Source organism: Haliotis rufescens, unplaced genomic scaffold (genome assembly GCF_023055435.1).
Source record: "Haliotis rufescens isolate VD_foot unplaced genomic scaffold, xgHalRufe1.0.p SCAF_6, whole genome shotgun sequence".
NCBI lineage: Eukaryota > Metazoa > Mollusca > Gastropoda > Lepetellida > Haliotidae > Haliotis > Haliotis rufescens.
The window spans coordinates 43,710,259-44,286,974 of record NW_025964334.1 but is presented as its reverse complement, the minus strand read 5'-3'; the positions used below and the strand labels follow the sequence as shown (position 1 = coordinate 44,286,974).

Genomic DNA, 576,716 nt, shown 5'->3' with positions numbered 1-576,716 from the left:
AATTAGTAAATGGGGTATAAAACTTGTTTGTAAAATAATTAACCACATGGTCCATTTTGGCCCATGTGCTTTTCAAGTGTCCTACAGTGAACTTATAACAGTAATTTAACATTAAAGTTAGTTTAATAATGGCTTTTGTACTTATATATTTAAGATGAATAATATCTGTAAATTTGCAAATATATGACTTCATGTGCTGCTGTATAGGAAGGACATTTTCTTTTCTTCAGATAGTTCTTCAACAGCAGCCACCCCCATTATAATAAACACATTATCATCATCTGCCTGTGTCTGTTTTCTCCAACGGCCCGAGCTGGATCATAACCGCTACCCCAGCTACACATGCATTTAACACAGTAACAGTATTTGCGTTTGTTTTAAAGGTGTAAAATCCGGCTTTTGGTTCCGTGAAGTTTGCTAAGGATCAAGGATCCAGTACTTTTCACTGATGAATCGAGATACTGTCTAGACTTCTCAGATCCTTGTGCCTGAGTGAGGTGGACAAAGATTTCAGGGTTCCAACGTAGTCAAACACGATCACTATGGAAGGGGATCAATCATGATTTGAGGTGGCATCAGAAGAGCTGGAAGAACCGATATCCATGTCCCACAGCGGGGCATGATGACAGGTGTACGTTACAGGGATAACATTCAAAGATGTGAATATGAGACCGTATGGAGGTGCAATCGGGAAGGAACTTCACCCTCATGGTCGATGATGCATAATTAGAACAGGAAATCACTGTCCGCATGGAGTGGTCAGCCCGGTCGGACACATGCGGAACGACCTGCAGAGCGCCCTCTCATGATGCCATGTCCTTCCGGCAACTCTACAGGAACCCTGCAATACTTTTGGTGAAGAGTGGCACTATCTTACCTTGGCAACCATCATGACACTTTTGGGGGGGCATGAGGCGACGCTGCCCGGGTATGATCGCATCATGTGGATCACGTACGCTCTACTGAGATATGTTTTTGGACAATTAATTTGTTTTCTTGATTGTTTTGCGTTTCGGATTTGGTCAGATCTTTTCGTGATCTGACTGATTTGTTGGTCACATGCTTTTTGTTGGCATTGTGTGGCACATGCCAACATAATTTTGTCCATACACGTCTACACGCACAATTGTCAAAATTTCAAAAGTGCACACAAATTTACGTATTACCTTTTAAAGTGATGATCCTTATCAAACAATGAGCAATATAATAAAACGTCAACACCAGAGAAACATATTCCAGTGGTCCTAAAAGGCAAAATAGCGGTGAAAATTATAAATTAGTTATGACACCAGGTGTTCGTGAAAAGTGAAACATGCAGTATTCTTTATTTGTAGTCCTTCACGCTACCACCTGTGTTATGTTTCTAATCACTTTTATAATGGCGTGGTATATTTGTACATTATCATGTTAATAGTGTACCAAATTCGTTGTAAATCCCGATGGTATATGTGCCATGCAAGCGCCTTTGAAAATAATTTTACATTTATTTCAATATATATTTTACTTCATATCCATTTTGATTATGATAGTACACACTCATATAAACATGTTTAGATTATGGTGAAATTGTGTTCAGGTGGTGTTTGGGCTGTGAGAAGATAGCTCAGTTCGCGTGTTGAGACGCTAAACGAGGTTAGATAGAACACGCAGATAGAACATCGGCCTATCAAATTAAATCATACATTCGTTTGGTTGGTGACAACGTGACATTTCATCAAATTCGCGCTGTAACAATTACAGAAGTGACAGATATTTGACCATCAAGGAAAGATTCTGGAAGATGGTCTGATCATTTTTGGCACGCTAAGCAATTCGTTGGAAACTTAAATGGGTATTTTTTATCTTGGGCAAGGAAATTTTGAGTGAATGTATATGGAATTTGAATTTGGAAGGCTTTCTGGAAATGGGTGTCACCTGCAATGGTAGCGAGGTTTGAAGAGTCAAAGGAGTGCTGAAGTTGAGCAAGGTTTACAGGATTCAAACGTGTTAACTGTTCTGTGTTGTTGTGACAGGTGACAAAAAATGCAGGATAATAGAGCTTTTCAATTGAAAGGGTGCAATAGTACTATCTAATTAATACTAAAAGAAATATGTATAACTAAACTTATTATAAAACCTGGTACTAGCTGGTATGAATGAATTCTGGGCCCTCAGCAATCGTAGTCGGCGGCCATAAGGAAAAAGCCTCTCCGATGTAGACATTGACTAGTTGCCGGTGCCAATAACGTTTGAACATACCCTTTTGATTCTGGAATGAGATGTCAGTTGGATTCGGGAATCACCTGTTTGTTTAACGCCGCACTCAGCAATATTCCAGCTATAAGAAGGCAATCTGTAAATAATCGAGTGATTGACATCATGAGCATCGATCTACGCATTTCGGATACGGTGACATGCATCATCAACCAAGCCGCCTTCTACAGCAAGCATGGGTTGCTGAAGACCTTTTCTACCCCGGATCTTCACGGGTCGAATCATTCAGTATGGAGGCAAAGAAGGTCTGTTTGAATTTGTTAGGTGTGAAGAAACTTAGCATTGGATGTGGGACACGTTCACAAGGAAGGGGTGGTTGTATTTAATGGTAGCCTGCACCGTGTTTTCACTCAGGGCAGGACGTATAGGTGCCAGCAGTAATGCAAATATGGTGACTCTCCATATCAAAAAGCAAGTCAGATGGGATGACCATCTGCAGGAAAATCTTTGCCACTCACAAAACCCAAGGCAATTGTATTACCTGTATGGGGTGATCAGAGCTCATCAACCTTGACAATGACTTGTTGCCAATGTCTGAGACAACAGCAACTACTGTTTTGGAATATGAAGTGACATGGCTGACACTTTCATGAAACCATCTCATGCAAGCTGAGTTTGGATTGTTTGTAATGAGACACTTAGGGACCGACCATTTGATATTGTAGGAAGGGGCCTGGGATTTTAGTGAAAATATTTTGTCCCCGAAAATTCTTACACAAAATAAGGGCGGTGCGGTAGCCTAGTGGTTAAAGCTTTCGCTCGTCACGCCGAAGATCCGGGTTCGATTCCCGACATCGGTTCAATGTCTGAAGCCCATTTCAGGTGTCACCCGCCGTGATATTCATGGAATATTGCTGAAAGCGGCGTAAAACAATACTCACTCACTACACAAAATAAGATACTTGAGACTGTCCAAAAAAATAGATAAAATTGCCTGCCCATTCCGAAAGCACTTTCGAGGCAGATGCCACGGATGTGGTGATTATTTAAAGTTCCCCAAAAAATGTACTGAACGCAGAAGAAACGTCACCATGGATAGATGTATGAGAAACCTTATTTGTCCAAACACTGTAAACATACTTTGAGACATATTGCGAAAGCAACCGAATGACCAGCTGTATCCCTGAATAAATGGCAAATTATTGAAGCAGTACTGAGACAAAACCATGCCAATGTATGCATACCTGACAGAGCGAATATTCGCGAAACGCTCCGGCGGCTAAAGTTGTAAATGCGCCATGAACGAAGTGCATGAGCTAAATGCTGCATCTCGTGAGCCAACAGCCAACACTCCTCAGTCACCTGTGCATGGATCCTCAGTTCCAACATATGCTGACCCGAAATTGCAAATGAACGCTTGTATTATTCTTCCTAAAATAACCTAAATATATGTATGGGCTCACAATCCCTGAAATCCCTGATGTTTGCCTCGATTTTTTTCAGTTTTCTTCCGATACCGACCCCTGTTCTATCAGTTATCTTTCTAATGATCCATTATATATTTTGTTCATGTCATTGTATTATCAAATCTGTGATTTACCGATTCAGAAATAGAGGCCAGTTTAACAACTTCGTCATTTCCACAGAATCAACTTGATAAATTAAATTAAATTATTTCTGACATTCTCAACGCGGACTGTTCTTTGCATGACGTTTTCTGCTACGTATATGCTGCTGTTCGGAAGAAAAAAATCCATTTTTTTCAAAGACAATCAACCAAAAATGGGTAATAGACGAAGCCATCTAAATGAAACTAACTGAAACAAGGCAAGACATATCCTGTATAGAACTTTGCTCTGGGCAATCAATGTCACCGACGTAAAAAAAATCACTTACATTTAAAACAAAATATAAGACAATAAAAGTGCGCGTCGACATGAAATTTTGGATTCCTTGAAGGCAAAGTAAAATATTTGGACAGAACGGAAAAGAGAGTTGGACAAGAAAAATAATTTCATGTCACAAAATATAATTTACAAAGCTAATGAAAACAATTATACAGGCAGTTAAATTCAACATATGGCATTGATGAGAAAAGACCCACCTTGGATTCAAGTAAAAGGTTTCGAAGTTGTCTATACCCGGCCACTGCATCCTCGAGGAACCATGGAGAGAGGATTACAATGCAAATGGGCATGACAAAATAAGGTGTCCAATGTTGTGTTTCATCGCACCTGAAAGTAACTGAAAAAAATCCAAATCTTATACAACGCCGAGGCCAGGTTTGTGAAACTGTTCCCTTGTGACCAATCTCCATTAGTTTACAGTTTACATTCTCTTTTGGTAACGGGTTGCTCTTTCTTGGTTGTGTAGAGTCGAAAGTGATTTTCCTTATCTTAAAAACTTCCGACCTATTACGTGTCTGAATATATAGTGCAAAATATATACTGGGCGTCTTACAGATCTTGTGTCATCATATTGCGTTTCCAAAGAAATTATTTTATTGTATAGTACAATGGTAAAATATTAGGCATACAATATCTGATATATGGAAATAGAAAGTAGGAAGACTTCGTATAAAGATAAAGCATTAGGCGTACAATCGGATATATAGAAGAAGGAAGACTTCGTATAAAGATAAAGCATTAGGCGTACAATCGGATATATGGAAGAAGGAAGACTTCGTATAAAGATAAAGCATTAGGCGTACAATCGGATATATGGAAGAAGGAAGACTTCGTATAAAGATAAAGCATTAGGCGTACAATCGGATATATGGAAGTAGGAATTGAATTGTTTAATAATGAGTGGTGACATTACACATCACTTGCAGCCTTATGAAGCGGATTGTTTGAAGATAAAACCTAATGCGCTAACCGTGGCGTTATCGCCTTCAAAGTACTGGCATTGAATGACGTCCATTATCTATGAATGGGTTTGTTTCAAGGTCACTGTTAAGATTACTCTGGTTCTAATGCTATAAATGCACCTGACATAGAACTCCCGTGTTAACACGTACCTCGTTACCCTGAGCCGATGAATCACCCATCTCTACAATCTGTCAGTCAGATCTCACACCAACCTGCCATCAGATTATGGACAAATGGTGGTCGAACATGGTGTTCCCCGAGTGCAGAGGTAGCATTAGTCGTACATCAAAGCGTTAAGCCAATACTAATCTACTCCTCTCAGTGTAGCAGCCTGACTGTAGTTCAATAGTCGCATAAGTAACTAAATTATATTGGAACTACAGATAAAATTATCATATTCACCAGATATAGTAATATCCTGACATAATAGAACTGTTCTTATTTGTATTTGCTCACGATATTGTCCTCATCGCTGATATAGTGTTTGGGTTGCAAAAAACGTATGAATGTTTTGGAAACGTTTTGAAATAAATATCATGTCTGTTAGAACTAAGATTGTAGTTTTCAAAAAGTGTGGTATTATATTTAAGACAGGGAAATGGTACTATAAAGGCTTGCGAATGGAATGAGTTCATTCATGTACATATTTAGAACCATTACTTTCTAGGTCTTTATCATAGCCTGTTCGTGTTTTAAATGCAGTTTACAAACTACGAAAGTATTTTATATAACCTGTATCCCTTGAATTGTTCTTTAAAATATTTGATTCCGGAATAAGTACATAAATTTTATTATGAATAAATGAATTGTGGGGTGTTGATATTTAGGAAGACACAGACACTACAAAAATATTTGCTTGTAAGAGATTCTTGTTTGTAAATCACGTGATCAAAACTCACTGATGATGTATAACGGGATCAGGTTGTCAGGCTCACAAACTTGGTCGATGCATGTCATCGTATCCCACTTGCGTAGATAGATGCTCATGGTGTCAATCACCAGATTGTCTGGTCCAGATTTGATTATTTACAGACCGCCGTCATATAGCTGGAATGTTGCTGAGTGCAGCGTTAACTAACAACAAAATATAACTTTATTATTAACATATATCAATTTTTGGTTGTTATAGTGTTAAAGTGATATTTTAGTTTGATGGCTATTCATAAACATGGAACTGTCAAGATTCAGTAAATCACAATTAATTGCTGCTCTCAAAGATCAGTCACCATCATTTAAACGTAAAATATATAGCTGCATAGAACCATGGTTTGGTTTAAAAAATTCTGTAAATATATTTCCCAAATAGGTTATGTAAACCTTACTGTTTGTAGAGGTGCGGTTGAAATAAAGAACCCTATTCTCGATAGAATGTCTGCATTGGTCCTTACTCCCTGACCTCGTTAATCCGGCAATCCTTCCGTTCGGACAAGTAATGCTTGTAACACTTACATGGCATTGCGTGGTGTTGCTCATTAATTCAGATATTTGGAAACGCCACTACTCGGATTCAGCAAGGTTTCACCTATAGTACATCAACTATAAGCTCTTTAAATGTTTGTTTGCACGTATGCATGGTTGCTCGCGAAACGGTGAGCGTATTATTCCAAACCGGTAGCAAGTTAATGGGGGAATGGGACATGTTATCATATTATCATGACTGTCCCTTTCCCTCACTTAATACAAAAGTACAGAAGAGAGATTTAGGGAGATTTATCGAACTTCAAGAGAACATCTAACCACGAGCAAGCCATAACCCTAGATGTATGTCGTAGCATGCGTCTGTACGTCTGTATGCATCAGTTTAGATGGCCCGTATGTGACATGTGTGTTTACAGGTATATTTCACGTACAACCCGATGTGACATGTGTATTTACAGGTATATTTCACGTACAACCCGATGTGACATGTGTATTTACAGGTATATTTCATGTAAAGCCGCATAACATGACGTGTGTGTTTACATGTATATTTAACGTACAACCCGATGTGACATGTGTTTACAGTTATATTTCACGTACAATCCGATGTGACGTGTGCTTACAGGTATATTTCACGTACAACCCGATGTGACGTGTGTTTACAGGTATATTTCATGTACAGCCGCATCACATGACGTATGTGTGTTATAAAGTTGTAGCCGAATAATGCGTGATTTAGAGGTATATTTCACGTGCAGTTGTTTTAGGGGCAATTTTAATGAGCGTTTTTCGCATGCAAGTAAAGTGCGATGTGGTGTGTTTATTTTCCGATCTTGCGTCATGTTATAACAAGGCATTCACGAAGAGGTAAGAATACCGTAGATAAAGATGAAGTAAAGCCTCTCCGCTTATTACAGGTTGTTACAATTAAGATCAGAAGATTTTGTACATACACTACAAATATTAATATTCATGAGTATTCTGAAAACCAAAACTGATATTGACGGCCTTACAGCATGCTGCGCCCTAAGTACAGCATGATGTAATTGTGTAGGAGTGACGATACACATGCAAAACATGTTCAAACAAGAAGGGTGGGAGTTTGCTTTTTGAATCAAAGGATCAAATATTTATTTGATATTGATCAAGACAATTATGTATAGTTGTATACCATCTGAACGGTCCAGAAATATATGTCTGATACATATGTGCGTGAAGACCCCTATAGTGTGTGGGAGGACCCCTCTAGTCTTCATGTATCTGTATGTGGTACACCTGTTTGGGGGGACCCCTATAGTCTTCACGTATCTGTATATGGTACGCCTGTGTGGGAGGACCTCTATAGTCTTCATGTATCTGTATGTGGTACACCTGTTTGGGGGGACCCCTCTAGTCTTCACGTATCTGTATGTGGTACGCCTGTGTGGGAGGACCCCTATAGTCTTCATGTATCTGTATGTGGTACACCTGTGTGGGAGGACCCCTCTAGTCTTCACGTATCTGTATGTGGTACGCCTGTGTGGGAGGACCCCTATAGTCTTCACGTATCTGTATGTGGTACACCTGTGTGGGAGGACCCCTATAGTCTTCACGTATCTGTATGTGGTACGCCTGTGTGGGAGGACCCCTATAGTCTTCACGTATCTGTATGTGGTACACCTGTGTGGGAGGACCCCTATATTCTTCACGTATCTGTATGTGGTACGCCTGTGTGGGAGGACCCCTATAGTCTTCACGTATCTGTATGTGGTACGCCTCTGTGGGAGGACCCCTATAGTCTTCACGTATCTGTATGTGATACACCTGTGTGGGAGGACCCCTATAGTCTTCACGTATCTGTATGTGGTACGCCTGTGTGGGAGGACCCCTATAGTCTTCACGTATCTGTATGTGGTACGCCTGTGTGGGAGGACCCCTATAGTCTTCATGTATCTGTATGTGGTACACCTGTGTGGGAGGACCCCTATAGTCTTCATGTATCTGTATGTGGCACGCCTGTGTGGGAGGACCCCTATAGTCTTCACGTATCTGTATGTGGTACACCTGTGTGGGAGGACCCCTATAGTCTTCACGTATCTGTATGTGGTACGCCTGTGTGGGAGGACCCCTATAGTCTTCACGTATCTGTATGTGGTACGCCTGTGTGGGAGGACCCCTATAGTCTTCACGTATCTGTATGTGGTACACCTGTGTGGGAGGACCCCTATAGTCTTCACGTATCTGTATGTGGTACGCCTGTGTGGGAGGACCCCTATAGTCTTCACGTATCTTTATGTGGTACACCTGTGTGGGAGGACCCCTATAGTCTTCATGTATCTGTATGTGGTACACCTATATCATGTATATCACTGATGCTAGGTGTGTGTCTTAAAGAACAATACCTAGACAGTTGTAGTTACGAGGAGAACAAACTCATTTTTTGATAGCGATTAAGCTCCTGTGTTTTAAATGATTGTTTCCCTGTTCCAGTGCAAGCTTTGGTATACACGCCAATCTCTTCCTTAACAGAAATAAGCCAGTTATCATACTTCAATGTCAGAAGGATGAGTCCTGATTGGTTCACGTGATCTTGATAAAATACGATGTATCCCGCCTGGGAGGGAAATAAGTTCTCAGCGGAAGAATAAATCCCTTATACCCCGCCACGGAGAAAACAGGCTGTATGTGGATTATTCAGCGGGAGAATAAATCCCCTATACCCCGCTTCGAAGCAAAAAGCCTCTTGCTTTTTCCGCGTCATAGACATAGCACAAATTAACCTCAGTAAAATCAAACAGCTGTTTTCTATCCATTTTGAAGAATTGGTTTTGCTTCGTTCACATATTAAAACATGTCGGAATGATTAATTTGGTGTAGCAGGATCACTCGCGGTACATAGGGTTTTATGCGTCCTTCTTTAAGTTTTATACCTCTCGCCTTCCGCATCGAGGTATAAAACCGAGCGCGGGACGCAGAAAACCAGATGTACCCCTTCGTGAAACTGCTACATCTTTAATATATTGTCCGCAATATAAAACATTTTATGTACTTTGTTATGATTAAACGGCAGTGACTTCGATGAGAATATTTCAATGTTTTCTAAAGGTTTATCTGACGATTAGCAGAAAGTTTGTACTTTTCATTAGACGTAATGGCTACATTTCAAGCAAATTAATTAGTAGTAGCAGGGGTTGGTCTAATGGATCTCCGAGTGCTGTAATTAGTGCAGAGCATTACCGGCGGTGGTGTGTCATCTAGTCCACGTACATAATAGCAAACAATTACCTTGATGGCATCTTCTGTTTCCTAATTTAGCAACTTTGTTGTGCAAATATGTTTTCAACACTGATACAGTATCGAGTGTTTGGGCGTTTTCGGTATCAGTGTGTGCGGTATTTATACATAGCATTTGGGTACAAACAGTAGTCTATTGTAGCAGTAGTAGTATTGTCAAAAAGCTCACTTGAGCACATGTTTACATCACATGCATTATGTTATTACTGAATGTTCAACGATTCAGAATGATCTTTGGCACTGCAGTCAAACGGTGCCTCTCATAAGCCAGATGTCCCGTCAGTAAGGCAGCCTAAAACAACAATCCGTTGGGCTGATTTCACATATGCTCCTCCAACTGGTACCTATATTGAAATATATAGTTTGGTTTGGTCCAACAATTGTTGACAGATCCACTGATTCCTTAACATATTAATCCACATTCTATAATGTGATTTGGCATATTTAATATAATAAATATTAAGAAAATGTACTTATAATATTTCATTAATACAATCCAGAACATGAACACATTATATGTCATAGATACATTCAAGAAAATGTACACGTAATATGTCATAAATATATTCAAGAAAATGTACACATAATATGTCATAAATACATTCAAGAAAATGTACACATAATATGTCATAAATACATTCACGAAAATGTACACGTAATGCGTCATAAATACATTCAAGAAAATGTACACATAATATGTCATAACTATATTCAAGAAAATATACATAGTGGCATAAGCCCAAACTCTCCCTGTCATCTGAATCTGATACTCTTAGCCATGATCTTATCAGTTGTTCCCCTGCTCCAGTGAAGCAGGCATGGGCAAGCTTGTCCGTTTTTGACCATATAATGTCCTTAATACATAATATGTTCAAACAAATTATTATATGATGTGTCATAAATACATTCCAGAAAGTGTGTGAGCGAGTGAGTGAATATTGTTTAACGCCGCATCAGCAATTTGGCAGCTATTCGCTGCGAGAAATGTCTTTTGTGTAATCATATATCAACAAAAACAATAAAAGTGATGTTGAAAATCACTAAAATCTCAGTCATGTATCACATTCATAGGTAAAAGACTGACTGTTAAGATAAAAATCTATATTTTATCATAGAGTTTGATTTCCTTTAAATACGCTAACAGTGATTAGAAACTGTAGTAAAAAGTTCAGATAAGGTATGAACATTATCACAAAAACGTTGTCTAACAAGTGCAAAATCAACACATTCCAGCAAAATATGCTTAAAAGTGGATCTTCACCCTTCAATAAAAATGAATGTGTATAATAACTGTGACCAATGCGGCACTGCTGTAAAACAACTTCATCATGACGATATAAACCAGAATGTGCGTGACCCCCAATCAGTGGTTTGATAGCATGAAGTTTGTTCAGAGTCTTGGTATTCCAACTTTTTTGCCAATGATCATACACCTATTGTCTGATGGAAGGTTTAAGATCAGAATATATGGGAAGTGTGTGTTTGAAGTTGGTTTATTAAGAGCGGCTTTTGGCGAAGAATCTGCTTTACAGTTGCCACTGATGCCAACATGACTGGGCAGAAAACAAAAAAATATATCTTTTCCCGCTACGGATAAATTGAGATGACACTTAAAATTTCAGCTAAAACGGATGATCCACCTTTTGGTCTTTGATTTCCTGTAGACATGACAAACTATCAGAAAATATAATACAACTGCTTTTTGTAGACTTTTCAATATGTTGCAAGGCTAATAGTATAGCCTGAGCTTCTGCTGTAAAAATCGAGCTTCCATCAGTTCGTCGTACTGACATAGTAAACTGCTAGTAACAGCTGCAGCTGATACCCTCTCATCCTCTTTTGACCCATCTGTGTAAATACTGGTATGAGAAGGGTAATTTTTTTTCAGTTCATGAAATTCCTGTTGATAAAATAATTGATTAGTTTCAGTTCTAAATTAACTTCAGATTGTATAGATTGCCACTGAGGCATTGCTTGTACTTTATATTCGGCAATAGAAGAAAGATTTCAATGAGCATCCTTGACATGGGATTGCATGCGAATGCCAAGTGATGGAATTGAGTTTGGTTTTCTGTCATACAAATGCTTATACGGAGGAGAGAATACATGGTTAAAGGTAGGATTAGATGGATTAGAGCGAAGTTTAGTGACATATTGTAATGCCAGTTTTATGCGTCTCAAATTAAGACAGGGCTCATTTGCCTCTACATGCAAACTGTCAATGGGCAATGTCCTAAATGCTCCAAGTCCCAACAGAAGTCCTTGATGGTGAATGGTGTCGAGTTATCGGATATATACTGAACCGCAGAAGAAACGTAACCATGGATAGATGTATGAGAAACCTTATTTGTCCAAACCCCTGTAAACATACTTTGAGAAATATTACAAAGATGAAACTTTGCAAGACTGATCATCAAGGTTGAAATTAAATCAATCAAATGTTCTTAACGTGAAACACAACACTAGTCTCTGAGAAAATGGCAACACAAGTCAGTATCTCGTGTGTCCGGCATGTGCATTGATGACTGCCATGCAAGGGCGATACATGGATGAGGCGGCTGATGAAGGCCATAGGTACTTGAGCCTACACTCCTAGGAACGCCTGACGCAGTTCAGCTGCAGTTGTCGGTCTTGGTCGGACGTCATTCAGCCGTCTTTGAATCTCGTCCCACAGGTGCTCAATGGGATTTAAACCGGGACTGAGGGCAGGCCACTGCATGGTTCTGATGCCATTCTGCTGGAGGAAGTCATTTGTTGCTCTCGCAGTGTGTGCACGGGCGTTATCATGCTGAAACTCATGGTTGAGGCGACGTGCCAAATGAGGTATGGCGTGTGGTCTCAAGACTTGATAAATGTACAGAGCTGCTGTGACACCATTGCCTCTCCCTGGACCGATGTTCTGGAAGACCACAGGGCCGACCCTCTGTGCAAGACTAATTCAACCACACACCATGATGCTCGAACCACCCCATGAGTCTCTCTCAACAACACAAGCATCCGAATTACGTTCCCCACGGCGTCGCCAGACTCTCTCTCTCTCTCTCTCTCTCTCTCTCTCTCTCTCTCTCTCTCTCTCTCTCTCTCTCTCTCTCTCTCTCTCCCTCTCTCTGCTGGTGGCGCCAATGCTGGTGCTGTGTTGCCCACTGAAGACGGTACCGGCGATGACGTGGTGTCAGAATGGGTCCTCGGTGTGGCCTGTGACAGTGGAGGTGTCTGCTCGTCAATCGTCGACGCACGGTGTCCGCACTAATGTGTCGCTGGTGTGTCCCCAGGGTCTTTCGAGCAGTTTCCGCAGCAGTACCAAAGCGATCTTGAAGATGGTGTCACACACTCTGACGATCCTGACGTCGGGTGGCGACCCTTGGTCTCCTACTACATGGTCGGTCATCTGTGGTCTGGCACCGTTGCCTGTATATGGTCCTTACGTGGACTTGAAATGCATTGGCTGCTTGCCGGGCTATTTGTCCAGCTTGCAATCGTCCAAGGGCTTGATGTCGCTGATTTCTTGTCAATCTTGGCATGTGGTAGCAATTCAACAACGAATGAATGTTATCCGATCTGGGTGGATTTTTATATATTTTTATATAGGGCAAGAAATGCCGGAACGCATGTGCATTTCAATTTGCACGGAATTCACATGCATCGGGTTACCATGGCCGTTGCCGTGATGCGTTTTGGCGATCGGTTTTATTGTCATCTGCTTTGTTTTTTATCATCAAATTTCATTTTTTCCGGACAACGTAATATTAAATTTTAGAAACCTTGACAAAAATTACCCAGATATTTAAATGACAACTTTTCATGCAATCTTACTTGGGGTGACGTTTCTTTTGCGGTTCAGTATATCATTTATGGGCTGAACCGTAAACAACCATAGTCATGTTTGGACCTTATCAAGGTTCTATAGATGTGTAAAAGTGTTTCACTATCTTCACCCCATTTAGCATTTGATACCACTTTAAGAATATCAAGAGCTTTCAAACATCTAGCCTTCAGATTTTTAATATGCGGTATGAAAGATAACTTATGATCAAAGGTTATACCCAAAAACTTTGTTCCTTTGACAACATTTATGGGAATAATATTTAATGTCAATTCTGGATCTTTATGTACCTTTCGTTTGTTGCCATACATAGACACAACAGGTTTTAGTTTTCGAAAATTTATAACCTTTTTCTTGAGACCATTTATGCATTATATTTAGACAGAGTTGTAAACTGTCTTTCATATTGACACCACGGCATGATATATTAAAATCATCAACAAATAACAAACCATCAATATTTTCATTCAAAACTTTAGCAAGACTGTTGATTTCATGCTAAAAAGTGTCACTGATACAATACTGCCCTGGGGAACCCCCATTTCCTGATCATATATCTCAGATAATTGAAGCCCACTCGAACTTTAAATTTTTCTATCTTCTAAACAACGTGTGATAAAATCAGGCATACGGCCACGAAGACCCATATTGTGGAGATCTTTAAAATGCCATATTTCCATGCCTTCTCTAAATTAAAAAAGATTGATACTATATGCTGTTTATTTATAAAACCATTGCGTACAAATGATTCTAATCAAACGAGATGATCAATGCTGCTCCTCTGATGCCTGAAATCGGACTGAATATAAGTTATCAGGTTATTAGATTCCAAAAACCAGACAAGACGCCTGTTGATCATTCGTTCCATGGTTTTACAGATGCAACTTGTTAAAGCTATTGGTTGGTAATTAGAAGGATTCGTTCCCTGGTTTTGGCACAGGAATGATGGTAGCCTCATGCCAAGAAGAAGGAAAATTACCAGATTCATAAATATACTCAACAACAACAGTTCCTGTGACACAAATATTTTAGTGTATTTTTCAAACAAGTAAAGTTTGGCTTTCAATATTGTAGTACATGTATGGAATCAAGTCACAAAAACGCAACTGCTACAGAAAAGCATGAATTCCATGCAAAAGTTGACTTTTATGCAAGCCCAATGCATTTCACTATCCAAGAATGGGTATAAAAACATGTGCGTTAATGGGATTCCATATGCATTCTTTAGCATCGTGCTGACAACAACCACTCAGAAAAACAACAAAATTACGCAATTATACAACATTACGAAATGCCACGCCTGTCCGAAAATGAGCGTCTGCGAGCCATTGGTATGCTTGAAGCAGGATCGAGTCAACGTGATGTTGCAAGACAATTTAACGTCCACAGAAACACCATATGGTGTTTATGGCAACGTTGGCAACAGACTAATGCAGTCATAGCCCATCCTTGGAGTGGCAGGCCACGCGTAACCAATAATCGACAAGACAACTGGATTCGAACAACACACCTACGAAATCGATTCCAGCCAGCAACAGTGACTGCAAGAAACATCCCTGGCCTTCGACGAATATCTTCACAAACCGTACGTCGCCGCCTCAGATGTGCAGGGATTGTCGCCAGAAGACCCGCCAGACGTCCCATTTTGACAGGAAACCACCGTGAAGCACGTCTACAGTGGTGCAGACAGCGTCCATGCTGGACGGCCATGCATTGGGGACAAGTTCTATTTACTGACGAGTCTCGTTTTCACCTAAGTCACAGCGATGGACGGATTCGAGTGTACCGACGTCGAGGTGAACGTTACGTCAATCATTGTGTCATGGAAGAAGATCGGTTCGGGGGCGACAGTGTTATGGTATGGGTTGGGATTACAGCAAGGGAAATCGCAATGGACAGCGCTACCGCCACGAGATCACTGGCCATGTTGTTCTACCGTTTTTGCGTCGTCATGGCCCAGGCATTACCTTTCAACATGACAACGCCCGGCCTCATATCGCTCGACTTGTTCAGGATTCTCTTCAACAAAACACCGTGAATGTCATCCCCTGGCCGGCTCGCTCCCCTGATATCTCACCAATCCAGCACATGTGGGATGAGATGGATCGCCGCCTTCGACGTCAACCACGTGTTCCACAGACACTCCAGAAACTTCGAAACATGCTCCAGCAGATATGGACAGATATCACACATGAGTTTGTGCGACGCCTGGTCCATTCCATGAGACGAAGATGTGTTGCTTGCATCGCAACCAGAGGTGGACACACACGCTATTGATTAGTAAATTGATATTTTGGCATGTGCATGGGTTTCTTTATGAAATCACGCATTTTCTGAAGTCAGTATGGCAAATTAAACCATTTGAACACTTACAGGAGTCTTTATCTGTTGCAAACCGAAATTGTTTCAGATTTGGTAAAAAAAATAACTTTGCATTAAATCTTATTCAATGTCACAGGAACTTTTGTTGTTTAGTATATCTTAAATGATTAAATCAATAGTTTCTTTTTCTATGCATTGGAATTAATCTATAAAATATAATCAAGCTCAATATTCAGTTTTTCGTGTCGAATTACACGAGTTAACTCCCTGAAACTCTTCAGCTGAACCTTAATAAAACAAATCGATATAAATGAGTTCGTTTTGTTGAATATCATTTCTCCATACCACGTTTCTCCTTACTGCAGTCAGGATATCTGACTCCGAGAAAATGCAAACGCCACATGAAAATTCCTTTAGAAGTTATTTGGCTTGAAATGGAATGAACTTTCCTCACAGTCAACAAGTGTTATTTACAGTTATAGAATAGGATTACAATAAAAACTATTTTCCTTAGCTTTACAATCCGCTTGTGTTCGCGAAATGCAGTCAAGTTAATTTCCGTTTTGCATTATAGCGACTGTCGGTGGTGCTAGTCTCTACCCTTTTGAACAACAGCACTCCTAGCTTGCTCTCGGACTGTAATCTTATACACAGATATGATTCTGGAGAGACCCTCTCGGATAATATCGAGGTGACATATCCGATATTCGCCTTCACTGTTATCTAGCATGACATTAAAAATTGCTTGCTTCTGATTCGTTAAAATGATATTATAAAATTAAGCATTTTCGCACAAATCCATACAATAATGTCTGACGAAACGTTGAGTGATAGCCCATCAGAATCGGAATATTTACGAAGAGCTATTGCTATATGGCAGTGTAATGTATTGTTAAACTATGCTGCAACTCTTTTACATTGTTTCTGTTAAGATTCAGTAGAAGTTCATGGTATTGTGTTTTGACAATAATTAGTTGACAGGAATGTAGTACTATCTATATACTTAGATCGATGTTTTGGGGGGTCAAGTGTAATCTGGAATCTTCTTTACCAGCTAGACTAATCCAGCGCTGTATATAACCTTCTAGACGGGATTAGACTATATAAGGTGGCAAGTGCGTGTCTCTCTCACTTCACATTACATCAAGACCATGGGATGTGTGAAGATCACTATTTTCACCCTAGATATGCAGCCAAGGCCTCTTTTAGAAGCTTGACCACTGTCATTATAATTATTACAGCCATTGCATATGATACTCAATTGTGCATTAATTTGTATGGATTTGTAAACCTAGTTAATTGTATAATACCATTGTTAATTATATACCATTTCTCCGTTGTTTGTTGGTTTCACACTGAATTCTTTTAAGGATACATTTCTGGGTTAACTTATTGTTTCAATTTGGACGTCGAAATGTGACAGATGACAAGACTTAGTGTTTATCGTTTATCTAAGTATTCCAAAGCGATATCCACACCCTTTATACTCCATCAGTTCTGCAGTGGTTTTAAACTGTGTGTGAGTGAGTATGGTTTTACGCAGCTTTTAGCAATATTCCAGCAATATCACGGCGGGGAATCGAACCTGGGTCTTCGGCGTGACGGGCGAACGCTTTAACCACTAGGCTTCCCGACCGCCCCTCAAACTGTATGTAAGAACCGATATTGGGATATGATTTACTATTAATTTAATTACATTTCAAATAATAAAGTCCATATTGTTTACTGAGCACAGATGAAATCGATGGCAAGATTATATATTGCTCCATTGTACCAAGAGCATTGTTCATGCCATGCGACCAGTTTCATTCAAACACCGAGATTCCCCGTTATTACACCACGCCTCGTAACACACCTCAATCGCCTGCCGCTAGCGATCTATTTCAGCGTGACGTAACCCCGACGGCACTTTCCTAAACCAATCATATTAACGCACTTCCATCTTTTTTCTTCATTGTGCCGGTATATTTCGTTAACACAGTAGTAAATAACACAGATCCTCAAATAGCAACACACATGGTGTCCAATAAATCCCTATATAATCTGGAAACGATTTAGTCCGATATGTTCCAGGAACCAGCTCACAATGGCCTCCACAGTCGTCTGTCTACAAACCGCATTTATGTCTCAAATCGAACGTGCACTTTGTGATCACAACATGGATGTTGTTTGTGTTACGGTTGGCAGGCAAACACCACTGCATTAAGCATGATCCAAAGAAGACCTGCAGCAGACTAACTCCATTTAAACTGGCCTAATTCTGTCTGTTTTCATCGACAGGTCTTCCGTGTTCAGACAAACTCTATAGTATTGTAAAAAATGTATATGTAGACACATCATGCGTCTCCAGGGCAATGTTGTTAACTGATCGTGACTAGTTAATCATGACTCTTGTCCTACACGTGGCCCGCAACTGGTAACCATGCGTCTCTAGCAAGAAGATTATAATTGAATTATCTTGTCCTCTAAAAATGTGCATCTTGTTTTATCTGTTTCCGGAAAAGCTACAAATCCTGTGTCGGGTATCTCGGATACAGCTAGGGCATACCGCAAGTGGATCAATAAATCAGACTTGACAATATGTTTCAACTGTTTCAGAACCGTTGCTACCTCCCGGTATCATGCTTTCATAATGGAATTTGAAACCGGTTTCAGTTACTAGTGTGTGGTTTAATAACACATATAAATCAACTGAGTAGACACCACAGTGCTTCTGTCTGAACACCCGAACACCAAGACACTGTATGATTCCGGCTATCATATATAAGCATTTCTTCATGAATCACTATCGAGTACAGAGATGCTACCAAGTGTTCGCGAAAAGGTGGGTGTATTCAGACCAACCACTTGTCGCCGTCACAAACACATGCATAGGCAGTCAATTGTTCAACGACAAAAACACGTCAACATGTGGTTCACATATTTACTATAACCTACATTTTATGAAACAACAAGTCATCCTTACACTGGATCTCCACCCTCAAACAGTCAGAAACATCGAACACTGTCCTTGTACAGACCGAAAATAAAAATTCCCTGCTTAAAGATTAGACTATAACCAGGGAGACCCTCCCTAGTGTGACAAGAGGATGTGGGGACTAGAGTGCCCACTAAGGTTAAAGTGATTCACCGGTTAGCGAAGTTGTTCAACTCGGCGATACACTGGCCCCAAATACATTGTTACGTAACCGTACATATCGTTTCACACGTGTTATCTGAACACCAGATGAACCTCAAACTGGTTTCCCTTGACAGCTGTTATTTTGCATATGAAGTCCAATATTCATGTCATGGTTTATTTCATTGGAAGCACGGGCATATTGATATAAAAATTAATACATATATTTGTGCGAAAATAAAATCTCTTTTACATTAGGTAAGATTATATATCATTAACATTGCCCAGAATGAACCGTTCCCGCTCTAAGTGTCAAACCCTCCGGAATTGTAGCTGACTCTTTCATAAAACAGTTGTTAATGCTTCACAAGGTAAATATATAATGTTGCAATCAAGACGCAAACCACCTCATAAATGACAACTGTGCACATTTTATTCATTCTTTCAATCATTTCAATCCATTTATCCCGTAAAGCAGGAAGCATTATCTTTGACTTAACAAGCTGTCTTATTTTTGCCGCATTACAGTTTTGTTACCCTGCCAGATAATATTTTCGGAACGAGAAGGAACACCCGATTAAGTTTGAATGACACCAAGAATATGTTGTGTATACGTCTCCGTGTCAATGTTATATGAATACTGCGTGCCATAGCTAGTGAGTGAATAGAACACGATATACGCAATGTGTTTCTAATATATACTTTCAAGGTAGTAAGATTGGCATCATGTATCGACATTTAAGTTTTACTTTTTTGTGTGAAAACGTGTAGTGTGTATCGTATTATATAATGTCAACACTGACAATATGTAGTCTTCATGATGGCATGCACACCTACTCTAGTCATACCATTCACAACTACCGCGGACATTAAGGATAATGGCACCGAAGTGAAGCCAGGTCATGGTAATGATTCATCGATATTCAATCATTAACTGGTTAACTCGATAATGTAAGACCACAAGGGATAAGATTCACTTTACAAGGGATTAAGAGTCACTTTACACACTAGACGTGTAAGTGCCTCATCCGTCCAGCTACAGGAACAAATAGTGTTGCACCATGCGAACTCCTCCCGACATTTGTGGGGGTCAGTTTGAATCTGACATCACAACAAAACCTGGCGTCTACTGAAGCTGTTCACACACGGGTTAGTGTTAAATTTCTCCAAACAACCAAAATGAATGAATCAGCAACAAATAAACCTAAAGGTAAGCTGATTTATAAAGGAGTTAAGATTGGTTGGCCTACACGTTCCTGGAATAACAAAAATAGAAGCATAAACCATAGCGTAAAGTACACAATGAACATTTTGCTAATATATCTCTCTTGAAACATACTCACATACTACATTAAAACAATACATGAAAGATATCGTCGAATCACAGATAGGTCTAGACTTTCGACTCTCCAGAACACAACGTACCGGGGCATCCTGCCCAGAACAGATTTAGACAGACACAGATCCGGGCTCAGACCAGACACAGGTCCAGACCAGACACGGCTAAATTACTATACTATGTGACATTGAAAGAAACTCTTGGTCAGGCTCGGTCATCAAACTATAAGAGCCCACATTATCGACGAGATAGTATAGTTGTTGATATTCTTTGAAACGTTGGGTCAAAGCAGAAACTCCACTAGATCAGACAAAGACCGCATGTTCTTAAATTTGAAATTTGTAAACTTGTGAATTGGTGGCTTTGATTTAAGTAACATTCTAAGACAAAATTTAGTTCCCCAACATGTCCCCAAATATTTCGGATTTCAGGAACGACCAACAGTTTCATTTCCCGAACATACGAACACCATTTCATCAATTTGTTCAATTATAGGAATGTGTTACAGAACGTGGACTTGGCAGCTCAGGATTTAAATTCTACTACCTGTGGATGCCAGGACTCAAACTGCTACCAATCAGCTAGCCATATAATCACCGGTGGCTTCTCTATTGCTAAAACATTACAACCTTCGACAGTGATTCAAATATAGACCAAAATATCGTGAGTTGGGATCACAACTTTAAAATCCTTATTGACGCTTTTGAAGCATATGCCAAAATATGGACCACAAGAGAAGAGGAAGCTGTTGAATGTCTTTCAGATTGCATTAAGTCAGCGTGTGATGGTGTCATTGGTAGAATACTAAACAGAAAAAAAGAGGAAACAGAATTGGAATAAACCCATTCTGTCCAGCCAGCTGTTATCCAAGTCTGGCTGCCCTACGTGGAAAGTTTGTAGTTGTTACCACTAACAAAGCCTCAAAGCCTCAAAACATAGCCATCCGTTGTAAGCATTCCTACATTACTTGTTCGATCAATAGAGAACGAGTGGACTTTCTATTGTATCTGACAGAGCGAAAGCCTTGATAAGTCTCAAACATGTCATTGGACTGACAAATTTGTCCTCTGCATGACATGGAATACACATGAGACCTTAGCTTATTGCTTGCCTCCAGGGTCCTGTCCATAGAGTCATCAGTCAGTAAAACACCAACATGCTTAACTGACTTGACTCTAGGAATAGGGTGCCGCTAGAGCATTGTTTCAGCAGGTACTTGCAGAAACCTTTTCCTGCTTTGAAGAAAATTTTCTGACTTCTAGCGGGAGAGATTGTGATCCGCCACTGTTTATTATAATCTTCTGCGATTTTGAGAAGTGCCTACAGATTTGTTTAACTTGAACAGAACAAGGCGACATCATCAACTTCTGTTAGACATCAACTATAGTAGTCAATGATCATAGACCCTCGTTTGGAGTCTTGTCTAAGTACTGGTTTATGTAAAGTAGATATGGACGCGCTGATAGCACACACCCTTGGCATACTCCCTGTTGCCCTGTAAACCAGCGAGACCACCTACCCCCTATTTGAATGGAGCTCTCTATGTCCTGATAAAGTTTGTCAATAACAGTCCACAGTTTTCCCCTCACACAACCATCTTACAGCTTCTTTCTTAGACCATCATGCTAGACACCACCATCAAAGGCTTTTGGTCTGTCTAGAAAAAGTACATAGACTATGCTATCTCGTTCACGTGGAGTATAGTTTCTTGTACATTAAAGGAAGCATGCGTGGGAAATGAGCCGTTTTGGTTCGCCATCTGTTTGACATTAGGAAAGTCATTGATAGCCTCAGTGCTGGCAGATTTGGAAGTAGTACCATTTCAAATACCTTATCTATTACAGGGCTCAAAGATATTTCTCTGCTTTCGTTCGGACCATTTCTAGATTGTCGGCCCCTTTTGTGAAATAGGTAGGATAACTCTTCGTGTTCCATTCATGCGGAATTAATCCAGTCTCTATTACTTGAACAGACAGCAGAGATGATACATCAGTCTCCGCCAAATTTCAGGTGTTTGCATACCACCCCATCTACACCAGCAGATTTTCCATTCCTCCTACCCTTGCAGACTGCTCGACCTCCTCCCTGGTTATACAAGGCGCTAAAACACGTGTCTCATCAGAACACAGCCTCCTAATCCCCTTGATCTGTTTCTCAACTTCAAATCTGTTTCCTTCATCAAAGTGAGCCACACTGGTTGTGCGGAACACTTTCAAAATAAGTGGCCCACCTTTCCATGACATATCAGGGTTATTGTACGTAGTTCTATCTACTTCAAATGGCGTCATAGAGTTTTTAGAATGAGTCAATTAAAATTTGAAGTCATATCGGCAATATTTCAACCATATCGTACAAATTATACAATACATAAATTTAGAATAATAACACTGTTGACAAAGGACAGTAAAAAGAATAAGATTATCACAGACATAAGTTTAAAACTAGCATGTAACCACAAAATGTGAGTATTCATAATAACACAATGTATAAAATTGGGCTATATATCACCAGCAACTAAAGTTAGGCCAACATACATGGGACCATGGGGACTTACAGTACCTGCATGGTACCTGCATGATCCCCAGCAGGATTTACACTATCCCTTCACTCACTGGTGATTACGGAGAAGGTTGAGCCAAAGATTAAAACAAACAAATATTCTTAAAACATTGGTAGACATAAAATACTTTGAATGACTTGGGCTTACATACCCTCTCAGGGGCGCAATAATTTTATGCTACCTCAACCCCCATCAAGGGTACATCCACTAACAATCTCAATTAATATTAATATACTACCAATTAATAAAATATATAAAGTTTAGTGACATATTGCAAGGCTAATTTTATGCAACGTTGCTTCTGGGATGGCTCATCAGCTTCCACATATAGGTTATTGACGGGAGTTCTGAAGGCACCACGGCAAAGCAACAGGCCTTGATGATGAAATAGTATCCAATAATTTTAAATTACTTTTGCAGGATCCAACGTAGACGATGGAGCCATAAACTAGTTTAGATCGAATAAGTTATTGGTACAGAATTGGTTTGAATTCGAAACGACTTTTAGCAAATCAAGGGCCTTCAGGCATCTATTTTTTAAATGTTTGATGTGAGGTGGTATAAATGTCAAATGGCTTTCAAAAATTATACCTAAGAACTTTTGCCTCATTGACAACCTTAATATACTAGCCACATAAAGAAACTGTGCACGGAGAAAATATATTCTGGATTGAAATACAACACAGCAAGAACAAAATGATGCAGACACTGTAGCAGCTGAATGATCGGACCATAAGAAAATGTCAACGGGACCTGAACAACATCTGTTACGATGACGTCAGAAGATCAAAATGGAGTAGGGGGTCAAACGACAAAGTCACAAAGTCAATAACGGGTATGACCACCCTGTGCGTGAATCACAGCAGTGCATCGGCGACGCATGGAGTCTACCAAATGGGCATGGAAGGCCTGGGGAATGGCCTGCCATATCCTCCTCAAATCCTGTGCCAAGTCACGGACGTTATCTGGAGGATGTGGAAGATGACGCAGACGGCGCTCCATTTTATCCCACACATGCTCTATTGGGGAGAGATCTGGAGAAATTGCAGGCCATGGCAGTAACATGGCATTGTTATGGTGAAGGAAATCCATTGCTACCCTAGCCGTGTGAGGACGAGCGTTGTCCTGTTGAAATGTCAATCCCGGGCCATGACGTTGCAGGAAAGGAATGACCACAGGCCTCAGAATCTGATCTCTGTAGCCAACACCCGGTGAGATTGCCCTGAACAACCACCAAAGGGGTTCGGTGCCGTGCTGTTATCCCACCCCAAATCATCACAGAGCCAACTCCAAAACGATTCCTCTCCACAATACAGTTGCGTGCATAACGTTCTCCCAAACGCCGGTAGACACGTTGGCGCCCGTCACTGTGGGAAATGTTGAACCTCGATTCATCTGTAAAGACAACATTTCTCCACCATATTCGAGGTTGGCGAACATGATTTCGACACCATCTTAGACGGTTGACTCGATGACGGTGTGTCAGGATGGGACGTATGGCAGGGCGTCGTGGTCGAATCCTGTACTGACGTAAACGATTCCTGACAGTGTTGAGATGGATACGGCGCAGTCCAGGAGTTGTCTGGGACGTCGTTACAGCCGTTTGGAACCAGTGTCGGAGATGTGTAACTCGAATCCATCTGTCTTGTCTTAGCGTCGTTACTCGGGGACGTCCTGAACGTGGGTGGTCGGCAACGTCATTTGTGTTCTGATTACGCCTCACCAATGCCGATATCGTGTTACGATGGCATTGGAAATGTGTTGCCACCTGTTGTTGCCGCATTCCCGCTCGGATCATTCCCATGGCTTCAAGACGCTGTGCAGCTGTCAATCTTGGCATGATTTGCTTGTGATATGCTTGTGTCTGCGCCTGAGATGTTTTGAATTTTTGAATGACCACAGATCATGCTTTCCAAAGTGACAGCGAATTTTGAGTTGCACATGCTGTGTACAGCTGCACAGGATGCACGTGCAGTAACAGATTGCACGTCCATAGGCCCCCATCAATGACGTCATATCGCATCGCACGTGCATGAGCGTTTGAATGTCTCCAATAATTGCTGTGTTCAAACCTATCTTTCATATATGGACGGTGTGCCCTTATATCTATATTTTCTCCGTGCACAGTTTCTTTATGTGGCTAGTATAGTATTGCTCTACAAAAGTCAATACAATTTGTTTTAGATTTTGAAAATTTAAAACAGTTTTCTAAAGACCATTTATGTATTTTATTTAGACACAACTGTAATTGTCTATCAAAAGTTTGCATATTTTTACCACGACAATATATGTTAAAACCATCCACTAAAAGTGATCCATCAATTGAATCATTTAAAACTTTAGAGAGACTATTTATTTTAATACTAAACAAAGTGACTGACCAAAGACTGCCTTGTCGAACACTCTGATCCTAATTATAAGGATCAGACAGGGTAGAAACCACATGGACTTGAAATTGTCTTTCCGTTGAAAAGTTGGATATAAATGAGGCAAACGGTCTAGCAATCAGAAATCATTCAAAAAATATCATGCCATGCATAGTCATATGCCTTTTCTAGGTCGAAAAAGATAGGTACTGCATGTTGTTTGTTTACAATGGCATTCTTAACAAATGACACCAATCTAACTTATTAAATGGTCATTGGTACTTCGATTTTTTAAAAAAAACACATTCAATATTTGTTATTACATTATTGGATTCTGCATACCATGTCAGTCTATTATTGACCATGCGTTCCATGGTTTTGCAAACGCAGGTAGTCAATGAAATGGGTCTATAATTTGAAGGAACGGTATGTTCATCATGTTTTTCTTTTCCTGCTGCTTGTGGTATGTTTAAAATTTAGATACACTTGGATCTGTATTAATTCCTCTGCTTGAGTTCAGTGTCCTGTGCACCGAGACAACATCCTGAGTATTCACAAGCAGCTCGAGACCTAGCAGATTGACAGATTGTTGCACATTCCACTAACAGTGAATCATTACTGAACGAGGTGACTTTTTTTACTTCTCCATAGAGACCTTGAATTCCCTTCGGGATAGCAAAAGGGTTCAGCTTCAATGGAAAACTGTCAGCAGAAGCAATGAGGATAAACCTGGGCCAAGAAACAGAACTTTTGGACACTTCTAAATCAGAATTTATATATCTGCGTTTGTTGTCTTTAGAAGAACCAGATTGATTGTGAAGAGAGAAGATTTGATAATAATATTCAACATCCCTGTTCCCCGCCCATTTAGTCTCAACAAGGACGATGTTACAATGGAAGCCAGCCTACAACACAAGGGCTATAGGGGTGTTATAATCCAGTACATAAAGACATGAATAGCTATGATAACTTAAAGAACAAGTGCCAGGCTGGTTCAGCCCATGACACACGTCTCAAGAACACAGAATTCAGGGGTCCACATCACCAGACTGGCCAATGAGCCACCGCCTTCTGGCATAGGATATTTTCCATTCTCAGGTCATGGCGTGACCAACCAATTGATAGAATCGGGTCAATTCTACCACCCTTCTGGCTAAAGTAAGGGTCAAAAGAAACACCTGTTCCTGGCTCCAGAATCCCGTCCTACACCGACACAGGGGTGCAACGCATGGCCAGTAAGAGGGTGCTGGGTACACATTCTACCCTGGGTCCCCATGCGGTTGTGTTTCAGAGCACAGTTCAGTGGTTTTGTCAAAGTCTGCAAACAACTCAGCCATTAAGTTCTTTTTCAGCCTGCCTCATTTCCCTTCTGAACATTTATAGTCTCCGAATGATTGGGGATCCATGCCTCTCGGTTTTCCTGTACGTTTTCATCTATTTCTTGACTCAAGCATGGTCTGATGAGAGGCCTTGACACACAGGGAGCAGTATGGTTTCAGACGTTGCTGAAATCGTTTCAGTGGAAGAGCAGCATGCCTTAAACAGAATAAGAGAAGAGTGTAGTATTTGCTAAAAGAACACCCATCAACAAGACTATCTAGGGAGCTATTGGCCACAACATATGGGGCACCGTATATGTATAATCAATGATAACACCATTGTCTTTAGCTTTTCCCAAGATATATTAGGAATGGCCTTGTAAAGACATTGGTCGGGTAAGGACATGTCAGTTTTAAACTCACACACAATGGAGTGATGGTCAGATACATTATATTTATGATCATCCAGGATAGTTGTTCCATGATGAGAGCACAAGGTCCAAGACGGGTCCTGGCATTCTCTCTGAGTCACTAAGGATAACATGTTGAAGACTGACACTGAGACTGAGTGTTGTAGTCTGCGACTTCTTACATCATGATGGAAAGTGCATCAAGTCCCTCAAGTCACTGGCAGGGAAGCTGCAGGCAAATGCACTGAAATAACCACTTATTGTCTATTGTTTGGCATATGCATTTCTATACCAAGGATGAAGTCTCCAGGTCTTTTTCTTGAACCTGTTGAGATACGAATAAGGCCGCACCCTTCTCAAAGGAAAGTAGTTTTCAGGAAGAATATTGCCATCTCCGAAGCATTTAGCAAATGCTGTAAATGCACATGATATGCTGGATATCAGGAAAAGGTTACGGTGATGCAAGAACACATATATCAACTAGTAGTTATACAAACAGTCGGACAGGTATGCACTTGAAGTTAGTCCTCTGCAATTCCAAGACATTAGTTTCAAACCACTCATTCTTGTTTCTGGTAATGACTACATGGGATCCATTTCTTTATAATGAGGTTTTCAGACCAAAGCTTGGATCCTCCACTGCAGCCCTGTCCAATGAGTGAACATTGAGCTGGTACCATGCTGAACGTCTGAAGGGATTTTTGTTATTAAATCGAATATGTGTCACGCGAATCCCCTTATCCTCCAAGAAGTCTTTCATTGCAATCTCAGTACACTTTTTGTTGATTCCACGTACAAAAAAACAAGCCACACGAATACAAATATATCCTGGTTCTTGCGCCTCTTTGATGTCTGATGTTATCTGCCTCTGCGTCACAGGTTATTGAATTTCACAGGATGTGTTCAGCTGATTGTGGGACTTGGTTGAACAAGCACTGTTCTTTGTGGTGGCTGCCCGAGATCTCTCCTCTTGATCTCTGTTATTGAGTGTCTCAGTTGATTGTTCTTGGTTTTGGAAAAACGAAAACTGAGAGTATCTTCACAATACATGTATGAGCTGTGTGTCGCGATACTGTTATTGTCCATAGGATATGACCTTGAGCCATCGAAAAGAGTGGTACAAGAACTAAAAGTATCATCTCTGTTTTCAATATTGCAGTCATCTATATAGTTGGAGCTCGGATTAATTGCGCAATTATCCATCTCAACCTGAACACAGAATGGACGCTGAGAGATCGTACTTCAGAAGTGCCCATGTGTTTTTTTGGCTGCTTCATTTATTACGTTATCTTGACCTGCCTTCCAGCTTAGATAGATATTTGCTTCTAGTCTCATGATTTCCATAGTGTTAGGTCCGTTTGAGCATACTCTCACATTGTGGTCACTGGAAGCAGTTGTGTCATGTGAACCAGATTGCTTGCGAGTCCCGTCGGTTCAATCACTATTGCCAGTTTCGTTAATGTTAATATGTGTATCAGCCATCTCTGGCATATCACAATAACAGTAAGCATAGACAAAGTTTTCCAAGGGTAACTATTTCCTGGCATGGTCCATCGACTGTATCCATTCTAGTTCATGCTGAATCCAAGCTGTCTAAAAACTTTGAATGGTTGTGAAAAAGCTTTTCCACACACATCTGCCATATCCGAAAAAAAGTATCAGAAGCCATTCGATATGAGCTGTGAAAGTATAGCCATAGTTCATGATGCTACACATAGCCACAGTAAAAGGACTCTTACTACCCCAAAAAGGAAACTTTCTATCGGATATGTGATGTTTTTATGACCATCAAAATACCATCACAATCCTGTCAAGTCATGATGAGTAGGATGATCAGATACCGACCTCTAATAGGCACTCTTAAGGTCAGCCTTAAAACTCCCTGGCTTAATATGAGGTATAGCATGACCAATGTAAGTGCAATCGCATTCAACCATATACCTCCCGACAAGGGAATAAGACGCATTTCTGAACTGGTTTTGGGAATGACACAAATAGCTCCTATAACTTTGGTTTTATATATGTGACACAATAATTTCCTAAATTAAGTTTTTCTTTGATCCGCTTCCCCGTTAAACTTTTATGTACATAAGCTGATTTTTATTTTAATTTCTGTATATTCAACATCGCAAAGTTTGAAACCTTTTGACACCACATTAAATGAAGTCTACAACATCAGAAGGCAGCAGTTCATTCGAGGACTAAAAGTTTAGGGTGGCTTGATGAGGCACAAAGTGTTTATATTCTGATTAGTTTGGCTCTTACCATGTACCCCTTTTCCACAGATGCTACAGACATGGGAATGTCGGCACATGTCCTCCCTGTTGCAAGTACCATAGTTTAGTCTCCTAAATATCAACACCATCCCCAGTGAAAGAACCTTTCGATAGTTTGTATGAATTGGAATTTCTAATTTGCTCGGATTGGCAAAATCAAAACAAGGCAATTTGGCCATGAAATTTAGCTAAAGCTTCATCTATATCGATGTTCTCATACCGTTCAATAACGCTGAAATAGCCAATTCCCTGGCACTGATTTTACCCATAATAAATACAAGAGACCAGTGAAACCCTCTCTTCTGTTTCATATTTAGATCTATACATCTATGCAAGATTCAGAGTGACAAAAAACACAATAGTTTATAACAAAAGAGATAACTTCAACTTCCAAATGTCAAATTTCCCTTTGTCCAGCAATTCTAGCACCTCCAGCCTTTGAAGACGATTTGATCAAAGCTTTCTTTTTCGCTCAAGAGATTAATCCAGCACTTGATGTAATCATGCTCACTGTTAGTTATACCAAGGAGTCTGTAGCCATCTGTAAGAGTCAGATGGACCCCCTACATGTAAGTTATAAAAATTGATTTGGAGAATACCGAGCTTGACCAAAAGGAAGTTCCATAAATAATTGGAAGTTTCTGAAAGTCATAAATCTTTTAATATGTCGCTCACATGGAGTGAAGCTATTAAGATTTCATCATGACTAAACAGTATTTTTAAAGGCCAATCTGATCAAATTTGATCCTACACAATCGAAATCAATAACTACGTATAATTCAGTTACTTTTTGAAGTGAATACTCCTTTCCGCAAGTTTCTGAAATATATAAGTGTAAATGTTTGGTACCTGAGCTTTTTGCTTGTACCCGGCGTTTACATCCCGGGAACTGGAATAATGCCTTTTATTATCAGTATGCTATTTTTGATGCAGTCATATATTTGCTGTTTTCGTGAATTCGAGCACAAAATGTTGGTAATGTAGCTCATTTTCACCTTTGAATATTCTGTAATAGGCATAGCAAAGAAGCTATTGAAGGCTCATATACGTGATATCGATCTGCCACAATGAATTGTCGCGAAACACTTTAGATTGAACGGGATCGGGTGGTCAGGCTCGCTGACTTGGTTGATGCATGTCATCGTATCCCAATTGCTTAGATCGATGCTCGTAATGTCGATCACTAGATTGTCTGGTCCAGACTCGATTATTTACAGACCGCCGTCATATAGCTGGAATATTGCTGAGTGCGGCGTTAAACAACAAACAAACAAGCGAAACGCGGGCAGAAGAAAAGACCAGAGTGACAGGCATTGGGTTGTGCACCATGGCCCATCTAGAGATGTTGTGGTTGCAAACACAAACCACAGGTTGGGTATTTTAAACTATCAAGTGCTTGTAATGTTCGTAAACACGAAACAGTGGAAACTGGAACGACAAGAAATGATGTCACTAGAAGACAAGATAACAGACCAGGGACATGAATTGCAACGTGCTAAATACCAAATTGACGCGAAACTGATAACACAAACTTACCAACATCCCTTCTATGCACGACAAAAACAAAAGGCGTATCAACCGGTCACGTGATACCAGCTCCGACGCCAAATTGACAGATGACTGTGAGATCATCATTGATGGCAGAGCACCTACCACAAATGTCCTTATAACTGTTCCCTCTACTAACAGTGATGAACAATCGGTCTCAATATGGAGACCACGCACACTGCTTCCATTAACCAAGCGTCTGTGTCTGACACATTAACTGGGCCTACGACAGCTGACAGGAACACTAGTCGCCCAGGTTCAAGTAAGCGAGTGCACCTCTCTGATTAAAAAAGTATATGGAAACTCTACACAGAGGATTCTCATGACATTGAATTCAGTAGAAATACTTATGTGAACACTGATGAGTTGTGTGTTCAGGGTGATACAATTTTCCTAGGTGATCTCATCTCGGATATATGTCAGTGTCTAATGTTACCACGTGACAAGATTCTTTCTCACTTTGTTAGTACCCGTTATTTAGTGAGTACCATTCAAGACATTAGCTCATATACTTCAGAAGCAGGGATAACATAAACAAGTCTCTGAGTGATTATACCCTGAGTCCCTCCCATTTGCAAAGTAAAGTCAGTGCAAGTAAAAGATTCCAATATTGTGGTCTCTTCGTACAAGAACTTCTGCAGAGACTTGTTCACAAGGTGATTACTGAATAATTTTATACAGTGATCAGTGAATGCAAGACTGATGACAGTAGTCAGTCTATACCAGTAGGTAGTCACAAGGCTCATCTAAAGCCTTACTGGAAACAGGATGGGCTACACCAAGACCATTTTAACATGCGAGTTGAAAGGAGGAGATGATTATGCGAGGATAAGCCAAGGTGGATAATTTCGATTCGTATACATCATATAAGCAAGCTAAGCGAAAATTCCAACGTCGTCACAGACAGTCAGAGCGGGTTTATTCCAAAAGTTGTGAGACTGATGTGAATACGTGTTAGAGATATGTGAGAAAACTACGCGAGCAGAAGATCTCAGTTGATAAACTTGTGTATGATTACCGTAATGCAACAAATCCCCACTGACGTATGTCAGCTTTGGGGTAGGTACATATATTAGGAGGATATAGCAAAACAATATGAATCTGACCATTTCGATAAAGACTATCAACATTGTATTGACAATGAAATTGGTAAATTAGCCTCAAGTAATGAACATATCTGTTCACGAAGTCACTAGATATGTACGGAACAAATCACCTGGCCCTGACAACATCAATAATGAACATGTGATGTTTGGTGGTGAGTTTCTGGTAAGGAGTGAGTGAGTGAGTGAGTGAGTGAGTTTAGTTTAACGCAGCTTTTAACAGTATTCCAGTTATATCGCGGCGTGTCAGCTTAATGTGGGAGGAAAGCCCAAAGTGATGCAGGTCTCAGACGTTTACCACTTCCGTGAAACCCACGAGTACGGGTATGGTGCTGACAAACCTAGAAACATAATCGGGGCGAACCGGGATTCGAACCCACAACCATAGATTTCTGGCGTGCCCAAGGGACGCAACTCTGCACAGCGAATCGCGGCGTCTTAGACGACTGGGCCACCCGAGCCCCCTTCTGGTAAGGAAGTTAGCACTGTTATTTAATGCTATGCTTAGACTTCAGTACATGCCTGCAGCCTGTAGCCATGGGTTAATAGTTCCTATGTATAAAGGTTAAAAAGATAAATCCAACCCTGTCAGTCATGGAGGTACTACGCTAACATCTTGACTTACTTATTTTTTTGAGAACATTTGGAAACGGGGACATCACTGAAATGCCTGTAATTTTCCCGACGTGTTGCAGTTTGGCTTTAGAGAGGAGCACGGTGGTGTCATGTCGCTATTTACCCTCATTGAATGTGTACAACGTTATGACAACTGGGGATCATGTATCTACTCAGCATTTCTGGATAACGAAAAGGCATTTGATTCAATATGGCATTAGGGCCTCTTCGTAAAACTCTATCATCTTGGTATTAGAGATAAAATGTGGTCTCTGTTACATCACTGTTATACGTCCATGTAAAGTCCAGCAGATGTGTGAAACAATTCTGCATTTCATCATAAAAGCATGAAACATGAGTTATGGATCATGGTCCAACAAATAATTGTAGAATTGGCGCCATCCAAAATAATGTATGTGACAGCCCTGGCAGCCATTTTAAAAATGGCCGCCCGGAAAATATTATCACAAGAAGATATTATGGTTTTACTTGTAAGAAAGATATATTTCACAGGCCATTTTAACAGAATATGATACACAGGATGTCAGAGGATGGTAACATTGAAAACTGGAGATGTAAGGGGGTCAGAATTATTGCTGAATCAGCAAAAATGTCAAAATAATCGGTTCTCAGCTACAAACTCCACTAATGCTCCGAACTGATTCAGAAAATAAGTTAAGCCATGTTTATGCTTTACCCTAGAGAGCTTTAAAAACACATCATTGACTGTTAATATAGTTACTATATACTGTATCAGTTTATGTATAGGCTTGACTATTACATATAGGTCTGATTTCCGGTTTTCACCTTGCAGTCCTTGTCACCGCAGTCACACAAAGCGGTGCATTTCAGTCCTGCTTGCTTGCATTTGCAGCGTCCTTTACATCTCTGCTTGCACACACAGCGCACCAGCTCTATTGATGCTGAGCTGGCCTCCAGAATGGCTTCCAGTCAGTGTGGTCGACCTATCCCCAGTCGCTTGGAGATAGGAATTCTAGGACCACTTCAAGAGCTTTTCCCCAGCAATGTCCACCCTGGTACACAACCCTCTTGATATGCTGCAACAGAGCTGCCTGAGTGGGAGGGATGGCATCCATAGCACGTCCTTTCTTAGCAAATAACTCTTGTCATTGATGTTCCTACCTACTGCTGGTGCGGTCATAGAGCAGGATAACGAAACGTTCCAGCACAGACACTTTAGCTTCAGATACATCATCTGGTCCTTCTGACAAAGCTAGGAATGTTTGGGTCACCTCCTCAAAAGCCTGCCATGTATCCCAACAAGTCTTCTTGCCCCTCGTTCTGAAAGATGAAACAGTATCACAGCCAGTGTAGGCGTGAAAGAGTGGGAGAGCCTTGGATTTCTCAGGTCGAATCGAAGCAGAGATCTCGTGTGCAGGTATATAGCGAAAGTGCTGACCAGTTCCAAAGGCAACCCATACCTCCTGCACTTCTACCCTGACTACTGCAGCCACTGCTAAGACAACAATGTCTGTATCGACTGTCCTGAGGAGGATCTTTTGGTAGCCAAGGTGCACTGCATCTGCTTGATGCAAGATCATCCGTGTATCCGCCTCCTCGTGACTGCAAGGGGCCAGTAGGCTGGTGTCTTGTGAAGGATGACACAGAACCTGTAAGCTGTATGTGGTAACAATCTGCTTGTCAGTTTCCAGTTGTGAAATGTACTCTGCCAAGAATGCAAACAGCTCTTCTTTGTTTGCATCAACAGGTAGAAACTGCTGCCAGTTTCCTGGGAGACTGGTGGATCCTTCAACTCTCCTTCTGATGCCTTTTCCCCGCTTACTTCTGGTCTGAGCCTTGAGACTGTTCTCCTGATACTGATCCCAAACTACATCAACCCGATCAGCTTGTTTAAGTTGGCTCTGTATGTATGGACAGACTACATTCAGAGCGTAATCTCTGAATATTTTGTCAGCCAATGGTTTGAGAATGTTCACCAGCACAGCTCCGTCAAGGATAGTGACATTGGTTTCTGGCACATCGGGTTTGGGTTGTGCACAGCAGCGTTCCAGGCACACAAGCAGATCTGAGCTTGCCATCCTGAGATAATGATGGGGGACATACTTGATTCTCGTGACGGAAGAAGTCCTCCAGGTTGCCATCTCGGGACTGGCAGGCAATGTAGAGTCGTGTGAACAGAGAGCAGTCGCTCTTGAAGGAAGCGGCTTGCAAAGTGCTCTTGGATATCTCCCTTGTAGGGGGTCGACTGAATAGAGCCAGCTTGTTCGTCTTGATTCGCTCCATAATAGATACTGATCGTTGCAGCAATTGGTCATCTACATGGGACTGATACTGCTGCTGGCCTATCTCCTCAGCCTGGCCAACTGCAGACGCCACAGCAGGATCAACAATGTCTCTTGTGTTCAGTCTCAGAAGGTAACTCTTTTCTTCAATGAATGGGTTGCCCATTTCCACCAAGACTTCAACAAGACATTGCACATGTTGGGCAAAGATCACTTGGGAGCTCTTTTTCTGTTCATAGTGGTGTGTCTCTTGTCCTTTGAGTTCTGTCTCCAAGGATGCTTCAAATTCAGCTGTCATTCGCATCACTTCTGGTCCAGCAAGCATCCAACGTCTGAGTGCCGCAGGAGTTTGGGTAAGCCCAAAAGCCCCACCATCACTCTTCACAGCAGCATTATTTTCTTCATGGGCCTGGCCCATAGCCATTGATGCGAAGACCCGTTTTGAATTGTGAACAGTGAAGTTTCCATTGTTGAACTTTGCTTCGATTAGTAGGTGAGCTTTCTTCAGACTTGCCATATCTCGAATGTGGACTGGCACCCACCGTGCATAGTTAATGTGGTCCATGCTGTAGAACCATTGCGCAATCTTTGTCAGACTGTCCACATACAGAGAGGAGTCTGCTGTCCGCAGTGATTTGATGTGTCAGGACCAGCAATTCCAGCTGGAGAGCAATGTACCAGAACTTGAATTGGGGGGTTGCATCACACTGCCGAGTGCACCAGTCATCAAATTGATCAGCTTGGCTTCCTGGTTCCAGGGAATCTGTGTACTGGGTGTAAGCCTTCCTCAGTAGGATGTACAAGCTGCTGGCAGTCACTTGATGTACGTGTCTGGTTCTTGTGACATGGGATGCCTTCAGTAAGGAATCTGCAGTTCCAGCAGATGCCACCTTTGCATGGATAAGGGCCTCTACCCATCCATGTCTTCTAGCCAGTCTCCGATCACCTTGAGTGCTGCCATCTCAATGTAGAGGCCTCCCGGGATAATGATGAAATGGTCCTCTCCATAGTCCGCTGGTCAGTGCCACTGTATCTGCTTCGCAATTGCTTAGAGTGGTTGATCCACAGTGATCACTGGTACTTGACCTGGGTTGATTTTCTGCACGGCTTGCTTGATCACATCCATTGAGTGCCGTATCATTGCAACAGACTTTGAGTCATCAGTAAACAGAGGTAGCAGTGCAGTGATAGCAGGGATGCACTCCTGTGCTGGCTGGTGACTGGCATGATAGGCGGCCTTGGATATATTACTGTCACTGCGGACATCCAACAGATAAGTCTTCTCCGTCTTCTTCAGCCATCTGAAACATATACGAAAATGATAAGTCTTGCTGCTGCAGTGCCTTGGCAGTGCCTTGAGGAATTACACAATGAATGATACTGACCTCGTCTCATCTGCAATGCTTGATGGACCACCTGGCCATCCCCCTTGACTGGAACATCAACCTTGGGGATCGTCAAATCCTTCTTTGTCAATCGCAGTGGTCGCACACTGGTATATGATTCAGGCAGCTCAAGTAGTGTCTTTGTAGCTGATGTCTGATCCAGAATGCGATGTTCCCTGCGGTCAGTTCCAAGATGCTGAGGATGAGGGTGTTGGAAAAGTGACATGCCTGTACCATGGAAGGAGTCAGAGACTGCGACTTTTTCTAGTGGCGCCAATTCTGGAATTGTTTTTGAGGGCTTGGTCTGTGACTATACCAAATTTCATGCTTTTATGACAAAATGCACAATCATTGATATTGTTCACATATCTGCTGGACTAGTATGCGTGTGTTCAGTATTAAGGCGAGCAGTCTGATGCATGCATCGTAAAGTAAAAGTGATGTTTCATAAACAGAAACAATTACTGTGCACGCATGCTTATCGCTTTGGAGATTATGACATACCTTTGTTTGGTTATGTCAAATATGCAGGTGTTTTTTTCTACAAGGTAATCTCTCTTTTAAATCATATATTGAAGATCCTTGTACAAAAGCAAGCCACACAATTTATTCTCTACTCTCTGTTAACAAACGCTCTCCAACTGATGCCACTATTGCTTATCTATACTATAGAGCATGGCTGGCTACGTTGATAACTGTAGGCCACAGCTGCTTGGGCGCCTCTGTAACAACTCATGTGTTTCAAATTGTAAAACTATTTTCTGCGCATCTACGTCATTCTATTATTTTTATATGGAGTGTTTATGTGTGTCAGTTTATGTGGAGTGTTGCTTTCATCAGCTATAAATAAAACCTACTTCATCAAATATTTCACTACGTTTGCACAAGGGAATTGCCTGCGAAGAATAAGTGGGGAAAGATTGTGTTAAATGAAATAACTACCCACGAGGAAGAAGTATGGAAATATAAATTTTCATGTAGAGCTGACATGTATCGATATTCTAAATTCGCTTACTCCTCATGTGTGATACAGCATTTTAATATTATATCCATTAATACAGTATTTAATAAGAATAGGATCCAGAAGCAAAACATCTAAGGAATGTACAAAATGTAATACTTTTTCTAATAGTTATTATCACCATGTCGTCTTATACTGTGAATGTGCGCTTTCACAGGACGAGAGGGTGCATTATTTTCCACGCTAATTGAAAATCTTCATGCTGAAATGTATGTTGAAATGTATGTTGAAATGTATGTTGAAATGTATGTTGAAATGGAGATGATGGAACACCATGAAATGTTAGAATTCTTTCTTGGTGCAGATAACAATGACATTGTTGAAAGAACGTGGCATGTTAATATTATAGAATTATCTTAGTATTTATATAAAATAAAAAAGATATCCTGAACAAGTTCTGGTAATATCAATATGTCTCACTGTTCATAGCCTGTATATATGCGGGACACTGTTCCCACCTTAAGATATATATGGGTTTTTGTATTTCGTTATTTAATTATTTAATTACATAATGTTGATGTTTTGAGAAACTTCGGATTTATCTTGATTAAATAAAGACATTCTTTCAGTTGCAATATCAGCAGAAACTCAGAAATACAGTTTCATGTCGTGACGCCACCTGTGACCATAAATCCCCTGTAGAGCGGGGTAATGGGCCTTGACGAGGACTAGGACGGTATATTTCACATTATCAGATTCCAAAAGGTTTCAACCTAACTGTCGTTCCTTACCACAGGCCATAAATTAGCTTGATCTAGTAGCGACCTTCAAGGTCCTCCGTCATACTAATAGAATGTATTGCCTGTGTCCATGCTCACTCACACGCGATTTCCTGAAGTGGTCGCTCCTTATGGTAATCTGTCCACCATTTGATCTCTTCGTATCTTAGCCGGCTCCTCTAGTCCTGGCTCGAACAATCAACCCCTTTGGGCACCTGTCAACACATGATCGGGCCACTAAATACTGGTGTTTTCATGGACTGTTTAGGCATGGTATCTACATACATGTAATTATGCATTTCCAATAATTCAATCTTCTGTTCATATGTATGTCCTTCAGCCAAGGTTATAACACCACCTGAGTCTAGACTAGGCTTGTTTATATGACAGTCTTTCACGTCCACAAGTTCTGTGTTGAGACGTGTCGCTCTCTGCACCGTGTACAGAAAAGCATCATGTGCTGTGGAAGCAGCATACAGGAGACAGAAACACTCCGTAGATTGCATGGAAACGAATTAGTGACACTATATTTGTTTTTATTATGCCTCAAAGTGGGATTGACCAATCAGAGAGCAGAACTGGTGACCCTATATGAATCCTTATACCGTCAGTAAAGATGTCAGAGATGGGTGTTACTGACCTAATATGAGACCTATGCTGTCGTAACAGACATATTGGATTTTTCCCCAACCCAACTCACATATTTCACATGAAAATTCTGTTACAGAAATTCATTATTCGACTCTGTTAGTGTTTTTATATCATTAACTACCATGTGCAAGGTCAATCATATTAAGAAATTACGTTCGTGACTATCATTAAGAAGTATAGAGCAGTCGACGGAGGAGGGCAGTACTAATTGAACAGACTGCTGGCTTCTGCAAATAATAACGCCCTGAAAAATAACGCTACCGAATAGCTAAAATGAATAGAATCATTGATGAGGTTATTATGTACAGTATACAAGATTAATATTTAAAAGGACTGGGAACAAGTTGTCAAACCTAGAACGCCTTCTCCATAATATATATGTCCAAGACATGGTGGTGCTCGGCTGGTTGTTTCTGGTACACGACGGAATACAAAACTGAGAGTTGAAGTGTCAGACAACTGAAGCCAGCGAGACAGACAGACAGGTTTATTCAGTTTAATGCCCATATGACCTAGAGTACAATTGATACTAACTCATAATATGATGTCACGTGCATAAACAGAAATTACATCTTCTTGAATCTGCTGGTAAAAAGCATGCTTTATATAAGTAGCCACTGAAAAGATAACATGTTTATTTTGTGAGATGCTAACATTTATCATTAACATTTCAAATGTATAGTCATTATTCAAGAAAGGGAAATATGTATATCTTAACTTGGAATACTTGTTACACTTAAATAAGACATGGAATTCATCTTAACTCACACCTCTGTCACAGTTGGTACAAACACAGTTAACAGCATCAATATCTTTCGATTTACGACACATATTTACATTGAAATTATCTAATGAGATTCTAAATTTACAAAAAGATCTTAATAATAACTAGTCTGGTAAGACAGATAAATACATTTCTTGTTGAAGATGTGACTTTAGTTTACTATAATTGCTAAGATAATACAAAGATGAAACAGTTTCGCACCAGTTTTGTGCAAATATATCTTTCACTCGCGACTTAAATATTCCCATAAACACTTGAATGTTACCAATATCCTGTGCAATCCACACAAAAGAAAAACTCACATGTAAACAATATATTTCTTATTCAGATACATAATAAAAAATATTGCATGCTGTTAAAAATGACTTATTTGGTTTAAACAATTTATACACAGACAATCATGCTTTTGAAGCATTTTGTTTACATGCTACTGACCACATTAATTTAGAAGAAAACATGATACGCAAATATTAAAAGTAAGTTTCAACCCTGACCGAGGCATTTCCATAAGTACTTTTCCCCTTTTGGCAACTATACCAACATTTCTAAAGACAATTATGTTTGTTCTATTTATATTTACCTCCAGTCCCCATTTCAAACAAAACGATTGTAATATATTTAATTGTTTTTGAAAATCACTTACTGCAAATGGAAACATTACAATATCATCAGCAAACAATAGCATCATAATATCAACAATATCACAATATTACATTGTTTATGAATTTCAATAGCAAGTTCATTGATGACGAATATGAACAAAACAGGACTCAAAATACACCCCTGTCTTACACCTCTGGACGTTGAAAAACAATTTGTTTTTCCCTTGTAAACCAGATATGGTTAATAGGTGAACATCGGTTGAAAAGGTATCTGATGAAAAGTGACCCACGTACACGAACATACGTACATGTAAGATCCGGCGACGCAAGGAGGTGTTAATTGGCATTTTAAAGAGAGCAATGAGGATTGAGGGTCCTATCCGGAGGGGACTTATCATTAGAAGGGTTGCGCCGAACGTTTGCTGAATATATTAAACAGGCAAATTTATGGAAATAGAATGTCGGTGCACTTTTACACATATTGACCCATATTGAAACAATTAGGTATACTGGATAAATGAAGTTTCAAAGAAACCTATTGAAGTGGTTCCCACTATAACACTATTTGAATATACATTAAATTCAGTCATTGAGAGATCTGTATTGCGGTACAAAACCATTTTGATATACAAACCTGTTAAGAACTAATTGTGTTGATGAGTATTCACTTTACATTATACAGAAGTAACGAAATGAGTTTTCACATCCATCACCCAGTAACACGTTGAATCTCTATAAATGCTTCTCCTGTATAAATCATATTTAAAATGGCAGGTTATATATCTTAGCTTGGTATGAATTATATGTAATTTTCCTTAGCGATTGCAGAATCGAATTATGTTTTTGAAGATTTGCCCTGAACATTGATAAAGGTGTAGTTTAATGCAGTGAGGTGAGGTGAAGTGAGGTGAAAATGGGGCTTAACTTCGCTTTCAAGATTACTGTACTTATATAGCGACGCGCATGTGTGTGTATGTGTGTGGCTGCTTGTACTAGTCCGGTCTAATGCCGATTTGATAGTGCTAGCCCATTGAGGTACCATGCCTCAGTTCAACATGAATACCCCACTCAATCACATTATACTTCGGGCGGACCAGTCCTTGTTTTAGCCCCTTAAGGCCGAGTGCCAGGCAGGGTAACAAAAAGTACCATCTCTTGACTTTTTTCGGTATGACGCGGTCGGGATCGAACCCCGGACCTTCCGCTCTACTACTAGCTCACGGAGGCGGTCCTGACATGTAGTGGAATATTATTCACTAATCCTGTTGTCGAAGGAAAAACATTAGTCATGATAATATTTCAATCTTGTGCAGTTGCATAAGTGTAAAAGGCAAAAATAGTAGTGAAAATATTATATGAATAATACTATGATACTAAGTTTGCTTGTGCCGCGTTTGGTATAACCCTAAATAGACCAAAAGAGCAACAAATAAGAAAATGCAAAGGTTTCAAAAGTTTTTCAAGAGACGCTTAAACCGAAATAGTGACGCAGCATACTTCAGACCCATTGCCAGGGAATGGGCAATTGTACGAGATCCGAATGTCTCGGGTTTTGAGAAAGGAACAGATTGTTTGAATTGAGAGCTTGCTCTGAGAGGACGTGCAGGGCCTCTTCTGTTAGTACACTGTAAAGTCGCTGATACTATTTTGAAGTGAGTTCTCTGTCTGATGGGTTGCCAGTGACGATGTTTAAGAGGGGAAACATGACAATCTTTTGATGACCTGCCTATCATCCGCGCTGCATTAGTCTAGAACGTTTGTAATGGAACTATTTCTTCTGATGAAGCTCAAGCTAGAAGGTCATTGCTGTAATCAAGCCTGAATAGAATGAAGGATCTCATTAGTGTTGCTGTAAATCATTCACTGAGAGGGTTCCGAACTGTGCCAGTGTTTCTCTGATGTAAATATCACTTCCTGACAACATCACTGACCTGTTTTTCTACAATGAGAGACGCGTCAAGATGCATTTCAAGATGTTTAACAAGCAGTGAAAACGGGACATCTGCATTACAATTTTCAAACGATGTACCTGGATCTTTTAACGACGTGAAGTGGGTCCAATAATCAAAACCGCTGTTTTGTCAGTAAGTAGCATGAGCTTATATCTCTGTCATACATAATCTGAAAGTATGTGTGCATTCCTTCATATTTCTGACTGTTTGGGTAAAGGTGTCGAAGCCAAAGCTGTCCACCAAATCTGGTGTTATCGGTATGAAGCTGATATGCTGTGTTTGAGGGTGCAATAAATCCCCCCCCCCCCCCCCCCCCCCCCCCATCCCTACACACACACCCTGGTTTGTTAAAAGGTAAACAAAATTGGTCTGAAAACCGACCCTTGTGGTATTCCACTTTGATACAGCTTTAGTTCCGATTTCGAGTTGACGATGCAGATATAGTGACAACAAGATTGCAAACGGGATACAATTAGTGAATGATCAATTGTGTCAAGTCAGGGAGTACTACTGAGGAATAATTCCTTAAGAAACATAGGTACCTAAATCGTTCACAACACTATTGATAGCAGTCTCGGTAATTTTGCCACACTGTAAACGGACAGAAAGTTATCTTAAAAGTTACATAATGTGTAGATGATGCAAGCGTCTACATTTAAATTTCTTCTCCAAACTTTTGGATAAAAAAAGGCAAATTAGATACAGGTCTATTATATTTCGATCAAGTAGGGACTTCGTGATGACAGATTTCACAATCGCCGTTTTAAGTAACTTTTGGACAATCCCACATTCTAGGCTAAGATTCACGATTCTTACGAAGACTGGGAGTAAAAAACAGCCCATGAATTCTGAAAGGAGTTGTGTTGGAATGGGAGTCAAGTGGACATCACGTTGGTTTAGAGCTAGGTATTACATTCAGAATGTCATGCTCTTAAGAACGATTAATATCATTAATCTTGCACCCAGCGGGGTCTGCTAACATAAAGTCCCGTTTAGTTTTTCTAACCACCCAGTATTTACCAAACGGGTTCATTCGCGTTACGCCGACTTTCAGAAAAAAAATATTCGCGTTACGCCGACCAGCGGTTTTTCTTTGATGATATGTGCGTGTTATGTTAACACACGAGGTTGTTACAAGCACGCAATGAATGGTGTTTTTGGATAGTGTTCAGGACTCATTCTAACAGTAGAAACATATAACAGATTTATGATACATTTGTGTCATTTATTCCACACATTATATTCCACACATTATATTGTATCAAAAAGAGCGACATACTTCCGGTTTGGCAATGGCGGCGTGAGGACGCAATCGGCGGGGGCTCTAGTCAAAATCCGACATTATCGAAAACATCATGGCCTCTAAGGGCAAATCAAAGAAGGGATCACCAAAAACTAAGAGTGAAGAATCTGTTGGGGGCACTATTGGCCAGTATTTACAGTCAGCAATTCCGGAGGGCCAAGAAACTGTTTCGATGCCAGATTCCGCTCCATCATTGCACATACCACGTGTAGATAACGAATGGAAGGATTTCATTCGAAGTGAACTGAAACTCGCTACGGATAAAATATGCTGTAGAATTGATACAGTCACGGCGGAATTATCTGAATTATCGAAAAGAGTTGATGGTGTGGAGTCGGCGACAGATTTTCAGTCAAAACGCATTGATGACTTCGCAAAACAAATCGACTCGACGGAAGTTAGTATGAAAGACCAAATCAACATGCTGAAAAAGAAACTTTTAGAAGCAGAAATGTACTCCAGAAAATCTAATCTTCTAGTCTACGGAGTGCCAAATACAATCACTACACTAGATTCGCATTGTCGGGGGATATTCAAAGACAAACTAGACTTGGATGAACAGACTGTAGAAAACATGATGTTTGTGAACATACATCGTCTACCGAGATTCCACGAAAGTGACAAACCAAATCCAATCATTATCAAGTTTGTTCTTATGCAGGATAGGGAAGCTATTATGAAGGCTACTTTCGCCAGAGGAAAACGCCTATCAGAGGCTGGCCTTTCCATCAGAACGGATCTGCCGTTAGAATTGAAGAAACTGCGAGGAAGATTACTTCAAAAATCAGCGATCATTCGTAAAAACTACAATCTACAGACTCGTGTTCGCGAGAAGGGGACGGATGTTATTCTTTACTACAGAAAAGATATCGGTTCAGATTGGAAAACTCTAGGAGAGGATCAGGATCCTGTTCTCATATGAACGTTAACACAACATGCCTGCCTAATGAATATTAATCTATTGGACTTTTTGGATTCTAAGAATATTCAGTGATTGCGAAAATGGTGAAATGTGTTATTTTATTTGACCTACATTCCACTCGATCAAAAGATTCTTTTACATCTATTTTCACATAGTATGGATGGTTCGTTTGGATTATGCCTTGTGTTTTATTCAAGGACAATTCGGGGAATTCTTATATTATTGGGTAAGTGCGCCAATAATGCCTTTATTGTAACTACTTCATAATCTACCCATGTTTATCGACAGACCGCGAGAAACTTTAGCAATATCATATCACGTGACACGTCACGTGCTTCAAAATGGCGGACATCTGTATATTTCCTCGTGTTTACATGTTAGGACTCAGATTCCGGGATCTGACGACTAAGTGCATCTCTGAAAGATGTTAAAATTCTGCCAAAGGATATGTGGATATATTGAATCTACCCATGTTTATCGACAGACCGAGAGAAACTTTAGCAATATCATATCACGTGACGCATCATGTGCTTCAAAATGGCGGACATCTGTTTATTTCCTCGTGTTTACATGTTAGGACTCGGATTCCATGACCTGACGACTAATTGCATCTCTGTAAGATGTTAAAAGGATATGTGGATATATTGAATACATTTCACCACCGAGACTAAATGTTAAAGAATCCACTGATCAGCTGCTGATTCTTTTTTATTTTTCATTGATTGGAAACTGTTGACACCAGGCGAGTTTGTCGAATATGGGTGTCTTTTTTGTTTGTTTCCTGTGATGAAGATTTTATCACCCTCTTCATGCACAATGAGCACATGTTTAAAGACTGAAACAGAGCCCCCAGAAAGTGAGGGGAATTTGCCTACCTGAAGTACACAACTGTGTGCAAGGCTATTTGCAAAGAACTTTTTTTTCAACCCTTTTTTTTATTTTTTATTTTTATGTTGTTTGTGTGTGTCAGAAATTTTAGTGAAATACTCTCACTGGTCCTGATGATATGGAAATTACTGTTTCCCTTCAATAATGGCTAGAATTGGTTTTAGTTGCTGTTCTGTTAATTGTAGAGGACTACAGGATACTGAGAAAAGAAAAGATGTCTTCAATTTTTTACGATCAAAATTATACTCACTGTATCTTTTACAAGATACACATTTTTCCAAAGAGCAAGAACCCATTATAAGAGCACAATGGGGTTATGACTGTATCTTTAACTCTAAAAATAGTCAATCTAGAGGAGTGGCAATTTTATTCAATAGAAAAGTGGATTATAAAATACATAATTCTCATACTGATGACAATGGGAATTTGCTTATTTTGGATATTACAATTTGTGATAGACGTTTAACATTAGTGAATATGTATGGCCCAAATACAGATTCTCCTGATTTCTTTGAGCATGTTAAAGTCATGGCTAAGAATATTGGTAATGGGGACTATATTTTCTCAGCTGACTGGAACCTAATCTTAAATAGCACTATTGATGTAGATAATTATGTTAACATCAATAATCCTAAATCTAGAGAAAAGGTTTTAGAACTTATTGGAGACTTAAATTTAGTAGATGTCTGGCGAGATTTCAACCCTGACTGTAAGAAATTTACTTGGCGCAAAAAGTCTCCACTAAAGCAAGCAAGATTGGATTTTTTTTTGATCTCTGAAACTTTATACCCTTTTATAACAAATGCTAGGATTAAACCAGGATATAGAACTGATCACTCTATTATTGATATTGATATTTCATTCAAAGATACAAAAAAACGTTCTACTTATTGGAAATTTAATACATCGTTACTGACGGACAAAAACTATGTAAAGGAAGTCAAAGAAACTATTTTGAAAATAAAAACTCAATATGCTTTGGACTATCAAGGTGATATTGTTGATATAGAAAACCACTTACTTCAATTTAACATTAATGATCAATTATTTTTTGAAACATTATTAATGGAATTGAGAGGTAAAACGATTTCCTATTCAACTTTCAAGAAAAAGGAAAGAATTAAAAAAGAAAAGAATTTATTAGATGAAATTGAATCTATTGAGAACTCTCCCACTATTACCTATGAATTGTTAGAGGAAAAAAGAAATGAGTTAGAAGATATAAGGAAACATAAAATGGCAGGTATAGCTATTAGATCTAGAACTAAATGGATAATGGAAGGTGAAAAAATAAGTAGTTATTTTTGTAATTTGGAAAAAAGGAATTTTGTTAGCAAATCAATGACTAATCTGGAATTAAAAAATGGCTCTACTATTACGGATAGTACTGAAATAATTACGGAAGCTGCAAACTTTTATGAAAATTTATATAGTAGCAGAGAAGATTGCATACATGATGTTGATCTAGACTCCATTCTTGACAAAAATACTTTACCAATTTTAGACAAATCGGCTAATAAAGATTTGGAGAATATGATTACTTTAGAAGAATTAGCTATAGCATTAAAAAACATGCCAAATCAAAAAAGCCCAGGTTCAGATGGATTTCCTTCAGAATTCTACAAGTTCTTTTGGAAAGATATAGGACAATTTTTATTGAGATCTCTAAATTATGGCTTAAAGACAGGAGAATTGTCAGTTACTCAAAAACAGGGGGTCGTTGTTTGTATCCCAAAGGGTGACAAGCCAAAACGTTTTTTGACAAATTGGAGACCTATTTCATTACTTAATGTTTCTTATAAATTAGCCTCATCATGTATTGCAAATAGAATTAAAGCAAAACTTCCATTTATTATTAATGAAGACCAAACTGGCTTTATGTCTGGCCGTTATATTGGTGATAACATTCGTTTGATATATGATATGTTATCGTATACTGAAAAGAAAAAAATACCTGGCTTACTTCTTTTGATTGACTTTGAAAAAGCCTTTGATTCTATTGCTTGGTCTTTCATTGACAAATGTTTAAAATTTTGGGGTTTTGGAGATAATTTAAGAAAATATATTTCTACTTTTTATGTTAATATTAAGAGTGCTATGTCTATAAATGGTAACATGTCCTCTTGGTTTAATATTCAGAGAGGTTGCAGACAGGGTGACCCATTGTCTCCTTATATATTTATTTTATGTGCAGAAATATTGTCGAATTTGATTCGCTCTAATGTTAATATCAAAGGTATTTTTATTGAAGACAAAGAATTTTTGATGTGTCAATATGCTGATGATACTGAATTACTTTTAGATGGTAGTCAGTCCTCTTTTGAAGCTACTATTGAAACACTTAATTATTTTGCAAATATTTCTGGTCTGAAAATTAATTATGATAAATCTCTGGCAATTTGGATTGGTTCCAAAAGAGGTTGTAAAGATAAGTACATGTACATGGAGAATTGTCCAATAAGCTGGAACCCAGAGGTATTTAGAATTTTAGGTATTAAATTCTCAGTTGATTTGAAAAAAATGTCAGACTTAAATTTTAAAGATAAGTTGTATGAATTGAAAGTAATAATTCAGAAATGGATGAAAAGAGTTATTACACCAATTGGCAGAATTGTGGTTATAAAATCTCTACTTGTATCCAAGCTTACCTATTTGTTGTTATCATTGCCGGATCCCTCCCAAGAATTTCTTAAAACATTAAATAACATGCTCTTTAAGTTTTTGTGGAACGGAAAGACTGATAAAGTTAAAAGACTAAAAGTCTGTCAACCTGTAGAACAGGGAGGGTTAGGTATGATTAATATATTTTTGTACACAAAATCTATTAAGATTACTTGGATAAGGCGATTATTATGTGGAGATACCAAAAAGTGGAAAGACATCCACAAGGCTGCATTTCCTTTTGTTAATGAAGTCGAAGAGTTTGGATCTCATTTTATAGAAAAGAAACTGTGTTTGTTTTATAATTTATTTTGGAAAAACTGTTATGAAGCTTTTGTAGATTTTGATAAGAAGATTGTACCAGATACTTTCAGCAGTTTTTTAGCTGAACCTATTTTTTTCAATCGCAACATCAAAGTTAATAAATTACCAATATTCTTGAAAGATTGGGTTGATAAAGGTATCACCCAAATAGCAGACATTGTAAATCATAATCATGAATTCATATCTTTTGAAGAATTCAAAGACATGTACAGGATAAAATCTACTTTCTTGGCTTTTTATGGTATTGTTTGTGGTATTAAGAGATATTTCACCAGTTTGAATTTGACTAAACTCCCTACTGACTCTGTAGAAGAACATCGCTGTGCTATTAAAAAGATCTTCTCTCAAAGGACAGGCTCTAAATATATTTATAATCTTCTTGTATTTGTTGATATGAAAACAAGAGGCCAGGAAAAGTGGGAGTTACAGTTTGGAAAATTGAATTGGAATATTATTTGTATTAAGCCTTCTAAAGCAACACAAGAGGTGAAATTGCGTTGGTTTCAGTATCGAATCATACATAGAATACTTGCAACTAATTCTTTGTTGTTTAAAATGAATATTTCTGATACCACGCTTTGTTCTTTTTGCAAATGTTATGATGAAACTATTGTACACATTTTTTGGGAATGTGAACTTGTACAAGTATTTTGGAAAACCTTCTTAGATTGGATAAATAAATGTAGCCATATACATCATATGAAATTAAGTGCTGAACTTGTTTTATTTGGTGTTAAAGAAAATATTGTTACTGACAAAGTTTTTGATCTTCTTATTTTAATAGCTAAATCTTTTATATATTTTTGCAGATTCAAAAAAACAAATCTTTGCTTCGCAATATTTCAAAAAGATGTTAGTCTGAGATACAAAATTGAGAAGAATATAGCCTTTACAAATGGTAATGTAGGTACATTTTATAAATCATGGATCTTTTATCGCATATTGTTTGAAGAAGCAGAACAGCAATAACATATGTATCTCTTTCTCACATTTGTTTCTTGCCAGGATCAGTGTTTGAATAATATTTTGAATGCTTGACTGTGTGTATGTTTTGTTATATTTTTTAAAAATCACCTTGGCACCATTTCCAATACTTGTATTTAATTTTCCCCAAATGTATACATACATTGTCTTCAGAATGTGAGGGTGACCATTGCCCTGGATGGCCATCCTCCTCATGTAACAGGGAAAAGGTGAAATAAAATGTGTAAAACAAAAAAAAAAAGAGCGACATGATCAGGCAAGAGTTGATCGTTTTCCACGATCTTCTTTAGTCGACTGTGCCATCCCTCTAAGTGTTTGTTTGTACGTGACCCATCATTGTTGAAGTGGTTCCACTGGTGGATGTGGAGATCGCCCTCGATTCACTGGCTGGTCATGTTGTCTGCAAGTCTTTGACATCTTTGATCGTCTGGAATGCGCTCCATTAGCTCAAGGAAGTAGTCTTCAACCTACAGATAAAAATGCATATAAGTAATCCTGTCAGTTTTACACATTAACATGCATATTGAATAAATTACACATTAACATGCATATTAAATTTATTAAACATTAACATGTATATTAAGTATACCAAGTTAATAGAATCTAATCTAAAGGTCTAAAGGTAAATAAGATTATTCATTTTTTATTCAAGTTAACTTTCACAAGGAAAGAAAATGTTTCCGTAAAAAATCCAGGGGGGGGGGGGGGGGATTCCATCGTGAAGTTTGTATACCTCTTCCTCAAATAATGATAGCATAGGCTACAAAGGAGGAGACTGCTCTCTGTTTCAGCTGGACGAGGGTTTCGGTAACCTAAGATATCAAAAGTTTTGGGTTTTGTTTTGGTGATGTTCAGTGACATACATACATGCACATAAAGATTTTGGTCAGATTGTATAGTTACTAATAAAATGCCATCATATTAAATTAGTTTAATGAAATTTACCAACTAATGAATAATACTATTTCATATTCTCCTTCACTTACCTTCACTCGTTCTCTGACTGGTGGATAAGTGTGGTTGTCCCTCATCAAGGTGACGACGTCATCAATCGTAGATGCTGTAGCCTTGCAGTCTTTGGTAGAACACACCCAAGATATCCAGTTATTTACTTTTCTCTTATTTAAACGGTACATGAACCCGCCTACACATAAATATCTTCCACCACGAGCAGTTGGAATGAACTTCTCTGTCTGTGCATTGGCCATTACGAAAAGAAGTGAAGATATCTTACTTACTTACTTACTTACTTACTTACTTACTTTGGAGATTTAACGTGCGCTTTCCGACTGATGCGTATTTCGCACACGGGCCCGGCCAGGCCATTTAATGTGTTTCCGAAAGGGGCGAAAGTGGTCTGTGCAACCCAAGAGGGGGGTTTTAGGGGTTGCTTATATAGAATTTGGGAATTTTGAGAATAGATGCCGATGGGGTTGGGGAGGAGAACTAAGGGAGCTGGGTATGGTGGATGTTTGTTTGTTTATGTGATTTTGATTTGGTAGGTTATTGTGTTTTTAGATGCGTTTTATTAGTTCCGTTTTTATTAAGAATACGCCTAAGGCCTTGACGTTTTCTAGTTTATTTTGTGGGTTTAGTATTGCTTCTAGAGTGAGAGCCTTGTTTAGATTGAGGGTGGTTTGTAATGCGGTTCGATGTGTTAGGTAGTGTGTGCAGTGGATGAGCGCGTGTTCTGGGGTTTCTGGTTGTTTGCAGTGTGGGCAGTTACCTGTAGTGTGTGTGTTTTTTTTTTTAGGTGGTTATTTAGGTTGGTGTGTCCTGTTTGGAGTTTAGTGATTACTCTGTCGATTTTTTTTGGATGGATGGAGAATTTTTGGTTTGGTTAGTGGTTTGCTGAGCACTTTTTTGATTTGGCTATTTGAGTTTAGATATAGGTTATGCCATTTTTATGTGATTTTTTGCTTGTTTACACTTTTAATTTCTGATTTTGAGATGGGTAAGTTTAAGCTTATTTCTGGGATTTTGAGGGATAGTTTAGCTGCTTTATCGGCGTTTTCATGACCGTATATTCCTACGTGGGCGGGTATCCACAAGAAGGTTATTTGTTTGCCTGCCTTAGTTAGGTCGTTGGAGCTTTTAAGTATTTGATTTATTAATTTAGGTCGGTTTTTGGTATTTTGTTTTGGAGGGCTTGCAGTCCACTTAGGGAGTCGGTAAGTATAAGGATTTTTTTGTGTTTTTTGAATTCTTGATTATGGAGGGCTGAGGCCATGCCCATTAGTTCTGCCGTGAATATTGATTGGTTGTTTGGAGTCGGAAGGATTGTGTGGTTTTAGTTGGTTGTGCGGTATGGACTCCGAAACCTGTGTGTTTGGAGGTCGGACACCAATGTGACACCAATTTGGCCACTTTTCGTGTGTGTATGCTAGTGTGGTAGTTTTAGCTATGTTTGGGTCGGTTTGTTTATTTATTTGGCTAGCTAGTGTTGTGTCTATTTTGGGTATTTTAAGTTTAGGGGTGAAGATATTTGATTGTTTGCAGTTTTGTTTAAGATTTTTAATTTTGTGTTCATTTAGGTAGTTTGTTATTCTTTGGGATATTGGGGTAAGTAAGGGGTGTTTACGAGCTAGAGCTTGGGTTTAAGGGGCTGATGTTTTGGTTTATTAAGTTTTGGATGAGAGGGTTTGATTGGGACGCGGCCCAGAAATTTAAGCTTAGCTGTTCCCTGCGTAGACTTAGTGGCATTTCTCCTGTTAAGGCCTGAAGTGAGGTGTAGGAGGTGCCATGTTGGGTGCGTGTAATTAGTTTGAGGGCCTGATATTGTATTGAGTCAAGTTTTTTAGGTAGAGAGTTGTTTAGGGTGTTGTATATGGCGCAGCCGTAGTCTAGTTTTGATCTAATTAGTGATATGTAGAGAGAGAGGAGGGTATCTTTGGATGCTCCCCAGTTAGAGCCAGTTAGGCATCTTAGGGCGTTTAGGTCTTTACTGCATTTAGTTGTTAGGTTTTGGATGTGAGCATCCCAGGTGAGATGTTCATCGAAAATAAGTCCTAAGAATTTGGTTTGTTTTTGAAATTTGATTGTTTGATTGTTTAGCTTGAGGATTGGGGAGGCGGGTTTCATGTTTTTATGTTTGAATACTATTCCTGTTGTTTTTTCTGAGTTAAGGGAGAGAAGATATCTTGAATTCGATCCATTATATATACATATGTATATGACACGTGAACACAGTTTATATCTTAATCAGCTGAGATGTTCAATCATTTTCTTCTCAAATGTGAGATGTTCAATCATTTTCTTCTCACAAGTGTGCACCTGAACCCGAATTCAGTCCTACCATAAAGATAATCCGGATTAAAAGGTTAAAATCACACTCGCTAATCCCATTGTTCTCTTAATCCCCAGATAACAACCCAACTGCAACTATTCGCCTTTTGCCGACCTTAATTTTGACCCCAAATGTCTAAAGGTCGGCGTAACGTGAAGACACCGACCAAACGTGTTTGCTAGTTTATGATCATCATCATCTACAGTTGGAAGAATGACCTCTCTAGATTTTCGCATTAGTGAAGACGTCGTTGAAAACAAGGCCTTCGGATTAGATTTAGCTTCATTGAAATATTTCGACCTTAAACGTCGGATGATACTGTCGAGGTCATCCCTTGATTTCATATACTATTGCCTGTATGAGTTCTGCGACACTTCGGGCTTTCCTCCTACATTTATCTGACGCGCCATGAAATAACTGGAAAACAGTTCACAGCGACGTTAATTCCAAATTACTAAATCACATACTCGCTAGATTTGGAAGGCCAGTCACTATTCTTGCAGTTTCTGAATGAAGTTTCTCTAATTGCTACGTCTGTTCTTGTGTACCAAACTTCACCTGTCAATTCAAAATACGGCCTAATAAAACTGTATAAACCTTATTCAGTGCATTTCTATTTAACAAATAATGAAACTTTATTATCATCGAACAAAAACATTTTTAAGTGAACTTTACAAAATTGATTATGTGACAAGACCATTTGCCATTTGATGAGAACGTCAATCCCAAATGTATATGGTGATCCACTTGTATTCTTTATCCAAAACAATTTTATATCACCAATTTTGTCTTTCAATGAGAAAACAGTGAGTGAGTATGGTTTTACGCCGCTTTTAAAAATATTCCAGCAATATCACGGCGGGGGACACCAGAAATGGACTTCACACATTGTACCAATGTCGGGAACGAATGCTTTAACCACTGGGCTACCCGACCGCCCTTCAATGAGAAAATAACCACCTCTGTTTAGCCCGGATATTTAATTTACTGAAAGTCATGATTATGTCCCGCTCGAGAAATTCCTTATAAACTAAACCAAGAGATGTAACATTGACAAACTTAAATTGTTCACAATCAAGTTCATCTGCTATATCATTCTATATACGATGAAGTGACACGGCCTAAAAACCGACCTCTGAGGGACTCCGGGCTCTAAATATCTCGGCTTGGATAAAACTACATTTACAAAGACCTGTTGGCTTCGAATACAATGTAACTTGATAGCCACTTTTACAATTGACCCTTAATTTCATACATTTCCATATTTAACATATTCCATAAGACAGACACGGCCAAACGCTTTTGACACAAAACGCTAAACAGTGGTTGTTTTTTTGTCATCCAAAGTTGTACAAATCTAAAGGTATATCAAGTGTGAAGTCGTCATGCAAGTTCCCCTGTAACAACAGTTATTACTGACGCCCTGAAATGTGTATTTAGTTCAAAGCTACCTTATTAATATTTCAGGCTGTGTTTGAAGCATAGCGGATGAAATTAACTGTCCGCGTAATGGTGACTGTTAAGTAGGTCATTAGTGCTTCATGATGGACGCACATGGTGCGGTCCGTTGACCCCTGCCCCACTGGGATCAACTGTCACGCTACACTGGTAGCCTGATTATTGGTCGGAGTAGGTCACAAGTACACATGCATTGAGCAGCATTAAAATGCCGACTACGAAGCAATCTGGGCGTCCACCATTGCATGTCCGGAGAGAACCCACGTTTAACCTTTATAGAGACACTAGACATGTATAACTCTCCTGATACAAGCCCTTATTAAATATATGATATGAACATACATTGCATAGCGATAACGTATCAACTCAAGTCAAGTTTATTTCTCTAAATCCGCAAGTGCTGCATACATGTAGTGTAGCCAGCAACCTACGATCGTGGGTTCGAATTACGGTTCGCCCCGATGATGTTTCTTGGTTTGTTAGCACACACCTGTGCTCATCGGTTTCACCAAAGTGGTAAATGTCTGAGACCTGCATCACTTCGGGCTTTCCTCCCACATTAAGCAGACGCCCCGTGATATAACTGGAATACTGTTCAAAGCTGCATTACACCCAACTCACTCACTCACTCAGAACCATATACCATTGTATTAAATGCATATAAAATACAATCTAAGGATACGTTAGTATTCCATGCTTTCGTTGTACTTTCTAACATTTTAATTGCTGATACAAAGCTACCGTTTCTATGGCGAGAAGGCGTAAATATCAATATCTCTTAATTATATTTGCGGAATATGACTGTGTACTTTGGCGGGGTTACTTCCGAAGATAATCTCAGCCTTTCATTAACTATTAGTGTCCATTTTGAACGCTATTCTTGAAATACATTTAGTGACTCTTGTAATTAAAATGGACCATCGCTAAATCAAACAGCATCATCGGCATATTATAAAGCAACATCTTGTAGCCATAGCATGGCATTCTTATCATTCATATAGTGCAGGTTTGCGCCTTGACAAGCTCGTTTTAGCAGAAAATGTCAATGTCATTGATAAGGATAGAGAACAATTAAGGGGAGATACCCACCCCCAAACCCAACCCACCACACCCACCCCAAAAAAATATGGGAATTGGATCATGGGACGTATACAGGTTTTGTGATTATCCAGCATTACTGCAGATTTAATATTTTGTTACATATCATTTATCCCATTATTAATTGATTCATGCCACAACCCAACTCGCTAGACAGTGTCGAGCACTTTTTGTAAATCTATAAAAAAAAATCAAAATAATATACTACATCTATAAGCATCAAGTTTTGACATAAAAAATCATCTAACAAATATAGATTGAAATATCCCGGTACACAATGATTGGGTAACCCCTAAATGACATCTATGTCACGATGAACGGACAGGGGCATGCAGTCAAGGGCACCCGTTAGCAAGCGAATGACATAAAATATTCGTTTTGGATCACACTAAATTGTTAAGAGTCGTGTACTATGCATTCTAAATATCAGCTCGAAAAGGAGTTGGACGCATGTAACGCACGTTCAAGGCATTGCCTAAAAGTCGGGCCGGGCTGGGCCAAGACGGGCCAAAGTGTTATTGGCTAATTACTTCATTATCGGCCATCATATCTACATATAATTGATGCAACATACACATATGACATTAATGAACAATCACCATACAAAAAAGTGCACCATAATTAAGTAATTCGGAGTAAATCGCTTGAAAACCAGAAAGTGGAGCTGTGTGTAAGCGTCGCTGATCTAGGTAACATGTAAAAGAGAAATCGTTAAACGAAATAAGATTTGAAACGTATCAAATACTTCTAGCTATCGTGATACTAATTTCCATCTGTCGGCATAGCGTTTCTATTTATAGGAACGTACTTTATCTGAATAAATACCACTTTATAATGTCACTGTTCATCGTATTTAAAGCAGACACGTTGGTTAAAGCAGACCTCTTCTCTCTATACTCTCAACAGTCACACAAGTGTTCGGTCCGACTTGGCCCGGGCTGTCAAAATCAACTTTAAACTCACATATGTATCTTCAAACGGATGCACGACTTACTTACTTACTTACTTACTTACTTACTTACTTACTTACTTACTTACTTACTTACTTACTTACTTACTTACTTACTTACTTACTTACTTACTTACTTACTTACTTACTTACTTACTTACTTACTTACTTACTTACTTACTTACTTACTTACTTACTTACTTACTTACTTACTTACTTACTTACTTACTTACTTACTTACTTACTTACTTACTTACTTACTTACTTACTTACTTACTTACTTACTTACTTACTTACTTACTTACTTACTTACTTACTTACTTACTTACTTACTTACTTACTTACTTACTTACTTACTTACTTACTTACTTACTTACTTACTTACTTACTTACTTACTTACTTACTTACTTACTTACTTACTTACTTACTTACTTACTTACTTACTTACTTACTTACTTACTTACTTACTTACTTACTTACTTACTTACTTACTTACTTACTTACTTACTTACTTACTTACTTACTTACTTACTTACTTACTTACTTACTTACTTACTTTCCGACTGATGCGTATTTCGCACACGGGCCCGGCCAGGCCATTTAATGTGTTTCCGAAAGGGGCGAAAGTGGTCTGTGCAACCCAAGAGGGGGGTTTAGGGGTTGCTTATATAGAATTTGGGAATTTTGAGATTTGGAATAGATGCCGATGGGGTTGGGGATGAGAACTAAGGGAGCTGGGTATGGTGGATGTTTGTTTGTTTATGTGATTTTGATTTGGTAGGTTATTGTGTTTTTAGATGCGTTTTATTAGTTCCGTTTTTATTAAGAATACGCCTAAGGCCTTGACGTTTTCTAGTTTATTTTGTGGGTTTAGTATTGCTTCTAGAGTTAGAGCCTTGTTTAGATTGAGGGTGGTTTGTAATGCGGTTCGATGTGTTAGGTAGTGTGTGCAGTGGATGAGTGCGTGTTCTGGGGTTTCTGGTTGTTTGCAGTGTGGGCAGTAACCTGTAGTGTGTTTTTTTATTTTTTAGGTGGTTATTTAGGTTGGTGTGTCCTGTTTGGAGTTTAGTGATTACTCTGTCGATTTTTTTTGGATGGATGGAGAATTTTTGGTTTGGTTAGTGGTTTGCTGAGCACTTTTTTGATTTGGCTATTTGAGTTTAGATATAGGTTATGCCATTTTTGTGATTTTTTGCTTGTTTACACTTTTAATTTCTGATTTTGAGATGGGTAAGTTAAAGCTTATTTCTGGGATTTTGAGGGATAGTTTAGCTGCTTTATCGGCGTTTTCATGACCGTATATTCCTACGTGGGCGGGTATCCACAAGAAGGTTATTTGTTTGCCTGCCTTAGTTAGGTCGTTGGAGCTTTTAAGTATTTGATTTATTAATTTAGGTCGGTTTTTGGTATTTTTGTTTTGGAGGGCTTGCAGTCCACTTAGGGAGTCGGTAAGTATTAGGATTTTTTTTGTGGTTTTTGGATTCTTGATTATGGAGGGCTGAGGCCATGCCCATTAGTTCTGCCGTGAATATTGATTGGTTGTTTGGGAGTCGGAAGGATTGTGTGGTTTTAGTTGGTTGTGTGGTATGGACTCCGAAACCTGTGTGTTTGGAGGTCGGATCTGAGGATCCGTCCGTGTAAATGTGACACCAATTTGGCCAATTTTCGTGTATGTATGCTAGTGTGGTAGTTTTAGCTATGTTTGGGTCGGTTTGTTTATTTATTTGGCTAGCTAGTGTTGTGTCTATTTTGGGTATTTTAAGTTTAGGGGTGAAGATATTTGATTGTTTGCAGTTTTGTTTAAGATTTTTAATTTTGTGTTCATTTAGGTAGTTTGTTATTCTTTGGGATATTGGGGTAAGTAAGGGGTGTTTACGAGCTAGAGCTTGGTTTTGGGGGCTGATGTTTTGGTTTATTAAGTTTTGGATGAGAGGGTTTGATTGGGACGCGGCCCAGAAATTTAAGCTTAGCTGTTCCCTGCGTAGACTTAGTGGCATATCTCCTGTTTCTCTGCATCTTTGGATGCTCCCCAGTTAGAGCCAGTTAGGCATCTTAGGGTGTTTAGGTCTTTACTGCATTTAGTTGTTAGGTTTTGGATGTGAGCATCCCAGGTGAGATGTTCATCGAAAATAAGTCCTAAGAATTTTAGTTTGTTTCTGAAATTTGATTGTTTGATTGATTAGCTGGAGGATTGGGGAGGTGGGTTTCATGTTTTTATGTTTGAATACTATTCCTGTTGTTTTTTCTGAGTTAAGGGAGAAGCCCCATTAGTCAGCCCATTGTTGTATTTTATTAAGATAATATCTACCAAAACACCACTTTATAGTGTCTCAGATCGCGGTATTTAAAGAAAACAAGGGGCTCAAAGTGAAGCCCTTTTCCCTCTACATTCTCAACATAGTCTCTATCAGAAGTGTTTGGCTTGTGTTGGGTCCGACTTGGCCCGGGCGGTCAAAATCTACTTTAAACACACAGATGTTTTTTCAAATGTGTTTACATCTATAGACTAGTGTTATATCTATCTATATACCACTTTATAATGGCACGGTACATCGTATTTAAAGAAAACAAGGTGCTCAAAGTGAAGCATTTTAACTGTATTTTCTTAAGAAAATCTCTGTCAGAAGTGTTCGGTCCGACTTGGTCCGGGCTGTCAAAATCAACTTAAACCTCACAGATGTATCATCAAATGGATGCACATCTATAGATTAGTATTATATCCACCTAAATACCACTTTATAGTGTCTCAGATTGCTGTACTTAAAGAAAACAAGGGGCTCAAAGTGAAGCCCTTTTCCCTCTACATTCTCAACATAGCCTCTATCAGAAGTGTTTGGCTTGTGTTGGGTCCGACTTGGCCCGGGCGGTCAAAATCTACTTTAAACACACATATGTATCTTCAAATGTGTTTACATCTATAGACTATTGTTATATCAACCTAAATACCACTTTATAGTGTCTCAGATCGCAGTATTTATAGAAAACAAGGGGCTCAAAGTGAAGCCCTTTTCCCTCTACATTCTAAACATAGTCTCTATCAGAAGTGTTTGGCTTGTGTTGTGTCCGACTTGGCCCGGGCGGTCAAAATCTACTTTTAACACACAGATGTATCTTCAAATGTATTTACATCTATAGATTTCTGTTATATCTACCTATATACCACTTTATAATGTCACAGTATATCGCATTTAAAGAAAACTGGGCCGTTAAAGTCAAGCATTTTAACTGTATTTTCTTAAGAAAATCTCTGTCAGAAGTGTTCGGTCCGACTTGGTCCGGGCTGTCAAAATCAACTTAAACCTCACAGATGTATCATCAAATGTGTTTACATCTATAGATACTTAACTTACTTACTTACTTACTTTGGAGATTTAACGTGCGCTTTCCGACTGATGCGTATTTCGCACACGGGCCCGGCCAGGCCATTTAATGTGTTTCCGAAAGGGGCGAAGGTGGTCTGTGCAACCCAAGAGGGGGGTTTTAGGGGTTGCTTATATAGAATTTGGGAATTTTGAGATTTGGAATAGATGCCGATGGGATTGGGGAGGAGAACTAAGGGAGCTGGGTATGGTGGATGTTTGTTTATGTGATTTTGATTTGGTAGGTTATTGTGTTTTTAGATGCGTTTTATTAGTTCCGTTTTTATTAAGAATACGCCTAAGGCCTTGAAGTTTTCTAGTTTATTTTGTGGGTTTAGTATTGCTTCTAGAGTTAGAGCCTTGTTTAGATTGAGGGTGGTTTGTAATGCGGTTCGATGTGTTAGGTAGTGTGTGCAGTGGATGAGTGCGTGTTCTGGGGTTTCTGGTTGTTTGCAGTGTGGGCAGTTACCTGTAGTGTGTTTTTTAAAAAATTTTAGGTGGTTATTTAGGTTGGTGTGTCCTGTTTGGAGTTTAGTGATTACTCTGTCGATTTTTTTGGATGGATGGAGAATTTTTGGTTTGGTTAGTGGTTTGCTGAGCACTTTTTTGATTTGGCTATTTGAGTTTAGATATAGGTTATGCCATTTTTTTGTGATTTTTTGCTTGTTTACACTTTTAATTTCTGATTTTGAGATGGGTAAGTTTAAGCTTATTTCTGGGATTTTGAGGGATAGTTTAGCTGCTTTATCGGCGTTTTCATTACCGTATATTCCTACGTGGGCGGGTATCCACAAGAAGGTTATTTGTTTGCCTGCCTTAGTTAGGTCGTTGGAGCTTTTAAGTATTTGATTTATTAATTTAGGTCGGTTTTTGGTATTTTTGTTTTGGAGGGCTTGCAGTCCACTTAGGGAGTCGGTAAGTATTAGGATTTTTTTGTGGTTTTTGGATTCTTGATTATGGAGGGCTGAGGCCATGCCCATTAGTTCTGCCGTGAATATTGATTGGTTGTTTGGGAGTCGGAAGGATTGTGTGGTTTTAGTTGGTTGTGTGGTATGGACTCCGAAACCTGTGTGTTTGGAGGTCGGATCTGAGGATCCGTCCGTGTAAATGTGACACCAATTTGGCCAATTTTCGTGTATGTATGCTAGTGTGGTAGTTTTAGCTATGTTTGGGTCGGTTTGTTTATTTATTTGGCTAGCTAGTGTTGTGTCTATTTTGGGTATTTTAAGTTTAGGGGTGAAGATATTTGATTGTTTGCAGTTTTGTTTAAGATTTTTAATTTTGTGTTCATTTAGGTAGTTTGTTATTCTTTGGGATATTGGGGTAAGTAAGGGGAGAGATACTTAAATACCTAAATACCACTTTATAGTGTCTCAGATTGCTGTACTTAAAGAAAACAAGGGGCTCAAAATGAAGCCCTTTTCCCTCTACATTCTCAACATAGTCTCTATGAGGAGTGTTTGGCTTGTGTTGGGTCCGACTTAGCCCGGGCGGAAAAAGGCTTCACTTTGAGCTCTGTGTTTTCTTTAACTACTGAAATATGAGACAATAAAGTGGTATATAATTAGATATAATACTAGTCTTTATATATAAAGAATGTTAGGAACTTTAGAAGTGCTTGGGCAGTTATTAACACGTGTTGTGTCAGTCCTTTGACATTCGCGAATATCCACTTCCAGAAAACATCCTGTGTTGGTTTAACACGAATTAGTAAAGGTTAATTAGGGATGCCCAACACGTTAATTAATGAAAGAAGAGTAGTCAAAACACTGTTGTTTCCTGCCCAGGACATCACACCCCTACACGCCAAGGTCGGTGAGAAGCATTCTAATCAAAGAATACACACAGTCAAGACACTGACTTTTCTACGAGACTCACGGTATGTAGTCATAATCATCAGTTTATTACATTGTTGAAGGTGCATTTTTATTCAAACTCAATTAAATGAGCATCACTCTACGTTTGTGGACATTTGAGATCTGTCTAGATATGCGCGTTTCGTTTTATTATTCTGCAATCCATTTTTAGTATTACCCGCTGGCCCGGCCCGGCCCGACTTTTCTTGGCCCGACTTTTAGGCAATCCCACTTCCCCACAAGCAAGCACAACAACAAAACTCAAACACTGAGGAAACCACAGCTACACCCAACACGCAAGCACAAACTCAATCCCCACACCACAAACACCTCCACAAGCCTCCCCAAAGGAAACTCAAACAATAAAAAACAACCTAAACGACGAAGACGAGTATTCCTCCACCGAGGAAATAAATGAAATCACTTTCTCAGCCCCTAAAATAAACCAAAACTTCTGGCGCAAAAATCCTCAATTAACTAGCACTAAAACTCTAAATAATCTCACACTACTCCTAGCCTACATGCATAAGCAAATCTCACCAAATGCTAGTACTAAAGCTTTTCACTCAGTAGCGCAAAAACTAACACTCAAAACTCTCTCCTTTGAGTTATTTCTCTCCCAACTTAGGGAAGCTGCCAATTAAACACAACCTAAAACTCAAAACAAACTTATAACCTCTCATCCCCCCAAAATGGAAGGACTAAATATATTTCAGTGGGACGCCAACGGATTAGCCTCCCACGGCCAGGAATTAAAAGCTAAATTCAAACGAGACAAAGGTCCACACATAGTCTGTATACAGGAAACTAAATTCTCTACTAGATCTAAATTCACCCTACCAAACTATAACTCAATAAGAACTGACCGAGCCAAAACAAACCCAGGTAGAGCCGGAGGCGGCCTAATCATATACGTCAGGGAAGACTTAAGCTACAAAGAACTAAAAATAAACACACCAAACCTAGAAGCAAACGGTATCCAAATAACAAATAATAACCAAAAATACCACTGGGTAGAAAAACAGGTCAAACCTGAGGATTTAAACACCCTCCTCCAAATAGGCAATAAACCTACAATCTTCCTAGGAGACTTTAATGCCCACCACCCTACCTGGGGTATAGAAGATAAAATAGATAAACACGGAAAACTAATCTCAGAATGGATAGAACAAAATGACCTAATACTACTAAATAACAACCAACCTACTAGATACGACAAAATACACCACAAAATGTCGGCTATCGACTTAACCATATGCACCCCAGATTTAGCCCAAAGTATTCAATGGGAAGTACACGGGGTACCACTAGGTAGTGACCACTTCCCCTTAAATATAACTATAGGAGACGTAAACATCCCAACACCAACCCAAAACCAGGAACCTAAATTCCACTACAACAAAGCCGACTGGGACAAATTTCAGGAAATTTGCAACCAGGCTAACCTAGCTGACTTAGAAAGTAACGACCCCGAAATCTACTGTAAAAACCTCACTGACTATATAATATACGCAGCTAAAAACTCCATTCCTTTCAAAACAACCAACATAGACAAACCCTCGGTTCCTTGGTGGAACGAGGAGATAGAACAAACTAGATGTAAACGCAAATCCGCATTCAATAAAGCCAAACGTGACTTCAAACACCTAAAGATAGCACATGAACTAAATCACAAAGTACAAAGCTTAGTTAAAACAGTTAAAACTAGAGACTGGAAAAAATTCTGCGAAGAAATTAACCATCATACAGACGCCAGAACAGTTAGGCGCAAAATCCACGCCATTAGGGGCATTAAACGTCATAAAAAAACTCCCAACATAAACAATTCAACAAACCCCACTGAAAAAGCTAATAACCTAGCAAATCACTTCTCGGACGTCAGTAGCAATAGCAACTTCAACCAAAAATTCCAGGAACAACTAAAATCAGAAACCAAATTTACCAAAGAGCCAAAAAATAATAACCCAGAAATTAATCTCCATTTCACAATGGAAGAACTACTCCACGTCCTACAAAATAGGAAAAAGGGCACAGCCCCAGGCTTAGACCTTACTTCATACCAGATAATTAAACAACTATCACCCAAACTACTCCAAACTCTTCTAAAACTCTATAAACTCATATATCTAAACGGACAGGTCCCATCACCTTGGAAACAAGCCCTGGTCATACCAATCCCCAAACCCAATAAACCAGCTAACCAGGCTAATTCATACAGACCAATCTCCATAACTTCTAACTTATGCACAGTAATGAAAATCAATGGCACCAAAAAAAGGTTACAACACTACTTAGAACAAAACAACATAATAAATCCAGACCAAAGCGGTTTCACTCCTGGACGCTCAACCTTAGATAACCTCGCCCGACTAGAGCAGGACATTAAAACAGGCCAACTTAACAAACAATATACTACAGGCATCTTTCTAGACTTCTCCAAAGCATTCGACATGGTTTGGCATAACGGGCTAATACAAAAACTACAAAAATAGGTCTTAAAGGTCAAATAATTAACTACATCCAAAGTTTCCTAACAAACCGCAAAATAACCGTGGGCATAGACCAAACGCTATCGGACCAATGCCCCTAGAAAATGGTACTCCCCAGGGCAGCATCCTAAGCCCAACACTCTTCAATATTATGATTAACGATCTATTCGAGAGACTATCCCCCAAAGTAAACACATCAAAATTCGCGGATGATGGAGCCCTCCGGATCCGCACTAAAAGCATTACTATGGCCCACTTACTACAAAAATCTCTAAATACAATACAAAAATGGGCTGACAAATGGGGCTTTTCCCTCAACTCAGAAAAAACCACAGGAATAGTATTTAAACACAAAAATATGCAACCCGCCTCCCTAAACCTCCAACTAAACAACAAACCAATCAAATTCCAAAAACAAACCAAATTCTTAGGATTAATCTTCGATGAACATCTCACCTGGGATGCTCACATTAAAAACCTAGTAACCAGATGCAGCAAAGACCTAAACACGTTGAGATGCCTAACCGGCTCCAACTGGGGGGCCTCTAAAAACACCCTCTCACTCTATATATCACTAATTAGATCCAAACTAGACTATGGCAGTGCCATTTACGACACCTTAAACAACTCTCTCATTAAAAAACTAGACTCAATCCAGTATCAGGCCCTAAAACTAATCACATGAACTCAACATGGCACCTCCTCCACCTCACCCCAGGCCTTAACAGGAGAAATGCCACTTAAACTACGTAGGGAACAACTTACCCTAAACTTCTGGGCCGCGTCCTAATCAAACCCTCTGATCGAAAACTTAATAAAAAACAATATTAGCCCTAGAAACCAAGCCCTAGCCCGGAAACATCCACTACTTACTCCAATTTCCCAAAGAATAACCAATTACCTAAATGAACACAAAATAAATAATCTTAAACAAAACAATAAATCATCCAATATCTTCACTCCAAAACTTAAAATACCAAAAATAGACACAACACTAGCCGATACACTAAATAAACAGACCGATCCTAACATCGCTAAAACCACCACACTAGCATACAAACACGAAAATTGGCCAAATTGGTGTCACATATACACGGACGGATCCTCAGATCCGATCTCAAAACACACAGGTTTCGGAGTCCACAACGCACAACCAACCCAAAACACACAATCTTACCGACTCCCAAACAACCAATCCATATTCACGGCCGAACTAATGGGCATGGCCTCAGCACTACACAATCAGCAATCTAAAAATCACCAAAGAATCCTCACCCTAACCGACTCCCTCAGTGGACTATAAGCCTTCAAAAATAAAAACACTAAAGACCACCCCAAACTTATAAATCAAATACTCAATAGCTCAAACAACTTAACTAAGGCAGGTAAACAAATAGAGTTCATTTGGATCCCCGCCCACGTAGGAATCTTTGGAAATGAAAAGGCAGATAAAGCAGCAAAATTATCCCTTAAACTCCCAGAAATAAGCTTAAACTTACCCAGCTCAAAATCAGAAATCAAAAGTGTCACTAAACAAAACATCAACAAAAAATGGCAAAATATATACCAAAACTCAAATAGCCAAATCAGGAAAGTACTCAAAAAAACCTAAATAAACCAAAAATACTACACCCATCCAAAAAAATCGACAGAATAATTACTAAACTACAAACAGGCCCCACCAAACTAAATAATCACCGTAAAATAGCTAATCTACACACAACAGGAAACTGCCCACATTGCAAACAACAAGAAACACCAGAACACGTAGTACACTCATTCACTGCACACACTACCAAACACACCGAACAACGTTAACACTACAGACCACCCTAAATCTTAAAACCGGACTTAAACTAGAATCAATCCTAAACCCACAAAATAAATTAGAAAAATTCAAAGCCTTAGGCATATACCTAATTAAAACAGGATTAATTAGTCGCATTTAAACCCCAAATAAAATATTAAAACCAAAACTACCTTATCTAACAACCACCCAACACACACAGCTCCTTTAGTTCGTCCCCCACCCACTCTTGGCATTCTTTCCAAATCTCAAAATTTCAAAATTACTATATAAGCAACCCCTAAAGCCCCCCTCCTGGGTTGCACAAACTCACTTTTCCCCTTTTTGGAAACACATTAAATGGCCTGGCCGGGCCCGTGTGCGACATACGCTTGCAGTCGGAAAGCGCACGTTAAATCTCCAATATAAGTAAGTAAGTAAGTTATATATATACATTTCGAGAGTGGGGTTTTGGATCAGTAGTACATAATGCCACCACGATTTGTCAAACATTCATTCACTGGACGAGGCATACAACGTATGAGTATCCCAATTGCGATTTGAGGGAGCCTGTCTCTTACAGCGCCAGGCAAAGTTCAGCCAACGAGGTCAGCGGCCTATGACGTTGATGCGAACGTCTCCCTATCATGTCCCAAACATGTTCATTGGGTGTAAGGTCTGGGCTCGTTGCTGGCCATGGTATTCATGGATGTTGTGCTGCTTGCAGTGAGCATTGACGATTGGTGCACGGTGAGCCCATGAGCTGTCGTCCTGAAAGATAAAACGTTGGGCCTCACAGACAAAGGGTGTCAGTATGTTAACCCGATGGTAATGTCCAATGTCACTTCCTTGCACAATATGGAGTTGAGTTCGGTCAGTTATAGCGATACCACCCTACACCATAACCGATCCAGCTCAAAATATGTCATGAGGTCTCAGGTTGACATTGGTTTGATGTTAATTGTACCTCACAATTGTACGATAAGCAGAATCAATAAGATTGACAGAAATAATTGTCTACAGAGATCAGTCGACCTTTCTAGGAAAGTGTCAAAATCAGGAATGACACCCATCAAAATCAGGAATGACACAAATTTAGAAAAGACAGTTTATTAAGAAATCGCTATACGTTTTTATTATCGGTAAGACAAACTCTTACAGATATGTACTTCCAAAATATGGAGTGTAATTGTAGTTTCTCCAAACAAATGTGAATATTATAAGCTTTTAAGATTCCACATATATAATGGCAAATATCAAACAAAGCAAATATATAATATGGTGATGCAATTCAGAAGTAGCGCGCGTACATAACTATTTAAGTTACCACACAAATAAATGTACCTAGAAATTAAGGATTATGTACTCATTGTACTCTTTGAACAACCTTTTTGTTCGTTTGCTAAAAACATAATGAATTAAGGAACAAATACATATACGTAACGAAAATAGTATGTGCATCCGAATAAACAAAATTCATACATTAGCCATGTACCAACAACAAAATAACTGTAACCTTTCATTGTTTATGTATCATCCTATGTCATTAAGAAATTCATCACTGTAAACAACCGCGACGTTTTGGGTATGCATCATTTCGTGGCGCTTTTATCACTGGCGTGGCCAGACACGATGAAGCGCTTATAAAATACACAATGTTGGGCAATTCACCCTTGGTTCTGCCTTAGATATATATAGGTTAGTATGTGCTGCTATGAGCAATGATGAAACTAGTTGCTGCAGAACAGTCATGAAATATATACGTTATTCAGCATGGGGCATAATATTAACACAGTGTTTAGTTTTGGCACTAAATATAGACTTGCCGTGACACCATAAACTGTGGCGTTACGTGCCCGGTTGGGAGACGAGAAGGTAGGTTAAAGTGGATGCGGAAACATTATCTTTATATACTAGAGGTAAGTACATACCTGTACTGCACGTATTTACCCCCCTAAAGAAATTCATGTCTTACGATGTTAAAGTGTTGCTTTCGCATTCCATTTGTGAGAATTGTTTCGTTCACAAATGGGATATTCATTGTTCCTGTCATATTTTCGTTTGTAAGCCCTGGGCTAAAATTTGGATAAAATGTCAAGAAGGCTGAATCCGTAATTAAGCCCCGGGCTAAAAACGTGCAGACCCGGTAGTTACCACGTATGTAGTTACACTCACTAATATAATAATCTCTTTTTTAACCCACACTGTATCATACAGCGGCGTCAAATGATTGAAAAAACACGTGGCGACAGGTTCACAGGGATAGTATGCATCAGCAATGATGTTTCTTGTTTAACGCCGCACTCAGCATTATTCCAGCTATATGACGGCGGTCTGTAAATGATCGAGTCTGGACCAGACAATCCAGTGATTGACATCATGAACATCGATCCACGCAATTGAGATACGATGACATGCACTAAGCAAGTCAGCGAGCCTGACCACCCGATCCCGTTAGTCGCCTATTACGACAAGCAAAGTCGCCTTTTACGGCAAGCATGAGTTGCTGCAGACCTATTCAACACCGGATCTTCACGGGTATGATGCGCTGTGACACCATTTAATACTACTATGACGTCTTACGCCAACAATGATGTATTAGATTAACCTGTTTCTATTATGTAAACTATGTTAAACCGTTCAAGACAAAATAGCTATTTGGAGGTATCTCAAATTCAAATCGAGACATACACTTCCTACAAAAAATTGAAAACTGATGAAATTATTGTGAAGGTTGAATGACGATAAATGCCTGGCGTGTAGATCAACATCTGGTGTGTCCACCATGTTGAGCGTTACATGCACGACACCTGGCTGGCACACTGTTGATTAACTTGCGAAGGTTGCCATTGGAATTGCCGGCCATTCCTCTGAAGAGCTGGGCCACGTTGGCGGGTGCGAGGTATCTGGCGAACACTCTCCGCCAGAGAACATCCCACTCTACTGGGTGCATGTCTTTAAATATGGGTGTTAGGCCACTGGCGAATGCCAGCCGCTGGTGTTGCCTAGCCCACTCCTACTGTTCCCGTAATTGTTGAATTGATGTGCGACGTCACGCTGCAAGGTACCGGATTCAATCATTCCTATAGCTCGCCATCTGTCATGTTCACTCGGGCGTTGCATGGAAAAGGCCAAATGATACCATTGATTTCTAATATGGGTTGCCTCTCCTTCAAGAACTATTGGGACTGCACAAAGTAAGGGCAAGACTATACTCTGTGTCGTTGAAAGAAATGAAACGACTCTTGCAACTTTTGCTGATGGATAGGTCTCCAAACAGTATGAAGGCCCCACTGTGTCGACCAGAGAGTATACATGTAGGTCTTGATAGTGCTTTGCAAGTATTGGTCAAACCAGGAACAAATTCCACTAAATCAGACAAAGACTGCGTGTTCCTTAATTTAAAATTTGTAAACAAGCAAATTGATGTTTTAACATTCTCAGATAAAAATCAGTATCCCTGAATGTCCCACAATATTTCAAAATTAAGGAACCACCAACGGTTTCATTTTCCTATCCTTTCCGATTTCATGATGTAACACCATTTAAGTTGTGTAATTATAGGAACCTGTTTCAGAACCTTGCGAAACCTGCATCCTTGGAAACATGTTATCGCATTCCAATCGCGTAGATCGATACTCATGATGTCAATCATTATTTACAGACCGTCGTCACCCATCTTGAATAGTGGTGATGGCGGCGTTAAACAACAAACATACAAAAAGGCACAACAAAAGTTTTTAGTGAATGGATGTACCAAGTTTCGTACATGTAGCATTATAGTTTTTGACTTATGCCTCGAAATGCTTTCGAGGCACACTGGCGGACACAAACACCCTTGTACGGACGGACGGACGAAACCCGTTTAACGTCCTTTGCTTCTATTGAACCATATGGCTAATGAATGGTGTTGGCCGTCTGGAGGAGTGGCTGAACAGAGTGGTAATAATTGAATTTATTACACACGTGGGGAAGATACAGGTAGTAAGATACGTCACACGTGTGTCGTACAAGGTTGACCTTGTTTCATTCGTTTGATTGGATAACCGTGACCTCTGTCACACCGGGACTACTTTTTTCATTCATAAAAAATCGCGAGACGTCATTCATTTTGCAACAACAAGGCAGGCGCAGAACTGAAGCAATCTCACGAGAGCGAGAGATATTTACAAACACTTTATTAAACCAAACAAGATAGTCACACGCATCAAATTCGGTTTGCATTCTATATAAGTTATGCATAGAGCTTCTACAGACATTATATAATCGAGCTATATCCATTTTCAAAGTACGCCTACCGATCAATATATCGGGGGTCCCCATGAGCGTGACGCACCCGACCACTTTCGCAACTTTCAATTTGATTTAACGTTAAAGGATAAGCGTGGTGAAATGAAGTCACTTTAAACTATCTGGACAGATATCTAGACTTACCTAGGATGATCCGGTTGTGCCATCAGTGTCCCCTTCGAAGCGTATTTTGTGGCACTGTTTCGGGAGTTATTTGTTCACGACTGCACGACCAGATCACTGCGTGAACATAGAACATTTCTGATACAAATCTTTCGAAAACTCCGTAGAAGTGTGCCCGACTTCTGATTTTGTGGTCCTAAACATCCCAAATGTGAACAATAATAATGTTATTAGTCCGATATTCAAAGCGCGGCTTTAATGTGACTCTTGAAATTTTCTTATACGTGTTCTTCATACAAACAACATGTAAGTTTCTTCCAAAAGGATCTTAAGCGTCGGTGCTGTTTTGTTTTCAAACACAACTGCAGGCCCATGTTGTTAATGCGTATGCATAGAAATACCAACAATGCCCACTCGTGAACCTTCTGTGGCATCTGACCTCGCTTTCGCTCGGTCAGATACTATAGAAAGTCCACTCGTTTCGTAAAACTGATATCTGACGAGAATGAGTGTAGTATTCTCTATGAGGGACCTTTATTACAAGGTCATTTCTGATAGTGTGTGTGGGTCAAAGGGAATCGGGTTGGGGGCGGGATGTCACCAAAATATGACAGCCTCAAGGGAATGAAAAATAATACACATATTTGGGCAAGGCCATAAACAATGGACATCTCATAATATACTATATATTGCTTTTGCATTTTGTCTTTTCGGGTAGGTTCATGAATAAATGTACAAGGACATGGGAAGGGTCACCCAAAACTATAATAAGCATTGGGGGAACGTCAGTATTTTCTGTACATTAACACATCCAAAACCTTCGAACCCCCTTACATTGTAGACGACGCATTCCCAATCTGATCACAAATACTGTTTTAAGACAAGAATAGAGTACTTACCTGTTACTATGAATAATGAAATAAACAATACTAACGGCTCAGAGCGATTTGACGACCTTTCACTGAAGTGTCAATATCCAGATGCATGTGCTATGTTTCGGGTGTGTTGGTGCGTTAGGGTTTAGTTCCCCAACCGTTCTATTCCTGGCTATCCTTTTTCATGACTTACCTACTTCTTTTGGAGAGCATACATAAAGGAAAAGTTTCATCAAGTAAGCCTTATTTTAAAGCGTATTTACCAACACCTAAATAACCCGTGAAATACAAAGTATGGTCTTTTTCGAGGATCCATGATGTCGCGAAATGTCGGACCCATATACGAGAATAAGCGCAATTTACAGTCAAACATTTTCGAGGCCGTGGCAAATTATATATAAATGTTCGCCTGAATAATTTGTCAATTAGCATAGAGCTTGTAGAACTTGTTGTGTGTTAGCCAGGGACCAGATTAATCAGGAGCAGACCAACAACCATAAATTCTCATAACAACATGTAACAACCTTTAAGGCAGTATTACTGTAAGTCCATTTCTCATGCTTTGTACTAATGCCCCCATTTCTAAATACCATAATATTTATGTTATCAATATTTATTTCTAAACCCCATTTATATACAAAACAGTTGAAAATCATTGTTTATAATGCATGTCTCCAACAAAGTAGGAGAGCATAGCAACGTCATGGCAAATTGTAACAACGTGATGTCTATGATTTCCTGAGAAACAAACACTCCGCTCGTGCCTAAAATATATCGGTCACAAGTTCATTTATGTGAAATAGGAAGTGTATGAGACCTTGAATCCCCTGGAAATACTCACTCACTCCTTCCCAGATCTGTTTTGGTACAGGCTTTAACTGTTTTGTTCATGTTCAAACTTCTGACAATTTACCATAGCAACCTTTTTTGTAATCAACGAACGTTCTTGTTTTCTGTCCACATCGCCAAAGGCTTTTTTAAATCAATGAATATACAAAAGAAGCGCCCTGTGACAACCCCAACTCCTACTGTAAACACGTGAACGCAAACGTTGCATCCGCAACTGTTAATGTCACCGAACTCTAGCGGTTGATATTGCTACAACTAGTGTTAACTAGTGAAAGCTAAGGGTTGATTCTGTGCACACATCGCGCAGTTGCTGTTGCAGCTGTTAGTTTTGTGTAATGGGCGGATAATATTCTTAAAACATACCTTATCAATCTTAAGCATGTTTTTTGTCAGGTTTTATCTACCACCGACGCATATTGTTTGTGACGCATGTTATGTTGAGGTCAAGGTCATTGAAATGTCACTCATGTGCTCAAAACATTGTAACAAACTTTCCGAGTAAAGCGTTCTTTCAAATATTCACGAAACATGGTATCTATCATGCCCATACAAAGGTTGCGTGTCTAGTGACTTTTGACGGAAATCGGTCCAACGATCAAGGTCAAGCAGAAATTGAAACTTTTGGAAAACGTCGTTACCAACTTTCGGAGTAAACCGTTATTTCAAATTTCAGGAAACTTGGCATATGTCATCTCTTACACCAAGGTTGCGAGCTTAGTGACTATGGGCGGAAATCGGTCCGACGGTAAGGTCACGTAGAGGTTGAAACTTTTGAGGAAAATGTCTTTGTTCGAACTTTCTCTCTTTTGGCTTTTCGCAACATGCAAACTGAGTTGCGGAAAGAGGAACTGCTTCAGTGTCGTACAAACACCGCTTTTTGTTGAAGCTAATGGCAAAATGTTTTCGATAAAATATACTTAAATCATTTATCTCGACCATTCTAAAGTGACGGCTTGATATTCATGGTATTACGAGTTTGGCAAAGCTTGAAAGAGGCCTCGATAAAAATATTACATAATCGAATCCTTAAATCCTTTGACAACATTTTTTTTTGCGGGGTATGTTATTCCACTCATCATGCTTTCTGCAAAGTCTATGGATATTCTATCAAAAATGAACACAATACACGAATGAAATACAATGACCATTTTCAGTTTGTGTACAGAGAATACGGATTAGGAAAAGGTTTATCGGGAGCAAGTTTATCTTCAATTGATGAAACATCAAATGACATGAATTTAAAGGGTTTTCATAAGAACTTGGGTGTCTGAGAATATATTGGCACTAGTTATGGTCAGTGTTAATTTTGAATTCACTGTTAGTGTGAGAGTCACCATATGAACACTATGGGTTGCTGTACCTTTTGAAATGCATGTATAATTACTCTATTTTCCCAAAACAAATACTATCTTAAAAATGCTCAAACACTTCCACTATTTTAACAAGATGGAGTAACGTCCCCTTGCGAAGGATTAAAGCAAGCATTCTTAAAATGCACACTCTTAACATTGCTTAGTCCTTAAATATGTATCTTCAATAAGTTAGGTTTAAAAGATCTTTCATAAGCATTATGTAACTCGTGACCTTGGCCTTAGATCGTTGATGTAATATTTTCGGTGTATTCATCATTTGGTAGTTAGAGTATGTGCATTGAGTAACATTTAAGGGACCAATATCACGGCCAATCTGGGTTTCGATCAGCGCATACTGGCTCATCTATGGGACGTAACTCAGCATAGCGAATGTCTGCGCGTTTGGCCACTGTGCCCGCCCTGCACCCACACACTGATCGGAGGTTGTTGCGTAATATGCTCTGTGAGACGGCTGCAATGCTTTGGAGATATTGTCGGTAAATTAATATTTTGTATGCAGTCTCAGGTTGGGTATGTTTATATTAGACGACGCCCGTTTGATTCAGGTTGAGCTACTGTATGAAATAGGCGTCAAAAGTTTAAAACAAACAAATATTTTAACCTGATACCTCTGTTACACGAAGAAGGTGGTAATATAGTCTCTCAGCAAGTAAGGTAATGTTGCGGTATTGTTGAACACTTGTGTTCTATGGACGGCTCATTCGGGGTATCCATGCAGTCAGTTTAGCTTCCCACAGACACTAGTGCTGTGAGTAACGTTCAAATAGCGATTTCTTTAGCGTTGAGTTGACCCTGTTTCCAAAGAGCCAACTGCCGTGGAACAAACGACCAACAGCAATGTTGGAAATTACGGTTTTGTATTGCCTCCTTATACGCCATATGTAGGAGCATTATGTAACCTTAGGTCTATAGACAGAATACATTAATGGAATAGAAATTCAGCCAAACTAAAGACAATGGCACCTATTTATATTAGCTTGCAAGAGCTGACACAGATGTTTGGAAAAAAGAACAGGGGACAAGGTGGGGGGACTTAAAATACAAACATTTTATCACATAATTCGAGAATATTGGGGCTTGTTAACCAGAAATTAGTTAGTTATTCTTTTTTATGTGGGACATGGGCAAAAGAAGCAGGAGTTTATAGCGGGCGCGATATTGATGGAATGCTGGTGAAGGAGACTTCGACTCATTCAGTAATGTCAGGAACAGATTTTACAGCTGCTTCTGGGACTCCCTCAGATATTCTTACGTAATGGGAGTGTTATGGCATTAGTGGTGTTTTGTGTGTATAAAACCTAAGGTTCAATTATATATTTTTATGTTTATGGAGCTATGAACGTGAAAGCCGATGTGCCCAATGTTTATCCTCGTACCTATTCGTCGCATTTAAGTGCCAATGTCCAGTCTAGTCTCACTGAACACTGTGTGTTCGTGTGTGTGTGTGTGTGTGTGTGTGTGTGTGTGTGTGTGTGTGTGCTTTGTCAGACTTGTTCATTAGTCGAATGCAAGTTACAATTCAAGACTGTGTAACAGAAGTGGTAAGAAAAACAGCAGGCTGTCTTGTTTCAATGATCGATGAAGAGAAGAAACTAAAATGGCGACGACTGAGGCCTCGAAGGGTGGTTTGGGCCATGAATAAAACATGCTTGATTTCTTGGAACAGTACATCAGGCGTTACTTGCTTAGATTCATGAGTATTCCTGTTACGAATTTGACTACAGATGACACAATATACTAAACAAATATGTGAGAAACAATTAGGGACAAAGATAGAAAGTGTTCGCAATGAAACTGTAATTGGTATTGCCCAAATGCTGTTAAAATAATTGGTTGGACTGGCTTAATGCAACACAAAAGTCTATATAAACCTTGGGCTATATGAATAAGACTACTGCTAATGTTCACAATCATGATGATTGTCACTCTGATACTGCCCAGAGTGACAAGAAGAAAACACGACGGCAAACCCTTTGTCCGTCAAATAATATTCACAATAAAATAATTTCTCAGAATATTGAATCAAGATACTCAAAAGAATTATTTTAAATTTTGAAAATACACACAGTACACTAAAAGGACGCTGTCGTATAAATATCAGCATTCCATCGAACCCGGACAGATTGTCTTATTACAGCAACATATCCGAAGTAGAACCTGTCTTGCTTATATTAGTGCTGTATTTATGTGTATATTGCATCGGAATCGATCAACACCAAACAAAAGCAACCTCTATCCCCTATACGGTGATGTGTCGTTATTACAGTCTTGGGGATTCATTTGTCACGAGGGGGGTGGATGCACCAAAATGTCAATACCTTGTAAACCGACGTCTTACAATTCAAACGTAAAACATTTGAGCAGGTCACAATTGAAAGCAATACCTCTCACAAGGTTAATATGACATGGGGAGTCACCTGCATTACAATAGGCAAAGGTGGCAGTAGGTTTATAATACATCTTTCGTGACCTTTTCTAATGTCGGGATCATCAAATTTTAACTTAAAAATGATACATTTTAAATTGAGACGTAAAATTGGTATTCACGCAAAAAAAGTTACGATATATTATTGTTAAAGTCTAAATGTAAAACCAAGAAGTCTTCATTGTCACAGTTTATATCCATCACAGATTCAGTTGTGCAAGTACAATTCGGTATATGCGAAGTATATAGTGGGACTAATGATCTATATTTAGTTCTTCTGTGTCTTGAAGTTTGACCGGTTTTATGCTTACACTTTGACCAAGCCCGATAAGTTTAAGGTAGACTTTTTCTTTAATATTTCTGCAGCTGCGAACATGAAACCTTGCAAGGATGGTGAAGACAACGACCTGAAACAGCATCGCTCACTTTGTCCCTACCGAAGAATTGAAAAAAGTCTGCCCTGGCAAAAATGTAGGCAGTCGCCTGTGACCGTTGAGAACCATTTTAGAAGATAATGTCAAATTTTATGTCAGTATCATAGAGTGGGGCAAAATATATGTTTCTCTCTCACTGTACATTTGTTTGTTACATTAACCTTTGCACTTTTTTGTAACTTGTAACTTGTAAGGCAAGTAGAATCAATTTGTGAGGCAATGGTTGCTTTTGCCAATATGTTATTACGCCACTATACATAAGAAACGTGTTACAGTTGGAACTATATTGACTGTTGTCACTGGTCGACTGCGACAGCACTTACCTTCTGACGTAATATATACTGAACCGAAAAAGAAACGTCACCATTGATAGAAACTATGAGAAACCTTATTTGTCCAAACACTGTAAACATACATCGAGACATATCAAAAAGATGAAACTTGGCAAAACTGATCATCAAGGTTGAAATTAAAGTGTCAAATGTTCTTAAAGTGAAACACAACACTCTCTGAGTCTCAGTCTCTGAGAAAATGGCATCACAAGTCAGTATCTCGTGTGTCCGCCATATGCATTGATGACTGCCGTGCAACGTCGATACATGGAATGGATGAGGCGGTTGGTGAATGCCATAGGCACTTGAGCCCACACCCTGAGGAACGCCTAACGCAGCTGCAGTTGTCGGCCTTGGTCGGACGTCAGCTGCAGTTGTTGGCCATGGTCGGTCGTCCCACAGGTGCTCAATGGGATTTAAACCGGGACTGAGGGCAGGCCACTGCATGGTTCTGATGCAATTCTGCTGGAGGAAGTCATTTGTTGCTCTAGCCGTGTGTGCACGGGCGTTATCATGCTGAAACTCGTGGTTGCGACGAAGTGCCAAATGAGGTATGGCGTGTGGTCTCAAGACTTGATCAATGTACCGAGCTGCTGTGACACCATTGCCTCTCCCTGGACCGATGTTCTGGAAGACACAGGGCCGACCCTCTATGCAAGAGCAATTCCACCCCACACCATGATGCTCGGACCATCCCACGAGTCTCAACAACACAAGCATTCAAATAACGTTGCCCACGGCGTCGCCAGACTCTCTCTCTGTCTTTCTCTCTCTCTCTATCTCTCTGCCATCTGCTGTTGAGATATAGCTCTCGCCTCACTCTTCTCCACTGCTGGTGGCGCCAATGCTGGTGATGTGTTGCCCACTGAAGACGGTCCTGGCGATGACGTGGTGTCAGAATGGGTCCTCGGTGCGGCCTGTGACAGTGGAGGTGTATGTTCGTCAATCGTCGACGCACGGTGTTCGCACTATTGTGTAGCTGGTGTGTCCCCAATGTCTGTCGAGCAGTTTCCGCAACAGTAACAAAGCGATCTTGAAGATGATGTCGCACAATCTGACGATCCTGACGTTGGATGGTGACCCTTGGTCTTCCACTACGTGGTCGGTCATCTGTAGTTTTGGTGGTCTTGTACCGTTGCTGGAGCCTGTATATGGTCCTTACATGGACTTGAAATGCATTGGCTACTTGACGGTCGGTGTGTTTAGCTTCAATCGTCCAAGGGCTTGGTGTCGCTGATTTCTTGTTAATCTTGGCATGTGGTAGCAATTCAATAATGAATGAATGTTATCCGATCTGGGTGGATTTTTATAGGGCAAGAAATGGGGGAACGCATGTGCATTTCAATTTGCATGGAACTCGCGTGCATCGGGTTACCATGGCCATTGCCGTGATGCGTTTGGGCGATCGGTTTTATTGTTATTTGCTTTGTGTTTTTATCATCAAATTTCATTTTACCGGACAAGGTAATGTTAGATTTTAGAATCTTTGACAAAAATTACCCAGATATTTGAATGACAGCTTTTCAAGCAATGTTACTTGGGTTGACGTTTCTTTTGCGGTTCAGTATATATTAATGCGGACATTCCAGGGAAACTTGCAATGACATTATATGATAGAGAGGTTATCACACTTGTGTGCCAAGGCCCGCTAAATGCAGTGTTTATTCCTAATACAGGACATTTACCATCCCAAAACACACTCGGCCTATAGCCATGCATGTTAAAAACCTAAGTGTGGCAATCAGACAGACCAATCGCTTTCATGACGTTGAATTTGAGCTAGCCCCCGATAATGTTACATATTCCAATCTAGGACAATTATCGGATTTCATTCTAAATAGAACATTCAATATAATTGCAAGATTAATTGGTTAAAATGGGTTTAACTTCGTTTTTACAGTATTTCATTTATATCACCGCTTGAGGTGGGAAAAAACCCGAAGTGGTTCAGGGATGTCAGACGGTTACCGCCTTTTCGAAACCCATTGGCACGGGTATGGTGCTGACAAACCTAGAAACAAATCAGGGCTCTAATGAGATTCAAACCCACGATTCACTGGTCAATCAGCCCGGGTGGTAAGAAATTAGTGTTATGTCCCTTAGTGCGTCGTCTGCTCGTCTGCCCAGCTGGCTTTCCCGTTACAAAGACTTACAAACAAGATGAAAATGTTTTACATTCACTTGCAAATAGATACAATTTACTATTTTATGTTGTGGTATGTGATAAAAAGAAAATTATATCGCAGTTTTCATATCATACCCCATATCAACCCTCGACCCCGATATTAGCTCTCTGGCCTTCGGCCCTCGGGTTTATATGGGGTATGATATGAAAAACTGTCATGTATACGTAATAACCTCTAATTATTATGCCTCAAAGAGAGAATGACCAATCAGAGATCAGGACTACTAACCTACATATGAGATGTATTCCGTCAGTAGCCAACACCTTGGATTTTCCAACACCCACCTCACACATTTCACATGAAAATTCTGGAACAGAAATTCGTTATTCGACACTGGTTTGTGCTTTTATGTCTTAAGATTTGTGTTGTGCAAGGACATTAATTTGTTTCAAACCACGTTCGTGACTTTATTGGTAAAGATTACAGTTAAAATGTTCAACAAGGTTTGGTCTCAGTTTGAAGAGTAGTCACCCTTTGAACCTTAAAGTCAACGGTTAAGAGTCAAGTTTACCTCTTCACATGACATGTGCAATAAAGATTCTAAATATATCGTTATAGTGTCTTTAGTTGCCGTATACGGTGTCATGTTTACAATATGTTTCTGTTTACCTTTTATGACACCGTACACGGCACCTAAAGACACCATAACGAATAATATGACAACTGCCATATAATAACCTCTAAAAATTCATACGGTTGTCAATTAAGAACAATAAAAAAACACTTCTAGGGTTCAGCGAAAACCTTCTTGTTTGATCTTTGACAAAACAACACACAACGTACTTCAGCCATCACTGTGTTGAGCGAGCTTACCCCAGACATGTGTAACCGAATACACTGCCGTGTATGCTCTTTTATCTATTAATGTTTTGGGCATTAAAATGTGAGATATGTAATTTCACTCGTGATTTTAGTTCCATTTTTATAAACCAATATAAGGCCTTTCTAGCATAATAAAGTTCTTCTGAACGTCCAACGATACACATAAGCATGGTGGTCATATTGCTTGTGTTAATTAACATTCAAATTGGTGGTATCGGATTAAAGTTTGTTGAGAAACACACTCAATAGCCTTGGCTAGCTACTTGGGGTGTCGCGCCTCGAGTTTAAAAGCGTAATACAATACCTGAGGAAAAAAGTAACTATGCTTAGTATAAAGTTTTTAAAAAAATTATTCGGAAAGTAAATAATTTTTAATCTTTTAATATGTATACATGAAGACATCTCCTCGAGTTGAAGGTCGTGATTCACAATTTGCACGTCAATATTTATGAACGGCGCACAATTTGGATGTTTGGGCTGTTTTTGTTGAGAACATTATACTTACACAGGTGCTTTGGGAATGTGAACAGCACACAGCGATTGTTAAGCTATCAGGTTCTCATAAAAAACACTTTTGTTTAACCTTAATTCTACCATGAATTTGGAATTTACTCGATTCTGATTGGTCAATCAGAGGTTATTAAATCACAATAAATCCCCTCTGATTGAAACAGCTGGTTTGACGGCCGCATCACCGTGAAAGCTAATTAGGAGATAAACATCCTGTGTTTTCACAGTATGTTTATCTCCTAAATAACACTGACGTAATCCACGGCTTGCTGAAAATGAAAGTCCACTCGCCGTGGGTATGTTTTAATGTTTATCGAAGCACATTATCATCTCTTGTTATCTACAGCAGGGCAACACTCGTGACTTGCCACAGGCCACGTCAACAAGACAACCACATTCGGTTGGTGCATCTACAGAATCGATACCAAACTGTTACACTAACAGCTCGGACAAATCCCCGGGTTGAGACCAATTAGTGGCCGAACCGAACGCAACCGGTTTGGGGAAAGCAGCATCCGTCCCCGACGTTCGGCGATGCGCCTAATTTTGCTTCCACGTCACTGTCAGGCATGTTTGGTGTAGACAGCATCTTAGGTTCAGCAGACAAGACTGGGGCAGTATACATTACTGTTCACAGATGCGGCCAGGGTTGATCTGGACAGCTGTAGTGGTCATGCAAGGGCCTCCAGAACGTTAAAAGAGACGCTTGGGTTACTCAACGTCAGTTTTGGGGGTGGAAGTGTAATGGTATGGGGTGGCATCACAACTCATCATGGTAATGGTAATTTGATAGGCGTACGCTACCAGGACGACATAGTTTGAGGTCATGTTCTATCTTCTGTGCAAATGCAAGTGACGTCATCTTGCAGCAGGATAATGCCCGCCCACATATCTTGCACGTGTTGTAATAGACATTTTGAGACAGCATAACATGCTGCACTGCCATCGCTGAGAATACACACTCTCTTACAGAAACTCCCCAACTTAGCTCCAACGGTACTTCAAAGACTAGAGTCTCTACAGTCAGCTGGTTTGGCAACAGGTGGTGTGATATATACATGTGGGATTCTAAGTTTAACCCCAGTTGGTGTATCACTGTCTGCTCGCAGTGTGGCAGCTAAGCCTGCCTCCCAATCGCCAGTTGCAGCTAGCGCGTGTCGTTCTGATTTTACGAAACGACCGTCAGAAATCCTCTATTTCTCAAGTGAGAGTGAGGCAAATATGACAACACTGGTCATTTGAACATTGCGTCCGGCCTCAGAGAGAGAGATAGGGATGGGCGTTGGGGCGGGGGAGGGAGAGAGACGTCAACAACCCTGCACATCAACATGATCCCATGAAATATTATGTCGAGAATGTTGTTTGTATTGCGTCAACAATGGAATTTACAGTACGCCCGCAATTCCGTAAAGCGCGTGAAGTCGTCATTCTTGTGTAAACTCGCTCATCTTAACTATTTAGATAATAGGAACAGATTGGAAATATCTGAAAAATATATGATGTGTGAAGATATTGAAAGTCTGTAGCAGTTGTCGTGTTCAGTTCAAATTTATATAGATTGACATGCATGTGTATTCGAATGAGTGAGAAACACGCTTTCCGATCAGGCAATATATCCGGAATGTGATATATCCATGCACGCGCACGCATACACGCACACACACAAACACTATCGTGAAAATATGTATGCAGTGTAGGTAAAAATTCAAAAATCATTATGACGACTTGCCGTTTTGTTTCGATACGTCGTCCCGATTCAAACTGATTGTCCGTAGCCCCGTCGCTAGCGAGCAATGAGGTATGTGGGTATGTACTCAGTTTGACCAGCTATTGTATAAGTAAGTCAGTTTACTGCAACTCAAACAAAGATTCAGTACTCTGCCGGAATGATCTCTAGCTCTGCGCCAACTCAATTTGAGGAGGATGTTTTTCGTTTGTTCACTGATCCGCATAACAACGTTTCGTCGGGTAGACGAAAGAGGTAGCAAATAAACCTGCACAAAAGAGACTGACGAGTGGAGCTTTTGTTTGCCGTTGAAGGTATGTTGATATACCAGTCGTAATAAGTGTGTAATGCTGTGGTAATGTTTTGATGTCCATTCAGACTGACAACGTGAAAAAACGTTGGGTTTGCTGACCGGAATGAGGCTGCCAACCCCTTCAGGGGTGTATTTAGAGGGTTTTCGGGACTCGGCTCGTGTGGTACGCGGCACGCAAATAAAATCCTGTTTGGGTCTCAGATTCAACATTTTAAAAACATTTATGGTGTACGTAAAAGTTTTCTGTAAAATGTTTGTAAATTTTACTTCGAATCAAAGCTTTTGAGATTTATGTTAAGTAGTATTCAGGATTTAGGGGTGAGCAATGAGTGAACAATTAGATTGAGTTCGAGACTCAGTGGACGAGGGGGTTGGCACCCTCCGAGATACGTAGCTCTATGTAAAATATAGAGAATTTTTTATGGGTCTGTAGAATTTTGGTGTGTTTATACAGCAACGTGTTCCGGTAGTTTGCTGTAACTGATAATACGTCAGAATCTGGTGTGACGTGAATAATTTGCTTGATTCAATGGAAGAGGTCATATTCATTTCAATGGATTGGTGGATAGTTACTGAATATTAATTATTATGTATTTGTACACTTCATGTGGTCTGAAGTCACTGCAGGTCACTCTTTGGCACTTTACAGGCACATGTTTGTGGATGCATGTGGTCAGTAGCATTGGCTACTTATGGTCATTCCTGGTCAGTGCACAGCAACCTATTTGATGGAGGACAATCAGCAGTGCCAAGTGTACACCCCAACTAATTGGGTGGGAATCAGTGAGTGTTTTCATTAGTTTGTGTTGTTGGGAATATCCTGATTGATGGGGAACAGCTATTATTGTTCCCTGCTTTCAGCCTGCACTTTCGTCAGAATGATTCTGGCTTATTAGTGCTAGTCCTTAATGAAGGAAGCCTATACATTACAAGGACATCATGCTATACCACATTTAAAGAAAACAGGAGACAATCAGGTATAAAATCCACAAGGAGTGGTTCAGGTATTATTGTAACTTTGCCAGTTTTAATCTTCACCACATACTGAAATTCCCTTGCTACAAATTCATGAACTTAGATTATTTACCTCCAGGCTTTTAAGGAGAGGAAATAATATACATGCCAAGCTGGAGGGTACAGGAGGAAGTATGTGACCGGTTGGACCTGGCAAAAAGAAGTACATTTCATGCTGGAAGGGATGCCAGGATGTACATGTCATGTTGAAAGAGATGCCAGGATGTACGTGTCATGTTGGAAGGGATGCCAGGGTCTACATGTCATGTTGGAAGGGATGTGAGGATGTACATGTCATTTTGGAAGGGATGCCAGGATGTACATGTCATGTTGGAAGGGATGCCAGGGTCTACATGTCATGTTGGAAGGAATCTAAGGATGTACATGTCATGTTGGAAGGGATGTGAGGATGTACATGTCATTTTGGAAGGGATGCCAGGGTCTACATGTCATGTTGGAAGGGATGTGAGGATGTACATGTCATGTTGGAAGGGATGTAAGGATGTACATGTCATGTTGGAAGGGATGCCAGGGTCTACATGTCATGTTGGAAGGGATGTGAGGATGTACATTTCATGTTGGAAGGGATGCCAGGGTCTACTTGTCATGTTGGAAGGGATGCCAGGGTCTACATGTCATGTTGGAAGGGATGTGAGGATGTACATGTCATGTTGGAAGGGATGTAAGAATGTACATGTCATGTTGGAAGGGATGCCAGGGTCTACATGTCATATTGGAAGGGATGTAAGAATGTACATGTCATATTGGAAGGGATGTAAGAATGTACATGTCATATTGGAAGGGATGTAAGAATGTACATGTCATGTTGGAAGGGATGCCAGGATGTACATGTCATGTTGGAAGGGATGTAAGAATGTACATGTCATGTTGGAAGGGATGCCAGGGTCTATATGTCATGTTGGAAGGGATGTGAGGATGTACATGTCATGTTGGAAGGGATGTAAGAATGTACATGTCATGTTGGAAGGGATGTGAGGATGTACATGTCATGTTGGAAGGGATGTAAGAATGTACATGTCATATTGGAAGGGATGTAAGAATGTACATGTCATGTTGGAAGGGATGCCAGGATGTACATGTCATGTTGGAAGGGATGTGAGGATGTACATGTCATGTTGGAAGGGATGCAAGGATGTACATGTCATGTTGGAAGGGATGTAAGAATGTACATGTCATATTGGAAGGGATGCCAGGATGTACATGTCATGTTGGAAGGGATGCCAGGGTCTACATGTCATATTGGAAGGGATGCAAGGATGTACTTGTCATGTTGGAAGGGATGCCAGGATGTACATGTCATGTTGGAAGGGATGCCAGGGTCTCCATGTCATGTTGAAAGAGATGCCAGGATGTACATGTCATGTTGGAAGGGATGCCAGGGTCTACATGTCATGTTGGAAGGGATGTGAGGATGTACATGTCATGTTGGAAGGGATGTAAGGATGTACATGTCATGTTGGAAGGGATGCCAGGGTCTACATGTCATATTGGAAGGGATGTGAGGATGTACATGTCATATTGGAAGGGATGCCAGGGTCTACATGTCATGTTGGAAGGGATGCCAGGGTCTACATGTCATATTGGAAGGGATGCCAGGGTCTACATGTCATGTTGGAAGGGATGTGAGGATGTACATGTCATATTGGAAGGGATGCAAGGATGTACATGTCATGTTGGAAGGGATGCCAGGGTCTATATGTCATGTTGGAAGGGATGCCAGGGTCTACATGTCATGTTGGAAGGGATGCCAGGGTCTACATGTCATGTTGGAAGGGATGCCAGGATGTCAGTGTCATGTTGGAAGGGATGCCAGGGTCTACATGTCATGTTGGAAGGGATGCCAGGATGTACGTGTCATATTGGAAGGGATGCCAGGGTCTACATGTCATGTTGGAAGGGATGCCAGGATGTACGTGTCATATTGGAAGGGATGCCAGGGTCTACATGTCATGTTGGAAGGGATGCCAGGATGTTCTTGTCATGTTGGAAGGGATGCCAGGGTCTACATGTCATGTTTGAAGGGTGCCAGGATGTTTTTGTCATGTTGGAAGGGATGCCAGGGTCTACATGTCATGTTGGAAGGGATGCCAGGATGTACATGTCATATTGGAAGGGATGCCAGGGTCTACATGTCATGTTGGAAGGGATGCCAGGATGTTCTTGTCATGTTGGAAGGAATGCCAGGATGTTCTTTTCATGTTGGAAGGGATGCCAGGATGTTATTGTCATGTTGGAAGGGATGCCAGGGTCTACATGTCATGTTGGAGGGGATGCCAGGATGTTCTTGTCATGTTTGAAGGGATGCCAGGATGTACATGTCATGTTGGAAGGGGTGCCAGGATGTTTTTGTCATGTTGGAAGGCATGCCAGGGTCTACATGTCATGTTTGAAGGGATGCCAGGATGTACATGTCATGTTGGAAGGGAATGAAGGATGTTCTTGTCTTGTTGGAAACAAAAAGAACGCCAATAAAATGTTAGATATTGGATGGGTCAAGAGCCAATTTGAGAGAGTGTAAGAGTGTAAGAGGAGGAAGTGCAGTGAGACACAAGGGTGGCAATTCAATCAGTGGGCTTGGAGCTAGCTGATTATCCACTGACAGAGTGAGCAGCCATCATTCTGTCAGCTCCCAGCTGTGTTGATCACTTCAGTTCATTAACAGCTGATCACAGATCACAGGGTTTGGCTCACAATACAATCTACTGATTTGATTATTACAGAGAGAATTATTGGTTTTGTAGAAAAGTATCTCAGAGGAATTCCTCATTCACTGTCATTTTCCCTATTGAAGAATGCTGAATAATGTACGGTATTTGCATTTATCTGTATGTAAGTTTTCATAATTCTCATGATGAAATAAAAAGATGAAAGTTACAATATTCTTTCTAACAATTAAGTTTATTAAGTAGAGAAATATCTATGGTTAACTAAGGTAGTCCTAGATGTAGGTGAGTTCTCCCTACATGTATGGCCATCTTGGTTGTCCTGACACAAGGGATGGGTTTCAATGATTGATTCAGCTGGTATACTATCTCAGCCTCATACGTAGGACCATTAGGACCAGAATAGTTGGCATATTAACATTACATACAATACTGTTTGGCATTGACATATGACATAGAATAAAGTTTTGCACAATAATATTATTAAATTAGGTGTACTGTGACATTACCATTTCTGTCAAAAAAGGTTTGGCAAAAAGGCATGTACACATATCAATGGTGAGGTTATACCATGCCTGACTCCCCAAACTCAACATGTACACATATCAATGGTGAGGTTATACCATGCCTGACTCCCCAAACTCAACATGTACTCATATCAATGGTGAGGTTATACCATGCCTGACTCCCCAAACTCAACATGTACTCATATCAATGGTGAGGTTATACCATGCCTGACTCCCCCAACTCAACATGTACACATATCAATGGTGAGGTTATACCATGCCTGATTCCCCAAACTCAACATGTACACATATCAATGGTGAGGTTATACCATGCCTGACTCCCCCAACTCAACATGTACACATATCAATGGTGAGGTTATACCATGCCTGACTCCCCAAACTCAACATGTACTCATATCAATGGTGAGGTTATACCATGCCTGACTCCCCCAACTCAACATGTACACATATCAATGGTGAGGTTATACCATGCCTGATTCCCCAAACTCAACATGTACACATATCAATGGTGAGGTTATACCATGCCTGACTCCCCAAACTCAACATGTACTCATATCAATGGTGAGGTTATACCATGCCTGACTCCCCAAACTCAACATGTACACATATCAATGGTGAGGTTATACCATGCCTGATTCCCCAAACTCAACATGTACACATATCAATGGTGAGGTTATACCATGCCTGACTCCCCAAACTCAACATGTACTCATATCAATGGTGAGGTTATACCATGCCTGACTCCCCAAACTCAACATGTACTCATATCAATGGTGAGGTTATACCATGCCTGACTCCCCCAACTCAACATGTACACATATCAATGGTGAGGTTATACCATGCCTGATTCCCCAAACTCAACATGTACACATATCAATGGTGAGGTTATACCATGCCTGACTCCCCCAACTCAACATGTACACATATCAATGGTGAGGTTATACCATGCCTGATTCCCCAAACTCAACATGTACACATATCAATGGTGAGGTTATACCATGCCTGACTCCCCAAACTCAACATGTACTCATATCAATGGTGAGGTTATACCATGCCTGACTCCCCAAACTCAACATGTACTCATATCAATGGTGAGGTTATACCATGCCTGACTCCCCCAACTCAACATGTACACATATCAATGGTGAGGTTATACCATGCCTGATTCCCCAAACTCAACATGTACTCATATCAATGGTGAGGTTATACCATGCCTGACTCCCCCAACTCAACATGTACACATATCAATGGTGAGGTTATACCATGCCTGACTCCCCCAACTCAACATGTACACATATCAATGGTGAGGTTATACCATGCCTGACTCACCCAAGTCGACATACTATAAAAAACAACACTTTTTCAATTTGAGGTTTTAATAACCAACAAATTCAGCAATAATTGAATCACACTAGATGTCACAGGACATCAACATTGAAATGTGTTTGTTTCAAGAATTAACATGGGAAAAACAAGCATTAAAGCAAAGTTACAGTACTCTACGTTTATTAGGAACATGCTTACAATAAACTGACTGATATAACGAACTGATTTCTGGTCCCTTGCATTTGCTGTATATATGCTGTATATATGCTGTATATATGCTTTTAATGAACTATGGTTATAACGAACTAAAATAGTGGTCCCTTTGAGTTTGTATAACTGTAGTTTACTGTATATCCATTTAAAATGTCATTACCCCAGTTGTCAGACACTTGTTAGACATTGGAGCAGTGGTGGCTTGTCAAAATATACGAGATTTACCTGTTGTGGTGATGGACCAATCCCTATAAACTTAATCCCCTGTATATTTAAGATCAAATAGATAAAGACATTTGAAGACAATGTATAAGATAATTGATTACTCAGGTACAATAGGATTATATACTCTGCCAAAAAAGAAAAGTAGATAAATAGCTGACAGAGTGTTGCCGACATCCAGACAATATTAATATCACAATTGAACTGGTCATTTCTGCATGGCTTGGGATCGATTTATGTATACGTAATAACCTCTAATTATTATGCCTCAAAGAGAGAATGACCAATCAGAGATCAGGACTACTAACCTACATATGAGATGTATTCCGTCAGTAGCCAACACCTTGGATTTTCCAACACCCACCTCACACATTTCACATGAAAATTCTGGAACAGAAATTCGTTATTCGACACTGGTTTGTGCTTTTATGTCTTAAGATTTGTGTTGTGCAAGGACATTAATTTGTTTCAAACCACGTTCGTGACTTTATTGGTAAAGATTACAGTTAAAATGTTCAACAAGGTTTGGTCTCAGTTTGAAGAGTAGTCACCCTTTGAACCTTAAAGTCAACGGTTAAGAGTCAAGTTTACCTCTTCACATGACATGTGCAATAAAGATTCTAAATATATCGTTATAGTGTCTTTAGTTGCCGTATACGGTGTCATGTTTACAATATGTTTCTGTTTACCTTTTATGACACCGTACACGGCACCTAAAGACACCATAACGAATAATATGACAACTGCCATATAATAACCTCTAAAAATTCATACGGTTGTCAATTAAGAACAATAAAAAAACACTTCTAGGGTTCAGCGAAAACCTTCTTGTTTGATCTTTGACAAAACAACACACAACGTACTTCAGCCATCACTGTGTTGAGCGAGCTTACCCCAGACATGTGTAACCGAATACACTGCCGTGTATGCTCTTTTATCTATTAATGTTTTGGGCATTAAAATGTGAGATATGTAATTTCACTCGTGATTTTAGTTCCATTTTTATAAACCAATATAAGGCCTTTCTAGCATAATAAAGTTCTTCTGAACGTCCAACGATACACATAAGCATGGTGGTCATATTGCTTGTGTTAATTAACATTCAAATTGGTGGTATCGGATTAAAGTTTGTTGAGAAACACACTCAATAGCCTTGGCTAGCTACTTGGGGTGTCGCGCCTCGAGTTTAAAAGCGTAATACAATACCTGAGGAAAAAAGTAACTATGCTTAGTATAAAGTTTTTAAAAAAATTATTCGGAAAGTAAATAATTTTTAATCTTTTAATATGTATACATGAAGACATCTCCTCGAGTTGAAGGTCGTGATTCACAATTTGCACGTCAATATTTATGAACGGCGCACAATTTGGATGTTTGGGCTGTTTTTGTTGAGAACATTATACTTACACAGGTGCTTTGGGAATGTGAACAGCACACAGCGATTGTTAAGCTATCAGGTTCTCATAAAAAACACTTTTGTTTAACCTTAATTCTACCATGAATTTGGAATTTACTCGATTCTGATTGGTCAATCAGAGGTTATTAAATCACAATAAATCCCCTCTGATTGAAACAGCTGGTTTGACGGCCGCATCACCGTGAAAGCTAATTAGGAGATAAACATCCTGTGTTTTCACAGTATGTTTATCTCCTAAATAACACTGACGTAATCCACGGCTTGCTGAAAATGAAAGTCCACTCGCCGTGGGTATGTTTTAATGTTTATCGAAGCACATTATCATCTCTTGTTATCTACAGCAGGGCAACACTCGTGACTTGCCACAGGCCACGTCAACAAGACAACCACATTCGGTTGGTGCATCTACAGAATCGATACCAAACTGTTACACTAACAGCTCGGACAAATCCCCGGGTTGAGACCAATTAGTGGCCGAACCGAACGCAACCGGTTTGGGGAAAGCAGCATCCGTCCCCGACGTTCGGCGATGCGCCTAATTTTGCTTCCACGTCACTGTCAGGCATGTTTGGTGTAGACAGCATCTTAGGTTCAGCAGACAAGACTGGGGCAGTATACATTACTGTTCACAGATGCGGCCAGGGTTGATCTGGACAGCTGTAGTGGTCATGCAAGGGCCTCCAGAACGTTAAAAGAGACGCTTGGGTTACTCAACGTCAGTTTTGGGGGTGGAAGTGTAATGGTATGGGGTGGCATCACAACTCATCATGGTAATGGTAATTTGATAGGCGTACGCTACCAGGACGACATAGTTTGAGGTCATGTTCTATCTTCTGTGCAAATGCAAGTGACGTCATCTTGCAGCAGGATAATGCCCGCCCACATATCTTGCACGTGTTGTAATAGACATTTTGAGACAGCATAACATGCTGCACTGCCATCGCTGAGAATACACACTCTCTTACAGAAACTCCCCAACTTAGCTCCAACGGTACTTCAAAGACTAGAGTCTCTACAGTCAGCTGGTTTGGCAACAGGTGGTGTGATATATACATGTGGGATTCTAAGTTTAACCCCAGTTGGTGTATCACTGTCTGCTCGCAGTGTGGCAGCTAAGCCTGCCTCCCAATCGCCAGTTGCAGCTAGCGCGTGTCGTTCTGATTTTACGAAACGACCGTCAGAAATCCTCTATTTCTCAAGTGAGAGTGAGGCAAATATGACAACACTGGTCATTTGAACATTGCGTCCGGCCTCAGAGAGAGAGATAGGGATGGGCGTTGGGGCGGGGGAGGGAGAGAGACGTCAACAACCCTGCACATCAACATGATCCCATGAAATATTATGTCGAGAATGTTGTTTGTATTGCGTCAACAATGGAATTTACAGTACGCCCGCAATTCCGTAAAGCGCGTGAAGTCGTCATTCTTGTGTAAACTCGCTCATCTTAACTATTTAGATAATAGGAACAGATTGGAAATATCTGAAAAATATATGATGTGTGAAGATATTGAAAGTCTGTAGCAGTTGTCGTGTTCAGTTCAAATTTATATAGATTGACATGCATGTGTATTCGAATGAGTGAGAAACACGCTTTCCGATCAGGCAATATATCCGGAATGTGATATATCCATGCACGCGCACGCATACACGCACACACACAAACACTATCGTGAAAATATGTATGCAGTGTAGGTAAAAATTCAAAAATCATTATGACGACTTGCCGTTTTGTTTCGATACGTCGTCCCGATTCAAACTGATTGTCCGTAGCCCCGTCGCTAGCGAGCAATGAGGTATGTGGGTATGTACTCAGTTTGACCAGCTATTGTATAAGTAAGTCAGTTTACTGCAACTCAAACAAAGATTCAGTACTCTGCCGGAATGATCTCTAGCTCTGCGCCAACTCAATTTGAGGAGGATGTTTTTCGTTTGTTCACTGATCCGCATAACAACGTTTCGTCGGGTAGACGAAAGAGGTAGCAAATAAACCTGCACAAAAGAGACTGACGAGTGGAGCTTTTGTTTGCCGTTGAAGGTATGTTGATATACCAGTCGTAATAAGTGTGTAATGCTGTGGTAATGTTTTGATGTCCATTCAGACTGACAACGTGAAAAAACGTTGGGTTTGCTGACCGGAATGAGGCTGCCAACCCCTTCAGGGGTGTATTTAGAGGGTTTTCGGGACTCGGCTCGTGTGGTACGCGGCACGCAAATAAAATCCTGTTTGGGTCTCAGATTCAACATTTTAAAAACATTTATGGTGTACGTAAAAGTTTTCTGTAAAATGTTTGTAAATTTTACTTCGAATCAAAGCTTTTGAGATTTATGTTAAGTAGTATTCAGGATTTAGGGGTGAGCAATGAGTGAACAATTAGATTGAGTTCGAGACTCAGTGGACGAGGGGGTTGGCACCCTCCGAGATACGTAGCTCTATGTAAAATATAGAGAATTTTTTATGGGTCTGTAGAATTTTGGTGTGTTTATACAGCAACGTGTTCCGGTAGTTTGCTGTAACTGATAATACGTCAGAATCTGGTGTGACGTGAATAATTTGCTTGATTCAATGGAAGAGGTCATATTCATTTCAATGGATTGGTGGATAGTTACTGAATATTAATTATTATGTATTTGTACACTTCATGTGGTCTGAAGTCACTGCAGGTCACTCTTTGGCACTTTACAGGCACATGTTTGTGGATGCATGTGGTCAGTAGCATTGGCTACTTATGGTCATTCCTGGTCAGTGCACAGCAACCTATTTGATGGAGGACAATCAGCAGTGCCAAGTGTACACCCCAACTAATTGGGTGGGAATCAGTGAGTGTTTTCATTAGTTTGTGTTGTTGGGAATATCCTGATTGATGGGGAACAGCTATTATTGTTCCCTGCTTTCAGCCTGCACTTTCGTCAGAATGATTCTGGCTTATTAGTGCTAGTCCTTAATGAAGGAAGCCTATACATTACAAGGACATCATGCTATACCACATTTAAAGAAAACAGGAGACAATCAGGTATAAAATCCACAAGGAGTGGTTCAGGTATTATTGTAACTTTGCCAGTTTTAATCTTCACCACATACTGAAATTCCCTTGCTACAAATTCATGAACTTAGATTATTTACCTCCAGGCTTTTAAGGAGAGGAAATAATATACATGCCAAGCTGGAGGGTACAGGAGGAAGTATGTGACCGGTTGGACCTGGCAAAAAGAAGTACATTTCATGCTGGAAGGGATGCCAGGATGTACATGTCATGTTGAAAGAGATGCCAGGATGTACGTGTCATGTTGGAAGGGATGCCAGGGTCTACATGTCATGTTGGAAGGGATGTGAGGATGTACATGTCATTTTGGAAGGGATGCCAGGATGTACATGTCATGTTGGAAGGGATGCCAGGGTCTACATGTCATGTTGGAAGGAATCTAAGGATGTACATGTCATGTTGGAAGGGATGTGAGGATGTACATGTCATTTTGGAAGGGATGCCAGGGTCTACATGTCATGTTGGAAGGGATGTGAGGATGTACATGTCATGTTGGAAGGGATGTAAGGATGTACATGTCATGTTGGAAGGGATGCCAGGGTCTACATGTCATGTTGGAAGGGATGTGAGGATGTACATTTCATGTTGGAAGGGATGCCAGGGTCTACTTGTCATGTTGGAAGGGATGCCAGGGTCTACATGTCATGTTGGAAGGGATGTGAGGATGTACATGTCATGTTGGAAGGGATGTAAGAATGTACATGTCATGTTGGAAGGGATGCCAGGGTCTACATGTCATATTGGAAGGGATGTAAGAATGTACATGTCATATTGGAAGGGATGTAAGAATGTACATGTCATATTGGAAGGGATGTAAGAATGTACATGTCATGTTGGAAGGGATGCCAGGATGTACATGTCATGTTGGAAGGGATGTAAGAATGTACATGTCATGTTGGAAGGGATGCCAGGGTCTATATGTCATGTTGGAAGGGATGTGAGGATGTACATGTCATGTTGGAAGGGATGTAAGAATGTACATGTCATGTTGGAAGGGATGTGAGGATGTACATGTCATGTTGGAAGGGATGTAAGAATGTACATGTCATATTGGAAGGGATGTAAGAATGTACATGTCATGTTGGAAGGGATGCCAGGATGTACATGTCATGTTGGAAGGGATGTGAGGATGTACATGTCATGTTGGAAGGGATGCAAGGATGTACATGTCATGTTGGAAGGGATGTAAGAATGTACATGTCATATTGGAAGGGATGCCAGGATGTACATGTCATGTTGGAAGGGATGCCAGGGTCTACATGTCATATTGGAAGGGATGCAAGGATGTACTTGTCATGTTGGAAGGGATGCCAGGATGTACATGTCATGTTGGAAGGGATGCCAGGGTCTCCATGTCATGTTGAAAGAGATGCCAGGATGTACATGTCATGTTGGAAGGGATGCCAGGGTCTACATGTCATGTTGGAAGGGATGTGAGGATGTACATGTCATGTTGGAAGGGATGTAAGGATGTACATGTCATGTTGGAAGGGATGCCAGGGTCTACATGTCATATTGGAAGGGATGTGAGGATGTACATGTCATATTGGAAGGGATGCCAGGGTCTACATGTCATGTTGGAAGGGATGCCAGGGTCTACATGTCATATTGGAAGGGATGCCAGGGTCTACATGTCATGTTGGAAGGGATGTGAGGATGTACATGTCATATTGGAAGGGATGCAAGGATGTACATGTCATGTTGGAAGGGATGCCAGGGTCTATATGTCATGTTGGAAGGGATGCCAGGGTCTACATGTCATGTTGGAAGGGATGCCAGGGTCTACATGTCATGTTGGAAGGGATGCCAGGATGTCAGTGTCATGTTGGAAGGGATGCCAGGGTCTACATGTCATGTTGGAAGGGATGCCAGGATGTACGTGTCATATTGGAAGGGATGCCAGGGTCTACATGTCATGTTGGAAGGGATGCCAGGATGTACGTGTCATATTGGAAGGGATGCCAGGGTCTACATGTCATGTTGGAAGGGATGCCAGGATGTTCTTGTCATGTTGGAAGGGATGCCAGGGTCTACATGTCATGTTTGAAGGGTGCCAGGATGTTTTTGTCATGTTGGAAGGGATGCCAGGGTCTACATGTCATGTTGGAAGGGATGCCAGGATGTACATGTCATATTGGAAGGGATGCCAGGGTCTACATGTCATGTTGGAAGGGATGCCAGGATGTTCTTGTCATGTTGGAAGGAATGCCAGGATGTTCTTTTCATGTTGGAAGGGATGCCAGGATGTTATTGTCATGTTGGAAGGGATGCCAGGGTCTACATGTCATGTTGGAGGGGATGCCAGGATGTTCTTGTCATGTTTGAAGGGATGCCAGGATGTACATGTCATGTTGGAAGGGGTGCCAGGATGTTTTTGTCATGTTGGAAGGCATGCCAGGGTCTACATGTCATGTTTGAAGGGATGCCAGGATGTACATGTCATGTTGGAAGGGAATGAAGGATGTTCTTGTCTTGTTGGAAACAAAAAGAACGCCAATAAAATGTTAGATATTGGATGGGTCAAGAGCCAATTTGAGAGAGTGTAAGAGTGTAAGAGGAGGAAGTGCAGTGAGACACAAGGGTGGCAATTCAATCAGTGGGCTTGGAGCTAGCTGATTATCCACTGACAGAGTGAGCAGCCATCATTCTGTCAGCTCCCAGCTGTGTTGATCACTTCAGTTCATTAACAGCTGATCACAGATCACAGGGTTTGGCTCACAATACAATCTACTGATTTGATTATTACAGAGAGAATTATTGGTTTTGTAGAAAAGTATCTCAGAGGAATTCCTCATTCACTGTCATTTTCCCTATTGAAGAATGCTGAATAATGTACGGTATTTGCATTTATCTGTATGTAAGTTTTCATAATTCTCATGATGAAATAAAAAGATGAAAGTTACAATATTCTTTCTAACAATTAAGTTTATTAAGTAGAGAAATATCTATGGTTAACTAAGGTAGTCCTAGATGTAGGTGAGTTCTCCCTACATGTATGGCCATCTTGGTTGTCCTGACACAAGGGATGGGTTTCAATGATTGATTCAGCTGGTATACTATCTCAGCCTCATACGTAGGACCATTAGGACCAGAATAGTTGGCATATTAACATTACATACAATACTGTTTGGCATTGACATATGACATAGAATAAAGTTTTGCACAATAATATTATTAAATTAGGTGTACTGTGACATTACCATTTCTGTCAAAAAAGGTTTGGCAAAAAGGCATGTACACATATCAATGGTGAGGTTATACCATGCCTGACTCCCCCAACTCAACATGTACACATATCAATGGTGAGGTTATACCATGCCTGACTCCCCAAACTCAACATGTACTCATATCAATGGTGAGGTTATACCATGCCTGACTCCCCCAACTCAACATGTACACATATCAATGGTGAGGTTATACCATGCCTGATTCCCCAAACTCAACATGTACTCATATCAATGGTGAGGTTATACCATGCCTGACTCCCCAAACTCAACATGTACTCATATCAATGGTGAGGTTATACCATGCCTGACTCCCCCAACTCAACATGTACACATATCAATGGTGAGGTTATACCATGCCTGATTCCCCAAACTCAACATGTACACATATCAATGGTGAGGTTATACCATGCCTGACTCCCCAAACTCAACATGTACTCATATCAATGGTGAGGTTATACCATGCCTGACTCCCCCAACTCAACATGTACACATATCAATGGTGAGGTTATACCATGCCTGATTCCCCAAACTCAACATGTACACATATCAATGGTGAGGTTATACCATGCCTGACTCCCCAAACTCAACATGTACTCATATCAATGGTGAGGTTATACCATGCCTGACTCCCCAAACTCAACATGTACTCATATCAATGGTGAGGTTATACCATGCCTGACTCCCCCAACTCAACATGTACACATATCAATGGTGAGGTTATACCATGCCTGATTCCCCAAACTCAACATGTACACATATCAATGGTGAGGTTATACCATGCCTGACTCCCCAAACTCAACATGTACTCATATCAATGGTGAGGTTATACCATGCCTGACTCCCCCAACTCAACATGTACACATATCAATGGTGAGGTTATACCATGCCTGATTCCCCAAACTCAACATGTACACATATCAATGGTGAGGTTATACCATGCCTGACTCCCCAAACTCAACATGTACTCATATCAATGGTGAGGTTATACCATGCCTGACTCCCCAAACTCAACATGTACTCATATCAATGGTGAGGTTATACCATGCCTGACTCCCCCAACTCAACATGTACACATATCAATGGTGAGGTTATACCATGCCTGATTCCCCAAACTCAACATGTACTCATATCAATGGTGAGGTTATACCATGCCTGACTCCCCCAACTCAACATGTACACATATCAATGGTGAGGTTATACCATGCCTGACTCCCCCAACTCAACATGTACACATATCAATGGTGAGGTTATACCATGCCTGACTCACCCAAGTCGACATACTATAAAAAACAACACTTTTTCAATTTGAGGTTTTAATAACCAACAAATTCAGCAATAATTGAATCACACTAGATGTCACAGGACATCAACATTGAAATGTGTTTGTTTCAAGAATTAACATGGGAAAAACAAGCATTAAAGCAAAGTTACAGTACTCTACGTTTATTAGGAACATGCTTACAATAAACTGACTGATATAACGAACTGATTTCTGGTCCCTTGCATTTGCTGTATATATGCTGTATATATGCTGTATATATGCTTTTAATGAACTATGGTTATAACGAACTAAAATAGTGGTCCCTTTGAGTTTGTATAACTGTAGTTTACTGTATATCCATTTAAAATGTCATTACCCCAGTTGTCAGACACTTGTTAGACATTGGAGCAGTGGTGGCTTGTCAAAATATACGAGATTTACCTGTTGTGGTGATGGACCAATCCCTATAAACTTAATCCCCTGTATATTTAAGATCAAATAGATAAAGACATTTGAAGACAATGTATAAGATAATTGATTACTCAGGTACAATAGGATTATATACTCTGCCAAAAAAGAAAAGTAGATAAATAGCTGACAGAGTGTTGCCGACATCCAGACAATATTAATATCACAATTGAACTGGTCATTTCTGCATGGCTTGGGATCGATTTGTGTTGAAAAATCACAAAAACACAATCCTGTGAGAGCCTGGTGCCGAAACACACCAACATGACATGCACATGCAACATCACATGTTTGGCTATAAAAATGTTGGATTTTCATTTGCATACCATCACAATCTTACAGCAAGTGAACCGTGAAAAGAGGCCCAGCTGATGTAAGCCCAACGCAGTCGCCATCAGCCGACTGCAAACAGGAGAATCATCTTCAGCTCTAGCCAGGAACTTCCACGTGGCACCAAGCACCATTACAAGACTGTGGAACTGTGACCAAACACACAGGACCACACGGGACATACCCAGATCTGGTCGACCTTGTATCACCACTAGAGCACAGGACACATTCATACTGTCACTTACATGAAAGAACCACCATGGCAACCTCTACAACTGCAGAGTTGGTGAATATTCCTCAGGTCACAATTCGGGATCTGACTGCTTCCATGGGACAATGATGCTAGTCAGTTTTTTACTCTTATAATGGTGGTTATACAAGATATTGAGAACAGATTACCGTCACCTTGAAAATCTACTGTTCCATGACTGGCATATGGAACCTGGGTCAATGACATTGATGTGTGCCAATTATGAACAATTGATTATCTGTTGATGATTTAAAATATATAAAATATACATCTAAAATCATTTTTTCATTTCTTTTTTTGCAGAGTATATCTTGTTGTACTTTATACCCATATATATTTCATAATCAGTGAACCCTGATTATGAAAGCAATGTAAATTTGTAAGTTATCACCTAAGCTTCTTATAGGAAAAGTAAGTTTTCTCTTTTTACATGTTCTCCTAAATTCTGCATATATTGTCAGAGAAATCTGAATTTGTCACAAACATGGCAGGTTTGCAGAAAGTTGACTTTGTTACATTGCAGAGAGGTACGCGCCAGGTACACTTTCAACATGGCCTCTACAGCAAGAACTAGATTGGGTGATTCTACCAAAAGAGGCAATATTGACACATGTTTTAATCACAAATAGAGTTCATTGTAAGCAAGGAACAGTTGAGTTATGACCTGACAATTTCCCCTGTATGACTATGTATTAGGTCTGCCCACTGGCGCGTACCATTGTGAAGAAAGGGGTAGCAGGTGGTCTGTGACAAGTAGTATGATGGATATGTTGGAGTTCTATTTGCGAGTTCAATAGCACATAATAATATGCTGATGTGAGGTACCCAATGACTGTGAAAAGGGTGATAGCAAATAGAGTTGAGACTTGGGGTTTCAGCATACTGTAAACGTAGTATTGCCAGCTTGCTATATTTTGAGATAACTGGATAATCATAGCACTAGTCTTCTCTTTCTGATGTAGTTGAGCATAAATACAGACAGACCAGTGGCAATGCTAGCTATTGACTATGCTTGTGATTTATTTGTACATGCTTTCTCCATGTAAGTGATGACATTGTAGGTCAATTCTCAAGTTGGAGAATGTTTGATTTGGCCATGCTTTCCTAGCTTTAACATGTTTATTTGTTTATGAGTAAGTTATATAAAACAACTTTTAGAGATTCTGGTATCGACAATACACAAGGATCTCTTAATAGCCTTATGACCACCTCTGTGGTTTAGTTGGAGAGCAGAAGGTCTGGGGCTCGATCCCCGGCTGCGTCATACCAAAAGGCGTTAAAAAAAGATGGTACTTGTTGTTACCCTGTATAGTGCTTGACACCTCACCTCACCTTAATAGTCTTATGAGCAACATGTGTGTCAACGGAGTATCAACCTGCTTCATCTAATTTTTTAAAAGAGTAGCATTTAAATAACCCATGCATAGTCATAGATGAGTGACTTTGCTGGTTGGGCAAAGTAGGTATGTTGATCAACCCATTTTACCGTTAACAGGGGTGTACAATATTAAAACAAAAAGACATTTATATTTATCTATCTAACACAGACACTTTCATTGTTCATGACAAGCATAAGATTAATTCAAGCATAGTCTCCTAGAAGATGTGCAACTCTGTCAGTATGGTCCATCAGAGATATTTCATTGTTCAAAAGTTTGTCCTTCTCGCGTCTAAGACCCTGATCCTATGTCACAATCTGTCTGTGTCTAGAAGGTTCATGACGGTTTCCTTTATGCCGAGCCAGTTTCACCTCCATGGTCGACTGTTCCCTCATGATAAGTTGGACGTGGTCAAAGATGTTGGTATGGCAGGTGGTCTCGGAATTAATTTTCATTTGCCAACCTTCAATGTTGTATTCGGTTCTGTGTCCTTCATTAGCAAAGTCAGTTTGTCCCAGGCTCCCTCAATCCATGTTGACATAGGCCTCTCACTTGGGACTCTCACTTATGGTGTCTACCCAAACATTGTCCACTTGATCCAGTGGCACAAGAGGAAGGGCTTTAGCTAGGCTGGCCAGTTGGTAATTAAAAATCTCCATGCTCTTTGTATGTCACTGCAAGTCCCAGATGTTGTATCCTCCTCCATAATGCCTGGATGTAGTGAAAGTAGCATCCTCGGAGCTGAACACCATCACACACAGAAACACAGAAGTAGCTGCATTAGCAGCTGCCGTTGCAAAGTCAATCTGGAAAATGTTGGTAGTCTGGCAAGATACAGTAAACAAGAGGATACATGTGTCCCTGGGTCTCTACGTGAAGGGTGTATATCTGTCCAAACAAATGTGGTGACAAATAAAATGTTCTATAGGCGTATTTGATGTCTGCATCACAGAGGTGTTCCAGGTTAGATCTTCTGACAAAAATCAGATTCGCTTGTCATATAGCATCTGTAGTAGTCAAGTCTCCCTCAAGGTGAATGCCGGCCAATGTCTTCAGCAGCTTGGGTTGGTTCTTACGGCACTCCCTGTACATTGATTTCCTAATTTTAACAAAGTAGGGGATGTTTCGTAGAAGTTCTTTACTGGCTCCATCCTTTCTGAGGGTGGCTAGTTCATCTCCATAGATGCGGGGTACTGGCATGGCCTCTGAACAGGCTTGTTGAAGCAGCAGTATCTTGAAGCAATCCACATCATGGAGATAAGGGGTCTCTTGTACAGTTGGACCAAGATTCACAAGCAAATCATTCATAGTCTGCAGTTTCCCCTTGCATGTTCTGTCTATGAACCTCCAGCCGTTCTTCTCTCTGTTCATAGAGTAATGGTACTCTGCATCATACACATATCAACCACCATGAAGGTTAGGGAGGAAAGATAGCTGTGCTGTGGCAATTGTCATAATTGATCATATGTACACACAATGCCATTTAGAAAGTTCTCAAATGTAACAAATGTTATATTTGGGATAACGCTTTCTTATTAAAGTACAGATTATAGTGCTTTTTTCGGTTGAGTCCAACCCAGGATTCGAACTGGGACTAATCCATTTAACACTTGGGTAACAAGCACTGGACAGTGGGAGAACTCAGCCATGGCATTTGTGATTTTAAGATATCCGACAAATGGGGTATCTGACAAATGGGTAGAGACCCTTTGAACAGTGCACACGGCCACAACGGTCACTTGTAGTGATAGTTGATAGTGAATTTGCAATTCTGAATAATCGGACAGGTAATTCTCATAATTTTTTGCATTATCATATAATGGGTAGGTTTCTCGGCAGGATAAAGCCAACGGATAAAACGATATCCGTTGGGGTCATATGCGGATAGAGATGCAAATATCAAAGGTCAAGTAGGGACTACTTTCACTGTTTATAAACAAACATGGCGTCGCCCTTGTCATTTGGCGATCGAGTCAGAATTAACCATCGTGAATCTGGATAAACTACAGAGATAATTGCTATCATTATCAAAAGAACAGTCTAATATACTGAAAATCAGTGTCTTACTGTGACGTAGCGAAGGCATTTTATAAGTTTTGGCAACTTTGGAGAAACAATTTTGCGAGGGCACGAGGCCTAGCCAAGCGGGATCAGTAGCCATATCTGTGCTTGTAGACCTCTGCAGCTTGAAACCTTCTCCATAAATTAAAATAGTTGGATTTGGCCGAAATATGTTTGAATTGTTACCTTGTTTCGTTTTGTCTCTGTGTGTACATCTGACTACACTGCTTAAAGTTATGACAGGACAGACCGACTGTCAAAAACGTCTGACTGTGGCCATAACGTCTCGTAGACTAGGTTTAGAGTAGCTTCCCTTTGACAAAGGGCAGTTACGTTAGCGGACAGACGGATGGATTGCCGCGAAAGTCAATTAAAAACAATTGTTGTTTTGCGTATATGTTGCTTCGCCACTGTATAAGAAACAGATTTCAGTTGGAACTATATTGGCTACTGTCACTGTCCGACTGACACATAATTTACCCTGTGACGTTATAAATAATAATGCGCGCATTCCAGGAAAACTCGCAATGTTTCGGTAATGTTTATGAGAGAGGGAAAGCGATTTTGAAGCACAGAATTAAAGAATGACATTATATGATAAAGAGGTTATCATGCTTGTGTGTTTGGGGATGGTAAATATCCTGTATAAACACTATAAACACTATGTATTTAGCTCGCCAAGGCTCGCTAAATACAATGTTTATTCCTAATGCAGGATATTTACCATCCCCAAACACACTCTCGTGATAACCTCTATGTATTAGATTGAATCTTAATTTGAGCCATTTCCAAACTTTTAAATAGTGTCCACATTAGGTGTTTGATGGGTTTTGAGGAAAGGCCTGAATAGGATTTCTTGTTGGTTATTCTCTCTCAACATGTGGAACATGATCTTCTTTGTGCCATCATCTGTCATTCCTATAAAAATCTTCAGGTCTTTTTCTTTTGTGACCAGTCACTGTCATTATATGTCTGCTGAGTCCAGGTCATGACCTGTAGATGCCCTGACACAGTGTTTAGTGTAGATCTTCCAGCTAGTTTACTTCACAGCAGTGTGTCTGGCTTGTTTGTTCTTAGCGGAACCACATTTTGCTGCTTCTCAAGACTGCTGAAATTATCTTTTGCATTTTGGATTCAGCATTCGGCTGTACTTAACCAAAGATCTAATGGGACTCCTGCTTTTTTCTAAACATATGAATATATACGAATTATTTAAAAGATTTTAAGATGAATAAAACAGGTTATTATCAAATGAGTTATAATGCAGTATTTAATCATAACATGATCATGTTCCACAATTAGTGATAAAAGCATAGTTTAAACCTTGTTTCATACATCCTTCCATCTGCACCACCATCGTTGTCCTGGTGACAGTGGTCTGCTCATCTTTGGCTGCACAAACATACATCACTCCCTCTCGGTCAGTTGAAACACCAAGGTCTATGATGTTCATATTGCACAGATTTTTCCGATCTCTTCTAATGCAGCATGATATCAAGAAAGATTTGATTCAAATTTTAGAAAATATATCACAATAAAATGTGGTTTATGAAGTATTGAAATTAAGAAAAACATATATAATAACACTTCACTTAAGATATCTTCAAATAATTACAAAATGAGTTTGTAACTTGAAATTTTGTGATTCTGATTTGTTGACGCCGAGTAAAAACTGACCAAAGTGGCAGTAAAATGTCTGTTTCTTGTCCCATGCACCAAGTAAAGATATTGTCTTAATGAATGGTCAACAATTGATCAATTAAAAAAATGGTTACATTCTCACTTTCAAGTCACTGCAAACTTAGTTGTAAAGAAATTGCAAGTCGCTGTCAGGAATGTATGGGTGATGATCGGCGCCTCCCTAACCTGAGCTTTTCAGTTCCATCCTGATGTTTTTGGATGCTTTTGTTGATTTCTTGAAATACAGTTCATGAATGATATCCACATTGGTTGGAGGCCTTCCTTGTCTTTTCTTAGTGTTGTATTCCTTGTTTGTTTGTTTGTTGTTTAATGCCACACTCAGCAATATTCCAGCTCTATGATGGCAGTCTGTAAATAATCGTGGTAGGTTGATCACAACGTTTTTGTTTTCATAAGTCTCAAGGGGGCCAAATCATGATCTGTACAACTGTAAACCTCAAAATCCTACCCTTCCCTTTGAAAAACAAGTATTCTCTCAATAGTTGAGGATGGTGCAGAATTAAAAGCTTTAATCCCATATTGTCCATACACATGGAAAAATGTCATAGTAGCTGACATACCTTGGAATTTACAAGTATATATGTCAGACACTCACACTGATAAAAAAAACCACCACAGAATGCCATGAATGACACCCAAACAATGCAAGTGGGCCATGCGTATTGGACAGATGGGAGCCACCCATGCCCACATTGCAAGAACTTTTGGCTGATCCTGTGCTGTAACCAAACTGATGCAATGTCACAGGCAGACCGGGCAAACATCAGACTGGCCAAGAACATGCAGACCCTCGGTAACTACACCCAATGAAGACCAGTACTTGCACACTTTGCATCTCCGGAATCGATTCCTGACAGTGATGTCATCAGCGACAAATGCCTTAGGACATATGGTTAGTCGACAGAGGCCAGGTGACTCAGGGCTGAAGGAATTATGGCTTACAGACCTCACAGATTGACAGCACAATATCATCGTCAGTGATTGAAAATGGGCCCGGAGTGTATGCTGCTGGCAGTGATGTAACTGGCAGTGATTCATCTTCACTGATGAAAGCTGGTTCTCTCTACTCAGGGCTGATGAAAGACAGCGTGTTTACCGCCTAGGTGAGAACTAACAGTTGTCGTATGGTGGAGGTGGTGCTGTGGTGTGGGGAGGAATGCGTGGGCAAGAGATAACACCACTGGTCATTGTTAATGGATGGTCGATTTAGATGTGTGTGCCCTTTGTCCGTTATGTTGAAAGCTTGTTTTTGCTGCCCCACCTCAATTCAGACAACAGTCATACCAATATTGGATACTGTGTGACTGTCATGTTGATTTCGTTGAGATTTTGATCTATTCAATACATTTTGCTTCATGCATCTATCTTTTTGTGTTTTTTAAACTAGAGTGATTTAAACTATGGTCAAGTTTCTTTTGGCCATTTATTTCTCTCTGAGCCCATTGGCTTATTCATGCAGTGCAATAACCATTTTATCAATTTGTTGCATGGAAGGGTGGGTCTCTGGGCAATATCATGGTTTTATGGAAGGTCATGTGACCCTTTCTCAACCAATGAAAATACAGATATATTTTGTAATGTAATAATAAGGCTTGTCATATTCATGTTTAAGAAAAGGGTTTGTCATATCCATGTCTTACTTGTAATAGGGCTTGTCTTATTCATGTTATACACTAGTGATGATCATATTCATGTCATACAATAGTGATCATCATATTCATTTTATACACCAGTGGACCCGTGAAGATCTGGGTAGGGAATAGGTCTTCAGCAATCCATGCTTGCCGTAATAAGCAACTATACTTGTCGTAAGAGGTGACTAATGAGATCGGGTGGTCAGGCTCGCTGGCTTGGTTGCATGCCATCATATCCCATTTGCTTAGATCGATGCTCATGATGTCAATCACTGGATTGTCTGTTGCAGGCTCGATTATTTACAGACTGCCATCATAAAGCTGGAATATTATTGCTGAGTGCAGTGTTAAACAACAAACAAACAAAAACAACATTAAACACCAGTGATGATATTATTCTTGTAAAATACTAGTGATGTTCATAATCATGTTATACACCTGTGATGATCATATTCATGTTATACACAAATGATTACCATATTCATGTGGTACACTCGTAATGATCATATTCGTGTTATACACTTGTGATGATCATATCCATGCTGTACACTAGCGATGGTCATGTTCATATTATACAACGGTGATGATCATATTGAATATAATTCATGTTACACACTAGTGATGATCATATTCATGTTACACACTAGTGATGATCATATTCATGTTACACACTAGTGATGATCATATTCATGTTACACACTAGTGATGATCATATTCATGTTATACACAAGTGATGATCACACTCTACCTTGACATTGAAGAATGCTTTATCCTGTTTGGTTAAAAAGAGGGTTCCTTTTTGTTACGGAAATCGGGCCTTTTAAATATATTAAGACTTTTCACACAAAAATTGTGCATATGAATACATCAATAGCCTTCGGTGCCAATTGATCACCAAAAGGAATTGTAAAAGGTATCAATATTTCCTCTATTACATGCTGGGTCTCTAATACAAGCCAGGTCTCAAATACATGCCGGGTCAACAGCTCTCGCGAAATTAATAAACAGTCTAGCGTCTAATAGAGGAACTATGGTAGTTTGATATCGTATGTTTTTGGCCACAATATGATGCTCTAGGCCATAACCCTAACTGCTTCGATGATGAGATTTAACAAAGGCATATCTTTTGCATACAATTGAAATGTTTATGAAACTGTTGGGGATATGTTCGATGGCGAACAGACTCGGAACAGGCAATTTCCTCATTGAAACAACCGACAATGAAAGTAAAATATAACATTATAAAAAAGTGTTTGTAAAGACTTTGTTCATCACGTCTGTTCAGTCATACTCCAGTTCCATTGGTAATTATATTGTACCAGCAGGCTCATTCCCAGTAAAGGTTAATGTTGAACCACATTATAGATCGGGGCTGTCATCTTGCTTCATGTAACTTAAACTGTCAAGGGCATGGAGATTGTCAACAACAACATTGGCAGCCATATCGACAGTAGGGACAAGTGACCGTGATGTAGGTCAAGTTGTGCCACATCCCAGTTTGGGATGGAGAGGAATGTATTTGAATTTGTATTATTTACTGGGGATAATTGCTATCTAGCTAATAAGACTTACACATTTAAAATACTTAGAAAGAATGTTTATTAATAAAGTTTGTTAGAGAAATAAATTTGTTTAGCTTGTATTTAATAGGAGATGGCATATTTGATTTCCAAGAAATGACTTGGTGAGACCAAACAGTGCACAGCAGGTTGCGATGAAATCAAAACATCTATCTTTGGACTCAGCCTGGAGGGTTATTTGTCACCTTCTTTTTGAAAAACTAAGTGTTTTGAACCTTTATTCTGAGCTACCAGGTAGTTAAGACTATATGTATTTAATGTTGAACTTTAGTAATATTTGTTACATTTATGACCCCCTTCTCAGAATGTTCTAAGATAGCAGACCTTCAAGAGAGCGCCGTTTTCAAAGTGCTCTTGTCGTCATGGTAGACAGGATATAAACCTATTGTGTTTTCAGATTTGATGTAGTCCCACTGTAGAGTAGATACCACTTATTTTAATTTGGAACCAAGCGCTTTTGTGATGATCATATTCATATTAAACACTAAGGCTTGTCAATAGGTTTTGTGATGTGATACATATGATATTGTATGAGTGAATGAATGTTGCAAGATTTGAATACCAATTTCTTTCTTTTGCTGATTCTTTCTGAATTTGATAAACATAACCGAAGATGTGCAATTTTCTTAACTCTATTCTGTGCAAAGAGAAAATGATATTTTTTTAACAGTGTGAAAGTGAGAAAAATGGATTCATTCAAGTAGAATTTGCTGACTGACAATGTCTGTAAACATCTTAGAGAGATCTTTTGGAGAAGGGGGAATCAGTGTGGGGCACATAGCCAACAACTTGTTACTGTGTGAAACAGGGGCAGTACTGTGTACACTGTCAAGTCATGATGGCGATGCTTATAGTCAAAGAATGAGGATGGTGTATTTAGCAATTAACATTACAAGACTTGTGTGTGTAGACAAAATATTTCCCTATTACTATATGTGAAAAAAGCTTAGAATTAAAAGACAATCTACTCCTATAATCCCATTTTGTCCATGTTGCTGCTATACACTTGTATATATGTCATAGTAGCTGGCATATATTGGAATTTACAATATAAGTACATACATATTATGTGATAATGTTTAACATGCAATCATGCACGTAAATGTTCAGCATGCACACAATCTGTTGAAAGTTGTCACATGGACATACTGTTACATGGTGTTGGAGAGTTGTGACTGCTACAAGCTGCACTCGGGGCTGGTGTCAGTGCACCCACCTCTTATTACAAAGACCCATTACATAATATTACCTCACACACTGCAGCAGCAACATAATTCACAAATTAGGTTGCAAGTATTTTTCTCAGCAGTTAACTTATCCAAATGTCAGCTGGATTTAAATACAGCATGATGGCTAAAATAGCTGGAAACCATGGATCCCCTGTGTTGACATTAAGTTAATGAATTATGGACCTGAGTTACATGGAGGAAGTTTGCCTTTGACATTCACTGGTATAAGCTGCCATGTAATGCAAAGGATCAGCCACGAATGTGTAATGTCGACATTTCACCCACTGACTGCACATACGTGATCACCACACAGCACACACAAACCCTAATACTGTGTCATGCATGGTAACTTGGCTTCAGCGTACTTCAACATGTTGTTTTCATTGAATACTAGTAGTAGAGTATCATCTTGAGAACTGTAAGTGGAGCCCTCACTAACAAAGTTAATATTACTGACATTATCAACCTAGCTACTTTGCTGGGCTGGAAAAAAATGTCAAGAATTTGTCTAGTGATTGCAATTGCTAGCTGTGGGGGGTGTTGATTGTGTAGTCATCTTGTGTAGTATGAGAGGAGGACAGGGAAGGAGAACTGCAATCTTCCAGAGGCTAGCTGGCTGTGTATAGGACTGTCATTTCGCAGCAGGCCTTACAACACAGGCCTTACAACACAGGCCTGTGGTGTCATCTGACTGACAGGAAAGAAGGTGAGATGTTTGTTTTGTCATGTGAGTGAGAGATCAGAGGATGCTGTGATACTTCTTATTGATCATAGGTTTGTAGGTTGAGCCAGTGACAGACACAGACTGCCTGTCTTGGCCTGTCTTGGCCTGTCTTTGTTGACTGAGGAATCAGGTGCTGGAAATTACTTTCTACATAATTGATAAGGTTTGGTGGCATTTCTCTGGTGGAGATGTGCCTCGCCATATGAACATTACTAAATCATGTGACTAGCCATGCACATTGTCCCCACTGTGTGCCAAGCATCGCACAAGTAGATGAGGGTGAACAGGATAATTTAGACTTGGCAATATGAAGCACTGATGATACAAGGATTTACCAATGTCTGACCTGTGACTGGAGTATCTTCACATCCCTACTGTATCACTTTCTTTCAAATCTCCCTAACTGGTCAGCTCCTATCAAGAATTCATTGTACAAATTATCTTCAGATTGACACAAAACATTGCCTGACTGGTGAATCTTATCATCTGGCATATATTTGTAAAGAATGTTGTAAAGATTTTGTGCAAACAGATCAATATCAAGTCACTGAGCCCTTATTTGTGAATTCTGCATTGACATGCGTGTGCTGTAAGTGTGATATTGTGTCTGCCCTGACCTCTGTGTGTATCATTGTGTCTGTCCTGACCTCTGTGTGTATCATTGTGTCTGTCCTGACTTGTGTGTATATCATTGTGTCTGTCCTGACTTCTGTGTTAATATTGTGTCTGTCCTGACTTGTGTGTGTATCATTGTGTCTGTCCTGACCTCTGTGTGTATCATTGTGTCTGTCCTGACTTCTGTGTGTATCATTGTGTCTGTCCTGACTTGTGTGTGTGATATTGTGTCTGTCCTGACTTGTGTGTGTATCATTGTGTCTGTCCTGACTTGTGTGTGTATTATTGTGTCTGTCCTGACTTGTGTGTGTATCATTGTGTCTGTCCTGACTTGTGTGTGTATCATTGTGTCTGTCCTGACCTCTGTGTGTATCATTGTGTCTGTCCTGACCTCTGTGTGTATCATTGTGTCTGTCCTGACTTGTGTGTGTATCATTGTGTCTGTCCTGACCTCTGTGTGTATCATTGTGTCTGTCCTGACTTGTGTGTGTATCATTGTGTCTGTCCTGACTTGTGTGTTAATATTGTGCCTGTCCTGACTTGTGTGTGTATCATTGTGTCTGTCCTGACCACTGTGTGTATCATTGTGTCTGTCCTGACCACTATGTGTATCATTGTGTCTGTCTTGACTTGTGTGTGTATCATTGTGTCTGTCCTGACTTGTGTGTGTATCATTGTGTCTGTCCTGACCTCTGTGTGTATCATTGTGTCTGTCCTGACCTCTGTGTTAATATTGTGACTGTCCTGACTTCTGTGTGTATCATTGTGTCTGTCCTGACTTCTGTGTTAATATTGTGTCTGTCCTGACTTCTGTGTTAATATTGTGTCTGTCCTGACTTGTGTGTGTATCATTGTGTCTGTCCTGACTTGTGTGTGTATCATTGTGTCTGTCCTGACCTATGTGTGTATCATTGTGTCTGTCCTGACTTGTTTGTGTGATATTGTGTCTGTCCTGACTTGTGTGTGTATCATTGTGTCTGTCCTGACTTGTGTGTGTATCATTGTGTCTGTCCTGACCACTGTGTGTATCATTGTGTCTGTCCTGACCTCTCTGTGTATCATTGTGTCTGTCCTGACTTCTGTGTGTATCATTGTGTCTGTCCTGACTTCTGTGTGTATCATTGTGTCTGTCCTGACTTGTGTGTGTATCATTGTGTTTGTCCTGACTACTGTGTTGATATTGTGTCTGTCCTGACTTGTGTGTTAATATTGTGTCTGTCCTGACCTCTGTGTGTATCATTGTGTCTGTCCTGACTTGTGTGTATCATTGTGTCTGTCCTGACCTCTGTGTTAATATTGTGACTGTCCTGACTTCTGTGTGTATCATTGTGTCTGTCCTGACTTCTGTGTGTATCATTGTGTCTGTCCTGACCTCTGTGTGTATCATTGTGTCTGTCCTGACTTGTGCGTGTATCATTGTGTCTGTCCTGACCTCTGTGTGTATCATTGTGTCTGTCCTGACCTCTGTGTGTATCATTGTGTCTGTCCTGGCCTCTGTGTGTATCATTGTGTCTGTCTTGACCTCTGTGTGTATCATTGTGTCTGTCCTGACTTCTGTGTGTATCATTGTGTCTGTCCTGACTTCTGTGTGTATCATTGTGTCTGTCCTGGCCTCTGTGTGTATCATTGTGTCTGTCCTGACCTCTGTGTGTATCATTGTGTCTATCCTGACTTGTGTGTGTGTATCATTGTGTCTGTCCTGACTTGTGTGTGTATCATTGTGTCTGTCCTGACCTCTCTGTGTATCATTGTGTCTGTCCTGACTTGTGTGTGTATCATTGTGTCTGTCCTGACTTCTGTGTGTATCATTGTGTCTGTCCTGACCTCTGTGTGTATCATTGTGTCTGTCCTGACTTCTGTGTGTATCATTGTGTCTGTCCTGACCTCTGTGTGTATCATTGTGTCTGTCCTGACTTGTGTGTGTATCATTGTGTCTGTCCTGACTTGTGTGTGTATCATTGTGTCTGTCCTGACTTGTGTGTGTATCATTGTGTCTGTCCTGACCTCTGTGTGTATCATTGTGTCTGTCCTGACTTGTGTGTGTATCATTGTGTCTGTCCTGACTTCTGTGTTAATATTGTGTCTGTCCTGACTTGTGTGTGTATCATTGTGTCTGTCCTGACCTCTGTGTGTATCATTGTGTCTGTCCTGACTTCTGTGTTAATATTATGTCTGTCCTGACTTGTGTGTGTATCATTGTGTCTGTCCTGACCTCTGTGTGTATCATTGTGTCTGTCCTGACTTGTGTGTGTATCATTGTGTCTGTCCTGACCTCTGTGTGTATCATTGTGTCTGTCCTGACCTCTGTGTGTATCATTGTGTCTGTCCTGACTTGTGTGTGTATCATTGTGTCTGTCCTGACCTCTGTGTGTATCATTGTGTCTGTCCTGACCTCTGTGTGTATCATTGTGTCTGTCCTTTTTGTGTCTGTCCTGACTTGTGTGTGTATCATTGTGTCTGTCCTGACTTGTGTGTGTATCATTGTGTCTGTCCTGACCACTGTGTGTATCATTGTGTCTGTCCTGACTTCTGTGTTAATATTGTGTCTGTCCTGACTTGTGTGTGTATAATTGTGTCTGTCTTGACTTGTGTGTGTATCATTGTGTCTGTCCTGACTTGTGTGTGTATCATTGTGTCTGTCCTGACCTTGGTGTGTATCATTGTGTCAGTCCTGACCTCTGTGTTAATATTGTGACTGTCCTGACTTCTGTGTGTATCATTGTGTCTGTCCTGACTTCTGTGTTAATATTGTGTCTGTCCTGACTTCTGTGTTAATATTGTGTCTGTCCTGACTTGTGTGTGTATCATTGTGTCTGTCCTGACTTATGTGTGTATCATTGTGTCTGTCCTGACTTGTGTGTGTATCATTGTGTCTGTCCTGACCTCTGTGTGTATCATTGTGTCTGTCCTGACTTGTGTGTGTGATATTGTGTCTGTTCTGACCTCAGTGTGTATCATTGTGTCTGTCCTGACTTCTGTGTTAATATTGTGTCTGTCCTGACTTGTGTGTGTATAATTGTGTCTGTCTTGACTTGTGTGTGTATCATTGTGTCTGTCCTGACTTGTGTGTGTATCATTGTGTCTGTCCTGACCTTGGTGTGTATCATTGTGTCAGTCCTGACCTCTGTGTTAATATTGTGACTGTCCTGACTTCTGTGTGTATCATTGTGTCTGTCCTGACTTCTGTGTTAATATTGTGTCTGTCCTGACTTCTGTGTTAATATTGTGTCTGTCCTGACTTGTGTGTGTATCATTGTGTCTGTCCTGACTTATGTGTGTATCATTGTGTCTGTCCTGACTTGTGTGTGTATCATTGTGTCTGTCCTGACCTCTGTGTGTATCATTGTGTCTGTCCTGACTTGTGTGTGTGATATTGTGTCTGTTCTGACTCAGTGTGTATCATTGTGTCTGTCCTGACTTCTGTGTTAATATTGTGCCTGTCCTGACTTCTGTGTGTATCATTGTGTCTGTCCTGACTTGTGTGTGTATCATTGTGTCTGTCCTGACTTGTGTGTGTATCATTGTGTCTGTCCTGACTTGTGTGCGTATTATTGTGTCTGTCCTGACTTCTGTGTTAATATTGTGTCTGTCCTGACTTGTGTGTGTATCATTGTGTCTGTCCTGACTTGTGTGTGTATCATTGTGTCTGTCCTGACCTATGTGTGTATCATTGTGTCTGTCTTGACCTCTGTGTGTATCATTGTGTCTGTCCTGACTTGTGTGTGTATCATTGTGTCTGTCCTGACCTCTCTGTGTATCATTGTGTCTGTCCTGACTTGTGTGTGTATCATTGTGTCTGTCCTGACTTGTGTGTGTATCATTGTGTCTGTCCTGACTTGTGTGTGTATCATTGTGTCTGTCCTGACTTGTGTGTGTATCATTGTGTCTGTCCTGACTTGTGTGTGTATCATTGTGTCTGTCCTGACTTGTGTGTGTATCATTGTGTCTGTCCTGACTTGTGTGTGTATCATTGTGTCTGTCCTGACTTCTGTGTGTATCATTGTGACTGTCCTGACCTCTGGGTGTATCATTGTGTCTGTCCTGACTTGTGTGTGTATCATTGTGACTGTCCTGACCTCTGTGTGTATCATTGTGTCTGTCCTGACTTGTATGTGTATCATTGTGTCTGTCCTGACCTCTCTGTGTATCATTGTGTCTGTCCTGACTTGTGTGTGTATCATTGTGTCTGTCCTGACTTGTGTGTGTATCATTGTGTTTGTCCTGACTTGTGTGTGTATCATTGTGTCTGTCCTGACTTCTGTGTTAATATTGTGTCTGTCCTGACTTGTGTGTGTATCATTGTGTCTGTCCTGACCTCTGTGTGTATCATTGTGTCTGTCCTGACCTCTGTGTGTATCATTGTGTCTGTCCTGACTTCTGTGTTAATATTGTGCCTGTCCTGACTTGTGTGTATGTATCATTGTGTCTGTCCTGACTTGTGTGTGTATCATTGTGTCTGTCCTGACTTCTGTGTTAATATTGTGTCTGTCCTGACCTCTGTGTTAATATTGTGCCTGTCCTGACTTGTGTGTGTATCATTGTGTCTGTCCATGCTGTGTGGCATCCCGTCATCACCGTTTCATCATCATCAGGTGATTCAAAATGCACCATCCAGAATCTTAACCCAATATCAAAGACAACAGCACATCACAACAGTCTGAGAGCTGCACTGCCTTCCTGATGCAAACCAAATCATGTTCAAACTGCTCACTGTTACCCATCATCATCATCATCATCATCATCATTATTATTATTATTATTACCGGTATATATTATGTACAGATTAAAATAAAAAATGCAGCAAAGAGGGTTTTGGTGAAAGCAAGGTCCGCATATTTGCCATGTTTTTCCTGTATCTTGTCAATGACATTGGTGTCAAAAGGGACAGAAAATTCAGTAATATAAATGATTTCATTGGCTTTATCAAAAAGGATAAGATCAGGTCTGTTGGCCTAGATACGTCTGAGGCTGTATACGGGTCTATTCCAAAGAATTTTGTATTTATCATTCTCCATGATGCCCTCTACATATTCTGGGTCGTACCATGGATGGACCTCTGTGTCAAAACCACAAGCATGGCGAAGACAGTAATAAAATAATCGAGCCACTCCATCATGTCGCTTAAGATACTGTGTTTGTGCCAAAGCTGGGCATCCACTGACAATGTGTTGGACAGTGTCATTAAATTCATTACATAATCTACATTTCATATTTACATTTTGATGCAAAATCACACATTGACGGTTTTGAGTGGGATTTGACTGGTCCTGAGCAGCAAACACAAAGCCTTCTGTTTCTTTTCAGGCCAGCAGACCTCATCCAAGCAAAGTACTCTGCAAGGTTGCTGACCTTCTCAACACACTGCACATAAACTTGATGCAGTGGTCGTTCATATAGCCTCTCCTTGAAAAACTGAGTCTGGGCTGATTTGATATGGCACTTCGTTTGGTTGACACTCATTTCTGTACCATTCATCAGAACAGAACCATCAACATAATCAACACTGACATTGAGATTATGTCCCACATCCTTGGCTTCTTCTAGAAAACTGTGGAATGCCTTGTTTTCATCATGAGTCTTGACATGCTTCACAAGAGGATCATCCGACAAATAATTGTGTGCAAAAGTGCACAAAACAATTCTATCATGAAGAGCCTCCACATTAATCAATCCACGCCCTCCCATAATTATTGGTAAATATAAGCGATTGAGGAAAGAGTGAGGGTGGTGGGATCTATTGTCTGCCATGATTATTATTAATATTATTAAGGACATTCCTTGAAATAATGTAACAATTTCTACACAAGATTTGAATGCACAATGTTTTTTGGATGTTTTTCATTATGATATCTTGACAATCAACAATGACCAGATTTGCAAAATAACTGACACTCCAATCCTGAGAGAAAAGACTATTGTATCTGGATTGGTTGTGTCAAGATTGGTATTAAAACAAGACTATTGCATCTGTATTGATTGTGTCAAGATTGGCATTTACACAAGACTATTTTATCTGGATTGGTTGTGTCATGACTGTCATAAACACAAGACTATTGTATCTGGATTGGTTGTTTCAAAAGTGGCATTAACAGGAGGCTATTGTATCTGGATTGATTGTGTCATAGTTGTCATTAAAACAAGACTATTGTATCACATTTGGTTGTGTCAAGATTGGCATTAAAACAAGACTATTGTATCTGGATTGATTGTGTCATAATTGTCATTAACACAAGACTATTGTATTTGGATTGGTTGTTTCAAAATTGGCATTAACACAAGACTATTGCATCTGGATTGGTTGTGTCATAATTGGCATTATCACAAGACTATTGCATCTGGATTGGTTGTTTCAGGATTGGCATTAACACAAGACTATTGCATCTGGATTGGTTGTGTCATAATTGGCATTAACACAAGACTATTGCACCTGGATTGGTTGTGTCATAATTGGCATTAACACAAAACTATTGTATCTGGATTAGTTGTGTCATAATTGGCATTAACACAAGACTATTGTATCTGGATTGGTTGTGTCATAATTGGCATTAACACAAGACTATTGTATCTGGATTAGTTGTGTCATAATTGTCATTAACACAAGACTATTGTATCTGGATTGATTGTGTCATAATTGTCATTAACACAAGACTATTGTATCTGAATTGGTTGTTTCAAAATTGTCATTAACACAAGACTATTGCATCTGGATTGGTTGTTTCAAAATTGGCATTAACACAAGACTATTGTATCTGGATTGGTTGTGTCAAGATTGGCATTAACACAAGACTATTGTGTCTCGATTAGTTGTGTTATAATTGGCATTATCACAAGACTATTGTATCTGGATTGGTTGTGTCGAGATTGGCGTTAAAAGAAGACTATTGTATCTGGATTGGTTGTGTCAAGATTGGCATTAACACAAGACTATTGTATCTGGATTGGTTGTGTCATAATTGTCATTAACATAAGACTATTGTATCTGGATTGGTTGTGTCAAGATTGGCATTAACACAAGACTATTGTGTCTCGATTAGTTGTGTTATAATTGGCATTATCACAAGACTATTGTATCTGGATTGGTTGTGTCGAGATTGGCGTTAAAAGAAGACTATTGTATCTGGATTGGTTGTGTCAAGATTGGCATTAACACAAGACTATTGTATCTGGATCGGTTGTGTCATAATTGGCATTAACACACAACTATTGTATCTGGATTGGTTGTGTCAAGATTGGCATTATCACAAGACTATTGTATCTGGATTGGTTGTGTCAAGATTGGCATTATCACTAGACTATTGTATCTTGATTGGTTGTGCCAAGATTGGCATTAACACAAGACTATTGTACCTCGATTAGTTGTGTTATAATTGGCATTAAACAAGATTATTGCATCTGGATTAGTTGTGTCATAATTGGAATTAACACAAGACTATTGTATCTGGAGTAGTTGTGTCAAAATTGGCATTAACACAAGACTATTGCATCTGGATTGCTTGTTTCAAATTTGGTATTATCACAAGACTATTGTATCTGGATTGGTTGTGTCAAGATTGGCATTATCACTAGACTATTGTATCTGGATTGGTTGTGTCAAGATTGGCATTAACACAAGACTATTGTATCTCGATCAGTTGTGTTATAATTGACATTAAAACAGAGTAATGCATCTGGATGAGTTGTGTCAAGATTGGCATTAACACAAAACTTCTGTATCTGGATTGGTTGTGTCATAATTGGCATTGATACAAGACTATTGTATCTGGATTCGTTCTGTCATATTTGGCATTAACACAAGACTATTGTATCTGGATTGGTTGTGTCATAATTGGCATTAACACAAGACTGTTGTATCTGGATTAGTTGTGTCATAACTAGCATTAACACAAGACTATTGTATCTGGATTAGTTGTGTCATAATTGGCATTATCACAAGACTATTGTTTCTGGATTGGTTGTGTCATAATTGGCATTAACACAAGACTATTGTATCTGAATTGGTTGTGTCATAATTGTCATTAACACAAGACTATTGTATCTGGATTAGTTGTGTCATAATTGGCATTAACACAAGACTATTGTATCTGGATTAGTTGTGTCATAATTGGCATTAACATGAGACTATTGTATCTGGATTGGTTGTGTCATAATGAGCATTAAAATATTGACCTTAACTGTTAAAAATACACATTGTTACATGTGGATTTCCAAATTTAAATGATGTTACCATAGAAATCTGTACTTAAAAGAATTTAGTGTGAAACCTATAAACAACCAACAAATGATATACAGTCAACTATTGTGTTACACGATTAATTAAGTTTAGAAATCAATAAAAATTTCTGCACAGCAATTATAATGGCAGTATACAATAGTGCGGTACTACTATATTCAATGGCAGTATCAAATACAAAATATGATGGCAGAGGTGATATCAAAAGTTTACTGATGATAATATTCACCTATCTGCAGTCTAACAGTGGTCAAGCTCCAAGATAGGCCTAGGCTGGGAATCCAGGGTGATAGTGATCTTCACGCAATAGCTGGTCTTGATGTAATGTCAGATGAAATGTGAGAAGAGACAGGGTTGCCCCCACTCCACTTATATAGTCTAACCAGCTTCCAGCATTTTCCACAATGATTGACCAGTCCAGAGTCACAAGAACATCCCAGAATATACCACATGTTTCTATCATGCTTGACATCCATCCATGCTATTCTGGAAGTTTACAGATAATTCGAGCATCTAAACATAATAACTTCCTCACCACTGCTTACATTAAATAGTACAACATTCCTGACAAATAATCATTGTCCAAATACAATGCAATGAACTTCTACTGAATCTCATCAGAAACAATGTAATACATTTACAATCCTTAAGTAAGAATAAGATTTTATGGATGGACAACTTCTTTATTACAATTAGGAACAATGTTTCAGTGTAGGTTCTAACACTGTTATCAAGCAAGTTGTGTACAGAGTATGGTTGACAAGTTTATATACAGGTAGGAGGCAGTGTTTATACAGTAGAGTAGATATCAAATGTAGTTACTCTGGAGTGGAGAAGCCTAGCTGTTCTGTACACAAAAGGGTAGTAAACATATTGACCAGCGAAGTCAGTAATATAAACAAAAGGGTGAGGCCAGTAGGGCTGGGATGAGTCCAGATTTACTACCTGGGTACCCAGCCCACTATTACCCTACCCGACCCAGGTACCCACTGTAGGTCTCAAGAGATAGGTACAAATGTCCGATTGGGAAAAGTTTGACCGTACCCCTGGCAAAATGTCTATAGATACTCGTATATATCGATCTGGTCATGCATACACTGAAGTTGACTGAAGTTTTAGCTCTATTCAAATTTATAAAGTTAGAAAGAATGCCATCCCATTGGATGCTGTGGCTTTGGTTGTCACAGATATGGTCTGATAGAGCCGGTTTAGAGTCATCTTTGAAGACTGAGCTTTGATGTTTTTTAATTCTTTAATTTCAGTGTTTCTTGCCTGCAATAATGGGGTGAAAATATCTGTTTGCATCTTTCTTTTCTTGCAAAGCATGCGCTTGAGACAAACTTTGTACAGTTGTCCCTTTTCTTGTAATATGGTGACATTTTTAAAATGATATATGGTACAGATGATAGACCTATGAGTAACATGCTGTTCACTTTGTGAATTGAATTGTAGATTATAGCTATAGGAGTTCATAATTCACTGGTAATGTTTATTGCTAAGTTTGTATCCAGTGTCAAAGGACAGACATTGGCAGTTGAACCTAATGCCTCCTTATGTGCTTGACATATAGCATGTGTGGAAAGTCTGCTTCCATGACATTTGATACACTGTCATGTATGGGAACTGCTTTTTACACCTGATGCAAAAAAATGGTATTTCACTCGGTCTGGACTGTTGCCATGATACAGTATGTCAAGGAGAAACCCAGAAAATGTGAAAAAACTTTATGACACTTAACACAACATACAACTCATCGTTACAGGCGTAACAATGTAAGATAACAATATGAATATTTCATTTATATTTTTTTATCATTATCTATCGTGTAGTTGTCTGATTTTTGATCACGAACATTGATGCTACTTAATTTCGTTTATCCGACATACTCATTGATCCAACATAATCATATGCAACCGACCATGTCAGATTAACGGGACTTGACTGTATTTAACCTTGTGCAGGCGCAACAGTTATGCACCAACTATATTTGTTATGGTTATCATTATAACGTAAACATGTCTAAAGGACACAGGCACATATTATTTTTCTTCAAAATTTACTAGATATTAACAATAGTATGCGTCACTGTTTAAGTAAATCACTTGTGTAGGTATATTTTCATGAGCATGTAATTACCGTCATATTATACATTGTGTCTGTGAAGTGTGCTGAAATAATTCCATGCATAAAGAGAGATTTAAGTTTCTGCTTGAAGAGAGCTTTAATTTATAGATTATCAGGATGAAATAATGAAGTTATGTAAAACAGTAACCCTGTCCATATATGACTACATTTATCCTTTGATGCATCAATAAGAAGTAGACCTGCTAGCTGGTGTGTGAGCTGTGTGGATGTGGACCTGCTAGCTGGTGTGTGAGCTGTGTGGATGTGGACCTGCTAGCTGGTGTGTGAGCTGTGTGGATGTGGACCTGCTAGCTGGTGTGTGAGCTGTGTGGATGTAGACCTGCTAGCTGGTGTGTGAGCTGTGTTGATGTGGACCTGCTAGCTGGTGTGTGAGCTGTGTTGATGTGGACCTGCTAGCTGGTGTGTGAGCTGTGTGGATGTGGACCTGCTAGCTGGTGTGTGAGCTGTGTTGATGTAGACCTGCTAGCTGGTGTGTGAGCTGTGTTGATGTGGACCTGCTAGCTGGTGTGTGAGCTGTGTTGATGTGGACCTGCTAGCTGGTGTGTGAGCTGTGTGGATGTGGACCTGCTAGCTGGTGTGTGAGCTGTGTTGATGTAGACCTGCTAGCTGGTGTGTGAGCTGTGTTGATGTGGACCTGCTAGCTGGTGTGTGAGCTGTGTTGATGTGGACCTGCTAGCTGGTGTGTGAGCTGTGTTGATGTGGACCTGCTAGCTGGTGTGTGAGCTGTGTTGATGTGGACCTGCTAGCTGGTGTGTGAGCTGTGTGGATGTGGACCTGCTAGCTGGTGTGTGAGCTGTGTGGATGTGGACCTGCTAGCTTGTGTGTTAGCTGTGTTGAGGTGGACCTACTAGCTGGTGTGTGAGTTGTGTGGCTGTTGACCTGCGAGCTGTTGTGTTAGCTGTGTGGATGTTGATCTGCTAGCTGGTGTGTGAGCTGTGTGGATGTGGACCTGCTAGCTGGTGTGAGAGCTGTGTGGATGTAGACCTGCTAGCTGGTGTGTGAGCTGTGTTGATGTGGACCTGCTAGCTGGTGTGTGAGCTGTGTTGATGTAGACCTGCTAGCTGGTGTGTGAGCTGTGTGGATGTGGACCTGCTAGCTGGTGTGTGAGCTGTGTGGATGTGGACCTGCTAGCTGGTGTGAGAGCTGTGTGGATGAAGACCTGCTAGCTGGTGTGTGAGCTGTGTTGATGTGGACCTGCTAGCTGGTGTGTGAGCTGTGTTGATGTGGACGTGCTAGCTGGTATGGAGCTGTGTTGATGTAGACCTGCTAGCTGGTGTGTGAGCTGTGTTGATGTGGACCTGCTAGCTGGTGTGTGAGCTGTGTTGATGTAGACCTGCTAGCTGGTATGGAGCTGTGTTGATGTAGATCTGCTAGCTGGTGTGTGAGCTGTGTTGATGTGGACCTGCTAGCTGGTGTGTGAGCTGTGTGGATGAAGACCTGCTAGCTGGTGTGTGAGCTGTGTTGATGTGGACCTGCTAGCTGGTGTGTGAGCTGTGTGGATGTAGACCTGCTAGCTGGTGTGTGAGCTGTGTTGATGTGGACCTGCTAGCTGGTGTGTGAGCTGTGTTGATGTGGACCTGCTAGCTGGTGTGTGAGCTGTGTTGATGTGGACCTACTAGCTGGTGCTGGCACAACTGTGTCATGTCCTGAGACATATCTGTGATGGAGATATTCCACTTACACGGCAAGGAATGGCAAAAAATGCTATGCTCTATTGGCATCTGGGATCACATCAGTCTATATTGCAGAGACTCTTGAAGCCAACATATCTTCATATGAAGGGTATGTGAGCAATGTGTTCCACTTGACAAAATGTAACTGAAACCAACCTTTACACTTCATGTTAGTATGAGACCCATCTCCACAGCAACACCCATTTGCAAAACCCTTACAGTTTTACAAACTATTTCTCCACACATATGGTGTCATGTTTGTTTCTTGTGAGTAACTTTAACATAGATATGTAGTAATGAATTGTCATTTGTGTCACCAAGACATAGTGGATATGTGTCCAAAGTCATCTCCCATGACATCAAGCTAGACAGACCTATAATCCTCTCATATCAGAATTTCAGCTACCTGGCTGGCAAATCTGTAGCTACATAAGGTTCTATCGTTCCATTTGCATATGTATAATTTATTATTGTACAACTTGAAGAACACTGGATCACAATTACAGCAACTCCCTTGTGGGCAGTTCTCCTCTTACACCAACAGTTACCTTATCTTCAAGTGCATGCTGCCATTGTGAGGGGTTGTGATTGAACAATGACACATTAATTATTGACACCAGAAAGTGTAGGGTGAGAAGCTGGATGGGCATGGACCTGTGTGTGGGGATGGTACTGCCTGGACAGTGTGTACAGTGTATCTCCGACTGATTGCTTGACCTTTGTGTTGGTGATGATCTACATGAGTGATTGGCCAGAAATAGCAGACTGATTAGCACAAAAACATTGTGGAGTCTGCCATTAACTGTTTGACTCAGCAGATACCAAAGTAATTCCATGAGGTGCACTATAGAATAGATTATTCTGTGATAAATTTCTTTCTTACCCAAAACATTATGTTTAGTTTACTAGAAATCAATGTCCTATTTAAGATGTTAATATACTCCTCCTATTGTTGGTTACCATGCCAATACACTGGTGCTCTGCACTAAGGAGAGACAGCGCACATTTTGCATGAGAGGGCAGTGCCACTAGAGGGAGGGTCCTTAGGGGTTAGACTGATTTGTGTAAAACAACTGAAAACACTATCGTAAACTTAAATAAGTTAATTTTTTTATCTGAAAAGATTAACATAAAATGTAAATATTTTTGGATGACCCTCCCTACAAATGGATGGATTTGCATTCACATGGAGATGATTTGCATGTTAGTTTCAACTTGACAGCTTTCACAGTGTTTTTCACTGACGAAGCTAAACATACTTCTGAGTACTGACTTGTAACACATCCGATCAAGACATCCACACTAAATTCCAACAACATATTTTGGGCATGCATAGGATCTCCCACATATTGTAAAGCCATGACTTCAGATCCTACATAAAAAAGCCATGACTGGAGATCCTGCCATTGAGAGCCATGACTGGAGATCCTGCCATACAGAGCCATGACTGGAGATCCAGCAATACATAGCCATGACTGGAGATCCTGCCATACATAGCCATCACTGGAGATCCAGCCCTATAGAGCCATGACTGGAGATCCTGCCATACAGAGCCATGACTGGAGATCCTGCCATACATAGCCATCACTGGAGATCCAGCCCTAAAGAGCCATGACTGGAGATCCTGCCATATAGAGCCATGACTGGAGATCCTACCATACAGAGCTATGACTGGAGATCCTACCTTATAGAGCCATGACTGGAGATCCTGCCCTATAGAGCCATGACTGCAGATCCTGTAATACAGAGCCATGACCGGAGATCCTGCCATATAGAGCCATGACTGGAGATCCTACCTTATAGAGCCATGACTGGAGATCCTGCCCTATAGAGCCATGACTGCAGATCCTGCTATAAAGAGCCATGACCGGAGATCCTGCCATAAAGAGCCATGACTGGAGATCCTGCCATACAGAGCCATGACTGGAGATCCTGCCATATAGAGCCATGACTGGAGATCCTGCCTTATAGAGCCATGACTGGAGATCCTGCCATAAAGAGCCATGACTGGAGATCCTGCCATACAGAGCCATGACTGGAGATCCTGCCATATAGAGCCATGACTGGAGATCCTGCCTTATAGAGCCATGACTGGAGATCCTGCCATACAGAGCTATGACTGCAGATCCTGCCTTATAGAGCTATTACTGGAGATCCAGCCCTATAGATCCATGACTGCAGATCCTGACACAGAGCCATGACTGGAGATCCTGCCGTACAGAGCCATGACTGGAGATCCTGCCATATAGAGCCATGACTGGAGATCCTGGTGCTACAGAGCCATGACTGGAGATCCTGGTGCTACAGAGCCATGACTGGAGATCCTGGTGCTACAGAGCCATGACTGGAGATCCTGCTATACAGAGCCATGACTGGAGATCCTGGTGCTACAGAGCCATGACTGGAGGTCCTGGTGCCACAGAGCCATGACTGGAGATCCTGGTGCTACAGAGCCATGACTGGAGATCCTGGTGCTACAGAGCCATGACTGGAGGTCCTGCCATATAGAGCCATGACTGGAGATCCTGGTGCTACAGAGCCATGACTGGAGATCCTGGTGCTACAGAGCCATGACTGGAGATCCTGGTGCTACAGAGCCATGACTGGAGATCCTGGTGCTACAGAGCCATGACTGGAGATCCTGGTGCTACAGAGCCTTGACTGGAGATCCTGGTGCTACAGAGCCATGACTGGAGATCCTGGTGCTACAGAGCCATGACTGGAGATCCTGGTGCTACAGAGCCATGACTGGAGATCCTGGTGCTACAGAGCCATGACTGGAGATCCTGGTGCTACAGAGCCATGACTGGAGATCCTGGTGCTACAGAGCCATGACTGGAGATCCTGGTGCTACAGAGCCATGACTGGAGATCCTGCTATACAGAGCCATGACTGGAGATCCTGGTGCTACAGAGCCATGACTGGAGATCCTGGTGCTGCAGAACGACCACTTGTTGACAAGGTTGACAGTCTCTGTGCTGGGTGATTAAATGAGGATTTGATATCTCGGAGTAAAACAAACAGGTACAAGATGTGCACCATATTAAACTTTTGCATGATCATGAGGTAATTCAAACAGTGATCTGCAGAATTTATGTGTCATTGGTAACATTTAATGCAGCACACCTAATTATATGTCAGCAAAGCAGATTTATTGATCAACGGATGACACAACTTGGTGCTTGGAGAGGTATGCAGTCCTGGCTCCTGTCCCTTCACACACCTCAAACATCTGCAGTCCCAATTACCACCTCAGATTTATTCATGACATTTCTCAGGAAATGTGTCAGTGAGGAAATTCATTAATTAAGGTTTATTCGTGTCCATCACTTTAATCCCTACATTGAATGATTCTGTACCTCTGGATTTCCAGATCAGAATCTGTCCCCAGTACCTCATACTTGTCATAAAAGAGCCATTTAAAATTGGGTTTAGAGTGTCTGGCTCTGTGACCGATAAACAAATCTTTTGGTATACATTGGCATTCCTAACGAGATCGTCCTGAATGAAGGGTTTCTGGATGAATGGAGTCCTGACTAATGAGTCTTCAAGGTATTCAACATATAGCATATTGACAGAAGACACTTTTGTCTCATCTGACCAAAGGTTAGGTGAGATTCTGTCTTGGCCTGTTTGTCTGTAGTCCTTCGTCTGTCACTCTGTCCTGCTTAGTTCATCATTTATCATGTGACAAAAACATCTCCAAAACCACTGGACAAACTTCACCAGCATGTCCCCATCTATATTTGACACCTGAATTTGATCAAGAGTTTTAAATCCAATTTTGGATATTGTTGACATTGCAGCCACATTGAAAACCTAGAGTTTATTGCCATTACTCAGTAACTTTTGATCCAAATGCAATAAAATTTGGTATATATGTAGTTTCTCACTACACATGTTCCAGTTTTCACAGTATTTGGATTTTGACCTCCAGCTTGACCTTGAAATAGCCATGCTGTTCTATTCTCAAAAAAGTTTTTTTGTCTCTATGAACAGCATTAATGTTTATCTCCATAATTCTATGAACTGCTGTGAAAATGTTGCTTGTTTTAATACAATGATAAAAATATAGTTGCTTGTTTCACATCTACCAGTTAGTCCTCAGTAGTCATACAGAAGGGATTGGAATATTTCAGTGTGGACAGCAACTGTTTTTAATGGCACTCTTGTTGACATTTAGACTGTTGACTGCATATCCAGATGAGGTACAGTGCAGTGGCTTTATTTGTCATGTTTTCTTTTAGCTGACATTCTTGTGTTTACCTGTACTGATATACCTTCCTGAAAAAATGTAAAAAGTCTTTAACATGTTGAAGTAACCTACCGGTAGGTTAGAAAACCCAATTTTGAAATTTTTCAGTTGAAGTTTAGGGCCGTAGTTCAACAAATAAATGCATTATATGGTCACAAATCTTTTACTTTAACACACATCTATATGAAACTTGAGGTTTATGTTCATGTTTTTCAATTTCCATGCTGACAAGTAGTTAAGAAATGTAGTTGCAGTAGACATGTGACCTATTTTCCTGCACCACAAGTAAAATAGACAAAGTTGGATGTTTTGTTTAATTCATAAACAGACAACATGATGCCTTGAAATTAGATTATGTAAACTAAATAACCTGTATTTCCTGGTGAGGAACACAATGTCAGTTAAAATCCAGACCCAACTTGTAAGCTTTGAAATAAAACAAAGTGTGTCATACAATGACATCATCCAAACAAAGTTTTTTAAGGCATACATTCTGTGTAAATCTTTCAACACTTAAACACAATCTTGTTAGGTAATATTACTTTTGACATACTGACTATAGGATTTTGGCAAATCCAACAGATTCATCTGTCAAAAAATTAAAGTAAAATCATACCTGGCCAGAACTTAGAACTAAAACCTCCATTAAGACATGAACACAAATGTTTAAAATCAGCAGAGTTATTTCCCTTCCCCGACATGTTTATCTTGAAATTAATATAATTGCAGCTTAAACCAAAATGAAACTGTTATACTAATAAGATTGAAATGATCATTGGCTGTATCTTAGTATTCATAAACATCACTTTGCCACATGCAGAATAACAGTGTAAAGCTTTTTAAGTGTTATGCAACATCTGTTATGTGTAACATACTCTAAAACTGACTTGTGGTCCTTTTCACATTTAGTATAGAGAGACTTTATAACCAGCCTCTGTCACCTTTTTGTTTTTAAATTATTAAAAAAAATTTGGTATAACTTTAATTCAATACCAAACATTTTCGCTTAAAATTGAATATGTGTGTGCAAGATGTTATCAAAAACACATACACCTATGTGAAAAATTAAAATACTGTGCCAGCAATAAAGAGCTCACCATCAGACATGTCAGCATCTTCGATGTGACCAAAACCTCTTTGTACAGTCTCTGTACTCATACACTAACAACTAAATCCATATCTAAGTGACAAAAAATGCAAACCCATATAAATGACAAATGTTTTTTCTTTACATCTTGCACTTTTATTACGAATAAATATTGAGAGTGTTTCCAAATTTTAACCCCTGACTAATGGACCCTTTCTCTTTGCTCATGTTTTCACAAAATAACAATAAAAATTCATCTTTGTTACATCCCTTAACATTTTGGTTCGCAAGAGTGATGTCTGAAGGATCCTATTGGCCAAAAACCTCAAAAGTTCAAATTTAGCACTCAAAAAGCGATTTGTTCAGCATCAGTATTATCAACATGTGGTCCTTCTGCATGGAAGAGGTCATATTTTGGCTGCAATCACACTATTACTAAATCTTCAGATTTTCAACAGAACTCCTCTTCACTGTCAACTAAACACAACTAGTTGCACTGCATTAACACCAATTAGCTTACAGCTCTTCTGACACCTTGCAAGTGTAGGAAAATCCTCACTTCTTTCCTGTGTGTGCTAGAGTAAACATGAACTTTTGGTTTCATTTATCTAGCACTTGGGGTGTTTATTCATTTATTGGTTGTATAATGTTGTTTCAATTAATTAAGCAGTCTTCTCAGTAAGTGCTTTAACTGGCTGGTACTCACATAAGTGTAAAAAGTGTCAAATTACCCAGTCAACATGGCATCCTCAGCATCTCCCTCAACTTGCAAATCATGTGGGCATTTAATGATTATGGTAGAACCTCATCCTTTCTGCTGGAAGTGTGGGGATGTCCTGTGTCTTGAAGACCACAGTTGTGAGCAGTGCAGCTCTCTCTCAAAGTCAGCTTTCAACAAATTAACATACCTACTTTCGGTGATATCTACATCAACCCAGGTATAACATATTCCACAACAATCTCTCCATCCTTCATCCAACGCCTGGAAGCCATCTCACAGATGTAGGACGCCGGATTCTTTGAATCTGTCTCTACAGCCATGGCTAAGTCCTGGAGAACATCTTCATCCCTCCTTTACCATCTTCATCTCTCTCTGTCTACAGGGGATAGAGCCATAACTATCGCCTTGGTGGCGGATCTTTTATTGCATATTTCTGCACCTTGGAACAATAGAAGGATACAGATTGGCTCTACAATGTATTGTATCTTGATGGATTACATATCAGAGATCATCATGTTATAAATAGACTCATGTGATCGTTTCTTATGGCAGGTCTATGAAAACACCCAAAGTCTTCATGAAATGGAATCTATCAGTAGTTCAATCAGCCCTCCTAACAAAACCCTTTTGCACCTATGATCAAAACCACATTAATCCAGAAAACAAGGAAAACTTACAATTCTTTTTGCCATGGCCACAGCGACTAGAGTCTCACGCCATTTCAACTCTATTCAACTCTTACTCATGCCACTGACTGGAGCACTATTACTGTTCGCTCCCAGACTTTGTTGCCAAGAATTAGCCTAATTCCCTCGGACCACTGGGCCACAGACATTTTACTAGCCCTGCATCAGCCCCAACGGTTGATTATTCAGACCGTCTTATTTGTCCTATTTGGGCACTCAAGTGGACACACACTATCTTAAGGCTACAGAACCACACAGGAGACACAGAAAAAGAATTTTCATCTCTTGCAAGACTTTCTCTGACAAAGACATTACCAAAGCCACACTGGCAGGATGGCTTAAGTCTACTGTAGCTGAAAGTTATCGTCAAGCCCAAGATTCAACACCAATACACACATCTTGTTCAGGCCATAAAATAAGTGCCTTGACTATGAATATTGTGCCCTGGAATACAGTATAAATAGAACAAGAAGTTTCCAGTTGTCAGTGGGGAACACACAACACAACAAATTCACTAAGTTTTACTTGTGTGATGTCCAATCAGACTTTGAAGGGCTATACTCCCTAGATCCTATTGTGGCTGTTCAATCAATCTTCAGCCAATAGTTTTCCTGCCTTCCATGGAAACTAAACAAGGTGGGAGAGGGAGGGCAAGGAACAGACATCAACAGTTTCAGAGATAACCTTCTTGATGATCTTACTTACTAATGCCGGATACGCCAGCGGCAATAGACAGGATAGGACATCATAGTCTGAAAGTGAGCAGAAATGACGTCATAACCCAAATTTATGTCATAGATGGAAGTTGCATCATGATCGGAAGTGAAAATGTGAGCAGAAGTGACATCACAAACCGGATATGACAACATGTAATGACGTCATATTGGAATGAGTACCAGAAGTATAATTAGACCCGAAGTGAAATCACAAACCTTGAAATGGCTTGTTTAAGAACATCTAATTACATCATTTACATGCATAACAGCAAATATAATGGTGATTCTAGTGAAGGTACCATATAAACTGACGTCCAATAGAAACTTTACCAGAGTTTGAAATCACTCTTGCTCAAAAACAACAAAACATACATGTATGAAGTAAAGTGTATTGAGAAGATCAATATATCAACATAATCAACACTGAAAATGACAATCATACCGCGACCGAGAATGACGTCAGAGCCCCCCAAAGTTGGGTGTGGTACAAAACTCGAGCTTTCAGAATCATGGACAATAGGCAGAGTACATAAACAATCGCTCACGTTCAATAACAAGTCATTAGTAGCGTGTGTGACCACCAAATGCCTCAATACACGCAAAAACTCTTTGACGCACAGAAAAAGTCCGTCGTCTGATGAGGTCCCGTGGGATTTGACGCCATTCTTCTTGGAGGGCCAAGATCAGTTCTTGCCGGTTAGCTGGAGAGTGTGGTCGTTGTCGAACACGACGATCCATCAAGTCCCAGAGGTGTTCTATGGGGGACATGTCGGGTGAGCGTGCAGGCCACGGCAGGACGTTGACGTTGTTGGCTGCGAGGAAGTTAGTGACAATTCTGGCTCTATGGGCTCTAGCGTTGTCATGCTGCTATATGACACCACGTGGCTGCTATTGGAGAAATGGTAGGACAACTGGATGAAGAATGTTATCCATGCAACGCTGAGCTGTCAAGTTTCTGTCAACGATGACCTGCGGTGTCCTCTCCTGCCCACAGATCCCTCCCCACACCATGACACTCCCTCCACCATATGGTACGACCTCCTGCACGCAACACGCCGCCGTTCGTTCACCCCTTCGGCGGTAAACACGTTGTCTTCTATCAGCCCTAAACATATAGAATCGAATTTCGTCAGTGAAGACAACCCTCTGCCAGTCACGTCGTTGCCAACGTCGTACAATCCGGGCCCATCTCAATCGCAGACGACGATGTTGCGCTGTCAATAGCTGTCCTCTGTATGGTCTAAAAGCCCTGATTCCATGGGCCCTGAGTCTCCTGGCCACTGTCTGTCGACTAACCCTGTGACCTAAGGCATTTGTCGCCTATGACGTCACTGTCAGGAAGCGATTTCGGAGATGCAAAGTACCGGCCATCATGGGGCGTGGTCAACCTGGGTCTGCCTGTTCTTGGCCTGTCAGCGGTCCGCACTGTCTGTCTGTAACGTTGCATCAAGTTGGTAACGGCAACATGGGAGCAACCGAAGGTTCATGCAATATGGGCGTGGGTGGCGCCCATCTGTACCATACCCATGGCTCGTTCACGTTGTTCGACTGTGAGTCGTGGCATTTCTTTTGTGTGTTTTTAAATCACTGTGGATGTCTGACTTGACTGTGCAATCGTTTTATACCCTTACCCGCACATGTATTTTCAGTTGTCCGTGGTGCACGTGTTTTTCACTTTTTTGCGTGTTATCTCACAAACATGTAACAGACGATTAACATTTTCTGCATACACTATTGTTGTATTTAGGTTATGTGTTTTAGATAGACTTCATTGGAAAAATTTTTATACTTTGTCTGAAATTTATATTTTCAGTTGGTAAAGTTTCTTTTGGACGACAGTTTATTTGTCTGATTCATGTAGTTTTCAAATCGTCTGGAGGTGATTTGATAGTTTGTTAAACCTGATTTGGAAACAACTATTGATGGATGGAATCACAGGAGATTAAAAATCTTGTGTCAACTACACTGGGAGTCCACTTGAGGCACAGACCACCTATCCCTCTCTTACATTCTGCCAATGATATAATAGAGGTAGAATTGGTAAGAATTATAGGAACAATAGTTATCCTTGTTCATAATTCTAAAAATACTGCCACTGTTACATCAGAAGTACTCGCAACCTGCTCCCTATTCATCTGCCTCTATTAGGGTTAGAGTAGGTCTTCAACAACCCATGGTAGTCTAAAAAGTGGACTATGTTGTCGTAAGAGGCGACTAACAGGATCGAGTGGTCAGGCTCGCTGACTCTGTTTGATTCATGACATCATATCCCAATGCTCATGATATCACTCACTGGATTGTCTGGTCCAGCCTCAATTATTTACAGACCGCCGTCATATAGCTGGAATATTGCTTAGCGTTAAACAACAAACAAACAAATCATCTGCCTCTAGTTGGTAGATGTTTGAAAAGAAGTGAGGATTGATTTCCCTGCCTTTGCAAGCTGAAGAGCTGTAAACTGAGTGGTGCTGATGCGGTGACAACTAGTTGTGTGTTGTTGACAGTGAAAAGGACTTCTGTTGAAAATGTGATAATTTAGTTATGGTGTGATTGCAGCCAAAATACAGGAATTTGGCAATGATGTAATAGAGGTAGTATTCTTAGAATTATTAACAATGATAACTATTGTTCCTATGATCGTGAGTTCGAATCCCGGTCCACCCCGATAATGTTTCCAGGTTTGTCAGCACCATACCAAAGTGGTAAACATCTAAGACCTGCATCACATGACATGCCCTGATATAACTGGAATAATGGGCGTTAAACCCAACTCACTCACTCACAAACTCGACTGTTCAGCATCATTCTTTAAAAAAAATCAGTCCACATTTATATATGAAGCATGCTTCTCCAAACTGAGATTGCACTAATGCTTGTTGTGCATGTTCACTTAACCCAGTCATAAATGGCATGTTGATCTTTATCTAAATACATGGTAAATGCAAGAGTACAAGGGAATATTTAAGTGAAATAAGGTGGGTCAGATCTAACTGTGTAGCTTAATTCAGAATGTCAATTTGGTTTTGATTTACCGGTACTGTTAAGTTTGGCCATACCTAGTTGGGTTTGTCAGGGTGGTTTGAAATCTCAAAAGTGGATTCATTTGTGGCCAGGGAAGTTTAATGTTAAATATTGACAGTAGCGGGCGACCTCACGTAGATGAACACTACCAAGCTAACTGTTGTCCAGGTACCGGTATACAATAGTGATATAAAAAGTTATAAGAACTGACTTTTACTTTGTGTGAATTCATTGAAGTATGAACCTTCATAGAGTGCGGGCCAAACTGTATTAACGTTGGATCTTGCAACGATGTTCATACAATGTTTGGCCCTCACTCTATGAAAGTTCATACTCCAATGAACTCACACAAAGTTAATGTCAGTTCTTATAATGTTTTATATCACCCTTTTATACCCCAAAGGATCTAGATCTGTACACAGTTCTATTTAGTATGTGTGACTTCATGTTTATACTAACAGCCATACAACAACCAGTTGTTTCATGAAATGAATTAGCTCCTCAAAAGGAAAAGTGACGTGAGGGTATGTATGCTTACAGTGACATCTTTTGTAGTTTATTTACAGAAAATATATTCAAATAAGATCATTATTAGATGAGAAAGTTCTTTTTAGAACTACATCAGTATATCAGTCAGAGTAACAACATGTCCTTATACATTTACATAAAGTACAAGATGTCAAAATAGCAGACACAATATAAGTGACAGTAGAGATTTCTGGTGTTATCAATGAACTTATAGCAATTACAAGTGTTAGTCATCATTGATCAATTGGCTGATCAATGAAAGGTGATTGTAAAGATGTGTCAAATACACTCTTCAAAAAATGAAACGCACAAGTTTTTAGTAAATTTATTGTACCTTATTAAGTCGATATATTTAATTTAATATCATCAATACAAATATAAAATTTTGGAGCTTGATGGTTATATGTTGTCGTTGTACAAAGGCATTAAAAACAGTTCATTATCATGTCAGATAAGGCCACAAGGTTGTGCTGAACTCGGTATCTCATTTGACCGCCCCGGGCAGCAATCACGGCTCTGCATCTCCTCTGCACTGACTGGATAAGTGTACGAATTCTGTCCTGCAGGATTCTGCACCATTCTGCTTGTAATGCGTTGGCCAGTTGTGGGAGTGTCTGCGGCATGTTCTGACGTTGAATTACACGTCAATCGAGTTCATCCCAGAGGTGTTCCATTGGGTTGAGATCTGGAGATCTCGACGGCCAGGGCAAATGTTGATGTTGGCTTTATGAAGGTAGTCTACCATGACACGAGCTGTGTGCGGTGGAGCATTGTCCTGTTGAAACAGCTCCCTCTGGCAGTCATGATTGGAAGAAGGTGAGGTTGAAGAATTTGACTCATGTAGCGTTTTACTGTCAGATTTCCCTGAACCACATCAAAGTCAGATATTGTGGTGTAGGATATGGCCCCCAACACCATGACACTACCGAAATTGTCTAATTCATGTACGCAAAGTAAGGCAAAACACTCATTTTGACGACAATAAACTCGTTGTCTTCCATCTCGCCGGTGAAGAAGAAATCTTGATTCATCGCTAAACCACACTCGTCTCCAGTTTCTCAAATTCCAAGGCTGTAAGGTATGGCACCAACGCAAGTGTGGCTGTCGATGGATCTGTTGCAAAACAGGGACGATAATTCTGGGTCGGATTTCAGCTTCGTGAAGATGGTTCCTAACAGCCTGGTCTGGACATCCTCCTCAATCCAGGGATGCGTCCTGCAGTCTCAGTAGCTGTGGCATTGTGATGTCGTAGGTGCAACAGTCGAATGTAGCGATCCTGTGCAGGGGTGGTAACTCTTGGTCGGATGATTCTCGGACGGTCTGCAGTGGAAGTGAACTGTGTGTATTGGTCCCAAAGGCGGCAAATGTGGCTGAAGTGGCGTTCAAGAGTTCAAGACTGCGATTCCCCTCTTTTGAAACGTCCTATTGCGATGTTCCGATCTGTTGTGATGTTCCAGCTCTGAGTCTTGGCATTTTTTAACTTGAAAAATGTTGACAATTGAATGACAAATTTTTGGCTTAAACCTGCCTTTTTATAGTCACTACCATGAGTTACGAATGCCATAACTTGCACGTGCATTTTGCTCCACTGTTTTCCTCCATGACATTTTTGAACACGTGTGAAAACAATGTTGTTTGAGACATTGCAAATCGACAATAGCTGCATTTTGATGCACCGTTTGTTGAATGTCAGGCAACCAACATTTTCAAATAACATATATCCAATTTTTTTACCGGATTTTTTGTGAAGTCAGGTACCGAACTACATACTACATTGTACCTGTGCGTTTCTTTTTTGAAGAGTGTAGATGATAAGGTAAATTCATAGATTGCTGTTGACTATCACTGTGAGTCTAGACACGGATCAAGTCAATACTACGTATAATAGGCTTGGTTTCGGATGTGCATTTCTTCATTTTATTCTCTAGGATTGGTCGAAGCAAGGATATCCTTCAACGGGCATGCAATCAAACTCTCTTACTTATCCCAGTGTATGCTAAAATGCTAAGTTCAAGATCAAAGGGTCTTATTGTTCTTATACAACGCTTCTATATTTATTCATTCTAGGGAATTCCCCAGGGTTTCCCAGTAGTCCGTCTGTGTTTACATCATTTCAAGAATGCTGTCTTGTGAAACATATGAATGTCAAAAGGTGTCGTTCATACACTTATGAACTACAGTTTTGCAGTCATGTGATGGACCTCTTGTCAAATGGAAAAGCTGTATATTGTGTAAACTTTTCATTAAAAAACTATTTCCTGATGAGCATCAGAATTGTGTCGTGATTAAATTGTCAGTTGAGCGGAGACATACACTGTGAGTGAGTGAGCTGGATTTAACGCCGCTTAAAACATTATTCCCGTTATATCACGGCGTGTCAGCTTAATGTGGGAGGAAAGCCCGAAGTGATAAAGGTCTCAGGCATTTACCACTTCATTGAAACCCACGAGCACGGGTAATGTGTTGACCAACCTAGAAACATAATCGGGGCGAACCGGGATTCGAACCCACAATCATAGGTTTCTGGCGTGCCCAAGGGACGCAACTCTGCACAGTGAATTGCAGCGCCTCCTGCGACTGGGCCACCCATGACCCCCAGAGACATACAGAACTACTTCAGGGGAATTCCTCAATGTCTAAAAATATGTATAATAAACTGATGGAAATAAATAAGGGATCGCATAGTGTGTTTGGTCAATGAGTAGAATGTTGTTATGTTTTTGTGGCCGTTTTTTGGAAGTACAACATCTCCAAAACGCAGGCTATCACCTATAGAAAGACACCTATGAAACTATGGTCTACCCTTGTAATATCTTCAGTTGTCCCAATGACAAGTCTACTCTTGTAATATCATCATTTGTCCCAATGATTAGTCTACCCTTGTAATGTCTTCAGTTGTCCCAATGACAAGTCTACTCTTGTAATATCATCATTTGTCCCAATGATAAGTCTACCCTTGTAATATCTTCAGTTGTCCCACTGACAAGTCTACTCTTGTAATATCATCATTTGTCCCAATGATTAGTCTACCCTTGTAATGTCTTCAGTTGTCCCAATGACAAGTCTACTCTTGTAATATCATTATTTGTCCCAATGACAAGTCTACTCTTGTAATATCATCCTTTGTCCCAATGATTAGTCTACCCTTGTAATGTCTTCAGTTGTCCCAATGACAAGTCTACTCTTGTAATATCATTATTTGTCCCAATGATTAGTCTACCCTTGTAATGTCTTCAGTTGTCCCAATGACAAGTCTACCCTTGTAATATCTTCAGTTGTCCCAATGACAAGTCTACCCTTGTAATATCTTCAGTTGTCCCAATGACAAGTCTACCCTTGTAATATCTTCAGTTGTCCCAATGACAAGTCTACTCTTGATATATCATCAGTTGTCCCAATGACAAGTCTACTCTTGTAATATCATCAGTTGTCCCAATGACAAGTCTACCCTTGTAATATCTTCAGTTGTCCCAATGACAAGTCTACCCTTGTAATATGTTCAGTTGTCCCAATGACAAGTCTACTCTTGATATATCATCAGTTGTCCCAATGACAAGTCTACTCTTGTAATATCTTCAGTTGTCCCAATGACAAGTCTACTCTTGTAATATCTTCAGTGGTCCCAATGACAAGTCTACCCTTGTGATGTCTTCAGTTGTCCCAATGACAAGTCTACTTTTGTAATATCATTATTTGTCCCAATGATAAGTCTACCTTTGTAATATCATCAGTTGTCCCAATGATAAGTCTACCCTTGTAATATCTTCAGTTGTCCCAATGACAAGTCTACTCTTGTAATAACTTCAGTTGTCCCAATGACAAGTCTACTCTTGTAATATCATCATTTGTCCCAATGACAAGTCTACCCTTGTAATATCTTCAGTTGTCCCAATGACAAGTCTACTCTTGTAATATCTTCAGTTGTCCCAATGACAAGTCTACTTTTGTGATGTCTTCAGTTGTCCCAATGACAAGTCTACTTTTGTAATATCATTATTTGTCCCAATGATAAGTCTACCTTTGTAATATCATCATTTGTCCCAATGATAAGTCTACCCTTGTAATATCTTCAGTTGTCCCAATGACAAGTCTACTCTTGTAATAACTTCAGTTGTCCCAATGACAAGTCTACTCTTGTAATATCATCATTTGTCCCAATGACAAGTCTACCCTTGTAATATCTTCAGTTGTCCCAATGACAAGTCTACTCTTGTGATATCTTCAGTTGTCCCAATGACAAATCTACTCTTGTAATATCTTCAGTTGTCCCAATGACAAGTCTACCCTTGTAATATGTTCAGTTGTCCCAGTCACAATTCTATCTTGAATTAGGCCCTCTAGAGCACCAAATTCACACATATCTGCTAAATGACGTAGCCCTGACAATGTACTGATATGGGCTTTCATTCTCTGTCTGGTTGGCATGGCCCAACTTTACTCTCAAAAGGAGGTGTTTTTGCAGAAGAAAATGTGCCCTTAAATCTTATCTTCCCTAGTTCAGTAACTGCGACGAAGTATTCATATTCTGCCCAAAAGTTCCTCCAATTGCTGGCTGTATCACCCTTTACGATTACCGACAATGGTACGGGTATCTGATATGAAGCCATCTTGAATCAACTGTTCAAATGCGTGTGATCTCACCATTACAAATATTGTGGCTGTGAGTTGGTTTACCCTGTGCTTTGTTGCTGTTGAAGCATGCAAACAGGATCTACCACTTCTTACTTCTTATGTTAGCTGTGCTGTTGTCAGCATTCAGTAAGATCAGCTGATAACCATGACAACAAGACTTAAAAACAAGGCTTCAGAAGTTTCTCGTGGTTATATGCCAAGCTGGTTCCAGTGGGGTACAGAAGTATGCCAGGTAGCCACTAGGCCTCATGGGCATGAGGGGTATTCCTTGCTAAATATAGATTAGCGTAATCATGGTTATGTACATGTACCAACACACGTGACTGAAAGTGAAAAAATAGGCTCAAGATAAGTCAGCGTTGAAAGTTTGTATAAAAGACATTTAGCTGTTGCAGCAATGTTGTACAGTGACATTCATTGTTGAAGATTAAGAAACACTGCTAACTTGTTCCATATTTGTCAGTCATCAGTACATCCAGGAGAGGTGCAATGACACATTATTAGTAATTACTTTGCTAAAAACTTGAATCTTACTTGGAATTCAAACACTGAACTCATCAACAAGAAAGGCCAACCAAGTATAGACCTTCTCCATTGATTAAGATGTTTTAACATTGACATAACTATGTTGCTCATTTCTTAGAAAACATTTATCCAAATCCTTTTAACTTTTAACTTCCACCATGTCCACTACTGGTATGTGAACCTGTCTATTCAAAATCAAAATAAACTATTCAAAATTTTGAAAACTGCAAATTCTGCAAATATAATTATTGAAATTCCAAAAGCAAGCATCAGCAGTTACTACAAACAGAACATTTTGGAGAAGGGAAAGAATATTTCATATGACAGTTCTCATAAGGAACCTTTATGCAAGATAATATCAAAATGTCCCTTTAGGCATGTAATAATTATTGTTACTACCAAGGAGTAGACGCATCTCCTGCCTCCAAGGCCCATCAGTGGTCTGATGTAACTTACATAAACTGGAATTATGTAGTTTCAACAAAAATGTCCTTTTTGTCATGATGTTTTGGTCTAGCATAAACATTCACAAATACTTGATATAGAAAAGCTCATATTCCATTGTCTGTTTGGTATGGTGGACAGTGCTTGTAACTTTATTGACAACTCAGGCCGCACATTTTTTGTTTTTCGTCTCATGGGCCCACTACCCCTACTGAAATCAGCTGGAAAAGAAATAAATTAAATGTAAAAAGATTTGTTTGTATTATGTCTCCCAATAGTAATATAGACACACCCCCCCCCCCCCCTTATACAATATAAAATGTTGTATATAAATTCCATGTCTAAATCACTATCAGTGATTCAAGAAGCCAGCTGCAGTTTTTACTCCAAAGCAGAATGCCTTTCATATAAATAAATACATGTTTGACATAGCAATTTAATTTTTCCTTTCTTCCGACTGACCTTGTTTGGAAAGCTGGAATAAATCTGTGAAGCACAAAATGAAAAAAGTGTTGCCTTAGATTAGTGTGTAACCTCAGTCATTACACAAGGGAGATCATTAATCCAGGCGGTACCCTCTGGTGGTGCAAAACACACACACAAACACACACACATTGTATACTGAACATACAAGCTGTAAAAGGGACACATGCACACACACACATACACACACGCATATATGCACATGCATATACACACACACACACACACACACACACACACACACACACACACACACACACACACACACGCATATATGCATATACACACACACACGCATATATGCATACACACACACACACATGCACGCATATATGCATATACACACACACGCATATATGCATATACACACACACACACGCATATATGCATATGCATGTACACACATACAAGCTGTAAAGGGGACACACTCATGCACACACACACATACACGCACACATATATACATATGCATACACACACATACACACACATAACCAGCTGTGCAATCCCATGATTCTTATCGGCTTATTCAGTAATACCCCTGATGACAGACATCTGTGCTAATTGGTCTGTCTTGTCGTAACTAAAGCTTGTTTATTGTCATTATTGAGTGACTGGTCAAGGCATTTGAGTGGGTTGTGGCACACAATCCCCCTGGATAGATCAAAGCCCAAACTTACCGTAGTGTACAAGCATGCCTTGTGGAAGCCTACACTGCTTGTGAATCATTGGTAAAGGTCTGTCTGGACTACTCGGGTCAATTGTTCTAGACTTTTCACATGTTTCAGCAGGGCCAATATGTAATACCTTTAATGTCCATATTAACAATGTTATCATAATCATAATGCTCCCTTTAGAAGAAGTAATTGAGCCCTCTTTCGTGCAAGGCATGTTGGGATTGATAAAAATTGACACAAACAAGGTCCTGTAAAATCAGTAAAAAATAGCTGCCTGTTATTCCAGCCTGACATGATTTTGTAGATCAGTATATAACAAATTAGTATTACATGAATATATTTGCTACAATGTCTGGCATGAACTAGTTTGCTGAGTTCGACCCAGCAGTCAACACATGAACTTGTTACACCGACTGCCAAGACATACTCTTCATTGCTGACCTGTTTGACAAAGCTTACATCAGAAGTCGATGCTGATTAGCGTAGTCGGTCCAAACAATACCTTCCAAGAGATCATGAGACTCCTGAAATCAGTGAACATCTTCGTACATTTTGACAGTGACAAGGACCTTGACCTTCATATGATGCATCACAATATGTATTAGGAGCAGGGTTATCAATGAGACACATATACCGTTCCCTTCTCGAACTCTTAACCCAGCTGAAAAGGGTTACTCTGTGGTAGAGAAAGAAAGACCCTGTGTGATAACTTATAATAGAGAAATCTCACCAGTTCCTTAATGGTTGCCACTTCCTGATCTCAAACAATCACAAGACACAGGCCATATCCATTATAGCTTCTCCCAGGATACTGAGATTGACGATCACCCCCATCTGCATACAACTACTCTTTCATTTACACACCGGGAATAGACTTAGGTCTTGCAGATGCTAGGCCATCTACCTTCACAGACATCCTTGACAGCAGTACCCACACTACCACTAGACAGTGTTCATCATGGATATCCTTGAGTCAACTCCAGCGTGAAGTCAGAAAATTCACCACTATGAATGGATTTGACCTGGGTGGTGTTGTACAAACCAATCTTAGCGCTAAGGTGATCGTACCTTACCTTAACTTAGACTTACAACAGTCGTAGTGCTAAGGTTGTTTTGTACAACGGCACCCCGGTGTCCACAGCTCCCTATCACCCAGGATCAAACCATCTGGTGGAATGCTGAGTCCAAACCCGGAAAGGTCTGAAAAAGATTCAGGGTGGAACTGTAAATTCCAAAGTACTTGTTTCACACTTTCTACTCAGGTTCTGAACAGTACCACACAATGCTACTGGGAACTTCCTGGAGTGGCCATGCATATATCAATGCTAGGGAACTTCCTGGAGTGGCCATGCATATATCAATGCTAGGGAACTTCCTGGAGTGGCCATGCATATATCAATGCTAGGGAACTATCTGGAGTGGCCATATATCAATGATAGGGAACTTCCTGGAGTGGCCATTTATTAATGACAGGGAACTTCCTGGAGTGGTCATATATCAATGATAGGGAACTTCCTGGAGCGGCCATATATCAATGCTAGGGAACTTTCTGGAGTGGCCATATATCAACGATAGGGAACTTCCTGGAGTGGCCATATATGAATGATAGGGAACTTCCTGGAGTGGCCATTTATTAATGATAGGGAACTTCCTGGAGTGGTCATATATCAATGATAGGGAACTTCCTGAAGTGGCTGTATATCTGTGATAGGGAACTTCCTGGAGTGGCCATTTATTAATGATAGGGAACTTCCTGGAGTGGTCATATATCAATGATAGGGAACTTCCTGGAGTGGCCATATATCAATGATAGGGAACTTCCTGGAGTGGCCATATATCAATGATAGGGAACTTCCTGGAGTGGCCATATATCAACGATAGGGAACTTCCTGAAGTGGCCATATATGAATGATAGGGAACTTCCTGGAGTGGCCATATATGAATGATAGGGAACTTCCTGGAGTGGCCATATATCAATGATAGGGAACTTCCTGAAGTGGCCATTTATTAATGATAGGGAACTTCCTGGAGTGGACATATATCAATGATAGGGAACTTCCTGGCGTGGCCATATATCAATGATAGGGAACTTCCTGGAGTGGCCATATATCAATGATAGGGAACTTCCTGGAGTGGCCATATATCAACGATAGGGAACTTCCTGAAGTGGCCATATATGAATGATAGGGAACTTCCTGGAGTGGCCATATATGAATGATAGGGAACTTCCTGGAGTGGCCATATATCAATGATAGGGAACTTCCTGAAGTGGCCATATATCAATGATAGGGAACTTCCTGGAGTGGCCATATATATTAATGATAGGGAGCGTCCTGGAGTGGCCATGCATATATTAATGCTAGGGAACTTCCTGGAGTGGCCATGCATATATCAACGCTAGGGAACTTCCTGGAGTGGCCATATATGAATGATAGGGAACTTCCTGGAGAGGCCATATATGAATGATAGGGAACTTCCTGTAGTGGCCATATATGAGTGATAGGGAACGTCCTGGAGTGGCCATTGATATATAAATGCTAGGGAACTTCCTGAAGTGGCCGTATATCAAAGATAGGGAACTTCCCGGTGTGGCCATATATTAATGATAGGGAATTCCCTTGAGTGGCCATATATCAGTTATAGGGAACTTCCTGGAGTGGCCATATATGAATGATAGGGAACTCCCTGGACTGGCCATATATCAATGATAGGGAACTTCCTGAAGTGGCCATATATCAATGATAGGGAACTTCCTGGAGTGGCCATATATCAATGATAGGGAACTTCCTGAAGTGGCCGTATATCAATGATAGGGAACTTCCTGGAGTGGCCATATATCAATGATAGGGAACCTCCTGAAGTGGCTGTATATCAATGATAGGGAACTTCCTGAAGTGGCCATATATGAAAAATAGGGAATTTCCTTGAGTGGCCATATATCAATCATAGGGAGCTTCTTGAAGTGGGCGTATATGAATGCTAGGGAACTGCCTGAAGTGGTCATAAATCAATGATAGGGAACTTCCTGAAGTGGCCGTATATGAATGATAGGGAACTTCCTGGAGAGGCCGTATATCAATGATAGGGAACTTCCTGAAGTGGCTGTATATCAGTGATAGGGAACTTCCTGAAGTGGCCGTATCTCAAGGATAGGGAATTTCCTTGAGTGGCCATATATTAATGATAGGGAACTTCCTAAAGTGGACGTATATCAATGATAGGGAACTTCTTGGAGTGGCTGTATATCAATGATAGGGAACTTCCTGAAGTGGCCGTATATCAATGATAGGGAACTTCCTGGACTGGTCATATATCAATGATAGGGAACTTCCTGAAGTGGCTGGAACTTGCCGGTGTGGCCCATATATCAATGATAGGGAACTTCCTGGAGTGGCCATATATTAATGATAAGGAACTTCCTGGAGTGGCCATCTATCAGTGATAGGGAACTTCCTGGACGGCCATATATCAACGCGAGGGAACTTCCTGGAGTGGCCATATATCAGTGATAGGGAACTTCCTGGAGCAGCCATTTATTATTTGTTGGGAGCTTTCTGATGTGCCCAAATATCACTGCTTGGGAGCCATCTGCGGTGCCTATTTATCTTTGCTCTGAAGCTATCTGGAGTGACCATGTGTCACTGGAAGAGTGCTACCTGGACAGCACATATATAATTGGTAGGGAGCAATCTGGAGCGGCCATTTATCATTGCAGGGTCCCATCAGAGTGCCAATGTCTAATTGGTGGGGTGCTTCAGGGAGTGCCAATGTATCAGATGTAGAGTTGCGTCTGGAGGCCCTATGTATCAGATGTAGAGGTGTGTCAGGAGTGTCCATGTATCAGATGTAGAGGTGTGTCAGGAGTGTTCATGTATCAGATGTAGAGGTGTGTCTGGAGTGTCCATGTATCAGATGTCGAGGTGCGTCAGGAGTGTCCATGTATCAGATGTAGAGGTGTGTCAGGAGTGTCCATGTATCAGATGTTGAGGTGCGTCGGGAGTGTCCATGTATTAGATGTAGAGGTGTGTCAGGAGTGTCCATGTATCAGATGTAGAGGTGCGTCAGGAGTGTCCATGTATCAGATGTAGAGGTGTGTCTGGAGTTTCCATGTATCAGATGTAGAGGTGTGTCTGGAGTGTCCATGTATCAGATGTAGAGGTGTGTCTGGAGCGTCCATGTATCAGATGTAGAGGTGTGTCTGGAGCGTCCATGTATCAGATGTAGAGGTGTGTCTGGAGCGTCCATGTATCAGATGTAGTGGTGTGTCTGGAGCGTCCATGTATCAGATGTAGAAGTGCGTCAGGAGTGTCCATGTATCAGATGTAGAGGTGTGTCAGGAGTGTCCATGTATCAGATGTAGAGGTGTGTCAGGAGGGTCCATGTATCAGATGTAGAGGTGTGTCAGGAGTGTCCATGTATCAGATGTAGAGGTGTGTCTGGAGTGTCCATGTATCAGATGTAGAGGTGTGTCTGGAGTGTCCATGTATCAGATGTAGAGGTGTGTCTGGAGTGTCCATGTATCAGATGTAGAGGTGTGTCAGGAGTGTCCATGTATCAGATGTAGAGGTGTGTCTGGAGTGTCCATGTATCAGATGTAGAGGTGTGTCAGGAGTGTCCATGTATCAGATGTAGAGGTGCGTCAGGAGTGTCCATGTATCAGATGTAGAGGTGTGTCTGGAGTGTCCATGTATCAGATGTAGAGGTGTGTCAGGAGTGTCCATGTATCAGATGTAGAGGTGCGTCAGGAGTGTCCATGTATCAGATGTAGAGGTGTGTTTGGAGTTTCCATGTATCAGATGTCGAGGTGTGTCTGGAGTGTCCATGTATCAGATGTAGAGGTGTGTCTGGAGTGTCCATGTATCAGATGTAGAGGTGTGTCTGGAGTGTCCATGTATCAGATGTAGAGGTGTGTCAGGAGTGTCCATGTATAAGATGTAGAGGTGTGTCAGGAGGGTCCATGTATCAGATGTAGAGGTGTGTCAGGAGTGTTCATGTATCAGATGTAGAGGTGCGTCAGGAGTTTCCATGTATCAGATGTAGAGGTGTGTCAGGAGTGTCCATGTATCAGATGTAGAGGTGTGTCAGGAGTGTTCATGTATCAGATGTAGAGGGGCGTCAGGAGTGTCCATGTATCAGATGTAGAGGTGTGTCTGGAGTGTCTATGTATCAGATGTAGAGGTGTGTCCGGAGTGTGTTTGTTTATTTGTTTGTTCATTTGTTATTTAACAAGTGTGCTTGTATCAGATGTAGATATTGGTCAGTTGGCAGTGGTTGCTATTCCAAGACAGTGAAATAAGACAAGAAATAAATAGTGCTTCAGCCAGGCAGCACACCTGCACCATTCATGCAAATGCATGGATACTGGTGCTAAAAATGTACACAAATGCATGGATACTGGTGCTAAAAATGTACACAAATGCATGGATACTGGTGCTAAAAATGTACACAAATGCATGGATACTGGTGCTAAAAATGTACACAAATGCATGGATACTGGTGCTAAAAATGTACACAAATGCATGGATACTGGTGCTAAAAATGTACACAAATGCATGGATACTGGTGCTAAAAATGTACACAAATGCATGGATACTGGTGCTAAAAATGTACACAAATGCATGGATACTGGTGCTAAAAATGTACACAAATGCATGGATACTGATGCTAAAAATGTACACAAATGCATGGATACTGGTGCTATAAATGTACACAAATGCATGGATACTGGTGCTAAAAATGTACACAAATGCATGGATACTGATGCTAAAAATGTACACAAATGCATGGATACTGGGGCTAAAAATGTACACAAATGCATGGATACTGGTGCTATAAATGTACACAAATGCATGGATACTGGTGCTAAAAATGTACACAAATGCATGGATACTGGTGCTAAAAATGTTCACAAATGCATGGATACTGGTGCTAAAAATGTACACAAATGCATGTACAATGGCATACACCTGTTTATAGTGTAACACTGTGAAATAATTAATGTTCATAGGACAATAAATCTTTGTTTCTCTCTGTTCTATTTGACCTTTTTACAAGTTTCTGATGATTAAATATTTTGTTGATTCTCATAACCTTTAGAAAATATTTACAATCAAGACATAGTTTAAACCAAGGTTTTTTTCCTTGTATATGGAAATGAAATACATATTTTGATGCTTGTTTCTACCGTAGAACTTGATGTTTATTATATCCAGTCCCCAAGGAGGAGGGACCAAGTTGAATGTTTATTGTTCACGTGTTGTCTTCTTCATAATATGTACACATGTGCTGGACGTCAGCAGAAAGTTAACTTAGCAGGACTTATATTAAGAAAACGTTACGAGAGCTTTTATAAATAGACATCTATTGATTGATGCTATAGTTTTTCAATTGATGACTTTATCTATGATGTCATCAACTTCCCTTACTTTGTTTTAAGGACCAAATATATACCGGTAAGTTTGGCTTAATGCCAAACAATACAGGTATTTTATGAGTATTTTGATGTCCTTGTGTGTAGCTTAATTCAGAGTTTATGTTGTAAAGTCAATAGTGAGCATCTGTGAGGAGTGCCTGTTAAGACTGGTGCTAATGGTTGGCTTCACAGCACACCTGACACAGTCATTGCTGTTAACGACCCGGCTGGGGACAGGTGCAACTGCCTTCAAACTTCCCACAGACCTTCACTTGGTACATCCTCACAACACTCCTGGCTAGGTCTGTGTGGTCAGCATGGTCAGATATATACATAGTTCATAATTATGTTAATTTCATTATTTAACAGACATATTTGTTGTCGACATATCAGTGCTTATAAGTTAACCGTTATATCTAGGTACTGAATTATTCATGGGTTGTTTCTCAGCCACCAACCCACCCACCCTTCCCCTCTTATTTATAATTAAGTTCTTAAACATTGGTTATATGATCTAATAATCATCATAGTGTCCAAGGCCATTGCTGATTTAAGATTTGTTGTCTTTACTGAGTATTTGATGCCCAAAAATGTCAAGTGTTAAATTCTGGGCTTGGAAATACTGAATAAAAAACAAATCTGAAAGAGAACATTGTGAAAAACAAAAGCTATTAGTCATTTGCTGAAGCACTCTCCCTCCATCTCTCTTTGCTGCTGTGAGTTGACTCCCAAGTTGAAATGCAAAGACTACCCCAGAAATCAGTACAAAATGAACATCATGTCCAGAAGACTTTCAGATTTCAAACCATGTAACAACACTGTTCAACTAATCAGATTACAGTACACAGTCCCATTCTTTGTACAGTTAAGCATCATAATGTTGTTACATGTATACAGCAAAGTGATTACCATTTTAGTAATTTGTTGAAAAGTACAAGCAGCTTTGTTTGGAAGGTCATCACAGCATACTCTTCAATCTGGACATTTCCATCTGTCCAGTACTCCATCAGCAGTCTTTTGTAAACTTTTATATATTATATAATATAAGAATATTATTAAGCATGTAATCAAATGAAGCATCAAATGTATCGCATTTGGAATATATTGGTAATTCTGGTAGTTCATAATAATCTTAAAAGTAACACACAGACACTATAAATGTTCAACTTTGATATGTTACCTCTGTCAGTGATTTACAGGGATTTTCAGGCAAGTATGTTGGGTGCAGGTAAAACAGATGCAAATGAGAAATTTCACATCCCTATATGGCTTATGGGAGACAGAAGGATTTGTAGTGCCAAGATGATTTATTTTAGTTAATGCATTTGCAGGTGGTATTTGAAGTGAAGAGAAAATGGAAACACTGGACTAAAAATGGCAGGTTAGCCGTATGATCCGACGTCATCATCTGTGGATCAATATTGGCTGTGCTTGGAGAACTAATCGGAGCAAGTCGCCACTGCTACTACGACTGTGACTGTCCTTGTGTAGCAGCCAGTGTGCAGTCAGTCAGTGCTTGCTGCTGTTGGTGAGGGAGGAGGTTGTGGCAGTGCCTGAACAGTCGCTGGGAGTACCTGGATAGCAGGCAACATCTACACTCAACATGTCCTCCTCTCATAAACACTGTTATGCCTCACTCACCAGCCCATCCATGACAGATGCCATAAACCTACACAACTACTCAGCACTGAAACTGTCAGTCCTTGGTAAGTGACTCTTGATCATGTAGAGGTATGTAAATTATTTGAAGTATTCTCATCATGGGAGGCACCAAGGTTGTCCTACTCACATGTAAGAGCCCAGGGTCTTGGTATAATGTGTCTGGGTACAGGAAACAGTCAAGTTATCATTGGTAAACAGGTTAGTCAAAGTGTCTCAGTGAAGAGGAAACATAGGATTTTCCTCATAATAACACAATCTGTGGAACTCTGTAGTTTGTTAAAGTTTGTGAAACTAAGGGCTCGGGGATTGTGAATAGTGTTACTTTTATAGTTCATAATTACTGGTAACTATTGATATGATATAAAATCCAAGACTGAGTGGCACTCTGAAGTGTGTCTAGGATATTCGACCTCCATCTCCGTGCTGTGTGGATGCCACTGACAGGCTTATTAATCAATTATTCACTGTGTAGCTTCTTCACTGTTGTGTGCCATTCCTTGTCATGGACACAGAGACATGTGGTGACAGCCATCGACACAGACACTACACAGTCCACAAGTGTATATGTAAGACATATGGAACAAGTACTGAAGCAATAGATTAGAATTGATCCTTGTCCAAATATTGGTGTGGATTCCTAGATACATAAAATTCAGTCATTATATCTCATGTCAGTATTTACCCCCCAAATCAATCACAAATATGTAGTTGTTGATATTTGTCTGAGTATGTTTTTGGTAGGAATTATTAGAAAGAATCATACAGAGATCACAAAGCCGAGATTTCTTCTAACACGGAATTTACTTTTCCAGGGTTCTGAAAATTACAGAATAATACAATGTAATTGAATGTATCCATTATTCACTGTCATGACAATACATTTAATTAAACATGCTGAAGTACTCTTTTATAATAAAATTGCAACACAGCAATAGCATGATACCTTACACTGTAATGCAATGACTGCTCCCTTGCTACGTGCAACTTTGAAAATGTTATGTTTACACAAACATATGAAAATAAAGCATTAAAACTGACCATGTGGGCAGTACGTTGTTTCTAAAACAATTAATAATCTCAATAACACTGGTTTTATGACATAAAACTTGCTATATATGAAGATTTTCCTGCGATAGCGCACACCTCTACAACGGAAATAGGATACACTATGGCACATGACTAAATATTTCAACTTTCCAATAAATGTAAGACTGACAACAGCTTATGAAATGCCCATAAATATTATCTCATATTCATTTTTTCTGTACCTGAAGAGTGGATCTCGGCCATGTAACACTTCCCAACAGTTGAATTTCCGCAATTCTCAAACTCTCTGACCATCGGGGTCACTCGCTCGCAGTAAAAACAAATACTCAAGGGAGCATCTATTGTATCAGAATGGTGCAAAACAGTCAGTGTAAAGCCTCTATTGCTATGCACCTACAGTCACAGAAATTAAACAAGTTAAAGTCAAATAATATTCCAGACAATTAGTACACATGGTGTTAAATGCCTCTGTATGTATTTTAGATGAAAAATCATTTTGCAAATATTATGATTACATTACAGAGAATGCTAACGCATCATCATCACGATCATAATGTTATTACTTATTCTCTAAAGCCTATAAATGCCAACTAATTCAAATCTACATCTACATCAATGATATATGCATAATGAGATTTACAGTATTTGTATAACTATACAAGGAGTTATCACATTGCAGTCTGGTATCATAACATTATGCAACGCGATGAATGAAATACAGCTCTCTCTATAGATGGATCTATTAGCTCGATCATACAGCAGATAATAAATCAGGTGCAACCTAGCTCTTAGTTAACATCATTTATTATTCCAAACAGTTTTGCTTGTTTGTCTATCCAGTTTATTTTGTAATATATCATGTGATATGTATATATCAATGTTCTACTTATTATGCTTTTAATGAATGTGTAACTTGTTCTTGTTGTTTTATGGCTGAAATATTGCAATGTGTGGTTAAATTTTGAGTCACTCACTGACAAATCTATCACTGAAAGTCAGAGAAGAATGAAATTATAATAAATTTTTTTAAATCATTTGTAACCAGCATTGCGCATAATGTTTCAGTGTATGTAAAACTGCAGGCAGGCCTCCCACAGTGGAGCCTGAGCAGCTCTATATTACGGATAAAGTCCTATCCTTGTTGCAGTATAAGCCTCAATTGCTACAAGCCTCAGGCCTCCCACAGTGGAGCCTGAGCAGCTCTATATTACGGATAAAGTCCTATCCTTGTTGCAGTATAAGCCTCAGTTGCTACAAGCCTCAGGCCTCCCACAGTGGAGCCTGAGCAGCTCTATATTACGGATAAAGTCCTATCCTTGTTGCAGTATAAGCCTCAGTTGCTACAAGCCTCAGGCCTCCCACAGTGGAGCCTGAGCAGCTCTATATTACGGATAAAGTCCTATCCTTGTTGCAGTATAAGCCTCAGTTGCTACAAGCCTCATGACAACATGGCAGTGTTGGTTAGTTCTTAAGCGTGTGAGTTTATGAAAGTGGGGAAGGGTTTTGTTAGAATCTGCAAGGAAGAACTAACAGCAAAACTGACAAGTTGAAAAATAAATCATGAAAAACTGACAAGAATTTGGCTATGGTGAAGATTGCCCTCAAAATGACATACATGGCAGGGGTAAGAGTAGAGTATCTCACAGTCCTAGAACCATTATATCTGGACCTCACTGAGATTAGATAGATCCCACTGAGGACTGACTGTTTGTTTGAGAACAGCATTGAGGTGTGACCTCACTGAGATTAGATAGATCCCACTGAGGACTGACTGTTTGTTTGAGATCAGCGTTGAGGTGTGACCTCACTGAGATTAGATAGATCCCACTGAGGACTGACTGTTTGTTTGAGATCAGCGTTGAGGTGTGACCTCACTGAGATTAGATAGATCCCACTGAGGACTGACTGTTTGTTTGAGATCAGCGTTGAGGTGTGACCTCACTGAGATTAGATAGATCCCACTGAGGACTGACTGTGTGTTTGAGATCAGCGTTGAGGTGTGACCTCACTGAGATTAGATAGATCCCACTGAGGACTGACTGTGTGTTTGAGATCAGCGTTGAGGTGTGACCTCACTGAGATTAGATAGATCCCACTGAGGACTGACTGTTTGTTTGAGATCAGCGTTGAGGTGTGACCTCACTGAGATTAGATAGATCCCACTGAGGACTGACTGTTTGTTTGAGATCAGCGTTGAGGTGTGACCTCACTGAGATTAGATAGATCCCACTGAGGGCTGACTGGGTGTTTGAGATCAGCGTTGAGGTGTGACCTCACTGAGATTAGATAGATCCCACTGAGGACTGACTGTTTGTTTGAGATCAGCGTTGAGGTGTGACCTCACTGAGATTAGATAGATCCCACTGAGGACTGACTGTTTGTTTGAGATCAGCGTTGAGGTGTGACCTCACTGAGATTAGATAGATCCCACTGAGGACTGACTGTTTGTTTGAGATCAGCATTGAGGTGTGACCTCACTGAGATTAGATAGATCCCACTGAGGACGGACTGTGTGTGTTTGCTCAGCATCTTACACACCTGTCTTACACACCTGTCACCTGGTTTGATGGTCAAAATTGGCCCAGGGTTCACCCGATTGCTGCGACCTCCTACAGCTCTGTACACAGAGAGATATTGTATCGGAGAAACAGATTACTTCAATTAGATTGTCAGTCTCCAATTCTTCACAAAGCTTTTTACTTAAGAAAATATGTTATCTTTGGTTTTGTCGTCCTCTAATTACAAAATATTTAAATGTGTTAAAGACTATGCTTCAATATTTCTTGCATTGATGGAAGTATAGCATAGAAAATGGTGTGCACACTGTAAATCTGTGTATCTTCACAGACTGCTTCTTAATCATCAGTGATATCAATGATATCATTCAATAATGCAACACAGCCTGAGAAATAAGTCTGCTGGTGGACGTGGCCATGTTTCTTTAGGTTTCTTGAAACATCAATGCAAAAATAGCAAAATTTGAATCATATGATTATTTTTTATTTTTAGATTTTGATGAAATTGTCAGTGGTATTGAAAACAAATTGCTTCATGACATTGCACGTCAAATATTGTGACATTATAGGGCTACTGAGGTCATCACTTTCAGATGTAGCATTCATTCATGTTGAAGTAAGTTATAATGTTCTGTTATCACATACTTTCAAGTCTTACAAGATCTCCTTTAATCATCCATATTTCCTTTAGGGTAGACAAACCTTCATTACTTGCTTGCTTTGTGCAGCTTTTATCAACTTATAAATTTTGAACTATGTATGGATAAATATAACAGTAAACTGATAACGGTTTGAGGACCTTTCAGTTCCTTCATTATATTCCTGGTACAGACGACTCCCATGTCATTGTAATGTATAACATCCCTTGTTGGAGATACATCAAGTTTTATTAGTTGTCCCCTAGGTGTCTCTGTATTCAATGTAGGGAGCCCCTCAGAAGCAGTTTGAGAGCAACTTACGTTGAATAATAATGGGTAAAATATCAACCGAAAGTATTTAGAAGTTTCGAGCAACTCCATTCCCTGCAAAACTCTTTATGTACATTGAATTTACACTTCTGTTGACATGTCTTGATTGGAAGGAAATAAAGTTGGATAAATACAATATTTGTCCTAAACACTTTAGGCATGTTAATATTGTAATGAAATACCAGGGTAAATCTGTGGCAAACTAACTTGGTACCCTCCAACTGCCCTGCCTTATCTATTGTAAGTTGTGCATTACATGCAAAGTATGCAAAGCTCATACAGATAGGAAGATCATTGCTTTGTCAAGTTGACCGAATTGTTAAATCTTGTAATCTTGTAAACTATTTTTACTTTACTTGCATGCATACCACATCTTCCCTGAAGCCATCTTTGATGTCATACTTAGTCCGTACTGGTTTTACGTGAAAGATTGAGTACACTGATCTCTTCATAGAATTTGTTCGTGGTCATGCTATCATGTCAGGTAGTTCACAAATGACCGGACAAACATGCTCGTTAATGTAATAGTAGAACATTTTGAAGGGTATAGTTCTTTGCATGCTTAATGGAGGATCAGTAACAGACTCCAAGAGCCATGTGGGGATGACATCAGTGCTACAGGGACCCTGGTTTGAGGAGTATACCTCAATGTCAGTGTTTCCTCTGTGTGCAGGTGGTCAGAGAACTGATCAGTCACAAGCTACTCCACGACCACATGTACCCAGGAACATTGCCCTATACTAAAACACTTAAGCTGGGTAAATAATTGATAGCACGAAACACTATAATTACATTGTCTCTGACTTTGCAGGCCATATTACTCCATCTGCCTAACAAGAGCAGGTATGAAGTTCACATGTGATGCTGTGCAAACTGCTGTTTGAACAACATATCTAGATGGCTATGTGTTGAGTCAAGCAGTGTAGCCAATGATAAGCAAAGTTGTCTGATGTCAAACCTGTTTCCTGTTGTTTGTCTAAGCATATCTTTACTTTAGAGATATACACCCCTTGGTGTCTCAACTTTTAGACTCAACTGCAGGTTCAGATCAATGGATGCCACTTATCAGCTTCTGCAATCTTTTCTGCAGTCATCGACCAGACCTTATTGGAATACCATGTGACATCTGATCTCCTACTGTGGTTGGCTGTCTCCATTACCCAGAGCTCAACAACCGGTGCAGTGTAATGGTGGATGTTCCATGAAGGCATCTACTGTACAGTGTAATGGTGGATGTTCCATTAAGGCATCTACTGTACAGTGTAATGGTGGATGTTCCATGAAGGCATCTACTGTACAGTGTAATGGTGGATGTTCCATGAAGGCATCTACTGTACAGTGTAATGGTGGATGTTCCATGAAGGCATCTACTGTACAGTGTAATGGTGGATGTTCCATGGTCACCACCTATTGTACAGTGTAATGGTGGATGTTCCATGGTCACCACCTACTGTACAGTGTAATGGTGGATGTTCCATGAACACACCTACTGTACAGTGTAATGGTGGATGCTCCATGGTCACCACCTACTGTACAGTGTAATGGTGGATGTTCCACGAAGGCATCTACTGTACAGTGTAATGGTGGATGTTCCATGAAGACACCTACTGTTCAGTGTAACGGTGGATGTTCCATGAAGACACCTACTGTACAGTGTAATGGTGGATGCTCCATGAACACACCTACTGTAAAGTGTAATGGTGGATGTTCCATGGTCACCACCTACTGTACAGTGTAATGGTGGATGTTCCACGAAGGCATCTACTGTACAGTGTAATGGTGGATGTTCCATGAAGACACCTACTGTACAGTGTAATGGTGGATGTTCCATGGTCACCACCTACTGTACAGTGTAATGGTGGATGTTCCATAAAGACACCTACTGTACAGTGTAATGGTGGATGTTCAATGGTCACCACCTACTGTACAGTGTAATGGTGGATGCTCCATGGTCACCACCTACTGTACAGTGTAATGGTGGATGTTCCATGAAGACACCTACTGTACAGTGTAATGGTGGATGCTCCATGGTCACCACCTACTGTACAGTGTAATGGTGGATGTGCCATGGTCACCACCTACTGTACAGTGTAATGGTGGATGTTCCATGAAGACACCTACTGTACAGTGTAATGGTGGATGTTCCATGGTCACCACCTACTGTACAGTGTAATGGTGGATGCTCCATGGTCACCACCTACTGTACAGTGTAATGGTGGATGTTCCATGAAGACACCTACTGTACAGTGTAATGGTGGATGTTCCATGATGACACCTACTGTACAGTGTAATGGCGGATGCTCCATGAAGACACCTACTGTACAGCGTAATGGTGGATGTTCCATGGTCACCACCTACTGTACAGTGTAATGGTGGATGTTCCATGGTCACCACCTACTGTATAGTGTAATGGTGGATGTTCCATGGTCACCACCTACTGTACAGTGTAATGGTGGATGTTCCATGGTCACCACCTACTGTATAGTGTAATGGTGGATGCTCCATGGTCACCACCTACTGTACAGTGTAATGGTGGATGCTACATGGTCACCACCTACTATACAGTGTAATGGTGGATGTTCCATGGTCACCACCTACTGTACAGTGTAATGGTGGATGTTCCATGGTCACTACCTACTGTACAGTGTAATGGTGGATGTGCCATGGTCACCACCTACTGTACAGTGTAATGGTGGAAGCTCCATGGTCACCACCTACTGTACAGTGTAATGGTGGATGCTCCATGGTCACCACCTACTGTACAGTGTAATGGTGGATGTTCCATGGTCACCACCTACTGTACAGTGTAATGGTGGATGTTCCATGGTCACCACCTACTGTATAGTGTAATGGTGGATGTTCCATGGTCAACACCTACTGTACAGTGTAATGGTGGATGCTCCATGGTCACCACCTACTGTACAGTGTAATGGTGGATGTTCCATGGTCACCACCTACTGTACAGTGTAATGGTGGATGTTCCATGGTCACCACCTACTGTACAGTGTAATGGTGGATGTTCCATGGTCACCACCTACTGTACAGTGTAATGGTGGATGTTCCATGGTCACCACCTACTGTACAGTGTAATGGTGGATGTTCCATGGTCACCACCTACTGTACAGTGTAATGGTGGAAGCTCCATGGTCACCACCTACTGTACAGTGTAATGGTGGATGTTACATGAAGACACCTACTGTACAGTGTAATGGTGGATGTTCCATGGTCACCATCTACTGTACAGTGTAATGGTGGATGCTCCATGGTCACCACCTACTGTACAGTGTAATGGTGGATGTTCCATGGTCACCACCTACTGTACAGTGTAATGGTGGATGTTCCATGAAGACACCTACTGTACAGTGTAATGGTGGATGTGCCATGGTCACCACCTACTGTACAGTGTAATGGTGGATGTTCCATGAAGACACCTACTGTACAGTGTAATGGTGGATGTTCCATGGTCACCACCTACTGTACAGTGTAATGGTGGATGCTCCATGGCCACCACCTACTGTACAGTGTAATGGTGGATCTTCCATGGTCACCACCTACTGTACAGTGTAATGGTGGATGTGCCATGGTCACCACCTACTGTACAGTGTAATGGTGGATCTTCCATGGTCACCACCTACTGTACAGTGTAATGGTGGATGTTCCATGAAGACACCTACTGTACAGTGTAATGGTGGATGTTCCATGGTCACCACCTACTGTACAGTGTAATGGTGGATGTTCCATGGTCACCACCTACTGTACAGTGTAATGGTGGATGTTCCATGGTCACCACCTACTGTACAGTGTAATGGTGGATGTTCCATGGTCACCACCTACTGTACAGTGTAATGGTGGAAGCTCCATGGTCACCACCTACTGTACAGTGTAATGGTGGATGTTACATGAAGACACCTACTGTATAGTGTAATGGATGATACAGGAGAAGCCAGGATGTATGGAGTAACTATAGCTGGTTGTCACCACCTTCTGTATAGTGTACCAGGTAATGGATGATACAGCAGACACCAGGATATATGGAGTAACTATAGCTACTGATCACCACCTACTGTATAGTGTAATGGATGATACAGCAGACACCAGGATGTATGGAGTAACTATAGCTACTGGTCACCACCTACTGTATAGTATAATGGATGATATAGCAGAGGCCAGCATGTATGGAGTAACTCTAGCTACTGGTCATCACCTACTGTATAGTGTAATGGATGATACAGCAAAGGCCAGGATGTATGGAGTAACTATAGATACTGGTCACCACCTTCTGTATAGTGTAATGGATGATACAGAAGATAGCAGATGTATAGAGTAACTATAGCTACTGATCACCACCTACTGTATCGTGTAATGGATGATACAGCAGACACCAGGATGTATGGAGTAACTATAGCTACTGGTAACCACCTACTGTATAGTGTAATGGATGATACAGCAGACACCAGGATGCATGGAGTAACTATAGCTACTGATCACCACCTACTGTATAGTGTAATGGATGATACAGCAGACACCAGGATGTATGGAGTAACTATAGCTGGTGGTCACCACCTTCTGTATAGTGTAATGGATGATACAGCAGACACCAGGATCTATGGAGTAACTATAGATACTGGTCACCACCTACTCTATAGTGTAATGGATGATACAGGAGACACCAGGATGTATGGAGTCACTATAGCTTCTGATCATAACCTACTGTATAGTGTAATGGATGATACAGCAGACACAAGGATGTATAGAGTAACTATAGCTGGTGGTCACCACCTTGTGTATAGTGTAATGGATGATACAGCAGCCACCAGGATGTATGGAGTAACTATAGCTACTGGTCACCACCAACTCTATAGTGTAATGGATGATACAGCAGACACCAGGATGTATGGAGTAACTATAGCTGGTGGTCATCACCTACAGTATAGTGTAATGGATGATACAGCAGACACCAGGATGCATGGAGTGACTATAGCTACTGATCACTACCTACTGTATAGTGTAATGGATGATACAGTAGACACCAGGATGTTTGGAGTAACTATAGATACCGGTCACCACCTACTGTATAGTGTAATGGATGATACAGCAGATACCAGGATGTATAGAGTAACTATAGCTACTGGTCACCACCTACTGTATAGTGTAATGGATGATACAGCAGACACCAGGATGTATGGAGTAACTATAGCTACTGGTAACCACCTACTTTGATGTGTAATGTATGATACAGCAGACACCAGGATCTATGGAGTAACTATTGCTATGGGTAACCACCTACTGTATAGTGTAATGAATGATACAGGAGACACCAGGATGTATGGAATAACTATAGCTTCTGATCATAAGCTACTGTATAGTGTAATGGATGATACAGCAGACACCAGGATGTATGGAGTAACTATAGATACTGGTCACCACCTTCTGTATAGTGTAATGGATGAAACAGCAGATACCAGGATGTATAGAGTAACTATAGCTACTGGTCACCACCTACTGTATAGTGTAATGGATGATACAGCAGACACCAGGATGTATGGAGTAACTATAGCTACTGATCACCACCTACTGTATAGTGTAATGGATGATACAGCAGACACCAGGATGTATGGAGTAACTATAGCTGGTGGTCACCACCTTCTGTATAGTGTAATGGATGATACAGCAGACACCAGGATCTATGGAGTAACTATAGATACTGGTCACCACCTACTCTATAGTGTAATGGATGATACAGGAGACACCAGGATGTATGGAGTAACTATAGCTTCTGATCATAACCTACTGTATAGTGTAATGGATGATACAGCAGACACAAGGATGTATAGAGTAACTATAGCTGGTGGTCACCACCTTGTGTATAGTGTAATGGATGATACAGCAGCCACCAGGATGTATGGAGTAACTATAGCTACTGGTCACCACCAACTCTATAGTGTAATGGATGATACAGCAGACACCAGGATGTATGGAGTAACTATAGCTGGTGGTCATCACCTACAGTATAGTGTAATGGATGATACAGCAGACACCAGGATGCATGGAGTGACTATAGCTACTGATCACTACCTACTGTATAGTGTAATGGATGATACAGTAGACACCAGGATGTTTGGAGTAACTATAGATACCGGTCACCACCTACTGTATAGTGTAATGGATGATACAGCAGATACCAGGATGTATAGAGTAACTATAGCTACTGGTCACCACCTACTGTATAGTGTAATGGATGATACAGCAGACACCAGGATGTATGGAGTAACTATAGCTACTGGTAACCACCTACTTTGATGTGTAATGTATGATACAGCAGACACCAGGATCTATGGAGTAACTATTGCTATGGGTAACCACCTACTGTATAGTGTAATGAATGATACAGGAGACACCAGGATGTATGGAATAACTATAGCTTCTGATCATAAGCTACTGTATAGTGTAATGGATGATACAGCAGACACCAGGATGTATGGAGTAACTATAGATACTGGTCACCACCTTCTGTATAGTGTAATGGATGAAACAGCAGATACCAGGATGTATAGAGTAACTATAGCTACTGGTCACCACCTACTGTATAGTGTAATGGATGATACAGCAGACACCAGGATGTATGGAGTAACTATAGCTACTGATCACCACCTACTGTATAGTGTAATGGATGATACAGCAGACACCAGGATGCATGGAGTAACTATAGCTACTGATCATGACCTACTGTATAGTGTAATGGATGATACAGCAGACACCAGGATGCATGGAGTAACTATAGCTACTGGTCACCACCTACTGTATAGTGTAATGGATGATACAGCAGACACCAGGATGTATGGAGTAACTATAGCTACTGATCACCACCTACTGTATAGTGTAATGGATGATACAGCAGACACCAGGATGCATGGAGTAACTATAGCTACTGATCACTACCTACTGTATAGTGTAATGGATGATACAGTAGACACCAGGATGTTTGGAGTAACTATAGATACCGGTCACCACCTACTGTATAGTGTAATGGATGATACAGCAGATACCAGGATGTATAGAGTAACTATAGCTACTGGTCACCACCTACTGTATAGTGTAATGGATGATACAGCAGACACCAGGATGTATGGAGTAACTATAGCTACTGGTAACCACCTACTTTGATGTGTAATGTATGATACAGCAGACACCAGGATCTATGGAGTAACTATTGCTATGGGTAACCACCTACTGTATAGTGTAATGAATGATACAGGAGACACCAGGATGTATGGAATAACTATAGCTTCTGATCATAAGCTACTGTATAGTGTAATGGATGATACAGCAGACACCAGGATGTATGGAGTAACTATAGATACTGGTCACCACCTTCTGTATAGTGTAATGGATGAAACAGCAGATACCAGGATGTATAGAGTAACTATAGCTACTGGTCACCACCTACTGTATAGTGTAATGGATGATACAGCAGACACCAGGATGTATGGAGTAACTATAGCTACTGATCACCACCTACTGTATAGTGTAATGGATGATACAGCAGACACCAGGATGCATGGAGTAACTATAGCTACTGATCATGACCTACTGTATAGTGTAATGGATGATACAGCAGACACCAGGATGTATGGAGTAACTATAGCTTCTGATCATAACCTACAGTAAAGTGTAATGGATGATACAGCAGAGGCCAGGATGTATGGAGTAACTATAGCTTCTGGTCACCATCTACTGCATAGTGTAATGGATGAAAAAGCAGATAGCAGATGTATGGAGTAACTATAGATACTGGTCAGCACCTTCTGTGTAGTGTAATGGATGATACAGCAGACACCAGGATGTATGGAGTAACTATAGCTACTGGTAACCAGATACTTTTATGTGTAATGGATGATACAGCAGACACCAGGATCTATGGAGTAACTATTGCTATGGGTAACCACCTACTGTATAGTGTAATGAATGATACAGGAGACACCAGGATGTATGGAGTAACTATAGCTTCTGATCATAACCTACTGTATAGTGTAATGGATGATACAGCAGACACCAGGATGTATGGAGTAACTATAGATACTGGTCACCACCTACTGTTTAGTGTAATGGATGATACAGCAGCCACCAGGATGCATGGAGTAACTATAGCTAGTGGTCACCACCTTCTGTATAGTGTAATGGATGATACAGCAGACACCAGGATGTATGGAGCAACTATAGCTGGTGGTCACCGACTTCTGTAAAGAGTAATGGATGATACAGCAGACACCAGGATGTTTGATGTAACTATAGCTACTGGTCACCACCTACTGTATAGTGTAATAGATGATACAGCAGACATCGGGATGTATGGAGTAACTATAGATACTGGTCACCACCTTCTGTATAGTGTAATGGATGATACAGCAGACACCAGGATGTATGGAGCAACTATAGCTGGTGGTCACCGACTTCTGTAAAGAGTAATGGATGATACAGCAGACACCAGGATGTTTGATGTAACTATAGCTACTGGTCCCCACCTACTGTATAGTGTAATGGATGATACAGCAGAGGCCAGGATGTATGGAGTAACTATAGCTTCTGATCATCACCTACTGTATAGTGTAATGGATGATACAGCAGACACCAGGATGTTTGATGTAACTATAGCTACTGGTCCCCACCTACTGTATAGTGTAATGGATGATACAGCAGAGGCCAGGATGTATGGAGTAACTATAGCTTCTGATCACCACCTACTGTATAGTGTAATGGATGATACAGCAGACACCAGGATGTAGTGAGTAACTATAGCTAGTGGTCACCACCTTCTGTATAGTGAAATGGATGATACAGCAGAGGCCGGGATGTATGGAGTAACTATAGCTACTTGTCACCACCTACTGTATAGTGAAATGGATGATACAGCAAACACCAGGATGTATGTAGTAACTATAGCTACTGGTAACCACCTACTGTATAGTGTAATGGATGATACAGCAGACACCAGGATGTATGTAGTAACTATAGCTACTGGTAACCACCTACTGTATTGTGTAATGGATGATACAGCAGACACCAGGATGTATGGAGTAACTATAGCTACTGGTAACCACCTACTGTATAGTGTAATGGATGATACAGCAGACACCAGGATGTATGGAGTAACTATAGCTAGTGGTCAATACCTTCTGTATAGTGTAATGGATGATACAGCAGAGGCCAGGATGTATGGAGTAACTATAGCTACTGATCATCACCTACTGTATAGTGAAATGGATGACACAGCAGACACCAGGATGTAGTGAGTAACTACCGCTAGTGTTCACCGACTTCTGTATAGTGTAATGGATGAAACAGCAGATACCAGGATGTATAGAGTAACTATAGCTACTGGTCACCACCTACTGTATTGTGTAATGGATGACACAGCAGACACCAGGATGTAGTGAGTAACTATAGCTACTGGTCACCACCTTCTGTATAGTGTAATGGATGATACAGCAGATACCAGGATGTATGGAGTAACTATAGCTACTGGTCACCACCTACTGTATAGTGAAATGGATGATACAGCAGACACCAGGATGTATGGAGTAACTACAGCTAGTGGTCACCACCTTCTGTATAGTGTAATGGATGATACAGCAGAGGCCAGGATGTATGGAGTAACTATAGCTACTGGTCACCACCTACTGTATAGTGTAATGGATGATACAGCAGATACCAGGATGTATGGAGTAACTATAGCTACTGGTCACCACCTTCTGTATAGTGTAATGGATGATACAGCAGAGGCCAGGATGTATGGAGTAACTATAGCTACTGGTCACCACCTACTGTATAGTGAAATGGATGATACAGCAGACACCAGGATGTATGGAGTAACTATAGCTACTGGTAACCACCTACTGTATAGTGTAATGGATGATACAGCAGACACCAGGATGTATGGAGTAACTATAGCTAGTGGTCACCGACTTCTGTATAGTGTAATGGATGATACAGCAGACACCAGGATGTATGGAGTAACTACAGCTAGTGTTCACCGACTTCTGTATAGTGTAATGGATGAAACAGCAGATACCAGGATGTATGGAGTAACTATAGCTAGTGGTCACCACCTTCTGTATAGTGTAATGGATGATACAGCAGAGGCCAGGATGTATAGAGTAACTATAGCTAGTGGTCACCGACTTCTGTATAGTGTAATGGATGATACAGCAGACACCAGGATGTATGGAGTAACTACAGCTAGTGTTCACCGACTTCTGTATAGTGTAATGGATGAAACAGCAGATACCAGGATGTATGGAGTAACTATAGCTACTGGTCACCACCTTCTGTATAGTGTAATGGATGAAACAGCAGACACCAGGATGTATGGAGTAACTATAGCTACTGGTAACCACCTACTGTATAGTGTAATGGATGATACAGCAGACACCAGGATGTATGGAGTAACTATAGCTAGTGGTCACCACCTTCTGTATAGTGTAATGGATGATACAGCAGAGGCCAGGATGTATGGAGTAACTATAGCTTCTGATCATCACCTACTGTATAGTGTAATGGATGACACAGCAGACACCAGGATGTAGTGAGTAACTATAGCTACTGGTCACCACCTACTGTATAGTGTAATGGATGATACAGCAGACACCAGGATGTATGGAGTAACTATAGCTAGTGGTCACCACCTACTGTATAGTGAAATGGATGATACAGCAGACACCAGGATGTATGGAGTAACTACAGCTAGTGTTCACCGACTTCTGTATAGTGTAATGGATGAAACAGCAGATACCAGGATGTATGGAGTATCTATAGCTACTGGTCACCACCTACTGTATTGTGTAATGGATGACACAGCAGACACCAGGATGTAGTGAGTAACTATAGCTACTGGTCACCACCTACTGTATAGTGTAATGGATGATACAGCAGACACCAGGATGTATGGAGTAACTATAGCTAGTGGTCACCACCTACTGTATAGTGAAATGGATGATACAGCAGACACCAGGATGTATGGAGTAACTACAGCTAGTGTTCACCGACTTCTGTATAGTGTAATGGATGAAACAGCAGATACCAGGATGTATGGAGTATCTATAGCTACTGGTAACCACCTACTGTATAGTGAAATGGATGATACAGCAGACACCAGGATGTAGTGAGTAACTACAGCTAGTGTTCACCGACTTCTGTATAGTGTAATGGATGAAACAGCAGATACCAGGATGTATGGAGTATCTATAGCTACTGGTCACCACCTACTGTATAGTGTAATGGATGATACAGCAGACACCAGGATGTATGGAGTAACTATAGCTAGTGGTCACCACCTTCTGTATAGTGTAATGGATGATACAGCAGAGGCCAGGATGTATGGAGTAACCATAGCTTCTGATCATCACCTACTGTATAGTGTAATGGATGACACAGCAGACACCAGGATGTAGTGAGTAACTATAGCTAGTGGTCACCACCTTCTGTATAGTGTAATGGATGATACAGCAGAGGCCAGGATGTATGGAGTAACTATAGCTACTGGTCACCACCTACTGTATAGTGAAATGGATGATACAGCAGACACCAGGATGTATGGAGTAACTATAGCTACTGGTAACCACCTACTGTATAGTGTAATGGATGATACAGCAGACACCAGGTTGTATGGAGTAACTATAGCTAGTGGTCACCACCTTCTGTATAGTGTAATGGATGATACAGCAGAGGCCAGGATGTATAGAGTAACTATAGCTAGTGGTCACCGACTTCTGTATAGTGTAATGGATGATACAGCAGACACCAGGATGTATGGAGTAACTACAGCTAGTGTTCACCGACTTCTGTATAGTGTAATGGATGAAACAGCAGATACCAGGATGTATGGAGTAACTATAGCTAGTGGTCACCACCTTCTGTATAGTGTAATGGATGATACAGCAGAGGCCAGGATGTATAGAGTAACTATAGCTAGTGGTCACCGACTTCTGTATAGTGTAATGGATGATACAGCAGACACCAGGATGTATGGAGTAACTACAGCTAGTGTTCACCGACTTCTGTATAGTGTAATGGATGAAACAGCAGATACCAGGATGTATGGAGTAACTATAGCTACTGGTCACCACCTTCTGTATAGTGTAATGGATGAAACAGCAGATACCAGGATGTTTTGAGTAACTATAGCTACTGGTCACCACCTTACTGTATAGTGTACGCCAGTTAGGTTAGGAGGAACTGTACACTTGTCACACATCGACAGGACACAGGGAAACACTTGATGACATTTATTGGCAACACTCGAAACGAACCGCGAAACCCAATAGAGCCTCCAAAGACAGGCGAGCTACCAAGGGGAGCTAACTCTGCTTACATTAATACATGCCAAGCAAACCTGCGTTGGCGTGGCTGTCTTTTTTTCTTCACGATAAAAGTTATCTAAACAAACCATAATGAAGGAAATAGGCGTGAAAAACAACTTGGTTCCTTGGCATAAGTTCTCTTGACCTAAACAGTCAAGATGAGAGTATACAATGATGTAATAAAGATCCAATTTCTGGTTAACCATGAAATCAATTGGTAAGTAAACCATCATAGAGTAGACTGCCCTTTGGACGATTGGGATTATTCTGCCCCTCACAAACATAACATTTAATAAACAAACACAATACTTCAAAAGTCCAAAACGTATTCATCAAATCGCTTTGGTCGTTGACGTTGACGCGATGGCCTTGAAGTTGAAGATGACTATATACCTGGGTCAAATAGGGGGTCAGATTGATCCGACGCAGAACCTATGTCGGTTGGGTGGTTGTCATCAAACACGGCATCCTTAAGCGGTGGCAGAGGAGGAGTAGATATTTCCAGAGGAATGTGCGGAGTCTCCGGTGTCTGGTGAAGTGTCTCAGGTGGGTCATCATCGATGTCAGATGTGTCCTCACTGTTCGCTTCATGCACACGTGTCTTGTTCCAAAGGGGGACTTTAAAACATTCTGAGAGCTTAACTCTGTATGAAGTGTTCCGCAGTTGGGTCCCAACGAACTTGCGGACATTGCACCAGAGGCCATCTTTGGCGACTACTAGGTAACGATTCCGTGCACATGTTTTATTGCGATCGTTATGAAGGTACACCAGGTCACCAATCTCAATTTGATCAATAACAGGTCGATGACTCCGAGGAGCCTTGGATTTTTCACTGTGACCGTGGTTTGTTTGGCGAATAAATGTTGCTCTGTGATCAACTGCTTGTCGGACAGAGGCAACTGACAGTTTGTGAATTGGTCTCTCTGGGTCCACATCTCTCGAGGTGACAGGCCTCGTGAACGAATGCATGTGTTTAGGCGGGCGACAGCGATGGCAAGAGCTGTTGGTGTAGTGGGGCCCCGTACAGGGTCTTGGCGCACATGCTCGTCCTCTAATTCTTGTATGGCCTTTTCAGCAACTGGGTTCTTGCTCTCATTCTTCACTCTGCCTATTTCTAGGGTAATTCTATGTTGCTGGAGACGTTCATCCGTGACTAGACTGATAAAGCCTGGAGCTGGGTCAGTGCGGATAACAGCATGAGGACCATCAAGTGGACGGAATTCAATGCAAAGACGAATCAATGCCTCACACAGGGAGGAGCCACGCTCATCGGTAATGATGCACGCCGCAGCGTAGGATGTGACACATTCACGTAGAACGAGGATGAGTTGTTGTTCCCTGCGCATAACATCTGACGCAAATGCAAACCCACCAGTTTCAGGTGGATCACTGGTGCTTTGGTCTACAACAACATGAGGTGTCTTACGCAAGGAGGCGCACCGGTGACAAAATTTTGAGACACTGTTTATGGATCTGTCAAGGTCTAAAGCAAAGAAGTATCTATGGCATACTTGCTTGAGTTGGTGTGCAGATGGATGATCGAGTTGTATGTGTAGGGCAGTCAGGACTCCGTCTAATACTTGTCTTGGGACAACAATGCACTCTCTTGGTGAACCGAGTGGCTCAGATTTTCAGACAACAAGCAATCCATCCTTGGAGATGGTTGCTGCATTTAGGTATCGTTTGACATCCCTGATGTTTGTTACCTTCTTAGATGGTCGGGTACCTTGGAGAAGATGAGCATGTGTTCGTCGAAGATCTTGGCACTCCTCTTGCAAGGAATGCCAAGCAGACCTGCTTGTGAAAGGAAGGCGGGTAGTTCCATTCATGATGTCCTCTATAGACAGTTGTCGAACAACAGAGCTTTCTTTGCGCTCAATGAAGGAGCAGATTTGGCAAGAGAGATTGTCACATTCTGGTGCATTTCTGCTTGCAAAATCGGATGGCACATTTGCAGAACCAGCGAGGTGTTGTATCGTTGCTTGGTAGCGGCTAACTGTCGATAAGAAGGTAAACACCCGAGGACTATCAGAGAAATCCCAACAACATAACTTCTCAAATGCCAAAACACATGGTCTACTGTCGGTAAGGATACATGCTTTGTGTTTTGACTGGATAATGAAAGGACTGAAATGCTTGGTTGCGATAGCAATTGAAATGGCTTCCACTTCACATGGTAACCATGCGACCTGTTGTCGCCGAAGCTTGGCACTGAAGAATCCTGCTAGTCGTGGCGAGGTCACTACGTGTTACATAAAGTGTTGCTCCAATTCCTGGCTTCCTAACAGCATTATCAGTTACAATCCAGAGTTGGTCATCGGGGTGAGGCAGTACTATGGATTTGTTGGATGCAAGACCAGTCTGTGCTGTTTTGAAGGCATCGAGCAAAGAGTCAGACCACAGAAGCTTTTCACTGGACTGGGGACCGCCCATTTCAGCATCAAGTGGGGCAGGGAGTGTGGAACAACCAGGTATTACATGGGACAAGACCTTGTAAGCTCCTATAAATGACCGTAAGCCATTCACTGTTTCCGGAGGTGAACAAGAAGCCAGAGTTGATATGCGGTGTTGACTTGCCTGAATGGATCCTTGGTGCCATTGCCATCCTAGGATGGTCGTTGTCCTGGGAGCAATGACTGTCTTGTTAGGAGATAATCTGAGATTGTTGTGTTTGAGCGCTTCAAGTACGCGTCTCCAATGACGAAGTAACTCATCCGGGCTATCAGCACCACAATAAAGGTCGTCAGCAAGCTTATCAATCACCCCTTCCTCTAGAAGATCCCCCAGTACGCGGCACATGAGCTCCTCCAATGCAGTTTCAGAGCCCGGCATTCCCATTGCAGACCTGGCATATACTCTCACACCACGGAACGGGGTCACTACGCCGCAGTATTTCATCGATTCCTTGGACAGAGGAATCTGATAAAAGGCATTGGTTAAATCTGTGGTTATAGTGTACTTCCACTTGGCAATCTGTCTTAGAGTAGAATCGACATCAGGCATGAGGGAAGGTTGTGGCTTACTGTATCGTCCTACATCAGAGAAGGCGGTCACCAATCTGTAACCACCACTGGACTTCTTGATTAGGAAAGAAGGGTTGAGGTATTCTACTTGGATACCTGCATCTTCAGGTCATACAAATACACCCATCTGCTCAAGTTCATCGAACTTCTGTTGGAGCTCAGAAAGTTTATCTCATGAGTATTGCGGGACACAACCCTTCCGTTGTGGAGGTTGTACAGGTCCCATGTTAACAAATGCTTGAAAGGGGCCTGAAGCACCGTTATAGCCATCGATATGTTGGTTAAACACATCGTCGTAAGTAGTAACTCAAACTGAGATTTGGTAGATTTGGAGAAACCAATGTCCTTAATTTGAGGGGACAAAGTTGGTGGTAGCAGATGTGCCGGCTCAACATCATAATCAGGGTCGCAGTCAGGTATAAAAACTGGGCGAATCTGGCAAAAGTGCTCGTGTTTCTTGAGCATTTGTGGAGTGTCGGACAGATTCAGGATCCTGATTTTGCCTGAGACGCTTGAGATAATTCCTAATTCTGGCCAAGTGGATGACATGGTAGAGCGTCCAGGTCTGGTATCTATGCGGGGTTCTATGGCAAATGTGAAATCCGCAGGAGCAAAGCTTTCAGGAACCAGCACCTCAATAAAGTCTCCAGGCCACACGGTAGTAGAAGTGTCTGGGGCTCTGAGTACACAAGCTTGTCTCACAGTATGTTTGTCACCAGTTGTGTGTATGTCGTACCATCACCAAGTTTGATCTGATGTTGTGCAGGGCGTACTGCCACATCATTGGCCTCCATAAATGGTATGCCTGCAAGGACTTCTACATCCAGGTTTTCCACCACAAGACCATTAAAATCAAACTCCTTGTTGTCACGTGTGAAAAGGACTCTTGTCTCTCCAACGACCTTCGGTGGGGAAGAGCCATCTGCCTGATGGGCTGACTGAGAGCTAGTCTTGATGTCAGCGCCGAAGCCTGTCGCTGTTGAGAGGCGGATCATATTACCAGTAGCTCTACTATCTACAGTGACTCGTGCCGTCTGGTGGCCACAGAAACAGTACATATAGGGCGACTGACGGACTTGCATACGAAGAGAGGAGACAGGTTCAGTAGATGGCACTGCACACACATTTTCAACTGTGTCACTAGCATCCTCAGCAGGGTCATCAAGTATACTGGCAATTTGTCTTGCTTTGACCATGTATCTCCGGTCATGATCTGGAAGGAACTTGCACTTGCTGAGATAATGAACATGATCGCTGCGTCCTGCAGCTTTACACAGTGGACATGATTTTGGAAACTTTCTACCCGTTTGTTTTGCTTTAGAAAAACGTGAGAATGACAAGCGCTGTTGTGAAGTGTTTGTCCTCATAACCTTAGCATCCTCTGCTGTGCGGATTTCATCTAAAAGTGAATCGAGAGCCTGTGAGATTTCAGGTTTCAAAGAGGAAATTGTTCGTGAGCGAAGATCTGTCCCATAACGTTGTTTGACGAGCTTTGGAAGTTCAACGTGTATTAGCCTCAGCCATGTGAGCACAACAAAATTTTCTCGTCCTCGTCCTCTTCAGGTGCATTGCCATGGTGGGTTATTCCCCCTTCACGGCGAAGTAAATTGTCGTCCACAAAAGCCATTAGTCTCTGATACAAATCTTCCGGTCTCTCGTCATTTTCAGGTTTGATTTCGGCAAAGTCAATAAAATGAGCGCCAGTTGCTTGGAACCCGAAATGTAGGCGTATGGCATGCCATATGGCATCTACAGACGTTGAGGATTTTATTATGGTGTTCCGTGAAATTATCGGGCAATAATTGGCAATCTGGCCGAGCATGAGCTCCAAACTGCTAACCTTTTGTCTTGCAGTTCTCCTAACAGCTTCACGGACGTCTTCCCCGTCGTCAGTCATGCCCCTGAGTGGCGTGGCCCTAGTTTTCTTATGCCAGACTGCCCCCTCGACAAGAAATGGAGTAAAATTTGTGTCCAAAGATAATGAATAAAGGAGATTTTGCCTCCAGTTCTTGAAAGAATTTACAGTCTCAATCTTACCGAGGCACCATTGCTTTGGGGCACGTTGAGCGTTGGCCATAATGACAGTCTTGTTAACTCTGCGTTATCCAGGCACTCTACCACCTGACCTGTTGAGCACGTTCAGTGAAAGTATGCAAGTACTACAGTTCGTTGTGCCGCCTGCTTAGTTAGACGTGGGTTCAAACCCGCTGCCACCACGCCAGTGAGGTTAGGAGGAACTGTACACTTGTCACACATCGACAGGACACAGGTAAACACTTGATGACATTTATTGGCAACACTCGAAACGAACCGCGAAACCCAATAGAGCCTCCAAAGACAGGCGAGCTACCAAGGGGAGCTAACTCTGCTTACATTAATACATGCCAGGCAAACCTGCATTGGCGGTAATGGATGATAAAGCAGACACCAGGATGTATGGAGTAACTATAGCTACTGATCACCACCTACTGTATAGTGTAATGGATGATACAGCAGACACCAGGATGTATGGAGTAACAATAGCTGGTGGTCACCACCTACTGTATAGTGTACCGGGTAATGGATGATACAGCAGATACCAGGATATATGGAGTAACTATAGCTACTGATCACCACCTACTGTATAGTGTAATGGATGATACAGCAGACACCAGGATGTATGGAGTAACTATAGCTACTGGTCACCACCTACTGTATAGTGTAATGTATGATACAGCAGATACCCGGATGTATGGAGTTACTATAGCTACTGGTCACCACCTACTGTATAGTGTAATGGATGATACAGCAGACACCAGGATGTTCGGAGTAACTATAGATACTGGTCACCACCTTCTGTATAGTGTAATGGATGATACAGCAGACACCAGGATGTATGGAGTAACTATAGCTAGTGGTCACCACCTACTGTATAGTGTAATGGATGATACAGCAGACACCAGGATGTATGGAGTAACTATAGCTACTGGTCACCACCTACTGTATAGTGTAATGGATGATACAGCAGACAACAGGATGTATGGAGTAACTATAGCTACTGGTCACCACCTACTGTATAGTGTAATGGATGATACAGCAGACACCAGGATGTTCGGAGTAACTATAGATACTGGTCACCACCTTCTGTATAGTGTAATGGATGATACAGCAGAGGCCAGGATGTATGTAGAAACTATAGCTACTTGTCACCAACTACTGTATAGTGTAATGGATGATACAGCAGACACCAGGATGTTCGGAGTAACTATAGATACTGGTCACCACCTTCTGTATAGTGTAATGGATGATACAGCAGAGGCCAGGATGTATGTAGAAACTATAGCTACTTGTCACCACCTACTGTATAGTGTAATGGATGATACAGCAGACAACAGGATGTATGGAGTAACTATAGCTACTGGTCACCACCTACTGTATAGTGTAATGGATGATACAGCAGACACCAGGATGTTCGGAGTAACTATAGATACTGGTCACCACCTTCTGTATAGTGTAATGGATGATACAGCAGACACCAGGATGTATGTAGAAACTATAGCTACTTGTCACCAACTACTGTATAGTGTAATGGATGATACAGCAGACACCAGGATGTATGTAGTAACTATAGCTAGTGGTCACCGACTTCTGTATAGTGTAATGGTTGATGTTCCATGAAGACACCTACTGTACAGTGTAATGGTTGATGTTCCATGAAGGCACCTACTGTACTGTGTAATGGTGGATGTTCAATGAAGACACCTACTGGACAGTGTAATGGTGGATGATACAGCATAGGCCAGGATGTATGGAGTAACTATAGCTACTGGTCACCACCTACGGTGTAGTGTAATGGATGATACAGCAGATACCAGGATGTATGTAGTAACTATAGCTACTGGTCACCACCTACTGTATAGTGTAATGGATGATACAGCAGATACCAGGATGTATGTAGTAACTATAGCTACTGGTCACCACCTACTGTATAGTGTAATGGATGATACAGCAGACACCTGGGTGTATGTGGTAACTATAGCTACTGGTCACCACCTACTGTATAGTGTAATGGATGATACAGCAGACACCTGGGTGTATGTAGTAACTATAGCTACTGGTCACCACCTACTGTATAGTGTAATGGATGATACAGCAGACACCTGGGTGTATGTAGTAACTATAGCTACTTGTCACCACCTACTGTATAGTGTAATGGATGATACAGCAGGCACCAGGATGTATTGGCAGCTCCTGCAGTTGGTGAAGTATGATATAATCATGTTAGTTTTAGGATCGACTTCAACTTCTTCTGGTCATTGATTGCTATCTGTAGTAACATCAGCATGATGCAGACCAGGCGCAAGGTGTTGGAGGTGTGATGTCACTAGCACCTATCTAGGCGACCACATATGTAATTATCATCACTCTCAAATGTCAGTTTGTGACTGGCGTCTTCTGACCTGCTAATTTGTCTGATGCTGCCTTAATGAACCCTCTCAGTAAGAATTATGTCTTACATAATTTGATTACAGAAAATCTTCACGTTTTAATAGTTTTTTAGGAATGGTTATCTGTCAATAGATAAAGTGCACAGTTAGGTTATGCTATACCACAATGGTTAAATTGTTTGAATGTGTGTCTGGTAGCCACGTTGTGAGGGATGTTCTGTCCTTTCCTCTGCAGCAACTAAGTCATGTACTTTTAAATGTAACATTTGGTTTCCATAGGACTGAAAACAAAATCATCTCTTTTCAACTTTTTCTGATGAAATATTTCAAAAGCATTTGTGACAGTTATTTTTTTATTTTTTTATTAAAGTTTTGATCAGAATAAGAGTTTCGCTGCCCTGGGATGAAAGAGTACAAAATCATTTTAGGAATGATCATGTGTGTTAACAGCTTTAATTTCCTTTCCATCATATGACCACTTCTCATATTTTGAAAAATATCCCCTGTTCCAATATGAGTCTTTCACTCATCAAGTGACAGAGGGAAAGGAGAAATGAAAGTGGCTTAGCCACGAGTGAAAATATCTCCTTTCTGAGATGAGAGAAACATATTTCACAGATGGAATATACTATTTATTATATACTTTTTGTGTAGTTGTCTACCAGAAAATTTAATCCCTAACACACAGGGATGGTTCACCACCCCTTGTATTTGGAACTTAAAAAGTAGTTTTGTGTCTGCAAAACGTTATTATATATATAAACAAAAGTATCAAGAAATATTTAGGATCACGAAAATTCTTTATCATACATTTACATATGATTATATACAAAATCAACTTTAACAAAATATATTCTTGAAAACTACGAGACAGCTGATGGAAGCAAAAGAATATGAGCTGGTCAAGTAACAAAACTGGCGCTTTGTGAAACCAACATTCACAATTGATGAGTTAAATGAGAAATTTACAGTTTATAACGAAACATTTTCGAGACAATAGCAAACGGCAAGAAGTGATATTAACTGTTCACTGCAGTGAAATATCAAATGTTATGTTCACTGCAAAGAAATATCAAGAGTTATGTTCAATGCAATGAAAATATCACTTTTCTCAGCTTCAGAAAACTCAGTCTTTCACACTGAAGTATATAATAAACCATTTTATGTGTTTTATCGTCATTGATTTCAATTCCCCATTGAATAAGTATTGCTGCAAACAGCCTAGTCTTCTTTGTAATCTTATCTTAGAATCAGCAGTAAGTACCAGATCATCTGCATGTAATTGAGCAATAATGTTATACATTTCCCCTGACAGATATATACCATCACTAGATCTTTGATGAACAATGAAAAGAGAATTTGGCTTAAAGTACAACTTTGGCACATCCTACCTTTGCTGAAGAAATTTTAAACAAGTTTAATCCATTTTGAAGTGCAATCATTGATAGACCTTTCTCAAATATATACTTTGTATTATTGTGAAGAATTTTCGATGTATATCATTTATGAGAAGAAAATAAAACAATTATCTTCTGTTAATCATATCAAACAGTTTTTAATAATAAAAAGAGGTACAGTAAAATCTTCCCAGTCTGCTTCTTTTATGTTTTTGTACCCGAGCTTGTAAAATACAAATACTGTCAATGGTCGAATGTTCCTTTCTAAAACCCCTTTGATATTTCCCAAAAAATTGTTCCATTTCCAATCTTACTCATTGTCATCAATAATGTATTATTGGGATCCTCTGTATTTCCTTTCTTGAATATAGGAACAGTCCATGCTTTGGGATTGTAGTCTTTGTGTACATCTTTAAGTATGGTGTTATGAAATCATTTTTATTTTTGAAAAATTCAGAAGGTAACCCACCATCCTGAGGAGATTGATTACTTTTAGAATACTTAGTAACTTCTTTAATTTCATCATCACTAATTTCGCATGTTAACTTGTCGGAGGTGCAGGCTAAAATGGCAACTCAGAAAAACGTCACTGATTTCTCGGGCGAAAACAGCACCTCATTTAGTGAAAACAGCTACTGATTGTCGGGTGAAAATGGCACCTCTATTTTTAATAATGATAAGAACCATTTATGTAGTATATATGCTTTATTTACATGCTTTATTATCTTATATTGTAGCATATATGTTTTCCTTGGGCAGGGACACGGTCTGTTATCCACTGCAACATTCTTGTGATGTCGGCTGCCAGCAGAGAGGGAGATATATATGAAATATCTATAAAATTACTATTCATTTCCTACTTACAAATATAAATATTAAATATATTATACCTGTAGTCAAAGGAAATCAATGCAATCAATGAGAATAGAGGATAAACTCTAATGTAAACTTGTTTAAAGGCGATTAACATTTCACAATTATTTGTGTTTGCATGTGACTATCTGAGTTTAATTTTATTTATTTTACTTCAAAGCATTTAATGTTTTCACAATACGTTTAGTTGCGCCTCCCAGATTCAGAGTCAGAGTCAGCGAGTATTTCAGTACCAAGGTTAAAAAACCCAGATGGCACCGTTTCTGCTTTAGGTGAGGTGAGGTGATGTCTTTGCCAATTGGTGCTGTTTTTGCTTGGTGCAGTTTTGCTGTGGTGCCATTTTAGGGTTCAAACACGAATCACAGGAATCTGGGTTATGATCATTTAAACACTCGTTAATATGCTCTACCCGCCGTGATATTGCTGGAATATTGCTGAAAGCGGCGTAAAACCAAACTCACTCACTCACTAATATGCTCTAAATATGTACTATCTTCTTCATCATCTATTGTAGGATTTATGATATCTTTAAAGTACTCTTGCCACACAATAGCAGTAATATTATCTGTAGTTGGTGTTTTACAAAAGAAAACATCAACTACCAGAAACGGCCATTGTTGACTTTCGGTACTTCACGTTGAGCGGCATGCAGTCCGATATATTCTTTATCATTTTATCATTTTTCACATTCCTTCAGAATTTTTTGGTACCTGATGAAAAAAAACACTCAATTTCCATAATTTCTCAAAATTAGCAACTTTCAGTGTAATTAATTATAAAAAGCAATCTGAATTGTAAAATCATCGATTGGATGAAAGTTGTACGATCATGGCAACGGTGGTAAACGAACAACTCCTATTTGCCACCAAACATTAAATTTGTAAGTCTAAAACCGAAACAGTGAAGGATTCCACCATGCCTATGTGATTTTGTACCTAAAACAAATTTTTGTACCGAAGAAAACTAAACTAAATCTATATGATTATATATATTTGTTCGCGTTTATTGCAAACAATGAGCAGAACATCATGATAAAACATTTCATCAAGTTCATAATATGACTAACTGTACATGGTCCTTGAGTGAAGTCAGTCGATCCACATTAGCACAACTCAAATTGATCGTTTGATTTTGACAGGAAAGTGAGATCTTGTCACTGAAGAAGAGGCCAATAAAATTGGTACTCTCTAAGTTAATTGTATTGTTTTGATAGGAAAGTGATATTAAAGTACCTTTTGATACTTAAAGTAATGTGTATCTTTGAAACTAGCGCAAAATTATTCTGGGTACAAAAGCACATACGGGTGTGGATACAAACTCACAAGAAATTTTAAGTACAAATCACATTTCAACTGGATTTCGTGGACTAATGGGATAAAAAATGATTTCTTATCAGTAGAATTCCTTTTCACATTTTAAAATGAATTTTTGTTTATGTAACCAAACAGTTAGACGGCTCATGTTTTGTCCTGGGGCGGTCAGGTAGCCTATAGGTTGAAGCGTTCGCGGAAGACCCGGGTTCAATTCTCGACATGGGTACAATGGGTGAATCGCATTTCTGGTGTCCCCCCCAGCCCCCCCCCCCCCCCCCCCCCCCCCCCGCTGTGATATTGCTACTCATGAGTTTTTAAAAAATTCTGCAAAATATGGACACCACAGAAATGAGGGCTTTCAAAGTTATATACGATCTAACTCGTCAGATGGTTTGACGTTGGTCTATCAAAGGAAAAACCTTATGAATTTTTTTTTAATATAATGGGGTGTGCCTTTCAGTATAAAATATACTCAACAACAAAAGTTCCTGTGACACCAATATTTTAGTGTATTTTTCAAACAAGTAAAGTTTGGTTTTCAATATTGTAGTACATGTATGGAATCAAGTCACCTCAGCCACAGCGATGGATGGATTCGAGTGTACCGACGTCCAGGTGAACGTTATGTCAATCATTGTGTCATTGAAGAAGATTGGTTCGGGGGCGGCAGAGTTATGGTATGGGGTGGGATTACAGCAAGACAGAGGACCCGTTTGATAGTGGTAGAGGGAAATCTTAATGGACAGCGCTACCGCAACGAGATCATTAGCCCTGTTGTTCTACTGTTTTTGCATCGTCATGGCCCAGGCATTACCTTTCAACATGACAACGCCCGGCCTCATATTGCTTGACTTGTTCAGGATTCTCTTCAACAAAACAACGTGCATGTCATCCCCTAGTCTGCTCGCTCCCCTGACCTCTCACCAGTCGAGCACATGTGGGATGAGATTGATTGCCGCCTTCGATGTCAACCACGTGTTCCACAGACACTCCAGGAACTTCAAAACATGCTCCAGCAGATATGGACAGATATCCCACAGGACTTTGTGCGACGCCTGGTCCATTCCATGAGATGAAGATGTGTTGCTTGCATTGCAACCAGAAGTGAACACACACGCTATTGATTTGTAAATTGACATTTGGCATGTTCATGTTTTTTATGAAATCACACATTTTCTGAGGTCAGTATGACAAATTAAATCATTTGAAAACTTACAGGAGTCTTTTATCTGTTGCAAACCGAGATTGTTTCAGATTTGGTAAAAAACATAACTTTGCATTAAATCTTATTCAATGTCACAGGAACTTTTGTTGTTCAGTATTCATCTGGCAAGGGTCATCATGTATTCAGGGACACCTCTTTTCACTCCACCCAGAAGGCTGAGACATATGGAACATGATAAGGACCTATACAGACTGGATATTTAGAAACCCATCAAATGATCACAGATGTCAGATGCAAGGCTGATGATGATCTACATTTATTTTGACCTTTTGTACATCACATTGACTGATAAACGTAAACCTGTTGATCACATTTCACAATGGTTCATTTTCCTTTAGGGGACATGCATGAGCATCACTGTCACACACCTGAGCATACTGCAACAAACCCTGGAAAGTCCTGCCAGACTAATTACACATTATTTTATTGGTGAGAACCCAGAAAAAAATACTTAATGTAGGATATTTTCCATGTACATTTCTCCAACACAACAGAACTGCATGAATTGTCATAGGCAATGTAAACTTTGTTGATATTAAAATAGCAGTAAGTTATGCTGAGGTTAGGTGAAGCGGGTTTCTTGGATTTTCGTACGTCTGCTTGCATCACGGAATTTGTATTTTCGTATATCCTAAATATTCAACCAAAACACTTGAAATAAGGATTAGTGAATAATTATAAGTCGTTAATTGTGGGGCAGTCAGGTAGCCTAGTGGTTAAAGCATTCGCTTGTTACGCCGAAGACCAGGGTTTGATTCACGACATGGGTACAATGTGTGAAGCCCTTTTCTGGTGTCCCCCGCCATGATATTGCTGGAATATTGCTAAAACCTCCCTCCCTCACTCCCTCACCCACTCACCCACTCACCCACCCACTCACTCACCCACCCACCCACTCATCCACTCACCCACCCACCCACTCACTCACTCACTCACTCATTAATTGTTTCCTGCTAATTTTATAACATGACACATTTGATTAACCTGAATGTTTTTAATTCCACAACTGAAATGCTGACCTCGAAAATTAAGTTTTTTTTCTGTTTAATGTTTGGATAATAAATTTACTGAAATGGTTCATAAGTTACCATCGCGCTGTTATTTGCCAATATAAAAAATCAAATTTGTACTCAGTTAAAATTAAGATATCGGAGATATGATTATTGAAATCAATTTGCACAAATCTAACGATTTGAAGGTTCCTGACATGAAACGCAAACCACCTTCAATAATGTAATTCAGGTAACTTCAAAAAAAATTACAAATTCACTTTGGTCTTAACCTTGGTATGATTGAAAACATCAGGATATTTTTATATAGTAATATGTAGTTTTCTATCAGGAGTGAATGTGCAAAATATTTCTTCAAATGGCCCTTGTTTAATGAATCACTGACTGTTTGAAATCGTCCATCCTCTTTACGGCACCTAATGCTAAAACAATTCAGCTGGCTAAAGTTGATTCCAAAAACCTGTTATATCATTATTCCTGATACCTTTGCTTTGTTCTGTCAAGTATGTTCATAAAAGTTTTTCTTATTTTTGGTACACAGATTTTAACATTTGTTTCTACAATTTTTATACTTTTCGAAATGTTCTTTTGTTGTTTCTGTAAACTGTCAAAGAGTTTAATGAGGGAGGCTACACGTCTAATTGACTTGGAAGATTAGATCTGCTGGAGATTGGGGCTTGCCACATACCAGGGATATTGCATTTCAAGTCTTTCCAACCAGAGGTATTCCATTGGATCACATCATTTGGGACACCCCACAAATTTGTGAATTGTGTCTAAACAACAAGCTCCCAGGTTATGTGAGCCCAATACCAGATCCACTAGCTCTTCAGATAGATGCTCTGTCTTTGCCAGTGCCTGGCATGGACCTACAGAGCATGTTACCCAAGGTACCCTCACCCGTCTTGGACAAACCTCCAAAGTTCCCCGTGTGTCATGATCTTCTGTGGCAGCCAAGGTCAGACCTACTCCACAGCAACCTCCAGTACTTCCACCTACATGTTTGGAAGATATCACGTCTAAGATTCAGGTGGCAGGATTCTCAGCATCTGCCTCTGATGCAGTAGCTCACTCATGGAGACATCATCTTTCCATGTATACAACACCAGATTGAAGACATTTGCCAGTGGAGGAAATCAGAAGGTTTAGATCACTTGAAGATTACTATTCCTGTAGTTACCAATTTTATTTATATCTCAAACAGGAGAAGAAATATCAGCATGGCACCATAGAAGGCTACAAATCAGCTTGGTGTCAGTCCCCCAGCATGATGGGATGTCAGTTGGTGCTCATCCAGTCCAAACTCGCTTCATGAAGACTTTCCAAATAGAGGACATTAAAACTCCACGTATCTTCCCAAAATTGAATCTATCCATTGTGCTTTCTGCGTTAACTGATGCATAAAACTACCCTTTCACAAGTGTCTTAGAAGACAGATTTTCTCCTAGCTAGGGTCACTGTGGCAAGAGTATCGGAATTGCATGCTGTCGATTTTTCCTCCCTAATTCATGCTGATGATTGGAGCACAAGTGTCCTTGCGAACGCTCCCTGAGTTCAAAGCCAAGAACCAAACCTTAGCTGCAGGTTCACTGGGACATAGGCAGTACTCTATTCTAGCATTGCACAAAGTCGTGGATGCTCCAGGCAAATTCCTATATCCAGTCAGAGCTCTGAGGTATTACTTGATGACCATTCAGAGCCACAGATAGCACAGTAATTGATTGTTCTTATCATGTAAGCCTATGTGTGCCAAAGATATCACCAGGGCACAACTACAGATAGTTATCAGCACACACAATTATCCATGCTCACACTTGGTAATTGTAGACCTCACTAGATGCGAGCCTTGACCATAAGCCTAGCCACTTGGAATACTGTTTCTAAGGTACAAGTCATATATCGCTGTCAATGGAGTTCTCAGAACACTTTCACAAAATTCTACTAGCGCGATGTGCAATCAGAACACATTCGGAACACTTGTTGCAGCCCTGTCTATTGCGTATCAGTTCACTCTCGCCTCCTGATTCTCTGGGGAAAAATGGGGGGATGTGGGCGCAGATTGCGGCTAACGAACAGATCTTCAAGGATTAGTTAATTCTTGGAACTTGGTCAAGTAGGGTGACTCTTCTGAATCACAATGTAAGATATGAAGGTGATGTCCAGACAGAAGTACTGTTAGAACGTATTACCATGGAAGTGATGTCAATTCAGGGACGTCCAAGTCTGGATGCCTCTTTGGGAGTAAGTCAGAGTGCTATATCAACTGGAAGTGATGTTATAAACCAGAAGTGATGTCAAAAATACAAGAAATGACATCAGGATAATGCAGGTATCACCACCAGAAAATGTAAGGTATTGTGTATTTTACTTCCCGTTTCTTCATGTTACCTATTCACTGCTGGGATCTGGGATTACAAAATGCAATATCCCACCTTTCATTCTGGTGTATTCTGTTATATAATGTTTTAGAGGTAAGGCATTTGAAGAAATTATCAACCAATAGTTATCATTGTGTAAGAACACTACCTCTATGACATCCCTCCCACATCCCCATTTTAAGGCAGCTTGTTGCTGATTATTTGGTAAGAAGTGATGTATTCCCGCCTTGTGCAGTAGATCAGTTTTTATACCACTTCCCGCGCAACTGCTCATTAGATAACTGACAGTGAAGAGTATGTCCGTTGAAAAATCTAAACATTTATATGGTATGAATTTCGCCGAAATGGAAGTTATGGCTGTGATGCAATACAGGTAGTGTTCTTAGAATTATACACAAAGCTAACTGTTTGATTTTTGCTCGGATTGGCTAAATCATAACACAGGAATTTTTAACTTAAGCTTCAGGAATATCAATGATCATATATCATTCAATAAGAGTCAAATAGCCAATTCCCTTCCACTGATTTACCATTCCGAACAAGAAATATAAGAGTATACTAGTGAAACCACCTCATCAAGATTTAGAGTGACAATAAAGCATCCATAAGACTGTATGACAAGAGGGATGATGTACCCTTTATGTTCAGCAATATTCCATCAGCTCCCGATGGTGTCTACATTTCACAACTTTTGAGGTATAATTGAGCATAATTTCAATCAGAAAATTTCAAAGAGCATCTCACGACTCTTGCTCAACAGTTGTTTGATCAAGCCGACAGCATTCAAAGCCTTAATTAGGCTTTCAAATGGTTTTATGGAAGGCATGTAGAGGACATTTCCAAAGGCTCCTAACTTGGCCAGGCACTGCCTGAGGATTGGTCAAGACTTCCTCAAATTGTCATTGGGAAATTGATTTGGACCATGTCATGCGGTACAAAGGAATGTTTAACCAATAGTGAAGGCATGACCCTGTTGTTACTCTATGAAATCATGTTGCATGAACAATGTACATCAATGCCCCCAAAATGATATTTAAATTTAACCTTGGGTAACAGATATGACAGACTTGCTCTTACTCCAGATGTTTGGAAAACTCACATACAATAGCCGTACCTGTTGTGGAGTCACCTGCTGTGGAGCCACCTGCTGTGGAGCCACCTGCTGTTTATCAGCCTGTCATGGTCAACGCAATATTGGGATATATTCTATAGGATTTAAACCTGGTGTCACATCTTGAATGAGTAAAACTTTATCAATAGTCACATTTGATTCAATACAAAAGTGTTTGGCTAAGTGTGAATAAGCTAAAACAGCTGATTGTTAATTCTGCAATGCTGCAAGAAAATTTTATCCATATCACTGTCACTCCTCTACTCATACCATTTTGGTCCACTTTGGCCACCGGCTTTGGAGTTAACATGGCTTCACATACATACTCTTCTATGTTCTCTGCAGACATTGACAAAAATGCAGTAATATTTCATGCAGCAGCTCATGTATTCCCATTAAAGAAAGAAAACACTTGACAGTGTAAGGTTTTATTATTAGTGTCCCTCAAGTGAAGCATTGAATGGAACTGACAAGAATAAACACAGACCTTAAACACTGCAATATAAGTTGTAGCAGGATCACGAGGGGTACATGGGGTTTTATGCGTCCCGTGTTAGGTTTTATACCATGAGCAGGTATTGGGTTCAGATCGTAGTGGTGAGATGTCATGACCTTGAACTTTGATGTAATTGTCAACCATATACTGTAAACGTGAAATTAACGCGAGCGTGAATTAAATGCAAAAAATGTGAGTGGTCTTTGTTCGCATCATTTAACATCGCATTTATATCAACAATAAGACATTTTGGATAGCAGAAATACCTACTTAGACATACGCTGAAAACAAACAACTATGTATTCCACATCAATGTTTATTGAGTAGCACTTGTAACAAGTATATAAACAATGACATTCAAACACTAATTACATCCTGTGAATTGTCACTGCTGGGGTCAAGACAAGCGTTCTACTCACTCATGTCATCACAGACGCCACCCAACACGGTGTCTTTGCTCTTTGCGACTGTATCAAAGGCCGACACGAGCCGGCGCGCACGTATTGTTTTAGCTGAAGTACTCTACTCAGTGCTAATAAGCAGTGCTATTTGGTGTGTGATTGGATTAATGTAAGGTTGGATTAAGGTGAGGATTCTCCTGTAAACCTGACATAGGACATTTTGTTTAGATATAAATCCACTGATGCTTGAGAGGTGGGGGTGTCGCATTCATATTGAGTCGCATTTTTGGCTAGGGGCCAGCGGTCGCATTCTTTTGGAGATGCATTAATTTCACGTTTTACAGTTTATACCAGCTCAGGTTTGTTAGATTTGATGATTTCATAGAGTTATGGTTTTGTAGCCCTGGAAGGAAAGGTCATATTCATCCTTTGCAGCCACGTCACCATATCTCCTTTAAGGCTATTAGACGTCAGGGTCTTGCTGTATGGATCCTGCAAACTTTTATATGGTGCATTGTCCTTGATAATAAGGGACTTGGCAGGCAAAGCTGGGACTATTTTTCACCCACTCCAGAAATAGCTTGTCCATCATTTCGTGTGGTAGTCCCTGTTGTCCTTGGTCTTGGCTTGAAAGACGAGGTCACAGCATGGGAGTAAACCCTGAATAGCACTGCCGGCATTGGGAATGAGAAGTCTTTCACCTTTTCCCATTGGTAACTTTCTCCAGGATACCTTACAGTCCCCACTGGGTGCCCACTGACTGCTGATTGTGTGAGAGGCATTTACCCACATCTCATCTTGGAAAACAGGCTCATATCCTTCTTCACGTTTCTGCTTGATGGTTTGAAGAAAATTATTTCAGATTTAAGGATGTCAGATCGTTCACATAACACAGCCCTATTTTCACCACTTATCTTTTTGTATCTGTATCCAAATGTATGCCAAAGTTGCCATAGCTTGTATTTTATAACAATTAAATCATGTTCAGTTTCAAGGTATTTCTTAGCAACATGTACTTATTTTCTGAATGCAGTTTAACAGTTGTATGTCTGATTTGATTTTTCTGAAAACTGTCCAGTTTAAAAAACCCTACATGGTTTTGATATTTTCCCCACCTGCTTCGCTTGATTGCTAAAGTCCCGTTGACGGACAACATATTTCAGCTTGTTAGGAGACACACCAAGAGCTTTAGAAGCTTCTTTCAAGTATTTATTAATGGCATAAAATGGTTTTCCTCTTTCTGCTTCACATTGAAAGAAATCATACCCCTTTACAAATCAACTGTTTCACATGAGCTGAGTAGCAGGTCTTGTCACTCAACAACAACGTTTATTACCCACGTTGTGAAGATACAGTTGGAAGATACTAAATACGTACGCAAACCTGGGTCGTACAAGGTTTTATTCGTTTTGATTGGATAACCATGACCTCTGTCACACCGGGACTACTTTTTTCATTCATAAAAAATCACAAGACGTCAAGGCAAGGCAGAACTGAAGCAAACTCATGACACTTTATTAAACCAAACAAGATAGTCACACGCATCAAATTCATTTTGCATTCTATATTAGTTTTGCATGGAGCAAGTGAGTGAGTGAGTACGGTTCTACACCGCTTTTAGCAATATTCCAGCAATATCACGGTGGGGGACACCAGAAATGGGCTTCCAACACTGTACCTATCTCGGGAATCGAACCTGGGTCTTCGACGTGACGAGCGAACGCTTTAACCACTAGGCTACCTGACCGCCCTGTTTTGCATGGAGCTTCTACAGACATTATATAATCGAGCTATATCCATTTACATTGTAGGACTACCGATCAATAGATCAAGGGTTCCCATGAGTGTGACGCACCCGACCACTTTCGCAACTTTCAATTTGATTTAATGTGAAAGGATAAGCGTGGTGAAGTGAAGTCAGTTTAAACTATCTGGACAGATATCTAGACTTACTTTGGATGCTCCAGTTGTGCCATCAGTGTCCCCTTCGAAGCATATTTTGTGGCACTGTTTCGGGAGGTGTTTGTTCACGACTGCACTGTCAGATCACTCAAAGTGAACATTTCCGATACAAATCATTCAAAAACTCTGTAGCAGTGTGCCTGACTTCTGATTATGTGGCCCAAAATATCCCAAATGTGAACAATAACATTCACTATCTCTAGTGTAAAACGCTGTGAGAAGTTCACAGTTGTCTTTTCTTATTCCGATGGTGACCTTGTCCTTCGTTTGAAGCTGTCTCAGACAGTCATGCAAGTAGGCTTGAGTTTGTTGATTTTCACGACTTCAGTATAGGGTGGTACAGTTAACATGAATGTCTTTGGCGAACACTCTGATTTCCCTCTTCAAAAATGGTACGGACGTATAAATTAACCTGATGGATCAAGTAAACCAAACCGAACCAAGGGACCCCGGCAGACTGTTGGTCCGATATTATCAAAGCGTGGCGCTAATGTGACTTTTCAAAAAATGATTTATAGGTGTGCTTTGTACTAACAACATAGCGCTTGAATTACCATAAGTTAAGGAAATTCTTCCAAAAGGATCTTGAGCCTCAGTGCTGTTATGTTTGCAAACACAACAGCAGGCGCATGTTGTTAATGCATAGGAATGTCAACAATGCCCATATTTGGGCATACATCAATATTCATGTGCAACCGGTTTCAGTTTGGTCTGTCAACCAACGAAAGCTAGTTTGCGCTGTTGCTCCTACCGTTGTGCCCATTCAAGATGTCACATAACAACATGATAGTTTCTAAAACAACTTTTTCCAGTGATGGGAATGAAAATAACAAACAGCAGAAAATGGTTGGTACAGGGTATTCATTGATGTGTACCGTATTGAATTTGATACACTATTCCCAATTTTTTAGTTATTTTGCACTTTCATCTTTCTCATTTGGAGCTAAATGGACTGTAGTGGCCGTTATTCAAATCACAATATGCACTTGTGCCGATTTTACATGTGCGTTATTTGGCTCACTCAGACAAAGACAAAGCGTGATGAATATTCATTGAATACAATGACGACGATATGCTTTTTAGTGCACTAACACATCTTACTTGTAATGTTGACAACGTTAAGAAATACATGAATGTAAATGTGTATTTTGAAATATATATAAGGTGACAACAATGACTGCAGTGAAAGTGTTTCCACTGCACAGTACAAGCCGTAGCGCTGATGGTTTCACACATAGGCTAGAGGGGCGTCCCTCTATTTAATGGTCACAGATGTCATGGAAATTATTGACATCCATCTAATTTATCAACAACAAATCTGAATTTTGCTTGTTTCAGTTGACTACAAAGTTTCAGACTTTAAGAGTACACGAAATCTTCCCATAAAAGATGATGTGGACTATCAGTGCGCAGTACCACACTGATGACAACATCAATCCAAAGTCTATTGATTATTTGCAAAAACAAAGGGAAGTAACTCTGGCAATATAGTTCATACACAAGAAGTAATAGGCACAGATGAAATATTAATTTTTTTTTTTTTTGTCTGCGTTTCAGTGGAGAGAAATTATACCTCAGTTGATAAGTGGAGACATCATTTTCCTATTTCTAAGGTTTTATCTTTAAATCCAACATACAACTTCAAACTTGGTCGTCAGTTTAGCTAGTAAACCATACAAGTCCCAAAATAAGTTTCTTTTCTAAACGCGATTTTACTTGGTTAATTTATCAAATATTAAAGCTCTCCTAATAATTTGTTTTCTTATACTTAAGAGTTTGAAGTATGACTTAAAACTTGATGTGCAAAAACACTATCAATGGCCCATTTATGACTTTATCGTGCGTAACCAAGTCCGTTTTCAACACACATGCATTTTGAATTATAAGCAAATACCTCAGAAATCCTATGACTATGATAGCACATTTCATTGAATGTGCCAGTAATTTGCTGTCTTGCTATTCAGTAATTATTGTGACAGCACTGAATTAAATTATTTGTTTCAAACAATTTCAATGGTTAAGCCTGGCAGAGATTCGCACGTCTTTCTTTGAAATCTGATCAGCAATGCTGGCAAACATGGTGACATTGCTAACAGTTATTGTGACCTTGATGTTTCAAGTGGCAAAGGTTTGATATTGAATCAACGAAGGCATGCGATGCACCAAGTCAGAAGGGAATGGTTTGGAACACTAAGATTGGCAAGTGCAACGAACTGTCAACTTTAAAAGGGCTGTAATTTCCTGTAGATCGTCTGCATTGAACAGATACATGAAACAAGCTGATCATCAGAATGCTCTGCAAAATCGGTTTCTAATGAACAAACTGCTTCTGCTGTGAACTTGACAATTTGTCACAAAAAGCAAGCATTATAATTCCTGTGAATACCATATCTCGATTACATCACAGCCTTAATCCTGTAATTTGGCTATCGGGAAGGGTCCTCGAACAGATTGGACACTGTTGGATAATGAGTACATGCCTGGGTGACTGGACGGCTGGCCATGGGTCCTCTAGAAGATTGGACACTGTTGGATAATGAGAACTACACGACAGGGTGACCAGTCCACTGGCTATGGGTCCCTGAGAAGATTGGACACCACTGGATAATGAGAACTACATGACATGGTGACCTTACCGGTGGACATGTGTCCCGAAGAAGATTGGACACCTTTGGATAATGAGAACTACATGACACGGTGACCGGACCACTGGCCTTGAGTCCCTAAGAAGATTTTACAGATAAACCATCTCAGGTTGACCATGGCTAGAAAGCCACAAGGATATCTCGGCCACAATTATCCATGCTCATTAGGAAGGCAACCAACCATGACCAGTGGTTACTGCTGGGAGTGAGTGAGTATGGTTTAACGCCGCTTTTAGCAATATTCCAGCAATATCACGGCGGGGGACACCACAAATGGGCTTCACACATTGTACCCATGTCAGGAATCGAACCCGGGTCTTCGGTGTGATGAGCGAACGCTTTAACCACTAGGCTACCCGACCGCCCCTACATACTACTGCTGGGATACTGGCTCAGTTACTCACAAGCCATGGATACCACTGGCAACCACACCAGGGGGACTATGACCAGGCGTCCGGTTTCATCTGTCGTCACCAGACAACTGTCAGTCCCTCAGTTTATGTTTATTCATCAAAAGAACCGTATGGTGTACTGAAACAGGCCGTGGGTCTCTGTGTAGATTTTACCATCACTGATTTAGGCATTTTCCATGCGGCAAGCTAATCACAAGGAGACCTGAACCATGGCCATCAAAATTCACCATGAAGCAAATGCAGCATCCAACCATGGCCACTGGTCACTGCCTGTCTGAAACTGTATGACTGTGGTTATTAAGAAGTGGCCTGTCTCAGCTACCATCACCAGAGAACCAACAGTTACACCAGACCCTGAGCCTGCTTTAATGCAGTGAACACCACTCCCCAGGAGAATCTCCACTGGGCCAGTAGGGAGTCAAGACTTGTTGGGGTCAGACAAGGGAGAACAAAGAAATTTGTTACAACCTTTTGTCTCTACAGACTTGGAAAGGGCAATGCAGGGAGGTCAAGATACATTGATGATTTCTGTCAGCAGACCAAGACAGAAAGAAACTTCAACATTTCTCATTTGAATTCCTTCAGCTAAATATAAATGTCCAGTCAATTAACTTGGTTACAGAGACAAATATCCCATTAAGTTTAGAACTAAAGCAGTTTTGGAACTTACTTAGAGGGTTGTTTTTAAATTATAGTCCAACGGGTCACCACGCCTTATTTATCTCAGGGTGGTGGGATAGCCTAATGGTTAAAGCGTTCACTCGTCACGCTGAAGACCCGGGTTTGATTCCCGACATGGATACAATGTGTGAAGCCCATTTCTGGTGTCCCCCGCTGGGATATTGCTGGAATATTACTAAAAGCGGCATAAACCCATACTCACTCACTCACTCACTCCCTTATTTATCTCCACCAACAGTTTGATATGAGCAACTGAATGGAGACTACAGAGGGATATCCGTCATTGATTGTCCTTCATTTTGGAGGACTCCATAGACGTATCCAGGGACTTAGATGGATGATCAGGATGATTCACTTCTATGCCCAGTGTGAGCACTCAGGTTTTATGTGGTGCAACAGAACCACAAAGGAGATACAGAAAACGTCTCTTAATATTTTGTAAGATGGTTTCGAACAAAGACATCCCAAAAGCCACAGTTGCAGAATGGCTAAAGACCATGATAACAGAAAGTTACCATCAAGCACAACTTTACATTCCAATATTAGGAGCCATTACAGCCCTTGAAATTAGAACTTTGACAACCAAGGTTAGTGTCATGGAACAAGATCTCACTAAAACAAGTGGTCTCTCTTACTGCAAGGGGAAGTCCAACAATACATTCACCAGTTTCTACTTACATGACTTTCAACCAGATTTAAATGGATGATGCCCCCTGGTGGCACTAGTGGCAGCTGAGGCGGTAGTCTCCAAGTAGTCTCCCTCTTTCTTTGATAAATATTTGTTTAATTGTTGTTTAACACTGCACTCAGCAATGTTCCAGCTATATGATGGTGGTCTGTAAATAATCAAGTCTGGCTCAGACAGTCTGGTGATTGATATAATAAGCATCGATCCATGCAATTGGAATATGATGACATGCAACAACCAAGTCAGTGAGTCTGACCACCCAATCCTTTTAGTCACCTCTTACGACAAGCATAGTCACGTCTTACGACAAGCATGGGTTGCTGAAGACCTATCCTAACCAGATCTTCACGGCTCTCTTTGAGAAAATCGGAAGGTGAGTTAACCCTATGATCATTATTATCTGCTGGAAGTAGGTCAGGTCTTCGGTTAACGGCTGGAATCACATTATAAGGTCTTGAATTGATTATAAAGTCCACCAGACCAGGAAATGATGTCATAAACACCGAAAATGACATAATAATAACCAGAAATGGTGTCATCAGAACCAGATGTGACGTCATTTTAAAGTAAATATACCAGTAATTCAATGGAATTTATCAGGTATATACTCTTATTTATGTCATGTTCTGATTAGACTATCAAGGGGATTCAGATTTTACAGTATGGATCCATTAATGGATGGAGAAGTACTGTCAGATGCCCAAGGATTACTAGATGTCAGAACACACTGGTCCCTCTATCTATTCTGGCACTGATGTAAAAGAGGTATGGTATTTGCAGGAATTATCAAACAATAGTTATTGTTAATAATTCATACAATACCTCTTCTATTACATCAGGAGTAATTCCAACCACCTTCCCCAGTTATCCACATCTAGATAAATGTCTGATTGTTGGAAAGAAGGGAGGATTTCCCGTCCTGTGCATGCACAGAAGCACTGGTGGATTATAGTTTTCCTCATGACTAATTAGGGTCATCTGACGGCGAAGAGGACTTGTGTTGAAAATCTAAAGCATTTTTAATTGTGTGATGACAGCCAAAATACAAGATTTGGGCAATGATGTAATTGAGGTGGGATTCTTAGAATTATTAACAATGATGGCCATTGTTTGATTTCTGCCCTGTGATGATTGACTGGTTATGTAAGGAAGGCGGGCCATCACTGAACATTGAAACAAAGTGTGTCCTAACTGATGAAAGCATGGATATTAATGCTTTGTGTGGTAGTGGCCCACTCTTCATGAGCTGATGGGCCATTTTACCAATTCAAAGCAAATCCTAGATGCAACACTGCATTAAACAAATTACAGTTACTATTATCTAACCTCATTAGTAACTTCCACATGACAGTTATCTTTAAGAGAAGTACTGTTATATTTACTGTAATTTCAGAAACTGAGATGCAAAATTAGTAAATGTTCCAGCCTTCTCCAATCAAGATTGTAACATGAAAATATATGGTTTTTTGATTCATCTAATGAAACAACATATTCATTTTTCATGAAATAAATGTGAATGTTTTTATACCCCCGACAAAATGTCGGGGGTATATAGTTATACCAAGGTTCCGTCCGTCCGTCCGTCTGTCCGTCTGTACGTCCATCCATCAGTCCGTCCGAAAACTTTGTCCATTCAGGGGATTCATCACAAACTTAGTTCATATAATCTGTGTCATATGGAGGGGTGCAGTCAAAAGAAAAATTTTTTTTTTATTTATTTTCCATTTTTTTTACAAATTTTTCAAACCCTAACGTCCGTCCGAAAACTTTGTCCGCACGATTTCTCTTAAACTATTCAGGGGATTCATCTCAAACTTAGTACATATAATCTGTGTCATATGAAGGGGTGCAGTCAAAAGAAAAAAAATGTTTTTATTAGTTTTCCATTTTTTTATGAATTTTTCAAACCCTAACCCTATCCTAGCTATTTAATTTGTAACTACTGACACACTAGGCGGGTCAGGGGTATTAGTGAGCCACGCTCACTTTTGCACTTGTTTAGAAATGGTATCACGAAATCTGGCTTGAGTGCAAAACAAAAGTCAAGGACATCCTAGCTACCCTGCCACTATACTCAGAGGCTGTAGATCTTTCTCTCTCAAAAACACTCATTGGTCATTGCCTTGTAAGTTTTACCTGTATATCAGCAGTTTCCTTTCACCTGTATCAAGGTAAATGTTGCAGTACCGAAACTTTTCTCTTCATTTCATCATCATACCCAAGGGCCAGGTGTACTGCTAATGAGAGTTTTCTGTACTTGTCCATAAATTTCATTTAGAGTTAACTCCCTTCTTTGAGGCATCACATCCTTCAAAACAGACTTACCGGTAAGTACCTGTCATAGCACTAATTTACTAACATGCAAAGAACATGTAAAACCATGAAAGTAATTAACACAGATCTCTATATACATGATGATTTTCGAAACTATATTCAGCTCAATGACTGTAAATAGTTTCACACATCAGTTGTCCAACCCTTGACACATTTATATATGTTGAGTTATGTTAGTTTTCTTGATATGTTAAAGGACATTGATAACATATAAGAAACTATATGTATACATTGACATTCTTCCGAATTAACAAACGGAAACATCGTACCACATCCCATTGTTCTAGTGTAGAAAAAGAAAATGGCGGCCTGCGAGAAATTCACAGTTTATCCATTTTCCAGTACAAATTACTTCATTAAATATGAAACAAAGTCCTTAGTTACTGGAGTCAATCGGAAGATTTATTATATTTCTTTGTAAAGGCACAACTTTTGTTTTTATTATCTTGGAGTTTTGTAAAGGCCGTCCATCAGAATGTATCACTATGGTTATTACCACAGTACCACACTTCATTACCCTACATCTTACAGTACACCTATCTCAGTTAAACATTGTTATACTTAACTAAAAGTAGATTATAACATTTAAACATTATATTGTGCATGCAGCCATGTTAAAATATGATATTGTTAAAGTTATTTTTGATTTTTGGGCACATTTTAGAAAAAAACATATAATGCAATAAACGTCTTGTTGAGATGGTGTTTGCTGAAATTTACATTTGAAAGATGTTTGGACATTTGGATTACTTTCTCTGCTAAATGACAGCTATACTTGACAAAATAATTTACTCATTTTCAAAATAATAAAAACATATATTTTAATCAGAACTAATTAGGATATCAGTGAACAAAATTGTGTTGTGCTGTTGTAGTATAAGAGGCCATGATAACGTAATACAATCCAACTTTTATAAAAGTGAGGCAGGAGGTATTTGACAAAGTACACATGTTCAGCCTGTTATAACACTATCTGGTCATAAAGAGTGTTCATTGTATATCTGGACTTATGTTTGTTTTCTATTTTATGAGTTTTATTCAAAACTTCATTCATTACTGTTTAGATTAGTTTGGGCAGATAGCTCTAACTCACTGTTATTTACAGCAATGACGATCATATTACAGTTACTGGCACTTTGAAACTAACCTTAGTTGATAGAGACAGAGAATGTATACATATATCATTAATGCCATATTTTGACTCAATAAAAGTCATAACAGTTGTAGTTTGACTATTGCATATCAACATATTCGTTTCACGATCGAATTAGCAAAAATGGGGAAGGATCTACCGGGTAACAGTGACTTGCCAAACTGTTCCATACGTAAAATATTTCTGCTGTATATCAAAGTGCTTCACTTATGTATTTTATAAATGATTTATATTATTAATTTATGAAGCTGCAACTAAAGTAACCCGCTACTGGAATATGCCATTGCTGGAATAGTTTCAGATACAATTTCTTCCGATCATTGCATCAAAATACCTTCAAGTTGTGTTATTGGTATTTTGTAACCAGGTCACTGGTATATGAGGGAGAAATGGTGTGTACAGATGATTGCTATATCTCAAATGTCATGCATCTTGACCACTGCCAGGAGAAAAACAGCAGGGCATCTCAATGTATTAATTACACTCATGGGCATGGAAGTGGTTGTTGATCATATAATCTGCTGAGGCCTGTCCCTCAGTATATGGTCCATGGCTGAAGATACTTACTTTACATAAACCTTATTTATTGGTTTTTATTTGACAAAGCGTCATATCTGTGGCACTGTTGTAACAAAATAACATTATGATACGCAACTGTCCAACAAGAAGCAGTATCCTGCTGTTCCAACCTTTAAGAATAGAAGAAATAGTTTAGTGACATTTTATGTAAGACAGTTACCCTACAAGTCTTCTTGACTGTTATTTTTGGCATAATTTGTCCTGATATTTGTTCTGAAAATAACCTCACTATAGGATTTCCACGTATTAGTCATGACAGCAATTCATTTTGAATGCCAAGAGCCACACAGGAGACTGATTAGAAGCAGGAACTGACATCAAAGTTAAGATGCAGAATTCATCAGTTCCCTCTGTGAGCGTCTGTCAAGCCAGACTGCCCACACACTGTATACACCTGTACCGGTGGCCTGCAACTAGGCTGTCTCCATTAAATGATGCCCACACAGGGCAGCTCTTGAACAGTTGCATTAATATATATAGCAGGGAGGGACTGAGATCCACCAGGTGATGAGAGGTGAGAGCGGTGTGCCATCACCATGTCTGACAGTGACTGAGATCCACCAGGTGATGAGAGGTGAGAGCGGTGTGCCATCACCATGTCTGACAGTAACTGAGATACACCAGGTGATGAGAGGTGAGAGCAGTGCACCATCACAATGTCTGACAGTGACTGAGATCCACCAGGTGATGAGAGGTGAGAGCGGTGTGCCATCACCATGTCTGACAGTGACTGAGATCCACCAGGTGATGAGAGGTGAGAGCGGTGTGCCATCACCATGTCTGACAGTGACTGAGATCCACCAGGTGATGAGAGGTGAGAGCGGTGTGCCATCACCATGTCTGACAGTGACTGAGATCCACCAGGTGATGAGAGGTGAGAGCAGTGCACCATCACCATGTCTGACAGTAACTGAGATCCATCATGCTAATCACTGAGAGCAGTGTGCCATCACCATGTCTGACAGTAACTGAGATCCACCACGCTGATCACTGAGAGCAGTGTGCCCTCCTTATGTCTGGCAGTAACTGAGATCCACCACGCTGATCACTGAGAGCAGTGTGCCCTCCCCATGTCTGACAGTAACTGAGATACACCAGGTGACGAGAGGTGAGAGCGGTGTGCCATCACCATGTCTGACAGTGACTGAGATCCACCAGGTGATGAGAGGTGAGAGCAGTGTGCCATCACCACGTCTGGCAGTGACTGAGATCCACCAGGTGATGAGAGGTGAGAGCAGTGTGCCATCACCACGTCTGGCAGTGACTGAGATCCACCAGGTGATGAGAGGTGAGAGCAGTGTGCCATCACAATGTCTGACAGTGACTGAGATCCACCAGGTGATGAGGGGTGAGAGCAGTGTGCCATCACCATGTCTGACAGTGACTGAGATCCACCAGGTGATGAGAGATGAGAGCGGTGTGCCATCACAATGTGTGACAGTGACTGAGATCCACCAGGTGATGAGAGGTGAGAGCAGTGTGCCCTCCCCATGTCTGGCAGTGTCTGAGATCCACCAGGTGATGAGAGGTGAGAGCAGTGCACCATCCTCATGACTGGCAGTAACAGAGATCCACCACGCTGATCACTGAGAGCAGTGTTCCATTATCATGTCCAACAGTGTCTGAGATCCACCAGGTGATGAGAGATGAGAGCAGTGTGCCATCACCATGTCAGGCAGGGACTGAGATCCACCAGGTGATGAGAGGTGAGAGCAGTGTGCCATCACCATGTCTGACAGTGACTGAGATCCACCAGGTGATGAGGGATGAGAGCGGTGTGCCATCACCATATCTGACAGTGACTGAGATCCACCAGGTGATGAGAGGTGAGAGCGGTGTGCCATCACCATGTCTGACAGTGACTGAGATCCACCAGGTGATGAGAGGTGAGAGCGGTGTGCCATCACCATGTCTGACAGTGACTGAGATCCACCAGGTGATGAGAGGTGAGAGCGGTGTGCCATCACCATGTCTGACAGTGACTGAGATCCACCAGGTGATGAGGGGTGAGAGCGGTGTGCCATCACCATGTCTGACAGTGACTGAGATCCACCAGGTGATGAGAGGTGAGAGCGGTGTGCCATCACAATGTGTGACAGTGACTGAGATCCACCAGGTGATGAGAGGTGAGAGCAGTGTGCCCTCCCCATGTCTGGCAGTGTCTGAGATCCACCAGGTGATGAGAGGTGAGAGCAGTGCACCATCCTCATGACTGGCAGTAACAGAGATCCACCACGCTGATCACTGAGAGCAGTGTTCCATTATCATGTCCAACAGTGACTGAGATCCACCAGGTGATGAGAGGTGAGAGCGGTGTGCCATCACCATGTCTGACAGTGACTGAGATCCACCAGGTGATGAGAGGTGAGAGCGGTGTGCCATCACCATGTCTGACAGTGACTGAGATCCACCAGGTGATGAGAGATGAGAGCAGTGCACCATCACAATGTCTGACAGTGACTGAGATCCACCAGGTGATGAGAGATGAGAGCAGTGTGCCATCACCATGTCTGACAGTGACTGAGATCCACCAGGTGATGAGAGGTGAGAGCGGTGTGCCATCACAATGTGTGACAGTGACTGAGATCCACCAGGTGATGAGAGGTGAGAGCAGTGCACCATCACCATGTCTGACAGTAACTGAGATCCACCAGGTGATGAGAGGTGAGAGCAGTGCACCATCACCATGTCTGGCCTTAACTTATATCCACCAGGTGATGAGAGATGAGAGCAGTGCACCATCACAATGTCTGACAGTGACTGAGATCCACCAGGTGATGAGAGGTGAGAGCGGTGTGCCATCACCATGTCTGACAGTGACTGAGATCCACCAGGTGATGAGAGGTGAGAGCGGTGTGCCATCACCATGTCTGACAGTGACTGAGATCCACCAGGTGATGAGAGATGAGAGCAGTGCACCATCACAATGTCTGACAGTGACTGAGATCCACCAGGTGATGAGAGATGAGAGCAGTGTGCCATCACCATGTCTGACAGTGACTGAGATCCACCAGGTGATGAGAGGTGAGAGCGGTGTGCCATCACAATGTGTGACAGTGACTGAGATCCACCAGGTGATGAGAGGTGAGAGCAGTGCACCATCACCATGTCTGACAGTAACTGAGATCCACCAGGTGATGAGAGGTGAGAGCAGTGCACCATCACCATGTCTGACAGTGACTGAGATCCACCAGGTGATGAGGGGTGAGAGCAGTGTGCCATCACCATGTCTGACAGTGACTGAGATCCACCAGGTGATGAGGGATGAGAGCAGTGTGCCATCACCATGTCTGACAGTGACTGAGATCCACCAGGTGATGACTGAGAGCAGTGTGCCCTCCCCATGTCTGGCAGTGTCTGAGATCCACCAGGTGATGACAGGTACATTGAGAATCTCTGCTGTCCTCGTATCAGTCTTTTGTTCAATAGTTCAACAATGTTCTTACCCAGGATTATGTTTCAGCCACTGACATTTTCTCAATAGTTAATTACATGGTTTTTATGTTCTCTAGGTCATGCGGATCGATTTGTCTGCATCTTTAGCCTTTACTTGCCTTACTTCCTTAGTGGTTGATGTATGTTATATGGAAGATGTCTCTTCTTTGTAAATGGGTAGCTTCTGATGTCCAATTAGCTTCCTGTCACAAGTTGGCCACAAGTTTTTAAGTTATTCAATGATTTATTGATTATATTTTCATAACAAGCATAAAGAGAGATGGCGCAAGGGCTATAAAGTATCTCAAGTTTCAATATTCAGTGCAGTTATATATTGTCAAGTATCACTGACTTATTTTATGCACAGATGATATTTTGACACAAGATTATTATCCTCTATTTATATGCATATTCTGAATGTAGATCCCATCTGAATGGTTATAGAACAACTCTATATTAATTTACACCTAAAGAAAAATAGTTTATGAGCTATCCAGCAATGTGATTGGCTACTGGGGAAGAATCCTTTGTGTCATAAATCAATGAATCACACAAAGGTTATGCATGTTATATTCCACACACAACATTTAAGTGGAATCAAGAATCCTGAACAGACCTTTTCAGTACTCAGTAAGATACCAGTATCAAGTCATTTAGAAGCACTTGTTGAAGTATTCCCAAACGGGAATTGATATCATCAGACTCGGAGTGCTGTCACTGAAGCCATTTCATCCTGTCCACTGTCCACTCTAACACTGTTGTAAAACGTTAAATTACCCTTGGCACCATGTCCTCTTATCTATGATACTCTTCAATTGCTCATGCCATGCCATGACAATATACAGCCACATTGTTTCCAGTTGAAACCCAAGTTTGATATGGGATGGTTAACCCAGAAATCGGTACGTACAGAACTAAGTTGTGAAATCAGTAGGTTACCACACAAGATCAGTGAATAATTAACAAATTATGTTGAAACACATAGGATTCATCATCATACACAGGCAATACAATGGGTTAAATGTGGCAGCAGCAGTCAGTACTATAGGCTCTATAATATGTCCAGATGTCCAGAATTTGTCAGAGTCGAATCTCTTGAATGAGACTTGTGCTACATTCTTGAATCCAGGAAACAGTGTTGGAAACTGGCAGAAATGTCATTGTTCTCAGATAAGTTCTCTGTCCACACAGAAAATCTTAGGACATCCGATTACGGGTCACATCAGAATGACCTTTCATCTGACCAATCAGAGCATGGCTTAACAGATCATTAAAAGTGTTTTCTAATCATACAACCTCAAAAAGTTTTACCTTGGGTATTTGGAAGGACAGTTACAGGCTTTTTGATCATCCTCTATCACACACTTCAGTGGGTTAAACGTGTGGAAGGAAGAGACTTTGGATTGCCCTCGGGAAGTACTGCCATACAATCTAGGCCATCTATTAGGCATTGCAGAATGTTCTTTTGTGCAGTTTTCAAATTTTGAATGGAGACCTTTGTCAAAATATTTTTCAAAGCATACTTGCCTTAGAGCTCAAAACCTGCTTTCTGATTGGTTAATATCAACTTCTTGTTTGTCATTTCATTGGGCGGTCAAAGTTTTTGAAAGGTAGTTCTGACATGACCCATTATTTGATGTCCTCAGTAGCAAGAACTAATATCTGATTTTAATGAAACTGAGTTTGACTAATGTAGCAGGTGGTCTTTCACATCTTTGTACACATCTCCATATCTTGTCACAGACGTGCTGTATGGAGAGAAAGGTCGACTCGTGGGTGTCCATTGCATTCTGACAATATTTTGCTTTCAGTTAAGATACGCACACAGTGTGCATGAGCATTATTGTTTTGAAAGACAAAAAGTATGTTGTCTTGGTAGTACTGTCCAGTGACCCTTCCATGGACTATATGCAGTGCGGTTCTGACAGTCATGGTGATTCCGTCCCCATATCATTACAGACCTACCCCCAAAATCTGACATTCGATTGGTGTTTGTTAGGACACTTCCACACTCATCTATCCTCATCCAGAAAGTCCAGAGTGATTCTGGACTCATCTGCATACATTTGACGAGACCATTGGCGATTCCCCAGTTTGTATGCTCAAAACACCATTTGCTTCAGACTAGAATGTGTTGCTTGATTTCTTGAAGCCTGATTTCTGATTAATCAATCCTGGACTTGTGTTGTTAACTTGGGGTGCCCTGTGTGGGGCCAATCATTAACATTTTTTGTCTGCAGAAACCTGTTACAAAGTCTGGAAATGACAGATTGAGTTACATGGAACATATTGCCTCCCTCTTGCTGCGTTCTACCAGTTTGAAGCATAAAAATAGTCCTCAGGCGTTCATCATGTTTTAGACCCAATTCCCAATCTTATCACAAATAATGCATTTCAGCATCTCTGGTAGTCATTTTTCAAAGCTGATCTTTCCTCTGTAAACAGATCATAACATTTATATTTCATGATTCCCTACTTTTTTTTGAGAGTATACAATCCACATATTCTTCCAGATTACATAGAATGTTTTTTGGTCAAAATTGCCATTCTTCAGCTTTGTTTGCATTTGGAAATGGCGAAGTCACAGAATAGATCAGAATTAATTTGTTCCAGACAAAAACATGGGCAGGTATTTGCAGTCAGATATGCTATCAATAAGAAATTGTTCATAACACAAACTCATTCACAAAAGTTTGCAGAGTTATATAACAGTGCTTTGGCTACATGTTGGGAAAGATGTGTATGTTCCTCTATGTGAGGGATTTGTGTACAGTTCCTGGTAAGAAGTGATAGTGGTGGAGTTGCTTGATAGCTTGCAGTATGTAAGTTTGCCTGATATAAACAAGAAGTGGTTGTGGTTGTTGTGTTTGTGCACCAGAGCACCTAGCCCAACCCTAGCTAGGCTAAGGGTAAGACCTTTGCTCTTCATCTCTGGATCGGGGCGGTCGGGTAGCCTAGTGGTTAAAGCGTTCGCTCGCCACGCCGAAGGCCCGGGTTCGATTCCCGACATGGGTACAATGTGTGAAGCCCATTTCTGGTGTCCGCCGCCGTGATATTGCTGGAATATTGCTAAAAGCAGCATAAAACCATACTCACTCATTCACTCATCTCTGGATCAAAGCTTCTAAAGCCAAGGTCACCTGACAGAGAGTATGTCATAAATATGAGCAACAGTCATTAATGAGAAGGGACATAGTTGCAGAGTTTGTTGAGGTTGGCTGACAGTAAATGTACAATACAATGGTGATGAGGATTAACAATAGGCAATTGTTTAAAAAAAGCCCAGAACGCCATGACGACAGATTAGGAAATCAAAATCCCTGTACTGTCTCTCAGAGATTCAGCAGACCACTGGAAGACCTTGTGCACTGTATGACCTCATTTTTCCATAAAAGTGAGTGAGTATGGTTTTACGACGCTTTCAGCAATATTCCAGCAATATCATGGCGGGGGACACCAGAAATGGACTTCAAACATTGTACCCATGAGGGGAATCGAACCCAGGTCTTCGGTGTGATGAGCGAACGTTTTAACCACTAGGCTACCCCTTTTCATTAAAGGGGAAGAAGAAGGATATCTCTTTACCATAGTCAACTGATGACTCTGAGCTCGCAGAAAGATTTAGTAGCCATTTCGTTGAGAAAATTCACAAGATCAGAAGAGATCTTGATGCAGGCTCAGCTTCAACACTTAAGTCAACTTCTAAATTTTGTACACCAAGGTCTGGACATCTGGACAAATTCCATCCTCTCTCTGAACTGGAAATCTGTAAAATAATTGCGGAATCTAAACCGACCCATTACAGAGTTGACCCAGTACCATCAAAAATACTCCTGGATTACTGTAAATCTTGAAATTAACGTGAGCGTGAATTAAATGTGAAAAACATTGCATTTATATCAACAATGAAACATTTTTGATAGCAGAAATACCAACTTAGGACATATGCTGAAAACTATATGTATTCCACATCACTTGTAACAAGTATATAAACAATGTCATTCAAACACTAATTACATCCTGTGAATTGTCACTGCTTGGGTCAAGACAAGAGTTCAACTCACTTATGTCATCACTGATCACACCTGCAAGTCCAGACAGATGCCCCCCAACATGGTGTCTTTGTTCTTTGCGACTGCGTCACAGGCCGACACTAGCCAGCGTGCATGTATTATTTTAGTGGAAGTACTCTACTCAGCGCTTATAAGCGGTGCTATTTGGTGTGTGATTGGATTAAGGTGAGGATTCTTCTGTAAACAGTGGACGTTTTCTTTAGATATAAATCCACTGATGTTTGAGAGGAGGGGCACATCTCGACTTGGACACTCGCCCCGTGCAGACGTGTCCTTCCTAGCTCGCAACCCTTTCTCTACCATGAGAGATATTGCTCTATCGCTACCTAGGGAGCTAGTTGCCATCCTGGAGCCCTTGCTGGCTTTCAGGGTTGGGGACTACTCCCTCCGGACTTCGTACAAGTCCAACTCATCCACCCTCTCCATCTCCTTTGAGCTAGGCCAAAGGAAAAGGCCTCTGGTCAAGGCTCCGGCCAAGACCAAGCCTAAGGAGAAGAAGACCCCGGCCCCTACCCCTGCTGCACCACGCCCGGTACAGAAGGCCAGGCCGCCTACAGTGAAGAAGGCTCCACCAATCACCCCCATGGAGATCCAGGAGAGCCTTCCCACCACCCCTCGGCCCCCGACAGCTGCACTGGAACTCGCTCCTCTCGATTCCAGAGGGGAGAACCCCTTTTGCACGCTGGTAGGGACTGGCCACAGGAGGAAAAAGAGAAAGAGGAAAAGTATCTTCTCCCCTGACTCTCCCCCCCTCCCATCACCTCCAACCTGCAAGACCACGGAAACGCAGACCGCCACAACACCAGGCCCCTCCCTCAACACCAGCCAAGTCCAAACCGACCCGGTTCCGGAACAAGATGTTGAGGTAGACGTCCGTGCCAACCTTGCACAGCAGGCAGACCTCATCCTGGAGCAGCACAAGGTCCACCCTAACCCCTGCTACCAGAATGAGAGCGGCAAGATTTACCCCAGCAACCGCCCACGCCCACCCTTGGTGCTGGTGCAGTACTGGGGTGAAGAAAGGTTTGAGCACGAGATCCACAGCTACCAGGATCTCTCGGAGTTCCTGGTCGACTGTGATCTCCCAGTCAGCCCGCTCTTCATCACCAACGCCGCCGCCCGCCTCACCACCGCACTGTTCCGAGCTCTTCCTCCAGGAGAGCTTGACCTAGCCAAGAGGATCCTGGCTGGGAAGAAGCAGTAAGTTCCTTCGCCACACCAGCTCGCCAGCCGACGCCGTGCCTTCCCATGCTTGACCCCCTCCCCCCCCCCCCACCCAAGCCCAACTTTTCCACATTATTATTATTCTTTTACAACCCCCACCCCACCCAGCCAAACCCATCCCCCTAGATTAAATTTTTAGGTTTACTTAATTTACATTTTTGGGGGGTCGCACTTCTTATTTATTCATTACGCTTTTTTTCCTATTTAGGATAAGTGCTTCCCCGTGTGCGAGATACGCTAAATGTAATTTATTACATGCGGAAAGCGCACGTTAAATCCCCGAAGGAACGAACCAAGAGGAGGGGGGTGTCACATTCATATTAAGTCACATTTTTGGCTCGTGACCTGCGGTCGCATTCTTTTGGAGACTCATTAATTTCACAATTTACAGTTTTTAGATGTAGTCCTTCCAGCTATCACTAACATAGTGAGTCAAAGTCTTTCATCTAGGGCAGTGCCATCATGCTTGAAGAAAGCCTGTTGATATTGATGAGACAACAGCCAAGGAATGTTCTTTGATATGTGGTGTTCCTCAGGGCTCAGCACTTGGGCCAATATTGTTTACGCTGTGCACTAGAAACCTCAGCAAACCCATCGCCCATCAGAACATTGACCACCGTAGTGATGCTGATGATACTCAGCTTTCAAATAGTTTTCTACCATCGATTGCCACATTTGAATTGATTTGGATGGAGAGCTGTGCAAAACCTGTTAAAACATGGATGACAGAAAACAAACTGAAACTGAATGACATCAAAAATGAGGCTACGTTGACTGGTGCCAAAATTAAGCCAAAAGAGATTTGGTTCGGATTAGTGCTAATCTGATTGGTGACTCATCCATTCTCATCTGTGATTCAGTTAAGACCCCTAGGGTGTATCTGGAGCCTGGCCTCACAATGGAGAATCAAATACAGAAATATGCAAAATATGCAAACTCCATCTGCTAAATGCTGATAACATTCGCAATCTCCTGTGAAACGAAGCAGTGCATCTTCTTGTAATATCTCTTGTGATTTCAAGACTAGAATATTGCAACAGTCTGTTCAGCAACATCACAAAATACCTCCTCTGTAGACTACAATCTGTTCAGAACACAGCAGCCAGGATAACAACCCGTACCAGAAAACATGCACACATCACACCAGTGTTTCAGTCATGACACTGGCTACCTGTCAGTGTAAGGATACACTTTCACATATTGTCCATAATCTATCAATGATATGACGGTACAGGCCCGGCATGTCACACAGACTTAATCTCAATGTACACTCCAACTGGGTGTCTTCGTTCTGACAGTAAGATGCTGCTCAACATTTCAGTGACAAAACTGAAGTCATTTGGACATGGATCATTCCACTGTTATGGCAGTGTGGAATCAACTGCCAATTGAACTAAAGTCAGCCCCTCTCTAACATCATTCAAGACTGGGCTAAAGACAAATTTGTTCACAAAGTTATATTCTTCTACATGCTGCGAAACTTAACAGTAACACTCCCACTTCTGTTGTTTGTTTGTTTGTTTGTTTGATTGTTTGTTTGTTTGTTGTTTAAAGCAGCACTCAGCAATATTCCAGCTATGACGGCAGTTTGTAAATAATCATTTCTCGACCAGACAATCCAGCGATTGACATCATGAGCATCGATCTATGTAATTGGGAAATGATGACATGCATCAAACAAGTCAGCGATCCAGCCAACAATGGGGATTAATGTCTTACATAAGTAAGGGCAATCAAGTGATTTGAGACATAAACATGTCATGGCTTCATGGAAATTAGCCTTTGGAATTAAAAGTTCATTCACACAATGTTTGTCCTGAATCGATCGGTATGACATATACACAAAAAATGGCAAACAAGTACATAGCATTGACAAAATGGCTAAAGCCCCTATCTCACATACACGATTTAAGAAATTGCGAACACGATTTAAGAAAAGTTGAAAAACCGTGTTGATTCGTGATCGACCTTGTGGTTTATGCAAATTTCTTAACCAAACACGACCCTCATACGACCCTCATACGACCTTTATACGACTTAACACAACACTCATACGACCGTCATAAGATATTCATACGATACAACACGATTTAACCTCATTTTACACGACCACAATATGACTGTCATACGACCAAACACGACTGTCATACAACGCCCATACGACTTAACACGAATCAACCGACCGCCATACGATTAAACCCGAATCATTACGATGTCCATACGACTAGGAAAATAAACATGATCTCCATACGACTGAGCAAGACCTTCATTACATATTTTTGTTTATTTTGGTCACCCGGGTCATGTAGTATATAAGCTGCATTGCAACAGCATTTCTGTGTCAGTCTTCACCATGTTCAACAACGAACAAGACCCGCAAGAAGCAGATTTTGGTGGTGGTGGTTCAAAGGTTTCAGCTTGTCCCTGGGTACCAGGTGGATGTTCATCCATGGTTGGTGGTGAAGGATGTTTCCCTTTCGAAGGTTTTGCTTGGAGGAGCTTCCATTTCGGCCGCCTGAGGTTTGGCATGGCTGTAGAATGAGCTTTCACTTTCAGGGGGTTTCCAACGTTCTCACTCAGTCATGTGATGGGCTCTTCCGGTCGTATGACAAACGTATGGATTTCGTGTTCATGTGAGTCATATGAAAGACGTATGAAAGTCGTGTTGAATCGTGTTAAAACGTATGAAGGTCGTATGAGTTTCTTCCCACGCACCCCAACACGACTGAACACGATCTTCATACGACTGAACACAATCTTTATACGATTGAACACGACTGTCATACCACCTTCATATGACCTTCATACGACTGAACACGACTTTTCAGCTCGGCTTAAATCCTGTTATAAATTTTTGCATTGCATAAATTTATAACACGATTTAAGCCGAGCTGCGACGTCCATACGACCGCACGCGACCGACCATGACTTAACACGAATGAACACGAATGAGTGCACGACCTTCATACGTTCTAACACGATATAAGGAAAAACGTTAAATCGTGTTCATTCGTGTTCAGATTCGTGAATGTGAGATAGGGGCTTAAAGCAGTGACATGAAATGAATAATTAATTTAGTTTAGAAAATCGTAGTTATTGCACAATTGCACATTAAAGAATGAAAAAAAAGACTGTGGGCCATAACTTGTCTGGAAATGTGTGCTACTGGTGCTGGGTCACTGTAAAAACTCATGTCAGCCACTGCATGCTAGCTATGTTTAGTAGATCCTACTGAAGGCCAACGTACTTGTCACATTTAGGACATCTTTCTACACATCGTGATTTCAGGGTTGAGAAATTCACATTGATTCCAGTAATTGATGCTTTTCTTTGCACATGTTTTATTAGGAATGATAATAATGTGAGCACAGATACTTTATTACTTTTGCTTCAAACAGTCTTTGCGTGATCATGCTGATGTGTAAACACAATGTGTACAAAGTCAAGGACGCAATTATAATTATAATACCTTTGATCGAACAGCAGACTTTCATATTTCAAAATATGTGTTCAAGTCTTGTATATATTGAGTCAGTGTAACAACATTGCATACTTGTTCTTATTCATGTGGAAAGCCAAGACAATGTCAGTGATGAATACAGGTGCATGAAACCCGTAATTACACAAAACAAACATTGTTCTGATTAGAGCACACCCATTGTTGTATAATAATGTAAGGCTTGTTGATTTGTTCTGCTTAATTTCAAGTCTTGTATATTTCATGAAACATTTATGGACACCTGCAAATATGAGCTGATTTCACTTGGAACATTATGAGTGAGGTTTATTCATGTCTAGATCTATTCTTGAATAAAATTTGAACATGACAATCTGACTTTTGTTCTCAAAAGGGTGTAATGCAAGTAGTCGGGCAAGTTGTGCTATTCACGGTTAATCACATCATTAGTTAGTGTGATTTTATGAATAACTTTCTCCTAAAATATCACTTTAATTGAGAAGAGCATTTTGAACATAAATAAACATAGCTATGTTCTCTTGTTGGAGAGTATTTCAAATAATCTGATTTCTCCAGTTCAGTTCTAGTGGGTATTTTTGGCTGGTGTACTTTAAAACTGCTTTATCCAAATGTTTTGAAAAGACGCTTCTTAGTTTTGTAGATATTAAATAGGTAAGAAAACAACACTCCAATGAATGCAAATTTTAAAGATTATTGTGGGATATATACTTTAATTTTATATATTGTTTTAGTTAATTTCAGTGTTTTAATGTTTAATGAAACAAGAGTCATCAGAAAGATGACATATCCCCCCGGCAGCTGTCTGTAAAGTAACCACAAGTAAATGTGCAATTCTGTATGTAATGAGTCAACAGTTGAATGTTCTTTAAGAAGCATACATTGTTTACCAACAAAAGATCCACCATGGTCGCATCCATATGAAATGGAAAGTAAAACATGTGTGTTTCTGTGGTTTTTTTTTATGCAAACAAATAACAAATTACAAGAAACAATAACAAAACAAGCGTATAGTCAACGAAGTCATCTATATCCCCCGCCCATTTTAACACGTTATGGTCCCAAACCAGGTAACTGACCCAACATTTTCTCTTAGCCCATGTCAAAATAGCTGCAATAGAAATTCTGAAATAAACATTTCTAAAACTCCTTAATATCAAATGGCACCAGTTCAGTATGTACTTTATATATAGACATGCAATGTTTGGCAAGGAAATATTTAACAGTTTATTTGTTATACTCCATAAGTAAACCCACCCTATATGCAAACTTAAATCCAACTTGTTGCCATGGAAATGTAAAACATAAAAATTTATAAAATTCCTATATAGCAAAAGGCACCAGTTCAGTATGTGCCTGGTAGACATGCAAAGTTTTGTAAGAAAGTATTTAACAGTTTTTAAGTTACGCTCCAGAAACAAACACCACCCTCAAAGAACCTAAGTCCAACTTGTTCCCATGGAAACATAAAAAATAAAACTTTCTACAATTCCTAAATAGCAAAAGGCACCAGTTCAGCATGAGTCTGATAGACATGCAAAATTTTGTTAGAAAGTTTTGAATGGGTTTTGAGTTATGATCCGGAAATGAACACAACCCTTATAGAACCTAAGTCCAACTTGTTACCATGGAAACATAAAAAAAATTTTTTTATAATATTCCTAAATAGCAAAAGGCACAACTTCAGTACCGGTATGTGACTGATAGATATACCAAGTTTCAATCAAATACACTGAATTGTTTTCGAGTTCTGCCCCGGAAAAGGAAATGATTACGGACAGACAGACAGACAGACAGACAGACGGACAGATGGACGGATGGACGGGCGGACGGACAGACAGACTGGCTGATCGCTATATCCCCCTGCATTATATGCTGAGGGGATAAAAAAAAGTTTTGGAATTGGGAAAAAATGGAATATTGGCCATATGCTATTATTGGAAAGGTTTTACAACCAAAAACTTTTTTTTTTTAATTTTACCATACTCAAAAGTACAAAAAAAATATTAGGAAATTCAAACTATTTTCATTTTGCATAGGGTCTGCCCTAAGGGAGAGATGTTCCCCTGTATACATTACAGGTAATATACATTATCACTGACATTGTCGGGGATTACATGTGATGCCTAATTCACACAAAGAATAAGCTGAATCCTGAAAATCCTGAAAATCCCTGAGATAGTGATAATATTTTTATCCATATTCTCTGAAATAACATTTCATGACTGTATTCTTTCTACTTCGCCCCTAAACCCAAGTCCAACACAGTAGTGTTGAAATATCACTTCTTCATATCATTTGGCAATTCTGTGGTCTAGCTTTGGCTACAGGTGAGTTATAGATAGTTAAATAATTGATATGGTCAAGCTTTTTTAGTTACATCTTGTTAGTTTTATCAGGATGCCTTGAATCCAGCACTATCAGAGCAAACCTCAAGGAACCCAGGACCACCCTTAATGTCGAACTCTGTGTAATATTCAGAAGTATTTCAGTCCTTCTTGCACATTTTGAAAAGTAATTCATATAATGTTCTAATCGCTATCCATCCAAAATTGTTGTTGGTGCAATATACAATGTTAATTCACTCACTGACTAGCCTTAACTTATTGATGGTGGGGTGAAAGTCGAGAACTTGGAAATATTTGAGTATGAATCTTGATTTCAGGGACTATGTACATAAACACATAATCTGTTCTTCAAGGAATATGTGTAATCCATGAATTTTCAGTGTTTATGTATATTCCCTGAGTGAATCAGTCATTGTAACTATTCCTTTTAACATATACTGGCCAAAAAAGAAACGCATTGCTGAAATCTGTTTTTCAAACTTGACTGTTATTAAAGATGAAGGCTTGAACTCAATATAAATGTCATTGCTAACTGTGAATATTGACCTTACACTAATTTATTGCACCCGAACACAACATTTGGTGACTTGTCGCCAAAATACAGCATCTTGAAACCAAACTGGGAGAAATTGCATGGAGAAAAAGCTGTAAGCGAGATGCACGTGCAAATACGGCTACTTAACCTTTATACCGATGGGTATAAAAATGTGGCAGTCCTGCTGCGAATCACTCTCCGATGTTCTGTATACGTGACCCTCATGATGCCAAGACTGAATGAAGACTGTAGAAACAGAGCCATTGGACATCTGGAAGCTGGAGAAAGTCAGACATCAGTAGCCAGGCACTTTAACATGAGGCAGAGTACCATTTCTCGTCTGTGGCAGCGCTACAGACTCCACATCTCTACAAGAGATCGACCGAGAAGTGGAAGACCCAGGGTCACAACTGCGGCGCAGGACAGCTTCATCTGGGTGTCGCATCTTCGCAACAGGACAATCAGTGCAGCATACACAGCTAACAATGTTCCTGGTCTTCGTAGAGTCTCAGTGCAAACCATCAGAAATCGTCTAAGACAGCATGGGATACGTCCAATGAGACCATATACATCGCCCATTTTGTGGCAACATCATCGCGTGCACGTCTGCAATGGAGCAGAAATGTTCGACCATGGGCCCTAGTGCACTGGAGAAGGATATGGTTCAGTGATGAGTTGCGGTTCATGCTGTATTGCCATGATGGTAGGGATGTGTGTCTACAGGAGAAATGAACGCTGTATTCATGAAGTCGACCGATACGGTGGTTGAAGTGTCATGATGTGGGCAGGCATATCCGTGAATGGTAGGACAGATCTGGTGCACGTGCAGGGAAATTTAACTGCTGTACGCTACCGAGATGAAATCCTTCAACGTCACCTTATTCCCGCCATTGACGTCAGAAGAGAGATTTTCCAGCGAGACAACACAAGACCGCATACTGCACATGTTTCAATGGATTATCTTGCCCACAACAATGTTACTGTGCTGCCACGGCCCTCCAAATCGCCTGATCTAAACCCCATTGAACATTTGTGGGATCTGCTAGACAGACATGTGCGACGCCGACAGCCTCAACCACAGACGCTTCAACAGCTGAACCATGCATTGCAGGATGAGTGGAGAAGGATTCCACAACGCCAGATTCGACGACTCATACAGTCCATGCCCAGGCGGTGCAGAGCTGTGATCAATGCTCGTGGTGGTAACACCAGGTACTGACTTTGGCACAGTGCCATCACAGACACAGACATCCCTTAGAACATTAAAAGACTGTTTGTAGTGTAAGAAACATGTGCCCCATCCAGTTCAAAATTTGGTTGTTGTATCTTCATGAACTATTGTGTAATCCTATTTCATTAAACATGTAATGAAACACTGATTATTCTGTTATGAGTTTCGTTTCTTGGCCAGTGTGTATAGGCATTCAGTTGCCTGCATCAATTCTTCATTTGAAAGTAAATAAAATATTAATTGAACCAGTTATTTATATTTGACATCCCCTTCAGCATTGTTGGGAAAAACCAGCAGTAAAGTGCTTTAGCATGTTGATTTCATGGCATTATTGATGAATTAATTGATCCTTGCAAAGTTATTGGCAATGTTGCTAGATCAAATTTCATAGATATTCTAACAGAAGAAAAAACTCATGTTTGCAGCTGTTCAGAACATTAAATTTTGCAACCCCGCAAGTACAACCTGATGATTATGATTTTCATGAACAGTATGATAATATATTTATTATATCAGTGCACACTTTATGCAAAATTAGTAATGCATTTGAGGCGCAGACATTTTGCAGGAGAGACTGTGGTGTACTTGATGGAATCTGTGCTATAGTACACAATCTACAATAACAAGTAAACCTGTTGGCGACAAATAGGAAGCAGTGTCTGGTGTTTCAATCATGCGGTGATAAACTCTTAACAGAACATGAAGGGTTTGCGTTCATCATATGTATAGTCCTCCATGACTGCCATTAATTGCTCTGTTGTCAAACAGTGGAGGGATTGGAAGTTTCATAAAATTCCCAGTACATCAAGTAGACAATAAGCAGAATTTACAATACCCACAACTAGAAGCAGAATTTCATTTACTTTCAGCACCAGAAATTCAAGGATGTTCTGTCAAGCCCTGTTGTTGGTCATCGTCACACCCTAGACGTTCATACCACATTAAGTCTCATGAATTTGCCTCTATTAATGACAAAAAATGCTTCTGCTATTTCCACCCCAACAGTATTGCCAGCCTAACAGAAATGTTCCATGAAATCAGCAATACATATTATAGCACTCTTGACAGTGTGGACTGAGTGAACACAGGACACACTATTCACTGACCTTGACTTAGTAGAAATTTGTTGGAATATTCCTACCATAAAGCAGTTCAGGTATAGAGAGCACCTGGGAGAAGCCATTATGAGAAGAGATCCATTAAATGTGTCATGTGATCCTTTTCAGATGCTCTCAAGAATCTTGGGAATATTTTGTTCATGCAAATTGTGATATCACAATAAATGTGTGCATAAAGAATGAGAGCAGATGTGTAACAATATACTCATTTTAGCAGCAGTCATACAAAAAACTATCAAACAGTTGTGTAGACAAAATACATTTTCCATATATGTAAACAAAACATACATTCTGGACAAGAATATGCATCTTGCATGGAACCAAGAAGTTTAGCTATGTTTAGGCTGACCCAACCTGCAGGTAAGGACACATTATTACCCACATGGTGCTGACACAGGTGGTAAGATACTACATCCGTACGTCACACGTGTGCATGTCGTACAAGGTTGACCTCGTTTTATTCGTTTTGATTGGATAACCATGACCTCTGTCACACGGTGACTATAATTTTTTCAGTCATAAAAAAATCGTGAAACGTCATTCACTTTCACAACTACAAGGCAGAACTTAAGGAATCTCACAAAAGCGAGAAACATTAACACACTTTATTATACCAAACAGGATCGTCACACACATTAAAATCGCTTTGCATTCTATAGTGGTTATGCATAGAGCTACTGTAGACATTATATAATCAAGCCATATCCATATGCAATATCTGTCGATGGATCGATGTTGCCCATGAATGTGATGCACCTGACTGCTTTCACGACTTTCAATTTGATTTAACGTAAAAGGCTAAGCGTGGTGAAATGAAGTCAGTTTAAACTATCTGGACAGATATCTAGACTTACATTTGATGCTCCGGTTGTGCCATCAGTGTCGCCATTCGAAGCATACAAATCATTCGAAAACTCTGTAGAAGTGTGCCTCTACTTTTGATATTGTGGCCCAAAATATTACATATTACAATAACATTCCCTATCTCTCACTCGACAAAATATCATCCATTCCAAAAAATCCAAAACTTGGAAATACCACCATTCCAATTGGAAATATGACCATTCCAATATTTGGAAAGGTCATATTTCCAAGCTTGGATTTGTTTGGATTTGTTTGGAAATGTTTGGAAATGTTTGGATACAACATGTCATAATCATATCTGTTAAAAGTTGTACAACTTTTGACCTTATGTGAGATTAGTAATGACATGAAAGTAAATAATTAAGAGTATTTTGGCACTATGTACCACGAAAAGACCAAATCATGAGCAAATTTAACTAAAAGAAATTCTGTCATTTAAAGTGGCTACTCTTTATATTTAATTTCTTATCTTTCTTGTCTATAATCATATGACATTGACTTTGAACTTTGAACAATTAAACAATTAAACAAATATTTTGTTTTCCCATACCGCCTTACGGTTGTCGTAGAACAAAGACCGTTTCGAGAATATAGAGGGCCTCATTATTATAATTTGAACTAATATACATATGTACATAATAGTACTAGGTATAAATGAATTTTGATAAGTGTTCGTACAAGAATATGAACTTCGAATAATCTCGGAATTATGCGCAACACATAGGGCTGAAAATTTTATAATTGTTCTGGAACTATCTGACGGTAATTCAAAACAGGGAACAAGATTTCGTCAAATGAATCATCTAGCCAGGAATGCAACGATTTAAATGCTGACAAAATGAATAAACATATCTGGAACAGAGTAGACTGTTCATGTGGACAATTATATGCTACGTCTATTGCCAATGAAGTTTATCACCCCATGTTATAGAGTTTGTTTCATATAAAAGATAGAAACCAAATAAATGGGACAATTAGTTGTTATGAATTAGCTTTACCTCTGTGACATATCACACAACTAAATGTGAATATGTTTATCAAATAATCAATTACAGTAATTAACCTAGTGTACTTATTTATACACAATTTAATTACGTATTGGGGTACAATATATAATACACATATACACGGAATGATTTCTTATTTTGTCAATTTAATCATAACCCAAATCCTACAAATCAAAGTGTGAAAGTAGTGACTAACTTTATAATCAAGGGTATAAATACTCAATTGTATCTATTAGTCCTAATAGTATAACAATAAACCCTGTGTATATACTGAGCATATTTAGATACACCCGGATCTACGACCGCAGCCATATAATCAATCAAGGAAAGTATATTAGATTGAATTACAAATGTGCTTTCACTTAAACAAAATTTTCCGTTATCCACGTAAGCCTAAACCTGGGAGAAATAAAGTTCTGTTCTGTTCTGAAGACGCCGTCATGTTATATCACTGTTAGGCTGAGTGATGAGAGAATACATTTTGTTGTTTTTGTTAACGATCGTTTCCATTTTCAACGTGGTAACCTCATAAGTGACTAACTTTTTTATCATGATGAAATGAAACATATTAAAATAATCAGAGGGACTGACGATCGCATTTTTCGCATAAATGTCATGCTCGCATTAATTTCATGATTTACTAAAGATAGATTTGAACATTTCTGAGCAACGATCATGTTTGGGTAAGGGAAGTAATCTTGTCTCCGCTTGCAATTGGATTCAGTTCCGAGATCGCAGCTTGACTGTTCGGTACGGCCGAAAGGCGGCATCCATGTTGTTCACGCTCCGCTGATCACGGGGCCTCATTTGTCTGTATTCTGCTTATGAGCCGGGATGCTATGGTGGCCGAAAGGGGACATCGCTTTCTCGCTTTCTCGCTTTATCGCTTTATCGCTTTCTCGCTCTATCGCTTTCTCGCTTTCTCGCTCTATCGCTTTCTCGCGGTATAGCAATATTCCCTCTTGGCCACGATATGGGTCGCATGCGTTGCGTGTTTCTTTACGATAAAAAGTATATACGTAAAACAACATTAATGAATTGTCCTCAGTGTGTGTTTGTTAGGGTGGGGGTGGGGTGGGGGTGGGGGGTTGGGGGTGGGGTGGGGGCAATGGGGGGGTGGGGCTGATGTGGGTTTTAATCATAAAAGAGAGCTGAGATTCAAATTGTACATATGGACGGAATGTTAAAATTTTCTCACTATCTACTTAAATATAATTTAACAGTACAGACATATGTGCTTTTATAACAATCAACGTATTTCTGCGTAAAAAAGAATTTGATTGATTTATGGCCCTATTTAGCTATTGGATCCCCCGCCCCCGGGCCAAGTTATCAAAACAAATAGCAAATCACACCGCTCAATAGCGCTGAGTAGTACGTACTTCCTAAAAGCAATAGTGTTTTCCTAAAAACAACGTTTATATCTATGCTTATTCTGTTTGCGGAGTAGATGTCATCAAAGTGGAAGTCCTCACCCAAGCAATGGTAATACTACCGGATGTCCATTATGTAATTTCTAGTTTTTGATGACATATTGTTCTCAGTCACCGTAATGTGGAAATAGATAGTTGATTAGTTTTATATTCAAGTTGGTATTTCCGCTATTCAACGTGTTCAGTGAGGCCGTCTTATCAACAGTCATTTCTGAGACATAAATGCAAAGTATAATTACCGTATTCAACGTAATAAGCGCCCCGCTCTAATAAACGCCCACAGCGATATTTGCGAATATATTGGCTAGTGAACAATCCCAATTAGCACCCCTTCCGATTGATTAATGTACACAAGACTTATTTATTCGCGTATAATACGCACTCGTTATATGCACACTTCATTATGGGCAATTAAATTCGGGAAAAATATATCTGTTGTACATAAACATTTCAGGCTGTCAGCATAAACCACGAAATTAATCTTTCAACTCAACTTTTTTTTCACAAAAATAATATTTCAAATTTTGAGAGCGCCCTCGGATCTTATTACGTTGAATACGGTAATTAAGTCTACGCTTATTATTTTGCATTTATAATTAACTCGAACGTTAATTTCAAGATATATAGTACATACTATTCAAAAGAAGTTAAAGAACACCCGATTCCTTCATATGACTATGGTTAGTCATTAGAGGAAGCGATAGAGCGAGAAAGCGATAGAGCAAGAAAGCGATAAAGCGAGAAAGCGATAAAGCGAGAAAGCGATAGAGCGATAGAGCGATAAAGCGAGAAAGCAATAGAGCGAGAAAGCGATAGAGCGAGAAAGCGATAAAGCGATAGAGCGATAGAGCGATAGAGCGAGAAAGCGATATTTCCCATAATGCCGTATATTAATACGGTTTTTGCTGATATTTAGTGATCCTGTAATTCTCACCGCTATTTTGCCTCTTATGATTAGATTTTTGAAACATCTTGTAGTAGATACATATGTTACAAAATACACACGTAATTTTTTCTCGTTTAGCTTGCATATTTTCTTGTAGTGTAATAAATAAGCAAGATTCAAAGACAACAGATAGTCACTGTTCATATTTTCATTTTGTTCATAGTATCCCCCCCAATTCCTCCATCAAACTTAAAACTGATAAAAAGGAGATTATATATATGTCAGTTTTATTAGCCAGTTTGTATTGTTTGCAACGTCCAAAGAATTATTTTTTTCGGTAATTAGATTTGGAATTGAAGCCGAATATGTGCTCGTCCGATTTGGGATCACAATTATGTTCATTAAGTTGCATGTACATTATGCATACATGTACACAGTTATGTTTCCCTTACAAAATACAGATGAATTAGATATATGTCTCCACCTTAAGTCACATATACGACTTTCGAGAGCGTCATTAACCCGTAACCCCATTCTTTGGACAATAGAAATGAAATGCGTTGTAAATATATTTTTTTAAACAACTCGTTTCTTATAATGACTTTCGATCAAACTGTCTTCGGGAATTAAATTTAATGCTAAAGTGCTTGTAAAATAAAGTTTAACTTTCCCGCCAGGAGAGACTAGATATCCAATTATAGTATAGGCTCAGGCAGGAATATACATATTTATGTAGCAATTTTCTATTCATTTAAACTGTATGGTTAACATTTGTGCGTTCTGATGTGAGTTATGTTTAATATCTACTACCTTTTTACACAGACAATGAGTCGGACACACACACACACACACACACACACACACACACACACACACACACACACACACACACACACACACACACACACACACACACACACACACACGCACACAATCAACCTTAACTATGTGGCCACACTAATTATGTCTCTCCATATGTGTAGTTTACACAAGTACACATATCAACTGTGGTAACGCCACAGTGATGGGGGCAGTGGGATAGCCTAGTGGTTACAGCGTTCGATCGTCAAGCCGAAGACCCAGTTCGATTCCCCACATGGGTACAATGTGTGAAGCCTATTTCTGGTGTTACCCGTGATATAACTGGATTATTGTTAAAAGCAACGTGAAACCATTCTCACGCACTCACAGCGGTGTTTATCAAATTACTATATGCAAGTACATATATTTGTAGATTTGCACAAGACAAGAAACACAATTCAAGTTAAACATACATCAAATGTCAAAAAGAACATTTACGGACAACCTTATGACACACTGTAAATCATATACTACCGAAAACAAGTTATAGAACACCCACAATTATAAGATTGTATTTTTGCAAAACATTCAGCCATGACTAATTAACCATAGTCTTCTTAACTTCTTTTGAAAAGTATATATTTTGATTTTAACCTGCTTTATTTAGAGCGTATTGCCATGATATGCCACGCGCTTTCGGCGAGATGGTCACATACAACTGAATAGGGCCATAAATAAATCAATTACATTTTACGCAAAAATCGGTGGATTGTTTTGAAATCACCTACGTCTGTACAGTTACATTATGTTTTAAGTAAATAGTGAGAAAAGTTCAACATTACCTCCCAATTGCAGCAGATATCACATGCGGCCCCTGTAGTGGTCAAGAGGGGATACTGCTTAACCGCGAGAAAGCGATAGAGCGATAGAGCGATAGAGCGATAGAGCGATTAAGTGATAAAGCGATAGAGCGATAAAGCGATAAAGTGATAAAGCGAGAAAGCGAGAAAGCGAGAAAGCGATGTCCCCTCCCGGCCACCATAGGATGCGCATGAAACACGGGTGTCAAAACGAATATATTTACTAATTATACGTACGGTCAATTAGCCAGTCCAAGAGACAATACCCTGGTTCTACCACCTTTAGGTGTAATTACGTCGCATGCCCCTGGTTCACGGTTCGTCTGATCTCCCGTCATAAAACCACGATGTTTATTTACCTGGAGCCTCCAACAGCGCCGACTTCCTGTGTACATGTACGTATATGGCAATAAATGGTTTGACAGTTGTTTGACGGAATCAATCAATAATTATTGACACGGTGATGTAATTAAAATTTGTCACTATTCACAACTCCTATTTTTATTTTTCTATTGTTCAGCTGTATTTTCGACCAGTTTTATATGTTTAAAAAATCTTCTCTTGTATTTATAAACCAAACCTAAAAACATTATATAAGAACAATTGTGTTTTTAAACCGTAAGTTTTCTATTAAAACAACCATGCAAGTAAGATTTCAGCCGTAATATTACTTTAGTCACTCCACAGATTACACATCTTATATGCTGCAAACGCAGCGAATGTAATGCTACTACAACACAGCTGCCTCGGTAATTAAGGGCTGGAATGTTTTTGTGAAGGCAGTTAGAGCAGACGAATTTCCCCCCTCGCTGTATAAAGGCGGTCGCTAACCATATATGTGTATTTTTACTGTTTTTGGCTTGATTTGATTGTCCTTTGGTGAAAACAAATGTTCAATTGTGAAAGCAAACCCTTTTCTCCTGAACGTTAAAAGACAGCTGACTTTGTTTTTGTCTGAAATATCAAAGTTTGGAGTCGTTTATATATTCGGAAATCCATATTGTGGTTAATATTTATAATATAATATGGACAATGGTAAAATTCATGATCACAGTTTAAGTGCTATTCACAAATGTATGTAAATCTACTTCGTGATGAATGAAGCATGGCAATAAATGTATGCATCTGATTCTTCATTTGTTCTGTATTCTTTGACGAGAATGAGTTTCGTTAATGATGATCACTCTCACAGATTTTTTTATACGAGGATAGGACTTTAACTCGAGAATAGTTATGAAAAATATATATATAAGTATAGGCGGTCTGTGCACATGTGGTGAAACTGATACCTCATTGATTTGCTAATCGGGACTTGGAAATCATAGTCTGTCATTAAATTGATTTTAAAATATATGGTTTTGACTGTAGTACGTCCTGACATCATAATATTATGTTGTTAACAACTTATCTTATCTTATGTTAAGTAAAACAATTATTGATAACTTCCTGAATTCCAATTGTTCAATGAACAGAATTATTCACAGCTCTGGCGTGAGACAACAATAAATTAGATGTTACCAAAGATTGTCCATTTTATGATCTTAGGCACATGTCGGTGCACTTACATGTGAGCCGTCTAGACGACTGTCTGTTTTGTAATTAAATGGCAGCTGCCATCCAGCCGAATACTTAATCTTGAGACCTATTAGTTGTCTCATAATTAACCAAAACATAAGCCCAAGAAACCAAACTCTAGCTCGCAAACACCCCTTACTCACCCCAATATCCCAAAGAATAACTAACTACCTCAATGAACACCAAACTCAAAATCTTAAACAAAACTGCAAAAAATAAAATATCTTCACCCCTAAACTCAAAATACCCCAAATAGACACAACGCTAGCTAACCAAATAAATAAACAAACCGACCCAAACATAGCTAAAACCACCACACTTGCATACATACACGAAAATTGGCCAAATGGATGTCACATATACACTGACGGATCTTCAGACCCGATCTCCAACCACACAGGCTTCGGAGTCCATACCACACAACCAGTTATATCCACACAATCTTACGGACTCCCTAACAACCAATCTATATTCACGGCCGAACTTATGGGCATGGCCTCAGCCCTGCATAACCAACAATCTAAAAACAACAATAAAATCCTAATTCTCACCGACTCCCTTAGTGGACTACAAGCCCTCCAAAACAAAAATACAAAAAAACGACCTAAATTAATAAACCAAATACTTAAAAGCTCCAACGACCTAACAAAAGCAGGCAAACAAATAGCCTTCTTGTTGATCCCCGCCCACGTAGGAATTTACGGCAACGAAAGCACCGATAAAGCAGCTAAATTATCTCTTAAAATACCAGAAATAAGCCTAAACCTACCCATCTCAAAATCAGAAATTAAAAGTGTAAACAAACAAAAAATAACCAAAAAATGGCATAATCAATATCAAAACTCAAATAGCCAAATCAAAAAAGTGCTCAGAAAACCACTAGCCAAACCTAAAATCCTACACCCCTCTAAAAAAATTGACAGATTAATTACAAAACTCCAAACAGGACACACGAACCTAAATATCCACGTAAAAAAAAATAAAAGACACACCACAGGCAACTGCCCCCACTGCAAACAACCCGAAACCACAGAACATGCACTCATCCACTGCACCCACTACCAAACACACAGAACCACTCTACAAACCACCATCAATCTAAATAAGGTTCCTACTCTAGATGAAATACTAAACCCTCAAAATAAACTAGAAAACTTCAAGGCCCTAGGCGTATTCCTAATCAAAACAGACCTACTTAAGCGCATCTAAAAACTAATTAATCTACCAATCCAAAATCCAATAAACATACAAACACCGACCTCACCCGGCTCCCTTAGTTCCCTCCTCCACCCACCTCGGCATTTATTCCAAATTTAAAAATCTCAAAAATTCAATATAAGCAACCCCTAAAAGCCCCCTCTTGGGTTGCACACACCACTTTCACCCTTCTCGGAATACACTAAATGGCCCGGCCAGGCCCGTGTGCGAAATACGCTGCAGTCGGAAAGCGCACGTTAAATCTTCTATATCAGTCAGTAGTTGTCTCAGCACTACACAATCAGCAATCTAAAAAACAACAAAAAATCCTCATCCTAACCGACTCCCTCAGTGGACTACAAGCCCTCAAAAATAAAAACACTAAAAACCACCCCAAACTAATAAATCAAATACTCAATAGCTCAAACAACTTAACTAGGGCAGGTAGACAAATAGAGTTCATTTGGACCCCCGCCCACGTAGGAATCTTTGGAAATGAAAAGGCAGATAAAGCAGCAAAATTATCCCTTTAACTCCCAGAAATAAGCTTAAACTTACCCAGCTCAAAATCAGAAATCAAAAGTCTCACTAAACAAAAAATCAACAAAAAATGGCAAAATATATACCAAAACTTAAATAGCCAAATCAGGAAAGTACTCAAAAAAAACTAAATAAACCAAAAATACTACACCCATCCAAAAAAATCGACAGAATAATTACTAAACTACAAACAGGCTGCAGCAAACTAAATAATCACCGTAAAATAGCTAATCTACCCACAACAGGAAACTGCCCACATTGCAAACAACAAGAAACACCAGAACATGTACTCATTCACTGCCACACTACCAAACACACCGAACAACACTACAGACCACCCTAAATCTTAAAACCGGACTTACACTAGAATCAATCCTAAATCCATAAAATAAATTAGAAAAATTCAAAGCCTTAGGTTTATACCTAATTAAAACAGGACTAATTAGTCGCATTTAAACCCCAAATAAAATAATAAAACCAAAACTACCTTATCTAACAACCACCCAACACACACAGCTCCCTTAGTTCGTCCCCCACCCACTCTTGGCATTCTTTCCAAATCTCAAAATTACTATATAAGCAACCCCTAAAGCCCCTAATTCATAGTCTTTTTATTGTTCAAATTACTGATAAAACATATTTTAACTTCTTCCTTCTAACCATATTTCCAAACAATTCCAAACCATTCCAAACCATTCCAAGTCATTCCAAACATTTCCAATGTTGGAAATATGTTTGGAAATGTTGCCATTCCATATTTTGGATTTTTTGGAAAGATCGATCTTTCCAAGCTTTGGAAAGTTTGGAATGAGCGATCTTTCCAAAGCATTCCAACGTTCATTCCAAATTGGAATGGACGCTATTTGGTCTTGTGTCTAGCGTTAAACGCTGTGAGTAGATCACGGTTGTCTTTTCCTATTCTGGAGGTGACCTTGCCCTTCGTTCTGACATGCAAGAAGACTTGAGTTTGTTGATTTTCACGTCTTCAGTATATGGTGGTACAGTTAACATCAATGTCTTTGTCGAACACTCTGATTTCCCTCTTCCAGAATGGTACGGACATGATATAGATTCAGCCGATAGATCCAGGAAACCGAACCACTTTGACTGCACAGCCAGGGACACCCCCAGCCTCCCGGCAGTGCTAGTGACTGTTGGTCCAATATACAATAGCGGGGCCCGAATGTGACTTCAAAATTCTATTCTAACAACAATGCACTTGAATTACCAAAAGTTGAAGAAAGGATAAAAAAGGACCTTGAGGGTCGGTGCTGTTATGTAACACAACAGCAAGAGCATGTTGTTAATGCGTATGCACCACTATATATGTAGGTCTCCAGACTATCATCACTGTATATGTAGGTCTCCAGACTGTCATCACTATATATGTAGGTCCCCAGACTGTCATCACTATATATGTAGGTCTCCAGACTGTCATCACTATATATGTAGGTCTCCAGACTGTCATCACTATATATGGAGGACTCCAGACTGTCATCACTGTATATGTAGGTCTCCAGACTGTCATCACTATATATGGAGGTCTCCAGACTGTCATCACTGTATATGGAGGTCTCCAGACTGTCATCACTGTATATGGAGGTCTCCAGACTGTCATCACTGTATATGTAGGTCTCCAGACTGTCATCACTATATATGTAGGTCTCCAGACTGTCATCACTGTATATGGAGGACTCCAGACTGTCATCACTGTATATGGAGGACTCCAGACTGTCATCACTGTATATGTAGGTCTCCAGACTGTCATCACTGTATATGTAGGTCTCCAGACTGTCGTCACTATATATGTATGTCTCCAGACTGTCATCACTGTATATTTAGGTCTCCAGACTGTCATCACTATATATGTAGGTCTCCAGACTGTCGTCACTGTATATGGAGGTCTCCAGACTGTCGTCACTATATATGTAGGTCTCCAGACTGTTGTTATTATATGTAATTTCACAGTCATGCCCTTGAGTTGAGGTGATATCATGTTCTAGATATGAGGTGATATCATGTCTTAGATATGAGGGGATATCATGTCCTAGATATGAGGGGATATCATGTCCTAGATAGGAGGTGAAATCATGTCCTAGATATGGGGTGATATGTCCTTGATATGAGGTGAAATCATGTCCTTGAGTTGAGGTGATATCATGTCCTTAAATTGAGTTGAGGTGATTTCATGTCCTTGAGTTGAGGTGATATAATGTCCTTGAGTTTAGGTGATGTCATTATGCAGTGCAACCAATTTTATTACCATGTTACTTTCTTTCAATCTTGGCCTCAGATTAGCCTTTGGGTAAGGATGGTGTTGTATATGTATGGTAAGACTGTGGCATAATTCCTATAAAGGTAGATTATACAACAACAGATGTGCTGAAAAAGTCAGATCTTGTATATGTGAGATCACCCTAACATCCAAGAGGGTAATTAAAAGGGAATCCAAGGGCTCAGGTAGTAACAAAGGAAAGTATTAAACACCGGAGTACAAAAGAAGCGTCCAATAATGCCATTTGAATATGTGAATATTTGAATATATACATCCCATAACTATAAATTACAACATCATGATCCAGGCAGGCCAACTAGTCACAGACCTCCCACAGATATAGATACAATAGTCACAGACCTCCCACGGATATAGATACAATAGTCACAGACCTCCCACAGATATAGATACAATAGTCACAGATCTCCCACAGATATAGATAAAATAGTCACAGACCTCCCACAGATATAGATAAAATAGTGAGAGACCTCCCACAGATATAGATAAAATAGTGAGAGACCTCCCACAGATATAGATACAATAGTCACAGACCTCCCACAGGTATTGATAAAATAGTCACAGACCTCCCACAGATATTGATACAATAGTCACAGACCTCCTACAGATATAGATACAATAGTCACAGACCTCCCACAGATACAGATACAATAGTCACAGACCTCCCACAGATGTAGATACAATAGTCACAGACCTCCTACAGATAAAGATACAATAGTCACAGATCTCCCACAGATATAGATAAAATAGTCACAGACCTCCCACAGATAAAGATACAATAGTCACAGACCTCCTACAGATAAAGATACAATAGTCACAGACCTCCCACTGATATAGATACAATAGTCATAGACCTCCCACAGATATAGATACAATAGTCACAGACCTCCCACAGATATAGATACAATAGTCACAGACCTCCCACAGATATAGATACAAAAGTCACAGACCTCCCACAGATATAGATACAATAGTCACAGACCTCCCACAGATATTGATACAATAGTCACAGACCTCCCACAGATATTGATACAATAGTCACAGACCTCCCACTGATATAGATACAATAGTCACAGACCTCCCACAGATATAGATACAATAGTCACAGACCTCCCACAGATATAGATACAAAAGTCACAGACCTCCCACAGATATAGATACAAAAGTCACAGACCTCCCACAGATATATACAGAACCGCAAAAGAAACGTCAGATTTAGACAGAATAGAATTCTACATTTAACCTCTTCATTATACATTACTTTTCATGATTCTATCTACCGAGATATGGCACAGATTTGACAATCTTCCTAGAATTTGAGCCGACCCTGATTTCGTGTCTCCATGCCTTTAGCTAGGAAGCAGGAGAGAATGGGAGGAGAGCGTTATTTCTTAGTCAAGATTTACTTTATTGACCAAATTCTGTAGTGATAATGAGAGCCATGCAGTATACCCGGTACTGGCAGATAGGATTTGTACAGTGAGTGAGTGGGGTTTAATGCTGCTTTGAACAGTATTCCGGTTATATCGTGGCATGTCAGCTTATTGTGGGAGGAAAGCCTGAAGTGATCCAGGTCTCAGACATATACCACTCTGTGAAACCCACGAGCACGGGTATGGTGCTGACAAACCTAGAAATATAATCAGGGTGAACCAGGATTCGAACCCACAATCATATATAGGTTTCTGGCGTGCCCTTGGGACGCAACTCTGCACAGCGAATCAGGGCGCCTTAGACGACTGGGCCACCCGTGCCCCCGGATTTGTACAAAGTAATATAATCATTACATATATATACATTGAATTCGGACATTTGTATCAGCCAGTAGTTTCATTTGTTTGTTCCCAAAAGAGAAGATGGGCATTTCATAAAGAAAACATGTGACTGTGTGAACCGACAGAACTAAACATTGGTATCGTGTGTGCATGTAGTACGAAGGGTAGCTGAAAAGTTCTGAGCCTAACTATGATGATCTGCGTTGATGGAGTTGGTTGATCATTTTCCACACACTTCTGCAAACAATGCTAAAACACCTGTATCCCACTGTTGTAGAAGGCTTCCTCCTAGTGATGTAAAAAGTCATTTACATAATGTTTGCAAGACAATTCTCTCTTCAAGTTTGGGAAAATGTGGAAATCTGATGGCGCCAAAGCTGGGGAATACAGATGCTGGTTAATGAGTTCAAAGCCACAGTCATGCACATATGTGCATTGTCCTGGTGGAACAACACACCTTTAGCTTTCTTTCCATGACATATTGCATTGATATTCTCAGATGCCTTACCAGACTTTCATGTAAGACAAGTTATATTTGGGATAATTTTTTTTGACTTAAGTACAGATTCTCGTACTTTTTTGGGTTGAGTCCCGTCCGGGATTCGAACCCACACCTGCCAGGGTGAGGCACCTAATCGCCAGCACACAAAGTCAGTGATCTAACCCACTCAGCCACCAAGGCTTCCACAAAATGAAAGTCCGACAACTGGTAGTCTAGATCAACTTCAACTTGCACTGTTCGTCTCTGGCATAACCACAACAGAGGCCATAAGGGCCAGAAGACTAATAAGATGTCCACTCCTCTCACCCCCCACAACATGCGTGACCCTTTAGTCTGGTGTCAGGTTCGAGCACATGGGAACTTGAAGTCATTGAGGAGGAGGATTCACTGGTCTGACGAGAGTAATTTTTTATAACATCTTATCATCAACGCATCATCCAGAAAACAGTGGCAAGTGGTGGTGGCTCAGTGATGGTATGGGGATGTTGCTCCTTGGATTGTAAATTTGATTTGGTCACAGTTCAGAGGACATTAATTGGACAAATGTACCAAGGTTTTGTTGTGCCTCATGTTGATAGCCATGCACTTCCCACACGTCCTGTCTTCATGGATGCACCGAGCACGAGCTGGTACTGACCACCTCCAGAACAACACCACCGAGACTCTGCATTGGCCTTTTGGAAACCCAGACCTAAATCCAATCTATCTATGGGATCAGTTGGTGCGTAGGGTAAGAGCAAGAGAACCTCCAGTACAAAATCTCCAAGAATTGTCCCAGGCATTGCATCATGAATGGCAACAATCCCTCAACATGCGGAGACGTCTTGTGGATGTGCCCTGTGTACGGGGTGGCAACACCAGATATTGACTTACACCGTTGATCATTTAACTGTGACATGGGTACAACGTTACTAAAACATGTATGTGTTGATCTGTCCACCTCATTCCTGACAGTTACCATACTTATTCTGCCTGCATTTATCCCCAATTACAATTCTTGGGTCGCGGGCAAATAAAGTTGCTTTCTTTCCAAATGCTTATTTTTCCTATTATTCATAACATGAACCTTATTTGACATAAAGTAACACTTTTGATTGCATTTGTTTTGCTTTCCAGCCTCTCCATGCTCATCTCATTTCTGAGTTTTAAAAGAGCTTGGTGTTGCGATACTTTTGACGTGTAGAGTTATTCAGGATAGCTGACAGTAATGACATATATGAACACATAAAAACGTTTAAGAAAATGCACAGTAATTTAATACTTGCACTGTAAATACCCTTCTATCAGTGATCTTATTTGGTTCCAATGGCATCACTGTAGGCAGCTTGATGTCACTTCCTTCTATGACCTTACTTCCGGTGCTGACAACCGGTTGTGCTGTCGTCACTTCCGTTGACCCATATAGTCTGGAAGGTAATTTAAGGTAACGACATTTACTACAATATCGGAAAAACTATCGGACCTACTCCAGTCAAAGTTGGTATGAGATTATTAAACAGTCATACATAACTGGATATTACATTTACAATCGGTGCATGAATAAAAAATCTGTCTGTTGAGCTATCACTATATTTCATCAACAACCAGACTTGTTCGTCACGGGTGGAACGAGCATTCATTGTAACAGCCATCTGCATAATGCTACCCCTGCATCACAGGGCCATATTACACAGTTGAACCAATCACGCACGCACGAATACGGTGTTAGCGTTGGGCGTCTCAACGTGCATGATTTCCATGCAATAATCTCATACCAACTTTGACTGGAGTAGGTCAAATAGTTTTTCAGATATTGTAGTAAACATCGGTACCTTAAATTACCTTCCAGACTATAGATCACCTCCAGATATTCTAGTGTAGACCAAATGTTAACCTATGATCTGTCCCACCTGATGCCAACATCAGGATCAAAGGTCAACTTTCCTCATTAGGTTAGTGTCACTGAAATTCTCCCCACCCTCCCTTTTTGTTCTCAGTCAAAGAGGGTGAATGGTTACTGGGAAACTAAGGACTGGGCAGCAACCATCGGGCCCAGGGAGTATAGACCCTCTAGATCTGGGTATAGCTCTTGCAGATAACAATTTGTAGACATATTCTGGGACCTCCACGGACAGCTGGAGACAACTTGTTCCTTGCAAATGCCCTGACACAATGCTGAGGTTGTTGATAAGGACGTTTTTTATTCCACCAAAATTTTGTTCCGACCGGTAAAAATATCAGGATAAACTACAAACAGTTGCAGTGAAAATGTTCCTACCCCTGTATTTAGTGAAAAGTTCCAGCTGACAGGAACAAATGTTTGGGTGTGTTTATTAGTGATGTTCCTGTATTTTGTAAAGTGCAACATGAATATTAAAGAAAGTATGATAAATATGTTTGCAAAAGAAAATAAACAATCAAAAAGAACAACAAAAGAATGTAATAAAAAGAGGAAAACATGAAACAAATATTGGTAGTTAATTAAGCATAAAGGAAAAACAGCAACAGATAGAATACTGTATTCAACGTAATAAGCGCCCCGCTCTAATAAGCACCCACGGCGATATTTGCTAATATATTGGCTAGTGAACAATCCCAATTAACCTTCCGATTGATCAATGTACACAAAACTTATTTATTCGTGTATAATATGTGTGTTATATGCATCCTTAATTATGGGAAATTAAATTCTGGAAAAATATATCTGTTGTATATTAACATTTCAGGCTGTCAGCATAAACCACGAAATTTACGATCTTTCAACTCTGTTGTTTTTCAACAAAATAATATTCTAATAAGAGCCCCCTATTTCTAATTTTGAGAGTGTCCTGGGCGCTTATTATGTCAAATACGGTACAGTGTCCAAAACACAACCAAAACCAAAAGTGTTGCTGCACAAGAATTCCAAGAAATGGCTGTGTTCTCAAGTAAATTATGATATTTATAAATGTTTTCCGAGGTTTTGATGTTCAGTGTAGGTCAGAATACTGAAAAATGTCAAACAGGAATTTTCCCAAATAGAGCATGATAGAACATGAGTGAGTGACAGTTCCCAGTTCACAGGAACACCTTGCAGTGTGATAGGAACCAAAGTATGATGTGATATGCACTTCCAGTGGAACAAATGTTGGTAGTGAACGTTCCAAACTTATGTACAAATCTTGTTTACAGGCTGACAGTGAAGAGGACATCTGTTGAAAAGCTGATATATGTTTTGTGTGATGTCAACCAAAATGCAAGAATATTGACTCTGATGTAAGAGAGGTTGGGTACTTGAAGGAATTTGATGTGCCTGGTCGTGTATTTAGTTCAAATGCAGCCTATGAGCATTGTACTTCTACATGACAACTGTTAAGGTGTACTTCACATCTCACTCTGGGCTCAGAATGTTTGAACCACCCCTGCTGTATGATCTGACTGATGTGAACGTGAGATGGTAGCAGAAACACAACCAGGAGGAAACATGACTCCCACCTCAACCTCAAACCCTTTTCAGGCTCTCATTCTTTTGAGATTCAACATTGAACCCAGGAGGATATCAACTGTTGTATTTAATTTTAACTAATCAGGACCCTCTAAGAATTCAGATCATCTCTCAAACATTTTACTAGGTTAAATAAATTGACTGACTAGAGAATGTAGTTTGATTGAATGTCATATGGTATTTTTGCATTGCTGAGCAATATAAAGCATTAGGACCAATATGGACAGTGACACACAAAGCAAGGTTTCTGTCCTCAAACTTCAAATCCCTGTAATCAATCCCCGTTCCATTTCCGTTGCCTCAGTGCTGGTATTGAGACATTTGGTTGTGTCCCACAGTATGTACTGTCCAGGAGTGTGGGCCAGCCAGCTGTCCAAGTGCTGGGGTCTCCTGTCACCAGCTAATCTTCTAAACAAAGACCTTATTGGTGTGACAAGCAGGGGGCATGGCTGCCACATGATTCCATCAAGAACCTGATATTACCTTTATTGATCACCCTATTTACTAGGGCTTCATTATGTGTGGATGCAAATACCAGTTATGATTGAAAGGATGAAACACTGCTCCCCTGGATGCTTGAAACGTAGCCATGTTTCTGTGGCAGGTTTCCTACTATTTCTTCTTGCTTTTTTATCATGATCATTTAGCCTCAGTATTGTATTGCCACAAGAGAGGTATATATAGGTGTCTATGTGGAGTAAAGTAAAAAGTAAAACCTGCATGCTTCTTGTAAGTTAAACTTAACAATAATATAGATTTGACATAAATTCAGTGTTAGTGTCATGATGCCATATGTGAAAAGAATAGGCAGATGTTCTAATCTGTCTCAGTTCCTGAACCATATTATTTCCCCTTCTACCCAGCCCTTACTATAATGCTATAGCCCTGAATAAAGCAAGTCTAGATTTTACACAAGAGCTCCTTTTCATTTTAAAATTGTTTGTTTCTATGAATATTATATATTTTCAGAGACTAAGTGTTTGTCTAGTTCTCAACTTATGACCTGGGATTGCTTCACACGGCTTATTTATCAGGAAGGAACTATCATTAGGCAGAGTAGTGTGTCCTTATTGATATCACACACATCTGTTGTTTTACACTGATTGATCACTGTTTGTGTTGCATGTTCATTTTCAATGGACACCAGTGCAAATTTTATGTATTAGTTGAAATACTATGACAGTATCCATTCTAACACACCACAATTTCAGGATAGTAAACATGAACAACTTTATCAAGGATGAGATGATACGACAAGACACAAATTAGATCAATAATTTTGAAAAATTGGTATAGGTGAAAGTCATTATACCATTGGTCCACGAAATATTTTGCGACCATGGTTTTCTTTCCAGTAATTTATGGGTTGGCGTACATGAGTTAGTTGTACCCTCAGGAAATGTACAGCTGACATCTGAACTTGTTTTGTTTTGGTATTGCAGTTGCCGAGTTTGCCCAGCAGATGGCAGCAGCACACGAACACTTCTCCAAAGAGATTCAGTCTGTTATTGCCACATTCCGAAGACGCAACTATGATCTCAACAAAGAGAGGTGAATTTTTATATAAACTGAACAAAAATGTTTTGGGATATTCCTATGAAATTTGTGCCCATTCCTCACTACAAAAACTATCCCTAAATATATTCATGATCTCTAACTTTTTTGTTCAGTATGTATTCATAATATCATATGATAATTACAATGCAAAGATATCTCTATTGTGTGAAGTCACTGCAATATCTCATCTTTTCACAGCTATTGTATTGAATTTGTTCATGCAAAGCTATTATACATTATAAAATGGATAGAATTATAATAAAATTACCAACAATTAAGTCATCAGGTGAAGTGCAGGTCATTGTACATTGGTAATGCCTTCATTTTGCCTAACGACAGACCATTATAAATCCCATCATATGATGTCATTACTTATTTGTATACAAACATGGGATCCAACTGTCTCAGTACAGCTCTTTAGACTCTAGGGATCTAGCAGGCACTTCATGCTTCATGCTGATGATGTCCTGTCTGTACACTTAGAAGACAGGAAACACGGGTTATGGCTGGAATGTGAATCCAACACTACAATCAGTCTTTATGCTTACCATGTAGGCAGAAATCAAACTTTCGTGCAGGTGCAAGTATGAGTCATTGCACTATTAATCATTGCACTGTCAAATACAATGTCAAGCAACTCTGATAATTGACCATCAAACAGCTATGAAAATGACCTCTCTCCATTGATGAAGGAATCAAAGGCAAAAGTGTAAAGTATAGTACAGTTACTCATCACAGATGCTGTGTTATTAGGCCAGTGTCACACACACCTCTGTTGACTTCTTCATGTGAACAGCAATGATTACCATATATTTAGGAGAAAAACCTACTCTGTTTTAGATTTTGAGGTGGTTTATAACTGAACATGTTAGTGTCACGTTTCAATGTAACATTTAGCAGTGTTTGAATAGGTACAAATATATGTGTCATAAACATCACTAAATGTCACTTAAAGGTGAGGATGTCACTGTATACAGAAGGGAAGGGTGTCACGGTATACAGAAGGGAAGGGTGTCACAGTGTACAGAATGGAAGGATGTCACTGTGTACAGAAGAGAAGGATGTCACTGTAAACAGAAGGGAAGGATGTCACTGTGTACAGAAGGGAAGGGTGTCACTGTATACAGAAGGGAAGGATGTCACTGCATACAGAAAGGAAGGGTGTCACTGTATACAGAAGGGAAGGGTGTCACTGTATACAGAAGGGAGGGTTCTACAGTGTACAGAAGGGAAGGATGTCACTGTATACAGAAGGGAAGGGTGTCACTGTATACAGAAGGGAAGGATGTCACTGTATACAGAAGGGAAGGGTGTCACTGTATACAGAAGGGAAGGGTGTCACTGTATACAGAAGGGAGGGTGTCACAGTGTACAGTAGGGAAGGATGTCACTGTGTACAGAAGGGAAGGGTGTCACTGTATACAGAAGGGAAGGGTGTCACTGTATACAGAAGGGAAGGATGTCACTGTATACAGAAGGGAAGGGTGTCACTGTATACAGAAGGGAGGGTGTCACAGTGTACAGAAGGGAAGGATGTCACTGTATACAGAAGGGAAGGGTGTCACTGTATACAGAAGGGAAGGATGTCACTGTATACAGAAGGGAAAGGTGTCACTGTATACAGAAGGGAAGGGTGTCACTGTATACAGAAGGGAGGGTGTCACAGTGTACAGAAGGGAAGGATGTCACTGTGTACAGAAGGGAAGGGTGTCACTGTATACAGAAGGGAAGGGTGTCACTGTATACAGAAGGGAAGGATGTCACTGTATACAGAAGGAGTAGTATAGGTAATGATGGTTCTGCCGCAACTCCACTTATACCTATAATTTATATACCTATACTGCTACTACAGGTGGAATTTTTTATGTGTAAATGATTATGCGATTCAATGATAGTCATGAGGATAAGTTAAATTGACTCTAGCTCACCAATACCTGGGGCCAATCATTGCTTCTATTAGTATAAAAATGATGATGCGATTCAACGAAAGTCGTTTTAAAAGAAATATCAATATTAATTAATAATGAATAAAATTTACTTTAGCCCATGAGGATATTGGAAAGGTATAGGAGCAATAAAAAAATTAGCCACTGCGGCTAAGGTATCTAAAGATGTGGCCAAGGATAGGTTGAAGAAACAAGCGATGTGGCAAATATACTTACCGGCACCGCGTTATATACCGAGGAAGAAGTTTGATATTTTTACAACGAATGAAGTTCATCAGGCTGACCTCTTGTTTCTTCCCCACGATAAGGTAAAACGCAAAACGTATAAATACGCTTTAACAGTAGTGGATGTGGCTAGTCGATACAAAGAGGCAGAGCCATTAACCTCGAAAGATTCAACAGAAGTAGCTAATGCACTGAGTCGCATATATAAACGCGGACCGCTAAAATGGCTTAAGCAATTTCAAGTAGATCCCGGTCGCGAGTTTATGGGATCGATAACAAAACTGTTAACAAAGCACAATGTCGAAATCAGGCGTGGTGAAAGAGAGGCCCACCGCAGTCAAGCTATCGTCGAAAGATTTAACAGGACATTAGCGGAACGTTTGTTTGGCTATCAGTATGGGATCGAAATGAAATCGGAACGATTGAGATCAACCGAATGGGTGACACGATTATCAGCCGTTGTATCAGCGCTGAATAATGAAGTAACGAGATTAATAGGGAAGAAACCATCCGATGCTATTAAAATGAAATCCGTGACTTCCGAATCTTCAGCACCGAGGAGAGGCAAAGAACGAAAACTTCCGGATAGAGTAAGGGTAAGAAATTTATACCAGGCAGGTGAACTCGAAGGAGGCCTACGTCGTGAAACCGATCCCATATGGTCCCTTAAGACGTATAACATTAGTCGATTGGTTACGAAAGAAGGAGAGCCTATTCTTTATTATCTTCAAGATGGACCGGGTAGGGCATTTGTACGAGAAGAGTTGTTCATAGTTCCCGACGGTACGGTATTACCACCATAACCATAAGCATAGGTAGTTACACCATCATTATCAATCCATCTCTTTGTATCTAAGGGGGATAATGATGTCTTGTTCATTCTTAATCCGTATATCCTATGATTGTTAACTTCTTAAAGAGTTCATCTCGTGTTTGAACGTTCTACCATTGAATAACGATTCTTTATACTGTTCGTGTTTGATATGCTTTTTTACCACATACTTCTTAACGCCCTTGGCTTTCTTATCTCTCCATTATCGGACTTCTTTATAGAATACATCTTCGGTCTTAATCCGACATACTCCGCTATAGCACATTCATCCTTCATCTTACCTAACACCTTTTTATTTACTACGCTTTGCAGTGGATTATCTTTAGGGTAATCGCTCGTGTCGTACATATCTATTTTTTCTGCCATATCTTTATACACATCCTCGGTTTGTATTTCCATCAACAAAGAATCTGTGTCGGTATATAACACCTCGCATCTATCGCCGTATTGCTTCTTAAGTTCGTTGTAATAAAAGTAATACATTAAGTGTTTTGACAAGTCGAGAATACTCATACCGACGTACACCGGTCTGTTGAATTTTATATTACTCTTCTGCATATGCAACGTGGCTAAGTCGTTATCGAATATCTTGCTTCTGTTAAAAGCCGGACTGGCTATAAGTTTCCTGAGTCTTTCTTCCTCATTAGATCTGACTAATTTAACATCAACACGCTTCCTTAGATTCTCCATAGTTTTACCAAATACTGAGTTATTCATGAGCTTATACAGGTTCTTTTCGAAATCGCTGGTAGCTATCTTTCTTAAATCTGTGTTCAGCCTTATTTTGGGCTCCATCCAAGAGCTTTGACCAAACTTTAGAACTCTGTGTATTTTCTTAAGTTTCATACCTAACGATAGATACAACTGGAGATTTCTGTAGTGAACTATATATTTTGTCTTATCCATCAAATTTGGTACGAGTTTTTCTACGTTAGCTAACCTACTATTACCCATCAAGGAGCGTTGATATTCCGACATCCAATCTTTATTTACCATTAATCTTTCGGGAGCTAGCGGATAACTGTTATGATCTTTATGTAACGAACTAGGATATTCCAAGTCAACTTCTAGTATGTACCCTTTATTCGCATCATTCACATTGATATTATGGATATCATTCAATTCGATATCATCGACCCACTCAAAACCACCTGTGGGTAAAGGTTGACTCATAGCCTATCCGTACAAATTGTTAGCGTCGAGATATAATATGTGCGTGTCAGGTTTACTCGGATCGTATCCTTCCACTAATTTATTATTAGCCTTAGAATACCTTTTCGCTGCCATCGATATACCACCTCTTAATCCTTTCTCAATAAACAAGTGCATATCGTAATCTGTGAGTAGTTTTAGTTCTACGCCGGTCTTCTTCAACAATGCATCCCACGATAGTCCGGGACTGGAAAAGTACCATGGCGGGTCCAAGCCGTATTGTTTTAAACATGTCTTTCTAAATATGTCGAATATATCGGCGAGTAACAGTACATCGGTTTTTAAGTACAGATCGTGATAATCGCCTAAATTCTTACAACCTAATTTATCCCACACCGTCAGAGCGTGTTCATAATCGGCATCTGTTATTTTAGATTCTGTTAAGTTACTATAGAATGATTCGAGGGGTGGTAATTCAGTTTCTTCGAATCTAGACCAATCATCCATATATTCGTAAGGATATACACCTTTTCTCAGCAACAAATGACGTGTTATCTTATCGGTATATTTATTTGTTATCGCAACGTCATCGGGATTGTTCGCATTAGCTAAATTGTCCAGGGAAGATAACAGAAACTGTACGGAGTCTATGAATCTAAGCCCATTACTTTGCTTTATTCTAGATTTCCCATCCTTGTCCCTATAATGTATAGGTTTAGTCAACGAGAACGATATGTATTTTTCCATATTATTAGGAATGCACGTTAAACCGCCGTCGGTCTTTGAGATAGCTTGCATAATGAGATGTGAATCGTATCCCCTAAGGTTGTGAAACACAACGGGGATGGGTATTGTTTGAGAATTCATTTTTAGTTTCAAGTTACACTCGTTATGCGCGGTTCCCTGATAATTACCTGTGACGTGACAATGATCTCTTACCGAATCCCCATCCAGGGGTTTATTACAAACATGACAACTCGTTGACTTCTTATGGGCCCTCCAATCATCCCTCGTCATACACATGGGTTTCTTACACGATACTTTTTCCCTGATTATTCTCTCTTCGTTTTGTAGATATTCTAGGAACTTTCCCCCTGCATCGGGACCTCTGTAAATCACGGGCTGGTTTGTTTTCCCATCATACCTTACAACTATATATCCAAACCCACAAGGAATATGTTTTTGAGTTTTGTACGTAAAACTACTATCTTGATTATTATCTTGATTATTTTCTATGGGTTTGATAAGCGCTTCGAAGTCGGCGTAAATTACGTACGGTACTGGCATTTGATTACAATAATGTTCAAATTTTATTATATTTTTTCCCTCTTTAGGCATATCGATCCTGATAGCAGTCTGTCCAACACCTCTACAGTCTTCTTTATGCGCTTCTAATAGATCTTGTCTGCTGTACCCATGTAGGCATCTTTCACAGAAATATTTCTTTCTAGCATGTTTTGTTTGATCGTATAATAGCCTGTTTAAACTCTTTATCCACGTATAATGATATTTTCCATCTTTTTCGAACAGAAATGAATTGATTCTGGGAATATGTTCCGGAGTGGAGCTTATCCTGTGTACAACAATTCCTTTAGAATGTCCGAAAACATTTATAGCTAAATTATTTTGCTTTTCCACCTTATCAATTTGTGATATTGGTGTAGGTTCGTCTATACATCGAAGTTGAGTCCATCGTTTTGGGGATAGCTAGAAGGTCTATTTGCAATTTTAGAATCTACGGGGAACAATGCAGATCTTATCATCATTCTTAAACAGTCATCGGATTTATTTTTTACGTTAATTATGGCTTTTTTCTTTTTATAATACGGGGGTAAATCTATATAAGAACCACCTTTGAAGGGCATATAATTTGCTATATCTAAATATAAACTATCGATTTTATCCACACCCCAACCCGAACCTCCAACGTTCTAAAGTTTCCTGTATCCTCTGAATTGATGTATCTAATGATGCGTTTATAGTATCCGATTCGGTTATAACTTCTTGATTGCTACGGAAATATGGTTCGGTATATTCGGTGCTATCGTCTGTGTTACTTTTACTCAATAACATTTTAATCGTCAGCTGGTATTTTATACTATGTAAATCATCTAACTCCTCGTTAATTTTACTCCATATGATGGGCTTAATATCGTTAACATCCATCTTCCAACCTCTTTGATATTTACCAACGCCGGCGGATGTGGGTACAAATATTAATTCTTGTTGTTTATCATCATCATTATGTTGAATATCAACATCATCATCATTAGGTTGATTATTATCTAGTAAAGCCATCAATTCAGCTCTTCTCATTCGAGAATAACCTCCCAGCCCACTGTTTCTCGCTTGAGCTTTGAGTTCTCTAACAGTCTGGGGTTTGTTGTATTCCAAACCGAGTAAGGTAAACAATTCAGCTTTTCTCATTCGAGAATATCCACGTAGACCACTTTGCTTTGCCATAGCCTTCAACTCTCTGACAAAAACCATTGTGGTTGAATGGTATATGCAAAATGAGACAAATGTCTAATTGGTTGTTTTTCATATATCTAAATACGTATTCTCCCCAACCTATTCCTCTCATTGATGTAATCTCTCTTCCTAGCATAAATAATCTGGTTCCTGACCCTATCAGCACCGTGTTCCTTACATAAACAATAACGACCTTTGCCCCCTATCCCGCTTACAGAACACGTATAGTTTATGTTTCCGCGCCTGATGTAATAATTGTGTATGCCGCAGTAAATTTCAACACAGCATCGGTTACATAGAGTTTTTTAACCCATGAGTGTAAATCTGCAATTATTCATGGTTTATACATCTATCATATCATTTGTCTAAATGCAAATCACATCTACACTATTGAGATATTGATTAGGCAGTCAGCCAACGCCATTTATAGATTAGCTGTCACTTTGACTCTCCTAACTAGGTCATGGTTTATGCGTAGCCACAGCTGTCACTCTGGTTATTTATGCGAGTCATGGTATAGCTGAAAATCAATACAGCAGATAACCCCATAATCACAAATGCGACCTCGCGGTTCTTTTGAGCCTCTGACGGTGTATAAAACTGACTCATTGTTGGTCTCGATATTGGGTCGAGATTTTTCCCTTAAACGAGGAAGTATTCGTGCATGGCAGATTCGACATCCTTAAACATTTGAATTGAATGTCCTTCCTTACGCATTTCTTCATGAATAAAATCTAATCTCTTCATTCTCTGCCGCATATATTGTGACTGAGCTGCTTGGAGTTGTTCTAAAGCATTGTTATGTCGTTTACGCTCCTCTTCAACTTCTTTAGCGTTTGATTCCCTCATACTAGAAAATAAAAAAATACTCCCCGAAAAAGTTAGAGCATTAACAATAGCTCCACCGACCATCATCGCAATTGTTGCCATATGTTTAATAATATAAAATATTCAAATGTTTATATGAATATAATATATTCAAATGTTTAATTAATTACTTCATTATGTCTTCCGGGATAAGCCCTTGTTTGATGAGCATATCCTTCATTGCCATAGCCAATCCAATATCCAGAACCATCATACCTATATCAAATCCATTAAAATCTAGCTTGGGAGGTGTGGCTTTAGTAATCATTTTAGCCATAAGGGCATAGCCAATGGCCAAGCCGGTGAACACCGCTGAATGATACGTTGCGTTTACCAACATTTTACCGTCTGTAACTGGAGTAGTCATGCTTCTTATAGCATTATATGGGGGCTAACCTCTAATTGAACTTGTTGTTGTATTGGGGGTGACGTTTTCTCTTCTCCGGTCTTATAAAAGAACCATACAGCCGCTATAGCAACAACTCCTACTAGTGCCCATGTTTTAATCGGATTAATATTTGAATTATTTATTAATTTTGCTTTCCTCGCCAGTCCTCCCTTTCTTCCTGCAGCTATTTTTGGGGGGTTCTTAGTAACTCTGGGTTGTTTTTTTGTTGGTGGTGCAATCGCTGGTGGTGGTTCCTCATTCACTCATTGTTGCGTTTCCGCAATCTGTTGTGCAGTCTCGTTCACAATCTGTTGTGATGTCACCTGTTGAGTCTCCATTATTTATTTGAACTTCGTTCTTTATATTATTAAGTGGGCACGTATGTTTAAATTGACAATACCTAGCCATTATTAAAGCTGTGGTAAACGGAGCTAAGAACATTCCGTATCTATGATAAAACTCACAGCTCACTGAGCTTATAGCGTGTTCGATGAATGGGTCTTTCTCTAGAGATTCGCATAAATACATGCAATGTTCTGCCGGGATAGGGAGAAACATACTAGCTACAACTGTGTATAGTTGTAACATAGCCGACCCTATCGTTTTAGTCATGGTAGCTCCCAGTCTAGACTCGTAACACGCATTTGAGCATTTGTTCGATGAGTTCATCGCATTCCATAATGTAATACCTAAGGAGATATTTAAGTCTAACATAATATAATATGACATATCCAATACAACCCGTAATAATGAACTGTTGCGAAAGAATGAGGATTTCAAACCACATTTTATGTCATATTAACCGCTAATGTTCAATTTGCTACATTTTGCTATAATTTTGCTATAATTTTGCTACATTTGCTATAATTTTGCCACATTTTGCTACATTTTTTCTACAATTTGCTACATTTGCTACATTTTGCTAAGCAATTACATAAGCAGCTGGTTGATCGGTACGAGTTTACAGGAATACGAGTTTACAGTGCTTCGTTGCCGCTAACAGTTTTCTGACTTTATCTCGTTCTAGCTTGGTATAAATGACATCATTTCGCGTAAACATTCCTCGAATGAATCTCGATCTTTGCAATGAAAGAGTGCTACCCATTTGGTCTGCTCTCTGAGATCTTTCAGGACAGAGTTGTATTTTTGAGTAAGTACCCAAACACTATGCTGAGTATGCCGACCGGAGAATGCTAAATACGAAAGCATATCTTTCTTTTTTGTGAGTTCTTTACTCGCGCTGCAGTCGTCTATAACGAAAAGGGTCGATTCTCCTTTGTATTTTTCGTGACATACTCGGGGGCAGTCTTGTAAACGATCGCCCGGATCGACTCTGTGCACCCCGTCATCATTCATTACCCAATCTCTCGATAGGTATGTTTTATTAACGCTTATAGTTGGGCACAGAATAATAATATGATCGAAAACGTCTCTATAATGACTTTGCAAAATATCTAGAATAAAAGCTGTTTTTCCGCAGCCCGTTTGCCCGCATATGATAGCGCAGTGCGGATCTTTAGGTAAAAGATTATTAATAGATTGCTTGCACGAATCTCCCATTCTGTATATTAAGTTGCGTATCCATAATCACGTACAAATATATGTTTAATTTACCAGCTGATTCCTGGAGCTTCGTTTTCTGTATAGTGACACCCTCGCTAGCATTTTCTATTCTCCTCCCACTGCTGTGTAGTTGGTCATCGTCCGTTGTTCGCATGTCGAGCCATAGTGCGTACTTCGTGGTGAGGTATTCACCCATCGATACACTCCCGAAAGACAGATCTTTCACGACCGCGATAACTTCCCGAGAACGTTTTATAGAAGGAAGTTTTTTAGTCTCATCCCACTGGTGATACGCTAGCATTCCTTGACTATATAGTTGATTAGGAACGCCTTCGATAGTCAATTCTACTTTTGTAATCTTGGGATTGTAAAACTTCTTGGTATTTCTTTTAAACGCATCGGAGGGGTCCTCGAACAACATTAAAATACCCTTCAACGACCTCGTGGAGACGTTTAGATTGATATTCCACATCGTATCTTTTTTGTCCCTCGTGATCTTTCGATGTCGCAGCACGCGATCGTACAAAATGGCTAAACTTCCCCTATACTGATTACAAATTTACAATGGCTAATTCGGGATCAGTTATCATATCGTACTCCATCGAGATATTGTCAATGGAATAGCTGGCATCTCCAGCAGCTCTGCTTTCTCTACCGTAGTCATTAAAAGTGAGTTCGTATTCTAACCTATCGCCTAGGGATGCTTGATAAAAGGGCATGTGGGAATCTTGTAATTCAAAGTCTAGGGGAACATAGAATCGGTTACCTAATGCGTCGACAACGGCCTTATCTTTTACGACGGTACCATCACCATTTTCAGCACCTACGCGCAGTCTCAATGTGTTCCGATTACAAATACCTTGGTACTGTAAGTTTTCCCACTCTTTATCCATTCTCCAGAGATCCATGTAACAATAGTATACATCGCTATCATCGATACTCAAAACATCATTACCGCTTATTTTAATGGCGATTTTCTTAACGATAGCACGACCTATGTTCTGAACGGGTTAACGTCTGTAGAAGCCAAAATAATCGTAAATGCTAGTCGGACAGTTCCGGGAACTAACACATCGTGTGCGCCTAGATTAGGAAAGCGAACCAGAAGCGTTTGATTCTGATCGATGGTACTAGGGTTATTAGTTATAGTTACAGACTGACGAATTGCTTTGACCCCTAATGGATCTCGAAGTCTACGTTGTGGGTTTAACTTGCGTCCGTTTTGCGAAGACATTGTTATATTGAAATTATATAACCATATGTTTAATATAAAAATGACTGATTTTGATCTAGATTATTTAGATAACCCAAATCCAATCGAAGAGGGTACTGATGAAACCAGCTTTATGAATCTTAACGATGAACTTTTGAACCCAACCGTAAATGATGAACTTTTGAAACCAGCCGTTGATGATTATTACGATACCTTTAAAGATGAAGGTCCTATTGGTCGTGACTATTCAAAGTTTGAGATAGATAGTAAAGGAATATTGCGACTGCGTGGCGAACCTGATATTGATCTTATGCATTCTCGTACTCGTAAGCCCCTAGCCTTGTCTACGATAGCCGGTAAACACGGTATCAGCAGTGTTCGTGATAAATTAGGTTTTGTAGACTATTCACGATTTTCCGCAAAGACTACTAAGGTTCTTAGGACTGTGCGTACTGAACTCAGTAACACAGATAATTTGGAAGCTTCCTCAAAGGTGGCCTCGGACGGACTCGAAGAAATCTTGGGTACCTACTACGATAATTCCACGATCAGTGTATCACCATATTCGGAGTTCAGTATTAGGGAATTACGAGGTCTTGATAAGGCAATGCGAACAATGCGGGGAGAACTCACCAATAATATGGCCAAGATATCCGAAATCGACAAGCATATAGTTTACGAGAAAACAAAACTTGAACAGGGGGGCGATGAATTCAGTAGATGCCGCGTAGCGGAAAGATTGCGTAACTTAGAAGACGAAAGATCGGCCCACCTCGAGGCTGCTTCCACTAATAGAGAGGCACTTTGTTCGCAAATAAGTCGAACTCAAGAAACTATCGATCAAGTCCTCAACGATGACACTACACTAGCCGATAAAATTAAAACATTGTTCAGAGAACAGGGAATAACAATTGCCAGTATTTTAACCGCGTTGGGATTTATTATATCGACTTTGACTCTCGCGTTAACCGGTGGCACAGGTGGTACAGGTGGTGGCGGATCACTGCCTACGTCGGATGGTATAAAAGAGTGGATAAAAAAGCATTTAAAAGCATTAGGTTCAGCACTGGGAAAGCTCGCTGAGAAAGCCGCGGCCACACTTCCCGGTATAATAGGGAGTGTTGTTTCCTGGCTCTTGAATTTATTAGCTAAGACCACCACTTGGCTTAGTCAAAACTTGTGGGCACTGATCGTAGCAATCGCAGGGCTGTTGTACGTATCCGCTAAGAACTATTTATCCAAATCAGTTCGCTAACCAAATCATGAGTAAACCAGCCGCGACTCCCCCTAATACAAGCGCTGTTTTTTCATCGATATGTTGTTGATTTTTAGCCGCAATATGTGGTGGCACTTGTGTTTGTGCATAAGTAGATGTTTGAGCGATAGTTGGTGTTTGCGGCTTGACTATTCCCTTTTCGCCCGTGATTGTTTGCGTTATTAATTCGACGTTAATATCTGAATTTATACCTGGTTTTTGTTGATCGGTAGCGATAACAATTTTATTATTATAGCCTATCACTTGACCGATCTTAAGTTCCATATTACTCGGAGACATGTATAGTCCCGGCGCATAAACGTAGTCCACTTTGGATTGAGCGTACTGTAATACATCTTGAAAACGCTTTATAGACGATGGTCAACTGGTGAATTAATGCTGTCCTCCGCGTTTGCGACAAACTGTTTTTGTGCATCGAATGCCTTCCCAGTACCGATAATGGACGTTCGTGTTTGCGATTGTGCTCCGAGAATTGCCCATACATAAGTTCTTATCGATTCATTAAATCTTTCAAATCCTGGGTTAGTAAAATTATTTTCCGTTTTATCATTAAGAAATTCATTCCACGCGTTATCGTTCAGTTGTACAAATTTTTTAACAATATAAATAGACCCACTCTTAAAACTCATAATATCCCCTCTCATATTGTTACTATAAAGTTCCCAGCCTTTATACCAATGACCGGTTTTATACCAATGATCATATATTCTTGTGTAAAGTTTGCTGGTACTCAACAACTTATTTAAATTAACATGAAGTTTATTAAGTTCTTTATATACATAATCGCTTTCTTCTTTGACGTTTTTTTTTTCCTCTGTGTAAGGAACACCTAGACCATGGTTTGCTCCTTTAATACGCCAATCTTTACTCGTAGAAACATTAAATTCCTGACAAATACGCTCATACGCGGACCTATCATAATTATTATTTGTGGAATTCCACGCTCGATCCTGCGGTAATGGAGCATTAATTTCTTTAAGTATACGTCTAATCTGATAATACACGTGAAATAATAAAACAGACTTATTTAGCATAAATCCTGGGGCATTAACAGATATGCCACATCCCGTTGTGACACACCATATGGCAAAGTTTAACTGATTCTGCCAAAATTGCATCGGATTGTGAAACCAATCGTGCACCATTTTATCGCTAGTTGCCGTGACCCTGTACTTTTCAAAGATATCAGGGAATTTAACGATAAATTCAGCACCAGAGGCAGTTCCTATAATCGATTGATTAGTAATGTATCTCGATTTCATATTTAAGTTATGATATAGTATCATTGTATATTTAATATGTATGTTACACTCCCGGGAATAACAAATGGCCAGTCTATTCAACTGCTTCGTACTGTCGATAACTCGGATGGTCAACTCGAAGTCGCTCTATTCGATGTAACGTATTATCTGCTGTGGACCAATATAAGTGCTGCGAAAGATAATAATAAGATATTAATAATGGGTGAAAGAAATAGAATTATTACTATACCTGATGGGTATTGCAGCGTAAGCTCACTCAATGATGAAATTTTTAAGCCTATGGGAGCTAGTCTCACACAAAATGAGGCGACTGGGAGACTGAAATTCTACCCTGGAGAAAGTGGTGTACTTCCTTATGTGAACTACTTTGCAATAACAATTGGATTTGTACTCGGTGATATAATAGTAATCGATTCATCAAATGATGGATCTAAATTACCCAATTTAGTTCCCTATAAAGAGTTGTGTATCCATCTTGATCAAATAAGCACGACGGATAATATTCAACTTGAAAGTTCTTCAACTTTGCTCAGATGTGTTCCAGTGAAAAATGAAAAATATATTAGCGGTAGAACGGAATCTTTCTCAACATTACAATATAAAAAATTAAAGCGTGGTATTATTTCAGACCTCAAAATTTCTGTATTAGATGTAAAACACCAACCTGTACATAAAGAATACTTAAGTGTAACACTCCATATTAAAAATAATGGTTGATTCCATATTTAAGTTGTGATATAGTATCATTGTATATTTAATATGTATGTTACACTCCCGGGAATAACAAATGGTCAGTCTATTCAACTGCTTCGTACTATCGATAACTCGGATGGTCAGCTCGAAGTCGCTATCTGTGACGTAACGTATTACCCGCTGTGGACCAATATAAGTGCTGCGAAAAGAAATAATAAGATGGTTATAACAGATAAACAAAATCTTATTGAAAAATTCATTACTATACCTGATGGGTATTACAGCGTATGCTCACTCAATGATGAAATTTTTAAGCCTAATGGAATTAGTATCACACAAAATGAGTCGAATGGGACAGTGAAAATCGGCACTGGAGAAAAAGGTGTACGGATTGAAATGAACTTATCAGCTACACTTGGATTTACACGATTTTCACAAGGAATTATATCATTATTCAGGGCAACATCTGATGAAGATACATTACCCTATTTAGTTCCCTATAAGGAGTTGTGCATCCATCTTGATCAAATAAGCACGACAAATAATATTCAACTAGAAAGTCCTTCAACTTTGCTCAGATGTGTTCCAGTGCAAAATGAAAAATATAATAGCGGTAGAACGGAATCTTTCTCGTCATTACAATATAAAAAATTAAAGCGTGGTATTATTTCAGACCTCAAAATTTCTATATTAGATGTAAAATACCAACGTGTACATATAGGATACTTAAGTGTAACACTCCATATTATAAATAATGATTGATGCATCAGGCCCTGGAACGCTCAGACAATGTAATACAATTGCGCTTTCCGATCTCGGAGACACAGAAGGATTTGATAAACTTGGTACCAATGGTAAGTTATACGCTTTACACTTACACGATAATGTAAACAAGCGGAAAGAAGTTACATTCATTGGTAATCTAGAAGATTTAAGCGATGTCGACGTTAGTAGACTCATCAAAAACACTTTGTACAATATTATTCGCAACGACGATAATAAATGGACTATGGTCGACGCAAACATCGAGTGGCTACTGAATATCGTCATTACCCCACCTTATGCGATGATGGGTAAGGGCCATAATTTAACTAAGATAATAAATAGTGGCATCGTACTCGCGGCTTATATCCCATCAAAACGAAAAAGTGTGTTAGTTACCCCCCTGCCAGAAAACCCAGGTCATATGTTATATAGTCGTCCGGCCTTAAAAAATGTTAGTTTAAATTTGGTTACTGAATTTGAAGGTATTAAAGTTAACCTGAGTGCAATACCTAATATTTCTACTCTTATTATTGAAGTCTTGTTCGGAGATGTACCGGAAGATGCCTTCGAAATATTACCAGGTCTATCGATTAAATGGCTAAAGAAACACCAACGTCAACGTTGCAGTATTATTCATATCGGAGCATCGCCGGTTGCAACCCTCGAGGGGGTCCAAATTATTAAAAGTGGTAGTATTTCTCTTACTAAGATATTCTTGCCGTATAATATTAATTTGATAAGGTTGATGTATACTCTCAAAACATTTAAGCAAGACCAATTAAAGACTATTATATGATCGTAATTTACACTATGAGTTTATATCTGGCGCTCGATGAGGCATTTGAAAAGATGGATACTGTTGATGGATTTCGATTACATCAAATAAGCGACATAAAACATCGAATAGAGAAGGATAGGGAGTTGAGACTTGGATTGTATAAAAAGTATCGCAGAGCCGTGAATGCTCTGGACGGAGTTGACACCGCGCTTGTAGCAGCTGGCATGGGACTCGGTATAGCCAGTGTCGGTTTACTATCAACTATAATCGCCGCGCCGATCGTGCTCAGCATGGAAATAGCCGCTGGAGTCTCGGGACTGGCAGGAATAGCGATAAAATTCATTTCTCGTAGGTTACAAATGAAAGCATTAAATCACGATAGTATTCGGATACTCACCGAAGCAAAGTTTAACAGCATTGAGGATCATATTTCGACAGCAATGGTTGATTGTAAGATATCCGAGGATGAGTTTCGTTTAGTGCTGTCGGAACTCACCAAATACAACGCAGTGAAGCAGGAGATTCGATCAAAATCTCGTAAGACCAGTGCTATTAGCGAAGACGAGAAAAAAAAGTTCATAGAACAGGGGAGGCAACAAGCGCGTCAATTATTCCGTGCCAAAACCAAAGAACTGGTTGGAGATTAAAAATAGATTGCTTACTATCGTTAGATTACATTTAGACAAATGCTTACATAAATATATATAATAATGGAGATCGAAAAAGCTATTAAATGGAGAGAATTACCACAAGGTTTTTATTATATCAGTGATGTCAAACCAACCAAATACGGTTATCAATTGTTTCTTATCAATTTACAAGAAGAGTGTAATTATATAGTCTGGTCTCCTAGTAAAATGAACGAAGAACTTAATAAAAATGTTGAATATTGCTTTATTGATAAAAATAATGAAGAATATTTTTATTACCATTTAGGCTCATCTAAAGCAATGATTGGCCCCAGGTATTGGTGAGCTAGAGCCAGTTTAACTTAATCTCATGACTATCGCTGAATCGCATAATCATTTTAGCATAAAAAATGCCACCTGTAGTAGCAGTTTAGGTATATAAATCCGGCTCCAGTGGAAGTGGTCCAGTACCATCATTACCTTTAAAAATTTATATCATAGACTCCAGGTGGTGGTGAGCTAGAGCCAATTTAACTTAATCTCATGACTATCATTGAATCGCATAATCATTTACATATAAAAAATTCCACCTGTAGTAGCAGTATAGGTATATAAATCCGGCTCCAGTGGAGTTGCGGCAGAACCATCATTACCTATACTACTGAAGGGATGGGTGTCACTGTATACAGAAGGGAAGGGTGTCACTGTGTACAGAAGGGAGGGTGTCACTGTATACAGAAGGGAAGGGTGTCACTGTGTACAGAAGGGAGGGTGTCACTGTATACAGAAGGGAGGATGTCACTGTACACAGAAGGGAAGGGTGTCACAGTGTACAGAAGGGAAGAATATCACTGTGTACAGAAAGGAGGGTGTCACTGTATACAGAAGGGAGGGTGTCACAGTTAACAGAAGGGAAGGATGTCACTGTGTACAGAAGGGAGGGTGTCACTGTATACAGAAGGGAAGGATGTCACAGTGTACAGAAGGGAAGGATGTCACTGTATACAGAAGGGAAGGATGTCACTGTATACAGAAGGGAAGGTAGTCACTGTGTACAGAAGGGAGGGTTCTACAGTGTACAGAAGGGAAGAGTGTCACTGTAAACAGAAGGGAAGGGTGTCACTGTATACAGAAGGGAAGGGTGTCACTGTGTACAGAAGTGAAGGGTGTCACTGTAAACAGAAGGGAAGGGTGTCACTGTATACAGAAGGGAAGGGTGTCACTGTGTACAGAAGTGAAGGGTGTCACTGTGTACAGAAGGGAAGGATGTCACTGTATACAGAAGGGAGGGTGTCACAGTGTACAGAAGGGAAGGGTGTCACAGTGTACAGAAGGGAGGGTGTCACAGTGTACAGAAGGGAAGGGTGTCACTGTATACAGAAGGGAAGGATGTCACTGTATACAGAAGGGAAGGGTGTCACTGTATACAGAAGGGAGGGTTCTACAGTGTACAGAAGGGAAGAGTGTCACTGTATAGAGAAGGGAGGGTGTCACTGTATACAGAAGGGAAGGGTGTCACTGTAAACAGAAGGGAAGGGTGTCACTGTATACAGAAGGGAGGGTGTCACAGTGTACAGAAGGTAAGGGTGTCACTGTGTACAGAAGGGAAGGATGTCACTGTTTACAGAAGGGAAGGGTGTCACTGTATACAGAAGGGAAGGGTGTCAGTGTATACAGAAGGGAAGGGCGTCACTGATTACAGAAGGGAAGGATGTCACAGTGTACAGAAGGGAAGGGTGTCACTGTATACTGAAGGGAAGGGTGTCACTGTATACAGAAGGGAAGGATGTCACAGTATTCAAAAGGGAAGGGTGTCACTGTATACAGAAGGGAAGGGTGTCACTGTATACAGAAGGGAGGGTGTCACAGTGTAAAGAAGGGAAGGGTGTCACTGTATACAGAAGGGAGTGTGTGACTGTATACAGAAGGGAAGGGTGTCACTGTATACAGAAGGGAAGGATGTCACAGTATACAGAAGGGAAGGGTGTCACTGTATACAGAAGGGAAGGGTGTCACTGTATACAGAAGGGAGGGTATCACAGTGTAAAGAAGGGAAGGGTGTCACTGTATACAGAAGGGAGGGTGTCACTGTATACAAAAGGGAAGGGTGTCACTGTATACAGAAGGGAGGGTGTTACTGTATTCAGAAGGGAAGGATGTCACTGTGTACAGAAGGGAAGGGTGTCACTGTATACAGAAGGGAAGGGTGTCACTGTATACAGAAGGGAAGGGTGTCACTGATTACAGAAGGGAAGGATGTCACAGTGTACAGAAGGGAAGGGTGTCACTGTATACAGAAGGGAAGGATGTCACAGTATACAGAAGGGAAGGGTGTCACTGTATACAGAAGGGAAGGGTGTCACTGTATACAGAAGGGAGGGTTTCACAGTGTAAAGAAACGAAGGGTGTCACTGTTTACAGAAGGGAAGGGTGTCACTGTATACAGAAGCGAAGGGTGTTATTCAGTGCAAGTAGAAGGTGAAGACACAAAAGGAGGTATACAGATACAAGGGTTGATTGAGTTGATTGAGGTTTTGAGCCTCACATAGAAGGAATTGCCCACAAGTGAAAGCTGTTGAGGTGGACATCACATGGCAGTTGGGCAACTTGTGTCACTGTGACAAGTCAGTAAATAACCCAGGGTCTTTCAACTTTGGAAGATGGACACACTTGAGGAACATAAATTTGTTGTTACTTTTTCTTCTACTTAAATGCTTGGTGTTCATTTTGAAATCGTGGAACATTTCCTTGAGTGCTGCATGTTTTGTATCGCAGGCCAGTCGAACAACCCAGCACAATCTTCAAGGCTTGGGAATGCCTCCTGCAGGAATCAGAGATGGATGCACAAGTAAGTTCTTCAGAAAAGGACACTGAGCAGGAAATTGTCTTATGTCCATGTCTTATTTCTGGGTAAAAAGGTACAGTATTCAAATGAGCATGTTGCCTTGTCACTGTCACAAGTGTACAAAGGATTTTGAGTAATGATTTGTGCTGAGGTTATTGGCACTTTGTACTAAAATTTAAAATTAACATTAAGGAAAAGAACTAAAAGTTGGCCTTTTAAATGCAAAACTGTGGAAATGAGGAAATGAGTTCAAGGCTTGCTGTCAGATTTGTTATCTAAGTCTTCCAAGTATCATTTCCTACATCTTTATTGTCAAAAGACATTCCAACACAGGGCTGATATTTTTATGTTTATGTTTATGTAGAAAAATGACGATATTATTCACTTGAGATCAAGAAAAGATTATTCCCAGTTGACAATAATGTATACCTATATCAGTGTGCATGAACCAAAATCAGATGCTTAGAAAGAATTTATAGTAGTAGTAACAGTAGTAATAGTAGTGGTGATGGTAGTTGTTTTGGTAGCAGTAGTAGTTGTGTGTGTGTGAGTGTGTGTGTGCGTGTGCATGTTTGTGAGTGTGAATGCGTGCATGCATACATGCAAAATCTGGGCTGTAAAGATGCAAAAATGTTTCTGAAACAATTCTTCTACAAGTGTGTATCAGTGCCAGTGTCTCCACCCCAGCAATCTTCAATACCAGTTTCTATATGAAGGTCCACAAGTATCCATAAATTATTGCCAAATGCTTTTAGCTAAATTCTTGATAACTCTTAACGCTGGCCAATGCGTGTTTTATTGACAATGCACGTGTGGTGATATATTTGGTGTATTTCACATACAGAAAGCAAGCACCCCCAGTATGTCTTCATTGTTTGTTGTGTTACAGGCTCACCTTGATGCAGCAAGCCTGTTGATCAAGAATGTTTACAAACCATTAGAGATGGTTGCATCCTACAAGAGCAGCCAGGCACAGAAGCTCTGCTCTTTCAGGGATAATTTTGAAAACATCCTAAGCAAGTCAGAAAATAGCCTACAACAGGTAATATTACAAAAGAAATTATGTGTCACTTGTCTCCAACACTCACTTGGCTGTTAAATACAACTTTAAATACTTTATATCACACAAAAATAAACTTTACTGTTTTGATTCCTTGTGAACTTACCTGCTTTGAACATCCTGAGAACAACTGTCAGTGGCTTGTGGTGATGTTATACCTCGATCAGCACTGTTGTATATGCAGTTGAATCTATCTCAGACTTGTGAGGCAGTGAAAGTTTAGTCAGGTACAGAGGGACGTCTAATTATCCATTGTTTTGAATTTAAACTTAGTTAGTTCTTTGTAATTGAAAGCCCTATTTATAGTAACCTTTGCATATTTGTTTAACAATTGGTGCGAGTTACTTGCACTTTAAACCGTTGTACAGTTATTATTGAAACACCCCATGCAAAGTAACCTGCCTTGTCAAAGTTGACAAGGCAAGAGAAATAAGAAAGGCATATGTTGGGTTCAAGGTCATAGGTGTGGCAGGACTTGTGGGCTGCCCTAAGCTATTGTTATAATGAATTATATTTGCCAACTTGAGTTACCAGCAAGCAGCAAGCAGCAGCAGCAGCAGCAGCAGCAATGGGCAACTATGTTGCCAGCAGCAAAATACTAAGTTTCTGCTGAAAAGCAGACATGAATTAAGTTAAGCCTAAAGGTTCCCATCCGCTGAGAAGCAGAGGGACTGAACAGATTCCCGCTGATGAGCAGGGACCTGATAATTTTGATGATTACTTGGTGATTAAGTAAGTATTTACATTTGTAGCCCACAAGAACCATGCCAACAGCACGCATGTGCTAAGCCCACACCAAAGACCATGAACCATGAGGGACCCCCCTAACTAGCCACAGACGAAAGAATTAAGTGTGACTTACTTTTCTTTATACTTACTACCTACATTTGGCATAGGGCTTCGCGGATTGCGCTTGTGAAAATTTGGAGTCCCTTGACTGATAGATGGACTCCATCCCAAACATATAGGGAACTATCACCAGCGCAAATCTTGGGATGCTGGATATGCTTCCCCCCAAGCTCCCTGACATGGTTGCCCAACCGTCTGTTGACCTTTTTCCTAGCAATTTCCACTGCATCGTAGCAATTGGCTCCTTGCCAATGCCTCCTTGGTAGCATGTCAGACCAAAGGATGGTGGTCTGGGCCATTAGCAGGTGGAGCCTCAACATAGCCAGGTGAATGTCCAGGTACAGCTGGCTGGCCTTCCTCTTACAAATATCGTTTGAGCCCAGATGTATAAGTATGGCTCTGGGATGCTGGCCAGTCCTTTCTAGCTGTCGCTCGACCAGGGGCATTAGCTCCTGCTCCTGCCACACCATCCCACCGCGAGCCATCCACAAGTAGTTGGAAGGCCAGCCAGACCGGCTCTCTACCAGAAAGCGTTGGGCCCGGGCCAGGTAACTTGACCCTATCAGCCACACTGAAAGCAACACAAACAAGGCACAGTGGAATGGTCACGATTAAACAATGCAGTCAAGTACACATTTTAGGTATGTGGATATATGATCTAAAGGAATCTGACCCCCATCTACCAAGCTGTTTGATTAAGTCTTGACTCATACCATTGACTGCTGCTGAGGTAGCTGCACCTATTCTGAAAGAATGAGAAGAGAAATCATTTGCGGTGAAGCCGCTGTGCGCCAAAGCCTTCTTTAGAATTGCCTAAAACTGATATCTTGATAGAACTGTGTTGTCAAAGTGAACAAACGCTGTGTCAGCGCCAGTTGGGCGGTCATGGAAATAACCCTTGACTGCTGTGACTGGGCACAGAGGATGATGTGGAATAGCTGTAAGTGTGATTGAAACCCCGTTTTGAGCCCTGTCACCTTTGGAGTGCCTAAGGATGAATGTTACCTGTCCCTGATCTGCTTGTAATGTTATGTCCTTCATTGCAATGCCCAATTGGCCTGGTTTACTTTGAACCAGCTCACCTGCTCTGAAAAATCCAAAGAAAGCAGCGGAAAACACAGCTGTGTAGAGTTTGGTTTCAAAGGTTGACGTGCAAATAAAAGGTAAACTTGAAATAATGGCTTGGAGCAAATTGACCGTTATAGGTTTGCGAGTGTCGGAGTTGCGCTTGCCCTTACTCATACCAGATATGAGCTTACGCACCAAGAAATGATCAGTGCAGTCCAACATGCCTCTAAGCTTATGGTAGGTAGATATAGCAGAAACATAGGTTCTTACCGTATTAATGGAGAATCCCTTCACTGACATATAAGCAATGAAGTTGACGTGGTCAATTGGGACTGGCCATACCTGGGACAGCCCATGTGTTGTTCTAAAACCCTGCAGCACCTCAACGGCTGTCTGGTATGTTGACCATGTGTTACTGGCCAATGACTGTTTAAGTAGTCTTCGCGCCTCCTCATTTAGAACATCCATATGTTGTGTGGCAGCGGCATTGGAGCCAGGTCTGCTGTTGGTGCTGCTTCCCGAAAACGTGCCCACTGGAATCTCGAGAGAGCATCAGCAATAACATTTGCGTTTGTATTAATATACTTAGCTTTAAAAAGAATGTTGTGCCTGAGGCATAGCAAAACCAGTTGTCTGACCAAAGCCATAGTTCTTGGAACCTTACAGGACTGCTTGTTGATGATGTGAACTACTGCCTGGTTATCACAATAGAAAAGTACCCTCTTGTTCGCGAGTGACTTACCCCAGAGTCTGACAGACAGTACAATTGGAAATAACTCTAACAAAGTCAAGTCCTTGGTCATGAGTGTGTCAATCCATTGTCGTGGCCAATGACCACTCGCCCAGTGACCCTGGAAATAAGCCCCAAAACCTGCACTGCCTGCTGCGTCAGTGAAAAGCTGCAATGTACTATTGTCATCCAACTGAGCTTGCTGAAAGATCGAGACGCCATTATAATAGGTAAGAAACTCTAGCCAGATAGACAGATCTTCTTTCAACCCCTTTGTGAGACGTATGTGATGGAATGTAGATTGGACTCTGCACATTTGATTTATCAACCTGCGACAGAAAGCCCGACCCATGGGGATTGCCCTGCAAATACCGTATATCGCTGTGTATAAGGCGACCCCATGTATAAGACGACCCCCCTGTACATGCCTTCAAAATCAACCCAAAATCCTATACTCCGTGTATAAGGCGACCTGGAATGAAGCACATCACAAGTGCGCACACAAACCTTATATATGCAATAAAAATATGTGTATCTTGCGTTGTTTTTTCTACAATGATAGGTCGCGTGTGTAACTCCAGCACACGTCGCCATTTTGTGTTTACACAGTACGACACCAAATTGGTGCCCGTCACTTGTTAATACAACTGTAAAAACAGCGGGAATTGATTTCAGCTTCACCGGTTATCACATGTTAGGTCACATGTGCAATATGCAAATGCTTACCGGTACTTCCGGCTCTCTACTCACGGATGTTGATTGTTTTACCGTGTCAGGTGGTTTGACAATCTGCATCGAGGCGAGGGTCATTTCAACTTTATTTGCAGAAATTATTAAACTTTATTCAAGGAAAAGAGATACAAATCATGTTTATGTATGGAAATAGTTATTGGAACAGTTATTTAGGACGAAATGCGAAGTTTTATTGTTAAATGCTGGGCCGGTTAACATCGCCAGTGAAAAAAAATGTGAGATCTTTGACTCCGTGTATAAGATGACCCCCCCTTCTTAACCCCCTCATTTTAGGTACGAAAAACTCGCCTTATACATAGCGATATACAGTAAAGTTAAGTTTTCCCACCAGTGACTGTAGATCCCATTTAGTTACCTTTTTAGAACCTCCAGTTAACATACCTTTGATCTGGTGGCTCACCTCCTCTATCTTGTTGAATGGTACCCTAACCTGCATTGCCACTGTGTCAATTTGCAAGCCCAAAAACGTGATGTCAGTAGTAGGATGAACTGTCTCTCTGGAGCTACGAGCACCCAAAAGAATTCAAGCATTTGCAAGCTTATATGTAGGTTATCGCTGCAATCCTGCATACCCGCTTGGCCGCCAGTTAAGAAATCATCTAAGTAGTGCATAATCTGCTGGTTTGGAAGGTGCTGCTGAATACACCACTGCAGAAAGGTACTGAAAGTTTCAAATATCGAACATGAAATTGAACAACCAAACGGCAAACATTTATCGACATACAAGCTACCTTGGAAGGCGATTCCCAGGAGTTCAAAATCTGCTGGGTGAACTGGAATAATGCGAAATGCTGATTTAACATCAAATTTGGAGAGCAAAGCTCCTGGGCCCAACTCCTGTGCCATCCTAACTGCTTCATCAAAACGGGCATACGTGACTGAGCAATCCTGTGGAGAAATGTTGTCATTAATAGACTGGCCCTGTGGGTACGAAAGGTTATGTATTAGCCTGAAGCTATCAGGTGACTTACCCTCAGCAGATGGAGTTACCAACTCCTGCTTTTTAGGGATGAGGCCTATTGGTGACACCTGTATGTTCTGGAATGTAGGGCGAATGAAAGGCCCGGCCATTCTACCCAAGTCTAACTCCTTATCCAGTTTTGCCTGAACAATGTACCTTGCTTCGGGCCCTTGTGCTGACTCAGGTTGTCCGCCAATCTGTATTTGCGAAAGCCTTGGTACCTAAGTCGAAAACCATACTTAAAACCAGAAAACAATGAAATTGCCTGTTGCTTGTGAACACTGGCATGATGCAGCAAATAAGGCTTCAAGTTCTCAATTCTTACTGGTGTTGGTGCTGTTGACATTATGCTTGCCTGAGTGGAATTGTCTGCTCTGCTGGGTGCTGCTAGCTTGGGGCCTACTGGCCCCTGTAGCTCGAAAGCAAGTTGAAACTCCATGAGAGGTACCCCCACATTTTCCACATTTATGTGGAAATTTACATGCAAACCTGAGGCACGAACACTTGTTGAAATCCCAGCAAACGTTTTGTGGGAATTCCTTAACTGATGTAGTATTACTACCTACCGTGCCGGGTGGATTCCTTGACCTGTTGTGCTGCGGAATCATGTAGCGCAGCCACAGTTTGCCGTCGATTCTACCCCATTGCCTCATCGGGTCCCATGCCATCCGGTGACGAAACTGTTTGTCATACGTTGACCACTCGTCGCCACCGAATCTGAACGCTGCGTTACGTATAGCCTCCATGTATGACAGCATACCCTGCACTGTGTTAACAGAGGCATGTTTCTCAGTGTATATTGACATGAAAACATGAAAGGATGTTGTCCATGCACCGATGCCAAGCGACTTGCCTGGCAAGCTTTGAGGCTGTACTTGTGTCAACCTGACCTTACCTGTGCTGTCGGTAATTAGTCTAAGTGTACCTTCATCTTCTTCGGCTTCGTTGGCTTTAGGGGACAGCACAGCCAGATCCACATATTCCCCTTTCCAAATCTTTTCCCTCATGGCTTGCTTCACATGTGCGCCAATGTTGTCGGCCATGTAGGAGAGGGGATCTCCCATGTGACCAATCGGCGAGGCCGTGACGTCAGAGGGAATTCCAGGATTGGCCGCAGCCTGAATAATACTGGCAGAATAATCAGTAACATTGCTCACCCCGCTAACTGGTGGGGTGTTGTTAAGAAGAGGCCTAGAAGAAATGACGGAGGAATCATTATTTCTAATAAGTTCCATGATGGGTGCCAAAGTGCTGAGATAACTGATCAGCTGTGGTTGCCAAAGCGGGAGGAACCGGGACGGGAGCGGCTGTAACAGGGGCAAGAGCTGGCAATAAAAGTGAAGAATTAACGTTAACATTTGGCATTGCAGACGGGGGCCTATCGTGCGAAACGAAGTATGGTAACTCACCTGGGCTTTGGTTGTTGTTGCAAATGACGTCCCACTTGCAGTAGTAGTCCTCCGGTTCTTACCGCCGGTCCTCACCAGCTTGTGATTCATAGATGCCTTTCGCTTAGGTGGCATTATGAGCGGGGTGTATGGCGAAAGAGAAAGTCGAAGCGGAAGAGTAATAATAATCGGTTAAAAGGAGGAGTCGAAATTAGCAGTCACAAGCCGAAAAGTTGAGTCGAACAGCCAAAAATTGAGAATTGCTGTACAAAATTGTGTACAGAAAATTTTGACAGAACTAACGGATGATGGTGATGAAGTTGGTGATGATGCAAGAGAAAGTTTGATGACATCATAGGAAGTAGAATTATGACGTAAGTGGCGGGAGATTGTAAGAGGAAATGACGTAAGGAGATAAACAAAGAGGTGCATTATGGTTTCAATAAACCCATTTAGTGAGAAGCACTAAATGAAATTATAGTGTTATACCTTAATTTACTATAATGAAAATTTCTTTGTAGAGAATAAAATTTGTTTGGTTTATTAAGGACAACCAACTTGTTTACTACTTCAATTTATTTTGGCTTGCTTTTTATGCTTGTGTGCTGCACTAATTGAAGAAGTAAAAAATCTACCAGGGATCCTCACCCTCAGTGTTTAAACTTCACTCTCATTTGCACTTCGACACATAAGTGGTTTTTTTGTGCTCCACTTTCTCCCCTAAGTTTCTCCAGGTATAAGCAGGCATCAACAATGCACCTGGTACAACAGTCTCGGAGGCGCTCCAAGAGTATGTCAGACTCACAAGAGTGTACGATGCCTACACTACTGCCTAGAAGTTCATTCCCCTTACACGCATGGGCAACGCGTTACGCAACTAGTGTGCATCGGGTTGGTCACGCGTGTGAGACCCGTGTGCAACGCGTTGCACACGGGTGTGCACCCCGTCCGCCACTCGTGTGCAACGCGTGACACACTCATTAGAGGGGGAACAAACTTTTGACCAAAGGAGGACCCGTCTTAAGCTGAACCTGGAGGTGGTAACAAGGAGAGAAAATTTGGTTATCCTGACGAAAAATGATAATACACATGTTTTTCCTAATGTCTCCTTTCTTTATGTGATTTTGTGGGAATAACATGAATACTGTTGCGATTAAATAGATCTGTTTTGTTTTATACGACCATTGCTTCTAAATCCGATGGTGTTAAGAGAATACATGGTCCTGGAACATGTTATTGCAATTGAAATGCTTTTATTGTGATTTGACATTAACCGTCTGTAGTACGACTTTCAGTGATAATATGTATGAGGTTTGGCGGCGCATTGTTTTTATTGGACCCTAATTACTTTATGATGACTTGGACTCTTTATCACAGCTCCATAGCCGTGAGGCTGGAAAAGAGCAGCATGTAATTAATGAGGGTGGGTTATATCATTGAGGATACACTTGAGGGAGAGAATACTAATTACCGTACTACAGGAAGAGACCTGTAGAAATAAGCGCGGGGTTGTGTTTTAGCTGGCCGTTTGATAATGGCCGCCAGGAGAAGTGAGCTTTGCCTGCATCATCTAAAATAAATAATAAGATACAGCAGTGTTATTTTCACGGTCTGTTGAATAAACTCCCAGCGCAACGGTCAATGTATCTTCTACTTGATCCTTGATACATCATTTTGTCTTTCACAATATATAGTATTTCAACGTACAAAGGACACTGATCTAAAGCAATTCCGCGGGAGTAGTTGTTACCTGTGCATTACTGTATTTTCCCAGTGAGTACCCGGATGATATAGCAGAAATCTAGACTTGTTCGCGACCTGTGCTCGCCATTCGTAAGCGCATTTTAATTGAAAGTATAAGGACGTATGGTCACACTGATCAACAAAAATGAAATACAGTTTTTGAAATGTAGGTATATTTGTGGGGAGCATCGGTAATGGTGATGCAGTTTTGATAAGTCACTTGCTTGGTAATTGTGATCTTCGTGTACACTATTTTGACTTGCAACACAGAGTAAATATTTCACTGAACATTGCTTATTTTACCGTGTGTATATGTTTACATTCAAAATGTAAACAGATTTCACTAAGGAAATGTATTAAAACGCCTAAATATTCAGTTTATTTTACAAATTAACTGAAAAATATGTCCATCTTTATTAATATGATAACGAATTCCAAATATTTGTTTATGTTTAATACCATCACCAAGTACAGTTCTGTATTGTTTGGCTTCTTTTCTTAGCATAATTAATATATTGTGATGTGTTTAAGCTCTCTTGGTCGTCTTTATCATTTTTAGTCAGTCGGTTAAATAAATGAATGGATTATTCAGTCAATTTGTAAAATGACTGAAATATTTAGATATTTAATAAATTGCCTGAGTGAATCATATTTTACACATTGACTGTAACATATACACGCTTACAAAAGAAAATACTTGTGAAAACACCGTCTATCGCGCATCGAAAAACTTCCCAACCAAACGGAAAGGAACAAGAATGATTCTGTTCAAAGCTGCAGCGAATGAATGAAAACAAAATGCAAAAATCATTATAACAACCTAACAAAGTTATAATGTATCCGGGAATATCAACATACAGGAACAATATCCATTGCGTCTGCAGCTGTACAAAAATACTTATTCGATGTAAAATGTCTATGTAAGAATCAAATACTTTAATAATAATTATTTGGAGACAATATTTGGAATATATATGAAATATATTAAAATATTTAAATATATCGTTTTTAAACGTTATTTAAATGTATCGAATAGTATAACCCGTGTTTGTTTCTTAACTGATCACTTATTTTGTTTCAATTGTTTCACATAGGTGCCAAGTTAGCTGAGAAAGCCCACGTGACAACTATTTTTATAATGTCCACGGTTCTTAAAAACATACATTGAGTTAGATAACAATGAACAACCAGTCAGTGTATTATCGGTTACCCTTTGAACAAAGTATGTTGTTTTTACATCTGTACTTCACGCCATGATATGAGTATTCCCTAGGTTTAGTAACCCTACCTTCACATGTAAACACTTACTTTTGACATATCCACTGTGCAAGATAACAGTAATTAATCAATCAACATATTTCCTGTTGATCCTTTGATGTCTGGGAATGATCAGTTGATTTACAAAAAAAGTAAAGCAACTGATCATACATCACTTGCTGGGCTGCGACGTGCATAACTCACATTCCACCTCACTTCAAACCTGGATTTAGATTAAATAATTACCCCAGGTACAAGAAAGACCAAATTTGAACCTTTATCGGGTAATCTGAGTGGTGCTACAACTAAGAATACATGTTATAAATTCATTAACTGAGCAGCAAGTGAATTACGACAAATACTTAAGTGTAGGGTTATACCAGAAAATGTGGATGACAACAAGGGAGTAGTAATTGTATCATCCACGCAATCCGAAATCCGCAAATGCTTTCACTCAGGGATACTTTTTTATTATCAAACTGTAACAATCAGGGGTATTTCCAAATGACGACATCCGATGAGCTTTCGCCGTTATTTGTCTGTTTGATTAGGCTGAAGAAATTAATTACCATGCGCCCTTTGTTGAAATCTTCATAGATCACGGGTAACCAATCAGTTTTCAAAAATGCGTAAGTTTATTTAGCTGTCCTTGCAGACTGGTAGCCCAGTCTCTTGTCACGCTCGGTTGCGTTAACGAGCAAATTGACTCACGGCAGCTAGTAAGCCCAAGCGGAAATCCAAAGGTCGTGTTACCTGAAGAATCAACCTTCATTTGCGAAATATCTACTGCTCTCAAAATCAATATTTCTCCCAATACTAAAAGTCAGAACTTTCTAACCAAGGAGTACCAGTTGAAACTGGTCGATGGCTGAACATTCCCAGGGAAGACAACCAGTGTCCACTCTGTGATTCTATCGCCGTGGGAGATGAATTGCATTATATATTCCGATGTGAAGCTTTTCACCAACGGCGATATGAACTCTTAAATAAGCAATATCTTAAGTTTCCAAACATTTAAGAAAATTATGACCACTAACAGTGTAAGAAATCTTAAAGGCCTATCTAAATTCCATAACAATGTGTACAATACAATTGGTAAATTGTATTTGTATCCACGTATCCTATTTTTATTAAATTGTACATAATAAAAATTGTAGATAATTGTATGTCATGGTATTCTAAGAATAAATGAGTTTGAGTCCGACACCCGAGAAGAAGCAAGAGATTAGTGCCCCTTTTTGAATAGTTTACAATCATGTGTTTTACGGTTAGCTGTGTGTTGGCTTAAACGTATTTTTATTTCAAAAGAAATCTGGATCGGTAAACAAGCAAAACATGCTTATGTAATACCTCTCCAGGTAACAACTTAACAACAGCTGGATATATATAAGAGAGTGATGAACATAAACATACAAAATGCACAAATGAAAGCAAGCAAGTGGTATCTTTGAAATAAAGTAATGCAGTTTTCCTTTACTACATGCATAAAATTAAGCTACTCAAACCTTTTGCTTTTGACAATGATGTCATGAACTGATTTAAGAAGAGTCATGTTTGTAGAACTGCTTAACTACTGCCATGTAATATAATTTTTAGACCATACCCATGTGTGTAGAAATACACAGTGTTTCTGATATTATCGTATTTTTTAACAGTTATAGAAAAAGTGAATTGCATCTTCAAGGTGATATCCACAAGTGCAGTCTGGTATGTCTGATACATGTCGTCTAAACTTATCAGCGTTTAAGTCACTGCAGCCGAGCCTAAGGCGACAGTGGACAATTTGGCATGATCTATGAAAATATTTGAAGTCAAAATTATTAGTAATTGCATCAGAACGATTAATTAAGGATTTGATTTCTTTTAATGAGCGAGCATTAGTTACTTCATCGGATAGAGGGTTCCGCAGGTTGATCATATCCAGAAGAAATGATAATAAGCATAGGACTGTGTTCTACATTTGATTGTTTGTATGTTGAATCTTTTTCTAAGGTTATATTTCCTGTTATCAGAGATTGAATATACACTTTTCAAATAATTTGGCTAAGCAACTTGTGAGTGCTACAAGTCTATAATTTGAGCATTCATGTTCATCGCTGACACTGACACCGCATCAGCCCGGCAGTGGACTTGACACAATTATTTGCGCACCGATTATATAACACCTACAGACAGGTGGGGTGGTTGTTCAAAGCGAAACGGACGACCCCGTCTGTTATCTAATAAATGCTGTGCGGCGCCTTTGATCTTGCCTCCAACCATACACCTTATAGTAGTAAACGACGATCAGGATGGCCTGGAAATAAACACAATTCTGTCTGCCCAATGCATCCACAATTAACTAGAATGCTTCATATCTACAAATATATATAGAAAATTCCCCAAAGGAATATCTCTACGCCAAACAAGGAGTCCCTTTCGTCATGGTGCACAAGAAGGGTGGACAGGACATCGAGTACGACATCACAAACTACACAGACTTGTACCACTTCTTCCAGAGTAGTGGCGTACCGACCTCAAACCACTTCGTCGCCAATACCGCCGCCCTCCTTGCCAAGAGTCTCTACCAGAATCCCGACCCCCAGGATGAGAAGACTACTACAAGGACTAGACTTTTTTTTCTTTTTTGGGTGGGTGGGGGTGGGGTGGTTCGGGGTGGTGGTGGTGGGTGGGTAGGTGGGGGGGGGGGGGGGGGGGGGGGTTGCACTTCTTTATTTAATCATTACCCTTTTTTACCCTAATAGTACAAGTGCTTCCCCGTGTGCGAGATAGGCTTAAGTCGGAAAGCGCACGTTATATCTCCGAGGTACCTATCTACCAGAACTCTATCTGCTGTTCTGGCCATACATAAATATATGTAAGTTACGTACATGGGGAGGCTAGATTATTTACAGCTTACAGCAATATAGTGCAAATATTATGTTCAATAAAAGAAAACGTTGATAGATCTATAACACACTTTTTGTACTATTAAACCAACTGTGGACTTTTAAGACATTTTCGCTTATTATAATAACATCTAGCTAACCAATCATGTCTATCTCTGAAATCCACAAGCATAGTTGCTGTCAAACCTAAAAAACATATTCAGGGAGGTCCGTTTTGATTTGCCAAGCACCTTAAGGTGAGTTTATTTTTAAACTGTCAAAAGCGATTGTCCCTTCAATACTAGTATATGTCTGGAAGCTGTCTCTCGGACTGTTATGAGTTATGATGTATTTTATGATATAACTGGGGAATGTTCAAATTAGTTACTGTCGTTTAATCCAACGTTCTAACTGTCAACTGTCTCAACAGGATCATAGGTTTGGTTATATATCTCCTCCCTGTCTCTATGTCTTAAGTTGTTAATCGGTAACTGCGGTCCAAATGTATCAACTTATTCATCTATTGTTGCAAACTTGACTGATTTAAACATATCTTATTGATCATGAACTACTCAGTCAGTCAAGCACCTGTATCAGAAATGTAAAACCAGCCATGTTTCATGTAGTCCCAATATCACTGAAAAATGCCGATGTAACGTGACAAATAAATTTACTCACAGACAATATATTTTTCGTGAGAGTGAAGCACAATTTTATTAAAGTTTTATTAACAATTTCATAAACTATAATAATATTAATATTAAAATTCATCATCACTTGCCAAGTTTGTGAAAATGTCCCCATTTGGGAGATGTCACATATAAACAAGGATTCGAACTAAGTTTGATCGTCTTTGACACTGAGGTTTATCCCCACTTTGCCAGCAAACTGCAGAAGATTAACAGTGAGTGAGTGAGCATCGTTTCTATGTTTATACAAGAAAAGATGTCATGCCAAAAACGCTCACAGTAGTTAGTAAGTAAACTCACGACCTGTCATGACCTGGTTGAGTGACTTCCTCAAATGAACGTGAAAGGATTACCCACAGAGAAAGAAAGGATTAAAGTCACCCATAAATCTTATCCTAACGTAGTACTCCAACTTCTAAATGCCTCTCAAAGAAGGATTAAAATCCTAAAGATATCCTGTCTACGTGGTATAGGTACTCACAACCTCTAATAATAAACTGTTACGTTTGGTATCCCCAGCAATACTCACTATGGTAATTGGGCAAATGTAAAAATCACAAACCCTAACGAGATTCTGTCTACATGGTCACACCCGGTGATTGTGAAGATCTCAAATTTTATCAACTGTCAGACAGCATGGCTGTTCATATTCATTTACAACATCCTCTTATAATTAGTATAAAAGTGTCCCACACAAAACCTTCTTTTATTTATTTTTCAAAATACAACACAGAAAGTTGGGTGTGGAGAAATGGGACATATTCCTACGTGAAATAATGAGACATTAGTGGTGGTGATGGCTATGTCATAATTGAACTGTCTAAAGCATAAATTTGGCGAACGAAAAACGTTATATTTGCAATCAAATGGAATGACTCGTGTGGGCAAATGAATATGTTTGCAATCCACAAACAATTATTTTATTAATGGCGAACATTTACCAACCCGCGACAATCGTGTCAACACGGGGGTTTCTTAGCAATAAACTCGCATCTAAATTCACTACTGTTCTACTGTCGGCTAGCCACAATGGCTAGACTGGACCCTAGTGGAATGGTTCATGCCATAAAATTCTAGCAACCGAACACTAATTAAGATGGGCCGACCTTGTATTTACGGTCTGGTGAACACAGCTCAATGGCCGCTCATTAACTCAAATTTCACATCTCACTGTTTTGTTTTATTTCACTATTCATTTGATAAATTTGTCAACTTCAACTGGAACCCGGTCCCGTGTTACACGCGTGGCACACGCTTGTGCAACGGGTTGCACACGCGATTCACACCCGTTGGAATCGGGTGTGCAACGGGTGTGAATCGCGTGTGCAACCCGTTGAGCACCCGTGTCACATGCGTGTTACACGCGTTCTCAACGCGTGTTAGGGGAATGAACTTTTAGGCAGTAGTGTACCTCCCCAGTAATAACTACCCAGCCTTCCACCTCTGGGTGGGCTCGATCCACACCCACAGGGAAGGCCAACAGTCGCCTATTACGTCCCAGGCACAAAGCGCTATGACAGCGTCTACATTAGCGTCCATGCCTTTAGCGCAGCTTACTAGTAGTGGTGTTTGGTGAAGACAGATGTTAAAAATAAGTGTAGTTCAAACACAGAGTGACATCAGTTAAGTAATCAGCATGATCAGATGTTGGCCAATTGCAGATCCGAAAAATAATAAAATGGGGCTTTTTGTATCTGCAAACAGTTGTGATTGAAATAACGACCGATCCAACAGTTCCTGGCTCCTCACATGGATTCACCTTAGGAGGTGTCTCCTTAACAGAGCTATCCCCAGCATCACACCTATTCAAAGACATATCTCTGGGTAGGGGGGAGCATCTAGAGGACCAGATGACATCAGGGCTGTGGTCCAGTGCACATGACACATCAACAGCTTAGAGTTGGAGGCGCTCATTCTAGCAATAACACATCGACAGGAGTGCCTTCTAAACTCGCCATATCATGGTGGTCTCATGCCTGAGGAATTGGGGGACCACACTACTCAAACAGACATTCAGGTTTTTCAACCTGGAAGATTGACTGGGTCTGCGCTTCCTGGTCCATCACATACCAAGTTGTCAGAATGTGCTGGCAGAAGCCCTATCCAGGTCAGACAGTGTGGTGCCCACGGAGTGGAAGCTCCGCCCAGAGACATTCCATTTTGTATGGCTTTCATTTGAGACCTATTGTAAAGGAAAGGCTCAAGATCCCAGTAAAGCCTTGCCTCAATTCTTGGCCGAGTATGGTATCTCCTTAACTTGCATACCAAACAACACTTGAAAAGTAGCAGCATCACTACGTATTTGGTAGCTTTAAATTCAGTGTTGGCAGTACCAAGGATCATGATTCCCGAACTGCAAGGTTTATTGCACGCAATTAGGTTTGAGGATCAGAAGGCCAAATTTGGTCCCCTGCGTGGGATTTGAATGTGGTACTTCAGTGTTTGCATGGAACACTGCTCAAGCCTCTCCACACAACGTTATTTTTCATCCTCAACAAGAAGTGAGTGTAAGGGTGAGGGAGATTCATGCACTCGATGTCACTCATGTATGCTTTGAACGGGGTACACATGGAGCAGTCCACCTCGGGTTGTGCTGAGATTTTATAGCTAAAAACCAGTTGCCGGGACAACCCAATCAGTCTTTCACTATCCCACCATTATGGTCCATCATTGGTGTGGAAGACAGGGAGGAACTCTTATTATGCCCGGTGCATGAACAACAAGTTTTCATCTGCCGTTCCAAGACTAGGCATAGTATGAGGATACGATTGTGTATCTTTGTTTCTGAAACATGCATCCACAACCGAAGTCAGCTGCAATACCATTTCCTTATGGTTGAGAGCTATCATCCTTCAGGCCTATGAGATTGCTAATCTCAGGCCACTGAAAGCCCCCATGGCTCTACACAGTAATTGTTCTATCGGAGCCATCATGGAAGGATGTTTTTGGAGGTCGGACTCGGTCTTCGCCAGCCTCTACCTGGCTTTAGATGTCAAGGGTATTCGCAGTTTTGGACCACTGGTTGTAGCACAGCTACAGAATGGAACAGCACTTCTTTCTTCCACAGGATCAATCACAGCTTCACTTCTGTGAAAAGGTAAGCAGTGAATGCATTAAGGAGTAATACAGGATAAATATACAAATATAAAAAAAAATATCTAGATTTTACTAGTTTCTGTCCCTTAGACTTAAAATCAGGGACACCTGACAATGTTACTGTCTGTTGCATGTGTAAGTGCAATACTTTACAATAAAGAGACAGAGGTGTCCTCAGGGACTCACCATTTCATATTCTATGGGGTTTGAATTCTGTTTTTTCATTTTTGTTCTGGAAAAAACTGGAAGATATATTGTGCATTTGACACTGCAAAAAGAATTCCCTCGATGTCAACACACAAAAAGTGTGCTGTGGGTCTCCTATCAGAGAAAACAATTGTAGGTGTTGAGTCGGATGTTCTGTCTGTACACACAGACACCACTCCAACAGAATCCAGTGTCACCTCACGCTTGGCTGTTTTAATTTCAAGCAGTTCAAGTTCAAGAATTATTGAGGTTCATGCTTACAGTGCAACTTGTTCTAGAACCCTGCATCACATTTGTGTGTGTCCCACATAAGGACAATAGAAACTAGTAGTGTTTCATACCAAAGGTTTCAAAACAAAGCTTTTCTATATTTGAAACTGACAACAAGAGTTCTGTCATCATGTTTTATGTATATTGTCCATACAATCACATCTGCAGAACGCACAACACAGTGTAACCTTGATTTGGTTCACTCTCTGTACCAAGTCAGATGCACTGTCCTGGGCAGTAGTGAGTGAGTGAGTTGGGTTTAACGCCACTTTTAACAGAATTCCAGTTATATCACGGCGTGTCAGCTTAATGTGGGAGGAAAGCCCGAAGTGATGCAGGTCTTAGACGTTTACCACTTCAGTGAAACCCACGAGCACCGGTATGGTGCTGACAAACCTAGAAACATAATCGGGGCGAACCAGGATTCGAACCCACAATCATAGGTTTCTGGTGTGCTCAAGGGACGCAACTCTGCACAGCGAATCGCGGCGCCTTAGACGACTGGGCCACCAGTGCCCCCTCCTGAGCAGTAAACATATGCCATTATTGAATCCATTTTCATTAAATTATGTTTAAACCTACCTTTCATAAATTTGATTGGTTATAAGGTCTTAGCGATTCATCCAATGGAGCAATGACTATTTATGCTCTACGATGAACTGAAAATAGGTTTGCAAAAACAATAATTCTAAATTCTGTTTTCAAATTAAACCATGCACTTTCAATATTTAAATTTGATTGTAAATGAGAATGAATAATAATGATTCCATTTCTCCTGCTTCTGAAAGTTAATTGCAGGAAATAAGGCACACTGAAACAGCGAAGATTGTTTAGGTTCCATATGTGTTTTACCCGGTTTAGCACAGTGTTGTGTGGGCAATACCTATGGTATCTTATTCACGAGCATACTTTACCTGCAAGTGAGATGTGTTATTCCAGATTACGGAATGTCAACTACATGATAAATCACAGTCCATGGGTAAATGAGGTCACATTAGTCAGATTTACTTTTTGAATTCACATAGTAAATTTGTGGCCATAGGTTTGGTCCAGTATTGACAGGGATCTGGATAAGCAAAAAAGACTAAGGAGGCAACCAAAGTTTCAACAGATTCCACTGCAGTTGGTATTTTCTCCAAGGTGATGTGAATTGAATATATCATTAGGCCATCCAGTTATTAGTCAGCCTCATGGTTTGCTCATAGAATAAAGAAAGCTGTGAAGTATAACTTTTCCTTGTAAAGTACATTTTAATCAGTGTACGAGTACATATACAGTAAAAAAATTGGTGTTTTTTTTTTCACACAACACCAATGGTCTACCAACTTTACTTTAGAACTAGTACCGAAAAATTTCTCAAACATGTCACAATACACTACGAGTTTTGAAATTATGTTACCAGATACACCGGTGAAACAATGCCCCGTGACATCAGCCTAGAAACATGGTTGCTGAGGTCATCTAGGGTGCATAATCTCCTCTCAGTGATCTATCATTTCTTATACACAATGTCAACATTTTATTGTTTTCACATTTTTAGTTTCATTTATTCTTTGCATAATAACAATGTCAAGACAGCAGGTTTGATATCCATATTTTTATGTCATTGTCATGAAACTCCCACACAAGTCAAAAGAAAAGTATATTCAATTATTCTACTACTCTACTCATTTGCATAGTTGGATCCAGTGTTGCAAGACTCCTGCATATGCAGTGTTTAATGTTTCACAAAACTTTGAAAAAGGGCGTTAGAATGAAACCCCAGCATCAAGGAGATTAAAAGTTTATGTCAATCTTTGTCCACAAGGCATTTGTAGCACAGCCATCACCATAAAACATTTTCTAACTTTATGGAAAAAACCCCACACAGTATGGGCAGCCATTCAGTCAAAAATACAGTTGAAATATGTGACAAAAGTATGCAATAATAGTCAAATGTTACGTATAAAGAATGAATGTTACAAATAAAGGTCATTATTTCCATATGAATAATGAATTCAAAATATAAAACAATACCAATGAACTACTTGTTGTATTAGCTAAACCCTAAGTGGGCCCCATCCTTAAATGGGCCCCAGCCAAAGACATGAGGGGAGATAACTCTCACAAGTATGCTGCTGGCTGGAAGCACATGGCTTCAGCTACACTCCTAGGCCTGTACACAGCTACACAGCTCGTCTAGTGTGCCATCAAGTGTGCAGCGTGACATTCCACCTGATGTGACTCTGACCAGATCCGGAAGGGTTTCAGTTAAACCTGACAGACTTGATTTGTAGAATAATGAATAGTAGTCAGTTAAGAAACATTATTGTTTCATGTTAGCAGTTAACAGTTCAGTAGATTTAAATCTACATTGTGTTTGATTTCAGTAAAAGACACTGAGGATCAAATGTATGTTTACTCCAAAAATGGAAAGGACATTATTATTTGTGATGTATATAGTTTAACATCAACAGTTATTCTTTTATTACTAGTTTTTAATGTTAGAGAACTCTCAACTTGCTTTTGTGCTTAACAAAGGGAGATGTGGTATTAGCTAAACCCTAAGTGGGCCCCATCCTTAAATGGGCCCCAGCCAAAGACATGAGGGGAGATAACTCTCACGAGTATGCTGCTGGCTGGAAGCACATAACTTCAGCTACACTCCTGTACACAGCTACACTTACAGTGAATAAACACACTTGACAAACAAAGACATCTTTTGTCATATCGCCACACTACTCGCAAACAAAAGACGTCTTTTGTAAGAAAAGAACAATGTGTACAAAAGAATCATACCACCCCGATATTTCCAACAAAGTATTTTTTCTAATAACACTGAATATAATGTTCCCAACATTTTGCATATACTTGTATCATTGTTATGATGTAAGATATTAAAATATTTTATTTTCATCATTACCATGGAAACATCTGGCAGTTAGAAATGGGAAAGTCTGCTCCCTGAAGTTAACCCCAAATCCATTGATAATTTGGCTGAGAAGGACATGTCATCAATTGGTGGCTACAGCCCTGTTCCCTGAAGTTTGCCCCCAATCCATCGACATTTTGTCTGTGAAGGGCTGGTCATCATCTGGTGACTACAGTCCTGTAGTTTGTGTCTACATCATGTGTCTCAGCTTTCCTTAGCTAAGAAGACCTGTAAAGCAAAACAAACTTGTTCTCACTTCACATTGTCAAATGCACTTTAAATGATCATGTATTGGATTTAAATCAGCCTGGTTCCTTGGGGATGCTGCGCTGGCGCTACACTGACCCAGGCAATGACTGCACAATGGCCGCCTCCACTAGACAAACAAACATGGCAAACACGACATGTATTTAAAACGCTAGAACGGATGGTTATAATTTTTTCTATGCATTTTCATGAATGCTCTGGCAATGTATATGTCACGAGAATAACGTCCATTGTTACTTTTAGTGAAGAAAAGCATTATTTAAGCTGTTTCGAGACTCGAAAGAGGTCGTCACACCAGTGAAATGTAAACAATGACCCACACACCATTTTCGACAGTGATATTTTCGTTAATATTTCGTGTCAGTATACACATAATACATGGAATTAAAAGACCATGTCAAAGAAATACCGTTAGCATCTTTACTTTAGCAAATCTGACAACGCAAATGTTGCCGATAATTTTAATATACCGGTAGTGTTTTTTAACAATGTGTGTGCTTGTAAATATGTCGGATCTGAATGGCATAATAAAACAGAATAAGTTAATTCTTTTGAATTAATTTGGAACAGTGGCATACACATCCATGTGCATTCTCTATTTCACAGGATGAAAATAAATAAAAATGTAACAGTAGTAATGGTGTGGCATGTTATAATTATACATATTATTTATTATCAAATTCAAATAATGCATTCTAAGGAACACACATGCGAGTAACAAATAACCATAACTTTCAAGCAAATGAAAAATATTTGTAATTTAAGATGATTCCACTGACAATCTACATTAACTCCAAAGGGTTTTCAAGAATCAGACATCTGAGAAAATTCCATCTTGGTTTTTTTTACAACAAATTGAATAATCTAAAAACATGCAAAGCTGATGAACATGATGTCCTAAATAAAAGCAAAAACAGAAATTAACATAATGGTTTTGAAACTTGTTGGTATGTAAATTACAATGAACAATTGTCAACAAGTTCAGTACAAATTCTACTGAATTCAAAGCAAAATCACTGATTGTGTGTTGAACCAGGCATGTTTCAAAGAACAGATTCAAACAGATTCAAATGCATCATTTTATCCACTGGCTGGAAAAATGATGACATCATATTACATGTATGTGATTTATTACTTTTGTCAGATCTACATGTATATCATGCTCTAAATGATGTAAGCATATGCTTTGATACAGGCTTTAAGTCCCCAAAACTATGGTACTCATAGTCCAAACAGGTTCCATTGGTACCGGGTAATCCTCACCTATAGGGTTACAAATAAATAGTGGAAAGTACACATGTGTCTCCAGCTTTCATCCTCAAATATTACATTTTCTGTGTACCTTTAATGTTATGTATTACCATCATGATCATATTGGTTTTCTTTTCCAATGCTTGAGCAATATTGTAACTTTATTTCTTTTATTGAGTGGTTTATTTGTAGATAATTTCGTACACAGATATTTCATCATCTTCCCGAGGCAAGTGAGTTAACTGACTATAAAAGTCTGGTTTCCACCCTTGCCGAACTAGGCTGGTATTATGGAGTTACATTTTGGCTGGACTAACAAGTCTATGCATAGTCCAATCAAAATCGCGCTTCAAAATCGAAATCCGGTTCGAAAACTGTCATGCAGATTTCGGTCGATTGCAGAATTTGCAAAGCATGTGCACCACTAGCTCGTTTTCTCCTATGCCAAACAGTTACGCTACATTACAACAACACACTTAATAATGGGACACGCTGTGCGTTGCACAGCCGAGATTTATTCCGCAATTGCGTAAACATTAATACATTTGATGTTGCATATCTTAGATCTTACATACAATGAAACGTACACTTGATCACTTGTTTGATAGGCATTACTTAGAAGTTGGCGGATGACAAGATAGACAATTTTATGGATAACAACTTCTTTATACTGTAAAAAGCGACGTTTCGGTATAGATCCTTATACCGTTGTCAAGCAAGACTGAATGAGGGACATAGTGCAGAATATATATAGCAAGTGGAGGATTAACAGTAGAGGATTAACAGTAACAACAAGGGCATACATGAGTGGGATAACATAGGTAGGTGTGACAACAAGGATGATGCTATCACAACACGATGGACAGAAAACACATAGCTAGAAGCCGATGGGGCATGAAGCCAATAAACAGGTGATTATTGTTTGATGAGTTCATAGTAGGCGGGGACAACTGGGACAACGTCCAAATCCTCGCCAACAACCTCCATGATTTCACCAAAAGAAAACTAACAGAAGCAGTCGACATTCGCCGCCACAACCCATCAATCAACAGAGATCAAGGCTATTTCATCCCATCCGCCTACTATGAACTCATCAAACAATAATCACCTGTTTATTGGCTTCATGCCCCATCGGCTTCTAGTTATGTGTTTTCTGTCCATCGTGTTGTGATAGCATCATCCTTGTTGTCACACCTACCTATGTTATCCCACTCATGTATGCCCTTGTTGTTACTGTTAATCCTCTACTGTTAATCCTCCACTTGCTATATATATTCTGCACTATGTCCCTAATTCAGTCTTGCTTGACAACGGTATAAGGATCTATACCAAAACGTCGCTTTTTACAGTATTAAAGAAGTTGTTATCCATAAAATTGTCTATCTTGTACACTTGATCATGAATTAACTTGCTGTTGCCTATGGGCGGCCATTCGGTCAAAAAATACAAAGTTGAAAAAAAAGACAAAAGTACGCAATTAAGGTCAAATATTGCAAATAAAGAACTAAATGTTACTACTGAAGGTCAAAATACAATATTAATAGTCAAATGTTACGAAAAGACGTCATAAGAAAAGAAAGAACAATGTGTACGAAAGAACGTCAGTGAGAAAGAAAGAACGTTTTCAATAAAGAACGTCAGTGAGCACGAAAGGACGTTTTCAATAAAGAACGTCAGTGAGCACGAATTCGCTGACAATAAAGAACGCCAGATGGCGCTGCAATTTGTAAAACATTCCAAGTTTTATCGTCTTGTTCCGCCGTGTATAGTATATGATAACTGCATGCCAAGGTGCACAATGTATTATGTCATTCCTCGTGCACTCACCGTCTGATGTCACACATATATATACATGTATTTATAATGTATAATGTACACATTGTGTATAAAAATCTTGCGTTAAGCTTTGTCACTGCTTAAGGGCCTTTTCATAAATACAGTATACTGTGTAATCCAACATCTGCCTAACATCGGTACATGTATTTTGTATACAACCTTAAAAAACACTCACTTAACGCTAAACTAGGATTCATCTACAGTGATCCAATAACTGTTCATGCTTGGTGCAACCCGAGGGTGCTATGATGCCGAGTTTTGTTTCAGACGCACATTTTCATCTGAACAGTGAACGTTGTGCGAGAGTTTGTTTTTGACTGTGTGCGAAAAAAATGTTGCCTTATATCTTAACAACAAATATTTATACCAAATGGATTTGTATGCATATATGTTATACTTACACATTCGTTAGGAAAAATAGCTCGCCATAAATAAAGAAAATCAAGTTTCATCTATGACGCCAGCGTTCGTTTTCAAACCATATTTATTTCGCTTGTTTACATCCACATTTATATGTGTGACGTCGGACGGTGAGTGCACGAGGAATGACGTAATACATTGTGCACCTCGGCATGCAGTTATCATATACACAGCGGAACAAGCCGATTAAACTCGGCCCGACACGTAAAACCAGAGGTAAAGAACTCCATTAGAGAAAATACTCTGGAACCGTGTTCCCTCAACAACTGCAAACAGCAACTACCGGAGGGTTTACAGTATGCATGTGATCTACTGCAGATGTACATGAACACTTGAACCTGGTATATTCATTAAGCTACATATGTACATTGAAATTTTTTGATACTGTCTCGGTAGCCCACATGTACACAGAAAAACAGAATGGCACCGACACATATATACTTTAACAAGTACATAGTACTCCTGTATCACTTAATCACATCATAGTGTATTATAATGACTGCTAGCCTATGAACCCACGGTTAGCATATTCGTCCTAACAATAATATACACCAACACTGCATATACTGTTTTAGGGCATATTTACTCCCTATATTATAATGGTTCTTCAGCCCAGAGCAACCTCACACCGTACAACTGCACATACAGCAGCTTCTGCACATACAGCAGCTTACATCAGTATTATAACTGATCTTCAGCCCAAAGCAACAACACACGGTATGACTGCACATACAGCAGCTTACATCAGTATTATAATGGTTCTTCAGCCCGGGGCAATATCACACTGTACGACTGCACATACAGCAGCTTACAGTAGTATTATAACGGCTCTTCAGCCCAGAGCCTCATCACACCGTACGACTCCACATACAGCAGCTTACATTAGTATTATAACGGCTCTTCAGCCCAGAGCTTCATCACACCGTACGACTCCACATACAGCAGCTTACATTAGTATTATAACGGCTCTTCAGCCCGGAGCAACATCACACCGTATGACTGCACATACAGCAGCTTCTGCACATACAGCAGCTTACATCAGTATTATAACTGATCTTCAGCCCAGAGCAACATCACACTGTACTACTCCACATACAGCAGCTTACATCAGTATTATAACTGATCTTCAGCCCAGAGCAACATCACACTGTACTACTCCACATACAGCAGCTTACAGTGGTATTATAACTGATCTTCAGCCCAGAGCAACATCACACTGTACTACTCCACATACAGCAGCTTACATCAGTATTATAACTGATCTTCAGCCCAGAGCAACATCACACTGTACTACTCCACATACAGCAGCTTACAGTGGTATTATAACTGATCTTCAGCCCAGAGCAACATCACACTGTACTACTCCACATACAGCAGCTTACATCAGTATTATAACTGATCTTCAGCCCGGAACAACATCACACCGTATGACTGCACATACAGCAGCTTACATCAGTATTATAATGGTTCTTCAGCCCGGGGCAACATCACACCGTACGACTGCACATACAGCAGCTTACATTAGTATTATAATGGCTCTTCAGCCCAGAGCAACCTCACACTGTACGACTGCACATACAGCAGCTTACAGTAGTATTATAACTGATCTTCAGCCCAGAGCAACATCACACCGTACGACTGCACATACAGCAGCTTACATTAGTATTATAACTGATCTTCAGCCCAGAGCAACATCACATCGTAAGACTGCACATACAGCAGCTTACATTAGTATTATAACGGCTCTTCAGCACAGAGGAACATCACGTTTTACTGCGTATACAACAGCTTAGATTGTATTATAATGGCTCTGCAGCCTGGCGACAACAATACGCCCGAAAATATACTCACATGCAAAAGAAACACAGTTCATAGAACACAGAGGAGGAAAACCTTCATATCAACTGTAGGGAAATGAAGACCATATATACTCACATGCAAAAGAAATGCCAATCGAGTATGCAGTATACATGTTATTTATTTTCAACAGGAAAGACAAGAAATACTTATAGGGCAAGATTGACAAAAATTTGACTGAAGACATTTTAATGGATTAAAAGGCAGATGACATAATTGTTTTTTTCAAATGTTAAGGGCTTACACAGTTTTGGGTCAATACCCAAAATGTCATGCAATACCTGGTGTGACCACCATTAGCATTGATCACTGCCACACATTTCCTGTACATTGAGTGGATCAGACGATTTGTGAAGGCCCTAGGGATCCTCCTGCACACATCCAGAGCAGCTGTGCGTAGTTCATCTGCAGCTGTAGGGACTGGGCGCACATTGTGCAGACGCCTTTGAACCTCATCCCACAAGAGTTCGATGGGGTTCAGATCAGGGCTGAGGGCTGGCCACGGTAGAACACGTATGTTGTGTTGGTGCAGAAAGGCCATGGTAGCTCTGGCAACATGGGGACAAGCGTTGTCCTGCTGGAAAATGTGTTGTTGATGTTGTGCAAAAGATGGAACAACGTGGGGTCTGATCACTTGGTTGATATACCGCTGAGCAGTGATGCTGTGTCCCCGACCTTGACCAACATTCAGAAAGCACATGGGTCCAAGTCTCACATTAAGTCCAATCCCTGCCAATATCACGATGCTAGATCCACCCAATGGATCCCTTTCCACAATGTTTCTGTCAGTGAAATGACCACCTCGACGCCGCCAAATTCTTCCATCTGCATGGGAGACACAAAAGCGACTTTCATCAGAGAAGATGACACCCCTTCACTCACGATGATGCCAATTGCGATGACCCTGTGCCCACTAAAGTCGTGCTTGTCAATGCCATGGTTGGAGAACAGGACGACGTGCTGGTCGGCGACATCTGAGGTTGTTGGAACGGAGACGTCAGATCACAGTGTCCCAGCTAATGTGTCGATTATGTGTTCCTATGGTCTGTCGAGCACTTTCACTTGCAGTTCGGAACGGATGTCGCTGGTGTTGACGGGTAATCTGCCGATCTTGTCGAGGTGTGGTGACCCTAGGACGACCGCTTCGAGGAAGGTCATCTGTGGTCTGTGTAGCATTGTATCGATGAAGGAGATGGTAAATTGTGGTTATGTTAACGTTGAAATGACGGGCAACGTCTTAGACAGACTCTCCAGCTTCCAAACATCCGATAGCCTGGTTTCTCTGAATTTAATTTAGGCGTGGCATTGTTGACCAAGGAGTGGTAGGTCCAAGAATCGGCCACAGTTTTATACCCACTACAGCTCGTGACAGTTCGTGCATTTTAGATTTCGCGAGAAATGGGTGCATGATACCCACATATTCATTGAAATGGTGCGTTTTGGCGATTCGTTTTTTATGTTGCGTTTTTACTCGGGGCTTCCAAAATGCAAACAAAAATATTGATAACACCATCAGGCTTTACTACATGCTAAAACTTGTATCAATTTATGGTTCCGTGTTTGTTACCTATTTGCTTAAAACCACTTGCGTTTCTTTTACGTGTAAGTATATAACAAATCTCAATCTGTCCCCACTGTCACAAATCTGAAACATACACACAACAGATTAAAACATTGAAAATGCAATACTTTTCACATAAAGAAATAAAAATAATCTAATGGCCGTGCTTGCACTTAGAGCGAGAATGAACAATTTAAATCTTCACACCCCTTAAGTACCCCAGTTTAACGCCACCTAGCGGGGCGGACTACTCACTTACATCAATGCTACACACCACTAAGAGAAAGTAATTGCCTTCTTATTCATACTTCAAACAAAAGAAATTATAAACTACCGGGCAAAATAAAGTTTTCACTTTCAAATAGTTGTATAAAAAGCAAAAAAGCTGGTACAGGTTTGAACCCCCGCAGAAAACATTCACCCAAATGCAACATGACCACAACCACAACGCAGATTTTCAAACGCAGCTTTCCAAATCATGCATTGTTGAAAACATGCAAAACGTGATTTTTAGACATTGGTCCAAATGCATGTGCGTAATTGTGGCATGAATACCGACGTTGGACAGAGCAGGCATTCAGTAAGCAAAAAACCACCAAGAATATGCCAAGACTTTAACAAGCGCAACGAGACAGAGCGATCGGTATGGCCAATATGGGGGCTTCTCAACGTCAGATAGCCAGAACCTTCAACTGCTCCCAGACCACCATCAGCTAGTTGATAATCCGCTACCAACAGACAGGACAGACTCAAGACCGGCCAAGATTGCGAAGACCGAGAGTGACAACACCGGCCGAAGACCGCTACATCCGGCAGATTCACCTCCGAAACAGATGTGTGACAGCAACGTCAGTGGTGGCAACAGCACTAGGGAATGCCATCAGCATACGAACAGTCTTTCGGCGACTTCATACGGCTGTTATACGAGCCTACCGACCCTTCCGTGGAATGGCCTTGACCCGTCTACGCCGTAAACGCAGACTGCAATGGGCACGAACTGTACGTCGGTGGCAGCGACGTGACTGGGCGAGAGTGCTCTTTACAGATGAAAGTCGGTTCTGTCTGTTCAGGAACGATGGCAGAGTTCGAGTTTTTCGACAAAGGGGGAGAGCGACTGGCGCCAAACTGCATTAGAGAAGTTCACCCGTTTGGAGGTGGAGGCGTTATGGTATGGAGTGGCATTTGTGGCCAGATTACAACACGGCTGGTTATCATCTGAGGAAACCTGAATGCTCAGCGATACAGGGATGAAGTGTTGAGACCTGTTGTGGTGCCCTTTATTCAACATCAGCCAAGAGGATTAATTTTGCAAAAAGACAACGCAAGGCCTCGCACCGCCCGAATTGTTCAAGACTACCTGAACAACGTTAACGTCAACATATTGCCCTGGTCACCTTGTTCTCCAGACATGAACCCCATTGAACATCTCTGGGATCATCTTGATCGTCAGCTGAGACAACATGTACCGCCTCCAGCGAACCCACAGGAACTTTAACAGAATCTATTGAACTTATGGAACAGGATTCCTGTTGACGTTATCCGCCAACTGATGACGTCAATGAGGAGGCGTGTGTTGGTGTGCATGGATGCCCAGGGTGGTCACACTCGCTATTGATGACGTGTTACCTGACTACTGTGTCATTAATGGACTCTTCATGCACTTTTTCAATGAACTCTGATTTGTGTAATTTTTAAATTGGACCCCTTGACTCTTTCTTTGTGTATTGCGGAGAATGCAATATCGGAATTACAATGCATTTTCATTCTAATTCATGGAAAATGATTTCTGTTTATAAATTAATCATAATAAATCTCACATATGCCTTTGTTTTTGGTTTTTGGTCAAGTGAAGTCGGTGAAAACTTTCTTTTTGCCCAGTAGTTTATGTCAACAGATATTTTCTCAATCTTTTCATGTTTTTAATCAAGGTGCTCACGTGATTTGATGCTCTTCGCGATGCAAGACTCGGTTTATCACAATTTATAGATCTTGATTATCGATCGGATCGTCTTGATTGGGTGCTGCCGTTTTGTTTGAAGCAAATGCAAGTGATACAAGAGGTGGAATCTGATTAGTCCATAGGTGAGGCATAGAAGGGACATAACACGTAATAGCCACTGGTGGCGCTACGATTGAGCCCAGGAATTCCAGCATAGTTTGGCAAGGGTGGAAACTGGACTTTTATAGTCAGTTTACTCTCTTGTCTCGGGAAGATGATATTTCATCTAATATGATGATTATAATCATAACTATTTTTCAATAATAATAGTATGCACACTTCTTTATGTTGTTCTGTACATGGATTCCCCAGTGGCTATATTGCATCATATAGAATACACATGAATGTGTATGCCAGAGTACCAAATTAAGTCAAAATTGTGAACATATTGTTTATTATCCCATTCAGATCCAACATTTTTACATGCTCACACATCAGAAACACTAGATTGAAATTAATCAAATATGTTTCCAAAATTATTAGATCTGATTATGTAATAAGAAAACATGCCAAATAGATGGCTTTTCATGTGAATAAAATCCAGAGGCCAAATGTCAGAATCAATGACAGACCCTGTCATTATTACGGATCAAAAGTGTTTGTTTCTTTCTAGTTATTTTACTGGGCTTTCAATAACTCCACTAAACCCACCACTTTACAATGGGAGAAAATGGGGCATAATTGGCGACATTTGCGTCGGTATTTCATTGACATGGTCGTTTAATTCCATGTATTATGTGTGTACGATTTCGTGACAACAGTGAGCTGACATGAAATATAAACGAAAATATCACTGTTGAAAATGGGGTGTGTGTCATTGTTTACATTTCACCGGTGTGACGACCACTTTCGAGTCTTGAAACAGCTTAAATACTGTTCTCCTACACTTAAAGTAACAATGGATGTTATTCTCATGACGTATACATTACAAGAGCATTCATGAAAATGCTAAGAAAAAATTATAACCATCCGTTCTAGCGTTTTTCTATAGTAAATACATGTGATGACCGCCATGTTCGTCTAGTCATTGCCTGGGTCAGTGTAGCGCAAGCGCAGCATACCCAGGGAACCAGGCTGGATTTAAATATCAAACAATTATTTAAAAAGAGTTTTATATGATGCCATCTGGCTTTCACTACCAGGAGGCATTTGCACATAGTTCCTGATTGTGGGATGTTTCATGATACATCCTTGGTGTATGCCTCAGTGTCATCTCCTAATTACGTCATGTTCATTTGGATGCTGTGAATCTCATTTGGCCTGATTGAAACAAAGATTCTTATATGGTTGTGAAGAACAGGCAATTAAAAAAATGTCATATCAGCTGTTTGCAATACAAATCCTGAAAGTGTACATTAAAACAGCTGTTGTTACATTCTGTGATTATTATTTTAGATTACTAGTTGGTGCATGTTGTTTTTTAGGGTCATTCAGACAGTCCATAATGTTCTAGCCTTCGTCTATTATAGATTTCTAGCTTTGATCATGCTGTGTGAAAGGTTTAGATAACAGGTTCCAACTGTGCATACTTGTTTAACAAGAGCTAAAATGTTGGAATCACGTCCACTGATTGAAGAATGTGCCATGTAATTGCTAACAAGCTTCGTGATTAGTGTCATGACCACCCATCAGGTGCACATACATGGACATTAATCACATCCACAGGCTGGAGTTACATGTGTCTGCCTTAGCTAACAACCAATGCACCAACAACGACACACTGGTGACAAGTTGCCAATCAATGGTAGTGACGAAATTGTTCATTTCAGATCAGTCACTAATTATCTCAACTGACCAAAAGTATGGTCATCCCTCATATACTATTCACAAAATAATACACAGATCCATCGGAACATACAGAGATACATAGTATTAAAGATACACATATACAGGATACAGTTTAAGAGAGAGGATTATCTATGAAGAGTGTATACATGTCTGCCTGGCCATCTAAGAGAGAGGGTGATGTATGAAGAATGTATACATGTCTGTCTGGCAATATAAGAGAGAGGGTGATGTATGAAGAGTGTATACATGTCTGTCTGGCCATCTAAGAGAGAGGGTGATGTATGAAGAATGTATACATGTCTGTCTGGCAATATAAGAGAGAGGGTGATGTATGAAGAGTGTATACATGTCTGTCTGGCCATCGAAGAGAGAGGGTGATGTATGAAGAATGTATACATGTCTGTCTGGCAATATAAGAGAGAGGGTGATGTATGAAGAGTGTATACATGTCTGTCTGGCCATCTAAGAGAGAGGGTGATGTATGAAGAATGTATACATGTCTGTCTGGCAATATAAGAGAGAGGGTGATGTATGAAGAGTGTATACATGTCTGTCTGGCCATCGAAGAGAGAGGGTGATGTATGAAGAATGTATACATGTCTGTCTGGCAATATAAGAGAGAGGGTGATGTATGAAGAGTGCATACATGTCTGCCTGGCCATCTAAGAGAGAGGGTGATGTATGAAGAATGTATACATGTCTGTCTGGCAATATAAGAGAGAGGGTGATGTATGAAGAGTGTATACATGTCTGTCTGGCCATCTAAGAGAGTGGGTGATGTATGAAGAGTGTATACATGTCTGCCTGGCCATCTAAGAGAGTGGGTGGTGTATGAAGAATGTGTACATGTCTGCCTGGCCATCTAAGAGAGAGTGTGATGAATGAAGAGTGTATACATGTCTGTCTGGCCATCTAAGAGAGAGGGTGATGTATGAAGAGTGTATACATGTCTGTCTGGCCATCTAAGAGAGAGGGTTATGTATGAAGAGTGTATACATGTCTGTCTGGCCATCTAAGAGAGAGGGTGATGTATGAAGAGTGTATACATGTCTGTCTGGCCATCTAAGAGAGAGGGTGATGTATGAAGAGTGTATACATGTCTGTCTGGCCATCTAAGAGAGAGGGTTATGTACGAAGAGTGTATACATGTCAGCCTGGCCATCTAAGAGAGAGGGTTATGTATGAAGAATGTATACATGTCTGTCTGGCCATCTAAGAGAGAGGGTGATGTATTAAGAGTGTATACATGTCTGTCTGGCCATCTAAGAGAGAGGGTGATGTATGAAGAGTGTATACATGTCTGCCTGGCCATCCAAGAGAGAGTGTGATGAATGAAGAGTGTATACATGTCAGCCTGGCCATCTAAGAGAGTGGGTGATGTAGGAAGAATGTATACATGTCTGTCTGGCCATCTAAGAGAGAGGGTTATGTATGAAGAGTGTATACATGTCTGTCTGGCCATCTAAGAGAGAGGGTGATGTATGAAGAGTGTATACATGTCTGTCTGGCCATCTAAGAGAGAGGGTTATGTAGGAAGAGTGTATACATGTCTGTCTGGCCATCTAAGAGAGAGGGTTATGTATGAAGAGTGTATACATGTCTGTCTGGCCATCTAAGAGAGAGGGTGATGTATGAAGAGTGTATACATGTCTGTCTGGCCATCTAAGAGAGAGGGTGATGTATGGATAGTGTATACATGTCTGTCTGGCCATCTAAGAGAGAGGGTGATATATGAAGAGTGTATACATATCTGCCTAGCCATCTAAGAGAGAGGGTGATGTATGAAGAATGTGTACATGTCTGCCTGGCCATCTAAGAGAGAGGGTGATGTATGAAGAGTGTATACATGTCTGTCTGGCCATCTCAGAGAGTGGGTGATGTATGAAGAATGTATACATGTCTGCCTAGCCATCTAAGAGAGAGGGTGATGTATGAAGAGTGTATACATGTCTGTCTGGCCATCTAAGAGAGTGGGTAATGTAGGAAGAATGTGTACATGTCTGCCTGGCCATCTAAGAGAGAGGGTGATGTATGAAGAGTGTATACATGTCAGCCTGGCCATCTAAGAGAGTGGGTGATGTAGGAAGAATGTATACATGTCTGCCTAGCCAACTAAGAGAGAGGGTGATGTATGAAGAGTGTATAAATGTCTGTCTTGCCATCTAAGAGAGAGGGTGATGTATGAAGAGTGTATACATGTCAGCCTGGCCATCTAAGAGAGAGGGTGATGTATGAAGAGTGTATAAATGTCTGTCTTGCCATCTAAGAGAGAGGGTGATGTATGAAGAGCGTATACATGTCTTCCTGACCATCTAAGAGAGAGGGTGATGCATGAAGAGTGTATACATGTCAGCCTGGCCATCTAAGAGAGAGGGTGATGAATGAAGAGTGTATACATGTCTGTCTGGCCATCTAAGAGAGAGTGTGATGAATGAAGAGTGTATACATGTCTGTCTGGCCATCTAAGAGAGTGTGTGATGTATGAAGAGTGTATACATGTCTGTCTGGCCATCTAAGTGAGAGGGTGATATATGAAGAGTATATACATGTCTGTCTGGCCATCTAAGAGAGTGGGTGATGTATGAAGAGTGTATACATGTCTGTCTGGCCATCTAAGTGAGAGGGTGATGTATGAAGAATGTATACATGTCTGCCTGGCCATCTAAGAGTGAGGGTGATATATGAAGAGTGTATACATATCTGCCTAGCCATCTAAGAGAGAGGGTGATGTATGAAGAGTGTATACATGTCTGTCTGGCCATCTAAGAGAGAGGGTGATGTATGAAGAGTGTATACATGTCTGTCTGGCCATCTAAGAGAGAGGGTGATGTATGAAGAGTGTATACATGTCAGCCTGGCCATCTAAGAGAGAGGGTGATATATGAAGAATGTATACATGTCTGCCTAGCCATCTAAGAGAGAGGGTGATGTATGAAGAGTGTATACATGTCTGTCTGGCCATCTAAGAGAGAGGGTGATGTATGAAGAGTGTATACATGTCTGCCTGGCCATCTAAGAGTGAGGGTGATATATGAAGAGTGTATACATGTCTGTCTGGCCATCTAAGAGAGAGGGTGATGTATGAAGAGTGTATACATGTCTGTCTGGCCATCTAAGAGAGAGGGTGATGTATGAAGAGTGTATACATGTCTGCCTGGCCATCTAAGAGAGAGGGTGATGTATGAAGAGTGTATACATGTCTGCCTGGCCATCTAAGAGAGAGGGTGATATATGAAGAGTGTATACATGTCTGTCTGGCCATCTAAGAGAGAGGGTGATGTATGAAGAGTGTATACATGTCTGTCTGGCCATCTAAGAGAGAGGGTGATGTATGAAGAGTGTATACATGTCTGCCTGACCATCTAAGAGAGAGGGTGATATATGAAGAGTGTATACATGTCTGTCTGGCCATCTAAGAGAGAGGGTGATGTATGAAGAGTGTATACATGTCTGCCTGACCATCTAAGAGAGAGGGTGATATATGAAGAGTGTATACATGTCTGCCTGGCCATCTAAGAGAGAAGGTGATGTATGAAGAATGTGTACATGTCTTCCTGGCCATCTAAGAGAGAGGGTGATGTATGAAGAGTGTATACATGTCTGTCTGGCCATCTAAGAGAGAGGGTGATGTATGAAGAGTATATACATGTCTGCCTGACCATCTAAGAGAGAGGGTGATATATGAAGAGTGTATATATGTCAGCCTGGCCATCTAAGAGAGAGGGTGATGTATGAAGAGTGTATACATGTCTGTCTGGCCATCTAAGAGAGAGGGTGATGTATGAAGAGTATATACATGTCTGCCTGACCATCTAAGAGAGAGGGTGATATATGAAGAGTGTATACATGTCAGCCTGGCCATCTAAGAGAGAGGGTGATGTATGAAGAGTGTATACATGTCTGCCTGGCCATCTAAGAGAGAAGGTGATGTATGAAGAATGTGTACATGTCTTCCTGGCCATCTAAGAGAGAGGGTGATGTATGAAGAGTGTATACATGTGTGTCTGGCCATCTAAGAGAGAGGGTGATGTATGGATAGTGTATACATGTCTTCCTGGCCATCTAAGAGAGAGGGTGATGTATGGATAGTGTATACATGTCAGCCTGGCCATCTAAGAGAGAGGACGTTGTATGAAGAGTGTATACATGTCTGTCTGGCCCTCTTAGAGCGAGACTTGGACCCATGTGCTTTCTGAATGTTGGTCAATGTCGGGGACACGGTTTCACTGCTCAGCAGTATATCGATCAAGTGATCAGACCCCACGTTGTTCCATTTTTTGCACAACATCAACAACACATTTTCCAGCAGGACAACGCTCAACCCCATGTTGCCAGAGCTACCATGGCCTTTCTGCAGCAACACAACATCCGTGTTCTACCGTGGCCAGCCCTCAGCCCTGATCTGAACCCCATCGAACACTTGTTGGATGAGGTTCAAAGGCGTCTGCACAATGTGCGCCCAGTCCCCAGAACTACGCACAGCTGCTCTGGATGTGTGCAGGAGGATCCCTAGGGCCTTCACAAATCGTCTGATCCACTAAATGTACAGGAGATGTGCGGCAGTGATCAATGCTAATGGTGGTCACACCAGGTATTGCATGACATTTTGGGTATTGACCCAAAACTGTGTAAGCCCTTAACATTTGAAAAAAACAATTATGTCATCTGCCTTTTAATTCATTAAACTGTCTTCAGTCAAATTTTTGTCAATCTTGCCCTATTAGTATTTCTTGTCTTTACTGTTGAAAATAAATAACATGCATACTGCATACTCGATTGGCATTTCTTTTGCATGTGAGTATATATGGCCTTCATTTCCCTACAGTTGATATGAAGGTTTTCCTCCTCTGTGTTCTATGAACTGTGAGATCATAAATATGAGTTCCCCATCCCAAATTTGATGCGTCTGTGAATAGATGATGTTCTGGCATCGGATAAGTCCGCGGGATCCCACTCATCACATCTTCTCTGTGATTACACCACTGGAGGTCTTGTAGCAAAGTTCGAGGTAACTGAGACTGGAACTCTAGGCCCTTCGATAGTATAGAGTTGACCCATGTCTGTAGTGGACGTAGCCTCAGCCTTCCTCTGAAGGTCATATCCTGTAGAGATGTCATGTTTCCTGGCAGAGACATCTACCACCTCAGCAACTTGCTGGGTTTACTTGAGATTGATTGGATCATCTTTATAGTCTTGTCGAATCGATCCTCTGGTGGACATAGATATCCCCTGTCTAGCTTGAATCTTGCTCCAATGTGTATAATGTCTTGGACCGGAGTGATCTCTGACTTGGCTGGGTTGACCAGGAAACCTAGGTAAGTCATAAGCTGGACCAAGAATATCATGTTCTGATTTTCGCCATATGACAGAAGGCGCCCTCCCACTTGGCCCGGAGTCGGTGTTGTGTTTAAAAATGGTAAGTGTCAATCGCAATCCATGGACGTCGGTCTATTACGTCGGAGGGAGATGTAAGGAAGTCAGAATTTTCTTTCCCCTCTGCCGCTTGATCTTCCACAGCCATTATATCCCCATTTCTTGTAGTCTGGCTGGTGAAAAGAGTCCTACAAAGATTGTGGCTTGTCGTACCTCTGTCTCCACTAGATTGTCACTACTACTATAGTAGGTGTTGACTCTAGCACACACTGGAAAAAAAATGATATGGCCGCCACTGTGATGTCACGGCGTGGGTAGTTCGAGACTACTTGGTGGCAACTAATTGTGTGTAATTAACAGTGAAGAGGACGCCTGTTGAAAATCTAAAAAATTTAGTTCGTGTGATTGAAGCCAGAATACAGGATTTATGGCAGATATGTAATAGAGGTATAAGTTTCGTGAGAATTATATGTAATGTAAATAATATATGTCAGCTTTAGATCCAGTCTGAACAACTGTCACATATTTAAGATAGCAGCAGATAGTTTGCTTCAAGATAGTTAAAAAATGCAAAATTACATTGATTTGCCACAGATTTGTTATGACAATGTACAAAACAAATTATTTTGACTGATTGTTCAAAATTTTGGGTATTTGTTGTTTTTTCTTTTGATAAATCAAAGATGATTTAATATAAAATTAATATCACAGTTGATTTCCTTGAATCTTATAGGGAGCAATTCATGTATGCAATACAAATGCATAAGATCTTTTTGCATACGTCAAACTTCAATTTGAATTTTCTTTTTGTTTTAATTCATGAGATATTGTAATACAGAAATGGGTGATACCGTTTAGTAGAAGATGTAATAAATAAACAACAAAAAGAACCATGAAATAAAAGGAGGGAGATAAGAGTTGAGTGGAAAGTTAAGAGGAGAGGGGAGGTAGGTGTGGGTGGGGGACATTCCCATTTACTATTGTGTTTTGTCCTATATTTCTCAGAATTAAAATGGAACCTTCTTGTATTTGTAAGGTGCATCATATGCAAGTCAAATACTATCTTTGGGTTCTCCAAGCATAAAGATAGTTTGCTTTAAGTTGGTTAAAAAATGCAAAGATTATCCAACCAAAATATGTTGGTGTTAGTACATATATCTACTGTCATATGGCATACAATTACATTGATTTATGGCAGATTTGTTGTGACAGTACACATGATAAACTGTTTTGTCTGATTCTTGCAAAGTTGTCATGAGTCAATGACCTCTGGAGAAGTATATGGGTGGTCGTCACATTAGACTTTCCTTTTACTGCTATTGTGTTAAGCCACTTTTTATTTGATGGGTCAACAGGCATTTCTTGCTGCAAGCTTTGATGCTGAGTTGCTTTACAGTCTCTCTATTGTGTTTCCATCAGACAGGAACTGCCTCTCAAGTACCAAGTCTTCATATAGCCATGAGAAAGTCTGAGCATTACACTTCATACAGAAATTCAAAGCTTTCATCTTTTGTCTTTAAAGGATGGTGAAAGAGAGGAGACAACATGGTTATGGATGTTAATATGGAAATACCAACAAGAATAAATAGGAGATTCACTCAGATAACCATACATGCTTAAATAAAGTTTGAAAATGAAATGTTGTCTGATCTAAAATTTTGATAAATATTACTACGAGACACCAAGGTTCTTAAGCATTGTTAGGTTAACCACATGAGACTCTAAAATTAAAGAGTATTGTTAATTTGACCACTGAGGTTACTGAACATAATTAGTTTGACCACATGAGACACCAACGTTACTGAATATTGTTAGCTTGACCACATGAAACACTGAAGTTCTTAAGCATTATAAGTCTGACCACATGAGACACCGACGTTACTGAATATTGTAAGTTTGACCACATGAAACACTGAAGTTCTTAAGCATTATAAGTCTGACCACATGAGACACCGACGTTACTGAATATTGTTAGTTTGAACACATGAAATTATCATGGAACTGTTCTGGGTGAACAATACCTTCCAAATGACGTGCTGGTTTTCTTGGGGAATTAGTTAGCAAAGAGCCAGAGTCACAGGAGACTAATCACAATTTTATTTACAAGAACAATTAACAATTTACAATATCTTAGATAATAACTTAGGGTGCCACAGAGAGTTGGTACACACTCTGGGCTGTGGGAGAGAGGTCTGCTTGGTAAGAGAGTCAAACCCCTTCTCTCTTTTTTTCTGTCCTTCTTCCTTTTTGGACCAAGGCTTATATAGCCAAGGTCACCTGACATTTAGTAAGTAATAAATATAAATGTAAACAGTAAATCATCAGTGACATACTTGCACATCCTGTTCAGGATGGCAGACGGTCGATGTACACATAAATGGGGATTAACAAATAGGATTAGCATCTATTAAATAACAGCAATTAAGTGTTTCAAGGCATATAGATGTCATGGCTCCAGGGTAATGAGCCTTTGCAATCAAATGTTCTTCAGACAATGGATGTCGTAAATCAGTCGCTATGACAACTTCCCTCCGTCACGTGAAGCTTGGACCCCAAGCTTACATGAGTCCAAATTGATATGTGTGAACTTTTTCACCAAGGAAAACAACCATGCAAATGTGATCAAAATCAGTTATATGAAATCCTTATGCAACAAATATATCTATGCAATGACGGTATGAAAGTGATCATCTAGCCAATTTGAAATAGTGCCAGTTTGAAAACTAACCAAGTGATCTTTATAATGTGCAATTTCACTACAAGGTAATTACTGCTTTGCACAGATTCAATAAATATATCACTGAAGGTTCTTTGAATTCAGGAGTCTGGCTTGGCGGTGCGACTCAGTACCGAATAATGATAATGATTAATGTCATAAAAAGTACAAATTAAACATCTCAGCAAATATTTCGCATAAAGAAATTTGAAACCAGGAGTCTAGCTTTACCGCGTGACTCAAACGGTACTTGTGGGTACTATTGCCCTTTTAAGTACAATGGGTGCTCTTCCCGTGTCTTTGACGGAGCTTGCCCAGATATTGTGGGTGCGATGCCCAAGAACAAAAAATCCTTAATTCTGACATCAAAACTCTGAAATGCTGAATACTGCTGTGCTGTTAATTACTTAATACTGACATACAATAAACATATGTGTGGGGGTGGCTCACCCAAGAATATCCCTAATCTGAATTCAAAGTCCTAGACAATACATTCAATTTTGTACCAAACTGTGCACATTAATAACTTGTAACAAATGACAAATTTTGTCGTTTAGATTTTTGAAATTACGAGTCGAGCTGAGAGGTGTGACTCGATAACCCTACAGCTAAGGTTTTTCTGGGCCCTAGCTGCAACTATATGTCTGGCGTGGCCTGGAGACATTTCAAAGATTCCCTACACAATAACTTCAAAGATCTAGCTGACTAAAGATGTAATTTGGAGTATATTGCACACATACAAAACTGAATTTTGGAAAGACACATTTTGGCATTAATATACTGGCTTTGATTAAACATACCTGGTTGCACTATTCAACAGTCACACAATATATATCCTTGATTGAGTCCATGTAAGTAAACACAAATTAGTAAGTCCCAATGAGATATCTTGTACAGTGTCCATCTTGTAGGTGCCCGTGAGGCGGTTTCTGTATTGTGCAGGGTCTGCATGAAGATGGCTGTGGTCGGGTCTCTGTGGGATACGCGTGTATACTTCTTTTCTTAGGTCATGTGCAGGAACGACATCTTGAAGGGGAAGTCTTAGCAGTGTTGCTAAGATATTCGAGCAGGGAAGGTTTGGGATCAAAGAACTTGTTCTTGATCGGAGAGGTTCTTGTTAAAGGCCATTTCTTCGTTCTTGGTGATTGGCCCCCAGGAAGGTAGTATATCCTTTTAATAAGAGACTGTCACTTCCTACAGTTTTGTGAACCATATGCCATGCTGCAAAGAGGTACAGGAAAGGACAGACTAAGAAGTCTGTCATACCCGATAGCTCCACCAAATTATCAACGCGTGTCGATCTGACGTTGATTAATGAACAATTTGCATACTCGTATATGCAAGGGGCTGAGGTATGGTTCTCAGTAGGAAGTGACAACTTGGTGACGATGGCTTGCGGTATATACAGTTTTACTTTATACATGTCGATATATACATACAGAAGACACTATGTGCCAGGTCAGCACATAGTGGTAGTGGTTGTTGTCTAGGTGCCCCGGAGCACCCAGCCTAACCCTAGCTAGGCTAAGGGTAAGACCTTTTTTTTCCCCCTTCTCTCCTTAAAACCTGCCTACAGTATGTATTTAACAAAAATTTAAACAATAGAAAGGAATGTGATTGGATGATACACGCTTGGTTGTGTCCTAAGCTAAATGGATGGCTAGACAGAGGGGAATACTAAATCCTGTTTATCCTGTTGGACTGGCACTAATCTTGTTGACATATTTACTGGATGCTCTGAAAGAGATTAGGGTGTCACTATAGATGAGCTTGTATGGGGGCTAATCCTTAATGCACTATAGACGAGCTTGTATGGGGGCTAATCCTTAATGAGTCTTAATTGAAGTAATGTTATTCTAATATACCCCGGTAGGTGATGACAGATATACTTAAATAAATATCCTTTGTCTGGGAGATGGGATCTTGATACCTTAGGCTAGCATTTATCTAAAAGCTTCAAATCAATTAAACTATGTAGACGTAACTCTTGTCTTATTGAATAGTATGTCTAGAAGACGCGCTCCCATTACCTTAGGCTAGCAACCATCTAAAAAAGCTTTAACTGAAACTACTGATATTTTATATATGCATTTTACCTAATGATATTTATTACTTGGTAAACTATAATTATATGAAATGATGTATAAATATTACACCATGATAACTCATAAAAGCACTTGATGTAGATCTAATTATTATAAGATAACTTAGTATAAATGTTATCCCATGATAACTTAAGTTATCATGGGATAACATTTATACTTAAGTTATTATACTTTTATACATTTATACTTAAGTTATACATTTATACTCCAGTCGGAAAGCGCACGTAAAATCTCCTAATATAAGTAAGTAAGGGTAATGAGCCTTTGCAATCAAATGTTCTTCAGACAATGGATGTCGTAAATCAGTCGCTATGACAAAACATTGAAGTTCTTAAGCATTATAAGCCTGACCACATGAGACACCGACGTTTCTGAATATTGTTATTTCGAGCACATGAAACACCAAGGTAAATGAATATTGTTACTTTGACCACATGAAACACTAAAGTTCTTAAGCATTATAAGTCTGACCACATGAGACAGCGACGTTACTGAATATTGTTAGTTTGATCACATGAAACACTGAAGTTCTTAAGCATTATAAGCCTGACCACATGAGACACCGACGTTTCTGAATATTGTTATTTCGACCACATGAAACACCAACGGTAATGAATATTGTTTGTTTGACCACATGAAGAACTGGAGTTCTTAAGCATTATAAGCCTGACCACATGAGACACCGAGGTTTCTGAATATTGTTATTTTGACCACATGAAACACCAACGTTACTGAATATTGTTAGTTTGATCACATGAAACACTGAAGTTCTTAAGCATTATAAGCCTGACCACATGAGACACCGACGTTTCTGAATAATGTTATTTCGACCACATGAAACACCAACGCTAATGAATAATGTTTGTTTGACCACATGAAACAATGGAGTTCTTAAGCATTATAAGCCTGACCACATGAGACACCGACGTTACTGAATATTGTTATTTCGACCACATGAAACACTAAAGTTACTAAAAATATTGTTAGTTTGACCACATGAAACACTGAAGTTCTTAAGCATTATTAGTCTGACCACATGAGACACCGACGTTACTAAATATTGTAAGTTTGACCACATGAAACACTGAAGTTCTTAAGCATTATAAGTCTGACCACATGAGACACCGACGTTACTGAATATTGTTAGTTTGACCACATGAAACATTGAAGTTCTTAAGCATTATAAGCCTGACCACATGAGACACCGACGTTTCTGAATATTGTTATTTCGACCACATGAAACACCAACGTAAATGAATATTGTTAGTTTGACCACATGAAACACTGAAGTTCTTAGGCATTATAAGTCTGACCACATGAGACAGCGACGTTACTGAATATTGTTAGTTTGACCACATGAAACACTGAAGTTCTTACGCATTATAAGCCTGACCACATGAGACACCGACGTTACTGAATATTGTTAGTTTGACCACATGAAACACTGAAGTTCTTAAGCATTATAAGCCTGACCACATGAGACATCGACGTTTCTGAATATTGTTATTTCGACCACATGAAACACCAACGTTAATGAATAATGTTTGTTTGACCACATGAAACACTGGAGTTCTTTAGCATTATAAGCCTGACCACATGAGACACCGACGTTACTGAATATTGTTATTTCGACCACATGAAACACCAAAGTTACTAAAAATATTGCTAGTTTGACCACATGAAACACTGAAGTTCTTAAGCATTATAAGTCTGACCACATGAGACAGCGACGTTACTGAATATTGTTAGTTTGACCACATGAAACACTGAAGTTCTTAAGCATTATAAGCCTGACCACATGAGACACCGACGTTTCTGAATATTGTTATTTCGACCACATGAAACACCAACGGTAATGAATATTGTAAGTTTGACCACATGAAACACTGGAGTTCTTAAGCATTATAAGCCTGACCACATGAGACACCGACGTTTCTGAATATTATTATTTCGACCACATGAAACACCAACGTAAATGAATATTGTTAGTTTGATCACATGAAACACTGAAGTTCTTAAAGGGGCACTGATCTAACGCAATTCCCCGGGACTGGTTGTTGCCTTTGTTATTGTTTTTTCCCAGTGAGTACCCGGATGTATAGCAGAAATCTAGACTAGTTCGCGACCTCTGCTGCGCTGTTCGTAAGCGCATTAGTCAATGGGTAGTAAGAAGGGCGTATGGTCACATTGATCAACAAAATTGAATACAGTTTTCGAGATAATAAGGAAATGTAGGTATCTTTGTGGGTAGCATCGGTAATGGTGACGAAGTTTTGATAAGTCACTTGCTTGGTAATTTTGCGAATTTTCGACACTATTACACTATTTCGACTTGCAACACAAAGTAAATATTTCACCTGAGCATTGCTTTTTTTATAGTGTGTATATTTTTTTACTGTCAAAATGTGTAACAAATTTATTAAACGTCTAAATATTCAGTTATTTTACAAAGCGACTGAAAAACATTTCTATCTGTATTATTATGATAACGAATTCCAAACATTTTGATGTTTAATGTCATCACCAAGAGAAAATGTCACGTTGAAAAGTATTCTATGTTGTTTGGCTTCTCATCCTACATAATAATCTGTTGTGGTGTTTTTAGGCCCGTTGGATCGTCTTAATCAATCTTAGTCAATCTGGACGGATTTTTCAGTCAAAATGCCTGAAATATTTACACATTTTATAAATTGCCTGAGAGAATCAGATTTTACAAATTGACAGTAATATATACACGCTTACAAAGGATACTTGTGAAAACAACGTCTATCGCGCATTGAAGAATTTCCCAACCAAGATGTAGAGGACCAAGAACGAATCGGTTCAAATGAAGGAAAACAAAATGCAAATACCATAATTACAACCTACCAAATTTATGTGTATAAATTTTAGGCAGCTTCCTTGTTCGAGGAATGTATCCGTGAATATCCATGCACACAAAGGAACAATATCCTACTCGTCTGCAGCTGTACAAAGAAACTTATTCGATGTCACGTGTCTCTGTAACAATCCAATATTCTAAAAGATATATATCGTTTCGTGTTCGTTTCTCAACTGATCTCTTAGATTGTTTCAGGTGTTTCACATAGGTGTCAAGTCTCAAGGGTCGGCTGAGAAAGCCCACGTGACAACTATTTTCATAACGTCCACGGTTCCTAAAAAATCCATCGAGTGATAGATAACAATGAGCAATCAATCAACGTATTATCAGTTAACCCTTTGAACAAAGTATGTTGTTTTTACATCGGCACTTCACGCCATGATGTGAGTGTTTTCCCTTTGTTTTAGTAAACCTAGACATGTAAACACTCACTTTTGACATATCCACTGTGCAAGATAACAGTGATTAATCAATCAACGTATTTTCTGTTAATCCTTTGATGACTAGGAACGATCCGTTGATTTACACAAAAAAAAGTGAATCAACTGATCATTCATCTCTTGCTGGGATGCCACGTGCATATTACATAACACACATTTCATCTCACTTCAAACCTGGATTTAGATTGAATAATTACCCCAGAGACAATAAATGCCAAATGGGAACCTTTGTCAGGTAATCTAAGTGGTGCTACCACTAATTGTACCTGTAATAAATTCATTAACTGAGCATCAAGTGAATGACGACAAATACACAAGTGTAGGGTTATACGAGAAAACGTGGATGACAACAAGAGAGTAGTAATCGTATTATCGACGCAATCTGAAATCCGAAAATGCTTTCACTGCAAGGATACTTTTTTTAGTATTAAACTATAACCATCTCGGGTATTTCCAAATGACGACATCCGATGAGCTCCGTCGTTCTTTTTGTCTGTTTGTTTAGGCTGGAGAAATTAATTAACATGCGCCCTTTGTCGAAATTTTTATAGATCACAGTTAACCAATCAGTGTTTATGCAAAAATGCGTAAAACAAATATTGCCTCCAGCCTCCAAGTTTATTTAGCTGTCCTTGCAGACGGTAGCCCAGTCTCTGGTCACGCTCAGTTGCGTTGCGTATCATCCGGGTACTCACGGGGGAAAAACAATAACAAAGGCAACAACCAGTCCGGGGAAATGCGTTAGATCAGTGCCCCTTTAAGCATTATAAGCCTGACCACATGAGACATCGATGTTTCTGAATATTGTTATTTCGACCACATGAAACACCAACGCTAATGAATAATGTTTGTTTGACCACATGAAACACTGGAGTTCTTTAGCATTATAAGCCTGACCACATGAGACACCGACGTTACTGAATATTGTTATTTCGACCACATGAAACACCAAAGTTACTAAAAATATTGCTAGTTTGACCACATGAAACACTGAAGTTCTTAAGCATTATTAGTCTGACCACATGAAACACCAACGTTACTGAATACTGTTAGTTTGACCACATGAAACACTCAATTTCTTAAGCATAATTAGTCTGACCACATGTGACACCGATGTTACTGAATTTTGTTAGTTTGACCACATGAAACACTGAAGTTCTTAAGCATTATTAGTCTGACCACATGAGACACCAACGTTAATGAATATTGTTAGTTAGACCACCTGAAACACTGAAGTTCTTAAGCATTATCAGTCTGACAATATGAGACACCAACGTTACTGAATATTGTTATTTCGACCACATGAAATATCAACGTTACTGAATATTGTTAGTTTGACCACCTGAAACACTGAAGTTCTTAAGCATTATTAGTCTGACCACATGAGACACCAACATTACTGAATATTGCTAGTTTAACCACATGAAACGCTGAAGTTCTTAAGCATTATTAGTCTGACCACATGTGACACCGATGTTACTGAATTTTGTTAGTTTGACCACATGAAACACTGAAGTTCTTAAGCATTATTAGTCTGACCACATGAGACACCGACGTTACTGAATATTGTTAGTTTGACCACATGAAACACTGAAGTTCTTAAGCATTATCAGTCTGACCACATGAGACACCGACATTTCTGAATATTGTTATTTCGACCATATGAAACACCAAAGTTACTGAATATTGTAAGTTTGACCACATGAAACACTGAAGTTCTTAAGCATTTTTAGTCTGACCACATTAGACACCGATGTTACTAAATATTGTTAGTTTGACCACATGAAACATTGAAGTTCTTAAGCATTTTTAGTCTGACCACATTAGACACCAGCGTTACTGAATATTCCTAGTTTGACCACATGAAACACTGGAGTTCTTAAGCATTATAAGTCTGACCACATGAGACACCGACGTTTCTGAATATTGTTATTTCGACCATATGAAACACCAAAGTTACTGAATATTGTAAGTTTGACCACATGAAACACTGAAGTTCTTAAGCATTATTAGTCTGACCACATGAGACACCGATGTTACTGAATATTGTTAGTTTTACCACATGAAACACTGAAGTTCTTAAGCATTATTTGTCTGACCACATGAGACACCGATGTTACTGAATATTGTTATTTCGACCATATGAAACACCAAAGTTACTGAATATTGTTAGTTTGACCACATGAAACACTGAAGTTCTTAAGCATTATAAGTCTGACCACATGAGACACTGACGTTACTGAATATTGTTATTTCGACCATATGAAACACGGACGTTACTGAATATTGCTAGTTTGACCACATGAAACACTGGAGTTCTTAAGCATTAGTAGTCTGACCACATGAGACACCGACATAACTGAATATTGTTATTTCGATCACATGAGACATCGACGTTACTGAATATTGTCAGTTAGACCACATGAAACACTGAAGTTCTTAAGCATTACCAGTCTGACCACATGACACTCCGACGTTAATGAATATTGCTAGTTTGACCACATGAAACACTGAAGTTCTTAAGCATTATTAGTATGACCACATGAGACACCGATGTTACTGAATATTGTTAGTTTGACCACATGAAACACTGAAGTTCTTAAGCATTACCAGTTTGACCACATGAGACTCCGACGTTACTGAATATTGTTAGTTTGACCACATGAAACACTGAAGTTCTTAAGCAATATTAGTCTGACCACATGAGACACCAACATTAATGAATATTGTTAGTTTGACCACCTGAAACACTGAAGTTCTTAAGCATTATAAGCCTGACCACATGAGACACCGACGTTTCTGAATATTGTTATTTCGACCACATGAAACACCAACGTAAATGAATATTGTTAGTTTGACCACATGAAACACTGAAGTTCTTAAGCATTATAAGTCTGACCACATGAGACAGTGACGTTACTGAATATTGTTAGTTTGACCACATGAAACACTGAAGTTCTTAAGCATTATAAGCCTGACCACATGAGACACCGACGTTTCTGAATATTGTTATTTCGACCACATGAAACACCAACGTAAATGAATATTGTTAGTTTGACCACATGAAACACTGAAGTTCTTAAGCATTATAAGCCTGACCACATGAGACATCGACGTTTCTGAATATTGTTATTTCGACCACATGAAACACCAACGGTAATGAATAATGTTTGTTTGACCACATGAAACACTGGAGTTCTTTAGCATTATAAGCCTGACCACATGAGACACCGACGTTACTGAATATTGTTATTTTGACCACATGAAACACCAAAGTTACTAAAAATATTGCTAGTTTGACCACATGAAACACTGAAGTTCTTAAGCATTATAAGTCTGACCACATGAGACTCCGACGTTTCTGAATATTGTTATTTCGACCACATGAAACACCAACGGTAATGAATATTGTTTGTTTGACCACATGAAACACTGGAGTTCTTAAGCATTATAAGCCTGACCACATGAGACACCGACGTTTCTGAATATTATTATTTCGACCACATGAAACACCAACGTAAATGAATATTGTTAGTTTGACCACATGAAACACTGAAGTTCTTAAGCATTATTAGTCTGACCACATGAGACACCGACGTTACTGAATATTGTTATTTCGACCACATGAAACACCAAAGTTACTAAAAATATTGCTAGTTTGACCACATGAAACACTGAAGTTCTTAAGCATTATTAGTCTGACCACATGAGACACCGATGTTTCTGAATATTGTTAGTTTGACCACATGAAACACTGAAGTTCTTAAGCATTATTAGTCTGACCACATGAAACACCAACGTTACTGAATACTGTTAGTTTGACCACATGAAACACTCAATTTCTTAAGCATAATTAGTCTGACCACATAAGACACCAACATTACTGAATATTGCTAGTTTAACCACATGAAACGCTGAAGTTCTTAAGCATTATTAGTCTGACCACATGTGACACCGATGTTACTGAATTTTGTTAGTTTGACCACATGAAACACTGAAGTTCTTAAGCATTATTAGTCTGACCACATGAGACACCAACGTTAATGAATATTGTTAGTTAGACCACCTGAAACACTGAAGTTCTTAAGCATTATCAGTCTGACAATATGAGACACCAACGTTACTGAATATTGTTATTTCGACCACATGAAATATCAACGTTACTGAATATTGTTAGTTTGACCACCTGAAACACTGAAGTTCTTAAGCATTATTAGTCTGACCACATGAGACACCAACATTACTGAATATTGCTAGTTTAACCACATGAAACGCTGAAGTTCTTAAGCATTATAAGCCTGACCACATGAGACACCGACGTTTCTGAATATTGTTATTTCGACCATATGAAACACCAAAGTTACTGAATATTGTAAGTTTGACCACATGAAACACTGAAGTTCTTTAGCATTATAAGCCTGACCACATGAGACACCGATGTTACTGAATATTGTTAGTTTGACCACATGAAACATTGAAGTTCTTAAGCATTTTTAGTCTGACCACATTAGACACCGACGTTACTGAATATTGCTAGTTTGACCACATGAAACACTGGAGTTCTTAAGCATTATAAGTCTGACCACATGAGACACCGACGTTTCTGAATATTGTTATTTCGACCATATGAAACACCAAAGTTACTGAATATTGTAAGTTTGACCACATGAAACACTGAAGTTCTTAAGCATTATTAGTCCGACCACATGAGACACCGATGTTACTGAATATTGTTAGTTTGACCACATGAAACGCTGAAGTTCTTAAGCATTATTTGTCTGACCACATGAGACACCGATGTAACGGAATATTGTTAGTTTGACCACATGAAACACTGAAGTTCTGAAGCATTATTTGTCTGACCACATGAGACACCGACGTTACTGAATATTGTTATTTCGACCATATGAAACACGGACGTTACTGAATATTGTAAGTTTGACCACATGAAACACTGAAGTTCTTAAGCATTATTAGTCTGACCACATGAGACACCGACGTTACTGAATATTGTTAGTTTGACCACATGAAACACTGAAGTTCTTAAGCATTATTAGTCTGACCACATGAGACACCGATGTTACTGAATATTGTTAGTTTGACCACATGAAACACTGAAGTTCTTAAGCATTATAAGTCTGACCACATGAGACACCGACGTTACTGAATATTGTTATTTCGACCATATGAAACACGGACATTACTGAATATTGCTAGTTTGACCACATGAATCATTGGAGTTCTTAAGCATTAGTAGTCTGACCACATGAGACACCGACATAACTGAATATTGTTATTTCGATCACATGAGACATCGACGTTACTGAATATTGTCAGTTAGACCACATGAAACACTGAAGTTCTTAAGCATTACCAGTCTGACCACATGAGACACCGACGTTAATGAATATTGCTAGTTTGACCACATGAAACACTGAAGTTCTTAAGCATTATTAGTCTGACCACATGAGACACCAACGTTAATGAATATTTTTAGTTTGACCACATGAAACACTGAAGTTCTTAAGCATTATTAGTCTGACCACATGAGACACCGACGTTAGTGAATATTGCTAGTTTGACAACATGAAACACTGAAGTTCTTAAGCATTATTAGTCTGACCACATAAGACACCAACGTAAATGAATATTGTTATTTCGACCATATGAAACACCAAAGTTACTGAATATTGTAAGTTTGACCACATGAAACACTGGAGTTCTTAAGCATTATAAGTCTGACCACATAAGACACCGATGTTACTGAATATTGTTAGTTTGACCACATGAAACACTGAAGTTCTTAAGCATTATAAGTCTGACCACATGAGACACCGACGTTACTGAATATTGTTATTTCGACCATATGAAACACGGACGTTACTGAATATTGTAAGTTTGACCACATGAAACACTGGAGTTCTTAAGCATTATTAGTCTGACCACATTAGACACCGACGTTACTGAATATTGTCAGTTAGACCACATGAAACACTGAAGTTCTTAAGCATTACCAGTCTGACCACATGAGACACCGACGTTAATGAATATTGCTAGTTTGACCACATGAAACACTGAAGTTCTTAAGCATTATAAGTCTGACCACATGAGACACCAACGTTAATGAATATTGTTAGTTTGACCACATGAAACACTGAAGTTCTTAAGCATTATTAGTCTGACCACATGTGACACCGACGTTAGTGAATATTGCTAGTTTGACAACATGAAACACTGAAGTTCTTAAGCATTATTAGTCTGACCACATTAGACACCAACGTAAATGAATATTGTTATTTCGACCATATGAAACACCAAAGTTACTGAATATTGTAAGTTTGACCACATGAAACACTGAAGTTCTTAAGCATTATTAGTCTGACCACATGAGACACCGACGTTACTGAATATTGTTAGTTTGACCACATGAAACACTGAAGTTCTTAAGCATTATTAGTCTGACCACATAAGACACCGATGTTACTGAATATTGTTAGTTTGACCACATGAAACACTGAAGTTCTTAAGCATTTTTAGTCTGACCACATTAGACACAGACGTTACTGAATATTGTTAGTTTGACCACATGAAACACTGGAGTTCTTAAGCATTACTAGTCTGACCACATGAGACACCGACGTTTCTGAATATTGTTATTTCGACCATATGAAACACCAAAATTACTGAATATTGTAAGTTTGACCACATGAAACACTGGAGTTCTTAAGCATTATTAATCTGACCACATGAGACACCGATGTTACTGAATATTGCTAGTTTGACCACATGAAACACTGAAGTTCTTAAGCATTATAAGCCTGACCACATGAGACACCGACATTACTGAATATTGTTATTTCGACCATATGAAACACCAAAGTTACTGAATATTGCTAGTTTGACCACATGAAACACTGGAGTTCTTAAGCATTATTAGTCTGACCACATGAGACACCGACGTTAATGAATATTGCTAGTTTGACCACATGAAACACTGGAGTTCTTAAGCATTATTAGTCTGACCACATGAGACACCGACATTACTGAATATTGTTATTTCGACCACATGAAACACTGAAGTTCTTAAGCATTATAAGTCTGACCACATGAGACCCCGACATTACTGAATATTGTTATTTCAACCACATGAAACACCAACGTTACTGAATATTGTTAGTTTGACCACATGAAACATTGAAATTCTTAAGCATTATTAGTCTGACCACATGAGACACCGACGTTACTGAATATTGCTAGTTTGACCACATGAGACACCGACGTTACTGAATATTGCTAGTTAGACCACATGAAACACTGAAGTTCTTAAGCATTACCAGTCTGACCACATGAGACACCGACGTTAATGAATATTGCTAGTTTGACCACATGAAACACACAAGTTCTGAAGCATTATTAGTCTGACCACATGAGACACCAACGTTAATGAATATTGTTAATTTGACCACTGAGGTTACTGAATATTGTTAGTTTGACCACATGAGACTCTGGGGTTCTTAAAAAGGCTCTGATCTCTGACAATTCTTGGAGACGGGATGTTGCCATTGTTTTTTCCTCGTGGATACCTGGATGGTATCCCTGAAATCTCAACTGATTTGTGACCTATGCTGAGCCTACCATAAGCACACTTGTCGTTTTATTGATAGTATATGTTGTTCATCAACAAAAATTAATTACAGTTTTGTCTTGGAATTAATAATGAAATGTAGGCATCTTTGGGGGTCACATCTGTCATGGTTAGGACGTTTGGATAAGTCACTTGCCTGGTATTCTGCAATTTTCGTTGACTTTGACTTGTAACACAAACTAATGATTTTGACCTGAACATTGCTTATCATAGTGTGTGTATATGTTAGTCAATTTATCAAATGCCTCAATATTTTAGTGAATTTACAAATATAAAAATATGTCCATTTATTTTATTATGGTATCAAATTCCAAACACTTTTATGTTTAATTTCATCACTCTTTTTGGCTTCTAATCCCAGTATAATTAGTCTAATGTGATGTTTTTAAACCCCCTTGAACTTCTTCATAATTTTTAGTCAGTCTGTTAAATAAACGGATAGATTTTTCAGTCAATGTGTGAAAAGACTGAAATATTTAGGCATTTTATTAACTGCCTAAGTAAATCACATATGACGCATGTACTGTGACATATACACATCTACAAACGAAAAGGCTTGTGAAAAGCATGACTCACTGTTGTCCGTCTTGCAAGGCAGAATTTCCCAATGATAAAATGAAGTAACTAGAATGATTCTATTTAATGCTGCAGCAAATGAATGAAAACAAAAGTAATTACAACTGGTTGGTTTGGTGGGTTTGTTGTTTAACGTCGCACTCAGCAATATTCCATCTGTATGACGGAGGTCTGTAAATAATTGAGTCTGGACCAGACAATACAGTGATTAATATCATGAGCATCGATCCACAAAATTGGGATCGATGACATGCATCCACCAAGTCATCAATCCCATTAGTCGCCTTTTAAGACAAACATAGTCTCCTTTTACGGCAAGCATGGGTTGCTGAAGACCTATTCTACCCCGGATCTTCATTGGTCAGTTACAACTGACAAAAATGATATATACTGAACTGCAAAAGAAACATCACCATCGATAGATATATGAGAAACCTTATTTGTCCAAACACTGTAAACATACTTTGAGGACATATTAAAAAGATGAAACTTGGCTAAAACTGATCATCAAGGTTGAAATTAAAGTGTCAAATGTTCTTAAAGTGAAACACAGCACCAGTCTCTGAGAAAATGGCCTCACAAGTCAGTATCTCTTGTTTCCGCCATATGTATTGATGACTGCCGTGCAACATTGATACATGAAATGGATGAGGCCGTTGATGAAGGCCATAGGCACTTGAGCCATACTGAGGAACGCCTTATGCAGTTCAGCTGCAGTTGTCCGCCTTGGTCAGATGTCATAGAGCCGTCTTTGAATCTCGTCCCACAGGTGCTCAATGGGATTTAATCGGAACTGAGGGCAGTGTGGGCATGGGCATTATCATGCTGAAAATCATGGTTGTGGCGACATACCAAATGAGGTATGGCGTGTGGTCTCAAGACTTGATCAATGTACCGAGCTGCTGTGACACCATTGCCTCTCCCTGGACCGATGTTCCGGAAGACCACAGGGCTGACCCTCTGTGCAAGACCAATTCCACCCCACACCATGATGCTCGGACCACTCCACGAGTCTCTATCAACAACACAAGCATCCGAATAACGTTCCCCACAACTCTCTCGCTGCCATCTGCTGTTGAGATACAGTAACGGCTCTCGTCTGAGAAGAGGATGCTTCTCCACTGCTGGTGGCGCCAATGCTGGTGCTGTGTTGCCCACTGAAGATGGTCACGGAGATGACGTGGTGTCAGAATGGGTCCTCGGTGTGGCCTGTGACAGTGGAGGTGTCTGCTCGTCAATCGTCGACGCATGGTATCGGCACCAATGTGTCGCTGGTGTATCCCCATGGTTTGTCAAGCAGTTTCCGCAGCAGTAACAAAGCAATCTTGAAGATGCTGTCGCACACTCTGATGATCCTGACGTCGGGTGGAGACCCTTGGTTTTCCACTACGTGGTCGGTCATCTGTAGTCTTGGTGGTCTGGTACTGTTGCTGGAGCCTGTATATGGTCCGTACGTGGACTTGAAATGTATTGGCTACTTGCCGAGCAGTTTATCCAGCTTGCAATCGTCCAAGGGCTTGGTGTCGCTGATTTCTTGTCAATCTTGGCACGTGGTAGCAATTTAATAACGAATGAATGTTATCCAGTCTAGGTGGATTTTTATAGGGCAAGAAATGGGGGAACGCATGTGCATTTCAGTTTGCACGAAACTCACTCACGGTTACCATGGCCATTGATGTAATGCGTTTGGGTGATCGGATTTATTGTCATCTGCTTTGTTTTTTTATCATCAAATTTATTTTTTCCAAACAAGGTAATGTTAAATTTTAGAAACTTTGACAAAAATTACCCAGATATCTAAATGACAACTTTTTATGCAATGTTACTTGGGGTGACGTTTCTTTTGTGGTTAAGTATATATAATATTAGGCAGTTACCATGTTCAAGGCTTGTATCTGTCAATATCCACATTAAGGAACTATATCCCATACATCAGAAGCTGTACAGAGAAACTTGTTGGATGTCAGGTGTTTTTGTAACAAATCTAATATTTTAAAATTGAAAAATAGTTATCATTGTTAAAAATTCTAGGAATACTACCTCTATTACATCTTTGCCATAAATCCTGAAGAGGACGTCTGTTGAAAATCTAAAAAATTTAGTTTGTGTGACTGAAGCCAAAATACAGGATTTATGGCAAAGATGTTATAGAGGTAGTAGTTTCGTAAGAATTATATATAGTGTTTCGGGATATTAAGACTCACATTAATTTCTCAGCTGATCATGTAAGTTTGTTTCAGGTGTTTCACATAGGTGTCATGTCTCATTGGTCAGCTGAGATAGCACACTTGACAACAGTGTTCATGATGTCAACGGCTCTATAAAAAAATCCATTGAGTTCGATAATATTAGGCAATTAATCAACATATTATTGGCTAAATCCTTTGAACAAAATTATGTTGTTTTTACATCTGCACTTCATGCCCAGATATGTGTGTATTGGGTCTGCTTGAGTAAACCTACATATATAAACAAATTACTTTTGACAAATCAACTGTTCAAGATAACAGTGATTAATCATTTACACATTATCGGTAAATCATTTGATTGATTTTCTTCTTCTAACACAACTGATCATTCCTCTCTTGGAGTGCTCCCCTGTGCATTACATTCACCACATCAAACCTGAATTTATAACACAATCTTAGATTGAATAATTACCCCCGACGACGAGAAATGCCAAATGTGAACCACTGATTGGCATATGTCCTTGACACCCTCAGAAACAGGGGTGAAAGTGGTTCTTATTATACTATTATACAATGATTATGCCTGTAATAAAGTCATAAACTAAGCATCAAGTGAATGACAACAAATACACCATGAAACATGGATGACAAGAATAAGAGTAGTATTGTATGGAATTTAGTTCCCTGAAAAATATGGGTTGTTGCTGTTTTGAGTATATGAACTGAGCTTCATTCATCATTGCAAAGATAATGTGTATACATTTTTGCTGTATACTTAAGTAGCATCCCTCATAAACCATTCAATATTTCTTCATACAACTTTTTATGTCCCTTGTGCACGTCAGAAACCTATAATTGTGGGTTCGAATCCCGGTTCGCCAAGATTATGTTTCTAGGTTTGTCAGCACCATACCCATGCTCGTGGGTTTCACCGAAGTGGTAAACGTCTTTCCTCCCACATTAAGCTGACACGCTGTGATAAAACTGGAATACTGTTAAAAGCGGTGTTAAACCCAACTCACTCACTCAACTTTTTATGCACATTAGGCATACACTGAACTGGTGCCTTGTGTTATTTAGGATTTTGTTGTTGTGTTTTTGTGTTTCCATGGCAATAAGTTGGACTTCAAGCGAGGGTAAGGATCATTTCCAGAGCATAACTCATAAAATGGTTCTCATTTCTTTGTTTCAGGCAAGTACTGAGCTGGTGGGTTTTGCTTTTGAGGTGTTCTTTTAGATTTGTTGACAAGTTTAACTAAGGTTCAAATGACAAAGTTATAACAACTTAGTTATTAACTGTAAAGGCAACATTTCAGTATAGATCCTTATACCGTTGTCAGGCAAGGCTGTTGGGCAGTGTTGTAACAGACAGTGTCTCAGGAACACACAAGTACACAGGCTTTGGGAGGGTTCTTGTGGATTTTGATGGTGGCTCTGGCATGAGGTGGTTGATTGTGGAGAACTTGGCTAATTTCAAAGTTGTCTTAAAGTTGTTTGAGGTGGGCTTTATGTTGGCGTAGGAGTTTCGGTCCTTCTAGATCATGGAGTAGTTGGTGGTGTCTTTGAGGATGGTGTTGACAATGTCATGGAAGTGGCCAGTGTCCATGATAACTGTGGTCTTGTCCGCAGGGGCGATCTTGATGGTCTTGTCCTCTCCTAGTTCTTTTATGGCTTTTCTCCCGGCTCTGGTGAGGTTTGGGGTTTGTGACTCGGTTTGGGCAAGAATGTCACAAATCTGGTGACGTAGATAGTCGACCTTATCCCTTGGTGCCAGTTGCTGGAGACCTTTCTCAATATCAAGGTTCAATTGAGAGTTTAATTTTGCAGTTTAGTCATTTGTCATAATGTCAATTGTTCTCACAAAGCTTTATGGTAGAATGAGTAATATGACATATACATTGTTTGATTTATGCACATATTTAATAGGGCAGGGGGCGGGCGTGGATATTCATGACTTTATCTTCTTTATCAGTTTACATCTGATAGTCGATAGTATAAAATAACCATATGCAATGGCAAAATGAGGTTTCATTTACAGCCTCAGATAAATCAAATGTTTATTTTTATTATTATGGGTCTATTGACATGATTAAATATCAAGCTATGAAACACAGAAATGGGATCCAAATCAATCTCAGTAATCATATTATTTTTTTTATCAAACTATGGCCACAGGGGTATATCCTAATTCTCTGTTTGTTAAGGTTGAAGAAATTAATTAACATGTAATATATGTTTGATCATAAGAGACACTGAGGTTAACAACCATTATTTGGCCATATGTGACACTTAGGTTAACAATCATTGTTTGGCCACATCATGCCAGGTGTCATAGTGAGATCCCATTCAGATCAACCCCATTTCTCAATCCCAGTAATAAAAGACCGTTATTTGAATACAATAATCATCTGTCCACATACATTTATCATAGTGTATGGTATATGTAAATAACAAATCACTTGAAACAGTGAATTCATCTTTCATGATAAATATTGAATCATGAAGTTGTTTAGTTTTCAAAGCTTAAACATTTCTTTTCTTCAATTTATAACATAGTTTCTTTCATATTCAGGAATACAAACATAAATACTACATCATAGTGCAAAATAGTACTGGAAACAATTCAGGTCCTCATATTTACACAAAACCTTGCAGACTTTTGATAATCCCATCTCAAGGAATGGTCTGTCTTTTTCTTCTGATGGCTAGTTGCTCAAAATGCAAAGAAGTTAACAACTTGTTATGTGGCAGTATAATATTGTCGCTTTATTTCTGGTAATTATTGTGGCGCTTTCATGAAATGGCAAGTGTTCGGTTTGCCTGTGGTAATATTCCAACAGCTGCTTGTGACATAGAGTGACCTCCCTTGGTTGTTTATGTTCCAAACTCAACCCCAATGCTTGATACCTTTATTGCCTTCCTGGTGCAGAGAGCTCTGCTGTGGGGAGCTTGACATGTTTACAGTTGTCATCACTTCCAGAAAATTGCTACATTATTCAAGATGCATCCACAATATTCAAGGTAGTAGCCTCAACAAGGCGGGCTGTACCTATAGAAGTGCAGGACGAAGACGATTTGAGGACTCCCTTCTATAACATGACTTGCATCTATCAACTTCTGCGGAAAACACAGACATTTCTGCCAGTATCTTATTCCTGGAGGGCAAGAATGAAGCACTTGCCTCACTCAAGACATTCCAGTGTTACAAATGCTGGACATTCATCAGTACAAGGACTGTAATTTGGGCCACATATATCTTTATAAACCTGTTGTGACGTAACACTTCGGTGTGAGTAGGTTCTTTAACATGTTGATAAACTGCGAATGTATTCATAGACCAGAAAAACCCAGACATTTGGAAGGAAATGTAGCGCATTCTTACAAAAGTATGCACATCGGTTTTTCGATTCATACCTCAATGAACCAAAAGAAATACATAATCAATGCTTATAATTAAATTCAACAACTAAAACATATAGTTTAACAGTTGTTTATATGTAAGCAGACAAAAATGACGAGATTGATAAACATTCCATTGTTTAATTTATACACATAACTTGACACGCCCACAAAGTCAGTAGCCAATCAACGGAGAGTAGGATTAAAACAAAGTTCATGGGACCTGTCAATCAAGGCAAGAGGCAAGAAGAACTGCAACAGTCAGACTGTAAACGAGCCGGAACAAATACTAGTATGTCCGGGAGAAGTTGGCTGTTTCAAATGACATAGTCAGTTACCGCCAGATTCAAACATTAGTTCCCTGAGAACAGGAAGACCCAGTTGGAAAAATGCTAGTTAGAAATGAAATCCGAAGACATGAAAGTTGTGGAACCGAGGCGAGCGGGACAAAAAAAGGCGAGGGAGCCTGCACGTTTGCTGTTTCATTCCTTCTCGGCCTTCAGTCTCAAAGGGTTGTATGGACAAGGAATATGCATGAACTTCTCTAAATGCCCTGTGCATGGCGATACACCTGAGCAGAAAGGGAATTCCCTCGACTGTAATATTAGGATTCCCCAACATTTCGTAGTAATAAAAGTAGTCCGTTTCGGTGCGCATGGCTTAATTGTTTACATTCATTGGGAAATGAATGCAATAACACGTGACCAATTCAGCTAATCAGAATGCAGGAATTTCAACGAACACAAGGAAAATTTAATTATATAAGTTTGATAATAACCTCCTCCTCTGGCTTGACTGAGGATGTAAGCCTTCCCCAATATCCCTCTGCCTTCGGCTTACATTCTCAGTCAAAGCCTCAGAGTCGGCAAAATCTTAATGATAAACCTTCAGTAAATTCATGTGAACGAACACGTATAACTAAACTTATCTTTAAAATTGAGATGAAACATCACTAGATATGATGATTTACCATTAAAATTGTATTTCCCGCTCTCCAATGCATTGTTTATGCAGAGATTAAGATTACCATGTGTATTTTTTCGTAAACTAAGCTGTAAATAGCAATCAGCTTACAAGCGTTTTCTCCCAAGCTCCTTCCCAGAGCATGACACCTTCGTTACTCGGTATAGTCAGAGACAATTTAATAGATTATATTATTATATGGTCTCTGGTATAGTATAAAGAGTTCAACAAATGAGCTATCGCTGTGAGGGGCTTGGTTTTCTCCCAATCTTCCGGTGATTCAGGTAAAAACAACCCAAAGATATACCTAAATAATAATTCGATCAAATGGTCACAAGGAAATTGTATCTGAAATTATTATTTTATCAGAAATAATATATTCCAATATTGTGTTATTTTAGTTGCAGCCCTTACAACAGATATTTAAAATTATTTGAACCATAAATGTAATTCTGTAACACATATGTTTTTCACTATGTATATTTTGTGGTTATAACATTTGGATGCCAAGAAAAAAGACCTACCTGATGGAAGAACAATGAAAACATACAAGTCCCTGATAAAAATTGCCTATCCCGGGAGGTCGGGCAGGCAGTAATTTCAAACACTGATCTTTAATACTGTGTTAAAAATACAACATAAATATATCTTACAGGTTCAAGGACTGTCGATCAGTTCTTTTTCTGAAATAAACTTGATCCTATGTTTTCACATGATTATGGTGAACTTGCAGAAGCTGCTGCTGCTGATGCATGGGTGGAGATTTTACTGCTCTTCACTCTGCCTTGAGCTCTGATAGCGACGTCACACACATTGGCCTTGCATTTCTAGTTTTTATCATTATACATTATTGTCCCCTATTTTTTGTCATTATCCGTATTTGACCATAACTCCAAAACTACTTGATATTCATTGTTCTTTCAAATTTGTGGGAGCCGGGGGAATTTGTCATCTTCTGATGACTCTTGTTTGATTATTCAGTATGTTGATTTCTCTCTATATCTGAAAGAGTATCCACACATCTTCATTTGGAAACTTGAAATCATTTTCCACATTTTCAAAGTACGCAACCTTTTGTTACAGATACATCTTATTGTCAATGTGTAAGGTCACACTGATTATATATTTTTGCTAACAAATTTGCTTAGGTACACTACGATGCAAAAGTCATTTACTTTATTTACTTACTTTTATTTATTTTAAGTTTCCATGGAGCCTTCACAGAATTTTGTAAAATCCTCATAGCTACACAGGAACTCCACAGAACCTTTGTACGCAACTACTACGCAGAACCACTGTGGATTATCTGTGCCCCCTAATGGCACAAGTGTTGTGTAGAATGACAAGTTATGGTCCTTATCATTTAAACATTGAAACTACATCTCCTTTATGTTATCACTGAAACTATAGAAGGACTTCATGTTATATATACAGTAGATTGAACAAGAACAAATAATGAAATACATATAGATTAGACATTGACATATGATTGTCAGCTTTATCAGCTGTTGTTTGCATTGTCCAAAGAGATATTTTGTTGGTCATCTTGGAGATTTAGACTTATTTGTAAAATATTATTGACAAAACTGTGGTTTTGATAGGAATGTATTGAATTTGTATAGTTGGCAGATTACTGATGAGACATAAATCACCGTTGAAATAAACATCAAATGAATGATAGCCAAGGTCAAGTTTTAGATGGACAAGGCAGGCACCATATGTAAAGGGAGATAACTCCCACGGTGTTAGAATAGTGCAGTTTGGACCCTGAGCAGACCAGCTAACGCTCTCTCTACTGAACCCTGAACAGACCAGCTAACCACTCTCTCTACTGGACCCTGAACAGACCAGCTAACCACTCTCTCTACTGAACCCTGAACAGACCAGCTAACCAATCTCTCTACTGGACCCTGAACAGACCAGCTAACCACTCTCTCGACTGGACCTTGAACAGACTAGCTAACCATTCTCTCTACTGGACACTGAACAGACAAGCTAACCACTCTCTCTACTTAACCCTGAACTCACCAGCTAACCACTCTCTCTACTGAACCCTGAACAGACTAGCTAACCACTCTCTCTACTGAACCCTGAACAGACCAGCTAACCACTCTCTCAACTGGACACTGAACTCACCAGCTAACCACTCTCTCTACTGGTCACTGAACAGACTAGCTAACCACTCTCTCTACTGGACCCTGAACAGACCAGCTAACCACTCTCTCTACTGGTCACTGAACAGACCAGCTAACCACTCTCTCTACTGGACCCTGAACAGACTAGCTAACCACTCTCTCTACTGGTCACTGAACAGACTAGCTAACCATTCTCTCTACTGAACCCTGAACTCACTAGCTAACCACTCTCTCTACTGAACCCTGAACTCACCAGCTAACCACTCTCTCTACTGAACCCTGAACAGACTAGCTAACCACTCTCTCTACTGAACCCTGAACAGACTAGCTAACCACTCTCTCTACTGAACCCTGAACTCACCAGCTAACCACTCTCTCTACTGAACCCTGAACAGACCAGCTAACCACTCTCTCTACTGGTCACTGAACAGACCAGCTAACCACTCTCTCTACTGGACCCTGAACAGACTAGCTAACCACTCTCTCTACTGAACCCTGAACAGACTAGCTAACCACTCTCTCTACTGAACCCTGAACAGACTAGCTAACCACTCTCTCTACTGAACCCTGAACTCACCAGCTAACCACTCTCTCTACTGAACCCTGAACAGATCAGCTAACCACTCTCTCTACTGAACCCTGAACAGACAAGCTAACCACTCTCTCTACTGAACCCTGAACAGACTAGCTAACCACTCTCTCTACTGAACCCTGAACAGACTAGCTAACCACTCTCTCTACTGAACCCTGAACTCACCAGCTAACCACTCTCTCTACTGAACCCTGAACAGATCAGCTAACCACTCTCTCTACTGAACCCTGAACAGATCAGCTAACCACTCTCTCTACTGAACCCTGCACTCACCAGCTAACCACTCTCTCTACTGAACCCTGAACTCACCAGCTAACCACTCTCTCTACTGAACCCTGAACAGATCAGCTAACCACTCTCTCTACTGAACCCTGAACAGACAAGCTAACCACTCTCTGTACTGAACCCTGAACAGACAAGCTAACCACTCTCTCTACTGGACCCTGAACTCACCAGCTAACCACTCTCTCTACTGAACCCTGAACAGACCAGCTAACCACTCTCTCTACTTGACCCTGAACAGACCAGCTAACCACTCTCTCTACTGGTCACTGAACAGACCAGCTAACCACTCTCTCTACTGGTCACTGAACAGACCAGCTAACCACTCTCTACTGGACACTGAACAGACCAGCTAACGCTCTCTCTACTGAACCCTGAACTCACTAGCTAACCACTCTCTCTACTGAACCCTGAACAGACCAGCTAACCACTCTCTCTACTGGACCCTGAACTCACCAGCTAACCACTCTCTCTACTGAACCCTGAACAGATCAGCTAACCACTCTCTCTACTGAACCCTGAACAGACCAGCTAACCACTCTCTCTACTGAACCCTGAACAGACTAGCTAACCACTCTCTCTACTGAACCCTGAACTCACCAGCTAACCACTCTCTCTACTGAACCCTGAACTCACTAGCTAACCACTCTCTCTACTGAACCCTGAACTCACCAGCTAACCACTCTCTCTACTGGACCCTGAACTCACCAGCTAACCACTCTCTCTACTGGACCTTGAACAGACCAGCTAACCATATTCTCTACTGAACCCTGAACAGACCAGCTAACCACTCTCTCTACAGGACCCTGAACAGACCAGCTAACCACTCTCTCTACTGGACCCTGAACAGACCAGCTAACCACTCTCTCGACTGGACCTTGAACAGACCAGCTAACCATATTCTCTACTGAACCCTGAACAGACCAGCTAACCACTCTCTCTACAGGACCCTGAACAGACCAGCTAACCACTCTCTCTACTGGACCCTGCGCAGACCAGCTAACCATATTCTCTACTGAACCCTGAACAGACCAGCTAACCACTCTCTCTACAGGACCCTGAACACACCAGCTAACCACTCTCTCTACTGAACCCTGAACAGACTAGCTAACCACTCTCTCTACTGAACCCTGAACAGACTAGCTAACCACACTCTCTACTGAACCCTGAACAGATCAGCTAACCACTCTCTCTACTGGACCCTGAACAGACCAGCTAACCACTCTCTCTACTGGACCCTGAACAGACCAGCTAACCACTCTCTCTACTGAACCCTGAACAGACCAGCTAACCAATCTCTCTACTAGACCCTGAACAGACCAGCTAACCACTCTCTCTACTGAACCCTGAACAGACCAGCTAACCACTCTCTCTACTGAACCCTGAACACACCAGCTAACCACTCTCTCTACTGAACCCTGAACAGACCAGCTAACCACTCTCTGTACTGAACCCTGAACAGATCAGCTAACCACTCTCTCTACTGAACCCTGAACAGACTAGCTAACCACTCTCTGTACTGAACCCTGACCAGACCAGCTAACCACTCTCTCTACTGGACACTGAACAGACCAGCTAACCACTCTCTACTGGACACTGAACAGACCAGCTAACCACTCTCTCTACTAAACCCTGAACACACCAGCTGACCACTCTCTCTACTGGACCCTGAACAGACCAGCTAACCACTCTCTCTACTGAACCCTGAACAGACCAGCTAACCACTCTCTGTACTGAACCCTGAACAGACCAGCTAACCACTCTCTCGACTGGACCTTGAACAGACCAGCTAACCATATTCTCTACTGAACCCTGAACAGACCAGCTAACCACTCTCTCTACTGGACCCTGAACAGACCAGCTAACCACTCTCTCGACTGAACCCTGAACAGACCAGCTAACCACTCTCTCTACAGGACCCTGAACAGACCAGCTAACCACTCTCTCTACTGGACCCTGAACAGACCAGCTAACCACTCTCTCGACTGGACCTTGAACAGACCAGCTAACCATATTCTCTACTGAACCCTGAACAGACCAGCTGACCACTCTCTCTACAGGACCCTGAACAGACCAGCTAACCACTCTCTCTACTGGACCCTGCGCAGACAAGAGTTAAGGCTATCTACAGCATCCACCTGCTGAAGATCTGCAGGATGGATAAATGGGCCCCCCACTGAAAATCAGGCAATGTGCATATTGGCGTCACCATTGTGGTGCCAGCTACCAGCTCTAGTAAAGGGCTATCCACAACATTCTTGGTGGTTGGTTTACCTTGTTTGGAATTACTTTTGGTCCCGCCCTGTGCTCAAAATTATACACAACCTGCATAACTATATTATTTCATACTCTAAAGTTTACACGGTTTCTTTCATGCTGATTGGCTGAATGGGTAGTCACATGATCTGGTATTTGGAGTTCACACACCCGTGATCAGACAGAATTTTTTTTTGTAAAACCGATTCTGTAAATTTTTGCCGGAACTACTTTCCGGTGTTTCCCTGAATTCTCGATCGGTGTCTACAATCAACCTTTTTCCTAATTTCTTTTTAATCCCTGCATTTATCAGCAATATTATTAATTTAGTATTTTTGCCTGGTCTTGTAACATTTCATCTGACTAAAAAAAAAAAAATGCTTTGGTTCTGGTGTTTAATGTCATCTAGCTGCTAGATGAAACAAAATGGATTGTCCTTACAGTGATTTGGATATGGAATGGCTATCTATCAATGCTAATAACGCAAGTGAAGAAAATGAATTCTGTAAAATTACTGAGATGAACGAAATTGATTTATTGAGTGAAATTGACATTGATGCATTGTTTTCGGAAATGACAGCAATATAGCACCAAGACAATATGTGAATGAAAACAAAGTGGCTGCCGACATAGATCAAAGTGAATGCTTCTGATCAATCCAAAACTAAAACCCGATTCACTATTGTATCGGGAAAAAAATCCAAGATTTTAAAAAACCATAAAACATAAAGAGGTAAGGAAAGAAACTTGAATTTTAAAACGAAAAAAACTTACCTACCTGTTTTACCGACTGGTCACTGGAAACGAGAAAATATCTGTAGACCGAATTACTATTCTGGTTTCTGAGTTGGCCGACCTTCTCCGTGCATTCTAGGCCGAGAAGTGGTGACACACAAGAAATGACGGGGTGCAGAAATGAAGCAGGCCCATCTCAGGTGACAAGAAACACCAGCTAAGCAAAGTAATACAGCACACATGACAAATCCCAAACTCCATGTATAACACACCCTGATGTTGAAAATTAACACAAAACACACAAGTTTCAGAGCACTCCATTCAATCCCCACCAGTCCATTCCACATCGTCCAAAATGGTTTGTGATTATCCAAACACAAGCAACATATTCATAAATCAGTGATATTCCCAATTTGCTTGTGTCATGGGAGGGTTCTTGCGTCAGGTGTTTTCCACAACTCTTCCATAAACTTCTAGTTCTGCAAGGGTGGAAACTGGACTTTTAAAGTCAGTTAACTCTCTTGCCTGATGGATTTCACCATAGTTAGCAACAAAGATAGAATGTTAGAATGGCTGAAAGCTTTCAATGAACAAGATGCCATAGATTTAGTGTGTTCTGCTTACAAATGGTTAAAAAAATTCAGAAAGCATTTGCATGAAAGAATTCATCATTCAATAGAAAAGACCGGGGTTAAATGCAAGAAATATATGATTTTGCGGGACACAGTATTAGCATTCAAGTTATTGGACGACGCCAATTTAACACAGAAGGATAGATTAGTCTTGACAGCTGCCAGTGATAGAAAGTTTTCCTCACTGAAACCAGCACTCAAAAGAATTTTTGGTGAAGCTTCAGGGACGAGGAGTGAAACATCAGACTGAAACTTTATTGGAACAAAGAAGGATACCGAGCAAATGGGGTCACTCAAGGAGGATTTATATTACCGGGTATTCCTTGCAGGAGAAGATAGCAGAGTATCTCCTTCATGCTGGAGTAGCACACTGGCGGGAGAAACAGTGGCCATGGAGACTTTGACTGACATGTTACAAGAACTACAAATCTCTGCAAGAAGTTCTGAAGTCCACAAAGTTGGTGAATGAAAAAATACTCTGAATTAGGTTTAACATTGTGGTGGGTGCTAATGTCCTGGCCACGAAAGATAATGTTATAATGTGACAATACATGTACCTTGACCCCACTGAGATAGACCCCACTTAGCTGGTGTCATAAATTTCAACCTGAGATCACCAATGATGATACCCCAGGGTCTTGTTGGGGTTCTTGCCATTTTATGATGAAAATGGTAATCATAAACTGACCATGCCTTGCCCCAAATCTGCATGCTGCCCTCCTAACTGCCTCCTCCGAAGACAATGGACTTGGTCAGGGTGCTTTAGGATGCACATTCTAATGAAACCATGGAAAGCTGATCGTCAGTCTCCTACACTGAGTGGATGCAGTGCCAGGTGTTTTACAGGTGTAGACATGGCTTGTCTAGCGTCATCTGTTGCAGTTTTGAATGACACACCATCCTCATACAAGAAGCTATCCAATGGTAACAGACAAGCAAATTTAACAAATCTTCTGCCTTATACGTGCACTGCAGTCATATCTATCTGGTATGTCAGTTGGGTGGAAGGTTGGATCGCCAGGTTATAATTACTTGCCTGACATATACAGCTGGCCACAGACAATAACCATGCCAAAGTGGGCTGTATTTCAGATGCAGGGGGTGAAGAAGGCAGTGTTTTGGGCACTGTGGTCTGGTGGCACTGTTCTTGGCCAATTTGAATGTAGATCAGGTGTATTAAGATTTGAGAATGAATTGATATACCTATCAGAGGGTAATATATCTCCTGGCTAACACTGGCATACACTTTTTGTGTGACATGAGAGTTTGCCAAAGGGCTGTCAAAAAGTCAAAAGTCTCTGCTGTCTATTGCGAGTATTTCAGCATTTGTAATCAGGAAGGATTGTATAGTGGCAGTATCCTGCGACTGATACGCAGGGAGACTTGTGCCACTCTGCCTATGAATGTGAAGTAGCTCAGCCGGGGTTTTACTGAAATATGGTCACATAAAAAATTGATGAACATCAAAATGAGTTGTACCGCTCTGAACATCAGTCATTTATAATTTTAAAGCCATATATTTTGTGAACATTATGTTGAACACAACTTTAATGTAAAGCGGCTGCCCTTTGTGTTCCAGGCGGAGCGTGGCTACTACGACACATACGAGACATTCAGTGGCTGTACCAGTGTGCAAGGGAGAGAAGCAGCCAAGAAAGAAATGTACAATGCTCACAATGACTACGTCCTTCAACTGAGGGCTTCCAACAAAATTGTTGACGAGTTCCATGAAGTAATTCCACAAGTATTGGAGGTATGTTATCGCTGTGGTTCTTTCAAAGTGTTGCAAAATGTTACAGAAACCTTAGTAAATGCTACAGTCTTGAAAGTTCCCAACATAATGCTCCGAGATATTTAGTTCACCTGACTAACAGTCAAGTGAGCATATGTCATGACTTGGCTGAGTGCCATATTCAAAGATATTTGCCCCAGAAACTCCTGGCTCAATGAAGCTGAGACTTAAAGCCCCACCCTGACTATAAATAGCCCGCAAGGTGGCGGTGTTTCAGTTTCGAACAGTAACTGACAATGTAAACACAACCGAGTGTGAGGGAAGCTTTTTGAGAACCGTATGTAAACAAGATCACCAAAGACTGTCAAACTTTGTATCAACTTGAATGACAAACCTTAGATACCACAAATGGCTCCATATCTCGATATAAGATAATAAATTTTCTGTATTTTTATCATAATAAATTGAATCGATCGTGTTTGAGCCTCTGCATCAACCACAGTGGGCGGAGCTTATTTAGGGTTGTGCTTAAATAGTAAAGCACATGATCATGTGTACATGTGACGCATTCGATGCATTTGTGGTCAAATTGTAGTGAGGTGTGTACTTCCCGGAGAACAGAAGCACAACAGATTTGGTAAATGTAACAGTAACGATACATAAATATGATATTGATTTGTTAGTTACATAAGCATACTCAACAACAAAAGTTCCTTTGACACCAATATTTGAGTGTATTTTTCAAACAAATAAAGTTTGGTTTTCAATATTGTACTACATGTATGGAATCAAGTCACAAAAACACAACTGCTACAGAAAAGCATGCATTCCATGTAAAAGTTGACTTTTATGCAAGCCCTGTGCATTTCACTACCCAAAAATGGGTATAAAAAAATGCGTTAATGGGGTTCCAAAATTATGCAATTATTCAACATTACGAAATGCCACGCCTGTCCGAAAATGAGCGTCTGCGAGCCATTGGTATGCTTTAAGCAGGATCGATGATGTTGCAAGACAATTTAACGTCCACAGAAACACCATTTGGTGTTTATGGCAAGGTTGGCAACAGACGAATGCAGTCAGAGACCATCCTCAGAGTGGCAGGCCACGCCGTAACCTAAATCAACAAGATAAATGGATTCGAATAACACATCTACGAAATCGATTCCAGCCAGCAACAGTGACTGCAAGAAGATTGTCGCCAGAAGACTCGCCAGACGTCCCATTTTGACAGGAAACCACCATCAAGCACGTCTACAGTGGTGCAGACAGCGTCTACGCTGGACGGCCAAGCAGTGGGGACAAGTTCTATTCCTTTTCACCTCAGCCACAGCGATGGACGGATTCGAGTGTACCGACGTCGAGGTGAACATTACGTCAATAATTGTGTCATGGAAGAAGATCGGTTCGGGGGCGGCAGCATTATGGTATGGGGTGGGATTACAGCAAGACGGAGGACCTGTTTGATAGTGGTAGTGGGAAATCTCAATGGACATCGCTACCACGACGAGATCATCGGCCCTGTTGTTCTACCGTTTTTGCGTCGTCATGGCCCAGGCATTACCTGACAATGCCTGGCCTCATATTGCTCGACTTGCTCAGGATTCTCTTCAACAAAACAATGTGAATGTCATGCCCTGAACGGCTCACTCCCCTGATCTCTCACCAATCGAGCACATGTGGGATGAGATGGATCCGCCTTTGACGTCAACCATGTGTTACACTGACACTCCAGGATCTTCGAAACATGCTCTAGCAGATATGGACAGATTTCCCACAGGACTTTGTGCGACGCCTGGTCCATTCCATGAGAAGAAGATATGTTGCTTGCATCGCAACCAGAGGTGGACACACACGCTATTGATTTGAAAATTGACATTTTGGCATGTTCATGTTTTTTATGAAATCACGCATTTCTGAGGTCAGTATGGCAAATTAAACCATTTGAACACTTACAGGAGTCTTTTATCTGTTGCAAACCGAAATTGTTTCAGATTTGGTAAAAAACATAACTTCCATTTAATCTTATTCAATGTCACAGGAACTTTTGTTGATCAGTATATAAGCAACAAAATTCTTTTCGTTCAATCCAGAAATGACATAGATATTTGGGTGACATATTTGTTTTGTTTTGGTCATTTGCATTCAACATTTATACCACACAATAATCAGATCACATTTTTAATATTTCAATTATTAGACAGATTTTTCAGCTAAAGTACTATCGGAAATGCTAGAAAACTGCTTTTTGCCTCTTAAAAAAGGAGGTAATTTTTCACAGATTGTTGTTTTTGAAATACCGAGTAACTACCTGTGGTTTGAAGTATTTCAGTCACAAGGAGTCCCATTGACAAGTTTACAGGAGACAACTTCATACAAAAACAGGAAGTTTACATTTATTCTAAGTCCAGTGATGGCAGTCTGAAACGGCCTATAGAAATATGCGCACGTGACTCCATTACAATGATAATAATGTAGTCTTCATAAAGATCTAATCCACACACAAAAATCATTTTGAGAAAATTCTAGATATGCATCTTCTACAATGACAAAATAATGCTGCTTTTGTTTTGTTGACATTGCTCCCATGATACATGTTACATCACACTTGCACAGCCAAAACCATGGTACACGATATGGAGTCTGTATTTGGAAATGTATACAAGTTCTTTACACTTAAGAGTGATAGAGGGAAAACATTTATTAATTTAGATATGGTGTATTACCGAACTGCCCAAGCTATATGGTTTTCAATTCATACCATCAAGGATATGATAAATATAGGGGTGGTTTCAAAAATAAAACTGGGACGTAAAAAGGATATTAGACAGCTTTGATACAGGGTGATTAGGCGTATAGTGTACAAGCTTTATGAGCACAAGGTAACCCTTACTGGTAGTAGAATTTAGGAGGAACTGAAGATACAATAAATGTTAACTGCACTAACTATTGCCCTCCAAGAGATGGGATTTCGATACACTGCTCGTGGCGATGACCGAGCACTTTTCAGGGAAAAATATTCCATCCTGTCTATGAGGTCACATTATCTCCGAACCTTTCATATCTATCACAGTCAGTGCATCAAGATAATTTAGCTTAATGAATCATTCCACTGACTATATGTGGCTATCGGCAGATGGCAAAGCACCCATTGACCATCAGGTAAAGGTAATTGTGTCATTGTTTTGCACGCTGCAACCCATGATATGGGGCTTATTGATGGATGTGTGCTAGTTTTTGAGGCGAAAAAGAAAACTGGTGATTTTCATAAGGAAATTATAGGAGGTGATGTGTTCATAGACTGGTTGGAACTTCAGCTATTGCGCATTTTAAACAACGTCAGTGTCATTGTCATGGACAACGCCAGTTAATATAACGCCGGGAATCAGATACTGTCAGCCAAACCATGAGTAGTCTGAAGGCGACTTCAGACCATATGAAACGAACGTTCAACTCATGGAGAAAATTTGGCTGAATAAAAACCCTGTAAAGTACAGGACATATGTGCTGGTGGCACAACACGGCCACATTGTCTTATGGACACCAGTCAGACATTGTTAGCTCAACCCTGTTGTGCCCATCTTGGCTAAGTGTAAAGGGTTTGTGGCAAGACATAACACAACATTCAAAAGTACAGTTTCATATACCTCATCAGCGGAGATAAATGCTGTCTAAAGAAATCATCTGTAGAACAACAAATACTTCTGGATTCCAATACTGCAACCTTCCAATACTCATCCCATTTCATAGCTCTTAACTTGTCCATAATGTTTCCACGCAAATATAATGCAGTACATATCCTTAATTTCTGCCCCTATTACCTCGGGTTATAGGCCATTTTACACAGGCATGACAACAAACGGATATTTTCTAAGTTGATCATCATTCTACCTGTAAAAGTACATTTTAAGGGTAATCACAGTGTCAGGTAGGACAGGCTAGATTAGAGCAATTTGCGTTATTTTGATATATGCTCTTTTTACAGTCCTATGACTCGTATTTATAAAATGAAGCCAGAAAAGCAGTTTTCTAGCATTTCCGACATTACTTTAGTGTTTTGGATGAGGCCTAATTTGAAACACCAATATTTCTAACAACAGTATCTGAATATGTCACATGTATCAATGTATATAAACTAGATGTTTTGACCTACCTTTACATTAAACCTATATAAATAATATTGTTCTTACAATAAACGAAAAATCCAATATCAAACAATAGTTATCATTGTTAATAATTCTAAGAATACTACCTCTATTGCATCTTTGCCATAAATCCTGTATTTTGGCTCCAATCACACTAACTAAAATTTTCAGACTTTCAATAGATGTCTTCTTCACTGTCAATTACACACAATTAGTTGTCGCCAAGTAGTCTAGTAACTACCCACGCCGTGACGTCAAAATGGCAGCCATATCACTTTTTTCCCTCATCTCCTACTAGAGGTAGATGAATTGGGGAGGTGGGAAGGAGTAATTCATATGTAATAGAGGTAGTATTCTTAGAATTATAATCAATAATAACTGTTGTACGATAATTTTTACGAAACTTCTCCTTAAACTTCTTCTGGAAACCAAAATGTACTGATTCTAATCCTACTGAGATAATTTCCTATGAAATTCCCCTTGAGGACTTGAAAATCAAAAACTATGTCAATAATCAGTCACATATGTGATATTGTCACTAGCTTTACCATTATATTTGCTGATTTTGACCACAATAAACATGGATTAGTGACCTATAATACAGGCGATTATGTCACTTCCGGTTATGCCGTCACTTCCTCTTTAGTGTAATGACGTCTCTTTAGGTCTATTTCTACCCCCAAAGATGTCATTTCATGGTTTCAGCTATTTCTGGTGCTGACGTCACTTCTGGTTTCTCTATCACTTCCAGTCATGACGTCACCTCCGGTTAATGGAGATAGATGACATTTAAGGTGCTTCTTATCCATCCTACACCAAATAAGCAGAGTAATCAAGGGTGTACTTACCCTCTGATGCTGCTGGTGTCAGATCCTCGCCTCCCGTCCCTTTTTTCAATAGAAGGGGTGAAACTATAGTCAGATTACCTGCCATGTAGGTCCAACCTCACGTCACATAAGTAAAAGCTGGTGAAGGTGTTTTGTGAGGCCCACTGACAGCTGGAAACTACTTGTTCTACTGAGACTGATGTCCATGACGTGAGACTCGCGGCTAGGGCTCTTATTTCGTGAGCTGAGCAGGATCTGAGGCGTGGTGTGGAATTCTGAGCCTGTGTATAGCTTTGTGCAACTGTGGCCATCATCCATCCTGCTAAAGTAGCTTTTGTGATATCCTTGTTCAAGTTGGTCTTACAGGATAGTAACAGTCTCCTTTGATGGTGTCTATGTGGGTCTGTAGCCGACAGATAGAACTTGGGAGCTCTGATGGGGCATAAGAGTCTGTCTGGTTGATCCACTGTTGGTCCTAATGACTGGATTGTATAGTGTCTATGACCCAACGGTCCCATTGTGGTTCTTGGCTACGAATTCTTGGAGCGATCTTATAGTTAAAGAAGTCTGATGTTGATCATGGGTAAGACTAGAATCGTCTAAGGCATGTTACTCCGAAACTCTTGCTGCTGTAGCCATGGCTAGCAGAAACGATGGGGAAGATACGAGGGGTCTTTATATCTTCTATCATTAATCTGTTGAGGATGGGATGGTTTCCGACCGAAAATCCATCATGTTGAAGTACAGAATGTAGGGCTGATATATCGTCCCGTGTCTGAATTTATTGTCCTGACATAGATGAAGAAGGCAGTCCACTATCAAAGGGATTGATACAGCATTATCAATAATCCCTAGTCATCTTCTCCACTGGCTAACTTGTCCCATCTGTCTCGCTTCCATCCGCCAGTTGAAGGAATCTGCCAAGGCAAACAATCGTGTTGTCTCCATCATCAGGGAATTGGATCTGGTTCCTCCCTGCTTCTGAATATATGCCACTACTGTGGTGTTGTCCGTGGCTATGAGAACAGATGATAGATGAAGCTGTGTTCTCCATTCGAGGATGGTGTAATATACTGAACCACAAAAGAAACATCACCCCAAGTAACATTGCATGAAAAGTTGTCAGTTAAATATCTGTGTAATTTTTGTCAAATTTTCTAAAATTTAACATTACCTTGTTTGGAAAAATGAAATTTGATGATAAAAAAACAAAGCAGATGACAATAAAACTGATGGTCCAAACGCATCACGGCAACGTCCAAGGTAACCCGATGCACATGAGTTTCGTGCAAACTGAAATGCACATGCATTCCTCCATTTCTTGCACTATAAAAATCCACCCAGTTTGGATAACATTCATTCATTATTGAATTGCTACCAAGATTGACAAGAAATCAGCGACACCAAGCCTTTTGATGATTGCAAGCTGGACAATCCGCCCGGCAAGTAGCCAATGCATTTCGAGTCCATGTAAGGACCATATACAGGCTCCACCAACGGTACCATACCACCAACACTACAGATGACGGACCACGTAGTGGCAGACCAGGGGTCACCACCTGACGTCAGAATCATCAGATTGTGTGACAGCATCTTCAAGATCGCTTTGTTACTGCTGCAGAAACTGTTCGACAGACCATTGGGACACACCAGCGACACATTAGTGTGGACATCGACGATTGACACCTGCTCTGTCACAGGACACAGGTCACAGGCCACACCGAGGACCCATTCTGACACCACGTCATCACCGGGACCGTCTTCAGTGGGCAACAGAGCACTAGCATTGGCGCCACCCCAGTGGAGAAGAGTCCTCTTCTCAGATGAGAGCCGTTACTGTATCTCAACAGCAGATGGCAGAAAGAGAAAGTCTGGCGATGCCGTGGGGAACGTCATTTGGATGCTTGTGTTGTTGAAAGAGACTTGTGGTGTGGTTCGAGCATCATGGTATTGGGTGGAATTGGTCTTGCACAGTCTTCCAGAACATTGGTCCAGGGACAGGCAATGGTGTACATTGATCAAGTCTTGAGACCACACGCCATACCTCATTTGGCATGTCGCCGCAACCACGATTTTCAGCATGATAACGCCCGTGCCCACACTGCAAGAGCAACAAGAGACTTCCTCCAGCAGAATGGCATCAGAACCATGCAGTGGCCTGCCCTCAGTTTCGATTTATATCCCACTGAGCCCATGTGGGATGAGATTCAAAGACGTCTGAATGATGTTGCACAGCACAGCAGTCATCAATGCACATGGCAGACACACGAGATACTGACTTGTGATGCCATTTTCTCAGCGGCTAGTGTAGTGTTTCACTTTAAGAACATTTGACACTTTAATTTCAACCTTGATGATCAGTTTTAGCCAAGTTTCTTCTTTTTAACATGTCTCAAAGTATGTTTACAGTGTTTGGACAAATAAGGTTTCTCATATATCTATCCATGGTGATGTTTCTTTTGTGGTTCAGTATATATGGCCTTCATTTCCCTATAGTTGATATGAAGGTTTTCCTCCTCTGTGTTCTATGAACTGTGAGATCGTCCATATGGACTTCTCATCACAAATCTGACGTGTCTGTGAATAGATGATGTTCTGGCATCGGATAAGTCCACGGGATCCCACTCATCACATGTTCTCTGTGATTACACCATTGGAGGTCTTGTACCAAAGTGGGAGGTAACTGAGACTGGAACTCTAGGCCCTTCGAGAGTAGAGTTGACCCATGTCTGTAGAGGACGTAGCCTCAGCCTTCCTCTGAAGGTCATAACCTCTAGAGATGTCAAGTTTCCTTGCAGAAACATCTACCACCTCAGCAACTTGCTGGGTTGACTTGAGATTGATTGGATCATCTTTATAGTCTTGTTGAATTGATCCTCTGGTGGACATAGATATCCCCTGTCTAGCTGGAATCTTGCTCCGATGTATATAATGTCTTGGACCGGAGTGATCTCTGACTTGGCTGGGTTGACTAGGTAACCTAGGTAAGTCATAAGTTTGATCAAGAAGATTTTGACTTCCGTATGGATTAAATCTTGAATTTTGGAGGCCGCACCAGATATCTATTCTTGAGGGTCTTTAGATCCATTATCATCCTCATCTCGGTTGTGTTCTTCTTCGGGACTTAAAAAAACTGGGGAGTAATAACCTTTAGTGTTGTTGGACTCCTTTAGTTCCCGAATGGCTCACCTCTTTAGTAGTTTCCTGACAGCCAATTCTGCAGCTGCTAACTTGGCACCAGTCAGGTGAAAGCTTCAACCCACGGCGTGTATGTTGAGACTCGGATGGTTCCTGAAGTGTAGCTTGTAACTGTGAGCCACAGCGTCTAGAATCCAGTCGTCGGGCGTAACTTGCTTCCAATTTTCGGCGTATAAGAGAAGGCCCCCTCCGACAGGGCCCGGGTCGGCGTTACGTGGAAAGATGGTAGGCGTATAACGCAATCCATAGACATAACTAGGTCAAAAGGGTCTATAACGTCGGAAGGGATTGTAAGGAAGTCAGAATTTTCTCTCCATTCTGCCGTTTGATCTTCCATGGCGATTATATCGCCTTGGCTGGCGAAAAGAGTCCTGTGAAGATTGTGGCTTGTCGTACCTTCGCCTCGGTTGGAAGGAATCCTTTCCGGAGGGGACAAACTTCTTCTCAGGAGGCTGTTTGGGCGCAGTTACCCGTTGAAAGTTGTGGTCACTGATATTGGTTGTGAGGTCACAAACTTCCTGTTCTGGTTAGATATGGCCCTTGACATCATCTGGGATAGGAGCTGTTGTCGCTGTAGTCTAGGTAACTGTAAGGAAGTCCAGACTTGGGATGATAGTAAATCTTCTTGCATCTTAACGACCGAGTCAAGGAGGCTGTGAATTAGTTCGACTTGATCGGTCCTAATAGTCATGGGTATTTCCGGCACAATTCCTTTATAGGATGGTTGAAGAGGCAGTATGATGTGTCTAATTCTGGCAACAAACCAATTTATATATGCCCCGATATCCACGGAGTACCTGACAACCGATGCTAAATCCTTGAAATGTGATGCTGACATTGTTATCTTCATTTCGGGATTGTGCACTAAGTTATAGAAATTCACATCCAGGTGTTGGAACTCCGGAAGTGTAGCATCGTGTGTCTTGTATAACTTCCATTTCATATTTGGAAGAGGTAGATGTTCATCTGTGTTTAGTGGTCATCGAGTGTGCATAAGCTCCTTCCAGTGATCTATCATTTCTACACACAATGTCATTGAATATGCGCATCGAAGTTGAGAGTTTAGTTTAGTGGCAATTATAGAATTCAATAGTGGCTCCTAAAGTCCTTCACACAAAACCGTCGAGAAGAAAGGATGAAATGGTTTAGTGTAAAATATTTTGGCTACTGGAAACTGTCCTGGAACATTCACACAATCCACTTTCATACACTACATTTATTCAGTACTGATTCCAAAGCGAACTCACCCTTGTGTCGTCACTAGCCATGCTTATGCCTCCCTCGTTTCTTACATGTATCCACATTATCCTTACAGTGTTCCCTATTACCCTTTTCTGTCACAAAAATCACCCGATAAATTATAAAATGTCATTCATGTGTATCCGCGAGTTAGACGTCTGACGCCAAGAGCCGTTTCAGTTCGCGCCATATCGGCTCTTTCCTCACCAGTTGGTATCTCGTTGATTACAGAATGGGACGAGTGTGCCACATGGCATCGGGATCACTAGTAAGTGTCCGTCACCTTTTCGTTCAGTTCCGTAACATCATAGGCATGACTAGGTAAATTTGCAATTAGTTTCACAGTGGCAGCTCAGTCACTTAGCTGTCGGACTAACAATCTGAAGGTTGCAAGTTCGCATCAGACCGATTCTCACAAAAACTGGTTGCTTGTCTTTGAGACATGTGACCTACGACAGAGTTGGTCCTCATGACAGGTTGTGGTACTGTATTCTGAAGGTGATCCAAGATTTTAAGCCAACCAAACAGAGAGTAACAATGAAGTTGTTACATCATATAAATAAATGATGTTATACTCTAACAACTTCTGACAAAAACCTGACGTCTGTGTCACATGGTCCCCTGGAGATTGGCATTGAAAGCCTGTGAAACTGAATTTCATATCCTCATGAGTGCCTCTGCCAAATCTTTTATTTTGAAGCTGTTACTCTGTTTCATCCTATACATGTTCAGTCAGAGTGAGTCCAGATGAAACATTGTCCTGCCGCAAAACAACACCAGGCACTTGACATTGAAAAAATGGTACGACTACTGGTCGCACAATTTTGTCTCTGTACAAAAAATGACCATTGCTGCAACAAGTGGGTTATAGTTTCATGCAGTGGTCCCTCCTCACACCCTTACAAAGCCACCACCAAAACGATTTCAATCAAAAACACAGGTCTAGGCATAACATTCTCCTGTACATCGAAACACAGCTGACATCCAAAAGAGCGTTATTAATGAAATCTGGACTGATCTGTAAACAAGACGTTTCTACACCAAAACAGATTTCTGCACCACTGTACATAGCTGAACCTGTTGGTGCCTGTTGGACATGTGGTGGGTTGATGTGAAAGCACTCCATGTGCATGTAGGCGATTTCTGATGGTGTTTGAATGGATTGTCCTGTGTGAGCTGTTGTCACAATACTGCTAAATGCATGAGTCAGTGGTCTGTAGGATTGTTAAGACCATAACATGTGTTTAAATCCCAGATGCTTTTGCAGATCGGATTTCTACATCTCATATTGTCACATGCACAGTTTCTTTTTGTACCTTGTATATATTAATGTCCTCATTCATACTTGAATTCCTTCCTATTCTTCAGTGTAGTGTGGTATGTTAAAACTATACATGTTTGTCTGTTACAGGAACTAGAGGAAATTTACATTGACACCAGTAACACTATCAATGTAGCCATAGAAAGTCATGCCCTCTTGCTACTCACCAAGGTAAGTAGAGCACACTACTGTGGAGTAAATTACCGGTAACTTCAATCCATTCAGGTGTCTTGAAAACTTGCTCAACATAACACAAAGTGGATTTGTTGCAGGCCAAAGAACAACATAGAAGATATGATGATCTACTAAAGATCTGTCGCCAAGTAAGCCCTCATGTGGATATATCCCATTTTGTCAAAACAATGTGTCAGGAGCAAGGAGCACCCAATACATACATTCACCACTTCCAACCAGCAGACCTGTCAGTCTCTACCACTGAGGTAAGTGACATATCTCTCTCTCTCTCTGTCTCTCTGTGTGTCACTCTGTGTGTCTCTCTGTGTGTGTCTCTCAAAAACACACCCAGCAAATCTCTCAGCTTCTGCCACTGGTATAATTCACATCAACCACACACACACAAACTCACATACACTCACAAACATCACACCCAGCAAATCTCTCAGCTTCTGCCACTGGGATAATTCACATCAACCACATGTATAGTCTGGAAGTTAATTTAAGGTACCGACGTTTACTACAATATCTGAAAAACTATCGGACCTACTCCAGTCAAAGTTGGTATGAGATTATTAAACAGTCATAAAATAACTGGAAATTACATTCAAAGACAATCGGTGCATGAGTAAAAAATCTGTCTATTTAGCTATCACTATTTTACATCAACAACCAGACCTGTTCGTCACGGGTGGAACGAGCTTTCATTGTACACTCACAAACAACACATCCAGCATACCTGTCAGCCTCAACCAAGGAGAGAATTGTCATTGCACACACACACCAGAGAACAGACTTCACCTCACAGTTACACCTAATTCAGGCAGATTAAACAACTTCCAAAACTTCCAGTTCTATCGAGACATATTGGTGAATAGCTTTATGTGTAGTCTGTTTAAACTTGTAGGTAGCAATGAAGAATCAACTGATAATTGATGGGTACACAGAGCCAATTATGAACCACAAGAGAAAAGAGCTCCAGAGAGAGGCTGTGGAACTAGCATCTTTCATCAAGCGCAGTCAAGATGTCACCACCTCACTGATCAGTATATGTCAAAGGTAAAGTTGCTCCCATGTCTACACAATATTACTGTCACATTAAAGAATGTGACAAGATGCACATATTTAAAGCATAGCCTAAAAAATGTTGTTTTTCAGTCATTAATGCTGAAAAAGAGAGCTGTTACCAATACGTGTTCATGACTGTGACTTAATGGGAAGAATGGAAGTCACTGTAACATGATATTAAACAAACTTATGTTGAGTCAATTCTCATCACTACCTCAGCAAATGAATCTTAATAGTTTGTGCATGAGTTTATTACTCCTTGAAATCTACAAATGAGGTTCATGATGTTATATTTCCTAAAAGCCCATCATCAGATCTCATGACAGTATTTGTGACCTGTAGGTGTGAGATGTGACTGGTGAGTAAACACAGTGCCTGCTGGAGGAGACACATTCTGTATCTCACATGCAGTATTCAGTATACCATAGTATACATAGTGTGTCATGTACAATATACAGTATATCACATTCAATACATAGTGTGTCATGTCCAATATACATATATCACATTCAATACATAGTGTGTCATGTACAATATACAGTATATCACATTCAATACATAGTGTGTCATGTCCAATATACAGTATATGACATTCAATACATAGTGTGTCATGTACAATATACAGTATATCACATTCAATGCATAGTGTGTCATGTCCAATATACAGTATATGACATTCAATACATAGTGTGTCATGTACAATATACAGTATATCACATTCAATGCATAGTGTGTCATGTACAATATACAGTATATGACATTCAATACATAGTGTGTCATGTACAATATACAGTATATCACATTCAATGCATAGTGTGTCATGTCCAATATACAGTATATGACATTCAATACATAGTGTGTCATGTACAATATACAGTATATCACATTCAATACATAGTGTGTCATGTCCAATATACAGTATATCACATTCAATACATAGTGTGTCATGTACAATATACAGTATATCACATTCAATACATAGTGTGTCATGTCCAATATACAGTATATCACATTCAATACATAGTGTGTCATGTCCAATATACAGTATATCACATTCAATACATAGTGTGTCATGTCCAATATACAGTATATGACATTCAATACATAGTGTGTCATGTACAATATACAGTATATCACATTCAATACATAGTGTGTCATGTCCAATATACAGTATATCACATTCAATACATAGTGTGTCATGTCCAATATACAGTATATCACATTCAATACATAGTGTCTTGTCCAATATACAGTATATCAAATTTAATATACTCACACGCAAAAGAAACGGAAGTCAAGTATGCAGTATACATGTTATTTATTTTCAACAGTAAAGACAAGAAATACTAATAGTGCAAGATTGACAAAAATAAAAACAAAGATTTGACTGAAGACAGTTTAATGGATTAAAAGGCAGATGACATAATTGTTTTTTTAAATGTTAAGGGCTTACACAGTTTCGGGTCAATACCCAAAATGTCAGTCAATACCTGGTGTGACCACCATTAGCATTGATCACTGCCACACATATCCTGTACATTGAGTGGATCAGATGATTTGTGAAGGCCCTAGGGATCCTCCTGCACACATCCAGAGCAGCTGTGCGTAGTTCATCCGCAGTTGTAGGGACTGGGCGCACATTGTGCAGATGTCTTTGAACCTCATCCCACAAGTGTTTGATGGGGTTCAGATCAGGGCTGAGGGCTGGCCACGGTAGAACACGGATGTTGTGTTGTTGCAGAAAGGCCATGGTAGCTCTGGCAACATGGGGACAAGTGTTGTCCTGCTGAAAAATGTGTTGTTGATGTTGTGCAAAAAATGGAACAACGTGGGGTCTGATCACTTGGTCGATATACCACTGAGCAGTAATGCCGAGTCCCCGACCTTGACCAACATTCAGAAAGCACATGGGTCCATGTCTTGCATTTAGTCCAATCCTTGCCCATATCACGACGCTAGGTCCACGCCATGGATCCCTTTCCACAACGTTTCTGTGAGCGAAACGACCACCTCGACGCCGCCAAATTCTGACTTTTCAAACTGCATGGGAGACACAAAAGCGACTTTCATCAGAGAAGATTACACACCTCCACTCACGATGACGCCAATTGCGATGACCCTGTGCCCACTGAAGTCGTGCTTGTCGATGCCATGGTTGGAGAACAGGACGATGTGCTGGTCGGCGACATCTGAGGTTGTTGGAATGGAGACGTCGGATCACAGTGTCCCGGCTAATGTGTCGATTATGTGTTCCTATGGTCTGTCAAGCACTTTCACTTACAGTTTGGAACGGATGTCGCTGGTGTTGACGGGTAATCTGCCGATCTTGTCGAGGTGTGGTGACCCTAGGACGACCGCTCCAAGGAAGGTCATCTGTGGTATGTGTGGCATTGTATCAATGCAGGAGACGGTAAATTGTGGTAATGTTAACGTTGAAATGACGGGCAACATCTTGGACAGACTCTCCAGCTTCCAAACGTCCGATAGCCTGGTTTCTCTGAATTTGAGTTAGGCGTGGCATTGTTGACCAAGGAGTGGTAGGTCCAAGAATCAGCCACAGTTTTATACCCAGTACAGTTTATGACAGTTCGTGCATTTTCGATTTCATGAGAAATGGGTGCATGATAGCCACATATTCATTGAAATGGTGCGCTTTGGCGATTCGTTTTTTATGTTGCGTTTATACTCGGGGCTTCCAAAATGCAACCAAAAATATTGATAACACCATCAGGCTTCACTACATGCTAAAACACGTATCAATTTATGGTTCCGTGTTTGTTACCTATTTGCTTAAAACCACTTGCGTTTCTTTTGCATGTGAGTATACATAGTGTGTCATGTACAATATACAGTATATCATATTTGTGGCTGAGAAGGAATGAAACAGCAAACATGCAGGCTCGCTCGCCTGTTTTTCCCGCTCGCCTGGGTTCCACAAATTTCATGTCTTCAGGTTTCATTTCTAACCCACATTTTTCTAACTGTATTTTCATATTCTTTGGGATCTAATGTTTCAATCTGGCAGTAACTGACCATGCCATTTGAAAAAGCCACCTTCTCCCGGACATATTTGTTTGGGGTCGTTTACGCCTGACTGTTGCAGTTCTTCTCGCCTCTTGCCTTGATTGACAGGTCCTATGAACTTTGTTTTTGATCCTACTCTCCGTTTATTGGGTACTGACTCTGTGGGCGAGTCAAGTTATGTGCATAAATTAAACAATCACCTGGTTCATGTCACGTCACTCAATCTTGTCATTTTTGTTTGCTTTGAAATATACAACAGTATTTGGTAAAACTATTATAGATAACACATTTTCGTTGTCAAATTTAATTATAAAGTTTGACTGTGTACTTTCTTCAGTTCATTTAAGTATGAAACGAAAAATCGATGTGCAAACCTTTTACAAGAATCCACTACTCGCCTCATGTCTGTCATCGCTCTGTCATCTGTCAATCATCCTAAACATTTACATTTTCAACATCTTCTTTTGGACCACCCTAAAGTCTATATCTAGAACTTTGCATAGATGATCTGACATGAAATATATGACACCTAGGCAGACATGTTTAAATGGTATATTGGCCTATTACCACACCATTTTAGCATATATCATCATGAAATCTGATATTCAGAAGGTATCTGAACATGCCATTCTATTCATTCTGTCATTTGTTTTGTCAAGATCTTGATTACCTTAGTGTAATGTGTAAATATTCTAGAATATTAAGATAAGCTACTGAGCCTTGCATGAGCTCTATAATTCTGGCAAATACCCTATCTCTATTACATCAAAGCCATTATCCCCTATTTTAGCTTTCATCACACTATAAAATCTTCCGATTTTCAACAGAAGTAATCTGCACTATCAACTCTATCCATAATTAGTTGTACAAGTAATAGTATCTTGCTACCGACACCTCATGTGCATACCCCCCATGGAATCCCACCCCAGGCCGTGCAGACCCATTTAAGCCAAGTAGGCATCGAGTCGTTCTCAATTACCCATCACTTTCATCAATGGCACTGATGCAACTTGATGGAAGATGGAAACCGTGATGCATAGTTATTTTCGACCATGAACAAGACGACCAACACAGGCACCACGTCCCATTAGTGCAACAATTACGTATACCAGTTATGACTGTGGCAGACCTTCAGCTTGGTCTATTACCCAGACAAAACAGCAGGCTGGGACACTGACAGAAGTTGACCACCGGACTGCACATGCTACATGTGTAAGCCTACTTCTACACAAATCTTTGGCCAGTGTTGGACACAGGTAATCTGATTACAAGCAACAGAGGGGACAAATTTGGCAGAAGAGGAAACAGCTGAAATTGACTGTCAGGGAACCCCATCATTTGATGATACCTATACACCAAATATGATTTTCTTGATCCAACTACGATGTCATCTTGTTTCCTGGTGCATCTGACCAAATCAGATATCAAGTCACTACATGACATTTATATCGGTGCCAGATTCTAGATTGGACTAGAATATGACCTTTTCTCTTTCAATATGTCAGTTTATTTCTTTAAAATAGTGAGTGCAAAAGTGGGATATAGAATTTAGTAAGTTTTCACAATGATATATTGAAAAATTAGACAGCCAATGTTGCTTGTTTATGCGACCAAATTTGATATTTTGATAGTTTGATAGTTCTACGTAAAACCCAGATCAAGTTCCATAGGTCAATATTGGTCAGTATCAATAAGGTGAGATGCAACTAATCTGTGACTGGTTACTGGATGATAATGGGAGAATATTAAGATTGTTGTAAGATTGGATGATTAGTTTGATGACCAGCAAAATTGACCATTGATGAAAAGGTGAAAGACTGGTTTCTAGGTGATAACTTTGCCAGAAAGCAAATACTGATGGATTTAACCAAATTCAATTTGCAGGCATTTCATATGTAAAGGTAAGTGAAATTCAATAATAAACAAGATCAACAACTAGCTGAAATGCTCACATGGCAATACCTTAAGTGGCCAATACAGCAATACAGTTTCATTTGAAAAAGAATTCAATTTTAACCCAAATTAGTTAAACTGAGGGGCAAAAGAAACAAGATCATATATATAAGTGAAATGCATGGGGCTTGCATGAAAGTCAACTTTTACATGGAATGCATGCTTTTCTGTTGCGTTTTTGTAACTTGATTCCATACATGTACTACAATATTGAAAACCAAACTTTACTTGTTAAATACACTAAAATATTGGTGTCACAGGAAGTTTTGTTGTTGTGTAGTTGTACCTTGCCTTATTGTCGCCAACTGGTGTATTAAAGTCTATGTTATATACGTCCAAAAGTGGAATATTAGACTGCATTTCCTACAATGAATTTGAATTGAAAGAAATTGTACATATATTAGTATCCAGACTATCCTTAATACTATTCAGACTACCCTTACTATTTTACAACTATTAAGACAACCCTTTCTTATATATATAACTGAACAGGCGCTTAGTCAGCACTCAAAGAATACTTCTACATGGTTTTATTTTTTAGGTATAAATTTATTTATAACTTATAAAATTAAAATTAAATTTGCTCAATAAACAACTGCTGATGGGATCTATCTTTAACAATTAATAAATAAGCATTTTCAGCACAAATTTACAACATTTCAAACATGGTAGGGGTCATGTGGTTACAAATTCATTTCTTACCCCAGTCTTCATTGAATGAATCTATTGCACAAAATTACCCAGTCACAGATTACTTTGAACAAACTGTTGCAGGAATGAGTGATGGTTAAATAGACACAATAACATTTAACAACAGATCTTTCAATTTTCAGTTACATAAAAAAAATAGTATTCTAGTAGTTTCTTTTGCCCCTCAGTTTAGTATAGACAGATTTAAATACAGGGGAAAGTTGCTAGCTTGGTACAAGCAACTTGGTCAGGCTTTGGGTGGTCATAAGTGGAACAAATGACTGCAGTTTAGAATGACTCCAATAAGATTTCTGGAATAAAGTAAAAAATCCTTTGCTGATTGCTTTGTGCACCTTTGCCCCTGTCCAAATAGGTTATCTCGATATTGTTTGGTATGAGATCATATTAACATGCGGTGTTCATTGCCTTGGTAGGCAGATAGCATGACTATGATTAGGAAAAAGCAAGACTATTGATGGTGCAAATTAGTAAGATGAATGTGTTGTATTTTGTGTATAATTCAAACTGATTTGAGGGTGTTGTCCAGATTGGACCATCTGTTTGCTGTAAACAGTGCTTCTCTTTGCTGCCTCACTGACTCTGTCTGGTACTGGCAGAAACAAGCATTAACATGTGATTCATTTATTCAAGCATCTTTGGCAGCTCATTACTTTTGTCAGCTCAGTGTAATTGGGGATTTGACATAATGCTGCAATACAAATCACTGCAGTAATGGCAACAACTGTAATGGTTGCCAGCTAGAGTGAAAGCCAAAGATGGTGTAAGAAGAAAGGGGAGTCACTCTGTATGAACTAACAGCAGTACCAGTCAGCAGGTGGTCTTTATCCAAATGTTATGACTCCTGAATCTACTCCATATCTTCTGCAAATGGCTTCCTGACCTCATTCACAGTTCAATCCCTTTAAATGGGGAGAGAAGATTTAGATGCAATGCATTCATCTATGGACACTAAAGATTCAGACATGGACGTTTCTTTCTCACAAGGACTGCAGCTAGAGTAAATGTTATGTTTTTAGTAGATAAGTTACGTGCTCTCTTCACCCTGACCCAGCACATTATCACTCCCTTCTCCTGACACTTTTCACTAAGTAGGATACATTTGGCCCAATGTCTACTGTTTCCTCCTGGTACACTAAGCAAAAATTACAACAAACTTCTCTGGGAAAACAAAGGTTAGGATTACTCTCACATACCATATTCAAACTGGAAATATCACTTGTTTTCTGAAACAGTAGATTATCCAAGACACAATGACTCAGTTTAACAACATCTGCAACAAGATAGCACCTGACACATCGCACAACATGCACAAGATACAAAAGGAAATGAGTGTTACAAGTTTGAAAAAAATCCTCTTTGTTACATAATCTCTGTTACTGCTGGACCTACATGTACGTAATGTCTTACTGATATTCACTCACTATTCTCTCTTTGCAGTCATCACCTCATAGGGAACTTCTTATTATATAGTTCAGTGGACTGGGAAAACAGGAAAGATTATTTCCTTTGTTATTGACTTTTTGGTTTCTTGTGTTGACATAAAGTACATGTAGGCACAAACTGATTGTAATAGCATTGCTACTACATGTACAATATAAACAATCCCATACAAAAACTAAATATCAATAAGCTGACCATTTTTTATGTAATTGTCTTCACTTCACAATACATGGAGCTGTTTGAATACCGGGTGATACCATATGACACAGGCAGTGTATGCAGTCATCATTAGTTATGGGTGTTTTGATGTGCACACCCTCTGTGACCAACATCAGAGGATCATATGTATAGAATGTGGTGTTAAGAAGGCTCTGCAGATGACCATATAAAGCATATAGGTAATCATTCAGTGATATTTAACAAAAAGATTGTTGCCATTTTTAAACAGCTTCTCGTAAGATAGTTGTAGCATGTACAGTGCTATGTTTGGGCCGATAGGGGTAACTGACAGGGTTAGACAGTATGGGTAGCATCCCAAATGAACACAAACAGTTGTGGGGTGTGAGGCTGATGATGTTTATGGAGTACATACGTATGTACATATGTCAGCTCGAAACAATGAAGTAACCACATAAACCATTATAATATAGAATCTCATATATGTGTACAATAACTTCCCTTTGTAATTATAAACCTATATAGAAAAGCACATATTTGTACAATGCATCAAGATACAGAGCTACAAAAGAACAATCTGTATTAAACTTGAGGTATTATTACAATAACATGGAACACAGAATACACAGAAAGTATCTGATGTGATATGACATACTACACTGGTCAAGCCCATGCTGGTAACACCGTTATGAACTGTAGCTGGTACACACACACTCGGCAAATGTTGCCAGTGACACCTCTGCATATAATTAATAAATATGTATGCAGATATATCAAACATACAACGCTCAAACATCTGAACTTACCCAGATACATCAATCAAAAGTATATATGAGATACATTATATTTCTAATCAGTCAAATCAGAACTGCACTACACAACCCATCACATTAAGTAGAAATCATCATTATATACAACATCCTGCAATACATTATCAACTAACCGAAGTATGAATGAATGTCATGTCCATCCAAATCCTCACATGATGAGAAACTGACTCAGGATCAGCAATAGATAAACAAAAAGAGATATTCCTTCCTTGAGACGTAAAGTAGAAACTAATTATAAAATGTATACAATCTAAACATTTGAAGTTGTAGCTGTGGGCAGCTTGGTCTATCAGTGAGAAAATAGCCTGGGCCGGTGCACGCTGGGGCAAAGAGTGCTGAAAGTCAAAAGCATGCAGTATGACATGAGATGGAGGTTAAACTGAGAGAAAGCTTACAGAATGGATGGAAGGGTGGATAGATGGATCTAAATACATAAGCCTGCAACTTCTGTCATGATCCCCGCCTTGCACTGATTGTGATGCTTTGTCCCTATGTACCCTGCCAACATGCCCTACATTCCTCCCACATACATGTAAAACAATTTGATGTGATATTATTGAAATGTAGTCATGTTCGAAACCGTTTGCTTTTTATTCTTCTCTACACGATCCCACCATTTGGACTTTGAGCGTTGTTAGACAAGCTTTGTTCTCAATGACTTCAAGGTTAAGCAGGTGGTAAGTACTTGCTATACAAACATACTTAGTACATTATTTTTTATGTCTGCAGAATTGCATGTTTAAATCTTGTTGCAGAGGGTGTGCAAGTTGTGTTGAGGACCCCCTCGACTTTAGCTAGGTGCTAACAGTGTCTGCTGCCTCTTTGTTCACAGAATCTAAGGCTTATTTGCAGGCATGCCAGAAGAGAGGGCAGAGCAGCACATACAAAATTTTTACTGTGGCTGACAATCACCCATGACCACCTCGGATGTCTTGCCAGTTGTGATGACTGTTTCACCTACTACGTCTACCTCTGCAACACCTGTTACTAAACATCTGTGACCCTTCGGCAGATGGGGTAGATCAGGCATGCATGGTTAGCACCCTTTCCATCTTCTGGACTTTGCATTAATCATCCGACACCTCCAACCAGACGTCATTTTCGTTCATCAACAAGGTGTTCCCAGGCACCTCAACATTCTTCATGGAATCGTCCTCCATCCCCTCAGACACATTCTGTCTGCACAGGATGCCACACTTGTCAATCATGCCTGGCATTTGTGCCAGCCATTCACTGGTTCCTTGCTCAGATACGTTTCAGTCACCTCAACCCAGAGCACCTCAGATGTCTCCTGCTACTGCAACCTCAGCTCCTCTTTTTAGTCTACGCCTTTGGTGCTTACGTCTGTGCCTCAGACGCCATTGCCATTCTCTTCCACCAGCTGATTTATGTTCCTTTACTCCTTACAATGATGAGGGTCAACTCAACCACACTGAATCCATTAGTCGTCTCGATGATGACAGTGCTTGCTGTATGGTGTCCAACCTCCCCTTCGTTTGCCTCAGAAGTGTTGACCTTCCCCGTCAGTCTTCAGCATGGTGAGCACCTGTGATTGGCTCCATAGCTTCATGCCTGGATGTGTCCTTCACTGGCCTTAAGAAACTGAAGCACCTGACCTTAAGACTCATGCTCATCCACTCACTTCAGTTGTTTAGCAGGGTCCTCTGCTCGATGACAATGTTCTTTAGATGGGCAAGAATCTCCCTCATTCACTGTTGATGACAGAGATATGTCCTCCATGGATACTGCCATTTGTCACTTGCTCATGCCACACTCCCAAGTAATGGTGACGAATCAGCCACTGATAGATCATCCCACAATGTTGCATGATGCTCGTCACGACCTTGTAATTCCAGCAACAACTTGCCACTTCTGTTGCTCATCTGGCGCATGCTCCTTGTACCTGCACTTTACTTCGTGGTTTGTTTGCTTGTTTGTTTGTTGCTTAACATCGCACTCAGCAATATTCCAGCTGTATGACAGAGGTCTGTAAATAATTGAGTCTGGACAAGACAATCCAGTGATTGATATCGTGAGCATTGATACATGTAATTCGGCAAGCGGCCCCCCGATCCCATCAGTCTCCTCTAATGGCAAGCATTGTCGCCTTTTATGACAGGCATGGGTTACTGAAGATCTATTCTAACCCGGATCTTCATGGGTGTTACTTCATTGTTGTGAATACCCAACTCAGAGTTTGTAGTAATCTGTGTGCACAATGCAATTCCCAATGCAGCCTTTGTCAACTTCAGCTCTTTACAACAATGCCATCCGTTGTGTACAGATTGATGTCAATTCTTAGATACAGCATCAAGTGATTGTTCAGCTTTTGCAGTTAACTGCCAAACAATTTCAGATGAATTGAATGTCTGCAACAGAGTCTCCTTGACAATGTTTAGCACCTTTCACCTTCTTATCGTCCTTTGAGCTGGGTCGCCCATCTTCCAGACCAGCAAGCAGCACGCATGAGTTGACCACTGCTTGTGCTACAACCTCGAGTTTGAGACCATCATTCTGGTGATAACTCACTGGACGTTGCTCCTTCAGCAGAATCAGATGCGCAGACCACTCATGGACTGTGTTTCAAGTTCTGCAAATGGTTTTTGTTTGCATGCAGTGTTTCAGCTTTTTGTTAAAAAAAAGAAACAAGCAATAGTGTGAGACAGGAAATATGAATTAAATATTAAATTAAATGTAAAATTACATTTTTTGTGTTTGTTATGTGTGAAACACCAGGTATATATATGTGGTAGTTGGGCTAAAAATAGATCGTAATTTATCGGGTAGTATGGCGGTAAGTTTAATTTTAATGTACAGTAAGGGTTGTAAATTATAGGGCTTTGTAGTGCTTCAGCAGGGCTGGTGGAAGTCGTTATCTATTTATTACTCACGTTTGGCAGTAAAATTGCATTGGAATTCCCTATGACGGTTGCGAGGTCCACATGTCTTCCTGCCGTAGTGTGTTTCTGGATCTAGGTGGCGCTGAGCACGCTATGTTAGGAATTATCATTTGACCAATGGGAAGTTTAGAAGATTGTATGACCCGTGACCTATGAATATGGTTAGCTCCGTGGGTATAAAAGCCTGATACGACCGAGATTAGTTGTCTGAAGTTTCGGGTATCCCGACAAGTAAGTCCACAACACCCACTACGGGGGAACATCCCTCTAGGCAATAAGGTTTCCTTATGACTAGTTTTAGGTGTAGGTTTAGTTTATGTGGTAGTCAGGTGGGGGAAAATTAGTTGTAGGAAAAACATGTAGAAATAAGGACTTGGAGAGTAGGTTGGAGAGTAAGAAATAAGTTAAAATGTAGGTTTTGTAAGGTATTTATTTAGTATAGTTATTGGAATAGTGGTGTGGGGGAGAAGTAGGTGTAGGAGAAAATAGGCAGTAAATTAGACAGGTAACAATAAAGAAATTTAGGTCAATAGTAAAAGTTCAATTTTGTGTGAGTGTTTTCTTTTTGTATTTTTCTGATTTACTGTTACTTTGTACATTTTTTTAAGTTTAATAAATCATTTAATTTATGATTTTGTTTTAGTTTTGTTTTGGCAAAGTTGAGAACCTGACCAACCATAGAACCTCAAGAGAGTACACTGTTCATGACTGATCACAGTAGAACACAACGCAAAGTCCGAAATTATATGAACTTAGTACTCTCCGATTACAATCCTGTCACTGGGCAGCCCGCCAGAGGGCGCCTATTACATATATATATATGTTATATTGATTTGGGATTAATGTTCAACATATTGGTTTGGGAACTTCTAACTGTTGTTCTGTTTATTCTATCAATGTCAAATGATTCCTAACCAGGATATAGTGCCCCCTGAAAAGTCAGGTGATAAGAAATATTTCCTGATGCCGACTGACTGCTGCCAGTGATTCCATTCATATCTGTTGTCAGTTGGTTTTGTGTGTCAGGTGTTGCAGCACCCCACTGAGCCTATCTGCACCACCCTTCTCCCAATCTGGTCACCAGCATGTTTGTTGGAGGTAATACAATCTGTCTGTTTGATGTGCAGTGTGTATAATGCCAGTATTAATTGTTGGAGAAAGCAGCCACATGGAGCCTACCTCTGTGTATTTACTAATGACTTGTACAGGTGGAAAAGACTGGGAATAGAGCTCATCTCTTCAAAATAGCACACTTGAAGTTGGTAATTGGGAAAACCTTATATATTGTAATTGCTCTGAGTAGGTCGAGAATCCCAGGAGGCTGTGTATGGATTAGTCTATTAGTCAGACTCCTGCTTGCTGGTGTATTGGCTGGCTCATACCCTCACTGCCGGCCATGGATTATCTCAGCTGTGCTAACAACATGTGGCTTCAATATTCCTACACACAACCTTTCTCTCTAGATATCTCAGCTGAGAACAGCATGCTTAACAAACTTGCAGCTTGATTGAGTAATGTAGTATTGTAAGTTACACATTGATATGTGAGATCCTGGTGCAGGTATAGCCTCTTGGAACTTGCAGAGCAGTAGAAAATCTGCAGGCTTGTGCCAAATGTAACATTACATATAGATACTGTTACCACCTACCACATGGCTCATGTTAACACGGACAGACACACACACAGAGGAGTACACACACTGCTCACACATGTAAATATGCAACATTTACTTTCAGCTAATGCATGTACAGTTGCTATTGTAAACAGAAGAAGTGTATTATTGATGGTCCTAGTCACCGTCACATATGCTTATTAGATCATGCGTCACATCAATTTTGCAACATAATTTGAATTCATCTTTGTATTCATCTTTATGTTATCTGATTACCAACCTGGCAACCTGCCACCAGTCTATGTGATTGTACTGGCAACCTGCTGTGGCCTTGTCTCCAGTCTCTGTGACTGTACTGGCCCTGTATCCAGACTGTGACTGTACTGGCCGTGTCTCCAGTCTCTGTGACTGTACTGGCCGTGTCTCCAGTCTCTGTGACTGTACTGGCCGTGTCTCCAGTCTCTGTGAATGTACTGGCCGTGTCTCAAGTCTCTGTGAATGTACTGGCCGTGTCTCCAGTCTCTGTGACTGTACTGGCCGTGTCTCCAGTCTCTGTGAATGTACTGGCCATGTCTCCAGTCTCTGTGACCGTACTGGCCGTGTCTCCAGTCTCTGTGAATGTACTGGCCGTGTCTCCAGTCTCTGTGAATGTACTGGCCATGTCTCCGGTCTCTGTGAATGTACTGGCCGTGTCTCCAGTCTCTGTGACTGTACTGGCCGTGTCTACAGTCTCTGTGACTGTACTGGCCGTGTGTAGAGTCTGTGTGACTGTACTGGCCATATGTCCAGTTTCTGTGACTGTACTGGCCTTGTCTCCAGTCTCTTTGAATGTACTGGCCATGTCTCCAGTCTCTGTGTCTATACTGGCCGTGTCTCCAGTCTCTGTGAATGTACTGGCCGTGTCTCCAGTCTCTGTGACTGTACTGGCCATGTCTACAGTCTCTGTGACTGTACTGGCCGTGTCTACAGTCTCTGTGACTGTACTGGCCGTGTCTCCAGTCTCTGTGACTGTACTGGCTGTGTCTCCAGTCTCTGTGACTGTACTGGCGGTGTCTCCAGTCTCTGTGACTGTACTGGCCGTGTCTCCAGTCTCTGTGAATGTACTGGCCATGTCTCCAGTCTCTGTGACTGTACTGGCCTTGTCTCCAGTCTCTGTGACTGTACTGGCCATGTCTCCAGTCTCTGTGACTGTACTTGCCTTGTCTCCAGTCTCTGTGACTGTACTGGCCATGTCTCCAGTCTCTGTGACTGTACTTGCCATGTCTCAAGTCTCTGTGACTGTACTGGCCATGTCTCCAGTCTCTGTGATTGTACTGACAACCCATCATGGTCATGTCTTAAGTCACTATGACTGTACTGGCCATGTCTCCAGTCTCTGTGACTGTACTGGCCTTGTCTCCAGTCTCTGTGACTGAAATGGCCTTGTCTCCAGTCTCTGTGACTGTACTGGCTGTGTCTCCAGTCTCTGTGACTGTACTGGCCGTGTCTACAGTCTCTGTGACTGTACTGGCCGTGTCTCCAGTCTCTGTGACTGTACTGGCCATGTATCCAGTCTCTGTGACTGTACTGGCCGTGTCTCCAGTCTCTGTGACTGTACTGGCTGTGTCTACAGTCTCTGTGACTGTACTGGCCATGTCTCCAGTCTCTGTGACTGTACTGGCCATGTCTCCAGTCTCTGTGACTGTACTGGCCTTGTCTGCAGTCTCTGTGACTGTACTGGCCGTGTCTCCAGTCTCTGTGACTGTACTGGCCATGTCTCCAGTCTCTGTGACTGTACTTGCCTTGTCTCCAGTCTCTGTGACTGTACTGGTCGTGTCTCCAGTCTCTGTGACTGTACTGACAACCCTTCATGGTCATGTCTTAAGTCTCTGTGACTGTACTGGCCATCCAGTCTCTGTGACTGTACTGGCCTTGTCTAGAGTCTCTGTGACTGTACTGGCCATGTCTCCAGTCTCTGTGACTGTACTGGCCGTGTCTCCAGTCTCTGTGACTGTACTGGCCGTGTCTACAGTCTCTGTGACTGTACTGGCCGTGTCTCCAGTCTCTGTGACTGTACTGGCCATGTCTCCAGTCTCTGTGACTGTACTGGCCGTGTCTCCAGTCTCTGTGATTGTACTGACAACCCTTCATGGTCATGTCTTAAGTCTCTGTGACTGTACTGGCCATCTGGACTTGTTCATGCCATGATAATATTAACTTTGGTAGTTCTTGTGGGATGCTGGTGGCCATTGGTGAGTGTTATGTAAGTCACAATTACTTGTTCTTGCCTGTAACATTACATTATTGTGTCTTTTAGTTCGCCAATTATCAGATAAGTTTGCTCAAAAACACTGAAGACTTTTCTAAGCTTATGTTATTGTCTGTAGACTACAAACTACAATGGAGATGAACTAACGAGTATACAGATTACCATATCAAATTCCCAGTAATTACAGGAGAAAGCAGGTTAAAAATAGGAATGTTTTGCCTTTGTATGTCCCTGTAGCACTGACTGTTGGAAAGTTGTGGTACAGTTACTCTGGTAATTATACAGGGAGTAGCAGAGAGCACATTTAGGTGTGCAAACTGACAAGCCACTTGCTGTGTCCATCACCAGACAGGCTGGAGGCTGAGTGGGAGGTGGCAGCCTAGTCACGGTAAAAAAGTTTTTTTGGAATAACAAAAGAATTAATCTTATCTCCAGCACACACATGTTAAGTTTACTGAATCAGTCAATGTTTCAAGGTGTCTGTTTCTCTTGTTCTGTTCAAAGAGTAAAGCAGTTTCCTGCATTTTTATGTCAGTTACAAGAAAACAATTTTCTAATAGTGAGTGAGTGAGTTGGGTTTACTCCCGCTCTTAACATTATTCTAGTTACATCACGATGTGTCAGCTTAAACTGTGAGGAAAGCCAGAAGTGATGCAGGCCTCGGACATTTACCACTTCGGTGAAACCCACAAGCATGGGTATGGTGCTGACAAACCTAGAAACATAATCAGGGCGAACCGGGATTCGAACCCACAATCATATGTTTCTGGCGTACCCAATGGACGCAACTCACAGCGCCTGAGACGACTGGGCCACCTGTGGCCCCTATTTTCTAATAGGAAGAAAAGTCAATATCATGTGCATAGAGTAAACCCCACTGAATTAAGATGTTGAAGCACACCACCTGCAACATGGAACTGGTGTGTGTGTTATTGATCCTTGTTATATCATATGTTAACAAAGGAAGCAGGGAAGAGCAGCACACATCAGAACCTTTCTTACAGCAATGTGAATGACATCTACTATACAAGACATAGTACAAACTGGTTTTCTTACACACCTGTGGGTGAGAAACCTATTTGAGATAACTGGTATCAAACATATGTGTGAGATCAAATTCCAGGCCCGTGATTGACTACTCCACGGTGATGACCTGAGGTCAGATTATGACGGACTACTTTCCAGATCAAAAGTCATTGATAAGTTGCTCATGCTTCAGTCGAATGTCCACCTACGTCTGTGTTGAACGTAATGGTTTTAGAGTGTTAATATATATATATTCCCGTGCTATGTTACATTCGCTAATCACAAGAACCGTAAAACATTCTCATTAACTTATCAAAGACAGCTTTATCTAAAAATCAAGCCATCATCTGAGTATATTACAATGTCTGTTGACACCACAACTCTCGTTATAGCGGGAGTAATTCGCGATAAACATTGCTGCCTGAAAACGTTTGATGTCCGAAAACAAATGATCCGATGATATATATGTCTATCCTCTTCAACCCTCACTTCGAAGTCGACTAAAATCCGAAATACTTCACGCACACTGAAAGTTTTGAATTCTGTTGGAAATTCCCTCTTCTGTGATATCATCCATTTTAGGCAAAGCAAAATTACTGTGTGTTTAAAAATCTAAATATCGGATATTTAGTCGAAGAATTGAATTTCAAAAATAGCATATTAGTGATCACGGGAATCTGTTTTTCACCAAAACACCAATGATAATTCTGAAACGTCGCCAAGGAGCCTGGAATAGTTTAGACTGTGTTGGAAAATACCCAAACAAGAACGCCGAAGTGCACTTTCCGCCATATTGGATAGTGTTGACAAAAATCACGTTTCACGCGGGTTATGAAACGCATATTAGATTACGTACATTTCAAACTGAGCTGCAATACCTGCATCCCTGAATTCCTCCTACATTTTAGAATCATGTGACAAATGGTCTTTGTCACCAATACAAATTATCCAGATGACATCAAGCGAAATAAATTAGGTGTGGAAACGAACACTGTGCTCGGAAAACTGTACTTGATGAAATGTAAACAAAGCAAAATTCAGATTTTACACACTCCCATTTTGAGAGATCAATTCGTCTAATTGTTGCATACATTGGCTTGAGAATATTCGTGGGAAGAGTATCGTAGCACGAATTATGGAATTAAAAATATATATACTACTCAAAAGAAGTTAAAGAACACCAGATATATAATACACGATTTAGCAAATTGGTCATGGCATTATGTGTTATAACATTACTATCATCTAATGTTTGGCAACATGTTGCACCACGTCTGGGGTATTGCTGATCCTCCTGACACTTTCTGGAAACACTTCTGGTAGTCATGCAAATGAATTGAAAACATGAGCAAAACACAGGAATATTGTCGCCCAAACACAACGCTGCACCTGTCCTTAGCAACAACCAACACAATTTTCATGCTCAGCATATGAAAGTGGTGATGTTCATGGTGCACGTGCATGCTTTCCCTTTAAGAAGGCGATGATGATGATCGTGTTATCACACTTTCCAAAACCATGCCACAGAGACAACATCTGACTGATGTTGATAGAGGACGAGCTATTGGTTGGCTCCAGGATTGCCTTTCTTTACCTGAAGTGGGCAGAAGATTGCAGGTGTCTCCCTCTGTCATTCACACCTTTGGCATCGTTTTGCTGCCACTGGCGGAGTGCAAGAGCGACATCGTTCTGGACGGCCAAGGTGTACCTCACAACGTGATGACCGATACCTGGTTCTCCAAGCACTCAGGCAGCGTACATCAACAGCAAACAACCTCAGGTTACAGTTAAGGGCTGTCAATAACACTGTCGTTAGTGATCAGTCGGTGCGAAACCGTTTACGAGCTGCGCACTTGAGAAGTCGACGACAAGCAGTGAGACCACCTTTACGTCCAGTTCACAGAACAGCACGTCTGGCTTGGTGTCGACAACATGTGCGTTGGAACAGACAGCAATGGTCTCGTGTACTGTTTACAGACGAGTCGCGATTCTGTTTGCAGCTCAATGATGGAAGAATACGGGTGTGGCGTCGTACTGGAGAGAGATTCACTGATGCCACAGTACGTGAACGTGTCGCTTTTGGTGGGGGATCAGTGATGGTATGGGAAGGATTCAGTTGGAATCATAGGACTCCTCTGTACCATATTGTCGGGAATCTGAATGCTGCCAGGTACCGTGATGAGATTCTTGAACCCCTGGTATTGCCCACACTTCGTCAGATTGGTCAAGGTGCTATCCTTCAGGACGACAATGCAAGACCCCATCGCGCTCGGATTATCACTGACTATCACAGACAAAGGCAGATTACCGTTATGCAATGGCCTGCTTATTCGCCAGATCTGGCGCCCATTGAACATCTTTGGGATGCCTTGGGAAGAGCCGTTCAAGCTAACCACCCAACTCCTGTTAATCTCCAGCAACTGTTAGGATTTCTTCATCAGGAATAGCAAGCAATTCCACAGACAACACTGCGGCAGCTTGTTCGATCTATGCGTAGAAGATGTCAGAACTGTATTGCTTCCAGGGGTGGGCCTACCCGATATTGAAGGAACAGGATTATCCTGAACTGTAGTGTGTGACTTTTGATTTATAGGGTACATGCAATGCATATTGATTTGCTCTGGTCAGCTGTATGCCAGCGTTTCTTTCGTCAATGAAATGTCATGATTAAATACTTATCTTTCCCAATCAGTGTTGTTCCTGTGGCCACGATTTATTTTTTGAGTGATTTTGATAACTTATTTGGGTGTTCTTTAACTTCTTTTGAGTAGTATACATTACAATGATCAAGTTCCCGTTCTGTGTGACACCATGACTGACGCAAAGTCACGCACAATGACGACGGTAGTTATCTGCATTTCTGACAAATTCTCTTTGTTATATTGGAAAACATAAAAACAAATAACAGTACGCAAATTGTCAGATTGTTTCTGATTTCTTACATGACACATTTATGTATATACCATCCCTCAATCAACGAAAATCCTCCTCTGAAAATTCCGCGTACTGTCGTCAGTGAACACGCCATTTTGTAGAAGTCGGTCACCGGCAGTGATGTCATACGGTAGTAAACATTGTTGTACATATTTGGTCATTTCTTTTTCGTATCTAATTTGCACTATCATTGTCGCCTTTGTAATCCACAGATGGCGGAAACGTTTTTATGTTTAGGTGTAGGGTCACATTATATATGAATATTAAGCACTACGTCGGATGACGTCACTCATTACCAGTGTATTATGTATTAATGTGCCACTGCGATCATGAGAACAGACAAAATACATCGTTTCGATGCCAGAAAGGTGCGATTTTAGGGTGTGTAAGAAACAGATTACTGCACTCGTGTCTGTCAGATACCATTTATCTTACAACTCGTTGTTTCAAAGCGTATCTAACTCGCTTTCGCTCGTTAGATATGTTTTGAAACAACTCGTTGTAAGATAAATGGTATCTGACAGGCACTCGTGTAGTAATCTCTATATATGACACCTCTGCCTTCCCAGCTGAATTGAGAACAGAGTTGAAGAATACATGTAACATGTCCAGGGCTCAAGATAAAGGCCGTATCAGAGTATGTACGGATGAAAATATGCATGATACAGTAAGCGCATACATGTACGGTCCAACAACATTAAGAATTAAATTCTAATTTCAAGCAGCGTATTTCCTTGATTATAGTGCACACTTTTTCCCAAAAAAATATGACTGTGTCGAGGGTGTGCACATTAAACATCGAACAATAGTTATCATTGTTTATAATTCTAAGAATACTACCTCTATTACATCATTGCCATTAATCCTGTATTTTGGCTGCAGTCACACCATACTAAAACTTTCAGATTGTCAACTGGGGTCCTCTTCTCTGTCAACTATACAACATTAGTTGTCCCGAAAATAGCACTGGAAGCTCACAGCTCGGGAAGGCTTCTTTCCCAATAAACATCAACCTACTAGAGGCAGATGTTTGGGGAGGTGGGAGGGAGTATTTCTGATGTAATAGAGGTAGTATTCATAGAATTATTAACAATGATAACTATTGTTCGATAATTCTTATGAATCCTCTATCTCTATTACATCATTGCCAGAATATACCAGAGGGAAAAAGCAGGTTCTGCCTCTAGAACACTCCCAGTATAGTTGACAGCAGTATCCAAAAATCTTTGTGCTTCCATCTTATAGCTAATCCAAATCCCTGAGAGATGTAATGTCTAACCATTTCCAGAGGACTTTAAAATCGTGTAGTGAAATCATCAGAAAATATGTGATAATTTCTCTAGAACTACCGTTATATTTCCATTATGAGTATCCCTCTTTCTGGATATCATAATTTGGTATAATTCTGATGTCAGTTTTTAGGTCTTAACTACCAATTTCTGATGTCACTTCCAGTCTAACTGACATCATTTTGGATCCTGATGACATCATTAATGAGGTCACTTCCGGTATTAATGACATCACCTGGTATTTATGACGTCACTTCTCTTCTGAATGTGACGTCACTCCCAATCATTCAACTTAACTGCGATGTGATAGATCTGCCCTGGGCACTAGTCGAAACATAAGAAGAAGTGGTACTCACCTTCTGAAGCTGTAAGTGAAACTCCTTAGAGGGCTGTGATAGGGCAGAGAAGTCAGTCAGGATGGTCAACCTTGGGTCCCATTGCGGGGATGGTATAATATCTGTGTCCCGAAACTGGCTGTCTGGTTCTTGGCAACAAATTCTGGGAGAGAATGTAGAGTGATGGAAGACAAGGCCTTGGTGATCATGTGAGTCACCGCCGTAAAACAATCTTCTTGGGGACAGAGTAGACCCAGAGAAGGAAGCGTGCTCCGATGTAAGATTCCGAATTGATGGAGATGGGAATAGCTGATCACTGGTGCTGTTATTCTGGTGAATAACCATGGTGCAATGGGGATCCCGAAGGGGAGCACCTTGAACTCGTAGTGACATCTGTTTACTGCAAATCAAAGGTAATATCCAAGATGAGTGGTGGATAGTAATGTTGAGATGTGTGTCTTGTAGGTCTATGCTGAATGCCCAATCTCCCTGATGCATGGCGGAACGCTGTTTCCGGACAGATTCCATCTGGAACTTTGGAGGAGGGATGAGATAATCCTGTTTAAAATCTTGAGATCTATGATCATTCTCATTTCCGTGGTATTCTTCTTGGGAACAAAGAACCCTGGAGAATAGAAGCCCCTGCTGGTATCTGTATCCAGGAGCTGTCAAATGGCATGTTTCTCCAGAAGTGTAATAATGGCGAGGTCTGCTGCCTTTAATTTCTTGCCGACCAGACGGAATCTGGAGGTCGGGATGTGAGAAGAGATTGAGTCTGGAAGTGTATCTTGTAACCTTGAGATATCACATCAAGGATCCAGTGATTGGAGGTGATCAGTTTCCAGTTGTCGGTGTAGAATGACAGATGTTCGCCCACTGGATCAGGGTATGGCTGTGAGAGATATAGTAGAGGCTTGGAAACATTCAGTGGTGTCCTGTCTGACCTCATCAATTATCTTTTGATTGTTGAACACAGCTGGTTTTCTTGGCCTGTGAAGTGACAGCCCTAGATCAGTTCTGAGATAGAAGGTGTTGATGTTGGAGCCAGAGGAATTGGGATGGCAACCAGACCTGCATAGTCAATAGTTCTTGTTGCAAGAGGCTATGGATGAATCCTACTTTATCAATGTGAATCGGTACGTTGGTGTCTGCCAGAGTCTCGTCATACTCTGGAAGGAGGGGAGGAACAGTGTGGCATACACTGGCCACAAACCAGTTAATATAGGAGGTGCCAATGTCCATTCAGTACCGAATGGCTGTGGAGAGGTCATTCACATGACCTTTGGGAAGAGAAAACTTTGTACTTGGATTCATGACCAGCTTTAAGAGGTCTTCATCCAGTACTTGTGTCTCCGGTATCGGTGGTTTGTGTGTCCGTTATAACTTCCTCTTCAGGATAGGGAGAGGCAGCCTGTCATCATGCCAGAATCTGTGGAGTTTATCAGATGGGCGGTCGACAAATCCCTGTGTGTACCATATGGGACACTCCTGATGCTGAAAATTTTTCTGGAGCCCTGCATGTCTGCTTGCCATAAAAGGTGACTGTGCTTGTCGTAAGAGGCAGCTAATGGGATTGGGTTGTCAGGCCTGCTGACTTGGTTGATGCATGTCATCATATTCCAATTGCATGGATTGATGCGTATGATGTCAATCACTGGATTGTCTGGTCCAGACTTGATTATTTACAGTCCACCGTCATATAGCTTGAGTGTGGCTTTAAACAACAAAGAAACAAAAGTTAATCCTTGTTAAAAGGTAAAGTGCTGCATACCAGATGCAGACAGTGGTCAAGGATGCCCTGGATGATTGTCATAGTCTTTTGGGTTGTATCACCCTCAACTCACCTAAGGTCTCTCATTATTGATTGTGAAAGAATAGTCAAACTTGTACTGGGTTATTGAGTTGTCAATGATTGTAACATCTGATTGAAGTCAGTGGGAGGAGATGACTGGGCAGACCCATGTGGTGGGAATTCCTGTCAGACTGGCACCAGCCCAATGTTCTGTCTTCAGAGATCCAGAGCTTCTCACTCGGTGCAGACCTAAAGTAACTGTGTATTTACTCAGTTTCACCTTCTCCTACTTTAGTTCTAGAATATGCAATAAAGTATAGATTGTCCTAACTTTGCTCTTACGAAGCATTGCCATGTGGCACAGTCCATGTTATTTGTCTTATCCCATTTTACTGTTGAACTATTTGTTAGTATGGGTACAGTGCAGGTTGTGTGTTTGCATCCTATGGACCATTCCCTTCTGCTGTCTGCTTTCTCTTTCTCATCATGGCACATCCCTCACCAGAATACACAGAACACAAGCATAATCCCCTATAAACTCTCCCAATAAGTGAATAATAGACACTTCTCACCTCAACTCAATGTCAGTGTATTAAAGGTAGATGGTCAACTCTATCTATGTCAGTGTATTAAAGGTGGATGGTCAACTCTATCTATGTCAGTGTATCATAGGTGTATGGTCAACTCTATCTATGTCAGTGTATTAAAGGTGGATGGTCAACTCTATCTATGTCAGTGTATTAAAGGTGGATGGTCAACTCTATGTATGGCAGTGTATTAACGGTGGATGGTCAACTTCATGTCAGTGTATTAAAGGTGGATGGTCAACTCTATCTATGTCAGTGTGTTGGTGGATGGTCAACTCTATCTATGTCAGTGTATCATAGGTGGATGGTCAACTCTATGTCAGTGTATGAAAGGTGGATGGTCAACTCTATGTCAGTGTATTAAAGGTGGATGGTCAACTCTATCTATGGCAGTGTATTATACATGGATGATCAACTCTATGTCATTGTATTAAAGGTGGATGGTCAACTCTATCTATGTCAGTGTGTTGGTGGATGGTCAACTCTATCTATGTCAGTGTATCATAGGTGGATGGTCAACTCTATGTCAGTGTATGAAAGGTGGATGGTCAACTCTATGTCAGTGTATTAAAGGTGGATGGTCAACTCTATCTATGTCAATGTATTATAGGTGGATGGTTAACTCTATCTATGTCAGTGTATTATAGGTGGATGATCAACTCTATGTATGTCAGTGTATTAAAGGTGGATGATCAACTCTATCTATGTCAGTGTATTATAGATGGATGGTCAACTCTATCTATGTCAGTGTATCATAGGTGGATGGTCAACTCTATCTATGTCAGTGTATCATAGGTGGATGGTCAACTCTATCTATGTCAGTGTATTAAAGGTGGATGATCAACTCTATCTATGTCAGTGTATTATAGGTGGATGGTCAACTCTATCTATGTCAGTGTATCATAGGTGGATGGTCAACTCTATCTATGTCAGTGTATCAAAGGTGGATGGTCAACTCTATCTATGTCCGTGTATCAAAGGTGGATGGTCAACTCTATCTATGTCAGTGTATCAAAGGTGGATGGTCAACTCTATCTATGTCAGTGTATTAAAGGTGGATGGTCAACTCTAAGTCAGTGTATTAAAGGTGGATGGTCAACTCTATCTATGTCAATGTATTATAGGTGGATGGTTAACTCTATCTATGTCAGTGTATTATAGGTGGATGGTCAACTCTAAGTCAGTGTATTAAAGGTGGATGGTCAACTCTATCTATGTCAGTGTATTATGGGTGAATGATCAACTTTATGTCAGTGTATTAAAGGTGGATGGTCAACTTTATGTCAGTGTATTAAAGGTGGATGGTCAACTCTATCTATGTCAGTGTATTAAAGGTCAATGGTCAACTCTATCTATGTCCGTGTATCATAGGTGGATGATCACTTTTATGTTAGTGTAATAAAGGTGGATGGTCAACTCTATCTATGTCAGTGTATTATAGGTCGATGGTCAACTCTATGTCAGTGTATCATAGGTGGATGGTAAACTCTATCTATGTCAGTGTATTAAAGGCGGTTGGTCAACTCTATCTCTGTCAGTGTATTAAAGGTCGATGGTCATTCTATGTCAGTGTATCATGGGTGGATGGTAAACTCTATCTATGTCAGTGTTTTAAAGGTGGATGGTCAACTCTATCTATGTCAGTGTATTATGGGTGGATGATCAACTTTATTTCAGTGTAATAAAGGTGGATGGCCAACTCTATCTATGTCAGTGTATTATGGGTGGATGATCAACTTTATGTCAGTGTATTAAAGGTGGATGGTCAACTCTATCTATGTCAGTGTATCATAGCAGGATGACCAACTCTATCTATGTCAGTGTATTAAAGGTCGATGGTCAACTCTTTGTCAGTGTATCATGGGTGGATGGTCAACTCTATCTATGTCAGTGTATTAAAGGCGGATGGTCAACTCTATCTATGTCAGTGTATCATAGGTGGATGATCACTTTTATGTCAGTGTAATAAAGGTGGATGGTCAACTCTATCTATGTCAGTGTATCATAGGTGGATGGTAAACTCTATCTATGTCAGTGTATTAAAGGCGGTTGGTCAACTCTATCTATGTCAGTGTATTATGGGTGGATGATCAACTCTATGTCAGTGTATCATAGGTGGATTGTCAACTCTATCTATGTCAGTGTATCATAGGTGGATTGTCAACTCTATCTATGTCATTGTAATAAAGGTGGATGGTAAACTTTATGTCAGTGTATTAAAGGTCGATGGTCATTCTATGTCAGTGTATCATGGGTGGATGGTCAACACTATGTCAGTGTATCATAGGTGGATTGTCAACTCTATCTATGTCAGTGTATCATAGGTGGATTGTCAACTCTATCTATGTCAGTGTATTATGGGTGGATGATCAACTCTATGTCAGTGTATCATAGGTGGATGGTCAACTCTATCTATGTCAGTGTATCATAGGTGGATTGTCAACTCTATCTATGTCATTGTAATAAAGGTGGATGGTCAACTCTTTGTCAGTGTATCATAGGTGGATGGTCAACTCTATCTATGTCAGTGTATCATAGGTGGATGGTCAACTCTATCTATGTCAGTGTATCAAAGGTGGATGATCAACTTTATGTCAGTGTATCAAAGGTGGATGATCATCTCCATGTCAGTGTATCATAGGTGGATGGCCAACTCTATCTATGTCAGTGTATTAAAGGTGGATGATCAACTTTATGTCAGTGTATTAAAGGTGGATGGTAAACTCTATGTCAGTGTATCATAGGTGGATGGTTAACTCTATCTATGTCAGTGTATCATAGGTGGATGGTCAACTCTATCTATGTCAGTGTATTAAAGGTGGATGGTCAACTCTATGTATGGCAGTGTATTAACGGTGGATGGTCAACTTCATGTCAGTGTATTAAAGGTGGATGGTCAACTCTATCTATGTCAGTGTATCAAAGGTGGATGATCAACTTTATGTCAGTGTATCAAAGGTGGATGATCATCTCCATGTCAGTGTATCATAGGTGGATGGCCAACTCTATCTATGTCAGTGTATCAAAGGTGGATGATCAACTTTATGTCAGTGTATCAAAGGTGGATGATCATCTCCATGTCAGTGTATCATAGGTGGATGATCAACTCTATGTCAGTGTATCATAGGTGGATGGTAAACTCTATTTATGTCAGTGTATCATAGGTGGATGGTCAACTCTATTTATGTCAGTGTATCAAAGGTGGATGATCAACTTTATGTCAGTGTATCAAAGGTGGATGATCATCTCCATGTCAGTGTATCATAGGTGGATGATCATCTCCATGTCAGTGTATCATAGGTGGATGATCAACTCTATGTCAGTGTATCATAGGTGGATGGTCAACTCTATGTCAGTGTATCATAGGTGGATGGTCAACTCTATTTATGTCAGTGTATCAAAGGTGGATGATCAACTCTATGTCAGTGTATCAAAGGTGGATGATCATCTCCATGTCAGTGTATTATAGGTGGATGATCATCTCCATGTCAGTGTATCATAGGTGGATGATCAACTCTATGTCAGTGTATCATAGGTGGATGGTCAACTCTATTTATGTCAGTGTATCAAAGGTGGATGATCAACTCTATGTCAGTGTATCATAGGTGGATGGTCAACTCTATTTATGTCAGTGTATCAAAGGTGGATGATCATCTCCATGTCAGTGTATGAAAGGTGGATGGTAAACTCTATCTATGTCAGTGTATCATGGGTGGATGGTCAACTCTATGTCAGTGTATTATAGATGGATGGTCAACTCTATGTCAGTGTATCATGGGTGGATGGTCAACTCTATGTCAGTGTATTAAATGTGGATGGTCAACTCTATGTATGTCAGGGTATAAAAAGTGGATGAAAACCCTTTGAATATCAATATTAGGACTAAAATTTCCAAATAGTTAAAAACACACTTTGTGATCATCTTGCCATCTTAAGTGGAAGACCTATCCTCCTCTATGATGTTTTAGTTATATATATGAGAGTTGTCCCCGAGTTATGGCCCCTCCAGCTGCTGCAACTCCCTTCATTAACTTTCAACATCTGCAGCTAATGATAATCAATCTGGCATTGTTTTCAGTTGACCTGTGTGTAATTGTTTCATTTAGCATACAATATTATGGCAGAGTTTTTATCCCTTGGGCATGCCAGAAACCTATGATTGTGGGTTCAAATCCCGGTTCATCCCAATTATGTTTCTAGGTTTGTCAGCACCATACCCGTGCTCGTGGGTTTCACCGAAGTGGTAAACGTCTGAGACCTGCATCACTTCGGGCTTTCCTCCCACATTAAGCTGACACACCGATATATACAGTCAAGTCCCGTTAATCCGACATGGTTGGTTGCATATGATTATGTCGGATTAACAAGTATGTCGGATAAACGAAATTAAGGTGTAACGAAAATCGGACAACTTCACGATAGATAATGATACAAACATGAAATATTCATATTGTTATGTTACATTGTTTGCGGAATATGTTTTCTAATCATGCAAACTCTAAAGCTAAACACAAAAGTATGGTTAGGGTTCTATGACTGATTCAAAATATTTTAAAAAGCTAGTTTGAAACTAGTGCTATAAAGCTCAAGAAAGCTGCTTTCTTAGTGGCTGATGTCGACTTCCTGTTAGTCATTTCATTGGTGGTTAAATATCACAAAAGGTCGTTCTGACGTGACCTGTAATGGATTGTCATCAGCGGCATGTGATTAATCCTGTTTTGTTTATTTAAAGCATTAATTGTTTATTGTGAGCAAGTTCATCTATGCAGCCGTTGTAATATGTACCTTCCAGCCGACTCGTATCGCATCAAAACACGGGCTGTGTACTCACAGGCAGATGACCACCGAGTACGCTGATCACTGTCTCGGATTAACGAGACTGATTAATGAGTGATTTTGGTAATTTGTTGCAAATTAGGTGTGTCGGAGTCGGAGTGCGAGACTGTCAGATTAACGGGTCTAAATAGCACTGATATAATCGGTTCCCATCATTTGTGGGATTAACGAGTGTCAGATTAACGAGACTTGTAACTGGAAAACTGTTAAAAGCACTGTCAAACCCAACTCACTCACTCATTCAATATTATGGTTTGGGAAATTTTCTTCTTTTCATATTAACCTTCCCTTTCTTCACAACATCATGTCTAGGGCCATTAGAACTGTCGTATTTGGTGAATTGTTTTCACCCAGACAGTACATGTTGCTGTGATATGACATAATGTCCGCTAGACCTCATCAGTCCCCGAAGTCAGTTCCCACAGGTGGAGTCAGGGAGGCTTGTCTTTCACAGTTAAACACATTTAAAGGGCAAGTTCACACGGAAATTAACCTATTTTTCTTGTACTTTTTCCACATTAAAAGTGTTAACCTAGAAGTGTCATAGACAAAAATATAAAAATATCACAATTAATTAACATATTTTTCGCATTAAAACGATTTATATTTTTCACATTTACCAAGTGTTCTATTTCCACAACAAAAACACCATGGCTTATGCCCCTTGCAATATGACGTCATTGGTGCCAATTGATAAACATTATGACGTCATCATGCTTTGTTAGAGCCGCTTCACGTGGTGTAGGTCTAGGTGTGTGATTCTAGCGTCTCAGATGCCAGCCAGCATAGTGTTATGCTGAGTCACCACTGCGCCGGAGTGTGTCGTAGGCCATGTTGTTTTACCGCAAACTGGTACTTGATATCTTTTGCGTTGAGAATAGACAGGGACCCAGTTGAATTGGCACCAATTACGTCATAATCTAAGGGGGATAACTCAGGCCTGTTTAGCGCGAAAAACGAAGGCCTCATAACGGCATATCATTTTCACACTATTGTGAGCTTCCTACTTTCACTGTGAAAAAAATGAGTGTATATTTTCAAACACAGATACTAATTTATTCTAAAATTGCGTTTTGTTTAGAAAAAGAAAGAAAGTGATTTTTGCGTGTACACTTCCCCTTTAAGTGATCTGGTTAGCTTATGCTGTTGTAAATGAAGAAATGAAAATTGGAATTTTATGCTCCAAATCTTGTGTTGAAACTTGCTTGGTCAAATGGTCACCTTATGTAACACCAGGTTGTTGAAGCCATCTTGAGCAGAAATCCATTATGTCTGTCAGTGGCCTCATTCAAAACTTTTTTAAAAATTGTTGCTAATATCTGCTCCTTAGAAACCACTGGATCAACGTAGCTGGAACTTCATGCCTTTTCCCACCAATGATGAGACTTTAAAATTTTCACATGGCTGGAATCTGATCATCATTATGGCTGCCACACGGGCAGTATGCAGAAAATATTTGAATATCAATGCTGACAGCAACTTTTATTAACTGGCTATCTTTATTGACAATTTAAACTGTACAGGTGAGCTTCAGTGCCATGGCACTTTTAAATATCTTGGTTTGTGGAAATTGGAAATATTAAGAATACAATGCAGGACACTTTAGCCTACCATAGCCCAGATGTATTGAGTATACAATACAAAACACTTTAGCCTACCATGGTCTAGGTGTGTATAGTCTGGAAGTTAATTTAAGGTACCGACATTTACTACAATATCTGAAAAACTATTGAACCTACTCTAGTCAAAGTTGGTATGAGATTATTTAACATAACTGTATATTACATTTAAAGACAATCGGTGCATGAATAAAAAATCTGTCTATTGAGCTATCACTATATTTCAACAACAACCAGACCTGTTCGTCATGGGTGGAACGAGCATTCATTGTAACAGCCATCTGCATAATGCTACCCTGGCATGACACAGTTGAAACAATCAACTCAACTCGAATGGTTGCACGGGAATCACGCACGCACGAATATGGTGTTAGCGTTGGGCGTCTCAAGCGTCTCAAGACTATATAGTATATTTGAACCTGGAGGAGAAACATTATCCCTTTTCCCTTTGCTAGTAATAGTAGCTAGTACCCATTATCTCTCAAGACTAGTAATATTTCGAGCTGTAGAAACTGCTGAAACATTAAATGCATTAAATATCATGGTGTCTCTTAATATTTCTAAGTAAAGGGAATACTGACAATCTTGACTACCAGTAGGCATCTTCATCATTTGTTCCTGATGATTTTGGATGTGGGATCATACTATTTATTGGCTACTGGTCCACCAACCCCTTTGCAGCTTAGAGTCATTTCATACTTTCATGTTCAAATTTGAATTTCTGTATTACACAATCTGAAATAAATATAGCATACAATATATGCTATCCTAATCTAACTTTATGTCAGTGAGTACTTGTCAAAGGGAGATAACCAGTACCTGACCTAGTTGAGCATCGTATTTGTGCTCCAGTAACTAGGTACTGGGAGGGTGTAACAGTTACATTAATGAGCGAAGACAGTGGCTTTTCCCCAAGCTTAGACACCAAGTAGCATCTGCCACGGTGATTAGTGATGTAGAGGAGCAGATAGAAACTGTATGGAGTTTGGACTGCAGGAGGAGCTTACCATATTGTAGCTATCAACAGGTTGCATGCTGGGAGATTTGAGTGTATTTGATGTAAAGCAACTTCAAGGAAGACGGATGCTCACTGTTGTAATTATGGCTCAATGATATGTCTTCATTATTCCCTGTGTGAAGGTTGATCGACAAATTAACATCATTGGTTTATATGAAATATCCTACAAATATATAAGGAACAGCTCTGTATCAGTGCTGTTGGAAATAAAATCATAATCCCAGGTCACACCTACATTCTTACCACCTAGGCTCTTATGTGATGAGTTATCAAAAACATATTTTGCCATTTTTAGCAAAATATTCATGCAGAACTAATATTAAATTCAACTTGGAGCAGTACCATGTATAGATCATCTGTACCTGTGGACTTGCAACACTTTAGACACCAGGAGAATCCCAGTCCTCACAATGACTAAAATGGTTTCTGTGTTCCATGTGTTATAGATCCCTTCATGTGTCCCCAAGGTCCTGGTTTGTATGGGGTTGTGGAATTCAGACACTACTGCAACTGTACACTACTCCCTTGCAGTCAGGGAGCTTGTGTGTACATGCAGCTGATGCAGTCAGTGACTGTGCAAAAGTATTTCAGTCATAACGTAGAGTTTATTTGCAGTTTTAGTTTCTTTGTTTTTCTTCTGTGTGTATATATTATGAATACACAGGATAATATCCTACAAGTTTATCTGACAGTTTAAAGGGGCTCTGATCTAACGCAATTCCCCGGACTGGTTGTTGCCTTTGTTATTGTTTTTTTCCCCGTGAGTACCCGGATGATACGTAACGCAACTTAGCGTGACCAGAGACTGGGCTACCGTCTGCAAGGACAGCTAAATAAACTTGGAGGCTGGAGGCAATATTTGTTTTACGTATTTTTGCATAAACACTGATTGGTTAACTGTGATCTATAAAGATTTCGACAAAGGGCGCATGTTAATTAATTTCTTCAGCCTAAACAAACAGACAAAAAGAACGGCGGAGCTCATCGTATGTCGTCATTTGGAAATACCCCACTTGGTTATAGTTTAATACTAAAAAAGTATCCATGCAGTGAAAGCATTTTCGGATTTCAGATTGCGTCGATAATACGATTACTACTCCCTTGTTGTCATCCACGTTTTCTCGTATAACCCTAAACTTGTGTATTTGTCGTCATTCACTTGATGCTCAGTTAATGAATTTATTACAGGTACAATTAGTGGTAGCACCACTTAGATTACCTGACAAAGGTTCCCATTCGGCATTTATTGTGTCTGAGGTAATTATTCAATCTAAATCCAGGTTTGAAGTGAGGTGAAATGTGTGTTATGTAATATGCACGTGGCAGACCAGCAAGAGGTGAATGATCAGTTGATTTACTTTTTTTTTGTAAATCAACGGATCGTTCCTAGTCATCAAAGGATTAACAGAAAATACGTTGATTGATTAATCACTGTTATCTTGCACAGTGGATATGTCAAAAGGGAGTGTTTACATGTCTAGGTTTACTAAAACAAAGGGAATATACTATCATGGGATGACATTTATACTAAGTTATTATAATAATTAGATCTACATCAAGTGCTTTTATGAGTTATCATGATGTAATATTTATACATCATTTCATATAATTGTAGTTTTAGCAAGTAATAATTATCATTAGGTAAAATGCATATATAAAATATCAGTAGTTTCAGTTAAAGCTTTTTAGATGGTTGCTAGCCTAAGGTAATGGGAGCGCGTCTTCTAGACATACTATTCAATAAGACAAGAGTTACGTCTACATAGTTTAATTGATTTGAAGCTTTTAGATAAATGCTAGCCTAAGGTATCAAGATCCCATCTCCCAGACAAAGGATATTTATTTAAGTATATCTGTCATCACCTACCGGGGTATATTAGAATAACATTACTTCAATTAAGACTCATTAAGGATTAGCCCCCATACAAGCTCGTCTATAGTGCATTAAGGATTAGCCCCCATACAAGCTCGTCTATAGGGCATTAAGGATTAGCCCCCACACAAGCTCATCTATAGTGACACCCTAATCTCTTTCAAAGCATCCAGTAAATATGTCAACAAGATTAGTGCCAGTCCAACAGGATAAACAGGATTTAGTATTCCCCTCTGTCTAGCCATCCATTTAGCTTAGGACACAACCAAGCGTGTATCATCCAATCACATTCCTTTCTATTGTTTAAATTTTTGTTAAATACATACTGTAGGCAGGTTTTAGGCAGAGAAGGGGTTTGACTCTCTTACCAAGCAGACCTCTCTCCCTCAGCCCAGAGTGTGTACCGACTCTCTGTGGCACCCTCAGTTATTTTCTAAGATATTGTAAATTGCTCATTGTTAATTGTTCTTGTAAATAAAATTGTGATTAGTCTCCTGTGACTCTGGCTCTTTGCTGACTAATTCCCCAAGAAAACCAGCACGTCATTTGGAAGGTACTGTTCACCCAGAACAGTTCCATGATAATTTGGCGGAGAATCATCGTTTCCGGAACCACGGAGTCCAGGAACTAACTACGACCAGCTACAAGAACCCATTGGAGGACATGCCCAACCGTGATCATCTGATGGAATAACAAGCAAGCTGCATCCACCTCTGACCTCAACACTGGATTAAAGACAACCAACTCCTCCAAAGACACCAACAAAGGAAGAAAAAGTCTTCAAATATTGTAAGTAAAACATTGTTGATTACTTGTCTTCCTTTAATTTAGTACGGTACATACTAATAGGTGTCATGGCAAATATGGAGTCTGGTATGGAAAGTAACTTTGAAAGTGAAATTCCAACAGTGTCTTTAGTTACGCCCCTTGCCAAAAGTGTAATTCAGGCAAAATTTGGCACAAAAACAACAAATTGTTTAGTAGATACAGGGGCATCCATTTTTTGTATTTCGTCTGCTTTCCTGAGCACAGCTTTTGAAAACCTTACTCTTGGAAACTCACCCTTTCCACAGGTTAAAGGTGTTGGCGGCGAATTGCATAAAGTGTTAGGTTCAGTTGTGTTAGATTTTGTCATTGAGGATCAGGAATTTTCTCAAAGATTCTATGTTCTGCCTACACTACCAGAAGCAGTGATACTAGGTGAGAACTTCCTTGATGACAATGATGCAGTCTTAGATTATAGCTGTCATTCCTTGATACTCAATAACAGCACCTCAGATAGGCAATATATCAATTTCATAGCCAATTCAGTGCATGAGATTAGTGGATTAGCAAAAACAATAGATCAGATTTACATCCCCCCTCAGAGTGAAATTCATTTCAAGGTCAGACTATCAGAGACCAAAGAGGATTCCCTCATCCTCATTGAACCCATTGCTTCCCTCACTGCTCATTCTGAAGTAGCAGGTGGTAGAACTCTTTCTAAATCAAAAAGCAAGACTGCTACATTTAGGCTTATGAATCCCTCCCAAGAAGAAAAGGTTCTTGACAAGGGTACAGTTGTAGGCAAATTTAGTTACATTGACAAAGACTCTGTTTTTGAAATCGGTTCTGACCAACCATTCATCAGTACCGTTAACACTGACAATGAGAAGAGAGACAATGACACCAGGGATTATGTCAAAATTGCACAGGAGTTAGGATTTGATTTGACCAATACACAACTGACTCCAGACCAACGACACAGACTACTTAGATTTTTGGGACAAAATAGAAACATGTTTTCAACGAGTCTTGCAGATTTAGGTAAGACTGACATGCACCAACATATCATTGACACTGGCAACCACCAACCCGTTAAGAGTAGACCATATCGTCAATCTCCTCATCTCCAAAAAGTCACTGAAGAACTTATAGATGATTTTCTGAAGTATGATTTGATCGAGGAATCTACTTCTATGTATTCAGCTCCAATTATCCTAGTCAAGAAACGCGATGGCTCATATAGATTTGTTTGTGACTACAGAAAGTTGAATTCTGTCACTTTACCAATGTCTTGGCCTCTTCCTGTTTTTGATGATGTTGTTGATAACATCGCCAATGCACATGCTAAGATCTTCTCAACTTTAGACCTTGCTAATGGCTTCTTCCAAGTGCCATTACATGAAAATTCAAAGCATAAAACTGCTTTCGTCACCCATCAAGGCCTTTATCAATTCAAACGATTGCCCCAAGGTTTGACAAATTCTCCACTTTGTTTTCAACAGCTCATGAGCAAAGTGCTACGAAAATTGCTTTTTAAGGTTGCGCTGATCTACATTGATGATTTGATAATTTACAGCAAAAACTTTGAAGAGCATCTCCAACATTTGGAGCAAGTATGTTACTATCTGAAACAGGCAAAATTAACACTAAAGCCATCCAAATGCAATTTTGCAACGGACAAAGTTTCTTTTCTGGGTCATGTTTTATCATGTGGAGGTGTTCAAGTTGATGACAAAAAAATTGAAGCAATTAGAACCTTTCCAGTGCCCAAGTCACAAAAGCAGATTCGCTCCTTCTTAGGTCTCACGAACTTCTACAGGAAGTATGTGAAAAATTACGCTAACATAGCCCTTCCACTGAATGCCTTGCTAAAGAAGCATTCGGAGGCAGAACTAGGAAAGAAACCAAAGTTCCAATGGTCACTTGAGTGTGATCAGGCATTCAACACACTCAAACATGCTATGAGTAATACACCTGTTCTGGCGTATCCAAATTTTGACAAAGAATTTCTTCTTGCAACCGATGCCAGTGATATGAGCATAGGTTTTGTCTTGAGTCAAAAAGACGAGAAAAATAATGAACATCCAATAGCTTTTGGTGGTAGAGCTCTTCATGGCAGCGAAAAGAACTGGAGCATTACAGAAAAGGAAGGCTTAGCTCTAGTTGAAGCCATTAGATCCTTTCGTCCATACCTTGCAAATTCCAAATTCACAGTCTACACTGATCATATAGCATTGAAGTGGCTGAAATCCATCAAGGATGCCACAGGTAGGTTAGGACGATGGTCTTTGGAACTTTCTACCTACACTTTTGACATTGTTCACCGCAGCGGCAAAGCCAATGGGAATGCCGATGCTCTCTCACGTAGGGAATATGAGGAAAATATTAACTGTAATGATCAGACAGAAGAAGATGCTGAGAAAACAGTCTTCTCAGTAACTTCAACTCAGCAAAGCAAATCAACTAGCAATACAATCTTGCCAAACACCCATTCATCCACACAGGTCACACAGACAACTCAGACTGAGGATATTTGCACACCTATTGTCAATCACTTAGAATCAGACACACAAACAACACATTGGTCAGTCACCTTTGAATATGAAGAGGATTATCAGTCAGTACCAGTTAATGTTGTTGCAGCCTTACATGCTACAAATGCTGATGTTACCCAAGACACATTGGTTGAAGTAAGTATAAAAGAACATCCAAATTTACGTCACCTACAAAGGATTTGTCCAGATTTCATCCAAATCTTTGACTACAAAGAGGATGATGTCCTTCCACAAAATGAAAAGGATCGTCAAAAGACTCTTATCGAAGCCAATACTTTTGAAATTGATGAAGGCATCCTATACAGATTCGTTCCACAAAGACAGAAAGGCCACGCAGACAAGTTCATTAAACAGCTGGCAGTCCCAAGAACCCTCAGAAATCAAGTCCTGCAATCCTATCATGAGTTTGGCGGTTGCCACCATGGGAAAGAAAGGATGCACAACACCATGAGACCTAAGTACTACTGGCCCAAAATGTACAGCGATATTGCTACTTATGTCCAGACATGTGAGGTATGTCAACAGACCAAGAGGCACTACCATGGCAAGAAGGCACCACTTCGTCCACTACCTGTAGAAGAGGTCTTCACCCGATGGCACATTGACATTCTCGGTCCCCTGCCAACAACACCAGATAAGTACAAATACATTTTGGTCATCACAGATGCATCATCTAGATGGTGTGAAGCCTTTCCACTTCGGACCCAAGAAGCCAAAGAAGTAGCAGATGTTCTCGTCAGAGAAATATTTTGTCGGTATGGCGCTCCAAGGACCTTAATTTCAGACAGAGGTCAGAACTTCATGTCCAAACTTATCAAAGCAATTTGTGAACTTTTGGCAATTAAATTTACCCATACCAGCCCATACCATCCTCAAACAAACAGCTGTGTAGAAAGGCTCAACTCTTACATCAATCAATCACTAAGAGCCTATTGTAACAAGTCTCAAAATGATTGGCCCCGTTTCATTCCTGGCATCATGATGGCCTATCGAATGGCTCCAAATTCATCAACTCAAAAATCCCCATATGTTATGCTTTTCGGCCGAGAAATGAGAGCTCCACAAGATGTAGCATTAATTCCAAAAGAAAATTTAGGCCACAATAACAAAAGTTATCTTTCCAATTTGCTTGAGGAGCTTGAAATCACTAGAACAATCGCAGCTGAAAACACTGCTGGGGCTAAGGAGGTGTATTCAGAACAATATAACAGAAAGGCTAAAGAACCAGAATTCGCCCCAGGTCAAAGAGTTTGGCTTTACTGTCAAAAAGTTGAAAAAGGCCTTTCCAACAAATTAACCAAAAAGTGGTATGGTAGCTATTATATCACCCATACAGGTCCAAATTATACCTACAAACTACGCCGAAGTTCTGACGACAAAATACACAAACCACTGGTCCATGCCAACCGTCTGAAGCCATATTTTGATCCTGCTGATCGTCCACAGTATCCTCCAGAACCATACCTCAATAACCCCAGTGACATAGATTCAGGAGTCATGGATGACCACGAGGAACCAGTCAATGATACTCAGTTTGACAGCAACAATTCCCCATCAACAAGTTCAACTTACAAGGCTACTGATCAATCACCTCCACAACAGAAAGGTAAGAAGGTCAATTCCAAAACAAAGGCAGGTACTTCCAGCAACAAGAGTCCGAAGCAAAAGACCCCAACAAAGAAGAAAATCCCTGCTTCAAATACAACAGAAAAACCTACCAGTCCCACGGCAACAATGAAGGAAAATCATGCCACACCAGGTCCTAGTGGTCCAACCAAGGTAAATGAAAAGGTAAACAAAGGGAAAAGAGGAGTGAATAGTAAGCATCACCAGCCCAAATCCAGAAAACAACCCGACGACAGCCAGGTACAACCTCCAAGTCCAACATCAGGTAATCAAACCAAGGATATCCCTCAGGTCTTCAATCCAGAGGACATCCACTCAATTGTTAGTTCCAAGAGAGCAAATGGCAAAATCTACTACAGAGTAAAATGGAAGGATCCAGAAAGAGGAAACACATGGGAGTATGGCAGCAGCATTCCAGACTCCATTCGGAGAGAATTTCACCTCAAAAGAAGTATGTCAGGAAAACGACGAAAACGTCCACTGAAGAATCATAAGTTTTTCGACCAAAAGGAATCAGCACAAGACAATAAATCAGTCAATGTTCTGTCAGGGATTACAATGTCCGGAAATATCAAGCAAGACAACACCAAACCATGCATAGAATTAGATGTCAAACCATATGGTTTTTTTCCAAAACACCTACGAAAAGTAGATCATAAAATAGAAAGAGTTATGGGCATTGAAATTATTCAAGGAGACTGCTATGTCAAGGTCTCATACAAAGAATATCCTGGTCAATTCACATGCTATTTTGAAAGTGTTCCTCCCCACCTCATACAGCGCTACCTTGATGATAGCTGGCAGGATCTCCGTAATTGGTTCTGTATAGAAGATAATCCTCGATATGATCCAGAGGAACCACCAATTTATAAATCCAAAAGGGTCATTCCAGATAAAGACTTTGGAAACAACAACACCTTTTACTACCGTATTTCAGCCACAGACCATAGTTCCCATCTACCATACTTAGATAACCTTACCGTACATACCGAACAATGCCAATTGCACATATTCTTGATCAAAATACAAAATCTCCTGAATAAACGGTGCAAATCACGAAACAGCTATTAGCTGTATCTTGTTATGTTTTCTTGTGTCCAGTCTTTTCACTATGGGTCGCCAGTTGAGAACAAATGGCATCAGCCTGATCATCTGAGTTATTTGTATCACAACAAATTTTGAGTATTGACCTGATCAACCAATCTCAAAAGCGATGTGAAATGACACAAAGCAAACCATACTGGGAATCGAACCCAAACCGTACCGAAGCGAACCAAACCATACTGGGAATCGAACCCAAACCGTACCGAAGCGAACCAAACCATACTGGGAAGCGAACCCAAACCGTACCGAAGCGAACCAAACCATACTGGGAAAAGCGAACCCAAACCATACCGAAGCGAACCTAACCATACTGGGAATCGAACCCAAACCGTACCGAAGCGAACCAAACCATACTGGGAAGCGAACCCAAACCGTACCGAAGCGAAGTGAAATGACACAAACCAAACCATACTGCGAATCGAACCCAAACCGTACCGAAGCGAACCAAACCATACTGGGAATCAAACCCAAACCGTACCGAAGCGAAGCAAACCGTACCGAAGCAAAATAAACCAAACCCTATCGCATTGAACCGAAGCAAAATCAAAGCGAAACAAACCAAATTCAAATAAAGCAAACTTAACAACCGAAATAAACCAAAACAAAGAAAAGGCAAACCAAATAGTTACGAAAACTAACAATGATATACACCTTTTGTATACCGTATTAATGTAACAAATCAATGCACTTGTTATATGCACATGCACATATAATGTGTCTAATGTTTGTATCCAAAAGTAGAAGGATATTACTATTTTTCTCATGATAAACTTTTGTAATTTGCCGCCAATACATTCTTCCTGGTCATGACACCGTTTAGTAATAATTATGTACTGATCTTTTACATCATAATTATCATATTTGTTTTATTTTCTAGTTATTACAGACAAACTAAGGAAGTATTTATATATGACATTATTTGAACATGCTAACTCTCTTTTCTTTGTTTCCATGTAACACCTCCATGGACACAGCCTACTACCTTACAACCCCAATCCAGGATGTGGAACTCAAGGCCTCCTACATCACCCATAAAGCCACCAGTACAGAGTGCCAAGACAAGCCAGCTCCACATCCAGAACCCTTGATGACAGCATTTTTATATTATGTTTCCTTATGTCAAAGAGACTCTATAATAATTATTATTCACTACTACCAGTTTAACTTTATACATTGTCCATCTAAGCCTTAATTATTTTTATTTTTTACACGTTTGGGGTCCAAACTTTTTCAGACGGAGGGGAAGTTATCATGGGATGACATTTATACTAAGTTATTATAATAATTAGATCTACATCAAGTGCTTTTATGAGTTATCATGATGTAATATTTATACATCATTTCATATAATTGTAGTTTTAGCAAGTAATAATTATCATTAGGTAAAATGCATATATAAAATATCAGTAGTTTCAGTTAAAGCTTTTTAGATGGTTGCTAGCCTAAGGTAATGGGAGCGCGTCTTCTAGACATACTATTCAATAAGACAAGAGTTACGTCTACATAGTTTAATTGATTTGAAGCTTTTAGATAAATGCTAGCCTAAGGTATCAAGATCCCATCTCCCAGACAAAGGATATTTATTTAAGTATATCTGTCATCACCTACCGGGGTATATTAGAATAACATTACTTCAATTAAGACTCATTAAGGATTAGCCCCCATACAAGCTCGTCTATAGTGCATTAAGGATTAGCCCCCATACAAGCTCGTCTATAGGGCATTAAGGATTAGCCCCACACAAGCTCATCTATAGTGACACCCTAATCTCTTTCAAAGCATCCAGTAAATATGTCAACAAGATTAGTGCCAGTCCAACAGGATAAACAGGATTTAGTATTCCCCTCTGTCTAGCCATCCATTTAGCTTAGGACACAACCAAGCGTGTATCATCCAATCACATTCCTTTCTATTGTTTAAATTTTTGTTAAATACATACTGTAGGCAGGTTTTAGGCAGAGAAGGGGTTTGACTCTCTTACCAAGCAGACCTCTCTCCCTCAGCCCAGAGTGTGTACCGACTCTCTGTGGCACCCTCAGTTATTTTCTAAGATATTGTAAATTGCTCATTGTTAATTGTTCTTGTAAATAAAATTGTGATTAGTCTCCTGTGACTCTGGCTCTTTGCTGACTAATTCCCCAAGAAAACCAGCACGTCATTTGGAAGGTACTGTTCACCCAGAACAGTTCCATGATAATACACTCATACCATGGCGTGAAGTGCCGATGTAAAAACAACCTACTTTGATAACTGATAATACGTTGATTGATAGATCATTGTTATCTATCACTCAATGGATTTTTTAGGAACCGTGGACGTTATGAAAATAGTTGTCACGTGGGCTTTCTCAGCCGACCCTTGAGACTTGACACCTATGTGAAACACCTGAAACAATCCAAGTGATCAGTTGAGAAACGAACACGGGTTATAATATCCCGAAACCATATATATCTTTTAAAATATTTGATTGTTACAGAGACACGTGACATGGAATAAGTTTCTTTGTACAGCTGCAGACGAGTGGGATATTGTTCCTTTCTGTGGATATTCATGGATACATCCCTCGAACAAGGAAGCTGCCTAAAATTTATACACATAAATTTGGTAGGTTGTAATTATGGTATTTGCATTTTTTTTTCCTTCATTTGAACCGATTCATTCTTGTTTCTCTACGTCTTGGTTGGGAAATTCTTCAATGCGCGATAGACGTTGTTTTCACAGGTCTTTTCCTTTGTAAGCGTGTATATATTACCGTCAATTTGTAAAATGTGATTCTCTCAGGCAATTTATAAAATGTGTAAATATTTCAGTCATTTTGACTAAAAAAATCTGTCCAGATTGATTAAGATGATCAAAAGGGCCTACAAACATCACAACAGATTATTATGTAGGATCAGAAGCCAAACAACATAGAAATGTACTTTTTATAAGCAATGCTCAGGTGAAATATTTACTTTGTGTTGCAAGTCAAAATAGTGTAAACGAAAATCGCAAAATTACCAAGCAAGTGACTTATAAAAACTTCGTCCCCATTACCGATGCTACCCACAAAGATACCTACATTTCCTTATTATCTCGAAAACTGTATTTCATTTTGTTGATCAATGTCACCATACGCCCTTATTACTACCCATAAAAGTGACTAATGCGCTTACGAATGGCGCAGCAGAGGTCGCGAACTAGTCTAGATTTCTGCTATACATCCGGGTACTCACTGGGAAAAAACGATAACAAAGGCAACAACCAGTCCCGAGAATTGCGTTAGAACAGTGCCCCTTTAAGACTGGTTGCACTGGTACTTTCCTTGGGATCGGTATAGTCTTGCTGTCATCAACAAAATACAGAAAACGTTATTTTTAAGATAGCCATTATTTTTCAATGTAATAGTACAAAATAGGTTTTCGTATCAGTTTTACAAATGCATTGCTTAACCTTTAGAGCCTAGTCATGGACAACTGTAACTATGTTGAAGAATGAATGTTTGTAATTGTATCATGGAACTGTTCTGGGTGAACAATACCTTCCAAAAGGCGTGCTGGTTTTCTTGGGGAATTAGTCAGCAAAGAGCCAGAGTCACAGGAGACTAATCACAATTTTATTTACAAGAACAATTAACAATTTACAATATCTTAGATAATAACTGAGGGAGCCACAGAGAGTCGGTACACACTCTGGGCTGTGGGAGAGAGGTCTGCTTGGTAAGAGAGTCAAACCCCTTCTCTTCCTCTCCTCTCCTCTCAATCATTCTGGACCAAGGCTTATATAGCCAAGGTCACCTGACATTTAGTAAGTAATAAATATAAATGTAAACAGTAAATCATCAGTGACATACTTGCACATCTTGTTCAGGATGGCAGACGGTCGATGTACACAAAAATGGGGATTAACAATTAGGATTAGCATCTTATAAATAACAGCAATTAAATGTTTCAAGGCATATAGATGTCATGGCTCCAGGGTAATGAGCCTTTGCAATTAAATGTTCTTCAGACAATGGGTGTCATAAATCAGTCGCCATGACAATTGAATAACATGGAAATAAATCTAACAAATAATGAATTTGTTGTGGTTTCATTACATATTTCCCTACATGATAAGGGTGCAGGAACACTGATCAGAGCCTGATAAGGGTGCAGGAACATTGATCAGAGCCTGATTAGGGTGCAGGAACACTGATCAGAGCCTGATAATGGTGCAGGAACATTGATTGGAGCCTGATAAGAGTGCAGGAACATTGATCAGAGCCTGATAAGGGTGCAGGAACATAGATCAGAGCCTGATGAGGTGCAGGCACACTGATCAGAGCCTGATAACAGTGCAGGGACACTGATCAGAGCCTGATAAGAGTGCAGGAACATTGATCAGAGCCTGATAACAGTGCAGGAACATTGATCGGAGCCTGATAACAGTGCAGGAACATTGATCAGAGCCTGATAAGGGTGCAGGCACACTGATCAGAGCCTGATAACAGTGCAGGAACATTGATCGGAGCCTGATAAGAGTGCAGGAACATTGATCAGAGCCTGATAACAGTGCAGGAACATTGATCGGAGCCTGATAACAGTGCAGGAACATTGATCAGAGCCTGATAAGGGTGCAGGAACACTGATCAGAGCCTGATGAGGTGCAGGCACACTGATCAGAGCCTGATAACAGTGCAGGAACATTGATCGGAGCCTGATAAGAGTGCAGGAACATTGATCAGAGCCTGATAAGGGTGCAGGAACACTGATCAGAGCCTGATAACAGTGCAGGAACATTGATCAGAGCCTGATGAGGTGCAGTAACATTGATCAGGGCCTGATAAGGATGCAGGCATATATAACATGGTGATAAGGGTGCAGGAACATCGATAAGGGCCTGATAAGGTGCAGGAACATTGATCAGAGCCTGATGAGGTGCAGGAACATTGATCAGAGTGTGATAAGGGTGCAGGAACATTGATCAGAGCCTAATAAGGGTGCAGGAATATTGATCAGAGCTTGATGGAGCGCGGGAGAATTGATCAGAGCTTGATTGGATGCAGGAAAATTGGTCAGGGCCTGATGAGGTGCAGGAACATAGATCAGAGTCAGACAAGGGTGCAGGAACAATGATCAGAGCCTGATAAGGGTGCAAGGCATATATAACATACTGATAAGGGTGAAGGAACATTGATCAGAGCCTGATAAGGGTGCAAGGCATATATAACATACTGATAAGGGTGAAGGAACATTGATCAGAGCCTGATAAGGGTGCAGGCATATATAACATACTGGTAAGGGTGCAGTAACATTGATCAGAGCCTGATAAGGATGCAGGCATATATAACAGAGTGATAAGGGTGCAATAACATTGATCAGAGCCTCATAAGGGTACAGGAACATTGATCAGTTTCTGATAAGGGTGCAGGAATAACTAAACAGAGTGATAAGGGTGCAGGAACACCGATCAGAGACTGATATGGTGCAGGAACATTGATAAGAGCCTTATGGGGTACAGGAACATTGATCAGATCCTATTAAGGGTGCAGGAATATTGATCAGAGCTTGATGGAGCGCAGGAACATTGATTAGAGCTTGATTGGATGCAGGAACATTGGTCAGGGCCTAATGAGGTGAAGGGACATAGATCAGAGTCAGACAAGGGTGCAGGAACATTGATCAGAGCCTGATAAGGGTGCAGGCATATATAACATACTGATAAGGGTGCAGGAACATTGATCAGAGCCTGATAAGGGTGCAGGCATTTATAACATACTGATAAGGGTGCAGGAACATTGATCAGAGCCTGATAAGGGTGCAGGCATATATAACATATTGATAAGGGTGCAGGAACATTGATCAGAGCTTGACGAGGTGCAGGAACATTGATCAGAGTCTGATAAGAGTTCGGGCATATGTAACATAGTGATAAGGTTGTAGGAACATTGATCAGAGTCTGATATGGCGCAGGAACATTGATCAGAGCCTGATAAGTCTGCCAGTTATATCACAGCATGTCAGCTTAATGTGGGAGGAAAGCCCGAAGTGATGCAGGTCTCAGACGTTTACCACTTCGGTGAAACCCATGGGCACGGGTATGGTGCTGACAAACCTAGAAACATAATTGGGGCGATCTGGGATTCAAACCCACAATCATAGGTTTCTGGTCTGCTAAGAGACGCAACTTTGCACTGTGAACCGCGGTGCCTTAGACAACTGGGCCACCCGTGACCCCTCACAAACATTGAATAACCTGAAAAAATTACTCATGTTCTCAGTCCGAACCAGAATGTTTGACAAGTAAACTTTATGTGTTTGTCTTCTTAACATCTTTCTTAACTCTGTGTACCACACGCATTCACTCGTTGTACTTGTATACGTAAAAATGATATCCAAATGTTATGATTTCTCAGTAGCCTAACTCTAGATCATTTTATGAAGTAAAGGTGTCTAATAGATAAACCATACATGTTTCTTTCAAGTGTCTGTTTTTAGACCATTGGGGCAGACAAGTTATTTGTTGTAAGAGAGCTTGTCTAAAGACTGCCATGGATTCAGCATTCACTTCACAGCACAATTATTAGTGCTGTCTTCTCGCATGTACTGGCTGTGTCTGTGCCAGAGCAGTTGATGCTACTGTCATCCTGCACCCCTGCTGGCATCAATACAGCATCTGGATGTAATCAAAACATTACAGACACTGTAGACTCATTTATCTATTCTTGTCACAGTTGTGAGCAGAAGACATAGCTAGATACCAGTTAACACATATCCTTTTGCTTCAGATCTTATCTTTGTGGCATCAGTCGAGGGACAAATCTCTATCCCTCTTAGTGTGTTGTGCCTGTCAGAGCTGGAAATCTTCAGTAATCAGGATAAACAGCCATTCATTAATTTGCACAAAAGTTATATGTACTAAATTCACTGTACCCAAAAAATCTGTCCTGAAATTCACAGTTGTACCACCAACCTTCCATTACAGACATACCACCAACCTTCCATTACAGACATACCACCAACCTTCTATCACAGACATACCATCAACCTTCCATCACAGATGTACCACCAACCTTCCATCACAGACATACCACCAATCTCCCATCACAGACATACCACCAATCTCCCATCACAGATGTACCACCAACCTTCCATCACAAACATACCACCAACCTTCCATCACAGATGTACCACCAACCTTCCATCACAGATGTACCACCAACCTTCCATCACAGATGTACCACCAACCTTCCATCACAGATGTACCACCAACCTTCCATCACAGATGTTCCACCAGCCTTCCATCACAGATGTACCACCAACCTTCCATCACAGACATACCACCAACCTTCCATCACAGATGTACCACCAACCTTCCATCACAGATGTACCACCAACCTTCCATCACAGACATACCACCAACCTTCCATCACAAACATACCACCAACCTTCCATCACAGATGTACCACCAACCTTCTATCACAGACATACCACCAACCTTCCATCACAGACATACCACCAACCTTCCATCACAGATGTACCACCAACCTTCCATCACAAACATACCACCAACCTTCCATCACAAACATACCACTAACCTTCCATCACAAACATACCACCAACCTTCCATCACAGATGTACCACCAACCTTCCATCACAGACATACCACCAACCTTCCATCACAAACATACCACCAACCTTCCATCACAAACATACCACCAACCTTCCATCACAAACATACCACCAACCTTCCATCACAGACATACCACCAACCTTCCATCACAAACATACCACCAACCTTCCATCACAGATGTTCCACCAACCTTCCATCACAGACATACCACCAATCTCCCATCACAGATGTACCACCAACCTTCCATCACAGATGTACCACCAACCTTCCATCACAGATGTTCCACCAGCCTTCCAACACAGATGTACCACCAACCTTCCATCACATATATACCGCCATCCTCCCATCACAGATGTTCCACCAGCCTTCCATCACAGATGTACCACCAACCTTCCATCACAGATGTTCCACCAACCTTCCATCACAGATGTTCCACCAGCCTTCCATCACAGATGTACCACCAACCTTCCATCACATATATACCGCCATCCTCCCATCACGGACCTACCACCAACCTTCCTTCACAGATGTACCACCAACCTTCCATCACAGATGTACCACCAACCTTCCATCACAGATGTACCACCAACCTTCCATCATATATAAACCCCCAACACTTCATCTGTCACACCAAACCTAAATTAGCACCATTTGCATATATATAGGTCAATATGCTAACTACTGTTTTTCTTGATGATTAAGGCATTAGTCTCCTCCACCACAGATGACCTTGTCTGTATCAGGGTGTGAAGTCATTTCACACGCAGATGACTTAATGGTTTAATTATTCTAATGCACCTATAGCCACTGCATCCTATTGCTGTTAAGGTTTCTTCAATGGTGGAATGTCCGCAAACTCAGTGTCTGTCAGAATGCTCTTGACTTTCTCACTGAAGAGCGTTACATCACCAAAGATTTATAACCATCCCTTCAATTTGCAACTAATGTTGATTTTTGACTGGTTAAAATATTTTAATGTAAATTCCTTGAATCGAACAATCTTACAGTCCTTCATTTGTCGGCATGCTGCATCTGGTCTTTCTTTTGCTCACTGTCATCAAGTTTCATTTTAAACTTTGACTACTGGATTCTTTCACTATAAGGTACCGCACTGGTTTCTTATTCTTTCTGGTATTTCTTGCAGTTAGATAGTTAAAACACTTCTCCTCAGTCCTGGTTGTTCAGGCTCTTCCCTTGCACATGTGTCATGTTTAAACTATAACATGCAGTGTCACCAGCCTATCTTCCAATAATCACTTACCATTATCAGTTAAACCATTATCAGTCAACCAGAACCATCCAGTATCACAGCCTATCCGCCCACCACTTCCAACCACTACCCATCCAGTATCACAGCCTATCTGCCCACCACTTCCAACCACTACCCATCCAGTATCACCAGCCTATCTGCCAACCACTTCCAACCACTACCCATCCAGTATCAGAACCTATCTGCCCACCACTTCCAACCACTACCCATCCAGTAACACTGGCCTATCTGCCCACCACTTCCAACCACTACCCATCCAGTATCACAGCCTACTTGCCACCACTTCCAACCACTACCCATCCAGTATCACAGCCTATCTGCCCACCACTTCCAACCACTACCCATCCAGTATCACAGCCCATCTGCCCACCACTTCCAACCACTACCCATCCAGTATCCCCAGCCTATCTGCCCACCACTTCCAACCACTACCCATCCAGTATCACAGCCCATCTGCCCACCACTTCCAACCACTACCCATCCAGTACCACTGGCCTATCTGCCCACCACTTCCAACCACTACCCATCCAGTATCACAGCCCATCTGCCCACCACTTCCAACCACTACCCATTCAGTATCACAGCCCATCTGCCCACCAGTTCCAACCACTACCCATCCAGTATCACTGGCCTATCTGCCCACCACTTCCAACCACTACCCATCCAGTATCACCGGCCTATCTGCCCACTACTTCCAACCACTACCCATCCAGTATCACCGGCCTATCTGCCAACCACTTCCAACCACTACCCATCCAGTATCAGAGCCTATCTGCCCACCACTTCCAACCACTACCCATCCAGTAACACCGGCCTATCTGCCCACCACTTCCAACCACTACCCATCCAGTATCACAGCCTATCTGCCCACCACTTCCAACCACTACCCATCCAGTATCACCGGCCTATATGCCAACCACTTCCAACCACTACCCATCCAGTATCACAGCCCATCTGCCCACCACTTCCAACCACTACCCATCCAGTATCCCCAGCCTATCTGCCCACCACTTCCAACCACTACCCATCCAGTATCACAGCCTATCTGTCCACCACTTCCAACCACTACCCATCCAGTATCACCGGCCTATCTGCCCACCGCTTCAAACCACTACCCATCCAGTATCACAGCCCATCTGCCCACCACTTCCAACCACTACCCATCCAGTATCACAGCCCATCTGCCCACTACTTCCAACCACTACCCATCCAGTATCCCCAGCCTATCTGCCCACCACTTCCAACCACTACCCATCCAGTATCACAGCCCATCTGCCCACCACTTCCAACCACTACCCATCCAGTATCCCCAGCCTATCTGCCCACCACCTCCAACCACTACCCATCCAGTATCACCGGCCTATCTGCCCACCAGTTCCAACCACTACCCATCCAGTATAACAGCCTATCTGCCCATCACCTCCAACCACTACCCATCCAGTATCACCGGCCTATCTGCCCACCAGTTCCAACCACTACCCATCCAGTATAACAGTCTATCTGCCCACCACTTCCAACCACTACCCATCCAGTATCACCGGCCTATCTGCCACCACTTCCAACCACTACCTATCCAGTATCAATGGGCTATCTGCCTACCAGTTCCAACCACTACCCATCCAGTATCACCAGCCTATCTGCCCACCACTTCCAACCACTACCCATCCAGTATCACAGCCTATCTGCCCACCACTTCCGACCACTACCCATCCAGTATCACCCCCTATCTGCCCACCACTTCCGACCACTACCCATCCAGTATCACCGGCCTATCTGCCCATCACTTCCAACCACTACCCATCCAGTATCACAGCCCATCTGCCCATCACTTCCAACCACTACCCATCCAGTATCACTGGCCCATCTGCCCACCACTTCCAACCACTACCCATCCAGTATCTCCAGCCCATCTGCCCACCACTTCCAACCACTACCCATCCAGTATCACAGCCCATCTGCCCACCACTTCCAACCACTACCCATCCAGTATCACCGGCCTATCTGCCCACCACTTCCAACCACTACCCATCCAGTATCACAGCCCATCTGCCCACCACTTCCAACCACTACCCATCCAGTATCCCCAGCCTATCTGCCCACCACTTCCAACCACTACCCATCCAGTATCACCGGCCTATCTGCCCACCACTTCCAACCACTACCCATCCAGTATAACAGTCTATCTACCCACCACTTCCAACCACTACCCATCAAGTATCACAGCCTATCTGCCCACCACTTCCAACCACTACCCATCCAGTATCACCGGCCTATCTGCCCACCACTTCCAACCACTACCATCCAGTATCACCGGCCCATCTGCCCACCACTTCCAACCACTACCCATCCAGTATCAATGGGCTATCTGCCTACCAGTTCCAACCACTACCCATCCAGTATCACCAGCCTATCTGCCCACCACTTCCAACCACTACCCATCCAGTATCACAGCCTATCTGCCCACCACTTCCGACCACTACCCATCCAGTATCACCGCCTATCTGCCCACCACTTCCAACCACTACCCATCCAGTATCACAGCCCATCTGCCCATCACTTCCAACCACTACCCATCCAGTATCACTGGCCCATCTGCCCACCACTTCCAACCACTACCCATCCAGTATCACCGGCCTATCTGCCCACCACTTCCAACCACTACCCATCCAGTATCACCGGCCTATCTGCCCACCACTTCCAACCACTACCCATCCAGTATCACAGCCCATCTGCCCACCACTTCCAACCACTACCCATCCAGTATCCCCAGCCTATCTGCCCACCACTTCCAACCACTACCCATCCAGTATCACCGGCCTATCTGCCCACCACTTCCAACCACTACCCATCCAGTATAACAGTCTATCTACCCACCACTTCCAACCACTACCCATCAAGTATCACAGCCTATCTGCCCACCACTTCCAACCACTACCCATCCAGTATCACCGGCCTATCTGCCCACCACTTCCAACCACTACCATCCAGTATCACCGGCCCATCTGCCCACCACTTCCAACCACTACCCATCCAGTATCAATGGGCTATCTGCCTACCAGTTCCAACCACTACCCATCCAGTATCACCAGCCTATCTGCCCACCACTTCCAACCACTACCCATCCAGTATCACAGCCTATCTGCCCACCACTTCCGACCACTACCCATCCAGTATCACCGCCTATCTGCCCACCACTTCCAACCACTACCCATCCAGTATCACAGCCCATCTGCCCATCACTTCCAACCACTACCCATCCAGTATCACTGGCCCATCTGCCCACCACTTCCAACCACTACCCATCCAGTATCACCGGCCTATCTGCCCACCACTTCCAACCACTACCCATCCAGTATCACAGCCTATCTGCCCACCACTTCCAACCACTACCCATCCAGTATCACCGGCCTATCTGCCCACCACTTCCAACCACTACCCATCCATTATCAGAGCCTATCTGCCCATCACTTCCAACCACTACCCATCCAGTATCACCGGCCTCTCTGCCATCCACTTCCAACCACTACCCATCCAGTATCACCGGCCTATCTGCCCACCACTTCCAACCACTACCCATCCAGTATCACCGGCCTATCTGCCCACCACTTCCAACCACTACCCATCCAGTATCAGAGCCTATCTGCCCATCACTTCCAACCACTACCCATCCAGTATCACCGGCCTATCAGCCCACCACTTCCAACCACTACCCATCCAGTATCACCGGCCTATCTGCCCACCCCTACCTTTTTGGTGTCATTAGCTGATATGTCATCCGCCACCACACTATCATCAGCCTTTCCATTTTACAAGCAATAGGGCAACATCCTCTTTCAAGAACCAGGTTGATCTGTGCAATTCCTGTCACTTCCATAGTCATGCTTGCCCAAAGAAACCCTGGTATACAGTTGGACTCTGACATTTCCCAATGTATTCATACAAGTTTAAACCCCTCTAACTGCTTTCTTCATCCATATTCATTTCATTTGGGCCACTAGAAGCGAGTGTTACCAGTACCTGGTAATCCTTGGATGTCAGATAAACTGAGGAACAATATTGACAAATAGATTGTGCTTGTATGCCATGGCCTTGTTTATTGATTGATCATTATCTAATGTGTTCTATGAGATTTGTTTGTTCATCCTGTATGTTTTCAATTGTTGCTGAATTGGAGAAGATTACAACAAGTTATGATTTGATGATGGAGAATCTGACAATAGGCCCATAATTGCCTCATAAAGTGACTGACCATGCTGATCTGATGTCTTTGGACAGTGGGATATGTAGCCAATCATACAGATGTCCTCTCATCACATCAGATTGACTGGAAACAGACATTACAAATGTGACAGCACCTACTTTATCTGCCAAGCACAGTGCAGTTATAACATGATGTAGGAGGGGGAAGCAGCACTATATATACTGCTCTTGTCTTGTCTAAGACAGATTCCACAAATAGGGCAGATATTGGTGTATCCTCAGATCTATGGCAGATTCCACAAACAGGGCAAATATTGGTGTATACACAGATCTATGGCAGATTCCACAAAAAGGGCAGATATTGGTGTATACTCAGATCTATGGCAGATTCCACAAACAGGGCAAATATTGGTGTATACACAGATCTATGGCAGATTCCACAAAAAGGGCAGATATTGGTGTATACTCAGATCTATGACAGATTCCACAAATAGGGCAGATATTGGTGTATACTCAAATCTATGGCAGATTCCACAAATAGAGCAGATATTAGTGTATACTCAGATCCATGGCAGATTCCACAAATAGGGCTGATATTGGCGTACACTGTAAATATTGAAATTAATGTGAGCGTGAATTAAATGTTAAAAAATGTGAGTGGTCTTTGCTCGCATTATTAAACATCGCATTTATATCAACAATGACATTTTGGAAGCAGGAATACTAACTTAGACATACGCTGAAAACAAACAACTTTGTATTCCACATCACTGTTTATTGAGCAGCACTTGTAACAAGTATATAAACAATGTCATTCAAACACTAATTACATCCTGTGAATTGTCACTGCTGGGGTCATAACAAGAGTTCTACTCACTTATGTCATCACTGATCACACCTGCAAGTCCAGACAGAAGCCACCCACGCAACACGGTGTTCTTTGCGACAGCGTCAAAGGCCAACACGAGCCAGTTAAAGCCAGATATTGGTGTATACTCAGATCAATGACAGATTCCACAAATAGGGCAGATATTGGTGTATCCTCAGATCTATGACAGATTCAACAAATAGGGCAGATATTGGTGTATACACAGATCCATGGCAGATTCCACAAATAGGGCAGATATTGGTGTATACTCAGATCTATGACAGATTCCACAAATAGGGCAGATATTGGTGTATACTCAGATCTATGACAGATAACACAAATAGAGCAGATATTAGTGTATACTCAGATCTATGGCAGATTCCACAAATAGAGCAGATATTGGCATATACTCAGATCCAAGGCAGATTCCACAAATAGGGCAGATATTGACATTGGTCATGATTGATGGGTGAAATAAAAGACACCCTTAACTGCTTTTGATGCACTTTAGGTACAATGAATGTTATATGATATGTTTTTTTTCTCCATCCATTCTCTACATGTTTACATACTGGACGCACATTTGTGCGTCGCGTACAACCCTGGAAGGTCTCCAATGGCAATTAGCCAAATGTGGGGCATAAGTTGCCAAACTCAATTTCTTAGTTGCACCAAAACAGGGTATATGTTATCTCCTGATGACTCTTGTCTAAATATTGTGATCACAAGATATTAGACTCTTTACTTTATCTCTCCAAGAATTGGACTAAAATATAAACTGTGCCCTGTACCTTATGGGTTGAACCTTATATGATTGTCCTGATAACTCCATACAAAAGGAGCTTTCTTTGCATCTTTTATTGTATAGTTCTGAACAGAGATGAAGAGGAATAATCATATAATACACGTCCCATATTGAAAATATTCTTTTTGTTTTGAAATATTCTTTTCGGCATTTGATTTCTGTAAAATTAATGCCAAACAGATGTGTGTCTTGTTCAATTAAAGACACTCTGTAAAATCTAATTGATTATCTATTCAAGACATTATTTACATGATAAAAACAGTCATGTCAAATTCTATTTTACAAATTTACAATACAATAAACAAAAATTAGGTTATTAACTACAGATTTCTTTTTATTTTGATACACTGTGGACAAGTTAATAGCAAATGGAATTCAAAGAAATTTTACACAGGAAATGTCAAGGTATCACTGTTTAATAAGACATCGGAAAATGTCAGTTTATGAATCACACATCGACGTTTGATGGGGCCGAAGTCAGTACCTCGTATGACCACCATTGGCGTTCAGAACTGCACGACATCGTCTCGTTGCTAGTTGCTGGAGTGTCTGGGGCTGTTGGTTATGCTGTCGCACCCGTCTGTCGAGGGCATACCAAAGATGTTCTATCGGGTTTAAGTCTGGTGATCTGGAGGGCCAGGGCAGCACATTGATATTTCTCATTCTGGAGGAAGGCCCTCAAGACACGTGCCGTATGAGGTCTGGCGTTATCCTGCTGGAATAGCTCCCTCTGGCGGTTGATAATGGGAAGGAGGTGTGGACGAAGGACTTAATCGCAGTAGCGTTGTGCTGTCAGGTTGCCTTGGATCAACACCAACTCACTTCTTCCAGTGTAGGATATGGCTCCCCACATCATCACGCTGCCCCTGCCGAATCTGTCCACCTGGGGGACACAGGCGTCGGCAAATTGTTCATGACGTCGTCTGTACACCCGCATTCTTCCATCGCGTCGTTCCAACAGAAATCTCGATTCATCGCCAAACCAGATTCGATGCCAATTCACCAAATTCCAGGCCTGAACGTTTGTACACCATTGAACGTGATGATGTTGATGCTGCTGACACATAATGGGGCCAAAATAGGGTCTTCTTGCTCTTAAACCTGCCTCTCGTAGTCTGTTCCTGACAGTCTGTGCAGATATCCTTCTCAATCCGGGTACTTGCCTAGCGGTAGTGGTCGCTGTAGCTGTTCGCTGACGAAGGGGAAGTACCCGGATGTACTTATCTTGCGCCGCAGTGGTGACTCGAGGACGTCCACTTCTAGGTCCATCTTCCACTGAGTTCTGCTGCTTTGATGAACATTCATTCAACGGGCAGCTGTATGTTGAGATTGTCTTGCTTCCAGGAGACCGACCTATGGGGATGTGACGATTGGCACGGCTCAGTCTTGGCATTTTGCAGTCTTCACAAACTTCCAAATAAAGTGAATGAAAAAGACGGAGATTGATCTTTTATACCCATCCACGACACGATGTGATCCCCGAGTTTCCCGCGCATTGCACGTGCAATTTCTGTGACATTAAATGCGTCTATGGAAAATCATGCTTTAACATACGGTTTTTTCATGGGGGATGTGTTTGGATATGACGTTTTAAGACAAAAACACCAGAGAAATCATAAACAAAACAAATATTTTTGAAAAACCCACCCTGTACCAATACATTGCTGCATCAAATTACCATTTTCGTTATGCGTTTCTTTTTTGAGAGAGTATATATTAATCAATATCCCTTATGTCGTCTTTCTCTTAAGTCATTAAGGACATGAAACCAGCCATGAGTTCAAATAAAATGTTGTCATTTTTTAGTAATTCATTACATTTGATTATAAGGATTGTACTCCATTAATAATTGTGAAAAATTAGTAAAATTACACTGACACAATCAGGTCGATGTGGGAACTTAAGAACTAACTTACATGTTAGATAGGGACATCCATTCTGCTATTACTTCCTTTTTTATGTTGTGCTATTTGTTATGATCTGTGATAATACCAAAATGTATAAGGTTCAAGGTGGATGTTTGCATTGGAATAGTTTGGTTCCTTTTTAACCAAATAGCACAAAAATACATTGTCATTATCCCCAGCAAATTCCCACTAAGTGAGCTGAGTTGTAATGGACTTGTTCTAAGCATATCCAAGTTATGTCCCTTCTCCTGAGGCATGTGAAAAACCTCACTGTCTGACATCTTTTGACGTCATGGAGGAAATGGATTTTCATATGGTATGTATTATGCTACACACAAACATACAAATCCATTTGATATATATTTATGTCATTCAGATATAAGGCAGTATTTTGTTCACTCACAGTTTCCATAAAGCTGTGAAATAAAATAAACTGTCACACAGTACTTTTATCAGTGTATGATAAAAAGGTGGGAAATCTGTGTTATTTAACGTATAACAACATCTTGGGCAACACTAAGCAAGGTCTTTTTTCACACCATTTATTATGTGCAGTTAAATTTACACCATCAGTTAGAAAATTTAATATTTACATCTCTGTGTAACTTTATTGTTGGAGTTAGATCCAGTACCTCGCGATTTCCACAGAACATTCACTTTTCAGATCTTATGAAAATGTGGGTCAGAAAAATAACTCGGCACCAGCAGGTTAAGCTGTGTTAGAAATGATGAAACATAACATTTTCTTTCCTTTACATTAATTTCTGTAATTTGCTAAAATGTGAGAACATAAGAAATACTGTGCATAATTTAGTCAACTTTCCAATCAACTTTGATTTATACATACACATATTAATTTGAAACAAGAATTTTCTATACATACACTACAAGGAAGGTAAAATCCTACTTAATCACTCAAAGAATTCCTATTCATTGTTTCAGGTATCTACATGATTACATGTATACATAATGTGCATGTGTGACATGAAAGCATGTTGACTTACAAGCAGTGACAGCTAGAATCTATCACACATCCATTAATCATTGGAAACTGGTGGGATCAGAACTGGCCAATTATCGTCATTATGTGTGATTCTATACATTGAACCTACCAAAAATATCTAACAATTATAGCCTACAGTAACAAGTAATGCCCAGGGGGCCTCATTGATTCCTTAGTCAGTGCTGTTCCTGGGTGTCTCGCGGCCAGGCTTATTATAGATCACAACTGACACAGATTATCTCAATAATATTTTGTACTCTCACATAATGTGTAGCACTTGCAGTACAATAAGAGTAACAAAACCATTTCCAAAATCATAAGAAATCTCTGCTAAAAGCACCGGTGTACACTCACCTAACTTATATTTCACCAAGACAAACATACTCTCACACAACTGACGTATCACCAAGACAAACATACGCTCACACAACTTATGTATCTACAAGACAAACATACGCTCACACAACTTATGTATCTACAAGACAAACATACTCTCACGCAACTGACGTATCACCAAGACAAACATACGCTCACACAACTTATGTATCTACAAGACAAACATACTCTCACACAACTGACGTATCACCAAGACAAACATACGCTCACACAACTTATGTATCTACAAGACAAACATACGCTCACACAACTTATGTATCTACAAGACAAACATACTCTCACACAACTTATATATCTACAAGACAAACATACGCTCACACAACTTATGTATCTACAAGACAAACATACTCTCACACAACTGACGTATCACCAAGACAAACATACGCTCACACAACTTATGTATCTACAAGACAAACAATAGTTCACACAACTTATGTATCTACAAGACAAACATACTCTCACACAACTTATGTATCTACAAGACAAACATACTCTCACACAACTTATGTATCTACAAGACAAACATACTCTCAAACAACTTATGTATCTACAAGACAAACATACTCTCACACAACTTATGTATCACCATGACAAACATACTCTCACACAACTTATATTTCACCATGACAAACATACTCTCAAACAACTTATAATCCACCAAGACAAACATACTCTCACACAACTTATGTATCTATAAGACAAACATACTCTCACACAACTTATGTATCTATAAGACAAACATACGCTTACACAACTTATGTATCTATAAGACAAACATACTCTCACACAACTTATGTATCTATAAGACAAACATACTCTCACACAACTGACGTGTCACCAAGACAAACATACGCTCACACAACTTATATTTCACCAAGACAAACATACTCTCACACAACTGACGTGTCACCAACACAAACATACGCTCACACAACTTATGTATCTACATGACAGATATACTCTCACACAATTAATGTATCACCAAGACAAACATACGCTCACACAACTTATGTATCACCAAGACAAACATCGCTCACACAACTTATGTATCACCAAGACAAACATACAGTAGTATAGGTAATGGGGGTTCTGGCTCACTTCAACTGGAGCCAGATTTATATACCTATACTGCTACTACAGATGGAATTTTATATGCAAAAATGACTATGTGATTTAATGATAGTCATGAGACTAATTAAAAGAAACATCAATATTAATTAATAATGAATAAAATTTACTATAGCCCATGAGGTTATTGGAAAGGTATAGGAGCAATAAAAAAATTAGCCCCCGCTGCTAAGGTATCTAAATATGTGGCCAAGGATTGGTTAAAGAAACAAGCGATGTGGCAAATATACTTACCAGCACCGTGTTATATACCGAGGAAGAAGTTTGATATTTTTACAAGGAATGAAGTTCATCAGGCTGACCTCTTGTTTCTTCCCCATGATAAGGTAAGACGCAAAACGTATCAATACACTTTAACCGTAGTGGATGTGGCTAGTCGATACAAAGAGGCTGAGCCATTAACCTCGAAAGATTCAACAGAAGTAGCTAATGCACTGAGTCGCATATATAAACGCGGACCACTAAAATGGCCTAAGCTATTTCAAGTAGATCCTGGTCACGAGTTTATGGGATCGATAACTAAACTGTTAACAAAGCACGATGTCGAAATCAGGCGTGGTGAAAAAGAGGCCCACTGTAGTCAAGCTATCGTTGAAAGATTTAACCGGACATTAGCGGAACGTTTGTTTGGCTATCAGTATGGGATCGAAATGAAATCAGAACGATTGAGATCAACCGAATGGGTGACACGATTATCAGCTGTTGTATCAGCGCTGAATAATGAAGTAATGAGATTAATCGGGAAGAAACCATCCGATGCCATTAAAATTAAATCCATGACTTCCAAATCTTCAGCACCGAGGAGAGGCAAAGAACAAAAACTTCCGGATAGAGTAAGCGTAAGATATTCATACCAGCCCGGTGAACTCGAAGGAGGCCAACGTCGCGCAACCGATCCGATTTGGTTCCTTAAGACATATAACATTAGTCGATTGGTTATGAAAGAAGGAGAGCCTATTCTTTATTATGTTAAAGATGGACCGGGCAGGGCATTTGTACGAGAAGAGTTGCTCATAGTTCCCAACGATACAGTATTACCGCCCTAAATAACCATAAGCGTAGGTAGTTACACCATCTTTATCAATCCATCTCTTTGTATCTAAGGGGGATAATGATGTCTTGTTCATTCTTAATCCATATATCCTATGATTGTAACTTCTTAAAGAGTTCATCTTGTGTTTGAACGTTCTACCATTGAATAATGATTCTTTATACTGTTCGTGTTTGATATGCTTTTTTACCACATACTTCTTAACACCCTTAGCTTTTCTTATCTCTCCATTATCAGACTTCTTTATAGAATACATCTTAGGTCTTAATCCGACATACTCCGCTATAGGGGTCCCAGCACATTCATCCTTCATCTTACCTAACACCTTTTTATTTACTACGCTGTGCAGTGGATTATCTTTAGGGTAATCGCTCGTGTCGTACATATCTATTTTTTCTGCCATATCTTTACACACATCCTCGGTTTGTATTTCCATCAACAAAGAATCTGTGTCGGTATATAACACCTCACATCTATCGCTGTATTGCTTCTTAAGTTTGTTATAATAAAAGTCATACATTAAGTGTTTTGACAAGTCGAGAATACTCATACCGACGTACACCGGTCTGTTGAATTTTATATTACTCTTCTGCATATGCAACGCGGCTAAGTCGTTATCGAATATCTTGCTTCTGTTAAAAGCTGGACTGGCTATAAGTTTCCTGAGTCTTTCTTCCTCATTAGATCTGACTAATTTAACATCAACACGCTTCCTTAGATTCTCCATAGTTTTACCAAATACTGAGTTATTCATGAGCTTATATAGGTTCTTTTCAAAATTGCTGGTAGCTATCTTTCTTAAATCTGTATTCAGCCTTATATAGGGCTCCATCCAAGGGCTTTGATCAAACTTTAGAACTCTGTGTATTTTCTTTAGTTTCATACCTAACGATAGATATAACTGGAGATTTCTGTAGTGAACTTTATATTTTGTCTTATCCATCAAAATTGGTACGAGTTTTTCTACGTTAGCTGACCTTGTATTACCCATCAAGGAGTGTTGATATTCCGACATCAAATCTTTATTCACCATTAATCTTTCGGGAGCTAGCGGATAACTGTTATGGTCTTTATGTAACGAATTTGGATATTCCAAGTCAACTTCTAGTATGTACCCTTTATTTGCATTGATATTATAGATATCATTCACTTCGACCCACTCAAAACCACCCGTGGGTAAAGGTTGACTCATAGCCCATCCGTACAAATTGTTGGCATCGAGATATAATATATGCGTATCAGGTTTACTCGGATCATATCCTTCCACTTATTTATTATTAGCCTTAGAATACCTTTTCGCTACCATCGATATACCACCTCTTAATCCTTTCTCAATAAACAAGTGCATATCGTAATCGATGAGTAGTTTTAGTTCTACGCCGGTCTTCTTCAACAATGCATCCCACAATAGTCCGGGACTGGAATAGTACCATGCCGGGTCCAAGCCGTATTGTTTTAAACATGTCTTTCTAAATATCTCGAATATATCGGCGAGTAACACTACATCGGTTTTTAAGTACAGATCGTGATAATCGCCTAAATTCTTACAACCTAATTTATCCCAGTCCGTCAGAGCGTGTTCATAATTGGCATCGGTTATTTTAGATTCTGTAACGTTACTATAGAATGATTCAAGGGGTGGTAATTTAGTTTCGTTGAATCTAGACCAATCATCCATATATTCGTAAGGATATACACCTTTTCTCAGCAACAAATGACAGCACCGATCGGTAAATTGATTTGTTATCGCAAAGTCATCAGGATTGTTTGCATTAGCTAAATTGTCCAGGGAAGATAACAGAAACTGTACAGAGTCTATGAATCTAAGCCCATTACTTTGCTTTATTCTAGCTTTCCCATCCTTGTCCGTATAATGTATAGTTTTAGTCAACGAGAACGATATGTATTTTTCAATATTGTTAGGAATGCACGTTAAACCACCGTCGGTCTTTGAGATAGCTTGCATGATGAGATGAGCATTGTATCCTCTAAGGTTATGAAACACAACGGGGATGGGTATTGTTTGAGAATTCATTTTTAGTTTCAAGTTACACTCGTTATGCGCGGCTCCCCGATAATTACCTGTGATGTGGCATTGATCTCTTACGGATTCCCTATTCAGGGGTTTATTACAAACATGACAACTAGTTGACTTCTTATGGGCCCTCCAATCATCCCCCATCATTCACATGGGTTTCTTACGCGATAAATTTTCCCTGATTAATTTCTCTTCATTTTGTAGATATTCTAGGAACTTTCCCGCTGCATCGTGACCTCTGTAAATCACGGGCGGGTTTGTTTTCCCATCATACCTTACAACTATATATCCAAACCCACAAGGAATATGTTCTTGAGTTTTGTATGTAAAACTATCTTGATTATCTTGATTATTGTGTTCAGTATTTTCTATAGGTTTTATAAGCGCTTCGAAGTCGGCGTAAATTACGTACGGTACTGGCATTTGATTACAATAATGTTCAAATTTTAATATATTTTTCCCCTCTTTAGGCATATCGATCCTGATAGCATTCTGTCCAACACCTCTGAAGTCTTCTTTATGCGCTTCTAATAGATCTTGTCTGCTGTACCCATGTAGGCATCTTTCGCAGAAATATTTCTTTTCCTTATGGGTTGTTTGATCGTATAATAGTCTGCTTAAACTCTTTATCCATGTATAATGATATTTTCCATCTTTTTCAATCAGAAATGAATTGATTCTGGGAATATGTTCCGGAGCGTAGCTTATCCTGTGTACAACAATTCCTTTAGAAGAATGTCCGAAAACATTTATAGCTAAATTATTTTGCTTTTCCACCTTATCAATTTGTGATATTGGTGTAGGTTCGTCTATACCATCAAGGTTTAGTCCATTATTTTGGGGATAGCTAGAAGGTCTATCCGGATTTTTGTCTACGGGGAACAATGCACATCTTATAATCATTCTTAAACAGTCATCGGATTTATTTTTTACATTAATTATGGCTTTTTTCTTTTTAAAAAACAGGGGTAAATCTATATAAGATCCACCTTTGAAAGGCATATAATTTGCTATATCTAAATATACCCCACACCCCAGCGCGAACCTCTATTAGTCCAGCATTCTAAAGTTTCCTGTATCCTCTGAATTAATGTATCTACTGATGCGTTTATAGTATCGGATTCGGTTATTACTTCTTGATTGTTCCGGAAATATGGTTCAGTATATTTGGTGCTATCGTCTGTGTTACTTTTACTCAATAACATTTTAATCGTCAGCTGGTATTTTATACTATGTAAATCATCTAACTCCTCGTTAATTTTACTCGATATGAAGGGCTATCGTCTGCGCTACTTTTTACTTACTTTTTGTTGTATCGATCAATTCAGCTTTTCTCATTCGAGAATATCAATGTAGACCACATTGTTTTGCTAAAGCCTTCAACTCTCTCACATTGTGGTTTAATGGTATATGCAAAATGAGTCAAATGTCTAATTGGTTGTTTTTCATATATCTAAATACGTATTCTCCCCAACCTATTCCTTTCATTGATGTAATCTCTCTTCCTAGCATAAATAATCTGGTTCCTGACCCTATCAGCACCGTGTTTCTTACATAAACAATAACGACCTTTGACCCCTATCCCACATACAGAACATGTATAGTTAATGTTTCCCTGCCTGATGTAATAAGAGTGGATGCCACAGTAAATACCAACAGAATGTCGGTTTCATTGAGTCGGCTTCCCCATGAGTGTAAATCTGCACAGATTCATGGTTATACATCTATCATATCATTTGACTAAGTGCAAATCACATCTCCACTGGTGAGTCAGGGTGACATGGCTGATAAGACTCGCTCGCCCTAACTAGGTCATGATTTATGCGTAGTTATTGTGTAGCTAAAAATAGCGATGACTGATAACTCAAACATTATGAATACTATCTCGCGGTTTTTTTGTTCCTCTGATGATGTATAAAACTGACTTATTGTTGGTCTCTGTATTGGGTCAATTTGTTTTCCATAAACGAGGAAGTATTCGTGCATGGCAGATTCAACATCCTTAAACGTTTGAATTGAATGTCCCTGCTTACTCAGTTCTTCTTTAATAAAATCTAATCTTAATATCCTATTCCTTGTTTATTGTGACTGGGCTGCTTCGAGTTGTTTTAATGCTTTATTATGTCGTTTACTCTCCGAACCTCTCATACTAGAAAATAAAAAATTACTCCCCATAAAAGCTAGAGCATTAACAACAGCTCCACCGACCGTCATCGCAATTGATGCCATGTTTATATGAATATATTATATTCAAATGTTTAATTACTTCATTATGTCTTCAGGGATCAGCCCTTGTTTGATGAGCATATCTTTTGTAGCCATAGCCAATCCAATATCGAGAATGACCATACCGATATCATAACCATTAAAATCTAGCTTGGGTGGTGTGGCTTAAGTTGTCATTTTAGCTATACGGGCATAGCCAATGGCCAAGCCGCTGACCACTGCTGAATGATACGTTGCGTTTACCAACATTTTACCGTCTGTAACTGGAGTAGTCATGCTTCTTATAGCATCATATGGGGGCTAACCTCTAATTGACCTGTTGTGACATCAGGGGTGACGTTTTCTCTTCTCCGGTCTTATAAAACAACCATACCACTGCTATAGCAACAACTCCTACTAGTGCCCAAGTTTTAATCGGACGACTATGTTCAATATTTGAATTATGCATTATTTTCGCTTTCCTCTCGAGCCCGCCCTTTCTACCAGCGGCGATTTTTGGGGGGTTCTTAGTAACTCTGGCTTGTGGTATTTCCTCATTCACAATCCGTTGTGCATCCTTGTTCACTTGTTCCACAATCTGTGGTGTCACTTGAGTCTCCATTATTATTAAGTGGGCACTTATGTTTAAATTGACAATACCTAGCCTTTATTAAAGCTGTGGTGAGTGGAGCTAAGAACATTCCGTATCTATGATAAAACTCAAAGCTCACTGAGCTTATAGCGTGTTCGATGAATGGGTCTTTCTCGAGAGATTTGCATAAATACATGCGATGTTCTGCTGGGATAGGGTGAAACGTACTAGCTACGACTGTGTATAGTTGTAACATAGCCGACCCTATTGTTTTAGTCATGGTAGCTCCCAGTCTAGACTCGTAACACGCGTACAGTTTTTTAATTTCTTCGTCGGTCTTGTTATCAAATTTTTCGATGGTATAATTTTCCGCCAAATATTCGGAACATTTTCTACCGGATGCCAAAGCGACGAGTCTTTCTCTATGTTTATCTGAAGATTTATCTACATCTTGATCTGGTTCTTTGAGCATTTGTTCGATGAGTTCGTCGCATTCCATAATGTAATACCTAAGGAGATATTTAAGTCTAACATAATATAATATGGCATATCCAATACATATATCCAATAAACTGTTGCGAAAGAATGAGGATTTCAAGCCACATTATGTCATAATAACCGCTAATGTCCAATTTACTTGTGCTATCTTTTTGCTATTTTTGCTATAATTTTGCCATATTTTTGCCATAATTTTGCTATTTTTGCTAAGCAATTGCATAAGCAGCTGGTTGATCGGTTTGTAATACGAGTTTACAATGCTTCGTTGAAGCTAACAGTTTTCTGACTTTATCTCGTTCGCGCTTGGTATAAATAACATCATTTTCACGTAATCATTCCTCGTATGAATCTCGGTCTTTGCAATGAAACAGGGCTACCCATTTGGTCTGCTCTCTAAGATCTTTAAGGACAGAGTTGTATTTTTGAGTAAGTACCCAAACGCTATGCTGAGTATGCCGTCCGGAGAATGCTAAATATAAAAGCATGTCTTTCTTTTTGGTAAGTTCTTTACTCGCGCTGCAATCGTCTATTATGAAAAGGGTTGATTCTCCTTTGTATTTCTCGTGACATACTCGTAAACAGTCTTGTAAACGATCGCCGGGATCAACTCTGTGTACCCCATCGTCATTCATTACCCAATCTCTCGATAGGTATGTTTTATTAACGCTTATAGTCGGAATATTAATATGGTCGAAAACGTCCCGATAATGACTTTCTAAAATATCTAGAATAAAAGCTGTTTTTCCACAACCCGTTTGCCCGCACATGATAGCGCAGTGCGGTTCTTTAGGTAAATGATTATTAATAGATTGTTTGCATGAATCGTCCATTCTGTATATTAAGTTGCGCATCCATAATCACATACAAATATATGTTTAATTTACCAGCTGATTCCTGGAGCTTTGTTATCTGTATAGTGACACCCTGGCTAGCATTTTCTATGCTCCTCCCACTACCGTGTAGTTGGTCATCGTCTGTTGTTCGCATGTCGAGCTATAGCGCGTACTTAGTGGTGAGGTATTCACCCATCGATTACACCCCCGAGAGACAGATCTTTCACGACCGTGTTAACTTCCGGGCTTCGTTTTATAGAAGGGAGTTTTTTAATCTCATCCCATTGTTGATACGCTAGCATACCTTGACTATATAGTTGATTAGGAACGCCCTCGATAGTCAATTCTACTTTTGTAATCTTGGGATTGTAGAACTTTTCGGTATTTCTTTTAAATGCATCGGAGGGGTCCTCGAACAACATTAAAATACCCTTCAACGATCTCGTGGGGACATTTAGATTGATATTCCACGTCGTATCTTTTTTGTTCCTTGTGATCTTTCGATGTCGAAGCACGCGATTGTACAAAATGGCTAAACCTCCAGTATACTGGTTACGAATTTGTCTGGCTAATTCAGGATCTGTTATCATATCATACTCCAGTGAGATATTGTCAATGGAATAGCTAGCATCTTCAGCAGCTCTGATTACTCTACCATAGTCATTAAAAGTAAGTTCGTATTCTAACCTATCGCCTAGAGATGCTTGATAAAAGGGCATGTTGGAATCTAGTAATTTAAAGTCTAGGGGAATATAGAATCCGTTACCTAATGCGCTGGCAACAGCGAGATCTTTTACAACGGTATTATCACTATCTTCAGCACCCACACGCAGTCTCAATGTGTTCCGATTACAAATACCTTGGTACTGTAAGTTTTCCTGCTCTTTATCCGTTCTCCAGAGATCCATGTAACAATAGTATACATCCCTATCGTCGATACTCAAAACCTCATTACCACTTATTTTAATCGCGATTTTCTTAACGATAGCACGACCTATGTTCTGAACAGGCTCCCTGTTAACGTCGGTAGAAGTCAAACTAATCGGAAATGCTAGTCGGACAGTTCCCGGAACTACACATCGTGTGCGCCGAGATTAGGAAAGCGAACCAGAAGCGTTTGATTCTGATCGATGGTACTCGGGTTATTAGTTATCGTTACAGAATGGCGAATTGCTTTGACCCCTAATGGATCTCGAAGTCTATGTTGTGGGTTTAACTTGCGTCCGTATTGCGAAGACATTGTTATATTGAAATTATGTAACCTTATGTTTAATATAAAAATGGATGATTTTAATCTAGATAACATAACTGATACTAGTACAATCAAAGAGGGTACTGATGAAACCATCTTTATGAATCTTAACGATGAACTTTTGAAACCAGCTGTTAATGATTATTACGATGCCTTAAAAGAAAGCCCAATTGGTCGTGACTATTCAAAGTTTACGATAGATAGTAAAGGAATATTGCGACTGAGTGGCTCTCCAGATATTGATCTTATGAATTCTCGTACTCGTAAGCCCCTAGCCTTGTCTACCATAGCTACTAAACACGGTATCAACATTGTTCGTAATGAATTAGGTTTTGTAGGCTACTCACGAGAAAAACTATCTGCGAAGACTACTAAGGTTCTTCGGACTGTGCGTGCTGAACTCGGTAACATAGATAATTTGGAAGAAAGCTCGAAGCTGGCCTCGGACGGGCTCTGAGAAATCTTGGATACCTACTACAATAATTCCACGGTCAGTGTACCATCCTCGAAATTCAGTATTAGGGAATTACGAGGTCTTGACAAGGCAATGCAAACAATGCGGGGAGAACTCATCAATAATATAGCCAAGCTATCTGAACTGGACAAGCATATAGCTTATGAGAAAACAAAACTTGAACAGGCGGGTGATAAATTCAGTAGACGCCGCGTTGCAGGAAGATTACGTAACTTAGAAGACGAAAGATCGGCCCGACTCGAGGCTGCTTCCAGTAATCGAAAGGCACTTCGTTCACAAATCAGTCGAATTCGAGAAACTATCGATCAAGTCCTCAACGATGATACTACACTGGCCGATAAAATTAAAACATTGTTCAGAGAACAGGGGATAACCATTGCCAGTATTTTAACCGCATTGGGATTTATTATATCGACTTTGACTCTCTCATTAACGGGTGGTACAGGTGGTACAGGAGGTGGCACACCGCCTACTGATAGGGGTGGTATAAAAGAGTGGATAAAAAAGCAATTAAAAGCATTAGATTCAGCACTGGGAAAGCTCGCTGGGAAAGCCGCGTCTGCACTTCCCGGTATAATAGGGAGTATAGTTTCCTGGCTCTTGAATTTATTAGCAAAGACCACCACTTGGCTTAGTCAGAACTTGTGGGCACTTATCGTAGCAATTGCAGGGCTGTTGTACGTATCCGCTAAGAACTATTTAACCAAATCATGAGTAAACCAACCGCGACTCCACCTACTATAAGCGCTGTTTTTTCATCGATATGTTGTTGAATTTTAGCTGCAATATGTGGTGGCACTTGTGGTTGTGCGTTAGTAGATGGTTGTGGTGTCTGTGGCTTGACTATTCCTGTTTCGCCTGTGTTTGTTTGCGTTATTAATTCGGTGTTAATATCTGAATTTATACCTGGTTTTTGTTAATCGGTAGCAATAACAATTTTATTATTATAGCCTATCACTTGACCGATCTTAAGTTCCATATTACTCGGAGACATGTATAGTCCCGGCGCATAAACATAGTCTACTTTGGATTGAGCGTACTGTAATACATCTTGATAACGTTTTATAGAAGATGGTATGTCAACTGGTGAATTAATAGCATCCTCCACGTTTGCAACAAACTGTTTTTGTGCATCGAGTGCCGTCCCAGAACCGATGATTCCTGTTCGTGTTTGCGATTGTGCACCAAGAATTGCCCATACATAAGTTCTTATTGATTCATTAACTCTTACAACTCCTGGGTTAGTAAATTTATTTTCTGATTTATCATTAAGAAATTCATTCCAAGCGTTTGCGGTATCGTTCAGTTGTACAAATTTTGAAACAATATAAGCCAAACCACCCTTAAAACTCATAAGATCTCCTCTCCAATCGTTACTCGAAAGTTCCCAGCCATGATTAAGATTATGTAATCTTACAAAAAGATTGTTTTTCTGTAACAACTTAAATGGATTGAATGGTTGATTAGTTTTTTTAACTAAATCATCGCTTTCTTCTTTAACTGTTTTTTGTCTGCTGTACGGAACACCTAGACCATGGTTAAGTCCTTTAATACGCCAATCTTTACTCGTAGCAATATTAAATTCCTGACAAATACGTTCATACGCGAACCTATTGTACGGATTATTTGATGCATTCCATGCTCGATCCTGCGGTAATGGGGCACTAATTTCTTTAAGTATACATCTAATCTGAAAGTACACGTAAAATGATAAAACAGACTTATTTAGTTCAAATCATGGGGCATAAAGAGATACACCACATCCTGTTGTTGCACACCATATGGCAAAGTTTAACTGATTCTGCCAAAATTGCATCGGATTATTGAACCAATCGTGTACCATTTTTTTACCTGTTGCCGTGAACCTGTATTTTTCTAAGATATCAGGGAATTCAACCACAAAAATAGCACCAGAGGAACTTACTTAAATCGACTGATTAGTAATATAAGTTGATTTCATATTTAAGTTATGATATAGTATCATTGTATATTTAATATGTATGTTACACTCCCGGGAATAACAAATGGTCAGTCTATTGAACTGCTTCATACTATCGATAACTCGGATGGACAACTTGAAGACGGTCTCTGGGATGTAATGTATTACCCGCAGTGGACCAATATAAATGCTGCAAGAGAAAATAATAGGTTATTAATAGGTGAAAAAAGTATTGGTCACACTCGCATTGTTATACCTGATGGGTATTACAGCGTATGCTCACTCAATGATGAAATATTTAAGCCTAATTGAATTAGTCTTACACAAAATGAGTCGAATGGGATGCTGAAATTAAGCGTTTGAGAAAAGCTTGTAATTCTAAGTACAAGCTTAGCAGATACACTTGGATTATCAACGTTGACAATACCACCCAACGACATAGTGCATGGAGTTAAATTACCCGATTTAGTTCCCTATAAAGAGTTGTGCATCCATCTTGATCAGATCAGTACAACGGTTAATATTCAACTCGAAAGTCCTTCAACTCTACTCAGATCTATTCCAGTCAAAGATGAAAAATACAATAGCGGTAGAAGGGAATCTTTCTCATCATTACAATATAAAAAATTAAAGCGTGGTATTATTTCAGACCTCCAAATTTCTGTATTAGATGTAAAACATCAACCTGTACATATAGGATACTTGAGTGTAACACTCCATATTATAAATAATGGTTGATTCATCAGGCCCTGGAACGCATTACCTTAGACAATGTAATACAATTGCGCTTTCCGATCTAGGAGACACAGAAGGATTCGGCAAACCTGGTTCCGATGGTAAGTTATACGCTTTACACTTACAAGATAATGTATACAAGCGGAAAGAAGTTACATTCACAGGATATCTAGGAGATTTAACCGATGTCGACGTTAGTAGACTCCATAAAAACACTTCGTATAATCTTACTCGCAACGATGATAATAAATGGACTATGGTCGAAGCAAACATCGAGTGGCTACTGAATATCGTCATTACCCCACCGTATGTGATGATGGGTAAGGCACATAATTTAACTAAGATATAATAAATAGTGGGATCGTACTCGGGGCTTATATCCCATCAAAACGAAAAAGTGTGTTAGTCAACCCCCTGCCAGAAAACCCATGTCATATGTGATATAGTCGTCCAGCAGTATAAAAAATGTTAGTTTAAATTTGGTTACTGAATTCAATGATATTAAACAGAACTTGAGTGCAATACCTAATCTTTCTATGCTTATTATTGAAGTCTTGTTTGGAGATGCACCGGAAGATGCCTTCGAAATATTACCAGGTCTATCGATTAAATGGCTAAAGAAACACCAACGTCAACGTTGCAGTATTATTCATATTGGAGCATCACCCGTTGCAACCCTTGAGGGGGTCCAAATTATAAAAAGTGACAGCATTTCTCTTACTAAGATATTCATGCCGTATAATATACATTTGATTAGGTTGATGTATACTCTCAAAACATTTAAGCAAGACCAATTAAAGACTATTATATGATATAATAATATACACTATGAGTTTATATCCAGCGCTCGATGAGGCATCTGAAAAGATGGATACTGTTGATGGATTTCGATTACATCAAATAAGCGACATAAAACATCGAATAGATAAGCAGAGGGAGTTTAGACTTGGATTGTATAAAAAGTATCGCAGAGCCGTGAATGCTCTCGACGGAGTTGACACTGCGCTTGTAACGGCTAGCATGGGACTTGGTGTAGCCAGTGTTGGTTTATTATCAACTATAATCGTCGCGCCTATCGTACTTGGCATGGAAATAACGGCCGGAGTCTCAGGACTGGCAGGAATAGCGATAAAATTCATTTCTCGTGGGTTGCAAAAGAAAGCATTAAAACATGATAATATTCGGATACTCGCCGAAGCAAAGTTGAACAGCATTGAGGATCATATTTCGACAGCAATGGCTGATTGTAAGATATCTGAGGAGGAGTTTCGTTAAGTGCTGTCGGAACTCACCAAACACAACGTAATGAAGCAGGAGATTCGATCCAATTCTCGTAAGACCAGTGGTATTAACGAACACGAGAAAAAAAAGTTCATAGAACAGGGAAGACAACAAGCGCGTCAATTATTCCGTGCCAAAACCAAAGAACTGGTTGGAGATTAAAAATAGATTGCTTACTATCATTAGATCACATTTAGAAGAATGTTTACATAAATATATAATAATGGAGAATTACAAACCAACAAAGGATAACTCGAAAAAGCTATCAAAACATTTATGCTCAGGGACAAAATTATCAAATGGAGAGAATTACCACAAGGTATATATTATATCAGTGATGTCAAACCAACCAAATACGGTCATCAATTGTTTCTTTCCAATTACCAAGAAGAGTATATAGTCTGGTCTCCTAGTAAAATGAACGAAGAACTTAGTGAAAATGTTGAGTATCACTTCATTAAAAATAATGGTATACGTATTGGTAAAAATAATAGAGAATATTTTAATTACAATTTAGTTTAATGTTATGACTATCGTTAAATCACATCGTCATTTTTGCATACAAATTCCATCTGTAGTAGCAGTATAGGTATATAATTCTGGCTCCAGTTGAAGTGAGCCAGAACCCCCATTACCTATACTGCTCATACGCTCACACAACTTATGTATCACCAAGACAAACATACTCTCACACAACTTATGTATCTACAAGACAAACATACTCTCACACAACTAATGTATCACCAAGACAAATACACTCTCACACAACTTATGTATGACCAAGACAAATATATTCTCAAGCTGCCCGTGTCCCCCCAAGACAAACACATCTGACACAAAATGTATTACAATTTAGCACTTGAATCTTTCAAATTTAAACAATATCCAGGTGTTAGAGCTCTCTGAGACTGAAGGTCCAATATTAGCCCTATGAGCTTTTTCATTTCTAAGAAGACAATTTTGTATTTCAACAATTTTTGTTAAATTCCATGAACAAAGTCATATAAAGTTCCTTAACAAATCCCATTGGATTGCTACTTATGTTGCAGACTCGAAGGCCTTGCAGTCTATAAGAAGAAGATATTTAAAGATTTTTTATATCTTTGTTTCTTTGTTTTTCAAAATCCAAAATCTTTGATTTTAGAACAATTCCCAGTTTGTGATGCTAGACATCCTCCTGAAGAGTCAGACTCTTCCTTCAGCACTTTTGAAGAAGGAGAAGTTAATGTCTGGACAAAAAACCACTGTGCCATGCCATGAGTGCACACAGGACTTTAATCCTGGTTATCTGAAAATATTAAGTTAGGAATCTTGACAGGACAGAGGAAAATGAAAATTTGGTTTAAAAGGTGGCAATGCAATGTATCTCACATTTGTCTTTGCCAGTAAATACTATTTCCTCATGTTAAGGACTGCATGTGCAATGTGTTCACTAAATGTGACTGCAATAACAAATGGTTTCCTCAATCACACACTTGCTGCAACTTGTCTTCATACTTCATACATTCCCCTACATGAATACCTCAAGGTCATTTAGTGTGAACAAGTAAACACAATATATTTGGTACTTAATATGATTAAAATTGGACAAAAATTAAAATACATCAGAAAATTAAGTCTCATTCATGAGAAAATATATATTTTGCAATATGTGATCCTAGGAATAACTAAGTCAAGACCTTTTATTTATCAAGGAAACCAAACACTTTTCAATGACTGATAATACACTTTTAACACCTTTTTACACAACCTGTTAAGGCTGGGACGTTTAACTCGAGTCGGGTGGGTCCTGCGTAGAACCCTGTGTAAGGTGCCAAAATCTACCCCCCTTCAGAGTATACCCAGGTAGATTCTGGGAGCTCCCAGAATCTACCCCGGGGTAGATTTTGGGGACCTCCCAGAATCTACCCCCCTTTCCCAGGATCTACCCCCAGGGGGTATAATCTGGGAGTTCCTCCCAGAATCTACCCCAGGTGATAGCTATAATCTAGAAGCTCCAAGAATCTACTGCAGCCCTGTTTGATTTAAACATTTTTATTTCATGAATGTACTTGAAGTTTTCTTTTTGGGGATGCATCTAACTCAGTCTTGATCTCTCCTGGTCAATTGCTGTAACAACATTAAGTTTACATAAATGCCTATTCAGTACACATCTAATTAGTTTTGAAACATTCATATCCCAGAATCTAACCCCAGGGGATATAATCTGGGAGTTCCCAAAATCTATCCTTGTGTAGATAATACCCGTAATAAATTGTTATCGAATCCAAAAATTTAAAATTTTGTTTTATACATGCAAAGAAGAAATAAATATTGTTTAAACTAATAAAAAAATATCTTACAAATCACATTGACTTTAACTCATTGTAGTCATCATCAATTGGTAAGTTCGAAAGCTGGTGTTGAGAATTGTGTGAGGAAATTTCTTACACTTATGTTATTGAATAAGCTTTAATATGCTTTGTGAATAGACCTACCTACTTTTGATTGCATATAAAATCATTTTGAAACCAATTATTAGTATGCACTTGTGTCTGTAAGTACCTTTGTTTGGGGAGGCATGTATCACAGTATAAAGAATATATTCTGACTATAGAAGACATCACATCATTAAAACCATCTCATTTATTTGTCCATTTACATTCTAATTCTTCTAAATATAGTAAGTTGGGGGTAATAAATTTCACGAAGCAATTGTCATTGTTTTAGTCAGAGTTTTTATATTATTATTAATAACAAAAAGAGAAAACTAACATAAAATATGAGAGCAGTTTATTCTGAAAACCAATATCCATTGATTCCTTGAATTATTTCAATGTCACTGGACATTTATTACAATGTCAAAGTGTTCATGGAGGTTGGTCAGATACACTGCACCAATGGACAGCTTCTCAAGTGTGAATGATGCTGGGTAGCATAGCCATTTCAGCTCCTTTCCATAATGCGTATAGACAACAATGTCAGTTTGCAGAAGAGAAGCAGTGGCCATAATCTCTGCATCCGTTGCCCAGACACCATTTTCGGCCATTCTTGACGAATTTAAGTATTTCGTCACATTCTGCTGAAGGTAGTTTTCCAGCTTTTCCCCTTTCTCACTCATGTGTTGTACAACAGCATCTCTCAGGCGTAAGTGGGACGTCTCCTGACCAATTAGGAAATAACAAATGGCACGGAAGAAGCAGTTGCCATCACCCTTGGTCTTGTGTTGTCTTTTTGGTGCCTCAAATTCTTTCTCTCTTCCAAAATAAACAGACTTAAATGAAGGTAAATGTAACTGTTTAGAAAGTTCTCTTCTTCTTTGAATGGTCATTGGCTGGAAGCTGTAATGTAGCCTCTTGGGTTGTGGTGCTGGGGTTCTTGAACTCGAGGGGACCGGTACGGCTGGTAGAACTCATAAACGTGGTGTGGTGTGGTACAGTAGGGCTGACAGAGCGTTTTGAACTGGTGTGGCTGGTGCGACAGCTAGGACTGGTTGAACTAGTAGTCTTGGTAGATCTGGTGGTAGGCCTGGTGTAGCTGGAGCGACTAGCAGGACTGGTATGGTTGGTGGGGAAGACGTCATGTGGAGTGTGTCTTTTCAAATTTGATCCATGGTATGCGTTGCGAAGCACTTGGCCACTCTTCAAACTCTTCAACTTAACACGTCCCTTGCCAAGCACTTGATAAACTTCATATGGTCCAAGGAACCTTGGCTCAAGCTTAGCTCCAATTCTGTTGATTCGACGTGAATTCTTCAGAAAGACGCTTGTCCCTAGCTCCAACTCATGATGACTGTCATGTAGCTTGTCATGTTGTTCCTTCTGAATCTTCTTGGCCTTTGTAATATTGATGCTGACTTTTGATGTGATGTTTTGTCGCAGGTTCTGCATGGCTTTGAGAAAATCATCACTGATCACATCTTCTTTTGGCTTTGGAGAGTCCTTAATGTCCATCGGTAGTTTTGCCTTTCTGATGTACATGCATTCAAATGGTGTCATCTTGGTTGATGCATGTACAGATGTATGGTGGGGAAACAGAACTCCAGGTATAAAAACATCCCAGTTGTCTCCACGGTCGACAAGCTTTGAGAGGGCATTCTAAAGGGTCCTGTTGACTAGCTCTCGTTGTCCATTGGTCTGAGGATGGTATGGTGAACTGACTCTGTGCTCAGTTCCCAGCTTGGTCATAAGATTGTCAATTATAGTGTTGATGAATTCTCTACCTTGATCACTGATCAAAATGTCAAAGCAGCCAAGTCTGCACACGATCTTGTACAGGAAGTCAGCCACAGAATCTGCAGACTTATCAGGATACGCATCTGCTTCAGTCCACTTGGAGAAGTGATCGGTAACAGCAACAATGTAGAGATTCCCTCGTTGTGTCATCTGAAATGGTCCCATCAAGTCTATACTGATCTGGCTCCAAACTTCTTCTGGCACAGGCATGGAATGGAGTGGTGGGGCATCCGTTGTTATTTTAGGATTGAACTTCACACATGTCTCACAGGCCTTGCAATAGGACTCGATGTCTTTCTTCATTCCTGAAAAAGGGACACATATTTTATTCTCAGACAAAAATCAACAAACCTAAAATGATGCAAGAATATATGGTCACATGCACAATCTCACAAGCACACACAATAACATCTAAATCCAATTTAATTTATTCCATTTCAGCCAACCAGAACAGGTCTGTTTTGATTATGGGACCACCTCTGATGCATAATTCAGGGTAGATTATAGGTGGAGCTCTAGAAAATACTTGGGTTTAACTTAATCATATTTAGGATATATGGAATTCTCTGATGCATTTACAAATATTGAAAAATAGGTCTGACACATTTCTGAAAGTAATTACCTTTCCAGTGAAACTTTGCTGCAATTTTCTGATAGGTCCTCTCTATAGCGAAGTGACCACCAGTGGTTGGGTTGTCATGACAGGCCTCTAGTACTCCCTTAAGTCTTTGCTGTGGCAACACTTCCTTAGCGTGGGGGAACAAGGTTCCATTCTGTGCAGTGTAAGGCTTGGCAACTTGTCTGAACTTGGACTTGGCATTGGTAGGAAGATCACCCTTGAGATTGTAGATCTCCTCTGGATAGCTGTGGTCAGATTTGGTCAGGTACCTCAAGACGTCGTCATAAACTTGATCATCCATAATTCAAAGTGGATAAAATCTGTACCTTTGCATTTATATATATACATGTGTATAACCTATTCAAATGAGTCACATTCTCATCTCACATGTGAGATTTCTTAATTATGATTACTGTTTGGAAAAACTGGTGCTCCCACCTTTGTCTTCTCAATTTAAATCACAGGATATGCATGTTTTAAAACTAATTAGATGTGTACTAAAAAGGCATTTATGTTAACTTAATCAGGTGACAATGTTGTTACAGCAATTGACCAGGAGAGATCAAGACTGTCCTCCATAATCAAGAATCCAAAAACCACAAAAAAATCCTAATACTTACCGACTCCCTAAGTGGACTGCAAGCCCTCCAAAACAAAAATACCCAAAACCGACCTAAATTAATAAATCAAATACTTAAAAGCTCCAAAGACCTAACTAAGGCAGGCAAACAAATAACCTTCTCGTGGATACCCGCCTATGTAGGAATATACGGTAATGAAAACGCAGATAAGGCACTTAAACTATCCCTCAAAATCCCAGAAATAAGCTTAAACTTACCCATCTCAAAATCAGAAATTAAAAGTGTAAACAAGCAAAAAATCACCAAAAATGGCATAACCTATATCTAAACTCAAATAGCCAAATCAAAAAAGTACTCAGCAAACCACTAACCAAACCAAAAATTCTCCATCCATCAAAAAAATCGACAGAGTAATCACTTAACTCCAAACAGGACACACCAACCTAAATAACCACCTAAAAAAATTAAAAAAACACACTACAGGTAACTGCCCACACTGCAAACAACTAGAAACCCCAGAACACGCACTCATCCACTGCACACACTACCTAACACATCGAACCGCATTACAAACCACCCTCAATCTAAACAAGGCTCTCACTCTAGAAGCAATACTAAACCCACAAAATAAACTAGAAAACTTCAAGGCCTTAGGCGTATTCTTAATCAAAACGGAACTAATAAAACGCATCTAAAAACACAATAATCTACCAAATCAAAATCACATAAACAAACAAACATTCACCATACCCAGCTCCCTTAGTTCTCCTCCCCAACCCCATCGGCATCTATTCCAAATCTCAAAATTTCTAAATTCTATATAAGCAACCCCTAAAGCCCCCTCTTGGGTTGCACACACCACTTTTGCCCCTTTCGGAAACACATTAAATGGACGGGCCTGGCCCGTGTGCGAAATACGCATCAGTCGGAAAGCGCATGTTAAATCTCCAAAGTAAGTAAGTAAGTAAGGGCTGCAGTAGATTCTTGGAGCTCCTAGATTATAGTTATAACCAGGGGTAGATTCTGGGAGCTCCCAGGTTATACCTCGGGTAAGATTCTGGGAGCTCCCAGATTATACCCCGGGGTAGATTCTGGGAACTCCCAGAGTGTACCCCCGGGGGTAGATTCTGGGAAAGGGGGGTAGATTCTGGGAGCTCCCAAAATCTACCCCGGGGTAGATTCTGGAAGGCCCCAGAATGTACCCAGGTATACTTTGAAGGGGGGGTATACTTTCAGACTTTACAGTGTAAGGTGCCAAAATCTACCCCCCTTCAGAGTATACCCCGGGGTAGATTCTGGGTACCCACATGACTTCCCGGATGCGTGGCTGCTCACGAAATATACTGTAATGACATTAACAATAAAACTCAATGGTTACAGTACAAGTATAGCTAATGTTCACATTTCTTTCTCACTATGCAGGCAATGGTTCTGACTTTTTTATGTTCGAGTAAGGATAAAGCGTCTATCAACTGCAGTGTATGCATGATCAGATCATTTTATATGTGTAACTAAATAGTTTTTGCCAGGACCACGATAAACCAATTCCCATTTGGACATTTTGTACCCAACTCCCGAGACCTATTGCGGGTATCTGGGTAGGGCCATGTAGTAGGGTGTCAAGTACCCGAGTAGTAAATTTGGACTCGTTCCAGCCCTACTACCTGGATTTACGCATTGAAAGAATCAGACTTTATTTAAGAATTGAATGGCAGCTTGAATGGGTTCATTGAAGTGTGAACGATTGAAAAGTGCTGGTTAAACTGTGTGAACCTCCGAGCTTGCGAGGAGGTTCACACGAAAGTTTAACATCGCTTTCCAATCGTTCACACTTCAATGAACCCATCCAAAGTGACGTTCAATTCTTATAATTTCATACTTTGTAGTTTACTGGTCTCGCCGAATAATATCGTAACACTGTTTGCTTAAATTTGAAGTCCTCTGGTGTCACCGAAGAACATTGCAACAATGTTATTTTGTCAGTATTCCCCACTCATACTCAGTTACGCAAAGAAAAAGAGTTCTTTGAATATATACAACATAATCTAGAAATGTGTCAACATAATTTCATTCTCTGATTTACAATCGATATTTGGAATGAATCAAATCTTAAAAGTTGGTTACGGGAAGGTGGACAAAAATAGAAACATGATCTCGGTGCACCGAGGTGAGGTCAACCTTCAAGCGCGGTTTTATATATGACGTCACAATAGTTTGTAAAGAGGTGCATTACGAGTCGAACAGGAGCATGAGGATGAAATTTATACTTACTGCTGTTGAAAATGACGTTCATGGAGCAGTTATGGAAAATACGCTGACGCGTGAACCCTCTCATGGCACTAGCAAAATATCACCGATTTATGAATGTGTTGCTTGTGTTTGGATAATCGCAAACCAATTCGGATGATACGGAATGGACTGGTGGGGATTGAACCAAGTGCTCTGAAACTTGCGTGTTTTGTGTTAATTTTCAACACCAGGGTATGTGATATTTGGAGTTCAGGATTTGTCGTGTGTACTGTAACCATTTGCTTAGCTGGTGTTTCTTGTCACCTGAGATGGACCTACTGTATGACCACCTTCATTTCTGTGCCCCACACTCCTCATGTGCCGCCGCTTCTCGGCCTAGAATGCATGGAGAAGGTTGGCCAACTCAGAAACCGGAATAGTAGATTTCTAATTCCGTCTACGGGTATTTTCTCGTCTACGATCACCAATCGGTAAAACAGGCAAGTTGTTTTGTTGTCGGGGTTTTTTTTAATTCATGTTTTATGGTTTCCCCAAATCTTAGATTTTGTTTCCCGATGCGATAGTGAATCGGTACGTTTTACTTTGGGATTGATCAGGAGCAGTCTCGTTTTCTCTGTGTCAGCGGCCACATCTGAGCAGTGTACTACATTGTTTTCATTGTGGCTTCAGAGGAAGGTTGAAGTTACGTCCTCTACAGACATGGATCAACTCACTAAGATCCCACACCCTAGAGTTCAAGAGTCAGTTACCTCCCAACTTATTACAGGATCTGCAGTGGTGGACTCACAAAGAACATGTGATGAGCAGCATTCCTCTGACTTCTCCACGTCCGAACACCATCTATTCACACACGCGTCAGATTCGGGATGGGGAGCCCATATGGACGATCTCAGGGTACAGGGATCATGGAACACCAGAGAGGGGATCCTTCATATCAACTGCAAGGAAATAAAGGTAATCTATTACGCCATCCAGGCTTGGAAGATCGTCCATCCTCATAGTATAGGCAACACAACAGTAGTGGCATACATCCAGAAACAAGGAGGAACCACATCCAGTTCTCTGATGATGGAGACCAAACAATTGTTTGCCTTGGGAGACTCTATCAGTTGCCAGATGGAAGCGAGACATATTCCCGGGAAGCTGAACATCCTTGCCGACAGCCACTCACGTCGGGGGAGAATACTGGCAAAAGAATGGACCTTACATCCCCAGATCTTTGCTTGGATAACCACGTTATGGGACACACCGCACCTAGACCTCTTTGCCACCTGCCAGAACCATCAACATGGTTTATGTCAGTCCAGTTCCCCACCCAAGGGCTCACCAGATGGATGCGCTATCGATGGATTGGAACAGGTCTATTTGCATACGCATTCCCACCATGGTCTCTCCAAGACAAGGTCATCCACACTATACCATTCCTACCTTGGGACCAACAGTGGATCACCAAGACAGACTTTTATGTCCCATCAGAGCTCTCAAGTTCTATCTCTCGGCTACAGACCTACATAGACGCCATTTATGGATACTTTTTAAACCCTGCAAACCTCATTCCAAGGACATCACCAAGGCTACGATAGCGGGCTGGCTTAAGGCTACCATTGCAGTGAGTTATACGCAGGCACAGAATTCCACTCCACATCTTGGATCCTGCTTGGCTCATGAGATGAGAGCCCTAGCCACAAGTCTCACTTCATTGACATCCATCTCAGTAGAACAAGTAGTCTCTAGCTGACAGTGTGCCTCACAAAACACCTTCACCAAGTTTTACGTGCAACAGGACCTAGAGGGCATATATTCCCTTGGGCTTGTTGTCGCGGCATAAACTATCATCCACCAATAGTTTCCCCCGTCTTTCAAAAAAAGGATGGGGGTGAGGATCCGACACCAGCAGTATCAGAGGGTGAATACACCCTTGATTATCCTGTCTATTAGGTGTAGGGTGGATTAGGAGCACCTTGAATATTAACTGACGCCAGTGACCAGAAGTGATGTCAGAACCGGAAGAGTGAGTGAGTGAGTGAGTTTGGTTTAACGCCGCTTTTAACAGTATTCCAGTTATATCGTGGCGTGTCAGCTTAATGTGGGAGGAAAGCCCGAAGAGATGGAGGTCTCAGACGTTTACCACTTCGGTGAAACCCATGAGCACGGGTATGGTGCTGACAAACCTAGAAACATAATCGGGCCAAACCGGGATTCGAACCCACAATCATAGGTTTCTGGCATGCCCAAGGGACGCAACTCTGCACAGCAAATCGCGGCACCTTAGACGACTGGGCCACCCGTGCCCCCAGAACAGGAAGAATTAGAACGGGAAGTGACATCATCACCGGAAATGAGATCATAACCAGAAGTGACGTCAGCACCGGAAATAGCAGTACAAGGTCCATCTAATCAGGAGGAGCGGTCGGGTAGCCTAGTGGTTAAAGCGTTCGCTCGTCACGCCGAAGACCCGGGTTCGATTCCCGACAAGGGTACAATGTGTGAAGCTCATTTCTGGTGTCCCCCACCGTGATATTGCTGGAATATTGCTAAAAGCGGCGTAAAACCATACTCTCTCACTCACTCTAATCAGGAAATTATGTCTTTTGGTGGAGACAGACCCAGAGACGTCATTATCCAATAAAATGGAAGTGACAAACTGGAAGTGATGTCAGAACCGGAAGTGATGTCAGCACCAGTAATAGTGTCACAAATCTAAATTTAACAAAAAATGACGTCATTGAGTAGAAATAGTAATAATGATGTCATTAATGGTCTAACAAGATCAGCAAATATAACGGTAATTCTAGTGAAGGTATTGACTGATTCTTGATGCATTCTGATTTTCAAATCCGCAGGAGGAATTTTAGAGGAAATTATCTCGAGTCGGGATTAGAATCAGTGAATAATGGTTTCCAGAAGAGGATTACTGTCAATTACACAGGGAGTTACTAGAAGCATATCCCACAGGTCCCTCTGGTATATTCTGGCAAAGATGTAACAGAGGTAGAGGATTCGCAAGAATTATCAAACAATAGTTAGCATTTTTAATAATTCTAAGAATACTACCTCTATTGCATCAGAAGTACTCCTACCCACCTCCCCAATCCATCTACTTCTAGAAGAAGTGAGATTCCCGCCATTATGCACGTCATAGCTTGGGTTGCTATTGTGCTATATATGGGGAACAACTAGTTGTGTGTAATTGACAGTGAAGAGGACGTCTGTTGAAAATCTGAAAATTTTAGTTAGCGTGACTGAAGCCAAAATACAGGATTTATTGCAAAGATGTAATAGAGGTAGTATTCTTAGAATTATTAACAATGATAACTATTGTGAGATATATATATATAAATATCAATATAAAATTCTTGCGAATCCTCTAACTCTATTACATCTTTGCCATAAATCCTGTATTTTGGCTAACTAAAACTTTCTATTTAATGTGTTGTTTGCAGCTCTCATCATCCCTATAACTGCAATTTTCCTGCTGATTGAAAATAAAAACGGACCATTTTAACTCCCCTGAATTGACCTGAATAATGTGTTGTCGGTTGTTTTACTGCATGTTTTTCATATTTCATTTAATTTATTTATTTGAAATTTTGCAAGTATGATCATTGAACAATGCTATCTAAACATTGCTCACAGCATTCCAGTTTTTCCTTTAAATATGTCTGCCATACTGAAAATATCACATTTGACATATAGTACACAACCATTTCTGCATAGATCATTATGAAAGTTGATATATATGCAGTAAGTATGCACAGTTGTGGAATAACACATTATTCATTTTTAGTTTGATATTTTGTTCATCTTTGATCTTTGACCTTAATGTCCTTTTCTAACTGTCATGTTGAAAGTGAACGTTTGACCTTCAACTTTGACAATAATGGGTATGATTCAATGTATATGTCAGAGTGCCTGTTTTAGAAACTTTGGATACATTTTACATTTACTTTGTTACCCTCGCTATATCATGACAGTCATCTCTCTATTTTCTGCTAACTATCATCACCATATGGGATAAACAGCAGACTATGAAGTACTTATGATGTTTGTGTTAGATTTGCTTGACAGTCTGATACATTTTTTATATCTACAGAAAAATGAACAAATTATTTTCATTAAGGGTTTAAGCAGAGATGATATGAATTAAGCTAGCTCTTAATTCATGTCCAATATTTGCCATCAGAGATTGCCAAGCATAGAAAAATGCATAGTTTCCACTCAAATTAAGTTACCCTCAAATGTAGGTGAAAAAAATTGCAAAGCGATTACTTTAAAACAGTACATTTTTATAAAGTATCATGTGATGACACATTTTGGTTGTCATGTAAACAATTTCACTTCAGCATTTGAAAGCATAATGTACACTGCCACTCATGGATGTTCGTTATTGAGAGAATTCTCATGTGTTAATATGTAGAGAAAGAGAGACGGAAAGATGGAAAACAGTGGGAAGGAGATACAAAATAGGAAGTAATGAAAATCAAACTAGACTACTGCCACCTTGGCTATCAGATTTCAGGAGGTTGCTGCCAGTGGCAACTGGGTCTACTGCCAGCCATGACTGCAGTGAAGGGAGAGAGCATGTGGCAACCACTTGCTCCCATGGTCTGACAGTCATACTGCTCCCCAGCTTCTAGCTTGTGCTGCCTGCCTGCTGCCTGCCTGCCTGCTGCCTGCCACAAGCAGTACTGAGCTTGGGGACAGTCAGTGAGAGAAAGAGAGATTGAGTGGGCTGAGGTGGAGTGTGGCACCAGGCGAGGAGTCAGCAACACATACTGCGACAGAATACCTCAACTAAGTTCATAAGCATTTCCCATTTGTAAACGTGTACACTGTCAGTGACCACCAGTTTATGCAATCAGGTGTGGCTGGAGAGGAACACACCTTTTGAAGTGCACTTTCAACTATCTGCAAGATTCCTTGTTGGATACTACTATCAGTGATCTACACACTGGTGTTGTTTGTGTTGTTATATGACAGTGGGTTATGCCTGTCACAGGATCCACTTCTTCTGGTCAGATGGGAGATTGTGTGCACACCACTGCCACAAAACCTCGAAGCAAAAGTAGCAGTGGTAAAACAGGAAGACAAAACAGCAAGAAAGAGTCCAAGTCTAAACGTGGGGGCAGTATGAAGAAGAGGGACCCCTCAGATATGCCAGCAGAGGTAGGCATGATTAAACAATTTTTCACACACTATTTATTTTCTTTCAGAAACTTAGCAAACCACATGTATGCCAAAGTGTATGAAACTCAAGAGGACTTGTGCCATAAACGTAATGAAATCCGGGTAGCGAACATGCAGCTTGCTGGAGTTCGAGCACAGGTAAGGTAGTTATAATATCTTCTCAAGTTTCCACAACAACCAAATGCAGGGTTTACACTATGGTTCAAACTGGATTACTGCTGCATACTGACAATAGTTCAAAACCAGTTTCCACAGTCCATGTCCTGCACAGATATCTTCCAGGTGAGCATTTATGGTGAACTGGCGACCATGTGCACAGGCAGATCCAGATAGGGGTGCACACCCTACCTACCTCTTTTTCCAAGACACCTCAAGTATCATGTATTTTCTGGGTTACTTGATAATTTGGGTAGAGTGTGCACATACCCTTTTTTCAAAATCCTGGGTCTGCCACTGAACTTACCCATCTCAAACACCTGTTAATAGATGCTGGAGATGTCATATCTATATCACATGACAAAGAAATACCATATGTTCTCTGTTTGCAATAAAAGTAAAGGATTAAGGTGGTCAGTGAAAAGTGTTCCTGACTAGACTGTGTTTATTCCAGTTTTCATATACACTTACAGAGGCTTCCTTCCCACCTGGCCATGCATGTTTACACAGTTTTATCACTAGTTACTCATGTGTCATACTTGGTATGACACAGTGAAGCCAGCAAAAACTCAACCGAAGAGCTAAAGATAGTTAGCATGGCAATGTTCTCTCTCTATGAAAATAGACACTACCTCATTAGTAGAGGAACTTCCATCATACAAGATACATTCCCACAGTTATCAACAAGTCTACATCCCACACATCTTATCAATGTAGGATACATTCAGATATCACATAGCAGTATCCTGCATAAAGAATTATAACACACTACAGCAAGAGAGATATAGAAATAACTGCAGTTATTCGTGAGTCAGTGTACCAATTTTGACCAGGGCAAGATAATTTCAAAGTAAAATGTTGCCGTCTGTTTCCGTGTATCTGGTGATACAAGACAGCAGCAGCAGCAGCAGCAGCAGCAGCTGATGTGTGTACTGCAGCCCCCCTCTCTCTGTGTGGGACTAACACAACACACTGGTGGTTGCAGTGTATATTTAGACTGTCTGGCAGTGCCTTCAGGTGTATGCAAGCATTGCTTCAACTTTCATATCATCCATATGAAACACTGACATAATTAAATAATGCCTGGACATGTATCTTAGTGTAATTCACTCCGATTGTTAAGTTGAAACAAGCTGAGGTTAAGCATACATCTGTACAATCATCTTTATATAAGGTAAAGTGCAAAACTAATTATTTGTTTGGTAGGCACTTACTTGATGGATGTGTCCTTATTCCTGCTCCATATGCCCCCATCTCAGCCATGTTACTTTATTCCCGCTCCATGCTCCCCAATCTCAGTCATGTGTCCTTATTCCTGTTCCACGCTCCCCCATCTCAGTCATGTGTTTTTATTCCTGCTCCATGTTCCCCAATCTCAGTCATGTGTCCTTATTCCTGTTCCATGCTCCCCCATCTCAGTCATTTGTCCTTGTTCCTGCTCCATGCTCCCCATCTCAGCCATGTGTCCTTATTCCTGCTCCATACTCCCCCATCTCAGTCATGTGTCTTTACTCCTGCTCAATGTTCCCCATCTCAGTCATGTGTCCTTATTCCTGCTCCATACTCCCCCATCTCAGCCATGTGTCCTTATTCCTGCTCCATGCTCCCCAATCTCAGCCATGTGTCCTTATTCCTGCTCCATGCTCCCCATCTCAACCATGTGTCCTTATTCCTGCTTCATGCTCCCCATCTCAGTCATGTGTCCTTATTCATGCTCCATGCTCCCCCGTCTCAGTCATGTGTCCTTATTCCTGCTCATGTGTCCTTATTCGTGTTCCATGCTCCCCAATCTCAGTCAAGTGTCCTTATTCCTGTTCCATGCTCCCCCATCTCAGCCATGTGTCCTTATTCCTGATCCATAATCCCCCATCTCAGCCATGTTACTTTATTCCTGCTCCATACTCCCCATCTCAGCCATGTGTCCTTATTCCTGATCCATACTCCCCCATCTCAGTCATGTGTCTTTATTCCTGCTCCATGTTCCCCTACCTCAGCCATGTTACTTTATTCCTGCTCCACACTCCCCCATCTCAGTCATGTGTCCTTATTCCTGCTCCATGCTCCCCCGTCTCAGCCATGTGTCCTTATTCCTGATCCATACTCCCCCATCTCCACCATGTGTCCTTATTCCTGCTCCATACCCCCCATCTCCGCCATGTGTCCGTATTCCTGCTCATGTGTCCTTATTCCTGCTCCATACCTCCCATCTCAGCCATGTGTCCTTATTCCTGCTCATGTGTCCTTATTCATGTTCCATGTTCCCCATCTCACTCATGTGTCCTTATTCCGGCTCCATACTCCCCCATCTCAGTCATGTGTCCTTATTCCTGCTCAATACCCCCCATCTCAGCCATGTGTCCTTATTCCTGCTCCATACCCCCCATCTCCGCCATGTGTCCTTATTCCTGCTCCATGCTCCCGGAGCTCAGCCATGTGTCCTTATTCCTGATCCATGTTCCCCGTCTCAGTCATGTGTCTTTATTCCTGCTCCATGTTCCTCCATCTCAGCCATGTTACTTTATTCCTGCTCAACACTCCCCCATCTCAGTCATGTGTCCTTATTCCTGTTCAATACCCCCAATCTCAGCCATGTGTCCTTATTCCTGATCCATACTCCCCCATCTCAGCCATGTGTCCTTATTCCTGCTCCATACCATCTCAGTCATTTGTCCTTATTCCTGTTCCATGCTGCCCAATGTCAGTCATGTGTCCTTATTCCTGCTCCATGCTCCCCCATCTCAGTCATGTTACTTTAGTCCTGCTCCATGCTCCCCATCTCAGTCATGTGTCCTTATTCCTGTTCCATGCTCCCCAATGTCAGTCATGTGTCCTTATTCCTGCTCCATGCTCCCCCATCTCAGTCATGTTACTTTAGTCCTGCTCCATGCTCCCCATCTCAGTCATGTGTCCTTATTCATGCTCCATACTCCCCCATCTCAGCCATGTGTCCTTATTCATGCTCCATGCTCCCCCATCTCAGCCATGTGTCCTTATTCCTGCTTCATGCTCCCCATCTCAGCCATGTGTCCTTATTCCTGCTCCATGCTCCCCATCTCATTCATGTGTCCTTATTCATGCTCCATGCTCCCCCGTCTCAGTCATGTGTCCTTATTCCTGCTCATGTGTCCTTATTCGTGTTCCTTGCTCCCCCATCTCAGTCAAGTGTCCTTATTCCTGTTCCATGCTCCCCCATCTCCGTCATGTGTCCTTATTCCTGTTCCATGCTCCCCCATCTCAGCCATGTGTCCTTATTCCTGCTCCATGCTCCCCCATCTCAGCCATGTGTCCTTATTCCTGATCCATACTCCCCCATCTCAGCCATGTTACTTTATTCCTGCTCCATACTCCCCATCTCAGCCATGTGTCCTTATTCCTGATCCATACTCCCCCATCTCAGTCATGTGTCCCCATTCCTGTTCCATACTCCCCCATCTCAGTCATGTGTCCTTATTCCTGATCCATACTCCCCCATCTCAGCCATGTTACTTTATTCCTGCTCCATACTCCCCATCTCAGCCATGTGTCCTTATTCCTGATCCATACTCCCCCCATTTCAGCCAAGTTACTTTATTCCTGATCCATACTCCCCCATCTCAGTCATGTGTCCTTATTCCTGATCCATACTCCCCCAGCTCAGCCATGTATCCTTATTCCTGATCCATACTCCCCCCATTTCAGCCAAGTTACTTTATTCCTGCTCCATACTCCCCCATCTCAGTCATGTGTCCTTATCCCTGATCCATGCTCCCCCATCTCAGTCATGTGTCCTTATATCTGATCCATGCTCCCCCATATCAGTCATGTGTCCTTATTCCTGCTCCATGCTCCCCCATCTCAGTCATGTGTCCTTATTCCTGCTCCATACTCCCCCATCTCAGTCATGTGTCCTTATTCCTGATCCATGCTCCCCAGTCTCAGTCATGTGTCCTTATATCTGATCCATGCTCCCCCATCTCAGTCATGTGTCCTTATTCCTGATCCATACTCCCTCATCTCAGACAAGTTACTTTATTCCTGCTCCATACTCCCCCTCTCAGTCATGTGTCCTTATTCCTGATCCATACTCCCCCATCTCAGCCATGTGTCCTTATTCCTGCTCCATACTCCCCCATCTCAGTCATGTGTCCTTATTCCTGCTCCATACTCCCCTATCTCAGCCATGTTACAATCCTGCTCCATACTCCCCCCATCTCAGTCACGTGTCCTTATTCCTGCTCCATGCTCCCCCATCTCAGTCATGTGTCCTTATTCCTGATCCATACTCCCCCATCTCAGCCATGTGTCCTTATTCCTGCTCCATGCTCCCCCATCTCAGTCATGTGTCCTTTTCCTGTTCCATACTCCCCCGTCTCAGCCATGTGTCCTTATTCCTGATCCATACTCCCCCATCTCAGTCATGTGTCCTTATTCCTGCTCCATACTCCCCTATCTCAGCCATGTTACTTTATTCCTGTTCCATGTTCCCCATCTCAGTCATGAGTCCCTCATCTCTCCCCCATTTCAGCCATGTGTCTTTATTCCTGCTCCATGCTCCCCATCTCTGCCATGTGTCCTTATACCTGCTCCATACTCCCTATCTCAGCCATGTTACTTTATTCCTGTTCCATGTTCCCCATCTCAGTCATGAGTCCCTCATCTCTCCCCCATTTCAGCCATGTGTCTTTATTCCTGCTCCATGCTCCCCATCTCTGCCATGTGTCCTTATACCTGCTCCATACTCCCTCATCTCAGTCATGTGTCCTTATACCTGATCCATGTTCCCCATCTCAGTCATGTGTCCTTATTCCTGCTGCCTTATACCATGTCTAAGACCAGCTTGACTTCAGGCTGTCCACCCACATCAAGTTGACATGCCATGAGATACTGTTCAAAGTGGCATAAAAACACATCTCTCGTTTATTTCTAATATTTCTATTTTCAAACTGAACATCCATCTTTTATCTCCATCATAACCATTTCTGTCCACCTCTTCATTTGTTACCCATCTTACAACTATTTCCCAACAAGCAGCCACCCGTTATTTGGGGTATACATATATTGCATCATAAACAGCTTAACATACCACTGATCTCACAGAGGTTTCATCATAGCCAGCTGTCCTACTGTTTACAGTATACATCCTCTTCCTCTATTCCCCAAACATCACACCTGCATTCCTCATATGATCTTTCCCTATTCCCATCAGTCCCCCGCTGTGATATTCCTGGAATATTGCTAAAAGTGGCGTAAAACCATACTCACTCACTCACTCACCTATTCCCATCATTTATTTCACCTCTGTTATTCCCTATATATATCACCTCTCCCCCATTAATTACATATTTTCCATTCCATATTACACCTCTAATCGCACTGTATGACATCTCTATTCTCTAAATTTTACACTTGTATTGGAGAGGTGTGGAGAAACAGCCAACCACAGCAGTTAAGCAATGTTATGCTGCCTCAAAGAGTCTGTTACAACACGTACAACATGTGGGTGGGCATTATCTTGTTGCAACGTGATGGTATGTCCCTGCATTTGCACAAAGGGTTGAACATGATCTCCAATGATGTTGTCCCACCATTCATATTGCCATTAACAAAGTGACAATGTTGAGTAATGCAAGCATCCTCAAAACGTTCTCCCGGATACCTGTAGACCCTGCATGACCATAAGAGCTGTCCATATGAACCCTGGACGCATCTGTGAACAGTAATGTACACTGTCCCAGTTTTGTCTTCAGAACCTCAGGTGCTGTCTACATCAAAATAGGCATGCCTGACAGTGACGTAGAAGCAAAATTGGGTGTATCGTTGGACATCGGGGTCGATGTTGTGCTCCCACAACCGATTTCATATGCTTCTGCAACTAATAAGTCTCAACCCAGGTCAATTGTCCTAGCTGTTAATGAGGCAGGTTGGTATCGATTTCGTAGATGCACCAACCGAATATGGTTGTCTTGTTGATGTGACATCACACGTGGAAGACCAGCCCATGGCAAGTTATGAGTGTTGACCTGCTGCAGATAGCGTCTCCATAGATCATATTCTGTTTCGATGAACATTAAAGTGTCTGGCAACTTTGTTTTGCGCCATTCCTGATTGAAGCTTACCCACAGCTCGTTGACGTTGATTTTCAGGAAGCTGTGGCATTGCGGAAGTGTTGTTTACAGTTACACACAGTGTTTTTATGAGCACCTGATAGCCAAACAAATTGTATACAGTTCACATTCAAAAACTACATGTGTAAGTATGAGGCTCTTAACAAACACACAAACATCTAAATTGTGCACCATGCATGAACATGAACATGCAATTGATAATCCAGACCTTAAAGTCGAGGAGATGTCTTAATGAATATGTATTGAAAGATGCATTATTTAATTTCAGGATAAATTAATTTTTGTTGAACTTTATATAAAGCACAGTTCAGGCTGTAAGGCTGAAAGGCCGAGGTATTATCTTGACCCTTGAAATCTGTATCCAAATGGTATACCTAAGCTGGACAACCAATCTGCCTACATCTTCTCGTCATGATCTGTCACTGGAAAAAGAATATCAATAAATCTGTATTGAATTACACAAGTTAATCCTCAGCAGTTGTTACATGGTAATAAAAAGTGTTTATTGTATATGTGAACTAATGTTTGTAATCTGTGTTATTGGTTTAATTCAAAATTTCACTCAATGTTTACATTAATTTTGGCAAAATGTGTGTCCCTCTGATACTTACAAATTACCACATTGCACGACAGCGCCAATTCACATTATACACAGCAACAACGGTCATATTACCGCCATTGATGCCTTGGTTGACAGAGAATGGATGCAGACAGGCTCCATGGTCTATTGGTTAAGCATCTGCCTGGAGAGCGGAAGGTCAGGGTTCGATCGCTGGCCGCGTCACACCAAAAGACATTAAAATATGGTACTTGTTGTTACCCTGCATTAAGGGGCTAAATCAAGGACTGGTCGTCTCAGAGTCAGTATACTGTGTCCATGTGAATCACTTGATCCACCTCTATTCCCATCTGGTTATTACTTTATCCCCCATAAGTTCCACCTCTGTTCCCCATCTAAAAATTACTTTATCCCCCATATGTTCCACCTCTGTTCCCCAACTGATTATTACTTTATCCCCCATATGTTCCACCTCTGTTCCCCAACTGATTATTACTTTATCCCCCATATGTTCCACCTCTGTTCCCCAACTGATTATTACTTTATCCCCCATATGTTCCACCTCTGTTCCCATCTGGTTATTACTTTATCCCCCATATGTTCCACCTCTGTTCCCCATCTAAAAATTACTTTATCCCCCATATGTTCCACCTCTGTTCCCCATCTAAAAATTACTTTATCCCCCATATGTTCCACCTCTGTTCCCCATCTGATTATAACTTTATCCCCCATATGTTCCACCTCTGTTCCCCATCTGGTTATTACTTTATCCCCCATATGTTCCACAACTGTTCCCCATCTAAAAATTACTTTATCCCCCATATGTTCCACGTCTGTTCCCCAACTGATTATTACTTTATCCCCCATATGTTCCACCTCTGTTCCCCATCTGATTATAACTTTATCCCCCATATGTTCCACCTCTGTTCCCCATCTAAAAATTACTTTATCCCCCATATGTTCCACCTCTGTTCCCCAACTGATTATTACTTTATCCCCCATATGTTCCACCTCTGTTCCCATCTGGTTATTACTTTATCCCCCATATGTTCCACCTCTGTTCCCCATCTAAAAATTACTTTATCCCCCATATGTTCCACCTCTGTTCCCCATCTGATTGTTACTTTATCCCCTATATGTTCCACCTCTGTTCCCCATCTGATTATTACTTTATCCCCCATATGTTCCACCTCTGTTGCCCATCTGATTATTACTTTATCCTGAATATGTTCCACCTCTGTTCCCCATCTGATTATTACTTTATCCCCCATATGTTCCACCTCTGTTCCCCATCTAAAAATTACTTTATCCCCCATATGTTCCACCTCTGTTCCCCATCTAAAAATTACTTTATCCCCCATATGTTCCAACTCTGTTCCCCAACTGATTATTACTTTATCCCCCATATGTTCCACCTCTGTTCCCCATCTGATTATTACTTTATCCCCCATATGTTCCACCTCTGTTCCCCATCTGATTATTACTTTATCCCCCATATGTTCCACCTCTGTTGCCCATCTGATTATTACTTTATCCCCCATATGTTCCACCTCTGTTCCCCATCTAAAAATTACTTTATCCCCCATATGTTCAACCTCTGTTCCCCATCTAATAATTACTTTATCCCCCATATGTTCCACCTCTGTTCCCCATCTAAAAATTACTTTATCCCCCATAAGTTCCACCTCTGTTCCCCATCTGATTATAACTTTATCCCCCATATGTACCACCTCTGTTGCCCATCTGATTATTACTTTATCCCCCATATGTACCACCTCTGTTCCCCATCTAGAAATTACTTTATCCCCCATATGTTCCACCTCTGTTCCCCATCTAAAAATTACTTTATCCCCCATATGTTCCACCTCTGTTCCCCATCTGATTATTACTTTATCCCCCATATGTTCCACCTCTGTTCCCCATCTAAAAATTACTTTATCCCCCATAAGTTCCACCTCTGTTGCCCATCTGATTATTGCTTCATCCCCCATATGTACCACCTCTGTTCCCCATCTAGAAATTACTTTATCCCCAATATGTTCCACCTCTGTTCCCCATCTAAAAATTACTTTATCCCCCATATGTTCCACCTCTGTTCCCCAACTGATTATTACTTTATCCCCCATATGTTCCACCTCTGTTCCCCATCTAAAAATTACTTTATCCCCCATATGTTCCACCTCTGTTCCCCAACTGATTATTACTTTATCCCCCATATGTTCCACCTCTGTTCCCCATCTGATTATTACTTTATCCCCCATATGTTCCACAACTGTTCCCCAACTGATTATTACTTTATCCCGCATATGTTCCACCTCTGTTCCCCATCTGTTTATTACTTTATCCCCCATATGTTCCACGTCTGTTCCCCAACTGATTATTACTTTATCCCGCATATGTTCCACCTCTGTTCCCCATCTGATTATTACTTTATCCCCCATATGTTCCACCTCTGTTCCCCATCTAAAAATTACTTTATCCCCCAAATGTTCCACCTCTGTTCCCCAACTGATTATTATTTTATCCCCCATATGTTCCACCTCTGTTCCCCAACTGATTATTACTTTATCCCCCATATGTTCCACCTCTGTTCCCCATCTAAAAATTACTTTATCCCCAATATGTTCCACCTCTGTTCCCCATCTAAAAATTACTTTATCCCCCATATGTTCCACGTCTGTTCCCCAACTGATTATTACTTTATCCCGCATATGTTCCACCTCTGTTCCCCAACTGATTATTACTTTATCCCCCATATGTTCCACCTCTGTTCCCCATCTAAAAATTACTTTATCCCCAATATGTTCCACCTCTGTTCCCCATCTAAAAATTACTTTATCCCCCATATGTTCCACCTCTGTTCCCCAACTGATTATTACTTTATCCCCCATATGTTCCACCTCTGTTCCCCATCTGATTATTACTTTATCCCCCATATGTTCCACCTCTGTTCCTCATCTAAAAATTACTTTATCCCCCATATGTTCCACCTCTGTTCCCCATCTAAAAATTACTTTATCCCCCATATGTTCCACCTCTGTTCCCCATCTAAAAATTACTTTATCCCCCATATGTTCCACCTCTGTTCCCCATCTAAAAATTACTTTATCCCCCATATGTTCCACCTCTGTTCCCCATCTGATTATTACTTTATCCCCATTATGCTCCACCTCTGTTCCCCATCTGATTATAACTTTATCCCCCATATGTTCCACCTCTGTTCCCCATCTTAAAATTACTTTATCCCTCATATGTTCCACCTCTGTTCCCCATCTGATTATTACTTTATCCCCATTATGCTCCACCTCTGTTCCCCATCTGATTATTACTTTATCCCCATTATGCTCCACCTCTGTTCCCCATCTGATTATAACTTTATCCCCCATATGTTCCACCTCTGTTCCCCATCTAAAAATTACTTTATCCCCCATATGTTCCACCTCTGTTCCCCATCTGATTATTACTTTATCCCCCATATGTTCCACCTCTGTTCCCCATCTGATTATTACTTTATCCCCATTATGCTCCACCTCTGTTCCCCAACTGATTATTACTTTATCCCCCATATGTTCCACCTCTGTTGCCCATCTAAAAATTACTTTATCCCCCATATGTTCCACCTCTGTTCCCCATCTGATTATTACTTTATCCCCCATATGTTCCACCTCTGTTCCCCATCTAAAAATTACTTTATCCCCCATATGTTCCACCTCTGTTCCCCAACTGATTATTACTTTATCCCCCATATGTTCCACCTCTGTTCCCAATCTTATTATTACTTTATCCCCCATATGTTCCACTTCTGTTCCCCATCTGATTATTGCTTTATCTTCATATATTCAATCTCTTGTCCACACCTGTATTTTTCTTTATCATCATATACATGTAGTCCACCCCTGTAGGGAAGGACTGTAAGAACACTTATAAAGTAAAATAAAAGTGCTGCTTTTTGAATCTCGACCTACTGTCGGCCACTCACATCGCTCCAATCCCCACTGAACAATCAACATCATTCAGTTTTCTAGATGTATCAGCTGAATTTGTTTCTTGTATCCTGGAAAAGAGAATTAAATCTGATCATCAAAGAAATTCATGTTAATTGTACCAAGCTTTACTAAATACAACAAACTCAAGTCTATTGTGATATACTGTCAGTGACTGCTTCAAACAAGGTCAAGGTCACAATCAGAATGAGTACAGATAACTGTGATGAAGCCAAGTTTTTACCTAAGTGATCAATAGTGAATGTTATTGTTCACATCCTGTATACTTCAGGCCACCAAATTAAAGGCAGTCTCACTTTCACAGAGTTTTTGTATGATGTGTGTTGGGAATGTTCAGTTCGAGTGATCTGTTCATTATTCATTCATGAACACTTCTTGAAAAATAGTGCCACAAAATATGCTCAGAAGGGGACAGATCAAAGTAACCAAAGTCAGTCTAGATATTCATCCAAATATTTATGACTTGCTTCAATTCTTCACCCTGAATTTTTACGTTAAATCAAATAGAGTGAGTATACCTTCACCAAGAAACCTTAATCTACTTAGAGTCTATCTATTCATGGCTAATGGATATGGCTCAATTGTAATATGTTTGCAGTCGATCCTTCTTAAGAAATAACTATTAATAGAGAATGCATTGCAACATGCTTGTTTGGTTTAATACAGTTTAAATCTGGAAGAAGTTTTATGAATATATCCATCATGATCTCATGTCTGAACTAAGTGAGGTCATGGTTATCCAATCAGCCTTAATAAAACGAGATCAACCTTGTAGGATCCATGTGTAACTAACTACAGATTATTTCACCACCTGTCTCTTCATCCCATGTTTATTTAAGTAGATTACCTCATCCTATTAACATACCATTATCCAAAATCTTTATCATGTTTACCAGTTGTTATTAAAACAATAACCTTTCATGGTAAATATTCGACACAAATTTTGTTTTAATTCCTTTCTAAAATTCAAGTTTTTAAATCTACTGTGTTCTTCCAATAAATCCAATAAAATTATTATCATAGTAATATAAGCACAACAACATTCTTTGGTGTTCTCCATTACAAAGTAGTAACTAATCTGATAGCATATGTTCAGCTAATGTTATTCAAGATTATGACAGTCTATGTCCAATATGTAATTGCATTCACATACAATGTCTTCTCAACTCCATATGCCCATTTGTCTTTTTCATCTGTTTTGCATATATACCAAGCACCTGCTTCAGGAAATGCATATTGCTTTGTCAGATCCATTTGTGTTGATGTAATCTCATTTTCCTCATTTAGAGTTGCACTGCAAACTGCTCAAGATTTCCCCTCATTGATCCTATCTGTGCGTAATGATATGGAAATACTGTTTACCTGTAACAGATAGAATCTCTACTCGTATTGTCCCCTGTGGAAGTAAATATCTGTAGATGGTGTAATGAGGTCTGCCTTATACAACAGATTACAGGAAATGTGGGATCTCATACAGCCAGTTATTTCATCATCCATGTCTAATTCTGTCCCCCAGACAATTGGCTGTATGAGGAATCTGTGGAAAGTTGGTGTGATTATTTACATAAAGCATTGGAATATGGGAGTTGGTGTGTCGTTAGCAGGCACTAGTCTGGATCAATACATGCCCAGTCTGCTCCTCACATCCAGGCTTAAATTGATGACCACAGCCTTATGCAATCTAGTGCACTCAAGTAGTTGTACTTGTTCCCCATTAGGACTATAGACGACAGATCAATACAGGGGCCTGACCTATCACAAATACTAACAAATCATAACCCCTTACTTTACATTGTTGTGCACTGTAACATCAAATCGAGAAACAATACCCGTTGAAGACATCCAACAAAGAGTGTTTGGAGTATCAGGTGTGTTTCAATGACAAATAGAGATTGTTCAATACACTGGCCAAGGAATGTTGTGTACAGATTGATACAACATTCTAAGACTAAGTCATCATACACCTCATTCATTTAGGGGAAAAAACACAGTCACATTCAGTTAAAAATATTTAGGCATGTCAGATTCATGTCCATCTTAAAGTAATGAATGTCATGCACTGCCATCAGACCTATTAATGTCATGCACTACCATCAGACCTATTAATGTCATGCACTGCCATCAGACCTATTAATGTCATGCACTACCATCAGACCTATTAATGTCATGCACTTCCATCAGACCTATTAATGTCATGTACTGCCATAAGACCTAGTAATGTCATGCACTGCCATGAGACATAGTAATGTCATGCACTTCCATCAGACCTATTTATGTCATTCACTGCCATAAGACCTAGTAATGTCAGGTGCTTCAATCAGACCTAGTAATGTCATGCACTGCCATAAGACCTAGTAATGTCATGCACTGCCATCAGACCTAGTAATGTCATGCACTTCCATCAGACCTATTAATGTCATGCACTACCATCAGACCTAGTAATGTCATTCACTGCCATAAGACCTATTAATGTCATGCACTGCCATGAGACATAGTAATGTCATGCACTCCCATCAGACCTAGTAATGTCATGCACTTCCATCAGACCTAGTAATGTCATGCACTACCATCAGACCTAGTAATGTCATTCACTGCCATAAGACCTAGTAATGTCATGCACTACCATCAGGCCTATTAATGTCATGCACTTCCATCAGACCTATTTATGTCATTCACTGCCATTAGACCTAGTAATGTCAGGTGCTTCAATCAGACCTATTAATGTCATGCACTTCCATCAGACCTATTAATGTCATTCACTGCCATAAGACCTAGTAATGTCAGGTGCTTCAATCAGACCTAGTAATGTCATGCACTGCCATAAGACCTAGTAATGTCATTCACTGCCATCAGACCTAGTAATGTCATTCACTGCCATCAGACCTAGTAATGTCATGCACTACCATCAGACCTATAAATGTCATGCACTTCCATCAGACCTAGTAATGTCATTCACTGCCATTAGACCTAGTAATGTCAGGTGCTTCAATCAGACCTATTAATGTCATGCACTACCATCAGACCTATTAATGCCATTCACTGCCATAAGACCTAGTAATGTCATGCACTACCATCAGACCTATTTATGTCATGCACTACCATCAGACCTAGTAATGTCATGCACTGCCATAAGACCTAGTAATGTCAGGTGCTTCAATCAGACCTATTAATGTCATGCACTACCATAAGACCTAGTAATGTCAGGTGCTTCAATCAGACCTATTAATGTCATGCACTACCATCAGACCTATTAATGTTATTCACTGCCATAAGACCTAGTAATGTCAGGTGCTTCAATCAGACCTATCAATGTCATGCACTTCCATCAGACCTATTAATGTCATGCACTACCATCAGACCTATTAATGTCATGCACTACCATCAGACCTATTAATGTCATGCACTTCCATCAGACCTATTAATGTCATACACTGCCATAAGACCTATTAATGTCATGCACTACCATCAGACCTATTAATGTCATTCACTGCCATAAGATCTATTAATGTCATGCACTACCATCAGACCTATTAATGTCATGCACTTCCATCAGACCTATTAATGTCATACACTGCCATAAGACCTATTAATGTCATGCACTACCATCAGACCTATTAATGTCATGCACTGCCACAAGACGTAGTAATTTCATGCACTTCTATCAAACCAAGTAATGTCATGCACTGCCATCAGACCTAATAATGTCATACACTGCCATAAGACCTATTAATGTCATGCACTACCATCAGACCTATTAATGTCATGCACTGCCATAAGACCTAGTAATGTCATGCACTGCCATAAGACCTAGTAATGTAACCTACTTCCATCAGACCTAGTAATTTCATGCACTTCTATCAAACGAAGTAATGTCATGCACTGCCATCAGACCTAATAATGTCATGCACTGCCATTAGACCAAGTAATGTCAGGTGCTTCAATCAGACCTAGTAATGTCACCTACTACGCCATTTTGCTTTTTCGGACGATCGATATCCAATTTTTTTATGGTCAATAAATAAGTACAGATGAAAAAAGTATTCAAATAACTATTGCTATTAACGATATTTTTGTATTTGTGATTAAATTATCTGTCTTGTTTTTAAAAAAATCTTTAGTTTAAAAAAAAAAAAATCCCGTGAGGTCACGTGATAACCAAATATGGGATAATAGTCTCGATCCAAATGTTACAACGCGTACACTTGAGCAGACTCATGAATATAACTCATGAATATTAATTAGACCGTTCACTACGTTAACAGATCGTTATTATAAAAGAAACAAACGTATGTTTTCCATGTAAATCTAAAATGATATTATTTGTTATTAATTGTCCGGTGAATTAAACAATTTAAATTGAAACAATTCATAATTCATCATATTATGAATACGTAAACTTGTAATGTGTGTGAAAAGTCGTACTTAAATACGCTATTTGAAGGGGGCGTGGCCTAAATGCAAATGTCCGATTGGGATTTTAAATTTTCCGGACCCCTGCATCAGACCAAGTAATGTCACATTCTTCCATCATATCCAGTAATGTCATGCACTTCCATCAGACCTAGTAATGTCAGGTGTTTCCATCAGACCAAGGAATAGGAGTACTTTTGAATTTGATCCATAGTATATATTGATAGAATGATGTGTGGGATTATCATACAATGTCATGTAGTAAACTGACAACTTAATTGAGTTGACTGACAACATCAAGTACAAACTGAAATTTAAAAGCACTATCATTAATATACAGCCTAAAAGCAACTCAAATTGTTTTAAGAACTGTGAATAGAAGCTCAAATTATTTTCAGTGCAGTTGTGAGATATGTGTACCAATGAAAGAGAATCTGTCATCTGCTTCTTCTTTTATGTCATGTTAAGGAAGTCAGTGTGTCAGGATCTGTACTGTTTCTTTTGTCTGTGACCTTGTAAAATGCCAAACAAGGACATTGGTAAATCAATACTGATTAAGCACACATGAAATACTCATTTGTTTGCCTGTCTGCATAAGGGTTGTCAGCGCCTACAGCACAATCAGAGACAGTACACAATTTCATTGCTACATCATTTGCTGATGAGCATAAAATGGCTATCAACTGTCATGCAATGGAAACTGCGGTTTTAGAGAACTCCTGGTTGGGAACTGTCTGTGCCAGGGATATGGGACTCTCATACCTCGCATTGTCACAGTTTAACATACCGTATTCGACGTAATAAGCGCCCCGCTCTAATAAGCGCCCACGGCGATATTTGCGAATATATTGGCTAGTGAACAATCCCAATTAGCACCCCTTCCGGATGATCAATATTCACAAGACTTATTTATTCGCGTATGATACGCACTCGTGTGTTATATGCAACCTTAATTATGGGCAATTAAATTCTGGAAAAATATATCTGTCGTACATGAACACGAAATTTATCTTTCAACTCTGTTTTTTTTCAACCAAAGTAATATTTTAATAAGAGCCAGCTATTTCTAATTTTGAGAGCGCCCTGGGCGCTTATTACGTCGAATACGGTATTCTTTTTTTGGCACACATATTGGACTATTTGTTATTTGAACCTGGTCATAATACTTGGCCAACACATACCACCTTACAATTCCTTTTCACAGGTGTGGAGGAGAAAAACCAATAATGCTTCTGGGTTTTCTCACCTGCGATTTTGAAGCTGATCAGTACTACCCTGTGTAACAAGAAGAATCTATAAGGAGAGAAGACAAGGCAAATAATAACTTGTGTTTGTGAATTAGCTTGTCTTGATACTTAATAATACTTAAACTGAATTGATTGTACTGTTCACAATATCATTGTCAAAAGAGTATCATGAAAATCTCATCTGTCCCTGACCAACTTGACCAGTGCACTGTCCACATCAGTAAGGCCATCAAGCCATGTATATACACCAGTTAGACCAAGCTGAACCAATGTATTGTCCACATCAGTAAGGCCATCAAGCCATGTATATACACCAGTTAGACCAAGCTGAACCAATGCATTGTTCACATCAGTAAGGCCGTCAAGCCATGTATATACACCAGTTAGACCAAGCTGAACCAATGCACTGTCCACATCAGTAAGGCCATCAAGCCATGTATATACACCAGTTAGACCAAGCTGAACCAATGCATTGTCCACATCAGTAAGGCCATCAAGCCATGTATATGCACCAGTTCACATCAGTAAGACCGTCAAGCCATGTATATACACCAGTTAGACCAAGCTGAACCAATGCATTGTTCACATCAGTAAGGCCGTCAAGCCATGTATATACACCAGTGAGACCAAGCTGAACCAATGCATTGTCCACATCATTAAGGCCATCAAGCAATGTATATACACCAGTTCACATCAGTAAGACCGTCACGCCATGTATATACACCAGTTAGACCAAGCTGAACCAATGCACTGTCCACATCAGTAAGGCCATCAAGCCATGTATATACACCAGTTAGACCAAGCTGAACCAATGCATTGTCCACATCAGTAAGGCCATCAAGCCATGTATATACACCAGTTCACATCAGTAAGACCGTCTAGCCATGTTTATACACCAGTTCACATCAGTAAGGCCGTCAAGCCATGTATATACACCAGTTAGACCAAGCTGAACCAATGCATTGTTCACATCAGTTAGGCCGTCAAGCCATGTATATACACCAGTTAGACCAAGCTGAACCAATGCACTGTCCACATCAGTAAGGCCATCAAGCCATGTATATACACCAGTTAGACCAAGCTGAACCAATGCATTGTCCACATCAGTAAGGCCATCAAGCCATGTATATGCACCAGTTCACATCAGTAAGACCGTCAAGCCATGTATATACACCAGTTCACATCAGTAAGGCCGTCAAGCCATGTATATACACCAGTTAGACCAAGCTGAACCAATGCATTGTTCACATCAGTAAGGCCGTCAAGCCATGTATATACACCAGTGAGACCAAGCTGAACCAATGCATTGTCCACATCATTAAGGCCATCAAGCAATGTATATACACCAGTTCACATCAGTAAGACCGTCACGCCATGTATATACACCAGTTAGACCAAGCTGAACCAATGCACTGTCCACATCAGTAAGGCCATCAAGCCATGTATATACACCAGTTAGACCAAGCTGAACCAATGCATTGTCCACATCAGTGAGGCCATCAAGCCATGTATATACACCAGTTCACATCAGTAAGACCGTCTAGCCATGTTTATACACCAGTTCACATCAGTAAGGCCGTCAAGCCATGTATTTACACCAGTGAGACCAAGCTGAACCAATGCATTGTCCACATCATTAAGGCCATCAAGCAATGTATATACACCAGTTCACATCAGTAAGACCGTCACGCCATGTATATACACCAGTTAGACCAAGCTATACCAATGCATTGTTCACATCAGTAAGGCCATCAAGCCATGTATATACACCAGTTAGACCAAGCTAAACTGATGCATTGTTCACATCAGTAAGGCCGTCAAGCCATGTATATACACCAGTTAGACCAAGCTGAACCAATGCACTGTCCACATCAGTAAGGCCGTCAAGCCATGTATATACATCAGTTAGACCAAGCTGAACCAATGCACTGTCCACATCAGTAAGGCCATCAAGCCATGTATATACACCAGTTAGAGCAAGCTGAACCAATGCATTGTCCACATCAGTAAGGCCATCAAGCCATGTATATACACCAGTTCACATCAGTATGACTGTCAAGCCATGTATATATACCAGTCAGACCAAGCTGAACCAATGCATTGTTCACATCAGTACGGCTGTCAAGCCATGTATATACACCAGTTAGACCAAGCTGAACCAATGCACTGTCCACATCAGTAAGGCCATCAAACTATGTATATACACCAGTTAGACCAAGCTGAACCAATGCATTGTTCACATCATTAAGGCCGTCAAGCCCTGTATATACACCAGTTAGACCAAGCTGAACCAATGCACTGTCCACATCAGTAAGGCCATCAAGCCATGTATATACACCAGTTAGACCAAGCTGAACCAATGCACTGTCCACATCAGTAAGGCCATCAAGCCATGTATATACACCAGTTAGACCAAGCTGAACCAATGCACTGTTCACTTCAGTAAGGCCATCAAGCCATGTATATACACCAGTTAGACCAAGCTGAACCAATGCATTGTCCACATCAGTAAGGCCATCAAGCCATGTATATACACCAGTTAGACCAAGCTGAACCAATGCATTGTCCACATCTGTAAGGCCATCAAGCCATGTATATACACCAGTTAGACCAAGCTGAACCAATGCACTGTTCACTTCAGTAAGGCCATCAAGCCATGTATATACACCAGTTAGACCAAGCTGAACCAATGCATTGTCCACATCAGTAAGGCCATCAACCCATGTATATACACCAGTTAGACCAAGCTGAACCAATGCATTGTTCACATCAGTAAGGCCGTCAAGCCATGTATATACACCAGTTAGACCAAGCTGAACCAATGCATTGTCCACATCAGTAAGGCCATCAAGCCATGTATATACACCAGTTCACATCAGTAAGACCGTCAAGCCATGTATATACACCAGTTCACATCAGTAAGGCCGTCAAGCCATGTATATACACCAGTTAGAGCAAGCTGAACCAATGCATTGTCCACATCAGTAAGGCCATCAAGCCATGTATATACACCAGTTAGAGCAAGCTGAACCAATGCATTGTCCACATCAGTAAGGCCATCAAGCCATGTATATACACCAGTTCACATCAGTATGACTGTCAAGCCATGTATATATACCAGTCAGACCAAGCTGAACCAATGCACTGTCCACATCAGTAAGGCCATCAAGCCATGTATATACACCAGTTAGACCAAGCTGAACCAATGCATTGTCCACATCAGTAAGGCCATCAAGCCATGTATATACACCAGTTCACATCAGTAAGACCGTCTAGCCATGTTTATACACCAGTTCACATCAGTAAGGCCGTCAAGCCATGTATATACACCAGTTAGACCAAGCTGAACCAATGCATTGTTCACATCAGTAAGGCCGTCAAGCCATGTATATACACCAGTTAGACCAAGCTGAACCAATGCACTGTCCACATCAGTAAGGCCATCAAGCCATGTATATACACCAGTTAGACCAAGCTGAACCAATGCATTGTCCACATCAGTAAGGCCATCAAGCCATGTATATGCACCAGTTCACATCAGTAAGACCGTCAAGCCATGTATATACACCAGTTCACATCAGTAAGGCCGTCAAGCCATGTATATACACCAGTTAGACCAAGCTGAACCAATGCATTGTTCACATCAGTAAGGCCGTCAAGCCATGTATATACACCAGTGAGACCAAGCTGAACCAATGCATTGTCCACATCATTAAGGCCATCAAGCAATGTATATACACCAGTTCACATCAGTAAGACCGTCAAGCCATGTATATACACCAGTTAGACCAAGCTGAACCAATGCACTGTCCACATCAGTAAGGCCATCAAGCCATGTATATACACCAGTTAGACCAAGCTGAACCAATGCATTGTCCACATCAGTGAGGCCATCAAGCCATGTATATACACCAGTTCACATCAGTAAGACCGTCTAGCCATGTTTATACACCAGTTCACATCAGTAAGGCCGTCAAGCCATGTATTTACACCAGTTAGACCAAGCTGAACCAATGCATTGTCCACATCATTAAGGCCATCAAGCAATGTATATACACCAGTTCACATCAGTAAGACCGTCACGCCATGTATATACACCAGTTAGACCAAGCTATACCAATGCATTGTTCACATCAGTAAGGCCATCAAGCCATGTATATACACCAGTTAGACCAAGCTAAACTGATGCATTGTTCACATCAGTAAGGCCGTCAAGCCATGTATATACACCAGTTAGACCAAGCTGAACCAATGCACTGTCCACATCAGTAAGGCCGTCAAGCCATGTATATACATCAGTTAGACCAAGCTGAACCAATGCACTGTCCACATCAGTAAGGCCATCAAGCCATGTATATACACCAGTTAGAGCAAGCTGAACCAATGCATTGTCCACATCAGTAAGGCCATCAAGCCATGTATATACACCAGTTCACATCAGTATGACTGTCAAGCCATGTATATATACCAGTCAGACCAAGCTGAACCAATGCATTGTTCACATTAGTACGGCTGTCAAGCCATGTATATACACCAGTTAGACCAAGCTGAACCAATGCACTGTCCACATCAGTAAGGCCATCAAACTATGTATATACACCAGTTAGACCAAGCTGAACCAATGCATTGTTCACATCATTAAGGCCGTCAAGCCCTGTATATACACCAGTTAGACCAAGCTGAACCAATGCACTGTCCACATCAGTAAGGCCATCAAGCCATGTATATACACCAGTTAGACCAAGCTGAACCAATGCACTGTCCACATCAGTAAGGCCATCAAGCCATGTATATACACCAGTTAGACCAAGCTGAACCAATGCACTGTTCACTTCAGTAAGGCCATCAAGCCATGTATATACACCAGTTAGACCAAGCTGAACCAATGCATTGTCCACATCAGTAAGGCCATCAAGCCATGTATATACACCAGTTAGACCAAGCTGAACCAATGCATTGTCCACATCTGTAAGGCCATCAAGCCATGTATATACACCAGTTAGACCAAGCTGAACCAATGCACTGTTCACTTCAGTAAGGCCATCAAGCCATGTATATACACCAGTTAGACCAAGCTGAACCAATGCATTGTCCACATCAGTAAGGCCATCAACCCATGTATATACACCAGTTAGACCAAGCTGAACCAATGCATTGTTCACATCAGTAAGGCCGTCAAGCCATGTATATACACCAGTTAGACCAAGCTGAACCAATGCATTGTCCACATCAGTAAGGCCATCAAGCCATGTATATACACCAGTTCACATCAGTAAGACCATCAAGCCATGTATATACACCAGTTCACATCAGTAAGGCCGTCAAGCCATGTATATACACCAGTTAGACCCAGCTGAACCAATGCACTGTCCACATCAGTAAGGCCTTCAAGCCATGTATATACACCAGTTAGACCAAGCTGAACCAATGCATTGTCCACATCAGTAAGGCCATCAAGCAATGTTTATACACCAGTTCACATCAGTAAGACCGTCAAGCCATGTATATACACCAGTTAGACCAAGCTAAACCGATGCGTTGTTCACATCAGTAAGGCCATCAAGCCATGTATATACACCAGTTAGACCAAGCTGAACCAATGCATTGTCCACATCTGTAAGGCCATCAAGCCATGTATATACACCAGTTAGACCAAGCTGAACCAATGCATTGTTCACATCAGTAAGGCCATCAAGCAATGTATATACACCAGTTCACATCAGTAAGACCGTCAAGCCATGTATATACACCAGTTCACATCAGTAAGGCCGTCAAGCCATGTATATACACCAGTAAGACCAAGTTGAACCAATGCATTGTCCACATCAGTAAGGCCATCAAGCCATGTATATACACCAGTTCACATCAGTAAGACTGTCAAGCCATGTATATATACCAGTTAGACCAAGCTGAACCAATGCATTGTCCACATCAGTAAGGCCATCAAGCCATGTATATACACCAGTTAGACCAAGCTGAACCAATGCATTGTCCACATCTGTAAGGCCATCAAGCCATGTATATACACCAGTTAGACCAAGCTGAACCAATGCACTGTTCACTTCAGTAAGGCCATCAAGCCATGTATATACACCAGTTAGACCAAGCTGAACCAATGCACTGTTCACATCAGTAAGGCCATCAAGCCATGTATATACACCAATTAGACCAAGCTGAACCAATGCACTGTTCACATCAGTAAGGCCATCAAGCCATGTATATACACCAGTTAGACCAAGCTGAACCAATGCATTGTCCACACCAGTAAGGCCATCAAGCAATGTATATACACCAGTTAGACCAAGCTGAACCAATGCATTGTCCACATCAGTAAGGCCATCAAGCCATGTATATACACCAGTTAGACCAAGCTGAACCAATACATTGTCCACATCAGTAAGGCCATCAAGCAATGTATATACACCAGTTAGACCAAGCTGAACCAATGCACTGTTCACATCAGCATTGTATCCCAGTTGCGTGGATCAATGCTCATGATGTCAAACACTGAATTGTCTGTTCCAGACTCGATTATTTACAGACCGCTGTCATTTAGCTGGAATATTGTGTAGTGCGATGTTAAACAACAAACAAACAAACAAAAAAACGTCTGCCCTTCCTAACACAACCAATGAATTGTGGACATCAGCAAGGCCATTAAGCTGTACATACACCAGTTAGACCAAACTAAACTAACGTAATGCCATGTTTACATTAACAGCAGTGTATTCACCCTAAGACGGTGGTCACAAGATACCTGTGCAGAATGTGTGTCTATCTAATACTTGCTAAACTGTCACATCTGCTATGTTCGGGATGAGCACTGCAATATGAGACAAAGTATTCAGATATTGACCAGTAGTAAACATGCTGCATACCTTGCAGTTTTAGCATGTTTGCTGGCAGAAAGTATTACTTCTTTCACAGATAGAGACCACTTTTGAGAGATTCCTTTGTTTTTGACAATTTCTTAGGATTAATAATTGCCTGGCCTGTAATGTAATATGGTGCAATGTTAGTATTTACTTAAGTGGTGTGTGTGTGTGTGTGTGTGTGTCTAGTGAAACTGGCTGCTGCTGCTGCTGGTGGTGGTGGTGGTGGTGGTGGTGGTGGTGTTGTGGGAGCTGGGTCAGACAGAGCTACAGCTCCCTGCGGATGACAAAGGACTATCTTGCCACCACTCAGTGTTAACTCAATCCACATTCATTGGCCATTCACTTGTTTAAGGTCTGGCTATAATGTCATTGACGAGACAACTTGTGTTTCATCATGGAGAAATTGATTACTGTATTTACAGTGTTTGTTATGAAACACATATTGACACTTGTGTTGAAGGGGGTTTTATGGATTGGTGGTGCACGTTGGATTGTTAGCTAGCTGAGCTTCACCACATCACATTGCCAGTCCAGCAAGCAACCACTGTGTAGGGAGACAGGGAATATGTCATATCAAAGGCTATACAAGGTAAGATGTCCTCCTATTTTACTAGAAATACACTATGGCAATGGTGCAATGGTTAATTAATTTTATAATAATCATCTGAAGTGCATCTGAAACTGTTCTGTTGCTATCCCAAAGTCTTCAGTTTTCAGCGACCTACCAAGGCCCACCAATGCATATGTATTGATTGTCCATTCCAGAATATATAGAAATGTTCACAAAATAGGATATAGTACTTACTGCTTTCAGCTGTAGTTCAGTTCAGATATAGCTCATGCTATGACATACTGGAAAACTGATATTTTTGCCACTAGCTTATACTGATATTCCAGCTTGCAAAAGTGTTAACAGTGAAACTGCACGGCAGACAAACATATAAGCAACATAAGAGATGGAATTTCAAATTACACATTGATTTTCTGTTAACTCCACAACCTGTCCTTTGAGTAGTTTTTATTTTCAAGTCCTTGTTATTTATCTAAATGGAAGCATGTAAACTGATGATCTGTTTTCAACTGTTCTTAATTTGGTTCATCAAGGGATTTCATTTTGATAATCCCCATGTGCTCTTATATTGTTCTAATGCAATCCACCTACAATAATTCCTTAAGAAGAGTTTTAGTTTTCTGTCCACATTAATGGTTTCGTATATAGTACTGCATAGTGTCAGAATGTTTCACAATATCACCTTATTAGCATTACCCATGCTCTGGAGATTCTGATGAACTATTACAAAAACAACAGGTTATTTCACACTTGTAGCTGTTATTCCACTCTTGTAGCTGACCATTATTCCACTCTTGTAGCTGTTATTCCATTCTTGTAGCTGACCATTATTCCACTCTTGTAGCTGTTATTCCACTCTTGTAGTTGTTATTCCATTCTTGTAGCTGACCATTATTCCACACTTGTAGTTGTTATTCCACTCTTGTAGTTGTTATTCCACTCTTGTCGCTGACCATTATTCCACTCTTGTAGCTGTTATTCCATTCTTGTAGCTGACCATTATTCCACACTTGTAGTTGTTATTCCACTCTTGTAGCTGACCATTATTCCACTCTTGTAGTTGTTATTCCATTCTTGTAGCTGACCATTATTCCACTCTTGTAGCTGTTATTCCACACTTGTAGCTGTTGTTCCACACTTGTAGCTGTTATTCCATTCTTGTAGCTGACCATTATTCCACACTTGTAGTTGTTATTCCATTCTTGTAGCTGACCATTATTCCACTCTTGTAGCTGTTATTCCACACTTGTAGCTGTTGTTCCACACTTGTAGCTGTTATTCCATTCTTGCAGCTGACCATTATTCCACACTTGTAGTTGTTATTCCACTCTTGTAGTTGTTATTCCACTCTTGTAGCTGTTATTCCACACTTGTAGCTGTTGTTCCACACTTGTAGCTGTTATTCCATTCTTGTAGCTGACCATTATTCCACACTTGTAGTTGTTATTCCACTCTTGTAGTTGTTATTCCACTCTTGTAGCTGACCATTATTCCACTCTTGTAGCTGTTATTCCATTCTTGTAGCTGACCATTATTCCACACTTGTAGTTGTTATTCCACTCTTGTAGCTGACCATTATTCCACTCTTGTAGTTGTTATTCCATTCTTGTAGCTGACCATTATTCCACTCTTGTAGCTGTTATTCCACACTTGTAGCTGTTGTTCCACACTTGTAGCTGTTATTCCATTCTTGCAGCTGACCATTATTCCACTCTTGTAGCTGTTGTTCCACACTTGTAGCTGTTGTTCCACACTTGTAGCTGTTATTCCATTCTTGCAGCTGACCATTATTCCACTCTTGTAGCTGACCATTATTCCACACTTGTAGTTGTTATTCCATTCTTGTAGCTGACCATTATTCCATTCTTGTAGCTGACCGTTATATCACACTTGTAGCTGTTGTTCCACACTTGTAGCTGTTATTCCATTCTTGCAGCTGACCATTATTCCACTCTTGTAGCTGACCGTTATATCACACTTGTAGCTGTTGTTCCACACTTGTAGCTGTTATTCCATTCTTGCAGCTGACCATTATTCCACTCTTGTAGCTGACCGTTATGCCACACTTGTAGCTGACCATTATTCAACATTTATTATTGAAATATACACTTGCACCCAAAATTTCTATTCTACAATTAATGGTTTTTAAGTTGTCAGATCAGAGTTTAAGTTTTGTTGATACATGGTAACAGAGCTAAAGTACTGAAGACCAAAGTATTACATATTCCACACTGTTGGGATGTGTTAACGAAAGGGTAGCTAGCACCAGCAGAGTCATCACCTGAAAATTGATTCACTGGAATTAATCACAAATAGCACCACAGGCATCAGCAGTAAGTCTGTCTGAGTGACAAGAGCTGCCCCTCAATGTGTGACACATCCTTAAACATTTCAAAATAATGCTTTGGAATTTGGAGAAAGAAATCTGTGAGCTTCAAATCTGTGATTTGATGATTGGTCTTACGACAAGGTAAACCCATGGGGATTCCAGGTAAGAATATAGGTCTCCAGCAACCTATGCATGTCATATGAGGTGGCCAAAGGGATCGGGTGTTAAGACTTGCTGACTTGATTGATAGCATGCCATCATATTCCATTTATGTGGATTGGTGCTAGGCATGTCAGTGCTGGATTGTCTGGTCCGGATTTGATTATTTACAGACAACTGTTATATAGCCTGAATACTGCTGAGTTTTTTCCGTAAAACAACAAACAAAACAAAATGTGACATTTTTTATATATTTTTATGTATTATTAATCAATTAAGTTCGTGCATTTCTCATATGATGCATTTTGTACATAGAGCTTCATTATTGGTTGGCTTTACCTGATACTCTGTCTACAGCTTTCAACACAGCTCACGATGGATTTATAGAGATTACTAAATGAGTCCCTGTCAGATACCAATTTATGATAAGTGTACAAAACATGTCCAATAAGCGAAATGTTTTGAAATACATAAGTTGTAAAATACACTGTATCTAAATGGGGTAAGTGCAGCAATTTATTTATTGTTCATTTAAATTTTGCACATTTATGAAATTAAACATTGAAAGAAAGAGGTTGCTGGGGTATATGAATACAACATTCGTAGCTAATGATTCACAATAGACTGTTCTCTCAAAGTCCAACCTGGCAGTAAAGAATGCTGCTTTCTCTGAAACTGATTACTTGAAACAATAATATGCCAATTCTAAAAATATGTTCACAAAAGCATTGACACAAACATTTGCATGAAGTTAAAGGTGGTAAGTAGGTAAGGGGTGATGAAAGTTGGGATGGTTACAGCTTCCACATCATGTTTTGCTGATTAGTTATGCACTGATCGTTTATGATCCACGATGATACACTTTTTACAATACAAAAGTGAGAGTCTGTATGATCTCTTTATTTCAATGTGAATGTTCACGAGTGCTGCAATAGATCACAGACAACTGCACACTCTCAGACTTAACATATCAAGTGTAATATGTCAATACTACTACTATTTATCTTAAAACATGCAAAGTGTGTCTATGTATTTCTGGTGTTTTGTAAAAATTGCTTGTGTCTGTTGGGAGTAGATTATGTGTCTAGGAGTAGAGTACATATTGCAGAGTACCATTATTATTATTATTATTATTATTATTATTATTATTATTAACAGATTAAAGTAAAAAATGCAGCCAAGAGGGTTTGGGTGATTGGGTGATCCTGGCACACTCAGGCTGGTTAGACTCATCATCAGCTCAGGGCCCTTGCCCCACTCAAACACGCAGCCCAGACAGCAAATGACACTGCCTAGTCAAACCCACCGAGAACCTGTTGGAGAATGTGAAGACTCCCCAACAGTGTAGCCTTCTGCATTACCAAGATTGTCAGAAGGGCTGTATTCCTGGTAGCAAACCTAGGTACTCTCATAATGTACTCAGTCAACAGATAGGGAGGTTACCAAGCCAAAAGTACCAAGATGAATGGGGAGTCGAACAACTTGGTACTTAGGATGCAGACGTCTCGGTAATACATGGTGTAGCAGACCTCTTGGTAATACATGGTGTAGCTGACCTCTTGGTAATACATGGTGTAGCAGACCTCTTGGTAATACATGGTGTAGCAGACCTCTTGGTAGTACATGGTGTAGCAGACCTCTTGGTAGTACATGGTGTAGCAGACCTCTTGGTAATACATGGTGTATTAGACGTCTTAGTAGTACATGGTGTAGCAGACCTCTTGGTAATACATGGTGTAGCAGACCTCTTGGTAATACATGGTGTAGCTGACCTCTTGGTAATACATGGTGTAGCAGACCTCTTGGTAGTACATGGTGTATTAAACGTCTTGGTAGTACATGGTGTATTGGACCTCTTGGTAGTACATGGTGTATTAGACCTCTTGGTAGTACATGGTGTATTAAACGTCTTGGTAGTACATAGTGTATTAGACCTCTTGGTAATACATGGTGTATTAGACCTCTTGGTAGTACATGGTGTATTAGACCTCTTGGTAGTACATTGTGTATTAGACCTCTTGGTAATACATGGTGTAGCAGAGCTCTTGGTAGTACATGGTGTATTAGACCTCTTGGTAGTACATGGTGTTTTAGACCTCTTGGTAGTACATGGTGTATTAGACCTCTTGGTAGTACATGGTGTATTAGACCACTTGGTAGTACATGGTGTATTAGACGTCTTGGTAGTACATGGTGTAGCAGACCTCTTGGTAGTACATGGTGTAGCAGAGCTCTTGGTAGTACATGGTGTAGCAGAGCTCTTGGTAGTACATGGTGTATTAGACCTCTTGGTAGTACATGGTGTATAAGACCTCTTGGTAACACATGGTGTAGCAGACCTCTAGGTGCTACATGGTGTATTAGACCTCTTGGTGATACATAGTCTAGCGGACCTCTTGGTGAAACATGGTGTATTAGACGTCTAAGTAGTACATGTTGTAGCAGACCTCTTGGTAGTACAGGGTGTAGCAGACCTCTTGGTGATACATGGTGTATTAGACCCTTTGGTAATACATGGTGTAGCAGAGGTCTTGGTAGTACATGGTGTAGCAGACCTCTTGGTGATGTATGGTGTAGCAGATGTCTTGGTAGTACATGGTGTAGCAGACCTCTTGGTGATGTATGGTGTAGCAGACGTCTTGGTAATACATGGTGTATTAGACCTCTTGGTAGTACATGGTGTAGCAGACCTTGGTAGTACATGGTGTAGCAGACCTCTTGGTAGTACATGGTGTATTAGACCTCTTGGTAGTACATGGTGTAGCAGACCTCTTCGTAGTACATGGTGTAGCAGACAGACCTCTTGGTGATACATGGTGTATTTGACCTCTTGTACTAAATCTCTACTTTCCACATCACAACCAAAATTGTACAATTGTAGATAAATTAGAGAACTACTTTATTAACACTCCATCCACTATCATTGTAACTAAAGATGACTTACTAGTTTGTACTTATGTGAGCAATTTCTTCACTGCACTATGTGCTTTTTGTGTCAGTACAGTGTCATAAAATGTGCTACCCTCACTTCACCTCATCTCATAATATATGCCCCATCCTAAATAACTTCCCAGTAACTGCACCCTTTGACCTGAGACTGAGTTCTTCTCCAAGGGCACTAATGACATTGATTACAGTATGCCATACATTATTATTGCTGCCTGCAGCTTCAAACTATGTGCTGGCACACCTCTTGACACTGCCACAATGTCCAAGTTGTTACTTCAACCACAACTAATATATGAACGCATTACCTATTGAAGATATACAAGGAAGTAAAAGCTTGTATAGACCACCTACACCTATTCCATGTTGTGGATGGAATCATCAATGCTCTGTAAGTTGTGAGTGGAAGGTGTAGAGGTGAATGTCCCCAATAAAACCACTCACTGATGTATAAGAGCACCAACAGTGTTAAACCAAGTGCATCATCACACATACAGATAGATACGAAGCAGGAGGTCTGTGCTGGAGCAGTGTACAGCACTGCCCACTCTATTTTGAACACAGGTTCAAGATCATTTGTTAGATAATCCCATCAAAACTGCCTGCTATTGCTTACTTTAAGAAAATCAATACTTGAAGTTTCTTTGTGCTTTGAATCAAACAGTCAGCTGTGATAATGTAGATAGTAACCATTTGTGATTGGCTGCAGCATCAAATAGGGAATTGAGGGGAACTGGCCTTTGTTCACTTGTGTTTGAAACTGTCTCTGTGAGCCTGGCGAGCCCTCACCCTACACATGCGCAATCCTCGTACGCTCAGTTGTGGACTGATATGTCTATGTATTATCTATAGCCAACGTTGATACTACAGCACTTTAGCTCTCATTGATACAGAACAACCAACATTATAGATCTTATTGATCCACAAAAGCCAACATTATACCTTTCATTAATACACAACATTCAACATTATACCTCTCATTGATACACGACAGCCAACATTATATATCTCATTGATACACAACAGTCAACATTATACCTCTCATTGATACACTACAGCCAACATTATACCTCTCATTGATACACTACAGCCAACATTATACCTCTCATTGATACACTAGTCAACATTATACCCCTCATTGATACACAACAGCGAACATTATACCTCTCATTGATACACGACAGCCAACATTATACCTCTCATTGATACACAACAGCCAACATTATACTTCTCATTGATACACAACAGCCAACATTATACCTCTCTTGATACACAACAGCCAACATTATATCTCTCATTGATACACAACAGCCAACATTATACCTCTCATTGATACACAACAGCCAACATTATACCTCTCATTGATACACAACAGGCAACATTATACCTCTCATTGATACACAACAGCCAACATTATACCTCTCATTGATACACAACAGCCAACATTATATCTCTCATTGATACACAACAGCCAACATTATACCTCTCATTGATACACAACAGCCAACATTATACCTCTCATTGATACACAACAGCCAACATTATACCTCTCATTGATACACAACAGCCAACATTATATCTCTCATTGATACACAACAGCGAACATTATACCTCTCATTGATACACAACAGCCAACATTATACCTCTCATTGATACACGACAGCCAACATTATACCTCTCATTGATACACAACAGCCAACACTATACCTCTCACTGATACACAACAGCCAACATTATACCTCTCATTGATACACTACAGCCAACATTATACCTCTCATTGATACACAACAGCCAACATTATACCTCTCACTGACACACAACAGCCAACATTATACCTCTCATTGATACACTACAGACAACATTATACCTTTTATTTATACACAACAGCCAACATTATGCCTCTCATTGATACACAACAGCCAACATTTTACCTCTCATTGATACACAACAGCCAACATTATATCTCTCATTGATACACAACAGCCAACATTATACCTCTCATTGATACACTACAGCCAACATTATACCTCTCACTGATTATGTATATTTATTCATGTATATCCTTTGATAATGCATATAAAATGAAAAATAAATAATTCTGTACTGAAGAAACAAATCACTCCCCAAGTAAAACTGAGAAATACATGATACATCAACAACACAATCTGTTTCTAGTTGTTTAGATGCCATTCTCTTAGTTTCAACTCAAGGTCAAGTAGTTTGGAAAGCAGCAATCACACAGAGTGATACAAAATGGTTAATGTTATTTATTGCTTTTAATTTTCCTTCATATACATGTGGACACTTCTGTTTGAATCAGTTAGCTCTTTCGTGCTTCTTTTCCAGGAGTGAGTTGTCATATGTTTCTAGCTATTAACCAGGAATAGGACATTTGGTAGATATTTTATACATATTGGAGGATATGTCGACCGTTTGATTGCTGGTATGTTCATGTTGATGTACATGTTCACTGAGAGGTCAGCACTGGTCTGTGCTGCTGCTAACCACTAACAAACATTACGTGATCAAGTGACTGTTGACAATCAATCATTATCACATTGTATGGTGCTGCATACCGCTATTTAGTGAGCCACCATATACTGCCACAGAGCATGGCATAACTTGGGACTGTCTTGCATGAAATGCTCACTCAAGCCTGGAGTGCAATACAACAGGCATGATGTGACAATATGGACACAGTCATGTGTATTGATCAAACATTCACCTTGTCACTTTCCCTTATGGAGCCTTATTGATCCTGTCACACCTACTGCACTGATAGTGTGTTGTCGCTACATGGTCATCATGGTCAGCACAAACACTGATGGACGCAGCCTTCAAGGGTGCTCGTCAACTGGTCAACTAACCACGTATAGGAGCAGGTACAGGACCCACTTACAGCAGGCAGATATTGATGTGGCAAGTATAAGGAGGTCACCGCACCTCGCCATTCTCCCTTCAGTAGAACAATCCAGTATATTGCTCTATTTGTTTCTAGTTCTTGTATGTGACTATTATGAAGAGATAGAGCAGTGAAGCAGTACTGTATATGTAAGCAAGGATTATATCCTACCTAAATATTATCCCAGGGGAAGATTTACTCTAGAGTACATTATCCTACCTTAGTGCCACACTGGTATGGATCAAATTCACTAGGGAGAATCATTCTGACACTTGAGAATTTCATCCCCAGGATAAAAAATAGGGTAGGATAATATTCTTACATATACACCATGTTCTATTCGTGTTTACACAGTTGGGAATGACAGATATCATATACAGGAAGCAATGTAGTCAAAGAGTAGCATGTCAATGCAAGCTTGTTCATGTTCATGATACATTGGACAAAACCAAAGGACAATTTGCAAATGTTACTAAATTAGTTCATTTATGTGCTATGATTGTTTTACAAGTGAATACTAAAATCTTACGTAAGATCTCTGCAGGACCATACAATAGGACAATGAAAGGTTGCACACATAACAAAGATTTCATGTTGGTTGATTATGTATTAGAAAATGCATGTTACATTTAGTTCTCAGTATGTGATACAAATAGGAAGAATGTTTGTCAGTAGTGTCTACGTTTGTTCATTACTGTGGCCTCCTGTATTGATCACATTACTGTGTATGGTACAATGAAAATATCAGGATGTTAACCCAGTAAAAATCAATCTTTCCCCTGTGCTAAGTCTGTGTAGGCCTCACAATCAACATAGTATCTACCCTGTGTAGGCCTCACAATCAGCATAGTATCTACCCTGTGTAGGCCTCACAATGAAGATAGTATCTACCCTGTGTAGGCCTCACAATGAAGATAGTATCTACCCTGTGTAGGCCTCACAATGAAGATAGTATCTACCCTGTGTAGGCCTCACAAAGAAGATAGTATGTACCCTGTGTAGGCCTCACAATCAACATAGTATTTACCCTGTGTAGGCCTCACAATCAACATAGTATTTACCCTGTGTAGGTCTCACAATGAAGAAAGTATCTTCCCTGTGTAGGCCTCACAATGAAGAAAGTATCTACCCTGTTTAGGCCTCACAATGAAGATAGTATCTACCCTGTGTAGGCCTCACAATGAAGATAGTATCTACCCTGTGTAGGCCTCACAATCAACATAGTATCTACCCTGTGTAGGCCTCACAATGAAGATAGTAACTTCCCTGCGTAGGCCTCACAATGAAGATAGTATCTACCCTGTGTAGGCCTCACAATGAAGATAGTATCTTCCCTGTGTAGGCCTCACCATCAACATAGTATCTACCCTGTGTAGGCCTCACAATGAAGATAGTATCTTCCCTGTGTAGGCCTCACAATCAGCATAGTATCTACCCTGTGTAGGCCTCACAATGAAGATAGTATCTACCCTGTGTAGGCCTCACAATGAAGATAGTATTTACCCTGTGTAGGCCTCACAATGAAGATAGTATCTACCCTGTGTAGGCCTCACAATGAAGATAGTATCTTCCCTGTGTAGGCCTCACAATGAAGATAGTATTTACCCTGTGTAGGTCTCACAATGAAGAAATTATCTACCCTGTGTAGGTCTCACAATCAACATAGTATCTACCCTGTGTAGGCCTCACATTTGATTGTTTTTTGGACTGAGGTGAACCAAGGTTTAATTCAATGTCACAAATATTTGCAAGAAAGCTGGTCAACCAGTAGGTCAGGTTATCAATAGGTAGCGCCCCAACAATCGGAAATGTTACTTGGAGCATGCACCTGTATTCTAGGTTGTATTGCGCATTGTTTTCTGCTTTTGTTTAATATGCCAGGTTCCATCAGTTTTCATCAGAGGGAATGATGGGAGATATGGCACTTACATAAACATTTCATCTGCAATAAATGGTTTACCTAAAACTGAACTAAAGGTTTGGTCTGTCTTTATAATATGCTTGATCAGCTTCAAACAGAGCTAGTTTATCACAAGACATGTTGTGCCTGGTGCATTTTTTATCAGATGTCAGAAGTTTTTGAGCCCAACAAGATGTAACTTTCTTCACTGCCAAAGTTTTGTGATAATGGAATGTGTTCTGTCTCTCAAATGGAAATGCCCACTGAACTAAAAATATATCACTGGGTGATCATCACCATATTGTGGATTCTCAGGACCTTTTCTGGTGTTGCTGACATGACAGACCTTCCAGGACAAGGGTCGTCTTCAAGGCTCTCCATGCCATGCTTAAACTCTGCTGTCCAGCTCTTTACAGTGGCAGACAGAGGGGCATCCTTCCCTAGTGGTGTACTCACATCTTCATTAGTGGCTTTTGGTGTTAAGCCCTTTTTCTGCAAGTTCCTATAGTTTGTCCATTTTCCAAAGGTCAGAGCCCTGTTGATTTACCGACTTGTCACACTATTACACAATTACTTCTCTTCCATGTGAGGCTCAGAACCTATCAATCGACCTTCGTAGGTAAAAGTTAGACCTATGACCAGTCAGCCCTGAGGTCATCATTTGCTATATATGAATACAAGTCAACCGGGTTGGTGTATAGAAAGTCATTGATACATACACATGGCCGAATGTCACGTGGATTGAAGGTGGAAGTAAATGTCAAAGTTCTGCCTCTGTACAAAGTTGACATTCTCTGCTCATCAATTATTGAATATTTCAATACACAGTCATTATATTTCATATCTTGACAGTGAGCCTTCTTCCTTGTAAGGAAGATTCAAAGTAACAATCTTTTGATGGAGACACCATGTGCTACCCCATCAACTTGTCTTACCCTGGAGACTAATGCTACCCCATCAACCTGTGTTAGCCTGGAGACAAATGCTACCCCATCAACCTGTGTTAGCCTGGAGACACATGCTACCCCATCAACCTGTGTTAGCCTGGAGACACATGCTACCCAATCAACCTGTGTTAGCCTGGAGACACATGCTACCCAATCAACTTCTGTTACCTTGGAGACTAATGCTACCCCATCAACCTGTGTTAGCCTGGAAACAAATGCTACCCCATCAACCTGTGTTAGCCTGGAGACACATGCTACCCCATCAACCTGTGTTAGCCTGGAGACACATGCTACCCAATCAACTTCTGTTACCTTGGAGACTAATGCTACCCCATCAACCTGTGTTAGCCTGGAGACACATGCTACCCCATCAACCTGTGTTAGCCTGGAGACACATGCTACCCCATCAACCTGTGTTAACATGGAGACAAAAGGGGACATGAATGAGCCCAAGGATGGATGGAACAACTTCGTACAGGTACAGTCCATGACACACCATCTGCAGTGTTCCTGTGTGTATGTAGACATACCATCTGCAGTGTTCCTGTGTGTATGTAGAAATACCATCTGCAGTGTTCATGTCTGTATGTAGATATACCATCTGAAGTGCTGTATGTAGACATACCACCTGCAGTGCTCCTGTGTGTATGTAGACATACCATCTGCAGTGCTCCTGTGTATATGTAGACATACCATCTGCAGTGCTGTATGTAGACATACCATCTGCAGTGCTCCTGTGTGTATGTAGACATACCATCTGCAGTGCTCCTGTGTATATGTAGACATACCATCTGCAGTGCTGTATGTAGAAATACCATCTGCAGTGTTCATGTCTGTATGTGGTATACCATCTGAAGTGCTGTATGTAGACATACCACCTGCAGTGCTCCTGTGTGTATGTAGACATACCATCTGCAGTGCTCCTGTGTATATGTAGACATACCATCTGAAGTGCTGTATGTAGACATACCATCTGCAGTGCTCCTGTGTGTATGTAGAAATACCATCTGCAGTGCTGTATGTAGACATACCATATGCATTGTTCATGTGTGTATGTAGATATACCATCTGCAGTGCTCCTGTGTGTATGAAGACATACCATCTGCAGTGTTCTTGTGTGTACGTAGACATACCATCTGCAGTGTTCCTGTGTGTATGTAGAAATACCATCTGCAGTGCTGTATGTAGACATACCATATGCATTGTTCATGTGTGTATGTAGATATACCATCTGCAGTGCTCCTGTGTGTATGTAGACATACCATCTGCAGTGTTCTTGTGTGTACGGAGACATACCATCTGCAGTGTTCCTGTGTGTATGTAGAAATACCATCTGCAGTGCTGTATCTAGACATACCATATGCATTGTTCATGTGTGTATGTAGATATACCATCTGCAGTGCTCCTGTGTGTATGTAGACATACTGTCTGCAGTGTTCTTGTGTGTATGTAGACATACCATCTGCAGTGTTGTATGTAGAAATACCATCTGCATTGTTCATGTGTGTATGTAGACATACCATCTGCAGTGCTCCTGTGTGTATGTAGACATACCATCTGCAGTGTTCCTGTGTGTACGTAGACATACTGTCTGCAGTGTTCTTGTGTGTATGTAGACATACCATCTGCAGTGCTGTATGTAGAAATACCATCTGCAGTGCTCCTGTGTGTATGTAGATACACTATGAAAATAATATTTGGTCATTCATCTAAAGAATGTTTTATCATAAGAAATTCATCAACACGCCCTAAACAAGACAACGTATACCTAGAGGGTCAATTTTAGGGATTTCTACATTATCCTCAATATCCTCTGCATGTCCAAACAAGCTTAAAACATAATTTAGGACTATTACGCATTAGGCACTGGTTACATGACCTATTTCTGAAACCAAACCATGTGTTATAGATACAATGTAAATGGAAAGCTCTTGGAAAATGGGACAAAGAGTGAAGAAAACAGGGTTTTTTAAATACAGTGAAGAGAAGTCCTTGTCCATATATTTAAGCTGGCTCGATCAAGTGTGCGGGGAATTTTTTTCCAAATTCCAAATACATTTTTGAGATCCTTAGGATATTACCTCTGTGATTGCATACAAGAACCTAGTGCTTTGACCTATTTCATTGGATTCATCTGGGTACTTCCAACATGGCCGTAATGTTTTAAAAATGTGAAAAAACCCTTGATCTCCTAAGGACATAGATATGTGCAGTGGTCCTGTGTGTATATTGATGTACCACCACAGGGAGCAGAAGCTGCATATGTTAGCCATTGTTCCTTGTTTCTGCTTTTTGGATTCACATAATCATACTAATTGCTGGCATTAATGTAAGCAAAACATGTTAAATTGACATGATTGGTTTTCTGAACTCTCCAACATATTACTTTGATGCAATGTCATCCACGAAAGTGATGAACTATGCAAGTCTAATAATGTGTAGTCCTTGGCACATAACCTGTTGCAAAACCTGATATAAAAGTGTGAGTAAACTTTGCTGTGTTGGCAATGCTGCATGTGTAAAGAAGAGGTGCTATTTTGAGATTAAGGGTAATATAATTAGTGGCACAGACGAGAAACTCATCATGGCCCTTGCACCTACACAACACTATAGTACACTGTACATGTGTGGAGGGAGCAGAAAACCTCATCAAGGCCCTTGGTCCAACACAACACTACAGTACACTGTACATGTGTGGTGGGAGCAGAGAAACCTCATCAAGGCCCTTGGTCCAACACAACACTACAGTACACTGTACATGTGTGGAGGGAGCAGAGAAACCTCATCAAGGCCCTTGGTCCAACACAACACTACAGTACACTGTACATGTGTGGAGGGAGCAGAGACACTTCATCTGTCCTGGGACAGCAAGTAGTCTTTGCAGAATTACAGGTTCTGTCCAACACACAATGGGACAATGCAAACAACATTTTTAAACTTAATTCATGTTTTATGTCCTTAAGACTGTCTTAGCATTTAACATTTTACATTTCACTCCAGAATGCCTCAATGGTCTAGTGGCTGCGTCATACCCAAAGATGTTAAAAATGTTTGGCATTAAGGGGCTTAAACAAGGACTGGTTGGCTAGGAGTCTACTGTGTCTGAGTGGGGTATTCAATAAACTGTGGCATGGTATCTCAGTGGGCCAGCACTATAAAACCAGCACCAGTCTGAGCTAGTACAATTGGTTGGTTTGTTGTTTAACGCCGCACTCAGCAGTATTCCAGCTATATGACGGCGGTCTGGAAATAATCGAGTCTGGACCAGACAATCCAGTGATTGACATCATGAGCATTGATCCACGCAATTGGGATCAATGACATGCATCAACCAAGTCAGCGAGCCTGACCACCCGATCGCGTTAGTCGCCTTTTACGACAGCATTGGTTGTTGCTGAAGACCTATTCTACCCCGGAATCTTCACGGGGCATGAGCTAGTACAAGCAGAATCAGTGAATTCTTTGAGTATACATTCCTTGTGGACACCAACCCATGGCTACATACCCTGCAGCATGAAAATGGCCACATTGTGATATTTTCTAGAGTATTGGAGGTAAACCACACTTATAAATGTGAAGAACCAATAGGATCAATTGCATAATACCATGATGAAATGTGTGATTAGCCAATACCATGATGAAATGTGTGATTAGCCAATACCTTGATGAAATGTGTGATTAGCCAATACCATGATGAAATGTGTGATTAGCCAATACCCTGATGAAATGTGTAATTAGCCAATACCATGATGAAATGTGTGAATAACCGATATCATGACGAAATATGATTGGCCAATACCATGATGAAGTGTGTGATTAAACAATACCATGATGAAATGTTATGATTAGCCAATACCATGATGAAATGTGTGATTAGCCAGTACCATGATTAAATGTGTGAATAACCAATAGGCCCAATTGTATAATACCATAATGAAATGTGTGATATTTCAATAACAATGTCCTCCTCAACTGTTGAAACAGCCCCACACACTGCAGGGAAACATCCACAATGTGGTTTTCTGTATATGCATAATTGTGGAGGCAGAATGTCAGCTGAACCTGGGTTGACTGCTGTTGCGATAGTCTAGTTGTACTACTTGTCATCAAATGCTTGTATACCTTAGAATGTTAGAGGAGCAGTAACATTTCTAACACTTATTCACAGGTAATTATCCTGTGGATTAGAGAAAATTGGAACTATTTTTTGTTGGCAAACTATTCCACACTTTTGTTTGTTTGTTGTTTAATACCATATTATGCAATAGTCCAGTTATATGATGGCGGTCTTTAAATAATCGAGTCTGGACCAGACAATACAGTGATTGACATCAATTGGTATACAATGACCTGCATCAACCAAGTCAGCGAGCCTGACCACCCGAACCTGTTGGTCTCTTGTGACAAACATAGTCGTCTTTTACTGCAAACATGGGTTGCTGAAGACCTATTCTACCCCGGATCTTCACGGGTAGATAAATTAGTACACTCATCCCCATGCGTCTGTGTGTGGACTGACCAGGACATAAGTGGTTAAATATGTGTATCAAAGTGCATAGAAAATATGCAGAAATCTTTCCTACAATTCCATGTGCCTCTGTCAGTTCATGGACTTAACACTTTGGATATTCCTTCAAATGTAAACATTGTCCCTGTGCCAGTTTGTGAGGTACATCGCAACAGTTGATACCAAGGCTGTACAGGAATACAGGTTCCAGGATCTCTGTGTAGACAAGATACCACTGCTTGTGCTTCACCTCCCGACATAGATTGCCAATGAAGAGCTTGCAGCATAGACACAGGCTCAAATAAACATCTCTTATAGGATGGCTTTTATTCTAACAGCAAATCGGCAGTTTATTTGAGGTAGTTATTGCCTGTCTAAATATATGGTTGTAAAGTCTATTTGCTGGGTGTAAGAAGATATCTGCAGAAGTACACACCAGTTTCTCTAGTTATTGCAGGCTATCTAGCCACTGTCTCACACAGTTCATGGTAAGTGCAGACTGTACCACTATCTCTCATGGCATATGTCACTAATCAATTTTTGAGCAGGCAATAATCATTTAAGAATCTAGCTGGTGAACGTGTCTGTTGAATGTGTGTGTGCGTCAGGTGGTGTAAATGTAACACATCTCCTCCCACTTTGTTGGGTTGCTTACAGGCCACATGGCTCAGTGATACGGCACAAGATGGGAGTCATGGGCTTTCAATCTCCCACATAAGCGTATACTGATCACACATTCTATAGGTGCAACATCAGATTTGTGGGATTCTTTGCATATTCTAATAATGAAATATTTCTTTATATATTTATCAAGTATGGTCAATTCAATACTCTCTCTTAGTGTGTAGAAAGTGAGACACACACATGCATACGCACACACTCTGATTTTGGGATAGCAAAATAAAAAATCCTTTAGTATGTGAATTTATTATCCCCCCGTTTTGGAAAATAGTGGGATATAGCAGAGACCATATGCTAATACCGCAGAACTCCTAAACCGTTGAATATATCTTTTTGAAACCTACCGTACAGATCAGCCTAGTGGTGAACTGATAATTTTGGATGTTTATTTCTACATTTTTGTATGTTTTCATTATGACAACTTAGAGCTTACTGAAAGTAAGTAAAGTGCTCATTTCTGGAGCAGAACTCCTAAACTGTTGAATATTTCGGGGTGAAACTTGCTATGCAGATCAGTCTAGTGGTGAACTGGTGTCTTTTAATGATTTGGCTGATAAATACTGAACAGCATTATTTATTTCTTCACTGAGCTGAAGGTATCCAAAGGCAAAAACCAAACGTGGGCATATGTAGGTCAAATTCTGAATTGCACCAGAATGAGGGGATATGTCATCTTATGATGACTCTTGTTACAAATGAATTTGAGAAAATTACATAAGTTCATTAAGTATCACATTTTGAGTCAATTTCTTTGAAACCTGACTACAGACCCTTCTTTGTGAAGGAATATATATATAAAGATACAGTAAACTACGTTCATAACGAACACGCTTATAGCAAACTGACTGATATAACGAACTGGTTTTGTTGTCCTGGACATTTGCTGTATATATCCTTATAAAGAACTATGATCATAATAAAATAAAATTAGTGGCCCTTTTGAGTTTGTAATAACCATAGTTTACTGTAATCTATTTTACATGACCTCTGTATGGTCTTTTACAACCAGGTCATATCTGGAATGTGCAAACAAAAACATCAGTGCGGTTTGTCCTGTACTTGAGAGCCCTAACAAGTAAGTGTTTAAGCCTATTGTTCTCATGTTTGCTATTCCATGTTTAAACTTATGGCATTTTGAGAACATAGGTCTGCCATTTGCTCAACACAAAACACAATGGATATATAATCTTTAAGTGTCCATACAGGATAATTGGTACATATCAGTTCCTAAAAACAATTGTAACTCAGTTAATAATATTCAGAAGTTTCTGAAGGAAACATTGATGTAATCACAACAATATATTACCTTGTATAAGAGACATAAGCCTATTGATATTAAATGCAATATCGTTAATATCTTGACAGGAACTATTTAAGGTTAATGATGACTGATTGTTGAGTTATTAGCCAGTGAATGTCAGGAATGTCGTTGCCAGGAGTGTCCGGCACTGCAACAACATCTCCATGGCTTGTGTCATATAAATAAGTGCAGTCGAGGTGGGCATGTCATAAACAACAAAACTAGGTAATAATAAGAAACTAACAGTGGGAAGTGCTTCCTCTTTTAACCCCCAGTACACTGGTGTACCACAAGCCAGGCCACATCCTCTGTGAGCATACCTTGATATCAGCCCAAGCCAGTGGTATGTGTAGGAGTGTACATTATGTACATGTTTATCAAGCAAGTGTACATTGTGTACATCTATATCAAGTCAATGGTATGTGTAGGAGTGTACATTATGTACATGTTTATCAAGCAAGTGTACATTGTGTACATCTATATCAAGTCAATGGTATGTGTAGGAGTGTACATTATGTACATCTATATCAAGTCAGTGGTATGTGTAGGAGTGTACATTATGTACATCTGTATCAAGTCAGTGGTATGTGTAGGAGTGTACATTATGTACATCTATATCAAGTCAGTGGTATGTGTAGGAGTGTACATTATGTACATCTATATCAAGTCAATGGTATGTGTAGGAGTGTACATTATGTACATCTATATCAAGTCAGTGGTATGTGTAGGAGTGTACATTATGTACATCTGTATCAAGTCAGTGGTATGTGTAGGAGTGTACATTATGTACATCTATATCAAGTCAATGGTATGTGTAGGAGTGTACATTATGTACATCTATATCAAGTCAATGGTATGTGTAGGAGTGTACATTATGTACATCTGTATCAAGCCAGTGGTATGTGTAGGAGTGTACATTATGTACATGTATATCAAGCCAGTGTACATTGTGTACATCTATATCAAGTCAATGGTATGTGTAGGAGTGTACATTATGTACATCTATATCAAGTCAATGGTATGTGTAGGAGTGTACATTATGTACATCTATATCAAGTCAATGGTATGTGTAGGAGTGTACATTATGTACATCTATATCAAGTCAATGGTATGTGTAGGAGTGTACATTATGTACATCTATATCAAGTCAATGGTATGTGTAGGAGTGTACATTATGTACATCTATATCAAGTCAATGGTATGTGTAGGAGTGTACATTATGTACATCTATATCAAGTCAATGGTATGTGTAGGAATGTTCATTATGTACATCTATATCAAGTCAATGGTATGTGTAGGAGTGTACATTATGTACATCTATATCAAGTCAATGGTATGTGTAGGAGTGTACATTATGTACATCTGTATCAAGCCAGTGGTATGTGTAGGAGTGTACATTATGTACATCTATATCAAGCCAGTGGTATGTGTAGGAGTGTACATTATGTACATCTATATCAAGTCAATGGTATGTGAAGGAGTGGACATTATGTACATCTATATCAAGTCAATGGTATGTGTAGGAGTGTTCATTATGTACATCTATATCAAGCCAGTGGTATGTGTAGGAGTGTACATTATGTACATCTATATCAAGTCAATGGTATGTGTAGGAGTGTTCATAATGTACATCTATATCAAGCCAGTGGTATGTGTAGGAGTGTACATTATGTACATCTATATCAAGTCAATGGTATGTGTAGGAGTGTTCATTATGTACATCTGTATCAAGTCAATGGTATGTGTAGGAGTGTTCATTATGTACATCTATATCAAGCCAATGGTATGTGTAGGAGTGTTCATTATGTACATCTATATCAAGCCAGTGGTATGTGTAGGAGTGTACATTATGTACATCTATATCAAGTCAGTGGTATGTGTAGGAGTGTACATTATGTACATGTATATCAAGCCAGTGTACATTGTGTACATCTATATCAAGCCAGTGGTATGTGTAGGAGTCTACATTATGTACATGTATATCAAGCCAGTGGTATGTGTAGGAGTGTACATTATGTACATCTATATCAAGCCAGTGGTATGTGTAGGAGTCTACATTATGTACATCTGTATCAAGCCAGTGGTATGTGTAGGAGTGTACATTATGTACATCTATATCAAGTCAATGGTATGTGTAGGAGTGTTCATTATGTACATCTATATCAAGCCAGTGGTATGTGTAGGAGTGTACATTATGTACATCTATATCAAGTCAATGGTATGTGTAGGAGTGTTCATAATGTACATCTATATCAAGCCAGTGGTATGTGTAGGAGTGTACATTATGTACATCTATATCAAGTCAATGGTATGTGTAGGAATGTTCATTATGTACATCTGTATCAAGTCAGTGGTATGTGTAGGAGTGTACATTATGTACATCTATATCAAGCCAGTGGTATGTGTAGGAGTGTACATTATGTACATCTATATCAAGCCAGTGGTATGTGTAGGAGTGTACATTATGTACATGTATATCAAGCCAGTGGTATGTGTAGGAGTGTACATTATGTACATGTATATCAAGCCAGTGTACATTGTGTACATCTATATCAAGCCAGTGGTATGTGTAGGAGTCTACATTATGTACATGTATATCAAGCCAGTGGTATGTGTAGGAGTGTACATTATGTACATCTATATCAAGCCAGTGGTATGTGTAGGAGTCTACATTATGTACATCTGTATCAAGCCAGTGGTATGTGTAGGAGTGTACATTATGTACATCTATATCAAGCCAGTGGTATGTGTAGGAGTGTACATTATGTACATCTATATCAAGTCAGTGGTATGTGTAGGAGTGTACATTATGTACATCTGTATCAAGCCAGTGGTATGTGTAAGAGTGTACATACATTATGTACATCTATATCAAGCCAGTGGTATGTGTAGGAGTCTACATTATGTACATGTATATCAAGCCAGTGTACATTGTGTACATCTATATCAAGTCAGTGGTATGTGTAAGAGTGTACATACATTATGTACATCTATATCAAGCCAGTGGTATGTGTAGGAGTCTACATTATGTACATGTATATCAAGCCAGTGTACATTGTGTACATCTATATCAAGTCAGTGGTATGTGTAAGAGTGTACATACATTATGTACATCTATATCAAGCCAGTGGTATGTGTAGGAGTCTACATTATGTACATCTATATCAAGTCAGTGGTATGTGAAGGAGTGTACATTATGTACATCTATATCAAGTCAGTGGTATGTGTAGGAGTGTACATTATGTACATCTGTATCAAGCCAGTGGTATGTGTAGGAGTCTACATTATGTACATGTATATCAAGCCAGTGTACATTGTGTACATCTATATCAAGTCAGTGGTATGTGTAAGAGTGTACATACATTATGTACATCTATATCAAGCCAGTGGTATGTGTAGGAGTCTACATTATGTACATCTATATCAAGTCAGTGGTATGTGAAGGAGTGTACATTATGTACATCTATATCAAGTCAGTGGTATGTGTAGGAGTGTACATTATGTACATCTATATCAAGCCAGTGGTATGTGTAGGAGTGTACATTATGTACATCTATATCAAGCCAGTGGTATGTGTAGGAGTCTACATTATGTACATCTATATCAAGCCAGTGGTATGTGTAGGAGTCTACATTATGTACATCTATATCAAGTCAGTGCTATGTGTAGGAGTGTTCATTATGTTAACACAGCATATTTACACGAACATTATGCAGAGAAATTGGCAATACTGAATATTTACATGTTGTGGTCCTGGTATGAGATATACTGTCTATAGATAGAGCATTGATCGCAGGTTCCAGGAGTTTATGTCTCGTGATACAGAAGATATGAATTCAGCCCATCTGTCAAGGCTCATATCCTCTACAATAGGGGTTATACCACCTAGCAATGTCACAAGTTTGACTTCGTCATCTACACAGTCCTCACTATGCATGTATTGTTCAAGGTTTAAAGAGTCAAATAGATGTTCATAGAGGGTGTTCCTTGCATCAGCTAAAGCTGTACAACATAGCAGTTGGTGTTTTATTATGTCATCGCACTCCTCATCACACATTAGACACTGTCCAGGTGTTATTGGGAGTGTTCCTAGTTTCACAAGTGCATACATTGGTCTAGTTGGTATATTGTACAGAATACACATATTCCACAGTCTATGAGGTACAAGCTTACTGTGAATTTTAATAAATCTGTTTAATTCAGGGTGATCTCGCAGACTTGTGTGCCAATGAGCAGTTTCATGTTCTGTTATTTTAGTCTGTACGGTTTTGTTCCACACATCCTCGGATGGAAACTGGTTAGTTTTCATAAAGTGAACTATTATGGTCCATAATTCATATTTCTTTGCCACATTGAATAGATCGTGTGTTACAGACTTACTTTTGTCACTGCCTGTTATATATTGAGCACACTTGAAATAGAACACCTTTATCGGGGCATATCTGTGGCTGCTTCTACACATCCTCCCAAGGAACATCAGCTTCATTTTGTCAATCACCAATGTCATTGTCCACAATCCCAGCATCTGAATAGTTGCAACGGTCGGAGATCTTACATGAAAATTTTGTACATTACGTGCAAAGTAGCGCTGGAGTTTTTCAGTTTCATTGTGTTCTGTCTTGGACATATTTGACAACAGTTCACACGTTTAGAAGGCACCTGGAATTATTACTCTACGCCATATGTTCATACAGCAGACTGGGTTCAGACCACCTGCTCTTAGTCCAATATCTCTCAGGGAATTCAAATTCTTCCTCGCCTTGGCGCAAGCTCTCCTGGTCTTTTCGGATTCTAAATGAGTACTGATAATAGAACCTGCATATATTGTGTTCGATTTCATTTGCAGTATATGGTTACCTAGTCTAAAAGAACATGGTTGGTTGATTTTGTTTCCACCTTTAAACACCAGAACACAGCTTTTGCTTGCATTATATGTCAATCTCCATTGGCAAGCATATTGATGTACAGTCTGTAAGGACATGCATAGACCAATACTTGTTGAGCTTATGAGAGTTGTGTCATCCACGAGTAGGACAACTGGGAAGTGATCACGTCCAAGCATAACACCTTGTTTCAAATGGTCAAGGCGGATTATAAGCTCGTTAATATACACAAGGAACATCCAGGCGGATAAGACACGTCCTTGTCCTACACCTTGTCCGATTGGGAACGTTCGACTTGTCTCACCGGCATATTTGACACATGCAGTAGATTCGTGATACGACTGACGTATGATATGCCAGGCTTTCCCTTGCACACCAAGGATTAATAATTTTAGGAGTAGTCCATTGTGCCAAATGCGATCAAACGCTTTCTCATTATCAAGAAACACAGTGTATACATTGGAAGACCTTTCCGTGTAGAAAGATATGACTTCTTTGAGTATGTAGGTAGCTATGTTTGCACCATGTTCTCGCCTGAAGCCACATTGTAATCTATGTGGGAAGTCGGGCTCCATATATTTGATATATCTCTCAATTCTCTCTAATAGGATCTTTTCGAACAGTTTTCCAACCACGGACGTCAGAGTGATACCTCTGTAATTTGTAGGATCCGATCTGTCCTTATTGTTTCCTTTATATATTGGAATAATTGTTCCAGATCTCAACAGTGCAGGGCTGTAGCATGTTCGTATCATCATGTTAAACAGCTGGGTTAAGTGTTTTAGAAGCATATCTCCAGCGAAATAGATATGTTCATTTGTGATTTGGTCAGGTCCTGGTGATTTTCTCATTTTTAAGCTTTGTTTCAGTCGTTTTAGTTTGTGTATTTCTATGTCTCTCTTCAGTATAGGATCATCGTCCAGAAGTGGTATCTTTGAGATGTTGTTTATTCTAGAGTCCGTCTCAACACGAAAGTCGTTGTCAAACTCCGGCCGGTCAAGAGGTGATAATAAATCTGCATAGTAGTCTGCCCACAAGTTGCACACCTCTGATGGTGTATACCAACAGCGTTCTTTTTACTTGAGGTGTGTATTTACAGTCTTAGATTGTCTTTGTTTCTTTACAGTCCTGTAGAATTCAGCAATATCTACTTCACATGCTGAGTTTATTTCAATATATTTTTCTTTATTCCATTGTCTCTCAGCCTGTCTTTTGCAACGTCGGAAGTCACATTTAGCCTGTTTGTATAGGGTATACGAGTCGTTACCGGCACCCCGAGGCCTGTCTTCTGCTGACCACAATCTTTTCGCCTGGCCCATTTTGTAATGATAGAGGTCAAGATTTGAATTCTTCCAGTAAGGTTTCAGGTGAGCTCTATAATGTCCACGTGGTATGAACTCAGCAGCAGACGTCTTTAGTGCACTGACAATCGAGTCAAAATATCTCTCTATTACATCAGCTCCTATATTCCCAGTGTCAAGCATTACATCACCAAGCAATCTGTGAACCGCGGCTTCATACATACTTAGTTCTAAGTGACTAGCTTTTGTCCATTTGTATGGAGTCGACGGCATGTCCGCTTTACATGTAGTGCTGTTTAGCTTGTCATCATGTATGGACACGATAACAGGGAAGTGATCAGACACATCGAAAGGAGTTGAATCATATATACGTGTCTTGTTGACAGATGGTTGTAGATGTTGAGGTACAAATACATAGTCAATTATGGACGATTGTGTGAAATTCTTGTTCCTCCATGTCATTAGTTGTCCTACTACTTTACCGCTGTCATAGGAAGATACCATATTCCGCACAGACAGATACTCTTTGAGTAGGCGTGATCGATGCAAGTTTTGATTATTGGTTATGTCTGTGTTGAAGTCGCCACACAGGATAGTATGACTGGTTTGTGAGAGTTCATCAACAATGTCGAATGTTTCCTTCAATCGTTCTTGATAGGCACACACATTCTTATTGGTAGAGGGAAGGAGTGTACAGACCACAGATAGGTCAACAGAGTGGGGTGTAGATAGCCTTACAGCAACTACTCCGTCATACCCAGGGACGTACATCTGTATATCACTGAACGAGTCCTTTTTAACTAAAATAGAAACTCCACCTTCGCCTCTGTATCCTCTCTGGTCTTCCTTGATTTTTACCACGGCGTCATATGATGAACTCAGCGAGTTGAAAAATGTCTCAGTTCTTTTGGTCAACCAGTGTTCAGAAACAGTTAACACATCACATTTGTTAGCTATGTTTTCAAGGTACTGGCGACTGTATGTGTAGGAGTGTACATTGTGTACATCTATATCAAGTCAATGGTATGTGTAGGAGTGTTCATTGTGTACATCTATATCAAGTCAATGGTATGTGTAGGAGTGTAACTTATGTACATCTGTATCAAGTATGGTATGTGTAGGAGTGTACATTATGTACATCTATATCAAGTCAATGGTATGTGTAGGAATGTTCATTATGTACATCTATATCAAGTCAATGGTATGTGTAGGAATGTTCATAATGTACATCTATATCAAGTCAGTGGTATGTGTAGGAGTGTACATTATGTACATCTATATCAAGTCAATGGTATGTGTAGGAATGTTCATAATGTACATCTATATCAAGTCAGTGGTATGTGTAGGAGTGTACATTATGTACATGTATATCAAGTCAATGGTATGTGTAGGAGTGTACATTGTGTACATCTGTATCAAGTCAATGGTATGTGCACCTTTATGTCCTTTGATGTATTAAGGAATATGAGTCTTTAGCTGGTCCTACTTTCAATGGAAGGCAAGTGCTATCATTGATATGGTGTCTTGTTGTATATCAATGTATACAAGATCATTACAAGAATATGATGCTATAGTGCTTCCTCTATTTTTCTGTGAAATTCCTATGGCACATTCACAGATCTGTCCAAGGGCGTATGTTTCGGCCCTCGAATGGTAGCTCAGGGTGATGATGGAAGACAAAATTCAGGGGTGAAGTTTAAGACGACAGCAGCCATGTTTATTGTTGATGGTTTGGAATAAGTTGAAAGGATACATGTTGATAAGAACATGACAGAACGCACACCGGGACCAAGTGGCCAATGTTCCTGTGTTGGGAGAACCGTTTTGTCACTTTCCTTCTGGCTGTCTCCCTGACTGACCATGTCAGTCGGGTTCATTGATCCATCATTTCTTACAGAATTCTGAGACTCATGCTCTTAAAATAGTATTAAATTACAGATTGATTCTCCAAACATGAAAGAATACCAGAGTCCTTTTTTTCTGTTACTTATCTATATTGGCATAATATTCAGTTCAGAAACAGATGACTGCTAAAAAGTCATGCACGTGTAATCAAATACTAGTACACATGCACAAGTATGCCAAGGTATTAAATAAAATAATAAGAGTCATTGTGCAATGCAGATATCTGTTGGTGTGAAGAGAAAAAAGAATAACATTAATAATTTGTTTATGTTGGAATTTGAAACATCAGTTTAGAACAAGGAAACATAAAAAGCAAGGCCTAATGAAGTTAAGAATGAGCTTTCTCTGTGTTACAATCATATGATTATTGTCAATGCAAACTGGATGTAGACACTGCAATGTTAATACAATCAACATTATAGAGATTGAAAATTAGTATGAATATATTTTATAAAAATTGTAGTTGGTACAAATACTCTTGAATATGTAGTTTAACTAATATATAGGGTCCTCTGTGTCTGTAAAATTGATTGATCATATTGAAATATAATCATTGTAGTATTTGGCAACAAACAGCCACCATTCATACATAAAATCCTTTTATACAACATGCATCAATTAACCCTTAAATATCAAAACAGATTTCAGTGATTTCCATTTCTTTTATTTTGAACATTGTATTTTGATATCGACTTGATGACATAATTATAGTGCCTGTTTCTCTTACAATTTCTTGAAAACATTTCTCATTGCTCTCAGTTATATATATCTGACAAATGCTTACATGTGTTGCTGTCAATATTCACAACATTGAGGCTACAGGCAACTTTACGTTGCATTAGACCTTCACATTTCGCGTACCGTTGTACAAACTGAAATGGATGCATATGATGTAGCCTGCTCGGCGATACCACAACATAGATATAGGAACGTATACAAAATCTACTTAATTTTTTAAAGTGTGATATTCATACATCATAACGACACAATTTGACGTTTTTCACGAGACTGCGTTCTTGAAATGACGTAAACACTGACGGACTATACTTCCACATTCATGGGGAAACCCCTGGGAATTCCCTAGCACGAAAACATACATAAGCGTTCTTTGTGATCTTTTAGAACCTTTAATCTTTGTCTCAGCGTTTCAGTATACATTGAGAAATGTAAGAGAGCTTGACTGCTTGATTGTTGATTAATATCCATGCTACAGACCATCCTATAATGAAAAATGTATGGCTGTAAGTGTAAACATGAAGTCACACGTACTAAATAAAATTGTGTTTAGATCTTGGCCTACATCTTTTGAGGTAAGAAATTGTGATAAAAAATTATAAGAATTGACTTTCACTTTGTGTGAGTTCTTTGGAGTATGAACCTTCAAGGAGTGAGGGCCAAACATTGTATGAACATCGTCGCAAGGTCCGACGTTCATACAGTTTGGCCCTCACTCTGTTAAGGTTCATACTCCAATGAACTCACACAAAGTGAAGGTCAATCCTTAAGTGCTCTTCTCGTGCATACCACATGCTCCGTCAGTTTAAGGTCGCACCATCCAGGGTCAGCGCACCTAGCGGGTTAGTGAAGGGAAGATAAATTGAAAAAGATCGCCCATTCTGCTGCACATCTGTGAAAAAGCTTGGCCGTATCATTAAAGGATACTTTGGTCATGTTAAGGTGATGCAAGCCAGTCTAGTGAGCATGTTGTAGCAATCCAGGCCTTCCTCTAGACACACCTGGTTATTGCCTGCAGATGTACTCTCTTGGCTGTGTTACACTCAGTGGTTGTTTAGCAGATAACAACAAACATCAGACACTTGCTAAAACTGCAGATGTTACCACAGTTTGCTCACTCATATATCTGTAATTTCTTTCTAAAATACTATATATCTGTCACAGAATAAGCTAGATTTCTTGATTAAATTGTGACTTTGTTTGCAGATCTTATTTAATGGTCCACATTTTTTAACATCAAGGTCCTGTTATGAATACTGTAAATCTTGAAATTAACGGGAGCGTGAATTAAATGCGAAAAATGCGAGTGGTCTTTGCTCGCATTATTAAACATCTCATTTATATCAACAATAAGACATTTTGGATAGCAAAAATACCAACTTAGACATACGCTGATGTATTCCACACCACTGTTTATTGAGCAGCACTTGTATATAAAGTATATAAACAATGTCATTCAAACACTAATTACATCCTGTGAATTGTCACTGCTGGGGTCAAGACAAGAGTTCTACTCACTTATGTCATCACTGATCACACCTGCAAGACCAGACAGACTGTTCTTAGCGACTGCGTCAAAGGCCGACACGAGCCAGCGCGCATGTATTGTTTTTGCAGAAGTACTTAACTCAGCGCTAATAAGCAGTGCTATTTGGTGTGTGATTGGATTAATGTAAGGTTGGATTAAGGTGAGGATTCTAAACCTGACTGAGGACATCTTTAGATAGAAATCCACTGATGCTTGAGAGGAGGGGGAGACGCATTAATTTCACGATTTACAGTACCTCCCACAAAGCAGTTGTACTTTGAAAGGATGTCTTCACTGATTTTTTCCACATAGCCCTATATAAGTTTATGAGGTTATGCAAACTTACTGAGCTGTATTTATGACATATTGTAACATATTACCTGTGTAAGTTCAGATCTCTAGAAACATGGATACACGGACAAAACCAACCAATATGAGTTGTGCACTGCAAACATTGTCAGTTTACAACTCCCTACAGCAACACAGCATAGCGTGATGTGTGTACACATGTATATATAAGAAATGAACCTGCATATGAATGTCGGAGCTTATGAAGAGATACTAAGATAAATTTATAGTTTACTATAGACTGTCGATTGTCAGTCTAGACAAAGATCATGTCCATGGTTTGGATGTGCATTTCTTCATTTTGTTAACTAGAATGGATTGTAGTGAGGATATTCTTGAGCAGGCATGCAGTTAAACTTTTTGACTTATTCCAATGTATGCTAAAATGCAAAGTTCAAGATTAAATGGTCTAAATGATCAGAAACAATGCTTCTGTATGTATTCATGAATGTGGGAGTAGTCCGTCAGTGTACAGTCATTTCAAGAATACAGTCTCGTGAAAAAGTATGAAAGTCGAAATGTGTTGTTTATACAATTATGGACATGGTCATGTAGACTCTACATATATAGAGTGTGGTAGATGTGCAGATGGACATGGTCATGTAGATTCTACATATATAGAGTGTGTTGTATGTGCAGATGGACATGGTCATCTAGGCTCTACATATATAGAGTGTGTTGTATGTGCAGATGGACATGGTCATGTAGGCTCTACATATAAAGAGCGTGTTGTATGTGCAGATGAACATGGTCATGTAGACTCTACATATATAGAGTGTGTTGTATGTGCAGATGGACATGGTCATGTAGACTCTACATATATAGAGTGTGTTGTATGTGCAGATGGACATGGTCATTTAGACTCTACATATATAGAGTGTGTTGTATGTGCAGATGGACATGGTCATGTAGACTCTACATATATAGAGTGTGTTGTATGTGCAGATGGACATGGTCATGTAGACTCTACATATATAGAGTGTGGTGTATGTGCAGATGGACATGGTCATGTAGACTCTACATATATAGAGTGTGTTGTATATGCAGATGGACATGGTCATGTAGACTCTACGCCAGTACGGTTTGACGGACACTCTTAGGCCACTGACGATTGGGACACAAGATGGAGAGGCTTTTCGGTTGCGAGAGGTTTTATTTCCGAACACCACGAGGCGAGTACAAAATAATGAGAGAGAGAAGAGCGAAGACAAGGGAGGTAACTTGGGAGTCTTCCGTACCGCTAATAACCAGCCAACACTATTGGCGTAACTTCTTCTTTCCTTCTCCAGAAGGCCAGTAACAGAAAATGAGTTAAGAATTGGGCTTTCTGCCTGGGAATTAAGATGGACATAATGGTGGTACCATACACTAACCGCCGTGTGAACTAAATGTAACACAAACATTGCCTATAATGTACGAGAAAACGTAACATTATGGGAATAGTGACAAACATGGTATTATTCTGCCCAACACACTGTGTGAGTCCACAATGACTCGCTTGAGAATAAACTCACAGATTGTCTATATCAGTCAAGGACGTAGTCACGTAAACAGCTGGGTAGATGACGTGAGCGTGTAGGGTACCTCTGTGTCTGTACCTGACTAGTCACGGGTTCAGAGGTGTAGACGTGGCCGGGAATATCGCTGACTGTATCTTCTTGGTCTGTTTGGATAGTAGGGGAACTGCAGGCTGGTGCAGGCATCTCATGAGTCTGATACTCAGGTAGAGGGTCATTCTCTGGAGGACTAGAAAGGATTAGAGGAATATGAGGGGGGTCTGGTGGTTGATGGCAGCTTGCCATTGACTTGTCTCCTTCAGTGTCGTCATCCTCATTGGCCCCTGCATGAGTGCGTACTGATGTCAGCAGCATGAAATTAGGTACTGTGAAGCACTCAGACTGTTTCACTCTGTATGAAGCACTCCTCAACTGCTTCCAAGCAAACTTTTGAATATTGCACCAAGAACCATCTGAGTGGACCACAAGGTAGCGGTCTCTAGCTCGAGTCTTGTTACGGTCTGTGTGAAGATAAACCAGGTCACCAACCTGTACCTGGGCACTAGAGGGTAGAACTCCCTTCGGGGCTTTTGACTTCTGGCTGTGGCGGTGATTACTGGAACGCTGGGAATGTTGGTCAGTTATCAACTGCCTGTCGCTGATAGGTAACTGACTGTTAGTGAATTGATCCCGTTGTGTCCACATTTCTCTGGCCGATAGGCCCCTTCCCCGTATACGAGCGTTCAACCGGGCTAGGGTCACACAAAGCGTCAGAACTGTGACAGAGCCACCCAAAGGATCTTAGCGTAGAAGTTCTTCTTCTAGCTCTTGGACGGCTCTTTCGGCAACAGGGTTTTTATTGACATTCTTCACTCTCCCTATCTCAAGATTTATTCTGTGCTTGTGAAGGAGCTTATCATTGATGATAGAGGCAAATCCGGTGGCAGGGTCTGTTCTGATCACAGCTACTGGACCGTCTAATGGTCTGAGTTCAACGCAAAGGCGGATGAGACCATCGCGTAGTGTATCTCCCCTCTCATTTTCGATGAGACATGCGCTGGTGTAGGAGGTTACTGTTTCTCGCAAGACAAGAATGAGTTGTCGTGACCACTTCAAGACATCTGCAGCAAACGACGTACCTATTGATTCTGGGGGGTCAGAGGTCGACTGTTCTATGATGGTATGGGTCATCTTCTGTAATGATGAGCATTGATGGCAACTCTTCGTTGTTTGATCTATAGCTCTATCCATGTCGAGAGCATAGAAGAAACGGTGCACTACCTGTTTAAGTTGGTGGGAGGAGGGATGGTCTAACTGGATATGTATGGATGTGAGTAAACCATCTAGGACTTTGTGGGGTACTGCTATGAGTTCACGAGTTGGGGCTAGAGGCACAACCAACAATCCATCCTTAGCTATGGTGACTGAATGGAGATACCTCTTGACATCCTTGATGTTGGTGAGATGGCCTGGTACCCTGAAGCAGGTGAGCATGGGTCCTTCTCATATCTTGACAGTCAGATTGTATGTCGTGCCACGCAGCTCTGCTGGTGAAGGGTAACTTAGCATCTCCGGCGATGATTTCTTGAACTGACATTGTACGGACAACCGAGTCTTCAGTTTTCCGGACAAAGGAGCAAATTTGACAAGTTGGCTCAGTACAATCAGGGGCGTTCCGAATTGAAGAGTCTGAGGGTACATTTGCTGATCCAGCCAGGTGACGAATAGTAGCCTGATATCGACTGACTGTGGAAAGGAAAGTTGATACGCGTGGGCTCGCTGAGAATTCACCCCTGCACAATTTCTCAAATGCCTGAACACAAGGCTTGCTGTCAGTAAGAATGCATGTGTTGTGGTGAGATTGGATGATGAAGGGGCTGAAGTGTTTCGTGGCCGCAGCAACAGAAAGCGCTTCGATTTCACAGGGAAGCCATGAAACCTGGCGTCCACGAAGTTTGGCACTAAAGAAACCTGCAAGAAGTTGCCTACTGTCGCGTGTGACGTAAAGTGTTGCTTCGACACCACGAGACTTGACAGCACCATCGGTCACGATCCATAACTGATCCTCCGGACATGGAAGCACAATAGTACGGTTGGAACTCAATGCAGCCTGGGCCTTAGCAAAGGCTGTTGACAAGTCGTCTGACCATATGATTTTGTCTTTGTTTTGTGAACCTGCTAAGGCTTCATCCAATGGTGAAAGGAGGGTGGCACATCCATGGATGACACGGGCTAGTACTTTATAAGCTCCAATGAATGAACGAAGTCCCCGTGTTGTCTCTGGAGGAGCGCATGTCGAGAGGGTCGCTATTCGGTGGGGGCTAGCGTGAATGGTGCCTCGGTTCCATATCCAACCCAGAATCGTGACCGTAGACGGACAGATAACAGTCTTAGCGGCTGACAGATGGAGACCATTCCGGTGTAGGGCCTGTAAGACCCGCTTCCATGTATGTAAGAGCTCTTCATGGGTATCCCCACCACAGTACAAGTCATCAGCAAGTTTAGCAACTACTCCCTCTTCAAGTAATTCTCCTAGCACTCGGCACATGAGCTCTTCAAGAGCAGTTTCTGACCCCGGCATGCCCATGGCTGACCTGGCATAGACTCTCACTCCTCTGAAGGGGGTCGCTACACCACAGTACTTCATAGACTCATGTGAGAGTGGAATCTGGTAAAAGGCATTTGTGAGGTCTGTGCTAATGATGTGTCTCCATTGGGCTATTTGGCGTAACGTTGTGTCAACATCGGGCATCAGGGATGGTTGTGGCTTACTGTAACGTCCAACGTCTGCAAAGGCAGTGACCAACCGGAAGCCTCCGCTAGACTTCTCGACTAGGAGGGTTGGGTTTAACTACTCTACGCAGATATTGGCATCCTCAGGTCTGACGAAGACACCCAAGTCTTCGAGTTCGTTGAACTTCGTCTGTAGATCTAAAAGTCTGTCCCTGGAATATTGGGGAACACGTCCTTTGCGCTGCGGCGGTAGTACAGGTCCCATGTTCACAACAGCTTGGAATGGACCGGACTTCCCGTTATAACCCTGGAACCGGGGGTCAAAAACAGTGTCATACTCTTCAAGAAGCGACTTGAAACTGGCCACTACCAATGGGGGAATAGCAGAATCAGGATCTAACTTACCATGGCTAGAGTAGTTTGCGCCCTGGTGATGAACAGTTGAGGTTTTAAGACACGAAGTTGGAGGGTCATGGGCTGTCGCATTGTTGTCCGGTAGGATAGCAACTGGTCTGACTTGACAAAAGTGTTCATGTCGTCTCACGGTCTGTGGACTATCAGTCAAATTTGGGATGCGGATCCTGCCTGAGACACTTGTTAAGAGGCTAGGTGGAGGCCACATGTAGTTGTCTTTTGTAGTCACTTGTCTAGAGTCGATACGTGGCTCAACTGCCACGGTTCCATCTTGAGAGTACATGTCGTCGGGAAGGCTTACCTCCAGATATTCACCAGGCCATACTGTAGCAACATGGGGAGCTCGTATGAGGCTTGCACGCCGCACAGTGTGACGAGTGGTTGGTTCGTCGGTAGAGCCATAAGTATATGTAGCATTGTCACCGACGTGCACTTGTCGTTTAGCTGGTCGAGTGTTCACATCATTGCACTCAAGGAAGGGGGTTCCTGCAATGACATCGACATCGAGGTCCTTAACCACCAAGCCTTCGAACAAAAACTGTTTGTCATCGCGCGCAAATGTCATGCAGGTCTCTCCAACGACTTCTAGGGGCGAGGATCCATCTGCTTGATGGGCTGACTGTGATGACTTGGTAATCTTAGCATCTAGACGTATTGCGGCTGACAGGCGAATCATGTTGCCGGTTGCTCCAGAGTCGAGTGTGAGGCGGACACCATGATGATGGTGGAAAACATCAATATATGGAGATTGGCGGACCTGGATCCTAAGTGCTGAGAGGTTAGACTTAGATAATGTTGGGGGCTCGATGGTGAAAACATCCTCTGTCTCCTCATTGTCATTGTCGTTTATGTCCAAAATGTGCGATATCTGTCGAGCCTTCGTCATGTATTTCCTGTCCCGTTCTGGTAGGTGTGGGCACACACTGAGGAAGTGGCGTATGTCTGAATGACCAGCTTGACTGCACAGAGGGCACATCTTGTTTGGGCGTTGGGGGGAGGTCTTTGGAGGTCTGTTGGTAAATGGAGATCTTCGGTTGCCATCTGAGGACGCTGCAGCCCTCATAATCTTCACGTCATCCCCTGTATGTATTTCATCTAGGAGAGATGAAAGTGCCTGCGAGACTTCCGGTTTGATGGAAGCTAAGGTCCGTGAGCGTAGTTCGGTTCCATATCTTTGCTTGACCAGTCTTGGCAATTCAGGGTGAATCAATCGTAGCCATGTGAGTATAACAAAGTTCTCTAAAGTGGGAGAAAGTTCCTCGTCCTCGTTGATTATCACTCCATGGTGGGTAATAGCACCCTCCCGACGCAAGAGATTGTCCTCAATAAAGGCCATGAGGCGCTGATATAAATCTTCTGGGCGTTCCTCAGGGTCAAGCTTAATGTCAGAAAAGTCTATGAAGTGAGCTCCGGTAGACTGAAATCCATAATGGAGTCTGATAACTTGCCAGATCTGACCAATGGATGTAGAATTCTTCACCATAGTGTTTCTTGAGATAACGGGGCAATAATTGGCTACTTGTCCAAGCATAAGTTCCAGGGCACTGACCTTTTGTAGAGCTGTTCATCGCAACCCGACGGGAACCTCCTCATTATCATCCGTAAATCCACGCAAGGGAGCATGGGCGGTTTTCTTGAGCCATGTAGCACCTGTCGCTAGGAATGGAGCAAAGTTCCGATCTAGTGACAATGTATACAAAAGATTTTGACGCCAGTTCTCAAATGAATTAACTGTCTCGTGTTTGGTTAAACACCACTGTTTAGGTGCTCTCGCAGTATTAGCCATGATGAGGGTGTAATTTGTGCTATCCAGTAAAAGCAATATTGACCGATCGTCTGCTGTGAAGCGATTGTGATACTTTGAGTGTTTTGCACGATCCAACCGAATGTCAGGTGTGGGAACTTGTCCGTAGCGCTGCCACCACCCCAGTATGGTTTGACGGACACTCTTAGGCCACTGACGATTGGGACACAAGATGAAGAGGCTTTTCGGTTGCGAGAGGTTTTATTTCCGAACACCACGAGGCGAGTACAAAATAATGAGAGAGAGAAGAGCGAAGACAAGGGAGGTAACTCGGGAGTCTTCCGTACCGCTAATAACCAGCCAACACTATTGGCGCTACATATATAGAGTGTGGTGTATGTACAAATGGACATGGTCATGTAGGCGCTACATATAAAGAGTGTGTTGTATGTGCAGATGGACATGGTCATGTAGGCTCTACATATATAGAGTGTCTTGTATGTGCAGATGGACATGGTCATGTAGACTCTACATATATAGAGTGTGTTGTATGTGCAGATGGACATGGTCATGTAGGCTCCTACATATATAGAGTGTGTTGTATGTGCAGATGGACATGGTCATGTAGACTCTACATATATAGAGTGTGTTGTATGTGCAGATGGACATGGTCATGTAGACTCTACATATATAGAGTGTGTTGTATGTGCAGAAGGACATGGTCATGTAGACTCTACATATATAGAGTGTGTTGTATGTGCAGATGGACATGGTCATGTAGACTCTACATATATAGAGTGTGTTGTATGTGCAGATAGACATGGTCATGTAGACTCTACATATATAGAGTGTGTTGTATGTGCAGGTGGACATGGTCATGTAGACTCTACATATATAGAGTGTGTTGTATGTGCAGATGGACATGGTCATGTAGACACTACATATATAGAGTGTGTTGTATGTGCAGATGGACATGGTCATGTAGACTCTACATATATAAAGTGTGTTGTATGTGCAGATGGACATGGTCATGTAGACTCTACATATATAGAGTGTGTTGTATGTGCAGATGGACATGGTCATGTAGACTCTACATATATAGAGTGTGTTGTATGTGCAGATGGACATGGTCATGTAGACTACATATATAGAGTGTGTTGTATGTGCAGATGGACATGGTCATGTAGAATCTACATATATAGAGTGTGGTGTATGTGCAGATGGACATGGTCATGTAGGCTCTACATGTATAGAGTGTGGTGTATATGCAGATGGACATGGTCATGTAGACTCTACATATATAGAGTGTGTTGTATGTGCAGATGAACATGGTCATGTAGACTCTACAGATATAGAGCGTGTTGTATGTGCAGATGGACATGGTCATGTAGGCTCCTACATATATAGAGTGTGTTGTATGTGCAGATGGACATGGTCATGTAGGCTCCTACATATATAGAGTGTGTTGTATGTGCAGATGGACATGGTCATGTAGACTCTACACATATAGAGCGTGTTGTATGTGCAGATGGACATGGTCATGTAGACTCTACATATATAGAGTGTGTTGTATGTGCAGATGGACATGGTCATGTAGGCTCCTACATATATAGAGTGTGTTGTATGTGCAGATGGACATGGTCATGTAGACTCTACATATATAGAGTGTCTTGTATGTGCAGATGGACATGGTCATGTAGACTCTACACATATAGAGCGTGTTGTATGTGCAGATGAACATGGTCATGTAGACTCTACATATATAGAGTGTGTTGTATGTGCAGATGGACATAGTCATGTAGACACTACATATATAGAGTGTGTTGTATGTGCAGATGGACATGGTCATGTAGACTCTACACATATAGAGCGTGTTGTATGTGCAGATGAACATGGTCATGTAGACTCTACATATATAGAGTGTGTTGTATGTGCAGATGGACATAGTCATGTAGACACTACATATATAGAGTGTGTTGTATGTGCAGATGGACATGGTCATGTAGACTCTACACATATAGAGCGTGTTGTATGTGCAGATGAACATGGTCATGTAGACTCTACATATATAGAGTGTGTTGTATGTGCAGATGGACATGGTCATGTAGACTCTACATATATAGAGTGTGTTGTATGTGCAGATGGACATGGTCATGTAGACTCTACATATATAGAGTGTGTTGTATGTGCAGATGGACATGGTCATGTAGAATCTACATATATAGAGTGTGGTGTATGTGCAGATGGACATGGTCATGTAGACTCTACATATATAGAGTGTGTTGTATGTGAAGATGGACATGGTCATGTAGACTCTACATATATAGAGTGTGTTGTATGTGCAGATGGACATGGTCATGTAGACTCTACATATATAGAGTGTGTTGTATGTGCAGATGGACATGGTCATGTAGACTCTACATATATAGAGTGTGTTGTATGTGCAGATGGACATGGTCATGTAGACTCTACATATATAGAGTGTGTTGTATGTGCAGATGGACATGGTCATGTAGACTCTACATATATAGAGTGTGTTGTATGTGCAGATGGACATGGTCATGTAGACTCTACATATATAGAGTGTGTTGTATGTGCAGATGGACATGGTGATGCCGAAGCAGAACGGGTCGGTTGTGGAGGGAGTTGACCAGCAAGAGGAAGAGTCTGATATGAAACACTCGCAGTCATCGTCGGCTATCAAGGGCATGTGGAAAAAAGCATTCAAAAACCTCAAGAGCAACGAAAAACAAACATCATTGGTAAGTTAAAGATTAACCGTTTATTAACACAACAGTCATTTACTTCAGGCTATGCTGAAGTGTAGTAGGCTGCCTGTATGAAATACCATCCTCCACTCAAGCTGTCAGCTTGAGTTTTCAACTTTGATTTGTGATGGACAGGTAATCTATTACTTTATCAGGATATTGATTTATTTCGTTGATTCAATGTACATGTGATTATGTAGCTTTTTTTGTTGAGAGAAACAACAGACAGCATCAAGGCTATGTCTGCTCATTATAGGCTCATCACAATGGGCAAGTAAAACTTATGTGTTTGATTAATGCGCTTCAGTTGGTTATATAGGGAAATACATTTCATAACCAATAAAAAAGGTGGTCATTTGCAAGGCACAGGAAACCTTTTTCACATTCACCAATGCAGGGGAAACTCACATATTGTTCTCAGAGTTAAACATAGACTTCTTGAAAATATCTAAATCTTGCGAATCCTCTACCTCGCTTACATCTTTGCCATAAATCCTGTATTTTTATTTTTGGCTTAAGTCACACTAACTAAATTTTCAGATTTTCAACAGACGTCCACTTCACTGTCAATTACCGTATTTCCTTGAGTATAGTGCGCTAATATTATGCGCAGAAAAAAATTCCACCATATCCTTTTAGTGAATTCTAGTAAACGAACAGGTGTAAAGAAACTTGGTTGATACAAATTTGAAATTGGAGATAAAAAAATCACCAGACATGTTGATTTAGCGTCTAAATTGTATTTTTTGTTCTGCTAGGCATTGTTTTACATCCAGGGATAAAGATTACCTTGTGTGTTTTCTCGTAAATTTAGCTGGAAACAGCAATCAGCTGTACACACCTTTTCTTGGAATCTACCGGTGATTCGGTTAAAACTTACCAAATGATATAACTTTAAATGATTTTGATGCAAGGATCGGGAAAAATTTGTATCTGAAGCTTTTTTTTTATCTGAAACTATTATTTTTATATTCCAATATCTTGTTATTTTAGTTGCAGCTTTTACTAAATATATTTAAACTAATAATAACCCTAAGCGTAGCACTTTGGTGCAGCTGATCACTATTGCCGTTTATTTATTTTCACCTGGAACAATTTGACAGTCACTGTCGTGGCTCCCGTGCACGTGATCGCAAGAACTACATGTTGACATAGGATCGTCAAACTATAACAAATATGACTTTTAACGAGTCAAAGTATGGCAGTTATGATAAATTTGTTTCAAGGCATCAATAGTGGTAATCTGGCCATGGTTGCTGTTAAAAAACGGTGAGTTGTGCGATCTTCCAATCATTTCACACACGGTTTTGCTGAAATTAATTAAAACAATCCTAAAAAGAAATTTTGAATAAAATTAATGAAATAAGTAAGAGTGAGTGAGTTTGATTTTATGCCGCTTTTAGCAATATTCCAGCAATATCACGGCGGGGGACACCAGAAATGGGCTTCACACATTGTACCCATGTCAGGAATCGAACCGGGGTCTTTGGCGTGACGAGCAAACGCTTTAACCACTAGGCTACTCGACCAGAAATAAGTAAGAATTCCAGATATACAATGAACACTTTTTATAACCAGACAGTGTAATTACATAATTAATTTACGTACTTCAGTATGGATTTGTTGACAAGGTAATTCCGGTGTTACGTGCTCACGGTAATGTCTTTGCATTTGGAGAAAAAAACATCAAAACTCATTATGGCGTGTACAATGTGCACCCCCTTCTACCGAGCTGTGTTTTTGGGGGAAAAAAGTGTGCTTTATACTCAAGAAAATACGGTACACACAATTAGTTGTTCCCGAATAGCACTATTGCAACCCAAACTATGACGTGTGCAATGGCAGAAATCCACACTTCTTTCCTGTCTGTGCTAGAGTCAACACCTACTGTTAAAGTTGTAACAATCTAGTACTTGGTTTAGTCACATTTAATCTAAGATTGTTCTATGGTTTTCTAATAAAACAGATATATTAAGACAAGATAGACACAATTTTATGGATATAAAAAAAAGATGTATTAAGTCATATCAGTAAGAGCTGCTAATTGTGATGAACATACTCATGTAAGAATGGCTGGTGTGAGGTGTTTGGGAGGTCGTCAAGGAGTCTCCTCCTCCTCCTGCTTGTAAGAAGTGTGGCCATTTTATGATCACAGGACAGTATTGGCTAAGAAGAGACCTCCAGCCAAAAGGCTGCATTGGGGACAGCCATCTGTTCAGGCCACAGCATCTCTACCTACTACTCCGTCGATTGAACCTACTTCTATGTTCTCTATGAACATGTCAGAAGCAGACAGTATTGGCTAAGAAGAGTCTGGCCAAGAGGCCACATGGGGTCAGCCATCTATTTTTGCCACAGCCACGGCCGTACGGCCTACCTCAACTGACCATTCTGATTAGCCAGGTAGCCCAGCCGACCATACCGACCTCCACTTGGGTCCCATCAGGGTACCGCAAGGCCATATTCCCAAGCTAAGACACCGTACGGTCACCGTACGGACTCCACTGTAACCCAGTCGACAGTCACAGAAGCGTCACTTCAACCGTATAGTAGCCATCAACTGACGGTACCTAAGCAGACCGCTCGGACTGCACAGGACTGTCCATGAGACCAAACCGAAGATTACATCATGGGACAGTCCAGCGGTTTGATGGAGGACCATCATTCCTGTACGGGCTCCGTTATACACGGGCAGCCATCACAAGCCGCACGGACCTTACTCATACCGGAATCCTGGACACCCCAGTGGATGAACAGCGTGTGGAATATGTTGAGTGTATGGATTGTGACGAACATCCATCCCTCCCGGGAACTACCCACAGTCATTCAGAGGTGGAATCGGACCTACATGAGAAGGTAAATCAGTCAGTTGGTTCACCCCAGCAGGATTATACAGAGGGATACACCTTTGTGGAACTCCTTGATCTTATGCCTGTACTCCAACCTCCATTGACCGAAAATTCACCACCTAAGATGCCGGAATATGGAGGATATCATGCTCCCACATCATCTCAACATATCCACCAGACATTGCCGTAGCCGAGTTAGGTGGTACATCAGGCATCTGAAAATCTACTCAAGCTCAGACATTTTGACCAGCTCCCCTTATCTTCATATCAAGTTTTGGTGAGGATTTTTATGAATTTAGTACACAACCCTAATACTAAAGTCACTCTTCCTACTTCCCGGACTGAAGACCTGTCTATGACATCTAGACATTTTATAGACATTGCCGCATATATCAACTGGTTGTCGCCAAAATCAGGCACATCATTCCACCGTTGCAGACATCATATGAAGGTATATCTGGAGAGACTCCTATGACTAGGTCGTATTCATCCAGAGCCTGCTATACACCATAGTCAGAATTCAGGAAGATTTACTCATCAACCCAAGTCTGGATGTCTTCACAGCTAATCTTGGTACAGCGTCAACAACTACTATCACAGATCCATTCGAGAGCTGTTTCCAACCAAACGAAAAGGTTGATAATGTCATAACCGATATCTGCTCCCAAGATATTCAACGGCAGATTGGGACATGTCATAGACGAGGTCAGACAAGACACAAGTGAACGGCCCAGGTGTCGACTATCAACCTAGCTGTCAATGCACAGGGATCTTCCTATCCCTGAAGGTATCAGAAAGATTCATCATATATACAGCCACCTAAGAAGAAGTTTGTTCCCTCTCGGTAGGATTCGTTCCAACTGAATCGGGGTACGACAAACATCAGTCTTCTCAGGATTCGTTTCATAAGCCTGACTACAAGAAACGAGGAGCCTATCACCGAGACAAGTCAGGGGCAGAAGTTCTGACTTCCTTACCACCCATTTCGCTAAACGGCATTTCAAGGAGCATCCCATCCTGACATCTCAGATCTCCACAGATTCGTCTAGTCGGAGTCAAGCTAGCGGCAGCAGATCTGTCCATCAGGAAGCTACTAAAGAAACAAGCCATTCTGAAACTATTGGAGATCAACAACACCAAAGGTTTTTTATTCTCCGCTATTCTTAGTTCCGAATTCTTAATTCTTTAATTCAGACGTAAAGATCCTCAACAAATCATTCCTGGTACCTCCTCCAAAGTTCCAGATGGAATCCAGACGGAAGTTGCGGTTGACTTTGAGGACATGAAATTGGCTCATCAGCCTCGACCTGCAATAACGGATCAACGCTACAAGTACCAGGTCTTACCATTCGGGATATCAATAGCTCCTTGTTTATCAGGATTACAGCACCAGTCATCATGTTTGCCCACCTCCAGATAGTACGAATGCAAGAGTACCTGGACGATTCCTGGCAGCAGACCAAGAAGAAGCTCGCTTACACCAGAACATGCTATTGCTGGTTCAGCTTATGACCTACCTAGGCCTCCTAGTCAATCCCTCCAAGTCCAAGACCACTCCGGTTCAAGACAACGTATACATCGGAGTGCGTTTCCAACTCCACAAGGGATATCTATGTCCACCAGAGAATTGATTTGTCAAGACTATTACGATGATTCAATCCCTGTCAATTCAACCCAGCAGGTCTCTAAGATTGTGGACGTCTCTTCTAGGCAATCTAACGTCTCTACAGGATATGACCTTCAGAGGAAGGTTGATGTTACATCCTCTACAGACATTGATCAACACCCTAGAGTTCAAGATTCAGTTACCTCCATATTTATTATGGGACCTGCATTGGAGGGACCTGCATTGGTGGACTCACAGAGAGCATGTGATAAGCGACATTCCTCTGACTTCCACCGACGCCAGAACATCATACGCATTCCAACCATGGTCTCTCCTAGTCAAGGTCATCAACAAGGTGGAGGAGACGGATTGCATGATAATCTTGATAGCACCAATCTCTCTCAGCAGAGCATGGTTCCCCAGATTATTAAGTCTATTAATGGAAGAGCCTCTCCAGTTACCTCTCCGTCGAGATCTATTATGACAGACCAGGTCAACATTTCCTACGACAATCTGCCCAGCCTAAATCTAACTGCCTGGAAGTTATCACGCAAAGATGCAGACATCCGGGTACTCTGGACTTGCATCTGAAGCTGTGGCAAGCTCATGGAGACCTTCGTCCTCCCTTATATATGACAATAGATGGGGTAAGTTCGTCCAGTGGAGAAGACGACAAGGGGTTAGATACTAATACACTCCCTATCCCTATGGTAGCGGACTTTCTACTACATCTACGTCAGGACAATAAGTTCCGACATGGGACGATAAAAGGTTACAGATCGGCACTTTACTCTGTACTTCAACATGCAGACTCTCAATTAGAAACCATCCCATTCTAAACAGACTAATAAGATCCTTTCTACTCGAAGATGTTCGCACACCTAGTATCTTCCCCCAATGGAATCTATCTGTTGTGCTATCGGCACTTTTAACGGAACCTTATGAGCCCATGGCTAAGGCTACCTTACTCCAAAAATCCAGGAAAGCCTCCTTCCTCCTAGCCATGGTGACAGCAGCATGAGTTTCAGAACTCCATGCTCTGGACTGTTCTAGTCACCCATGATCAACATTGGACGTCAATTAATCTAAGATCGCTCCCACATTTTGTAGCCAAAACCATTCTACCATCATGGGCCATAGACACTTACGAATCCTGGCATAGCTTGGGTTGCTATAGTGCTATTCTGGAACAACTAATTGTGTGTAATTGACAGTGAAGAGGACATCTGTTGAAAATCTTAAAATTTAGTTAGTGTGACTGAAGCCAAAATACAGGATTTATGGCAAAGATGTAATAGATTTATTATTCTTAGAATTATTAACAATGATAACAATAAAATGTTGGTTACAAAGTTAGGTGCTCAGTTTTCTTGAATATTAATCATGGTTTAAATATCTTAGATCACTCAGACCCAGGTGTCTAATCATTAAAATACACTGGGTCCTTGTGAATGAACCTAAATTGCTTGTTCTTGCTATAGTTCATGAAATCTTGTGATTGCATGACCATGATCCTGGTTATGACAGTAGAAGCTTTTACTTAGCATGACTCTGCCGGCTAAAGTGCTGAAACGCTGAATGTTTCAGAAGAAGGGAAGTCTGAGAAGGAAAGATTCAAAGGACCAGGAGGAGGAAGAGTCTGAGGAGAGTGAGTCCTTTCCCAAATATCCATTATCAGACATATAGTGAAGTGATGTGTTGTAGGGTGAAGCAGTGTGTTGTAGGATGAAGTGGTGTGTTGTAGGGTGAAGTGGTGTGTTGTAGGGTGAAGTGGTGTGTTGTAGGGAGAAACAGTGTGTTGTAGTGTGAACAAGTGTGTTGAAGGGAGAAACAGTGTGTTGTATGGTGAAGCAGTGTGTTGTAGGATGAAGTGGTGTGTTGTAGGGTGAAGTGGTGTGTTGTAGTGTGAACATGTGTGTTGTAGGGTGAAGTGGTGTGTTGTAGGGAGAAACAGTGTGTTGTATGGTGAACAAGTGTGTTGTAGTCTGAACAAGTAGGGAGAAACATTGTGTTGTAATGTGAACAAGTGTGTTGTAATGTGAACAAGTGTGTTGTAGGGAGAAACAGTGTGTTGTAATGTGAACAAGTGTGTTGTAATGTGAACAAGTGTGTTGTAGGGAGAAACAGTGTGTTGTAATGTGAACAAGTGTGTTGTAGTCTGAACAAGTAGGGAGAAACATTGTGTTGTAATGTGAACAAGTGTGTTGTAGTGTGAACAAGTGTGTTGTAGGGAGAAACAGTGTGTTGTAGTGTGAACAAGTGTGTTGTAGTGTAAACAAGTGTGTTGTAGGGAGAAACAGTGTGTTGTAGTGTGAACAAGTGTGTTGTAGTGTGAACAAGTGTGTTGTAGTGTGAACAAGTGTGTTGTAATGTGAACAGGTGTGTTGTAGGGAGAAACAGTGTGTTGTAGTGTGAACAGGTGTGTTGTAGTGTGAACAAGTGTGTTGTAGGGAGAAACAGTGTGTTGTAGTGTGAACAGGTGTGTTGTAGGGAGAAACAGTGTGTTGTAATATGAACAAGTGTGTTGTAGTGTGAACAAGTGTGTTAACCTTGTAGGGAGAAACAGTGTGTTGTAGTGTGAACAAGTGTGTTGTAGGGAGAAACAGTGTGTTGTAGTGTGAACAAGTGTGTTGTAGTGTGAACAAGTGTGTTGTAGGGAGAAACAGTGTGTTGTAGTGTGAACAAGTGTGTTGTAGTGTAAACAAGTGAGTTGTAGGGAGAAACAGTGTGTTGTAGTGTGAACAAGTGTGTTGTAGTGTGAACAAGTGTGTTGTAATGTGAACAGGTGTGTTGTAGGGAGAAACAGTGTGTTGTAGTGTGAACAGGTGTGTTGTAGTGTGAACAAGTGTGTTGTAGGGAGAAACAGTGTGTTGTAGTGTGAACAAGTGTGTTGTAGTGTGAACAAGTGTGTTGTAGTGTGAACAAGTGTGTTGTAATGTGAACAAGTGTGTTGTAGGGAGAAACAGTGTGTTGTAGTGTGATCAAGTGTGTTGTAGTGTGAACAAGTGTGTTGTAATGTGAACAAGTGTGTTGTAGGGAGAAACAGTGTGTTGTAGTGTGAACAAGTGTGTTGTAGTGTGAACAAGTGTGTTGTAGTGTAAACAAGTGTGTTGTAGGGAGAAACAGTGTGTTGTAGTGTGAACAAGTGTGTTGTAGTGTGAACAAGTGTGTTGTAGTGTAAACAAGTGTGTTGTAATGTGAACAAGTGTCTTGTAGTGAGAAACAGTGTCTTGTAGTGTGAACAAGTGTGTTGTTGTGTGAACAAGTGTGTTGTAGGGAGAAACAGTGTGTTGTAATGTGAACAAGTGTGTTGTAGGGAGAAACAGTGTGTTGTAGGGAGAAACAGTGTGTTGTAGTGTGAACAAGTGTGTTGTAGGGAGAAACAGTATGTTGTAGTGTGAACAAGTGTGTTGTAGTGTGAATAAGTGTGTTGTAGTGTGAACAAGTGTGTTGTAATGTGAACAAGTGTCTTGTAGTGAGAAACAGTGTCTTGTAGTGTGAACAAGTGTGTTGTTGTGTGAACAAGTGTGTTGTAGGGAGAAACAGTGTGTTGTAATGTGAACAAGTGTGTTGTAGTGTGAACAAGTGTGTTGTAGTGTGAACAAGTGTGTTGTAGGGAGAAACAGTGTGTTGTAGTGTGAACAAGTGTGTTGTAGGGAGAAACAGTATGTTGTAGTGTGAACAAGTGTGTTGTAGTGTGAACAAGTGTGTTGTAATGTGAACAAGTGTGTTGTAGTGAGAACAAGTAGGGAGAAACAGTGTGTTGTAGTGTGAACAAGTAGGGAGAAACAGTGTGTTGTAATGTGAACAAGTGTGTTGTAGTGTGAACAAGTAGGGAGAAACAGTGTGTTGTAGGGAGAAACAGTGTGTTGTAATGTGAACAAGTGTGTTGTAGTGTGAACAAGTGTGTTGTAGTGTGAACAAGTGTGTTGTAGGGAGAAACCGTGTGTTATAGTGTGAACAAGTGTGTTGTAGTGTGAACAAGTGTGTTGTAATGTGAACAAGTGTGTTGTAGTGTGAACATGTGTGTTGTAGTGTGAACAAGTGTGTTGTAGGGAGAAACAGTGTCTTGTAATGAGAACAAGTGTGTTGTAGGGAGAAACTGTGTTGTAGTGTGAACAAGTGTGTTGTAATGTGAACAAGTGTGTTGTAGTGTGAACAAGTGTGTTGTGGGGAGAAACAGTGTGTTGTAGTTTGAACAAGTGTGTTGTAATGTGAACAGGTGTGTTGTAGGGAGAAACAGTGTGTTGTAGTGTGAACAAGTAGGGAGAAACAGTGTGTTGTAGTGTGAACAAGTGTGTTGTAGTGTGAACAAGTAGGGAGAAACAGTGTGTTGTAGTGTGAACAAGTGTGTTGTAGGGAGAAACAGTGTGTTGTAGGGAGAAACAGTGTGTTGTAGTGTGAACAAGTGTGTTGTAATGTGAACAAGTGTGTTGTAGTGTGAACAAGTGTGTTGTGGGGAGAAACGGTTTGTGGTAATGTGAGCAAGTGTGTTGTAGGGAGAAACGGTGTGTTGTAATGTGAACAAGTGTGTTGTAGGGAGAAACAGTGTGTTGTAGGGAGAAACAGTGTGTTGTAGTGTGAACAAGTGTGTTGTAATGTGAACAAGTGTGTTGTAGGGAGAAACAGTGTGTTGTAGGGAGAAACAGTGTGTTGTAATGTGAACAAGTGTGTTGTAATGTGAACAAGTGTGTTGTAGTGTGAACAAGTGTGTTGTTGGGAGAAACAGTGTGTTGTAGTTTGAACAAGTGTGTTGTAATGTGAACAAGTGTGTTGTAGTGTAAACAAGTTTGTTGTTGGGAGAAACAGTGTGTTGTAGTGTGAACAAGTGTGTTGTAGTGTGAACAAGTGTGTTGTAGTGTGAACAAGTGTGTTCTAGTGTGAACAAGTGTGTTGTAATGTGAACAAGTGTGTTGTAGTGTGAACAAGTGTGTTGTAGTGTAAACAAGTGTGTTGTAGTGTGAACAAGTGTGTTGTAGGGAGAAACAGTGTCTTGTAATGAGAACAAGTGTGTTGTAGGGAGAAACTGTGTTGTAGTGTGAACAAGTGTGTTGTAATGTGAACAAGTGTGTTGTAGTGTGAACAAGTGTGTTGTGGGGAGAAACAGTGTGTTGTAGTTTGAACAAGTGTGTTGTAATGTGAACAGGTGTGTTGTAGGGAGAAACAGTGTGTTGTAGTGTGAACAAGTAGGGAGAAACAGTGTGTTGTAGTGTGAACAAGTGTGTTGTAGTGTGAACAAGTAGGGAGAAACAGTGTGTTGTAGTGTGAACAAGTGTGTTGTAGGGAGAAACAGTGTGTTGTAGGGAGAAACAGTGTGTTGTAGTGTGAACAAGTGTGTTGTAATGTGAACAAGTGTGTTGTAGTTTGAACAAGTGTGTTGTGGGGAGAAACGGTTTGTGGTAATGTGAGCAAGTGTGTTGTAGGGAGAAACGGTGTGTTGTAATGTGAACAAGTGTGTTGTAGGGAGAAACAGTGTGTTGTAGGGAGAAACAGTGTGTTGTAGTGTGAACAAGTGTGTTGTAATGTGAACAAGTGTGTTGTAGGGAGAAACAGTGTGTTGTAGGGAGAAACAGTGTGTTGTAATGTGAACAAGTGTGTTGTAATGTGAACAAGTGTGTTGTAGTGTGAACAAGTGTGTTGTTGGGAGAAACAGTGTGTTGTAGTTTGAACAAGTGTGTTGTAATGTGAACAAGTGTGTTGTAGTGTAAACAAGTTTGTTGTTGGGAGAAACAGTGTGTTGTAGTGTGAACAAGTGTGTTGTAGTGTGAACAAGTGTGTTGTAGTGTGAACAAGTGTGTTCTAGTGTGAACAAGTGTGTTGTAATGTGAACAAGTGTGTTGTAGTGTGAACAAGTGTGTTGTAGTGTAAACAAGTGTGTTGTAGTGTGAACAAGTGTGTTGTAGTGTGAACAAGTGTGTTGTAGGGAGAAACAGTGTGTTGTAGTGTGAACAAGTGTGTTGTAGTGTGAACAAGTGTGTTGTAGGGAGAAACAGTGTGTTGTAGTGTGAACAGGTGTGTTGTAGGGAGAAACAGTGTGTTGTAGTGTGAACAAGTGTGTTGTAGTGTGAACAAGTGTGTTGAAGGGAGAAACAGTGTGTTGTATGGTGAACAAGTGTGTTGTAGTGTGAACAAGTGTGTTGTAGGGAGAAACGGTGTGTTGTAATGTGAACAAGTGTGTTGTAGTGTGAACAAGTGTGTTGTAGGGAGAAACAGTGTGTTGTAGTGTGAACAAGTGTGTTGTAATGTGAACAAGTGTGTTGTAGTGTGAACAAGTTTGTTGTTATGTGAACAGGTGTGTTGTAGGGAGAATCAATGTGTTGAAGGGAGAAACAATATGTTGAAGGGAGAAGCAATGTGTTATAGGGAGAAACAGTGTGTTGAATGGAGAAACAGTGTGTTGTAGGGAGAAACAATGTGTTATAGGGAGAAACAGTGTGTTGAATGGAGAAACAATGTGTTGTATGGAGAAACATTGTGTTATAGGGAGAACAGTGTGTTGAATGGAGAAACAGTGTGTTGTAGGGAGAAACAGTGTGTTGAAGGGAGAAACAGTGTGTTGAAGGGAGAAACAGTGTGTTGAAGGGAGAAACAATGTGTTATAGGGAGAACAGTGTGTTGAATGGAGAAACAGTGTGTTGTAGGGAGAAACAGTGTGTTGAAGGGAGAAACAGTGTGTTGAAGGGAGAAACAGTGTGTTGAATGGAGAAACAGTGTGTTGTAGGGAGAAACAGTGTGTTATAGGGAGAAACAGTGTATTGAAGGGAGAAACAGTGTGTTATAGGGAGAAACATTGTGTTGTAGGGAGAAACAGTGTGTTATAGGGAGAAACACTGTGTTGAATGTGTTATATGGAGAAACAGTGTGTTGAAGGGAGAAACAATGTGTTATAGGTAGAAACAGTGTGTTATAGGGAGAAACAGTGTGTTATAGGGAGAAACAGTGTGTTGTAGGGAGAAACGGTGTGTTGTAGGGAGAAACAATGTGTTATACAGAGAAACAGTGTGTTATAGGGAGAAACAGTGTGTTATAGGGAGAAACAGTGTGTTAAAGGGAGAAACAGTGTGTTATAGGGAGAAACAATGTGTTATAGGGAGAAACAGTGTGCTGTAGGGAGAAACAGTGTGTTATAGGGAGAAACAGTGTGTTGTAGGGTGAAACAGTGTGTTGTAGAGAGAAACTTTGTGTTGTAGGGAGAAACAATGTGTTATAGGGAGAAACAGTGTGTTGAAGGGAGAAACAATGTGTTATAGGGAGAAACAGTGTGTTATAGGGAGAAACAATGTGTTATAGGAACAAAGAGTGTGTTATAGGGAGAAACAGTGTGTTATAGGGAGAAACAGTGTGTTGTTGGGAGAAACTGTGTTGTAGGGAGAAACATTGTGTTGTAGGGAGAAACAGTGAGCTGTGGTGGCTTGCAGGGTGAAGTGGAGTGTTGTAGGGTGAAGTGGAGTGTTGTAGGGTGAAGTGGTTTGTTGTAGGGTGAAGTGGAGTGTTGTAGGGTGAAGTGGTTTGTTGTAGGGTGAAGTGGGGTGTTGTAGGGTGAAGTGGTTTGTTGTAGGGTGAAGTGGAGTGTTGTAGGGTGAAGTGGTGTGTTGTAGGGTGAAGTGGTTTGTTGTAGGGTGAAGTGGGGTGTTGTAGGGTGAAGTGGTTTGTTGTAGGGTGAAGTGGAGTGTTGTAGGGTGAAGTGGTGTGTTGTAGGGTGAAGTGGTTTGTTGTAGGGTGAAGTGGGGTGTTGTAGGGTGAAGTGGTTTGTTGTAGGGTGAAGTGGAGTGTTGTAGGGTGAAGTGGTGTGTTGTAGGGTGAAGTGGTTTGTTGTAGGGTGAAGTGGAGTGTTGAAGGGTGAAGTGGTTTGTTGTAGGGAGATGTTTGCCCTGCTAGACTTTGTGACTAGGGTGGACTATGGGAATTTTGTTGCATTTGGTCTGATAGAATGCTGATGTGATTAAGGTTCAGAAGTCTAAACTTATGTTATCTTATTGAAAACTTAAATGTTCTGCTAATCTATGATTTATCTGAAGTAAATGTTACTGTGAATCATACACCTAACATTTTGTAAATTCAACTTTCAACTCTAAGAGGTATGAGTTATCCTCCCATGACCACCATGCAGTTTCATTGTGCAGGCATATATGTCACGTGTCTACACATCAGATAGAGCCTGCAAGGAGGTCATAATTGTTTCTGCAAGTAGAAAACATAGACATTGCAAATTAAATTATCTATTTTGAAAAATTAGATCGATGATGAAGGAGATGTAGCACTGCATCAGCTTGTGATGTTGTCATGGTAATTACCTAATTTGATGTAGGCTGTACACAGCATTTAAATTGATAAAAGGCAAAATGAGAATGATGTGAAGCACATACGAGTGCATGGCTGCAAATTCTCGTGTGACCTGACTGAAGCTGTGGTTGCTGGTGACCAACTGCTGGTGGTTGTGGCCTTGATTGACTGGCAGACCGCCAGACGATGGGAACATATAGCGCATATCAGTACTTGAGTACTTCAGTAGAGCTTAGAACACCAGTAACTAGATGCAGCTATTTTACTACAATCTCTTTGAAGATGTGCACAGGCTGTTTTTGTCTGCACTCAGAACAGCCAATCAACATACAGTAGTCAGGAAAATTGTAGTAGTTTTAGATATTTAACCACTTATGTGCTGGTCAGTCCACACACAGACGCATGGGGATGAGTGTACTATTTTTATCTACCCGTGAAGATCCGGGGAAGAATAGGTCTTCAGCAACCCATGTTTGCCGTAAAAGGTGACTATGCTTGTCATAAGAAGCGACTAACGGGATCGGGTGGTCGGGCTCGCTGACTTGGTTGATGCAGGTCATTGTATCCCAATTGCATAGATTGATGCTCATGATATTAATCACTGGATTGTCTGGTCCAGACTCTATTATTTACAGACTGTCGTCATATAGCTGGAATAATGCTGAGTGCTGCATTTCTTTTTTACAAACAAACAAAGTTATTTATCTACTAAAAGTGCTTGTAATTTTTGCACAATAGCCTTGAATATTGAAAAAAAACCTGCAGTTATATAATGGTAGCCATTGAATACAAGATTCACTGGTGATGATTTGAACATATATTGTTCTTTCAGTATATGGCCTGGCAATTGTGTGCACAGTTTTGTTCAGTGATCAGTGATGCAAACTCTGAAAACAAACTCAAAATATACAAACCATAAATAACATTAGTTAGAAGCTAGAAACATCGGCATTCAGTGGAAGTATCACCTTCAGGATATCTCCAAATTGGTTTATTGTACCTGAAGTGAGGCTGACAGCCGTCATTCAAGTTATTGAATCATGCCATGATGGCTATATGATTTCACATGAGCTAGCAGGTGGAGGTTATCATATATGTTGTAATGACCACGAAGTAACATAAAAATAGTGCACCAATATTCATGAAATAACATTGCATCAGTTGACATTAATGAGGACCACATTTCTAATGACTGTCCACTTGGTCTAAGGGAGGGTACTCTCATTTGATGCAAGTACCATGTGTGGTTGATGCTGCTGCCATATTTGATATTGCCTCTTTCGATGCTTGTATTATTGTTCTGTTCTGATTGTCCAAAACCTTCCAAATGGCATGCTGGTTTTCTTTGGGGAATTAGTCAGCCAGGAGCTGGAGTCACAGGAGACAATTACAATTTTATTTACAAGAACAATTAACAATATCTTAACTATAGCTGTGGATGCTGCAGAGAGTCGGTACAACCCTCTGAGGTTGTATGGGACTAATCCTTAATGAGTCTAAATTGAAGTATTTTGTGAATGCTATTCCAATATAGGTGATGGCAGATTTACTTAAATAAATCAGTTCAAGGCAATCTATAAAACTATGTAGACATAACTTTTGTCTTATTGAATAGTATGTCTGGGAGATGGGTTCTCATTACCTTAGGCTAGCATGTATCTACAAAGCTATAACTGAAACTGTTAATGTTTTGTATCTGCATTTTTTCCTGGATCCTAATATGTATTACTTGCTGTTCTATAATTCTATGAACTTTTGTATTAATGTTACACCATGATAACTTATAAAAGCACTTGCTGTGGATCTAGTTATTATATGAAAACTTTGTAAAAATGTTATATCATGATACTGCCAGGGCGAGGCATCTAATCGCCAGCACACAAAGTCAGCGATCTAACCCACTCAGCCACTGAGGCTTCCACAACTGGTAGTCTAGATCACGTACTTTGAGTACCCCGCTGACAAGTGTAAATTGGCATGGCTCCCATGGCCGAAAGCTATGAATACACAATGCCATTTAGAAACTACCAGTTGTCAGACTTTCATTTTTGTGGAAGCCTCAGTGGCTGAGTGGGTTAGATCGCTGACTTTGTGTGCTGGCGATTAGGTGCCTCACCCTGGCAGGTGTGGGTTCGAATCCTGGATGGGACTCAACCCAAAAAAGTACAAGAATCTGTACTTTACTAAGAAAGTGTTATCCCAAATATAACATTTGTTACTGTGGTTAGTCACGTGATATATTGTTTAATGACAAAAACACACTATAGCTCAGTGGTTACACTACAAGTCACAATTCTTTCTGACTATGCAGACATTCCTTTGACCTAGTATATGTTTGAGTAAAGAAAAAGCTTCAGTCAACTTCAGTGTACGCATAATCTGATTGTTTGATACATGTATCTAAATACCTTTTGCCAGGGCTGGGGTAAAACAATTCCAAATCAGACATCTTGTTTCCAAATCAGGAGGCCTTCAGTACCCGGGTAGGGTCGGGTAATAAGGGGTTGGGTAACCGGGTAGTACATTTGGACTCGTCCCAGCCCTACCGTGAGGTATATGATATATACAGAGAGTGATGGGTAACATGGTATATGTAGAGAGTGATGTGTAACAATATATAAAGAGGGAGATGGGTAACATGGGGTATATATAGAGAGACATGGTGACATGGTATAGAGAGAGTGATGTGCAACATGGTATAGAGAGAGTGAGGGTAACATGGTATATGGAGAGAGTGAGGGTGACATGGTATATGGAGAGAGTGATGGGTGACATGGTATATGGAGAGAGTGATGGGTGACATGGTATGTGCAACATGGTATAGAGAGAGGGTGAGGGAAACATGGTTTTTTAGAGAGAGTGATGGGTGACATGGTATATGGAAAGAGTGATGGGTGACATGGTATATAGAGAGAGTGATGTGCAACATGGTATAGAGAGAGTGAGGGTAACATGGTATATGGAGAGAGTGAGGGTGACATGGTATATAGAGAGAGTGATGTGCAACATGGTATAGAGAGAGTGAGGGTAACATGGTATATGGAGAGAGTGATGGGTGACATGGTATAGAGAGAGTGAGGGTAAGATGGTATATGGAGAGAGTGATGTGCAACATGGTATAGAGAGTGAGGGTGACATGGTATATGGAGAGAGTGAGGGTAACATGGTATATGAAGAGAGTGATGGGGGACATGGTATAGAGAGAGTGATGTGCAACATGGTATAGAGAGAGTGAGGGTAACATGGTATATGGAGAGAGTGATCGGTGACATGGTATATGGAGAGAGTGATGGGTGACATGGTATATAGAGAGTGAGGGTAACATGGTATATGGAGAGGATGAGGGTAACATGGTATATGGAGAGAGTGAGGGTAACATGGTATATGGAGAGAGTGATGGGTGACATGGTATATAGAGAGGGAGATGGGTGACATGGTATGTGCAACAGGGTATATAGAGAGTGAGGGTAACATAGTATATGGACAGAGTGATGGGTAACATGGTATATAGAGAGGGAGATGGGTGACATGGTATGTGCAACAGGGTATATAGAGAGTGAGGGTAACATAGTATATGGAGAGAGTGATGGGTAACATGGTATATAGAGAGGGAGATAGGTGACATGGTATGTGCAACAGGGTATATAGAGAGTGAGGGTAACATAGTATATGGAGAGAGTGATGGGTAACATGGTATATGGAGAGAGTGATGGGTGACATGGTATATAGAGAGGGAGATGGTTGACATGGTATGTGCAACAGGGTATATAGAGAGTGATGGGTGACATGGTATATGTAGAGAGTGAGGGGAACATGGTATATGGAGAGGGAGATGGATGACATGGTATGTGCAACAGGGTATATAGAGAGTGATGGGTGACATGGTATATGGAGAGAGTGAGGGGAACATGGTATATGGAGAGAGTGAGGGTAACATGGTATATGGAGAGAGTGATGGGTGACATGGTATAGAGAGAGGGAGATGGGTGACATGGTATGTGCAACAGGGTATATAGAGAGTGAGGGTAACATAGTATATGGAGAGAGTGATGGGTAACATGGTATATGGAGAGAGTGATGGGTGACATGGTATATAGAGAGGGAGATGGGTGACATGGTATGTGCAACAGGGTATATAGAGAGTGATGGGTGACATGGTATATGGAGAGAGTGAGGGGAACATGGTATATGGAGAGGGAGATGGGTGACATGGTATGTGCAACAGGGTATATAGAGAGTGATGGGTGACATGGTATATGGAGAGAGTGAGGGGAACATGGTATATGGAGAGAGTGAGGGTAACATGGTATATGGAGAGAGTGATGGGTGACATGGTATAGAGAGAGTGAGGGTAACATGGTATATGGAGAGAGTGAGGGGAACATGGTATATGGAGAGAGTGAGGGTAACATGGTATATAGAGAGAGTGATGGGTAACATGGTATATAGAGAGAGTGGTGGGTGACATGGTATATGGAGAGAGTGAGGGTGACATGGTATATAGAGAGTGAGATGGGTAACATGGTATATGGAGAGAGTGATGGGTGACATGGTATATGGAGAGAGTGATGGGTGACATGGTATATGGAGAGAGTTAGGGTAACATGGTATATGGAGAGGGAGATAGGTGACATGGTATGTGCAACATGGTATAGAGAGAGGGTGAGGGAAACATGTTATTTTAGAGAGAGTGATGGGTGACATGGTATATGGAAAGAGTGATGGGTGACATGGTACATAGAGAGTGATGGGTGACATGGTATATAGAGAGAGTGATGGGTGACATGGTATATAGAGAGAGTGATGGGTGACATGGTATGTGGAGAGAGTGAGGGTAACATGGTATATGGAGAGAGTGAGGGTAACATGGTATATGGAGAGAGTGATGGGTGACATGGTATAGAGAGAGTGAGGGTAACATGGTATATGGAGAATGTGATGGGTGACATGGTATAGAGAGAGTGAGGGTAACATGGTATATGGAGAGAGTGATGGGTGACATAGTATAGAGAGAGTGAGGGTAACATGGTATATAGAGAGTGAGCTCGAGGGTAACATGGTATATAGAGAGGGAGATGGGTGACATGGTATATATAGAGAGTGAGGGTGACATGGTATATGGAGAGAGTGACTGGTAACATGGTATAGAGAGAGTGAGGGTGACATGGTATATGGAGAGAGTGATGGGTGACATGGTATATAGAGAGTGAGGGTAACATGGTATATGGAGAGGGAGATGGGTGACATGGTTTATGGAGAGAGTGATGGGTGACATGGTATATAGAGAGTGAGGGTAACATGGTATATGGGGAGGGAGATGGGTGACATGGTTTAAGGAGAGAGTGATGGGTGACATGGTATATAGACAGAGAGGGTAACATGGTATATGGAGAGAGTGATGGGTGACATGGTATATAGAGAGTGAGGGTAACATGGTATATGGAGAAGGAGATGGGTGACATGGTTTATGGAGAGAGTGATGGGTGACATGGTATATAGAGAGTGAGGGTAACATGGTATATGGAGAGGGAGATGGGTGACATGGTTTAAGGAGAGAGTGATGGGTGACATGGTATATAGACAGAGAGGGTAACATGGTATGTGGAGAGAGTGATGGGTGACATGGTATATAGAGAGTGAGATGGGTAACATGGTATATAGAGAGAGTGATGGGTGACATGGTATGTGCAACAGGGTATATAGAGAGTGATGGTAACATGGTGTATAGACAGAGTGTGTGTGCTGGGTTTCATACTGTAATCTATACTGAACAACAAAAGTTCCTGTGACATTGAATAAGATTTAATGCAAAGTTTTTTACCAAATCTGAAACAATTTTGGTTTGCAACAGATAAAATACTCCTGTAAGTATTCAAATGGTTTAATTTGCCGTACTGACTTCAGAAAATGTGTTATTTCATAAAAAACATGAACATGCCAAAATGTCAATTTACAAATCAATAGCGTGTGTGTTCACCTCTGGTTGTGATGCAAGTAACACATCTTCATGGAATGGACCATGCGAACAAAGTCCTGTGGGATATCTGTCCATATATACTGGAGCATGTTTCGAAGTTCCTGGAGTGTCTGTGGAACACGTGGTTGACGTCATCACGACGCAAAAACGGTGGAACAACAGGGCCGATGATCTCGTTGCAGTAGCACTGTCCACTGAGATTTCCCTCTACCAGTATCAAAGTGTCCTCTGTCTTGCTGTAATCCCACTCAATACCATAACGCTGCCGCCCCCGAACTGATCTTCTTCCATGAAACAATGATTGACATAACGTTTACCTCGACGTCGGTACACTTGAATCCGTCCATCGCTGTGGCTGAGGTGAAAACGAGACTCGTCAGTGCATAGAACTTGTCCCTACTGCATGTCTGCACCACTGTAGACGTGCTAGACGGTGGTTTCCTGTCAAAATGGGACGTCTGGCTGGTCTTCTGGCGACAATCCCTGCACATCTGAGGGCGACGATGTATGGTTTGTGAAGATATTCGTCACTGTTGCTGGCTGGAATCGATTTCGTAAGTGTGTTGTTCGAATCCGGTTGTCTTGTCAATTATTGGTTACGCGTGGCCATGCCACTCCGAGGACGGTCTCTGACTGCATACGTCTGTTGCCAACGTTGCCATAAACACCAAATGGTGTTCTGTGGACGTTAAATTGTCTTGCAACATCACGCTGACTCGATCCTGCTTCAAGGATACCAATGGCTCGCAGACGCTCATTTTCGGACAGGCGTGGCATTTCGTAATGTTGAATAATTGCGTAATTTTGTTGTTTTTCTGAGTGGTTGTTGTCAGCATGATGTTAAAGAATGCATATGGAATCCTGTTAACGCACATGTTTTTATTACCATTCTTGGGTAGTGAAATGCATGGGGCTTACATAAAAGTCAACTTTTGCATGGAATGCATGCTTTTCTGTAGCAGTTGAGTTTTTGTGACTTGATTCCATACATGTACTACAATATTGAAAACCAAACTTTACTTGTTTGAAAAAAACACTAAAATAGTGGTGTCACAGGAACTTTTGTTGTTGAGTATATATATCTAGACTTTGCACATGTACAAACCAATTTGTGAGGTGGTGCATGTATTTGCTGAATTGACATTTGCCATTTCCATGCAAACAACTGGGAATTCAGAAAAGTTTAATGAAGCTTTTTCTGAAACTTATCTCAGAACTGTTCAATATTCTGTGATGAAACTTTGTGCACTTAGAGGAATGTATAATTGTAATGTCTCTTGATGACTCTTGTATTGTTAGGAGATGAGATTGATCCTGTGTACAGTTTGTTGAAATGTGCTGCCGATCTGCCCAAGGCTTCCAAAGTGTGCGGTATTCATTCACAATGTAGCGGTCACCACAGCAAGCATGGCGGACATGGGGATAGCAGTGCCAGCACCTCCAAGACCTCCAGTCCTTCTTCTTCAGGTGAGAGTCCATAGTTTCAGCCTCTACACAGTATGCACCGTTGTACAGGTCTCACATTTGCAACCCTCCACTTTCTTTTCATTAAACATTTCCAGTTTAGACTGATATTTTTATATTTGTATACATTTCCAATTGTGTTTGAGTCATGTACAGAATGAATATGAATATTACAGCTAATTTCTGTTTTACTCACTGATTCAGTCAGGTTGGGGATGCTCTGTCATTACCCAGTCAGATGATGGTACTTTTCCTTTCACGGGTGAAAAATGAGAAAATGAGTTGAGGCATGAACTTACAGATGCTGGCTGTTGACAACACTGTCCAGCATGGGAGTTTGTCGCCTGCATTGTGTGTGCAAATAGCTGCAGCCTTTCAATGATGCACAACAGGAATACTGTGCATGGCCATGTCATGTGCAGGCGAAGTACTCTCTTTCAAGTGTGTACACAATGATGCGCAAACACAGGGCTTAGTAGATAATTAGGGTTTTACTCTGCACTTATGTTTCAAAACTAAAAACATTATCCGATAGAACATAATCACTTCTTATCACTATCAGAAGTTAAATGTTACCCAAACAACTTCATTTGTTGACAGCAAGATCTTTGTTTTGTCCCACACCACTAACACTTATTTCCTCCCTACCCCACGATGTGGGAAGACTGCCAGATGGGCATGGCACTCTCACTGACATACAAGGGGTGGCTGAAATGTTCTGAGCCTAGCACTGATGGACAGGGTTGATGGAGTTGGAGTATTTTTCAATATAATCACCTCCAAGTCCAAACACTTCTGTCAACAATGATCAAGTGCCTAGATCCCACTTGCATAGGTTTCCTCCTGGTGGTGTAAAAAGTTCTCCAGGAGATATGACATCATCATCATTTGCATGATGCTTGCTTGTCAGTTCTTTCTTCAAGTTTGGGAAAAGGTGAGAATCTGACGATGCCAAATCAGGTGAATACAAAGGATGTTCAAGGAGTTCAAAGCCACTTTCAGGCATTGCAGCCATGGCAACAACAGACTTGTGCACCGGTACATTGTCCTGAATGAACAATTCACCTTTTGTGAGTTTTCCACTACATTTAGCCTTGATATTCATCACCCTGCTGCCTATAAGCAGATTTGAATAATATTGGCCATTAATGACGTGACCTTTTCGTAGGTAGTCCACCAGTAGGATTTCCATGGAATCACAGCAAACAGAAGCCTTCACTTTGCCAGCAGTTTGCCTTCTTTGAAGGAGAAGTTAGTTTCCACTGATTGTTGGTTAGATAATGGTGAACCCAAGACTCATCCAGGGTTGCAATTCTCTCAACAAAATCAGCTGTGTCTGCTTCAAAATAACTAAAGAGATGAGGAACCTGGAGCATTTCTGATCAGGAGTCAGAAGCCTTGAAGTAACGCAGTATGCTGAAACTATTGTCATGCCCTGTTCATTTCCCAGAATGTTTTCAACTCTGTCATAAGAGATGTATCGCCAATTGATGTGTGACGAGTCATCGATCATCCATAACTACACCATACCATCTATTTTATCAACGTTTTCCCTAGTGGTTGTAGTTTTCCTGGTCTTGGATCATATTCAAGGCTTGCTCTTTATCTCTTGAACTCTGCTGCCCACCTCTTAACAGTGGCAAAGGAAGGAGCATTGTCCCCTAAAGTGGACACCATGTCCACATGGATGGCTGTTTAGTTGGAGATACTCGTGGCCAATTTGGACCATTTTCTTCATCAGAGAATACCCGGTCATTTTGATGCCTGCAGAAATGTGCTGTCTGGTTGTGTATTTGGTTCAAGTGCAGCCTGTCAGCATGGAAAGTTTGCAGTATTTAATATCTGCAAACTGTTATGTGTGTACTATCCCGCCTTATTGTTACGCTCAGAACTTTTCAGCCACCCCTTGTAATCTAGGATGTCTGCTGGTCTGTCTGTTTTGCAGATATATTTTTAACTCACAAGAGCCAGTTTATGTCATCCTATTTGGTACCAACCTTGATCAACTCATTAAGCTGAAACTGGTTGTAGCTGATCATTAATTTAAGCAGCCAAAGTTGAAAAAAGATATTAACTTTTTAAATGTTTGATTGAATGAAAAGGATTGATTGTATTACAATTGTTCCCAATACATTATTTTCCGTAATTTCAGGTATTTCGTAATCAAACTATGAGACACTACTGTCTCACTCACTTAGTGAAATAATAATGAAATTTAAAACTTACTGATACATGATAGTTCCACGTCTGCAGTTCACACTCCAGGATACCAGCAGCAGCATCATGAACATGAGACAAAACACACATATATATAAACACATAACATCACACCAAGGATTATACCTAGGACTGCACATGTGGTCAAACAAGTGTTGAGACAAGGGCCACACATACATTCAGACAAGGGCCTTATATAGGTCAGACAAGGTCTACATATAGGGTCAGACAAGGACCGCATATAGGATCAGACAAAAAACACATAAAGGGTTCAGACAAGGGCCACATATACGGTCAGACAAGGTATACATATAGGACCAGACAAGGGCCACAAACAGTCAGACAAGGACCACATATAGGATCAGACAAGAACCACATAGAGGGTTCAGACAAGGGCCATATATAGCATCGGACAAGGACCACATATAGGATCAGAAAAGGGCCACACATTGTCAGACCAAGGCCACATATATGGTCAGACCAGGACCACATATAGGATCAGACAAGGGCCACACATTGTCAGACCAAGGCCACATATATGGTCAGACCAGGACCACATATAGGATCAGACAAGGGCCACACATTGTCAGACCAAGGCCACATATATGGTCAGACCAGGACCACATATAGGATCAGACAAAGGCCACACATTGTCAGACCAAGGCCACATATATGGTCAGACCAGGACCACATATAGGATCAGACAAGGGCCACACATTGTCAGACCAAGGCCACATATATGGTCAGACCAGGACCACATATAGGATCAGACAAGGGCCACACATTGTCAGACCAAGGCCACATATATGGTCAGACCAGGACCACATATAGGATCAGACAAAGGCCACACATTGTCAGACCAAGGCCACATATATGGTCAGACAAGGGTGAGACATAGGGCCACATACATGGTCAGACAAGAGACACACATAGGGTCATGCAGACATTGGGCCAAATATATGTTCAGTCATAGGGCCACATATACAGTCAGACAAGGGCTATATATAGGGTAAGACAATTTAAAGGCCACACATAGGGTCAGACAACAGCCACACATAGGGTCAGACATAGTGTCATACACGGCTCATTTACACGACTCCCCTGCACAGTGTTTTACCATTTTGCTCAGTTCTTGGAAAAATACTTGATTCTGATTGGTCAATCAGAAATTTGAAATAATAACAACCTCTGATTGAAACACCTGCTTTGACAGACATATCACAGTGGAAGCTAATATTCATGATAATATTCTTTCTCAATCATGCTAAAAAGGCTGTTTCAAATAATGATATGTGCAAATCAAGTTTATAAAAGATAGGGTTTCTATTCTTAGAACATACAAATTCAGTGTGGTAATATTTTGAGCATTTGCTTTGTTTGTATGTTTGTGTTTGTTTGTTTCAGCTGCACCCTCCCTTACTGGTCACAACTGTTTCAGTCCATCTCAGTGTTCATGCCCCTGTCACAGTTTTGTCACTTTCTCCCAATCTTGAGCCTTCCTTGCTTTACAGGCTGGCTGCCAGCCAGTAGTAGCTGTATTCTCATTGGTTCAGGTGCTGGTCCAGCCTCCACAAACTGGGTGACTGTGGTGTTCACACAGAAAAATCTACCCACCAAATACTGATAGCTTGGTCTACCTCCAGGGAAGAGATACTATTAGACATACCTCAGCTCAACTAAGATCACTACCCATAAAGTAATGCTAATCCACTTGTGCGCCAGTTTTCTTGGCAGACAGTAACACATTAAGCAACAAATATGAAACCAGATAGCAAGATGTCCACATACATGTGCAGACTCACACAGTAAAACTACATGCATCAACAACACGACTGTACATGAACTGGTGCACGGGCAAGAGCACTTGAAATATGTACTTGTGTAAGCCTCATGTGACTTAAAAGCTAGGTATTGTAAGATAGTCCATAAAACATAGTATGTGATTGTAACATTCTATTTTGTTATTGAAGGAAGGTAAAAACTTGAAGTTAGAAATGATGTTACCACATATTTGTCTTGGACAGTAGGTGGCAAACTGTTTGCCAGTTTGTGTACGTCACTAGTTGACGAGAGTGCAAGCAATATTACATAATCACACATACACAAATACTAACAACTGTTTTATAAATCATCACCATATCTTGTGCCAAGCTTATCTTGAAAATAGCAGGAGGAACATTATCTAAGTAGGGAGTCTTTTTGAATAACAGGATGTTTGTTTAATGTCAGTCTGATATTGACAGTACTGAATTTGGAAAGTGTTCCATTCATTTATTGTGATTGAAGTTTATTTCACCACAGAATACTATTCATTCACTATTAGTTGCTATTTCCATGTTTTATATTCATGATCGATAAATTTGTTGCCATTTTATGAGATCACTATAATTCAGATGAAACCTGTTTGCTTAAATATTTTCCCTTCTGTCGCTCTTCAACTCGAGTTTTGAGCCCACAACAAGTGCATTTAGGGGCAAACGATTCATGAAATTGAAATGATCTTAAAATTATTTTTTAATAATTATTATTATGCTTCTCCTGAAGAATGTAAATCTGGGTCTAAAATTACCCTGCACAAGGCATGTCAGCAAGTCCCCCCAGCACTTGACACCAAAAGGATATTCAGGTGGGATGACATAAATTTCAAAACAGATTTCTGCAAAATTTATATGCTGTAACATAATTACAATACTAAGACTTGACATAACTAGGGTTTTAGGCTGTTGTCAGCAATATTAATGCTTATCAGCTATTTCATGTGATGTAATCCAACACTGACTGAAAGCCCAGTGACCGATAGTGTCAGAAACTAGCCACAGCATCAGTCTGTTCACACACAAGCAGTTTAACATGGTCTTCCCAGGTGGTCAACAATCCAAGAACTGTCTATGCTCATGTACCTGTCTTTATGTCCACTGCATACCTTATCAGTAATATTGTACATACAATGCTGAGGAGCCTTTCACATTCCCTGGTATCCAAAAGGGACATAACAACTGATATTGTAAGATGAATATACACATATTGATATGTTAGAGATGAAATTATGTTGGGCTTACAATCACTCAGCTTTGCAGTTGGGAATCAAAACACAAACAATCAACGGTCAACTTAACCTGTCCTAACAGTTCACTACTAACCAGTCTTTCCCAAGTATGTTCCAGCTGATCAATCCCTTCTTGTGTCTGCAGTGTCGACAGTTATGTCTAATGTAGTCATCCTCGAATATGTAGACATACACTAGTCAGTGTTCCTGCACATAGTGGGGCAAACTCACTTAGATATAGCTGTCCACCCTTGCTTCCCTAATCCACAATGTTGTGTTGGGCCACTGATGGACGTGCTCATCTCTTGTAGGTTCACCATCCTCTGCAATGCATGACCTTGTGGCAAACAGTCTGGGATCAGACTTCAAGCAATACTACAAATTAACAAGCCCTGCTGGCAAAAAGGTTCCTTCTAGTCTTGAAAACTTCTTTTGACCTGCAAGTAATACCCTTGCTGTGCAATCTTTTTGATTGGTCCTTGCTCTCAGCGATGTGTTGGTGAGGACAACCACTGATTGACCTGTCACTCACGTTTCAGTGCCGCCCCAGTGGTAGTTGAATGATGACCATGCTAGCCAGCAGATAAGCGCTAAGCTTGGCTACAGAAGCACCAGTTGTGCAGTGAGCATCCAGGAAAAGAGCATGGATCACTTTGTTGGTAGCCGCAGATGACCAACTTGGACACTGCATATCTTAAAGCACAGGCAATTTCAACATTGTGTGCAGTTCCAATGTGTCTGAAAGCAGCCACATGACACATCAGTGGACTGGGTATCGCATGTTATGGCCATGTCTAAATGGGGTAGCCCCAAACTCCCTCACAACTCACTCAACATCTTGCTCTGTCTGTTTAATACATTATCTCAATAGTGTGTTCATATTATGATTGTCAATTGATTTTAATGGCATTCTAATGTAGAATGGAACTGAGATGTAGCATATACTGATGTGTATTTAGAATTTGTTCAAACCAATGTGTGTTATGTAGACTCTCCCTCTATACTAGCCAAAAGTTTGTGTGATCTTTCAAATTTACAGTAGTTTGAATATTAACAGTTTCTCAGTTTAACATTGAGTTTTATGAAGACCTCTGGTTGGCATTTTGAATGCATGCAAAGCATTGTCTGTGATAGAGGTGGCATGGAATAGTGGCCATATTGGCTGCTTTGTTGGTCTGAGCGGTGAGACACAACCAAATCCCGCCCACCAGCACCTGCAAGTGCTCATGCTATGGTTCAGGGCAGAATCTATACATATACAAATATATGTTGACATTACTGCTCAGTATTTTTTACCTTGATTTTGGTAATTTTCTATTTGTTTGTTAAATTTTTGTCATTGACTTTGTGTCATTTAGGTTTACTGGGTTGTCCTGCTGTTGGAACAAACGAAATTTATGTCTCCTTTATGTGTCCAGTTGATGTGTTTTTCTTCAAGTGTACTGTTTACTTCCAAGGATTGTATGTGAAAGGTCTGTTTCTTGGTAAATCTTATATTGGAGAAATTATTATATTGTTAGAGGATTTAAGTAAGCCTACCCATATCACCTCTTAGTCTGTGATATCATTAGAATGCACAAATGTATTATTGTACAAGAATGCAAAACGTGGTCAATGTTATAATATGGATGTCATAATTGAGTGTTATTGGAGAGTGCAGCAGGGTGTGCAGGACAGCACAGTAAAGAGCAGATAGCACAACATCTAGATGCAGAACAGTTTGCAATGTCAGTGTGCGTGCAGCATTTACTTTTATACATGTTCTAACACAGGCTGTTTACACATTATAGTGAAACAGTAAAGTTTTTATCCTGAACTATGATCACCTAGTCAACTCGCAGAATGTATGTGCTAGTGTAGTTAAGTACTCATCAACTGAAGCACCTATCATTGTTTAGTTAATCCTATTACTGATTATATTTACAGAAAGGACCTTTGAAGTTGATATGCACCAGACCATAATGATTTTGACATGCAAATGTCTTCAAATATTGGCCATATTTGTAAACATTATCATCAAAAAACAGCTTGCCACCACACAGTTTGAAATAATTCCTTGTCATCAGACATCTATGTCAAACACAATTATGCAGCACCACCAGTAGTGAATGGGGACGTTTTTTTCCCTATCATTTCTTGTACACACATTCCCTAATAAGTGAGATTGACTTATGTACAACTTATGCACCCACAATACATGGGTCAACCACCAAACCACAAATCAGAATGCAGATTATTCCTGAATACAGAGATGGATGAAGCAGACAATAAGCTGTGTACCATACTTCCCTTCTTGCAGACAATCACTATGGCAGCTATGCCTATCTATGCCTATCTATGCTGAAGTGTACAGTGATCGAAAACAATTGTAGCTTAGGACCATGCTGTGTCCTGTTGTCTTCTATCTGTGAGCACATGTCAGAATATCATTGCTGCCACCATACTGCTGCTGTACGTTGTTTCTACTGTGCCCCCTGTGTTTCCCTGTAACACTGGGGCTCACGTCATACTTACAACTACTCTGTACTGTCCTCTGAAGCACTTCTTCTCTCTATGATCCACTGCTGCACTATGTACTTAGTTATTTATTTGTCTACACAACAACTGGCATTACCTTGCACAATGTAAAGTGGATAATGGAACTCTATGTTACACTGTTTGTACAGTACACATCAGAGCTCTGTGTGACACTGTATATCCTTTTGTCTGTTTGTGCAGAACACACCAGAGGTCTGTGTAACACTGTATATCCTTTTGTCTGTTTGTGCAGAACACACCAGAGCTCTGTGTAACACTGTATATCCTTTTGTCTGTTTGTACAGAACACACCAGAGCTCTGTGTGGCACTGTATATCTTTTTGTTAGTTTGTACAGAACATGCCAGAGCTGTGTGACACTGTATATCTTCCTGTCTTTTGGCACAGAACACACCAGAGCTCTTTGTGACACTGTATATCTTTTTATTAGTTCATACAGAACACGCCAGAGGTCTATGTGACACTGTATAACTTTTTGTCTGTTTGTACAGTACACGCCAGAGCTCTGTGTGACACTGTATATCTTCCTGTCTGTTTGCACAGAACACACCAGAGCTCTGTGTGACACTGTATATCTTCCTGTCTGTTTGCACAGAACACACCAGAGCTCTGTGTGACACTGTATATCTTCCTGTCTGTTTGTACAGTACACACGCCAGAGCTCTATATGACGCTGTATATCTTTTTGCCTGTTTGTACAGAACACGTCAGAGCTCAGTTTGAAACGGTATATATTTTTGTTTGTTTAAACAAAAAACATCAGAATTGTATGGATTTGTTCTTCTCATACAGAGTACATTAGAGTTTGATATTTTGTGGCTTGTATTTATTTCTACGCCTTAGCGCTGTGCACTGTGGCATTTATCCCTGTATACATGTAGAAAATCCAAGAGCCACCGATTGTAGGCCTCTTCAAGTTACACAGAGTCCATACATAGTTCGATGGGGTGAAGATCTTTTACTACTTTATAGATTTACACAAATATGTTAATAGTCTCTGTTGTGGTACAATTGATGTATGTGTATGTTTTTTCCTGTATTGTCAAATATATGACATATTCCATCACTTTTCAATATATTTGCACATGGCTCAGACCTCAAGTTTACCTATTTTGTCGTGTGGTTTCTACATTATGTTTTACTGTTATTGTGCATCAATGGAAGAAATATGTTTACTTGCATGAAATAAAGAAAGCTGTCTTCAAGACGAAAAATCTGTAAATAAGTCAAGCTTTATACACTGACAGACAGTTTTTTGTTCATGATGTCACTCTCAAGAACAAAATAGTATCGCCATATGGTGAGTGAGTGAGTATGGTTTTACGCCGCTTTTAGCAATATTCCAGCAATATCACGGCGGGGGACACCAGAAATGGGCTTCACACATTGTACCCATGTGGGAATCAAACTAGCACTTTGATGCGCAAAAGCATTAGCCCCTCGCCATATGGTAGCAAATACTCTGAGAAGACAATATTCTTTACACCTTATGTCAAATATCCATGTTATAATTTATGTAAACATTCACTATTTCTATACATCAGATATCAATGGTAGTTTTTTGATAAAGACTGACATATTTTGTTAAGCACCATATTTTACTATACTACTCATGATAACAAATAACAGACAACACGCTGCCAAAAGTTCCAATGATGATCACCTTGCCGTCAGGAAGTAGATGCAGCTAGCTTATCACAGGCATCATTGAAGGTTCATATATTCCCGTTTATGTGGATAAGACCAATACATCTGTGAGATAGTGTGCTGTTTAAGGGCACCTCACATGAATATGTTTATCACAATTATATGAGCCATGTAGAGGTCACAATGGCATCTTTCTTATTGGCAGTAGAAATGTGCTGCTTGAGTAACATTTTTTCACTGCAAAAGATACAATGAATTCTCTCGACATGTTGTCAATGCATGTGTATTTGTCACTTAGTTAGGTTACATGTTATTTGTGATCATGAGTATGGGAAATGACAACTGTTGTGAAGGAAGTCACATTGTTACACACTAATAATTGAAATTTGATATTCAAGTCATCACTGTTATTTACAACAACATATGTTTGAATCTTTTTTATGTTTTGACCCATCCATTCCGTTACCAGAAGCCACTAAAATGTTGCTGCGGTCTGTTGAAATATGTAACTGTATCTGTCTGTGTGTGTGTGTGTGTGTGTGTGTTTATGTGCACTAAATGCAAGTCACAAGCGATGACAAAAGGTGATAATCATGCACATATTCACATGTCATGGTGAAGGTGCAGTGTAGCTCACACAGAGCTTTATTTGTGTCCATGTATAAAATGCACTTATCTTAACCCTCCCACAAGAGCCTGTGGCTAAGTTCTGTAACTGTCACTGGTCAATGTCAAGAGAATGAAATGCAGATATCATTAACATATGATGAACGGGAAGGTCTAGGAGAAGGGGGAAGTGTGCTGACGGTATGGGAAGGTTTAGGTAGGAGGGAAGTGTGTTGACTGTGTGAGGAAGGTTTAGGATAAGGGGGGATGTGTGTTGACTGTGTGAGGAAGGTTTAGGATAAGAAGGGAGGTGTGTTTACTGTGTGAGGAAGGTTTAGGATAAGGAGGGACATGTGTTGACTGTGTGAGGAAGGTTTAGGATAAGGACGTGTGTTGACTGTGTGAGGAAGGTTTAGGATAAGGAGACAGGTGTGTTGACTGTGTGAGGAAGGTTTAGGATAAGGAGGGAGGTGTGTTGACTGTGTGAGGAAGGTTTAGGATAAGGAGGGAGTTGTGTTTACTGTGTGAGGAAGGTTTAGGATAAGAAGGGTGGTGTGTTTACTTGTGAGGAAGGTCTAGGATAAGGAGGGACGTGTGTTGACTGTGTGAGGAAGGTCTAGGATAAGGAGGGAAGTGTGTTGACTGTGTGAGGAAGGTTTAGGATAAGGAGGGAGGTGTGTTGACTGTTGAGAGAGAGAGAGAGAGAGTGAGAGAGAGAGAGAGAGAGAGAGTATTGGGTGTATTGGCTTTTATGTTCCCCACTGTGGCTGAGCATGCATGATTGTAACTGTGAGCACCCACATTTCACAAACTGTATAAGCAACACTGTGTTGAATGGTACATATTGTATTGTATTATATTTATCATGTCTCCTTTTCTTCCCAATAAATCTTTACCTTGTGAAACTCTTCACATTTGTTCTCATTTGCATGATACACAAATGAAATCTCTAATGCTTCTTAGTGTTGGAAGTGTTGCAGATATCTGTGATTCTGTGGCTGTTACTGTGAGTCATTCATCTCTGTTGCTCTCAACTCTCAGATTTCCCTCAACCTTCCTCAGTCCTGTGAATGGATTATGGGAAACAAGGAATATGAAAAATGACAACTTGTTGAAATCTGAAATGTGAAATTGTAGATAATGGCATGTGATTGTTTCGGTAATAGTGACACACATTTTTAACACTTTGGACAGCTATTAAAAATATTTGCTAATTGTCATAAGAAAGCCTAAAGAAGTAGCTATGCCTAAGAAAGACTTCCATTCACAAACAACTTTCATCTGGCTTATTCTCGGACAAGTCCATCAATGTCAGACATCCTTAAACTTTTCCCATTATCGACTGCCTGATGGATTTGGCTGCAACTATGTTTTCATCACTATATGGGGCTTCTCCAAGGCAAAAACATCAGTTAACTTCTTATCAGCAATACGTAAATTTGGCCTGTTGGTGAAATTGTTGGCGAAATAATTTACATTTGTTATTATTTGGTCACCTAAACCAAAGGTTTGTGTGATTATTTTCTATGGTGCTTTGTCTGCTGTCAAACTGTAAACGTGTCAAATTTGGCATTGATAATCACAGTGTCAATATAATCCTGCTCACCAAACTGCAATCAATATTATGGCTCTTAGCCATTTATTCATATGTCAATTTCATATGCAATAAAATTATAGAACAGTTACAATAATTTGTCCATAAATTTAGATTTGGCAAACTGTTAAATTGGACCTTTTGACCTATTCAATAATATTAATAATCACATAAGTCTAGTTTAAATCTAATGTTTAGTAGAACAATTGAAACATCAACACTCAGCATTTGTCAAAGATGATGCATTTGTGATATTAAATCAATTTGTAGGGTGTTTTGTTTATGATTTCTTGGGATCAGCTTTTGCCCATTTGTCTTCACATTCTATTTGCTGAAAATGACTATGGAGTTTATTCTCTTGATAGAGGAATTTTATAATATTGTTAAGAGATGCTCTCAGAAAGGATCTGATTTTTGTCGTTCATGTATTTTAGGGTGAGAGGTGTATATTAGTGTTATGTTGATATTTCATTTAGTTATGATATTTCATATAACCTGTCATTGTTACTAAAGCATTTAATCACTAGTAGTTTTAAACATATTTTACATCATTAAAGGGGCACTGATCTAAAGCAATTCCCCGAGACTGGTAGTTTTTGTTATTGTTTTTTCCCGTGAGTACTCGGATGATATAGCAGAAACCTAGACTAGTTCACGACCTGTGCTGCGCAATTCATAAGCGCATTTGTCACTTTTATTGAAAGTATAAGGGCGTATGGTCACATTGATCAACAAAATGAAATATAGTTTTGGAAATAATAAGGAAATGTTGGTATCTTTGTGGGTAATGGTGACGAAGTTTTGATAAGTCACTTGCTTGATAATTGTGAGATTTTCGTTTACACTATTTTGACTTGCAACACAAAGTAAATATTTCTCCCTAGCATTGCTTATTTTATCGTGTTTATATTTTTACATTCAAAATGCGCAAACTTTTCACTTAGGAAATTTATTAAATGCCTGAATATTCAGTTATTTTACAAATTGACTGAAAAATATGTCCATCTGTATTATTATGATAACGAATTCCAAACAGTTTTATGTTTAATATCATCACCAATAGACTGAAAATGTTACAATGAAAAGTACATTTCCATATTGTTTGGCTTTTAATCCTACATAATAATCTATTGTGATGTTTTTAGGCCCTTTTGATCATCTTAATCAGTTTTAGTCAATCTGTTAAAGAAATGGACAGATTGTTCAGTCAAAATGACTGACATTTTTACACATTTTATAAATTGCCTGAGAGAATCACATTTTACAAATTGACTGTAATATATACACGCTTGCAAAGGAAGAGACTTGTGAAAACAACGTCTATCGCGCATCGAAGAATTTCCCAACCAAGACGTAGAGGAACAAGAATGAATCTGTCCAATGCTACAGAAAATGAAGGAAAACAAAAAGCAAATATTATAATTACAACCTACCAAATTTATGTGTATAATTTTAGGCAGCTTCCTTGTTCGAGGAATGTATCCATGAATATCCACACAAAGGAACAATATCCCAAACGTCTGCAGCTGTACATAGAAACTTATTCAATGTCACATGTCTCTGTAACAATCCAATATTCTAAAATATATATATCGTTTCGGGATATTATAACCCGTGTTCGTTTCTCAACTGATCACTTAGATTATTTCAGGTGTTTCACAAAGGTGTCAAGTCTCATAGGTCGGCTGAGAAAACCCACATGACAACTATTTTCATAATGTCCACGGTTCCTAAAAAAATCCATTGACTTAGATAACAATCAATCAACGTATTATCGGTTAACCCTTTGAACAGAGTATGTTGTTTTTACATCGGCACTTCACACCATGATATGAGTGTATTCCCTTTGTTTTAGTAAACCTAGACAAACACTCACTTTTGACACATCCACTGTGCAAGATAACAGTGATTAATCAATCAATGTATTTTCTGTTAATCCTTTGATGACTGGGAACGATCTGTTGATTTACAAAAAAAGTAAATCAACTGATCATTCATCTCTTGCTGGGCCGCCACGTGCATATTACATAGCACACATTTCACCTCACTTCAAACCCGGATTTAGATTGAACAAGCATGAAATACTCATATCCCCCGCCAATATGACATGTCTGGTTGTGTGCAATGCATTAGCTCCTGTGAACTATGTTCACTGGGCTTTTTTATAAATGGCCTAATTGCAGCACTAAAAAAAGTTATTACTGGTGTTGTTTTGCCATCCGCAGTTTATGATAGAATATGTAACTGTATTTGTAATGAGTACGGATGAGACATATGGACGAACAACTTCTTTATTACAAGTAGGAGCGATGTTTTCGGTGTAGGTTCTAACACTGTTATCAAGCAAGTGAAGTAAAGAGTATGGCTGACAAGAATATATACAGGATAGAAGGCAGTGTTTATACAGTTGAGTAGGTTTAAGATCAGTTAAACTGTTATATTTGTAATGAGTTGTGTTTCTGCATGAAGTTAGTTAGTGAATGCAACAACCGTGTCCATGACAATTTTGGAGGAACATACACACAAGCAATGCAGAACTTACCAACAACTTACCTACTGTGAGATGACATTATGTGCCACGTTTGGTGAAGAAATATGGTACGGTTTTCAAGATCTGCTCCGGAAACGAGGACTACAGCCATTTTCAGTCTAAGTCAAAGTCGTTGCCATGGAAACTTGAAAAATAATTTCTTTTAAAAAACCCAAACTATCAAAAGGCACCAGTTCACCACTAGACCTATCTATGTGCCAAGTTTGGTTAAGAAATATAGTACGGTTTTCAAGATCTGCTCCGGAAACAAGGACTACTGCCATTTTCAGTCTAAGTCAAAGTCGTTGCCATGGAAACTCGAAAAAAAATCTTTTTTTTAAATTCCAAACTATCAAAAGGCACCAGGTCACCACTAGACCTATCTCTGTGCCAAGTTTGGTGAAGAAATATGGTACGGTTTTCAAGATCTGCTCCGGAAACGAAATGTGACGGACAGACAGACGGAAGGATGGATGGACGGAAGGAGGGAAGGACGGATGGATGGCACCCATTCCTATATCCCCCTTCCACTTCGTGGTGGGGGATAATAATTACCCCAGACACAATAAATGCCGAATGGGAACCTTTGTCAGGTATTCTGAGTGGTGCTACCACTAATTATACCTGTAATAAATTCATTAAGTGAGCTTTAAGTGAATAACGACAAATACACAAGTGTAGGGTTATAACAAAAAACGTGGATGACAACAAGGAAGAAGTAATCGTATTATCGATGCGATCCGAAATCCGAAAATGCTTTCACTGCATGGATACTTTTTTTTATTATTAAACTATAACCATCAATGGTATTTCCAAATGACGACGTTCTTTTTGTCTGTTTGTTTAGGCTGAAGAAATTAATTAACATGCACCCTTTGTCAAAATCTTTATCGATCACGGTTAACCAATCAGTGTTCAAAAATGAGTAAAAAAATATTGTCTACAAGTTTATTTAGCTGTCCTTCCAGACGGTAGCCCAGTCTCTTGTCACGCTCAGTTGTGTTGTGTATCATACGGGATTCATGGGGAAAAAACATTAACAAAGGCAACAACCAGTCCCGGGGAATTGCTTTAGATCAGTGCCCCTTTAAAAGGCATATGAATGGAAAAGACATCAAAATTGATAATTTACCATTTTTATAAATTGAGATAATATCTGAATTAAGGAAAGTTTAAACAACTCTTTTCCTGGGAGCATAAAGCAAGAGAGTTGAAAGTTTGCATGATCAAATAATGTCAACCAACAAGGCTCGAGATCAGTATTGTAACTTAAATTAGACACCAACCTTTTACAATATTTAACCTGAGAGATGCTGCTGATTAACGAACATTGTTAAAAGGCTGTTGCTGTTTCATATTTATCAATTAATTTTCAATTAATGCAGGAATGTTTAAATATAGCTGGTAATATAAGCCTAATGTAATATCCCATCTCTGTTGGTGCTTTAAGCTGTGGAAAAAATATGCAAGTGAGCTTCAGTACTTTGGCACTAGTTTTCAGTTTGTCACTATTTACCTAATAAAATATTTGAACAAATATGGTTTCTTTTGACTGCCCCTAGTAAAAGACTTTGAAATCGCTAACCAGTCAGACAATTTGAATAGATCTGAGGCCAAATGTCCAGGATCAACAGACTAAGGCTTCATATGAAGAAAGCACAACATTGAAACCACAGGTGAAATATGAACACACAGTGTGCTGGCAAACCAGCAGTCAGCATGGATGACATGATGACTGCTTCCAACACATTTTAGAAAGAATTCCTATAATTGAGCTTAGTACACACTACACAATCCTTCATAATTCCTTTAAATACCCTACCTCTATTACATCATGGTGATAAATACCTGTTTAGGCTGACAATTACAATTTTAAAATTTTACCAATTTTCAACTGCTTGCAGGAGACAAGAAACCATCACTTCTTTCCTGTGTGTCCAAGTCGAAATTGTTGCTCACATCTAACACCTTTGGTTGCTGTTTTAAACTGTAAACGCCACTCACATCTTCTGAAAGACAAGACAGACAAGCTGAGAGAAGTCTACAGCAGTTTGGGTGTATACAAAGAAAGAACGCTTCAGTAAGGATGTAGTTAAGAAAATCATCTCCATCGTTGACTGGCATTTGCTCGAGGTGCGGCAAAGATCAAGTTGCAGGTGATCAACATCCTAGCTGCAAATCCGTCAAGAACACGCAAAATTCAAGATGCAACTATTGCAATAAATTGTCCAAAAGAAAAGTTTTAAAAGCTTTCCAAGGCATGGCAGAAGAACACTGACTTGGGTGACAAGCGGGCATTGCGTAGGGGACCCATCTCTCCTTTTCAGGGGAGATCATCCTACCCTCCCATATTGATAAAGGTTTGAAAGAAGCCACTGGCATCCGTCTGTCGCCTACGGTGGATCATCTAGTCTTGAGAGAAGCAACTGAGCTCGACGCTGTCCCTTTAACCTATATGAGCTCATGAATAAGCTCACATCATCCTTGACAGAAATGATAGTCTCTCAGGAGTTATCGCATATGAAAAATTCAGTCTGTCAGCAGGATGATATGAATAGATCTACTAGATCATCATTGGTGTATGACAAGGAACCATCTAGAAGCCACTATATTGCTAAAAGCGGCATAAAGGCAAACTCACTCCAGATGTGTAGGTGGAGATTTTGGAGGCTTTGAACTGTGAATATGTCAAATCATGGCTGACAGAGCAGATTGGGATGTAGTGGGAGCTGGAGTGGAGTGGAGGGGACACAGTTTGGGAAACCAAGACCTGTTTGGCTAATGAGCTATGAGGATGACGACACAATCCAAGTCCTCCACTTCCCTCAGGAAAGAGACCATGGGGGAAATGCATAAGCGAATATCCCCTCACTACTCACTGACAGCGTGACAACGTGTGGAGCCTGTGGGGCTGGTACAGGGCTGACGTATACGGGGAGCTTGTGGTCGAAACACGTTGCAAACTTTGTCAATGTGGGGAGAATACCGGCCAGTCGTGTTGTAGGGGCAGCGGGGCCGGCACAACAGGTGACCTAAGATTGGGGATCAGATGGTAGAGTTTCTCTAAGAGCTCTGAGTTTGAGTGTTCCGGCCACTGGCCTCAGATATATGATCTATGCACTCCATGCTAGTCGCCTGTTGTTCTTGACAATTGTCCAGATGGGACTGACGCTCATGTGGGGGGGGTACTCATTCCTGGTTGCATGAAACAGTCCCAATTGTCCCGTGTCGTGAGTGGAGTAACGGTTAGTCCCTTCTTCATTTATTCCCCCAGAAATCATGCAGTCCTCATGTGGCTGTGGGCTACCATTACTCACAGAAAAAGGTGGATCATGCTGCTCCTCAACAGACAAATGTCATGTTTCAGACCTCCCTGCCCCCTTGTTACTACAGCGATCTGAGCGGGGGAAAGGGGCATGGTCAGACAGATCGGCAAGTCGAATGTCTGGAGATACAGCAAGTGTAACCTGAAAAAAATTGTCTGTTGTAACTATCAGACACAGGAAAGAAGTGATGATTTCTGTTGTGTGAAAAGGTTTTCTAGAGGCACGGTTCACCTAAAAACTTGTTGGGATGGCTGACTGAAGTGGACATCTGTTGAAAATCTAGGGATTTTTATAAGTGTGACGTTAACTGAATTGCAGGAATTATGGTTCCGATGTTATAGTGGTAGGGTATTCAAAGAAATTATTCTTTTCACTTCGTAAATCTGGTTACTACAGAGCCCTCGTGTGAAGATTGAGGTTTAGAATTGGTCTTTAGAAATCCATGCTTGTCAGAAGAGTCACCTGACGGGATCAGGTGGTCAGGCTCGCTGACTTGGTTGATTCATGTCATCGTATCCCAATTGTGTAGATGGATTATTTACGGACGGCCGTCATATAGCTGGAATATTTCTGAGTGTGGCGTTAAACAACAAACAAACCAACAAACATTACTGCAGAGCCTTGTGGCTTGATTTTTTTTCTTCTATGCTAAATGTTAATATAACATCATATGTACATCGTTATACTGTCAGGACAGGTATCCCTGCCTTTATAGATTTCTTGTTCAATCACACAAGTCAAACATTGGGTCCGCAAAACTTTATTTGTGATGATTATATAAATATATCTACAAAATACTGCCATGGCTAAGCACCTGGGAGGTGTTAGTCAGCCAACTGATGTGTTCCATAACCCCCAGGACTTCATGGCTTACATCAAAAATAGAAAAAATCTGTTCTTGCAATCATGGAATAGTACTCAACGGTCAAGCTCGAGTCTCCTTCTCTGTTTGAATGTAAGCCCCATGAGAATGAAAGATTGATCTATTTAGATACAGATTTTTATTTATGGCTAACTTTATGTAAATATAAACTACTTTTTCGTCACAGAAACTAGAGGTGCTGGATTTTTTATCTAAATTTATGCAATTGATATTTAATACTGTAAACATAAGATAGTTCTACATGTTTGAGACCATTTCCATGGTCTACCATCTGCCAGGAGAGCAGAAGGTCCAGGGTCTTATCCCCGGCCACGTCAATACCAAAAGACATTAAAATATGGTACTTGTTGTTTCCCTGCCTAGCACTCAGTATTAAGAGGCTAATTAAAACAAAGACTGGGCGGCTCGGAGTCAGTATACTGTGTCTTAGTGGGGTATTCATGTTAAAACTACGGCATGGTATATCATCATATATCATTAGTGCATGCATGTCACTACTAAGTGCAAAAATCTTGAATGTGACGTTAAACCCCATTTCACCTCACCTCTACATGTTTACTATCATATCATCTTGTCATGTCTTTTATGTTATACATCAATGATATGTCAAATGTACCCTTGTACCACCGTGGGTGATTCTAATGAAAGTAACCTTAGATCGATTGATTTACTGATGGAAACTGATTCTCAAACTGAATGAAAACAATAATCGCCTTTTCCTCTTTAACAACATATTTGACCAACTCGGGCTTTTTTCGACTGAGCAGTTCGACTTCATGGTCGGAATTAAACCAATCAGGATGTAACCCATGATTCTGTGCTGCTGGCCATTGTAATTAACCCAGCTGCTGTTATCTAATTTGTGTTGACAGCTCTGCGATTAGTAAGCTGTCTATACTAAACTTACTTAACTCAGGTAATGTATAACTCATATCTAAGCTCCCGTTTTAAACACTGAAAAAGTGCCAATGATATATGTGCCATTTCTGTTCCTTGTCCTTATAGAGGCTCTCTAATATAATATTTGCTTCAACCACAGTCGATTCACAATATATTATTTGCTGCGTGATTAAATTCGTCAGTAAATGAATTAACATAACAAATTGAAGTAAATCAATCAACAACCGATCTATGTCATAATGTTTACACACATTTGTACTTGAAATAGTACTCAAACAACAGGTGTCTGTGACATACACTGATGTCCAAAAGAAACGATATCAAGACTTTGAGAAACAACTGAACAAAAACAAACTTATGTTGCATATGCAATAGATATGTATTCAAGGGAGTGTTGATTTATAAATGACGTGCACCAAATGACATTCCATCACAGCAGAAACTTTTGAGGAAGAGTGACACAAAGTCATGTGGGATACAAAATGAAAAAAGTTACAATGTCATTATGAAAACAATTGTCAAGGCAGCTAAAAAGTCTCCTTACCCTGGATCAATAATGAGTGTGGTAACCTTGTGTATCAATGCAGGCCACCACGCCTCACTGCACCGATGAAGTAATACATGGCATAGTGTTAGTAGGAATCCTGTGTCATTCATCCAGAAGAGCTTGTTGCATGCCCTGACTGTTGACAGGTGGCATTGGTCACCTTCTGTTTTGTCCGTCAGGTTGATCCCATCAATTTTCAATGGGGTTTATTTCAACAGAACACAACGGCAGCAGCAACAGAAGTATTGATGTTGTTCAGGAAGTTTGAGTTATTCTTGCAGTATGGGGTCTTACACATTGTCTTGATGGATGAGAATACCACTGCTGGCTGTTATTGCAGAAAAGGCAGCATAAGGGGACGCTATCTCGGTGCCTCTGTGCATTCAGGTTGTCCGGAATCATCTGTACTCTGTCTGTCTACTGATATTATGTCCAAGTGCTGTAGATGCCATTGTTGTTGCAGGGAGGAAGCATGAAGATGAAGAACTCACAAGTGCTGGTATTCAATGGGCGTGGTCACACGTGGTCTTCTGCTCTCAGACCTGTCAATAGCATGCCCTGTCTACCTCGTTGTGGTAATTCAGGCACAAGCATTCTGGCAATGTTAGTCATGCGTGCTTCCCAGCTGCGCCAAGTGGTCATCTCTCTCTTTGCTGCTGTCAATAACGGCATTTTTTTGGTGTGCTTTCGGTTACTGTGTTCCTGACGTTTGGTTTCAGTAGGTTTTAAAAGGAGTTTTGTATGTGCATTTCTTTCTACGGGTGAAGTAGTCATTTTCATGTAAAGCACAATTTGTTTATTGAAAATTATCACTCTTACCAGTTTTCGGTATGCATTTGTTTGTGTTTGGAGAATAATTTTTACCATGATTTCATTTGTTTTGTCGAAATCATAATTAAACAAGAATCACTTTTTCTTTGTATTATTTCTATTTGACATCAGTTTATTTGATACAACACATAAGATCATTATTATTGTTTGCTCAATCTTGACTAACTGACTTATTGATAAATATATCAATGTGTCAAATAGGTAGAAACCTTAGTAAACAACTGGGCTGTGTGGTACATGGTACTAATTTGAAGGTACACACAGATTGAGTAGTAGGCAATGGCAACAAGTGATACAAAATAAAAGAGGGACAAAAAATTGAATACATTTACAAAGAAAGCATGCAATGGGATTGGAAAATAATTAATGGGTGGGGGGGATTGAGATGGCACTCCTGGGGACTAACATAAACCACAGCGGACAAGACACTTGTGAGGGTATTAAATCCAGGATCTGATATCAGGAAAAAACTTACAACATATGTAGCACATCCACTCTTCAGAAGCTTCTTGGTCTACTTGGGTAATGTCTAAGGATAATTTCTAGACCTTTTGTAGAAATAGATAGTTGTATCAGCTTTTCAATATAGGTCAGTGTTGGAGAGGGGTGTTTTTGTGTTGTAATTTTTTAGGTCACTTGAAGGTATGTGATCATTTTTCTTCAGATGACCATATACCGGTATTCCTAAACTGAATATTTACCCATTTGTTACATTTGCAACTAGGTATGGTAATGTCATTATATTAATTAATGAGTCTTCCATGAATTTGGGAAATACACCGATTCTGATTGATCAACCAGAGGTATCAAATCACATAAACCTCCTCTGACTGAAACAGCTGATTTGACAACAGTACGATCAGGGTAGACATAACGTCTTCTTTTTCATTCAATGTTGGTAGGCAAATGTAACTGATTATATGTACTATTACTGATATAGGTTGTAAAATCAAACAATAGTTATCATTGTCTATAATTCTAAGAATACTACCTAGGTCATAAAATCATACAATAGTTAAAATTGTCTATAATTCTACGAATACTACCTCTATTACATCATAGCCATAAATTCCTGCTTTGGCACTAATCACACGATAAAATCTTTAGACATTTCAACAGACATTCTTTTCAATGCCAATTATCTAATTAGTTCTGAAGTAACCCTATCCTATAACCTTCATCAACTAGATGTAAGATATGCTGGGGAAATGGGAGGGACTATTTCCTGATGTAATATTCTGTATACAGTGATCCAGTGACTGAGGTAATAATAACGCTTTGAGCATGCACCAGAGTGGTGTGGAAATATGTGCAATTTAAATGGCCTATTATACTTCCAGATCCATTAGCTATCCAGGTCAATGCCCTATCCATGAGTTGGAAGGGGATATTTGCCTATTCCTTCTCACCTATGTAAGGAAGATCGAGGACACAGATTGCGTCATAATTCTGATAGCTCCAGCATGGTCTAACAGGGCATGGTTCCCAAGACTGCTACCACTACTCATATAGGAACCTCTCAAGCTTCCAGAATGTCACGATCTTCTCTGCCAACCAAACTCAGATGTATTTTATGGCAGTCACGTCAATCTCCACCTTTACGCCTGGAAACTATCGGAAGCACCATACAAGCCAATGACAGATGCTACACTTTTAACAGCTTAAAAAAAGACAGCTTTTGTCTTAGCGCTAGCTACAGCAGCCAGAGTGTCCTAGCTTCACTCAATTGATATCTTTCAAGTTACACATACATAAGACTGGAGCACGATATCCTTCACTACCGGAGTTAATTGCCAAGAAGTCAGCGTTTGGACCATTAGGACATAGACAATACACTATTCCATCTTTGAGCAAAACAGTGGATCATCACAGCTATGCAAAACCACAGAAAGAAGAGAAATAGGTCTTTATCTCTTGCAAGCCTTCATCAGAAAACTACATTACTACAGCTACTGTGGCAGGATGGCTTAAAACCACTATATCAAGCCCAGCTATCCACACCGAAATGGGGAAGTTGCAAAGCTCAGGAAAGTCAAGCATTAGCAACAAGTCTGGCCTCATGGAATTCAGTATCCATTGAACAAATGGTTTCAAGCTGCCAATGGAGACCCCACAATACTAAATGAGAGGTCCTTAAAAGACATGACTTACTGGGGGAGACCTCACCTTCGCCCCAAACCTGGCTTTGATGAAGGCCAACCTTACTGAATTATCTCAGTTAGTGGGCATGCTGGGAGAATGTCCTGGTAGGCATTCCACTTGTATTTCCAGCACTCGAACACAACCTGTTTACAAAGGCTTCCCACTCAAACACAACCTGTTTACAGAGGCTTCCCACTCAAACACAACCTGTTTACAGAGGCTTCCCACTCAAAAACAACCTGTTTACAGAGGCTTCCCACTCGAACACAACCTGTTTACAGAGGCTTACCACTCGAACAAAACCTGTTTACAGAGGCTTCCCACTCGAAAACAACCTGTTTACAGAGGCTCCCCACTCGAACACAACCTGTTTACAGAGGCTTCCCACTCGAACACAACCTGTTTACAGAGGCTTCCCACTCGGCTGGGGTGCTCATATGGCCAATCGAAGGATACAAGGACCGTGGCAACCTTATGAAGGAGATCTGATCATTAACTGTCTCGAGATGCAAACAATCTACTACGCACTCCTGATTTGATCAGTGGATTGGCTGATTCAATCAACTGCAGGATGGACGGCAGACTACATACCAGGAACTCAACATTGGGCCAGACAGCTTATCTTGATAGTGGGAGGGTAGTGGCTACAGAGTGGTCTCTCCACCCAGAGGTATTTTGATGGCTAGCATCAGTGAGAGACACACCTTATCAGTGCTACCAATGTATGTCAGCCCACTGCCAGAGCCCAAAGTTCTTTAAGTGCATAAACTGTCCATGGTTTGGATGGGGTTCTCTTGGTCTCTTCTAGACAGAGGAATTTCTTTGAAAGATCAAGGACACAGATTAAACGATCATCATAGCACCAGTTACTCCTCGACGAATCCCTCAAAAAAGATTTCCATGGTGATGTTGAGAGTCCTCACTCAAAAGATGTCCTACAATATATTCCCATGCTGTATGTTGAGTGTGCTCACCTAATGGATGTCCTACAATAGATTCCCATGTTGTATGCTGTGTGTGCTCACTCAATTGATGTCCTACAATAGATTCCCATGTTTTATGTTGAGTCTGGTCGATCAATGCATGTCCTACAATAGATGAACATGATGATGTTGAGTGTCATCACCCAATGGATGTCCTACAATAGCCTCCCATGCTGTATGTTGAGTGTGCTCACTCAATTGATGTCCTACAATATATTCCCATGTTGTATGTTGAGTGTGCTCACTCAATGGATGTCCTACAATAGATTCCCATGTTGTATGTTGAGTGTGCTCACTCAATGGATGTCCTACAATATATTCCTATGTTGTATGTTGAGTGTGCTCACCCAATGGATGTCCTACAATAGATTCCCATGTTGTACTCACTCAATGGATGTCCTACAATATATTCCTATGCTGTATGTTGAGTGTGCTCACCCAATGGATGTCCTACAATATATTCCCATGCTGTATGTTGAGTGTGCTCACTCAATTGATGTCCTACAATATATTCCCATGCTGTATGTTGAGTGTGCTCACCCAATGGATGTCCTTACAATATATTCCCATGCTGTATGTTGAGTGTGCTCACTCAATGGATGTCCTACAATAGATTCCCATGTTGTATGTTGAGTGTGCTCACCCAATGGATGTCCTACAATAGATTCCCATGTTGTATCTTGAATGTGCTCACTCAATGGATGTCCTACAATAGATTCCCATGCTGTATGTTGAGTGTGCTCACCCAATGGATGTCCTACAATAGCCTCCCATGCTGTATGTTGAGTGTGCTCACTCAATGGATGTCCTACAATAGATTCCCATGTTGTATGTTGAGTGTGCTCACTCAATGGATGTCCTACAATATATTCCTATGCTGTATGTTATGTGTGCTCACCCAATGGATGTCCTACAATAGATTCCCATGTTGTATGTTGAGTGTGCTCACTCAATGGATGTCCTACAATATATTCCTATGCTGTATGTTATGTGTGCTCACCCAATGGATGTCCTACAATATATTCCCATGCTGTATGTTGAGTGTGCTCACCCAATGGATGTCCTACAATATATTCCCATGTTGTATGTTGAGTGTGCTCACTCAATGGATGTCCTACAATATATTCCTATGCTGTATGTTATGTGTGCTCACCCAATGGATGTCCTACAATATATTCCCATGCTGTATGTTGAGTGTGCTCACCCAATGGATGTCCTACAATATATTCCCATGCTGTATGTTGAGTGTGCTCACCCAATGGATGTCCTACAATATATTCCCATGCTGTATGTTGAGTGTGCTCACCCAATGGATGTCCTACAATATATTCCCATGCTGTATGTTGAGTGTGCTCACTCAATGGATGTCCTACAATATATTCCTATGCTGTATGTTATGTGTGCTCACCCAATGGATGTCCTACAATAGATTCATATGATGATGTTGTGTTTGCTCACCTAATGGATGTTCTACAATAGATTCCTATGGTGATGTTGTGTGCAGTCACCCAGTGGATGTCCTACAATAGATTCCCATGTTGTATGTTGAATGTCTTCACCAAAGGGATGTCCTACAATAGATGCCTATGATGATGTTTAGTGTGCTCACCTAATGGATGTCCTACAATACATTCCCATGTTGTATGTTGAGTGTGCTCAGTAAATGGATGTCCTACAATAGATTCCCATGATGTACGTTGAGTGTGCTCACTCAATAGATGTCCTACAATAGATTCCCATGTTAATAATAATAATAAGAAGAAGAAGAATGGGCCTATTTATATTGTGCCATGTACATACCACAGGGCATGCTCAAAGCTCTATACTATTATTACATCGATCAATGAATCAGTGTGCACTTGATCATCATCTAGGGAGTATATAACCCAAGCTTCCTATGAGGTGCGAGATTGTTAAGCAATCTCATCTCATCTTACCGGGTACCTATTCACTGCTTGGTGAACAGAGGCATATTTCGAACAAAGTCACTTTCCCAAGGAGACACCACATGTGTTGCAAGTGCTTCAGTGTGGGGCAGGACCAAAGCCCTAGAAACTCTCAGGAGCCAAGCTGCCAAACACACCCATCCATGGACTCTCTGCGACCAACGTTTCTTAGTTTCTACTGATTTTTGACCATTGAGCTGTGCACAGGACCACTTGCGTCCACATTGTGTGTTGTGTGTGCTCACCCAGTGGATATTCTACGATAAATTCACTTAAGGATTGACGGTGTGGTTTTTTTCGGTTCATTGAGGTATGAATCGAAAAACCGATGTGCAAACTGTATGAACCCGCATAGCGGATTCTTACAAATGTTTGCACATCAGTTTTTCGATTCATACCTCAATGAACTGAAAAAATTACACAGTTAATGTTTATAATTAAATTTGACAACGAAAAACATGTTTTATCTACAATAGTTTAACCAAAAACAGTTGTATATATCAAAACAGACAAAAATGATGAGATTGATAAACATTCCAGGTGTAGGAATACATACTGTGACGTGACATGAGTCAGGTGATCGTTTAATTTATGCACATAACTTGACACGCCTACACTGTCAGTAGCCTCTCTACAGAGAGCAGGATCAAAACAATGTTCATTGAACCTGTCAATTAAGGCAAGAGGCGAAAAGAACTGCAACAGTCAGACGGGTAACGCACCGGAAGAAATATGTCTGGTAGAAGGCGGCTGTTTCAAATTACATGGTCAGTTACCGCCAGATTCAAACATTACTTCCCTGATTACGGTAAAACACAGTTGGAAAAATGCTAGTTAGAAATGAAACCCGAAGACATGAAAGTTGAACCGAGGCTAGCAGGACAAAAACAGGCGAGCGAGCCTGCACGTTTGCTGTTTCATTAATTCTCGGCCTTTGGTTTCAAGGGGTAGTTTGAACAATGGATATGCATGAAAGTCGCTTAATGTCCTGTGCATGACAATACACGTGAGCAGAAAGGGACTTCCCTCGACTGTAATATTTGGATTCCCCGACATTCCGAAGTAATAAAAGTAGTGCGCCTCGGTGGGCGTGGCTTAATTTTTTACATTCATTGGGAAGTGAATGCAATAACATGTCACCAATTCAGTTAATCAGAATACAGGAATTTCAATGAACACAACGAAAATTTAATTATATGGCGATATTGAGTGTGCCCACCCAGTGGATATTCTACGATAGATTCACATGGCGATGTCGAGTGTGCTCACCCAATGGATATTCTACGATAGATTCACATGGCTATGTGGAGTGCGCTCACCCAATGGATATTCTACGATAGATTCACATGGCGATGTTGAGTGCGCTCACCCTATGGATATTCTACGATAGATTCACATGCCGATGTCGAGTGTGCTCACCCAATGGATATTCTATGATTGATTCACATGGCGATGTCGAGTGCGCTCACCAAATAGATGTTCTGAGATAGATTTACATGGCGATGGTGATTGCGCTCACCCAATGGATATTCTACGATAGATTCACATGGCGATTTGGAAGTGCTCAACCATTATGTTTGTTGAATGTGCCTTATCAAAGGATTTCTTTCTAAACTAGTTGAGTTTATTTATTCAAGAATATCCAATACATGCCTATCATTCCTATAATTTACAGAAGGTTCATACCAATTGTCTTCAAATGCTTGCATGAAACTACTTGACCCATTCACATAAATTTCAGATGGTTTTATGACAATGAATGAGCTGTCCAACTTCTCTAATTGATATATGAGTCCAATATGGTTTGTGTAAAATTAGGTAGGGCTGTTTTTTTCTGATGCTTGATTATGACATATATATACTTCATTCAGATGTAAAGTAAATGTTCTACATGTCAATGTTTGTTAAAATGTTACAGCTAGTCACAGTCCCAAAACAAGAAGGAAGAAACTGAATGCTCGGATGAAGAGTTTTTCACTCGACACGCCAGACCCACCAAAACAGTTACTGGGCATAGATGAGACGACAAAGAAGAAGAGCAGTTCCTTTACTAACACTTGTTTTGGAGGTACAACAGTCACATGTAACTAACTTTTTGTTTTAGGTACATCAGTAACAGAACTAACACTTGGTGTGGCAGGTGCTAAAGTCAATGTAACTGGTTTGGGAGGTCAAATAATTTAGCTTAATGTGTTTGCTCAAATTTGAGCTCTGCAAATGGATTTCTCAAAACTTGCAGATGTTGGAGTTTCTGTACGAGATGTACTTCCTACATTTCCCTGGGGATGACAATGGACATCAAGGAAACTATGAATATCTTTTAATGGAACTTGATGAAACTAAGTATACATGATCTCTCTAAGATCTCTATGTACCAAAGTCAAATTAAAACCAAGAGAATGTGAAAACTGAGTTTAAGTAGAAAAGGAAAATAACATTGAAAATGCTACCTGCACAAACCAACTGGGCAGGAATGAGGTGTTGTTATAGAGTCAGTTCATGCGTGATTTGAAAATAAAATTCTAACATGTAAAATCTGTGCTTCAATATCGATGTCTATACGTAAGATACAGAGATCATTTAAACACATAAATACCGGTACGCTTTTCAGACGAAACAAATTGTAATATTTTTTCTGTGTTCCAGCATTTTGGATGAAAATAATGTAATAAGTTTTGTTACCATTTGTATAGTTAAACCTAAACTCTACACAAAAATTTATTCACAAATGATGTTTCCCTTAGAAATTGATTGACAAAACATCAGAAATGTGGAAGTGATTTTTCTCTCATGTTGTTATCTCCTCTGTATCCATAACTACAAAATGTTGGCGACTGACCATGCTGAGTAATATTTACTTCAGTATGTAGAGAATAGGATCTGAATGTACAGTCAGTGTCAATCACTGTCAACACGCTGTAGGTCCATATTTATTGCAAAACAGATACCCACATATATTGCAATACATTTGTTTTGTCAAAACAGCTCCCAACAGTCCAGTTGACACAATGACAAGCGCCTCATACAGAAAGAAGCTTGGGTTCAGTCATCGCTCCAGCTCTCTGGAGATTGAGGAACGAAAACATCGAAGTCATACTCCTTCCCCACTCCAGTCTCCGGTCAGTTGTGTTCACATCTATACAACCTACACCTGTCTCCGGTCAGTTATGTCACATCTATACCCCCTACACCAGTCTCTGGTCAGTTACAGTCTGAACATGTGTGTCACATCTATACCCCATACACCAGTCTCAAGTCAGTTACAGTCTGTACATGTCTGTCACATCTAAACCCCTACACCTGTCTCCGATCAGTTTTGTCACATCTATACCCCCTACACCAGTCTCCGGTTAGTTACAGTCTATACATGTTTTGTCACATCTAAACCCCTACACCTGTCTCCAGTCAGTTATGTCACATCTATACCCCCTACTCCAGTCTCCAGTTAGTTACAGTCTGTACATGTGTGTCACATCTATACCCCCTACACTAGTCTCCGGTCAGTTTTGTCACATCTATACCCCCTACACCTGTCTCCGGTCAGTTCCAGTCTATACATGTGTGTCACATCTATACCTCCTACACCAGTCTCCAGTTAGTTACAGTCTGTACATGTGTGTCACATCTATACCCCCTACACCAGTCTCCTGTCAGTTTTGTCACATCTATACCCCCTACACCTGTCTCCGGTCAGTTCCAGTCTATACATGTGTGTCACATCTATACCCCCTACACCAGTCTCCAGTTAGTTACAGTCTAAACATGTGTGTCACATCTATACCCCCTACACCAGTCTCCTGTCAGTTCCAGTCTATACATGTGTGTCACATCCATACCTCCTACACCAGTCTCCTGTCAGTTCCAGTCTATACATGTGTGTCACATCTATACCTCCTACACCAGTCTCCAGTCAGTTACAGTCTGTACATGTGTGTCACATCTATACCCCATACACCAGTCTCAAGTCAGTTACAGTCTGTACATGTGTGTCACATCTAAACCCCTACACCTGTCTCCGATCAGTTTTGTCACATCTATACCCCCTACACCAGTCTCCGGTTAGTTACAGTCTGTACATGTTTGTCACATCTATCCCCCCTACACCTGTGTCTAGTCAGTTACAGTCTGTACATGTGTGTCACATCTATCCCCCCTACACCTGTGTCTAGTCAGTTACAGTCTGTACATCTGTGTCACATGTTTACTCCCTAAACCAATCTCAATGAAATGAGATCTTAGTTCTCACTACTGCTAAACAAAGTTATGAGGACATACCATTACAGGGCAATGTCAGAACAACCTTTCATCTGACCAATCAGAGCATCGCTTATCAGATCATGAATGTGACAGTTGGAATGTGATTTTTGATCGTGCAACCTCGAAAAAAAAAACACAGGGAATTCCAAACGACAGTTATGGACTTTATGACTGTATTCATACAATCCAGACCATCTGTTAGCCATTCCAGAATGATCTTTTGTTCAGTTTTTAATTTTTCAATCGAGTATATGTCAAAATATGTTTCGAAGCATTGTCGCCAGTTTGAAACTCGTGCCGTAAAGTTCGATTAAGCTGCCTTCTGATTGGCTATTTTTGACTTCTTGTTAGACATCACATTGGTCGGTCAAATTCCACGAAAGGTCGGTCTGACGTGACCCGTAATGGGATGTCCTCAGATCTTTGTTTAGCGGTAGCAAGAACTAAAATCTGATTTTAATGAGAGTGTCCCTAAACTAGTCTCGAGTCAGTTATCAAACAATAGTTATCATTGTTAATAATTCTAAGAATACTACCTCTATTACATCATAGCCATAAATCCTGTATTTTGGCTGCAGACACACTTTTACTAAATCTTCAGAAGTCCTCTTCACTGTCAACTACACACAACTAGTTGTTCCCCTAATAGCACATGTAGCTTTCAGCTCTTCTGTGCAAAAAGGTGGGAAAAACGTCACTTCTTTCCAAAACCTCTCAACACTGGAGGCGGATGAATTGGGGAGGTGGGTTGGAGTATTTCCTGATGTGATAGAGGTAGTATTCTTAGAATTAATAACAATGATAACTATTGTTTGATAATTTCTGCGTATCCTTAACCTCTATTACATCATAGCCAGAATATACCAGAGGGATAGCCATGCGGTAGCCATGGCTAGTAAAAATGCTGCTTTACGGAATTTTCGGAGAAGAGTAGCATTTCCAAGAGATTCATATGGAGCAGCTAGTAAAGCAGACAGGGCGACTAATAAGAAGATCCGGGGAATGCGAATATCCTCTAGGCTGAATGCTCACATGAGTCTGTCAACTACCAGATGTGTTTTAATCATTAATCCATCGACCTGGAGAAAAAAATGGAGGGCTCATCTATATCCTTCAATGGTTCCATGATGGAAGTTGTTATCCTGTCGTAGGTGTAGAAGGAAATTGGCAACCACTGTGACATTGGTTAGACCACATCTGTGTCTCCACTGGACGAATTTGTCCCATCTGTTGTCATAAAGTTGGGTGGATGACGATCACCATGATCTTGCGACAGCAGTAGAGGCAGCTTGAGAGAACCCAGAGGCTTGCATTCTCTGTGAGATACTTTCCAGGTGGTGAGATGGAGGCCTGGAAGATTGGAGTAAAATAGGCTCGACCTGGGCTGACACAGGAGATCTTTGCGAAGTGGAAGAGGGAGTGGCTCATCCATCAGGAGCGATAGTTGTCATGGATACCATGTCCGGCTTGGCCAAGTTGGAGCGATGAGGATGACTGTGCAATTTGTCACTTCCAACTTCTGCATGACCTTGTCTAGGAGAGACCATGGAGGGTAGCGTAGGTGAAAAGACCTGTCCAATCCATGAATAGTGCATCCATCTGGAGATCTTTCGGATCTGGGACTGGGCTGACGTAAACCGGAAGTTGATTGTTGAGACAGGTTACAAAGAGGTCCTGATGCTGGGTGTCCCAAACGGAGGTTATCCAGGTGAAAATGTCTTGGTAAAGAGTCCACTCCGTGGGTGCAATCCTCCCCCTCCAGGACATGCGGTGGATGGGCACATGGAGATATGCACCCTGAAGGTCGAGGCTGATGACCCAATCTCCTGTTCTAAGTGATGAACATAGTTTCCTGACTGATTCCATGTGAAATCTTGGAGGCGGGACCAAGTACTTCTTGTTGAGTGTTTTGAGGTCTATGATCATTCTCATCTCTACGGAGTTCTTTTTTGGTACTAAAAACACCAGGAAGTAGAAACCCCAAGTTTTGTTTGTATCCCGCAATCTCCAAATGGCCCATTTGGTGAGAAGGGTCTTGATGGCGTCAAATTTTTGGCATATGACAAAAGACGCCCTCCCACTGGAACCTGAGACTGCGTTATGTTGAATGGCGGAAGTCGTGTATCGTAATCTGTAGACAAAAACAGTTCGATAGGATCTGCAACACTTGGAGGGGGGGGAGAAACGTGTCATCTTCTATCCCCACGACCTATAGGCTTGAAACCTCTACATCCACATCCGCGGCATTTGGAGTCTGAGTTCTGAAAGGAGTCTGACGATGGCTTGTCGTAATGCCTGGATGCTTGGTAGGATTCTTTTACTGATGGGATATACGTCTTTCACGGTAGTTTGTGGAAAGAGGAATAGCTGGCCGGTTCTCGTGCTCGTTTAGGGGAATACTGGGATCCATGTGCCTTGACTGCCAGGTTGATCGTAGACACTTGAAATCTCTGTCGTGTACTGTCTGACTTCGTCGAAAAGTACTGTCAGAAATGCTAGAAAACGGATTTTCTGGCATCATGTAACAAATACGAGTCATAGGACTATAAAAAGAGCATATATCAAAATAACGCGAATTGACCTAATCTAGACTGTCCTAACTGACATTGTTATTACCCTTAAAATGTACTTTTACAGGTAAAATGATGATAAACTTAGAAAATATTCGTGTGTTGTCATGCATGTATGAAATGGCCTATAACCTGAGGTAATTACCTGACACCTGTCCCGAGGTGATGACCTCACACCATCCTGTGCATTCTCCCAGGGTCAAATGTCACCGAGTTGGGGGTGGTCTCAAAATATTGCTGTTATTGTACTTAATTGACATGCATTGATGGAGTAGCAATTTAGGATATGTACTGCATTATATTTGCTTGGAAACATGATTGACTAGTTTAGAGGGATGAGTATTGGAAGGTTGCGGTTTTGGAATCCAGAAGTATTTGTTGTTCTACAGATGTTTTCTTGAGGTAGCATATATCTCCGCTGATGACATATGTGAATCTGTACTTTAGAATGTTGTGTTATGTCTTGCTACGAACCCGTTCAACAGGGTTGAGCTCACAATGTCTGACTGATATACGTGAGACAACGTAACTGTGTTGTGCCGCAAGCACATATGTCCTGTACTTTACTGGTTTCTTATTCAGCCAAATTTTCTCCATGAGTTGAACTTTCGTTTCATATTGTCTGAAGTCGACAATGTCATATATTCCTGTAGGGTCGCCTTCAGACTAATGGTTTAGGCGACAGTATCTGATTCCCGGAGGTTATATTAACTGGCGTTATCCATGACAATAACACTGGCATTGTTTAAAATGTGCAATAGCTGAAGTTCCAACCAGTCTATGAACACATCACCTCCCATAATTTCCTTATGAAAATCACCAGTTTTCTTTTTTGCCTTGAAAACTGGCACACATCTATCAATAAGCCCCATATCATGGGATGTAGCGTGCAAAACAATGACACGATTACCTTTACCTGATGGTACAATGGCTGATTTTTGTCCATCTGTCGATAGCCACATGTAGTCAGTGGAATGATTCATCAAGGTAAATTATCTGGACCCCTGACTGATAATTATGAATGGTTCAGAGATAATGTGACCTCATAGACAGGATGGAATATTTTCCCCTGAAACGTGCTCGGTCATTGCCACGCGCAGTGTACCGAAATCCCATCTCTTGGAGAGCAATAGTTAGTGCAGTCTGGGAAACAATTTTATCTTTAATTCCTCCCAAAATCTACCACAAGTCAGGGTTACCTTCTGCTCATAAAGCTTGTACACTATACGCCTAATCACCCTGTATCAAAGCTGTCTAATATCCTTTTACTTCACAGTTTTGTTTTTGAGACCACCCCTATACCTGTATTGTTTTCTTATCACACTGTAGACTTGATGGTATGAATTAAAAAACCCATAGCTTGGGCAGTTCAGTTATTCACCCTATCTAAATTAATAAATGGTTTAAATTCCCTCTAAAGAACTTGTATACATTTCCCTGTACAGACTCCATATCGTGTTCCATGGTTATGGCTATGCAAATGTTATTCATGTAACAAAATGATTTTTGTGTGTGGATTAGATGTTTCATGATGACGAAGACGGAACATTGCTTCCAGTGTACTCAGGCATTTCTGGAGGAGGCAACTGTTCATTTCGTGGCTGTGTGGTCGGCATGTCGTGATATATAACATCTATCATATCCATAAAGGACAACGCTGGTCCATACTCCCGCGGAGGTGATGTGGCCGGTTGATCGGGGGCCTCTCCATCGTGTGACTCCGGTGCCGATGGTTCCATGGGCTCATATCCAAGATCATCCTCGTTTGATGGGGTCCATGGCTCTGGTATAATCTGCCGCCACGCTGGCTGAGGGTCTGGTGTAACGGGATCCGGACGGCTGCCCTGGTGACGTGGGGCCTGAGCTCTCTCCTCATGTGTTCGTGGCTTGTCTAGCGACTCCCGGGGAGCCCATGCGGAGTCATGTGGTGACCAGCTTGCTCTGGTAATGGTAGCAGACTTTTCGGATCTGCCCATCCACTGCCCATACACTGCGGGAACTGTACGGTATCTTCGGCAGCTCGGCTGGTCAGCTCTGCGGAGATAAGGCGTGCTTGCCACTACCCTGGTGATCGTCAGGAAGTCGTGATCTGGGCGTGCTGGACTTCGTTGATGACTTAGGCTTGATGACAATTAACTGCTTAACCACGTCGGGCCTCTTGGCCGAGGAACACTTCTGAGCCTGAAACTTCTTTAGTTGATCTACTTCTGAAGTGATGGGCGCCAGACGGGTGTTAATCATCTCTTCGATGGAGGCTTGTTGGTGGGCGAAAAGTCTCTCCAAAGCGCTGATCTCCAATCCAAAGGCTGGAACTGATTGGGGAGTCAAAGGGATCAAAGGCGTGGAGATTGTCTCCTTAGGGGCCGATAAGATAGAGTTGACTTTCCTCTTCACGGCCTAGCTTCTTGTGCTTCACCTTGAGTATGGAGGCATCTAACTTCATGAAGAAGGACTTGGATAGGAGAGAACACATGTCACATCTCAACTCTACCGTACATGAAGCCTCGCTACACTTCCAGCAGAAGTTATGTGGATCTCCAGTCAGCATGAACTGGCCACACTTCTGGCATAATAAAAACATTTAGTCGCTAGTACTAAATGTAATTATTGCAGGATATTACAGCGATGGCCCACCTCCCTGAGGAAGGTGGGCTATGTTGAAAGAATGACAAAGACGCAACAGTGGATTTAATGGCCGAGGGTGTGGAGGTTCTAAAGGGCTACCCCAATTTAGAAATGGAATAAATAGTATTTATGTGGCGACTTGAGTCGCCAAACATATTTGTTAATATATAATTAATGGTAAGACCCAAATGGCGGAAATGTCACAACCCGACCACAGCTGCGGGTCTAAATGGGAGCGAACGCCGCCAGGCCAAATTTAATTGTTAATATATACTTAATGCTACGGCCCAAATGACGGAAACGGCGCAAACCCGACCACAGCTGCGGGTCTAAATGGGAGCGAACGCCGCCAGGCCAAATTTAATTGTTAATATATACTTAATGCTACAGCCCAAATGACGGAAACGACGCAACCCGACCAACGCTGCGGGTCTAAATGGGAGCGAACGCCGCCAGGCCCAGCTATGTGGCAACTTGCATTGCCAAATATAATTGTTACTAGATTCCCGAGTGAAAACCCGGGAAAGACTGGGTTCCAACTGGTAAGAAGGTAACCCAGTCTGGGTTCCTGCTGGAAAGCAGGTAACCGGAAACCCTAATTAGTATATATATCAATATAAATTATGATGATATAGGAGGTAGCCCAGAAGAACCACGCCACTCCACGACTTGTTTTATTCACATTGTCAAGATATGTACAATATTAGAGAGATATATAATTAGATATGTACAATTTGTTGTGCCTGGTACCTGTCATAGACAATAAAATTGATGTACAATGGAAATGAGATAGATGGAGGCAAACAGGGCGGGCGGGGGGAAAGCGGAGAGCGACAATGCGATGTACCACGGATTGACAGCTGTGCGAAAGTGAAGAGTAGAGACGGTTACGTAATGAAAAAGCAGTGATTACGTCACCACGAGATGGTTACGTAATTTCGGAGGACACGCGCGTGCGATGACGTAGCAGGAAGTAAGTAAAATTGTAAACATAAGATGATATACCTGCAATAATATCTATTTATATGTAATAATATTTCTGAAGAAATGAATAAACAGTGTGACAACCTTATAACAGGTGCTAGAATGAAAACAAAAAAACGTGTTGACTCTAGCACACACAGGAAACAAGTGACTTTTTTCTCCGCCTTTTTCCACAGAAGAGCTGAAGAGCTACATGTGCTATTAGGGGAACAACTAGTTGTGTGTAGTTGACAGTGAAGAGGACATCTGTTGAAAATCTGAATATTTTATAATAGTGTGTCTGCAGCCAAAATATAGGATTTATGGCTATGATGTAATAGAGGTTAAGGATTTGCAGGAATTATGTCACATCTATACCCCGTACACCAGTCATGACATCAAAATTTAATGGAAGTGTATGATTCATCTTCTTGTTCCTCTGTACTTTACTTGCAGAAATCAAAGAGAAAAGACACAGACGTGTATGTGGTGCTATATAACTTCAAAGGAAAGGAAAAAGATGACATGGATCTTAGGTAGATCAATACTATTTCTTCTTGATTCATGCAGGTGCTTCTGATACAGGTATCTTCTGAACACATTCAGGTATCTATTTAACCCTTTCAGGTATCTACTGAACACATGCAGGTATATATCATACATATTCAGGTATCTACTGTACACATGCAGGTATCTACTAAACACATACACTTATCTCCTGAACACATTCAGGTATCTACTGTACACATTCAGGTATCTGATGAACACATGCAGGTATCTACTGAACACATACACTTATCTCCTGAACACATTCAGGTATCTACTGTACACATTCAGGTATCTGATGAACACATGCAGGTATCTACTGAACACATACACTTATCTACTGAAAACATTCAGGTATCTACAGCAAACATACACTTATCTCCTGTACACATGCAGGTATCTACTGTACACATTCAGGTATCTACTGAACACATGCAGGTATCTACTGAACACATGCAGGTATCTACTGTACACATTCAGGTATCTACTGTACACATTCAGGTATCTACTGTACACATGCAGGTATCTACTGTACACATTCAGGTATCTACTGAACACATGCAGGTATCTGATGAACACATGCAGGTATCTACTGAACACATACACTTATCTACTGAAAACATTCAGGTATCTACAGCAAACATACACTTATCTCCTGTACACATGCAGGTATCTACTGTACACATTCAGGTATCTACTGAACACATGCAGGTATCTACTGTACACATGCAGGTATCTACTGTACACATTCAGGTATCTACTGTACACATGCAGGTATCTACTGTACACATTCAGGTATCTACTGAACACATGCAGGTATCTACTGTACACATTCAGGTATCTACTGTACACATTGAGGTATCTACTGAACACATGCAGGTATCTACTGTACACATTCAGGTATCTACTAAACACATACACTTATCTCCTGAACAAATTCAGGTATCTACTGTACACATTCAGGTATCTGATGTACACATGCAGGTATCTACTGTACACATTCAGGTATCTACTGAACACATACACTTATCTACTGAACACATGCAGGTATCTACTGTACACATTCAGGTATCTACTGAACACATGCAGGTATCTATTGAACACATGCAGGTATCTACTGAACAAATTCAGGTATCTACAGAACACATCCACTTATCTACTGTACACATTCAGGTATCCTCTGTACACATTCAGGTATCTGATGAACACATGCAGGTATCTACTGTACACATGCAGGTATCTACTAAACACATACACTTATCTCCTGAACAAATTCAGGTATCTACTGTACACATTCAGGTATCTGATGAACACATGCAGGTATCTACTGAACACATACACTTATCTACTGAAAACATTGAGGTATCTACTGAACACATACACTTATCTCCTGTACACATGCAGGTATCTACTGTACACATTCAGGTATCTACTGAACACATGCAGGTATCTACTGTACACATTCAGGTATCTACTGAACAAATTCAGGTATCTACAGAACACATCCACTTATCTACTGTACACATTCAGGTATCCTCTGTACACATTCAGGTATCTACCGAACACATGCCGGTATCTACTGAGCACATTCAGGTATCTACTGAACACATGCAGGTATCTACTGTACACATTCATGTATCTACTGAACACATACACTTATCTACTGAACACATACACTTATCTACTGAACACATTCAGGTATCTACTGAGAACATTCATGTATCTACTGAACGCATACACTTATCTACTGAACACATGCAGGTATCAACTGAACACATTCAGGTATCTACTGAACACATCCATGTATCCACTGAACACATACACTTATCTACTGAACACATTCAGGTATGTACTGAACACATTCAGGTGTCTACTGAACGCAGTCAGATATCTACTGAACACATTCAGGCATCTACTGAACACATGCAGGTATCTACTGAACACATACACTTATCTACTGAACATATGCAGGTATCTACTGAACACATTTAGGTATCTACTGAACACATTCAGGAATCTACTGAACACATACATGTGTCTACTAAACACATTCATGTATCTACTGAACACATACACTTATCTACTGAACACATGCAGGTATCTACTGAACACATTCAGGTACCTACTGAACACATTTATGTATCTACTGAACACATACACTTATCAACTGAACACATGCAAGTATCCTCGGTACACATTCATGTATCTACTGAACACATACACTTATCTACTGAACATATGCAGGTATCTACTGAACACATTCAGGTGTCTACCGAACACATTCAGGTATCTACTGAACACATTTATGTATCTACCAAACACATTCATGTATCTACTGACCACATTCAGGTATCTACTGAACACATTCAGGTATCGACTGAACACATTTATGTATCTACTGAACACATTCATGTATCTACTCAACACATTCAGGTATCTACTGTACACATTCATGTATCTACTGAACACATACACTTATCCACTGAACATATGCAGGTATCTACTGAACACATTCAGGTATCTACTGAACACATTCAGGTGTCTACTGAACACAGTATGATATCTACTGAACACATTCAGGCATCTACTGAACACATGCAGGTATCCACTGAACACATACACTTATCTACTGAACATATGCAGGTATCTACTGAACACATTTAGGTATCTACTGAACACATTCAGGTATCTACTGAACACATACATGTGTCTACTAAACACATTCATGTATCTACTGAACACATACACTTATCTACTGAACACATGCAGGTATCTACTGAACAAATTCAGGTACCTACTGAACACATTCATGTATCTACTGAACACATACACTTATCTACTGAACATATGCAGGTATCTACTGAACACATTCAGGTATCTACTGAACACATTTATGTATCTACTGAACACATACACTTATCAACTGAACACATGCACGTATCCTCTGTACACATTCATGTATCTACTGAACACATACACTCATCTACTGAACATATGCAGGTATCTACTGAACACATTCAGGTGTCTACCGAACACATTCAGGTATCTACTGAACACATTTATGTATCTACCAAACACATTCATGTATCTACTGACCACATTCAGGTATCTACTGAACACATTCAGGTATCGACTGAACACATTTATGTATCTACTGAACACATTCATGTATCTACTCAACACATTCAGGTATCTACTGTACACATTCATGTATCTACTGAACACATACACTTATCCACTGAACATATGCAGGTATCTACTGAACACATTCAGGTATCTACTGAACACAATCAGGTGTCTACTGAACACAGTATGATATCTACTGAACACATTCAGGCATCTACTGAACACATGCAGGTATCCACTGAACACATACAGTTATCTACTGAACACATGCAGGTATGTACTGAACACATACACTCATCTACTGAACACATTCAGGTATCTACTGAACACATTCAGGTGTCTACTGAACACAGTATGATATCTACTGAACACATTCAGGCATCTACTGAACACATGCAGGTATCCACTGAACACATACAGTTATCTACTGAACACATGCAGGTATGTACTGAACACATACACTCATCTACTGAACACATACACTTATCTACTGAACATATTCAGGTATCTACTGAACACATTCAGGTATCTACTGAACACATTCAGGTATCTACTGAACATATGCAGGTATCTACTGAACACATGCAGGTATCTACTGAACACATTTAGGTATCTACTGAACACATTCAGGTATCTGCTGAACACATACACTTATCCATTGAACATATGCAGGTATCTACTGAACACATTCAGGTATCTACTGAACACATTCAGATATCTTCTGAACACATACACTTATCTACTGAACATATGCAGGTATCTACTGAACACATTCCGGTATCTACTGAACACATACACTTATCCATTGAACATATGCAGGTATCTACTGAACACAGTCAGATATCTACTAAACACATTCAGGCATCTACTGAACACATGCAGGTAACTACTGAACACATATACACTTATTTACTGAACACATGCAGGTATGTACTGAACACATACAGTTATCTACTGAACACAGACAGGTATCTACTGAACACATACATGTGTCTACTAAATAAATTCAGGTATCCTCTGTACACATTCAGGTATCTACAGCAAACATACACTTAACTACTGAACATATGCAGGTATCTACTGAACACATACAATTATCTACTGAACACATGCAGGTATCTACTGTACACATTCAGGTATCTACTGAACACATGCAGGTATCTACTGAACACATACAGTTATCTACTGAACACATGCAGGTATCTACTGTACACATTCAGGTGTCTCCCAAACACATGCAGGTATCTACTGAACACATACACTTATCTCCTGAATGTGTGCAGGTATCTACTGAACCCATTCAGATGTCTACTGTACACATACACTTATCTACTGAACACAGTCAGATATCTACTGAACACATTCAGGCATCTACTGAACACAGTCAGATATCTCCTGAACACATTCAGGTATCCTCCGTACACATTGAGGTGTCCACTGTACACATGCAGGTATTTACTGTACACATTCAGGTATCTACTGAATACATTCAGGTATCTATGGAACATATTCATCTGTCTACTGTACACATCCAGTTGTCTACTGTACACATCCATCTGTCTACTATACACATTCAGCTGTCTACTTAACACATTCCACTGTCTACTGTACACATTTACCTTTCCACTGTACACATCCAGCTGTCTACTGTACACATTCAGCTGCTTACTGTACACATTCAACTTTCTACTGTCGCATTCAGCTGTCTACTGTACACAATCAGCGGTCTACTGTACACATTCAGCTGTCCACTACACACATTCACCTGTCTACCATACACATTCACCTGCCCATTGTACACATTCAGCTGTCTACTGGACACATTCAGCTGTCCAAAATACACATCCAGCTGTCTACTGTACACATTCAGCTGTCTACTGTACACATCCAGCTGTCTACGGTACACATCCAGCTGTCTACTGTACACATTCAGCTGTCTACTGGACACATTCAGCTGTCCAAAATACACATCCACCTGTCCACTGTACACATTCACCTTTCCACTGTACACATTCACCTTTCCACTGTACACATTCAGCTGTCCACTGTACACATCCATCTGTCTACTGTACACATCCATCTGTCTACTGTACACATCCAGCTGTCCACTGTACACATTCAGCTGTCTACTGTACACATCCAGCTGTCTACGGTACACATTCAGCTGTCTACTGTACACATTCAGCTGTCCACTGTACACATCCATCTGTATACTGTACACATCCAGCTGTCTACAATACACATGCAGGTATCTACTGAACACATTCAGGTGTCTACTAAACACATGCAGGTATCTACTGAACACATGCAGGTATTTACTGGAAACATTCACCTGTCTACTGCACACATACACTTATCTACTGAACACATACATGTATCTACTGAACAAATTCAGGTATCTACTGAACAAATTCAGGTATCTACTGAACAAATTCAGCTGTCTACTGTACACATTCACTTATCTACTGAACATATTCCGCTGTCTACTGTACACATACACTTATCTACTGAACACATTCAGGTGTCTACTGAACATCAGCTATCTACTGAACACATGCAGGTATCTACAGAACACATTCAGCTGTCTACTACACAAATACAGTTATCTGCTGTAGACATAATTTGTCTACTGTATACATTCACCTGTCTACTGTACATATTCAGCTGCCTACTGTTCACATTCATCTGTCTACTGTACACATTCATCTGTCTACTGAACACATCCAGCTGCCCACTGTACACACTCACCTTTCTACTGTACACATCCACCTCTATACTGTACACATTCAGCTAACAACTGTACATATTCATCTGTCTACTGTGCACATTCAGCTCACAACTATACATATTCATCTGTCTTCTGTACACATTCAGCTAACTACTGTACATATTCATCTGTCCACTACACACATTCAGCTGTCTACTGTACACATTCATCTGTCTACTGTACACATTCAGCTAACTACTGTACATATTCATCTGTCCACTACACACATTCAACTGTCTACTGTACACATTCATCTGTCTACTGTACACATTCAGCTGTCTACTTTACACATCCATCTCCATACTGTACACATTCAGCTAACTACTGTACATATTCATCTGTCCACTACACACATTCAGCTGTCTACTGTACACATTCATCTGTCTACTGTACACATTCAGCTGTCTACTGTACACATCCATCCCTATACTGTACACATTCAGCTAACTACTGTACATATTCATCTGTCCACTACACACATTCAGCTGCCTACTGTACACATTCATCTCTCTACTGTACACATTCAGCTAACTACTGTACATATTCATCTGTCCACTACACACATTCAGCTGCCTACTGTACACATTCATCTCTCTACTGTACACATTCAGCTACCTACTGTTCACATTCATCTGTCTACTGAACACATCCAGCTGCCCACTGTACACACTCACCTTTCTACTGTACACATTCATCTGTCTACTGTACACATTCAGCTGTCTACTGTACACATTCAGCTGTCTACTGTACACATTCAGCTGTCTACGGTACACATTCACCTTTCTACTGTACACATCCATCTCTATACTGTACACATTCAGCTAACAACTGTACATATTCATCTGTCTACTGTACACATTCAGCTGTCTATTGTACACATTCAGCTGTCTACTGTACACATCCATCTCTATACTGTACACATTCAGCTAACAACTGTACATATTCATCTGTCCACTACACACATTCAGCTGTCTACTGTACACATTTAGCTGTCTATTGTACACATTCAGCTGTCTACTGTACACATCCATCTCTATACTGTACACATTCAGCTAACAACTGTACATATTCATCTGTCCACTACACACATTCAGCTGTCTACTGTACACATTCATCTGTATACTGTACACATTCAGCTAACTACTGTACATATTCATCTGTCCACTACACACATTCAGCTGTCTACTGTACACATTCAGCTAACTACTGTACATATTCATCTGTCCACTACACACATTCATCTGTCTACTGTACACATTCAGCTGTCTACTGTGCACATTCATCTGTCCACTACACACATTCAGCTGCCTACAGTACACATTTATCTGTCTACTGTACACATTCAGCTGTCTACTGTACATATTCATCTGTCCACTACACACATTCAGCTGTCTACTGTACACATCCATCTCTATACTGTACACATTCAGCTAACTACTGTACATATTCATCTGTCCACTACACACATTCAGCTGCCTACTGTACACATTCAGCTAACTACTGTACATATTCATCTGTCCACTACACACATTCAGCTGCTTACTGTACACATTCAGCTAACTACTGTACATATTCATCTGTCCACTACACACATTCAGCTGCCTACTGTACAGATTCAGCTAACTACTGTACATATTCATCTGTCCACTACACACATTCAGCTGCCTACTGTACACATTCAGCTAACTACTGTACATATTCATCTGTCCATTACACACATTCAGCTGCCTACTGTACACATTCATCTGTCTACTGTACACATTCAGCTGTCTACTGTACACATTCATCTGTCTACTGTACACATTCAGCTGTCTACTGTACACATTAAGCTGTCTACTGTACACATCCAGCTGTCTACTGTACACATTCAGGTGTCTACTGTACACATTCAGATATCAACTGTACACATTAGGGGGAACGGGTGCCCCGTCGTCTCAGGTGCAGCGATTCGCTGTGCAGAGTTGCATACCTTGGGCACACCAGAAACCTATGATTGTGGGTTCGAATCCTGGTTTGCCCCAATTATGTTTCTAGGTTTGTCAGCACCATACCCATGCTCGTGGGTTTCACCGAAGTGGTAAATGTCTGAGACCTGCATCATTTCGGGCTTTCCTCCCACATTAAGCTGACACGCCGTGATATAACTGGAATACTGTTAAAAGCGGCGTTAAACACAACTCACTCACTCACTCACTGTACACATTAAGCTGTCTACTGTACATATTCAGCTGTCTACTGTACACATTCGCCTGTCCACTACACACATTCAGCTGCCTACTGTACACATTCAGCTAACTACTGTACATATTCATCTGTCCACTACACACATTCAGCTGCCTACTGTACACATTCAGCTAACTACTGTACATATTCATCTGTCCACTACACACATTCAGCTGCCTACTGTTAACATTCATCTGTCTACTGTACACATTCAACTGTCTACTGTACACACTCACCTGTCTATTGTACACATTCATCTGTCTACTGTACACATCCAGCTGTCTACTGTACACATTCACCTGCCCACTTTACACATTCAGCTGTCTACTGTACACATTCATCTGTCTACTGTTCACATCCAGCTGTCTACTGTACACATTCAGCTGCTTACTGTACACATTCAACTTTCTACTGTCGCATTCAGCTGTCTACTGTACACAATCAGCGGTCTACTGTACACATTCAGCTGTCCACTACACACATTCACCTGTCTACCATACACATTCACCTGCCCATTGTACACATTCAGCTGTCTACTGGACACATTCAGCTGTCCAAAATACACATCCAGCTGTCTACTGTACACATTCAGCTGTCTACTGTACACATCCAGCTGTCTACGGTACACATCCAGCTGTCTACTGTACACATTCAGCTGTCTACTGGACACATTCAGCTGTCCAAAATACACATCCACCTGTCCACTGTACACATTCACCTTTCCACTGTACACATTCACCTTTCCACTGTACACATTCAGCTGTCCACTGTACACATCCATCTGTCTACTGTACACATCCATCTGTCTACTGTACACATCCAGCTGTCCACTGTACACATTCAGCTGTCTACTGTACACATCCAGCTGTCTACGGTACACATTCAGCTGTCTACTGTACACATTCAGCTGTCCACTGTACACATCCATCTGTATACTGTACACATCCAGCTGTCTACAATACACATGCAGGTATCTACTGAACACATTCAGGTGTCTACTAAACACATGCAGGTATCTACTGAACACATGCAGGTATTTACTGGAAACATTCACCTGTCTACTGCACACATACACTTATCTACTGAACACATACATGTATCTACTGAACAAATTCAGGTATCTACTGAACAAATTCAGGTATCTACTGAACAAATTCAGCTGTCTACTGTACACATTCACTTATCTACTGAACATATTCCGCTGTCTACTGTACACATACACTTATCTACTGAACACATTCAGGTGTCTACTGAACATCAGCTATCTACTGAACACATGCAGGTATCTACAGAACACATTCAGCTGTCTACTACACAAATACAGTTATCTGCTGTAGACATAATTTGTCTACTGTATACATTCACCTGTCTACTGTACATATTCAGCTGCCTACTGTTCACATTCATCTGTCTACTGTACACATTCATCTGTCTACTGAACACATCCAGCTGCCCACTGTACACACTCACCTTTCTACTGTACACATCCACCTCTATACTGTACACATTCAGCTAACAACTGTACATATTCATCTGTCTACTGTGCACATTCAGCTCACAACTATACATATTCATCTGTCTTCTGTACACATTCAGCTAACTACTGTACATATTCATCTGTCCACTACACACATTCAGCTGTCTACTGTACACATTCATCTGTCTACTGTACACATTCAGCTAACTACTGTACATATTCATCTGTCCACTACACACATTCAACTGTCTACTGTACACATTCATCTGTCTACTGTACACATTCAGCTGTCTACTTTACACATCCATCTCCATACTGTACACATTCAGCTAACTACTGTACATATTCATCTGTCCACTACACACATTCAGCTGTCTACTGTACACATTCATCTGTCTACTGTACACATTCAGCTGTCTACTGTACACATCCATCCCTATACTGTACACATTCAGCTAACTACTGTACATATTCATCTGTCCACTACACACATTCAGCTGCCTACTGTACACATTCATCTCTCTACTGTACACATTCAGCTAACTACTGTACATATTCATCTGTCCACTACACACATTCAGCTGCCTACTGTACACATTCATCTCTCTACTGTACACATTCAGCTACCTACTGTTCACATTCATCTGTCTACTGAACACATCCAGCTGCCCACTGTACACACTCACCTTTCTACTGTACACATTCATCTGTCTACTGTACACATTCAGCTGTCTACTGTACACATTCAGCTGTCTACTGTACACATTCAGCTGTCTACGGTACACATTCACCTTTCTACTGTACACATCCATCTCTATACTGTACACATTCAGCTAACAACTGTACATATTCATCTGTCTACTGTACACATTCAGCTGTCTATTGTACACATTCAGCTGTCTACTGTACACATCCATCTCTATACTGTACACATTCAGCTAACAACTGTACATATTCATCTGTCCACTACACACATTCAGCTGTCTACTGTACACATTTAGCTGTCTATTGTACACATTCAGCTGTCTACTGTACACATCCATCTCTATACTGTACACATTCAGCTAACAACTGTACATATTCATCTGTCCACTACACACATTCAGCTGTCTACTGTACACATTCATCTGTATACTGTACACATTCAGCTAACTACTGTACATATTCATCTGTCCACTACACACATTCAGCTGTCTACTGTACACATTCAGCTAACTACTGTACATATTCATCTGTCCACTACACACATTCATCTGTCTACTGTACACATTCAGCTGTCTACTGTGCACATTCATCTGTCCACTACACACATTCAGCTGCCTACAGTACACATTTATCTGTCTACTGTACACATTCAGCTGTCTACTGTACATATTCATCTGTCCACTACACACATTCAGCTGTCTACTGTACACATCCATCTCTATACTGTACACATTCAGCTAACTACTGTACATATTCATCTGTCCACTACACACATTCAGCTGCCTACTGTACACATTCAGCTAACTACTGTACATATTCATCTGTCCACTACACACATTCAGCTGCTTACTGTACACATTCAGCTAACTACTGTACATATTCATCTGTCCACTACACACATTCAGCTGCCTACTGTACAGATTCAGCTAACTACTGTACATATTCATCTGTCCACTACACACATTCAGCTGCCTACTGTACACATTCAGCTAACTACTGTACATATTCATCTGTCCATTACACACATTCAGCTGCCTACTGTACACATTCATCTGTCTACTGTACACATTCAGCTGTCTACTGTACACATTCATCTGTCTACTGTACACATTCATCTGTCTACTGTACACATTCAGCTGTCTACTGTACACATTAAGCTGTCTACTGTACACATCCAGCTGTCTACTGTACACATTCAGGTGTCTACTGTACACATTCAGATATCAACTGTACACATTAGGGGGAACGGGTGCCCCGTCGTCTCAGGTGCAGCGATTCGCTGTGCAGAGTTGCATACCTTGGGCACACCAGAAACCTATGATTGTGGGTTCGAATCCTGGTTTGCCCCAATTATGTTTCTAGGTTTGTCAGCACCATACCCATGCTCGTGGGTTTCACCGAAGTGGTAAATGTCTGAGACCTGCATCATTTCGGGCTTTCCTCCCACATTAAGCTGACACGCCGTGATATAACTGGAATACTGTTAAAAGCGGCGTTAAACACAACTCACTCACTCACTCACTGTACACATTAAGCTGTCTACTGTACATATTCAGCTGTCTACTGTACACATTCGCCTGTCCACTACACACATTCAGCTGCCTACTGTACACATTCAGCTAACTACTGTACATATTCATCTGTCCACTACACACATTCAGCTGCCTACTGTACACATTCAGCTAACTACTGTACATATTCATCTGTCCACTACACACATTCAGCTGCCTACTGTTAACATTCATCTGTCTACTGTACACATTCAACTGTCTACTGTACACACTCACCTGTCTATTGTACACATTCATCTGTCTACTGTACACATTCACCTGTCTTTTGTATACATCAGCACTCTACTGTACACATCCAGCTGTCTACTGTACACATCCATCTGTCAACTGTACACATTCAGCTGTCTACTGTACACATTCATCTGTCTACTGTACACATAAATGTAACAAGCATGAAACTACCTCTTGATATTTTATTTTTTTAATGAAATGTTTGAAATTTAAACATACTCAATGGAAGGTAGGACATACCTATATTATAAAATATAACCATAAAACCATTTCTAACTAATTCTAAGCTCATATGAGTTTCAGAAAACAAATCCTTCATATTTATGTAGTCTAGGAAACAAGATTTAATCAACTCTTGTCACAAACTAAGTTTAAAAAACAATTGGTTTCCATGTGTCTTTCAGGCAGGTGCTTTATGGGAAAACAACTAGAAAACAGTTTTAACTTTGAAAACTAGAAACTTGTGAGTAATATATTTACTTAATAATTGCAAACTAACATGCTCAGGTATAATGTATTATTTACTCCTCAAACATCAATGTTGTATCCTGACAGGGCAGGATGGAAAGTGAATCTCATCAACAGTTCAGATCCCGACTGGTGGAAGGTAAGTAGAGAATAGAAGTACATTCTCACTTTACCCACTATAACAATGCCCACAGTCACTGGGTATATAGTACTCCCCACAGACACTGGTAATGTAGTACTCCCCACAGACACTGGGTATATAGTACTCCCAACAGACACTTGGTACAAAGTACTCCCACAGACACTGGGTATAGAGTACTCCCCACAGACACTGGGTATATAGTACTCCCAACAGACACTGGGTATGTAGTACTCCCCACAGACACTGTGTATATAGTACTCCACACAGACACTGGGTATAGAGTACTCCCCACAGACACTGGGTATGTAGTACTTCCCACGGACACTGGGTATATAGTACTCCCCACAGACACTGGGTAAATAGTGGGTATATAGTACTGGGTATAGAGTACTCCCCACAGACACTGGGTATGTAGTACTCCCCACAGACACTGGGTTTGTAGTACTCCCCACAGACACTGGGTACAAAGTACTCCCCACAGACACTGGGTATGTAGTACTCCCCACAGACACTGGGTTTATAGCACTCCCCACAGACACTGGGTATATAGTACTCCCCACAGACACTGGGTAAATAGTACTCCCCACAGACACTGGGTATAGAGTACTCCCCACAGAAACTGGGTATATAGTACTCCCTACAGAAACTAGGTATATAGTGCATGTACTCCCCACAGACACTGGGTATAGAGTACTCCCCACAGACACTGGGTATGTGGTACTCCCCACAGACACTGTGCATATAGTACTCCCTACAGACACTGGGTATGTAGTACTCTCCACAGACACTGTGTATATAGTACTCCCCACAGACACTGGGTATAGAGTACACCCCACAGACACTGGATATATAGTACTCCCCACAGACACTTGGTACAAAGTACTCCCACAGACACTGGGTATAGAGTACTCCTCACAGACACTGGGTATATAGTACTCCCCACAGACACTTGGTATGTAGTACTCCCCACAGACACTGGGTAAATAATGGGTATATAGTACGGGGTATAGAGTACTCCCCACAGACACTGGGTATGTAGTACTCCCCACAGACACTGGGTATGTAGTACTCCCCACAGACACTGGGTACAAAGTACTCCCCACAGACACTGGGTATGTAGTACTCCCCACAGACACTGGGTATATAGTACTCCCCACAGACACTGTGTATATAGTACTCCCCACAGACACTGGGTATAGAGTACTCCCCACAGACACTGGGTATATAGTACTCCCCACAGACACTTGGTACAAAGTACTCCCCACAGACACTGGGTATAGAGTACTCCCCACAGACACTGGGTATATAGTACTCCCCACAGACACTGGGTATCTAGTACTCCCCACAGACACTGTGTATAGAGTACTCCCAAACGACACTGGGTATGTAGTACTCCTCACGGACACTGTGTATATAGTACTCCCTACAGACACTGGGTTTATAGTACTCCCCGCAGAAACTGGGTATATAGTACTCCCCACAGACACTGGGTATATAGTACTCCCTACAGAAACTAGGTATATAGTGCATGTACTCCCCACAGACACTGGGTATAGACTACTCCCCACAGACACTGGGTATATAGTACTCCCCACAGACACTGGGTATATAGTACTCCCCACAGACACTGGGTATCTAGTACTCCCCACAGACACTGTGTATAGAGTACTCCCCACAGACACTGGGTATGTAGTACTCCCCACGGACACTGGGTTTATAGTACTCCCCGCAGAAACTGGGTATAGAGTACTCCCCACAGGAACTGGGTATATAGTACTCCCTACAGAAACTAGGTATATAGTGCATGTACTCCCCACAGACACTGGGTATAGAGTACTCCCCACAGACACTGGGTATGTGGTACTCCCCACAAACACTGGGCATATAGTACTCCCTACAGACACTGGGTATGTAGTACTCTCCACAGACACTGGGTAAATAGTACTCCCCACAGACACTGGGTGCATAGTACTCCCCACAGACACTGGGTATATAGTACTCCCCACAGACACTGGGTATATAGTACTCCCCACAGACACTGGGTATATAGTACTCCCCACAGACACTGGGTATGTAGTACTCTCCACAGACACTGTGTATATAGTACTCCCCACAGACACTGGGTATAGAGTACACCCCACAGACACTGGATATATAGTACTCCCCACAGACACTTGGTACAAAGTACTCCCACAGACACTGGGTATAGAGTACTCCTCACAGACACTGGGTATATAGTACTCCCCACAGACACTTGGTATGTAGTACTCCCCACAGACACTGTGTATATAGTACTCCCCACAGACACTGGGTATGTAGTACTCTCCACGGACACTGGGTATATAGTACTCCCCACAGATACTGGGTAAATAATGGGTATATAGTACGGGGTATAGAGTACTCCCCACAGACACTGGGTATGTAGTACTCCCCACAGACACTGGGTATGTAGTACTCCCCACAGACACTGGGTACAAAGTACTCCCCACAGACACTGGGTATGTAGTACTCCCCACAGACACTGGGTATATAGTACTCCCCACAGACACTGTGTATATAGTACTCCCCACAGACACTGGGTATAGAGTACTCCCCACAGACACTGGGTATATAGTACTCCCCACAGACACTTGGTACAAAGTACTCCCCACAGACACTGGGTATAGAGTACTCCCCACAGACACTGGGTATATAGTACTCCCCACAGACACTGGGTATCTAGTACTCCCCACAGACACTGTGTATAGAGTACTCCCAAACGACACTGGGTATGTAGTACTCCTCACGGACACTGTGTATATAGTACTCCCTACAGACACTGGGTTTATAGTACTCCCCGCAGAAACTGGGTATATAGTACTCCCCACAGACACTGGGTATATAGTACTCCCTACAGAAACTAGGTATATAGTGCATGTACTCCCCACAGACACTGGGTATAGAGTACTCCCCACAGACACTGGGTATATAGTACTCCCCACAGACACTGGGTATATAGTACTCCCCACAGACACTGGGTATCTAGTACTCCCCACAGACACTGTGTATAGAGTACTCCCCACAGACACTGGGTATGTAGTACTCCCCACGGACACTGGGTTTATAGTACTCCCCGCAGAAACTGGGTATAGAGTACTCCCCACAGGAACTGGGTATATAGTACTCCCTACAGAAACTAGGTATATAGTGCATGTACTCCCCACAGACACTGGGTATAGAGTACTCCCCACAGACACTGGGTATGTGGTACTCCCCACAAACACTGGGCATATAGTACTCCCTACAGACACTGGGTATGTAGTACTCTCCACAGACACTGGGTAAATAGTACTCCCCACAGACACTGGGTGCATAGTACTCCCCACAGACACTGGGTATATAGTACTCCCCACAGACACTGGGTATATAGTACTCCCCACAGACACTGGGTATATAGTACTCCCCACAGACACTTGGTACAAAGTACTCCCCACAGACACTGGGTATATAGTACTCCCCACAGACACTGGGTAATAGAGTACTCCCCGCAGACACTGGGTATGTAGTACTCCCCACAGACACTGGGTATGTAGTACTCGCCACAGACGCTTTGTATATAGTACTCCCCACAGACACTTGGTATAGAGTACTCCCCACAAACACTGGGTATGAAGTACTCCCCACAGACACTGGGTACAAAGTACTCCCAACAGACACTGGGTATGTAGTACTCCCCACAGACACTGGGTATATAGTACTCACCACAGACACTGTGTATATAGTACTCCCCACAGACACTGGGTATAGAGTACACCCCACAGACACTGGATATATAGTACTCCCCACAGACACTTGGTACAAAGTACTCCCACAGACACTGGGTATAGAGTACTCCCCACAGACACTGGGTATATAGTACTCCCCACAGACACTGGGTATGTAGTACTCCCCACAGACACTGTGTATATAGTACTCCCCACAGACACTGGGTATATAGTACTCCCCACAGACACTGGGTATATAGTACTCCCCACAGACACTGGGTATGTAGTACTCTCCACAGACACTGTGTATATAGTACTCCCCACAGACACTGGGTATAGAGTACACCCCACAGACACTGGATATATAGTACTCCCCACAGACACTTGGTACAAAGTACTCCCACAGACACTGGGTATAGAGTACTCCTCACAGACACTGGGTATATAGTACTCCCCACAGACACTTGGTATGTAGTACTCCCCACAGACACTGTGTATATAGTACTCCCCACAGACACTGGGTATGTAGTACTCTCCACGGACACTGGGTATATAGTACTCCCCACAGATACTGGGTAAATAATGGGTATATAGTACGGGGTATAGAGTACTCCCCACAGACACTGGGTATGTAGTACTCCCCACAGACACTGGGTATGTAGTACTCCCCACAGACACTGGGTACAAAGTACTCCCCACAGACACTGGGTATGTAGTACTCCCCACAGACACTGGGTATATAGTACTCCCCACAGACACTGTGTATATAGTACTCCCCACAGACACTGGGTATAGAGTACTCCCCACAGACACTGGGTATATAGTACTCCCCACAGACACTTGGTACAAAGTACTCCCCACAGACACTGGGTATAGAGTACTCCCCACAGACACTGGGTATATAGTACTCCCCACAGACACTGGGTATCTAGTACTCCCCACAGACACTGTGTATAGAGTACTCCCAAACGACACTGGGTATGTAGTACTCCTCACGGACACTGTGTATATAGTACTCCCTACAGACACTGGGTTTATAGTACTCCCCGCAGAAACTGGGTATATAGTACTCCCCACAGACACTGGGTATATAGTACTCCCTACAGAAACTAGGTATATAGTGCATGTACTCCCCACAGACACTGGGTATAGAGTACTCCCCACAGACACTGGGTATATAGTACTCCCCACAGACACTGGGTATATAGTACTCCCCACAGACACTGGGTATCTAGTACTCCCCACAGACACTGTGTATAGAGTACTCCCCACAGACACTGGGTATGTAGTACTCCCCACGGACACTGGGTTTATAGTACTCCCCGCAGAAACTGGGTATAGAGTACTCCCCACAGGAACTGGGTATATAGTACTCCCTACAGAAACTAGGTATATAGTGCATGTACTCCCCACAGACACTGGGTATAGAGTACTCCCCACAGACACTGGGTATGTGGTACTCCCCACAAACACTGGGCATATAGTACTCCCTACAGACACTGGGTATGTAGTACTCTCCACAGACACTGGGTAAATAGTACTCCCCACAGACACTGGGTGCATAGTACTCCCCACAGACACTGGGTATATAGTACTCCCCACAGACACTGGGTATATAGTACTCCCCACAGACACTGGGTATATAGTACTCCCCACAGACACTTGGTACAAAGTACTCCCCACAGACACTGGGTATATAGTACTCCCCACAGACACTGGGTAATAGAGTACTCCCCGCAGACACTGGGTATGTAGTACTCCCCACAGACACTGGGTATGTAGTACTCGCCACAGACGCTTTGTATATAGTACTCCCCACAGACACTTGGTATAGAGTACTCCCCACAAACACTGGGTATGAAGTACTCCCCACAGACACTGGGTACAAAGTACTCCCAACAGACACTGGGTATGTAGTACTCCCCACAGACACTGGGTATATAGTACTCACCACAGACACTGTGTATATAGTACTCCCCACAGACACTGGGTATAGAGTACACCCCACAGACACTGGATATATAGTACTCCCCACAGACACTTGGTACAAAGTACTCCCACAGACACTGGGTATAGAGTACTCCCCACAGACACTGGGTATATAGTACTCCCCACAGACACTGGGTATGTAGTACTCCCCACAGACACTGTGTATATAGTACTCCCCACAGACACTGGGTATATAGTACTCCCCACAGACACTGGGTATATAGTACTCCCCACGGACACTGGGTATATAGTACTCCCCACAGACACTGGGTAAATAATGGGTATATAGTACTGGGTATAGAGTACTCCCCACAGACACTGGGTATATAGTACTCCCCACAGACACTGGGTAAATAGTGGGTATATAGTACTGGGTATAGAGTACTCCCCACAGACACTGGGTATGTAGTACTCCCCACAGACACTGGGTATGTAGTGCTCCCCACAGACACTGGGTACAAAGTAATCCCCACAGACACTGGGTATGTAGTACTCCCCACAGACACTGGGTATAGAGTCCTCCCTACAGACACTGGGTATTTGTACTCCCCACAGACACTGTGTATATAGTACTCCCCACAGACACTGGGTATGTAGTACTCGCCACAGACACTTTGTATATAGTACTCCCCACAGACACTTGGTATAGAGTACTCCCCACAAACACTGGGTAAATAGTACTCCCCACAGACACTGGGTAAATAGTACTCCCCACAGACACTGGGTATATAGTACTCCCCACAGACACTGGGTATATAGTACTCCCCACAGACACTGGGTATATAGTACTCCCCACAGACACTTGGTACAAAGTACTCCCCACAGACACTGGGTATGTAGTACTCTCCACAGACACTGGGTAAATAGTACTCCCCACAGACACTTGGTATAGAGTACTCCCCACAAACACTGGGTATGAAGTACTCCCCACAGACACTGGGTATATAGTACTCCCCACAGACACTGGGTATATAGTACTCCCCACAGACACTTGGTACAAAGTACTCCCCACAGACACTGGGTATATAGTACTCCCCACAGACACTGGGTATATAGTACTCCCCACAGACACTGGGTAAATAGTTGGTATATAGTACTGGGTATGTAGTACTCCCCACAGACACTGGGTATATAGTACTCCCCACAGACACTTGGTACCAAGTACTCCCCACAGACACTGGGTATAGAGTACTCCCCACAGACACTGGGTATATAGTACTCCCCACAGACACTGGGTATCTAGTATTCCCCACAGACACTGTGTATGTAGTACTCCCCACGGACACTGTGTATAGAGTACTCCCCACAGAAACTGGGTATATAGTACTCCCTACAGAAACTAGGTATATAGTGCATGTACTCCCCACAGACACTGGGTATAGAGTACTCCCCACAGACACTGGGTATCTAGTACTCCCCACAGACACTGTGTATAGAGTACTCCCCACAGACACTGGGTATGTAGTACTCCCCACGGACACTGTGTATATAGTACTCCCTACAGACACTGGGTTTATAGTACTCCCCGCAGAAACTGGGTATATAGTACTCCCCACAGACACTGGGTATATAGTACTCCCCACAGACACTGGGTATATAGTACTCACCACAGACACTGGGTATATAGTACTCCCCACAGACACTGGGTATAGAGTACTCCCCACAGAAACTGGGTATATAGTACTCCCTACAGAAACTAGGTATATAGTGCATGTACTCCCCACAGACACTGGGTATAGAGTACTCCCCACAGACACTGGGTATCTAGTACTCCCCACAGACACTGTGTATAGAGTACTCCCCACAGACACTGGGTATGTAGTACTCCCCACGGACACTGTGTATATAGTACTCCCTACAGACACTGGGTTTATAGTACTCCCCGCAGAAACTGGGTATATAGTACTCCCCACAGACACTGGGTATATAGTACTCCCCACAGACACTGGGTATATAGTACTCACCACAGACACTGGGTATATAGTACTCCCCACAGACACTGGGTATAGAGTACTCCCCACAGAAACTGGGTATATAGTACTCCCTACAGAAACTAGGTATATAGTGCATGTACTCCCCACAGACACTGGGTATAGAGTACTCCCCACAGACACTGGGTATCTAGTACTCCCCACAGACACTGTGTATAGAGTACTCCCCACAGACACTGGGTATGTAGTACTCCCCACGGACACTGTGCATATAGTACTCCCTACAGACACTGGGTTTATAGTACTCTCCGCAGAAACTGGATATATAGTACTCCCCACAGACACTGGGTATATAGTACATATACTCCCCACAGACACTTGGTATGTAGTACTCCCCACAGACACTGGGTATATAGTACTCCCCACAGACACTGGGTATATAGTACTCCCCACAGACACTGGGTATATAGTACTCCCCACAGACACTGGGTATATAGTACTCACCACAGACACTGGGTATATAGTACTCCCCACAGACACTGGGTATGGAGTACTCCCCACAGAAACTGGGTATATAGTACTCCCTACAGAAACTAGGTATATAGTGCATGTACTCCCCACAGACACTGGGTATAGAGTACTCCCCACAGACACTGGGTATATAGTACTCCCCACAGACACTGGGTATATAGTACTCCCCACAGACACTGGGTATGTAGTACTCCCCACGGACACTGGGTATATAGTTCTCCCCACAGACACTGGGTAAATAGTGGGTATATAGTACTTGGTATAGAGTACTCCCCACAGACACTGGGTATGTAGTACTCCCCACAGACACTGGGTATGTAGTACTCCCCACAGACACTGGGTACAAAGTACTCCCCACAGACACTGGGTATGTAGTACTCCCCACAGACACTGGGTATATAGTACTCCCCACAGACACTTGGTACCAAGTACTCCCCACAGACACTGGGTATAGAGTACTCCCCACAGACACTGGGTATATAGTACTCCCCACAGACACTGGGTATCTAGTATTCCCCACAGACACTGTGTATGTAGTACTCCCCACGGACACTGTGTATAGAGTACTCCCCACAGAAACTGGGTATATAGTACTCCCTACAGAAACTAGGTATATAGTGCATGTACTCCCCACAGACACTGGGTATAGAGTACTCCCCACAGACACTGGGTATCTAGTACTCCCCACAGACACTGTGTATAGAGTACTCCCCACAGACACTGGGTATGTAGTACTCCCCACGGACACTGTGCATATAGTACTCCCTACAGACACTGGGTTTACAGTACTCTCCGCAGAAACTGGATATATAGTACTCCCCACAGACACTGGGTATATAGTACATATACTCCCCACAGACACTTGGTATGTAGTACTCCCCACAGACACTGGGTATATAGTACTCCCCACAGACACTGGGTATATAGTACTCCCCACAGACACTGGGTAAATAGTACTCCCCACAAACACTGGGTATAGAGTACTCCCCACAGAAACTGGGTATATAGTACTCCCTACAGACACTGGGTATATAGTACTCCCCACAGACACTGGGTATAGAGTTCTCCCCACAGACACTGGGTATGTAGTACTCCCCACGGACACTGGTTATATAGTTCTCCCCACAGACACTGGGTAAATAGTGGGTATATAGTACTTGGTATAGAGTACTCCCCACAGACACTGGGTATGTAGTACTCCCCACAGACACTGGGTATGTAGTACTCCCCACAGACACTGGGTACAAAGTACTCCCCACAGACACTGGGTATGTAGTACTCCCCACAGACACTGGGTATATAGTACTCCCCACAGACACTTGGTACCAAGTACTCCCCACAGACACTGGGTATAGAGTACTCCCCACAGACACTGGGTATATAGTACTCCCCACAGACACTGGGTATCTAGTATTCCCCACAGACACTGTGTATGTAGTACTCCCCACGGACACTGTGTATAGAGTACTCCCCACAGACACTGGGTATATAGTACTCCCCACAGACAGTGGGTATGTAGTACTCCCCACGGACACTGTGTATATAGTACTCCCTACAGACACTGGGTTTATAGTACTCTCCGCAGAAACTGGGTATATAGTACTCCCCACAGACACTGGGTATATAGTACATATACTCCCCACAGACACTTGGTATGTAGTACTCCCCACAGACACTGGGTATATAGTACTCCCCACAGACACTGGGTATATAGTACTCCCCACAGACACTGGGTAAATAGTACTCCCCACAGACACTGGGTATAGAGTACTCCCCACAGAAACTGGGTATATAGTACTCCCTACAGAAACTAGGTATATAGTGCATGTACTCCCCACAGACACTGGGTATAGAGTACTCCCCACAGACACTGGGTATGTGGTACTCCCCACAGACACTGGGCATATAGTACTCCCTACAGACCCTGGGTATGTAGTACTCTCCACAGACACTTGGTAAATAGTACTCCCCACAGACACTGGGTGCATAGTACTCCCTACAGACACTGGGTATATAGTACTCCCCACAGACACTGGGTATATAGTACTCCCCACAGACACTGGGTATATAGTACTCCCCAAAGACACTCCATATATAGTACTCCCCACAGACACTTGGTACAAAGTACTCCCACAGACACTTGGTACAAAGTACTCCCCACAGACACTGGGTATATAGTACTCCCCACAGACACTGGGTATGTAGTACTCCCCACAGACACTGTGTATATAGCACTCCCCACAGACTCTGGGTATAGAGTACTCCCCACAGACACTGGGTATGTAGTACTCCCCACGGACACTGGGTATATAGTACTCCCCACAGACACTGGGTAAATAGTGGGTATATAGTACTGGGTATAGAGTACTCCCCACAGACACTGGGTATGTAGTACTCCCCACAGACACTGGGTATGTAGTACTCCCCACAGACACTGGGTACAAAGTACTCCCCACAGACACTGGGTATGTAGTACTCCCCACAGACACTGGGTATATAATACTCCCCACAGACACTGTGTATATAGTACACCCCACAGACACTGGGTATAGAGTACTCCCCACAGACACTGGGTACATAGTACTCCCCACAGACACTTGGTACAAAGTACTCCCCACAGACCCAGGGTATAGAGTACTCCCCACAGACACTGGGTATAGAGTACTCCCCACAGACACTGGGTTTATATAGTACTCCCCACAGAAACAGAAAGTGTGGCATAAAGGTCTGAACTGTTTCCATGTTATGATCCAGGATATATCATATTAAAGGTATTATTCTCTTCATAACAAACAAATGTATACAATGGATCTGTTTATTATAGGGTTGGAATAATATCGTTTTGCATGTTATGATCAAGGTTCTAACACCTTTGGGAATGCCGGACAGATGAACAGTAGGGTCAGTCCTGGTGGCATATGTGCATTTCTCTCATTATACTCTTAATTGTACATATGGTTATAGGTTGGGGATCTTAACCGTGTCCAAGTTATAAACTCTTTTTAGCCCCACCCCCTAGTCCCGGGGTTGGGGGTAGGGTTAAACCCCTCCATTTCTCCAATTTTATTTCCCACCAAATATTGTTGATAACTATCTCTTAGTTCCTGAAAGGAGTCATTTAAAGCAATATAGCCAAATTATCCCTATTTGGCCCTGCCCTTCAGCCCCTATTGGGTGGGGGGGGAGCATCCACACTATTTGTACAATTTTGAATCCCCACCACCAAATTTCGTTAATTTCCAATTTGTGGTTCAGAAGTAGACATGGTTTAAATAAATTGTTGACACACAGACAACAGACAGACAACAGACGAAAGACGAACGACAGACGCTAGACGCCACGGTATGGCATAAGTTCACATTGGTCCTTCGGATTCGGTGAGCTATAATTGCAACTTAATATTCATCTACATGCATCAAGTGCATGTAAAAGAATATAAATATGTGTTTTACTTACCTTAATATGTCCACACAACAACAATCTTTGAACCCACTTAATATACAGCTTTTCAATTCAAATAGAGGCAAGCTCCATTCTGCATACAGGCCATCACTCTATGAAGGTTGATACTCCAATGAACACACACAAAGTGAAAGTCAGTTCTTGAGTTGACCTACACAGTTTTATTCAGCCAACAAAGTGTAATGTAAAGGGCATGTAGTGGAGATGTATTTTGTGCAAAAGCCTTGGTTACATTTTTACATATTCATGTTTTCTCTCGAAAGTCTTGACATTTCAAAATATTCATGTTTATCTGCAGAGAATAATGGCTCTACATTCTAAATGCTGTTATGTTGCTTCAAAACCTATGTAACTTATTTGCCTACATTTGATTACCTTTGTATTGACTTATAATGGTATAAAAAAAGGTTTGTAAATATCCCCCAAAATTCTAGTGAGACTTGCAACTCTATTTTATCTATTATTGTTGCAGGGTCGGTGCAATGGGAAAGTGGGCTATTTTCCAGCAACATATGTACAACGTCTCGTGCCTGGGCAGAGGGTCTTCCAAGTGACACACACTATGAACTTAAGTGAAGGAGACAATGGAATGAGACTTCATAAAGACCAGGTGAATGAAAAAAACCCAGAACTAAATAGTTTCAAGGGTCAGAGGTAGAAAGTTTAAAAGAAACGAAATTTAAGATCAGGCGATTGATGCGCACTTGTTGGTGTATGATGTGTTGGGTGGCAGGGTGGTTAGGTGGTTGTCAGGAAGACAAAGGGGACCTACAACTAGGGGATATATGGACAGTTTAGTAGGTCAGACAGGAAGACAAAGGGGACCTACAACTAGGGGATATATGGACAGTTTAGTAGGTCAGACAGGAAGACAGTTGGCAGCTACAACTAGGGGATATATGGACAGTTTAGTAGGTCAGACAGGAAGGCAGTTGGCAGCTACAACTAAGGGATATATGGACAGTTTAGTAGGTCAGACAGGAAGACAGTTGGCAGCTACAACTAGGGGATATATGGACAGTTTAGTAGGTCAGACAGGAAGACAATGGGGACCTACAACTAGGGGATATATGGACAGTTTAGTAGGTCAGACAGGAAGACAGTTGGCAGCTACAACTAGGGGATATATGGACAGTTTAGTAGGTCAGACAGGAAGACAGTTGGCAGCTACAACTAAGGGATATATGGACAGTTTAGTAGGTCAGACAGGAAGACAGTTGGCAGCTACAACTAGGGGATATATGGACAGTTTAGTAGGTCAGACAGGAAGACAGTTGGCAGCTACAACTAGGGGATATATGGACAGTTTAGTAGGTCAGACAGGAAGACAGTTGGCAGCTACAACTAGGGGATATATGGACAGTTTAGTAGGTCAGACAGGAAGACAGTTGGCAGCTACAACTAGGGGATATATGGACAGTTTAGTAGGTCAGACAGGAAGACAGTTGGCAGCTACAACTAGGGGATATATGGACAGTTTAGCAGGTCAGACAGGAAGACAATGGGGTGCTATAACTAGGGGATATATGGACAGTTTAGTAGGTCAGACAAGAAGACAGTTGGCAGCTACAACTAGGGGATATATGGACAGTTTAGTAGGTCAGACAGGAAGACAATGGGGAGTTATAACTAGGGGATATATGGACAGTTTAGGTGATCAGACAGAAAGACCATGGGGTGCTATAACTAGGGGATATATGGGCAGTTAAGGTGGTCAGACAGGAAGACAATGGGGACCTACAACTAGGGGATATATGGACAGTTTAGTAGGTCAGACAGGAAGACAGTTGGCAGCTACAACTAGGGGATATATGGACAGTTTAGTTGGTCAGACAGGAAGACAATGGGGAGTTATAACTAGGGGATATATGGACAGTTTAGGTGATCAGACAGAAAGACCATGGGGTGCTATAACTAGGGGATATATGGGCAGTTAAGGTGGTCAGACAGGAAGACAATGGGGACCTACAACTAGGGGATATATGGACAGTTTAGTAGGTCAGACAGGAAGACAGTTGGCAGCTACAACTAGGGGATATATGGACAGTTTAGTAGGTCAGACAGGAAGACAGTTGGCAGCTACAACTAGGGGATATATGGACAGTTTAGTTGGTCAGACAGGAAGACAATGGGGAGTTATAACTAGGGGATATATGGACAGTTTAGGTGGTCAGACAGGAAGACAAAGGGGACCTACAACTAGGGGATATATGGACAGTTTAGTAGGTCAGACAGGAAGACAATGGGGAGCTACAACTAGGGGATATATGGACAGTTTAGTAGGTCAGACAGGAAGACAGTTGGCAGCTACAACTAGGGGATATATGGACAGTTTAGTAGGTCAGACAGGAAGACAATGGGGAGTTATAACTAGGGGATATATGGACAGTTTAGTAGGTCAGACAGGAAGACAGTTGGCAGCTACAACTAGGGGATATATGGACAGTTTAGTAGGTCAGACAGGAAGACAATGGGGAGTTATAACTAGGGGATATATGGACAGTTTAGGTGATCAGACAGAAAGACCATGGGGTGCTATAACTAGGGGATATATGGGCAGTTAAGGTGGTCAGACAGGAAGACAATGGGGTGCTATAACTAGGGGATATATGGACAGTTTAGTAGGTCAGACAGGAAGACAGTTGGCAGCTACAACTAGGGGATATATGGACAGTTTAGTAGGTCAGACAGGAAGACAATGGGGAGTTATAACTAGGGGATATATGGACAGTTTAGGTGATCAGACAGAAAGACAATGGGGTGCTATAACTAGGGGATATATGGGCAGTTTAGTAGGTCAGACAGGAAGACAGTTGGCAGCTACAACTAGGGGATATATGGACAGTTTAGTAGGTCAGACAGGAAGACAATGGGGAGTTATAACTAGGAGATATATGGACAGTTTAGTAGGTCAGACAGGAAGACAGTTGGCAGCTACAACTAGGGGATATATGGACAGTTTAGTAGGTCAGACAGGAAGACAATGGGGAGTTATAACTAGGGGATATATGGACAGTTTAGGTGATCAGACAGAAAGACCATGGGGTGCTATAACTAGGGGATATATGGGCAGTTAAGGTGGTCAGACAGGAAGACAATGGGGTGCTAAAACTAGGGGATATATGGACAGTTTAGTAGGTCAGACAGGAAGACAGTTGGCAGCTACAACTAGGGGATATATGGACAGTTTAGTAGGTCAGACAGGAAGACAATGGGGAGTTATAACTAGGGATATATGGACAGTTTAGTAGGTCAGACAGGAAGACAGTTGGCAGCTACAACTAGGGGATATATGGACAGTTTAGCAGGTCAGACAGGAAGACAATGGGGTGCTATAACTAGGGGATATATGGACAGTTTAGTAGGTCAGACAGGAAGACAATGGGGTGCTATAACTAGGGGATATATGGACAGTTTAGTAGGTCAGACAAGAAGACAGTTGGCAGCTACAACTAGGGGATATATGGACAGTTTAGTAGGTCAGACAGGAAGACAATGGGGAGTTATAACTAGGGGATATATGGACAGTTTAGGTGATCAGACAGAAAGACCATGGGGTGCTATAACTAGGGGATATATGGGCAGTTAAGGTGGTCAGACAGGAAGACAATGGGGACCTACAACTAGGGGATATATGGACAGTTTAGTAGGTCAGACAGGAAGACAGTTGGCAGCTACAACTAGGGGATATATGGACAGTTTAGCAGGTCAGACAGGAAGACAATGGGGTGCTATAACTAGGGGATATATGGACAGTTTAGCAGGTCAGACAGGAAGACAATGGGGTGCTATAACTAGGGGATATATGGACAGTTTAGTAGGTCAGACAAGAAGACAGTTGGCAGCTACAACTAGGGGATATATGGACAGTTTAGTAGGTCAGACAGGAAGACAATGGGGAGTTATAACTAGGGGATATATGGACAGTTTAGGTGATCAGACAGAAAGACCATGGGGTGCTATAACTAGGGGATATATGGGCAGTTAAGGTGGTCAGACAGGAAGACAATGGGGACCTACAACTAGGGGATATATGGACAGTTTAGTAGGTCAGACAGGAAGACAGTTGGCAGCTACAACTAGGGGATATATGGACAGTTTAGTTGGTCAGACAGGAAGACAATGGGGAGTTATAACTAGGGGATATATGGACAGTTTAGGTGATCAGACAGAAAGACCATGGGGTGCTATAACTAGGGGATATATGGGCAGTTAAGGTGGTCAGACAGGAAGACAATGGGGACCTACAACTAGGGGATATATGGACAGTTTAGTAGGTCAGACAGGAAGACAGTTGGCAGCTACAACTAGGGGATATATGGACAGTTTAGTAGGTCAGACAGGAAGACAGTTGGCAGCTACAACTAGGGGATATATGGACAGTTTAGTTGGTCAGACAGGAAGACAATGGGGAGTTATAACTAGGGGATATATGGACAGTTTAGGTGGTCAGACAGGAAGACAAAGGGGACCTACAACTAGGGGATATATGGACAGTTTAGTAGGTCAGACAGGAAGACAATGGGGACCTACAACTAGGGGATATATGGACAGTTTAGTAGGTCAGACAGGAAGACAGTTGGCAGCTACAACTAGGGGATATATGGACAGTTTAGTAGGTCAGACAGGAAGACAATGGGGAGTTATAACTAGGGGATATATGGACAGTTTAGAAGGTCAGACAGGAAGACAGTTGGCAGCTACAACTAGGGGATATATGGACAGTTTAGTAGGTCAGACAGGAAGACAATGGGGAGTTATAACTAGGGGATATATGGACAGTTTAGGTGATCAGACAGAAAGACCATGGGGTGCTATAACTAGGGGATATATGGGCAGTTAAGGTGGTCAGACAGGAAGACAATGGGGTGCTAAAACTAGGGGATATATGGACAGTTTAGTAGGTCAGACAGGAAGACAGTTGGCAGCTACAACTAGGGGATATATGGACAGTTTAGTAGGTCAGACAGGAAGACAATGGGGAGTTATAACTAGGGGATATATGGACAGTTTAGGTGATCAGACAGAAAGACCATGGGGTGCTATAACTAGGGGATATATGGGCAGTTAAGGTGATCAGACAGGAAGACAATGGGGACCTACAACTAGGGGATATATGGACAGTTTAGTAGGTCAGACAGGAAGACAGTTGGCAGCTACAACTAGGGGATATATGGACAGTTTAGTAGGTCAGACAGGAAGACAATGGGGAGTTATAACTAGGGGATATATGGACAGTTTAGGTGATCAGACAGAAAGACCATGGGGTGCTATAACTAGGGGATATATGGGCAGTTTAGTAGGTCAGACAGGAAGACAATGGGGACCTACAACCAGGGGATATATGGACAGTTTAGTAGGTCAGACAGGAAGACAGTTGGCAGCTACAACTAGGGGATATATGGACAGTTTAGTAGGTCAGACAGGAAGACAGTTGGCAGCTACAACTAGGGGATATATGGACAGTTTAGTTGGTCAGACAGGAAGACAATGGGGAGTTATAACTAGGGGATATATGGACAGTTTAGGTGGTCAGACAGGAAGACAATGGGGAGTTATAACTAGGGGATATATGGACAGTTTAGGTGATCAGACAGAAAGACCATGGGGTGCTATAACTAGGGGATATATGGGCAGTTAAGGTGGTCAGACAGGAAGACAATGGGGACCTACAACTAGGGGATATATGGACAGTTTAGTAGGTCAGACAGGAAGACAGTTGGCAGCTACAACTAGGGGATATATGGACAGTTTAGTAGGTCAGTCAGGAAGACAGTTGGCAGCTACTACTAGGGGATATATGGACAGTTTAGTTGGTCAGACAGGAAGACAATGGGGAGTTATAACTAGGGGATATATGGACAGTTTAGGTGGTCAGACAGGAAGACAAAGGGGACCTACAACTAGGGGATATATGGACAGTTTAGTAGGTCAGACAGGAAGACAATGGGGAGCTACAACTAGGGGATATATGGGCAGTTAGGGGATATATGGACAGTTTAGGTGGTCAGACAAGAAGACTATTGGGAGCTACAACTAGGGGATATATGGGCAGTTAGGGGATATATGGACAGTTTAGGTGATCAGACAGGAAGACCATGGGGAGCTACAACTAGGGGATATATGGGCAGTTAGGGGATATATGGACAGTTTAGGTGATCAGACAGGAAGACAATGGGGAGCTACAACTAGGGGATATATGGGCAGTTAGGGGATATATGGACAGTTTAGTAGGTCAGACAGGAAGACAATGGGGAGTTATAACTAGGGGATATATGGACAGTTTAGGTGATCAGACAGGAAGACCATGGGGAGCTACAACTAGGGGATATATGGACAGTTTAGGTGGTAAGTCAAGAAGACAATGGGGACAAAGGACAAGTAAGGTGGTAAGTCAAGAAGACATGAGGACAAAGGACAAGTAAGGTGGTAAGTCAAGACAATGGGGACAAAGGACAAGTAAGATGGTAAGTCAAGAAGACATGAGGACAAAGGACAAGTTAGGTGGTAAGTCAAGAAGACAATGGGGACAAAGGACAAGTTAGGTGGTAAGTCAAGAAGACATGATGACAAAGGACAAGTATGGTTGTAAGTCAAGACAATGGGGACAAAGGACAAGTTAGGTGGTAAGTCAAGAAGACATGAGGACAATGGACAAGTTAGGTGGTAAGTCAAGAAGGCAATGGGGACAAAGGACAAGTTAGGTGGTAAGTTAAGAAGACATGAGGACAAATGACAAGTTAGGTGGTAAGTCAAGAAGACAATGGGGACAAAGGACAAGTCAGGTGGTAAGTTGAGAAGACATGAGGACAAAGGACAAGTTAGGTGGTAAGTCAAGAAGACGATGGGGACAAAGGACAAGTTAGGTGGTAAGTCAAGAAGACGATGGGGACAAAGGACAAGTTAGGTGGTAAGTCAAGACAATGAGGACAAAGGACAAGTTAGGTGGTAAGTCAAGACAATGGGGACAAAGGACACGTTTGGTGGTAAGTTGAGAAGACATGAGGACAAAGGACAAGTTAGGTGGTAAGTCAAGACAATGAGGACAAAGGACAAGTTAGGTGGTAAGTCAAGACAATGGTGACAAAGGACAAGTTAGGTGGTAAGTTGAGAAGACATGAGGACAACGGACAAGTTAGGTGGTAAGTCAAGAAGACAATGGGGACAAAGGACAAGTAAGGTGGTAAGTCAAGACAATGAGGACAAAGGACAAGTTAGGTAGTAAGTCAAGACAATGGGGACAAAGGACAAGTTAGGTGGTAAGTTGAGAAGACATGAGGACAAAGGACAAGTTAGGTGGTAAGTCAAGAAGACAATGGGGACAAAGGACAAGTTAGGTGGTAAGTTGAGAAGACAATGGGGACAAAGGACAAGTTAGGTGGTAAGTCAAGAAGACATGAGGACAAAGGACAAGTTAGGTGGTAAGTCAAGACAATGGGGACAAAGGACAAGTTAGGTGGCAAGTCAAGAAGACAATGGGGACCAGCAACTAGGGGATATCTGGACAATTAGCAAGATTGTGTATCACCTAAAATTAAAGTTATCAAAATAGATCTCAGCACATCAGATCAAAAAGCTGTTCAACACGACACATCTAGATCGTTCCCAAAAGCAAGCAATTTTTCTCAGAGACAAGGGTGAATAATGTACCTCTTGCCAAAAAGTAACACATGATTACGGATATACAAAGAGGTATTGAGTGATGGTTATGGACTGATAAGAAAATGGAAGGACTATGTGTAACATGACAGTCAACAGAACATGCTGACTGTGTATTGTAAGGCTCCAAACAACAAAGAAAGAAAACAGGCATATGTTGTCGAAACATTAACCATTTGAGATGACTTGATCAGCAATAGGTCATTCTCTATGATCTGTCCAACATTTGTTTTTTGGACATGGTATGGTCCTAATTAATCTCCCAATGACAATTTAGTCGTGTCTTGACCACTGCTCTTGCAGCGCCTCGCCCAGTTCAGCTAAAGTAGCGGTTGGCCTTTGACGTCTGCGTACACATCTTGTCCCCAATGTGATCTACATGGGAAAGATCAGGACTCAAGGCTGGCTATTGTATTCTGGTTACAATGCGTGCAGTGTGGGTGTAGTATCGTGCCTCAGGGGGTTCATATTCTGGTTGCTTATTCTATGTAAGGGAGACAACTCTCTCCCTGGAATGCAGTGTGAGCTACAAGATGCGTGTTGTCTGTGTCTAAAAAAGGATATTGAATTGGCAACGTGGAAAAATCTCAAAAACTTTTATGCATAACCATAACATCTCTTTGCCAGACTAACGACATTTGCTAATCTTGACCAAGATGAGTGCAAGTCAAGCACACCGGTTTCCCTTGTCAACAATGTGCTCAGAAAACAGCAAACGGAGGAGAGAAATAAGAGAGGCAGTGGTTGGCATGCGTGCACGGAGGAGAGAAATAAGAGAGGCAATGGTTGGCGTGCATGCGTGCATGAAAAGTTTGCTTTACTAATGCAAGGGCTTATTGCTTGATTACATTGGAATCATAGATCGAGGTGATATAAGGTGTAAACCTGTTGATGACATCAGCAGCAAATTACAACATATTTATACGACCTGGATGGGGCTCAAAGGTACAACAGGTACCATCTACCAGACGTAATGTCACAAGTGATCTAAGAACCGGAAGTGACGTCAGAAGTACGTCAAATACCACAAAGCTGCTGCAAAGCTGACATCATAGAAAGGGAAGTGACATCATAACATGCCAAAACTTGACAACCTAGAACAAAATATAAGGCAGTATACTTCCGTTTTCTATAGAGTAAATTATAGAGATCACTGGACTTTTGCATTTTTTATATAACGCCCAGAATAGAGAAATGGGTCATGGATATGTAAGATGTTGATTACAAGCTGGTATTTGAAGTAGATATAGTTGTAGCTGAAACTCTTTACTTCCTGGCAAGACGCCCACTCCCCATCAGAAGGGATGACAGCACTGAGAAAGTGTTGAATAGCATTGTGTAGACTGAACACTCCATCATTCTGGAGCGAGAGAGAAACAACTAAAGATAGCTGCAAAAAATCAAACACAGAATTCTCAAAGAAGACTGGGTATCTCATATGGTGTGAAGGGAGAACTTTGTCCCACTGGAGGAATGATCTGTCAACACAAAATTGTGATCCCAAGACCCCTACACAGACCAGTTTTCAAAGCAAGACACTACTTAGGACAATTTGGGAATAACGAAACTAAACAGACATTGAGAGAAAAGTATTGGTTTTCATACATGGACAGAATGACAGAATTGGTCCTGAAGTAGTGTGATGGGTGCAAGGTGACCACTACAGAACCATGAACCGGTGAAGTCTACTAGATCCCTGACAAATCCATGGAAACTGTCTCAGTTGACATCGGAGAACTGTACCCAGAAAATCCACAGTGAATCTTGACTCATCTGAAAACATTATGTAGCAGGGCGTGGAGTCGTCCCACAGATGACATCCTTACCTTGTCAGCTTGCTGACGGGGTTAACCTCTTTTGTCATGTGGACAAGGCGTCTGACCTCGGATCAGAAGGTCCACGGTTCGAATCCCATCACGGTACTCGGAAATTTTATTGCCACGACAATTACATGAGAATATTGGCAATTCTTCCAGTTTCTACACTCTAAACACCATTGGCATCAGGTTAAAATCTGTTGAGTTGTTAATGGTGGTACAAAATGTGGTTGCCAAGTATGCGGGTGATTTCGGATCATCTGGTCTGTAACTTAAACTCCAGTGAACAGCATTTTCATTTGCTGTTTGGGATCGACTTCTTGAAGTCTTGTTTCTGATTAAATGATCCTGGACTTGTTCTATTGACGGTAGACCTAGTTCATTAACATTAACAAAACCTGTTGCAAAGTTTACAAATCAGAAACTGAGACACATCGAACAAATTGGCTACCTCTCGCTGAGTTCTACCAGTTTAGAGCATACCAATAAGCCTTGGGTGTTCATCATGTTGTAGACGACGCATTCCCAATGTGATCACAAATACTTCAATAAGCAAGAGTAGAGAGCTTAGGTGTTACTGTGGATAATGAAAATCAACGGCAAATACTAAAGGCTTAGAGCGATTTAACCTTTCACTAAATTAAGGATGACACCCTACCCATGTGCTTGGAGGAATAGCATGGTCCACGTGCAATGACTCGGTTGTGTTGGGCATTAGGTTTTGATTCCAAAACTGAAATCTTTTACAGACATTTTTCAAAGCTGATCTTTCTTCTAACAAGTGATTGTAACATATATATTTCATGATCCACTACTTCTTTTGGAGAGTATATATGCATACTATGTCACATCATGATTACAAACATATGATAAATGAAGTTGTGTGCATTTTAAATTAAATAGAACTTTACAGTATCTTCATCACAACATGCTCATCATAAAATAGGTCTTATAAAACAAAAGGGGCCAACGTAATTCTTTCACTTTAATCATGCAAAGATGCACATTGTATCGATCCATCATTTATTGTCTTTCAGATTGTTGTGCAAGTTGGGGAAGAAGTCAATGGCATGATTCATGTGCAAGCTCCAAACAAGAAGCAGGCAATGTGTCCGATGAAGTATCTACAGGAACTCTGATGCTACACAGCCAGTATGGCACTCAGGACAATTACCGATCGTATTCCACAACTTGCCAACTTCACAAAGCAAACTTCCAGATCTGCAGGACTGTGTTGCACCAAAAGATATATGCAGGTCTTGTAGTGATGCTTCTATAGTAGGGAGCAACCATACAACGAGCTGGGTGTGCATCTTGTACAGCTAGACTGTCTGTCTCCTGATAGATATACTCCAACACTGAACACACCAGCATTCCACAGGGCAGGTGGTTTATGTAACTACATACCCGATAGTTCAAATAATCATTAATTTATCTACTTTAGAAGGAAGTAGCTGTATAAACTTTCCGATTTCAACCGTGTCACCTGTGTCTTTCTTTATGATAACGCCAGTGCTCATCACTTCGTTATGGTCAGTGCTTAGACACTGGCTTCATAGTGATCTCATGTGCCCACTCATCCCTGTGTCCACACTTCACACTGTGCCTAAGGGCATATGTACCTGACACCTGTACAAGGGATTCTCAATGTAATTGCACAACCAGTGTAATGTTCAGTTTTTACAGCCTCATATAGATAGAATCCAGTGTATGCTTGTTATGTGTTTTCATCACTGGAAATTTGTTATAAGATCAGCATACAACAGACCGGAGTAATGTGTACCCATGTGTTGGCAAGTATATACAGATTACAGAGATAAGTGTTGGGATCTGCATGGCCTGAGCCACACCAATGTGAATGTATGTGTCAGATCTATGAGATGACCCCCCCAGCATTGTGTACATGGGATTTGCATGTGTGTGTTGGAATATGCATAAGAGTGCTTCTCAATGATTCACAAAGTTCAGCAGGTCTGAACTGTTTGGAAAGTCATTATGTTGAGATGCATTCCTTACTGAGGAAGAGGATTTATGGATGTCAACTTCTTTATTATGAGGAACACAATGTTTCGGTGTATATACTTACGCCTTCATCCTGATGGTAAGTATATACTCCGAAACGTTGTGTTCCTCATCATAAAGAAGTTGACATCCATACAGGATACATCTCTTCTTATGTGTATCACTTCTAAATGCCTTTCAATGACATTCCTTACTGGTTCCACGCTTTTGTAGCTACATGTATTTCACCTGCAGTCTGTTTTTAAGTGTTATTTAATTGACACTAACTGGATATACCCATTTACTTAAGTGTTAGTTAGTTGACACCACTTATGTGGATATACCCACTTACTTAAGTGTTATTTACTTGACACTACTTATCTGGATATACCCACCTACTTAAGTGTTATTTACTTGACACTACTTATCTGGATATACCCACCTACTTAAGTGTTATTGAATTGACACTACTTATGTGGATATACCCACTTACTTCAGTGTTATTTAATTGACACTACTTAATTGGATATACCCACTTAAGTGTTATTTAATTGACACTACTTATCTGGATATACCCACCTACTTAAGTGTTATTTACTTGACACTACTTATCTGGATATACCCACCTACTTAAGTGTTATTGAATTGACACTACTTATGTGGATATACCCACTTACTTCAGTGTTATTTAATTGACACTACTTAATTGGATATACCCACTTAAGTGTTATTTAATTGACACCACTTATGTGGATATACCCACCTACTTAAGTGTTATTTACTTGACACTACTTATGTGGATATACCCCCCTACTTAAGTGTTATATAATTGACACAACTTATCTTGATATACCCACCTACTTAAGTGTTATTTAATTGACACTACTTATCTGGATATACCCACCTACTTAAGTGTTATTTACTTGACACCACTTATGTGGATATACCCACCTACTTAAGTGATATTTAATTGACACTACTTATCTTGATATGTACCCACTTACTTAAGTGTTATTTAATTGACACTTCTTATCTTGATATACCCACTTACTTAAGTATTAATTATTCACAGTACTTACTTGGATATAAGCAAAAATGCTTTCCAGCTACATTATCAATGTGTGATAGGGTCACAAAACTATATGCTATGTGTCTGTGCTAGAGATGGTCTCAAACAGCTATTGTCAAATTCATATTTCTATTTTCATGCTTTGACAGTGGTATATGACCAGCCAATGAACTAATGAAAGGACATCCATGGCCCACATCCACTTCTATCCCCTCCATTTATATATCCCACCATCATCTCCACCATCTTAACCATCACTGACAACAACACAGTAACAACAACCTAGGCCATGAGAACATCTGCTATTCTGGGATCGTAGAATGAAATGCATATTTCATAAAGCATATTTCCTGTGAATGAAATACTGTAAAGTGGTGTGAACTTGACTCGTATTCTTATTCTCATCTCATTTTAAGGGCATGTGTTGATCTTTTTCTTGCATAATTCTGTTTCAAACTACTACCATCATACTGACTACCACCCACAAATCCCACCTACCCACTACCTCAGTACACACTGGTTACCTGGTGGAGTATTGCTACTGTATTACCCAGCAGTGTAGTCCCAACACTGTACTGTCTACACCTTCTGGCAGAGTTCTCCAGTTTGTAACAGCAAATAACTCTTACATTGCTTTATGTTGATTTAAATTGTGATGTTTGAAACAGTGTGTGTGTGCTATAATCTCAACTCTCCACTTGCTATTAAGACAAACACTCAGTCATGTACAGTCTACATGTTAGGATTATGTATCCTAACCTTCAATTGTTACTTATTACATTGAACAGTTATTCAGATTGTATCTTGACTGAATTGAGATTATGTTATCTAATTGTAATACTGACTATTTTGAAAGTTGATTGCACCATTTATTTACAGGCCAGTTATATGCTACAGTATGTCTGTCAAAGTTAGGAAATATAGTTTGTGCTGGCATCCAAGTGCTTGCAGTTATAACAGTTCATATTACTTAATTAATTTTCTAAGATGCCAAATTTAAGACTTACCTTGTGTATTGGATATGGGTTTAAAATAAGTATAGGCGCCATAATTTAAAATCCTTGAACAGGGCTAACTGATGGGCTGTTCCACCTGACTGCCCGCACCCTAACATGAAGAGACAAAATATGTTTTTTTTAAAATGTAACACCACTAAGTGAATAGTACAGGGTTAACTTTGTCTCTTAATACCTATTACCCATTCAGTATGTCATTATCTAAAACCCCTTGCAGCAGGAAGTAGGATTTATATTTACATTTTTATATAAATTTGGTTGAGGTTAAACATGTGACTCGAAACATTCCAAAAGTGCATTCTGGGTGCCGACTAACACATGCAAACATAGCTGACATTTTGTGTTGCTGGTTATTGTGAGTTGGGTGTTTTCTGTTGTAAAAGTAGCAACATATGCTTCAATTACTAATGTCAGCACACTGCTGCAACTGCAAGCCATGAACTGGAGTGTTTACTGAGTGTTTTGCACTATATGATACTGTAATTGATGTGAATCGATGGCATGGGACGTGAAATGGCAAAGCAGGGACAAACTTGGCTGCAGTATGTTGCTAAATGTCCTACACTGACCAACAGGTGTACAACTTTTTAGGGATTGCTTATTCCTATGGCCAGAGACAAATATTATTCATGGGCCACCAACACCAACCTTGGACAATTTTGTGTCTGATGTGACATGGACACAGTGGTTTGTAAATGATGTCTGGAATAACGGCGAGAAATGAGACATGGCTGACATCATCTTGTCATATTTCTTGCCAGGGAATAATATTCAATTATTCAACAAGTTTAAAGAAACTATTACACCGATCAATAATTGATGTGGAAAGCACCATCTTGATTGACAGGTATGATGGAATGATGTTACCAAGATACAGTAAACTACAGTTGTAACGAACTCAAAAGGACCACTAATTTTAGTTCGTAATAACCGTAGTTCATTTTAAGCGTATGTACAGCATATATACGAGTAGACCAAATGGCCGGGACTAAAAAATAAGTTTGTTATATCTATCAGTTCATTATAAGAGTGTTCGTTATAAACATAGTTTACTGTACGTTAGATGATGGGGGAGGTAAATTGAACAGCCTCTTGATGTCAGCTCATTATGACCTTATTCATCAACCTTACCAAATATGATAGAAAGATGTTAAGATAAGACTAAAGTGTTCATGTGACAAAGAAGTTATGCAGATGCTAAAAACCACCCCTGTTGAAGTCACTGACAAGTTACTATTTGTAACTAGGCAGTATCACTTATGTTTGTTTTTTTGTGTTTTTTGTTGTTTTTTTGGTTTTTTTTGTTTTGTTTTTTGTTTTGTTTTTTATCAGGGTGGTCGGGTAGCCTAGTAGTTAAAGCGTTCACTCGTCATGCCGAAGACCCGGGTTCGATTCCCGACACAGGTACAATGTGTGAAGCCCATTTCTGGTGTCCCCCACCGTGATATTGCTGGAATATTGCTAAAAGCAGCGTAAAAACCATAATACTCACTATGTTTTTTTATCAGATTTTAAATTTGGCCACAAAAGGCAGCCATGTTAAAAGAGACTTTCTACAACTAATGCAGCCATTCCTTCATCCATCATTTTTTTCATATTGTGACTTTTTACAACCATTAAGTCCTTTAATCTCCCCGCACCAAAACATATTAGTCTTTTATGCATGTACAATAGGGAATCTGCAAGTGTTGTGCACTTTTGTTACACTTTTGTGGCATTTTTGGCATTTGACCCTATCTGTCTAAATGAATCGCATGGCACTTCATTTCTTTACATTCTGAAAATGTCATTTGTTTAAGTTTAGCTCATCAGAGAGTTTCTGCCACCATGACAATGGCCTGCTCGTTTATTGCAGATATTATCTGTCTACATCTCCTATTCAGAACCAAAGTATATCAAACATGGCATGATTTTTCAACCAATAACGTCAATAATATTGGAAATGTTATACAGAGGATATTTCATGTGTCCAGTGAAACCTGTTTCTCTCACTACGAGTGGTATAGCCACGAGTGAAAATATCTCCTTTTTCCCCTGTCACGAGATGAGAGAAACATGATATTTACACTCAAAATCTCCAATATCCTATTTATAATATACTTTTTTGCGTAGTTGTCTAGCAGTAAATTAAATTATTTCAATACAAACGTAAAACCATAAATTCGCCCTACATAACACACAGGGACGTTTTACCACCCCTTGTATTTGCGGCTTAAAAGGTAGTTCCATGTTTGCAAATCTCAAAAAGTATAAACAAAAGTAACACTAATACTTTATAAGTAAAGTAATACTTTATCATTCATTTACATATGATTATATACAAAATCAACCTCCACAATAACAATGTTTATCCTTACATAAATCACTCTTGTAGATTAAGAAACACTTAAAATATAATTACTAATCTAATTGGCTTGTCTTAGTTGACACTTAAAGCTGTTAACCATGTAATGAGGTGAGCAGTTATGTCAATTTGACTTGACAATTTGAAATGGGACATATTCTGGTAGTGTGTGGTATGTGATAAATCTTACATCATCTGGTATTGTCAATTGTTATACTGCCAGGGTGGGTGATGGTGTCATTCATTATACTGCCAGGGTGGGTGATGGTGTCATTCATTATACTGCCAGGGTGGGTGATGGTGTCATTCATTATACTGCCAGGGTGGGTGATGGTGTCATTCATTATACTGCCTGGGTGGGTGATGGTGTCATTCATTATACTGCCAGGGTGGGTGATGGTGTCATTCATTATACTGCCAGGGTGGGTGATGGTGTCATTCATTATACTGCCAGAGTGGGTGATGGTGTCATTCATTATACTGCCTGGGTGGGTGATGGTGTCATTCATTATACTGCCAGGGTGGGTGATGGTGTCATTCATTATACTGCCAGGGTGGGTGATGGTGTCATTCATTATACTGCCAGGGTGGGTGATGGTGTCATTCATTATACTGCCAGGGTGGGTGATGGTGTCATTCATTATACTGCCTGGGTGGGTGATGGTGTCATTCGTTATACTGCCAGGGTGGGTGATGGTGTCATTCATTATACTGCCTGGGTGGGTGATGGTGTCATTCATTATACTGCCAGGGTGGGTGATGGTGTCATTCATTATACTGCCTGGGTGGGTGATGGTGTTATTCATTATACTGCCTGGGTGGGTGATGGTGTCATTCATTATACTGCCAGGGTGGGTGATGGTGTCATTCATTATACTGCCAGGGTGGGTGATGGTGTCATTCATTATACTGCCAGGGTGGGTGATGGTGTCATTCATTATACTGCCAGGGTGGGTGATGGTGTCATTCATTATACTGCCTGGGTGGGTGATGGTGTCATTCATTATACTGCCAGGGTGGGTGATGGTGTCATTCATTATACTGCCAGAGTGGGTGATGGTGTCATTCATTATACTGCCAGGGTGGGTGATGGTGTCATTCATTATACTGCCAGGGTGGGTGATGGTGTCATTCATTATACTGCCTGGGTGGGTGATGGTGTCATTCATTATACTGCCAGGGTGGGTGATGGTGTCATTCATTATACTGCCAGGGTGGGTGATGGTGTCATTCATTATACTGCCAGGGTGGGTGATGGTGTCATTCATTATACTGCCTGGGTGAGTGATGGTGTCATTCATTATACTGCCAGGGTGGGTGATGGTGTCATTCATTATACTGCCAGGGTGGGTGATGGTGTCATTCATTATACTGCCTGGGTGGGTGATGGTGTCATTCATTATACTGCCAGGGTGGGTGATGGTGTCATTCATTATACTGCCAGGGTGGGTGATGGTGTCATTCATTATACTGCCAGGGTGGGTGATTGTGTCATTCATTATACTGAAGCACTGAGAAAAAGGGTTTTACTCATGACTTGCATGACCATTATGAATGTTTGTATGTGTGATTTGGTAACAGTGTATAACTGTATACATATGCATCACATTTTCTTATATCCTGTTATTATAATAACAATAACAATAATAATAATAATAATTATTTGTGATGCGCTACAATCCATAGCTTAAAGCATCCTCAAAGCAGATATATGTAACAGTGAAAGTGATATACAAGGGAAATGGATAGATGGTTCATTGGTTACTGAACCATGTAAACTATGCATAGTTCTGCTGTATGTACACATACAACACTGGGCTAAAAATGACTTACTCATCCACAATGTTGATAAATAGCCCTCATTCAGTTACATACATAGTATTCTGTGTATGAAATTGGTAGTTCCAACATAGTTTGACATAGTTTGACTGGTTCATGTCTTTCCAGGTGAATAGATCAAACACTAATGATTAGGACAATTCTTTATCACCTTAAGTTCACATGACTATCAAATACTGCTCTAGTAAGGCCTATCTTCTTAATTTATTATTAAAGAAATATGCAGGCAATTAGTGATGTACACAGCAATATTTGGGATTACACTTTTTTAGTGAAATACAAATTCTAGTACTTTTTGGGTTGAATCACATCAGGTATTAGAACTCACACTCTCAGAGTGAGGCACCTAATCGCCAGCACACAAAGTCAGCGATCTAACCCACTCAGCCACCAATGCTTCAACAAAAATACAAGTCCGACAATTGGTAGTCTAGATCACATTCTACGTGTACCGGTCTGATAATTGTAACTTGCACTGCTCCCAAGGCTGAGAGCTATGAATACACAATGCCATTTAGAAAGTGGTCAAATGTTATAAATGTTATATTTGGGATTGTGGTGCAGGGTAAATAGTTTATTAAATAGTCAGCAAATGGGGGACACACCACTGGTCATCTAGATCATTTGTGAACCGTTCATCTAGCCAGCTCTGGTAGTACACTCTCACCATCTATGTTACAAGAAGTGCAGCAGTATGCAGAATGCTAATCAGCTTCAATGTGGTGTTTGCTGATAAACTTGCAAGACAGATCCTAGCCTGTGCTTGGAACAATCCCTTCTGATGACATGTGGAGGATGCTCCTCTCATTTACAAATAATATTGGTACATCTTTTTCACCCCTTTCTGGCATATGTAAATGTGACACCACCTAGATATGCTTTTCAGAATACAAAAGGATGGAAGATAATGAGTTTTATTTCATCTGCATTGTTACTTTGTGCCTTTCTGTGATGGAGCATACAATATAGTGTGTCATGTTGACTCCTAGCAGATGTAGCAGGAGGTACGTATCACACAGTCTGTGTTGATAGGCCAACTTTGTGGTAGGCAGACATGTTTCAGTATGAATCAACATGAATCAGTCCTTTGGTAGTTGATTACAAGCCCTTGCACAAAAAGGGTTGACATGAAGACCATGAAGAACCCCTGTTGTCTTTGGCTCATTCAAGTACATCTTAATACAAGATGGCGGCCAGTATTTAACTATACTAGCACATAACCTGCTCCACTGGGATACAGCAGTAGTTTGCCCCAATGGTTAGGTCAGCAGAACACAGACAACTAAACCTTTTCATGAAGTTAAAAAAATACATCACACGCATGATGTTTTGGTTGTTTGATTGTTGTCTAACACCACACTCAGCAGTATTCCAGCTTTATGACGGCAGTCTGTAAATAATCGAGTCTGGACCAAACGATCCATGCAATTGGGGTACAATGACATGCATCAACCAAGTCAACGAGCCTGACCACCCAATCCCATTAGTCGCCTCTTACAACAAGCATAGTCACCTTTTATGGCAAGCATGAGTTGCTGAAGACCTATTCTACCCCGGATCTTCACGTGTCACACACACATGATGAGCAAAAAATGTGGAATGTGTCATACCGTTCCTGGAGGTATTATTTTCGGCACCATATGTATTTTGTACTCTACCAACTAGTTAGAATGATGGCAACACAAAGGAAGATGAAGTAACAGCAATAAGTCCCAAAACGCAACTGTTGACAATAAATCAGCATCATTATTTGACTTACCTGATGCACCCCACTATCGTTACAAACGAGACAGATATAGCCATTCACCTGACTCAACCAACTCGGCTAAACTTCCTATATCCATTAGCTGAATATCAACTTCTAGAACCTCTTGTAAGTAGGATGTTTCTCTTTGGGTGTATCTGGGTATTTTCCAACAACACTGTTTTCGGTCCCCAATACTGACTGTGTCATTACATCCCCATTACATTCATTCTCATCTCCCAGAACATAGCTGACAGCAAATTAACAAAACATTCACTCAATGGTCATGTCACTCTCAAGGTCATGCCCCGAAATGCTTTTTAGCAGGTTCATTCATGTATACTACAAGGCCTATGGACATGAAACATTGTATGAATGATCACAACTATGATGTCACAAAGAAGTTCTCAGAGAATTCCAATACAATGAAGCATGGCCGCCTTGGCCAAAGTGAAAATGCTGGTAATGAGCAATAAAAAAACAATGTAGGTTCTAAATGTGAAAGCCATATCTTAGACCCCACTGCACACTAGCCTGTCATGAAATCCTCTGCATACATTGGGGATCAATGGCAAAAAGTAAGTTTCCATATATGATTGCCATGGATTCAAACTTAACTTTGAAAGTAAATTGTTCATGCAACATTAAGAGAGGCTGTTAGTAGGATGGTCCAGAAAATGTTTCACCACCTCACACCTTTTGATCTGGGAGACAGTACTGAAATATGTTCAAGCAGCACAAACCTGTACATGGGCAACAGGCAAGCATTTTTACCAATTTAACTAGTGTGTCAGTTACCCCTTACCTGCTCAAAGCCAAAACAGCTTTTGCCTCAGCCATGAGGGAAAGGGATGGGGACCTACTTCTTGCGACTGACTATTTAAAAGATACATTTCCCTGTGACCCCCAGTAACCCTGCCACCACCCTTAGCTGTTGAATGACATATGCGCTTTTAGCATGCTCTCAAATGCTGAAATTTGGCATGCAGGTTCTTATCTATCTTGGTCAAATCAATGATACATGTATATATTTTGTAAGAATTTGCCCTTGTTTCAAAATCATATTCTCTAGAGCAGGGCTTAACTTTGTGCGATTGTAATGACAATATGAAGAAACAAGTTTGTTCAAGGTATCAGTAATAGTGCTCAACATTATGGTCATAAATCATTTTTCTTTAACTCACAAATGGTGTTTGTACAAAAAATATAACTTCATAAGCTACAGAACTTACAGAGCCTTGCAGAATATTGCCGAGTGTGGCATTAGATAACAAACAAACTAACCATTGTCATTTGATGAAGTCATTTGTATTGCCGCCCTTTTAGATATGTTTGTTTGTTAATTAACACAGCACTAAGCAATATTCCAGCTATAATTCGGCAATCTGAAAGTAATCAAGTCAGGAAACAATGTCACACAACCAAGTTACCAAGAATGACCACCAAATCCACTTTTGGATAGATAATGAGTTATGCTCTGAAAATGAACCATACACTCATCTGAACCTATGGCCAACCTGTTGCCTTGGAAATTTGTCAAACTCATGAATGGTAAAGGCACCAGCTCAGCACATGCCTCATGTGTATACAAAAATGCATAAAGACATTTTAAATGTATTATGACTTACACTCTGGAAACAAACCCTACCCTCATTTGAATCAAAGTCCAGCTTGTTGCCCTGAAAGTTAAAGAAATGAAACTTTCAAAACTTCCTGAACGGCAAAAGGCACCAGTTCATTGTTGTCTGATGTGTATACAAAGTTTCACAAAGAAATATTAAACAGTTTATGAGTTAAGCTCTGGAAACGAACCCTACCCTCAAGTCCACCTTGTTGCAAATATGAAATGTACAAAATTCAAAATAACAAAGGCATGCCTTATGTGTATACAAAGTTTCATGAAGAAATATTAAACAGTTTATGAGTTATGCTCTGGTAACAAACCCTTCTCTCATTTCAACCTAATACCAACATATGTATGGACACTATATTACAATGTTATGACAAAAGTCACTCCTTGCTGTCTGAAAGGTGTGTACCAACATCCGAACACAGGCTTCCTGTGTACTATGTGTAAATACACCCTTGGGGTCTCCATAGCATAACACAGGAGGGTCTATGTGTGTTAACAGACCCTTTTTGTCTCCATAGTATAACAGGAGGGACTGCATGTGTTAACAGTGATGAAGCTGCCATCCTGTACAATATAGCACAAGCTTTAATCCACCAAATAGAGAATACAGTGACACACCTCTACAGTCAGGTCACAGTGAGAGTCATCCCATTTGACCATTTTGATGAAGAAGTCTCCAGTTACTAGACATGCTACAAGCATGGTTACATACATGGTAATTAACTAGGCATGTATGTTTGAGTTACAAGCAAGAACTACTGGTAGTTTTATTGTGGGGCTTGAAAGGTTTAATGACATGTATGTAGCACATCACACATGATAGATGTAAAAAAACGATGGTTTACTTTGTCAAACAAAGCTGTAAAAGTATTTATCATGGCATACTTTGACCAATTACTGTATGCATTCTGTTGTCTCCACCTCTGTCTAGACCATTACAAATCTGGTATGCACTGTGATCAATTTGTATTTGTTATAATAAATGTTACATAAAACAAGGACAAGGAGTGTTTGTGTTATTTAAGTAAGCAATATATGCAACTTAATGTAAGAAAACAACAGTATGTATCATGACTCAGAGACTGTCATTATCTTATATTACCCTGATATTTCGAGTATTAGGCTAAGGGCAGTCAAAAGATACATCAGAAGATAGATTACCAACTTGGTCAATTGCGAAATAAAAACGTGAAAATAGTAAAACATAACTAGACATGATAATTCACCATTTCAATTATAGAATATATTTCCTATTCTGCTAGGCATTGTTTTCTATGCATAGATTAAGTCGGAAATAGCAATCATCTGTATACACATTTTCTCCATGATCTACCGGTCACAAAATGCCAATAACACGACTTGGGGGTATTTTGATGCAATGATTGGAAGAAATTGTATCTGAAACTATTATTTTTCCAGCAATGTGTAAGGCACCTGGGTAGCCTTGTTTGGATTATTTACGAGTTGGGCCAGAGAAGAAGCGTGTTGATATTAAGTATCGGCAACCCCAAACAAGTTACGGCTACACAAGTTCGCCAGATAAAATTACGCGTTGAAAACACAAATGTATAAACAACAAAGATTTAATAACTTTACAATATTTTAATAGATCTAACACTTTAAAATATAAACTTTCTGTCTAAACTATTGCAACGATTATAATTAAGATTACTTCTATGTTGAAATCTGTGACACCGCCTCAAACCAAACCAAACATGGATACCTCCCCCATCGCAAAATCAAAACTTGTTGTTTTAAATCTAAAAATCTCTAAATCATGTAAATAGCAAAAGGTACCAGCTGACAACCTGGTCTTTGTGTGTGCAAAGTGTCATGAAAGAATACGTATTAGTTTTAGAGATATGGTCTGGACAAACAGACCACTACGAACAGAGTCAAAGTCAAACTTGTTGCCATAGAAACAGCAGATATATATTCTAAACACCCATAAGTAGCAAAGGCACCATTTGACCTCCTGGTCTCTGTGTGTGCAAAGTGTCATGAAAGAATAGTATTAGTTTTAGAGATATGGTCCAGACAAACACACCAGTATGAACAGTCAAAGTCAAACTTGTTGCCATGGAAATGGAAGAAATTTTAGAGAAAAATGTATATTCATAATACTTATCCTATCTCACTCTATGTATTTCATCCTTCCGGCCCCCTGCATAACCATGATCTGATCACCTGACACCCTCTGCCTCATCATTCTCTTTCAGGCTTGTGTAGCTTACGGCGACTTCATAGTGGAAGACTATTGTCTCTACAACACTGAAAAGGTACAGAGACCCATCAAATAATGCTAAGCCCCCTTTATATCTTCACTGGGATGGGTCATACCTAACATATCACAGATTTTTTTCACATATCCAGGCACTTCTAGATTCTAATCTTGGGGGGACTCAGACACAAGGGAAACAACTGGTAATTGGATCTGATGAAGAAGGGGGCTTGATTAAGACTCTCCGAAACTGTTTCCCAACTTCCACACACATTTTTATGTGAACGGCACACAGATCAAAATATAAAAAGACACGTTCGACATCAGGCTGGCGCTTCAGATCAGCAGATACGACTCGTTCATCAGAAATGTTTTGGACCCTCCGGACTGGTGAATAGCAATGATTCCTATCAGTTCGAACTAAATCAAATGGAACTAGAAGACATTGTTTCAACAACTGTTCCCAAAACCCAATTCTTACCTTTTTCTAAAGTCATTAGAACTATAAAAAACTGACATTTTCCTGCCTTCAAAAGAAAGACCAAAAGCAGTTCCGTTACATTGGACTAATAATGCCTGTGAGGGCATGAACAACATCATCAAATTAAGTACCAATTGGAAATCATTGAAAATCCCGAATTTAACTTCACACAATTGTAAAAATCCAGTATGCTGACATGCGCCGTGCCCTCTACGGCCAAGGCAACTACCAACTGACACCGTGGATGACCGGTGTCCCGGTATAAACTCTCCCCCGTACAAATTCTCCCCCCGGAGATTTTATACCAGTACAGATTCTTCCCCGGAGAATCTGTTCTGAAATAAAATCTCCCCCGGGCGGATATATTTCGCGCCCCCCTCAGTATAAAGTCTCCCCCCTGATTATTCGGTTTGTTGCAATGTCTTTAAGTACTATATTCTTTAAATAGTTATCTTTAATGTAAGGCGGGTTACTTTAAAAAATAGATTATGAAATATGGTCATTATGAATTGATATTTCAGCATATTTTATTTGGTAACTGTACCTTCCATGCTAAAATAATTTTAAGACATATATCATACCAAACAAATTTGAATGAAATGACTTAATGTAACAAATACATGTACGGTTACTGTTGTAACTGAATTCAGAAATCTTATTAATCCTCGCAAACATTCGGTTTTAACACTAACTGCGTAAAAACTGTCAACATATCCACGCGCGCCTCCAGCTCAGGGTGTCCGTTATACCCTGATTTAAGATCTAAAATATATTCCTTAATACAGGCTACGATTTGAAAATGGTATCAGTGTAATATCAGTGGCTAGAATATCATGGTGCAACCAGGTTTCTGTTTAACACCCCCACACCTACAAGTAACTAAATGTGTATTTAGATAAATATATAACACTGAAAAAATAAAGGAGAGAAAAAAATAAATAAAAAAATACATAAACAAATAAACTTTAAAACCTTGAGGAATATGAAAAGCCAATGTCTAATGCTAAAGCACGAAGACACGATAAACTGTACCAACATTACAATGTTCCCCGATATGCATGCTTTACCTGGGTTACATACGGGTGATCTAAGTTAGAAATATATGACTGATATAAATTCTTTAAA

The 576,716-nt window shown here is 40.5% G+C and overlaps 1 protein-coding gene across 4 annotated transcripts; it reads left to right on the top strand.

The window, feature by feature from the left end:
* The first annotated feature begins 107,473 nt into the window (after positions 1-107,473).
* LOC124114609 (spectrin alpha chain, non-erythrocytic 1-like) lies at positions 107,474-563,795 on the top strand. 4 transcript variants are annotated; one of them, XM_048385836.1, is made up of 19 exons: positions 107,474-107,824; positions 146,024-146,398; positions 227,429-227,537; positions 246,380-246,452; positions 247,339-247,491; positions 313,776-313,949; positions 324,749-324,829; positions 324,931-325,098; positions 325,740-325,891; positions 409,101-409,212; positions 470,359-470,520; positions 476,572-476,629; positions 490,541-490,708; positions 518,359-518,523; positions 519,426-519,559; positions 527,312-527,391; positions 540,057-540,108; positions 552,240-552,377; positions 562,281-563,795. In XM_048385836.1, exons 2-19 carry the CDS (start codon positions 146,296-146,298, stop codon positions 562,380-562,382), a joined length of 2,184 nt encoding a protein of 727 aa, XP_048241793.1. In that variant the 5' UTR covers positions 107,474-107,824; positions 146,024-146,295; the 3' UTR covers positions 562,383-563,795. The 4 variants fall into 4 exon arrangements, with proteins under 4 accessions (XP_048241793.1, XP_048241794.1, XP_048241790.1 ...); XM_048385837.1 differs by having other exon boundaries at positions 107,480-107,824; positions 476,569-476,629; positions 518,359-518,508; XM_048385833.1 differs by having other exon boundaries at positions 107,480-107,824; positions 476,569-476,629.
* Positions 563,796-576,716: the final 12,921 nt, after the last annotated feature.

Bases quoted from the DNA above. Each gene is read 5' to 3' on its own strand.
- LOC124114609 (XM_048385833.1), top strand. From the start codon at position 146,296: ATGTCCTCCTCTCATAAACACTGTTATGCCTCACTCACCAGCCCATCC. The intron at 146,399-227,428 runs GTAAGTGACTCT...TTGGTATTGCAG, and splicing joins ACTGAAACTGTCAGTCCTTG to TTGCCGAGTTTGCCCAGCAG. The intron at 325,099-325,739 runs GTAAGTGACATA...TTAAACTTGTAG, and splicing joins TGTCAGTCTCTACCACTGAG to GTAGCAATGAAGAATCAACT.